General features: G+C 47.4%; 13 protein-coding genes, 1 long non-coding RNA gene and 1 pseudogene across 61 annotated transcripts; 8 read left to right on the plus strand and 7 right to left on the minus strand.

The window, feature by feature from the left end:
• Window positions 1-4,925: 4,925 nt before the first annotated feature.
• On the minus strand, window positions 4,926-26,752 carry HCAR2 (hydroxycarboxylic acid receptor 2). Its single transcript, XM_041729214.1, has 2 exons — window positions 26,635-26,752; window positions 4,926-7,056 (listed from the first exon to the last, which is right to left on the minus strand). Exon 2 carries the CDS (start codon window positions 6,895-6,897, stop codon window positions 5,806-5,808), a length of 1,092 nt encoding a protein of 363 aa, XP_041585148.1. The 5' UTR covers window positions 6,898-7,056; window positions 26,635-26,752; the 3' UTR covers window positions 4,926-5,805.
• On the plus strand, window positions 9,980-10,937 carry LOC121475694 (annotated as a pseudogene).
• HCAR1 (hydroxycarboxylic acid receptor 1) lies at window positions 19,267-26,772 on the minus strand. The gene is made up of 2 exons (XM_041729215.1): window positions 26,635-26,772; window positions 19,267-22,243 (listed from the first exon to the last, which is right to left on the minus strand). The coding sequence occupies exon 2, from the start codon at window positions 21,831-21,833 to the stop codon at window positions 20,745-20,747; it is 1,089 nt and encodes a 362-aa protein (XP_041585149.1). The 5' UTR covers window positions 21,834-22,243; window positions 26,635-26,772; the 3' UTR covers window positions 19,267-20,744.
• Window positions 26,773-41,290: 14,518 nt separating this feature from the next.
• DENR (density regulated re-initiation and release factor) lies at window positions 41,291-53,911 on the plus strand. 6 transcript variants are annotated; one of them, XM_041729354.1, is made up of 8 exons: window positions 41,291-41,419; window positions 42,257-42,371; window positions 46,883-46,902; window positions 47,599-47,683; window positions 49,611-49,694; window positions 52,181-52,297; window positions 53,376-53,515; window positions 53,623-53,911. In XM_041729354.1, the coding sequence occupies exons 2-8, from the start codon at window positions 42,266-42,268 to the stop codon at window positions 53,665-53,667; spliced, it is 597 nt and encodes a 198-aa protein (XP_041585288.1). In that variant the 5' UTR covers window positions 41,291-41,419; window positions 42,257-42,265; the 3' UTR covers window positions 53,668-53,911. The 6 variants fall into 6 exon arrangements, with proteins under 6 accessions (XP_041585288.1, XP_041585292.1, XP_041585287.1 ...); XM_041729353.1 differs by having other exon boundaries at window positions 41,313-41,463; XM_041729352.1 differs by lacking the exon at window positions 41,291-41,419 and adding an exon at window positions 42,047-42,159.
• A 5,172-nt stretch (window positions 53,912-59,083) lies between these two features.
• CCDC62 (coiled-coil domain containing 62) lies at window positions 59,084-98,750 on the plus strand. Of its 6 annotated transcripts, XM_041729144.1 has the most exons (13): window positions 59,084-59,318; window positions 61,779-61,971; window positions 64,337-64,503; window positions 67,059-67,160; window positions 67,473-67,644; window positions 70,614-70,715; window positions 76,505-76,593; window positions 76,931-77,046; window positions 78,869-79,597; window positions 81,584-81,740; window positions 85,455-85,580; window positions 96,834-96,927; window positions 97,939-98,065. In XM_041729144.1, the coding sequence occupies exons 1-12, from the start codon at window positions 59,283-59,285 to the stop codon at window positions 96,885-96,887; spliced, it is 2,043 nt and encodes a 680-aa protein (XP_041585078.1). In that variant the 5' UTR covers window positions 59,084-59,282; the 3' UTR covers window positions 96,888-96,927; window positions 97,939-98,065. The 6 variants fall into 6 exon arrangements, with proteins under 6 accessions (XP_041585078.1, XP_041585079.1, XP_041585081.1 ...); XM_041729148.1 differs by lacking the exon at window positions 96,834-96,927 and having other exon boundaries at window positions 59,247-59,318; window positions 97,939-98,743; XM_041729145.1 differs by lacking the exons at window positions 70,614-70,715; window positions 96,834-96,927 and having other exon boundaries at window positions 97,939-98,740.
• Window positions 98,751-102,268: 3,518 nt separating this feature from the next.
• Window positions 102,269-130,404, plus strand: HIP1R (huntingtin interacting protein 1 related). The gene is made up of 32 exons (XM_041728658.1): window positions 102,269-102,509; window positions 116,496-116,559; window positions 117,011-117,153; window positions 117,406-117,462; window positions 118,832-118,912; window positions 119,273-119,349; window positions 119,642-119,703; window positions 121,368-121,508; window positions 122,302-122,359; window positions 122,458-122,533; window positions 122,699-122,839; window positions 122,947-123,008; window positions 123,082-123,154; window positions 123,242-123,425; window positions 123,517-123,605; window positions 123,712-123,828; window positions 123,922-124,023; window positions 124,320-124,514; window positions 125,297-125,444; window positions 125,596-125,682; window positions 126,061-126,168; window positions 126,295-126,431; window positions 126,684-126,794; window positions 127,069-127,127; window positions 127,360-127,390; window positions 127,474-127,536; window positions 127,903-128,003; window positions 128,112-128,217; window positions 128,327-128,450; window positions 128,536-128,597; window positions 128,689-128,895; window positions 129,148-130,404. The coding sequence occupies exons 1-32, from the start codon at window positions 102,417-102,419 to the stop codon at window positions 129,193-129,195; spliced, it is 3,207 nt and encodes a 1,068-aa protein (XP_041584592.1). The 5' UTR covers window positions 102,269-102,416; the 3' UTR covers window positions 129,196-130,404.
• A 1,627-nt stretch (window positions 130,405-132,031) lies between these two features.
• VPS37B (VPS37B subunit of ESCRT-I) lies at window positions 132,032-159,457 on the minus strand. Its single transcript, XM_041728659.1, has 4 exons — window positions 159,292-159,457; window positions 136,287-136,458; window positions 134,789-134,871; window positions 132,032-134,002 (listed from the first exon to the last, which is right to left on the minus strand). The coding sequence occupies exons 1-4, from the start codon at window positions 159,400-159,402 to the stop codon at window positions 133,505-133,507; spliced, it is 864 nt and encodes a 287-aa protein (XP_041584593.1). The 5' UTR covers window positions 159,403-159,457; the 3' UTR covers window positions 132,032-133,504.
• A 25,712-nt stretch (window positions 159,458-185,169) lies between these two features.
• ABCB9 (ATP binding cassette subfamily B member 9) lies at window positions 185,170-225,064 on the minus strand. 4 transcript variants are annotated; one of them, XM_041729053.1, is made up of 12 exons: window positions 224,928-225,064; window positions 208,854-209,538; window positions 203,714-203,828; window positions 203,016-203,146; window positions 201,868-202,073; window positions 198,825-199,022; window positions 197,406-197,534; window positions 194,788-194,976; window positions 194,129-194,302; window positions 191,418-191,577; window positions 189,200-189,336; window positions 185,170-186,434 (listed from the first exon to the last, which is right to left on the minus strand). In XM_041729053.1, the coding sequence occupies exons 2-12, from the start codon at window positions 209,452-209,454 to the stop codon at window positions 186,174-186,176; spliced, it is 2,301 nt and encodes a 766-aa protein (XP_041584987.1). In that variant the 5' UTR covers window positions 209,455-209,538; window positions 224,928-225,064; the 3' UTR covers window positions 185,170-186,173. The 4 variants fall into 4 exon arrangements, with proteins under 4 accessions (XP_041584987.1, XP_041584988.1, XP_041584985.1 ...); XM_041729054.1 differs by lacking the exon at window positions 224,928-225,064 and adding an exon at window positions 222,281-224,444; XM_041729051.1 differs by lacking the exon at window positions 224,928-225,064 and adding an exon at window positions 215,575-215,732.
• On the plus strand, window positions 224,485-228,906 carry OGFOD2 (2-oxoglutarate and iron dependent oxygenase domain containing 2). Of its 3 annotated transcripts, XM_041729061.1 has the most exons (7): window positions 224,487-225,060; window positions 225,369-225,425; window positions 226,060-226,173; window positions 226,262-226,361; window positions 227,830-227,957; window positions 228,196-228,453; window positions 228,528-228,906. In XM_041729061.1, exons 1-7 carry the CDS (start codon window positions 224,929-224,931, stop codon window positions 228,792-228,794), a joined length of 1,056 nt encoding a protein of 351 aa, XP_041584995.1. In that variant the 5' UTR covers window positions 224,487-224,928; the 3' UTR covers window positions 228,795-228,906. The 3 variants fall into 3 exon arrangements, with proteins under 3 accessions (XP_041584996.1, XP_041584994.1, XP_041584995.1); XM_041729060.1 differs by having other exon boundaries at window positions 224,486-225,060; window positions 228,196-228,906; XM_041729062.1 differs by lacking the exons at window positions 226,060-226,173; window positions 226,262-226,361 and having other exon boundaries at window positions 224,485-225,060; window positions 225,369-225,570; window positions 228,196-228,906.
• On the plus strand, window positions 228,863-232,344 carry ARL6IP4 (ADP ribosylation factor like GTPase 6 interacting protein 4). 4 transcript variants are annotated; one of them, XM_041729055.1, is made up of 6 exons: window positions 228,863-230,164; window positions 230,469-230,642; window positions 231,133-231,353; window positions 231,437-231,554; window positions 231,921-231,990; window positions 232,070-232,344. In XM_041729055.1, the coding sequence occupies exons 1-6, from the start codon at window positions 229,611-229,613 to the stop codon at window positions 232,124-232,126; spliced, it is 1,194 nt and encodes a 397-aa protein (XP_041584989.1). In that variant the 5' UTR covers window positions 228,863-229,610; the 3' UTR covers window positions 232,127-232,344. The 4 variants fall into 4 exon arrangements, with proteins under 4 accessions (XP_041584989.1, XP_041584990.1, XP_041584992.1 ...); XM_041729056.1 differs by having other exon boundaries at window positions 228,864-230,164; window positions 231,169-231,353; XM_041729058.1 differs by having other exon boundaries at window positions 230,033-230,164; window positions 231,039-231,353.
• A 592-nt stretch (window positions 232,345-232,936) lies between these two features.
• PITPNM2 (phosphatidylinositol transfer protein membrane associated 2) lies at window positions 232,937-374,275 on the minus strand. Of its 15 annotated transcripts, none has more exons than XR_005983787.1 (28): window positions 373,490-373,598; window positions 341,664-341,770; window positions 267,698-267,872; window positions 258,861-259,075; window positions 257,717-257,838; window positions 254,783-255,010; window positions 252,028-252,336; window positions 250,976-251,071; window positions 248,576-248,680; window positions 248,300-248,370; window positions 245,326-245,573; window positions 244,742-244,931; window positions 244,499-244,618; window positions 243,783-244,000; window positions 243,148-243,326; window positions 241,816-241,986; window positions 241,158-241,307; window positions 239,944-240,108; window positions 239,084-239,245; window positions 238,099-238,247; window positions 237,650-237,766; window positions 237,224-237,340; window positions 236,960-237,108; window positions 236,717-236,866; window positions 236,186-236,369; window positions 235,977-236,105; window positions 234,859-235,881; window positions 232,937-233,963 (listed from the first exon to the last, which is right to left on the minus strand). XR_005983787.1 is itself a non-coding variant. In XM_041729039.1 (28 exons), exons 4-28 carry the CDS (start codon window positions 267,773-267,775, stop codon window positions 235,558-235,560), a joined length of 4,146 nt encoding a protein of 1,381 aa, XP_041584973.1. In that variant the 5' UTR covers window positions 267,776-267,872; window positions 295,060-295,116; window positions 341,664-341,770; window positions 373,490-373,598; the 3' UTR covers window positions 232,937-235,557. The 15 variants fall into 15 exon arrangements, 13 of the variants coding, with proteins under 13 accessions (XP_041584973.1, XP_041584972.1, XP_041584971.1 ...); XR_005983786.1 differs by having other exon boundaries at window positions 234,152-235,881; XM_041729039.1 differs by adding an exon at window positions 295,060-295,116 and having other exon boundaries at window positions 232,937-235,881.
• LOC121475626 lies at window positions 310,137-318,410 on the plus strand. Its single transcript, XR_005983788.1, has 3 exons — window positions 310,137-310,878; window positions 316,429-316,552; window positions 317,145-318,410. It is a non-coding gene; the product is annotated as an uncharacterized LOC121475626 (long non-coding RNA).
• A 784-nt stretch (window positions 374,276-375,059) lies between the features above and the next one.
• On the minus strand, window positions 375,060-445,634 carry MPHOSPH9 (M-phase phosphoprotein 9). 10 transcript variants are annotated; one of them, XM_041728878.1, is made up of 24 exons: window positions 445,448-445,634; window positions 442,301-442,560; window positions 437,813-437,922; window positions 429,923-430,012; window positions 429,195-429,715; window positions 428,204-428,327; window positions 423,253-423,343; window positions 421,671-421,777; window positions 417,942-418,067; window positions 417,326-417,783; window positions 416,845-417,000; window positions 412,491-412,578; window positions 409,920-410,135; window positions 399,600-399,647; window positions 398,383-398,447; window positions 396,893-396,994; window positions 388,782-388,916; window positions 387,739-387,914; window positions 386,123-386,266; window positions 385,212-385,332; window positions 384,316-384,419; window positions 383,158-383,405; window positions 382,807-382,875; window positions 375,060-378,970 (listed from the first exon to the last, which is right to left on the minus strand). In XM_041728878.1, the coding sequence occupies exons 3-24, from the start codon at window positions 437,867-437,869 to the stop codon at window positions 378,869-378,871; spliced, it is 3,348 nt and encodes a 1,115-aa protein (XP_041584812.1). In that variant the 5' UTR covers window positions 437,870-437,922; window positions 442,301-442,560; window positions 445,448-445,634; the 3' UTR covers window positions 375,060-378,868. The 10 variants fall into 10 exon arrangements, with proteins under 10 accessions (XP_041584812.1, XP_041584809.1, XP_041584814.1 ...); XM_041728875.1 differs by having other exon boundaries at window positions 437,813-437,966; XM_041728880.1 differs by lacking the exon at window positions 442,301-442,560.
• Window positions 445,635-445,771: 137 nt separating this feature from the next.
• MTRFR (mitochondrial translation release factor in rescue) lies at window positions 445,772-460,128 on the plus strand. 2 transcript variants are annotated; one of them, XM_041728886.1, is made up of 3 exons: window positions 445,772-445,902; window positions 457,635-457,942; window positions 459,790-460,128. In XM_041728886.1, the coding sequence occupies exons 2-3, from the start codon at window positions 457,661-457,663 to the stop codon at window positions 460,006-460,008; spliced, it is 501 nt and encodes a 166-aa protein (XP_041584820.1). In that variant the 5' UTR covers window positions 445,772-445,902; window positions 457,635-457,660; the 3' UTR covers window positions 460,009-460,128. The 2 variants fall into 2 exon arrangements, with proteins under 2 accessions (XP_041584820.1, XP_041584819.1); XM_041728885.1 differs by lacking the exon at window positions 445,772-445,902 and adding an exon at window positions 445,909-446,285.
• Window positions 460,129-463,229: 3,101 nt separating this feature from the next.
• On the minus strand, window positions 463,230-474,302 carry CDK2AP1 (cyclin dependent kinase 2 associated protein 1). Of its 6 annotated transcripts, none has more exons than XM_041729530.1 (5): window positions 473,544-474,033; window positions 470,725-470,849; window positions 468,955-469,052; window positions 467,326-467,452; window positions 463,230-464,046 (listed from the first exon to the last, which is right to left on the minus strand). In XM_041729530.1, exons 3-5 carry the CDS (start codon window positions 469,021-469,023, stop codon window positions 463,979-463,981), a joined length of 264 nt encoding a protein of 87 aa, XP_041585464.1. In that variant the 5' UTR covers window positions 469,024-469,052; window positions 470,725-470,849; window positions 473,544-474,033; the 3' UTR covers window positions 463,230-463,978. The 6 variants fall into 6 exon arrangements, with proteins under 6 accessions (XP_041585464.1, XP_041585463.1, XP_041585467.1 ...); XM_041729529.1 differs by having other exon boundaries at window positions 470,683-470,849; window positions 473,544-474,032; XM_041729533.1 differs by lacking the exons at window positions 470,725-470,849; window positions 473,544-474,033 and adding an exon at window positions 474,153-474,302.
• Between the last annotated feature and the right edge of the window lie 10,064 nt (window positions 474,303-484,366).

Raw genomic sequence — 484,366 nt, forward strand, 5'->3', positions numbered from 1 at the left:
GAGAGGCAGAGACACAGGCAGAGGGAGAAGCAGGCTCCATGCAGGGAGTCCGATGACCCAGGATCGAGTCCCAGGTCGGGCTCCCTGCATGGAGCCTGCTTCTCCCTCTGCCTGTGTCTCTGACTCTCTTTCTTTCTCCCTGTGTCTCTCATGAATAAATAAATAAAATCTTAAAAAAATTTTTTTCAGTTCTGCTTTGGAGAAGTTCCCAATTCAACCCAAAAGATAGGGGGAGTAGGAGATGACCCACAGCCCAGTTTGGTTGGTAAATGATCGATTTCTGGTGCTTAGTGACCCCACCAAATGCCCCCACAGCCCAAGGCACCATGGATAACCAATTCCTCAGCTAAATTCTGATTTACAGAAGCTAAGTCGGGGAAGAAAGGGGTCAGGTGGGCCTGATGCACCATATGGGAAGACAGCTGCTTGTTGTAAGCAGGACAGCCAACAGAGCGACAGATCATAATCAGGAAGGATGTTGAAAATGAAACAAGGTGTATTAAGGATGATAATCCTAGGTGTGAGTTAGATCCCTCTCTTCAGGCAAGGCACCATGGGCCAGATAGACTAATAAATTTGGGAAGGTGAAAGAGTTCATCAAATCAGAAACAAACATGGGGTTTAAAGCCCCAATTTTATGGTTCTAGACTTAGGAGCAATCTCTTCAGGTTTGGCAGAGATTGTTTGGGGTTAAAATGAGGCCCTACTTTTTATATAATAAACTCATAGAACTCATGGCCCTCAAACTGGTACCCTCCAAAATAAGGAAGAAACAATGGAAAAATCAATGCATATATGATTATAACTGCTCCTTCCAGGAGTGCCTGGCTGGTTCCGTCAGCAGAGCATATGACTCTTGATCTAGGGATTGTGAGTTTAGGCCCCACACTGGGTGTAGAGATTACTTTAAAAAAAATTAAGATCTTAAAAATAAATAATTGCCCCTTCCAATATATGGACATGCACACACATATGTTGTACCACAGTTTGGGAATGAATGGAGCACACCATTGATTTCTTCCAGAATAACATTACTTGCTCCCATTTTATTTTATTTTATTTATTTTTAAGCAAGTTCTATGCCCAATGTGAGGCTTGGGCCTATAACCCTGAGATTAAGAGCCACATGTTTTACCAACTGAGACAGTCGGGTGCCCCTGTTAGCTCCCATTTTATTTTATTTTTAAAGATTTCATTTATTTGTTTAAAAGAGAGAGTGTGCGCGAGTATGAGTAGGGGGAGGTGCAGATGGAAAGGGAGAAACAGACTCCCTGCTGAGCAGGGAGCCCAACGCACGGCTTGATCCCAGGACCCTAGGATCAATACCTGAGCCCAAGGTAGACACAACTGACTGAGCCACCCAGGTGTCCTTGCTTGCTCCCATTTTAGATCAACATTGGTATTCCTCTGGACAGGGAAACAGAAGTATTTAGCAGGAGACTCCTTTCTTAATAAATATTATTAATGACCAAGGATGATGATGATGGTGTTCTTATTTTATAGACCTAACAAATTGTGATTTTTTTTTAAGACTTTTATTTCTAAGTAATCTCTACATAGACCAAGAGTGGAGCTCGAACTCATGACCCCAAGATCCAGAGTCACCTGCTCCACTGACTGAGCTGGCCAGGTGACCCTGTTATTTAATTGTTAAAACAACACATTTTTAGAAATAATTGCAGTGGTGATACAGCTCATCATGGACAATTGGAAAATACGGAGAAGTCCAGAAAGGAAAGGGAAAAGCATCTGTAATCCCAGGTAGAATTGGGTAGAGTCCAAGTTAAGGCTTTGATTTGTTCTCTTTTAGTCTGCTATTCCATGCATATATACACAGTTGTACATATTTTATGAGAATTGAGACCGTCTTCTGTTCTGAAACGCTTTTTCATTTAATATAATGTGATCTTTGTCTCAAGTCGTTCATTGTTTTCACACAACAGGGACTCTTTACCTCACCATGTAGCAGACCCCATGTAGCAGACTGCATGTAGTAGGCCACCATGTAGCAGACCCACCACATGGGACTCTTCTCTGCTGTAGTGAGTCGAATAGGGACCCAAGAGGTATGTCCACTTGGAATCTTAGAATATGAACTTATTTGGGACAAGGGTCTTTGCAGATGTAATTAAGGTAAGGATCTCAAGATGAGATCATCTTCGACTGGGTGGTCCCTAAATCCAGTGGTAAGTTCCTTTGTACGAGCCAAAAAAGAGGGCATCTGGGTTGCTCAGTCTGTGAAACGTCTGCCAGCGTGGGTCATAATGCCAAGGTCCTGGGATCGAGCCCCATGTGGGGCTCCCTGCTCGGTGAGGAGTCTGCTTCTCCTTCTCTCTCTTGTTCTCTTCCTCTCCCCTTCTTGTCTCTCTCTTAAATAAATAAATAAATAAATAAATAAATAAATAAATAAATGTTTTTTTCTTTTTTTAAGAGAGAGACAGAAAAGGAGATGACACAGAGATACTTAGAGAAGACAGTCACGGAAAATGGAGGCAGAGATTAGGGTAGTGCATCTTCAAGCCAAGGAATGCCAAGAATTGCCAATAGCCACCAGAAGCTAGGAGTGAGGGATGGATGGAACAGATTCTCCCTCATTGCCCCCAGAAGGAAAGAACGTTGCTGACACCTTAGTTTGGATTTCCAGCCTCCAGAACTATAAAAGAATAAATTTTTGTTGTTTTATTTAATTTATTTTTTTAATTAAAATCTTTTTTAAAAATTTCATTTATTTATTCATGAGAGACACACACACACAGAGAGGCAGAGACAGCACAAGCAGAGGGAGAAGCAGGCTCCATGCAGGGAGCCCCACGTGGGACTCGATTCCGGGTCTCCAGGATCAGGCCCTGGGCTGAAGGCGGCGCTAAACCGCTGGGCCACCCGGGTTGCCCATTTTTGTTGTTTTAAACTGCCAAATTGGTACTTTATTATGGCAGCTCTAGGAAACAAATATAGTCACACACACCAAACTAATTCTTACCTCAGGGCTTTTGCACTTACCATCACCACTGACTAGAATGCCCTTCCTCCGGATTTTTGCAGATTTTGCAGATTTCTGCTATGTCTCATCTTTTTTTTTTTTTTTAAGATTTTATTTATTTATTCATGAGAAACACTCACACACAGAGGCAGAGACACAGGCAGAGGGAGAAGAAGGCTGCCCATGGGGAGCCCAATGAGGGACTTGATCCCAGGACCCCAGGATCACGACCTGAGCCAAAGGCACTCAACCACTGAGCTACCCAGGCATCCCTGTGTCTTATCATTTATGGCTCAGCTCAAAGTCACTTCTTCATAGAGACCTACCCTCCCAGTCATCTCAGACCCCTCTGTTTTTTTTTTTTTTTAAGATTTTATTTATTTATTCATGAGGACACAGAGAGAGAGAGAGAGAGAGAGGCAGAGACACAGGCAGAGGGAGAAGCAGGCTCCATGCAGGGAGCTCGACTCGGGACTCGATCCTGGGTCTCCAGGATCAGGCTGTGGACTAAGGCGGCACTAAACCAGCACTAAACCACTGAGCCACCTGGGCTGCCCGCAGACCCCTCTGTTTTAAGTCTGCATTGGGAATATTCTCTAGAATTCTACAGAATATTCCCAACTATCCCTAGTTCCTTTTCCCTTCATTGTTTTACTTCTCTGCGTCTGCCTTCCCACCTTGGATGTGAGTTCTATAAGAAGAGGGTCTTGGGTACCGTGTTCCTTCTTCTATCTCTACCAACCACCCAGAGCAGCATCTGGCCCACAGCACAAAGGCGCTGATGGAAGGGTGCTTGGTTGGTTTAGTTGGTAGAGGACAGAACTCTTGATCTCAGGGTCATGAATTCAAGCCCCACACTGGATGTAGAGCCTGCTAAATAAATAAATAAATAAATACTCACAGGACTCCTGAGCAAATGAACGAATGTGAATTAGTTCTGAACAGATCAGAGTTTCACAGCTGAGTAAGCTTCCTGCTGACTCATGCATTTGAGGCTGAGGGACCTACTCCTTTCTTCTGAGCTCATCTCTGCCATCTTTTCCTCTTTGAGAAGGTAATCTCTGCTTTAACTTTCTACTTCTAGGAATCAACTGGAGAACGGGACAAGCAAAGTGCTCTGAAAACACTTCAATACAAGAACATCTCCATCTGTTTTTCATTTACTGCCATTCGACTATGGCTGGGAGTCTGAGTATCTGCCTTTCTTATCTGTATCTGAGTCAGATGTCAAAGCAAGCCTCATCTTGCTGAAGAATCAAGGAGTGACAGGCTGGGAATGAAAGTGTAACAGAAACTTGGACTGATCACAGACTCAAACCAGTACATCTCCTTTCCATCCCAGAACTAGGAACTGAAACTTTTCCACAGGAAATTCTTTCTTCTCCCTCCCTCCCATGCAAACACCCAATCTGTCCTGATTCCTTTTTTAATATGCAAATAGTAATAGCAATATTCACCAAACTCTAAATAAAACATACAGGGCTCTTGTCACCCTGTCTATACCACCCTTCCAAATTAGATGATTTTTACTTATTCTCAGTCCCCTTACTCATCCTTGTCCTAACACATTTGTCTTTTTTACTTAATACTCTCTTGATGGAGCTCAGTGTCTACTCCCTTTCCCTACTTGACAGTATTTGGTATTTTTCTTTTATTTTTTTTAAACAAATTTTATTTATTTATTCATGAGAGACACATAGAGAGAGGCAGAGACATAGGCAGAGAGAGAAACAGGCTCCATGCAGGGAGCCGGATGGGACTTGCTCCTGGGACTTCTGGGATCACACCTTAGGATGAAGGCAGATGCTCAACCGCTGAACCACCCAGGCGTCCCAGTGTTTGGTATTTATATATCAGGACACAGTTAACAGCCCATAAAGGTCTCTGCTTAAGTAAGAAGTCTCTTTCTGTGAACCATCACCCAGACACATGCAACACCAGACTGTGTGTCTCATATCAAAATTTATTGAAGTGGTAGATTTCTTATAAGGACAGAAACAAGCGAACAAATGTGAAGGAACCTTCTCTCTCTTTACCACTGGGCAGCATTTCCCTTTTAATGACAAAAACAAGAGATGGGAAGGAGTTATCTTCTCTGAGGCCTCTAACTGCTCAGCCTTCGATTATTGTCAACAGGAGAGGAATGGATTAGCCACAGCACAAACACCTTTCCTTTCTCTTAGTAGGACTGTTTTGCTCAGTCCTGCCCTGGCTAATCCCTCTCTTATGACTACTGGAAACTCAGATATTAACCCTAGCTTGTGAGTCTGTCTGCCTAGTGCTTTTCTACTGAAGTGTGGCTGGAAGATTAATTGGTCCCATGGAATGTGGGAGAACTACTGGTTTGTTTAATGACGCCTGGCCTCCCTCCCGGGGCAATAACTCTCCTCCAGCCACTTAGCTTTTCTTATTCCATCTGGAGCCCACCAACAGGCTAGGTATCACCCCAGGAGCCAAGAACCACCCCTGTTTCAGGCAGGTGAGGGAAAGAGGCCAGTGAATCACAGGCACTGATGGGCGTCTCCGTGGCTCCAACTCTACTCAGCAAAAGTATGGACAGTTATGCCATCTTCAGTTCCATGAGTGTCAGAAATTGAGCAGAAGTTTCAGAAGCTTTCCTCTCTGTTCCCCCAAGGGTCCTCTGGTGACGCTCCACAACCAGGCAGCCCACTCTGCCACTACCCTTCTCCAAATCTGATTCTCTGAATCTGGAAGTTCCAGGAAGCCACAGGCCAAGTTTAATGATGGTATCCTGTGCACCCAGGCAAACTGTGTATCCAGAGACCTTGGTTCTTGGTGACAAGCTCTCTTCTTGGCTTGGTTATTTAGCGAGAAGCTGGGGTCAGGTAAGATGGGTTCCATGGCTCACCAGAGTTGACCACTAAATTGTCCGGCACACTCCTGGTAGTATTCAGATCACCTGTGAGCTCCATGCTTGTGCTCTGGTTGTTATCCAACTCTTGTGGTGTCTTTTTCCTCAGGCAGCGGTTGATCAGGGTGGAGAAGAAGTTGGGGAAAGAGGGGCTGGAGAAGTAGTATACCAAAGGGTCCAGCATGCTGTTCATGTAGGTGAAGCTAAGGGTGATGAAAAATGCCAGGTCAACCGAGCGATAGATGTCACAGTTCTTCGTACCTGTAGTGTGCAAGAGCCAGAAAATGCGTATGCGCACGGCCACACTGGGCAGGAAACAGATGATGAAGACGATGGCCACCACCATGATGAAGTTGATGGCTCTCTTGATCTTGGCATGTCTGTCCATTTGTCGTTGGCGCAGGCTCCAGATGATTCTGGCCGAGCAGAATAGGATGATGCCCAAAGGCAGGATGAATTCCAGAAGGAACATAGCATCATGCCACCTGAAGGTATGGCAGATGCTAAAGCTGCTGCACAAATTTGCATCTCTATTCCTGATCAGCATTTTTTTGTATAGGAGGTGACCCGTCAGGCCAATGGTGACACCCCACAAGAGGCAGGAAATGAGGGCCGCTGTCCTATTCGAGATCTTGTTCAGAGCATGGTGAGGATGGACCACCCGGAAGTACCTGTCCACAGCCACCACCGTGAGAAAGATGATGCTGCCCTGGCGGTTCATGGCCAGCATGAAGAGCATTAGCCGGCAAGGGATGTCCCCAAACCTCCAGTCCCACTTCCTCACATAGTTGTCCGTCAAGAATGGCAGGCAGATGATCAGGAGAAAGTCAGCCACAGCCAAGTTGAACAAGAAGATCCGGCTGGATTTCCAGGACTTGAGATGGAAGCAGAAAATCCACAGGGCAAGGCCATTGCCCAGAAGCCCGAACACAAACTCCAGCCCCAATACGGGTGGCAGCACATTGGCGATGAAGTCATCCCGGAACACACAGCAGTTCTTCTTGTCTATTTCCAGAAAATGATTCTGCTGCTGGTGCAGATTCATGAGTGGAACAAGCCGGTCCTGGGGAGCGCCTCACCTAGCGAGTGCTCAAGGAAAGAGGTGTGCGTGTGAGTGGCGAACCGGAGGTTCAGCTCCCGCCTTTATGTCATGTCAGGGTGTTGAAACTGGTGACTGAGTGCTTACCAGGAAACTACGAAATCCCTTAAAAAAAAAAAAAAAAAAAAAGCCAGCAAGACTCTTATGCAATCTTCTGTTTGCATAAACAAGTAATAAAAATCCCCCAGGGAAGACAGGAACCCACAAAATTTCCTAAATGTAAAGGATAAGTTTAGGCAAGTCGACTGTCACTTGTGAATTACTGCAAGGTGAAGGGTTTCCCTTCGGAAGTCGGTGCGCCGGCATACCAGACGCTCAGCATCAGAGAATCAATCCATGGTTGTGTAGTTGGCTCACACAATGAACAAGATGACAATGGCAATAATAATTTCCTGTGCTAAACAGCATGGTTTTCTAGAAACGTTAAGAGTGGCTATGAAGTATTAGCATATATATGACTTAAGAAACAGTAGCATGTATGTGATTTCTTTGGAGACACCAAGGCAGTAACTGTCTATTTTATGAGGACGGACGTGTTGTGTTTGATGCTTCCCTGCTGTCTTCTCTGTACAAACACAGATTGCTTTTCCCCACCAGAAATTGGCGATTAAGCTCTAGCTGGGGGGAAGGGGAAGGATATTTGAGAACAGTATACAATTTCATAAGATGTTTGAAAACTTGAACTTGGCTTGGATTGCCAGTGGTATGTTACAATAAACTGGGTTTTTTTGTTTGTTTGCGTTGGATCTTGATAGGTTTCTGTGCTCATTAGCAATTTATTTTGAGGTATGCGAATTTTATTTTTACCTTTTTAAAGATTTATTTATTTATTTGGCAGAGAGAGAGCAGGAGTGGGAAGGGCATAGGGAGAAGGAGAGAATCTCAAGCAGACTTTGTGCTGAGCGCACCCTGAGATCACAACCTGAGCTGAAACCGAGAGTCAGCCGCTCAACTGACTGCACCACTCAGGTGCCCCTGAAGTACATAATTCTTAAAAATCAATAAGTGTTATTTTTTTAGAGTTTTAGATTCACAGCAAAATTGAGCAGGAAGTACAGAGTTCCTGTATCCTCCTGTTCCCCCTTATACACACATAGCCTCATCGCACTAAGTGCATGATATTTTATAAATTTTTTTTTTTTTTTTAAATTTTATTTATTTATGACAGTCATACAGAGAGAAAGAGAGAGAGGCAGAGACACAGGCAGAGGGAGAAGCAGGCTCCATGCGCCGGGAGCCTGATGTGGGATTCGATCCCGGGTCTCCAGGATCGCGCCCTGGGCCAAAGGCAGGCGCCAAACCGCTGCGCCACCCAGGGATCCCCAAGTGCATGATATTTTAAAAGCCTCCACTTTTGTAAAATTAAACTTAGAGGGATGGGACCCTTGAGGACTTTGAACTCCCCCTCACAGCAGATCACCATTTCACACATAATTTCTTCGCTTCTTAGTATAATTGGGTGTAACCCTAGAGGACATTTCTACCCTTTAATATTTTGGCTATGATCCGTGCTGCATAAGAGGTCCTTCTACTTTGAGTTAAAAATCAGAAATGTGGGGCACCTGCCTGACTCAGCCACGTAAGCATCTGCTTTGGCTCAGGTCATGATCCAGGGGTCCTGGGATCAAGCCTCACTTAAGGGGGGGGTCCCTGCTTGGTGGGGAGCCTGTTTCTTCCTCTCCCTTTGCCCTTCCGCTCACTCATGCTCACTCGTTCTCTATCTCTTAAATAATAAATAAAATCTTTTTTAAAAATAGGAAATCTGGAGCACCTGGCTGTCTCAGTCGACACAGCACATGCAACTCTTTATCTCAGGGTCATGAGATCAAGCCCCACATGGGGCATAGAACTTACTTTTTTAAAAAAAAGAAAAAGAAAATTTATTTCTTCAGAGGCATGCCCAGCTTCAATAACAGGGATTGGTAGATGCTTCACAGTAAATGGGAGTCGAGATGATTGAATATTAGATTCCCATAGGAACCAGAGGACTCAATGATCAAGAAAATGATGAAGATGATGTTGGCTACACTAATAACAAATAAAGAGAAAGAGAAGTTAAGAAAATAATCCTAAAAAAATAAATAAAAATAAAAATAAAAGAAAATAATCCTATTTATAATTGCACTCAAAAAGAATAAAATACCTAGGAATAAATTTAACCAAGGAGGTGAAACACTTGTACACTGAAATATAATACATTGATGAAAGACATTGAAGAAGACACAAAGAAATGGAGAGATATATTCCATGCTGATGGATCAGAAGAACAAATATTGTTAAAATGTACTACCCAAAGAAATCTACAGATTCAATGCAATCTCTGTCAAAATTCTGATAACATTTTTGGTAGAAGTAGAACAAACAAAAATTCCAATAGCATTTTTGGTGGAAATAGAACAAATGATTCAATAGAAAAAAATAATTGTGTGTACAGAACGACAAAAGATCCCGAATAGCCAAAGCAATCTTGGAAAAGAAGAACAAAGCTGGAGTCATCATACTCCTGATTTCAAACTATATAAGAAAGTTATACTAACCAAAACAATATGGTGTTGGCATAAAAACAGACACATAGATCAATGGACTATAACAGAGAGCCCAGAAATAAACCCATGCAAATACAGTCAATTAATTTATGACAAAAAATCCAAGAATATATACCGGGGAAAGCATAACCTCTTCAATAGATGGTGTTGGGAAAACTGGACAACCACATGCAAAAGAGTGAACTGGACCACTTTCTTACACTATACATGAAAACTTTCTGCTTATGTCATGCATGATCTTATAGGTTGTGAGATGGAGCCCTACGTCAGGCTCCCAGCTCAGCGGGGAGTCTGCTGGAAGATTCTCTCCCTCTGCCTCTCCTCCCACTTGTGGGCGTGGGCATGTGCGTGTGCTCTCTCTCTCAAATAGATAAATAAATCTCTAAAAAAATTAACCTAAAATGGGTTAAAGACTTGAATGGCTTTCTGCCCCTGGACGCCACAGAGTAAGCATCGTTAAAGTCTCCCCTCCCACCGCCGTCATGTCTGAGTCAGAGTCTCCCAAAGAGCCTGAGCAGCTGCAGAAGCTCTTCATTGGAGGTTTGGGCTTCCAAACAACCGATGAGAGTCTGAGGAGCCATTTTGAGCAATGGGGGGCGCTTCCGGACTGTGTGGTAATGAGAGACCCCAACACCAAGCGCTCCAGAGGCCTTGGGTTGGTCACATACACCACCGAGGAGGAGGTGGACGCGGCCAGGAACACTGGGCCGCACAAGGTGGACGGAAGAGTCGTGGAACCAGAGGGCTGTCTCCCGAGAAGATTCTCAAAGACCCAGTGCCCACTTAACTGTGAAAAAGATTTTTGTCGGTGGCATTAAAGAAGACACTGAAGAACATCATCTAAGAGATTATTTTGAACAGTATGGGAAAGTGGAAGTGATTGAGGTCATGACTGACCGAGGCAGTGGCAAAAAGAGAGGTTTTGCTTTTGTGACCTTTGAGGACCACGACTCTGTAGACAAGATTGTCATTCAAAAATACCATCCTGTGAATGGCCACAACTGTGAAGTAAAGAGAGCCCTATCGAAGCAAGAGATGGCTAGTGCTTCGTCCAGCCAAAGAGGCCGAAGTGGTTCTGGAAACTTTGGTGGTGGTCATGGAGGTGGTTTTGGTGGGAATGACAACTTTGGTCATGGAGGGAACTTCAGTGGTCAAGGTGGCTTCGGTGGCAGTCGAGGTGGTGGTGGATACGGTGGCAGTGGGGATGGCTATAACGGATTTGGTAATGATGGAAGCAACTTTGGAGGTGGCAGAAGCTATAACGATTTTGGCAATTACAACAATCAATCCTCAAATTTTGGACCCATGAAAGGAGGAAATTTTGGAGGCAGAAGCTCTGGCCTCTATGGTGGTGGAGGCCAATGCTTTGCCAAACCACAAAACCAAGGTGGCTATGGTGGTTCCAGCAGCAGCAGCTATGGCAGTGGCAGAAGGTTTTAATTACTGCCAGGAAACAAAGCTTAGCAGGAGAGGAGAGCCAGAGAAGTGACAGGGAAGCTACGGGTTACAACAGATTTGTGAACTCAGCCAAGCACAGTGGTGGCAGGGCCTAGCTGCTACAAAGAAGACGTGTTTTAGACAATACTCATGTGTATGGGCAAAAAAACTCGAGGACTGTATTTGTGACTAATTGTATAACAGCTTATTTTAGTTTCTGTTCTGTGGAAAGTGTAAAGCATTCCAACAAAGGGTTTTAATGTAGATTTTTTTTTTTTTGCACCCATGCTGTTGATTGCTAAATGTAATAGTCTGATCATGATGCTGAATAAATGTCTTTAAAAAAAAAAAAAAAAGACTTGAACGTGTGACCTGAAACCATAAAACTCCTAGTAGAATACATTGGCATTAAACTCTTTGACCTTGGTCTTGGTGATGATTTTTTTGGATTTGACACCAGAAGCAAAGACAAAAAAAGCATACATGAACAAGAGGGATAATATCAAACGAAAACGCTTCTGCGCAGGGCAGACCGGATGGCTCAGCGCCGCCTTCAGCCCAGGGTGTGATCCTGGATACTGGGGATTGAGTCCCACGTCGGGCTCCCTGCATGGACCCTGCTCCTCCCTTTGCCTGTGTCTCTGCCTCTCTCTCTCTCTCTCTAGATAGTCTCTTATGAGTAAATAAAATCTTAAAAAAAAAAAAGCTTCTGTGCAGCAAAGGAAACCATTAACAAAATGAAAGGCAAGATAATGAATGGGAGAAAATATTTGCAAATTATATATCTGATAAGGGGTTAATAGCCAAAATATATAAAGAATTCATATAACTTAATAGCAAAACAAACAATTTAATTAAAAATGGATAGAGAATCTGAATATTTTCCAAAAAAGTCACAATGAATGACAAATAGGTTCATGAAAAATGCTCAACATTGCTTATCATCGGGGAAATGTAAATCCAAAGCACAATGAGAAATCACCTCACACCTGTTAGAATGGCTATTATCAAGAAGACAAGAAATAACAAGTGTTGGCGAGGCTGTGGAGAAAAGGCAACCCTCTTGCACTGTTGGTGGGAATGGAAATTGGTGCAGCCACTATGGAAAACAGTATGGAGGTTTCTCAAAAAGTTAAAAAAAGAAATACCATACCACCCAGCAATTCCACTTCTGTTTATCCAAAGAAAACGAAAACACTAACTTGAAAAGATATGTGCATGTCCATGTTCATTGCAGCATTACTCACAATAGCCAAAATATGGGAAAGAAACCTACCTGTTCATAGGCAGATGAATGGATTTAAAAAAGTGTGTGTGTGTGTGTGTGTGTGTGTGTGGAATATTATTGAACCATAAAAAATGATGAAATCATTGAACCTTAAAAAAGAATACAATCTTGCCATTTATGACAACATAGATGGACTGTGAGGGTATTATGCTAAATGAAATAAGTCAGATGGAAAAGAGTAAATAATACCATATGATCTCTCATATATGGAATCATAAATTTAAAAAAAAAACCCTCATAAATACAGAGAACAGATGTGTGGTTGCCAGAGGTAGGGGGTGGAGAGTGGGCAAAATTGGTGAAGAAAGTCCAAAGATACAAGGCTCCAGTTATAAAATAAATAAGTCCTGGGGATGTAATGTACAGCATGGTGATGATAGCTAATAATTCTGTATTGCATGTTTGAAAATTATGAAGAGAGGAAATCTTAAAAGTCCTCAGCCCAAGAAAAAAAAATTATGTAGCTATGTACAATGACAGAGTTAACCCGACTCATTATGATGATCATTTCACAATATACACACATAGTGCATCTTTATGTGCACCAATATAATACTGTATTGGTTTCAGGTCAGTTATTCCTCAATTAATTAAAAAAAAAAAAAAGCTAAGGTGCTGTTGCCACCTACATTACAGAGAGCTTCCAATATGCCAGACCCCATGCACAAATAAATGCTTTAACTACGTGATTGTGTTTGACCTTGACTATAGTCCACAAAGTAGGGCCATTACTGATTCTGATTTCAAAATGAAGGAAGTGAAGCTCAGAGAGGTTGGTAATATTCATGCTACCCCAGCCAATAAGAGCAGAGCTTTGGGTTTGAATTTGGCAGTGGCTTCAAAGACTGTGTTCCTAACCACGAAACTACACAGACTCTTACTATATTACTGCCTTATTCATAAGGCTGCACTGGATTGAGGTCCTCTTATGTGGGTGTATTAAGATTCTAGTGAAATGGTTGGTATTTGTTTCCTGACCTTGCTGCCTGTGAATATCCTGCATCCTTCTTGGACTAATGTAGATTAGTAGGTGATATTTAGAACTAATGTCCTTTATTAACTGAGTCAGAAAAACTGATTATTAACAATAATTATTTATTTCCAGGAGCTGGAATGTGCAAGGTACTCTTTCTCTTAAGTTTTACAGTTCTATAATGTGTGTGTGTGTGTGTGTGTGTGTGTGTGTGTGTGTATGTTTCAAACAACAGTCATTGGGACACCTGGTTGGCTTAGTTGGTAGAGCATCTGACTCTTGGATCTTAGGGTCATGAGTTCAAGCCCCATGTTGGGCATGGCGCCTACTTAAATAAACAAACAAATAAATAAAACCAAGTCATGGGTAAAATTAGGAATGAACAACAAATATTGCTAAGTTTGAAAAAAAAGAGAAAAACTGGATGCTTAATCTGGAGCTGTCATCAACCACCGTGAACCCTCTTGGCTTCTTCATGTGCAAATTGAGGGATTAGATAATCTACCAGCTCATTCTATGATTCTAACCGAAAGTTGACAACCACTCAGACTGAATATACATTCCGGTCTCCCTGGATTCTGGTGCCTGCTGTGGAATTTCCGGTCTTTCCACTGTGCCGTGGGCATGATTTGTCCTGTTTGTGTCCCTCTTTTATGTATTTATGTTTTTTCTTACTAGCACATGAGTTGTACAGAAACTTTTAATGAATCATTTCAACAGCGGAGGCAGTGATTCCACCGGGTTTTATGGAAATTCCACTTAAAATTTATGATTTTCACAATTAACTTGAATCTTTTTTTTTTTTTTTAACTTGAATCTTTATGCCTAGTTATCACAGGTTGGATGTGTGCCACTGAACTGAACTGAACCTTTTTTTTTTTTTTTAAATTAAAAATGATAATTGTAAGGTGTGCCTGGCTGGCTGAGTCAGTGGATGATCTCTGGAATTCAAGCCCCATGTTCTTTGGGTGTAGAGATTACTTAAGAATAAAATTTTTAAAAAAATGCTATCATTTATCTCTGTCTGCTTTGTGTTAGGTATCGTGCTAAGAGATTTGTAGATTTAGCTCCATGATCTCATTTAATCCACACAAAAAACTTGGTGAGTGATATGCTCTGATTATCCTCACCATCATTTCCACTTTACAGATTAGAAAACTAAGGCTTAGGTCAAGTGATTCACTGTTTGTCTTTGGATTTACCTGGAATTTCTGTTTTAGTTATCTATTGCTATGTAACAAACCACCACAAAAATCAGTGGCTTGAAACAAACACCTTTGTATTATCTTTCCTGATCCTATGAGTTGACTGGGCTCAGCTGGCCAGTTCTTGTCCAGGGGCAGTTAGGCTCAAGTAGGACACTGGGACACCTGGCCTTTCTCTCTCTCTCCATATAGTCTTGTATCTGCCTGTATGGCCTCTTTGTGTGTTCTTTCCACAGGGCAGATTGAATTTACAAGGCTTCTCAAGGCTTTCAAAAAACATGCAAGCAGAACTTCTTGCTGCCTGGGCTCAGAAACCTCACCTTCGTCGTATTCTGTGGGTTAAAACGAATCATAGAGTCAGTCCATATTCTAAGAGGGGTCACATGAAGATGGAAAGACAGGAAGCATTGTTCATTAGAAGCATTGTGGGAGATTTGCCCCCGTAGATGGTAAGTAACACTGAATTGGGACACTTGGGAGATAAGAGACCTCTGGACTTCTCAGAAAGATGAAGGAGAAATTGAGAAGTAGTAAAGAAATAGAGAAGAGGTTGGCTTCCCTGGCTGACAGAGAAATATGAAAATAAAGGAGAAGAATATTTCAGGGTTTTGAAATACAGTGTGAAATTTCATGTAAAAAATCTAAGGGCAAATCAGAATAATCAAATAATCTTGAAAAAGAAGAAGAAAGTTGAACTCCCACTTCCCAATTCAAACACTTTACAGTCATCAATACAGTGTGCTTCTTGGCATAAGAATAGACATGCAGAGCTATAGGGTATGATGAAAAGTTCAGAAATAAACTTTTACTCAGTTGATTTTCAACAAGGGTTCTAAGATAAATCAGTGGGGGGAAGAACAGTCTAGTGTTGCTGGGACAACTGAATAGCCATATGCAAGAGAATGAAGTCAGATCCCTTCTTTGCCCTGGACACAAAAGTTAACTCAAAATGGATTATAGACCTAAATATAAGACAAAACTCTTAGAAGAAAACCTAGGAGCTCACTCTTAGGTTTGCATAACTTTGTCTTAGGCAAATATTCCTCTCCAAACACACAACAACAAAACTGGTGATTAGGTTTCATTGCTTTAAAAGAGTAGGGCTTTAGGTTTTGTTTTTTTTTTTTTTTCAGTGTCTATTCTATGTTTGGCACTATTCCAGGTGCTTTATTTTTATGTTTTAAAAGATTTTTATTTATTTCTTTGACAGCACAAGGAGGCAGAACCACAGGCAGAGGGAGAGGGAGAAGCAAGTTCCCTGTTGAACAGAAAGTCTGATGTGGGGATCCATCCCAGGACCGTGGGATTGTGATCGGAGCCGAAGGCAGACGCTTCACTGGCTGAATCACAGGCACCCCTCTAGGTGCTTTATATATCTAAATTCATTTAGTACTCAAAACAACCCTATGGCAGGTATTGTTCTTGTCCCCATTTTATAGACAAGGAAAGTAAAGTATTGAGAGGTTAAGTAACTTGCTAAAGCCACAAGCTAGTAAGTAAAAGAGATAGGATTTGGGTCCAGATAGTCGGGGTCCAGGGGCTATGCTCTCCAGCCACCTGTCCTCTGATCCAGCACTTCCACATCTCAGAATCTTCTGAAAACTCTAGCCCATGTGCCCAAAGATACATCATTCAAAATATTCACCACAGCACGATGGCAATAGGGGGAAATTGGAAATCATTTAAATATCCATTAAAAGGCCATGGTTGGGGCACCTGGGTGACTCAGTCAGTTGAGCGTCCAACTCTTAGTTTTGGCTCAGGTTGTGATCTCAGGTTGTGGATGGAGGCCCAAATCAGGCTCCACACTCAGTGGAGAGCCTGCCTAGGATTCTCTCTCTTGGGGGGTCTGGGTGGCTCGGTGGCTGAGCATCTGCCTTTGGCTCAAGTTGTGATCCTGGGGTCCTGGGATTGAGTCCCACACTGGGCTTCCTGCAGGGAATCTGCTTTTCCCTCTGCCTATGTCTCTGGCTCTCTCTCTCTCTCTCTCTCTCTCTGTGTGTCTCTCATAAATAAATAAATAAAATCTTTTAAAAAAAGGTACTTTATTCATGATAAAAGTACCTTGCAAAACTACCTGCCTGTGTATCCTGCTTCAGCAAGATTCATCATTTGTGTGCAAGCGTGTATATACCCCCAATATTAGTCATCACCTCTAGGAAATGAGATTAAAGGGAATGCAAGGAAGACTCTTACTTCTTTATGTATTCATATGTTCTTTTGATTTTGAAGAAAAACATATATGCCTTTGATAATTAAATTTAATTCCTTTCCAAAATCAAAGAATCTGAAAGGCTGGTCATGAATCTTCCATCAAGCAGAGTTGTGAGGTGCACATGGTTCAGTTGGTTGAGCATCCAACTCTGGTTTCAGCTCAGATTGTGATCTCAGGGTCATGAGATCGAACCCCATGGGGCTCCACATTCACTGGGGTGTCTGCTTGAGTTTCTGTCCCCCTTCCTCTCCCTCTGGCCCTCCTCAACTCCCTCTCTAAAAAAAGAAAAAATAAATAAATAAATGTTGTGAAATAGACCTTCTCTCCCCAGTGGATCTCATGGCATCACCTCTTACCAGATTGCCTCAGACCCCCAGGACTTTTCATTCCTGTCCCATTGACTGTCCTGCAGCTCCCAGGTAACCTGCTTTCTTACCACATCCTCTCTCACTGGGACACTTTTCCCCATTGAGTCATCTGGTTGCCTCCTTTGTCACCTTCAGGGCTAAGTTCAGGAGTCACTTCCTCTGAGAAGCCCTCCTCAGCCCCCCTCCCCCCCAGGTCAAGATGAAGTCCTTGGGCTGTCCTGCAGAACCTTATTCTTACCACTTTCACACAGTTACCCTGAATGGTAGTTTGATTTTTTTCCTTGGTTTCTACAATAGAACCCACAGGGTCAGGGGCTTTGTTTTCTATTTATGTTTCTACTGTGCCTGGTACAGAGTTGGTGCCTAATAAATGGAATGAGGGCAGCCCAGGTGGCTCAGCGGTTTAGCACCACCTTCAGCCCAGGGCGTGATCCTGGAGACCCCATGTTGGGCTCCCTGCATGGAGCCTGTTTCTCCCTCTGCCTGTGTCTCTGCCCCTCTCTCTCTGTGTCTCTCATGAATAAATAAATAAAATCTTTAAAAAAAAAAAAAAGGAAGAAAGATGGAATGAATGAGTGAATGAATGAACGAATCTTTACAAGGATAAAGTATTAACCTCTTCCCACTCCTACTATATCATCACTGGACAGTGAATATAGTTATCTATCTGTCCTATTCCATCTCAAACCGTGTGTGTGTGTGTGTGTGTGTGTGTGTGTGTGTGTGTAAATAAATGTATAAAATTTAGGGCCCCAGCTTCATGAGTGAGCTCAAAAGGGGCCTGTGTTTACTCAAACAAAGCTAAATTCCTCTTCCTTACAATTTCTGAAGAACACTTGGTAAGATCTCTTTTTCATCACATTGTGAATTGAAAAATTGGAATCTGAACTGTACTTGGGTTTTTCATTTTCCTTCTTTTTTGTTTGTTCTTGCTGGTTCTTAGTGAGAATCTCTGCCTACCTGAGATTCTGGATTTTTACACTACTTTCTTCGAAGCGTATGGTCTTAGGAGTCACACACACAGAATGCAGACTTTCTTTTGGAAACCATTTTTATTAAAACGAAGCAACAAAGGAGCAGCCCAGGAATGAATTATGAGCAGGGATAGAATCAAAAGCAGAAGTGTGGGGCTTCCACAGATTTCTTTTTGGAGGATATATGGTTCTCTGAGGCAGATAAGAATCATGCTTTCACTCCTCCCCAGGCAGCTGGGGAGTGAGGAAATTCAGGTAGTGACAGTACAGCAGCTACTTGGGGTGGCAAACTCCGAGGGAAATGGCTCCTATGCCTCATCATCTTTGTGTGCAAACTGCATTAATGTCAGAAGTCGTAATATTGAGTACTTACTGCCAGACACAGAACTTAATGCTCCATCTGCACTTGTGTATTGAGCACCTATGTGCGGGCACTCTTCTAGGCACTGGAGGCATAACAGTGAACAGAATCCCTATGCTTGAAGACAAACCATGAGAGACTCCTAACTCTGGGAAACAAAGGGTTGCAGAAGGGGAGGTGAGTGGGGGGATGGGGTGACTGGGTGACAGGCACTAAGGAGGGCACTTGATGGGATGGGGAGTGAATTTAAATTTATAATGGCAAATTGAATTTAAATTTAAAAAATTTTAAAAAAAGCACCCCTGTGCTTCGGGAGCTTACGTTCATGGAATCTGCCCACCAACCTCTTGACATCTACGTTATTGTTACTTCTGTTTGACATATGAAAAAAATGGAAGCTGAAGGTTTAAATAAAATCTGCCCTCAGGTGGGAATGTGAACTGGTGCAGCCACTCTGGAAAACTGTGTGGAGGTTCCTCAAAGAGTTAAAACTTGATCTGCCCTATGACCCAGCAGTTGCACTGCTGGGGATTTACCCCAAAGATACAGATGCAGTGAAACGCCGGGACACCTGCACCGCGATGTTTCTAGCAGCAATGTCCACAATAGCCAAACTGTGGAAGGAGCCTTGGTGTCCATCGAAAGATGAATGGATAAGGAAGCTATGGTCTATGTATACAATGGAATATTCCTCAGCCATCAGAAACGACAAATACCCACCATTTGCTTCGATGTGGATGGAACTGGAGGGTATTATGCTGAGTGAAATAAGTCAATCGGAGAAGGACAAACATTATATGGTCTCATTCATTTGGGGAATATAAAAAATAGTGAAAGGGAATAAAGAGGAAAGGAGAAAATATGAGTGGGAAATATCAGAAAGGGAGACAGGACATGAGAGATGCCTAACTCTGGGAAACGAACTAGGGGTAGTGGAAGGGGAGGTGGGCGGGGGTGGGGGTGACTGGGTGACAGACACTGAGGTGGGCACTTGACAAGATGAGCACTGGGTGTTATTCTATATGTTGGCAAATTGAACACCAATAAAAAATAAATTTATTTTAAAAAAACCTGCCCTCAGATTATACACCTAGTAAGTGGTTGAGCTGGGATTCAAATTTAGGTTCATCTGACTTTCCAGAGCCCATACTTTTCATTGCTGGGTATGGAGTGCCTCTGCAAAAGGAAATAATAAAGACAGCTGATAGGAGTGTTTCAAGGCCAAAGAACTAAAATCTGGTAAGGTCATCTGGGGCAGAGAGTACCCTGGAAATTTGAGAATGTGTAAACAAAAGAGCCAAGAATGACTTTCACCACTCTGTGGCTTGAGAACAGAGCTAAAGATGGCTTGGACTCCTTCCCCCTAATCCAGGGCCGGGGCAGCCTGTCATTCCATAGAATCATTCAGTTTTGAGGGCTCCAAGTACACGTGTGGGAAATTCATGTGCATAAGGGACATCACCCTTCCCACCCTTTAGTGTTTGTACAGAAATCTGAAACGAGAGGAACATACTGATGTTTGCAATGAACAGGTCTAGAAACTATATTCCCTGAGAGGTTAGTAAGAGAGAGAGTATTAACCTTTCTGTTTGCCTCCTCCCCCCGCCCCCCCAGATACTTTGCTGTCACACAGGGCTTGACTAACAACCCTCCAGGTAAAAGGGAGACTAGCACAGTGCCCAGCATGTATATGAATTCAGTGGATACTTGGAAAATGAATGAATAAGTAATCTCAACTCGTAGTCATATAACAAGCAGTCAGAAGCAATCACCCTGGGCTCAGCCCTTTGCAAAGGCCAATGGGATTTTTTTTCAAGCGCTCAGCTCTCCCTGGAAACATATCCCTCAGCACCTTCTTTGAAATGCAAAGGCTTGCAGAAAAATGCAGAGGTCAGAGAAGATCAGAGCAGATGGTTTTGCTGCCCTTCTTCTTGGGCTACTGAGAAATCAGAGCCATACAGAGGGGCCTTGTGAAGATGAAATTCGTCAGGATCAAGACAACTCCCTCGAAAGAGCCTCACTCAGCCTAATATCAAGCTGTTGACTTACTCCGGAATCTACTTTCCAAAACACGTAACAACTTAAGGTCAGAGGATAGGAAATACTGCTAAGTCATTAAGTTCACTGATGCTCCCAGAAAAAGGATATGTCCGGTGTACGTATTGATACCTATTTACTCAGCCACTGGAAACTGCCCAGGAACTGAGCTCTTCCCATAGCCCCACCCAATACCCATGCTCCGTTCTGTGCACATACTGTCCTGTCCTTGTAACTGGGTCCTAGAAAGGTAACCCACTCACTTCTCAACTGGAACCTTCCAAAAAGCCATAGTGACCTGGATTCCACTTCCAGATAGAGTGAGGAGGATACAGCTGAGGAAGGGTGGCATTTTCAAAGCCTTCCCACCCCCTTGGCATGAACTATTTCTAAGTCCGTTTGTCTGTCCTCCTTGGGTTTTGCCTGTCTGCCTGTTTCAGTGCCATTCCACACATTTGAAGATCCTGCTGCTCGTTGGATTGGCTCTGGAAGCTGTTTGCCACACGGACACAACTCTTGCGACAGAGCTTTGGGATTGGCATCTCTTCCGGCCTCTGGGTCTTGGAGTGCCCTGGACTCTTTGGTCGCAAACCGCGGATCTTGAGCTTGGTGTAGAATTTGGGGAATACAGGACTCGAAAAATAATACACCAGAGGATCCAGCATGCTGTTCATGTAGGTGAAGCTGAGGGTGATGTGGAGGGCTACGTGGACAGAGGGGTCGCAGGCACTCGAGGGCACCGTCCAGAGGAAATAGAGTCTGGCCGACACGCTGGGCAGGTAGCACGTGATGAACACAACCGCCACAACCATGATGAACCGGGTAGCCTTCTTCATCCGAGTCTGCCTGGCCAGCTGCCGCCTCTGCTTCAGACTCCAAATAATCTTGAAGGAGCAGAACAGGATGATGCCGAGAGGGAGGAAGAACTCCAGCTGGAACATGATGTCGTGCCAGCCATTGGCTGACTCCATGATGAAGCTCTCACAAGATATGGTCTTCTCATGCACGCACAGATGGTTCTCCATCAAAAGGTAGAGAGTGCCCAGGATGACCATGATCCAAAGGGCACAGACGATGCCAGCCGCAGTCCGGTTGGAGATGGTGTTCAGCACGTGGTGGGGGTGGACCACTTTGAAGTACCTGTCCACGGCCACCACAGTGAGGAAGATGATGCTCCCAGCCCTGTTCATGGCCAGCATGAAGAGCGCCACCCGACACAGAATGTCCTCAAAGGCCCATTGCCTGTGTCTCCAGTAGTAGTCTGTCCGGAAGGGCAGGCAGATCATGAGAAGGAAGTCGGCCACGGCCAGGTTAAAAAGGTAAATAGTGCTCGGCTTCCAGGTCTTCATGTAAAAGCAGAAACCACAGAGGGCCATGCCATTGCCCAGTGCGCCCAGCACGAAGGCCAGGATCAGCAGCGGTGGCATCACCTGAGAGATGGGGTCCCCCTCGATGAGGCAGCACGACCCGTTGTCCATGGTGGACAGTGGACAGGTGTCCCGTGTGCGGGGGTGGGGGGGCCCTGGGAGTCCCCACAGAGACACAGACGCTTATCTGAAGGCTACCACTCACCCAGCTGCTGGTTTCTTGACTTCTTCAGCCTGGGATGCAGGTACCGACTGCACGTGTGGGTGGACACAGCCACCGCTGGGAAGACAGAGACTTCAGCCAGGGGATGAGAGACTCAGGGAGGTCCTTCCTTGGCAGGCTGTCCCAGGCTACCTGTCTCCCCACCAGGTGAAGCATGGAGAAACGCAGGCGGTCATTTCTGGGCTGCAGGCAGGTCCGGTGAGATTCATGGAGCAGTTGCTGGGTCCAGCCCCAGAACGGTTTTTCTTTCCAGCCTCACTCTTGCTCTTCAGACTCCTGCGCTGGAGAGCATGCAAAGCTGCCCAGAAGGCACGAAAAAAGCTTGTTTGTCCTCCCTCCCGGTGGAGAAATACAAACATTTCCTGGAGCCGTTCTGGGCCTCTGCCCCTAACCTTTGCCTGACTGCCCCGTCCTCTCCCTATCCCATGGGGCTCTCCCAGGCGGTGCCAGAGGGGGAGGCTCTGCTCCACAGCTCCTCAGACCCATTTCCGCTGCCCACACTAAAAAATACAGCACTTAAAATTCAGAAGGGGCTGTGGAGGGGGGAAAAAAAGCTAGAAAAGCTTTATTCGAGCTTATTTTTAGCTAACAAAGCTAAAAGTAGCACTTGTTGGGTGTTAGAAAAACTCTGTGGAGTGCGTCTTCTTCCCTGCATTCACACCCCTGCCCTTTGCATCCTCCCCTGAACCCAAGTGATCCGTTACACAACTAGCAAGACCATGCAATGGAGCTGAAGTCACCTCTCATGAGTCTGTCTCCACGCAACAGCCTCTTGGGGAGCCGGTTCCTCTCTCTGCTGTTTGCAAAAGAGGATTTGGCTCTGAGTCTCCCACTGGTCGTTCAAAAGAGCCAAATACCAAATGATAGATATGCTTTTAATTTTAACTATGTGCTGAGCGCATTGGTGGGGCGAGTGAGGGTTGGGCAGTTGGTCAAGGAGTCTATCTCTAAAATAATCATGGGTAAAAAGAGACTGCACCCAAGCCCAGAGATTTTACTAAAATGTCCTATCCTTTGGCTTTAGAGATGATCTATCTGCCCTATTCCTTTCAGCTCCTAGCTTAGGAAAGGGGTGCAGGGGCGGGAAATACATTGAGAGAATGCATATACTCCTTCTTCCAGTTGCTGATTAAAGCAAAGTTCCTTCCACTGAATCCTGGACTCCAGATCAGCCACGACATCTCCCCCCACCCCACTGTGACTGCTGCCACCTCCCACCTGTAGAAACTATTGAGAGTTTCCTGACTGGTTTCCTTTCCTCTAATCTATTCCCTGTAATTCCTTTCCCACACCACCATGTGATTTTTTTCTAAAGCACAGATGGGATCATATCCTTTTATAAAAAAAAAACCTTCATCTGCTCCCTTCAAGCTGCCAAGGTGATTGGTGTATGGCCTGTGAGCCATATCTGGTTCTAAAGCCAGTTGGTTTCGGGCCACATGTTTTAAGAACTTAGGACTGTCCTGGGGCGCCTGAGAGGCTCCGGTCGGTTAAGTGTCTGCCTTCGGCTCAGGTCATGATCCCCAGGTCTTGGAATCCAGCCCCGCATTGAGCTCCCTGCTCAGCAGAAAGCCTGCTTCTCCCTCTCCCTCTGCCTGCTGCTCTGCCCACTTGTGCTCTCTTTCTCTCTGTCCAATAAATAAATAAAAACTTAAAAAACAAAACCAAAAAACCCCCTTAGAACTCTCCTATAAAAACCTGGATTTCCAGACTTTCTTGGAAAACTGGAAGATCTGGCTGCTGTGGGCCACACAGCAACCATCAGCTGGAGCTGAGAGTAGCTGCTCCCTGTGTCAGGGGCTTTCTCCATTTTGCCCCAGTCCCACCACTCCCTATTACCTAGTCAGCTTCACTCATTTACGTGCCTGGTTTCTGTGGGATTTTAAGTTTGCCACATCTGCTCTAGGCTAAAGTCACATTTGTCAGATTGGTATACAAGGCTCTTCACGGATGGGCCTTGTGTACCTTTCCAATGCCATCCTGCTACTTTTTCTCCTCACACCTTGTTAGTCTCATAACTTCTAATAAATAATACACCCATTGAACATGTCTGTTTAGCTCCCCTGCTAATCCAAGAGGTCCTTGGAGACAGAGTCCATGTTCTTGGTAAATACCTGAATACCATCAGGCTGGATTTTTCAACAAATGGAAAGTATTCCTCATTCTTTTTTTTTTTTTTTTTAGTATTCCTCATTCTATGCGAGCAGACACTGTTAGGATTCTTGTAAAAGCAAAGTGCTTCCCTTTTCTCAAATGACTAACACCTGCCTTTTTCCACACTCTTGCGAAAGCACCTTCTCTTTCTCTTTGCAGAATTCTACAGAAGGCAGAGGATTAAGGAAAAAAGAATAGGTTTCCATTTCCCTGAAAGTCTGCTATTGAGAATAGGAGAAGCTGTGCATGTGTGGGACTAGGGGATATGGGAACTCTCTGTATCTTTCCCTCAGTTTTGCTGTGAATATAAAACCTCTCTCTAAAAAAAAAAAAGAAAGAAAGAAATAGTCTGGGGTGCTGTAGCTCAGCTGATTAAGCATCTGCCTTTGGGTCAGGTCATGCTCTTGAGGTCCTGAGCTACACTTCGGGCTCCCTGCTCTACGGGAAGTCTGCTTCTCCTTCTTCTGCCCTTCCCCCTGCTGGTGCTCTCTCTTCCTCTCTCCCTCTGTCAAATAAACAAATAAAATCTTAAAAAATAATAATAAAATAAAGAAATAGTCTTGGGGATCCCTGGGTGGCTCAGCGGTTTGGCGCCTGCCTTTGGCCCAGGGCGTGATCCTGGGGTCCCGGGATCAAGTCCCACATCAGGCTCCTGGCATGGAGCCTGCTTCTCCCTCTGCCTGTGTCTCTGCCTCTCTATGTCTATCGTGAATAAATAAATAAAATCTTTAAAAAAAAAAAAAAGAAAGAAATAGTCTTAAAAAATGTAAACCAAATTTTATTATTGATCTTATTTTTACTCCTAGTTACTAATCACAGTGCCTGATGCAAATTGAGGCTTTTTTGACTTAAGAATGCAGATTGGGGGGATCCCTGGGTGGCGCAGCGGTTTGGCGCCTGCCTTTGGCCCAGGGCGCGATCCTGGAGACCCGGGATCGAATCCCACGTCGGGCTTCTGGTGCATGGAGCCTGCTTCTCCCTCTGCCTGTGTCTCTGCCTCTCTCTCTCTCTCTCTCTGTATGACTATCATAAATAAATAATAAAAAAAAAAATTAAGAATGCAGATTGGATGAACCTCTAAGGTTGTTGCCTGATGCTTCAGATTCCTCCAAATGAGGAAGATATTATTAATTGTCTGGAGCTAAGTGTTTAGTGGGAAATAAAACAACTACATAAATAACAATTTTAAGAAGCACATTGAATAAGCAGATTGAGGTAATATTCTTCAAAATATAGCATACAGGGCGACCCTGGTGGCACAGTGCTTTAGCACCACCTGCAGCCCGGGGTGTGATCCTGGAGACCCGGAATGGAGTCCCACATCGGGCTCCCTGCATGGAGCCTGCTTCTCCCTCTGCCTGTGTCTCTGCCTCTCTCTCTCTCTCTCTCTGTAGCTCATGAATAAATAAATAAAATCTTAAAAAAATATATATGTATAGCATACACACCACAAATGATGTGTGAGGTTATTGTGGATGGTGTAATACACACATATATTTTGACTTCGTGGCTACAACTATATTTATTTATTTTAAAGATTTTATTTATTTATTCATGAGAGACATACACAGGGCGGCAGAGACACAGGTAGAGGGAGAAGCAGGCTCCATGAAGGAAGCCTGATGCAGGACTCGATCCCAGGACCCCAGGATCACGCCCTGAGCCAAAAGCAGACGCCCAACTGCTGAGCCACCCAGGTGCCCCTACAAACTTATGTTAAAATGTGTTTGAAAAAAATACAACTGGTCCATGGGAGTTTTGTGAATGAGAGGAATGACGGAGAGCTATTAAAATTTGTAGGGGCAGAAACGGAAGGAACAGACATTCCAAACACTATGAAGAGTGTAGAAGAAGTGAAAAGCCAGGCATTTGAGTTTGGAATCATGGAGTCTGAGAATAGGCCACATAGCTCTGAGTGGACCTATCCTACAGGGGACTTTGAACTCTGAGGGAGCAGGGAGGCATTTTGGAGTGAGCAGCATCCTGAAGGATCAGGGGAATAGTTGAAAAAGAGAGAGAGAGAAGCAACAGTCTTTTGTTGCCCTCCCGCACCCCAATCCCACCCAGCCCTCCTGCCTGCTCTGGAGCCACAGAGCTGCCTGCTGTTTCCCTCAGGAATCCTGCAGGCTCAAAGCCCATGTGTTCTCTCTAGTGTGTTCTGCGGTGAGCCGCAGAGCGGGTATTTTTGAGGAATGAGGGCCTCCAGACAACTGAAGCCCACTCCCTTAAGTACCAACACTGAAAAAAAAAGTTTCTCATCCTCTTCTTCAGATTCCACATCAGATAAAGGGAACTGTTAGCGCCATCCACTTAGCACAAGCCCTAAGCTTGGTTCCCTCTTCTTCCTCACGCACCATGATCCCCAATTGGTCACCCACATGCCCTAAATCTCTCTCCAGCCACATTGCTACCACTTCAGCTGGTCCAAGATTCTGGAGGAGTGTGGTAGTCTCCTGATTGTTCCTCCTGCCCTGCCCCTGTCTTACTCCTCCTCCAATCCATTTTCCAAAACTCAGATCTGATGATGCTACTCACCTGGTTAAATGCTCCAGCAGCTCCCGTGTTGTCCTTTGCCAGGAATTCAAGATGACTGGCAAGGCCCCGCAGAAAGGCCTGGACACCTCCCACAGCAGCTGTACTATGTTTGGTATCCAAAGGCTGTCTTATAGGGACTTCTGGGGAAATACTTCCTCCCACCCCCAGTCCTGGATAACTCCTCTTTTGTCAGCCTCAGCCTAGACCAGCATCTTCCAATAGAACTTTCTACCATGATGGAAGTGCCCTGTAATATACATGTGGCTACTGAGCACTTGAAATGGGGCTAGTAGAACCTGAATTTTCAATATTATTTAATTAATTTAAAGTTTAAAAGCCAGGGTGCCTGGGCGGCTCAGTTGATTAAGTGTTTGCCTTTGGCTCAGATCATGATCTCCGGGTCCTGGGATCAAGTCCCACGGCAGGCTCCCTGCTCAGTGGGGAGTCTGCTTCTCCCTCTCTCTCTCTGTCTCTCCCCCCTACTTGTGCTCGCTCACTCTCTCTCTCTCAAATAAATAAATAAAATCTTTCTTAAAAAAAGTTTAAAAGCCACATGTGGTTTGTGGCTAGCACACTTCATACAACTGCTGAGCCTTTTGTGAATCTCCCTCTCCAGTCTGGGTTAGGCTCTCTTCTTGGTACCATTTCTGGCACCCATACACTTACCACATGTTTTTATGATTATTATTATTTAAAGATTTATTTATTCATTTGAAAGAGAGTAAACTAGAGTGTGGGACGGGGCAGAAGGAAAGAGAGAATATCTAAACAGACTCCCAGCCTGCAGAGAGGAGGCCCGAACATGGGGCCTGATTGCAGGGACCCAAGATCACAACCTGAGCAGAAATTGAAAGTCAGGTGCCCAACCGACTGAGCCCCCCAGGTGCCCCCTACCACACAGTATTGTATTGATTTACCTGGTATTTCCCTCTGGCTCTGCCTCTGTTTCTATAAAAAAAAAAAAAGCACTGGATCTGATTCAGCTTTGTGTGCCCAGAACACAGCCCAATGCCTGACCCCAAGAGGACACTCAGTATGCATGTCTTAAGTAAATGAATGACCCAGTAAACAAATGATTGTAGACCTCTGCAGTTTACTTATTCTGTTGGCTGTAGGAAACACCTCTGAACAGGAAAGGCAGATTGAAAAAACTTCAGAAAACACCTATCAGACTGATGTGGTGTGAGTTTGGGGCCCTTGGGCCCTGTGTGACACCTCCCCCGGTGTTTTTCAAGATGATGTTATACTTTATAAGAGACAGGGCAGGAAGTGGACAATTCTGTGGAGGCCACCTGGCTCCTCAGTGGAAGGAGGAACCATCCACGTTGTGGGGTGTTAGAAAGACATCCTCTCCCTGGTTACCCACGATTTCTGTCTAATTTGATTACAACTTGAGGTTCCCATGATCTCTCTCTGGATTCGATCTTATGCTAAAGCAGCTAGTAGAACTCAGGGAAACACTTACTTGTGTTTATCAGTTTATGATATAATAAAGGATGTGATAAAGGAAACAGATGAACAACCAGAGAAGAGGTACACAGGGTGAAGTCTGGAAGGGTCCCAGGTACAGAAGCTTCTGCCATCATGGAGTTGGGGTTTATAGAGATCCACCAGCCCAGGAGCCCCCAAAAACCATTCAGTTGGGATTTTTATGGAGGCTTCATCATATAGACTGGATAAACTATTTTTTTAAGATTTTATTTATTTATTCATGAGAGACAGAGAGAGAAGCAGAGACATAAGCAGAGGGAGAAGCAGGCTCCTTCCTGGAAGTCTGACGCAGTACTCAATCCCAGGACCCCAGGATCAGGACCTAAGCCAAAGGCAGATGCTCAACCACTAAGCCACCCAGATGCCCCTAGACAGGATAAACCATTAATTCCACTTACAGCCCCTTTCCCCTCTCTGGAGGATGAAAATTTTAATCATAGCTTGGTCTTTCTGGTGACCGGCCTCCATCTAGGAGCTCCCCAAGAATCATCTCATTAGAACAAAAAACACTATAGGAAACTCCAAAGGATTTAGGAGCTTTGTGTCAGGAACCATGGGCAGAAAACAATATACATATTTCTTTTTATTTCACAGGTGGAAATCCAGGGGCCCTGCTTCCCCTAAATGCCTTTCCTAGCTGGGGCCCTTAGTATGTGACCCTATTAGCTCCCTGGAACTGCTCTAACAAATTATCATAAGCTGGGGGGCTTGAAGCAGCAGCAATGTATTCTCTTCACTGTTCTGGAGACTAGAAGTCTGAAGTGAAGTTATCAGCAGGGTTATGCTCCCACCAAAGACTCTAGAACAGAGCTTGTATTTTGCCTCTTCCAGCTTCTGGTGGCTATCCGCACTCCTTGGTCTGTGACTGCATCACCCCAATCTCTGCCTCCAGGGTTACATGGACTTCTCTGCGTGCCTCTTATAAGAACATGTGCCATTTAGGGGCCAGATAATCCAAAATTATCTCATCTCAGGGTCATTAACTTAATTACGTCTGCAAAACTCTCTTTCCAAATAAAGCCATATTCACAGTTTTCAGGGGCAAAGGTATAGACATATCTTTTATGGGGGTGGCGACCATTCAACCCACAACCACAGCCCACTACCCAACCCACCGCTACTCATTGACCTTTCAAGTGTCGATGTCTGCATCCTTGAATTTCTTTCTTTCCCCAACTATTTCAAAATGTCCTCTCTGGAAGGGAGGAGGAATTTACTGACCAAATTCAAGGACTGGATGATTTACCATATGTTTTGTTTGTTTTGCTCTGTGGGGCTGCAGCCCAGGAGAAAGCTGGGTGGGGGGGCCACACAGTTAAGCAGAGGGACATGGATTGCTTCACAGTGTGATGGGTGGGGAAGGGCTTCACTGACCTGACACAAGCTCTAACAGGAACTTCCTTGCCATTTCAAAATGAGTCTTAAAAATTGCAGACAATGGTTTTTTTTTTTTTTTCTACATATAAAGTGTAAGAAGGGCGCCTGGCTGGCTCAGTTGGTTGAGTGTCTGCCTTCAGCTCAGGTCATGTTCCCAGGGTCCTGGGATCAAGTGCTGAAATGAGCTCCCTGCTCAGGGGGGAATCTACTTCTCCCTCTCTGTCTGCCTCTTCTCCAGCTTGTGTGCTTGCTCTCTCTTTCTTAAATAAATAAAATCTTAAAAAAAAAATAAAAAGTAAGAGAAATTAAAGACAGAGGGAGAAATTATATATTCAAAGAGATTTAAGAGATATAGTAACCAAATTTTTTGTAATCTGGCTCAATTCCAACCATTGAAAATATGAGACATTTGGGGAAATCTGAACACTGGTTGGCTAATTAAGGAATGATTGCTAATTATTGTCAATAGTTTGGTTATGTTTAAACAAATAGCCACTAATCTTTTAGATATCCTGAAATATGTGTAGATAAAATGATATGATGTTTGGGATGTGATTCCAAGGAGTCCAACAGAAGGGGGCAGAAATAAAAAAGGAGACGTTATGAGTTTTTTATTGTTGTAGCTGGATTGTGGGGACATAGACATTCACTGCTTGTTCTCCCTGCTTGTATATATTTTCCCTAAAAAAAGGTCAAAAAAAAAAACTGAAAGCAACTTAAATCTTTATTAGTGGGGAATGAGATAAAATTATGGTGACTTCACTCAATAAAGTACTTACTTAAAAAAGAAGAAGAAAATTGAACACCAATAAAAATTAATTAAAAAAAATAAATTGAATAGAACACAAATAAATGGAAAGATATCTCAAAAAGAATAAGAATAAGAATAAGAAGAAGAAGAAGAAGAAGAAGAAGAAGAAGGAGAATTCATTTATATAACAATCCCTTGGGCCAGGCGCTGTTCTCAGCATCTCTGCTATCCATAGAGAATGAGACTGAGTTATAAGTACTGACTCAGAAAGATGTCCAAGAAAGATTAAGTGTAAAACACCAAAAATGCACCTAAATTTGTATAGCATAATCTCAGTTTTGGAAGTTAAAAAATAATAGATAGGCCCCTCATATCTTGCTGAAGGGAATGTAAAATCAATCAGCTACTGTGAAAAGCAATTTAGGACTTCCTAAAAAAGTTAAACACAGGTCTGCCATAGGACCCAGCAATTCCACTCTTAGGTATATACTCCACAGTACTGAAAACAGGACTCAAATACTTATTCATGAATGCTCATATCAACACTAATCACAGTATCCAAGATGTGGTATGATGGTTTCCTTCATATGTCAACTTGGCTATACCCAAATATTTGGTCAAATATTTCAGATGCTCCTGTGAGGATGTCTTTCGGATGAGATTAACATTTAAATTGGTGAAATTTTTAAAAAAGATTTAATTTGTCCATTTAGTGAGAGAGAGAGAAAGAGAGCACTTCTGCACATGAGCAGGAGAGGGACAGAGGGAGAGGGAGAAGGAGAAGGAGAGAATCTCAAGCAGAATTCCCACTGAGTGCAGAACCCATTGTGGCGCTCCATCTCTCTATCTCATAACTCTGAGATCTTGACCTGAACCAAAACCAAGAGTCAGATGCTCAACCAATTGAGGCACCCAAGTGCTCCTAAATTGGTGACATTTAAATCAGACTGCTCTCTATAATGTGGGTGGGCCTCATCCAAGCAGTTGAAAGCCTTCCTAGAAGCAAGAAGGCATTCTGCCAGCAGATGTCCTTCAGACTTGACTGCAATATCAGCTCTTCCCTGGATAACCAATCTGCCACCCTATCCCACAGATTTTGAGCTTGCCAGGCTTCATAATTACATAAGCCAATTCCTTAAAAATAAATCTCTCTCCAAATATATACACATCTTATTTGTTCTGTTTCTCTGAAGAACCATGACTAATGCAGGTGGAAACAACCCAAGTGTTAATCAACACATGGGTAGATAAGCAAATTGTGGTATATGCCTACAAAGGAATATCATTCCACCATAAAAAGGGATGAAGTACTGATTCACGCTACAAAGTATGTGTACCTGGAAAACATTCAAAGTGGATAGGCCAGACAGAAAAAGTAACGTATTGTAGGATTCCATTCATATGAAACATCCAGATTAGATAAATCATAGAGACAAAAAGTAGGTTAGTGTGTATCAGGCGCTAAATATGGGGTAAAATGGAGAATGACTGCTTAATGGGTACAGAGGGATTTTTGCAGGGGGTGATGAAAATGTTTTGGAACTAGATAGAGGCAATGTTTGCCCAACAATGTACTAAATACCACTGAAATGTACACTTTACCTGGTTAATTTTATGTGAATTACAACTCAAAAATATGCATATACATTTTAAAAATCTGGAATAATACATACTCTAGAGTTAGACTGTTTGGGTTTAAAGTTGATTTTCTCACTTTTTGGTTGTGAGATCTTACAAACTACTTCATTTCTCTAAGGTTCAATTTCTTCACCTGTAAAATGGAAACAATGTTACCCATATCATTCTAATACCAAGGCAAAATGAATTAATCTAGGTAAAGTGCTTAGAACAGTGCATGACACAGTATAGATGATATATACGGTTTAACTAATATACCTACGATTATTATCATTATATGTACCAAACTGTTTTTTTTTTTTTTGAAGATTTTATTTTTAAGTTATCTCTACACCCAATGTGGGACTCAAACTCACAACTCCCAGATCAAGAGTCACATGCTCTACCCGTTGAGTCAGCCAGGGACCCTCTGTACCAAACTGTTAACAGCACTCTGGAGAGGGGGAAACTTTCATTTTTTACTATAGACACTTCTGTATTGTTTATTTTGTTTATTTATTTATTTGAGAGAGAATGTGTGTGCATGCAAGCAGTGGGTGGGCGGAGAGAGAGGCAGAAGGAGAGGGAGAGACCATCTCAAGCAGGCTCCACGCCCAGCACAGAGCCTGGAACGGGGCTCGATCTCATGACCCTGACATCTCATGACCTGAGCTGAAATCGAAAGTCAGGTGCTCAAGTGACTGAGCCACCCAGGTGCCCCAGTAATACTTTTATAATAAAAAAGAGATATATGTACATGTATTGTAACATGACTCTCAGAATGTCAAGGACTTTGGGCCCCTTGCATGAGGGAGAAGGGTTCCGGGGGGAGGGGTCTTTGGCTAGACTAAGCAAGAACAGGTTTCACTGAATACTCAAAGCGCTGCTCATCATGGTAAAATTGTATCATCTTCGTAAATGAGTCTTCCTCTATGTTGAATATTTATGGGCCTTTTGTGGCAAAACTGGTTGTATCCCTTGTCATTCCTGCACTGCCAGAACAGATGATCTTATTAAACATCTGCTTTTTAGAGAAGCAGAACAGGTTGGTTTTCATTAACCCCTAGCATGCCTGCTCCTTGCCTGTTATCTCAGTCCCCTGGCCTCTTTCCCTTTGAGCAGGGCTTCTAGGACCTAGAGCTCACATGATGGGGTTCTGATATGCTGTTTCTGTCTTTCCAGCACCCATGTGCCCTCCTTTGGCATTAACACCCTGATTTCCTTTGGTGACTCATCCATCCCTGAGGTTTAACCATCTCTGAGGTTTGGAAGGATTTGGTTTCATCCTTTGGCTTGAGGAAAGCGCATGTGCCCCGTCCTGGCAAATCAGATCATTTCATTCCCACTGTGATTGGCTCAGGGACTTGAAAGGCTAATGGTTCACTGTCTCAGTCCATTTGGGCTGCTGTAGCAAAATACTATAGACTGGGTGGCTTGCAAACAACAGAAATTTATTTCTCACTGTTCTGGAGGCTGGGAAGTAAGATCAAGGTTGTTAGCAGGTTCACTGTCTGGTGAGGGTTTGTTTTCTAATTCATTGATGGCTTGTTCTTTGCTCTATGTCCTCACACGGCAGAAGGAGGAAGGGAATTCTCTAGGGTCTCTCTCTCTCTCTCTCTCTCTCTTTTTTTTTTCCAAAGACTTTATTTATTTATTTATTTATTTATTTATTTATTTATTTATGAGAGGCACACAGAGAGGCAGAGACATAGGCAGAGGGGAAGCAGGCTCCTTGAGGGGAGCCGATGCAGGACTCGATCCCATGACTCTGGGATCACGACCTGAGCGAAAGGCAGATGCTCAACCACTGAGCCATCCAGGTGTCCCTCTAGGGTCTCTTTTATAAAAGCACTAATACCATCATAAGGACTCTACCCTCATGACCCAATCACCTCCCAAAGGCCTGCCTCCGACTACCATCACATTGGGGTTAGGATGTCAACATAGGCATCTTTGGAGGACACACACATTTAGTATATAGCAAATAGTAACTTGAATTGTTTGTTACAACTGTTTGAAAAGACAATCTCTCTTTGGGGATCACTAAACTAGTGGAAACTAACCTAAGTATTTAGGAAATGTGAAGAAACCATAGGGAAGAAGCCAAGAGATGAAAAGAGATAGCTTCCTTTTAAGAAAAAAAATATTTAAATTTGAAATAATTTCAAACTTACATAAAAGCTGCAAGTGCAGTACGAAGTAAGTCCCATATATTTACCCAGAACTACCAAGCATAAACACTTTTCACATTTGCTTTATTGTTCTCTAAGAGAGGTATTCTTTTTTTTTTTTTTTTAAGATTTTATTTATTTATTCATGAGAGACACAGAGAGAGAGACAGAGACACAGGCAGAGGGAGAAGCAGGCTCCTTACAGGTAACCCGATGTGGTACCGGATCCCGGATCCCTGGATCCCACCCTGAGCCAAAGGCAGATGCTCAACCGCTTAGCCATCCAGGCGTTCCTAGGTTCTTTTTTTTTTTTTTAAGATTTATTTGTTTATTTTACAGAGAGGGAGCTGGAGGAGGGACAGAAGGAGAGAGAGTCTTGAGCAGACTCCCTGCTGAGCAGGAAGCCCTACAGGGGGCTTGATCTCAAGACAGTGAGACCCTGACCTGAGCTGAAACCAAGAGTCAGATGCTTATCCGACTGAGCCAACCAGGCACCCTGAGATAGATTCTTGAAGATGGGGCAGCCCTGGGTGGCTCAGCGGTTTAGCGCCTGCTTTCAGCCCAGGGCGTGATCCTGGAGACCGGGGATCAAGTCCCACGTAGGGCTCCCTGCATGGAGCCTGCTTCTCCCTCTGCCTGTATCTCTGCCTCTCTCTTTTTCATGAATAAATAAATAAAATCTTAAAAAAAAAAAAAAAGATTCTTGAAGATGTTGTTTTATCTTTAGAATCCAGCCATGCCTGAAATTGGGGAATCCACTCCTAGATTCTAAACCTGTTTGCACATCAAAGATCCAATTGCTTTTGAGAGAACAATTCTTGAAGGATATCCATCTTTCAGGAGAGAAAGAGGACAAATAAAAACTCTCTTTTAAAAAAAAATTGTTTTTCTTTTCCAATTTAGACTAGGCCTAATAGATGAAGAATTCATTAGTTTTAAAGGTAGCTCGTATGGCTTAGGAACAAACTGAACCCAATTCACTAAGCAGTTCTCTTCCGGGCATCTCAATCCACTGGTATTGAATTTTGTTGTACATATGGCACATGTCTGGTAATTTATTGCTAATAGATATGAAAGTATTAGAGTTTGAAATGTTATTTATTTAAACAAATGAGGTAGATTGAAGGTTAAGCTTATGATGTTTTTCTTTGGGCCAGCTCTTGTTATAAGAACTCTAAGAAGCCTTCTGGAGTAGAAGAGAAAAAAAAAAAAAAAACAACCGAGTGACAGCCCATTGAATCTGCCATAGTTCATAGCAACCTATTTTACACATGAATTGTAAATAATTGTGAAATATAACTTTTTGAAAAAGTTTTATTTATTTAAGTAACTTTCACCCAACGTGGGGCTGGAACTCACGACCCCAAGATCAATAGTTGCATGCTCTTCTGAGCCCTGAAAATTATAAATTATTTTAATGCTTTACATCTTAGCCATCACTTTGGGGTTTCATCAAAATGTAAGTTTTTTTTATGAGATTGTGCTCTGCAAGGGCATAATAGCCATCATATGTGTCACAGTGTTGGGAAACATTAGCTAGAATAGGTCTTTTTTTTTTTTAATAAAGATTTAATTTGGGGGACGTCTGCGTGGCTCAGTGGTTGAGCATCTGCCTTTGGCTCAGGGTGTGATCCCAGAGTCGCAGGATCGAGTCCTGCATCAGGCTCCCTGCATGGAGCCTACTTCTCCCTCTGTCTGTGTCTCTGCCTCTCTCTGTGTGTGTCTCTCATGAATAAATAAATAAAATCTTTTTTAAAAAAAGACTTAATATTTTTTGTTTGACAGAAAGAGAAACAGAACACAACCAGGGGGAGCAGCCAAGGGAGAGGGAGAAGCAGACTCCCCACTGAGCAGGGAGCCTGATGTGGGTCTGGATCCCAGGACACTGGGATCATGACCTAACCTGAAGGCAGACACTTAACTGACTGAGTCACCCAGGCACCCCTAAAATAGGTCTTCATTAACCCCAATAAGGGCTTTTCTATCCCTAAATACAATATTATTGTTCACCAGAACCAATTTGAAAGTGACACTCCGATTCAAACTGGCTTAAGCAGAAATGATAATTTCATAACTGAAAGGTCCAGGATTAGAGCTGACTTCAAATGTGGGTGGAATCAGGGGTCAACATGCTGCATCTCTCAGCTCTGCTCTCCTTCATAATGACTTTACTCTCAGGCCATGTGGTGGCAAGATGACTGCCAGTAACTCTATTGTTCATCTCTGAGACTCAGTCCAGCGAGAAGGAGAGAACCTCTTTTCTAGAAGCTCCCTCAAGAATGTGCTGGAATTCACTATGATTGATCTACCCTTGAGTTATTTAATCATTATTACTAACAGAATATAACGTGCTGATTGCCTTAAACCTGGGTCACATGCTCCACCTCTGGATGGGGAGTTGCAAAGGTTCATTTGGACCACATGGGTATTGTATGGAGGAGAGACAATCCCTTCCAAACTAAAATGGGCCTGTTATAGAGAGTGGATGCTAGAAAGACAATCAACAAATATCCATTCACCCCAAGTGACTATCTTGAAAATGCCCAGAAGGAACTAGTAGTAGAAAATATCTGGCTAAGGGCCAATCTAACCCCAACAGTGGAAAAATAAAACCCATGACTTCTTGAGAAAATAGATGATCTTATGACAAGGTGTCACCTATGGTAAGAAGTCACTCCTAATCCAAGAAGCCCAGGGCAAACCTCTTTCATTCTCCTTGCTAGAGGACTTCTCAGAAAGTGTCAGAATGCCCCTTTGTCAATGCTTCATCCAAATGACTGGTCTTGCAACATTATTTCCCCATCATCCTTTAGCAAGGATTTACCTTTGTTCCTTTTTTTTCAGTCATGCTTTTCTTGACCACAGGTTTCCCTTTCATGCTAAAGGAACTGTCCCGGGGTACCTGGGTGTCTCAGTTGGTTAAGCATCTAACTCAATCTCAGCTCAGGTCTTGATCTCAGCGTTGTGAGTTCAAACCCCACATTAAGTTTCATGTGGGGCTTACTTTAAAAAAAAAAAAAAAAAAAGGCAGCCCAGGTGGCTCAGCGGTTTAGCACAGCTTTCAGCCCAGGGTGTGATCCTGGAGACCCAGGACCAATTCCCACATCCGGCTCCCTCCATGGAGCCTGCTTCTCCCTCGGCCTGTGTCTCTACCTCTCTCTCTGTCTCTCTCTCTGTGTCATGAATAAATAAATAAAATCTTTTTTTTTTAAGTCATCTTTCTTTCCTCCCCTTTTTTCCTTCTATTTCATGCTTTCTGGTGGTATAATTTAGGAATGTATTCTGTAGTATAATAGAAAATCCTACCGCATTGGCTTAAACTAAATGGGGTGCGGGAAAGCAGGGAATTTTCAAAATAGGAAGCTCTGGAAGGGAGGCAGTCAAGAACTGATATAGTAACTCAACAATGCTATCAGGAACACGGGCTTTTTTATATATTTCCAGTCCCAAATCCTTAGCATAAGCAACTTCATGCTCAGGCTAGACCCTCGAGGTTGCAATATGGTTTATGTTCGAATACCAATCAGAAAGAAGAGAGAAAGGTCAAGGCTTTTTTTTTTTTTTTAAGATGTTATTTACTTATTTGACAGAGACAGAGAGCACAAACAGGGCGAGTGGGAGAGGGAGAAGTAGACTTCCCCACTGAGCAGAGAGCCCGGTGCAGGGCTAGATCCCAGGACCCTGGGATCATGACTTGAACTGAAGGTAGATGCTTAACTGACTGAGCCATCCAGGCACCCCACTGCCGTTTTTTTCTAAATGTGAGACCTTGTCCTTTTATTTGAGAAATATTAAATGATGAATTTCTAAAAGAATAAAAGCATGACTCTTACCTAATCATAAAATAAAAATGTGTCAGATATTTTACTTCATTTATTAAGGAAGTCAGTAAGATGTTAAAACCAATTCAAAGGAAAATTCTTGAAAACGTTCACACATAGGCAATCATATATACATAGACAGGCAATTGAGAATGCTATAATGAATGTACAAACAGATGGAAAACTAGGCGACAGAGAAATGATCAATTGCAGCTGCACCAGACACAATTCATTTGCATTTCTATGGACAAGAGCCGATTGCATTACTATCAGTTTTCCACAATTTACAAAACCGTAAAATAGCTCAACGGTAGTGAAAGATGGAGATGACACCAAAGAGAGTGCTAGGACACCATGTATTTGTCCATTTAAAAATCTTTCACAATGTTCCTGACAGAAGGGATGCCCCTGTCACCACCTATCTATATCTCATTAACCAGAGCTGTGTCACGTAGCCACCTTCGCGGTGAGGGAGGCTGGGAAGTGAAGCCTCTAGCTGGACACACTGCTCGCTTAAGCGAAGTAGTATTGTTAGTAAGGAAGTCTGCTCACCTATATACCCACTTGATGTAAGTGTGCTTGGGTTATTTAATAATTTTTAGCACACCTGAGTGTAAGAATGACTACAGTGGACATCTGTTGTTTTGATACTTTACCATCATTCCCTCCCATGGTCATAGTACCTCATAGTTCTGTACTCTGTCTCCACTTCTAAAACACAGCTCCAAAGGTGGACAGTTGACTCAGGGCTTGTTTAGTTATGGTGATTGATTTAGGATTGGATGCAGCTGGAGCCAGGCCAGTTAGATTCAATCTTTAAAATTTCATTGCAACAAAAGTGTGATTTACGTTAGGAAATATTAATATTTAAGTCAGAAAGATGTTTAGTCAATTTCCTGACAACACTTGGTGCACAAGTGGAGTCCTATATTCTTTGCACAAATCACACTGCTCCTCAAAGAGTCTGTGGCTTCCTGGTGAGAAACTTCTGGGATTTTTCTTTATTTAGTATGTGGCTCCTGCTTTTAGAACTCGAGAGCTGATAGGCTGTAGCATGTCCTAGGAAGTACAAATCTGGGTTTGAATGCCAGTGGTGTCAGGCATACTCTGCCTAGAAAATAACCCCATCTAAGTATTTAAAGCACGGGGGTTGGGGGTGGGTGGGAGTTTCATTCAAGGGATTGGTTACATGGGGAATAAAGTGTTGGAAAGCTTAACAGAGGTGGTTGAGGCAATTCAGAGATTAGCAGCAACAAGAAGCCAACAATCACCGCTGCCAGGCTATAGATTAGATCCAGGGGAGGGTATGTTACAGGTGCCCAGGTTCTGGGATTCCCTAACAATATAGACGGAGAACCAGTTATATCAGAGATGCTACTCACAAGGGTGGAGTGGATGGCTGGGGAGGTGGCTGTTCCTATTGCTGCCTCCTGTTCGCTAAACCTAGCTGGAAGCTCAGGAACAAGAAAGCCTGGGGATGTGGTCTCTGGGGGTCCAGCACCCCCTTCTTTACGAAGCAGAGCAAGAAAGGGGTGAGGAATGGAACTGAAGACATTGGGTCTACTACACAGGACTGGCCACTTATACATATTTCATTGCATTTAAGATGCCATTGATTATGAGATGCCATTATTTTATGCATCACTAAGAAAGAAAAATGCTGCCAAATTAAACTATGACAAATGCTAAAATTTCATCCCTTGCAATGCATCTTGGTATGGGATATTAAAATGTGAAAAAATGTGCATCTTAAGACCCATAAAATATACTATTAGCTGTATGATCTTAGTCACATGTCAACTTAATTCATTTCCACCTTTGAGCTATGATTTTACCAATCTGGAAATTGAAGACAATACCTACCTCATAGGGTTATCTTTTTTAAAAAAGATTTTATTTAATCATGAGAGACACACACACACAGAGGCAGAGACATAGGCAGAGGGAGAAGCAGGCTCCTTGCCAGGAGCCTGATGCTGGACTTGATCCCAGGACCACAGGATCAGGACTTGAGCCAAAGGCAGATGCTCAACCAGTGAGCCACCCAGTTGCTCCCTTATAGGATTACTGTAAGGACTGAATCAGCTATCACTTTTAAGACTGCTAAATTTAGCAAGAGTAGGCACTTTGTCTCTTGTTCACTGCATCCCCAGTGCTTATGTAGGACAGTGACTGCATGATAGGAACTCAAGAAAATTTTGTGGATGGGACGCCTGGATGGCTCAGCAGTTAAGCTCTGCCTTTGGCTCAGGGCGTGATCCTGGAGTTCAGGGATTGAGTCCCACATCAGGCTTCCTGAGGGGAGCATACCTCTCCCTCTCCCTTTGCCTGTGTCTTTCATAAATAAAATCTTAAAAAAAAAATTTTTTTTGTGGAATGAATCCACCTGGACTCTATACCCAAATGAGCAGGTTTTTGACACATAATGGCAGGTGGGTGTCAATAAGTGTAAGTTATTATTGGAATCGAAAGCTATTATTATTGGAATCAACCATGTTTGGGAACAAGATCTTCTTTCACTAGTTACACAGAATTGACTCTTCTGCAAGGAGGTTAGGGTGGAGACTCCTCTTTTATTTAAGAAAGATGTCAGAGTGGAGGCAGCAGTCACCGGTGAAAGAGATTATGCCAGATGGTTTTGTGCACGCATAAAGTAAACCGTGAGCAGAAAATGTAAGGATGGTGGTGGCGCAAATGAAGTCGGCCGGGAAGAAGGGGAATGAGGTGAAGGACAAAGCAACCTCCACCGCCTACCAAGCACTCCTGGGTCATCCTTTTCCTACCCCTCAGAGGTTTGCAAGCACTGTAGCGTTGTTCCCATTTCACCTACGGGACTGGGAGGGACTCCGGCGGAGCAAGGATAGGAAAGGATTTTCCCAGAAGGAAACAACTAGACGGAAGCAAAGCTAGGGCGCCCCGCGGGTGGTAGTGTCCGTCCGCCTGAGACCTGGGGGACTGGTAGTAAAGACGAGGATGGTGATGACAGCAGCTGTTGGGGTGGTGTGAGATTACGGGGCGACTGGAACAATCTAAATAGCGTTCATATTATCTTCCCAAGAATAACTCAGTCAATGCAGGGAAAGGTGTTGAAATGAAACCAAACGCCTTTTCCAGGTGCCATCTCCCCGCGGAGCAGTGACTTATCCAACAGGCTGGAGGTTAGCCAGAACTCAGGATGCACCCCAGACTAGGGGCAACATCCCCCAGCCCCACAATAGGGAGTCACCGATGATTTCAGCGCACATCTCGTCTTTCCTCTCCGCGTCGGCTTCCGCTCCGCGCGCCGCCAGCAAACCGACCGTCCACCCTCTCCCCCGAGGAACGAGCACCGCCTACTGGCTGTCAGCCGCTCGGAGGTGTGGCTCCGCCCCCGAGCACAATGCGCATGCTCCCCAGTGCCCCTCCGCCTCCGCCTTTAGGCTTCTCGCGACAGCCTCCCAGCGGCGACCTGAATCTCGCGATAAAGGCTTATTGTCTCGCGGGACCGCGGCTAGCCGACGGGCTTTCTGGCGGCCCTGGCCGGGGAAGAGGAATTGCATGTGTTGCTTCAGCTGGCGGTAGTGGCGGGAGCGGAGGCGGCGGGGGTTGTGCGACCGCCTGGGTAACGACCCCTCGAGCCTCTCCCTCTTCCGAAGAGCTCGTAGAGAGCGTGGGGGGAAGCCGAGGTGCTGTCCGGCGGAAGGGGGCCGGGCCGGGCGTCTCCACACCCCCGCCCACATGGGCCCCTGTGGTGTCCCTGGGATTGCCCCTTCGCCTCGGATCTTCCCCTAACTCCTGGCCGCCCATGTCGCCCCAGTGCTCTTACATTCTGCCCCTTGCCGATTCTTCTGCCCCCATTTTCTGTCTTCAGATTCTGGTCTCCCCGCCCCCTCCCACTCCCATCGCTTCCCGGATTCCTGTGTCCCTCGCTTGGCGTTTAGCTGCCCCCGCACCCTGTACTCTGGGCACCTCTGGTCACTCATCCCTTCTTCGTAGGCTCTTTTAGCCTCTTTTATTCTATGTGGCCTTTATTGCAGTTTGCATCCCTCCCATTTCATCCCCAGACCTTTTGCCCCCTCACTACGGATCATCCTCCCTATCCTATTACCCCACTGCGTCCTCTTTCCACTAGAGCCCCCCACCCCCACCCCCACCCCCACCCCGACCCATTCTTCACGGTGCTTTTTCTCCCGTCACTTGCTTCCCTGTAGACCTGTGGAGCTGGTTGGTGGTGCGCCCAGAATTGCTCACATTTTATGGATCCTAATGCAGCTTGTATCCTTCACTTAAGAACAGAATGGAAACATTTAGGGTTGAGGTATTTCCAGTGGGCGGAAGTGAGGCTACCTCTGAACACTGCTTCTTTGAGGTCTTGGTCCAAAATAGTGAAAATGTGTTATTTTCCTTGTTTGCAGGTTTGTGAGATGGCTGCTGATATTTCTGAGTCCGGTGGGCATGATTGCAAAGGAGACTCGAAGGGCAATACCAAGTTAGATGCAGACTACCCACTTCGAGTCCTTTACTGTGGAGGCAAGTGTTACAAAGCAGAAAATGGCTTTTGCTCACTTTGTTTTTATGCATTATGATTGTATATCACATGTGATCCTGTTAATCCTTTTCTCATCTGTCTTTGCTATTTGTGAAACCCTTAATTGGAGCCGCAAGGTTGGGGGTGGGGCACTGGTGAAGAGGAGGCATGGGTTTACAGATTTTCAAAACCTGTAATGACTTGTGTCTTGCTACTTGGCCTGGAAAAGCTTGCAGTCCAGTTGGAAGAGAGGCATGCAAATAGATTATTTCAACCTAATGTTACTTGCTGGTCTGGCTATTAAAGGAGGACTTCTTGGAAGATACTGAGTCTGAAGAGATGACAAGGACTGGATAAAGTGGAGAAGGGCATCCCAGATGAAGTGAATGGCTATGCAAGAAAAGGCTTGGTGGATGCACATCTGTGGAAAATGAAAAACTCTAGATTAGTATAGTGTTTATATTATAGGGAGGATGTCAGTAAGGAAAGAAGATGAGATTGGAGCGATGGGTAGTAGGACAGTCTTGAGAAAGTGTTCTTGGTTTGATTGATAATATGTGTATTAGATTGAATCAGGATTTTTTTTTCCCTTCGAGTGTTTTTTCCTCATTTCTTTTCCCCTCATTTTCAATACAGAAATATTTGTGAGTTGGAAATGCTCTAATTTTATTAGTATTTTGGAAAGTTTGAAGGTCCAAGATAGCAAAAGAGGAAATAAATAATTTTTTTCAGGAAATATTTTTGATCACTTACTCTGTACCTTGCAGTGTTTTAGGTACTGGGGACTAAGTGAGTAAGTCAGAAAAGGCACTTGTGTTTGGAGACTTTACATACTGTGAGTGTAATAGAGACGTCATCTGGAGTTTAAGCACTATAGAAGCAGAGGGGATGTCACTGAGTTAAACAATTTTGTCAACTTGCCATTTATCAGATATCTTTGCTAATAAAATTATTATACCTCAGTAAGAGTATGGGAATTCAGTAAGAGTAAGGCACAGGAATTCTTTGTAGGGTTGATTGAGTTTTGTTATGATATTGGTCTTATATGGTCATCTTATTGCCTTTGGAGTCACAGACTGAGGTCTGCATTCTGACTCCAGCATTACCAGCTATGTGACTTTGGGCAAGTTACCTAATTCACTTAAGATTTAGATGTCTGTTTTTTAAGATCTGTACAATGGAAATGATGATTGTATCCTGTCAGGTGACTTGTATAAAGCTTCTGACATAGCAGCTAACACAGAAACATAGTACAATTAAGTTTTATTGTAAGAGAAGGACATTAGTATGGTTTATCTTTGTCAGATGTAGTTAAGAGCTCTTGTTCTTTATATGCTATTTCATCTAATCTAAGCCTCTGTTTTATAAGATTCACCATTATTTTATGTTCCACTAAGAAAAAACCTGTCAGATTGACGTGCCGTAATTATAAGATGCATCCCTATAAAAATGAAAAAAATTTAGAATTGATGAAATATGGTATATGAAAACCATCCTGTTAAATTGCTTATGTGACTGCTAAGGTGACTTTTGAATAACTGCACTAAATATGCAAACCACCCCAGTGGACCAGAGGTCCCTAACCTTTTAGAGAAAGGTTTATTTATTTCCCTCCCTAATTTGTATTGATAATCTAGGCATAAACTGGGGACGGGGTTACTTCCTCAAGGAGTTTATGGTCTAGTTGTAGAAGAAGCAATATTAGAAAATATTAAATGCTAAATTAAATAGTACTGATTATAATAGTGAATTAGGAGTTTAGGAAAAGGCATCTTTTTCAGAGGAAAGTAGGCAAATTTCCAAGGAAATGAGAAGCCTCAGACAATGCATAGAATTTGCAAGGAAAGGTGAAGGAATTCATAAGAACAATATGGTAGGATCCCTGGGTGGCGCAGCGGTTTGGCGCCTGCCTTTGGCCCAGGGCGCGATCCTGGAGACCCAGGATCGAATCCCACATCAGGCTCCAGGTGCATGGAGCCTGCTTCTCCCTCCGCCTGTGTCTCTGCCTCTCTCTCTCTCTCTGTGACTATCATAAATAAATAAAAAATTAAAAAAAAAAAAAAAAGAACAATATGGTAGTAAGATTTAATACAGTGTCTTCAGGGGAGAGGGAAAAGAAAGGGCTGATTGGAACAGAATGCTGGTTCGCATAGACTGAGAAACAAGGTTAGGTAGGATGGGGTCATTTCTGGGGAGACATTTTGTCTTCAGGATTGTGACTTCAGACTCAATCTGAGTTTGAATCCTGACTCAGCCATCTACTCCCTTGTGTTACCTTGGCCAGTTTCCTCATCCATTAAAGACCCTACTTAGGAGAATGTAGAGAAGGAATAATACTCTGAAAGGCTCCACCTTCTAATACCGTCATGTTGGATTAGAGTTTAAACATAGTAGTTTTGACGGGACACAAACATTCAGACCATAGCAGAAGATATCGTGGTTGAAGATGCCTTGTTCTTCATGTTGCGTTATGTCAGCAAGTACATAATGTCAGGTTGTTCCACTATTAGTGATGTGAGGTTTGATGGTAAATGCTAGATCTTTGTGTCGAAAAGCTATGGTTTGCAGAAAAGGAAATTGACTTTAAAAGCAAATAACCGTGAGCCCAAAAGAACCATCCAGATGTTTGCATTGTATTAGAATTTTGTCAAGCTGAATATTCTTTGAAATGATGTACAAAGTTTTATAGTTTAGCATTTGCTGAAATGGTATTTAACCTATAATTAAATTCTGAAAGTGTGACTGAATATCTGCACCTACTGTGTTTTTTGTTGTTGTTGTTGTTTCAAGATTTTATTCATTCCAAAAAAAAAAAAATTTTATTCATTCATTCATGATAGAGAGAGGCAGAGACACAGGCAGAGGGAGAAGCAGGCTCCATGCCAGAAGCCCGACGCGGGAGTCGATCCTGGACTCCAGGATCGCGCCCTGGGCCAAAGGCAGGTGCAAAACCACCGAGCCACCCAGGGATCCCCTGCACCTACTGGTATTTGAACTTGAACTGTGAGGATTGTAGAGGTCTTGGTTAACCAGGGAGAGCTTTGGAGGAGAGATCTCCACACTTGAAATAAAGAGATACTAGGTTCCAGTTTTCTTTTGCCACATACCATTTTTGTCCTTGGATGAGCTACTTAACCTTTCTTAGAGCATCATCTATAAAAAAATGATGGGGAACACCTGGGAGGCTCAGCGGTTGAGCGTCGGCCTTCGGCTCAGGGCATGATCCTGGGATCCAGGATTGAGTACCATAAACCTCTGCCTGTGTTTCTGCCTCTCTCTCTCTCTCTCTCTTTCTCTTTGTCTCTCATGAATAAATAAATAAAGTCTTTTAAAAAAATAGTGATGGTGGGATGAGGAGAAGGCATACTACTGTCACATGGCTGGCACACAGCTGCCCTACCTGTGTATGTCATGTAATCTGATTTTGTGGTTAAGAGCTTCAAAAACTGGGACGTCTGAGTGGCTCAGTGGCTGAGTGTCTGCCTTGGCTCAAGGCGTGATCCTGGAGTTCTGGGATGGAGTCCCACATTGAGCTCCCTGCATGGAGTCTGCTTCTCCCTCTGCCTATGTCTTTGCCTCTCTCTTTCTGTGTCTCTCGTGAATAAATAAATAAAATGTTTATTTAAAAAAAGCTTCAGAAACTGGCCAGGGTTCAAATCCTGTTCTGCTAACCACATGCAGCAGGTTACTTACCTATCGGTAATGCGATGTGGTATTTCTTACTTACATCATCACAGGGTAGTGATGATGACACATAATAATGCATATAATGATAATTGCTCTGATGAGAAATGCTCTGCTCCCTCACAAATTTCAAGATAATTGAGCACACTGAACTACTCTATTCTTCACCTTAAGAGAACAAAATAAACAGTTGACCCAGTAACAGAATTCTATTTAAACAGAATTCTATTTAAAATCAGGAAACCTTTTGAGTTCTAATTCTTTATCTCATGCAGCCTGTATGAGGACAAGATTGAACCTACATTCCTTTTAGCTTTATAGGTGCTTAATCTTATGTAGGATAATATGAAAAAGGAAAGAAAACGTGTATTGCAAAGAAATGGTAGCAAAAGTGCTACTGAAGTCTATAAGTATGTTAGTATGAATAAAAACTGGTGGCTGTTTTGGTAAAACTATCAAAAGAACCAGTTCGTTTCAAGCTTTGTTGTATGGGGAATTGTTCTCAGCTTAGCTTCAGACGTATTAAAGTGGTTATGGTAAAACCTTAAGCTATGCAAGATAGTATAGTTTGATGTTCCATCAACTGAGGGTTATAGTCTTTAGATTAGAAACAAAAAACTTAATAGAAAATTTCTATGAACCATGTACCTTTTACCTCAAAAAAAAGTGTGACGGGTCGTATTTGAAAAGTGGTACAGAATTTATAGGAAAAAGTAGAAATGAAACATTTTGTCAGATTTAAAAGTTAGGATGAGCCTTGTGTGTTTATATATATATATATATATATATTTAAGTTTTCCAATCTTTTTTTTTTTCTCCATTTCCCCAGTCTGTTCATTACCAACAGAGGTAAGTCTTTTTCAAATTCTTTTTTTACCTTCTGCATTTGGGGTCATTGATTTTAGAGCTAGCCTGAGAACTTTTTTCTATTTTTCATATCTGTCATTTGGTAGTACAGTTTTAACTTTATAGAGAATCTTGGATTAGAATAATTTTATAGTCTTAATTGTTTTCTTAAGACTTTGTATCATATGTGTACATTGTGTACATCTCTTGCACCTGACTATACAGTTTGGACTTTGCTTGAAATTCATGAATAGTTAGCTAATAAAATAAGAGTAGCTTTAAAACCAAAATCTAATTTCTAAGCAGAGGAAAGCATAAATTAAAATTATGTATAAGATTTTCTGTTAATAAGCTTCTGAGTGAGGATCTGTTGGCAAGTCACAAAAATACTGAGACACCTGTGTGTCCAAAGCAAGAAATAAGCATGCTTGGTTTTGTTTGTTGCTTTTTCTAATGCCCTTCTGTTTGATGGGGGAAAAAAATACTACAATGAGGAAGTGTTTAATCCTTTTTAAATTCTAATTGCTTATGGGGCATTTCCTGGTGGAACACAGAATTCTTGTGGATAAGACATCAGTGGGAGTGGTTAGTTTCATCATTCTTAATATAGTAAATGTAGGGAATGACTTAATTAAAATGTATTGGTTGATTGAAAATGTTCTGTTGTGACTCAATTTGTTCTCCCCTCTAATCTCCCAGTACTGTGAATATATGCCTGATGTTGCTAAATGTCGACAGTGGTTAGAGAAGAATTTTCCAAATGAGTTTGCAAAACTTACTGTAGGTATGAACCTTTTTTTTCTTTCATCAAAGCTTGTGTATCTGAAATAAATGCACATAAGGCATTATTTTAAAGATAAGAAAGTGCTCCTTTATTTATATTTTTAAAATATTTTATTTATTCATGATAGACACAGAGAGGCAGAGACATAGGCAGAGGGAGAAACAAGTTCTCTGTAGGGAGTCTGATGTGGGCTTGATCCCAGGACCCCAGGAACACGACCTGAGCCAAAGGCAGACTCTCAACCACTGAGCCATCCAGGTGTCATGAAAGTGCTCCTTTAGTAGGATATTACAGAATTGTATTTATATCTATTAACTTTAAAACCATTTTACATTTTTGGGTTAAAACTCCTTATATAGAATCACACACAGTTTCATGTGTCTTAACTCTGAGAGAGTTCAGGATAACTTTCTTATAAGAAGAATAATGGCTTAGGAGCAAATGTATTTTCAATCATTCATTTAACAAATTATTTCTTGTGAGTATACTATATACTACACATTGTTTTAGATGCTGGGGATAAAGTAGTAAACAAAAGATCTATTATTTGGAAATTATATTCTAGAAGAGGAGACTAAGTAAAATAAGACAAAATAAGTATGTTAAATAATGATAAGTAGAGAATGGGGAGATAAAAATTGTTGAGGGAGGAAATTGGAAATTTTGAGTGGTGGTAGGAAAGATTTTGCTGAAAAGACCACATTTAAACAAAGATCTAAAGGAAGTAAGGGAGTGAGTCATTTGGATATCTGGGAGAACATTCTAGGTGCAGGGCAAGTGCAAAGGCCCTGAGGTAAAAGCTTACTTGTTATATTCAGGAAATCTCAAGGAAGCCTTTGTGTCTGGAGCTTATTGAAGGAGAGGGAGAAGGGTCAGAGATGAAGTCAGAGAGGTAAGGCGGACCACACCCTAAAGGCCAAGACTTGGCATTTATTCAGGAGATGTGGAGCAGGAGAGCGATAAGGTTGAACTTTTGTTTCAACAGCATCTCTGGCTGCTGTGCTAAAGAACAGACTGAAGAGGGGCACAGGCAGTAAAGGGAGACCAGATAGGAGGCCACAGCAGTAATTACGCCAGGAGACGATGATGACTGACCAGAATGGTAGCAGTGGAGGTGGGGAGAAGTGATCAGATTCTCAGTGTGTTTTGAAGGTAGAGCTGACAGTTTTCTGGTATGCTGCATGTGGGATGTGAGAAAAGGAGGCATCTAGGGTTTTGGCAACCAAAAGAATGGAGTTGCTGTTGCCAGAAGAAGGAAGACTACAGAGAACAGATTTCTTCAATTTGTTAAAATTGTTGGCTGCTCTTACAAGATTGGTGGAAATGAAGACAGTAGCAGGAAGAAGGGAAAGCCTGGGCTCAGAACAGGCCTATCAGATGTACCCGGTGTTATTCCACCATTTGCTGCTTTGATTTTCAGATTGTTTTTAAGAAGTGCAACCCCTGAAACATATAAGGCCTTTTTGGATAGTAGCTACAGTCATTGTTGGAAAAGAATCCTACAGTTAGGTGTTGCAGTCTGCATGGTCATGGTCAACCTGGGACAGGACCTGCCTAGGACATGATAAAACCTGGGGAGGGAGTTGTCTTATTCAGGATGAGACCTCCTGTTGCATAGATAAGTATGTTTAGATAGGAAACACTCCTGCAGAGTGTGAGTGTTTCCTACTCCTTTCATGTGGGTGAAAAGATCCTAATCTTCACATATCAAAAACTTAGTTTTGTCTTCTGTCACCTTGCACTTGACCATAATGACCAGAATTAGACTTGATAGAAATTTAACAATATAATTGTTTGCTTTCTTAAGTGGCATGATCAGTTGTTGGCAAGATGCTTTATTTGTATACGAAGTTGCTCAAAGGTGATTTTTTTTTTAAGGTTATATTGAAGTGATGTTAATGCTTTTGGATTTCACTGTTACATCTAGAAAATTCACCGAAACAAGAAGCTGGAATTAGTGAGGGTCAAGGCACAGCAGGGGAAGAGGAAGAGAAGAAAAAGCAGAAAAGAGGTAAGGCCTAAATCCATGGCTTGATTTACATAAACACACTTTTCCTCTCTCAGAGGAAATAACATAATGAAGGCAGTCCTAAAGGCAGTAATATCTACCTGCTGATGTAATTCCATATGTGTACCCTACAGAGTGGTACAGAATCATATTCTCAGGATGACTGGATGCCATTTGATTTGGGCTTTATCAGTAAATTGGACCTAGGACAACATGCTTTAATTGCTGTGTGCATACGCAAAAAGCAACCAACCAGCTTGATGACTTCAAAGTTTTGTTACCTTATTAAAATAACTATGTATCTTATGTAGAGTGAGGACATTTATAAAAGATTTTATTTATTTATTTATTTAAGATTTTATTTATTTACTCATGAGAGACAGAGAGGCAAAGACATAGGCAGAGGGAGAAGCAGGCTCCATGCAGGGAGCCCAATGCAGGACTCGATCCCAGGACTCCAGGATCATGTCCTGGGTCGAAGGCAGGCACTCAACTGCTGAGCCACCCAAGCATCCCTAAAAGATTTTATTCTCTTATTATGTTGTCAGCTCAGTTTATTTTATTTTTTTTTAAATAGCTGTCGCATATACCTGTTTACCTTTCCTAAAACGAATTCCTCTACTCTGGATTCTGTTCTTGCCTGTATCTTCTGCCTTGATTATTCTCCCCTATGACTAAAATTAGCTTATAAATAAGGACTTTGCCTCTTTCAAGAAAAATTCCCATGTCTTCATTTGCCTTATCCTTTGCCCTGCCCTTCTTAACCAGACTTTTGTAGTAAGACTAGACTTACTGTCCTTGGCATTTGAGCACGCCTTTCTCGTTGAAACTCTTGTACTTCCTTTGTTTTTGTGACAGACTTCTTTCTTCATTTTCCCTGTCACTCCTCTTTGGTCTTCTGTGCAAACTTCTCCCTTCTGTCCCTTAAAAGTTATATTTCCCAGGATCCTGTGCTTGGCCCTTTTACCTCCTCATTCTGCAGTTTTCTCCCTGAGTTTCACATTCTTAACTTCTGACATCACTCTACACTTGCAATTCCTACATCTATATCTCTAGTCCTAGCCTATGTCTCTAGACTGGCAATGTGCATGGTCCCACAGACACCTCAAATGCAGTATTTCCAAAAAAAAACAAACAAGTCCCAAGTAGTTCCAAAAAAATATTTGGTATTTCCAAAAAAAACCAAACTAACAAGTCTTTTGGTTAAGCACAGCATGCTTTATCTAGTCATCTGAGCCAGGACCTGACTGACATGTTGGTTTTCTTTCTTTCTTCCTTTTAATCATTTTTTTTAATAGTCCCCTTCCGTAGTTTATTTAGTACTAATTCTTTTTTTTTTTTTTTAATTCCTTTTGATTAGTTCTGAATTCTGTTTTTTCTCCTCCTTACTCTGGCCTCTGCCTAGTTGCCATTACCTTTACCACTGCTTTGTTAGGTTTTGATATATTTCCTCCTAAACTGCTATAGGAGCTCTCTCTTGGCCTTATTCCTCAAATTCACCTTCCATGCTATAGGTTTATCTCATAAGGCCTAATCTGTTTTTTTCACTCTTCTATTCATTCAGTGGCTTTTTTTTTTCTTTCTTTTTTTCCTTTCTTTTCTTTTTTTTCTTTTTTTTTTTTTTTAAGATTTATTTATTTATGAGAGACACAGAGAGAGAGAGGCAGAGACATAGGCAGAGGGAGAACCAGGCTCCCTGCAGGGAGCCCAGTGCAGAACTCAGATCGGAAGACCCTGGGATAACGACCTGAACCAAGGCAGAGGCTCAGCCACTGAGCCATCCAGGCATCCCAGTGGCTTTTCTTCTGCCTCAGTATAAAATCAAATAACAGAGCTTGATGTGCTAGTCCTTTAATGACTGGTAGGTAATCTCTTGCTTTTCTGGCTTTATTTCCTGCATATACATAAACATCTTTCATCAGACAATTGTAGTTCTCAAGTATGCCTTCTCTTATCTTTTTACTTGTTCCCTTCTCCTGGGATATCCTTTCTTACCGGATCTCTCCAGTCCTTTTGCTTTCATCTGGACAGTTCTTCTACAGAACTAAGATGCCATTTCTTCTGTGAAATCTTTTCACAGAAGGTGCTCTTTCTTTTCTTTTCTGTCCTCCAAAGGGTGAGTTAGGCTGTTCCTCTGAAAGCTATGGTAGTACAGTATATGTGGATTCTGTTATAGTATGTACCAGTTGCAGTAATTAAACCTTTTTTTGTCTCTCTTCGCTAGACTGAGAGTCCCTGGAGGCCAGGGACTATGTTTTCTTCTGTTCATCTTTGTGTCCTCAGCCCTTAGTGCAGTGCTTGGTACAGATTACTTAATAAATATTTATTGAATAACTCATGCATGTGTTTATTACTTTTGTATTAGAAGCAAAAACTTTAGAAATTAATCTTTGGTACCTTTTAAAAATTAATAAGCTTAAAGACAGCTTTAATTCTTTATATTAGACACTAAACAATTGATACTAAGCTCATTTTTTTCATAAATGAAGGTGGAAGGGGTCAAATAAAGCAAAAAAAGAAGACTGTACCACAAAAAGTTACGATAGCCAAAATTCCTAGAGCAAAGAAGAAATATGTAACAAGAGTATGTGGCCTTGCAACTTTCGGTGAGTTTTAAGTATGTTTAAAATGTGTGAACTATATTCTCTTTGTTGCTCTCTGCCTCCCTCTCTGTCTGTCTTGCTCTTTCTTTTTTAATCCGGTTTCATGAAAATTTCACAGGTCTGTTTTTTGCTAAGAATATACAAAATGAGATTTTGCATGTCAAACTATAGCTTCAAAATCAAAATTTGATGTTTAAATCGTGTATAACTTTTTCCTTTCCAGAATACCTGCTTGAGCACTTTTTATGGGGATTGAGGAGGGCTAGGTAGGATTCCTTGAAGCCTATCAATACTGCTCCTCTGTCACTTCAGGCTTGATGGCAAAAGGCTGCAAAATGCCTCGCGCCCTCTGGGAATGATAGTAGAGGGTGAGGGAATGTGGGTTTCAGCAGAATGTCCTGCATTAGAGCTCTTTCTGGAGGCTTTGAATGAACAGTGAAATTGTAAACCAAGGTCCCTTCATGTGACAACACAGTTGAAAAGCAATCATTAGATAGTAGGTTTGTTTCCCTGCTGTAACTATTTCTCTTGTAAAAAGGGATAAACAAAAGAACTTCATTGTACTTGGAAATATATATGTAATGCTTGGAATTAATGAGTTCCTGGATTTATTTTGGTCTTACTGTAGGAGTTACAAATAGTATGAATGATGCCTTTTTGGGGGGGGGGGGGTGATAGGATGCATCTTTTATTTATTTATTTATTTATAAAATTCAATTAATTAACATACAGTATATTATTAGTTTCAGAGGTAGAGTTCAGTGATTCATCAGTTGCATTATAACACCCAGTGCTCATTACATCACTTACCCTTCTTAACGCCCATCACCCAGTGGCTCCATCCTTCCTGAATAATGCTAGTTTCATGTGCTGAAGCTTTATTTGACCTTGAAAATATAAGTTAATGGTTAAGACCACTATCTAGTAACTTGTAACTGTCATTCTGAAAGGAGTATGAAACCCATTAAGGTGATCTGTTTTATGAAATTAAGATGCAGATTGAATTTCAAAATGGAAAAATATCTTTGATATACAATTCCAGTTATAGTCTTGCTGTTTGTTTTTTTTTTTTTTTAAACAGAAATTGATCTTAAAGAAGCACAAAGATTTTTTGCTCAAAAATTCTCCTGTGGTGCCTCAGTAACAGGAGAGGATGAAATCATCATTCAGGGAGACTTTACAGATGACATAATTGATGTCATTCAGGAAAAATGGCCAGAGGTGAGTAGATAGAACGTGTGCATCAGTGGTTATAAGTTTTTAAAGCAAGTTGTTTCCATGTTATTTAAAACCATAATTCATGTGATGTAATTATTTGTGTTTTATAGGTGGATGATGATAGCATCGAAGATCTTGGAGAAGTAAAGAAGTGATTTTGAAAATTTGTCTCTATTTAATGATCTGAACTGAGAGTTAATATGGCCAAAGGGAGAGAGGCCTTTTGAAAATATATATTTATCCTACAGTAAAACTGTAGACTACCCTCACCCTTGGCATTTTCACTGTTCTGTATAAGGCTGCTTGTTTTTTTTATTGCCAAAGTCTAATAAACGGGAGACTGTCATGCTTATGCATGAAATAGAATTTAGTCAAATAAAAATTTTTGGTCATTTGGTACTGACTTTTCTCTTTCTCTTTTTAACTTTTTATTTTTGGAAAAACACTAGATTTTTTTGTGCAACGCTTTTCTGTTTATTATCTTAAAAGAATCATGATTTGATTATATCATGATTTAAAGCTGAGTAATATTTTAAAGAATTTGAATTTTGGCTTCATCACCATTAATAACTGTCTCCTTGCTTCTTTGATGTGGTAATTTTGAGATGCTTGGGCATCTAATAGATTTGTGGTTGAATTTGCTTCATTGTTACCAACCAAGTCCACTTCGTGGTCACATTAACTTGATGTTGGTAGGAGTTGTTCACGCTCTTCTGGAGATTATTTGGTAAAGTATATTAAAGCCTTAAAACCATCTGCAGTCTGACCCAGTAAGCCACTTAGTTGACATTATCCTAAAGATAGAATCATTCTTGCTTAAAACTGGGTGAGGGTGTTCATCACAATGTTACTCATAAAGATAAAAAAAATTGCAACTGAAACAAATGAACAATTGAGAAATGGTTGAGGAATGATAGTGCACCATATGGTAGAATATTATGCATATTTTTAAAAATATTTTTCCAAAATACCTTGGAAACATGTTTGGTGATGTTAAGTGGGGAGCAGACCTCCAATATTACCACCATTGTTTTGAGTGGAAGGCCATTCAGAGATGCTACCAAGTTCTTGTTCTGGCTATAAATTCTGGGAGTAAAGTTCTTCTAGCAAATTGGAAAGAATATACACCAATGCTCAATATATATATATATATATATATATATATATATATATATATATAGTCTGAGAAATAGCAGTTGAAATGAGTCTGTCTCACAAGAGAAACTGACAGTGAATTTTAATGAATGCAGTAAATGAATTTAAACTTTGTTTTTATAAAGGTATTTTAGGTGCTGCAAATTGAAAAAGAAGACTCCGGTATTTTAAATTGCTATAGACACCTTTAAGAAATTTAGAACCCATTGTTTATTGCCATGCTAATTACAACCTTGAATGAATGAGTGGTTTTTTTCAATATTTAAAATCTTAGAAAAAAATGTGTAGTAAGGATGCAAATTAAGAAAATGAAATTCTGCATTAACTGTGAATTTTACTAAATATGAGTGTCTGATGAAGCAAATTTATCCATCAAGACCATTTGGTATGTGTTGTGTATGTATTCTGTTGGTGCTGGAAGATGTCTCTGTGCCTGTATCAACCTTGTGACTCCATGTAAAGATTCTCAATGTTCACAGTTCTTGGCAAATGCAGTTTTAATCCATATAAAGCCAGCAGTGGATGTTACTGCAGGATAATGGAGGATTAAAATTGTCCTTGTGTATAACATGTGTGAATTTTTTTCTTCGACCTAAAATTTAAAATGCTGCATTAATCTCTGATTAAAATGTGCTAAGTCCAAGGATTGACTTTAATTCATATACTCTCTTTATGTATGTATTCTGTAAATGTTTTCATGGTCTAGTATTTTTAACAAAAAGAGTACTTAACCTTTAACAGCCTTATGTCATAATTGTAAACGATTTGCCACAATTAAGCTGGCAACTTAAATGCAAACCCAACTTTGATATGTAGTATTTTATTCTCTTAAAAAAAAAATAGATACTGACAAGTGATTTTACATTCCGTTTTAGTTACTACATAGGAGCCTCAGTAAACCAGCTGTTGCTTAAGAAAAAGTACATGGTAAGGGCACCTGGGTGGTGCAGTCTGTTAAAACAGGCGTGGGACGCTTGGTTTGGGCTCAGGTTGTAATCCAGGTGATCTCAGACCTAAGATCCAACCCCCCCCAATTAGGCTCCATGCTCAGAGCAGAGTCGGCTTGAGATTCTCTCCCCCTTTCCCTGCTCTCTGCCTTTCCCACTTGTGCTCTATCTCTAAATCTATTTATTTGAGAGGGAGGGAGGGAAGAGAGTCCCAAGCAGACCTGTGCTGAGCATATATTCTGTTGGCGGGGCTCCATTTCAGGCCCTTGAGATCACAACCAGAACCAAAACCAAGAGTTGGATGCTTAACAGACTGTGCCACCCAGGAACCCCATAAATAAATCTTATAAAATACATGGTAGCTTTGTCACTCTTAAAAATTGCAGAGCACCAAAAAAAAAAAAAAAAAAAAAAAAAATTGCAGAGCACCTGGGTGGCTCAGTGGTTGAGTGTCTGCCTTTGGCTCAGGTTGTGATCCCAGGGTCCTGGGATTGAGTCCTGCATTGGGCTCCCCTCAGGGAGCCTGCTTCTCCCTCTGCTTATGACTGCCTCTCTCTCTGTGTCTCTGAATAAATAAAATCTTTTTTTTTTTTTTAATTTTATTTATTCATGAGAGAGAGAGAGGCAGAGACATAGGCAGAGGGAGAAGCAGGCTCCATGCAGGGAGCCTGATGTGGGACTTGATCCCGGGACTCCAGGATCACACCCTGGGCCGAATGCAGGCACTAAACCGCTGAGCCACCCAGGGATCCCAAAATAAAGCCTTTAGTGTGATCCTGGAGACCCGGGATTGAGTCCCGCATCGGGCTCCCTGCATGGAGCCTGATTTTCCCTCTGCCTATGTCTCTGCCTCTCTCTGTGTCTCTCATGAATAAATAAAATCTTTAAGAAAGAAAAAAAATAAAAATTAAATTTTTTTCCTGATAAATCACAATTTTAAAGAAGTCTACCTTCTATGTATTTGGTTTTTTAAAAATATTTTATTTGAGAATGCAAGAGAAAAAGAGCATAAGCAGGGGGAAGGGCAGAGGGAGAGGGAGAGGCAGACTCCCTGCTGAGCAGGGACCCTGATGCAGGGCTTGTGGGATCATGACCTGAGCTGAAGGTAGACATTCAACCAAGCCACCCAGGTACCCCACAGCCTACCATTTAGATCCTGTTTTTATTTTCTAAATTAGGAAATAAGGTAGGGAGACAGGAATGAGTCAGTTTATCAGAGGAAGTGTAAAATCAGATAAAGTGTAATGCTTGGAGCTTTCATAAAACGTTTTATGTCATTTTTAAAAGATAATCTTTAAAGGTCTTTTCTGGTTTTGTTTTTGATTTTTTTGAGAAAGGGAGGAGCAGAAGAGAGAGAATCCTAAGCAGGCTCCAGGTCCAGGGCTGAGCCTAAGGTGGTGCTCAATCTTTTATGATCTTGAGATAATGACCTGAGCCAAAACCAAGAGTTGGATGCTCAACTGACTAAGCCACCCAGGTGCCTCTTTTCTATTTTAAAGTAAACCTGCGGGAGTGAACTTAAAATATTAAGTTTTTTTTTTTTAATTTTTATTTATTTATGATAGTCACACAGAGAGAGAGAAAGGCAGAGACACAGGCAGAGAGAGAAGCAGGCTCCATGCACCAGGAGCCCGACGTGGGATTCGATCCCAGGTCTCCAGGATTGCGCCCCGGGCCAAAGGCAGGCGCCAAACAGCTGCACCACCCAGGGATCCCAAAATATTAAGTTTTTGATATGCAATTAATCGCCATATTCCTCTCACCACACTCAATTAACTAATCCATAAAACAAGCCTAAGTGTTTTAAAGGTTTTGAGAATGCACGAGGGGGAATGGATTAGGAGCAGAGGGATAAACAGACTCCCCATTGAGCAGGAAGCCTAATGTGGGGCTCCATCCCAGGACCCTGAGATCATGATCTTAGCCAAAGTCCGATGCTTAACTGAATGAGCCACCCTGGCACCCTTAAGATTGTATTTGTAAGTAATCTTTACACCTGATGTGGGGCTTGAACTCAGGATCCTGAGATCAAGAGTAGCAGCTCCACTGATTTGGTCAGCCAGTTGCCCTTGTACACAAATTTTTACAATGAGTGTTAGGCATGTGGTTGCCTGGTCGATAAATACCCCATTTTAACAATGGTGAAATTTGGGAAACCTGAATTGAAATGCTCCTTAACTGGAAAGTTAATATTCAACCACTTTCCTTTTTATCTTTTTCATTCCACGGAGACTTAACTGTACAGTCATCTACTGATAGGATTCTTTTAACCAGTCAGAATTTACTTTCCTGATTTTAAATATTGGACATCATCTTATTGGTTCTCAAATAACAACCTTATCCTAAGGAGGCAAATGCCACCCAAATAAGTAATGCCTCAAAGCAAGAATTTTTTTTTTCATTTTCAGATTGTCTTTTATGAACACAAGGACATGCTTTGCTTATTCATAGTCAATCAAAAAGTAAAGTTGATGGGACACCTGGGTGGCTCAGCGGTTAAGTGCGTCTGTCTTGGGCTCAGGGCATGATCCTGGAGTCCCGGGATGGAATCCTGCATCGGGCTTCCTGCATGGAGCCTGCTTCTCTATGTTCTGTCTCTCTGTGTCTCTCATTAATGAATAAATAAAGTCGGGATCCCTGGGTGGCGCAGCGGTTTGGCGCCTGCCTTTGGCCCAGGGCGCGATCCTGGAGACCGGGGATCAAGTCCCACATCGGGCTCCCGGTGCATGGCACCTGCTTCTCCCTCTGCCCGTGTCTCTGCCTCTCTCTCTCTCTATCATAAATAAATAAAAATTTAAAAAAAAGAATAAATCTAAAAAAAAAAAGTAAAGTTGAAATACTATCATACTATATTTGGTAATTTGTCTTGCCACTAATGCCATGTTATGGTTTAAACAGTAGGGGATCGGGGACCTGGGTAAATGTATTATCTTTTTTTTTTTTTTCATAGTCCAGTTCCTGTATAACAAGTGAAGAAGGATGACTATGAGATAACACGAAAATAAGCTCAGATTCACCCCAGAATGTGGTAGATGTAGTCATGACCAAGTGCCAAAGTTCTCACTGCTCTTCCAAGAGCTTCAAGAATGAAAACACCATGCCCCCTCCCAATCTGTGATCCTTAGTTGCGAGCTGAGCTGTCTGCTAGACGGTCAACGGCTGCTCATTACCGGGGCTGGCGTTTGCGTCCATCCAGGGAGGGACCGTGCGAATGGCCAGGTGCGGTTCTCAGCACCCGGTGCACACAGCAAACAAGACCTGGAAAGGAGCGAACAGCTCAAAGGTCATAAACTGGGGTGATGGGGGAGAGGCAGAAACAGGCCTTAATCCGCTGCCTCGTTTTCCGGACAACGGTAAAGCACCGGCTCTGTACGGACCTCGCGTCCGCCGGTAAACAGAAACTGCAGCCGGGCCCCGCACTCGCGCGAGAGGCGGGAGGGCGGCCTCCGACGTCTCGCGAGAGCCGGGCTGGCCCCCGAGGCGACGCCGTAGGCGGGGCGGGCGGGCGCGCTGCTCTGGGCGGGCGGTTTGGGTGCTTGCTTGGCCCCGCGGGGGGCGCGCGGGGCTCCGGGGTTCGGGGCTCGCCCCCGCTCCGGGCAGGCGCGCCTATGGCCTTTGTAAGGTGACGCTGCGCTCACCGGCTTTCTCCGGGGGCGGAGGAAGCACCCATGAACCCTTCGGCGGCCTTCCTCGCCGTGCGCCAGGTGAGCGGCCGCCGCGGGCCGGGCGTCCCCGTGGTGCGTCCGAGTGAGTGCGAGTGGGCGGCGCGCCCCCGGCCCGGGGCGCTCTGGCCCAGCGCGGGTGGTTTTTAAGGAACGGTTTCTGCCTAAAATGTAAAGCGACACACGGTACGAAGAGGAGAAGCGGAGGGTCGCCTGTGTTCCCGTAGTAAGAACGACATTCGGCCCAGACTGGCGAGTAACTAGGTGCTCACTTAGCGACGCTGGGCGTTTGGGGAGCTGCTTCTCTGTGCGCCACCTCGCTGCCTGCCCTTAATTCCCTTCACTGTAACGCGAGGGCGGAGGAGCACTCTTGAGTTCTACCGAAAAGTGTTGAAAGCGAGCTTTGCACTCACCACTACGGCCAAATGAGCTTTTCTCTTTTGCATGCTACGCTTATGGCCTGTTTTTCTGTACCAGAATTTGTGCACGCTCATGAGCGCATCACCAGCCACTTGGCGCTCAGCAATCATTTGTTCAGTGAATCAATGAATGAACGAATGGTTTACCAAGACTAGAAATCTTTTCTTTTCTTTCTTTTTCTTTTTTTTTTAATTTTTTTATTTATGATAGTCACAGAGAGAGAGGCAGAGACACAGGCAGAGGGAGAAGCAGGCTCCATGCACCGGGAGCCTGACATGGGATTCGATCCTGGGTCTCTAGGATCGCGCCCTGGGCCAAAGGCAGGCGCCAAACCGCTGCGCCACCCAGGGATCCCTCTTTTCTTTTTTTTTTTTTTTAAAGATTTTATTTATTTATGAAAGAAAAGCAAAGACATAGGCAGGGGGAGAAGCAGGCTTCTTGCGGAGAGCCCGATGCGGAACTGGATCCCAGGACCCTGGGATCGCTACCTGAGCCAAAGGCAGACGCTCAGCCACTGAGCCACCCAGGCGTCCTCAAAGACTAGAATTTAAATCTTGTGATTTGGAATCACTTGATGCAAATTCTGTTTTCTGGGTTTAGTTACTAGTAAGTAACTCATTCATTCATTATTATTTTTTTTATAATTCTTGTTAGAAATCAGTAATGATATATATACGTGGGCCTCTGACGAACTTTTAACTTTCTTTTTTTTTTTAAGATTTTATTTATTTATTCATGAGAGACACAGGCAGAGGGGGAAGCAAGTTCCATTCAGGGAGCCCAGCCTGGGACCTGATTCCGGGCCTCCAGGATCAGGCACTTGGCTGAAGGAGGTGCTAAACCGGTGAGCCACCTGGGCTGCCCTTAACCGTTTTTAAGATAGAATTCTTTTTTTTTTTTTTTTTAAGATTTTTATTTATTTTTTCATGAGAGACAGAGAGAGAGGCAGAGACATAGGCAGAGGAAGAAGCAGGCTCCATCCTGGGGCTCCAGGATCAGGCCCTGGGCTGAAGGTGGCGCTAAACGCCGAGCCATCCGGGCTGCCCTGCGCTAGACTTTAAAATGACATATGGTGTGACTATCATAAATAAATAAAAATTAAAAAAAAAAAAGGAAAACATTTAAAAAAAAATAAAATGACATATGCCTAAAGGGAATTACTGTAGATACTTTTATTATGTATGAAATGGCATCGTGATGATATAAAAAAAAGTTCCTTTTTGATATGCATCTCAAATATGTAAGTGAAGTATAATTTTTTAATCAACAAAAAGAGAAAGGAAAATTGAAACAAATGGGGCAGAATCTTGATGATAGGACCTAGGTACTGAGCATAAGAGAGTTTATTGTACAGTTCCCTTCTCTTCTGTGTATGTTTGAAATTTTTCTTTTATAAGTACCTGTGTTGAGTTTGGCCCAATCACAATATTATGTTGTTCTTGGTAGATTGAATGTGTGTGCAAGATGTTATGAGAATTATTTACATTCCAACAGTAATTATTTCATGTTTTCCTTTACTTGAGTGATCCAGAATTGCTGGGGCAGAGTATGGGATGATACTGTTGATTGATTCAAGGAATGGGTTGGCAGCAAAGGAAAAAAAAAAAGCCAAAATGAGTTTGTGTTTAGCTAATGAAGCTTTTATAAATAGTCCCACTTTTTTTTTTTTTTTAAGATTTTATTTATTTACTCATGAGAGAGACGGAGAGAGAGGCAGAGACACAGGCAGAGGGGGAAGCAGGTTCCCTGTAAGGAGCCCGATGTGGGACTCAATCCCGGATGCCGGAATCACGCCCTGGGCCAAAGGCAGACGCTCAACTGCTGAGCTACCCAGGAGTTCCAACAGTCCCACTTTTTAAGAGTGGCATGTGTGGTATGACAAAATTATAGAGGCAGTGTGCACAATATGCATGAACTCATTTTAAATATACATACTTTTGATGCCATGTTATTACCAGTGAATAAAAGATAATTTAACTGTCTTGAATTGGCAGCAAAAGAAGATACAATTATTTGGAAAATTTGGCTGATTTATGTTATTGATTAGTTTTATTTTGATGTAAAACCACTTTCTTCGCTTAGAACATCGGGTCAGAAGTTGAGTGTTCTACCATCGAGAAACAACGGAAAGAGCTGCAGCTGCTCATTGGAGAATTAAAAGATCGTGATAAAGAGCTCAATGATATGGTCGCAGTACATCAGAGACAACTTCTTTCCTGGGAAGAGGATCGGCAGAAAGTGTTGACTTTGGAAGAACGTTGCAGCAAATTAGAGGGTCGGAAATACATTAGCAGTATCTGCTATACACTTCTGTATGCCAGCATATTCAAGGGCTCATGGGCTAGACATAAATGTTTTTACTTATTTATTATTTTAAAGACTTATCTACTTTTATTTGAGAGAGAGGGAGAATGTGCTCTCAAGCAAGGAGTGGGGCAGAAGGAGAGGGAGAGAATCCTCAAGCAGACTCCCTGAGTGCAGAGCCCAGTGTGAGGCTCAGTCCCAGGACTCCCAAGATGATGACCTGAGACAAAAGAGTCAGGTGCTCAACTGACAGCCACCCAGGCAGCCAAGACACAAATGTACTTAAATGCGTTAGGGGGGAAAAAAGGGCTCACGGGAAAGATAAGAGAAAGAATATCTCAACACAATCCCTGCTGCCCTGGAGTTTAGTTTAATTGAAGATGGGAGGGTTTTATGAACACTTACAATCGAACAAAAATAATGTGAATTAAAGTTGGGCAGACAACTTAAATCTAAAAAGGATGCTTGATATAGCTCCAATTAACCTGGAGTGTCAAGAGTGAATCTGAAATTAGTTTTGAGCTAGAGTATGGATAAAGATGCCATAGGACTAGCCATTTCTGTTGAACTGACTCAAAAGATTTTAAGTTTTTGGTATTGAACTTGATATTAAGTTTCTAAAACTGCTATCTTTTAAAATTATAGCAGTGTCAAAAATGGCTTGCAGAAATTTTCTTTGTACTGTTTTTTAATTGTTATCCCTTTAGTCCTGTCCTAAAGTCTGAATGTTTTAATGATACTATGTCAATAGCAGACTGTATTAGAAAACACTAGATTTGTGTGTTTTTTTTTTTTTTTTTAAGATTTTATTTATTCATTCACGAGAGACAGAGAGAGAGAGAGAGGCAGGCTCCATGCAGGGAGCCTGATGTGGGACCCGATCCCTGGTCTCCAGGATCATGCCTCGGGCCGAAGGCAGGCGCCAAACCGCTGAGCCACCCAGGGATCCCCAGATTTGTTTAATAGAAAGATAAATATATAGCATCTCCTTTATTTTCTGTGACACAAAGGACTCTGTAAACATGACAATCTAAATATGCATAATTTCCCATTTCTTTGATGATCATTTGGTTTGACTCTGACCGTACCCAGCCATACATATATACACGTGTTTGATTTGATTGCACATTAGATGTGATATACAGATATGTTAAATAATGAAGATGACATTACATATAGAACACAGTATCTGATTTTAAAATAAGGAACTTGAGGGGTGGCTCAGTTGGTTAAGCATCTGACTCAATCTCAGCTCAGGTCTTGATCTCAGGGTCATGAGTTCAAGCCCCATGTTGGGCTCCACACAATCTTAAAAAAATTTTCGTTCGTATTAGTAACTAGGGAAATGCAAATTAAAACCATAATAAGAAAAAAAACCATAACGTGATACCATTTGCACTTAGCAGACCAACAAAAATGATCAGGTATTGGTAAAGATACTATCAGGTAAATATAAAGGTGTCAGGTATTATGGAGCCAAGGGAAGACTCATTCAATGCTAGTGGGTAGCACTGAATTCAGTTGGTACAACTAGTTTGGAAAATCATTTGACAGTATCTAGTTAAAGATATATATATCTCATGACCCAGCATTTCCAATTCTGGGAATATACCCACAGTTCAAAGTACACATGAGTGACCTAGAGATCTTATATGTAGATCTGATACAGTTGGTCTGGGGCCTGAGTCTGCATTTCTAACAAATTCCCAGGTGATGTCAATGCTGCTGGCTCAAGGACTCCATTTGAGTAGCAAGGCGCTACAGAAACTTACAAAAATGTGCCAAGATACATATATAAAAGTATTCAGAGCAACATTGTTTATAATAGCTGCAAAGTGGAAACAAGCCTAGTGGCCACCAATGGTAATAAATACACTTTGGCATAATCACATAATGGGATATTATGTAGCAACAATAGTGCACAAATGCCAGTCACAACAATGTGGATAAATCTCAGGATCATCGTTTTAGGCGGGGGAGAAAAAGGGACAGAAGAACTCATAGAGTATAATCCTAGTTATATATGGTTCAAATCAAATTGTTTTTAGGGATGTGGTCTTAGTTGGTAACACTATAATTAAGCAGGCAAATGATTAAGATCAGGATGGTGGTTGGGAAGGTGGGAATTAGATTGTGCTTAGAAAGTAACAGCCATTGGGCTTCTAGGTTGCTGACGTCTGTTTCTTGACTAGAGTATAGTATTGTGGATTCCATAATACATTCTTAATTATGCTTTAAAAATTATTTCGCACACTTGCCTTTTAATCATGTTTAAAAATAATGCATTTTGAGCTTCAGATCTGATCAAAAGGTAATTATTGATGAAATTTTCTCAGGTGAACTACATAAAAGAACTGAAATAATCAAGTCACTCACAAAGAAGGTAAAAACCCTTGAATCTAATCAAATTGAATGCCAAGCGGCTCTTCAGAAGACTCAGCTACAGCTTCAGGAAATGGCTCAAAAAGCAACCCATTCCTCTCTCCTCTCTGAAGACCTTGAGGTTGGTTTTATTCTATGATAAGCTTCACTAGCCCAAATTCTGTTTGTGTTTCACGTATTGAAAAATTAGATTTAAATGTACCCGTTAAAATGCATGTATGTGTATGAAAGTCCATCCGTCCATCTACCACCATAGTTTTGTGTTCAGTGTATGGCTTTGGTTGGCTGCACAGTGCTGTGCTGTCTGGGAGATAAACTTCATTACCACCTTTATTGATTGTCAGCCATTCGGTCTAGGAGCATCTGTCACTTTATGAACAACGGGTCTTTTTAGAAAGCCTTTCTCACAGTCTGGGATGAGTAGCATCAAGTTTTGGTACCTTTGGGCAGCCCCAGTGGTGCAGCGATTTAGCGCCGCCTGCAGCCCGGGGTGTGATCTGGAAACCCGGGATCGAGTCCCATGTTGGGCTCCCTGCATGGAGCCTGCTTCTCCCTCTGTCTGTGTCTCTGCCTCTCTCTCTTTGTGTCTCTATGAATAAATAAATAAAATCTTAAAAAAAAAAAAAAGTTTTGGTAGCTTTACATTATGCTTTTTAACTGTGCCTTATCTGATCTAGATCAAATAGATGTACACAGTATCTACATCAAGTTAGTGGCATATTGGGAATAAAATCTGTAAGATTGATTTTCAGCTTTCAGTTCTAATTGGTCATCAGATTTTTTTTAAAGATAGATTTATTTATTTATTTATTTATTTATTTATTTATTTATTTATTTATTTATGATAGACATAGTGAGAGAGAGAGAGGCAGAGACACAGGAGGAGGGAGAAGCCAAGCTCCTTGCAGGGAGCCTGATGTGGGACTTGATCCCAGGACTCCAGGATCACGCCCTGAGCGAAAGGCTGCTCACCAACTGCTGAGCCACCCAGGCGTCCCCATCAGATATTTTTTGAACTCATATTTTATGAGAGGCACATAGAGCCATATTTTTGTTGTTATATCCTTTATATTATGCTTGTTTCATAATGATAATGCCTTTTTAGTTTTTTCAGATTATTATTGTAGATAGTTTATATCTATAAAATAAGTAAAAACTATATTGATATGTTGAATTTAAAAATGGAAATGTAGGGGGCGTTTGGCTGACTCAGTCAATAGAGCATGTGACTCTTGATCTCAAGGTCATGAGTTCAATCCCCACATTGGGCATACAGCTTACTTTAAAAAGGAAAAAATAATAATAAATTAAAAAAATAAAAAGGAAATGTAGGAGAGAGAATGAACAAGATCTCTGGCGTCTTGTCTTATAATGATACTAATCCCATCATGAGGGCCCCACTTATGACCTCTTTTACATCTAATTATCTCTCAAAGGAGCATCTCCTGTTAACACCATATTGGAGGGAGGTTAGGGCTTCAACATATGCGTTTGGGGGGGGGATGCAATTCAGAGAAGGAAGATTTTTTGTTTTTGTTAAATTTTATTTTTTTAGAGCAATTTTATGTTCACATCAAAATAGAGTGGAATGTACAGAAATCTCTCCTATACCCCCTGCCTCCACCACCAAACACAGTCTTCCCCAGCTATGGACAGTCTGCACCACAGTAGTACATTTGTTATAATCAATGAATCTAATTGACACATCATTGCTACCCAAAGTCCATAGTTTACATTAGGGTTCACTCCCGGTGTTATATATTCCGTGGGTTTTGACAAATGTGTAATGACATATATCCACCGTTGTGATATTACACACAATAATTTCATTGCCCTAAAAATCCTGTGCTCCATTCCTGTCTCTCTGAACCTCTGATAACCACTGACTTTTTTTTTTTTTTTAAGGGTTTTATTTATTCATAAGAGACACAGAGAGGCAGAGACACAGGCAGAGAGGGAGAAGCAGGCTCCCTGAAGGGGGGTGGGGTGGGACACAATGCTGGACTCTGATCCCGGGACTCTGGGACCATGCCCTGAGCCGAAGGCAGATGCTCAACCATTGAGCCACCCAGGCGTCCCAAGGAAAAAAAATTTTTAAAAATACATATATTTGCATAGAAGTTCACTAATGCTACTTTATTTCAGCAAAGGAAATCTTACTAATCCAGTTTTCATTTTCTTTTTTGCCAACCTAGAATTATACGTAGAAGAGATTAAGAAATAGACATTTGTAAGCATAATCATTATGATTCAGTAGGGCAGGCATACGAATTAAGTAATGCTGGAGAGGGATCCCTGGGTGGCGCAGCGGTTTGGCGCCTGCCTTTGGCCCAGGGCGCGATCCTGGAGACCCGGGATCGAATCCCATATCGGGCTCCCGGTGCATGGAGCCTGCTTTTCCCTCTGCCTATGTCTCTGCCTCTCTCTCTCTCTCTGTGACTATCATAAATAAATAAATAAATAAAATTAAAAAAAAAAAAAAAAAGTAATGCTGGAGGTAATGCAGAGAGAGAGAGATTTGTATTCTTTTTGATGACTGCTTCCTTGGTCCAGTTTGCTACTAAATAAAAGTTAAAGAGAAGACAAAACAGAAGAATGAACACAAATTATGGCTAATAATAGTAATGAAACCTTTTAAATGACTCAATTAGTATTTTATGTGTTGTTCCCTTGTAGGCTAGAAATGAAAATCTCAGCAACACATTAGTGGAACTTTCTGCTCAGGTAGGACAATTACAAGCTCGAGAACAGGCTCTCACTACGATGATAAAGCTAAAGGTAATTCAAAATAATAATACCTTCATTTGTCAGGGCACTGTGTACTTTATAAAGTACATTCATATACATTATCTTACTTAAAAGTCCCATTGCAAATCAGATGGTAGAGCTACCAATGTTGCTGTCTTTTAAAATTCTCATTTTAGGGGCTTCAGGCTGGCTTAGTGGAGCATGGGACTCTTGATCTTGGGGTTGTGGGTTTGAGCCCCACATTGAGTGTAAAGATTACTTAAAAATAAAAAAATCTTAAAGTTATACTGATTAGTTGAAACTTAAAAATCTTACAGAATAGTCTTTAAATTTGTTTTTGAGGACAAAGATATTATCGAGGCCGTCAATCACATTGCAGACTGCTCAGGAAAATTTAAATTATTAGAGCATGCCTTGCATGACGCAAAGATGGTGGAGACTTGTATTGTGAAAGAAAAGCAAGATTATAAGCAGAAATTGAAGACACTTAAAATTGAAGTTAATAAATTGAAAGGTAAGGAAGAGACATCATGCATTTCATCATGGGCACATACTTCTTCATTTGAGTTTACTTCATTATGTGATTGAGAGATCTGTTGCTGCACTTAGCTCCTACCATGAAATGTTCATTTTGTATAGAATTGTGCTGTGGTTTTCATGTTACAAGATAAATAACAGAGTTAGCAGAAACTGCAAAATGCATTTTATTTTTAATATAACCTGCCTTTGCTGTACCAGTTAGCTATTGTTAATTTATGCTTTATAACAACCAACAACATCTTGGTGGCATGCAACCATAAGCATCTGATAAGCTCAGGTATCAGCCCAACGAGGACTACCTTATCTCATTTGGGCCTGGCTGAGCCGCTCCTGTGGGGGTAGCTCCACTCCCGTGTCTCAATTCTTTTTTTTTTTTTTTTTTAAGATTTTATTTATTTATTCATGATAGAGAGAGAGAGAGGCAGAGACACAGGCAGAGGGAGAAGCAGGCTGCATGCTGGGAGCCCGACGCGGGACTCGATCCCGGGACTCCAGGACGGCGCCCTGGGCCAAAGGCAGGCACCAAACCGCCGAGCCACCCAGGGATCCCCCCGTGTCTCACTTCTTGCCAGTAGGCAAGCCTGGGCATTTTGGTGAAAGCAGAAACTTTTTATCTTTATTTTTTATTTTTTTTAAAAGATTTTATTTATTTATTCATGAGAGATACAGAGAGAGAAGCAGAACCTCCATGCAGGGAGCCCGATGTGGGACTCAGTCCAAGGACTCCAGGATCACGCCCTGGGCCGAAGGCAGGCACTAAACTGCTGAGCCACCCGGGCTGCCCCTTTATTTTTTTTTAAAGATTTTATTTTGGGCGGGGGGGAGAGCATGTGCTGGGGGAGGGGCAGAGGGGGAAGGAGAAGCAGACTCCCCTCTGAGCCGGGGAGCCTGACATGGGGCTCGATCTCAGGACCCTGGGATCATGACCTGAGCCCAAGGCAGACACTTGCCATCTGAGCCACCCAGGTACCCCTCAAGGCAGAAACTTAACAGAAGAAGCAGGGGCACCTGACTGGTTCAGTCAGGAGAGCATGCAACTCTTGATCTCAGGGCTGTGAGATCCTCTAATGTTGCGTGTGAAGCTTACTTAAATAGAAGAGAAGAAGCAGAAAATACACAAGGACCTGACACACCCTCCATTTACTAAAGCATCATGTGGCTGAACCCAAAGTCAAGCAGGGAAGAAATTCTGTCCCTCTGTGAGAGGAATGCAAGGAAGGATGAAGGATTGCAACCAACGACACAATCTGCCAGGGTGACTTTTTGGCGCATGTTTTATTTTTGAAAATTCCTTTTGCGTTCTCCTTTTCTATTTTCGTTCTCAGAGTAACTCCATGATTCATTTCCTTCTAAGTAATGTTATTTGAAGTTTTGTAATGAAAGGGAGGCTAGGTATACCAAATAGGACTAACCTATTTACTCCATTACCTACATGGAGGTGGTACCTACATGTGGATGTAGGTAATGGAGTAAAAGCTTACTTTTACAGGGGGCATGTCCTCTGGCCTTTCCTCCACCCTGGGGCAAAGCAAATGGTCATGGCGTTAGACACATAGACTCCCACTGTGGAACAAGCAACCTTAGCATGACAAAGCTGTGCTTTGGTGGAAGTTACTGTTACCTCTGTCTGTAGCGGGGTGCCTCATTGTTAGAAGGTAGAGAAAGGATAGTAAAGTACCCTTCAGACCAAGAAGGCACTTTGGGACTGACGAGTGAAGGGGGCCACTCCATGCCATTTACACAGAGTTTTATTCAGTGTAACTTACTGACAACCATGATCCTGGTGCTACATAGCTATAGCTACTCCACAAAGTCTGGACCTTAATCCACAGCTCTTATAGAGCAAGGGTGTTGTGGTAAGGTCAAGGGCATTGTGGTTATCTAAAGTGGGGCCATCTGTGCACTAGAAGGAAGATCAGAGTAAGCCTCCCTGAATCCCATTCAGGACACACATTAACCTGCAAGGGGCCTGGAACATACCGGCTTCCAAGGGAGGTCATTGCACACACTTGAACAAGATGGAGTCGGTATTTTCAGCACTCCTAACACCCTCAGCCATTGAGTTGCTGTTGAAATTGTGAGAGTTTATTGTGGTCAATTTAAGACTCAGCCTTCTAAAATCTTGTTCTTATGATGCCCTGATTTGTGGCAAATCTTATGCTTTGTCTACATTTGTAGCTTCAGCTAAAACATAACCACACTATTTATCCCTTGACAGCAGGGACAGACTCTGTCATCTCTTAAGGACAAGATATTGGACAGTGGACTAGACAATGAGGAGAATCAATTCAGTTTGGGTGGCCTGGGAAGTTGACTTTGAGGAGAACATTTGAGCAGAAGTTTGGATGGTGGGAAGAACTGGAGATCTGGGCCCCAAACCTTCCAGGCAGAGGGAACAGCAAATGCAAACTATGGTGGATTGTGAGGTTGGGATATGTTCAAGGAACATAACAAAAGAAGGCGGAGAGTGATAGGCCAAGCCTGGCTATGCAGGGCTTAGGGTAGTGATTTGGATTTCATCCTAAGCGTGGTAGGAGGGCTTTTAGGAGAGAAGTGACATGGGACATGAGCAGATTTTATACTTTTAAAAGATTGCCCTGGAGTGCCTAGCTAGCGTGTGACTTTTGATCTTGGGGTTGTGAATTTGAGCCCCACATTGAGTGTAGAGATTACTTAAAAAAAATTTTTTTTTTTGCTCTGTGGGCAATAGGTTATAACAGGAGTGGCATGGTTTGAGCAGAGACCAGTCAGGGAAAGGAAAGCCTGACAAGGTTATTGCCAGGGATGCGGTGAGGTGTAGATAGGAGACCTCTGTTGGCTGCAGCTCCAACAGGACTCACATTAATTGGAGAGGGTGCTGAGGGCATGAGATGTACTCACAGTGTATATTCTTCTAGGAAGTAGTATTTATTCAAGGACTTTTGTTTTCTTCTATTTGTGAAGAGGATCTAAATGAAAAGACAACAGAAAATAATGAACAACGAGAAGAGATCATTCGCCTCAAGCAAGAGAAAAGTTGCCTGCATGATGAATTGGTTTTTACTGGTAAAAATAATTAATTTAAGTGATTGAATAGTTCTGTGTTTACAGCCTAAAATTTCTGTGGTACAACTATGACAGATTAAAGGAATTATACCTCTCTCAATATAGTAGCTTTTTAAATACCCTTTGAGGGACGGGGATTCCCCAGGTGGGGAATATTAAAGTTGTTATCATGCCTCGCAGGTAATCCTGTTTCCTCTTCTATGAAATGGGGAGCTTCCTTCCCTCTCTTCTAGCTTGAGTGCGTGACTGTACTTCTCACTAAAAACATAACACATGTGCTTAATCCATTAAGAAAGGATCTTATGAATTGAAGAAGGAAGAATGTTTATACTTTGCAAATAGTAGGTAAAAATTAGGAAAGCAACAATTTTCCAGGTTTTGCAAATTCATCACCTATAATTATTACATTTGTGGGGTGCCTTGGTGGCTCAGTAGGTTAAACATCTGCCTTCCGCTCACGTCATGATCCCAGAGTCCTGGAATCGAGCCCCACGTTGGGATCCCTGCTCAGCAAGGAGCCTGCTTCTCTCCCTTCCCCTGCTTGTGTTATCTCTCTCTCTGAAATAAATCAAACCTTAAAAAAAAAATTACTACATTTGGAAAAATCACGAGTTTTGTTATATTGGCGTGACCCTGAAGTAATCATGTTAAGGATGAATTTTTCATGATTTTAAAATAGCAAATTCATCAATAGTTTGCCCCCTGCAGAGAAACATAAAAATTGCATTCCATCCCCCTAGCCACATTCTCCCACACTGTCCTCTACACACCCCACTAGTTTCTACTACTACAGACCTCTCCCTCTCATCTCCTGGTTGAGAATCACTGATGTATAAATCTTATCTCTGTCCCTGCCAGCCAAATTTTATGCAGGGCCTTGTAATTTGTATGAGGAAAATCATAGACTTGGAGGTGATGTTCCAAACAATTAATTAAGTTGACATTTTGGGGATCTATACATACCTTCAATGCCCTTCCTTCTAGGAGAATACATTTCTATAAAGGGCAAAATGCATTAACATTTTTTCACATAAAATGGAATTTTTAATTTTCACCTCATGTGATAAGGATGGGGGAAATGCAGTTTTCTACCATTAGAGGTCACTATTTCTGTTATTTCTGGGATTGCTGTCTCAAAGATATTTTTATTAATATCTATTAATAAAAATACATATGTAAATATATTCAAAGATATATGTGTATATTTGTAGCTTTACAGTTGATTTACCAACAGTCTTTTTTTTTTTTTGTAATATTTATTCATGAGGAGACAGAGAGAGGCAGAGACACAGGCAGAGGGAGAAGCAGATTCCCTGTGAGGAGCCCAATGTGGGACTCTATTCCAGGGCTCCGGGATCAGGCCGTGATTAGCCACCCAGGCTTAGCCACCCAGGCGTCCCCTAAACTGATATTTTTTAAAAAAGACTTTTTGTGGGCAGCCCGGGTGGCTCAGCGGTTTAGCGCCGCCTGGAGACGTAGGATCAAGTCCCACGTCGGGCTCCCTGCAGGGAGCCTGCTTCTCCCTCTGCCTGTGTCTCTGCCTCTCTCTCTGTGTCTCTCATAAATAAATAAATAAATAAATAAATAAATAAATAAATAAATAAATAAATAAAATCTAAAAAAAAGATTTTTTTATTTATTTGAGAGAGAAAGAGTTTGTGCGAGTTGGGGAGGGGCAAAGGAAGAGAATCTTTAAATAGACTCCTGTTGAGCTTGAAGTCCCATGCGGGGCTCAGTTCCACAACCCTGAGATCACAACACAAGCCAAAACCAAGAGTTGGACCCTTAACCACCTGAGCCACCCAGGCATCCCCTAAGCTGATTTCTTAAACAACTTTTCTCTTCATAACCACTGTATCAAAGTAATTTTTGTATGTTACAAAAAGTGAATTAAGCCTAAAATGATTTTTTTTAAGATTTTTATTCATGAGAGACAGAGAGAGAGAGGCAGAGACATAGGCAGAGGGAGAAGCAGGCTCTGTGCAGGAAGCCTGATGTGGGACTCAATTCCAGGACTTTAGGATCATGCCCTGAGCCGAAGGCAAACGCTTAACTGCTGAGACACCAGGCGTCCCTAAAAATGATTTTAAAAGGCTTACCAAAAAAACAAAAAACAAACAAAAATAAAAGGCTTAACATAATATGCTGTCAGGTGCTCTGGCTAAAAATGTACACATTTTATTTGAAACTGGAAGATGTCTTAAAAATACACTTTTTTGGGGATCCCTGGGTGGCTCAGCAGTTTGGTGCCTGCCTTTGGCCCAGGGCGTGATCCTGGAGTCCCGAGATCAAGTCCCGCGTCGGGCTTCCTGCATGAAGCCTGTTTCTCCTTCTGTCTGTGTCTCTCTGTCTCTCATGAATAAATAAATTAAATCTAAAAAAAAAAAAAAAAAAAGATGAACTTCTTCACATGGGCTTAGAGACATGCTTCATTTGTTTGTACATACCTGCTTATAAGAAGTTAGCAAATAAAGCGAGGATACCAGTTCACATTTCTGAGGTCCTGAAAGTCCTGTGAATGAGGCCCCGTGGGACGGAGTGATTGCCTCAGTTCTCCCAGGCTGGAAAAGATAATGCCTTGACCCAAATGTGGCGGCTGCAGACTTCCAGGCCCCTTCTCCCTGTCAGTCTTGTTTAGACTACTTGCTCAGGCAGCTGTCAGTAGAGTCCAATACCTCTTCTTTTCTTTTTCTTTTTCTTTTTTTAAGATTTTATTTATTCATGAGAGACACAGGCAGAGGGAGAAGCAGGCTCCATGCAGGGAGCCCGATGTGGGACTCGATCCCGGGTCTCCAGGATCACAACCGGGGCCGAACGTGGCGCTAAACCACAGAGCCACCCGGGCTGCCCTGCCTCTTTTTTTTTGTGACCACTTTGTGAAAATAGGTGGACCCACTCCACTTTGCTCTCTCAGCTAAACCTAGCCATGTAGCAAAGTATCTTATCCAGGGAAACATTTGTGTTTATTTATTTTATTTTTAAAAGGTTATATTTATTGATTCATGAGAGTCACAGAGAAAGAGAGGCAGAGACATAGGCAGAGGGAGAAGAAGGCTATACCCAGGGAGCCCAATGTGGGACTCGATCCTGGGACTCTGGGATCATGCCCTGAGCCAAAGGCAGATGCTCAACCACTGAGCCACCCAGGTGTCCTGAAACATTTATATTTAGAATGGAGTTGCTTCTTCTGCAATAGTAGATTATTCTGAAGTCAGAGATTAAAGCAAAACTTGAGGGGGTGCCTGGCTAGCTCTAGTCATATGGAGCATATGACTCTTGATCTTGGGATCATGAGTTTGAGCCCCACATTGGATGTAGAGATTACTTAAAAAGAAAATATTTTTTTAAAAGATTTTATTTATTTATTTATTCATAAGAGACACAGAGAGAGGCAGAGACATAGGCAGAGGGAGAAGCAGGCACCATGCAGGGAGCCCGATGTGGGACTTGATCCTGGGACTCTGGGATCACACTCTGAGCCAAAGGCAGATGCTCAACTGCTGAGCCACTCAGGCGTCCCAAAAATAAAATCTTTTAAAAATAAAATAAATTTTCCCTTGAACTCCAAATAAAGTAGTTGGCTTTTGTTTAGGGGCCATACTGTATCCAAAACAAGTATCCCTGAACACTAGGAATTAGACCCAGCATGTCACAGTGCTGTTTAATAGAGACCAGTAAGACTGAGACTAGGAGAGTCACAGATGCCCTGTGGGCGTTACTTCTAATGTCAAAGTAGCTGTGATTCCTTTTTTTTTTAGTTTGTGCTTATAATTGAATTTATGTAAACTAAATGCAGCTCTGCATAAATAATGCAAATCCATTACATATATATATTCTCTCATTATGGTATTGACTCATGTAATGCAAAGAAATAAATTCAGAATTGAATAGAAAAGATGTAGTAGTTTAAACCTGGCAACGTGGCTTTCACTGTGCTTCTCTTCATGTTTTCAATTTGGTACACGAGGATTACCTTTGAAAGTGAGGTGATGCTACAGAGCCCCACCCCATTGGGAGGGCTGAGCATGAACCATATTGGGGGGGTGCTGTGCCAGACCCCTGTCACTCTTCCCTCTGGTCCCCTGACTGCTGGCAGACACTGCAGAATGGCGGTCTAGTAGAGTTGCAGTCTATTGCAAAGCACATGCCTTTGTCCTTAATTGCTTTATGCGATGTCCACATGTAAAGTGATAATAAAAATTATTTTTAATCCATGAGAAAAAATGCCATGTAAAAAGAGTGTTTTATGAAAGAACCATGTATAAATTGTAAGTTTTTATTTAAGATTGCATCAGATTTACTTAAAATTGGTTCATGTAGACGGTCATTTTATACATTTAGTTTGAACTTGGTTTTTTTTTAAGATTTTATTTATTCATGAGAGAGACAGAGAGAGGCAGAGACACAGACAGAGGGAGAAGCAGGCTCCAGGCAGGGAGCCTGACGTGGGACTCGATCCCGGGTCTCCAGGATCACAACCTGGGCTGAAGGTGGCGCTAAACCTCTGAGCCACTTGGGCTGCCCCTAGTTTGAATTCTTACACAGATACTGATTTTTTTAAGTGAAGCATTTATTGTTGATTTCTTACTTTTGTGTGAATCACTTTATTTCACCTTAAGCATAATGTTAATGTTTTTTTTCTGGTATTAGTCCTGGTACAGCACTGTAGATTCTTTCCTTCCTGTGTGTTCTCATTTGCCAAGTCCTAAAACTTTCTAAAACATGACTTTGTCATACCCTAACTCTAGTTAGTGGAGTGTCCATGTTTCAGCAAAGTGTTGATGGTCTTTGTAAAAGAATGAAGATTTTTTTTTTGAATGAAAATTTTTAAAAATTATTTCTTTGCTCTCTTTTTTCACTAAGAAAAATTGAGTGTATAACTATGTGTATTCAGGAGAACTCGGAATCTTAATTACCTATAAGATAAAAAGTTTTCGGGCAGCCCCGGTGGCGCAGCGGTTTAGCACCGCCTGAAGCCCGGGGTGTGATCCTGGAGTCCCGGGATCGAGTCCCACGTCAGGCTTCCTGCATGGAGCCTGCTTCTCCCTCTGCCTGTGTCTCTGCCTCTCTCTCTCTCTCTCTCTCTGAATAAATAAATCTTAAAAAAAAAAAAAAAAAAAAAGAATTCATTAAAAAAAAAAAAAAGATAAAAAGTTTTCAAGAAATAGTGCTGGGCGAGTTTTTCTACTATGGAGGCACTTAACAGACTCAAATGTGTTTGGTCTGTGACAATGTATAGGAAGGGCCTAATTGTGAGATTGTATCAGATTGACTTCATATTAGTAAAAATCACGATTTTTTTTTATTGTCCCTTATAATGTTCATTTTTTTTCTGTTGATAGAGGTAATATGTTGTTTGGATTTTTACAATGAAAATGTGTTCATAAGTTACTCATGTAATGTGAAAAAATTAAAAATTAAAGTAATATGTACTTTATTACACCCTCATTAAAAAGGAAAATAATTGTCATTAATCCTCCCATCCAAAAAAGCTTCTTTAATACTTAGATGTATTTGCTCTCAGACTTTTTCTACTTGTGTATACAAACATACAGTTGATACAACTCTGAATCCTTTTTTGACTCAGCATTAATTATATCACAAATATTTTCAAGTTTGGTGAAAGATCTAGTCAGAATTACAGATTTAAAGTTCTCAGCCGTGCATTGTGCAAATTTTAAGTTCAGGAACAAGGGGAAAACATGGTACTGAAACATTAAATTTTTGGAAATGAAGAGTTTTGTGTTGATATGGCTGATGAAAATATTTTAATATTTGCTCTTAAATAGCAGAGAGAGAAAAAAGGAAAGATGAGTTACTTGATATTGCAAAGTCAAAGCAAGAACGTACAAATGCAGAACTGCATAATCTCAGACAGGTATGTCCCTAGTTATACTGCTCTTACTATTTGGGAAGCACTTATAAGCAAACATCAAATTAGGAAAAGTGTGTGTCTTTCAATTTTTGTTTATGGTGCTTTTGGAATCCTAACTACATTAAAGGTATATCATATTTAGCATTGCCGATAGGGTCTTGCTTATGATAATGAAAGGCTTAGAAATTAGTTATACTAAGAAATCTGAGTGCTCACATAGGAAAAATAAAAGCAAACATATTTAGCATATTTATCACTGTCTGATCTGTTTTAGCATTTCAATGTTGGCTCTATATAGTTTTGTTGTCACATCTTATTGATTTATCAATATCTACGGCAGATTTATGTAAAACAACAGAGTGATCTGCAGTTTCTTAATTTTAATGTGGAAAATTCTCAGGAATTAATACAGATCTATGACTCAAAGATGGAGGAATCAAAGGTTCTGGAGTCCAGGTAATCTTAGCAAGATGCTATTAGTGATCTTATGTTTTATTTTATCATCCAGTCTATTTATTAAGTACTTACTATGGGCCAGAATCTTCTATTATTCCCTATATGGTAGGGAATCAATATATATGAGCTAGTAATTGTCATTATAATCCCGGGAGACCCGATCTTAGAATTTTAGGCATGATCCTGATTTAGCCACTTGATAGAAGAAATTCATTAGTCTTATTTCTGTATCTGTTGTGTGTGTACAAGGCTTTGAGCTCAAGTAGAAATCACAGAGGTGAGTCATTTTCATGTGCACTCAGGAGTTTAGTGTTTAGCACTCACTGGGCTAGGAATGGGGAGAATAAAGATACATAGGACATGGTACTTGCCCAAGAGAAATAACACCACAAGGGTATAAATAACTGTAGTTGGGAGTTCAGCTAGCTGAGGGTGATCTCTGCTTTTACCTTGATTTTCCTGTTTTCCTTGTTAATAGAAGGAGACACATTTTCTTACCTATAAAAAACAGTGTGTGAATTAAATTGGTTTCTGTAAAGTTAAAATATAAATATATGAGGTGTGGTTTAATTTAACAGGCATATAACTATCCTACAGTTAAATTTAGTCTTCTTCTCCAAGCAGAAGTGTGACAGGAATTAGGGAAGTTCCCAAGCCACTAGGTGTGACCATGAAACCACAAAGGTTGGCTGCCCGTAGTTCCTTTGCCTGGTTGTTAGTAGTTGCAGGAGCCGCTGGAAGGAGCATCTGTTGCTACAGTGTGACTGCTGTGCTTGCTTTACTCTTCTCTCGAAGCCTTCTCCTGGGGTGGGGCGGGGGGGCATCACACTCATGTTTTATGTCCCGGCTGCAATCCCTGCTGGTATACACCACACTGGGCCAGAGTGCTCTTACAGGCAAAAGCCCTATCATACTGGCTTTTCCCTGCTTTGTACTTCTTGCCCCTGGGAGGCGCTTGGCTGGATGAGTGAACTCACTCTTTAAAGAGTCTAAAATGACTTGTGCCCTTCCAGAAGGTAAGGGGTGAGTTCTCTGAGGGGTCAGAACTCTCCAGAGGAGAATACCTGAATATATGTGACATGAAGACAGTTGATTAAAAGGTTTATCACGTTTGTGTATATTATTAATTTTAATTTTATGCACACCTGTCATCCTTACTTTAGATCAGCTTGAGGATATCGCCATATAAATAAATCCAGCAGATATCTGGGGTGGTCATGAATACAGTATGGTAGATGCATTTGGCACTTTATCTCTGACCCTTGAATCTCTGTCCCCTTTAAGTGCTGGGTTTACCTCTGTTTACTATGAAACAGTAACAGTAACGGTGGAATTAGAGAGGGAAATAACAATCCACAAGTATTTACAGAACACTTAATGTCTGTGAAAGGCTATCCTATGGTTCTGGGAGAATTAAAAATGCCTCTACGTATTAAGAAACTTAACGAGTCTATTGAAAATACAGGATATGTGCATGAAAGTTAGTGAACAGTATAGTTATAATGGAAGTTTGCTGTGTGATTAAGTAGATAACGCACATAGTAAAACAAGGAGTGCAGTATAGGCAATAAGCACGGAGGAAGTTGAGGGGAAGGGGAAAGCGAGTGTGTGTGGGCTTGCTGGTCAGAGAGAGACTTCCCTGAAGTCAGGCTGAAATCTGGCTCTGAAAAAAAGAATACATATTCTCCCTTACGTTTTCATCTCAGACAAATGGATATTGATAGGTAGGATTTAGCTCAACAAATGAGGTTTGGATGAAATATTTAGAATGACAGTATCAAGTGTATCTTATAACTTCTGGTTTTTTGTGCTGCCACCATAGCAGAGACATGTGTTTGTCAGACCTTGAGAATCACCGCCCAAAAGTCGATATTAAGAGGGAGAAAAATCAGAAGTCATTGATGAAACATCCAAAATTTGAGACCATGTTAGTTCAGCAAAATCAGCCAGACAGGGGCTCTTGTGAGGTGTGCAAAGAGAAGAAACAACAGGGTAATACCTCATTTGGGGAAAAAAATGTAATTGCTATCTCATCTGTATTTACAAAAGACTTACTGGAGAAGCAAAAGTCTTGGTCTCTGGGAGGAAAAATGCCAGTCGAACCTGAAAACAAAAGAACATTGTGCAAGATCCATGCAAAGTCACCAAAAGGTAATGGGATCGGGATTCAGAATGAAGAGAAACAACTCTCCGAAACATCAACATCATTATCTGATGAGAAACAGTGGCATGATGTCAATGTGTACCTGGGCCTGGCCAACTGTTCTGGTTCAAAACAACCAGAAAGGCTGGATGTTGAATATCAAGATGACATAGAAAGATCTGGAGTCTCCTGTTGCCATAAAAATGAAACCTGTCTGGGAGAGAGTGACATGTATGAATCGAAGTGCTGCCACCCAAGTAACTTCATCATTGAAGCTCCGGGCCACATGTCTGACATGGAGTGGATGAGCATTTTCAAGCCTTCTAAAGTACAAAGAATTGTTCGCCACAAATCTGTGTGTACTTGTTCAGAAAGTGCCAGTGGAAGGAAATACAACTCCTCCACGAGGTTAGTAATGATTCGCATTGGTCAAAACCCAGGGAGTCCACACGCTATGATGGGAAGTAGAAAGGGCTCCAGTAGCTACTGTGTAGGTACTGCTCAACGGAAAGCACTGTTTGTAAACAGAAGTCGTGTTTGAGACAGACTGGTTCCTCTCTTTATCAGCTTCATTGGCATGTAGACTGTTGAGTTTTTGATTGTATAGAGACTGTATTAGAGTCCAGTGAAAAGTTTGTACCTCAGACAGCTTCTGAGGCAAAGGTTTTGTTTGAAAACAAGGCTAGTTGTCATGAGTTGGGCAAATATGTTTTTCTTTTTTTTTAAACTAACAGTGGGGTCACTTTACAGAGTAGAATGTTGCTCTGGGGCATTCCTCAACTCTGGATCCAATGTGAATTGATAAGCTGTCTGTGCAGAGATCACATTCCCTAGACCCCAGATAAGAATTTTGCCAGCCACCTCCCCACCGTATCCCCTACCCCATTGGCATATTTACATATCCAGCTGCTTCTGCCTTTGTGTTAACTTTATAATTCCCAGACTTTTTTTTTTCAATCATGCAAGAAAAAGACTATTTGTATGTAACAAGCTGGTGGAAGCTAATAGTTTTTTTAAGAGAAGAAAATGGATTAGTTATTAGCATATACTGCATTAGTCAGGCTCATCTTGTTAGAATTGCCAAATCGTGGTTGAGGGGTGCTATAATAATGTCTGCTATTTTTAAATAAAACCAGGCTCTTCAATTGTAAATTACAGAAAGGACAAAGTTGCTATATTGAGAACCTTGTTTTAATCATCACACTGACTTTCATAGGACTTTGTGATTAAAATTTCTTTCTGGGGACGCCTGGGTGGCTCCATGGTTGAGTGTCTGCCTTTGGCTCAGGGCATGATCCCAGATTCCCAGGATAAAGTCCCACATCAGGCTCCTAGCATGGAGCCTGCTCCTCCTCCCTCTGCCTGTGTCTCTGCCTCTCTGTGTCTTTCATGAATGAATAAATAAAATCTTTTAAAAAAATAAAATTTCTTTATGGTATTTTCATTATTTGGATTTTTCTTTGGCCCTTTGAGAAGCCTGAGTCATTTAAAAATCATATGAAAAAATTCAAATCAAATTTGGAGTTTTGTTTCAAGACCCTTTTGACCTCACCAGCTTGAAATAATCGAAACGACCAGTGCCTGCCAGCAGAGGCACATGCCGAGACATCACATGACAAATACGTGATTAAATAGAAAAGATAATTATGTTTTCCTATATTTCCTTAGATTATAAGAACTGAATGTGTACCTGTTCTATTATCAAACTAAAATGCTCACACTTGTACCACCCTTCCATTTGATAAATAAGGGTTTAGCTGTAGAGGGAGAAGCCATGGCAGCCTTCAAATATAGGGAACATGGGAGGAAGAGGCTCCAGTGCCTCTGGTCTGTTCCAGAACAGCTTTTGTGATTCTCTCCACTTTGAGCCCACACTTTAATAATTTACCCAGAAGCTTGGCTATATGTGTCTGTTCTCTGATACTGAGGATCTATAGAAGAATTAACAGCCACACAGTGCTGTTCTACTTTCACAAAAGGCCTTTTAAAAACCATTAGCAAAAACCAGCTTCACAAAACAAAAACTCAAAAATTTTCACAAGTTTAACCTGTGTCCTCCCTTTTGGATGATCCTGTCTCTTGAACCTTCTTTTTTGTTTTCTTGTTTTTGGAAGGGGGAGGGAAATTCTCTATTCTGTTGTTAACCCTTTAACTGATAATTCTGATTTAATACTGCAAAGGGTATGCATCAATTTATAATATTCTACTCAAGTATTCTACTCAAATCTATAATGTTCTACTCAAACTGGAGCTTCTTCATTAAAAAGAAAAACAGCTTTTTTTTTTTTTTTTTTTTTTTGTCCTGTTGAGATACTTTTAAGTATAAGAATGTTGGTGATATATGTTTGATACCCTTTTAAGATGTCTGTTTCGGTTTCGTTTTATTATTTATAGTGAGCTAATTGCCATCCAGCATTCCCACTGTTTGGGTTCTTCAAAATCTGTCACAAGAGAGGATGAGAAATTAATAGAGACAGAGCCCTCTTCTGATGCAAAGAACTCATCTAAGATTTTGTTATTCAACAAAGAGACACCATTGTCCAGTGAAAAGGTTTGTATTTTGCTTATAAATACCCAGCTTGGGACACTGGGTGGCTCAGGGGTTGAGCATCTGCCTTCGGCTTAGGGTGTGGTTCTGGAATCCAGATCGGGTTCCCTGCGGGGAGCCTGACTCTCCCTCTGCCTGTGTCTCTGCCTTTCTCTCTCTCTGTGTGTCTCTCATGAATAAATACATCTTTAAAAAGAAAAAAAAGAAAGAAATACCCAGCTTGTCTACAGCCATAACCACCCTGAACGTGCCCGATCTCGCCTGATCTCGGAAGCTAAGCAGGGTTGGGCCTGGTTAGTACTTGGATGGGAGAAATACCCAGCTTATTCAAGCAAGACTTCTCCCCAACATACTTTTAATTCTTCTGTAACTGCTTTTAGTGTGCTTAATTTTGGTCATTCTTCAGTTGGTTTTTTGTTTTTGTTTTTTTAATTACGGTATTTTGATGATACCATTTAACCAAAGTCAGAGTTTCCTTCTGTTTCTTTTTTTTTTTTTTTTTTAAGATTTTATTTATTTATTCATGAGAGACAGAGAGAGAGAGAGGCAGAGACACAGGCAGAGGGAGAAGCAGGCTCCATGCAGGGAGCCCATCCCGGGTCTCCAGGATCACCCCTTGGGCTGAAGGCGGTGCTAAACTGCTGAAGGCGGTGCTAAACTGCTGAGGCACCGGGCTGCCGTCCTGTTTCCTTAAAATATTATCCTATGGATTGACTCTAGGCAAAATGTCCCTCAGTCTTCTAGGTGATTTGTAGATATATATTTTTATTTATTTTATTTTTATTTTATTTTATTTTATTTTAACACATTTTAAACATAAAAAATGAAGGCTATAACAAGCAAAGTTCACCTACATTCAAATCTAACATGTTTATATTTTGCCATATTTGCTTTATTTTTCTTGTTTAAGAAATGTTACAGAGAAAAAAAAAAAAGAAAGAAATGTTACAGAGAAAGTGGTAGTCCCAAGCACTGTTCTCCCCACCGTCTCCAACTAATCATTATTCTGATGTTGCATTCATGCTTGTTCTTATACTTTTAGTATATAAAAAGCATATATTTAAGCACTACATAGTGTTGTTTTGTGCCTAAAATGTACATAAATGGGGGCGCCTGGGTGGCTCAATTGGTTAAGCATCCCACTCTTGATTTCAGCGCAGGGTGACCTCAGGGTCATGGGATGGAGCTCTGCACTCAGTGGGGAGACTGCTTGAGATTCTTTCCTTCTTCCCCTTGCCCTGCTCTCACACACAGAAATGCATGCTCTCAAATAAATAAATCTTAAATAAAATATACATAGGTGGTCAAATTACTATCTCTGTCCTTTTACAATATGATTTTTTCCAACTCTGAATATTTTGTGACATTTGATACTTGAAGACTTAGTCCCTTCATTTTGATTGTTGATGTGTAGTCCATTGATTGAATAAACCAGTTTGCTCACTCCCCTCCTATGGTCAGTGGGGTTGTTAGTACATTGTTACTATCATGAATGAGCCAGTCAGTGTGTTCACCATAAACAGGATCTTCATTGCAGCTCTTTCACAGAGGAAATAAGTTCAGATGAACTTACTTTGGGTGTTCTTTGGGGGAAGACAATGGGGTTTGAAACAGTTCCGAGTTCAAATCCTTGTCTTGCTTTGTCTTTGCTCAATGACATTTACTTTCTTTGAGCCTTGATTTCTTATGTGCAAATATACAATAATAACATTACAGTTGCGTGGTCTAAATGTGATACTGCTGGGCCTGGCCTCTAATGGGTACCTGATGAGTGTTATTCTCTTTGTTAAAAAATTGACTGTACCAAGTGCTGACTCGAATCTGGAGCAACAGAGACTTTTCATTCACTGGTGGTGGAAAAATTCACTTGGGAAAACTCTTTGGTAGTTTCTTAAAGAGTCATATATACACCTACCATATCCCAACTATTCTACTCCTAGAGAAATGGAGACGTGTCATACAGAAACTTGCACGTGTGGGATCCCTGGGTGGCGCAGTGGTTTGGCGCTTGCCTTTGGCCCGGGGCGCGATCCTGGAGACCCGGGATCGGATCCCGCGTCGGGCTCCCGGTGCATGGAGCCTGCTTCTCCCTCTGCCTGTGTCTCTGCCTCTCTCTCTCTGACTATCATAAATAAATAAAAATTAAAAAAAAAAAAGAAAAGAAACTTGCACGTGAATATTTAAACAGATTTATTTGTATTAGCTAGAAAACTGGAAACAATCCAAATACACATCAATTGGTAGACAAACTGTGGTGTATCCATGCAATGGAGTACTCCTCAGGAATAAAAAAGGAATACATCACTTATGAATACCTAACATGGGTAAATCTCAAGATAATGATGCTGAATGAAAGATGCCAGATAGACAAAATTTTGAACATGTTTATATAAAACTCTAGAAAATGCAAACTAGCCTCTAGTGACAAAACAGATGAGTATTGCCTGGGAATGGGAGGAGAAACTCGTGGGCAGAGATTCCAAAGGAGCATAGGTTTGATGAATAGGATCCCTATTCATTGTGGGTATCATTTCAGGTATTAGTTACCCTTTTTCAATGTTTGTACCTATTTTTCTGAGGCAAAATATGGCATTGCATGCTTACATTGTCATATATACATATATATTTAGTGTGTGTCTGTGCATGTGCACACAGATATCTTCTAGGTCAGTAGGGATCATCTTTGTTCCTGGAAAATCAGAATTAACTTTTTTTTTTAAGCAGGCTCCACTACCAGTGTGGAGTCCAATGTGGAGCTTGAACTCACAACCCTGAGATCAAAACCTGAGTGGAGATCAAAAGTCAGATGTTTAACTGCCTGAGCCATCCAGGTGCCCCTAGAATTAATTTTCCTTAATGAAAAAATTAGTCTAGATACTTTTTAAAGATGTTCTTTATTTATTTGACAGAGAGCGCAAGGGGGAGGGGGAGAGGGAGAAGCAGTCTCCCTACTGAACAAGGAGCCCGATGCAAGACTCGATCCCGGGACGCTGGGATCATGACCTGAGCCGAAGGCAGACACCCAGACGACCTTTTTTTTTTTTTTTTTTTTTTTTTTTTTTTAAGATTTTATCTTTAATCTCCAAATCCAGTATGGGGCTCATTCACAACCCCAAGATCAAGAGTCACATGCTCTACCTACTGAGGCAGCCAGGCACCCTAGCTTACCTATCATGTGATTTTTATCACATGAATGTTAATTAGTTGTAAGTTATGTTGAAGTCAAATTATTTAGCCAAATAGGTCCTTTTTTTTTTTTTTTTTTTAAGATTTATTTATTAGAGCACAAGTGGGAGGGACATAAAAAAAGGAGAAAGTATCTGAAGCAGGCTCCATGTTGAGTGCAGAGCCTGATCTGGGGCATGATCCTGGAGTCCTGGGATCGAATCCCGGGCTCCCTGCATGAAGCCTGCTTCTCATTGTGCCTATGTCCCTGCCTCTCTCTCTCTGTCTCTCATGAATAAGTAAATAAAATCTTAAAACAAAAACAAGAGTTGGATGCTCAACCAATTGAGCCACCCAGGTGCCCCTTGCTAAATAGGGTCTAAGAAATAAATGGAATTTGGTTATTCTAGTTTTTAATGTCCTGCTTTGATATGTAAATACCTAAAGTCAGAGAAATATTAATGGGTTGTTGTGTTTATAACATTGTACTTGTAACTCTAAACATTTAAAAATGCTTCCTGATCTCTTGCTTACATTGTGCTGTCTTCCCAGGATGACTTTTCGCCCACAAGCAAGCTTCAGCGTTTGCTGGCAGAGTCTCGCCAGATGGTGACAGACCTGGAGCTGAGTACTCTGCTCCCCATCAGTTCTGAGAGTCTCAGGAGCAGTGCCAGAAATGTATGTGGTTACTTTTCTTTTGACCCTATCTGTGTATCTGAATATTCCACTGAGTACTCATTTACAAGTATCACTGGTTGACCATCCCTTTCTATTAGAAGGAAAGATCCTTTATGTCTCTGAGGCAGAGAGGTAGCACACTGGTTTTTAAAGATGAGGGGAAAAGCACACTCAAATGTCACTGTACCCAGACTTCCTCTTTCTAATTGCCTGGGCATATGAATATAAATTCTTGGGGATATAAAAAATATACATTTTACTATAGAAAATTTTAAATACAGAGGTAGAATATTACAATTACAGACTTTCAGCTTTCTGCTGTTTTTATCTTGCCCCTATCCATACTTGTTTTCTTATTAGCATTTTATTTTTAAAACAATTTTTTAAAGATTTTATTTATTCATGAGAGACACAGGGAGAGAAGCAGAGACATAGACAGAGGTAAAAGCAGGCTCCTCGCAGGGAGCCTGATGTGGGACTCAATCCCAGGGCCCAGGATCACTCCCTGAGCTGAAGGCAGATGCTCAACCCCTGAGCACCCAGGCATCCAGGGATGTATCCTTTAATGGGGCACCTAGGTGGCTCATTGGATTAAGCGTCTACCTTCGGATCAGGTCATGATTTCAGGGTCCTGGGATCAAGCCCTATGTCAGGCTCCCTCCTCAGCAGGGAATCTGCTTGTTCCTCTCCCTCTCTCCCCATTCCCCACTCATGTGCATGCACGCACACACGCTCTCTCTCTCTCAAATACGTAAATAAAATCTTAAAATTAAAAAAAAATAAATTCTCTCTTTTTTTTTTTTTTTTTTTTTTTTTTTATTTATGATAGTCACAGAGAGAGAGAGAGAGAGGCAGAGACACAGGCGGAGGGAGAAGCAGGCTCCATGCACCGGGAGCCTGATGTGGGATTCGATCCCGGGTCTCCAGGATCGCGCCCTGGGCCAAAGGCAGGCGCCAAACCGCTGCGCCACCCAGGGATCCCAATAAATTCTCTCTTAAGGGATACCCGGCTGGCTCAGTTGGAAGAACATGTAACTCTTGATCTTAAGGTCATGAGTTTGAGCCCCATGTTGGGTATAGAGATTAGTAAAAAAAATATACACTTGAAAAAAAAATAATAAAGTTTATTACTGACCAGTCCTTCCCCATCTTCCTTCTTACTTCCTCTTCTTTCTTCTTCTTCATTTTTAATGTCATTTATTTGTGGAAGAAACATTGGGTCATGTGTCCTATAGAATTTCCCACATTCTGGATCTTGCTACATGTCTTCACTGTTAATTTAACACATTCCTCTACCATCCATGATTCCTAGGAACTGGTATTTAGATCTAGTGCCTTGATGAGACTTGGGATCATTTGGGGGTTTTGTTTGCTTTGGCATCACTACTTCACTGGTGATGCTTTCTGCTGCCTATTCCATCATATTAGGAGGACCCTAACATCTGGTTGTGCCATTTGTGGAAGTAAAGCTTGATCAGAAATTCAAGAGTTTGTCAGCCTGAGCTCTTATATTGTAAAGTTCACTTAATGATTTTAATGTTCTTTGATTATTATTACTTAGATCTGATATTTCATTAGGAATTGCAGAATAGTCGTTTTAAATCTATCATTTCTTCAGGGAGTGTTCTCATTGTTAATTTTAATTGCTTTTTCTGAGCACAGTAACATTTCAATAGCACTAATATAAGTTGCTTTGTGGATTTTATAGCCTTAACATAAATAGTGAAAACAATATTGAACTTGAAATCAGGATACTTGGGCTCCATTTTCCCAATCTGCAGAGTAAGAGCTTAGAGCTGATGCTTTATATTTAAGAGTTCAGGTGCATTGCTTGGGCATGCTATGTGCATAAAGATATTTGAAAGCCATCAAACTAAACTCTTTTGTATCCCTGACTAAAGAACTAAATTAAAAAAGATCTATAAGAACTCTGAAATACTTCTTTTAAAATCAACTTTGCCTGTAGACTTTAATGCCTATGTACTTATTCTTTAATGAAAAGTAGTACAGGGATGCCTGGGTGGCTCAGCGGTTGAGCGCCTGCCTTCGGCCCAGGGCCTGATCCTGGAGACCTGGGGTTGGATCCCACATCGGGCTCCCTGAATGGAGCCTGCTTCTCCCTCTGCCTGTGTCTCTGCCTCTCTCTGTGTCTCTCATGAATAAATAAATAAAATCTTAAAAAAGAAGAAAACTAGTACAGATCACTAGTTCAGTAAGTTTAAATAAATGTATATACACTCGTGTAACCAATACCCCAGTCAAGATACAGAATATTTCCATCACCTCAGAAAATTCCTTCATGTTCTTTGGAGTGAACCCCCGCCCCACCTTACACCCACCCCAGAGAACTACCGATCTGATTTTTATCATGAGAGAATAGTTTTGCCTATTCTAGAACTTAATATAAATGCAGTCATATAGTATGTACACTTTGTCTAGCTTCTTTCAATAGAATTGAGATTCATCCATGACAATGTATGTGTTGGTACTTCACTTCTTTTCATTGCTGATTAGTATTCGGTCGTATGAGTAGACCAGTTTATCTTTTTACCTGTTGATGGGGCATTTGGGTTGTTTCCAGTTTGGGCTTATTATGAATATAGCTGCTATGAACATTTTTATATAAGCCTTTTTTAATTAACATATGTTTTTATATATTTAACTTTTTAATAAACCACCATACAGTGTTTAAAGGTGGTTCACACCCTTTGTATCCCTGCCAGCAGTGTATGACAGTTGCAGGTGCTATGTGACTTCACCAGCACTTGGTTTTGTCAGTCAGCTTGATAAGAGTCATCCTAGTAAATGTGAAGTGGCATCTGTTTACTGCTTAACTTGTATTTTCGTGATAACATAATGACTGGCATCTTTTCATGTGCTTATTGGCTCTTCACATATCTTCTCTTGTGAAGTGTCTGTTCAAGACTTCTGCCTATTTTAAATTTGAATTGTTCCCTCTGTTATTGAATTGTAAAAGTTCTTAATATAGTCTGCACACACAGCTTTTGTCTTTTGTCAGATATATTGCGACTATTTTCTCCCAGTTTGTGGTTTGCCTTTTTATTTTCTAAAGTGTCTTTTGAAGAGCAGAAATGTAAAATTGTGATGAAGTCTAGTTTATCAATTTTTTTCAAATGATGCTTTTTGTATCCTGTGAAATTTACCCCAAGGGTGTGAATATTTTCTCCTCCTGAAAGTTTTAAAGTCCTCTTTAGGTCTATGGTTTATTTCAATTTAATATTTGCAGATGGTATGAAATAAGGATCAGGTTCATTTTTCCTCACATAGATATCTAGTTCCAGCACCATTTGTGAAAAGACTGTCCTTTCTCGTTAAATTACTTTTGGCAACTTTGTTGAAAATCAGTTTACTGTGTATGCAAGGGTCTATTTTTGGACTCCGATCAGTTCTATTGATCTGGTTGTTCTTTTTTTTTTTTTTTTAAAGACTTTATTTATTCATTCGTGATAGAGAGAGAGAGAGGGGGGCAGAGACAGAAGCAGGCTCCATGCAGGGAGCCCGACGTGGGACTCGATCCGGGGACTACAGGATCATGCCTGGACCGAAGGCAGGCGCCAAACCGCTGAGCCACCCAGGGATCCCCCTGATCTGGTTGTTCTTATACCACACTATTGATTATGTGACTATAGAAAGTCTTGAAATCGGGATCCCTGGGTGGCGCAGCAGTTTGGCGCCTGCCTTTGGCCCAGGGCGCGATCCTGGAGATCTGGGATCGAATCCCACATCGGGCTCCCGGTGCATGGAGCCTGCTTCTCCCTCTGCCTGTGTCTCTGCCTCTCTCTCTCTCTCGCTCTCTCTCTCTCTTTGACTATCATAAATAAATAAAAATTTAAAAAAAAAGTCTTGAAATCAAGTAGTATACATGCTCTACTTTTTCTTTTTTTCTTTCTCTTTCTTTCTTTTTTTTTTTTTTTTTGCAAAATTGCTTTTTCTATCCTAGATCTTTTGCAGGTCCATGGCAGTTTTAGAGTCAACTTGTCATTTTTTTTTTTTTTTTACAAAAATACATTCTGATAATGTGATTTCATTGAATTTCTAGATCACTTTGGGGAAAATTGACATTTTGAAAAGAGTATATCTCCATTTATTTAGGTCTTCCTTCATTTCTCTTAACTATATTTTGTAGTTTTTATAGGGGTCTTGCACATCCTTTGTTAAATGTATTCCTGTTATTTTGTTTATTGATGCTATTATATGTGGTACTTATTATTTATCACTAATTATCTGCTGATGGTATAAAGAACTACAGTTGACTTTTGTAAATTGTTCTTAACTAAATTCACCTATTCTGGTAGGTTTTCTGTAGATTCTTAGGATTTTCTACATAGACAATCATGTTATTTGTGAATAAAGATTTTCTTTTTCTAATCTTTAGGTTATATTATAGGAAACTAATCTTTCTAATCTTTAGGTTATGTTAGGTTATAAGAAAAAGTTCTTACCTAATTGCTCTGGCTAAGACCTCCGTGTCAATGCTGAATAGCAAAGTGAGAGTGAACATCCTTGCCTTGTTCAATGAAATGCTTTCTGGTGGCATTGCTTGCTTATTAGCTCTCCATCATATTGGTATTTTATTAGATTCAGAGTTCCATGAAGCTGTTTCCATCAGACACAGATGATTTGAAACCAGAACATTAACCACTTATTTTACTATTATTCTTTAAAAGATTTAAATTTTTTTTAATTTATTGTTTGACAGAGAGAAAGAGAGCAAACAAGGGGAGCATCAGGCAGAGGGAGAGGGAGAAGCAGACTCCCCATTGAGCAGGAAGCCCAATGTGGGGCTTGATCCCAGGACCCCAGATTGCTCCTGAGCCAAAGGCAGACATTTACCCAGATGAGCCACCCAGGTGCCCCTTTTTAAAGGATTTTATTTTTGGGCAGCCCGGGTGGCTCAGCGGTTTAGTGCCGCCTTCAGCCCAGGGTGTGATCCTGGAGACCCGGGATTGAGTCCCACGTCGGGCTCCCTGCATGGAGCCTGCTTCTCCCTCTGCCTGTGTCTCTGCCTCTCTCTCTCTCTCTCTCTCTCTCTCTCTCTCTCTCTGTGTGTGTGTGTGTGTGTGTGTCTCATGAATAAGTAAATAAAATCTTAAAAAAAAAATAAAAAATGTTATTTTTAAGACATCTCTGCACTCAACTTGGGGCTCAAACTCACAACTCCAGAGATCAAGAGTCACACACTCTACTGACTGAAGCAGCCAGGTGTCCCAAGAACATTAACCATTTTAGAATCAGCACGCTCATTGCCATGAGCTTCAATAGGTGGTTTCAAAGATTACCTTCAAGAATAATGGGCTCCAGAAATAGTGATTTTTAATAGTTTATATACCATGTATGCCATATAAGCTTTTCAAAGTGGAAACCCTGATGGACTGTGTGGTGTTTTCTGGGAAGTTTTTTTTTTTTTTTTTTTTTTCCCTCAACAAACTCTTTGAAACATTAGTGAAGTAATTTATTTACTTTGGGGCAGAAAGTGTTTTTAAGTGTTCGTAACATTTTTTTGTAAACAGCTTTATTGAGATATAATATACATACACCATGTGAATGTTCTTCCATGTGAAATGCACAATCCAGTGGTTTTAGTATATTTACAAAGTTGTGCAACCATCACAACAATCCAATTTTAGAACATTTTCATCATTCCAAAAGAAACCTCTGTACCTATTAGCAGTCACTCGCCATTCCCTCTCCCTAGCTCCCGGTGACTATTAATCTACTGTTTTTCTCAGTATTTGTTGGGCAGAGATTTTTTTTAAAGATTTTATTTATTCATGAGAGACACACAGAGAGAGGCAGAGACATAGGCAGAGAGAGAAGCAGGCTCCCTGTGGGGAACCTGATGTGGGACTCAGTCCCAGGACCCTGGGATCATGACCTGTGCCAAAGGCAGACGCTCAACCCCTGAGCCACCAGGGCATTCTTGGGCAGAGATTTTTAATCAGACTTTGTTGAATAGAATTCAAGGGATCCATAAATTTTGATAGTAATAGAAATCACACATAAGCTTATTTTAATCTAATCTCTAATTGAAATTTACCACTTCTTTTAATTATGAATATAGGAAACAAGCCATAATAGTATGTAACACCCATGACTTTGTTCCTAATAGAGATTACACATGGTTTCATATCACATTATAGTTATTGCACATATCTTGAAATATCCTTTATTACTTAGCACTACCTCAAAATTACAAAATAGTAGACTTGTTGCTAGGTCTTATTATTTAATGCTTTAATAATGAAGAGTACAAAGGCACCTGGGTGGCCCATTGGTTAAGCATCTGACTGCCCTCAGCTCAGGTCATAATCCCAGGGTCCTGGGATTGAGTCCAGTTTTGCTTTGCCCTCCCTGCTCAGTGGGGAGTCTGCTTCTTCCTCTCCCTCTGCCCCCTCCCCCCTTCGTATTCTTGCTCTCTCTCAAATAAATAAATAAAAATTTTTTAAAAAGTGTAAGGGGGCACCTGGTTGGATTAGTCAGTGGAGTTTGCAGCCTTGATCATGGGGCAGCAAGTTTGAACCCCTCGTGGGGTATAGAGATTACTTGAATAAAACTTAAAAACAGTGTATATTCTTATATCATAACCTTGTTTAATATTTTGATAACCATATTACTTCATCTGTAATACAACTTATGGATTCCTAAAAATGGCTGCACAGTGCAAAATGTGCAGACGATAGAAATACACAGCTTACAGGAAAAATGAGATTAGGAACATAACACTCAAACACTTTGTCCGTGATACATTTTTCTTTTTTTGAGGATAGGAATATAATCAAAATGGTCAAGAGTTTTTATACCTGTTAGGTGGTTAAGAAATACCTAACTACTGCAATAAATATAGCACTTAATCTTGAAAAAGACTTGAAGTTTGCATGTAGAATTGGGTGTCAGGGAGGTAGGTGACAGTTTGTGATCCACTAGGAAGTGGCAGGAAGGTAATCGGATGAGAAAGCATAGCAGAAGATGTGGTTAGGTGTGGCTTATAACACACCTGGGAAGCTGCAGGGGCCAGCAGATGTTTGAGGGGCACATGTGTATGTATTCCTACATGCCATGGCTCAGTCCAGCTGGGTACAACTTAGCTAGTGTTTCTCATGGACAAAGTTGTACATAAGTAAACACAAACCACATTATGCCCAAATTGCTCCCTAATATGTCTGCTGTGTCCGAACAAATTCACATTCTCAAAACAAGTGTTAATAGCAGAACTATTGGGGAGCCCTGGTGGCACAGCGGTTTAGTGCTGCCTGCAGCCTGGGGTGTGATCCTGGAGACCCCGGATCGAGCCCCACATCGGGCTCCCTGCATGGAGCCTGCTTCTCCCTCTGCCTGTGTCTCTGCCTCTCTCTCTGTGTCTCTCATGAATAAATAAATAAAATCTTTAAAAAAAAATAGCAGAACTATCTTTGAGTATGATCTACCTGATAGACCCCTATTCATTCTCATGGCCTCAGGCTCTTAATCTCTTCTTAGGATTGTATGTTAAGTTCCTATCTAAGAATCAATAGCTCCTTCACTTCTGTCCTCATGGCACAGCTATGTGTGTCTGTGAGCATGTAAGCAGACTACATGCATGATAGCAGACTGCGTGCGTTTCTTCCTGTCCTCCATGAGCATCTTCAGTAACCCCCCTTACTCATCTTGGCATTCCTGGTTGTAGCATATGCAGTACCTGCTACAGAGATTGTCAGTAAATACCTGGAATAGACCTGATAGGAAAAAAACAGGAAAAAGACAAAACAGTAACCTCAGCTACAGACTGAAAAAATGCTAAAGCTCTTGAAGTTGGCAAAAACTTGGTTTCAGAGAATTTTTGAGCTAGAAAGACCCAGTAGAGGTACGTAATCTCAACCTTACATCTCATGGGTGAGGAAAAGTGATTAAATCTCGTACTTAATGTGCCACAGCTGGAACTAGATAATCATTTGGAATTAGTTGGAAAAACAATACTGGCTTCAGATGTATTAAATTTTCCAGAAGATTATTAATTAATTCTGGAAATGTTGCAAAAACAATTCAATTAACAGAAATCTAGGGGCACCTGGCTGGCTCTGTCCATTAAGCATCTGTCTGCCTTCAGCTCAGATCATGATCCTGGGGTCCTGGGGTCCTGGGATCCTGGGCATCAGGCTCCCTGCTCAGTGGCGAGTCTGCTTCTCCCTCTCCTTCGGCGCCTCCCCCTGCTTGTGCGCTCTGGCTCTCTCTCTCTCAAATAAAAAAAAATCTTTAAAAAAACAACAACAGAAATCTACTTGGCAACATACTTAATGACTCCCTCCCTCTGGTCCTGTGAATGGGGTATAGCTAGTTAGAGAAAAAAACAAATAAGCGGGATAAAGTTCTGCGTGGCCTGTTTCACCATTTTTGCCATCTGGCGCTGAGAACAAGGGTCTTATTTCAAAGCCTTTTTCTGAAATGCACACTTAGACTTTGTTGGGGGAGCACAGAGTGATTCAAACTTTCTGGCAGGGAACTTGGCACTGTTTCCTAAAAATTGCAGAACTGATCCTTTGATACAGTAGTGTTGCTCTGGGAATCTCTCCTATGAGTACATCCACATGTGTATAAAGTGGCACATGTACAAGTTTTTTGTTGCAGCACTGCTTCAAAATAGCAAAAATTTGGAAACAATCCAAGTGTCCAGCAAGAAGGAACTGAGGGAGTAGCAATGGTATGTCCACCGGGTGGAATATTACTTAGCCATAAAACATAATGAGGAAAGTCTTAGAGTGGAAATACTTCTGGGATATGTTATTAAGTGAATAGAAGCAAGATGCTGAAAGGTTCCTATGGTATTGATCACATATACAAAAAGGGGATGGGAATAAGAATATGTACTATTTAATGTCAGTGTTTTAACTATTAAAAAAATAGCCCCAATAATTTAAAAAAGAGAGAAAAAAGGAGAGAGTAAAATGCAGCACAGCTGACCATATCACCTTACCCTGCAGCAGGCTTTCTACTTACTTGAGGGGTGGGGATGGGGAGGGATTCAACTGGAATCTGAATTTGGACTGTTTGACAAGTACATGGGACTGCACATCCTCATCGCTAGTTTGAGACTGTTGGTGTTGTCCACCAGGATTCTTAACCTTTTTTTTTGTGGCAGGCTGGTAAAGCTTACAGATCCTCTTTGAATAATCTTCGTTTTGATATGTTTTTTTTTTTTTTAAGTTCAAGTTAATGTATGTATAGTATTGGTTTCAGGAGTGGAATTGAGTGATTCTTCACTTACATGCAACACCCAGTGCTCATCCCAACAGGTTCCCTCCTTAATACCCATCACCCATTTAGCACATCCTAATCCCACCCTCCTCCCCTCCAGCAACCCTCAGTTTGTGCTCTATAGTTAACAACCTCTTATGGTTTGCCTTCCTCTCTGTTTTTATCTTATTTTATTTTTCCTCCCCTTCCTCTATGTTCATCAGTTTTGTTTCTTAAATTCCACATAGGAGTGAAATCATATGGTATTTGTCTTTCTCTAACTTATTTCACTTAGCATAATGCCCTCTAGCTCCATCCACATTGTTGCAAATGGCAAGATTTCATTCTTTTTGATGGCTGAGTAATATTCCATTGTGTATATATACCACATCTTTATACATCTGTGGATGGACACCCAGGCTTTTTCCATAGTTTAGCTATTATGGACATTGTTGCTATAAACATCGGGGTATATGTACCCCATTGAATCAGTATTTTTTTAAAAGATTTTATTTATTTATTCATGAGAGACGCAGAGAGAGAGAGAGAGAGAGGCAGAGACACAGGCAGAGGGAGAAGCAGGCTCCAAGCAGGGAGCCCAACATGGGACTCAATCTCCAGGACCACACCCTGGGCTGAAGGCAGTGCTAAACTGCTGAGCCACCTGGGCTGCCCTGAATCAGCATTTTTGTATCCTTTGCATAAATACCTAGTAGTACAATTGGTGGGTCATAGGGTAGCTCTATTTTTCACTTTTTGAGGAACCTCCATACTGTTTTCCAGAGTGGCTACACCAGTTTGCATTCCACCAACAGTACAAAAGTGTTCTCCTTTCTCTACATCCTCACCAACACCTGTTGTTTCCTGAGTTAATTTTAACCATTCTAGCAGGGGGTGAGGTGGTATCTCATTGTGGTTTTGGTTTGTATTTCCCTGCTGATGAGTGATGCTGAGAATTTTTACATGTGTCTGTTAGCCATCTGGATATCATCTTCGGAGAAATGTCTGTTCATGTGTTCTGCCCATGTCTTAAGTGGATTATTTTTGGGGTGTCAGTTTTGATGAGTTCTTTATAGATTCTGGATACTAGCCCTTTATCATCTAGGTCTTTCACAACTATCTTCTCCCATTAGAATCATGTTTTTAAATTAATAAAATACATCAGATTATAAAATTCATGAGAAGGCTGCTTGAGCAGAGAGGAAGCAGCATGAATGAAAGCCCAGAGAATAACCCTCACTAGCTCAAATGTAGGTCCCAAAGGGAGGAGGAAGATGCTGAGGAGGTGGCTTATCCTGCAAGCTAAAGTTTACCACCTGAGTCTACCAGTGTCTTTCCAGGTATCTTCCTCCTCTGTCCTTTTTTTTTTTCTTCTTCTTCTTTTTAAAAATATCTCCCCAAACACCTGACAATGCTAACCAAGTCCTCAGTAGGTACTTATAATTTAACAGTGGCACTTAAGAGTTGTTCACTCTTATTGAGGACCACTGTCTCATTAAGGGCTCAACACAGTCCATGTTAAGGCTGTGATAAAGAGCCAGTTATATTTGGGCATTATTTGATTGCCATTGTTTAAGGAATAACACACATTGTAAAGCAAACAAAGCCTTCCTACTAGGCAGTTAGAGACAGGAAAAGGGCTGCACACATGAATAGGAAATCAGTACCTCTTTGCTGGAAGGATGTTAGTTGTATGAAATTACTTCATTATATTTCATTAATTCTGTAAGGTATTTTAAGGGCATTTCTGCTGTATTTGTGTGTGTTTGTTTTTGGGGTTTTTTTTTTAGATTTTATTTATTTATTAAAGAGTGAGAATGAGTAGGGAGTGGAGGGGCAGGGGGAGAGGGACAAGCAGACTCCCCACTTAGCAGGGAGCTCAATCCCAGGACTCTGGGATCATGACCTGAACCGAAAGCAGATACTTAACCAACTGAGCCACCCAGGCGCCCCTATATTTGTGTATTGTCTTAAGTATTGTCCAGTTTTTCTCTCCTGGATACTAATTTTGAAGTTGTTTTGTAGAATTTAGAAGTCTCAGAAGAGTCAGCTCAAAAAAATACTTTTATTAGTAATTGAAGAAAACAAAAGTCAACTTCACTATTCATTGTGGTCATAGGTAAGTCACCTTTGTTTATCTCCTCTTATAGCTATTTGATATTTAATAAGTAACTTGGGAACATTGATAATAGAGTCAAGGCCATGCATTTGTTTGACCTATAATCCTTTCTCTTGTTTGACCTATTTATACATACCTTCTAAATTTAATCAGTAAAAGTCAGTTGTTTGTATGAGAAATGAAGATCAAAGAGTTTTGTTCTCAATACCTAGAATTTTAAACACAAGGAAGTGAATACAGACAGTTTTCAAAGTCAGAATCTAACATTTTAGGAGCACCTGGGTAGCTCAGTCGGTTAAGCATCCAACTCTTGATTTCGGCTTAGGTCATGATCTCAGGGTCATGAGATTGAGCCTGGCATCAGGCTCCATGCTAGGCATGGAGCCCGCTTAAGATTCTCTGTTCCTCTCCCTCTGCCCTTCCCTGCTGCCTCTTTCTTTAAAAAAAAAAATCATCATAATTTCATTTGGATGTCTTCTGGAAAGAAGTCTTTTCTGGGGTTTCAGGTTTTATAAAAAGGTTCATTGAGTGGGGTGCCTGGCTGGTTCAGTTCATGGAACATGTGACTCTTGATCTCAGGGTTGTAAGTTCGAGCCCTATGTGGGGTGTGGACATTATTTAAAAATAAAATCTTTAAAAAAAGAAAAAAAGATTCATTGATGTAGTAAGTATTTTCTTGATTTGTGTTTCCTTCTATCAAACCTGCATTTCAAATACAAAGTTTCTTCAGAATCCAGTTTGGTAAGTTAAAAAGTATACTCATTTCAGATGCTTTCATGGTAAAAGAGAGCACGTCAAGAATTCTGTGAAAGCAGTGAGTGTAGGTAGCCCTCTTCCTCTCCCTTGTTCTTTCTCTGCTGAGAAGTTTTCAGATTTATGGTATTTTGCGTGACCTTAGGAAGATAAAAATCAAGACGTATAGTTAATTTTTTAGAGACTGGAATTTAGAGTACAGTACCCAATGCTCTCGACTCGATTTTTATTAACTCTGTGTTTCTTTCCTTCTTGCAGAAGCCAATTTCTCATCTTCGGAAGGCAGGAAGCGGACATCAATACCTAATACCTAACCTTGAAAACAAGAAGGGGATTGTAATCCTTTGTAAGCAACATTTAATACCCAAGGGAAGCAGAAACTGAAAGTTAATTTTTCAGCATCTATATTTTGTTTGTTTCCAAGTTGACCATTTTCATGTTGAAGATACATTTTTTTATGTGTAAGAAATTAGACCTTACTGTGTATTTATCTATATACAAACTTGGAATTATGCTTAGAGAGAAAAGGACTTCTCTGTAAAGATGTAGACTATAGTTAAGTACTAGAGAAGCTCTTTAAAAATGTGGACATCAAATAGAGAACCCCTGTATACAAAATGCTATTTTAACTATGATTTTTTCAAAAAACCTGTGCTTTAAATTATAACCAACAGCTTATTAGAGTCACCTGCAAATATATGAGAAGTGGTATTCTCTTCTTTTGTGGCTTTAGCTCTGGACTTTGCTATGTAAAAGAGACATAAAATGATAGGATACAAAATATTTTTAACTGGAAAGTATCTCCTCTGTTACTGACAGTTGAGGTCCTTCTGTCCCAAAGCTGAACAGAGCCCCATCTCGTCGGGGTCTGTAATAGGTCCCATCTACTTACACAAACAAAAACTTGCAATTTTTGTAGGCATTTTTTTTTATCATTAAAGACTAAAACACTTCCCTTTTAACTTGTAATTTAATTTTTTAAAAGAATATACTAAGTGCATTTCTGTCCCTTCTAAGAAAATTGATCAGCTTCAGTCAATAAAAAATATTTTTAATAATAAAGAAAAATAATTTTCTTGGATTTATTTTTATCATAAAGGAGTAAAAAAAAAAGGAAGGTTAGTTGCTTGAAACTGAACCTGGCAAGTTAATTTCCTTGGGAATGGGAATGTATTTTTTTTAAGCATTGCAGATATCAAGGTTCTATTGTGCTGTATAAATGCCCCTTTGTTGAAAGGTTTCAGTGCTACTTCAGAGATGATTTTCATGAGAGTGGAGGAGCCACCCCATTTAGCCTTTTTAATTAGGGTGCTGAAAAGAGAAATTGGGTGAGGTTTGGCTGTGTTCTTTATAAATGCTTGCTTTCTCCCTCAGGCATGGCTGGTTTGTGCAGAGGAAGTCTGAAAAAGGTACAGTTGATTCTGAACTGTTGGAAGCCTAAAATGTCCCTGGAGATTTCCAGTCTGAGAAACAAAATATGAAAATTTCTCCCTTCTCTTTATGCTAGGTTCGTGGCTACCTGTCAGCTTGCCCAGTGAAGAGAGAAGGAGAACACTAATGAGACGCTAATAAGTAGGAAAATTTCAGGGAACTAAAGGATGAAGAAAGTCAAAAGTTATTTTGTGGCTAAATATATTTGAGCTCATAGGATTATAGTATCTACAGTATCTATCTTACTCTATCACGTTGTGAATTATAGCACATACAACTAAAAAATAGGAAATCTTTATATTAATACCAATTTATCTCTCTCAGCCTAAGTTATTAAATATGTGAGCAGTTTCTGGTAGTGAGAGTCAGCCTCGGTCTGTTTAAAAGAGTTGCGAGATAAAAACTAAGCATTTATATTTTGTCATCAATACTCTTCCATACTCTTCCATCTTAGGAGGCAGCTAAATGGTGCTGTAATTCGCCTGCCAGAAATGATCTCAGCCATCAAAAGAGACTGGTGTTGTAAGGGTACTTTTAGAATTTGTGAACAGGTTTTCTAAAGAGAAATACCCCCAAAGAAAGAAATTCTAAGTCAAAATAATATGTAAACATTAACAACAAACAGTTTTACCTAAAAAGCTGTAGTAGGAAAGCATGGTATTGAGAGGCTCAGTGGGGTAAGGTTGGTTCAAACTAGGAAACCAGATGAATTAATCAGGACCACAGCAGACAAGATAGGTAGTGATCTTTGAGAGGAGTTTATCAAATGAGGAGAGCACATTAATCAGTCCTATCAAGGATGATTTCTGGGTTCTCAGCCAAATACACACTTAGGACATCTAACAATAACAACAACAAAAAACCTCAAAATAATTTGAACACACAGTAAGTACTGCTTGCTGGCGACACAACAGTAAGCAAAGCAGACTGAATCCTTGTTTACAGTGGAGACGGACCTTAATTAAATAATCACAAATAGATCATGAAAAACTGGTAAGTGCTCTGAAATAAAGCTTGGAGCTACTGTGACAACATACATCAGGGGCATAGGTCAAGGGCAGAGGCTTCAGGGAAGCTGAAAGATAAATAGATGCTAACCCAGCGAACAGGAAGAGGAAGAGCATTCCTGACAATGGTAACAGCAGGCGCAAAGGCCCTGAGGTGGAAAGGAGCATGATGCATTTTCAGACCTGATGGACTAGGATGGCACAAGATGAAGCTGGACAGGGAGGTTGTGACCAGATCATACACACATGTACCAGTGAGGCAGTGTGGGGACTGTAGCCCCATCATTGCAGTAAGCCTAATGATATAAACGCTGCTGTTCATCTTTCTTGGGTTTTCCTTAAAATGAGGCATTCATAACCCAAATTCTTTGCCTTTCTAATAGCCTGTGGGAAGCATGAAACCGTTCTGGAAGTACACCAAAATGGCGCCCTGATTTTGATGACCTGGAGAATCTCAGCCAACCAGTGATGGAACCAGTACTAGAACCAGGTCTCTTGCCTAACAGCATTACCAGAGATGAACCCCAGCAAATTCAGAGGGGGAAACATTGTGTCCTAGGCTGCTTATCTTATAAAACTAAGCCATATGTTGAAGTGTACCAAATTATGGGGGGTTATTATTATTTTTTTAATTCATGAGAGACAGAGAGAGGCAGAGATATAGGCAGAGGGAGAAGCAGGCTCCCTGCAGGAAGTCCAATCCGGGACTCCATCCCAGGACCCTGGAATCACGCCCTGAGCCGAAGGCAGACACTCAACCACTAAGCCACCCAAGTATCCCTGCTATGGGGGATTCTTTACTCTTTCAACCCTGCATTTCACACACATTTATTGAACATTGCTAATGTGCCAGGCATCCTTCTAGACACTGAGATTATAAAATGGAGTAAGATGGGGTGCTCCTTGCCCTGCAGGAGCTCAAAAGCTTACATACAAGCAGATAAATTATAATTCATTAGAGATATTTTAGTAAAGTGCTCTTGGGTCCCAGTAATAAACTGTTATTAAAAAGAGAGGTAGTTGATTGCTGATATGAAGTCACTGTGGCAGATGTTCTAGACCTAGAGGAGTTGTTGCCTGTTTTGAAAGAAGATGCTGTGTTACATATAAAGTTCACAGGATAACTTGCTTTTGTTCATGTGGAAAAAGGAGTCTGAGAAACAGCTGGTCTGGAGCCAGCAAGCCCCTTTACTGTGGTCTTTATTTGGACACAGCTGTTGACCAGGGTGCTGGGGATTAAAGATGAAACAGTACATGTGAAGGATTTAGCTCAGTTCCTGGCAAATAATAAGCCATCAATAAATATTAGCCATTGTTATTCTGGTAAAGACACTTTTCAGGGATTAGAATTAGATAAAGCGTGGTTAGTTTATTTTTGGTGGAGTCAGAAGAGAGCCTTGTCAAATACAGTTTTCAAGTATCCAGTGTCAGTTTTGGGGCAAGCAGAGATTAATCTATGAAGTTTTGGAGAGGGAGACCACCTTCAGGGTTACGTAGGCATCACTCACTCTTCAAGGGGAGTCCTTAGTACCTGTACTGGGTGGTCTCATACCTACATTCTGAGAGGAAAACGGGATAGTAGAAACTAACCATTTGATAGCATACACTTGGGAGAACTGTGAGGTATATAGACACACTTTTTTTTTTTTTTTACTTCAGTCTTGGATAATTTAAAAAGCAAATCAAGAACAGTGTTTTGTAAAGTCTCACACGACCTCCTCCTGTGGCATCTTTTCGATGCACTTTGATGGTCCAGCGCCGTGTAGTGTTCAGATCTGTCTGCAGGTTGTCCCAGGCCTGCGGCCTCTGAGGATTCATCCCCCGCCCGCGGCGATGATACCTGCTGTTAGGTTAGAGATGCACAAAGGGGACGGCTTACTTGTGTGCCTTTTCACACATACATTAATATAAGATTAAGAAGGGAAAAAAATGTCTAGTTGTGCTTCCATTGGTCAGATTCATTAAGGCCAAGTTTTCTGCCGTTAGCCAGATCCTCCTCTGGTGGAGACAGGACCCAGTGAATCCGGGGAGGAGAATGCGGGCGAGGTGTGGAGGGGCTGGGCCTCGGCCGGGGCTCCGCCCCGCGGGGGCGGGGCCGGGGCGGGGCCGGGGCGGGGCGGGCGAGGGGAGGCCCGGGCTCCCCGCGGCCCGGAGCGGGGGCGGGGACAGGGGCGGGCCGGCGGGGCGCCCTAAGGCGGCCTCGCGGTGCCTAGGCTGGGGCGGGCTGCCGTGACGCGCTCAGACGCTCGGAGCCGGAGCCGGGCCGGGACCGCGGGCGGCGGCGGCGGCGGCGGCAGGATGAACAGCATCAAGAGCGTCCCGGCGCGGGTGCTGAGCCGCAGGCCCGGCCACAGCCTGGAGGCCGAGCGCGAACAGTTCGACAAGACCCAGGCGAGCGGCAGGGCCGCGGGCGGGCGGGCGGGCGGGCGGGCGGGGGGCGCCCTCTCCCCGGTCCCCTCGCACGCGCCCCCGCAGCTCGGGCTCGGGACGCCCCCGGCCCCCTTGCGCCCCGGCCTCCGCCCCCCCCCCGCGGCCGCCCGCGCGCAGGTGAACCGGAAGCGCGCCGGGGATGGGGCGGAGAGAGGCCGCTGGGCACCGAGGTGGCCGGGGTGCGGGGGTGAGGGAGCGAGGTGGCCGGGCGGCCCGGGCGCGGGGGCCGCGGCGGGCGGAGACCCAGGTGCGGGGCGGGGGGCGGGCGCGTCGGCGAGCCAGGTGGGGGCAGGTGCGCGCGGGCCTAGGCGCGCCTCGGGCGGGGCCTGCCTGGATTTCTCGGAGCTGGGCCCCCCTTTGGCTCCAGCGGACGGCTCCCGCCACCGCCTCGCAGGCCGTGTGGGGGCTCCCACCTCGGGGCAGCCGAGCATTTCCTTGAAGGAAGCTCCCAGTTTCCTCCCCGCCTGAGTGGCCCCGGGCCGCGCAGTACCTCGCTATATGCCGAGCGAAAAGTTTCACGTACGTAGCCAGACTTGTTTGCCCGAGCGCCGGCCCACGCAGGGACAGTTCACACCCCCTTATTAAATACGGGCGCCCGACCCAGAAACTTCCTGGGGCTCCCTCCCTGCGCCTCCCACGCGCCTATCCTGGGAAGGTTATTTTCAAGATGCAGCCGCGGCGCGGGGGTACAGGTGCGTGCGCTCCCGCCGGGAACACCCCACGCGCCGCTGTGCTGCTGGTTTCCTGCTCCTTTTTATCTGACACATTCTGAGGCGTCCTTATGCCTGGGGGGAGGCAAGAGCGCATTTGTTTATTGGCCAAAATAAGTCAACCAAGACTGAAATAGCAGAAAAATTTTACTTTAGAAATTAAGGAAGTGGAAGGGCCCCCTCCTCCCTGTCTGAAGCGGAGTGGTGACCTCTGTGGCTGCTGTAGCAAGTGACTTCCGCGGTTGCTTTCAAATCAAGTTACCTACGTGCAGTCTACTGCAAAAGCTTTCATTTTGAATTAAGGAAAACGCAGAGGGACCCTCTAACCATGGTGCTTATGATTAGCAATGAAAGGGATAATGAGATTTGGGGACACCAAGGCTTTATGAAAACCCAAGTGCTGGAACCAGCCTACCTGAAAATTATTAATTTATCCTGGGGATCCTCATCATCTGGCCTATTTTCAGCCCGAATAACCCATCGTAAAAACAAATGTGGTATTTAATTTAAAGTCAGTAATACATTAATAATTGTGGCAGGAATTTATGCAAGAATGGAGAACATTTAATTGGCAGAGAGAATCTGGATGTTTATTCACTGATTTTTTTTTATCCCCCCCCCCACACACCCTGTGCTTTTGAGGAGGTATAAAGAGGTCTGATTGTTACATAGATGGAATTAAAAGGCCAGCTTCGCTAAGCTTACTCTTTAAGTTATTATAAATCAAGGACAATCTCCTTTAACACCAAAGAGAAAGAATCTCTGATATAGATCCATGCATTTTAGTGGTTGGTTTGGTAAACAAGCAGGTGTTTTTTGTTTTATGGGTTTGTTTTTCTAGTTTCCAGGGTTTTTCTTAGAGACTGAGAGGGTTACTTAATAATGAATAACTGTGTAATGGGTGAATCTCATAGGATTTACCCTTTGCTGACCCCCTTTTTTTCCTGGATAGATGGCAGTTTGGGTTTAGCATCTAAGTTTGCTTGTCTTCAGAGTGACTTATTGAGGGATGGAGGATAAAGATTTTGTGCATGGTTAATATTTAATTAGCTCGCTCCCAGAAATATCTAGTGAGCTGCCAGCAAGGCCCTGTTGGTGGAAAGGAGCCAGAGAGCTGAGGTTGCTACTTACAAGTCTCCTTGTGGACAGAATAGCACATCTAGTTCATAGATTCACCTTCCCTTTGGAATATACTGCTTCTGTCTTCATGTTGCCCACAGTGCCCTGTGTTGCAGGGAAGCATTTTGACTTGCTTAGAATTTGTCATCAGCCTTGCCTTTCTTCTTGGGCCCCTGGATCAGAAGCAGGAAAAATGCTTCCATATTAGTTTTCTTGACAGACTATACCCCATTTTGCAAAGGTGCTTTCCCCACCCCAGAGTGTTAAGGAAGAGCAGGCATGCTTCCTTTGTGTAGCTGGTACTTGTGATTGTTACATGGTGTGTGTGTGTGTGTGTGTGTATAATTCCAGAGAGAGTGTCCAGAAAGTCAGTCTATTCTTTACCACAACTTTAGCCCTTTTGGTGATAAAACCCCTTTTCAAAATGGAGATGACACAATAGTATTGGCTTTTCGTTGTTGTAACATTCTGAATACAGAATGTTAGAGAATCCAGTATATCTGCATTTTGAACCTGAAACTAGCCTGTAAAAAAAAAAAAAAAAAAAAAAGATATAAGGGCATCTAGGTGGCTCAGTCAGTTAAGCATCTACCTTCAACTCGGGTCACCATCTCAGGGTCCTGGGATCGAGCCCCACATCCAGTTCCATGATGCGGAGTCTGCTTCTCCTCCCTCTGCCACTCCCCCTACCTCTGCCACTCCCACTGCTTGTGAGCATGTGCTTTCGAGCTTACTCTCTTTGTCAAATAAGTAAATAAAATCTTTTTTTTTTTTTTTTACATTTTATTTATTCATGAGAGACACACAGAGGCAGAGAGAGAAGCAGGCTCCCTGTGGGGAGACTGATGTAGGACTCGATCCCAGGACTCCAGGCTCATGCCCTGAGCCTCAACCACTGAGCCACCCAAGTGTCCTATAAATAAAATCTTAGAGAGAAAAATGATGTAATACCATGAGACGCACTTATAGGCAGGTGGACCTGAGTGCTATTAGCCTTTGCCCCTGGGCAAGTTGCTTAACTCCTGAATCTGTTTCCTCATCTGTAAAAATAGAGATTCATTTCACCCGCCCCCTGTAGCTGTTTTAAGGTATAGAGAAATGCTGTGGTAGGCTACCCCTCAAAGATGTCCACATTCTAATTCCTGGAACCTGTGAGTACTTTATCACACTTGGTAAGAAAATACTAATCAGCTGACCTTAAAATAGGCTGATTATCCTGGCTTTGCCAGGTGGGCCCAGTGTATTCCCAGGGTCTTTGAAATGTAGGAGGAGGGGGGCAAGGGAGGAGATCAGAGGGATGGTCTGCTGGGGGACTGCTGGCTGTGACTGGCTTTGAGGTGGAAGCAGGGGCCCCTCGCCAAGGAATATGGGCGTCCTGGAGAAGGCAAGGAGTGGAGTTGTCTGTAGAGCCTCTGGAAAGAAATGCAGCATTGCTGGCACCTCGATTTTAGTTCAGGAAGACCTGTCTGACCTCCGAAACTGTAAGATGATAAAAACTTGTATTGTTTTTAGGCACTAAGTTTGTGGTGATTTGCTATAGCAGTAATAGGCTGCTAATAAACACAGAATGCAAAACACATGGTTCAGTGCTCTGCAAATAGCCATCATTTTCTCCCTTCCTTCCCCACCTCCCAGAAAAGCTTTAACACTTGAGAACTATTTCAGAACTTCCACTAGAGTAGAGACCCATCTTTGAGGCATATTATGGATGAGGACTCAGCAGATAGGAGTCATGGAAATGCTAAGCTTTTTGTTTATCTATGGGTGCTTGTGCTTCTCTGGTTCTGTTTCCTTTGCAAAATAGAAATAGAACGCAAAAGCTTCCTTTCAGGTTGGGACAGAGAGGGGCCACTGTGCTCCGCAAGCCAAGCCCAGTGGGTGGGCGTTAAATGGATAGGCACAGCACACCTGAGTGGCTCAGTGGTTGTGTCTGCCTTCGGCTCAGGGAGTGATCCTGGAGTCCTGGGATTGAGTGCCACATCGGGCTCCCTGCATGGAGCCTGCTTCTCCCTCCGCCTGTCTCTCTCCTTGTGTGTGTGTCTCATGAATAAATAAAATCTTAAAAAAAAAAAAAAAAAAAAGGATAGGTAGGACCACCAAGGCATTGGGGCTTTTCCAGTAGGGAGGACACATCAGGTAGAAAGCTGTTCATAGGTCCAGTTTTCCAGGTCAATGACCCATCCCCACAGCACCCTCCGGCGAATTGAAATCTTGTAAAGAGTAATGTTTTTTGACATTCAGGTCTTGCCAGCACTGTCCAGTAGAAACAGAATACACATCTCAGTGTAATTTCAGGTTTCCTTGTAGCCACACTACAAGGTAATTCATCTTAATCGTCTATTGTATTTAACCCAGTGTATCCAAAATACAGCCATTTCAATATGTAATCACTAAAAATTATGAATGGGGTATTTTACATTCTTTTCCTACTAAGTCTTCAAAACCTATTTGTGTGTTTGAGAGCACATCTGTTTGGGCTCGCACACTTCAGGTGCCACACTTGGGCAGCCACTACCTGTTCTAGAAGCAGGGTGTTAGAATCCCCTGGGGAGTGTCTTTAAAATTTCTGTGTAAAGGTGCTAGAGATTAGTTGGAGTCATTTGGTCTGGATAAGCCCCAGGCATTGGTTTTGTTTGTTTTTGTTTTTTTAAGTTCCCTAGGCAGGAATTCTTTAGAGTCTCCTTGAAGACAGCCCACAGGACACAAACATGTGTTTGGGAACTTGAATTTGGGTCTGAGATTCAGTCCCAGATAATGCAGTATTCTTTCCCACTTGCATATCTGACATGTTGGTCCTCTGCCCTGACTTCCTGCCCCACATGTGCCCATCACTCCCTCCATGGAGTCTCCTCTGGCCGAATTTAACACACGCCCACCTTTGTGTCTTCATTATTCCTTTTAAATGCTGTGGTATTCTAACACTAAGTCACTAACCCCTTTCTGGGCCTCATTAAATGTTTACCAAGGGAAGCTTGGGTGGCTCAGCGGTTGAGCATCTGCCTTCAGCCCAGGGCCAGGGTGTGATCCTGAAGTCCCAGGATCGAGTCCTGCATCGGGCTCCCTGCATGGGGCCTGCTTCTCCCTCTGCCTGTGTCTCTCATGAATAAATAAAATCTTAAAAAAAAAATGTTTACCAAAAAAAATTTTTCCCCTGGCCTCAAGTTTGGGAAGATATCTAAATCATGTGGTGGAGAGCCAGAACTCCCCAAGCTGGGTCCCAGCAATGTCAGGGCAGTGGGGGCGGGGGAGCGTGGGCATGAGGTCACCATGTGTAGGCATGGTTCCCAGCACCCAGTGCAGACAGGTTGAATGGCTGGAGAACAGAGGTGAGCCAAAGCTTTCAGCAAAGGAGGGAAAGAACCAGGCTCACAACCACACTACTGTGCTGCCCCACCCCTCCCCCAAGCTGCCTGTGAGCTGCTGCCTTGCCAGAGTCCAAGTCAGCTGGGGTGGGTCTTGGGTGGTGAGCTGTACCCTTTCCACTGTGTGCACTGCTGTTTCACACCAAGATGCCAGATGCCCTCTACTTGGTGACGCCCAGGCAGGCAGCTGACTTCCTGACTCCCCAGGCTGCCAGAATCCCAGAATCCTCTGCTCTCTGGGTGTCAGAGGATGTGTTGGTCCAGACTGAGGCGGGATGAGGCTGCTAGTCCATCCTTCCCCGTTGCCATCATTGGTGTACGCTTGCCTCAATGACACGTTCGTGAGGACCATTTATTACATGGCTTGTCTGGTGCTTTGGGGTGTGCCACAGGAAGGTAAAGACCACTCTCGTCCTCACCAGGAGTTTTGGTCTCCATGAAGGAGATGGCAGAGGGGTGAGGTGGACAGGAGTGCTATGGCAGAGCAGTTCAGGGCAAGACTCATCTGCAGAATGGACATAATCGTGCAGCCATCACGGAGGAGCCGTGAGGATTTGGAAGACTTCATAGTGTGGGGCTGCCTGGTGCAGAGTCAGTGCTGTGTGTTAGCTGTTTTGTTGTGTATGGAAAAGCAGGTTAGGCTGAAAGAAACAGAACCATGCCCCTGCTGGATTATTTCCCTGTGCCCCTAGTTTAGCTATCTGTAAAGGGGGAGCCAAGGCAGTTTGGAAGAGCAAGCAGATCTGCAGCAGGGGTGGGGGGAGGCAGGAAGGTAGGGAACAGCACCTTCCTGGGAGAAGGAGCCTGCAGGTGCTCATGCTCTAGAAGCACTCCTCCTCCTCCAGGACTGCAGGCCCCTGCTTCCAGGGAAGCCTCAGGGACGTTGGGGAAGCCAGCCAGCATCTTACTTCCTTGCCCTCAGCCCAGCATCCCAGCCAGCCCCAGGCTGGGCCCGTATGTGAATGAAACCCAACTGGGCGCTTATTTGCTCATTCCCACAGCTCTCAGTGGAAACTCTGGAGTCTAGGCCTGTTTGGCTGAGGCTCAGGGAAACCCAGTCTGCTAACCTGAGACACTTGGCCCGAAGGGTAGAGATGCCTTTGCCAGCCGGGCTGCGCTGTTGGCGATGCCCTTCCCCTTCACTTAATTTCAAGGTGGACTCAGGTATCACCTCATTTGTGAAACCATCAACCACTTACCCCCTGCCCAAGCCTTGCTCTGCTTCCCTAGTTCTCATGACATTCACACCATTTCCCTGTCTCCCTGTACGTGGCAGTTCAACCAGCAGAAGTGGGCAGCTAAGCTTATGCATTGTGTTTAGATCCATAGGAGTAGGGATTGTGTTGCTTCCCCCTCTGAGCCCCTAAGTCCTACCCACTGAACCCCAGGAGCCTCAGGCAGGATCTCCTTGGCTTCTCTTATGTCCTAGCACCTAGGAGCACATGATTTGGGGGGCGCACTCATTGTGTATGCTGAATGAATAGATACCATGGGACCAGTGGGTCTCCCTTCTTTGACATTGCTACTTGGTGAGGCCTAAGCGACCCCCAGCACCCACTGCAGAAGACTGAGGCAATGGAGAAAAGTTTAATCCAGGCAGGATTGTTTCTTTTTTTTTTTCTCTTGTTGAAATAAACACAATCATCAAACTGCAGTAGGCTTGCCTGCCAGGGGGTGACTCAGCCCCCTGGCTTGTGGGTCAGACAGGTCTGTGGAGTGATGTCACCAGGACCACGAGGAACGAAACCACCCAGGCTGGCTCCCCATCCATTCAGAAGCAGCCTGTGGAGGTGGGCCTAGGGGCTGTGTCATCCTCCCTTTGTGTCACCTGCAGAGCCCTGGGAAGAAGTGGCATTGGGTCAGGCTGCCACTGGTGAGAGGGAGGATCCTTCTCTGGCTTCCGCCTGTCCTCTGGAGGGGTAGGCGTCATCGACAAGGCCCTCCAGTTTCATAAACAGGATGATCATGGAACCCAGACTGAGTGGGGACTGGGGCGTATGAATGGAGAGAGCTGGCATTTGAAGGAATCAGGGTAGGACCAGTGTTGCTCCCCTGGCTTCCCATCTGCTGAATTACCAAACTGCTGGGTGCCTCCCCACTTTGCATGTGACCATATCCCAGTGCCTCCTTGGCTACAGAAATCCTGTGTTTGCTTTCAGCAGCGGCTTTTGAGATGGCAAACGCTTTTGAATGAGGTCTCTCTGTCCTTCAAACATCTCTTTGGAAACACTAAAGCAGAGTAACCCGCCTCTGTGCCAGTCCCTGTGCCTTGGCTCTTTGAAGGACGTTTTTGGTCTCTGTTAAGTGCCTCTGTTAAGTGTTGTGATAACGGCACAAGGAGGAAGCTTAAGTCTGATTCATTTTGGGATTGATTTTTCAGGATAGTAAATGTTTTATAGTTGCTTTTACTATTTAACCAGTAGTTAAATTATTAGCTGGAAAAAAACACTCACTACTCACTGCCTTGAATTTAACCAGAACGCATATGTGAAAGAGCTTTTGTTCATTCAAGTGTTCACTCTCATGCATCCAATAAAGATTTATTGACCACCAGGCACAGGTCTGGGGGCTGGAGATATAGCAGGAAGAGCAAAAGACTCACAGGGTCCCTTGTACCATGGGCATCTGTTTGGGGGTCAGAGGTAGAAGCCAAGAGGAAGTGGTAAACAAGATGGTTTCAGATCATAAACATACTGGGGGAAGTAAACAGAAGATGCTTTCTGAAGAGGGTGGTTGGAGAAGACCCTCCAGGAAGGAGCATCTGGGTCCAGAGCTGGGTGATGGGGCATGTGCCAGGCCTAGAGGTGGGACCTGACTTCCCCTCTAAGGAAGTAAAGGGAGGAATGTGTGGTTAGAACCAAGAGAGGTGCGATCCCTGGGTGGCTTAGTGGTTTGGCACCTGCCTTTGGCCCAGGGCGCGATCCTGGAGTCCCGGGATCGAGTCCCAGCGTCGGGCTCCTGGCATGGAGCCTGCTTCTCCCTCCTCCTGTGTCTCAAAAGAACCAAGAGTGGTGTTTTGGACATGCTTCGTACATGTTTGCATTCTAGAGGATCCAGGGCTTTTTCATTCCTGCTTCCCAGATAGGGAAGACTCCATCAGGAAAGGGGGAAGTTTCTGAAGAAAGGCTCCCCAGTGATTTGGGATGATCTGTGACAGATCCTGAAGGCCGAGGTGCTGTAGCATCCCCAGTGGGATGGCTGACAAGACCTGTCTTTATCCCCAGATGCAGGGGCTCCTGGCAGAGGAGTCCTCAAAATGAAGACAGCCAGGGTTGCATCCTCTACAGCCACTTAGCTCCTTGCCAAGGGTTGCGGGTTTCCAGAACAGTGTAATTGGTACTGATGAGCACTGGGCCAAAAAGCAATGGCTCTGTGAGATGCTCACAGTCTTGCTGTATCCTCAGTGACTGTCTCCTCCCCCTCTGCCCTCCCTGACTATGGCTCTTCCTAGGGCTCCTTTGCGAAGGCCCACAGCTGATGATGGCGCGGGGGCTGAGTTGCTGTGAGCAGCTGCTGATTAGAACTTCTAGGCTTGATCATCAGGCTTCGCTGACCATGTCTGTGCTCTGAGGCCCGGCTTCTGTCTGGAGTCTGCACCGGGCACCTAGCCTCTCTGTACCACCTGCTGTGGCTCCTGCCCTGCCCTGGCTGCCTCACAGGGCTCCTCTTTCCTGAATCAGCACCTGCTGGAATGCTTCCTGGGGTGTGTCCCTGCCAGTTGTTCCTCTGGGGATGGGTGCCATTGGTGGCTTTTTCCAGCCTGGTCCTTGGACGGTCTCCTCTGGCTTCACTTGTCCTGGCTGCAGGACAAAAGCTGCCCTGGGGAGGAGCCAGAGTAAGTGGAGATGAAGGTCAGAGCCCTGCGTCAGATGCCCTTGCTCACAGGAATGGGGAACCCTGGAGGCCCATGAGCTTCTCCCTGCCATCCTGATGCTGTAATTACCCGAGGTTTTGAACAAATCCCTATTCCAGAATGTGCTTCCTGACTTGGAATCGGGCCAGTTGCTCCCTGAGCGGTAGTGGTCCTGGGGACGCTGGGTTCCTGTGGCGGGACAGAGAAGGCTGTCTGTTGACTCACTGCTCCCTTGGCCCAGCCTCCCACCTCCGGGACCCCGTGGTGGCTGAGAGGACAGCGTCCAGAGCCAGGCAGCCCGGGCTCCGGCCCCATCCAGCAGCCTCCCTGTCCTTGTAGGCCGGGGAGGTTGCTGTGCAAAGCTCAGGTCAATATGCAAAACACTTAGAACAGTGCCTGGCAGGGCACAAGCTCTTGGTCAACATTTCATCATCAGGACCTTGAGCAAGTGATTACCTTCCATGAGCTTGGTTTCCTCATCTACTTCCTCCTAGGGTGACTTTGGAGATTAAATGAGCTAATACTAGTGAAGTGCTCAGCACACATGCTGAACGTGATAAAAATCTTTCTACTGTAAGATTATTGAGCCTAGTTGGCTGCTATTGTGGCATGAAATGTCACTTTTGCAAGTTTCCCGGTGCTGGTGATTCTGATGGTGTCTCCAGAGTCTGCTGAAGCCTTCCCATCCCTTGGCCTCTGGCCACCCCCAGCATAGTACGCACCTCTGCCCTTCAGAAGGTCAGGTTGCTCACCATCCAGGCACCAGGTGGAACAAACTGCAGACTCTTGGAGGCAGGCAGGGTGGCTGTCCAAGGCCTGGGGTGTGGACTTGTTGACTTTTTCCACCACAGAAGGGGCAGCAGTGGCCTGAATGCCCATGAAACCATTTACTGCCTCATGCTTGCTGGTCTAAGAAACCTGTCTCTGCAGACCTTTCAGCTCCCACCGGAGACCCCTGGGCATTCCTGGGGTCTCATAGCTGCCCGGGAATGCACCATTATCATTCTTGTCCTGCTTCCCTTCAGTGGGGAGAGCTGCTTCCTGACCCCCCATCCCGACCACTGGAAGGTCAATAGGAATCACTTCCCCCTCTTCCCCGGGAGTCCAATAAGCAGACAAGTCCCAAACTGGTTGCCTCCTCTGCTTCCTCCCACCCAGGCCTTCTCTCCTGCTCTGGGTTTTCCAGCCAGACACCGAGGCCCCTAATCAATCCATTCGACTTAAAGGTGTTTCTCTCCATGGCAATTGATCTTGCCAGCCATGAGGGATTACATTTGCTGTTTTCAGAGCTGCTGGGATAGTTCTGGCCTAGGTGGCTGTCCCAGGGCAGAAAGAAACCTTTTTGCAGTCTGGCAGGCTGTAGAGCACCCACATGATGGTGCTGGGCTCCCCTGTGACTCCCCCTCCTCCTTCAGTTTTCCCCCAGCCACCTGTTGGCCTGTTGTGAGGGTAACCTGCTGTGTGGACAGAATAAGTATTGCTGACCATCGGAGCTGTCTTGAGACTGTAAACACTAGGCGCTGAGCTATGTCACTGTTGCTCAGCATAGATTCTAGCAGTAAGAAGAAGAGCCCTGAAGCTCTCCCCACCCCTGCAGCCCACTTAGGACAGGCTAGGGCGTCCCTGGGACCTGACATCCCCTCATGGGACGAGGCTTGGCTGCTGTGCCTGGTAGGAGAAGCAAGGCCCTGTGAAGTGTGCACAGACTCCCTCTGTGTGAGCACTGTGCCTCCTTGTGAGGCTTCCTGACCCACACATCTGCTGCCCTGCACACAACGGGGCCGTGTTCCCTCCCCGGGAGGGACCCTGTTTCTACAGCCAGCCACAGGGAGCAGACAGCACTGGGAGGGCCGAGTGGGGGGAGGGAGGGAGAGGAGGAGCCTAGTGCCCAGACTCTGCCGCGTGCCTAAGTCCCCACATCTTCCGGGGCCTGGAGCCCCCACACTGCTTTTGGAAGTCTTCCATGTACCAGGAACCATTTAGGGGCTGGGGGTACAGCAGCAGCCAGAGAGGCAGAACCACTTCCCTCTTGGTGTTGACATTCAGGATAGGATGGATAACAGACAAGGAAAACGTCATGGTCAGGGGGCACCAAGTAGCTGAGTACACGGAGAGGAGTTAATCAGGGGAGACTGAAATAGGGTGGCAGCAGGAAGGGGACTGGTGAGCAGAGACCCATAAGGGGTGGTGGTGAGGGGTCCAGTTCCCAGCAGTGAGCGGGTGCTCAGTCTACATTTGGACCCAGGATGAAGTAAAGGCTGTCTTAGTGGCCTGTAGGGAAGGCTGGGAGAGGGCACTGCCCGACTCAGGCACCCCACCTTCAGCTCAGCAATGCACTCCTGGCTCCTGCTGCCCTGGCTGTATGGGGCCTCCTCCCTACCCCGCTCTGTTCAGGAAAAGGCGCCTTCTCAGCCACTCCCCTCCCTTGCTGGGCCCTGGTCAGCCCATTCCTTTAGGAAGTGTCTCTGCTTCTGCTCTCCAGCTGTAGACTCCAGGAGGGAGACCAGTTAGTATGGAAGCCCCTTCCTGGTGTCTGCCCCAGGACTTGGGCAGGAGAGAAGGCCCACTCGGACTTCGGGCCCCATCTCTGCATCCACAGCTGCCTCCTGCACCTCTTCTGCATGTGTAGCTGTGCAGCTTGGGCTCTGCTCTTGCCCGGAATCTTCCCGATCAGGCTGGACCAGATGGCAGTCATCAGAAGAGCCAGCTCAGGTGTCAGAGCAGCTGGGGGATGGAGTTACACACCCTGGAGACCGGACACTCCTGGCTTATGAGGTGGCAGCTGCTTGCTGCTGGGGGAGGCATGGCCCCCACCTCCTTATCCTGTGCACTGCCACCTCTGCCTGGCCCTCCCAGCTCTGTGCCTGTATGGGAGAGAGGTGCCTGGGGTGCCGTATAGCAAACTCACTAAGGACACAACAGTCAGCTAGACCTGGTTTGGCCCTTAGGAGCTGCACAGACAGGACACCTAACCTCTCTATACCTCAATTTTTCTCATCAGGAAAGTGGGCTAGTAGCCATTTCCTAGGGCTGTTGCTGGAAGTGTGTGGCCTGTGCCTGGCACGTGGTAACCACCGAGGAAGTGGCAATTGGCGATCATCATTGTCACCACCACTGTTGTGGATGGAGTTTGGTCTGGGTGGGGTGTGGTTGTCACATGAGGCAGAGAGAAGTGAGTCCTGGGCTCGGCTGCTCTCCCAGTGGCTGCTCAGTGATGCTTCTTGAACAAAGGCTGGCACTGGAGCCTTAGGGAGGCTGTGCTGGCAGAGGGTCGGCAAACAGATGGCCAAGGGAACGTCCTGGGTCTGGCTCCCTGAGGCTTTGGGAGTAAGAGAAGCCAGAGCCTCTCTGGATTTCTCCCAGGACCCTGGGATGGGATGCCAGGAGAGTGGCCCCCTGAGCAGCCCACTGTGGGGTATGCAGCAGCCCCAGCACTCCTACATCCTGGCAGATGGGGCCACCCTGGGCTCTGTGGGGGCAGGGGGCTGGGCTGGGTTCAGAAGCTGCATCTCTGATCAGAGAGGACTGCCTTTGCTCCCATGGGGTTGCTTTCTTACAGAGGAAGTCTCCCAGTCTTGCCAAGTAGCCCAAAAGTCCATTCATAGTAGACGTGTTCATGAGGCTGGGCAGTTACATTGTATAGAAGCCAGAGATGGCTAGCGCAGTGGCCTCCAAGCTAAGAAGAAAGCAAGCATCATGGCTGCCCCTTGGGGCTCCCTTTGCCCTGTCCCCTTCCCACTCCTGCCCGAGTCAGACCACCATACCAGTGTGTCCTGTTGACAAGGCATTGACCTGCAGGCTCAGGTCCTGGCTGCAGGGTAAGCACATATGGCACCCCCACCCCATGCTCAGCCCATTGCAGGCTCTAGCATGGCCTGGGGGGTGGCCAGCCAGTGTGGGCCCCAGTAAAGGACCATCCTTCCCTGCAGTGGCATGGCAGGTCTTCTCCATCCACAAACACGGATGTCCTCAGCTCAGTGCTGAGCAGGTAGACATAGGCTTGTACAGTCTGCCCACAGGTGGAGAAGTAAAACCTATCCACAGGTAAACCCGGGGTCGACTATAGTTACTGGGTGAGTAGAGCCAGTAGCAACAGTAAGTGCCAGGGACCTTTGGTGAGGGAGTAGCTCCATTCGAGAAGCCTTGGGCTGTGCAGGCACTGAGCTAGGGGGAGGAGACAGGACCCCAACAGGTAGAGATGGGAGAGGACCTCTGCCCAGAATGCATTGGCTGCTTGCTCAGGGCCCAGGTGGCAGCAGTAGGTATGCTAGGTGGATCCCCCCACTTCCCGGGGCTCTAGTAGGGCCACGGTCACCATCTGCTTCAGTGAGGGTGGACGCTGAGTCAGGACTCATCCCCTCCCAGAGGGAGGTGGCCTGTGTGACAGATGGGCCACAGGACCTGGGTTTGTCCTGGTTCTCAGTGGAGTGGCTGTGTGGCCTTGCCCTATAGTAATGTGTATGTGTAGGGGGTGACACGTATCTTCATGGGGTGTCCTGAGGGCTCAGGAGGGACAGGATAGAAGATGCCATGTTGTTGCCACTGGCTGCTACCCTGGGGCCCGGGGCCGGCCTCACCTTCTAGAGTGAGCTAACCATGTGCAGGTGTCCTAGACGTGTCTCCTGCAGCCACCAGCAGCCACCAGCCAGCCTCTGTCCTTACTTCGCAGCCGCCTGAAGACTCCTAGTGGCTTTTTGGCATTGAGCATTGGCTCCGTTTGAGCTGCGCATATCCCGCAAAGGAAAGCGTCTTCAGAGCTCTGGTTCGCTTAGGTTGAGAGAATAGCCTTTCCCTCTGCATCTTTACACCTGCCTCCTGCTGGCGGGGAGAATCTGTCCTGTGTGCCTCCTGGGGAAGTCGGCCTGGTGGGTCTCTGAACTGTGCCTCCTCTGTTCCCTTCCAGGCCATTAGCATCAGCAAAGCCATCAACACCCAGGAGGCCCCGGTGAAGGAGAAGCACGCCCGGCGTATCCTCCCTCTGGGTGCCGCGGGGAGGGGGGCAGTGTGAGGAGGGCAGGGGCGCTGCAGGTGGCCGCGTCTGCCCTCGCTGGGACTGAGGCCGGAGGAGGCGGGTGCCCGCTCCTGGTGCTCGCTCCTGGCTCCTGTGGCCTTGGGCCCGCCGGCCTCCTGCCTTGCCCCTTTCCTTTCAGATTCTGCATCCCAGCTGGGGGCGACCATTTATCACCTTCGGCTGTTGAGCCTGGTTAAATTTGCGAGGCTTGACCTTGCTTGTTTGCTTGACTTTGGCTGAAAGCCGCAGCTTCCCCTGAACTGTGGCAGATGTGGAGGGAGAGGGGTGTTGGGAGAAGGTGCTGGGCGCCATGGGCCTCCCCCTGCATCACGTCGCTGTACTCGCTGGGTACCCCAGCCTTCTTCCCACTTGAGCCTGCTTCCCGCACTTGGCCTTGACCCTGCTAGGCATCATTCTGGGCACTCACCACGAGAAGGGCGCCTTCACCTTCTGGTCCTACGCCATCGGTCTGCCACTTCCCAGTAGCTCCATCCTCAGCTGGAAGTTCTGCCACGTTCTCCACAAGGTCCTCCGAGACGGGCACCCGAATGTGAGTAGCCGCTGTCCGCTGGTCCCGAGCGGGCAGGTCTCCCAGGCCCCCGTCTGCTGCTGCCCGAGCAGGCTGCCACCCCAGGGAGGCAGAGCAGCATGCCTCAGAAATGAGAGGTTGTCCCCGCATCTGCCTGCTGCCCGTCCCTCCACACGCTCAGCACGCTGGCGAGCACAGGGAGGGCCTCCTTGGGACCCTGCCCATGCAGGTCTGCTGCTTCATCCTTGTCCCCTGTCCTGTCTCGTGCTGCAGGTCCTGCATGACTGCCAGCGCCATCGGAGCAACATTCGGGAGATCGGAGACCTGTGGGTAGGTGCGGGGAACAAGCACAGTGGCCTTAGTGCCTTGCACAGTCCACCGGGTCTGGAAAGTCCAGCCACGGTTCTGCTCGGTGTTCCATCCCCCTGTGGGGCCGAGCGAATGGCGCTCCCTGCAGGTGGGCGTCTCTTCCCTCTACCACATTCTACTTTCCGAATCCTGGCTTCTTGACCCACCCCAGGGTTCCCTGCCACAGTGGCTCGAGGGTTTGCAAACTGTAGCTTGGAGTTTTATAAAGGTACTTCAGAAGTTCCATTAGCATGTGAGTCAAATGTGCTTGATACCAAATCCTAACCCATTTCACTTCCCCCAGAGCAGAAGTTAGGATGTTATCTGGAGATGTTGGCCTTGCTTTTAAGGCCTCCTATAGGAAATTTCATTAGCCAATGGGCCCCCCCAGCTCCAGACCTGGAGCAGCCTTTCAATCGCTGTGAGTTGGGAAATTGTGGCGACACCCAAGTCTGGGTGTCTGACTGGCAGGTACAGCCAGTGTGAGGGGTACAGACTCCTTGCTGCACCTCCGACCTAAAGACTGGCTGCTTTAGAATTTCCAGATTAGAAACTGGGTTCAAAAAAACTCCCCAGAAGATTTTTGTAATTGATTTTTTAATTTAAAGTCAATGAACATATAGTATATTATTAGCCTCAGAGGCAGAAGATTCTTCTCTACAGTAAAGTTTGAGAACCCCAAGAGCTTGTATTCTGGGTCCTCTTCAAGACCCTCAGGGAATTTGGGGGCTGCCAAGAGGGCTTCTGGCCTCATTTGTCTTCTGGGAGGACTGTTGGGAACTGACCAGAGGGAAGGCAGGACAGGGCATGGACTCCTGTTTCATGGATGTCCCTTGAAGTGAAAAAAAACAGTGTCCATGGTGCCCAGCTGGTGTGACCACAGGGGACACGGTGTTTGGAGGTGACAGGGGAGGCAGCTGGGAGGATATGTACATGCCCCGGGCAGAATGTGCCTCCCTGGCTGCCACCAGCATTTTAATGAAGTGTCCCAGCTCAGAGTTGGCCTGCTGCCCCGGACAAAGAGCCCTCTTCTCAACAAGAGTTTCTTTGGCAAGAAGGACTAGGAGTAAGATTAAATTAAAAAAAAAAAAAAAGTTAAAGAGCTGTGAACAAAGAGTAGGGTTGGCGGAGGTCCTTAGGACGGATGCGTTGGCCACCTCTGGCGGGCTGAGCAGAATGTGCACACGAACCTCTCTGTCCGTGTGGCAGGTGAAGGAAGGACATCCCACTGGCATGCTGCCCCTTCCCACCTCCACTTTCTTGCTTGCCCCAAGGCGTGTCCTAGTCCTGTAGAATTTGTGGGCACGTTCCTGGGGTAGCAGACCCTCACCCTGGGTTCTTGTCTCCACAGGGACATTTGCATGACCGCTACGGACAGCTGGTGAATGTTTACACCAAACTCTTGCTGACCAAAATCTCCTTCCACCTCAAGGTAGTTTCCTCGGGACACGCGGGGCTGGAGGGAGGGACCTTGGGCTTTCATCTCTGAGACATCCTGGAAAGCCTCCAGGTGGGATCTCCTGTGTCCTGATCTTGACCTGAGGGGACCTTAAGAGTCTGAGTACCTTGAGGCATTTCCCGCTGATGCTGGAGGTGGTCTCAACCTTGCCCTTGGCTCTGGGCAGCCTCTGGCCCTGGTCCCTGGGCTCTCCTGTTACCCACAGACCCCCTCAGCCAGTGCCCAGGGCAACTGAGGGCATCCCCAGCCTCGTCTCCTGTCCTCAGAAGCCAGAACCAGTTCTGGGCTGGGGCCAGCAGGGGCCTCACCTGAGTCGGGGTGTTGTCTCTGTAGCACCCCCAGTTTCCTGCGGGCCTGGAGGTGACAGACGAGGTGCTAGAGAAGACTGCTGGGACCGATGTCAACAACATGTGAGTTCCTCCGGACAGTGCAGCCACCTGGTGCTACTTCCTTTCTCGCTCAGTTTCCCCGATGGTTCCTGCAGCATTTCACACTCCGGGTGCCACGTGGGTGGGTGCTCGTCGTGGCTGGCTGAGGCTAGGGGTCCTGCTTCTCAGGGAGCTGGGGTTTATTTGGAATCGGGAATGTTTGGCTGCCCTCTGCAGAGGCATGTGGATAAACTCTGCTCCCTCTTCCCATCCGGGTGGTCTCTGGGATGAGTCCCCTGCCCCTCCACTCAGCCCCCCGCCTTCCCCTCCATAGCTTCCAGCTCACCGTGGAGATGTTTGATTACATGGACTGTGAGCTGAGGCTTTCTGAATCAGGTAAGCCAACCGAGGAGGAGGAGGCCTGGCCTGCTAGAGTCCAGTGATTCTCGGTGCTCACTGCCAGATGCAAAGTTAGCCTAACCAACTTACTGTGCTCCTGGCAGGAGTGAGTAACAGGGGACTCCAGGTGCCCCCAGGACATGGGGAGACCTGTTCACTGCCCCTGCAGAGTGGCAGTCCCCAGGGGTGTGTCCCGGGCATGGTGCTGTCAGGTTCCTGACCCCGGCTACCCCTGCCCAGCCTTGAGTATCTACAGAGCCCACCCCGGAGAGAGTTCGTTTTGGTCATCTTGCCTGTGTCCTGCTATAAAAGGCCTGTGAGTCATGTCGGACTTCCCAGCCCAGGAACCTGGCTGCTGCTGGACAGGAAATCTCAGAGGGTTTACCTTCCTAGGGCTGCAGAGGGGATTGTTCTGGGCGGCAACTTCAGGACATCTTGTTGGGTAACTCAGTGCTCTTTAGAGGAGAACGAGCAGCAAATGCCTTTTTAATGGAAGATCTAGACTTAGAGGTGGGTCTGGGCAGCCTCCTGGCATTCCTGCATCTGGACTTAGAGCTGTGTCCAGAGGAGCCCAGGTCCCACCAGGGAGTGAGGTCGTCAGCCTATGACTGGCAGAGATGAGCCATGCCTCCCCCAAGAGGGAAGGTAGAGAAAATCCCTCAGTGGAGAAATGGTTTTGCCTTGTATAAAACCCAAAATGGTATTTTATGTGTGTTTCAGTTTTTACAGGAAAATGCACTTGATGTGACATGTTAAGGTTTAGAAAGGTGAAGGACCATCCTTAGCTGGTGCGTCCTCCTCATCCCTTTCCTCCTGGGCATTCTTGTGTCACTGTGGAGGTTTGCAAATGGTCCCACCCTGGGCCGTGTGAGCATAGGACCCCAGGGCCTGGGGCCCGACATCTGGAACAGCGTCCTGGCATCTGTAGTGTGTGTGGGCCATGCTGGCATGTGGTCTGCCCATTGTCATTTCTCTCTCTGCCCTGGAGAAGAGGCTGATCACAGTGGGGGCAGCCTCATGTTTGTCTCTTTCCCTCCTAGTTGGCTGATCTGATGAAAGGTTTGATTGTCAGGGGCAGAGGAGACTGACCCCGGGTGCAAGTGAGGTTTGGGGGTCACTTGGGGTTTGCAGAACTGAGTCCTGAGCTGGCTGCCGTGTAGTTGACTTCTCTCCCCATAGTTATGAGGCACTTGGCTACACAGCCTTGAACCTCCTTGTTTCCCTGACACATAGGGGGAGCTTGAGGCCCATGGGTACAGGACCGTCCGAGGCTCCTTGTCTCTCCAGCCCCTTGGCTTGGGCGCACTGCGTAGAGGCTGTCAGGAAGCCCTGGCCTCACAGAGCTGTATTCTAATTGCCCGGACTTGCCATCGCCCTCGTTTGTGGGGACCCTGGGGCTCAGTCTGGGGCAGCCACAGCACAGGGGGCTCTCCTCTCCTAGCCGTTCAGAGCATGTTGGTGTCTAAAGACATGGGGCAGAGTTATCCTGCCTGGCTGGGACTGGCAAGGCAGGTACCCGGGCCATCACCTCCTGGGGTTGTTCTGACGATGCCCTGGGATGATGGTGTGGGGCCCGCAAGCCACCGCTGTTCTCTCGGTGGCTGTCACTGAGGCTGCATGGCTCCCTGTGCTCACGCTTCTCCCTCCACCTCTGTTTGCAGTTTTCCGACAGCTCAACACGGCCATTGCCGTTTCCCAGATGTCCTCAGGCCAGTGCCGCCTGGCTCCCCTCATCCAGGTCATCCAGGACTGCAGCCACCTCTACCACTACACAGTCAAGCTCATGTTCAAGCTGCACGCCTGTAAGTCCCCCAGCACCCTGCCGCAGGCCCCCCGAGGTTCAGCCGGAGCACAAAGGGCTGTGTTTAAGCAGCTTACGTTGATAGACATTTACTGCAGCAGAGATGAAAATAGAGACCGTTCTTAAATACTTATTAATTAAATGTAGCAAAAATAAATTCATTACCCATTAATGTAACAGCATAGTTGTTACAGAAAATCACTGTTTTCCAACACAAAGATTTATCAAGAAGAGGGGCAGAGCTTTCCATGTTGGCACTTCTCTGAAAGGCCTGGCCTCTGGGGAGGCAGCGGGTGTCTGCGTTCAGCTGCCACAGCATCTCACGTCCTGCGACTGGCACAACGAGTCCAACATGGCCCATGTCCCCTCCTTCGTGTTCATGAGGGCTTTGGCCCTGGTGGACCCCCTGAGGAGGTCTCAGTCACCACATCCCGCTCTGAGAACCACTGGCCTGGGGTGTGTAAGCTGTTTGAATGCTGTCAGCCCAGGCTGGAGTCCAGACGCAGCTTTGCAGTGCGCCCACAGGCATGCTCGGCTTCGGTTTGCTGTGGTCAGGATGCTGACTTGCATGCACCTGTTCCCCTTCTCAAAGTTGAGAGCTGAACCCCCACAGAGGCCTCACATCACTCTCCCAGTTGGTTTGTGGGCCTGGACAGGCAGTAGGTGCTCTCTCCTCTCTGATGGTTTCTAGAACGTGATGGAGCAGGGTGGGAGGGGGAAGGAAGGATGTTGAGTCTTTGCAAGCTGCAAGCAGGGGGCAGAGAGGAAGTCTTGTCGCACGTCACTGCCCTCAGGTCTCCCAGCAGACACCCTGCAAGGCCACAGGGACCGGTTCCACGAGCAGTTCCACAGGTACAGCCCGGGCAGAGAGGAGGCGCTGGGGCCTGGTGAGCTGGGGCTGCCTGGCTGGGCCTGGCTCAACCGTGACCTCGCGTCTTCTGCCCCCGCAGCCTCAGAAACTTCTTCCGCAGAGCCTCTGACATGCTGTACTTCAAGCGGCTCATCCAGATTCCCCGGCTGCCCGAGGTACCTGCCATCCTCCTGAGGCTGACCCTGGGATGTATCCTTGTTCCCTCTCTGGGCATTCAGAGAACCCTGGGGGGTCCCCACATGGACTCTGGGGATGGCTGAGGGGGGCTTCTTCCAGGCGCCACAGGCAGTTCCCACACATTGCACCCCCCCAACCCCCAGGGACCTCCCAACTTCCTGCGAGCCTCGGCTCTAGCTGAGCACATCAAGCCTGTGGTGGTGATCCCGGAGGAGGCCCCCGAGGATGAGGAGCCGGAAAATCTCATTGAGATCAGCACGGGGCCCCCGGCTGGGGAGCCAGTGGTGAGGCCCCCCCTCTTCCCATTAGGTGTTGGGCAACTGGGCCTCCCTCTGTGCCCCCTCCCTTGGCCTGGGGGTAATGGCAGTGGGTCACCATGCTTGTGTGGCAGGTGGTGGCTGACCTCTTCGAGCAGACATTTGGACCCCCCAATGGCTCCTTGAAGGATGATAGGTGAGGGCCCCGGGTGCTGCCTGCGGTGGGTGCTCTGTTGTCAGGACCCAGCTTGAAGGCCATTTGTCCCCAGGGATGTGCAGATTGAGACCCTGAAGAGAGAGGTGGAGGCACTCCGGGCAGAGCTAGAGAAGATCAGATTGGAGGTAAAGACGTGGGGCCAGGCTGTGTGGTACCCCCCGCTCCCCCACTGGTGGGCAGGGCCTCCATGATGCTGTCCCTCTGCTGAGCAGGCCCAGCGCTACGTCTCCCAGCTAAAGGGCCAGGTGAACACGCTAGAGGCCGAGCTGGAGGAGCAGCGGAAGCAGAAGCAGAAGGCACTGGTGGACAATGAGCAGCTTCGGCATGAGTTGGCCCAGCTGCAGGCCGCCCAGCGGGAGGGCGAGCGGAACCAGGGCCTGCGCGAGGAGGCCGAGAGTGCGTGAGCAACACAGAGTGCAGGGGTGCAGGGGTGCGGGGCGGCCAGTGGGTGGGCGCCTGGGTCCACCGCCTCACCTGTCCTCTGCAGAGAAGGCCAGTGCCACCGAGGCGCGCTACCAGAAGCTCAAGGAGAAACACAGTGAGCTCATCAGCACACACGCCGAGCTGCTCAGGAAGGTAGGTGGGGGCACAGCCGTGGCAGCCAGTGCTGAGCACGGTTGGCTGGAGGACCGCAGGCCCCGGCGGCGGTGGTGGAGCAAGAGTCTGTACCCTACCTGTGCAGAACGCAGACACAGCCAAGCAGCTGACAGTGACACAGCAGAGCCAGGAGGAGGTGGCACGGGTGAAGCAGCAGCTGGCCTTCCAGATGGAGCAAGTGAAACGGGAGTCGGAGATGAAGGTGTGGCCACAGCTGTGGCGTCCCTTCCCCTGACCCTCACCCTGCCCCACTGCTCCCCGCCCCTCCCCGCCGTGACACCCTGTCCTGTCCCAGCTGGAGGAGCAGAGTGACCTGCTAGAGAAGCTCAAGAAGGAGCTGGAGGCCAAGGCGGGAGAGCTGGTGCGCACACAGGAGGCCCTGACCCGCACTGAGCAGGTATGGCTGTCATGGTGGGGTGGCCTCCCAGGAGCCAGCAGGACAGGAGTTAGGGTCCTCCTTCCTGTGAACATGGCCATGCCCAGATGCCCCTAGGTTGAATCAGAGCAGTCCTGGGGTGCAGCTCTGACTCAGCACAAGGGGGACACAGGAAACGGGCCCAGACTATCAGCAAGTTCTCAGTCTAAGGGGAGAATGATGACAACATGGCTCTCAGGAATTGTCTGTACATTCGGGTGGGGGCGAGGGGCGGGTGAGGTCTCCGGAAGCCCTACTCACGTCCCGGGCGTTCACAGAGCGGGTTGGAGCTGAGCTCGAGGCTGGATGCGCTGAGTGCAGAGAAGGCTGCGCTGAGCAGTGCTGTGCAGCAGCGGGAGGCGGACCTCCTGGTGGCCCAGGGCCTGGTGCAGGAGAAGGAGGAGGCGCTGAGCCGCGAGCAGCAGCGCAGCTCCCAGGAGAGGGCTGAGCTACAGGGGCAGCTGGCAGACAAGGTAACAGCGTCCCCTGAGCCCACTCAGCGGGTGAGGGCGCGGGTCCCAGCGTGTCCACACTGTATTTCTGGAACATTTTACCACTCTGAAAGGAAACTACCTGCTAAGCAGCTAATCCCCACCTGCTGCCATCAGTCCCGGCCCCTGGCATGCTCTCACCTACTCTCTCTGGATTGACCTATGCCAGACATTGCTCATAGATGGGCCCGCACGATAGGACTGGCGTCTCCCACTGAGCAGTGTTTACAAGGTTCCTCCGTGTGCCACGGCTCAGTAATATTCCATCACGTGGACAGGCCGAATTCTGTTTATCTGTTCATTGTTAAGGAGCATTTGGCTTCTTTCTACCTTTTGGCTGTTGATGCCGCCAGGACCAAGTGCTGTGCCGTTTTCATTCCCGCCAGGAGTGGATGCGGTTTCCTACCTCCCTATATCCTTGACAGCACATGTTGTCAGTGGTTTTCCTTTTAGCCACCCTCGCGGGTGTGAGGTGGTAGCTTATTGTGATTTTGCCTTGCATTTCCCTACGGGTTAAGGATGTTGGATATCTTTTGTGTGTTCGTTGTCTTTTGTGTATCTTGGGGAGAAAGGTTTGTTCAGATCCTTTGCCTACTTTTTAACTGGGGTGTCTGTCTTTTTATTGCTGAGCTGTCTCCTCTGCTCCCGAGGAGCAGCCCAAGCTCTGGGGTCAAGTGGCAGCTCCCCTCAGCCCCCCACACACACACAGTGAGGGTCCCAGCCGGCCACTGCGGGTCTCTAAGCTGCCTCTCCTCTCCCACCAGGAGTGTCAGGAGGAGGAGCTGCAGCGGAGGCTCCTGGACGAGCAGTTTGCAGTGCTGCAGGGCACTGCCACCGAGGCCGAGCGCATCCTGCAGGACGCTGTGGCCAAGCTCGACGACCCCCTGCACCTGCGCTGCACCAGCTCCCCAGGTGAGGCTGCAGGGCGGGCACTCAGGCCATTGGGGCCTTGCCTTTCCTTCGTTGCCTGGATGGGTGCGCAGCCCACCCTAAGAGAAGTGGCATTAGGGCTCTGGGGCCCCTGGCAGGCTCCACCCCTCACCACTTCTCCCCGTGCTTGCAGACTACCTGGTGAGCAGGGCACAGGCAGCTCTGGACGCTGTGAGTGCCCTGGAGAAGGGCCATGCCCAGTACCTGAACTCCAGGTCAGGTAAGTGGGGCGGTGGGGAGACTGGAGGGACCCAGGCAGGCAGGGCAGAGGCCCCGGCCGGGGGTGCCCAGTCTGCTGGCCATGGCTGCCTCCTGCCACTGTGGAGTTTCTCTGAGCCGTGCCCCCATCCACACCCACTGGGAGCCCAGTCCTGCCCGCTCTGTGAACCTGGGGTCACTCAGACATAGCTTTGTTCCCTACTTGGCTGCGGTCTAGCCACTTGACTGTGGCCCCTCCGAGCCTGCCTCTTCTCCATAAACTGGAGCTGTGGCACCCATTGGGCTTTCTGGGCAGAGGACACAAGCAGCCTGCTGTAGGCCCCAGTCTGGGCCTTGCTGCGTGGCAGTGGCATAGGGTTTGTCTCTCCTTTCCACACAGATAGCTCTGTGCTGGTGGCAGCCCTGACCCAGTTCTCCTACCTGGCTGCAGACACCATTATTAATGGCAGCGCCACCTCCCACCTGGCCCCCACCGACCATGCTGACCGTAAGTGTGCGCCAGGCTTTACTCACGGTGCCCACAGGGGACCCAGGGTCCTTGTGTCAGACCCAGTGCGCGGCCTTCTTCCAGGGCTCCCAGGTACCTGGCCCCCTGACAGTGCTCTCTCCCCAGGCCTGATGGACACGTGCCGGGAGTGTGGGGCCCGGGCTCTGGAGCTCCTGGGTCTCCTGCAGGAGCAGCAGACTCTGCCCCTGGCCCAGCCCAGCCTGGTGGGGAACCCCCTACAAAGCATCCTTCAGCTGGCCCAGGTGAGGTGTGCAGCCATGGCACTGAACATGGGCTGGTGTCTGGAGGGGTGATGATCCTGGGGTGAGGCTTGGGTCCCCAATTTCTCTGCACCTCCTTTTAGTTTGGGCTGAACAGGTGCTCTTGTGCAGAGCTGGCAGCTGGAGGACACTGGGCAGGGACAGAGCACCGCCCCCCAGCATGCTGCTGCTCTAGCCTCTCCCAGACTCCTTCAGGAGTCCACCCGTCTGACTCCTACATGCCCTCTTCCCCAGGAGCTGAAGCCCAAGAGCCTGGATGTGCGTCAGGAGGAGCTTGGGGCCATGGTGGACAAGGAGATGGCGGCCACATCCGCTGCCATTGAAGATGCTGTGAGGAGGATTGAGGTGACGACTGGGGGCTGGGCTGGGCCAAATGTAGGCTGTGGCCACCTCTGCACCCCTTCTGTGCATGGGCCGGTGGCCTCTGCAGGTCACAGCTGGCTTTTCTGCCTAGAGCCGCCCCCTGCACCCCCTGCCCTGTCTCCCTCCAGCCTCTTCCTCCTCTCCCTCCCCAGCTGGGTGGTTGTTTGGGGGGTGTGGGGCTGGCCCAGCACCGCATCCCCCTTCCTCCCACACTGCCCCCCTCCTAGCCTGCTCACAGCTCTGTCACTGGGTGTAGGACATGATGAACCAGGCTCGCCATGCCAGCTCCGGGGTGAAGCTGGAGGTGAATGAAAGGTGAGCCTCATGCCCCTCCACCCCCGTCCCCCCCAGAATCCAGGGTGTTCTGTCCTGCTTGCTCAGCTCTCCAGAGGGGACTGGAAACAATCAGAGCACACCCTGCCCCATGGGCCCACCCTGCTGAGCACTTGTGTCAGGCCTGGTAGTTGTTCAGAGGTCACACTCCCTGGGGTCACCCTGTAGAATCTTTTCTGTCTCATCACCTACACCTGCTGCTTCTCCCCCTCAGGATCCTCAATTCCTGCACAGACCTGATGAAGGTGAGTGGCTGGCTGGGATCCCAGGATGGATGATGTGCCTGGGAAAGCCGCCCCGAGAATGACCTGTGCCTTGGTCTTGGCAGGCCATCCGGCTCTTGGTGACAACATCCACCAGCCTGCAGAAGGAAATTGTGGAGAGCGGCAGGGTGAGTGAGCTGAGTGAGCGGGGCCCTTCCTGTCAGGCCACGAGGCTGGGCCAGCAAGGGCCAGATTCCTGAAATGGGCGTGACCTCAGAGCCCTCCTCATCCCAGACCACGATCCAGGATCCCCCATCCCCAGTGGCTTCAGCTGACCTCCAGGCTCCTTTGGGTATGGGCTTCCCGGAGTGTGAAGTGATGAGGACCCCCCTCCCCAGAATGCACACAATGTGCCCAGGAGTCACACCTGCATCTCCCCCATGGCCCACGGATGTCCCCTCGTGGCTGAGGTGACAGAGGGGCCCCTGTGGGGATCCCTTGCCCCGTGACATCACTGACTGGTCCACCCTTCCCTGCCTTCCTGTCGCCACTAGGGGGCAGCCACGCAGCAGGAGTTTTATGCCAAGAACTCTCGGTGGACTGAAGGCCTCATCTCTGCCTCCAAGGCTGTTGGCTGGGGAGCCTCACAGCTGGTGTATGTCGCCCCAGGTGGGGGGGCAGCAGGGTGTGTGGTGCTCGGGGTCTCGGGGAGGGAGTGTGGTGGTGGCTTGGAGACCCAGGCCCTGCCCGGCTCTGTCTGCAGGGAGTCAGCGGACAGGGTGGTGCTCCACATGGGCAAGTACGAAGAGCTCATCGTCTGCTCCCACGAGATCGCAGCCAGCACAGCCCAGCTTGTGGCCGCCTCCAAGGTGAAGCTCTGTGCGTGGTGGCCTCTAGCCTCGGCCTCGACTCTGGGCTGTGCCAGGAAGTGCGCATGATGAGGGGGGGTGAGCCTGACCTGCCCCCACATGCCCCCAGGTGAAGGCGGACAAGCGCAGCCCCCACCTGAGCCGCCTCCAGGAGTGCTCCCGCACCGTCAACGAGATGGCTGCCAATGTGGTGGCCTCTACCAAGTCAGGCCAGGAGCAGATTGAAGAAAGAGGTGAGTGTGGGTCCTGGTAACAGCTGGGTGGGCGTGGGCGTGGGTGTGGGCACAGACACTCACCCCCTGCCTGCTCTGGCTGCAGACACCATGGACTTCTCTGGCCTGTCCCTCATCAAGCTGAAGAAGCAGGAGATGGAGACCCAGGTGCGTGCCTGTTCCTCTTTGGGGACTGAGCTCCGGGCGGGTGGGGAGGACAGGCCGTGAGGCTACCCTGAGTGGGCATGCGGGGCTGCAGGTCCGTGTCCTGGAACTGGAGAAGACACTGGAGGCTGAGCGTGTGCGGCTGGGAGAGCTTCGGAAGCAGCACTACGTGCTGGCTGGTGCCGTGGGGACACCCAGTGAGGAGGATCCGGGCCGACCCAGTGCTGCCGCCCGCAGCGGGTCCTCCAAGAAGCCACCCCTGGCCCAGAAGCCCAGTATGGCTCCCCGGCAGGACCACCAGGTGCCAGGCGTCAGCACTGGGGCAGGGAGGGGCCCTGGGGGTAACGTCTCTGTCGCTGCTCCCTGGTCTGCAGGGCACAGGGCCTTGGGAAAGTGGGGAAAGTTAGAAAACTCTGACGGGAGCAGAAATGCCGCCCCAGCAGCATGGGGCGGGTGGGAGGCTTGCCCAAGGGAGAGATGCAGGGGACCGAGGGTGGCTAGGGTGTCTGGGGCCTGGCCATGTCCACTGAGCCCCTTCCTTTGACTCTTGCAGCTCGACAAGAAGGATGGCGTCTACCCAGCTCAACTCGTGAACTACTAGGCTCCCGAGGGGTCCAGTGGGGAGGCTAGTGGGCAGGCCTGGGCCTCGTGTGGCTGCCCCAACTTGGCTGAGAAGCCTCCAAGGGCTGTGGTCCCCTGCCCCACGGCCAGGCCCAGCGTCCCCGGCCCCAGCCCTTGCTGAACCCAAAGGATCAGAGATAGGGATGGTTCTCCCGGACGTGAGTCTATCTGCAACAGGCACCCAGAGCAGCCAGGACCGAGCAGGCCTGAGCCACAGATCTTCAGGAAATCTATGGAACATTTGTCATATTCTGAGTTAGAGCTTTCCTTCATGAGTCTGTATTGTATTCACCCTGGGAAGCAGGGCCACCAGAGAGGGTGTTTGAGCAGGGCCTCCCCTGCCTTTTGAACTCAAGGTCTGAGGTTAATAATGGAGAGCGGGTCCATGCTGGCTGCCAGGGACGTAGGCAAGATGTCACCTATTTGTAGCCTCGGAGACGGGCCTCGGATGGACTCAGGCAAAGACGACTGCTCCAGAGCAGCCTAGGGCTACTGCCCATTCTCCTTGGGCCTCCCTCTAAGGCCTGAGTGATGGGAGCAGAGGGTGTGACCTTAGTGTGGAGAGAGGCAGGCCCAGCACTGCTGCCAGGCAGGGCAGATGTGGTGGCCGAGACCCCCACCCCATGGGCACTGGTGCTGTGCCGCCACCACTCCTGCTGACATCTGTGCTGACCCTCCTGTTTCCCCGTGTTCGTGCCCCTGCTCACTGCTCCTGCCCTGGAGGACCCCCCCACCCCGTTCTGCGTGTTCTGGTCGCCCTCCCCCCACCCCCCCTCCACCCTCTCCTCCCTCCTGAAGGCCTCCCGGGGAACTAGGATGTCTGCCTGCCACCCTCCAGATGGCAGCCACCCCACAAGATGCCAGGCTGAGGGCATCTTGTGCCCCACAGGAAGGGGGCCACCTGGCAGCCTAGCCACAACCTTGCCCCACCCTTGGCCTCCTGGACCCCACTTGGAGGATTTGCGAGACTGGGTGTTTCTTGAGCCCCCACCCCAACTCGGGGGAGTGGTTGTGGGGAGGGAGGGAGGGACCAGCAGCATAGGCTCTGCGAACTCTGCCTCTGCCCCAGGTGAGGCGGTCTGGTCCCTGCCAAGGTCTGCAGAGCAGCAGGGAGCCGGCTCTTTTGCTTTGCCTTTAGTATTTCCTTGTTGGAAGAGTCAGATTGGCAATAAAACTCACTTGGACTGCTGCCCTCCGGTGAGGGGCCACGCCCGGGCTGTTCCTTTCTCTGGGGCCAGGACCTGCCCCACGGGGTGGGGATCACTTAGTTTCTGCAGGTGTCAGAGCCGTTGGAGCCACGGAGGAGCTTGCTAGAGCTGCTGCCAGGAAGCGCCCTGGCCCGTCTCCTGGGGGGTTTGGGACGGATGCCCGGATGCTCCACTCACAGCTGAGCCCCCCTCCCCCGGGGTTCTTGTCCCTGCTCCCCCAGGCTGCTCAGAAGCCACACTGCTTTGGGAAGGGAGGAGTGACATGGAGTCCCCGCAGTTAAGACCGGCCCAAGTCCAGGCTGGGCGCTGCCGACCCGGCCTCCTAGCTGGTCCGCACTGACCGGCTACACCCAGCCTTCCGTGGGGGCGCCTGACAGGCTGCGGGCACGCACTTCCCGGGGGGCAGCCCTGAGCCTGAGCGGCTCGGCCAGGCAGGCCTTTGCGCCCTGCTCTCCGCGCGCCCCCTTCCCCCGCGGTCACCAACATCTGTGGAACAGACTGTGCTGGTCAGGGCAGAAGAGGGTGGGTAGCCTGAGTCCCACTCCCTGGGCCTGGCTTTCCCGAAGGAGGGGATGGGGCCCCGCCGCCCCCCAGGCCCTCCAGGCCGGTTGGGAGGCGTGCGTGGGGTCGTCAGGGCTTTGTCAACTCCATGAAGGGGAGAATGGAGGAGCCGGTGTCTGGTTCTCATTTGTAAGGGAAAACAGCTTCAGAAAGGACGTTAAAGCAGATGATTGGCTCCACCCAATACAAACCAGTGAAAATTGGCAGGAGTTGACTGCACTCACTCATCCAAAGGAACGTTAGCCTGATTTGACACGACGTCCTCAGTGAGCAAACCTTTAGCTGGAAGCCCCGAGAAGCCCCTCGGTCTATCTCCACCCCCCCCCCCCCCCAGTGCCTCCCCGACCCTCCCAGAGGCGAGGACCAGACAAGGCTGGCGCAGCCCAGTCTAGCGCGTGTCCCCACCGCAGGCTACAAATTTGGCTGGAAACTTCCTCAGCAGCTGCTGGAGAAAGAGAAACTATCTCAGATTCTAAGAAAAGCGTTTGCCTTCCTCCCGGGCCAGCCCCGCAGTCGTCCTTTGCGGGTCCTCTGCGTAGGGAGGTAGGGAGCGTACACTAGAGCGTACACAGGCTGTTCCCACTGCGCAGTGAGCAAGGCCCCTGCCCTCAGCCGGGGGGGCAGGTCCTTCCCCAGCTTCCAGAGGGAAGCAGCACCTAACTCCCCCTGGGACTACTGCCTGGGGGGGGGGGGTCCCCGCTCCAGAACAAAATGTCACCCACTGACTTCTGAATTCCCAGGAGCAGTGCAGTCCATGGACTTAGGCCATGGGCTGGGCTAGGGAGACACTGAGCCCAGAGGGCACCGGCCACCCTGTGGCCACCTCCTCACACAGGGAGGTAGCGGATGCCCTTCTGCCCTTCAGTCATGTCCAGGAGAAGCTGGTAAACAGCCTTTTAAGCTACTAGCGCCAGGTGAAGGCAGACACTTGGGCCAACTTGGGTGGCTTTTTAACGGACACACAGCTTCCCTCAGGAACCTCTGACCACTGAGAATCTAGAACCAAACACACCACGACCACCCCCAGGTAAATAAATGACAGGACCATTGTTGTTTCTCTATTTATTAAAAAGGGTCCTACAGCTTTACAACCCCGGCTCAGGCCTGGCCCTGCAGAGCCACGCAGCCAGCCTGGCAGCCCCCTCCCCACGTGGTCTGGCTGCGCCCTGGGCAGCACCCTCCAGGAGGGCGGGCAGCAGAGGGATCAGGGAGGGGCAGGGCAGCAGCTGGCCCCCTGCAGCCAAACGGGGCCGGCTGAATACAAAGGTTGGCGGCCTCGCTCCCGGCCTGCTGGGGCGGACCCTGGTGGAGCTCTGCCTGAATTCTGGCACCTGGGCAGGTGAGACCCCAGAGGGCCAGGAAGAGCGGTGTTGGCACCCTCTGCTGATCCTGCTGCTGGCCGCCTCCAAGCTGAGATGCTGCTGGAGTCCTGCTGTCCCACTTCTGCCCCGAGGCCCCGTCAGGGGAAGAGAGAATTGGCTAGAGGACGGCGGGGACACCAGACTGCTTCCGCTTGGCAACTTCATGAACGCAGACAAGCCCCGCCCTGGGAACGTAAAGCTGCTCACGAGAGCTACCCCTCCACCCACCCAGCCTGGGGGCCTGCAGGAGAGCCGGGGCCGCACCCTCACTGGCACCAGGGGAAACTAAGGCACAGCACAGGCCCCCACAGGTGTGACCACACACTGCTTGTAAAAAAGGAAATTGCATTCACTTCTGTACTTCAATCTGCTCCAAATACTATGTGCATTTTTATAAAGTTTCCCTGAATGATCCTGTGTCCAAAAAGTTCTTTGCCAATATAAAATAGGAACATTACAGACATAGTAAAAATATTGGAGTAGTTCTTTGTAGAAAGGCTCGGGGGCTGGTCCAGGCAAGAGAGAGTGGGGGAAGGAGCTGGGGACATCCTCTGCTGTGCAAAGTCCAGCTCAGACCCATCTCTGCCCCTCCTGGCTGCAACTTGCCCAGCCTCTGGACCTGGCGGTGGGCCCAGTGCAAACTCCACAGGGGCTTTGAAGCATCCAGGTGTGGGGGGAGGGGTGACGGGCACCCCCTGCCCACAGATTCAGGAAGCACCTTCCAGGCTGGTCCCCTGACCAACCTTGACCAGAGATAGCGGTGGGCTAAGCCACACAGCACTGTCTTTTGCTAACAAAGTGGAAACGATGGAGCATGCTCGTTAAACAAAGCTGCAAAGGAAGGACCACACTTCTAAGTGGGACGGGGCGGGGGGGGACACACTCTTCCCCCAAACTTAGGAGTCCATCAACACTACAAGACTTAGGGATCATACTGAACACATACACCAGTGCGACCATGGAGATGCCAGGCTGAAGCCTCGCACACACAAGCCCCTGGGGCCAAACCTGGGTTCTAGGTCTACTTACCGCTGACCTACAGTTCTAAAATCAAATGGATGTGCTGCCCCAAGGCACCAGCGCCCTGGTCCTCGCAGCCTGTGCGTGCAGAGCCCTGGCCAGCAGGTGCAGCACAGCCTCCCAGGAGGATGGAGGCGGCTCACTGGAGGATGAAGCCTGGCTGGTGTGGAGGCAGCCGGGGCGGGGGTCTCTGGGGAAGAGCGGGTGGGTATGGAGACATGAACTGTGCAGAGAATCCTTGCTGGGGGGGCAGGCCCGTGCGGGGGGGCAGAGGAGGGCACTGTGATCCTGGGTACGGAAGGGTGGGTCCTGAGGCCATGGCGGTGGTAAATGGCGTGGCCAAACGTCCTGCAGGCACCGGGGGCGGTGGCGGGGGGATGCGACGAGGTAGCACAGAGGGGGGCCCACTGGCCTCTGAGGTAGGGTAGGGCAGGGGGGCTGCAGGGGCTGGCTCGGGCACCCTGGGCAGCAGCGGGGCTGGCGCCAAGGCCTGCGGGAGTCTCTGCCCCTTCAGCACCAGCTCCTGGAGCTTCTCGATTTTCACTCTTCGTGTGTGGGCCAGTTTCCGCTGGCTTTGATAGACATCGATGAAGGAATCCAGAGGAAGCTCTCCATCGAGAAACTTCTCAGCCATGTTCTGAAAGAAGCAGGAAAAAGCTGATTACAGGGACAGGTCAGCTCTTAGGGAAGGAAGCTCCCTTCACCACCCAGAGAGCAGCCACACCCAGTTTCCTTCTATCACCCATGCCCCACTTACCCCACGTGCAACACTGTAGACCCTGGCTGACCTCGGAGGAGCTCCCCACCCCCACCAACCCCTGGCAGAGAAAGGGACAGAGATGGTCATGACCACTCGCTGCACCCCATAAGCTGGACAAGGCAGCAGGCCTTAAGGGGGCCTGCCTAAGCGGAAGGGAGTCTCTCGGTAGCCCTGAGCGGCCGGGCTTTGAGGCCCAGAGGAAACCACTGTAGCCACTTGCCACCCTCTCACCAAGCCAGCTGGAGTCCGTTTCCTTCCTTCCACTGGCTGCACCCTGACAGGCCCTGAGACCGGGTCAGCAGGAGAGCCACCCGTGCTCATGCCCCTACCCAAGCCCGGGATGAATTCAACCACTGGTATAGAGTGGCAACACGCCACCCACCTCAATTTGCTACGTCTGCACAACTTCAGACCTTGACTCATGGCCTTACCTGCTTTGTGAGGCTCAAACCTTGAGTGCTCAGCAGGCCACCTCTTACAGGCTCTGCCCTGCCTGTAGCTTCAGAGCAGACACTAAGTTGGCTGCCTTGGGGCCGTGCAGACTCAGTCCAGTGCACACCCCTTGCTTGAGGACCAGACCCACCAGAGCCACCTGGCTGCCCAAAGTGGCCCCTACCCTGGTAACTGTGCTCTGGGGCACTGCGCCCATGTTGCTGTATTTACCTCAGTGTCTTCCTCAATCTTGGCCCCTTCTGCCTGAAGAAGTGCCAGCAGGGTCTCCAAGGAAGCGCTGCTAGACTGCTTATCTGGAAGAAGCCATAGGCGTGATAAGAGAAGGGGGCATCTGGGCACACACTCAGAAACCACCGAGAGATCCAGCCCCTCAGAGCGACACGCTCCCCCAGACTCCTAGTTACCCTCCTTTCAAAGAAAGGGCGCTTTAACTGGAAAGGTAATGGGAGAGTCACACCTGAGAGCTGGCTTTCCAGGAAGCTGAAAGTCAAGGCCTTAAAATCCAAGAGAGGAAGGCATACACAGGACAAACTCAGGGTGGCACTATGTGTCCCACACCCCATGTTGCCATGGGCTCTACAGAGGGCTGTCACCCAACACAAACCAGCCCACGTAGATTTCCTTCATATTTTTGAGTGATAATTTACATAAATAGATGTAACTTAAGCCAATGACCTAAATCTTTACAAATGTATAAACCCCAACCCCCTCCCCATATCAGGATACAGAACATGTGCAGAGGCTCCCTAGGCCGGCTCCCAGAGACTCCCCCGATACCCAGTCCTGCCTGGTTCAGGACGTCACATGAGCACATCACAGAGGGTGTGCTCTTTGCTGGCTCCTTTCACTCCATACCGTGTCTCTGAGATGCCCTCGTTTCTTTTCAATGTCCATTGTATAGAGACCAGAACTTACTAACCCAACTTTATGTACACAGACATTTCGATGGTTTCCAAATCCAGCTGTTACAAACAAAGCTACTGTGAACATTCTGGGGCCTGTCCGTGGGCAGACGCAAGCACGCCCGGAGTGGACCAGCTGAATCACAGAGTGAGCACAAGTGTTGTTCAGGTAGGTTTTGCTCAACAACTTTTCCCAAGGTGATTTTTACCAATTTACATTACAATTTCCACCCTCCCTCCAAGGGAAGAACTCTGGCTGGACTGCCTGGCCCAGAGCTCTTACTGCAGTGATATGCAGAGGCAGAGAGGGAGACCCCCCACCCCCACCGGGTATCAGACCTCCCCAACAGGGGAGTCTCCCCAGCCTCACTGAGGGACAGAGCTTTTAACCTTTTCTTCACCACAGCTCCCTTGAAAGCCACCCAGAGCACTCAGGACTCCATGCTCATTTCCTCCAGCTCTTCATAATGACTAAGTGTGATGTTAAGATGAAATGTCCCCGTGAGGAATATTTTTCAGGACTAACCCCAAGGCCTTAACTACATAGGAGAAGATTTAAATATCATGATTCAGAAAATTACCTTTTCCTAGGCTGTTTAGAGAAGAGGAAATTTTGTTTAAAAAGTGGCCAAGTTTCTTTGCTAAATAGCTAAAATGATCCCGTATATAAAATTTTTCTTTGTGGCATTACTCCGTGTCTCAATCTGCAATTTTTCCATCACAATGCATCTTTCCTGATAGCCGAACAGCTTGAAAATGTGCCTTCCCTCAACTCTGTTATTGAAGGATCACCCAGAAAAAGTTACCTAACTTGGTCTTCTTTATCTGATAGGCTTCAAAGAGAACCTGGAGTTCCTGGTATTTTTGGGTCAAACGTGCTTTCAGGGCATCCAGTTGGGGCTGGTACAGAAGGTTTCCTTCTGCCAGGCTCCGGTTGCTGGCGAGCGTCATTTCCTTGTTAAGCTGAACGTTCTGCGTCTGCAAGGAGCAAGGATGATGAGAACCAACAAGTGTTAGATTGCAGACCATCCCCCCCCCCCCCCCAGGTCCCTGTGCCCTGCCCTGGGAGCCGCCCCATCGCCACATCTGCTGGCCACATCTGCTTCTGTTTGGGCTGGTCCCAAGCTGGGACCACCTGCGGGCCACTCTCAGCCAGACTCCAGCCCCTCTGGGTTTCTAGGTTGGACACAGCTCCCTGTTCTTAAAAAGCAAAGCCACTTCCTTTCCAACAATCTGCAGACAGGCTTTGTCTTGTGACCTGTCAAGTCTCTGCTTCGATAGCTGCGCTGTGGCTGGTATCCCTTACTGCTGCCATTGTGCTGGCAGGAATCAACAGCTGTAAAGATTTAGGGCTAGATTTGTTCAAAACCAGTTTCTGCTGCTCCACAGGAAGTTAAAGAATCACTTTTAACAGCAGAGGACCAGTTGGCAGGGTGTCAATTCTGGCTCAATCATAAGGCTTAGAGATCAAACACAAAAGCCTGACACCCCCTGGGAATGAATTCCGTTTACAGTGACCTTGCTCGCTCTCTCACGCCCACCCCCTGCTCCTCTGTGGCTGGAAGGCGGGACTCCTCCAAGCTCCAGACCCAAACTGGGGCCCAGAGGCTTATCTGCCCCCCAGGGGTTGTTTGGGAGAGAAGCCCTGGGGCCCAGACCACAAGGGTGAGGGGGGAAATGGAAGGTCTGAAGACAAGGTAAGGAATTCCTAATGAAACTCAGCAAAGCTATGTTTAAAGAAAATCCCAAAACCCAAATACATGAGACACCATCCCTACTGGCTAGTGACAGTCCCCCACTATCACGGCCTGCCCACAGCAACCTCACTGTCTGGACCTGAAGTTTCCACAGCGCACAGTCCTGTCCTGTTAGTCTTTCCCTTGATATTTGCTGCCACCCCACCTAGGCTATTTTTGCCATGACTTCCTTCCTCTTGAGAGTCTGGGTGCAGATTTCCCACTGCACTGCCTCTGCTCTGGCCACACCCACCCAGGACGCCAGCCCAGCTCCCAGCACAGCTTGCATGCACTCCATGCACACACCCACTGCACCCATGTACCTGTGCACCCACTGCATACGTGCACGACTCACATGCACGCCTTCGTGAAGTCAGAGAACAAAGCAGCAGCCCTGGCCCCCAGGCTGGGGGCTCCCTACAGCAGACACATGGTCTGTGTCTTTGGCATCTAGGAGCTCAGCCCAGGACCCCAAAGATTCAACTCTCCTTAAAATGGAATTTAAATTAAGGATTTAAATTAAGCTAGAAAAATGAGCCTCTAGCTCAACACTACAAAATTAGTGCAGCAGAAATACTCTCTCTTGCTGCTTTTAGCCGGCAGGGAGAATCTAGGGCCCTCATTCAAGCAGGGTTCCTGGCAGTGCAGAGTTCCAGAAGGGCCTCCCTCACCCCTCTTTTCCCCCACCACAGCAGCTCCCCCGCCCTGTGCATTGTATCCTGAGCTCCTGCACAAGAGTCTTTCCTCCCATTGTTTGTTCTTTCAAATGGCTTAACAAACAAACATAAACCTTTGGCCACTTGGGAACACAGCTCAGCAATTTCTTTTAAAACTAAACATGCAGGGACGCCTGGGTGGCTCAGTGGTTGAGCATCTGCCTTTGGCTCAGGGTGTGATCCCAGGATCCGGATTGAGTCCCACATCAGGCACCATGCAGGGAGCCTGCTTCTCCCTCTCCCTGTGTCTCTGCTTCTCTGGGTCTATCATGAAGAAATAAAATCTTTAAAAAATATAAAAATAAACATGCAACTACCAGGCGATCCAGAAATGTCCTCCTGGGTGTAGAGGCCGAGAAAAATCAAGGCCATTCCTCCTCAAGTTTAGCATTAGTGCAAATACAGCCATCTTAGGCCCCTGTGAATAAGAGCTGAACTTTATGGGAAAAACTGCAGAATGTCCTCAATGTCCTCGGCAGGTAATCCCATATCAGAAAGACAACAGAGCCCACACCCATGGTAGAAAGTCCCATATTAGAACAAGAACAGACCCCAAGCCAAGGGCAGGAAGCCCCTATTAGAATAAGAACAGAGCTCAATGCCCTTGAAAGCCCCATATCAGAATGTAAACAGAACTTGAGAAATTCCTCCATCCCTTCTGAAAATCCCCTAGACCAGCCCATAAAAACCCAGCTGTAACCCACTTCGGGGTCCAAGTCCCTGCTCCATTGTGTCGGTACACTTGGACCCAAGCTCGAGCTTGCAAATAAACCCTCGTGCGCTTGCATCGGTGTCGGCTCCTTGGTGGTTTCTCGGATTCGCAATCTTGGGCACAAGACTGGGCATTCACCCTGGGGAAATGCAAAACCCTGTCCATGAACGTTCAATGTGGCTTTATTTGTAACAGCCAAAAACCTGAAGCCACGCAGCTCAGTGGCGGACAGCTGAACCAAGTGCACCGCATCCACGCCAGGGAACACCTCTCAGTCTTAAAAAAAGAACAAAGTCTGACACCCATGGCAACTTGAGTGAGACTCCAGGGAATTATGCAGAGTGAAAAAAGCCAGGCCAAAGGGTCACACTCGAGGATTCAGGGTATACAACACTACTGAAATGACAGAGCCCCGGAAACGGAGACAGGTGAGCGGTTGGGGAAGGGACATCGGGACGGGGTGCCCCACTCTCCCCTATTCTGACCTGGGTCACTGTCCTGGCTGGGAGGGTTCCCAAGGGGTTCCCATGGGGCGGGGAGTGGGTGAGGGACACACAGGATCTCTGTTATTTCTTACAGCCACTGCGAATCTACAACTTCAACATTTAAAGTTTAATTATAAGTCAACAAACTGCTGATGAGTTTCTTTATACCCTCCACCCCCCACCAGTCTCATCTGCAGGCTGAGAAGGGGAAGGTGCTCAAGGCCCCACCTCCCTGCACCCCAGCCTTCTGGTTCAAGCTTAAGTCTTTGTTCAATAAACATTTACTGGGCAACTATTATTTGCCAGGCCCTGAGTTAGGCCCAGAGCACTAAGAGGAAGAGGAGCACTCCTATGGGCACATAAGCTCAGTCGTCATAAATGGAACAGACCTTAGCATATCGTGATCGCTGGGGCATCAGGTGACCTGGTCCCCACCTGCCCACCGGGGAATGTCTGAAAGCACTCCTAGTCCTTCCCTCCACTGCCTCTGGAGCACAGGTTCCTTCCTGTGGTGGAGCCCCAGCATCTGTGTCTTCCCTGCTCATGGTCCCCCCCAACCGGAATACAAACACAGGCAGGATCTTGGTGTGCCAAGTACCTAGCGCCTGTCAGCCACTTGGTAAGGATCTGCTGACTGAACCAGAGATCCTTCCCCACCCGCCAAAAGCCAGTCACTTGAGGCCAGGTCCAGCAAATAAGATGGATCACATAATGTGTGTAGGAGGAGGGGGATAGCTGTGTACGTCAAGCAATAAATGCCCCAAATCTCTTACGTAGACAGGCTCCCTTGAAAAAAGTCCTTTGAGACCAAGACTCCTGGTTGCAGAGTGGGGGGAGCGGGTCTCACATTGGATCTAAGACTAATTCCAAAAGCAAGATCTCCATAGGGACCCCCCGAAAGGTGCTGGCATCCTGAAGTGCATAATTGCAGTGTGCTGCTAGAGGACGGCCTGTCCTTCAGCTGTGCGGCTCCACTGCGGCCAGATCTTCAGATCACCTGAAGGGGAAGGGGTGCTGGTTTGTACCCACTACTCGGACCAACCCTGGGTCAGCCAGATTCTCCAGGAGGGGGCCCAGGCACCACCACTCCAGTCTCAGCGTAAAACACATCTACAAAAGAAATCTTATTCTTGTAGGGTCTAAATCAGGTCACAGAAACTCCTAGAAGAGAGCAGCACAAAGCATCACAGGCTAGAAGGGTGGTCTGTTTGCACAGGATGCATAAAGGCTGGCTTAAGCCGCCAGCCAGCAAAAGAGCCAAATACAACTACAACAGACGGCCATCAAAAGCAGTCTGCAATTTTTTATATCCTTTGGGTATTCAGATGTTTTTCCGTAAGTGAATACTGGTAAGTTCTAAGTGGTCACCCAGAGCACACCCACAGCACTCTCTGGGGAACCACGGCCAGGACAGTGTACAGAGGTGGGGAGCAGCTCCTCAGGCTTCTGATAAAGCAATCCCAACACTCCCATGAGCCTCAGAACTTACCTGGGATGCTGCATTAAGTGCAGAAAAAGACTCTTTCCTCCATAATATTCCTTTCCATTGCTCCAATTAGACATGGGGAGGAAAGAGTCAGTCTTGTTCTATGATTTGCAAAGCAAAGGAGAGCTGGCCAGAACAGGCCTTGGGGCCCTCTGCGTGGGGATGGCGCACTGGGCAAGGTCCAAGTGGAAGCCACTCTGGGTGACACATGCCCGGCTCCACCTCCCTTAAGACCAACTCCCGCCTTGGTGTCTATGACTGAATCCATGCCATGACTCTGAAAATGCCTGCAGGGGCCACCATGGTTTAGAAGCCAGTCAAGGGCCAACAGATACATGAAATTGAAAACCCTGTTGCCAACTTCTTGATGGTTCTCATGATCCTTTTGCTCAGCCACAGAGAAATCCTTTCAAGGGACACCTGGGTGGTTCAGCAGCTGAGCAAGTGCCTTTGCCTGAGGTCGTGATCCCAGGGTCCTAGGATCAAGTCCTGCACTGGGCTCCCTGCAGGGAGCCTGCTTCTCACCCTGCCTATGTCTCTGCCTCTCTCTGTGTGTCTCTCAGGAATAAATAAATAAATAAATCTTTAGAAAGAAAAAAAAGAAAGAAATCCTTTTAGGAAATAGCCTTGCTGTGGTAAGGAAACATTTTTAAATATGCACTCCAGTTTCTTTTTCTGCTCATAAAAAAAAAAAATGAGACGCAGGACTGTAGCACATAGAGCGGGACCCCATTTCTACAGTTCTTTCTGCTTACCTCTGAATAATATATCTTCTTTCTTCTTGTACACTTGTAGTGCTTGATCCACTACAAGCATGTATAAGTTTACAGAAAGAGTATTATTTTTTAATTTAATACAACCTGTTAGTATTAGAACCAGAAGAGCAGAGGCTCTAGAAAAACAAGCTGTTTCAAAAAAGGGTGACACGGGTGAAGGGGATTAGGAGGTACAAACTTCCAGTTATAAAGTAAGTGATGGAGATGAAGAGTACAGCATAGCGAACATATATGTCATATATGTCAATAATATTGTAACAACGTGGGAAGGTGACAGATGGACTACACTTATCATGGTAGCCACTAAATCATCTACACAATTGTCAAATCACTACGCAGTCCACCTGAAACTAATATGACGCTACTGGTCAACTATGTTTTAATAAAAAATATAAAGGACCATTGACCACAAACACACACGGAGAAGAAAACAAAGTATTTTTTACATGCTTGTCCAGGCAGAAATGTGAAGACCCCTTATGTCTTACGATGCTTACATTAATACACGAAGTTCTCATAGCACGCACATGCTACCTCAAATGCATGCCAGGAGTTCTTAATTTGGGCCAGGAAGTATGGTAGATATAAACTCCCCTCTGGGGATGTCTGGGTGGCTCAGCTGATAAGCGTCTGCCTCCAGCCCAGGGCGTGATCCCAGTCCGGGGATCGAGTCCCACACTGGGCTCCTTGCAAGGAGCCTATTTCTCCCTCTGTCTATGTCTCTGCCTCTCTCTCTCTCTCTGCTCTGGGTCTCTCATGAATAAATAAATAAAATTTTTAAAAATTAAAAAAATAAACTCCCCTCTGGTTGACACATGCAATGGTCACAAACGAGAGGCACAGGGATGGGAGACTGCCTGTACTCTGTCAGCCAGTGCAGGGTCAGAGGTTTGAGCTTGTAGTGGAGATTTTCCAAACCAGACGCTTCTACAGTGTACAGTGGTCTGGAAGTGAATGTGAGAAGAGAATCTTAAGATTACGACAGTGATTGCTCTGAAGCAAGACTCTGTCACCGCAGAGAGACAGATGACACAGAACACACACGGAGACACATTATACATGAGGGGGACTTCACATACACCTTCCCCTGCGGCTGACATTCAGCCTTCTCCACTGGGAAGGCAGGTCAGAATGGTACGATCTGACAGCCTTGAAGCCACTACAATCTACACATCTGTTTTAAAAAACACTCACAAGGGCAGCCCAGGTGGCTCAGCGGTTTAGCACCGCCTTCAGCCTGGGGCCTGATCCTGGAGACCTGGGATCGAGTCCCACTCAGGCTCCCTGCATGGAGCCTGCTTCTCCCTTGGTCTGTGTCTCTGCCTCTCTCTCTCTCTCTCTCTCTCTCTCTCTCTCTCTGTTTCTCATGAATAAATAAATAAAATCTTAAAAAAAAAAAAAAAAAACAACACTCACAAACTTCAGTACGAGTATAGTTCCTAACAGCCACCAGATGCTCCAACACAGCGTTTGGTTGGTTGGTTCATTTGTTGTGTCATTTGTTCATTTGTTGTGTTGTTAGCACTTTTGTTGCTAAATTCTGAGGAGACAATAACCAAAAGAGTGTCCTCACAACCCTGAATGTAGGCAGGCCCTGTGAGCATCATGCTGCCCAACTCCAGGGGGCCTCAGGCCCTTCACATTGCAGTCCTGAACACAGACTGCATTTGCTCTTCAAATAAATGGCTCAAGAGAGAAAAAGATCAACAACAACAAAAATCCAAATAGATATGAACTTAAAGACTTAAGTTACTGGTGATGTGAAAACTTCACTTCTGTCAGCACCCTACATGTTTCAACAGTATTTGCTAAAATTTATTGAGCACTTACTGCATGCCTGGCATTGTGTCACTTTCTCTTCATGCACTTAATCCTCTCGGTGAAGGGGAGACAGATTTCGCCCCATTTTACCCAGAAAGAAATACAATCTCAGGGAGGTTTAAGAGATCAGCAGAGTCTCAAATGCCAGTAAGTAACTGCAGAGCCGTGAGGTTAAGTGTCAGGATATTCCGTCTCCAAAGTGCATTTCCAAACCATACATCTGCCATGCGGATTATGCCCTGCATGACGCCACAGCATTTGCCATCCACTGCGTAGAACCGATCTACTCTCATTTCTCTATTTTCAGGTTCCAGGACTCATCTAAATTTCCATTTATATCTTTTACTTACATTTTTATTGAGGATATATATATATATATATTTTAATTTATGATAGTCACACAGAGAGAGAGAGAGAGGCAGAGACACAGGCAGAGGGAGAAGCAGGCTCCATACCGGGAGCCCGATGCGGGACTTGATCCCGGGACTCCAGGATTGCGCCCTGGGCCAAAGGCAGGCGCCAAACCACTGCGCCACCCAGGGATCCCTATTGAGGATATTTTCAAACACAAAGAGAAAAGTAGGGAGAGAAGTATAATGAGTTTATGGACCTTGTCCAGGGTTTGACAATTAGTGACATTTGCCCATTCTGCTTCATTGAGATACTCCCCAAGTTTTTTCAAGTATTTTTTTTTAACATTTTTTTTATTTATTCATGAGAGACACAGAGGGAGGAGCACAGACACAGGCAGTGGGAGAAGCAGGCTCTATGTGGGGAACCCGATGCAGGACTCGATCTTGGGACTTTGGGATCACGACCTGAGCCAAAGGTTCAACTCCTGCCACCCAGGAGTCTCTCCTCAAGTATTTTAAAGCAAATTTCAGGCATCCAATCATTTCGCCTTCAACTTTAGTATGTATCTTTAATGGGGAAGAGCTTTACAACTATAATGCCATGGTCACACTTATTAAAATTAACAATACCTCTCTAATTTCAACTTCTGCATGTGTTGGCTTCAATTCCTCCTGTAATGAGCTTCTGCCTATCATGGTTGACCATCTGAAATCCTTTACATAGGAAAAAGAGGATAACTGTTCCTACAACACTACCCACCCAGTGCTGGCACCTCAGACCAACTTTTAAAAGACTGAGTTAAGATCAAGTAACCTCTGATAATGAATAATAAGCTTTGGCGGGGGTGGCATCATTATTAAGTAATGGATTTGGCTTTTTTTTTTTTTTTTTGGTTTTCAATTAATTGCAGTTAGTCATCTTCCTGATGCTCAAACTACCCACGGCCAGTTGGAGACACTTCAAGCACCCTCCATCCCCAGGGCTGGACAGCTTCCCTGTTCTCTAGGAGAGCAAGGTGTCCCAGACCCACATGTACATGTAGTACATTTGCTGCCCCGATCTGGACCAGTCCTTCTTGAAGAAATACTGGCTCCTGGGCAGCCCCGGTGGTGCAGAGGTTTAGCGCCGCCTGCAGCCCAAGGCATGATCCTGGAGACCCTGGATCGAGTCCCGCATTGGGCTCTCTGCATGGAACCTGCTTCTCTCTCTGCCTCTCTCTCTCTCTCTGTCTCTATGAATAAATAAATAAAATCTTAAAAAAAAAAAAAAAAAGAAAGAAAGAAATACTCGTTACTTTTGGTGGAAAATTCATTTTAATTTTTATATTTTTCCTCTCCAAATAAAATTAAATTGAGAACTATCCATAATACAAAGATGAGGAATAAAATAAATCTTAGCTTTTGTACTTTCCTACCACTAGAAAACATTAGGTTGCATTAAGACTCTAAATACAGCAAGCTTATGGATCAGGTGACCAAAAGGTTGGCATACATTCAGTCAGGTTAATCTCTCCTTTTATTGTACTACACTTGATCTAGCTCACAGATTAATCTCAGGGTAAATATCACCAAGGTCATATGCAATTTGAGTGTAGGCTTTACTGTTAAAGGTTAGGTTATTAAAAAGCCCAAATTCATCTTCCATTCAGTGAAGACCTTGCCAGTGACAAACTCCTCTCTCTCCAGTCTTCCAAGTAAACTCGGGCTTTCAGTGGAGCCTGTAATCCAAGTCCACAATATCCCCGAGGTGTGCTGCAAACGTGGCTTCATTCAATACAAAAATGAAATAACTTAACGGTTGCAGGGGATCCCTGGGTGGCTCAGCGGTTAAGCGCCTGCCTTCGGCCCAGGGTGTGATTCTGGAGTCCCAGGATCAAATCCCACATCGGGCTCCCTGCTTGGAGCCTGCTTCTCCCTCTGCCTGTATCTCTGCCTCTCTGTGTGTGTGTGTGTCTCTCATGAATAAATAAAATCTTAAAAAAAAGAACAAAAAACTTAACGGTTGCAGAGTTGGACGGGTTAACATGTTAACAAAATTAAAGATCTGAGGGATCCCTGGGTGGCTCAGCAGTTTAGCGCCTGCCTTTGGCCCAGGGCGCGATCCTGGAGACCTGGGATCGAATCCCACATCGGGCTCCGGTGCATGGAGCCTGCTTCTCCCTCTGCCTGTGTCTCTGCCTCTCTCTCTCTCGCTCTCTGTGTGACTATCATAAATAAATAAAAATTTAAAAAAAAATTTTTTTTAAATTAAAGATCTGAAAACTCAAAACTACAGTGAAAGAACTGTAGAACATTATGAAACTGTCCTAAAATACAACCACCTCGTGGGTTGTGTGAAACCATCTCCAAGGCTACAGCCTACTCAGGAGAGAAAATTTACCAGCTGCTTATCTAACATTCCACCAAAACAATCCACTCAACAGAGACAGCATATCAGATTAATAAAGACTGTTATTTTTGATTGAAGATGTCAAAATCCTTGTTGAGATTAAACTTACTATCTTCAGAAACTAACAGGCAGGGACACCTGGGTGGCTCAGTGGTTGAGTGTCTGCCTTCAGCTCAGGGCATGATTCTGGGGTCTGGGGATCCAGTCCGGCATTGGGCTCCCTGTGAGGAGCCTGCTTCTCCATCTGCCTCTCTCTGAGTGTCTTTCATGAATAAATGAATAAAATCTTTAAGAAGAAGGAAAAGGAAAAGGAAAGGAAGAAAAACTAATAGGCAATGGGACGTAGACTAGAAAGATCCCTTCCAAACGAAACTGACTTCCATCTTAAAATTAATGTTACTCCGTGCAACTAACCATAGAAATGCAAAAAGCTAGGTTTGAAAATAAATGGACTATTCCCAGAGAAGAATTAAATGGTCTCAGGGAAACACAATTAGATACCTTTCTAGAAAAAAAAAAAAAAAAAAGATAGCTTTCTAGTTCTGGCAGGTTCAACATACCAGGGTGCTTTTGTTTCCCTCAAAGATTTACTTCCTAACATTCACAGGGGTGGGGGATGATCTCCCTACTTCCTGGACTTATGTAGATAATGATGTCAATAATAAAGAAATATAAAAATAGGTGTGACCAGTTCTGATAACTTGTCACATGCTACAAAATGTTCCTTTCCTAGTATCACAACCTTTTAATTCCTGAGTATTCTGGGCAGAGGGAGGGAAGAACAGAAGGCAGGACAAGAACATCCAAACTGATGAAAATATTAACTGCCTTTGCCCCTAGTCTCCTAAGGGCAAGGGGCTTGTCACCCTTGGTCCTACCGAATCAATCTTGGCAGGTGAGCCAGGGAAGCCATTGAGAGGCCTTCACTCCATGTTATCAGAACCAATTAGCTGCTGGTTAGCTGAGCAGTTTGGTTAAAGCCATAAATCAATAAACACACAAAATTTTAAAAATATACATCTGTCCATTTCTTCATGTAAGGCAAAGGTCTTTTCCTAGAGAAAGGGTCCATTAGCTTGAGTTCCAGAAGTTCTTCATCATTCAGACCATATCCGTGGATGTGGAGGGCTTAAAGACTGGACAAGCAAGATGAGTGCAGAATCCTGAAATTCTTCCATTTTCTTGCAGCCTGGTCCACACCTAATTTGTTAGCAAGTTTGTTTCTAGTGCACAGCCCTCTATTTATTAACTCTTTCCAAAGCACTCAGCTCAGTTTTCTCACCTTGTCTTTTCATTCATGGCTCATCAGTTGCTACAGTACTTAATGAAGTAAGTTAATTAGTGTAAGAAAACCAGAACAAACAGGTCCTCAACTCTCAATAAGTATCCAACTGCAGAGTGGGAGCAGAAACATCCAGATACCTGATCATGATCATGGGGGGCATCGATCAATCACTATATATGATGGTGGGAAACACCAATTACTGTAACACTCCAGAAAAAAAAACAAACAAAAAAAACACTCTAGTTAAGTGGAAGGAGGTCAATTAATAACTTCTACCATAAATTTAAATCCAGAATACTCCTTCCTTCCCCAAAAGAAAGAGCCTATGGAAGACAGAATCTCTAAATTCTGCTTTTCTTATTAGCAGTTTCTAGCCAGGACAAACCACCAAAGTAATAATTTGTTTAGTAAGACCTGAAGGGTTTTTTTCCTCTTCTCTATTTTCTTTCAACCTCAATTTACAAGAAATGCATGTATGAGAATCTTCTGGGCTAGTCTTTACACAGGTGCAAATAAGAAAATGCCTAACCAGATGAATCTTGGGTTACCTGTATTAAGATTACAGCTTTTGACTATTTTGCTTTTACGTTTAAAATATATCATGACACAAACTTTCCAAACACCTGACTCAAGAATTAAGTTTAGTGGATAAAACTTACTCTCACATGACTAAAATTATCATCTTTTATTCAGTATGAGAAAATGCTATTCTAATAGTGGGATTTTTTTAGTACAAGATAAAGAGATTAGTCAAAGAAGAATCAGTTACCTCAAAATTATTATACTTAAATTTCATAACAAAAAATACCTGCAATTTTACATGATGTAGGGAATTTGATGTTCTACCTAAAAACACCTACCTAGGGATCCCTGGGTGGCGCAGCGGTTTGGCGCCTGCCTTTGGCCCAGGGCGCGATCCTGGAGACCTGGGATCGAATCCCACATCAGGCTCCCGGTGCATGGAGCCTGCTTCTCCCTCCGCCTGTGTCTCTGCCTCTCTCTCTCTCTGTGACTATCATAAATAAATTAAAAAAAAAAAAAAAACAAAAAACAAAAACACCTACCTAGATACTTAAGACTCAATCATTTTTTAAAAATTGATATTTTAACAGATTTATGGTCAAAGATATTAATAGCAATATAAGATAGCGAAAAAAAGCATCTAAATATCCAATAATAAGGAAATGGTCACATAAATTAGGATATATTCACATGATAAAGGATCAGGCAGCTATTAAAAACACTGTCATAGGGGCACCTTGGTGGCTCGGTAGGTTAAGCATCTTGACTTCTGCTCAGGTCATGATCCCAGGGTCCTGGGATCACTCTCTCTCTCTCAAATAAATAAATAAAAATCGGGATCCCTGGGTGGCGCAGCGATTTGGCGCCTGCCTTTGGCCCAGGGCGCGATCCTGGAGACCCAGGATCGAATCCCACATCAGGCTCCCGGTGCATGGAGCCTGCTTCTCCCTCTGCCTATGTCTTTGCCTCTCTCTCTCTCTCTCTCTCTGTGACTATCATAAATAATAAATAAATAAATAAATAAATAAATAAATAAATATCCTTTTTTGTGTTGTTTTTTTAATAAAAATCTTAAAAAACAAACAAGCAGGGCAGCCCCAGTGGCTCAGTGGTTTGGCGCAGCCTTCAGCCCAGAGCGTGATCCTATCCTATGTCAGGCTCACTGCCTGACTGCCTGGAGCCTGCTTCTCCCTCTGCCTGTGTCTCTGACTGACTCTCTCTCTCTCCACCCAGTCCCCGTCCCCCCCCCCCCCCCCCCCCCCCCCCCCCCCGTGTCTCTGACTCTCTCTCTCTGTCTCATGAATAAATACATTTTTAAAAATCTTAAGCCCCACACTGGGTACTTAACAGAGAAAAAAAGAAAAAAAAAAAAGAGAGAGAAAATGCCCAGGGTTTAAGTTAAAACACATGAGTGCATGAGCACACACACACAGCAAAAAACTATACAAAATGATCCTGAGTGGGGGGAAAAAAACAGGAAAAAAATCCACAACAACAGTATTTCTGTCTGGGTGGTGGTACTACATGTGACTATGTGTTTCTTCTTCAAAATGTTCTGTATTTTTAAATTTTTTTATTTCTAGAATAAAAACAAATATTTTTAAAGATTTGATCAGTTAGAATCAGAAATTTGAAATACTACTCAAAACAAATAAAATACCACATACTCCCTGTGTTCTTTAACAGAGTATGTGAAAGCAGGCCAGCCATTGAGGACACAGAGCTGGCACCATTGAACATCAAGTAACTACGGTACCATGTGTGAAACAGAAGTACCCACAGGGAGTGGAAGCAGATGGCACATTTATCCCCTAAATAAGCAGTTGCCAAAGCATGCTCCAGGGAAGCAGTCCCAAGAGCTCCATGATCAAGTAAGTTTGGGAAATGCTGCAATGTCTGTCCCTCTGAAGCTGCATCACACACCCTAACAGTTAAGAACCAAACAAAGCAAAGCAAAACAAAAACCTTTTTAGCACTGATTTCCCGAATTTCTTTACCATGGAACTCCTTTTAATATAACCACCACTGACATCCACAGAATTAGGACCCCAAGCACAGCTAAAGGAAATACTACCCTGAACCAAACAGCCCCAGCACCTTATTAAAACTGCCACGGCTTCTATCTACTGGGCACTTCATACTGGCACGGCAACATGCTCATCACCTTACAAACATCATCACGTTCCTATAACAACTCGACTAGTAAGGCTGCTGTTATAATGCGCTCATTTACTTTTTTTTTTTTTTTTTAAGATTGTATTTATTTTATTCATGAGACAGAGAGGGAGAGAGAGGCAGAGACACAGGCCAAGGGAGAAGCAGGCTCCATGCAGGGAGACCGACGTGGGACGCGGGATTCCGGGTCTCCAGGATCACACCCTGGGCTGAAGGCGGCGCTAAACCGCTGGGCCACCCGGGCTGCCCAATGCTCTCATTGTAAAGATGAGGGAACTGACAGGAAGGGTAACGTGCCCAGGGTTTCCTAGCGACCCAAATCCCATCTTTAACCACTATGCTTAAGAACTGACCTTACATTTTTTCTGAGGCTTTTTATAACTTTTGCCTCCTCTTTTCATTTATTTCCGGATGGTGTTACAGGCTCTGTTAGTTTTTCCCGATACCCTTCAAACATCTGCCACTGACAGACAAACCATATGACCAACCGTGTTCCTATTTGAATTAGGTACAAAACAAGACTCCAAGGAACTGGCGTGTAAGTCAGTGACTTTGGCTGCCTCCAAAGGCCTTTGTTATCAACCATCTTTCAGCCTTCTAGCTCATCTCCGTGCTTTCTGGTCTTATCCCCTCAAATCAACCCTCCCACCCCCCTGGGTTATCTGAACCATTCATTTAAGTCCCAAATGTGACCGCAGTACTCCTGTGGCTCCCTCTGCCCTAGAGGATCAAGCCATCTGGCCTCTCCTGCTTCTCTGGCCTCTTCCTCTGCCTAGCCCTGTCCCAGTACCTCCAGCAAGGCTGGAATATTACTGTTGTGAACACCCCTTTAGGCTCTTCCTCTGTGTCTGTTCCTGCTATCCACCCCCATGCCTAGAAGCCCTTCTCCCTCATTACCTGGTCAACTTTTCCTTTGAATCACAGCTCATGAGTCATCTCCTTCAGGAAACATTCTCTGCAGATCTCCCCCACCCCTGTAAAAGCTTGCTGGGTGTCCCCCTCCCCGTTCCCCTCCCCCCTAGTGTCCCCATCACTACTGTTTCATACATCCGATGTTTGTGAAAACTGACTTTTGTACACCTGCTCAATCCTAAAAGAGGAAAATGAAGTGGCTTAGTGGCTTCTCATCTCCAGGGTGCTTCATAAAGGTTGAGTAATGAATAAACTTGCTCGGCCTCAGCTGTGTTCACACTAAGGAAAGCTGCTGTCTGATGGCAAGCATTAATTAGCACTTACTCTGTCCTTCTGCCAACCTAGGCACTGGGCAATGGATAGGAATAGAACCTTGAGGTGCCACTCATGGTGGCACCACCTTTGGTGATAATGAAAGATCTGACTCTAAAGAAACATCAACTATGACACTGTTGTAATGTAACAAGCTATGCAAATAACTGCTTTTCACATCAATTCTTAGGCAGAATAATGAATAATATTCCTCATAATTCCAAGAGAAATGCTTAAAAGTTTTCTCTTGACATACTGCAACATAACCTATGACAACAAAGCTACACCTACCTCTACTTTCATTCTTCTCTATGAAAAATTTTACAAAGAACTTTCCTTTGCCTTTTTCCCACTAGGTAGGACAGTTTTCCCTAATAATGATAGAATCTGAAAAACTCACAGAACAGAGGGAGGAAATAAACCAACTCTTGCCTCAGCATGTACTGAGAGTCAGTGATTACATCCGTGAACAGTGGCTGACACACAGGTCACTGTAGAAAACCCTGCAATGCATACTTGGCATATTCGCCACAGCAACATTCTGCTACAAATAGTGCGATAAAAGCCAAACATAGATCTTCCTTAACTTACAATGGGGTTTCATCCCGATAAATCCATCATAAAAAATACCGTTAAGTCAAAAATGCATTTAATACACCTAATCTAGTGAACACCACAGCTTAGCCTGCCCCACCTTAGGCTCAGAGCACAGACACGAGCCTCCAGTTAGGCAAAATCATCTACCACAGATTTTATTTAATTGTAAATATGCTCTATGCCCAACATGGGGCTTGAACTCACGACCCTGAGAACAAGAGCTGCCCCAACACAAAGCCTATTTTATAATGAAGTGTTGCCTATCTCATGTAATTTACTGAGGATGCACGGCCAGTGACAAACAGAACGGCCGTGTGGGTGCAGGTACAATCTGTGACCCTGGTGATCACATGGCTGACGGGGCACTGTGGCCGCTGCCCAGCATCATAGGAGAGGATGGGACCACAGATCACGAGCCCGGGACAAAACAAATTAAAAATTCCAAGTACGGGGATCCCTGGGTGGCGCAGTGGTTTGGCGCCTGCCTTTGGCCCAGGGCGCGATCCTGGAGACCCGGGATCGAATCCCACGTCGGGCTCCCTGCATGGAGCCTGCTTCTCCCTCTGCCTGTATCTCTGCTTCTCTCTCTGTGTGTGTGACTATCATAAATAAATAAAAATTAAAAAAAAAATTCCAAGTACGAAAAAAAGAAATTCCAACTATGCTTCCTACCGAAGGTATATCACTTTCACATCATTGTCAAGTCAAACAGTTGTGAAATTGAACCATCATGAGTCAGGGTCATCTACAAACAAAATTGGCTTAGCTCAAGAGCACATCAATTCTGCTTGACAGATGAGGCTCAAACAGTTCAGTCTACTTCTAGGTTCCTCTTTCGACTGGTCTGAGGCAGTACAAGCACGATGACAGGATGTCAGCTGGTCTGTAAAACACCAGGCTCGTTTCTCGCTGTTTCTCCCAGCCCACTAATTACTTCTGGTAGCCTTTCAAACTTTTATATTCTTCCTGAAGGAAGCTGACCCCCAAATCTGTATCTCAGCTGACTGTTCCTCTGAGCTTCAGAACCGTATTTCCAACTGCTGCCGGAGGTGCCACGTAACTATCCTCCCTGTCCCCTCACTCTCAGGCTGGCAGGGTCTCAGGGAGCCCACTCTCCCCTCCTGCCACTCTCACTCATTTCCACTTGCATCCAGTTGGCTCCACTCACTCAGCAACACCCACATGCCAGGGACACAAAGATGAACATGACAAAATGGAGCCCCCAGACTAGCCAGGGATACAGGGAAATAAATGTGACTTACAAAATGTGTGCCAAGTGCCACACAAGACATGTACAAAGAAGCTAAGGGACTGTGTGTCTGTGACTGAGGAGGTAGGGAGCACATGGCAGGCAAAGCTGGTGAGGTTGGAATCCCCTCAACACTGGTTTCCTCCAACACTGGTTTCTTCTTACCTGAACTTCCACTTCCACCTTGGCCTTTCCTGAACCTTCCTGCACCCATGCAGTCCATACTCTGCTGCCACGTTAACCTTCCTAAAGTGTACTTCTGATCATATTGCTCCTTCTGCTCCAAACAGTCATGGAAACTCACTGCAACCAAATGAACTGCCTTCCACTCACACACTGGTACTCCGCCCTCACTGGCCTCCGTCCCCATCATTTCCCTACTCCCAGGCAGATCTGATCTGATTAAAGTAGATAGATGGTAACTCACCAAAGTCTGTCCTGTGCTTGCTTTCCTGCTCTGGGCCTGTGCTCTTGCTGTCACTTCTTCCTGATTCCCCATGTTTCTCTCCCAAAACCCTACTTAGAGAAATAAATATCTGATTCAAGACAGTGGCTGGGGGTGGAGTGGGGTGTCAGTCTCAGGATGGAGCACAAAGAGGGCTTTTCACTGGATTGACTGTGTTTACTTCCTAAGCTGGGCGGCAGGTGCACAGATGTTCCTTACATTATCCCATACCCTCTCAGGAGTATTATCATATTTGATCATTTTCTTAAACCTTACCCACCTGTCAAGTCCATCTCTTGCACTAGGAATCTAACTACTCTAGACAGAGTGCCCCTCTTCATTTGATCTTCAAGGTCATTTACAATTCACTTGTGGCCCTTCTTCTTAGTCTCTCTTTTTAAAAAACTGTGGTAAAATATACCATAAAATATATCATTTTAACCACTTTCAAAGACCACTTTTAAGTATATCCCCACTGTTGGGTAGCCACCATCCTCCATCCTCAACGTTCATCTTCCCAAACTAAAGCTCCCTACCTCTTATTCTCCCTTGCACTGTTAAGTGCCTGCATATTTGGCTTCTTCTTCAAATTATAACATGGGGATTATGCCCTCCCTATTCATGTTTCCATCCTTTTTTTTTTTTTAAAGATTTTATTTATTTATTCATGACAGACACAGAGAGAGAAGCAGAGACATAGGCAGAGGGAGAAGCAGGCTCCAAGCAGGGAGCCCAATGTGGGACTCGATCCCGGGACTCCAGGATCATGCCCTGAGCCAAAGGCAGACGCTCAACCACTAAGCCATCCTGGCATCCCATCAGGTTTCCATCCTTAAAATGCCTCACATGCAGTGAGTGCTCCACAGCTATTGAACCAAAGTGGAATCTTCTTGAAATGGCAGCAAGGATATGAAGCCTTTTCATTTTTGCAGTAACAGCTAATAACAATTCCCTGAGTGCTCACTGCACTAGGTGCTATACTAAGCATCTTATACACTTACCTCATTTAATCTACCCAACCAACCCAATGAAGTAGGTTACTGCTGTCATCCCCTTCATTTTCAATGAGGAAGCTCCACTTGGAAAGACAATACTTGCCAAAGGTCGCATGGCAGTATCAAAAGTCAGTTCTATGCTATACCACACCCACTGCACTTCTAATCTATGCAAAAGTAGAGAGCAATTATATAAGTGACCAGATTTCACCAGAGCCAGCCAAACAATTCTGAAAATCTCGCAAGAAAGGGGGAAGCCCCCTCTGTGCCAAGTACTGCCTTCACCTGCTATTACATTGGGCTTCATAAAACCTGCATAAAAACTACCCTCACTTTACAGTGGAGGAACCGAAACACAGAGAGTTTAGCTGAAATAAGGTCACACAACTCTCAGCTATGCTCTTTCCACAAAATCTTTGTTTTTTTTTAAGCTTTACACCCAACATGTGGTTTGAACTCACGACCCGGAGATCAAGAGTTGCATGCTCTACCAACTGACTGACCAGCCAGGCACCCCTTTCCACAAAATCTTTTTCTTTTTTTTTAAGATTTTATTTGAGAGAGAGCGTGCGCGCACACACAAGGCTGGGGGGAGGGCGGTTCAGAGGGGAAGCAGACTTCCCTTGGAGCAGGGAGCCTGGCTCTGGCTAGATCCCAGGACCCCGGGATCATTGATCTGAGCAGAAGGCAGATGATTAACCAACTGAGCCACGCAGGCGCCCCTCCACAAACCTTAACGCCTCCTTTAAAAAAATTAATTTCAGAAAATATTCTGTCACAGTAATTTTTTACTCGAGTTATTATAATAAGTCCATAGAAGAGAAGATTCAAACATAAAAGTTGAAGCCTTTGTATACACAATGACTGCACAACGTGAACAGAAACAAACTCCAGTAGCAGACACTCCAAGAGTTTAAATCTTAACTTCCAAAAACCAGTCCCACCAGCGCTCAGCGCCGTGTTGAGGAAACAGTCCCTGGGTTTAAAGCAAGGTCAGTACATTTCAATGAGCCATTATGATTCATGCAGTAGCTTTGCAGCCCCACACAAATCACACCAGAACACGCCTTAGGGAAACAGCTTCTTCCAGACCAGACTGCACAAAACAATCTGTTTTTTCAGACCCTCAGCGTTTTTGCATGTGGGCGATTTCATTTGCCAAAGAAACACAGACCCTGAATCTGAATCCTCAGTTAGGTGGAATTATTAGTTAACACTAACCAAACCACATCCCCTCAGAAAGCACATTGGGAGACATGACCCAAGAGGTGGGGTTTAGCTGCCTTATCCCCTAAGCGACAGTTCCTTTTAAGGGAGTGTCCCATAAATCCAATGGGGTTAATGTGGACAGAGAGAAGGGCACATTCCATTGCCATGTAAAAATAACTTTAAATAAAAATAAAATGTGTGCATATCAAACATCAGCCCACAGGAAAGGAAAGAGCAAAGATCACTGGGGATGGTACATTTAGGGAACTGCATTATGGACAGGAGGAACAGGAAAAAATAAACACATAGGCACTGAAAATGGGACCATCTATAGCCGCTACACGATTTTAATGTCTTGAGCTGCGCTAAGGCTCACACACCGCAATTAAAACAATGTAAGTGAAGTATAGTGCACAGCTATATTCAAACCTAACAGTGAATCCTTCAAAACCTAGCCACGCTTTCCAGTCGCCACAAAATATCCCCTCAGGCTTAAAGAAGTCTTACTCTACAATTTAAAACACTTCCTTCTGCCAATTAAAGGGGAAGAAAAAAAAAAAAAGCCTTTGGTTCAGTTTAAGAGATTCAATGCCCGAAAAGGCCTGTTTCATTTATGGTATCATCTTAGACCTTCCGAGATACATAATCATTTTGACCATAGAAAAGTAAAATGTTTCTTAAGCTAACGGCAAATAAAAATTTACCTAACATTCTTGAAATAAGACCCCATTAACTTGTTGGGTCGATGTGCTATTAGTGGCTGTCAATAACCCTTCTAAAAAAGAACGAACCAGATGATTATTAATAACTGCAATTACTGGGGATCCCTGGGTGGCTCAGCGGTTTGGCGCCTGCCTTTGGCCCAGGGCATGGTCCTGGGGTCCCGGGATCGAGTCCCACATTGGGCTCCCTGTGTGGAGCCTGCTTCTCCCTCTGCCTGTGTCTCTGCCCCTCCCCCCCTTTATCTGTGTATCTCATGAATAAATAAAATCTTAAAAAAAAAAACTGCATTTACTCTTTATTGAGCACTAACTACATGCAGTGGTAACATGCACTATCTCACATAATCCATGAAATATTATATTAGCCTTCTCCAACAGATGCGCAGAGAAGTGGATTAACTGGCATGGGAAATAGCCAAGTCCAACCTGGAGTAGATGATTCCAAAGTCTCTAAGTTCCCTTTTTTCAAGAGAGGAAAGTTCACAGAGCATTTTTTTTCCTGTGTCTCATAACCACCCCGAAATAAACCAATGCATATGTTAAGAGCTCAAAGTACCATGGCCAAAATTTTAGTTATTCATGTTATTCTTGTTCCTACAGAACCATGCCACATGTGAAAAGGGGAACAGGATTTGCTAAGTGACTGTAGCTAGGTGAGCTGCTTGGCTAAAGTATTTTGGTTTTCTTGATCGTTTCCTTGTTTTAAAAGTGCTACACCCTGAAGAACAAACTGCTGTTGACTAAGTTAACTTGAATTACGTGGTCAAATCAAATGCAGTGGGTCAGTCCTCAGTCTTTATATAGGATATTCTGGTAGGAAGGTCATTTTTTTTAAATATTTTATTTATTTATTCATGATAGACAGAGAGAGACAGAGAGAGAGGCAGAGACACAGGCAGAGGGAGAAGCAGGCTCCATGCCGGGAGTCCCACATGGGACTTGATCCCGGGACTCCAGGATCACGCCCTGGGCCAAAGGCAGGCGCTAAACCACTGAGCCACCCAGGGATCCCCAGGAAGGTCACCTTTACCAAAAAAGGCAATCAAAAAAGTTTTGCTAGGTTAACTGCATTTCCCTTTATGTAATAATCTTCCGTATCTTGGGCAGAGGAAACAAGTGATGCTCTCCCTAACAGCCTTGGAATCGGGAGAATTACTCGACTCTTTCCACTCCACTAAAAGGCGGCTTATCTCTATTAAGGTAGAATACAATCAATATAACTACACCAATATAAATACAGTATTCTGTTCTTAGTGAAACAGAATAGTCACAAAGCAAAATAACCTAGTATTACACACTAGAAAAATATACCTGTCATTTTATTATTAAACTAGAAAGATGCCTGCTGACATACAACAAAAGGTCTCCCTGCCAACTGAAAAGCAGAGAAACGAAGCAAAGATTTTATTTCTTTAGAGACGTGAAACTCCTTCAGTCAAGAAAGATAGATTTTGTCACTTATTATTCTCTAAAATGGCAAGTGCCACACGGAGACCATAAATGAGGGAAACTGCATCTCGGAGCAACGTTCTATGTGCCAAGTTACAAAGCTCGTGAATACAAGGGGTGTATTAATGGAGAGACTGATACCATCTTACTACAGTGGCCTCTCTGTAGCTCAGGACAATAATCTGTTGAGGGTTTTCCAGTGATTTTGAATGTGCAACCTCCATACAAGCCCCCTTTTAAGGAAGCTGGCTCAGTGCTGAACAATCCCTCTTCGGAAAGAAAGCCAAAAGCCCCCACTCTGGCTTCAGGGTGAGAGGCTCAGCCCCGTAGGCGTGGGAAGGCTCAGACTTGGAGACAAAGAAGTAGGAGTGGTAAATGGGCTAGGGAGAGCTGGGATCAGCTTGGGTCCACCTGCCTGGAGGAGATGCAGCCCTGTAGGATGGGACATTCAGGGAAAGAGTCCAAAAAAGCCTGGGAAAAGGAGAGACGTAAACAGCGCAAATCCAAGCGTGAAGTCGGTTACCCAGGAGAGCAAATCATGCCACAAGAGATGCAGTAAGATAACCAGAAACAGGGTGGCCATATGCCTTCCAGAGGCTGGGCAGGACCTTGACTGGGGGGAGGTGGGGGCCTGTCATGTCCCTAACCCCTTTTATCTTCTCCCCCCCACCCCCAAAAAAAAACAGCTCCAGGAACTTCCTCTGGCCCCAACAGGGTAGAACATTGTGGGGCAAAGCCACCACACTAGATTCCCACATTCCCTTCTTTCACAGAAGGGGGCAACTTTATGGAGAAAAGGATTCCTGCTCCCACCCACAAAACCAAGGAGAAAACCCCCCTAGGATGGCTCTACCAGAGCCACATCCAAATGGCTCCATGGGGCCCCTCCAAGTCTCCCTGGAACGTTCAGATACACAGACCCCTCGAATCCGCGGCCTCGTGCCTCCCAACCCGAGACCCGGCCCAATCCTAAGTCCAGCTCAGATCTAGCGGCCCCACAAGCCCGTCCTGGAAAGGGCGATCCTAAGACTCCTATCCAGCTAGCCCCCTCGGCCCCTGAGCAGCTGCTCGCGGACCCCACGACCGCCTCGGTGCGCCTGTGCCTCTCGGTCCTCTTCTCGAGCCCCATCCTCTGTCCAGACCCAGCCCTCGGCCCCCTCCTTCCGGTCACTCCTTGTCCTCCTCCGAGCCAGTCTCGTCCCCCTAATTCCCTCCTCGTCCCACCAGACTCAGCCACAGCCCCCTGGGTCCCCAGGTAGCCGTTCCCGGCTTCGTCCCCGGCCCCGGAGCCTCAAAGCCTCGCTTCGAACGCGCTCAGCCCGAGCCCCGTCCCCTCGGCTCGAGCCCTCGGCCCAAGTCCAGGCTCGGCGGCCGCCCCACCTCGGGCCACCTCGGGCCCCGGCCCCGGCCCCGGCCCCGGCCCGCACGCCCCTCCTCGAGGCGCCGCCGCCGCCGCCCGCCTCACCTCCTCCATCTTCTGCACCATGTCCGTCAGCTGCCCCTCGTCCTCCAGCAGCTCGTTCAGCTGCATCAGCGACAGCCCGGCAAACCGGGCTTCGCTCCCGGCGCCCGCCATCCCCGCGTCTCCACCGCAGCCGCCGCCGCCGCCGCCGCCCGGGCCGCCAGGCTCCGCCAACCGGAAGCACCGCCCTCCAGGCCCGCCCCCGGTGGGGGGGGACGTGACGCCAGCTCTGGGGCATGACGTCATCGCCGCGCGGGCGGGCGGGCGGGCGGACGTAACGCCGCAGGCTGGGCGTGGGGCGAGTCGCGAAGTGGGGTTGCCCGCGGGGAGGTCGGGGGCTTCTTGGGGAAGCAGAGTTGCTGCCGATGGATTTGTGACGCCGCGAGAGGCGGTAATGACGTCACTGCGGCACAGAAGACGTTGTGATGGCGTGAAAGCGTTTACCGTCAAGGAAAAGAAAGGTCTAGATCCTGAGAAAGGAGGCGCTGGGAAAGAAGTCACCGCAGCGGAAGCCCAGCCTGGCCGCGGGGAATTCCAAAACGGGTATTTTATGGGGAAGCAGCCTTAGATGCCTTCGGCTCCTCGGAACGGTGGAGCCATAAAGTCGTTCGTCGAACAGATGCTGAGACCTACTATGTGGACTAAGCCTTGGGCGCACGGTTCCGAACAAACCAAGCAGCACCCCTGCCTGATGGAGCCGACAGATTGACAGAGGAAGCAGACAAATAAGTAAAAGCTCCAGATTGTGGGAGTGCAAAGAATGAACTGGATGCTGAGATAAGAGGACAGAGAAGAACCTTAGAGAGAATGACCCACTCAGAGAAGCGGAGAGCTAAGGAAATCTAAAGGACGAGAAGGAAGAAACCAGCCACCATTCCCGTGGGAAGCCCAATGCGGAGAGACAAGCATGTGCAGAGGCCAAGAGTACACTCAAGGAATCCACAGAAAACCAGTAAGGCCAGAGCATCATGAACAGAGACCCATGCATGTGACCCCTTTGCACCAACCTTGAGGAAGACACCTAAGCATCCAGGTGAGCCAAGCTGTGCTCTTTCAGAAACACAATTTGGGGTGCAAACATTCAGTCTCCCCAGCTACGGAGAAGACTCAAGATCTAGGAGACTATGAGCTCATTATCCTCTCTTTGGGAATCTGTGACCATTCTAGTTGGAAGAAACCTAAGGGCTGAGGTTAACCACTACTGTCTCCTAATTTTACACATCAAGAAACTGAGGTCCTGGGAGGAGAAAATTTGATTTCTTTTTTACCCCCAAAATCCAGTGATTGGCAGGTCTCCTGGCTCTGTCTAGCACTCACGAGGCTGGCATCATACCACATTGACCTCACGCATAACTGAGTACTGAACACAGTTGAGGCATTCAGTAAATGTTTATGGGCTGACTGATGAGCTTTGTGTATGAAGATGATGCTTCTGCTCGAACATCCGTAGAACATAAGGTCTGAGTTCTCCACCCATGCATTATGCTGGGCTCCACTGACCCTGTTCTCACTCTCCTTCCAGCCCCTTTTGACAAAAGGCACACACTTGTAGAAAAATTAACATAAGTATTTAATATTACCTGTAAGCAAAAGGTTTTATTGAGTTCAAAAGGAGCACTCCATAGTTTCTTTTGAATTCGTTATACTTTGGTCCCAAAAATTTGGCCTTGAGGAGGAAAGTCCAAGGTAAGGAGGAAGGGGATTGTCAAAGTCAAGTTATGGGAACTCCTGGGTGACTCAGCAGTTTAGCGCCTGCCTTCCATCCGGGGCATGATTCTAGAGTCCGAGGATCCAGTCCCACATCGGGCTCCCTGCATGGAGCCTGCTTCTCCCTCTGCCTGTGTCTCTGCCCCCCCACCCTCCTCTCTGGGTCTCTTATGAATAAATAAGTAAAATCTTAAAAAAAAAAAAAAAAAGTCAAGTTATGGTCAGGGTACCAGGTCAGTGTTTTTTTGTTCTCTCCAGGAAAAGAATGGACCTACCACACTGGAAATAGTTGCTGTATTTCCAGGAAATTCTCATCCACGAGGCTTAAGATATTATCCAGAAGTTTCTCAGTCCCCACAGGAGAGAATAAGGTTAGGAGCTCAATCTCATGACTTGAGCCGAAATCAGAGAGTCTGACACTTAACCGATGGAGCCGCTCAGGTACACCTTGCCTGGTTCTTTTATAATTCTTCTCAAACCTGTTTTCTGCCACAGACCTATTCGTGTCAAAGACAGTTTCCTTTGCCAAACAGGGCAAACCATACAAACATCTTGTTTTCTGCTGCTCTAAAAACTTCTCCTCACTCTTGAAAGTGGTTGAAAGGAGGAGAGGAACATTAGAAAATCCTTGACATTAGTGTCAAGCCTGTTAATGTTAACGTGTGGGTGGACTTGCACATTTTGGCTGACGGATATTTGGGTTTCTTTACACACCTACGTCTGCCTGTAATATTTGTGGGTTAACTAAGATTTTATTCTGGCAAACCAGGAACAATATATGCATGTGCCAGGGCTGCTCTCTCAATGGGAGCATTGTTACCACCTGAGAAATGAGTCTCCTGTTACACAACATCAGCAAACATTTGGAAAGCATACTTTAAAAAAAAAAAAAAAAGTAGCCTTCACGTAGTTGAACCTTAAAATCTTCTAGCCTTGAGATTAGAATTCTTTCTCTTCAACACAAGTTAGATTTTTTTTTTTTAAGATTTTATTTATTTATGAGAGACACAGAGAGAGAGAGAGAGAGAGAGAGGCAGAGGGAGAAGCAGGCTCCATGCAGGGAGCCTGATGTGGCTTGATCCCGGGTTTCCAGGATCAGGCCCTGGACTGAAGGCAGCGCTAAACCGCTGAGCCACCCGGGCTGCCCCAACACAAGTTAGAATTATTCATACATGTTTTCAGTTGGAAGAGCTGGGAAAAAATGTGTTGACCCGATGACAAGGTATCTATAGCATATGCTATGCAGCTATGTGTGGACAGAGGAGGAATTATTTCCCAAGGCAACAGGTGAAGCATACATGCTCCTCTCAGGATGCAGAGTCTGACCTCACCATCATCTACTAATATCTAAGTGCACAGCATTACCTAAGTACCAGTCATCAAAGAAAAAAAATAATCTTAAGACACAACTGCTCCTTTGGCAAGAGAAGATCTAAAGACATAGAGCAGTATTTTTAAAATTATTTTTAAGCTTAATATTCTTGTGTTATGAAGGTGGAGGGTGAAAAGAGGTTGGTTATTTTGATTTGAGGTTTGGCTCTTTGGGTTTTGAATTGTGATTTTTTCCCCCTCTTATTTTTTTGCTACCATGTGCAGTGTAATAAATTATTTCAGGCACACACAAACAGAGAAGGGGGAGAGAATGAGAGAGAACAAGAATATAACAAACATTCATATGACCAATTTAGGAAATAGATATCACAGACATGGGATGCCTGGGTGGCTCAGTTGGTTAGGCATCTGCCTTCAGCTCAGGTCATGATCCCAGGGTCCTGGGATCGAACCCCATGTTGGGCTCTTTGCTCAGGAGGAAATCTGTTTCTCCATCTCCCTCTATACTCTTGCTCTTTCTCTAATAAATAAAATCTTAACCCCACCCTCCGACACAATCGAAACCCCTATATATCCTTTCTCCTTGATCTCATTTCTTTATTCGCTTCTAGAGTAGCTTCTATCCTCTTATTTTACCTTATATGTATATATCCATGAATAAAAATATTTATAGGGCAGCCCCGGTAGCTTAGCGGTTTAGCGCCGCCTTCAGCCTAGGGCCTGATCCTGGAGCCGAGGGATCCAGTCCCACGTCAGGCTCCCTGCATGGAGCCTGCTTCTCCCTCTCCTGTGTCTCTGCCTCTCTCCCTCTCTCTGTCTCATGAATAAATAAATAAAATCTTTAAAAATATATTTGTATACACAAGTATCTTTCTACTACTTGTTTTAAAGTCAACATTGAGTTTTAGATGAATCCTTGCTAGCTAGATTAATTTGAAACATCTTTTCCTCCACAATCATATGGTGTCCCATTATATACATTTTTGACCGTTTATGAAATCCTTTCTTCTGTTTTTGGGAAGGGGGGTGGTCATAAGGTATTCACATCTTCAATTTTAGCAGATATTGGCCAAATTGTTCTCCAAACTGGTTGTTCCAAAGGTGTTTTATCATGATAAGATACACATAATGTATCATTTTTTAAAAGATCTTTTTATTCATGAGAGATGCAGAAAGAGGCGGAGACATAGGCAGAGGGAGAAGCAGGCTCCCTGCGAGGAGCCTGAATGGGACTCAATCCTGGGATCCCAGGATCATGACCTGAGCCACCCAGGTGCCCTAAAATCATTCTAACCATTTTTGAGTGTACAGTCAGTGGCATTAAGTACATTTATGTTGTGCAAACATCACTACCCTCCATCTCAAGAATGGAAAACTGAATGCATTAAGCAGTTACTCCCATTTTCCTCTCCCTCCAGCCCCTGGCAACCACCATTCTATTTTCTATTTCTATGAACTTGACTATGCTAGGTACCTCACATAAGTTGAATAGTTTAGTATTTGTCCTTCTGTGAATAGTTTATTTCAGTCAGTTAAGGTCTTCAAAGGTTCATCCATGTCCTAGAGTATCTCAGAATTTTATTCTTTTTAAAACCTGAGTAAGATGGGCACCTGGGTGACTCAGTGGTTGAGCATCTGCCTTTGGCTCAGGTTGTGATCTCAGAGTCCTGGGATGGAGTCCTGCCATCGGGCTCTCCACAGAGAGCCTGCTTCTCCCTCTGCCTTTCTCTGTGTGTCTCTCATTAAAAAAAAATAATAAATAAAAGATTTTATTTTTTCAAGATTTTATTTACTTATTCATGAGAGAGAGAGAGAGAGAGAGAGGCAGAGACACAAGCAGAGGGAGAAGCAGGCTCCATAGGGGGAGCCCGATGTGGGACTCGATCCTAGGACTCCAGGATCACTCCCTGGGCCAAAGGCCGACGCTCAACCACTGAGCCACCCAGGCGTCTCTGAAAAAATAAAATCTTTAAAAAAAAAAACCCATTGTATGTATATACCATATTGTTTATCCATTCATCTATGATGGACTGGGCTGTTTCCACCTTTTGGCTGCTGTGAAACGCTGCCTTGAACAATGGTGTAGGCATAGCTGGTTGAGTCCTTGCTTTCAATTCTTTTGGGTATATATTCAGAAGTGGAATTGCTGGATTATATGGTATTTTTAACTTTTTGAGGAACTGCCAGACTGTTTTTGGTGACTGCACCATTTACATTTCCAGCAGCCATGCAAAACAGTTCCTGTTTTTTCATATCCACACCAGACTTTTTTTCTGGTTTTTCGGTAACAGCATCCGGGGTTGAGTTGTTGTCATTGTTAATTAGGGTTTCTTGTGCCAAAAGAATGAGCTTTAAAAGATAAGCATCACTTCATTTCTTACTCAGTACAGGTCAGATGCAGGAGGTCTGAAAAGTTCTGGAAACCAGTAATGATTATCTGTAAAGAGAACTTACCTTTTGTGATTCCTACAACCCAGGAAGATAGAGTTTGGGATGCAGAGAAAATTGAATGTTTCTGTATAGAAAGGATGTGACTAATTGTTCCCGTAACAAAGGTCTTCTTAGATTAAGACCTAGAATATGGGGATCCCTGGGTGGCGCAGTGGTTTGGCGCTTGCCTTTGGCCCGGGGCACGATCCTGGAGACCCGGGATCGAATCCCACATCAGGCTCCCGGTGCATGGAGCCTGCTTCTCCCTCTGCCTATGTCTCTGCCTCTCTCTCTCTCTCTCTGTGACTATCATAAATAAATAAAAATTAAAAAAATTAAAAAAAAAAAGACCTAGAATATGAAAGCCAAGAAAGGAATGGGAAGCAGGTGGCTAGAACTTCAGAAGGCACCTATGGCAGTCACCCTGTTAATACACATGCTATTGAGTAGCCCTTTCTTAGGTCACATCAGGGTTGGTCTGCGTGATCAATAGACTATGGCAGAAGTGATAGTACATCACTTCCAAGAGGAGGTTTCTAGGTTTCCCTCTCCTCCTCACAAGACGAGCTTTGGGGGATACTGACTATCTTATCTTGCAGACATTTAAGCAGCCAACAGAGAGGCACACATGAACTGAGCCAACCCCATTCAAGCCTCAGATGGCCTCAGCCCTGGCCAACATCTTGACTGCAACCTCCTGACAGGTCCCAAGCTAGAACCTCCCAGCTAAGCTGCTTCCATATTCCTGACACCCAAAAACTATGTGAGATAATCCATGTCTGTTAAACCGCTAAGTTTCAGTGTCATTTGTTATACAGCAACAGATAACTAATGCAGTATTTATACAGTGGTCATGGGAAGGAAGGATGAACAAGTGACCATTATTAGGATAATTTAAATGACCAAGGGATGGTTAAGTAAACTGTGGTAAATCTGATTCATGGTATGTTTTCCAGTCATTAAAATAAGAAAAAGGGGATTCCCTGGGTGGCTCAGCGGTTTAGCGCCTGCCTTTGGCCCAGGGCGCGATCCTGGAGTCCCGGGATCGGGTCCTGCATTGGGCTCCCGGCATGGAGCCTGTTTCTGTCTCTGCCTCTCTCTGTCTATCATGAATAAATAAATCTTTAAAAAAAATAAAAAATAAAATAAAACAAGAAAAAGACGATGAAGCAATATGCAAAATCCAGTATGAATTCATACAGAGGTACAAAAACAAAATATAAATGTGTGCCTATGCTGTCTGTGATTATAGCCATGAACAGGTCAGGTTTGTCTGGGAACATAGAAACAAAGTCTTTAGGGACACCTGGGTGGCTCAGCAGTTGAGTGTCTGCCTTCAGCTCAGGGTATGAGCCTGGGGGTCCGGGATCTGAATCCTGCATCAGGCTCCCCACAGGGAGCCTGCTTCTCCCTCTGCCTCTTTCTCGGTGTCTGGAATGAATGAATGAATAATTCATTGTTCATGAATAAATTATTCATGAATAAAATTTTTTTAAAAAAGAGAAAGGAAACAGTCTAAGTTGTTGATGATAACATAATTCAAAACAAAACAAAACAAAAAGATTACAACAGAGAGGGGTATTGATAGTGAAGATGTTTGTTTGTTTGTTTGTTTTTGATAGTGAAGATGTTTGATTTGCTTTTTGTATCTCTCACCAAAAGCTTTCTGTTTAGTACTGTTATTTCAAATAAAAACAAGAGAATGGGACGCCTGGGTGGCTCAGTGGTTGAGCGTCTACCTTCAGCTCAGAGCGTGAGCCCGTAGTTCCAGGATCAAGTCCCACATCAGGCTCTCTGCATGGAGCCTGCTTCTCCCTCTGCCTGTCTCTCTCTCTCTGTCTCTCTCTTTCTCTCAGTATCTCTCATGAATAAATAAATAAATAAACCTTTAAAAAGAAACAAGAGGTAATAGGCTATTTTTATTTCTGTTGCTCAATCAACCCCATTTCACAGAGAAGGTCTATAAGACTAGGTAACTTTTGCTTCCCTGAAGAGCAATTCACAGGTCATCCCTGGGGAAGACCCCAAATGTTTTCAAATGCCAGGATTTTGTTTGCTTCACCAAAATGCCCCTTAGAAAATGATCCTTCAGGGGCACCTGGGTGGCTCAGTCAGTTAGGCATCTGCCTTTGGCTGAGGTCATGATCCCAGAGTCCTGGGATCGAGTCCCAAGTTGGGCTCTCTGCTCTGCCTGCTCATGCACTATCAAATTAACGTATAAAACCTTAAAAAAATCCTTCAATATTTCAGACCGTTTTGCCTTGACACTGAAGTTCAACCAGAGTCCATAAATAGCCTGTTCTGCCCATACATTGCAATAAGCACAACTTCCTTGAGAATATTAGGTTCATGCACCCAAGAAATTCAGCTCTAAATTTCACTTGCAGCCCTGACAAGATTTGAAAACACAAAGAAGTGGTTAGGACACTCGAGTTGCTTTACACTTAAGTAAAACTAGAGAGACAGGATTTCCAGGCACTGGGCTTACAAACCCTCTAGGGAGAAACTGAAACTCTTTCAAGGTGGTATTTAAATAGGAACCTTTTAGGGTTTGGGGTTTTGTTTTTAGTCATAGAAGTAATTTGTATCTTTCATTTCTTAGCTGGATGAGGAGTTTAATATTCCCTATTTGCTTAAGCCACTCTAGAATATTTCAGAAGAATACATACAAAATAACACTCAAATAGTTAAATATTTATTGTAAAAACTGTCCTAACATTAAAGATGTAAACTGGAATGTTAAAGACAGCAAATCCCACCCCCCCCCCAAAAAAAGACAGCAAATCCAACTGATCTCCTATCCCCGAGGGGTAACTACAACAAACCATTCTGTGTTTCTCTTCCTAGAATTTAAGTCTAGAAAAAACAGGCATATGTGAAATTTTTCATTTTGCAAAAGTGGGATCTCAGTCCTGTACAACTGGCAGGTCAGTCATTTTAGCCAGATCACAATTCTAACTGCTATAGGGTATTTTAAAGTATTTTAAACACTCAACCACTGAGCCACCCAAGCATCCCATTTAGGATCCTTCTTGTCCACATAGGACGATGTAATGAGCAGCCCTATATACAGGTCTTTGTGTAGCTCTGTGCGTATATGTAGGATAGTTCCCTCAAAATTTAATTGAGCCACTTAGTTTTTTATGGAACGTTTTTTAGAATGGTTTTAGATTTACGGAAAAATCAAGTAGTTCAGAAAGTTCCTATATACCCCCTCACCCAGTTTCTCCTGTTAACATTTTACATTAATATGGTACATATGCCCCCAATGAATGAACCCACATTGATACTTTAGTAACCAAGTAATCTTAGGTCTACTTGTTTTTGTTTTTTTCTCTTTAATGTCCTTTTTCTGTCCTGGTATCCCATCCAGGACACCATGTTACTTGTACTCCTCCTGTTTCCTCAGGCCCCTCTCAGTGTGGCAGTTGCCCAGGCTTTCCCAGTTTTTGATGACCTAGACAGTTGTAAGGGGTACAGGCAGGTGGTCCTCTAGTGGGATTTGTCTGAGGTTTTTCATCATGATTAGACTGTGATTATGGGTTTTGGGAAGGAAGACACAGGGGCCATTATCATCATGAGTATCCACCAAACATGATCGATCCCTTTGATGTTAACCTTGGTCACCTGCAGAGGTTCTCAACTGTGAAGGGACTCTCTTTCCCTCTGCTTTTCCATACTGTGCTCTTTGGAAGGAAGTCATTCTGCACAGCCCACACCTAAGGAATGAAGAATCATGTTTCCCTCACTTTGTAATTTTTATAAGTCATAAAACAGTATAAAATAAAATTAAAATGGTAGAGAAGGGGGAGTAGAACAATCATCTTCATTAGCAGCTTTTTGAGCTTCCTTCCCAAATACATATATATGTTAGAAAAAAATGTTATATATATATATAGTTGTTGTTGTTTTGAGAGGGAGAGAGAGGGTGGGGAGAGAGAGAATCAAGCAGATGACACGCTTGGCACAGAGCCCCATACAGGTCTCCATCTCATGACCCTGAGATTATGACTTGAGCCGAAATCACGAGTCTTAACTTACTGAGCCACCCAGGCACCACCCCCCTCCCAATTTTTTTCAGTGCATAGTCAAGCAACTTTGTACATCTCCACCCTGCCACCCACCCTCTCTCTCTCTTTTTGAAATCATATTCAACTTCCAGGACTCTCTGATTTTGAAATCACGTCACTAAAGATGAATAGATGCAACTCCTTAACATGCTCGGACCTTCAGATAATTTCCAAAAGCACGTGAAGCTCCCTTAAGAGACACTGCCCAAGCTCACACTGCCTCTGTTAGTACTGAAATAGCCTGAGTCATTTTATTCTTTAAATTCTATGCATTTTTTAAAGTGAAGATTCTTCTCAGCAGAAGGTGTTAATGCAGGCACTAAATCGGGACCATTCTGAGCACCGCGAAATTTTGCAGATCTAATCTTAGGCAGAAGAATGTGTGAAGATGCGAGTTTATTTTGTGAACACCTTTAGTTCCCCAGGCGGCTGCAACATGCTAATCGCCTCCCGACACCCCCCCACACACACTTCAGGCATGTCTCCCCTCAACTCCTAGGCAGTTCCAGAAACCCACCTAGCTCACTATTCTTTTGCGGAGGTGGGGGGGAGGCGGGGGGACTGCCTTACCTGACCTGCCCCAGACCTGCTCCCTCCTTCTGTGTCTCTCGCCTTTATTTATATACCTTCCATGATGTTTAACTGCACAAGTAATTACATGAACCCATCGGTGTTTGTTTCCTATACCTCTTTAACAAACTGCCACCAGCTCAACACAAATTTATTCTCTTACAGTTCTGAAGCTCAGGAATCTGAAGTCAAGAAATCCTAAAGCGAAGGTGTTGGCAGAACAGGTTTCTTCCAGTTTCCTTCCGGAGGCTGAGGAGGAGAAGCTACTTCCTTGCCTCTCTAGCAGCTTCCAGAGGCCACCTGCACTCCTTGGCTGGTGGTCCTTTGTCCTCCAAAGTGCGATAGCAGGAAACCTTGCTTCCGCTCCCACGTCTCCTTTCTGACTCTCACCTGCCTGCCTCCCCCTTTAAAAGCACCTGTGGTTATGTGGGCCACCTGGATAACCCACCCCACCACCGTCTCTAGCTGAATCACACCTGCAAAGCCCCTTTTTCCTTGGAAGGCAACACTGACAGGTGCTGCAGATTAGGATGCGGACTTACTGAAGGGGGTGGTGCTATTCAGCCTGCCATGCCACCCTCCTTTAAGAACAAATAAATTAGAACCTAAGACCCCCTGTGACGCCTGGCTCTGTTTTCCAGCCTTTCCCACAGGGGTGACCACTAATAACTCTACAGGGTGCATTTCTCCAGACCATTTTTATGATTTACCGTATGTACATATGAATACATAGCATATTTTTTAGTATTGGTTTGGGTGGAGTTTTGTAAACAAATGAACCCCCCTGCCCGCCACCAAATGATATATTATGTGACATGCTTCTTTTTCTGTTCTAGGAGCCAGTTCTGCTAATACATATAGAATAAGTTCAGGTACATTTAAAAAAATATTTGTGTATCATGCAAAATATACATAAAATAAAATTTGCCACCTTAACCATTTCTAAATCTGCCATTAAGTACATTCCCATTTCTGTACAACCATCACCACTATCTGTGTCCAGAACATTTTCTTTTCTTTTTCTTGAGAGAGAGGGAGAGTTGGGGAGTGGGGAGCAAAGGGAGAGAAAGAGAGAAAATCTCAAACTGACTCCTCCCCTTTGAGCTCAGAGCCTGACCTAGGGCTAAGATTTCACGACCCTGAGATCATGACTTGAGCCAAAATCAAGAGTGGGATGCTTAACCAACTGAGACACCTAGGCGCACCTCCAGAACTGTTTTGAACAGAAACTCTGTCCCCCTAAACACTAAATCCCATGTCCTCATCTTCTACCCTCTGGTACCTTCTATTCCACTTTCTGAATTTGCCTGTTGTAAGTACTTTAGGTAAATGAAATCATTCAATATTTGTGCTTTGTAGCTAGGTTCCTTAACTTTGCATAACTTTTCAGAGTTCCTCCAAGCCATCCCATGTTATCTGTACTTAATTGGCAACCAAACCCCGTAAATCTCCCATTTGCGCTCCATCGACCCATACTTGTATTATCTTATGTAAACTGACTGAAACCTTTTGCACCTTTTCCACCTGCATTTGATCTGTCTGCCAATGAATTAATCCAATTTCCTACAATCAGGAAAGTCAGACAGCTGTCCACTGCAGAGTCTGGTGGCCTGCTTTGAATTTGACAAGAACTTGATTTGTGGTGGCAGGTGATGATGCACAGTTTCAATGAGAAGAAACAGCCTGTGGGGATCTCTGGGTGGCTCAGGGGTTTGGCACCTGCCTTTGGCCTGGGGCATCATCCTGGAGTTCTGGGATCGAGTCCCGCATCGGGTTCCCTGCATGGAGCCTGCTTGCTTCTCCCTCCGCTTGTGTCTCTTCTGCCTCCCCACCCGCACCCCCGGGTTTCTCATGAATAAATAAATAAATAAATAAAATATTTTTAAAAACAAAGAAACAGCCTGGTCTGGCCAACCAGAGAAACTAGTTTCTGGCAATTGAAAAGATGAGCTTTGCTCATCTAAAAGATTTAGATTTGCTAATCTAAAAGATTACTTTGCTTCTTGGACCTCAGTATTCTTTTCTGGAAAATGGGGCTGATACCTGTCCCAGCTCCTTCACCATGAAAACAACGCATTATATTCCTAGAAAAGCATGCATGGGGCCAATTATGCCACCTTGACCAATTGGCCCTCTGGCAGCTTGGTCCAGGTCGTGTGCAATTCCCCAGATGCCTGGCAGGGGCTCAGCAGAGGGAATGAGAACTATACGAACCTGTTCTCACCCTTTACCACCACCACCACCACCTCTTGCTTGGGCTACTAGGACTATTTTTCTGGGTTCAAAATCTTTCCTTTTGTTCCAAGAGGAAAAGACTGCTAAGCAGGTTTAGATGTTCCTTGTCCCTGAGGGGAAAGTTTTGAGGATCTCTGGAGTTGCAAGCTGGGCTTGTCTCAGCTCAGTAGCTGGGCAACATTCCTCTCCCTGCCTGTCTATTTTAAAACACACAGATAACTCGGGAGGCGAGGCAAGACAACAAAGGCTGAACAGTGGGTGAAGGACATTTGGCAGGAATCGCTGGCAGCAGGCTGACAGATTTCCAATTATGTGGACTGGCTCCCACTGTGTGCAAAGTTTTGGGGAAGAACACAGGCATTGGGGGAGGGGGCTGCTTTCCATGCACTGCAGCTCCAGCTGGAAGGGGGAGGAGGGGCAGGGCACGCTCACCAAGGAGTCTTTCATTCCTACTGAAAGATGTTGAATCATTCATTCAACAAATATTTGGCCTCTTCAAATCTGTAGGTTGATGTGTTTTCATCCATTCTGGATTATTCCCAGCCATTCGTCTTAAGAAGATTCCTTCACCCCACCCTCTGTCTGAAACTCCCAACAAACGCCTCACAAAACATCTTGCAGAATCTCCAGTCTCATATTCTCTCTGGTATTATCTTTTTTGTCTCTCTGGGTGGCATTCTGGATAATTTCTTCGGATACCTCGTTAATCCTTCTGCCTGTGCCCAATCTTCTATGAAATACAGTCGAGTTTATGATCATTTTTTAATATCTCCAGTTCTGTTTTGTTCTTTATCAAACCTGCTTTGCCACTTTTTATAGCTTTTCTATTCCTTGTAAACACTTTCAAGCTTGGTGAATATTTCTTTGACAGGGCAAGAAGAATGGTTTTCGAATCTGTTGGAGAATTCTGGTATCCAAGGTCCATGTGGGTCTGTGGTCTTGGTTTTTTTTTTTTTTTTTTTTTTCCCTCCTGGTGCCTTGTTTTCTCGTGGCCCGGTTTTCTTCAACTATATGTTGGTTGTTACCCTTAGAAGATTACTTGCAGGGATTCTGAGAGGCTTAGGATTAATGAGCCGTGCTCTGAAGGAGAGTTGTGTTTGCTTCTGCCAGCCTCCCAGGGCAGCACTGGGCAGGGCCACCTCCCATCAGGCTCCCAGCTTCAGCATCCTGGGTGCCCAGCTGAGGCGTTATCTGTGGGTGAGCTATGACAGCTTCTCAGGAATTCTCTCTTCCTGTTCCTTCTTCCAAGTTGTTCAGCATCTGCTCTACCATCCCCTGGGACTGGGGTCTGTGATGTGTGTCAGTGGTGTCTGGGTGAATGTTTAGCCATCAGGGAGAAAAACCCTGATTTGTAGCATTGCCTGCTTTCCATGGTATAAATGCCCCCACTGTGTTTGATTGCAAGCAGCTGGTGTGAAGTCATGAATGTGGAGTTTGGGAGACATGATGAGCCCAACTGAGCCTCACAATTCTATATGACTCATAAGTTCTCACACATTTCCATTTGGGTTCTGCTTTGTCTTGGCAGCTCCCTCTACAAGGCCACCGCACTGCCATCTGAGTGCACAGGGTGGCCTATGCCCTTGGGAAAGAAAGCCTTTGGTGAGCCCCCATAGGACTCAGGGTTTCCCCCAGGATTTGCCTGGATCCCCAAGGGAGGTGACAGAAATCCAAATGAGGAGGAGCCTGCCAGGAGAGGACTAGGGGGAAGGGGATGCAGACAGACGGAAGAGCCTCACACAGGCCCAGAAGTGAGGACAGACTTGGCATTTTGAGGAAAGAAAGGGGATAGGATGGCTGGAATGGTGAGTTGGGATGGTGGAAGAGATGAGTCTGGGATGGGGCAGGGCCAGGCTACCCAGAGCCAGGGGTGGGGGCAGGGCTGGGGATCAGCTTTATTCCAGAACAGGAAACCTCATCCTAAGGTTTGAACCAGAGGAGTAAGAGGATAGATTCACAGTCTTAATGACGTTGATGATTCCTACTCCTTAGGTGTAGGCTCTTCCTAGTGATTTCCTTCCAAAAAACACAGTATGGTAGAGCCTGGCTGGTTCAGTTGGTGGAGCATGTGACTCTTGATTTCGGGGTTGTGGGTTTGAACCCCATGATGGGTGTAGAGAATACTTAAAAATAAAATCTTAAAAACAAACAAAAACCAAACAACACAGTATGGAAAAGGGGGGGGAAGAGTCCCTTCACAGTGGAGAAAACTGACAAACACTACCTCCACAGGTGATTGATCAAAGTCAGTGTCAAGAGTGAGCAATCATGTTTGGTGGATACTCATGATGTGATGTGCTGATGATGGCATGTTGTCTCTGCGTCTTCCTTTTCAAACCTATAATCACAGTCTGATCCTGAGAAAAAATCAGACAAATCCCAACAGAGGACAGCTTACAAAGTCCATGACCAGTGCTCCTGAAAACTGTCCAGGTCACCAAACACAAGAAAATATTGAGAAATTGTCACAGGCTCCCAGAGGAGCCTAGAATGTGTGGACTATACATATAACATGGTGTCCTAGACAGGATCCAAGACAGAAGAAAGACGTTAGGGGAAAAACTAAGGGAATCTAAATAAATTATGGACTTTAATTAATAATAACTAAATCAGTATTGGTTAATTGGGGTAAATGGACCATACTAATGTAAGATACTAATAATGGGAAACTGATGAACAGGTTATGGGAACTCTCTGTACTACTGTTGCAATTTTTCTATAAATCTAATAAAACGGGTCTAGAAAAGTCTGGGGGCACCTGGGTGGCTCAGTGGTTGAGTGTCTGCCTTTGGCTCAGGTCATGATCCTGGGGTCCTGGGATTGAGTCCCACATCAGGCTCCCCAGAAGGAGCCCGCTTCTTCCTCTGCCTGTGTCTCTGTCTCTCTCTCTGTGTCTCTCATGAATAAATAAAATATTTTTTAAAATAAATAAAAAGCAAAGTCTGTTAATAAAAAAGTTATATCTGACTAGTGACTATGGAGAATGGGTTTTAAGGGTGGGGCAACGTGGGAGCTGGGAAGGGAAATTATCGCAGCCCTGCATGTAGGATGTGGCTTGGATCTTGGTGGGAGATGGAGAAAGAGAATCCAGCTCAGGGGGTCTGACCCCTGGATAGCCTGGCAGGCCTCATCAAGAGGTGAATTGTAGGGGACAGAGAAAGGGAGGAGTCGGGTATGATGCCCAGATATTTGAACCTGAGCAACTGGTGGATAGTGTTATTAACTAAGATGGCATGGACTATGAGAAAAATAAGTAAGGGAGGAAAGCCTGGGACTGCATTTCTTTTTTATTTAAGGATCATGGCCTGAGCCAAAGGCAGACGCTCAACCACTGAGCCACCTAGACATCCCTGGGACTGCATTTCTGCATCAATGCATCTGAGGGGCCTGTGGAACATCAGAGAGGAGATACCAAGTAGTCAGGGAGATGCAGGAGTTTGTCTTGTGGTTAAGGTTCAAGCACCTAGGGACACCTGGGTGGCTCAGTGGTTGAGCGTCTGCCTTCAGCTGAGGGCGTGATCCTGGGGTCCCAGGATCGGATCCCACATCGGGGTCCCTTTGGGGAGCCTGCTTCTCCCTCTGCCTGTGTCTCTGCCTCTCTCTCTCATGAATAAATAAATAAAATCTTTTTTAATTTATTTTTATTTTTTATTAAGATTTATTTATGATAGACATAGAGAGAGAGAGAGAGAGGCAGAGACACAGGAGGAGGGAGAAGCAGGCTCCATGCCGGGAGCCTGATCTGGGACTCAATCCCAGGACTCCAGGATCATGCCCTGGGTCAAAGGCAGGTGCTAAACCGCTGAGCCACCCAGGGATCCCAATAAAATCTTTAAAAAAAAAAAAAAAAAAAGGTTCAAGCACCAATTTATGAGCAAGGAGCATGCCTACTATGTGGAGGATCCAGGTATGAAAAGGCTTTAAGAGACTTCTAGTATGTTCAGTGAGCAAGCAACATGCCAGGGAAGCCTTGACAGGTTCAAGTCAAAGAGAATGGAGGAGACCAGCTGGGGTGGGGGAGTCAGGGGGCTGCCCTCAGGCCCTGGGGCACAACGGATGGCAGCCATCTCCCTGCTCTGGAAAAGCCTGTCCTTGACTGAGGGCAGCACACATTAGTCCTGGTGTCCAGCCAGTCTCCCTTTGGAAGAAAGCCCTCCCTTTCTCCAGGCTGATATCCAGGATAGCCAGATAACTGAGGGTCAGAGGCCAGGAACTCGCATCTGGCAGCTGACCAGGCCTGTCAACTGAAGGGCTTACATAACTGCCAAGGGGGGTGGGGTGGGGGTGTCACGGAGTCTCTAACTGCCTCTGGGCGTGTGCTGTATTGCTCAGCAGCCGCCAGGAAAGGTGAAAGGCCTCTATTGTGTATCTACCCCAGGGCCCTAGCTGACCATGGGGTTTTTGGGGGTTTTGTCACATATAGAGCAGAAAATTCTTTGAAGTGCTTTCTGAAAGTGATCTCAACTCACACAGCTCTGACCCCTTTGGCTATAAGTAACAGCAGGACGTCCGGAGTAAGGGTTCCCCTAGAAGGCTACCGAGTGGGGTGAGCCCAGGCCTGGCTGCCCGGGGTGTGTGTGTGTGAGGTGCCTTAGTGCCTCTCCTGGACCCCGTCCAGTTCAGCACGTTTTCCACACCCTGATCAAACCCTCCAACACTCTTGGAGTCAACCACCTCCTAGAAGCTGCCGGATCAGTCCTGTCCCTCCTTCCTCCCTACCTTCTCCACGCTTCCCTGTCACTGCCCATTTCCTGCTCCACAAATTCCAGCCTTCCCCCGTTGTGATCTTTCAACTTGCCATTTCTTTGCCCAGATCAATCTTTCTCTGCCCACTTTTTTTTTTTAATAAAATGAAATCCACATAACAATGCAGTTAACCTTTTTCAAATGTGTGAATTCATTGGTATTAGTATTCACGCCAGGCAACCTCTAGGTCTCTCACGCTTCAAACTTTCTCATCAACCAATAAAGACACATCATACCCATTAAAGCAGTCACTCCCCATTTCTCCCACCTCCATGCCCTGGTCATCTCCAACCTGCTCTCTGACCATAGATTTGCCTGTTCTGAATATGTCATGACAAAAGGAATCATCCCCCATGTGGCTTCTGTGATTGGCTGCTTTCATTAGCATGAGGTTTCTAAGGCTCATCCACGTTGTAGCAGGTGTCAGAACTTTGTTCCCTTTTTATGGTGGAATCACATTCCAGTGTACGCATACACCACCATTTGTTTATCCCTTTGTCACGTTATGCACAATCCAGTTGTTTCCACCTTTGGCTATCATGAATAAAGCGGTTATGAACATTTATTTACTTATTCATTCATTCATCTATAGATTTTATTTATTCATGAGAGACACACAGAGGGAGGCAGAAACATAGGCAGAGGGAGAAGCAGGCTCCCATGGGGAGCCTGATGCAGGACTCGATCCCGTGATCCCGGGATCACAACCTGAGCCAAAGGCAGACGCTCAGCCACTGAGCCAACCAGATGTCCCTGTTATGAACATTTATGTACAAGTTTCTGTGTGGACATGTCTTCGTTTCTTGTGAGTCTCTAACTAGGAGTGGAATTGCTGGATCATATGGTTACTCCATGCTCAACACTCCGAGGACCCACCAGATTATTGTTGACTCATTCTCTCCCCCAGACACCTGTGGCTGACCCCTCACCTCACTCAGCTCAGATGTCACCTCCTCAGAGGACCCCAGCTCAACAGCACCCTCCCCCAAATCACCCTCCTGTCTTTTCACTGTTTGAGGTTCATGATCCATTAGAATGTAGGTGACCTCGTACTTCAGACATTCTGTTGGTGACTCACAGTCTAGCACAGTTCATGGCACACAGTAGGCACTCAATACATCCTAATCATTGCTGAAAGACTGATTTCAGGTGGTCTAAGGTAAGGAGCAGCAACAATGTGAGGCCTGTCTTTGTCATCTGAGGTTGCTGTTGGGACCACCCAGGAGTGACTCATCTATTTAAGTGGACTACTTCCTCCTGCCCGGAGGAGGGAAATACTGGTTATGCTGTTTCTTCATCCATCCCTGTTAGTGACTCAGCATGAATACCTTGTCAGCAATTCCCAGTCCTTGGGCTGGAATGGTAACTCTTAATGATTCATTAAGTAACTCTTAATGACTTATTGCAAAGGTAAAAAAAAAAAAAAAAAAAAAGAAAGAAAGAAAGAAAGAAAAAGAAAAAGCCACGAAGGCGGAAAAGAATTTGGGCAGAGAATTGGCTAGATGAATAAGGCTGTGATTAGCCTGGTATGCTTCCAGCTCTGGGTTCAGGTGTTCAGGCTGCCTGGCTCAGGTCCCAGGTTTGTCACTTAGCTTTAGGACTTTTGCAGGTTGCTTAATCTCAGTTTTCTTGTTTGGAAAAACAGTTTATAGTACTTGCTCCCTCATGGGCTTGTCTTGAAGAGTCAAAGAATGAATATCATACCAAATGCTTAGTGTGGCATTGGTGCATTGAAACATTTTATACGAGCATAGTTGCCAGCATCACTGTCCTCATCTCCCCGTCTGTCCTGGTATCTGCAGGCTGGCCATTCAGTTGGAAGGAGATAATGAATGTTTTCAAAAAGGTAAAGGAGGGACACCTGGCTGGCTCAGTCAGAAGAGCATGCAGCTCTTGATCTTGGGGTCTTGAGATGGAGCCCCATGCTGGGTGTAGAGATTAAGTAAATTTTAAAAATTAAAATAAAATAAAAACAAAAAGTTAAAGGAAAAATTGTGAATGTACTTAAGGCCTCTGGGTGACACAATTTAAAATGGTCAATTTTATGTTATGTGTATTTTATCATAATGAAAAATGCAAACATTAAACAGTTAACTTCTTTCTGACTCCCCTGCCCAACACCCCCCAAAAAGTTAAAGAATTTGTCTGTGTTATTATTTGAAATATAGTAGCTCTCCTACCTGGGGCTAGAAATAACCAACCTCTGCTGTAATGAGTGTTTGGGTGCTGAGTCCCAGAGTCCCTGCTCTGTGGTATTTCTAGAATTTCAGACCCTAGAGAAGTGCAGGATTAGAGTGAGGTTGTCAGGGAGGGAAGAGGATGCAGATGCCCACTGTGACCTCTCAGGTCCAAGAGAGAGATGTCTAGACAGGCTGCTCACTTTTGAGCATTTAACAACTTCTGTTTTCAGTAAACAGAAATCAGAATAGCTGCCTTCCATCTTATTCCGGAAAGTGTGGGTGGGACCCATCAATGCTTAGCACATGAGAGTTGATTTACTTTGTTTTGAGTGTTCCATTCCCCCATCCCTGGGAAAAATCTTATTTTATTTTTTTAGATTTATTCATTTAGTTGACAGAGAGAGAGAGAGAGAGCAAGGACACAGAGGGAGAGTGAGAGAGAGAGAGAGAAGCAGACTCCCCACTGAGCAGGGAGCCCAATGCAGGACTCGATTCCAGGACCCTGAGATCATGACCTGAGCTGAAGGCAAATAAATCCTCAACCAACTGAGCCACCCTGGAGCCCGCTTGGGGAAAATTTTAATACTCAGAAATGTATATGAGGGCACCTGGCTGACTCAGTAGGTGGAATGTGTGACTATTGATCTCGGGGTTGTGGGTTCTAGCCCCTCATTGAGTATAGAGATTACTTAAAAATAAAATCATGAAAAGGAAGAAATGTACATAGAATATAACACACATGTGCCCAACACATAGAACCAAACATTGTTAACATTTTCTTCTATTTGCTTTGAATTTAGTTTTTTTTTTTTTTTAAGATTTTACTTATTTATTCGAGAGAGAGAGAGAGAGAGAGAGAGAGAGAGCGCACAAGCAGAGGAAGTGGCAGAGAGAGGGAGAAGCAGACTGCCTGTCAAGCAAGGAGCTTGATGCAGGGCTCCATCCAAGGACCCCGAGATCATGACCTGAGCTGAAGGCAGACACTTAACTGATTGAGCCTTCCAGGTACCCCTGAATTTACTTTTATTCTTAACAAAAGTGCATCTGTTGGTGCCCCTCTTATCTAATCTCAAGACAAACTCCAACATGAATGAAGTGTATAACCTCTCAGCTTACTTTTATTTATGTATTTATTTTTAAGATTTTATTTAAGTAATCTCTACACCCAGCATAGGGCTCAAACCCACAACCCCCAGATTAAGAATGGCATGGTCTACCAGCTGAGCCAGCCAGCCAGCTGCCCCCTCAGCCTATTTTTAAACTTTACACACATGGGGATGGGGGAAATAGGAAATAGGATGGGGATAAAGGAGGGCACTTGTCCTGATGAGCAAAGGGTGATGTATGGAAGTGCTGAATCACTATATTGTATATATACAATCACTGTATTGTACCTGAAACTAATTACTCTGTTAACTAACTGGAATTAAAAACTTTAAAAAAAGGACCCCTGGTGGGGGATCAGCCCAGGTGGCTCAGCGGTTTAGTGCCACCTTCAGTCCAGGGCCTGATCCTGGAGACCTGAGATCGAGTCCCACGTCCAGCTCCCTGCATGGAGCCTGCTTCTCCCTCTGCCTGTGTCTCTGCCTTTCTCTCTGTGTGTGTGTCTCTCATGAATTAATAAATAAAATCTTTAAAAAAAAATTAGGTTTAGAAAACATGCCTCCCCCAGCAATTCCATGTGAGAGAACTAAAAATATATGTCCCCACGAAAATATATACACAAATGTACATATACACGGCAGCTCTATTCACAACACCCAAAGGTGGAAACAACCCACATATTCATCAACAGATGAATGGATAAACAAGATGAGGTCCTGCTATGCAACCAAATATTATTCCACCAGAATATGATGGTGCATGATTCCATTTAAATGAAGCACCCAGAACAGGCAAATCCATAGAGATGGAAAGCAGATTAGTGGCTTCCAGGGGCTGGGGGAGGAGGGGAATTGGGGCGTGAGTGCTTAATGAGTACGCATGTCCTTTCCAGAGTGACGAGAATGTTCTGAAACTAGATTGTGATGATAGTTTCACAGCATTGTGGATTTACTAAAAGCCACCGAATTCTATGCTTTAAAAAAAAAATGGTTTGAATGGTGAACTTTATGTTCTGTGAATTTTACCATGATTAAAAAACATTTTTTTTAATTTATTCAGGAGAAACACAGGCAGAAGGGAGAGACACAGGCAGAGGGAGAAGAAGGCTCCCCGCCAGGAGCCTGATGTGGGACTCTCTTGGATCATGCCCTGAGTTGAAGGCAGGCACTCAACCGCTAAGCCACCCAGGCGTCCCTAAAAAACATTTTCTAAAGGCACTCCTCTAAGGCACACAGAGGGCAGAACTATGGGTTGTACAGTTTGCTCATCTCAACTTTGGTTGTCCTGATCTGCACTCTTGTGACCCTAAATGAGAATTTCTATATCCCCACACCCACACCAATACTTGGTACCCAAGAGAAAAATAATCTAGAAAAATAATCATGGGGCACCTGGGTGGCTCAGTTGGTGAAGCGTCACCTTGGGCTCAGGGCATGATCTCAGGGTCCTGGGAGGGAGCCCTGCCTTGGGCTCCCTGCTCAGTGAGGAGTCTGCTTCTCCTTCTCCCTCTGCCTCCACACCCTCCATGCCCCACTCTTGACTTCTCTTTCTGTCAAATAAATAAATCTTAAAAAAAAAAAAAAAAAACGGAGGATAATGGATTTCTGAGCCCATGAGTTATGGAAATTTCCTGAGGTAGGGAAGGTCTCAGATTTGGAGAGAAAAGCAGATTTGGGGGACACCTGAGTGGCTCAGCAGTTGAGCGTCTGCCTTTGGCGTGATCCCGGGATCCAGAATCGAGTCCCACATCGAGCTCTTTGCAGGGAGCCTGCTTCTCCCTCTGCTTGTGTCTCTGCCTCTCTGTGTGTCTCTCATGAATAAATAAAATCTTAAAAAAAAAAAGAAAGAAAGAAAAACATATTTGGGAGCTTGCGGTGGGGTGAGAGCCCTGGCGCTGCCATTGGAGAGAGGTACGATGCTTCCTACGACCCAGGTGAGGCTGCTTGGCCCCACAGAGCCTACCTTCAGCATCCTCTCCAGCTCTCCAGCTGATGACGAGCATCTTAAGGTGCTGGCTTTCTGTCTCCGGAGCTGTCAGCTTTGACTGACCTCAAATCAGATTAACAGCCTCCTCCCAACATGTATACTCTGGATCAGTCTGCCGAGACCAGCTGTTTGGAAGAATTCATCTGCTGCCTACTGTACTCATTCAGCTTCAGGGATCAGCTTGGAAGAGAGAGGAGGCAGCAAGAGGGGAGGGGTGACCTCTAGCAGGGGTTCGGCAGGTGAGAAATGCCCAGGCTAAAAAGAAAAAAAAAAGAAAAAGAAAAAAAGAAAGCCCTCTCCTCCAGATGGTAAAGATGCAGCTGGGTATAGAGGCTTCCCCAGACCCCTGCCTCAAGCTGGGATAACTACCCAAGACAAGCTACAGAATTTGCAGGGCCTGGTGCAAAATGAAAATGTAGCGCCCCTTGTTCAAAAATTTCAACATAGGTTGCATGTCAGTGCAAAGACAGCCCTGCCTCTGTCCTCTTCTTGGGTCCTTACACCAGGACTAAGCCTCCTCTGGGTCCCCACAGCCCCTGCGCCCATCTCCATTCTATCCCATCCTTCCTTATTTCCTTGTCTGGGTCCCCAGCAGACCAGGCATTCCCCGAGGGCTTGGCTGAATGGTTTTCCCTGATTGCCTCGCATGGTACCTGGGACAGAAGAGCTCCACCGTATTTGCTCAATTAATTACAAAGGAGAAAAAGTCTACTTCAAAAATCATGGCTCTCCACTTCAGACCCACCAGGATGACTGCAATTCAAAATTATAAGTAAATGAAAACAGAGAATAACAAGCATTGGTGAGGATGTGCAGAAACTGGAATCTTACTACTTTGCTGGCAGGAATGTAAAATGGTGCAGCATGGAGATAGTTTGGTGGTTCCTCAAAAATGTGAACCAAAGAGTGACCCTATGACCCAGCATTTCAGTCCTAGTTGTCTACCTGAGAGATATGAAAACATAAATCCACACAAAGACATGAATACTCACGGCAGCACCATTCGTAACAGCCAAAAGGTGGAGACAACCCAAGTGTCCATCGAGAGATGAAGGGATAAACAAAATGTGGTCCATCCACGTAATAAAGGACAACTCAGCGATAAAGAGAAATGGAGAGTACTGACACCTGCTACAACCTGAATGAGGCTTGCAAACAAGATGCTCAGTGAGAGAAGCCGGACACAAAAGGCCACATACTGTATGATTCCACCTGTAGGAGATGTCCAGAAGGGGCAAATCTACAGACAATGCACTGGTGGGTGCTGGGGGCTGAGGGAGGGGGCTATTAATGGGATGGGCTTTTTTTGGGGGGGGAAAGGATAAAAATGTTCTGGAACTAGAAGCTGCTGATGATTGTCCCGCACTGTGAAGGTACTAAATGCCATTAATAGTAAATTTTATGTTGTGTGTATTTTACTAGAGTAAAAACAATTTTAAAGAAATCTTTAAATGCAATGTGTCACCCTAAATTGGATCCTGGAATAACAACAACAACAAAAAACCCATCGTTAACAGGAAATTGGTGAAATAGAAAAAAAAGAAAGCTTGGAGTTTATGGACAGTGACAGGCCAGTGTTGTTTTCTTGGTTACGATAAGTGTGCCATGATCATGTGAGATGGGAACAGAAGGGAAATTGGCTGAGGGCTATATAGGAACTCCTTCTGCCTCATTGCAAGTTTTCTGTAATACTAAAATTAACCCCGGGGCACCTGGGGGGCTCAGTCAGTGAAGTGTCTGCCTTTGGCTCATGTCATGATTTCAGGGTCCTGGGACTAAACTCCACATTGGGCTTCCTGCTTGGTGGGGAATCTGCTTCTCCCTCTGCCCCTTCCCTCACCTCCCCTTACCCATCCACCCACTTGTGCCCTCATATAAAAAAATAAAATATTTTAAAAAAATACTAAAATTAGCCCAAAGTAAATCATTTATTTAAAAGATCATACCTGCCTTCTAAAAAGCAGCTTGCTTGGCTTCTGGAAGGTTCTTTTGTCTGCATGGGCTGAGAGAGGAGCATGGGCTGGGGTGGCGCTGGGCTGGGGGCCTCTGGCAGGGGGACACTCCTAGAGGAGGAAGCTCCAAGGACTCTGGAGGACTAGGATGTCCAGCATAGAGATTGCAAACTGGTGACCCCAGCTGAAGTCTGCCTCGGGTTTTTTGGCCCTGGGTTTTGTAAAACTAATTTGAGCCAGTCTATAAAAAGCAGCCAATCTCACATTAAAACTAGAATTTCCAGCTTCTCCAAAAATCTCTGCACATCTGCTAAGTCAAGGTCACCTTCCTGCATGGCCTCAAGGGGCTGTAGACAAGTCCCAGCCATTCCCACCAAACAGGTACGAGGCCTTGGCTGCCAGTTATTCTCAGCCTTGCACTGTATTCTCTCATTTTTTAATTTTTAAAGATTTTAGGTATGTATGTATGTATGTATTTGAGAGAGAGTGTGTGCTGAGCAGGGAGCCCAATGCAGGGCCCAATCCCAGGAGCCTGAGATTATGACCTGAGCTGAAGGCAGATGCTCAACTAATTGACTGAGCCACCCAGGCGTCCCTGTACCTTCCTTTTAATGAAACAGAAAGGTGTCTCCGCTCCTTTGCAAAAGTGGAAAAGCAGAAAAGAAACCAAGAATGCAGTTGTTTGATATTTCTTACACCTGGCTGATTTCACACACTTCTGATACCTACCTGGTTCCTGGAGGCACCTCTGTTTGAGAACTTGCTCCAACATTTGACCTAAGGTCTTTGCTGTGAAGTCAATACCCTCTCCTCGACCTGTGCCTTAGAGCTCCACTCTTACAGGTGTTCCGTGGTTGGGATCAGACACACACACCTGCTTCTCGGGTGTGAAGCTGGGCTCTACCGCTTACTAGCTAGTGGTCTTGAGTAAGTAGGTTAACCTCCCTGTGATTCAGTTTTCTCAAGCCCCTGAGATGAAGCAGGAGACTTAGTCACTGTTTAGGTCAGTTATCTGGCAGGAAGATGGGTTTATTGAGCTGATATATGTAGTGTGACTATACCAGTAGTTACAATACTGGAGATACTTCTCCAGCACTTGGTAAATAGCCACTGTCCCCGGCCCTCTCCTAGGACCCCAGACTTCCTCACAATCCAGCAAGTAAGAATAACCACCACAGGACTCTTCCTGTGTCCAGTCTTACAACCTCTTTTCTGATTGAGCTGTTAGGTAAGACTTGTTGGCTCCATGGGGTACTCGGTCTCTGATGGAAAAGAACAGGTGGCATTTGCCGGATCTTGGCTTTCCTGGGAGGCACAGAGGTCCCATGGATTTTAAGGAAACGGGTGTCTTACCCTGAACAAGCCCCATGGAGACAGATGGACAGACATGAATAATTCATCTCTGCTGGAGATCCTGGGGACATGAAGAGCACAGATAGGGGGCTCCCAGACCCTGGGTGGCAGCAGGGGGAAGGCTCTATACAACCCAAATCTTTCAGGCTAGGTCTGATGGAAAAACCTAAGTAGGTGATGGGGCAGAGGGCCCAGGAAGAGGTTAGAGGTCAGGGATCAGAGGTAGTACACTTTATTGACCGGATTCTTCCAACATCTTGCAGTGCTCCCCCACCCCCACCCCTGCAAAGCCAGAGCCTGAGCTTTGCCACTGTCCCATCCACCAGACAGGGAAGAGAACGTGTCTCTCAAACATCCAACATCCGAAGGGCCTCCGAGCCTCCGAAGAGCAGAGCAGCAGGGGTGGATGTGGGAGAGGTGGCTGCCGCTGGAGGGGGTATAATGGGAGCAGGGGATGAGGCAGGATCGAGGGGCTCAAGCTGGGTGCAGGGCTGGGGACACCCTGAGGCTTTGTCAGGCCTGGCCAGCCCCTCACTCCCCCCCAGTTAAGGTTAGTTGTGGTTCACAGTGAGACTGGCTTAGATTTGGCAGGGCGGCAGGGACCATGGGCAGACTGGTGCTTTCCACTCTCGCTGCCGACCCTTGGCCTGACTCACGGAGGTGGGAAGAGTGAGAGAGAAAGTCCCCAGAAGGGACAGGGAAGCCCCTTCTCTCGAGGGACAGAGGCCTCGTTCTCCTCTGACATCCCCCAGGCTATTAGGATCTTTCACTCCTGGCTCAGAAGTTTCTGGAACATCTCAGTGACCTTGCCCATCATTACTCCCAATTAAAAAAATGTTTTTGAAGTCTAAGAGTTGACTGGCACCCATGAAACCAAGCAGTAAAAAACCTGGTAAGATCTTGGTTTAAAAAGGTAGCTCTACCTTCTCTTAGAAGTCTTGGGAGACCAGATGGAGACCAGCATTGTCTCCGCTGCCCCGAATGGAGGAGGTGGCTCATGGCAGTGGGGAAGGGGGGGTGTGGGCTGGCGGTGGCCCAGCGGACAGGGTGACAGGGCAGGAACGGGGGCAAGATGCAGGAAGCAGTGACACGTGGGACATGGCAGGTTGCCCTCCAGTGCCATGGGCCTGGGCTCAGAGGGCAGCAGGGTGGCCCCCATGGGTACATGTGCCAGGCAGGCACCAGGGCATCTGCCCCACTGTGAGAGGCAGGGCCCGTGGTCAGGCCTTGTGACCGCTGCTGCCCAACGGCTCCTTGAGGCCAGCTGAGTAGTCCGAGGAGGGCTCGAGCCCCAGCATCTGCCGCTGCACCAGCTTGGCATAGAGGCCACCCTGTGCCAGCAGCTGCTGGTGGGTGCCCTGCTGCACCACGCGGCCCTTGTCCAGCACCACGATGAGGTGTGCGCGCTCCACCGTGCTCAGGCGGTGCGCGATGATGAGCACCGTGTGCTTCTGCAGGTTGCCGTGGATGGCCTGTTGGATCTGGGGAGACAGGAGGGGGCCGGCTTTTGTGGGCACCGCCCCAGCCACCTACAACTCTGCCTGGGCCTGGCCCAGCTCCCAGATCCACCACATCCTAGTGAAGTTTAATCTCTCTGAGACTCAGTTCCTCATTTGAAAGGCCAGGGCTTGCACATGACCAGCCTCCCGGGCTTCAGTTCACGGGGGACAGAGCTCAGTGCAGGGCACAAGGAAGGTGCTTGGCCAGTGACAGGCAAGCCCTAACCTGGTCACCTCTGGTCTTCCTGCTCTTCTACTAACCTTCGCCTTGGCTATTGGTCTCACCATCAGCCCCAAAGCTCAAACCAGTGAGACATGGCCCTCAATTCCTCTCATGCTTGGCTCATCGTCCAAACCCAACTCATGCACAAATTCTGCAGGTGCCATCTCCCCAGTTCATCTAGTCTTTTTTTTTCCATCTCATTCTTTACATCCTTCCACTGCTACCACTGTTACTGCTCCCTGAACGCTGCAACCTGCCATCCACCCACCGCCCTGCGCCCATTGCCCGCATGTATTTAACATTTCAATCAGGAGCGCTTAGTGGCTCAGTGGGTTGAGCACTTCAACACTGCCTTCAGTGTCTGCCTTCAGCTCAGGTCATGATCTCAGGGTCCTGGGATGGAGCCCCATGTTGGGCTTCCTGCTCAGCAGGGAGTCTGCTTCTCCCTCTGTTCCAACCCCTGCTCATGCTCTCTCTCTCTCTCTCTCTCACTCGCTTTCTCTCAAATGAATAAACAAAATCTTAAAAAAAAAAAAAAAGAATAAAATCCAGATGCCACATGACATTCTGCACTTGTCATAGACAAGAGGGCACAACATGAAGAGTGACCCTAATGTAAACTATGGGCTTAAAAATAAATAAACTACGGGCTTTAGTTAGTAACAATGCATTAAAACTGGCTCATCAGTTGTAACAAATGCACCACAGCAAGATGTTAATAATAGGAGAAACTGCCTGCAGGGTAGAAAGGAGATACATGTGAACTATCTGCAGTTTTTGCTCAATTTTCTTTAAACCTAAAACTTTGGGATCCCTGAGTGGCGCAGCAGTTTGGCGCCTGCCTTTGGCCCAGGGCGCGATCCTGGAGACCCGGGATCGAATCCCACGTCAGGCTCCCGGTGCATGGAGCCTGCTTCTCCCTCTGCCTATGTCTCTGCCTCTCTCTCTCTGTGTGACTATTGTAAATAAATAAAAAATTAAAAAAAAACAAACCTGAAACTTTTCTTCAAAACAAACAAACAGGGATCCCTGGGTGGCGCAGTGGTTTAGCGCCTGCCTTTGGCCCAGGGCGCGATCCTGGAGACCCGGGATCGAATCCCACGTCGGGCTCCCGGTGCATGGAGCCTGCTTCTCCCTCTGCCTATGTCTCTGCCTCTCTCTTTCTCTCTCTCTCTGTGTGACTATCATAAATAAATAAAAATTTAAAAAAACAAAACAAAACAAAACAAACAAACAAAACAAAACTCTAAAAAAATAATCCAAACTCTATAACTAAGGCCTGAGGAGGCCCTGTCTCCCTATGACTCTGTCCTCACCTTACTTTGTCAGACTCCCACCAGCCTGACATGCTGACCTTTGGGCTTGCCTGTGAACTTGTTCTGGGCCTTTGCACCTGCTGCCCTTGGATGCTCATCTGGCTCTTCTCTTCCTGGCTCTTGGCTTAAATGGCACCTGCATCTGCTTCTACCCATGAGATGGCCACAGTCCACGAGGACCTGGTCTCTGGGATGACCCAGCTCCCCTAAATGCTCAGTGCTGCCAGGAGAATTGACTGTTCTAGCCAACACCTGATTGTAGGCCCCTGATCTCCCTTTCTTAGAGCATTTAATAAAAAGGGCTTATAATTGTAAATCCTTATTCTGTCCCTTTCTCAAGCACCTGAAGGCCATTCCTTTTTAAAAATAATCATCAGGAAGGACAGGCCTCAGTCTCCCAATCTCTACAGAGGACAGAATTCTGGCCAACAGTTGCCAGCCAGCAGACACCACTGCCTTATCATAACCACACTGACCAACCTTTCACGGGCTTTCCAGTGAGCCCCGCTCCTTCTGTCTTCCTTCTCTTTTAAAATGCCTGTCATCACTGTCACCTCTGTACCAATTAGAATGGAGCTCAGCTCTTTCTCCTACTGTCAGTAGGTACTGAATAAAATCCAGCTTCCATATCTGATTATGAGAGAGTGACCTGTCTTATTCTCTCTCTCAGATGACAGTTTCGTGGTTTACGTACCATAGGCCACAGGTTGAACTCATTCTTGTCTCCTTGTTTATTATGTTTCTCCCCCCTGGCATGGAAGTGCTATAGGGGCTGGTGGCTTGTGTGTCTGGTCACCTACCACTGCAACCTCGGTGCCTGGGACAGCGACTGGTGGCCAGGAGGAGCTCAGTGAGCACCTGTGTAATCAATGGCTCGACCTCTGGAGGGGCCAAGGTAGCTACTCAGTGACAAATACACCATTGGACACTCTTTAGCAATGAAAAGGGGGCTCAGAGAGTGGGAGACACTGTCTTTCATGATGAGCTGAGGGCAGGGCCTCGAATCCAAACTGCTATCATGTAGTGTCAGCTCTATATGAGTCAGTGAGCAGGTCTGGCCCTGGGGTACCCTACCCTGGCTCCTCGCCTTTGGCCCTCAACACCCCAGTCTGGAAGGCTGACACCCTGAGAGAGCTCCTATGGCATCTCTAAGCCTTTCCTGGCTCCTGTTCCATTCTTTGGTGTCACCCCGCCACCCCGCAACTCACCAGGTACTCGCTCTCTGCGTCCAGGGCGCTGGTGGCTTCGTCCAAGATGAGGACAGGTGGGTTCCGCACCAGAGCCCGAGCCATGGCCACGCGCTGTTTCTGGCCGCCTGATAGCTGGGCACCCTTCTCCCCAGTCTCTGCATGACAAAGGGACATAGGTGAGTGAGCAGGGGGTAAGGCTGGGGCAGCTCTAGGGAAGAGAGAGAAGACCTCTTCCTCTTCCTTTCCCTGCTGCCACGGGAGCTATGATCTCCAGGAAAAGGGGCCTGTGCCACCAGCTGGGACCACCAACAGTCCCAAAACTCCCCAAAGGATGCTCTCCCTCCCTGTTCATGCAAATTATGACTACATTCAGTTGGTACTAAGATACCACTTTTTACTTATTAGTTTGGCAAAAATCTCAATGTCTGACACTGCACTGTTCAGGTGTGGCTGTGGGGAGACAGGCACTCCCCCATCTTCCTGGGGCAAGCACCTTTGGGGTAACTGTGTAAATGTATGGATCACAAGTACAAGTGTACAACCCTTGCACCAGCAAACCCACCTCTATGACTCTTTCCTACAGGCTGACTTTCCATGCACAGTACCAAAAGGCACATGTTGTCCACCACTCACAGCACTACTATTGCAAATAAAAACAAAAAAATCTACTCAAATGTCCATCAGCAGGAAACTGAATTTTTTTTTAAGATTTTATTTGTTTATTCACAAGAGACAGAGAGAGAGAGAGAGAGAGGGGCAGAGACACAGGCAGAGGGAAAAGCAGGCTCCATTCAGGGAGCCCAACGTGGGACTTGATCCTTGGACTCCAGGATCAGGCCCTTGGGCCCAAGGCTGAGCCAAACTGCTGAGAGCCACCCGGGCTGCCCAGGAAACTGAATTATTTAAGCAAATTAGCATAAGCCCTGAAATACTATGCAACTATTTATTTCTTTATTTCTTTTTTTTTTTCAATGAAAACAATTTTTTTTTTTTTTTTTTTTTAACAAACCCTTATGTCAAGGGCTAATTTTCAATAGATCACAGCAAGGGAGCTGCTCTGTTACATACAAAACCCTGACCCAAAAGCAGGTCATCTACAAATCATTTAGTACCAGGTTCCCCACTATGCAACTGTTTAAAAACAGAGCAGGTCTCTAAGTGACAATATGGACCAATGATTAAGACACTGTGTTAAGTTAAAAAAAAAAAAAGAAAGAAAGAAAGCCGGGTGCAGAATATAAGGAGCTGGTTTTCTTCTGTAAAAGGTCAGGAGGAAATAAAAATATACATTCCTATTTGCATAAAGAAACTCCCAAAGGGCATGTAAGAAGCTAACATAAGAAATTTTGGTGGGGGGCAGCCCTGGTGGCACAGCGGTTTGGCGCCGCCTGCAGCCTGGGGTGTGATCCTGGAGACCCGGGATCAAGTCCCACATTGGGCTCCCTGCATGGAGCCTGCTTCTCCCTCTTCCTGTGTCTCTGCCTCTCTGTGTGTCTATGAATAAACAAATAAAATCTTAAAAAAAAATTTTTTTTGGTGGGCCAGGAGGAAACAGGGGTAGAGAAAGGGACGGGATAAAACTTTTCACTGTATAGCATTTCACATATATTTTTAGTTTTGAGTCATGTGAATAGCTCCTTCACAAGAATTAAAATTTTAAGTATATTAAATAGAACAAAATATATAAATTAACATATTGCTAAATTTAATATATTAAATATTATATAATTAATATATAATTATTATATGATTAATAATTAATATATTAAAATGTAAAATTAGGCTATCTATATAATTTTTTAAAAAAATAAAAATAATATCCTGGGGTGCCTGGGTGGCTAAGTAGATTAAGCACTGACTCTTGATTTTGGCTCCAGTCAGGATCTCAGGGTCTTGAGACCTAGTCCCATGTCGGGCTCTGTGCTAGGCTTGCTGGGTGGAACCTGCTTAAGATTCTCTTTCTCCCTCACCCTCTACCCCTTCCCTGCCCACGCTCTCATGCTCTCTCTCTCTCTCTCTCTCAAAAAAAAATGTTTTAAAACTAAATAGAGGTGGTTGGTTACATGGTACTGTAAATGTACCAAATCTCACTGAAATGTTCACTTTAAGATGGTTAAGTGAATTTCACCTGAAATAATAAAGAGCAGCTGACAGAAAGCAATGCTTAACTCACAGGGTTGCATCCCTGAGGGTTGACCTTTAGGCACAGTGAAGGTGATGCTCCTGGGCTGCATACCTGTATTGTAGCCATCCTGAAGCTCCATGATGAAGCCATGGGCATTTGCCTTCTGTGCAGCTTCCACCACCATCTCAAAGGGCACGGTGGGCAGACCGTAGGAGATGTTGTCTGTGATGGAGCGGGCAAATAGCACTGGCTCCTGGCTCACCAGGGAGATCTGTGCAGGAGAAAGGATGGGGCATGAAAGGCCAGGAACACATCCATCCAGCTGTCACCAGGAACCTCGCCAGCCCCAGGCCTTTTTGATGCCAGGGGTCTTGGGTTGGAAATCTGATCAGGGCCTGCGCCCAGCTGCTAAGCATCATCTGCCTCTCTTCTCCCAAAACAATAGAGTCTACTTTCTGTACAAGTTTCAGCTTCCTCTGACCAAAAATCTGGGGTCCTAGAATAAGTTGGCTGCTCTGGGCTAAGCCAAATTCCTTGACCTCCAACAGAGCTCGCTGTCTGCCCATGTCCTGGGGGAGTTGGGAGGGAAGAGGGGCGCCTGGCTGGCTTAGTCAGTGTACCATGTGCCTCAGCTCAGGTCATGATCCCAGGGTCCTGGGACTGAGCCCCACATTGGGCTCCCTGCTCAGTGAAGAGCCTGCTTCTCCCTCTCTCCCCTGCTTGTACTCTCTCTCTCTCTCAAATAAATAAAATCTTTAAAACCAAAAGAGAGAGAAAGAGAGAAAGAGAATGTAGAATGTGAGTAAGTCTGTCCATGCCAGAAGACAAGAAGCCACAGCAGGCCCCCAGGCCATGAAGTCCTCCCAGATGCCCCCTCCCTTCAGAGAGAATAATTGAAAGAAGCTTGTCCCATGATTTCAGTATCCGAAACATAGCCTACAAAAATGAGAGTATAGAGGGTAACACTGCAACATTACACATAGAAAAAAAAATCAATTTTATAAATTGGGGATTAGCTAATAATCACAGTGTACCCATAAAATCAGATACATACACACAGCATGACTCTGTTTTTGCTAAAAAACAAACAAATATATGTAGGGGGGCCTGGGTGGCTCAGCTGGGTAAGCTTCCAACTCTTGATTTTGGTTCAGGTCATGATCTCAGGGTGGTGAGATCAAGCCTCATGTTGGGCTCTGTGCTGGCTGTGGAGCCTGCTTAGGATCTCTCTCCCCTCCCTCACCCTCTGCCTCTTTCTCTTTCTCCCAAAAAACAAAAAAAGCAAAAAAAAAAAAAAAAAGTATATATGTGTCTTTACATATTAATGCATTTATATCAAGATAGAAAACAGGTTGGAAAGGATATTTACTAAACTGCTAACAACAGTTACCTACACGGAGTGGAATTTAAAAGGTGAAATGGAGGGGGACTCTCACATCTTAATTCCAAAATTCTCTGAATATATGGGAATGTGGTTAGATTGTTGCATTTTACTGTTTGGGGCTTATGAAGATTACAATTTTTAATTTGAACTAAAAAGAAGGCATTCACAGAAGAGGAAATCCAAGTAGTAAACCACATGGAAAAGTATCTGATATATTTAGTCGTTAGGAAAATGCAAAAGACTGCTGTGAACTACTTCTACATGTATACTCACCAGCTGGCAAAAACAGCACTGTCAATATTAACTGTCTGAGAATATTACAAGTCTGAGCATATTAGCTATTGCAAAGCCTGAATGTCTCTGCCTAAGGGCCACTTCCAGAACTCTGGTGGGCAGAAGCCTTGTCATCATACACCTGGGACCACTGCTCAGCCATCTACACCTGGTTATGTGCAGATGGGTGGGCAGATATCACAATGTGTGGCCTCTGCCACCATCTAGAAAATGGCTAGGAGTTCTGGAATCTCTGTGCCAACCCTTAGGCTCTCCTATAATTTAATGTATGTTGATGATGAAAATGGTGCCTTCCTGATAGTTGGTTTTTCTTGCATTGTGTACCACCTGAACAACCATCCAGGGCATCCCTGTTTTTAGAGCTAGCACAGGATCAGGTGTTGAGGATCCCTTTCTAAAATAATTACCAAAAACCATATGCTCATGAATAGCCTCCTTTAAGTATTAGAAATGACTTAAATGTGGAGCAACTGGAACTCACATCCACTGCTAGTGGGAATGTAAAGTTGTATGACCACTCCAGTGACAATAGCTACTAAATGTAAAGTGGATACTATGTATCCACTCTGGGAGAACATACATACCTGTGTACACCAGAAAACATGGACAAAATTGTCTATGTCAGTATTATTGGTAACAGTAAAAACAGGAAACAATCCAAGCATCCATGAGGAGCAGAATGCACACATAGATTGTGACATGTTTACACAGGAGATTATCATCCAGCAACGAAAATGAATGAACTACAACCAGAGCCTCAAGCTGGATGTCTCACAAATAAGGCTGAGTGGAAGAAGCAAGACACAGATGAATGCATGCATGCTCTACGATTCCAGCCAGGTGAAGTTCAAAGGTAGGCAAAACACAGCTCTGCTGTTTGGGGAGACATAAGGCGATGGTAAAACCAAAGAAAAGGAGAAGATCATAAAAGTCAGGGAGATGTGGCTCCTGGAGGGAAGAGAAGGGACACATGGGGTGGAGGAGTGCTGGAATGTTCTGTGTCTTGACCTGGGAGCTGGTGCACTGGTGAAACCCTCTGAGCCATACATCTACCTATGTCACTTCTCGGTATGTGTGTTACAGCTCACAGGGGTGAAGGTCAGACAAAGAAAGTGCGCGGGATAACAAAGGTCCATTTCCGTACCACTCGGTGCAGGTACTTGTGGTCATAGGCACTGATGGGCTTCCCATCCAGCAGCACGCAGCCCCCCTCCAGGGGGTAGAAGTTCTCCAGGATGTTGACGCAGGAACTCTTCCCACTGCCTGAGGGCCCCACGAGCGCGGTCACCTTTCCTGGGGACAGGCTGAAGGAGACATTCTGCAAGGAACACGCGGACACCGTGTGGGGCCACTGGCTCAGATGCTCTGGCCTCGGACACGGGCGGGCACCATTCCCAGCTCCCCTGTGCTCTTTGCCATGGTTGGGCACTGCCAGCCGTCAAAATGCTCTCCTTTCTAGGATTTGGCAGCAGCTTGATGCTCATTTCCACTGCCTGGGTGCCTCTTCCCCTTGCTCAGGACCCAGCTCAAATGTCCGCTCCTCTGAGAAGCCCTCCTTGACTGTTAACACCATCCCTGTAAACTACCTCGATCACACCACCCTGATTTACTGCCTTCCTAGCACTTTATCTGGAATACTCTGTTAATGGTCTGCCTTCCCTGACTACAGCCCAAACTCCACGAGGACAAGGACTCCACCTTACGTAATCCTGGCTACATTGCAAGGCCTGGTGTGTAGGAGCTGCACCCAAGATGGGATGAGGGAAGGGACGATAGGGCGGGCCTCAGGCACCCCTCTCTCACCTGCAGGACTTGGGTGTGGGGCCGAGTGCGGTAGGTGAAGGTCACGTTCTCAAAGTCCACCCGGCCCTCCAGGCGCTCAGGGGCCAAGTTCCCGTCATGCACCATGGTTGGCTGCCGGTCAATGAACTCGAACACCTTTTCGGCGGCCCCCACTCCCTGCATCAGGCCGCTATAGACGGAGCCCACGGACTGCGGGGGGAGGAAACGCGTTCCTGTCTCACTGATACCCCAATGTTGGGACACCCCCCCATGGTGCCAGAGAGATGAAGGCAGGCCAGAGAGAGCAGGGACACAACAGCCGCTCTGGGGGGTGGCCAGAGGACGCTGCCAGGGTACCCCACCAGTGCAGCAGATAATGACAACACTGACGAAACAAAAGCAGCAAGAGGTGCCTGGGTGGCTCAGTTGGTTAAGCGTCTGCCTTTGGCACAGGTCATGGTCTCAGGGTCCTGGGATCGAGCCCCACATCCGGAATCTCTGTTCAGTAGGGAATCTGCTTCTGCCTCTGCCTCTGCCCACCCCCTGCTGGTGCTTTCTCTCCTTCTCAAATAAATAAGTAAAACCTTTAAATTAAAAAAAATGAGAGCAGCAATAAATAATATTGAGCTGTTAGAACACATTAGGAGCCAGTGCCTTGTGGCCATTACAGCTAAACTTCACCCCATCCTGCAGGGTGGATGTTATCACCTCCCAGAAGAGGAAACGGAAGGGTAGGGAAGTTACATGAACCAGCCAGAATGTGGCAGAACAGGGCTTCCAAACAGAATTACTCTCTTGGCTGCCACAGCAATTTTTAAATTTCGGTTTTATTTATTTATTTTTAAATTTATTTTTATTTATTTATGATAGACGTAGAGAGAGAGAGAGAGGCAGAGACACAGGCAGAGGAGAGGGAGAAGCAGGCTCCATGCCGGGAGCCCAACGCGGGACTCGATCCCGGGACTCCAGGATCGCGCCCTGGGCCAAAGGCAGGCGCGAAACCGCTGAGCCACCCAGGGATCCCCTAAATTTTGGTTTTAAAAACTGCTCTTAATTCATGCAATCCATACTCCTTGGGTAAGAACGTACACGACATAAAACATGAGTGATACCAGCAGCTCATTTAATGAGCCCTTTGTGTATGTGTAGGTCCTAGCATTATCTTGTCTTTTGCTGATGAGGAAACTGAGGCATAGAGAATTCAAGTCACTCCCCCCAGGTCACACAGCTGGGAGGTGGCAAAGCCAAGACTTGAACCCAGGTATGGCTGGGTCCTGAGTTCAGGCCCTTGATCAGTACTGTGATCAAGGGGCCTGACTGGGGAATCCAGCACAGCTAGGACCTGCATCACTAATATCAAGATATTATCACTGGTGTTAAGATAGGAGCGCCACGGAGACGGTGCCCCTCCTGCCTCCTCCACGAGGAGGCCCCAGGTATCCACATACTATAGTTTTCCAGTCCTTCCTCTGTGCGTTTACAAACACATGCACATATTTGATAAATAATTGTGAGATCGGGACTCCTGGGTGGTTCAGCAGTTGAGTGTCTGCCTTTGGCTCAGGGCGTGATCCTGGGGTCTGGGATTAGTCCCACATCGGGCTCCCTGCATGGAGCCTGCTTCTCCCTCTGCCTATGGTCTCTGCCTCTCTCTGTGTCTTTCGTGAATAAATAGAATCTTAAAAAAAATTTTTTTTAAATAAAAATAAAAACCATGACCCTGGCCTCAGACTCTTTCTACTGCTTCACGGCACATCTCAGGGTCCCCTGCACACCAGTATGTACAGATCCACTTCCTATCTATAGCTGTTGCCTCGTTTCTATAGCACAAACATACTGCTTCTGGAACATGGATGTGCCATATCGGCCCAATCCCTGACCGGTGGGCAGCGGAGGATGCTTTGACTTTTCAATAGCAGAAACAATGCTTCGCTGGGTGTCCACACACCTCTGCCCACCAGTGTGGGCATGTCTGCAGCCCAGGGTTCCTAGAGGCAGAACTGCTGCATCAGATGACAGGCAGGTGTGACTCTAGCCAATGGGAAGTGCCATCCACAGCCGATGCTAACACCCTCTTCTCATGCACTTCCTCAGCTTTATCACTGGAGGACAGAGGCCCAAATTCGGTGCCAGGGACTTAACGCCCCCACTCCAAGCATCCTCAAACAGCAACTGGGGGAGGCTTGGGCATGGACACCCCAGCTCCCTGTCTCAGGGTCTGCTCCTGGGGGAACCCAAATTGAGGCAATCTAAAACAAGCCCTGTTTCTTCTTTAAAGTGTGTTAAAGTCAGACCCATCTGGCTTTGACCCCGGTTCCCCCCCAAACGTGATGGGCCAGTCCCTTAAACTCTCTGAGCCTCAGTTGCTTTTTCTGAGAAATGGGAGGCAGGACAGTACTGAGACCCCTCACGGTCTTCTTAGAAGCATTTCCTGAAAACGTCCTTGTCCCTGCCAGTTTGCTCAGTAAACAGAGCTATAGCAGCTACTCAATAATATTACTGTTATTGTTGGTAGATGTTCTCTCCTCACCTACCTAGAAATACCCCATCCATCAGACCCTGGTGCATCTCCTACCTCTTAGACCCACTTTCCCAACCCTCCAGTTCCCCAGGACCCCCTCCCCCAGCCAGCCCCTCACCTCCATACAGTCTCCCAGGACAAATTCGTAGATAATGAAGGAGATGAGGTTGCCGCTGGTCATCTGCCCCGAGATGACGAGGTGGCCCCCGTAGTAGAGGATACTGACCTGGACTACCAGCAGCGTGAGCTGGGGGCAGAGGGAAGGGGGGACCCGGGTCACGGGGGAGGCCTTGGCTCAGACCTGGCCCTGCCCCCATGCCCTGCCCCCTAGGCTGCAGGGGCAGGTGAGAGCGGGTGGACTGTGCTCTCCCAGCCACAGACAGACTCCAGCCAGGCAGGGATGTCCTCCCAGATGCTGTCATTCATGCCTGCCCACTTCCCGGCCCTGGACTTGGTCCCCACAGAGGCCCCCAGCTGGAGGCAGCCAGGGACCTGGCAGAGAACAAGGCTTTCTTTGTAAGGCCCTGGCACACACACACACACACACCCAAGTGCCTCAGCCAGGCCAGGCAGGAGCTATTAGTTTTCCTCCTCACTGGAAAGAGCATGGCTCAGGGAGTTTGGTCCACTGGCTGAGGTCACACTGCAAGCCAGGCAAAGCAGGATGATGGGGTCTGTTTCCTATCCCACTAGGTCCCGTGAAGGAGGGGCTGTGTCCAGGGGAGCCCTGCCTCCCACTGCCTCTAGCACCTGAGAGGTGGGAGAGGAGTGGAATCTGAGTACCCATGACAACCCATTCGGGCTCCATATTTGCCTCTCCCCACTCTGAGCCCCTGGTTGGGTGAGACCGAGATTGATGGATAGTTAGACCACAGTACCTTTGTGCAAGGGACAAAAGGCACCCATGCAGGGGTCAGATTGCTGAGAGGCTTGGCTAGCTGAGTTGGATTTCAGGACCCTTCTCCTGGCTGAGTACTTTTGAGGGGTGGCCTGCCCTGTCCCCTGGTTGATGATCACTCCTTTTTCCCCCGGAACTCCAAACCCTTTTCATACCTACCCCAGCTACCCCCCAAAATGCCTACTTCCCAGATGTGGCCAACAGACTGCAACAGGCTCCAAGTGCTCCCCGTTCTCCAGGGAGGTGCTATGACTCATCCCCAGGGAGTGAGTGACCCAGACACTCTAATGGGGTATGTGTGGTTGTGACGTCGGACCTGCCAGACAGTGCAGCCTAGGTTGGGTCCTGCTGGCTTCGAGGTGACTCCCTTCTGGGCCAAGGATGTTTCCCCATTTGAGATGTTTCCCCTGCCACCCTACACCCAGGTGAGAGGGAAAGAGGAGGTGCCCCATGAGGACATTCACTGAGAGGGTGCATTCTTTTCCAGAAAGATTTACCTGTGGACAGGCAGAGTGAAGTCAAGTGCAGCCAGCCTGACACCAACATACGGGGACTCAGGCTCACGCCCTGCTCAAGGGATCCCCCATCTATGTGTCCCGCCCCCCAACAGTCAGACTTGCCAGGGCCAGGGGCACATACCCCGCTGCCCCAGACGTAGTACGTGTAGGCTGCAGCCTCCTTCCTGTTCAGCTTGTACACCTGCTGCAGCTTCCGAGAGTACACCTCTGCCTCCTCCTCCTCGTTGGCAAAGCTCCGTACTGTCTTCATGGCACTGATGGTCTCCTCGGCTGTGCTGCTGGCCCTTGCCAGGGCATTTTGGACCTCTTTGGAGAGCCTCTGTGGACAGGAGTGGGGACAAGAAGGAGACCCCAAAACAGGCAGTCTCACCATCTTTTTTAAATTTTATTTATTTATTCGTGAGAGACACACAGAGAGAGAGAGAGAGAGAGGGAGGGAGAGAGGGAGAGAGAGGCAGAGACACAGGCAGAGGGAGAAGCAGGCTCCATGCAGGGAATCTGATGTGGGACTCGATCCTGAGACTCCAGGATCACACCCTGGGCCAAAGGGAGGCGTTAAACCACTGAGCCACCCTGGGATCCCCCCAGTCTCACCATCTAACAGCCCTTCGGCCTCTCCAGGTTTTTCTACCTTCTTTTTTTTTTTTTTTAAAGATTTTATTTTATTTTTTTTAAATAATTTTTTAAAATTTTTATTTATTTATGATAGTCACACACACAGAGAGAGAGAGAGGCAGAGACACAGGCAGAAGGAGAAGCAGGCTCCATGTACCGGGAGCCCGACGTGGGATTCAATCCCCGGTCTCCAGGATCGCGCCCTGGGCAAAAGGCAGGCGCCAAACCGCTACGCCACCCAGGGATCCCTTTAAAGATTTTAGATTTTATTTATTTATTCATGAGAGACACACACACACACACACACACACAGAGGTAGAGACACAGGCAAAGGGAGAAGCAGGCTCCATGCAGGGAGCCTGACGTGGGACTCGATCCCGGGTCTCAATGATCACCCCGGCCCGAAGGCAGGCGCCAAACCACTGAGCCACCCAGGGATCCCCTCTACCTTCAATTAGTACCAGCTCTCTGCACAGAGTTCCAAGGACAAAAGGATGAGACCAAGCTCCCCATTCTTCCCCATCGCCTTCTAGTTCTACCTGACAGATTCAGAAAATAGACTCTAGCTGGGTTCTTGGGGTGAGCTCCTAAGGTTCCAGCTCCTGAGGGATGGGGGTGCTGATCACTAAGTCTTTTCTAGTACTTAAAGGTGGTTATTCATAACCAGACAGTTTTTGGTAATCCTCTCAGAAAAGGAACCTTAACACTTGATTCTATGCTGGAATAAGACAGGAATGCCCTGGATGGTTGTTTAGGTTGTACACTATACAAGAAACACCAACTATTTAGGGTGTGCCATTTAGATTATCAATATACTATAAATTATGGTAGGGTCTGAGGATTGGCACATAAATTCCAGAACTCCTAGCCAAATTCCAGATGGTGGTGGGGGGCTGTGAAATCTGGCTGCACACTATGTGTGTATGACCAGGTATAGATGGCCAAGAAATAGTCCCAAGTGTTGGAGCACCAGGCTGCTGTCCACCAGAGTTCTAGAAGCAGCCCCTGGTCAGAGCTGTTCAGGCCTTGTGAGAGTTAACATGCTCAGATTCTCAAACCATTGAGGAAAGCTACCAGAGAGGCCAAGCCAGGATCATGCCTGGGCCTGTCCCATAACCTTTGAGTCTTGCTGAGGCCATCGGAAGCATGTGGTGTGTTCTGGCATCTTGGGTGGAGCCATGCCATGTCCTGAGTCACGTCTGGCCATGGGCAATGTGTGTGTGGCTTGTGGTGATGACTTGGTGGCTGTATTCAACACAGTCAGGTACCAGCAAGAGAGCTAAAGAGAGCTTCCTAGAGGCCTCGCCCAATTGACCTTGAAGGCGGGACTTGAGGGGTAAGGGGCTGATGGGGGAAGCTCCAGGGTTTCCTGCCCTGTCCCAGAGCCTGGCCGGAAAGCAGGAAGGGCAGAGTGGGGAGTAGATTGAAGGAAATGGCTCTAACCCATATATTTGCTCTTTCTACTCAGGGAGGAAACAGAGGCCCATGACCCAGAATCATGGGGGAGAGGACCCTCCTGGGCGCTAGGCTCTGCCAGAAGGAGCCACAGTGGTTATGGGGAGTGGATGCATTTTGGGGCTGGCCTCAGGCCACGGGCACCAAAGGTTCTAACTGAGCTGGTCACTCTGCTCAGGAGGACCCCTGTCCCCTCAGGTCCTGGTCCCTGGGGAAGAAGCCGCCCACACCTGTCTAAACACAGCCTCGGGCCCTGACAGCTCAGGAACACCCACCAAGGTGGGGAGCAGGAGGAGGGTGAGCAGGGGTCTAGCTCATCCAGGCCAACCCTCCTGACAGAGGCAGTGCCAGGAAACAGCCAGTGAGGCCTGCAGCCTTCCCAGAGCTGCATCGTGGGTGAGGGCCTGGCTCATGGGGCCTGAGCCGCCCCCACATAAACATACACTCCAGAGAAAGAGAGCACACTTGGCACTCAGTGTACACCAGAGTTCTTGCAAAGGCCTCAACCGGACTCTCCTTTCCTTCCTGCCCTCATTTCCTGCCCTGTCCCCTCACTCACACTCTAGCACCACTGGCCTCCCTGCAGCTCTTCACATATACCTGGCACCTTTCCACCTCAAGGCCTTGGCACTGGCTCTGCCCTCCACTGGGAAGGCACTTCCCGGAGATGTCTCTCTTTCCTCACACGTCACCTTCTCAGAAAGACCGATTTAAAGTGGCAGCCACCTGCCATGCTCCCCATCTCTCTCTCTCTCTCACTCCTTTTTTCTCGTTACCACTCACCATCTCATCATATTACATACTGATGTTATTATTACTGTTATTTATTGTCTGCCTTTTCCACTAGAGGATAAGCCCCTTGAGGGCAGAAGCTTCTCTGTGTCCCTGATGGATCCTGGTACTTGGGAATAGGAGGAGCTTAATGACGATCCCCAGAATGACTGAAGCCATGGGTGAATGAACATGGACACAGCCACAGGATGAGTCCTTTACTGCTCCCCTACCTCTGGGTGGCACCCCCAGACCCTCCTGAGGCTCTTCCCTCCCTCAGAAGCCTTGCATGCAGACCCCAGCAGGGACAAGGTGGGGCCTACCTTGTAGTACTTGCCGTAGATGTCAGACACCATCATGATGATGGGGAAGCCCATGAACGTGACCAAGGAGAGCTGCCACGAGAGGCTGAACATGAAGACCACCACGCCTGTGACCTTGACCGTGTTCCGTAGGAAGATGTTGATGTTCTGGGAAACCAAGTCGCTGACCATGGTGGTGTCCGAGGTGAGGCGGGAGATGAGGTCCCCTGGAACACAGGCAGCTCAGTTCCCAGTGTGACAACGGGGCCATGCTTGGTGGCAGGGGATGGGTGGCAGGGGATGAGAGATGGGGGGGGGGGCACTAAGGTGCTTCCAAGATAGGCACCAGGGGGCGTGGGTCTTCCTGGCCTTCCAGGTGGGGAGTGGAGGGGAGGGAAGAAGACATCCCTCCAGGGCTGCTCTGAGCCCAGCCTTCCTTACTAGCATCTCGTGACACCACATCCCACAGTCCAGGAGAGACAGCAGAGGTTCAGAAAGGGAAGCTTCAGGTAGCACCCCACGGTCTGTCCCTGATGGAGCCAGAACCAAACCCATATCTCCTCCCTGTCACTGGCATAGGGAATAAATCCTCTCTTACCCATGGAGAGAAACAATCATCTAGGTTGGGGGTGGAGAAACTTTTAGCTCTCGCTGGGCTAAGAGCTTCCCAACTCCCCCTACTAGCTCCTACAGCTGTTCCCATTTTAGAGATGAGAAAACAGAGGCTCAGAGAGGTTAGGTCAGGGAATGGTGGAATTAGGGCTGAGACGTGGGCCAGCTGGTCTCAGAATCTGGGATCTTGGCCGGACACTGTACTGCTCTCCCTGTTCTGCCCTGTACCCTGCCCCTCACCCCTCGCCAGAGCTGAGCCTCTCAGGCCACAGGCTTGGCTAGTCCTGGCCCTGTGGTTTCCAGAGAACAGCAGAAAGCAAGGCTTTGGCTCCTGCATAGATCTCGGGTGGCCTGGCCATGGTCCTCCTGCAGTGGCCACAGCCCATACCCAAACCTCAGCCAGCAGGCCAGCTTCCCGGCCTCAGGCAGGGCCTCCCGGGCTGCTTCTATCCTGAACAGGAGAGCAGGAAAAGCCAGCCATCTAGTCCCTCAATGTGAGACAAGCCCACCCTGGCTTGGCCCCCCTGGAAGTTACCCCAGACCGCAGGAGGACCAACCTGTGCGATTCTCATCAAAGAAGCTCATCTCCTGGGACACCAGTGAGCGGAAGAGACGGTTTCGAAGGCGAATGTTCAGTCTGGCAAATATGAGGGTAAAAATGCCACCCCGAATACCTGCGGCAAATGAGCTAATTGCAGATAAGAGATGTTATATATAGCACGACGTCCTTGCGACAACCAACAGTCATAACCCGGCTGCCCCCTCCCGCTGCTGGCAGGCGTGGGCCACTTGCAGGGCAGAGACAGGGAGGGACCTGACCTTGAGCCCCTTTCTAGGGCTGGCACCACCACACAGTCTCCCTTGTTCCCTAATGAGTCCCCAAGATGAGGGCAAAGAGGACTGTGTTTACTGGGGACTAGGGGTCTGATTTTGCCAGCCGGACCCCTCTTCCTTCCAGAACAGCACAGACTGTTTTCTACTTGGAGAGTAGCCAGGCAGGGTGAACGGGGTACCCTCGAGGACCAAAGCCAATTTTAGGGGCAAGAGGGTATGGCTTGAGGGGATTGTTCTAATCAAGTGGATATGGGTTCTAAGCCAGTTTGGTTGCTGGTTACCACGATGACCAGCTGAGTGACAGGCTCACCTGGGGCATTTCTTGGGCCACCCTGACCTATTTTCCCTTAGGAGCTGGCCCCTGACCTCCCTCCCCTGCTGCGGGCCTGGAGGGGCAGGGCGTGGGGTGTGAGCAGGCTACCTGCCGATAGCCAGCAGACACATGACAATGACCGCCGTGCTGAACTGCTCCATGCTCTTCTGGATGACGATGCCATCAATGGCCCGGCCGGTGTAGTAGGGAAGGAAGGTCTCTCCTGCCAGGGGACACGGTGGGCTCAGGGGGCATCTGCAGCAGGGGGGCCCATACCCTTCCTCACAAGCCTCTGGAAGCCTGCACACCACCGGCTCTGCTCACTCCACCGAAGGGGTTTTCTCTCTTGGCAAACTCTTGCTTCTCACCATGGCAGGAGGCAGGGTGGGGGCCCATAGTGCTTAATGCCCCCCTCTTTTGAGAGAACAGGAACACAGGAAACAGGGTTATTCAATCTATACAGACTGGCTCAGTCCTGTTAACAACGCTACCAGGCCTGAGCACACAGCCGTGAGACTCCTGTGCGCTGTTTCATTCCCTCTGCAGGACTCTGCAGCTGGTCCCATTATCACTCCATTTTACAGATGAAGACAGCGAAGCTGAAAGATGAGGCGATGCTCACTGGACCACATGGCCAAAGTTCACTTCCTTCTGACTGGTGAAGGGCTCAGAATCCAAATTCTAGAACCTCAGAATATGTGGATATTCTGGTTCCAAGCAATGCTGGAAGTTGCCACCCAGCCCCTCTTGGTGGAGTGCCTTACAGTTTGCCATATTATTTCGTACCCATTTTTCCTACCTTATCTTCAGGACAATGCGGGTTGGGTGGGGTAGGAAGAGGGGGCGAGTAGGACATCATCCCCATTTCAGAAGTGAACGGAGACTCCGAGGCTGAATAATTTGCCTGAGGTCACACAGCACAGGGTGGTAAAAGGAAGGGCCAGGACTCAAACCCAAACTGGCCTCCCATTTGGGGGCTCTTTCCTATCCCTTCCCTCCCAATAATCCAGAAGGCTTGCTCTCATCTTGTGGGAATGAGGGACATGGATCTGAAGGTGGTCAGACCAGGTGTCCTCACGGTCACTACAGTTCTTTCCGTGGGCACAGCCTGGCATACAGTAGGCACTCAGTAAGGGTCAGTGAACGAATCCTGGGCAGGTCTTGCCTGCCCCTTCCTGGCCAGGTGTGCGTGACCGGCTCTGCCTTCTGTGGGCTTCTGCTGCCCTCTGCTGGTCTTGGTGCAGGGACCACAGGGTGGGAATGTAGAAAACTCGGTCCCCTCAGTCCTCCGCTAGGTGGCGTCTTTCACCTCCACTGTGGAGTCCACCGGAGCTAAAGTTCAGCCTCAGTTTACCCGAGGAAGAAAAGGCGAGCTCCAACACCCATGATAATATTATGCACAACAGACACTTAACGGAGCCCTTCCTGGGTAATGGGAACTGCACTGAGCACGTGCGCAAACCCTTGCTGAATCTGCACAAGAATCACAGGAAACTCCAATCCACTGGCATATTCTGTGGCTTCACCTTCAAAATACAGTTGACCTTTGAACGACTTGGGTTTGAATTGCGCAGGTCTGCTTACACGCGGGGTTTTTTTCCCATAAATATGGTACAGGACTGTCAATGTATTTTCCCTATGATTTTTCTTAGTAACGTCTTTCCTGTAGCTTCCTTTATTGTAAGAATAGGGTATATAATACATAGAACATATAAAATACATGCTAATCTCCTGGTTTATGTGATCAGTAAGGCTTCTGATCAACAGTAGGCTGCTAGTAGTTAAGCCCTGGGGGAGTCAAGTTAGATGTGAGGGTTTCAACCACTCCCCGCATTGTTCAAGAGTCAACAGTATCTCCAGAATCCAACAGAAACCAGTCTATTTTCCACTCGACACACAGCAGGGCCCCACGAAATCTAGGTCAGACCTTGTCACTCCTTAGGCATCCATCTCATTCAGGGTAAAAGCCAAAGCCCTCAGAGTGGCCAATGGTGCACTACATGATCAGGCACCTGCTACTGCCTCGACTTCATCTTCTACTCTCTTTCTGCTTCTTCCACTCCCTCCACACACATTCCTCCAGCTACACTGGCGTCTTTGCTATCCCCCTACCCCCTTTTTAAGATTTTATTTATTTATTCATGAGAGACACACACAGAGAGGCAGAGACACAGGCAGAGGGAGAAGCAGGCTCCTCACAGGGAGCCCGATGTGGGACTAGATCCCCGGATCGGGATCACACCCTGAGCTGAAGGCAGATGTTCAACTGATGAGCCACCCAAGCATCCCCTCTTTGTTATTCCTTTCGCAAGTAGGCACCTTTCTGCCTCAGGACCTTTGCACAGACTGTTCCCTCTGCCTAGAGCATTGTTAACCTGGGTATCTGCTCCCTCATCTCTTCCAAGACTCAAATGCCCTCCAACAATCCCATAGGTGTGGTATTATCATTCTTCCCATTTTAAAGATGAGGAAACCAAGGCTCAGGTTAAGTCACTTGCTCAAGGTTTTCTACTGGGGTTGCTGTGAAATCCATATAAAAGAATTTCAATTAAAAAAAAAAAGAATTTTGGGATCCCTGGGTGGCGCAGTGGTTTGGCGCCTGCCTTTGGCCCAGGGCGCGATCCTGGAGACCCGGGATCGAATCCCACATCGGGCTCCCTGTGCATGGAGCCTGCTTCTCCCTCTACCTGTGTCTCTGCCTCTCTCTCTCTCTCTCTCTGTGACTATCATAAATAAATAAAAATTTAAAAAAAAGAATTTCAATTTAATAGGAGATGCTCATGGGCAGCCTGGGTGGCTCAGCAGTTTAGCACCGCCTTCGGCCCAGGGTATGATCCTGGAGACCCGGGATCAAGGCCCACATCGGGCTCCCTGCATGGAGAGCCTGCTTCTCCCTCTGCCTGAGTTTCTGCCTCTCTCTCTCTGCCTGTGTCTCTCATGAATAAATAAATAAATTCTAAAAAATAAAAAAAAATAAAAATAAATTATAATTAAAAAAATAATAGGAGATGCTCTGCACTAAAACTAACCTTTTGTCACAATGGGCAGTTTTCCTTTTAGATTAGGAGGTTTCAGGGATCCCTGGGTGGTGCAGCGGTTTGGCGCCTGCCTTTGGCCCAGGGCGCGATCCTGGAGACCCGGGATCGAATCCCACATCGGGCTCCCGGTGCATGGAGCCTGCTTCTCCCTCTGCCTGTGTCTCTGCCTCTCTCTCTCTGTGACTATCATAAGTAAATAAATAAAGTTATATAAAAAAAAAAATTTAGATTAGGAGGTTTCAAAAAAAGCTGGCCCCACCTGGGTACTTGTTGTTGGAGAATAATTATCCATAGTCACAGTCCCTAACCTGTGTGGAGCAGCATGCTATAGCTTACCCAACTCTCACAAGAGCCCAACAAAACCCCACTTTTGGGATGAGAAACGGAGGTGTGGCCAGGTTCACTAACCTTGCTTCAAGTTATCAGTGTAGTTGGGGGCCTGATCTCAAGTCCAAGCCCTTAACCTCGCTGCAATCCTACAGGCTGGCAAACTCTGCCAGGCTATATTTTAGGACATCTTTATTCCCCGAGCTCACAGCAGCTGACAACAGGGCCCCAGCAGGAGGGGGGAAATGAGGTCATGGGTGACATCTGCCCACATAGGCAGGATGGTCATGTGTTCCTTCATTCAGTCAGCATGCCTCTGTGCCAGGTTTTGGTGGGGGGACTCCAAGGGCCTCAAAGCCTGGTAGTGGAGGGAGGACAGTAGGCACATGACTTTCACATCACCAGTGCTACAACCAAGGTGCAGATAAAAGGTCACAATCAGTAGACTCCAAGAAGGCTTCTCGGAGGAGGAGACAATTTGGACCTTGAGACATGAGTGGGAGAAACTATCTTGTTAAATGAAAAGGGGTCATCCCAATATCCACAGTCACTACAATTTATTGGGAACTTTCTATGTGCAGGACCTGTCTGCAGTGTCTTATTCATATTAACTTATTGAACCTCATAAGCCCCTATTGTGTTGGGTACTTTTATGATGCCCATTTTATAGATGAGGAGACTGAGACCTAGCAAGATTAAGTAACTTGCATAAAACCACACAGCCGTTGAGGGGTTGGGGCTGAGAGGGCAGAGGGGCAGCTCTGGGGCTTGCCTGTCATCTCTGAGAACATTCTGGCTTTGGGGCTGCTCCCAGATGCTGTCTGTTAAATATATAACAACTCAAAAAGGCTGACATTCCTGAGCAATTGCTGTATCGTACCAAGCTCTGTACCTGTCCTTCTATATGTTTTATTCAAGCTTTCCAATGTCATGAAACATGGATGATGCTAACAATCCCCATTTCACAGAAGCAAGACTCTGAGAGGTCCAATTACTTGCCCACAGGCACACAGCCAGGTAAGGAAGAGGACTACAATGCATGTCCAGAACTTGTTGCCCCTCAAACCCATGGCATTTTGACCTTGAGATGTCACCTTCCCACCCGCCTTGTCCAAGCAAGTGCTCTCACACTGTTTGGGCCAGAGCCATAGAAACAAATACATTTTACATGACAAACCAGGACACACGTACATAGAGAGGCACATGTAACTAAGATAAAAGTTTCACCAAACACTACTTACTCTTACTACAGTCTACATAGTCTGACAATCTCTTGTATATTCTGCTTTGTTACAAGAAATGCTTTGACCCAGTGATGCCACTTCCAGGAATTTATCCTACAATTATACCCACATTTATACGTGTATGGACAACATTATTTTACTGCAAGAGAAAGGACTCAAAATGACTCAAGGGGCCAATAAAAGGAGACCAACTCAATAATCTTTGATATGGCCTTATAGTGGACTATTATACAGCCAAATAAAAGAATGAGGCAGTGATTGGAAATTTCTAAAATATATTGTTAAGTGGAAAAAAACAGACACAAAATACCATGTGAGAGGTAGTGAGATTAACAGGTTTGTTTTCACCTGTAGCTTCCATTGGAAACACTGGAAGAATATACAAGGAATGAATAAAAGTCGTCTTCCACCCACGTGGAAGCTTCCCGAACACTTTCCTGTAGTTAGCCATAGGCAGGGAGATCAGGGTGGTCAGAGGCAGAATTAGGGATGAAACTCTCAATATTTACCTTTTCACACCAATCTGATGTTTCAACCATGTGACTAAAACGTTAAAGATCTGAGAGGAAGTAAGCGGTGGTTAGGGCCTCCTAAATCACTTTCCTGGGTACGTGCCAGGCCCCCTCGCTCCCCACTTACCCAGAGCTGCCACGATGAGGAAGAAGGAGGCCGCCACGAGGAAGGCCACATCAGGCTTGGTGTAGGACAGCAGCTTTTGGAGCGTAGCCCCAGATGCCTGCTCCCGTGGGGGCCGGTCCTCCCCAGGGAAGCCCTCCGCCTCAGCCTCTGTCCCCGGCTCCAGGGCCTTGGCGTCCGGCCGCACTGTGGACAGCAGCCACCAGAGCAGGAAGGACGCAGCGAGCGAGACGTACGTCCACACGAAGAGGGCCCAGAACCACGGGTCCCGGACCGGCTTGCGTACCTCGGAGAAGAGCAGCAGCTTCACCATGGTATAGATGCCCACGAAGAGGCATACGAGGGCAATGACTGTCCAGGAGGCCCGAAGCCGCCGAGGCCCCAGGGCGCTGTTCTTGGCCACACCAATGGTGGCTCCCAGCAGCAGGCAGCTGCGGTACAGGCAGGCTGCCCAGAGGTCCAGTACTGAGTCAAAGATGTTGAAATGACGGATGTCCTCCAGTAGGCTGCGGTCCAGGTGGCTAAGGATGTAGATGGCTGTGGTCATGCCGACATCCATGCTCATGAAGGCCAGGGTCACCACCACTGCCTTCCACAGCTGCATCCTGCTGGCTGGCGGTGGGCAGGTGCTGAGGAGTGGGCTCTAGCTCATGGGGGCAAGGCCATTGTCCATGGGATGAGGCCAGACCTATAGGGGCAACAAGGCAAAGAGTTCAAGTTTGTGACTTGTTAGCTGTGTGACTGTGAGCAAGTCACTTGAACCTCCGTGCCTCGGTCTCATCTGTAGGATGGCAATGACAAGGGTACTGAAGTCACAGGACTGTTGTGAAGATCCCATTCATTTAAGGAATGTTTATGGAGTACCAATGTTTATTGGATGGGCCAGACTTTATTCTTTGTTTTGGGACTTAACAATGAATAAAACCAAAGATCCCTGATTTTGTGGAGATGATACACCCATGTCAGAGACAGAGAGACATAATAAGTAAATGAAACAGTATGTTAAGAGATAAGGGCTAGGGGAGGAATGGGGTGTAGGGGATGGGAGGTGATAGGTAGGTAAGAGCAATTATAAATTGGGGGTCCAGGGAGACCTCACTGTAAAGATAACACTTGAACAAGATTGAAAAGAAATGGGGTGTCTGGGTGACTCAGTTGGTTGAGCGTCTGCCTTCGACTCAGGTCATGATCTCAGGGTCCTGGGATTGAGCCTCACATCGGGCTCCCTGCTCAGTGGGGAGTTTGCTTCTCCCTCTCCCCCTGCTCATGCTATCTTTTTCTCAAATAAATAAAATCTTTAAAAAAGAAAAAAAAAAAGCCTGAAAGGAGGTGAGGGAGTCCACCACGTGGTATCTGGGGGGAAAGCATCTGCTGGAGGAACAGATGGTGCCACAGCCCTGAGGTAGGGTATGCTGATGTGCTTGAAGGAGGCAAGGACCCCATGGGGTCAGGGAGGGGAGGGTATGGGCATCTGTAGGATTTTTCAGATGAAATAGAGATAAGCAAGAGGGCAATAAATGGTCACTGCTTTTACTACTAGTATTAGCATAAGTTGTACTACAATACATCACTACTAATTCCTCTGAACCTGTTTCCTCATTTTTAAAACAGCATGAGTTTCAGTGCATGAACATGTTCTGGGCACAAAGCCTAGCACATAATAATTGTTGATTGTTACCACTGTATACAGTGGGTGCTTAATAAATGTTTGCTTACTTCTCTCCTCCCTAAATCAGGCCTTGGGGACAAATGAACTTTTACTTTCTCAGACCAAGATAGGGGGTGGCTGCAGGCCCTAGAGAAATCCAGGGACTTTTGCATCTGCCTGGAAGTTTCCAGAATATCTTCCTTCAGCCCAGGCTGCCCTTCACCCCCAGACTAAGGCCCTTTTGGCTTTCTGGAGCTTGATGTCCACTTTGTTCAAACCCTCCACATTGGGCCCTCTGGTACTGAGCCAGTGCCTAGGAGACCCCAGAAGCTGCAGGTACACCATAGGATGTGGGCCTGGTGGCAAGTTTGGAAGTGGGGTCTATCCAGGGCAGGATGGAGACTGGACTGCGGGTGCACCACTGAGTGCTACCTCTTTACTTGGGTCCATCCCTTTTCTTCCTGGGGTCTTTGTCTTCCCATCTGCAAAGTGGGCAAAGTTCTGGAGTCCCCAAGTGGAGAGGGGTAGCATGGAACACCAGGAGCAGTCACTCTGGGTAGTGACTGGGAAAGGGTCAGCTCTGGTGCCCAAAGGCTATTGGCTCATGTTCTGGAATGACAGAAACCCCACACATCCCATGAGGCAGTTGTTTCCACATTCCCATATATAGTTGGGGAAACTGAGGCACAGGGAGGTTAAAGCATGTGCCCCATATCACTCTGCCAACAAAGGCCCAAGCCAGGACTTGAGCCAGTATGTGAAAGATCCCACCACCTAACTCTCAACCTCTGTACTGCATGCCTGGCACACATCAGGTGACTAATAAGTATAAGCAAACAGTTATGTAACACAGCCCTTCCTGTGGGCCTGGCCTTTTTTTTTTTTTTTCTTTTTAGATTTTATTGGGGGACGTCTGGATGGCTCAGTGGCTGAGCATCTGCCCTTAGTTGAGGGAGTAATCCTGGGGTCCTGGGACAGAGTCTCATATCGGGCTCCCTGTAGGGAGCCTGCTTGTCCCTCTGCCTATGTCTCTGCCTCTCTCTCTGGGTCTCTCATGAATAAATTTTATTCACCCAGGCATTCCATGGGCCTGGCCTTTTATATAATTAAATTTTTTTTTCTAAATAGCATTTTATTTATTTTATTTATTTAATTTATTTATTTATTTTATTTTTTATTTTATTATTTAATTTAATTTTATTTATTTAATTTTTATTCTATTCTATTCTATTCTATTCTATTTTTTATTTATTTTATTTTATTTTATTTTTTATTTTATATTTTATTTTATTTTTTTATTTTATATTTTATTTTATTTATTTATTTATTTATTTATTTATTTATTTATTTATTTATTTATTTTTAAGTAGGCTCCATGCCCAGCATGGGGCTTGAACTCACGACCCTGAGATCAAGAGTTGCATGCACTACCGATGGAACTAGCCAGGTGCCCCAGGCCTGGCCTTTTATATAGGCCTTGCACTTATATGTGTTTGCTTATTTAATCCTTGCAACAACTCGTGAGATTTGTACTATCGTCATCCCCATTTAGCAGATGGAGAAATTGAATCCCAGAGAAGTTACAGACTTGTGCAAGATCATACAACTGGTGAGTAGCAGAGCTAGGATTTGAACCCAGAGCTTTCTGGCTCCAGAATCTGTGCTCTACACTATTAAGCTAAAACACTTATCAATATATCAAGTCCTAGGGCACGTGGACAGCTCAGTGGTTGAGTGTCTGCCTTTGGCTCGGATCATGATTCCGGGGTCCTGGGATCAAGTCCCACATCAGGTTCCCCACAGGGAGCCTGCTTCTCCCTCTGCTAGTGCTGATAAGGAGTGTTTGTCAAAGGAAAATAGAATCTGCATCAGAGGCAGAGTGGCTGGCATCCGTGATGAGGGTAACAGTGACAGCAACAGTACCAGTCACTGACCCTGACTGATGTAAACGTGTGTTTAACACTGTTCTGAGTGATTTAAATGCATAAATCGGGATCCCTGGGTGGCGCAGCGGTTTGGTGCCTGCCTTTGGCCCAGGGCGCGATCCTGGAGACCCGGGATCGAATCCCACGTCGGGCTTCCGGTGCATGGAGCCTGCTTCTCCCTCTGCCTGTGTCTCTGCCTCTCTCTCTCTCTCTCTCTGTGTGACTATCATAAATAAATAAAAATTTAAATGCATAAATCTTCACAAAAATCCTGTGAGGTAGGTTTTCTTATTATCCCCATTTTACAATCAAGAAAACTGAGGCACAGAGAGGTTAAATGAACTGTCCCAGATCACACAGCTAGGAAGTGGCAGAGCTGGGATGTGAACCCAGGCTGTGAAGTTCCAAAGTCTGTGTTCTCAAATCCAAAGCACTAATGCCTCAAAGAAGCCTCTCCAGGGGTAGGCAAGACCCTCTAATGATGCTCCAGGTGGGCGGGTCTGAGATGCAGAAAGGACCCAGGGGCGTGACAGTCCCCAAACCTGGGCCCCGCCTAGAGCCCAGCACCTCCAGGTAGACTCAAGTCAGTGCCAGAGAAGGCTCTTTTGTCAGCAGCTGCACCCTTCAAGGGAAGCCAGGGCCGAATGGACCAAGGGCAGGGGATGGAGCAGGGGTGGGGATGGGGGAAGCAGACACCACCCGCCCGGTCCCTTGTTCTACCCCAAGCCCAGCTGGGCTGCTAGCAAAGACTCCAATCTGCTGCAATGCAGAGGCCTCAGGAAGCCAGCGAGTAGGTGAGTCTGAGTCGGAGCCCAGGGAGGGATGCTCCTGGCCCGGTGCCGCACCAGGCCTCCTGGCCAAGCTACTGCCTGCTACCCAGGCCATGCCAGCCACTTCGGCTGTTACTCACCTTTTGGTGGGCACAAGGAGTTCTTTGGCCCTGGAAGGGAGCTGGGGGTTCAGATGTGGGACAGGAGGCAGTTCTGAAAGAGACCAGCTGAGGGACTTGGCCCACACTTCCTGTCCCCACACCCCGTCACTGGGGGAGTTCCTTTCCAGCAAACACCCCTCCACTTGGGGTAATGTCAACCCCATTTGACAGCCACCAACATGGGGACCTCAGCTGTTTATCTTCACTGGAATAAGCAGAGTTTCACACTCCAGTCACACCACAGACTATCTGAACCACAGCATGCAGATGGAGAAACTGAGGCACAGAAAGGCAGTGAAGCCTGTCTGCAGTCACCCAGCAAGCTGAGGACAGAGCAGCTAGAGCACCAGGGTCCCATATTCCCAAGTGCTGAGTCCTTGTGCTCTAGTCTCTGATGGAGCAGAATCCAACTCAGCTCAGGTTACGGCCCTCAGTAGGGACAGGCGACTCTGTTATTTTTAAAGTTACTGAGCAGGACGGTGACGGGGACAAGACCACCAGCCAAGACTGTGAGGAGGAGCTGCTTGGAGGCACATCCTTGCCTGCTCTCCCGCTGCCTGACCTGGAGGATGCAGCTGAGCTCAGGCAGGTGGAGCTGGAGGACAAAGTGTGAGCACATGGGTGACAAGAGTGGCCTGAGGGACAAGGACAAGGTGGTGGCCAGAGGCCAGAGCAGGCACTGCCCAAGATGTGACAGGCCCAGGAAGACAGGGGCAACTCATCTTGCTCCCAGATGCTAAAGAATGGCACAGAGTTAGCAAATGACCCTATCCCCACAGGAGGTCCTGCCAAAGGCTTTTAATCTCAGCAGAAATGGTGGTTGGGGCACCTCTGGCTGTCAGCTGCACAGAGGGAAAGTCTGCAACACCCAGGAGGTAATAAATGACAATTATTATTACCATCATAACAGCTACCATTTATGGAGTGCTACAAACCGCCACACAATGGGCCAAGTGCCCGGCACCTCCCATTCCAGTTCATCCTCGCCACTCTTGTGGGAGGTCCTCACCTAATCACCCCCACTTTGCAGATGGGCAAGCGGAGGCCTGGGGAGGTTAGGCGGCATGCAGAGAAAAGGCAAAGGCAGGACTGAAATCTAGCACTGGACCTCCTGGGTGGGACGTGTCCAGGCTACTTGGGAACCACGACAAAAGGGTCCTCAAGGATCTAGGTGGCCCAAGCAGCTTGGTTCACGCCTCACTTGGTAAACTTTTCACCCCAAAGTTGTCATTGCCCAGCCACAGAAAGGCCCATTCACTGCTCAGCAAACACTGGCTAACAGAGGGTGGTGTCATCCTGAGGCTTGCAGACGTGGGGCCAGGACTGGGCTGAATCCACTTTGTTCCAGCCTGACTCCGGCCTTGCTCAGCCCACCACATCTCATGCTGGCACCTCTCAGAGACTTGGGAAAGTTGTTTCAGGTAACTCGTGGCTCTAGGCGAAGGCAATCTGGGGGAGCTACGACGGCCTTCCTACAACCCTCCTCCCATCACCAGGCACCTGCCCTCTGAAGGGATGGAGGCCACTCTATCTCCAGGGGGTGGGGCAGAGGGTAGAAGATGGTGAATCCTGTCACACCAGCTAAAAGCTATCTTAAATGGCATCAGGCCTGGGAAGGGGGCATCCTGTTTTAACACGGACCCAGAAGTAAGGGAGGAGCCTCTGGAAGCCCACAGGCCTTCTGCCAGGGTGGGTGCGTGTGGAACGTCAGCCCACTGGCCCACGCGGGAGACTGAGGGGAAACGTTGGCCAAGATCCGCAGGCCCAGGTCGCATCCCCACCCCCACCCCCGCCGCCTCTGCCACACTGCCACAGCCAGGGTGCTCAGATCCGTGGGCAGGCGCCGCTGTGGAACGCGCCAGTCCGATCCTGGGGGGCACAGCCATCCCAGGATCCTCCCCAAAAGGCACTCTCACCATTTTCCAAGAGGCAGCGGCGCGTGAGGAGTTAAAAAAAAAAAAAAAAAAGGCAACATTCGCCCTGCGGGCGTGGAAAGGATGCTGCTGCAGGGATGGGGGGCTGGGGCCGCAGCCGAGGGCGCCTGGGGACAGGGGCAGGGGCCAGGAGGCTCCCAGAAGGCTGCCACCTTCAACGGTGAAGCCTACTCTACCTCCGAGGCAGGGGTCCCAGACGCCCCCTGCCTGTGTCCGGCGTGGCACCCCGGGCCGAGAACGACCTGTTCGGGAGTCCCGGGGGCCAAGCTCTTACCTGTTACCTTACCTGACACCAGGTGAGCCGTGGGGAGGGGGCGCAGCGGGCTCGGGTCGTCAGGGGCGCAGGTTCCGTGCAGCTCATTGGAGACTGCACCCGGCGCTGCACTCGCTCCCTCCTCCCGCCGCTCCTCCCCGCCTCTCACCCGCGCTGCGCCGCTGCAAGGTCGGAGCCGAGCGGGGCGGGCGCCGGGGCCAGCTGACGGCAGGGGCGGGGCGGGGCCTCCCGGGAGGGCCCAGAGTTAGCGCCCGCCCACCTGCGGCGAGCCCCGCCCCCGGCGGCCGAGCCCCGCCCCGCCCCGCCCCGCCCCGCCCCGCCCCCCAGCTCTGTGCTGCACGGTCCGGAGGCCCGGGGCCCAACCTGGCCGACGGAAATGGCCTGACCTGGTGGGGGCGCCAGCTCTTTAACGGGTCTTTTCCTCTGGAGGGACAACTTGCCAGCCCATGAGGGTGGGGGTTATGATCTTTCCTTCTTTCCTTCCTTCCTTCCTTCCTTCCTTCCTTCCTTCCTTCCTCCCTCCCTCCCTCTTTGAATTTCTCCCTCTCTCTTTCTTCCAACAAACATTTGTCCAGCACCTACAATGTGCCTTGTGCCATTCTAAGCTTTTGAGATGCAACAGTGAACAGAACAGAATCCCTGCCCTCCTGGAGTTGGCACTCTAGGGAGGGAGTCAAGCAATATATTATAATAAGTAAATTACACCTGTTGGAAGGGAATACATTTTATAGAGGAAAAATAGAGCAGGATGACAGGGATTGGAAGAGGGGAAAGAGCAATACCTCCTGAGTGATTGCTAGGTTCTGGGTGCTAGGAGTAGGCTGAGTGTGAAGAAAAGGAAAACTCCCGTCCTTTGTAGGGTAGAGGAGACAGGAAATCAACAAGTAAACACACAAGATAATTTCATTAAGTGCTAAGTGCCATAAAGGAATAAAACTGGGTGTGGCCATGGAAAATGACACAGGGCTACTTGAGCTGGGAAGGGCACTCTGGGAAACAGTGAGCAGGCTTCTAGGCAAAGGGTGTGGCCTGAACCAAAGCGGGTAGAGAGTATAGTTCAAGGTCCAGCGGGGAGGGAAGTAGGGCAACATATCACTTCACCTCTCCATCCTTCAAAGGCTTAAGGCACTCTGAATTTATTTTTTATTTTTTATTTTTTTTAAGCACTCTGAATTTATAATAGCCTCTGCCACTCCCGTGGGACAACCTCCTTCAAGGAGAATTTGGCAAAAGTCAGACTTTAAAAAACGTTATTTGGGGGAAGCCAGTAGGAATTTCTTCTATAGATAAAAGAAGACTGGTGGCGTCTGGAGCAAAGATAGTAGTTTGCAGATAGTTACTGTAGTAGCAAAACTCTGAAAATAACCTAAGTACCCTTCCATGGGGGAACAGGCCAAATCATTACAGAGCACGGCTCAAAAGAACCACCCTGTGGCAGGGGAAAAAACAGTATATGTATGTATGTATGTATTCATCTGTATACAAAGGTTATATAAAGGTATGGAATGACTTCCTAAATTCATTGAAAACAAGGGATAAAAAAAAGAAAGAAAACAATGGACAGAATAAAGTTGGAGTATGTTAATGTTTTGGCAAAAACAGAAGCAAATATATGATTGTACATGAAGAAAATATCCTGGATGGACTATCCACGAGTCAGAGTGACTCAGAGCTGGGTCCAGATCCAGGCTCTGTTATTTTTGCTGTGTGAAAACAGCCAATACAATATTGAAGGAGAAAAAGAAAGGCTGAGGACTGACGCTACCCAACTTCAAGACTTACTATAAAGCTACAGTAATCAAGACAGTGTGGTTTCGATGAACAAATAGTCACATGGATCAATGGAACAATATAGAGAGTCCAGAAATAGACTCAAATATAGTCAACTGATCTTTGACAAAGGAGCAAAGGCAGTACAATGGAACAAGCACAATCTTTTCAACAAATGATGCCTGACCAACTGGACATCCATGTGCAAAAAAAAAAAAAATCTAGACTCAGATTTTACACCTTTCACAAAAATTAACTCAAAATGGGCCACAGAACTGACTGTAAAATGCAAAACTATAAAACTCTTAGAAGATAAGATAGGAAAAAAATCTAGATTTTGTTGGTTCTGAAGATGATTTTTGGGTGCAACATCTAAGACATGATTCATGAAAAAAACTAATAAGCTGAACTTCATTACAATTAAAAACTTCTGCTCTGCAAAGATACTGTCAAGAGAATAAGACAAACCATAGACTGGGAGAGAGTATTTACCAAAAATATATCCGATAAAGGTCTGTTATCCAAAATACACAAAAATATTTAAAACCCAACAACACCCAAAGATACTGATGCAGTTTTGAAACGCCGGAACACCTGCACCCCAATGTTTCTAGCAGCAATGTCCACAATAGCCAAACTGTGGAAGGAGCCTCAGTGTCCATCGAAAGATGGATAAAGAAGATGTGGTTTATGTATACAATGGAATATTCCTCAGCCATTAGAAACGACAAATACCCAGCATTTGCTTCAACGTGGATGGAACTGGAGGGTATTATGCTGAGTGAAATAAGTCAATCGGAGAAGGACAAACATTATATGGTCTCATTCATTTGGAGAATATAAAAAAATAGTGAAAGGGAATAAAGCGGAAAGGAGTGAAAATATCAGTGAGGATGACAGAACATGAGAGACTCCTAACTCTGGGAAACGAACAAGGGATAGTGGAAAGGGAGGTGGGCGGGGGTTGGGGTTACTGGGTGACGGGCACAGAGGGGCGCAGTTGACAGAATGAGCACTGGGTGATATGCTATATGTTGGCAAATTGAACTCCAAACAAACAAACAAACAAACAAACAAATAAATAAATAAGAAAGGGAGAGCAAAAGCAAGGGGAGGGGCAGAGGGAGAGAGAGAAGCAGCCTCACTGCTGGGCAGGGAGCACCATGTGGGGCTCGATCTCAGGACTCTGGGATCATGACTTGAGCAAAGCCAGACGCTTAACCAACTAAGCCACCCAGGTGCCCCTGGTAGTTTGCTTTTTTTTTTTTTAATTTTTATTTATTTATGATAGTCACACACACACACATACACACACACACAGAGAGAGAGAGAGAGAGGCAGAGACAGAAGCAGGCTCCATGCACCGGGAGCCCGACGTGGGATTCGATCCCAGGTCTCCAGGATCACGCCCTGGGCCAAAGGCAGGAGCCAAACCGCTGCACCACCCAGGGATCCCCTAGTTTGCTTATTTTAATGCTATAAAGAATGTGACCTTTTCACAAAATATAATGTAGTAATGATGATAGGGATTCTTGGTGGGGTCTCAGCAGGAGTTGAAAGTACTGGCCTGTTTTGTGGGTCTTGTCTCCTTGTGAAACATCGGTTTCTCAGAAAGCCCTTCTTATTTTAAAAAGTGATTTTATTTTATTTTTTTTAATTTTTATTTATTATTTATTTATGATAGTCATACACAGAGAGAGAGAGGCAGAGACACAGGCAGAGGGAGAAGCAGGCTCCATGCACCGAGAGCCCGATGTGGGACTCGATCCTGGGTCTCCAGGATCGCGCCCTAGGCCAAAGGCAGGCGCCAAACCGCTGCGCCACCCAGGGATCCCTAAAAAGTGATTTTAGAAACCAAGATCTGGGCACTAGGTGTGGTTGTTTCTTCTGGGGCATTGTTGCCTCTAGGTCGGGTCAGCAATAAGTGTGTGTATGTTCACCTGTGTATCTTCATTAAACTAAATATGAGTTCAAAGAAAAAAAAAACCAACAACAACAAAAAAAAAAACACTGAATTTTAAAAAGAAGCAAAAGACCTGAACAGACACCTCACCAAACAAGACATACAGATGGCAGACAAACATATGAAATGATGCTCAACATCATCATGTCATTAGGAACTTGCAAATTAAAACAATGTGGTATCATTGCCTAGCTAATAGAATTGCTAAGATCCAAAACACCGACAACACCAAATGCTGGTGAAGATGTGGAGCAACAGGAATTCTCATTTACTGCTGGTAGGAATGCAAATGGTACAGTTACTTTTGAAGAGCTTAGTGGTTTCTTATAAAACTAAACATATCCTTACTGTATGGTTCAGCAATCATGCCTCTAGGTATTTATTTACCCAACTGAGCTGAAAACTTATGTCCACATAAAAGCCTGAAAGTGGATGTTTATGGCAGCTTTATTCATAATTGCCCAAACTTGGAAGCAAGCAAGATGTCCTTCAGTAGGTGAATGGATAAACTGTGGTACATTCAGACAATGCAGTATTATTCAGTTATTAAGCCATGAAAAGACACAGAGGAAACACAAATGCTTATTACTATGTGAAAGTAGGCAATCTGAAAAGGCTATACAATGATACAATTCCATGACATCTGGAAAAGACAAAAGCATGAAGGCAGTAAAAGGATCAGTGATGGTCAGGGAGGAGGGAGGGATGAATAGGCAGGGCAGAGAGGATTTCAAGGACAGTGAAACTATTCTGTATGAGACCCTGATGATAGATACATGTCATTCTACACTGTCAAAAAACACAGAATATACAACTCCTAGAGTGAACCCTCGTGTAAACTATGGACTTGGGATAATAATGTTGTGTCAATGTGAAGTAATGCATTGTGACAAATGTACCATTCTGGTGAGGGATGTTGAGAGTGGGGGTTAGGCTGGGGGTGGGGGGATGGGGCATATGGTCAATCCCTGTACTTTCCACTCAATTTTGCTGTGAACCTATAACTGTTCTAAAAAGTAAAGTCTCTTTAAGAAATGGTTAAAATGGGGATGCCAGGGTTGCTCAGCAGTTGAGCATCTGCCTTCAGCTGAGGGGGTGATCCCAGTTCAGGGATTGAGTCCCACATCAGTTGTAAGGAGCCTGCTTCTCCCTCTGCCTGTGTCTCTGCCTCTCTCTCTGTGTGTCTCTCATGAATAAATAAATAAAATCTTAAAAAAAAAAGAAATGGTTAAAATGGTCAATTTTATGTTATGTATATTTTACTGCAATAAGTAAATTACAATGTTCCTAGCAGCTTCATTCATGACATCTCTAAACTGGAAACAATACAAGTGTCCTTCAGTTGCAGAATGGCTCAATGGATGGAGTGGTCACCTAGTAGAATACTAGGCAGCCAGGAAAAAAAACATAAACTGCCCCAACACATGACCACATCAATGAATCTCAACAACAGAATGCTGAAAGAAATAGTATACAAAATAATACATAGTCTACGCTTTATTTTTTTTTAATTTTTTTAATTTTAATTTATTTATGATAGTCACAGAGAGAGAGAGGCAGAGACACAGGCAGAGGGAGAAGCAGGCTCCATGCACCGGGAGCCTGACGTGGGATTCGATCCCAGGTCTCCAGGATCGCACCCTGGGCCAAAGGCAGGTGCCAAACCGCTGCGCCACCCAGGGATCCCTCTACGCTTTATTTTTATCAAAATCAACAAGAAGCAAAACTAATCTTTGCTTTAGGATTCAGGGTAGTGATTAGCATTGGAAGGTAAGTAGTGGCTAAGCAGGGACACGGTGGGGGCTTCTGCAGGCTGGTATGTTCTATCTTGGGATCTGGATGCTGGTTACATGGCTATGGCTAGTTTGTAAAGATTCACCAAATGTATACTTGAGATGTGCCCTTCTATAAAGTGTGCTGTATACGAATTCAAAAGAAGGCAGATGGGCAGCCCCGGTGGCGCAGCGGTTTAGCGCTGCCTGCAGCCTAGGGAGTGATCCTGGAGACCCTGGATCGAGTCCCATGTCAGGCTCTCTGCATGGAGCCTGTTTCTCCCTCTGCCTGTGTCTCTGCCTCTCTCTCTGTGTCTCTATGAATAAATAAATAAAATCTTTAAAAAACAAACAAAAAAAAAACAAAAGAAGGCAGATTAAAAAAAAAAAGAAGGCAGATAGATACATATATAGAAATAAACATATGTGCAACATGCATATATACATGTACATAGACATACGCTCCCCCCCCCCCGAAAAAAAAAAACAACACACACACACACACAAATACACTGTGGAACCAGATAAAAGGATAAGTGCTGTAATTCTGGTTCTGCCACTTACTAGGTTTGTGACCCTAGACAGGCCCCTGTACTTCACCAAGCCTTATCTGTAAAATTGATTTATTAATACCTCAACACAGGGGTACCTAGCTGGCTCAATTGGTGGAGCGTGCAACTCTTTGATCTCGAGGTTATGAGTTTGAGCCTCACACTGGGTGTAGATTACTTAAAAAAAAAAATCTTAGGAGCACCTGGGTGGCTCAGTTGGTTAAGCCTCTGCCTTCAGCTCAGGTCCTGACCTTGGGGTCCTGAGTTGGAGCCTTGCATTGGGCTCTCCACTCACTGGGGAGTCTGCTTCTCCCTCTCCCTCTGTCCTGGCTCTCGCTCTCAAATGAATAAATAATTTAAAAAAAAGATTTGTATTTATTTGAGAGAGCAAGAGTGAGAGAGTACATAAGCACAGGAGAGGAGTAGAGGGAGAAGCAGGCTCCCCACTGACCTGGGAGCCCAATGTGGGACTTGATCCCAGGACCCTGGGATCATGAGCCAAGCCAAAGGCAGATGCTTAACCAACCAAGCCACCCAGGTGCCCCAAATAAATAAAATCTTAAAAAAAAAATAAAATAAAAATCTTAAAAAATATACAATACCTCGCACAGACAACAAACACACATCAGTGCTGGTTGGGAGCACATGGATCCGATACTTACTATTGATATTCCTGGTGCTGTTTGCTTTGGTGCTGGAGCCCAGGCTGGGGCAGGGTAGGAGTGGAGACTGCTTCCAAGGAGGAGGGGGGCCACAGGGAGAGCCAATCTAAACTGAGAACCTGCTCATCTTGTAAACTGCCTCAAAGGGAGAAATCTAATCGGGGGGACACTGGGTTGGGGGGGGGATCCGTGGACCAGGCCTGCCCTGGGCCTCTGGGGGAGGAAGGCAATTCAGGGGATAATGAGCACACAACTGGGGAAATGGATCCTTTCCTGGACAGCAGGGCCCTTCACTATCACTGGGCAATCAAGACACCTGTGAAAGTTTAAACATCTTCTCAGGCCACACAGTTCCAGGCTGGAGGAGCTGGGTCGTTGAAGGGGAAGGCGACCCTCGAAGGTCATTCTCCCCCCCTTGAGGAAGCCTGGTACCTCCAGAAGTAATAGGGCTAATAACCTAGATGTATTGTCTGAGGAGGGGAAGGGGCACCGACGGAGACAGAAACAGACTCCTGTTGCATTCTAGACTCCACTACTTGTGAGCTGTGTAGCCTTGGGTGGGCCATTCAACCTCTGTGATCTTCTATAAAGTGGGGATAATTCCTCCCTCATAATGTTTGTTGTGAGAATTAGGCAGCTTCCCTCCACAGGTAGAGTAAAATCCAAAATGTTAACAGTGGTCTCCTAAGCTCAGTGATTTGGTCCGAATACCACCCTGGCCTCCTTCCCTAGGGCTTACCCTCTTGTGTGCCTTGCTGTTCTGCAAGCACAGCAAGCTCATCCCACTGTAGGGGCTTTGCACTTTTAGTTCCCCTGCCTAGAACCCTTTCCTGCCAGATCTTGCTGCGGTGGTTGGAGCTCAGCTGAAATGTCACTCTTTGGGAGGCTTTCTCTGGCCATCCTGCCTCAAGTGGACACCTCCAGGCACTAACCATCCCGTCACCTAGCTTGTCTTCCCAGTGCTTAGGACTGAATGAAAATAACTTGATCATGGATGTTTCCTTGCTTACTCCTGTCTCTGCACCTTGACTGAGCTTCAGAAGAGTGGGGACCTTAATTGTCACTTCACAAGCTCACATGCAAAACACCCACACTCAGGATGGTCCTGCTGCCCCTGGCCAGCCAGTGTGAAAGCCAATCGGGCTGGTGGTGTAGGTTTTGCCTGGAGAGCAGAAGCCTTCTCCCAGCCCCCTGAGGTGGTGGTGGGAGACTTGGACTCCCAAATATGCTGGTGGAGACACCGGGAGAGGATGGCCTGACACCACTGCACAGGATGTGAGGGTTTCCCATCTCCCTCTGGGGCCCTGAGGCTTCAGCAGAAGCAAAAGGCGGGTGTTGGGGCTGAATTCACCACAGAGCTAGGAGGAACGGGGGCTGCGCTGGATGTGCGAGCGCGGTGGGTGACAGGTGTGTGCGGGTGCACAGGAGTGTGTCGGGTGTGAGTGAGCATGCGGCTGTGACTGCACGTGAAGTGCTGGGTAGGAGTGGGTGTGAGTGTGTCAATAGTATGACAATGCCTGTGATGGTGTGTGAGCATGTGTGAGCACACAAGGGTGTGTCTGAGTGTGTGGGTGTAAGCCTGTGTATACACCCCGGGATGTGGAAGCATCAAGAAAATAAATGCTAACAAGCACAAAGAGAAAATCCGCATCCCGCATCATCCAACCACTCAGGGAACCCCTGGGGCGGTCGCCCCCCTCTCTGGGCCTGTTTCCCCATCCGTAACAGGGGGGACGGGAGAGGGCCTCGCTGCGAGCTGTGCCCCACGGACCGACGGACGGACGGAGACAAGCAGGAGTCCCCTCCCCATCTGCGGTCACCTGGTTATCCCGGTGTTACCCCGGCTCAGGGCTGGGGGCTCGAGGCCCGGGTCCTCCTCCCCACCCCCGTCCCCGCACTTGCCGAGCCAGGGGCGGAACTCCCAGGGCGGGGGACACGACTTCGTCCCCGACTCTGAGCCTCGGGGTTCTGCCGCCCAAGCTTCCTCCCGGGACGCTGCGGCCCGAGCCCGCGGGGTGCGCGGCGGACCAGGTGGGGGCGTCCCCGAGGCCGGGTACGCAGCAGCGACCCCGGGTCTCCCCGCGGGAAGGGCGCACGCTCCGGGAGCAGCACACCCATCCCTCACCGCGGCCGCGCGGACCCGGCCGCCGCCAGCCCGCACCCCTGCTCCCGCCCCCACGCGAGTCCTCGGGCACGGCCCCCGGAAGTCACGCGGGCCGAGCGAATCCAGGTCGCCGCGGCGGCCCGAGAGCGCCGGACGACAGGGACCCGGGAAGAATGCCAAGCCCGCGCTCGGACGCACGGAGCGGGCTGGGCGCTCGCGGGGGACCGGCGGGAGCCCGGAGAGGGGAGGCGGCCTTTAAGCACGAGGCCTCGGCGTCCCAACTCGCGACCTGTCCTCGGCCGGGGAGCGGGGACTCGGGTAGCCTCTCCGTGCACTGAGCGTGCTAACCCCGCCTGCCGGACTGGGAAACTCTGAGGCGGAGCCTCCGTTCTCCTCCGCGCTCGGGAATTTAGGACGGGCCCTGGCCGGCGAGCCCCGCCCCGCCCCGCCGGCCCCGCCCCGCCCCGCCGGCCCCGCCCCTCCGGCTGGGGCCGCGCCGGAAGTGCCCCTCCGGAAGCCGGGGGGCGGCACGCGCCTCCTCACCATGGCGACGGCCCGGGCCCCGCGGCGTTTCTGCCGCTGCGCCTGCTTCTGCACCGAGAACCTGTACGTAGCGCGCTACCGGCTCCACGTGCGCTTCCAGGGCGAGCAGCAGCTGCTCCGGGACTACGGCCGGGTGAGTGGCCTCCACGGGCTGTGCGGAGACATCGTGCTGCTCAGCTCCGACAGCGACGGGGACGCGTCCTGGGCGCCTCGGGGGTTTTCCGCCGTCGCCAGGGACGGACAGTAGTCTCTCCTTAGTGGGGCTGTCGTGACCACACAGGCAGGGTGCTTAGGGCGCTCTGGCTGCGTCACTAGCAGCAGCTGGGAACCCTGCTCCTCGAGCCTCTCGTCTCCCCCTCACCGAGGGTAACAGGCCCAGGGACGCTCGGTGACTTGCTTACGCGATCACACAGTCGGGCTGACTGGACCTTCTGCTCTCAGATCCTGCGCAGCCGAGGGTGTGTCAGCCCCAAGGACTTCCAGGAGCTGTTGGGAGAGGTGACATTCCCCAGCCTCCATCCCTCCGCTCGCAGCCGGCCGCCGAGCCCCGTCCTGCCAGCCTTAGGCCTCCCCTTCCCGCTTCCTGTGCCCCTCACTGCAGCACCAGGAAGAGAAAGCCGAAAGTGCCAAGGTTTCTCAGCAGGTGGAGCTGAGCTCCCGCCCAGGACTGCCAGGCTCCCGCCTCTTCATCTCTTCACCCACCCCCCCTTTGGCTGGTGCCAGAGCTGCTGCTGCCCATCTTCTGTCTCCTTGCTCACGGGGGTGGGCGTGGGGTGAGGGGAGTGGTGGTGTTGGTTTGGGGAAACTTCCTAGGTGAGCCCCCTGCAGCCCCTGGATCAGGAGACTTGGCTGGGATTCTGTTCCCCATATCCAGGGGCTCCCATCCCAGCCAGGCTCTGAATGGTGGAACCCGGAGAGGGATGGGCCCCCTTGCAGGAGGTTGTTCCTTCAGCTAATAGCTTGGCACTTGCAGTTTACCCTGATACACTCAGGTTAGTGTAGGGAGGCTTAGCTTGCAACCCAGGCCCTGCTTTTGCCTTCCTGAGCCTCACTTTCCTCTTCTGCACAATGTCCTTGGTGGTGGGGGGGATGGGAGGACCCATCATGGTAACCAGGCCCTGTGCTACCCCAGCTTGAGCAGGAGGTAGAGCGGCGGCAGCGGCTGGGGCAGGAGTCCGCCGCCAGGAAAGCCCTCATTTCGAGCTCCTACCACCCGGCACGGCCTGACCTCTACAACACACTGCAGGTACCTGGCAGGGGCAGGTTACTGAAGGAGGTGGAGGCATCCAGGACTGGGGGCTGTGTGCCCCACAGCTGGTGTGTTCTGCCTACAGGATGAGGCTCTGGCCCCTGAGTTTTTGGCTGCAGCTGAGTACAGCTCATCACCAGGTGCAGACCTCGAAGGCCTTCTCCAGCGGCTAGAGACGGTGTCTGGTGAGGTCTTGGCTCCGTCACCTAGTAGGACTAGGACAAGGGGGCAGGGCACTGGGGTCCCTCCTCCGCCATGTCTGCCTCCAAAACCCAAACTGGCAGAAGCTAGAAGAGGTGGTGGGACTGACCTGCCAGGAGCAGGGCATCTGTGTTCACCTACTCACTTGCCCAACACATACTCAGTACCTGTGTCAGGTGTGAGCCTGCTGGGGGCAGTAGGGGAGGGCACTGAAGAAGTTAGGGACAACTGAGACCCGTGTGTGCTGAATTCATTGGTCAGCAGGGAATGGGGAAGGACCCAGGACTAACAGCAGGGTGGGGAGCAGACAGTCCTATCCATAGACCTGGAGAAGTGGGCAGGAGTGAAGTTTCTAGAACCTGCCACGACCTGGAGTTGTGGGAGAGAGGCTGCTAGCTAGCTGCTGTGGCCTTGAGCAGAGGCACAAAGCCACGCCAAGCTCAGAAATGACCCATCTCTCCTGCCTGTGGCTCTCCTACTGGCTAAGCCGAGCAGGAAGTGCCAGCCCTCCCAGATTCCTTAATCTCTGCCTCTGTGTCATCATCTGTGAAATGGGAGCACAAGTAACACCCGTCTCTTAAAGCGTGATTAAGTGACATAATATGCCTAATGGGCTGGGTGCATGGTGTGCAGCAACGGTTTTCTTATCTTATGGTTGCTGTTATTCCTAGGTCTGGGGGTCCTGTGGGGAGATGGCTGTACAGTGTTGCTTCCCTTGTGAAGCTTGTGCCTCTTGTGAGGCACAGGATGGAATGTGAATGAAACCTTCCCTCCCAGCCTGGGGGGGCCCCTCCTCATTCCCACCCACTTCCCAACAGTGGAGATTGTGTAGAGGTTGTCCAGGTGGGGCTGGGCCAGGCTGTGAGTTGGCTGATGTGGGGGCCTACAAACCCCCTACCCCAAGGCACTGGTGCATCTGCCAAGAAGTCTTTGCATTTCCATCCTGAGCCTGGCCTCTCCCTAACAGGGCCCGGCAAGGAGGAATGGCCCCCCTCAACCTTCCTATGTGGGGAACAGAGGCTCCAAGAGGCACGTCAGTTGGGGTGCACTCATGGGGAGCCATGCAGAGAAAGCCTGATGCTGGCTCTGTGATCCCTGCTTGGCTCCCATCACTGGCCTGCTGGATGTCACATGGCTAATCCCTTCCCATCTCTGGGCCTCATGAGAACTCACATCTGAGTCTAGAGGCTAGACATGTGGGCACCTGTGGAAGCAGGATGAGAAGCCCCAGGAATGAATAAGGGGGCCCAGGAATAGGCCTCCCTTCTGCCCACACATTCTGTCAGTAATGGTCACAACAGCCCTGAGAGGTGGGTGCCCGCGTTATTCCCATTGTGCAGGTGAGGAAACTGAGGCTGAGGGAAGTCACAAGGCATGCCTAGGCTCACACAGCTTATGAGGAGACAGCCGCACACGGGAGCTCCTAGCCAAAGACTTTCCATCCCTTTGCAGGGGAGAAGCGGATCTACCGGCTGCCCGTGTTCACAGCACCATTCTGCCGGGCCCTGCTGGAGGAGCTGGAGCACTTTGAGCAGTCAGACATGCCCAAGGGAAGACCCAACACCATGAACAACTATGGGGTGGGTGAGGCAGGGACACTGGGGTCTGAGGGGCTGTACCTGTAGTGCTGGAGAGGTGTTGGGCCCTGTTGGGTGTCTCAGTTTCCCCATCTGTAAAGTGAGGTCATGGCAGGATTATTATGAAATATCTGCAAAACACAACACGTTAACACTGTCCTTGGTAAGAGATTCCCCCAGGGACCCAGGGGGAGGCCCTGTCAGTTTCCCTGCTGACCCTCTGGGGGTGCCCCCCTCCCAGGTGCTGTTGCATGAGCTAGGCCTGGATGAGCCTCTGGTGACACCACTGCGGGAGCGCTTCCTGCAGCCACTGATGGCGCTGCTGTACCCAGACTGTGGGGGGGGTTGGCTGGACAGCCACCGTGCCTTCGTGGTCAAATATGCACTTGGCCAGGACCGCGAGCTAGGCTGCCACTATGATAATGCTGAGCTCACCCTCAACGTGGCCCTTGGCAAGACCTTCACCGGGGGTGCCCTGTACTTTGGGGGCCTCTTCCAGGTTAGTGTGTGTAACCCACGGGGCAGGGCCTGGGGCAGCCAGGAATGCCCAGGCCTCAGCCCAGCTGTCTGCAGGCGCCGTCAGCCCTGGCCAGGCCCCTGGAAGTGGAGCATGTGGTGGGCCAGGGCATCCTGCACCGGGGCGGCCAGCTGCATGGGGCCCGGCCCCTGGGCACAGGTGAGCGCTGGAACCTCGTCATCTGGCTTCGGGCCTCTGCTGTGCGCAACCGCCTGTGCCCCATGTGCTGCCGCAAACCCGACCTGGTGGACGACGACGAGGGCTTTGGTGATGGCTTCACCCGCGAGGAGCCCACTGCTGTGGATGTGTGCATGCTGACTTGAGCCAGGTCGGGCCACGTGGGGGTAGCGTGGCAGGCCAGGGCTCTGCCTCCTAGGGTTGGGTGGGACAGGAATAAACTCCCTCAGCCCTCAGGCACTTTTTGGTTCAAAAAGACACACAAGCTTCTGTGTCATTCTTTCGGCAGACAGGCTGTCTTAGGTCAGGTTTGTTGGAGTCAGAGCCTGAGTCAGGGATTCCTGGGCAGGTGGTTTGTTGAGGGAACACCTTCAGGAGGAGGAGGACAAGGGTGGAAAGGAGCTAAGCCAAGATGTAGTTTCAAAGGGCGGCCAGCCTCAGCTTAATCCCAGGGAGTGCTCTGGGGCACAGATCTAGCAGTCTGTGCCCTGCATCAGTGCGGCCACAGGGTGTGTCTGGGCTGGGGGGTGAGGAGGTGGCAGTCACTTCCCAGACCTCCGTCTCCAGGGCAGGTGGCTCCCAGTGGCCAAGGGAACCTTCCAGAGTACAGGAGTGAGTTAGCCTTGGGCACCATGGTTGGGTTGGAGGGTGTCTGTCTATAAAGGGAATTTCAGTGAGACACTGACTAGCAACTTGCAGTTGGTGTTAAGGGCTTCAGAGCAGGGACCCTGGAGCTAGACTGCCTGGGTTCAAGTTCTAATTCTGCTGCGTCCAGGGGTGTGATTGTGGGGCAGCCACATGACTTCTCTGTGCCTCAGTTTCCTCTCCTGGAAAGTACTTCTCTCCTAAAGCTGTTGTGAAAGTCAAATGCCTTAACGTTCATAAAGTGCTTTTTATAGCAGGCCTCTGTGTTTGCTGTCATTGTTACTGAAAAATCTGCAACTGGGCAGCCCCCAAATCAGATGAAGGGTGCAGCTGTGCCGGGTTTGGGTTGTACATTTGCAATCCAGGGGTTTCCATTCTGCAATCTTGAGTTCTGCCTTCCCTGGGAGGGTGGGAGGATCTGGGAGCAATCAGCTGGAGCGGAGCCTCGGCTGCCCCTCTGGACAGGCCCGTGGGGCACTCATCACGGGGGTCCCCGCCCTGGCTCTATGGGAGGTGGGGGTGCTGCGGGCGCGCGGGGAGGGCGACCGGCGACGAGGGCAGGCTGCGGCAGAGGCCGGGCGCGGGGGAGCCAGCCTGGATCCCCAGCTTCCCTCTTCGGGAGGTGCGCGAGCCAGACTCCGTTCCTGGGGCTGCCCGGGAGACGGAACCCGGGGCTTCAGGACTCAAGGCGGCGGCACCTCGCTTCCCAGCCGGACGGCCCTGCCGCAGCACTGTCCCGGCCGGAAGTCACCTCGCCGCCGCTTCCGCACGGCAAGGCGCGGGGTGGGTCCCAGGGTCCCGCCAGATGGGCGGCTGAGGAGGAGACGGAGCAGCTGCGGGGGCCCTCCCTGGGGCGGCGAGGCCGCGGAGGGTAAGAGCGCCCAGCCACGGGGTCGGGACGCACCTGGCAGCTGAGAACCGCGGCGGCTCCTCGGCGCGCCGGAGCGTCCGGGCGTTGAGAGGCCGCGCGCAGGCGTGGAGCGGCCGGGCGGGGGCGGGCCCTTAAAGGGGCCGAGGGTCCCGGGGGGCGGGGCAGAGGGTCCCGGGGGGCGGGGCCGGGCGGGGGCCCGCTCAGTGCCTGCCCAGGTGCCGATGAGTGCTGGGCCCCCGAGGGCCAGGCCCCGAGAAGAGGCGCCGCCGTGAGCCCCCGTTTGAGCGTGTGTGCCGGTCTCCAGCCCTCGGCGCTATGGCTCACGTCAGCTCCCGCAAGCGCTCGAAGAGCCGAAGCCGCTCCCGGGGCCGAGGGTCGGAAAAGAGGAGGAAGAAGAGCAGCAAAGACGCTCCGAGGAGCTGCTCGGCTTCCAGATGCCAAGACCGCAAGGCCATCATCGCCTCCTCGGGCGCGGAGGGTGAGGACCGCAGGGAGTGGGAAGGCGGTGTGGGAACTCTGCGGAGGCAGCTGCAGGCAGCTGAGCGGGCTTCCCGGGGTGGCGGTAGTCAGAGGAGTGCAGAGCGCAGCACCTGGACGTCTGGATTGAAAGACACTCAGATTCCAGAGGCTGGGCCAGCGCACGGTGTGCGGATTGAAGGGAGCAGTAATGATGCTTTTTGTGCAGCCGGAGCTGAGATCTGGGGGCTGGCTGCTCTGCTCCTGGCCAGACAGCGATTGGGTGAGGCCCAGAGAGTGCTCATCCCTGCTCTGGAAAGCCCTACCTGGAGGGTCTCTCCCCCAGTAGTCCCTGTATGCCTGCCAGAGGCCAGAGCAAGGGAATAAAGGTTTACTTCTTCCCCTCCTGGCCTTCCAGCCTCACCTTCTCCCTGCATCACAGAGAGAAGCAAGCACAAAGCCCGGAGGAGACCACGATCCAGTTCCTCCTCCTCTTCTTCCGGTTCTTCTAGCTCTTCTTCCTCTTCGTCCTCCTCCTCTTCCTCCAGTGGTGACCGGAAGAAGCGGGCGAAGCACAAGGACAAGAAGAGGAGGAAGAAGAAGAGGAAAAGGAAGAAGCACCTGAAGAAGAAAGGCAAGGAGAAGGCAAAGCTGCAGCAGCAGGGTGAGGCTCTGCCGGGACCCTCGCTGGACCAGTGGCACAGATCTGCTGAGGAGGAAGAGGATGGTCCAGGTACTGTGCCACCCAGTGTGCGGGAGGGAAGGGGTCCCCTCCCTGAGACCCAGCTGCCAACTCCCTGCTGTCTCCCCTTGCAGTCCTGACGGATGAACAGAAGTCCCGCATCCAGGCCATGAAGCCCATGACCAAGGAGGAGTGGGATGCTCGGCAGAGCATCATCCGCAAGGTGGTGGACCCAGAGACAGGACGCACCAGGTGGGCAGTGGGGCGAAGCTCAGCCCCACACACTCTGAACGCTCAGAGAGAGGGCCAATGGCTGCTGGCTGTATAAAGCCAGAGACCAGAGAAAAGTAGTTACTCATTTATGGGACTTCTCAGGCTGTTCTTACTGCCCAGAGCAAGCAGTTGCAGGGGCTGGAGGGCCTTGAAGAGTGTCTTCAAAGAGCCAGTTGGTCAGTCTGATGGCAGAGCCTCCCCAGCTTTTGTCAGTGTCTCAAGGGTGGGGGAGAGGGAGGGGGGAGTGCCTAGCTTCTGGCTGCTCAGGGGAGGGGGCCTGAGGCCTGGCATCTCTGGGTCGGCTCTGGCATCAGAGGCTCAGCGTCCTCTCCCCTCCGTCCCCAGGCTCATTAAGGGGGACGGCGAGGTCTTAGAGGAAATCGTAACTAAGGAACGTCACAGAGAGATCAACAAGGTGGGTGTCACCCCTTTCCCCGAGGTCCACGCCCGGCTCTGGTTTCTGATGTGTCCCCTTCTTGCACTTTCTTCTCCAGCAAGCTACCCGAGGGGATGGCTTGGCCTTCCAGATGCGAGCTGGGCTGCTACCCTGAGGGCCCTGCTGGCTAAGTGTTGGTGGCATGGCCTGGAGGCTGGCTTCAGGGTGGGCAACAGGAAGCCCAGTGGGTATTTGCCTTTCCTCCTGTGGCCTGGCCTCTGGCCCAGCTTCCTCTCAGATGCAGGGGGTGGTGGACAGGGTCACTGGGCTAATCAGTTCCCCCATCTCCTGAAAGCATAACTTCCCAAATATTAAATTTTCTCTGATTGGAAACTTTCCTTGTTGTTGTTTTGTGCTGAAGGGAGGGAAGGTTGCTAATGAACTTCCAGAGGTAAAACAAGGGCTCCAGGAATTTGGGGGGAAAGGTGGGGTGTGCGTCGGTGGTCATGAGCACAGGCCTACCAGCCACTTTTGCCTGTTCATCCTCAGATCAGCCTGCCTACACCAGACCCTGACCTTCACCCCTGGCTGCATCCCAGACCCAGACTGGGCTCTTATACCTGATCCCCTCAAACTTGCTCTTTATTCCGCAGATGACAACTATTCAGAGTCCTGGTGCTGGGGCCAGGTGGCCAGGGTGGGAATCCTGGCCCAGGTGACTAGTGGTGTCGTCTGTAAAGCAGAGGGGCTTTCTGCATCCACCTCACTGGGTGGCCTCGGAAGGGGCTGGGAGAAGGCCCAGGGCAGGGTAAGGCTTGTGTGACTGTATCAGTATTAGCCATGGCGAGTGCAGTGGGCACTGTTTATCAGGAAAGACAGCCTCTCCCCACTACAGTCTTAGCTCCAGGACAGGCCATGCCCCCATCCTGGGCCCACATCCCCAGCTGGTGATCTGCAGTTGTTGGTGCAGTAAAGAGACCAGAAGGAAGCCTTCCTGCTTCTTTAATTGGTGTAACAGACAATGACACTGTATACAGAGCACACTCAGGCCCGAAGGTGCAGGGGTGGCAAGGGTAGATGGGGCGAGTCAGGACACTGCTCACACATGGCCCAGACAGAGACAGGAGGGGGCTGAGACGTGAAGACTGCGACGAGGCGGGCGGGTGGGCGGGCAGGCAGGCAGCTCAGATGAGCTGGGAAAATTGGGAGTGGGGTCTCTGCTGAATCCCTCTTTAGAAATCAAAGAGAAGGCAGGTGGTTGGATCTGGAGTGGTAGGCTGAGGCTCAGTCCTGGGGTTGGGGTTGGGAATGGGGCTAAGGCTTCTACTCTAACAGGCCTGGGGTGGGGGTGGCAGTCAGCAAGGCCTGCCTCACCCTTTGGTTATGACTGGTCAGGCCTGAGCCCTGCAGCTCAGCACCCAACGCTGTAAACATTTTTGGTATTTTTAAAGGACTCTGCCCTCCCTCTCTAAGTTTCTGAAAAACTGGTGCTTCCTTAAGAAGAAAATGTGCCAAAAGGAATCTTAAAGGGAGGCAGGAAGCAGACCTGGATATAGAAGAGATATGTCAACGGGGAGGGTAGGCTGCCCATCTCACCATCTATGGCTAAGGGCCGCTGGGAGAGGCCCAGGGGACTATTGCTGTTGTCCTTGGCATGGCTGGCAGCTGGGCAGGGAGTGCAGAGCTTGGGGGAGCTGCCTGCTGGGAGAGGCCGAGCCCACTGCCCACATGGCCTCCCCGGGCCAGGAGGCTTCCCAAGCCTTTATTGCAGGCGGGCCCGAGACTCTTCCAGGTACTTCTCCGGATGGCTGGTCACCGAGGCGGTAGGCAGGATGGGGTGAGGTGGGGCCGACAGAGGAGGAGGCACTGGCCACAGGGGCCCCTCGCCGGGCTGTGATTGTCGGGCCGAGCGGTTTCCCGCCGGGGAGCAGGGGGGTCAGGTATTGCACTTCCATTGCAACACTTACATTAAAACTTGGTCCATAAAATAATCGTTGCTTTATACATAACGCCTGAAACAAAAACAAAAAGCTACATCTTAAATATGAACAAACCCTGAAGGTCCTATCCCTCCAGAAATTTTTCTCTGCACAAAATAAATAGCTTTCACTCTGTATAAACCCACTTTTGCAGAACGTTTACACGACCCTTTGGCTGTACATATCTACACACAGGAAAATGTTAACATCAATCTGTGTACCTCCCTGTCCCAGCCCATGAGGCCCTGAGGCCATATCCAGGTTGGCAGCAGCTTTTCAGAGTCGGAGCCTGGCCAGGCAGGCTCCCCCGCCTTAAGTAGAAGGAGGAGGAGCAGCAGAAGGGCCACCCGGAGTCAAGCATCACAGCTGAGATCCGTGGTTGGTTCTGGGGAGGGAGGGCTGATGCTCAGACCCAGCGTGCAGGACATTGTGGTCCTTACCAGGTGGGGAATGGAGTCATGGCTGCCTGCCCTTAAGCTAACGAAGCAAGTTGTGGCTTCTTAGATTCGGCATCAAAACGGAATTGGCATTAAAAAAACCTAAGTGTGTGCCCCACTCACCCCAAAGTAGAAATTCAGTGGAATTAATGGGGGTCAGGTGAGGCAGGGACCCTATGCCCCACTGTGTGGGCAGGGTGTAGGGCCCCGGGACCCAGAACCAGGCTGGACTCCGTCACAGTGCTGGGTGTTTTCATGTGGAGGGGCTGCGCTTGGTACTGAAAGAGTTAAGAAAAGGAAGCAGCCAAGGATTGCTCTTTTAAAAAAACCTCATAGAAATCAGATTGGAGAAGTAGAAAGGTGTAGAAACGCAGGAGAGCCAAGGCACATGGCCTTGACTGGTGGCGGGCGAGGAGTGGAAGAGGAGGCTGGGCCTGGCTAGGCCCAGGAGCCCGAGGCATGGCTTCTCGGGAGCCGGCTCTGGGCCTCACCAGCCTCGCCGCCGGACTGGGTTCCAGGTGGGGCACGTGGACAGGTGGGCAGGGGTCCGGGGCTGCCACAGCGCTGGCGGGCCAGGCGGAGCTGCAGAAATTAAGATATGGCCTTTCTCTCCTGCTTGCTCAAGGATTTGCCGCCCTGGAGCCTTCTGTGTGGCTATAGGTCCCAGATTAGCGAACGCTGGATTTTCATGCATGTCTGTAGCCACAGGAGACGGTAATGGATCTCCACTCTCAAAAATCAGTGCAAAACCAGTGAGGTTGAACAGTTGAGTAACTCGAGTTAACAAGAAGCAGGCTGTCCCCCAGTGGAGCTGCTACCAAGTGGGAGGGGACCTGTGGGGGTCAGGGTGAGCTAGTGGATGGGAGGTGACAGGCTGGGCCCAGGCCCAGCGTCAGGATGCTGGGAGGTCAATGCAGGGCAAATGTCTAGGAGTGCCTTGTGGGCCAGTTCGCATGGGGAGTCCTGGTCCCTCTGTCATCCTGGGACAGGTCTTCCTGCAAGCTGGAACCCCTCAGACCCTAGGACATGAGGCAGGGGTGAGAGGGCTGTGTGGCACGGCCTATGTCCTCCGCCAGGCCCTGGGACAAGCTTGTCTCCAGTCGACATTGTGTGCCCAGGCCAAGCCTCCTGGCGGGGCTGGCCGCCCTGGTCTAGCACCATGGAGACCACAGCGCCTCACTAACGGTGTTCTACTTGGGGCCCGCGGCTGCCCCTGGCTCAAGCCGGCCAGCCATGGTGCGGCCCCAGCAGCCAGCTGCCACACTCATGCTGCGCTGTCCCCGCTGCTCGCCATCTGCCTGGCTCTGTGTCCGATCATGCCGGTGGCCAGGCCCGCTGGGCTGGGCTGAGATGGTGCGGAGCAGGTGGTTCCGGGAGCGCAAGAAGTCACCCTGGCCTGGCAGGCCGAAGCTGCCTTTCCGCAGTGCCATGCGGGTGGCCGCGTTGCGGGCCGGCCGTGCCCGGTGATTGTACTTGAGCTGGGCCAGGTGAGCCGCATAGCCATCCGTGATGAACTGCAGGGAGGGGGCAGTGAGGAAGGTGGACGTCACGGAGCCGGGCTCTGGGAGGCTGGCCCCCCGGGGCCGCCCACCACGGCTTGCCCGCTTACCTGGCACTGCTGCTGCAGCTTCTTGGTGGGCCGGCCCACGATGTAGATCTGCATGGGGGACAGGCTGATGGAGCTGTAGACTGCCACGTCCTTGGTGGAGCCGTAGGCCGCGTGCACGCGCAGGTGCAGCTGTGGGTGAGATTGGCGTGGGCACGGGCACAGCCCTCCTGCCCCCAGCCCTGCCCCAATCCCTTGCGCCTGGGACCCACCTCAGAGATGAGCAGCTTCAGGAAGTTGGCCTTATGCCGTAGCGGGTCATGCACCAGGCCATCACAGAAGGACACCACACCGTGGGGGAAGTTGTGCTGGGCCAGCCATGCCACCACGCGCTGCTTCTGCATGTCAGGCCGGCCCGTCACATAGATGATGAGGTAGCCCAGGTCCTGCCAGTGCCTAGGGCGGGGGGTGAGGCCTGGGTGTCCCATGGTGGCCCCATCCTCCCTCCTGGGCCACCCTGTCTCCTTGCCCAGCCAGTCTCTACTTGAGCCCTTGAAGAGTGCATCTCTGGGCTAAGGAGAAACATTAACAGCCACGAGGACAGTCACCCAGGTCACACCGTCCCCAGGGATGCCTTCTACAACAGGTGTCACTGTCTTGTTAGGAGTCCCACTTCTTGGGTGAGCAACTCTGTGAGCCCCTGCCAAACGTCCCCTGCCCTGGTGCCCAAAGTCCTCCCCAGGAGCTTCCTGGGAGCTTCCTGCCCCTGAGCCCGCCCACTGTGCCCCTTGGGGGTCACTTACCGCACCACATCCACAGCCCCAGCCCGCACTTTGGGGTCGCTGCCCATGATGGACACGCTGGCGGCAAAGGAGCCATCAATACTGAAGACCACAAACTCCGTGCCCTTGGGCAGCACGGTGATGTAGCTGTCAGCAAACGTGTGGTCTCCCCTGGGAGAGGGGAGCGCATTAGAACCCCTTAGACACCTTCTTCCTGCCCCAGAGGCAGGCGGCTTGGGTTGCGCACTCCCCAGAGGCACGTACCTGACCACCATCTTGATGGGGTAGACGCCCACACCCAAGCGGTGGGTCTCGGGGATGGTGTAGGAGACCCGCCCACTGCTGTTGGTCACCAACGTGTCCAGGTACAGCCACTCGCCCGAGGGTGGCTGCATCATGATGTGCACATCCACCTGGGAGCCGGGCAAGCTGGTCATGAACGGGCTGGGCCCCAGGCCTCCCTGACCCCCTACTCCCCAGCCGGAGGGAGGCAAGGCAGGGGCTCTTGCAACTTCCCCATGTCCTCACCTTCTCCCCAGTCAGAGTGACCATATCCAGGGGCCCATACATGAATCGGCCCGTCAGAACCTGTGGGCCATCCTCGTTGGCGACTGCGTCATTGATCCGGTGGTTGGCGGTCACATTCTGGGGACATAGGGAGTGAGGCTGGTCAGGGTAGGAGATGGAAGGAGGGCCGGGATCTCCTGGGCCTGGTGGGTGAGCATGGGCTGAAAGCCAGATGGCCCAGGTTCAAGTCCAGCTCAGCCACTTGACCTGCATGGCCTTGGCACACTTCCCCGTCCATACGTGGGGTAAGAGCTCCGATCTCACAAACTGAGGGTTAAGTATGAGCATGTTTCTCGGTGACTTGGTTTCCTTGTCTGTGACAGGTTGTCTTGTGAGGATTCAGTAGGACAACAGATGTGGGGCCCACGAGCCTGGACGCCTCCTTACCCTCAGCTTCACGTGGGTCCTCTTGCGCTGCCACTTCTCTCTTGGCTTTGAGGGGGTGAACACTGAAACCTCTTTGCCATCCAGCTCCAGGATGCTGGAGTTGTCATGCCTCATGACCTGGGAGGGGAAGAAACAGGTCATGGGACACTCTCAAGCCTGTGGCTGCCTATCCTAGTGGCCCTAGGGGGCAGAGACAGCAACCTGTGAGGGGTTGGGGGACACTCTTCAACCCACTCCACTCCACCCTCTGGTCCCCCCAAATTCACATGTCTTCTGAATGCACACAAACGTTCACCCCAGCCCGGCACCTGCCAGGGTTCCTCCGTCTTGCTTGCTCTGTAGTCTGACGCGCCTCCCCCCCTCATCTGTGATGTGGGGCCATGTCAGCAGTAGTGTCACCTGGTCCTTGCGTGAGGCCCCAGTGCTGCTGGCAGTGGGCCCCAGGGTACCTGTCTCAGCAGGAAGGAGACCACATCTGTTGACTCCCAGTAGCTGGCGTGGAAGAGGTGGGGCAGGGCCACCGTGGGGAAGGCCGTCAGGGCATCAGGGCAGTACAGGGCATAGTCGATCCGCTTCTGACCCCACCATTTTGCTGCAACTGCCAGGAGGAGGGCCTTGACTGGGTTGGCCCTCAGAGGGTTGCCAGGCCCCTCGGGCTCAGCTCAGCCCAAAGGCTAGACAGTCTCCTGGTCATCTGACCAGGAAGAAGGGCTGCAGCCAAAGCAAGCCTCCTCCCCAGCTGCGTGACAGGAGGGAGCGGAGAGGGCACAGGACTCCAGGATAGCATGCGAGCAGCCAGGGGCCCTGGGATGAGGGCGGGGAGCCTGCGTGTGTGAACTCAGGGGGCGGAGACAATCCTGGCTTGGAAGCAGGTCTATCCCTGGTCCTGTTGCTGACCCTGGTGACCCCCTATCCTGCCCTCCACTGCCCCCGATGTCCTCTCCAGGCCTCTCCTGCTCCCGCTCTGCTCTGCAGGCCTCAGGCTGGTGAAAGGCTTTGTAGGGGTGAACCCCAGAGCAAGGCCTGATGTCCCCTCAGCACCTGGGAGCTTGCAGCCCAAGTGTCAAGGCCTGGGTGTGAATCCTAGCTCCTACTCAGGGCTGGGAAACCGCCCCGGCTCCAGACAAGGGTTAAAAAGTGCCTTTCTGATGGCTGCATGCAAGAGATGCTCAGCAAATGGTGCCTGATGGGGGTCAGGGCTCTCCTGTGTTCTGCTTGAGGCCTGTTTGCTGCGCAGTCCCTTGGTCCCCACCCTCAGGCAACTCCCAACCCCTCCACCTCCTCCCCAGATCTGAGTGCTCCCAGCTCAAGCCTCTAGCTCCCTGGTTAGGCCTCAGCGGACAGGCCTGGTGGTGAGATGTGCCTGGAAACGGTGAGTGACCCCAGTTATAGGTGGACAGCGTGTGTGGGCAGAGGCCACATGACACCCAGTACCTTCTCTGATGTCCAAGTCAGGGAGGCGGGGGGCCTGCTTCAGGCTGGGGCTCTCTTGCCCGGCCTGTGGGTGGGAGCCTGGGGTAGTGGGGGAGGGAGAGGGCAGGGCGAGCAGAGACAGGCGCCTGACGCTGGGGGTATGGCTGAGTGATGCCGGGGCCTCTGGGAAGCAAGAATAACAGGGCAGGGGTCAGCCATGCTGGGGCCACTAGGCTGTCATCAGAGGCCAGGAAGGATGCTGGGAAGAGTGCCGGGATCCCAGGCCCTCCTTACAGAAGGATACTCCTGCCAGCCTCAGCTCAGGCACCCCTGCTCAGCCAGATAGGCACCAATCACACGGTCAGGGAGGACGGAGGGGCAGCTGGCCCTGGGGGCTAGAGAGGGTGACCTGGGCTCTGCTTCCAGCTGCTGAGAAGTTTCTGAGGAGCCAAGCAGTGGAGGAGGCCATAGAGGGACAGCCACGGTGAGTTCCTGCCTGCCTGGCTCCCCTTAGCTGCCCCCCTCCTGGCTTGTCCAGAAATGGCCCACAGCTTTTTCCTCAGGGAGCCCCAGGGTGCTGGGGCTAAGACCCCTCCTCCCAGGCCCATGGCCTCCCACCTGAACTTGGCTCCACTGGGGTACCCCTTCGAGTGCTCCCTCCCTCCAGAGTCCTCTATGGACGTTTGGGGCCCTTGTAGGTATTGAGCAGCACCCCTGGTCATGACCCACCAGCGCCCACAGTGTCCTTCCCAGCTGTCTCTAGACACTACCAACTGTCCCTGGGTTGGGGGAGTGTGTGTGTGTGTGGGGGGGTGCAGACCCCTCACTGTGACAGAAGGGAGGGTGCAGGGAGGGCAGGCCCCTGACACCACTTCACTCACTCTGGGCAATGCTGGATGCTGTGTAGCTCTCGGCCATGCCCGACACCTGGCTGGCAATGCTGATCTCACTGGCTCGGCGGAAGCCTCGGGTGGTGGGGGCGGCACTGGGCGAGGAGGGGGCCACATGCTCTTGAAAGACCGTGTTGTGGGTCTGGAGTGCGTCTGCTACAGGTAGACAGGGACAAGACCAGCAGTAAGAGAGGGCCCACCCCAGCCCAGCCCCCCCAAGGGCCTCCGGCCCCCCCAACCCCCCCGACCCCCCGAGCAGCGGGAGGTTGGGCCCCGTGTGCCCCGGGCTGGGCGGGCCAGAGCTGAGGCTGTGCCGGCAAGGCTGACACCTCCAGCTGCAGATGAGCTGTGGCATCTGAGCACAGCTGGCAGTGAGGACGGGACCAAGCGTGCCAGGACCTGCCTGCTCAGGGCCAAGACGGCAGGGCACAGAGCTGAGGCAGGAGGGAGGGAGGGCTGGACAGACAGACTGACACAGATACAGTAGGTGGGGAGGCAAGGCGGCCAGGCTCACGCCCCCCCTGGCCACCCATCTTACCCAGCACACAGCTCCTGATCTTGGCTAGCCCTCCCAGCCTCAGCCTGGCAGGGTCTGACTACAGCACACTGTGGCTGGGTTGAGGGGTGCTAACGGGAGGGCCTCAAGTGGCCTCCGGGGGATGCCCAGTGCTGGGGACTGAGGATGAGGCCACATCCCTGTACGGCCCTCACACAGGCCACACTGAGCCAGCTCTGAATGGGTGTCTGCGGACAAAGGCAGGGAGAGTGGGGCTCGGCTAGAGGGCCAGCGTGCAGAGGGGGCGCGTGAGGTGCTGGACTCCCTCAGGGAGGGAAGGAGGGGGACCCTGGGATCCACCCCTCACCAGGATCAGAAGCTTCTCCTGGGGAGCAGATGAGATGAGGCTTGAGGCCTCACCCGTGTCCTGGCTGCCCCCACCAGCCTCACAAGTGGGGGACAGAGCCTTTGGAGTGACAGCCATGCTAGGTGACTCTGGGGTGACCTCTCCTCTCTCTGGGCTCCTAGGCTCTCGGTGTGCAGAGAGGGGGCACCAGGGCCTGATCCTGAGGACTGGTCCTGTCTGGTCTCTGTGGGAAGCCACGGTCCCACAGACTCCAAGTGGCCAAGGAGGGCATGGAAGCCCCTGAGGACAAGCAGTCAGCCAGCGAAGCAGACGCCACCACGAATGAACGGGGGTGTTACAGACACTCAGCACAGCCCGGGCTCGGGCGGGGCCCGTCTTGCCAGGTGAGCGCGGGAACAGGGATACTGGTTTCCAGGAAGCCGTCCCCTGGGGGGAGAGGGGCCAGGGGCCCGCCCTCCAGGACCAGCTCAGGGTTTCTCTGCACTGTCTCGACTGGAGGCAGATGGGAGAGAACAGACAGGACAAGAACAGACACTCGCGCGGGCAGTCGGGACACGCTCCTCCGACACAGACACATGGGGCTCCTCCGAGACCAGGATGGATAGGACGCCGGGACACACTCCAGGGTGGGGGGATGGGGACTGCCCGGGAAAGGCCAGGAGTGGGGCGATGGGCAGCCCTCGCACAAGTACCCTACTCTGACCCACTCTGCAGCCCCCCGGTCCTGTGACCCCTAGCCGGCCGCTGCCACCGTGGGTCCCCATGCAGAGCCCCACTAGGTCCTCGGCTCTGCCTCAGGCCACAGGAGGGGATCCTTCCCAGTCTGCCACCTGGCCCCAGGGGTGAGGCCCCGTCATCCCCCCCTTGCTGGGGTGTGTGGGGCCGATGTGCCCGTACTACACTGGGTGTCCAGTCTCCAAGAGGAGCTCAGTGCAGGCTGCCCCCTCCCGCCTGCGCGCCCCACCCGGGCCCGGGGCCCCCCGCCCCCAGCGCCTCTCACCCAGCAGCGTGGAGCAGCCGTCCCCCAGCGGGTAGCGCTGGTAGCGGGGGATGCTGAAAGGCGGCAGGGCGTGGAATCTCCGCTCCAGCAGCGGCTCCAGGCGAGAGGCCGACGGGTCCGCGGGGTGGAAGAGGTTGTAGACTTGCTGGCAGGCTGGCCGCAGCTGGAAAACTGAGGGTGGGGGGCAGGTGGGATGGCAGGGCCTAAGGAGGCGGGGTCCACAGCAGGAGGAGTGGGGTGGGGCAGCCGAAAGTGTGCCCCTAGGATTTGGCATCAGTCGGTTTATTCACCAGAATGTTTAGAATTGAGTGGAGCCCTTGGCTGTGCGATGGGGCTGCTACTCTGAGCACATTGTGGTTGTTGGGGAGATTGGGCGAACGTAAGGATAAACGAGCAGTAACAGACGCCTCACTTTTAAACACACACACATAGGAACAGGTGCTATATGTTTTGAAATCCCCCCGCCATTTAACATAAAAATATGGACCAACGCTTTTACTTCTAGTACACTCCATCGTGCACCTTGCCAGGATTTATTCAACCAGCGGCCCCCCCCGCCCCCGTCTGTGGACGGATGTTTCTTTTTCTTTTTTTTTTTTTTTGTGGACGGATGTTTTCTAGTGGTTCTGGTTTTTCACAATTAGAGATGATGTCGCCATAACATCACTGTCCCTGAGTCTTTGTCCACTTATATATAAGCCACCACTTACTTGCCCTTGGACAAGTGTCTCTGAGCCTCAGTTTCCCCCTCTGTAACCTAGAGATGTAACTCGGGCCCTGCACGGCTCCCTGGGCCACACTGGCCGATCCCAGGGGACCTTGCAGGGACTGCTGCTCTAACAAGCTGCTCAGCTGGCACGTCACACCTCCTTGTCCCTGTGGCCATGAGGAGGGTCCCTGGAGCAGCGTGGCTGTGGCCCTTCTGGGACTGGAAGGCCAGACACCTAGGAGGATTTGAGGGTGCCCAGCTTCCAATCTCTTCCTTATGGGAAGACTTTGGGCCCAGGAGACAAGGTGTGTGTGTGTCCATCTGATATCAGACAGCCCCTTCCCTTCTGGACCTCAGCTCCCAGAGGTACCTTGAAGACTCAGTGGAGCAGCAGGGGTCAAGAGATAAGGGCTAGACATTGAGCTGCTGGAGTTGGACCAAAGGAGAGCAGAGAGCCTATGCTGGGGGCGGGGAGGGGGGGGTGCAGGGTGGGGGCAGTGCAGAAATGAGGCTGATGCACGAGGGGCCTGGGATGTGGCCATGGCCTTGTGACAGGGATCCACTGAGACCCTCAACCCAGTACATAGGCCCCCTGCCCCGTCCCACCACTGTAGAGCTCTCACCATCAAGGGTAGGGATGACGGTCTTCCTCAAGGCCAGGACCAGCCCCAGCGGGCACCCAAAGAGGAAAAGATCTGCGATCTCAAAGTCAAATTTCCCCACGGCCCCTGAGCCATCCAGCATGGTGGAGCTGCTCGAACGGCGGGAGCTGGGCTCGTTCCTCAGCACACTGGCATGGAGGCTGCAGATGGGGGTCACACCACACACCCTCTCAGCACCAGCCTGCCCTCAGCCTTCTAAAGGAAGCCCCCCAGCGGTCACCAGGCCCAAACGAGGCTTGGCCCCTGTGTTGTCCTGCAGATGTGGCTGCCCAGTGCCCAGTGGGACTCCTGGGGACAGCTGGTCCCAACCTCTCTTGGGGTGCCACTGCCTTTGGAACAGCCACCCCTGATCAGTTCGGTCCCCTGGCTCTGCCCAATCCCTGGACAACCTGTTCCCTTGGGCTCAGGGTGGCCTTTGGTGTGTAAGACCCCTGCTGCACCCAGCAAGCACTTGCTCCTGGATGAAGAGCCATGGGCTTGTCTGGGTCTCCCAGGACCTCATGTTAGCAATCGGCGTGACCTGGTTCATAAGTCCCCCTTCTCACCTGGCCACAGGCCTTGTGGGGTGACCCTCAGGCCCCACGGACCCCACCCACCTGGATAGGAAGGCCTGGTGCTGTTGGATGGTGTCCAGCTCATAGGTGGATGAGTCGCTCCTCTTTCGGGGCCACTGCCTTTTGGGGTCCTCAACACCATTGCTTCGGGGAATATCAATGTTGCTGCGGCTCAGGTGCCGGCTGCTCTCCAGGCCACTGCTGCCACTGGTGCCATGTGCCGCATTGACCAGGGTGCCGGGGGACAGCAGGTCAGTGTCCTGGAACAGCCCCATGCAGGCTCACTGCCTGGTGGCCACTGCCTGGCCAGCCTCTCACCCACGCCAGAGAGGGCAAAGCCCTGTCCCCCAGGTGCCCCACTGTCCTCCCGGACCACTGCCTGAGTCCCAACAGCCTTTGTGCCTGCCTGAGCTGGCTACCTGGATCTCTGCTCTGATCTCCCACTGATCTCACTGCCTTACCTGGTCCACCCAGGCCATTTGCTGCTCTGCCTCAGAGGGACCTCAGATCCTCTCCTGCTGGGAAGTGCAGAGGGGCCAACCCACTACACCTCCCAGGATCAGACCTCAGTCTGGGGCAAACCCTGCTGAAGCTTCATGTACATGAGGCTGTGTCCTGCTACAGCTGCTCACCTGCCCCACACACCTGCCCCGTCAGCTCTGGGCACCTGTGCTCCACCCTTCCCTTGCTGGGGCTAAAGGGTTGATATAGTTCCCGTCCTGGAGTCCCCTGCCCTGGGGGCCGTGGGAAGCTGGTACCTGCACGCTGGCCACACTGCCCCGACGGCTGCTGCTCTGACTCTCAGACACTGGCTGGCTGCTGTAGCATAAGGCATCGAATGCCAGGATGCCTCCCACACAGTCCCCAATGAGGCAGATCTAGAGAGGGAGAGACCCCAGAGGCCTGAGTACCTGCCCTGCTTGCTGGGGTGCTAGCCAGGGAAGGTCATCACCCCCTGCCCTGCAGGGTTTCCTTCTTCCCTTCCCCACCCCACGACTCACCTGCCCACTGAAGGTCATGCCCTCCTGGGACTTGATGAAGTCCCCGTAGGCAAGGTTGGCCCGCTGAATCACTGTGGCAATCGCCTCCTGGTACTGGGGTGAGGAGGTGGCCAGCAGGGGCAGGGCAGCCAGGGGGATGTGGTCCTGGCTGCTGGACAGACAGCCTTCATCGTGGCTGTAGGGGCTGAGGCTGGGGGAGGGTGCTCGATCAGGAGAGGGCAGACAGCCTCAGCTCAGCCCAACGGGCCCTCTCCCCAACCAGAGCAGCAGGCCTGGAGTTCCTGCCGCTTGAGAGCCTCAGGGGTGACTCGGCAAACCTCATGAGGCCACTTCTGGGCCAGGCCCTGGAAGCCTGGGTAAGAGGGCCGGGGAGCACAGCCTTGTGTCTCCAAGGCAGGTCAACACCCCCACATCACGGATAGGACAACTGAGGCTCAGTCTTGGGCCTGGGACCCCTCCTCTGTAGGTTCTGTCACCTTTGGACAGAATGGGCTGGATGGTAATTGCGGACATGGAGATGGGGGCCAGTGTTGGGGGAGTGGCCTGACCCTCAAGGGTGGGTGGTCTGGGTGTCATGCACTCACTTGGAGACAAGGGCGAAGGCATCGGAGCAGATGGGCGGGCAGGGCACCAGGCGGATGGAGAGGCGGCCCAGGGCACTGGGGTAATGCACACGCATGACGGTGTCGAACACGGTGGCAATGGTGTTGGCGTCGCCCTGCTTGGAGCTGGGGTCTCCAGTGCCCGTGTCCAGGATGGTCCCTCCATGCAGCACCAGCAGCAACACGTGGATTGTGGAGGCCGGCGCAGCCAGGGGTGGGCTGACCTCGTCCTGCGCAGGTTGGCGGGGCGTCAGCTCCCCGCTGGGCCCCTGTCACCCCAGAGGGAGGCCCATCTGGCCCATTGCTCCCTCTCCGAAGGCCCATTTCAGTTCCTCAGCTACAGGGCCGGGTGCTGGCCATCTCGACCCCTTCCCCTGGGGAGGCCGAGGTGGTTTCATCCTCCCCACGAGCACCCTGCTCCCATCAACCAGCCTCCAAAGCAGATTCCACTTCCCATCAGGGGGCCCAGGCGGCAGATTCCAGCCTTGGCGAGGAGGCACCAGGCCATCCTACGTGGGCCTCTGCAGCCTGCCTGCCCTCCGTGCATCTGCACCCAAGGCAGCTTCAGGCTGGGTGGGCGGTGACCCCGGGCACTGGACCTGCAGCTCTGAGCTCCCGCCATCCACACGGGGCTTCTCTTTTACCCTCTGTGCTGCTATTCCCAGATTCTCTCCAAGACCAAGGTCTCCAAGCATCTTAGAGCAGAGAGGGAATGCAGGTGTGCCTGTCTGAAACCCTGTAATTTGGGAGAGGTCAGTGATTTCACTTCCTGCCGGTCAGCCCTGAGACTTGCACACATTTGCACGGGGTATGGAACTGTTCCCTTATAGCTGAGGTGGTCGTGGCCAGAGAGTTCAAGAGACTTGCCTGATGTTACACAACACATCAGTGCCAAGCTGGACTGGAACCCAGAGCTTCTGCCACCAGTTCAGTTGTCCTCCTGCCAACCCTGGCTGTGGCCCCATCCCCAGGAGTCTTTCTCCACCTTAACTTGTGGTATGTGACTAGGGGAACTAGGACCAAGAGAGGCCCCTGCTGAGTACCTGCCATGCCCATATTATGTCCACATGTGTGGAGCACAAAGAGAAGGGCTGAAGACAGAGGCCTATCCCTAAGGAACCAGGGAGACAGACCAAGGTGCTGAGGCCATCTGGAAGGCCCATGTAGGGACAACCAGCTCTGACCTAGCCATGGATGGTGTGCGGGGGGTGGGGGCAGCAGCAGCACCCAAGTGTCAACACAGTCCAGGCAAGGAGTGGGCAGCACAGGCCCTGGGCTCAGGGGCTGGTGAGGCTGCCAGGAAACGCAAGGGAATGGGCTGGCCCAGGAGCCACCGAGCAGTGAACAAGGCCGGCAGGCTGGTGGGTGGTACTGGGTCCGGAGCCAAGGCAAGATGGGCTGCCTCCTCCCCGAGAGGCGGCCAGTCATTGGCCAGCTGTGGGCCCTGGGGCCTGGGCAGGAACACATGCCCAGCAGAGTGTGGGAATGATTCCTGTCTCCACATGAGGGCTGCCCACCACTGGCCCTCCTGGGCAGGGCAGGGCGGGGCAACCAGCTGCCCAGATTAGCAGCCAGGAGGAACTGCCACATTGTCCCAGGGGCTTGCTTATCAATAAGGCTGGGGAGGGCCTCAAGGAAAGAATATCTCAGGGCAGTCTCACCATCACTCAGTTAGACAGAGGGAGCCTAGGACGGGCTAGGGTGGGGAGTGAGAGCCCTGTGCCTGTCTTCCGAGACCTAGTGCTAGAGTTTGGGATTGCTCTGGGACTCCCAGAGGCCAACTGGAGACATGGCTCTCCTCCCATTCATGCCTGCTACCGGGGCTCGCCCCACCTGAGACTCAGACTAGAGCCCTGCAGGAACAGACTCCATGGAGGGTGGAATGTGGCAGTGGGCCTGAGAGCCGTGGGGCCAGCTCTGGAGAGCCAGGGGGTCCCTGTCAGTGTCTCTAAAACGCCGTACCCTCTCGACAAGGCTGGGAGAGGAGGCTCCGGTTTGGGGGCTATTGCAAGCCAAGGGATCTGACTCTGGATGGCGGTGCCCCAGAATCAGCGCTGGGTTCCAACACACATCCCGAGGCAGATTTCGAGCCCGAGGCCCCTTCTGCTCCTCCCAAGGGGGCTGTCAGAGCTGTGTGCACCCTAGGTGGGGAGGGGGCTCCTTTGGCTTTGTCTCACCATCAGCCAGCAATTGCAAATCAACTCCCCTCATCCCGGTTTGCCTTCTAAAAAGCCCACATTTGACCTCAGACCTCAAAGCTGAAAACCCTGAGCTGGGGAGGGCGGTGTGGATGCTGCTTCCTCTCCCTGGCACCTGCTCCAGGCTCCCCAGGGGTCCCAAGTTCCCGAAGGTGCTGTCTCCACCTTGGGCAGCTTGAGGCCAGAGCAGCACAGTGACCACTGCGTGTGACAGCCCCGCCCCGTGCAAACAGCTCTGACCACCCACAGCTGGAGGAGGACAAGGGGCGTGAGCTCTGTGCAAAGAACCCCCGAAGCGGACACAGGCGCTCTACAAGGCAGCTTTATTGGACACTGAGAGCCCTGCGAGTCCCTGGCGGGGCAGCGGCCGCCAGCCGCATCACTTCTGCCTAGATGGTGTTCGCTTCCTCCCCTTCCATCTGATTTTCTTCAGCAAACGCAGAAAGGCTGGGTACAAGGTGAAGATCTTTTTTTTGGTCTGGAATTTACAAGTTTCTCATTTCACTTTCCACAGGTGGAGCTGGGTCAAGACCTTCTCTGGGGGCCGTCTGCAATCCCTGTTGGTTCTGGGGGATGGCGGGGCAGGGAGGGAAGGAGGCCCGGGGCCTCTCTCTGATGGCACCCAGGCCACTGCAGTTATGTGGCAATGAGTGCCATGTTCTGCCTCGGCGGCCCCGCATGACCGCAGCTCCCTCCCTCTGCAGCCCTGGGGGCCATGGGCAGCACAGCCCCTGGCCCTCTGTCCCCGGGGCACCCACCTCAATGATGTTCAGCTGCTCCACACTGGAAGCCACCCTGAATTCAGGGGCGCTCTGGCGGTATAGACCGTCTGCAACACAGAAGCAGTGGGTGCCGTGAGCAGAGGAGCAGCCGGGCAGCGCCAGGCCCATGGGGCAGAGGCAGTGACCCTGACAAGTGGTGCCCTGGGGACTCCCAATCCCCCTGGATGCCCAGCACTGCACAGGAGCTGGGTCAGAGAGAAGAGGCCTTGCCTCTGCAGCCCACCCCCACCAGCCACCCCCAAAGTCAGGTACCCTGTGTATCCTCCGGCTCAGGACTTTCAATTTTGTCCATGAGGTCATTGGAGCTCCACTTGGTGATGTCCTTGGGGAATATTTCTTCTGAATCAGACAGGTCCTCTGGGGAGGAGAGAGGAGGGCTTCAGGACCCACTGGCGGCGGGCCTGAGGGGGCCTAGCTGTGGCCACTCTGGGGGCTCCCGCGCTTCTCTGGCCTGTGTACACTTCCATGCTCGCTTCTGCCCCTCGCCCCCTCCCTTCCTTAGCAGGGCGGACCCGTGACCGACGCCCTTGGCGCTTCTGTCTGACCTTTTCTAAAGCTTGTGATAATGTTCACACAACATAAAATTCACCATCTAAACCACTTTAAGGTAGCATTTAGCACATTCACGATGCTGCACAACCACCACCTCCGTCTGGTTCCAGAACATTTCCATCTCCCCGAATGGAAACTTTGTACCCATTAGCAGTCACTCCCCACCCGCCCCTCCCCCAGTCAGTCCCTGGCGACCACCGATCTACTTTCTATCTCTATGGATTTGCCTGTTCTGGACATTGCACATAATGGGATCAAACAATGTGTGGTCTTTGGTGTCTGGCTTCTTCCACCGAGTGCCATATTGTCAAGCTCCATCCACGCTGTGGCAGGTGTCAATGCTTCCTTCCTTTTTATGGCTGAATCCTAGTTCACTGCGTGGTAGGACCACGTTTTGTTTCTCCACCCATCATCAGCTAATGTTCCTGACTCTTTTCAGCATCGACAGATGTACAGCCTAGACAGAAGCGTTGCTGTGAACACTTCCACCCGTTACTCCTCTTGCTGCTTTTATGAGAACTTCAGCCTGCTGGGCTGGAGGCAGCTGTAGGGGCTCTGGGTCCCTCCTCTAGCCATGCAGCAGGTTGGTGGGTGCTTCCCCGGCTATTGCCCCTCTGGCATCTCCTGCTTCATTAATTCTTCTCTCTTCCTGTTTTTTTGTTTTTTTTTTTTCTCTAAAGTTTTACATTAGATGTATATTTTCCTCCAGTCAGGGACTCACAGCCAGGAGAGGGTGCCCTTCTTCCCCTGGCTAGGGTAGGGTGGGATGCCCAAAACAGGTTTCCTCACCCTTGGGGAGGCCTGGAGTAGAGAAGGCAGCTCTCGATTCCCATCTCAGATCCCTTTTGCCTGGACACTGAGTTGCCAGGTTCCCCCTTGAGGACCAGCAAGTTAACTAAAATACCATAATCAGGTGGCTCCTCTGTCTGCTCTGGCCCATGGCTGCCACGTGAGAGAGGGCTCTAGCCTGCCCCTGGTCTGCTTAGTCCTGTGGGCAAGACTCTCCCCACTTCTGAGTCTGTATGCTGGAAACCTATCTCTACAGACCTGTCTGCCAGCCAAGAAGAAGGGCCAAGGTATGAAGCAAGTGAGAGTTCAGTGCAGCTGACCTTTGAACAACACAGGCTGGGGCGCCAATCCCCTCACATAGTCAAAAATCCACATCAAACTTCTGATTCCCCAGAAACTTTACTAAGTATAGCCTATGTTGGCCAGAAGCCTTAGTGGACACATAAAGCGTCGATAAACACATATTTTGTGGGTTATATATATATATATACACACACACACACATAGGCATATATATTATATATCGTATTCTTACAATAAGATGAGCTAGAGAAAAAAGTTATTAAGAAAACCATAAGGAAGAGAAAATACGTTTATGGTACTATGTTTATTGGAAAAAAAAATCCACATGGGAGTGGACTATGCAGTTCAAACCCGTGTTGTTCGAGGGTCAACTGTACCCACATCTATCCAGCAAAGGCATGTGATTCAGCAGGCTGTACGCTCACTGTGCTTATTTTGGGATTAGTGGGAAAATGGATGCTTTGCATATTTCTTGCTTGTTTGCATATGCAAAAGTTTCTACATTAGATGGACATCCATTTAACCAAGAAAAAAACAAGGTCATTGCAAAGATTTAGAAAACTATAAGAGGCCATGTTTTTGTAAAGTTTCTTGTGGAAATAAACTCACATGTGGAACAAAGATCCCGTCTGAGTATAAATCCATTTGGGGGAGGGTGCTCCAGAGAACAGTCCCTACCTTCCAGGCCCAGTTTATACCCAGGGTGAGCCTGAAGCCCCAACTCCTAGTGATTCCTTTTTTTTTTTTTTTAAACTTTTTAAAATTTTTATTTATTTATGATAGTCACGGAGAGGGAGAGAGGCAGAGACACAGGCAGAAGGAGAAGCAGGCTCCATGCACCGGGAGCCCGATGTGGGACTCGATCCCGGGTCTCCAGGATCGCGCCCTGGGCCAAAGGCAGGTGCCAAACCGCTGCGCCACCCAGGGATCCCCTCCTAGTGATTCCATCTCATCCTCCACCCGACCCTCTCAGGTCCTCCCTCCAGGCCCCCGGGAAGAGCCCCGTACCATGAGCGTCGAAGTACTCGTCGTCTGAGCTCTCGTCTGAGTCCCGGGCGATACTCTGCATCCTCCACTCGGAGATGCTGTGGCGGGAAGGGCTGGCTGGAAGGCAAAACCACAGGTTGACTGACCAGCCAGCTGGGCTGGGCTCAGCAGGCAGAAGGCAAGCAGAGGTTGATGGTGCTGGAGCAGGGCCAGGAGGGTTTGGGAGAGAAGGGAGGAGTGAGGGGCACAGTGACCCTGGCCCATCTCGGTGGAAGCTCCTGGAATGTTCAGGATGATCCCTCCCAGACCACCTGGCACAAGGTAGTTGTGTCCCAGGGAGGACAAGAAGTAGGAGGGAATCCGGTTTAAGGCCAGGACGTGCAGGCACTCAGGCCAGGATCCGCTCCTGTGATTTGACCAGGATGTGCCCGGGAGTGAGTCCCTTAAACTCTCCTGCAGCAGAGCAGGCAGGCAGGCTGCGAGTGCTCTGTCAGGAGGGGAGCGCCGTGAAAGGTATCGACGTATACAGCCGCAGATCCCTTCAGCATGCAGACGGGCAGCCTGGCGTGGGGAAACTGGATTTGCAGACGGAACTCCTGGTTCTACATGGCATACCCTGTTTTTTTCCAAACAGCCACAGCACTTTTCCAAAAGTCCTCCCAACAAAGGCCTTTCTCAGAATCTAAAGGTTTTCATTCTCCTTCAGCCTGGCTCCCACCACAGGAGCAGAGACGCCTACTGGATGTGCTGGCGGGACCTACCCCGACTCTGTCTCCTCCTGGGAACTCTGACTCCTGAGAGCTGTAGCTGTCTGGGCCCTAGGAGAGGCTGGGAGCTGGGTTCCCACCGGGCCAGCCTGTCTCACTTGGCCCTTGTAGGTGAGTCTGGGGGTACCTGCTGCGGGGAGGGCACCCTGGGCTCACTCTGAGCTGGGGTGCTACCTACCAGGCAAAATGATTCTGATGCCCTACAGGTGTGGCCCACAAGGCTGGGAAGCAAGAGTCCGTTTCTGGAATCAGAATTATCTGGCAGTGGCAGGGGTGAGGGCTGTCCCTGAGACCCCCAGTGCTCACCTCCCCGCTTAGATGACCGCGAGGACTTGGAGGATGTAGACCACTGTTTCTTGAGGCCCCGGCCTGCCAGGGGCTCCCCGCTGCTACTGCTGGGCTGGGGGGGCTCCCCAGGGGCCTGGGCCTGGCTGGCTTCGTCCTTGGCCAGTTCGGCAGCCTCTTCATCATCTTCATTGAACTGGGCCATCTTGCGGGACAGCATGAGCTGCGCTTCTTTCTCCAGCTCCCGGATGTTCTCCATATTGAGCCCGTACCACTCGTCCTGCCAGCACCAGGCCTGCCGGTGGGCCCTCACCATCACCTTCCGCAGGCCTGCCCCCAGGTGGTGGCGGTGGACAGGGGTTGGGGGGTGGGGGGTGGAGGGAGAGAGACAAGAGAGATGGGCAGGGTTAGCCCCCAGGGCTGGGCGTGGGGCTGGGAGGCACCCCAAGTTTATACCCATTGTGTGGCTGTGGACAAATCACTGCCCCCTCCATGCCTCAGTTTCCCCATCTGCAAATGAGGGATCTGGCTGACAGATAGCCTCACGAGCTCTCAGTGATTCTATAACCAGAGCAGAGGTGCCTCCCGAGGGAATGTGCCCACTCAGAAGCCACACTGAATTTTTGGGGGCTTCTGGCCCCAGAGGATGCTGAAGGAGGACTGCCTGACAACCTTCTCCCCATTACACTTTTCCTGTCAATTTTCCACATGGAAATCAAGTTCTAGTTCAAAGTGGGTTAGTCTTTTTTTTTTTTTCCAAACAGAACATGTATACATATAAAATAAGACACAAAATAAGACAAAGTAAGTTATAGAAGACTGTATCATGCATATAAAATAACTAAAATGAGATCACTTTCAAGGTATGAAGGATAATAAAAGAGCTTTAGGGACAGAAGACAGATGGGGGTTGCCTTGGGCTGGGGGTGGGCGTGGGGGTGACTGTGAACATGAACAAAAGACTGGGGTGATGGAATGTTCTAGAACTGTGTGCATGACTCGGAATATACTGCCACTTATAGAACTGTCCTCTTACAAAGGGTGAATTACATGGTATGCCAAGTTAGACCTCAATAGAGCTTGTTAAGTAAACGTTAAGAAGAGGGGTGCCTGTGGCTCAGTCGGTTAAGCGTCCGCCTTCAGCTCAGGTCATGATCCTAGGGTCGTAGCCCCGCCTTGGGCTCCCTGCTCAGTGTGGGACCTTGGGGGGACTGTTGCCACCTCTCTCTCTGCCCCCCCCTACACTTATGCGCACCCCCCTCAAATAAATAAATAAAATCTTAAAAAGAAAAAAGAAAAAATTTAAAAGAGATAGAACATCATCCCTATTCACCCAGGGAGGAAGCAGACGCGACCAGAACCAGGGAGCCCTTGGATGGCCCTCCTGGGCACATTCTCCTCTTGCTTGGTCCATCCTCAATTCTGCATCACTTACTTTTCTTTCCTGTTGTAGCACACAGATGTGTTTTCTTACACAACACGTTAGGCTGGTTTGCGTGTTGTTGACATTTACATCTATGTGTCATGCTGTGTGTCTTTTCCTGCCACTTGCTGTTTTGGGTGAGTTTCAGGTTTGCTGCTGTATGGTATTTATTTGTTTGCAATACCACATTTTATTTATTCCTTCTTTTGCCATTGGGCCTTTGGCTCACTTTCATCGTTTGTCCACTTGGCTTTTTATAAATTTGCTACTCTGAACATTCTGGAATGTGTACAAGAGTTTCTCCAGGGAACAAACCTGGGAGGGATGTCACTGGGTCTCAGGGCATCCATTTTTCACTTTCCTAGAGAAAGTGGAGCAGCCTTCCAAGTGGTGAGGCCATGTCATGTCCTCAAGCTGGTCTCTGGTGACCCTTCCACCTAGCTCAGGCCACTCTGCCTCCCCAGCAATCTTTCCTAAATCCCTTCACCCTCTGCTCCTGGGAGGGCACCCTCCTTCAGCCAGGACTGTCTATGTACCCCAAGGTCCTGGGCTGAGGCTTCAGGAAAACCACCCTTAGGTCCCACTTTGAATAGACCATCTGCTTAGATGTCCCGGTTTGCTACTCCAAGAATGTCAGCTCAGATCTTGGGCAGCTGAGAGGGGAGATCTGGGGTCAGGCCCAGCACTGGGTCTCCACTTCCTCCTCTACAAGTGGGGGTGACATGGCTATCCTCATTGGTCACTGTGGGCTGATATGACACACGTGATGCACACTATCAATAGTGTGGCTCTGTTCACATCTAAACTGAAACCCTGGTTCCTGGAATCAAAAGATGTTTGCCCAGATGCCACTCCTAAATCTTGAGCCTTGGGCTTGGCCAGGCCCTTGGTCTTGATCTCATGCCATGACCTGGGGGGCAAGTAGGAAGCTGGGGGTGCTAGGGGAGAGAGGAGCCCCATGTTGGGCCCATTGGCTCATCTGCTTCCCTGAGCACCTGCTCCAGGCCAGGCTCCACGGTGTGAGGGCATCATGGTGTCCAAGACCCTCTGCCCCTGTAACATCCAGCCCATGGGGGACTAAGCAGCAGGGAGTCTTCTCTTGGGGCTGTTCCCTCTCAGGGGTCCGTACTGGGTGCTCTAAACACAATGCAGCCCAGAGTGTCTGGGGGCAGGCCTTCGGGCTTCTTAAGGGGATAACCAACATACACTGCCTGTCATCTCTAGGTGCTTAGCAAGTGGTCGAGATAAGCCCCGCAGGAAGCTGCACATGGGCTTTGGGTCATCTTTAGGGAAGAAGAGGAAAACAGAATCACGAATAGGCACAGAGAGAGGCAGCGGGAGAGGTGAGCTCACCCGTGTCATGGATGAACCTCTCGATCTTGGACTGCATGCCCCAATAGCGGAACTCCACCTTGCAGAGCTTGTAGGCACACATTATGGGAAACACCTGCTGCTTGTACTCCTCAATCCAATTGTCAGACAGGGGCCCCCGCTGTGTCTTGATCGAATGGAATAGCTTGGGGTCTTCTTCCATCTTATACTCGTTGGGGGGCACAGGGTCTTTGACGATGTCGATGAAGTCTGTGGGGAGAGCCCACCAGTGGTCACTTCTGCCCCATCTCTGCCCTAGAGCCCCTGTTAAGTTCCCTCCCCATGTCCCTGCCACTCCTAGATCCTCACAGGCCTCCAGGGCTCATAATGCTATAGGAGCAGACATGGGTTTGGGGTGCTGCTCTGGGCCGCTCTGGCCTTGAGCATTCCCAACCTCAGGGCCTGTCTCCTCCCACAACTCTAAGCAGATAAATAAGGTGATGAACTGAGGGGGCATGAAGAGATGGAATTTTCATGGAGGACGTGAGATAGGATGGCAGGGCCGGGGGGGCGGGATGGCAAACAGAAGAGAAGGCTCATGAAAGCTTCCCAGAAAAGGTGGCATTTCAGCTCCAGGAGTGGAGCAGTGAAGCCAAGAAGGTCCCAGCAGCACGGAATGGGAGAGTTTGGGGAGCCTCCGGAGAGTGTGGGGGTGGGGAGGGGAGGGGATGGAAGCTCTTCTCAGCAGGCTGGGTGCCCAGAGATACCCTGGGGTGGAAGAGGCACAATAGTCTACTTGTGGCTTTATACAGTGGCTTTATATAAAGTCATAGTGGCTTTAGGACGGGCTGGCCTGCTAGGAACCCCTCGTAGGTCAGAAGGGAGGAGACGGGCAGGAGGTGTCAGACTCCAGCTGGTCCTGAGAAGAACGGGTGGTGGAGGCCATAGGGCTGGGTGTTGGGAGACAGAATGAGGGGCTGGTGGGACCTGGTTGGGTGTGTGGTGGGGAACACGGGGAAGAGGATTAGCAGCAACTCTGGGAAGGACTCGGCCGTCTCTTGTCCCACACTGCTTCCTCCTGCTGTGCCAACTCCCAAGGCACGTGTGTGTTGCACAGGGTGGGGGACACAGTTGGGGTACATAAACTCCAGTATAGAGTTCGAGGCTCAGAGAGCCCTTTCCTGGGTGTGTGGGGATGATGGCACCCGGAGGAGGGCCGCTCTGCCCTGACCAGGCTCTGGCTATCTCATCTCCCCTGCTCGCCGGCCTGCACTGAATCCACGCTGGAGTTTGCAGACACAGATGTAGGCTCCACTGAGACCAGTAAGGGGTCAGGAGCGGCCCAAGGGCAGCGGCATCCGGGGAGGGGCAGATATCCTTTCCAGAGCAGACCACGTGGTGGCCTGTGTGGGCAGCCAGAGGTCACGCAGGGCTGGGATGCGGATGAGTCCCATCACAGAGACTCGGGAACCACCCAGCAGGTGGCCTTCAGAGGGAGCCCATGGAGCTCAGGCTGCGTCTGAGGCTGGCTGGACCTGGGCTGGCAGAGGACCCCTACCATGCTGGGCCCGTCCACCCTGCTGTGGGTAGGACGTCTCCCCACTCCACGTCCAAATTCATGCGTTGGAGTCCTGACCCCCCCAACTTCCTCAGAATGTGACCTTATTTGGAGATAATGCCTTTAAAGATATAACCAAATTAAAATGAGGCCATGAGGGTAGGCCCTACTCCACTGTGACTAATGTACTTAATAAAAAGGGGAATTTCAGACGCAGACCAGCACACAGGGAGGATGAAGGAAGATGAAGGAAGAGAAGAGAGTGGCTTTAGGGCGGGCTGGCCTGTTAGGAACCCCTCGTAGGTCAGAAGGGAGGAGATGGGCAGGAGGTATCAGACTCCAGCTGGTCCTGAGAAGAACGGGTGGTGGAGGCCACAGGGCTGGGTGTTGGGAGACAGACGGGGGACTGGTGGGACCCAGATGAAGATATGAAGATGAAGATGAAGGAGAGATTGGGGTGATGTGCTTCCAAGTCAAGGAACGCCACACATTGCCAGCAGCCACCAGAAGGCGGGGGGAAGGGCATGGGACAGGTTTTCCCTCCTCAGTGACCCCAGAAGGAAAAGATCCCGCTGATACCCTGACCTGGGCTTCTGGCCTCCAGACTGTGAGACAAGCCCCCCCCCGCCCCCCATCTGTGGTACTTTGCTGTGGCAGGCTGGGCAGACTGATACAGCTCTCAAACCCCGGCAGGGCCTGCAAAATCCAGCAGGAGGGAAGAAGGGGCCAGGGGAGGGGTCCCAGAGAAAGCCCTTCATGCCCATCAGAGGCTGCCTAAGAGCATGATCCCAGGGCACTGGCAACCACCTCTCCAACGATGGCTGTGCACCTGCCTGAGCGCCTCTGCGGTGACTCACTCTACAGGGCCTGGAGCCCACTGACTGCAGACCAGTGAGTGGCTGTGGAGATGCAGATGGCCCGCAGATGTGGTTTGTTTGGCCAGCATAAATTTATTTAGGAATTGGAAGAATTTCACATGCAAATCCTGATTTCTGGCCTCTCTTAAAAAAGATTTAACAAATGAGGCTATCTCCTCATGGAAGAGTCAGCTGGAGGGCAGGGGAGTGAAGGCTGCCTGCCATCAGAGGGACACAGGCCAGACTGTGTGCCCCAGCTCTCACAGGCCCACTGTACTCACGCACGGCTGTCAGCCTGAGATGCATACACGTGCATTCTGGGGAGGCACATGGAGGGAAGGGGCCTGAATGGGAAAGGCAGCTAGCCTCGGGATGCATGTCGGGGACATGGGGCCAAGGAGGCGGGTCCTGCCTCCTCGAACCTTCATGCTTGTCCAGACTCTGACCTCCCTGCCCAAAACAGGAGCCAGTCTGGAGCCTGCTGGGCCTGGAAACTAGGGGCAGAACCAAGGGGCACGGGGGCAGGGCAAGTCAGGGTGGGAGCACCTTGGTGGAGGTTACCGATTGTCAGCTGGTTCTTCTCCACAGGAGACAGGCTGAACACATTAGGGTTTTCTCCAGCATCCGTTTTATAAAAAGTTTCGATGTCAATGGAGAATTTCTCCACAAAGGGGCAAGTGAACCTGCAGGGAAGGAGAGCAAACATCAGGAATGGCAGCTTGTGGCAGTGGGTGTGGGAAGGCCGGGCTAGGGCCTGCTGAACCCCACTGGGCAGGGGAGGGAGAAAGGGCTAGAGTGGTCAGGCCAAGATTCACCAGTCCCATCCACCTTGGGAACCTTCCCCTTGTCTCAAGAATGGCCAAGGCCAGGCTGGGGGGTAGGAACGTGTTCAAGGGAAAGAGGGAGACATGACAGGAAGCTACCAGGCCATCATCCACATGTGTAAGGCATGGCATGGACAGAGGGATGCACAGACATGCCACAAGCCAGTGGTGTGAATCCAGCAGGCTGAATCCAGACTAACATTCTGTGACGTGCCACTTCCAAACCCCCTGCCCCTAAGCCACCAGGTCTGGCAACAAGGCCACAGCCCCTCTCTCTTGGCTGGATATGAGCTCAGAGGAGGAAAGTGCCTCTGGGAAGAGAAAAAAACCCTCAGTAGATCCTCTGACAAGCCCCAGGTCCTCACCTTGTAGGGGGAGTGAAGCCCCAGGAGACTCATGGGGACCCCACCTGCATAGCAAGTGGGTGGCCAACTGGGAGTAGCCCCCTATCTGTTCTACGCAACTATGCTGGGCAGGTGAGGGTGGGAGCATGGAGGGAAGAACCTTCTTTCTCTGGATTCCCAAGTGAAATGTAATAAAACAATGTCACAGGCGCTGAAGGTCTCAGGGTTGGAGGGAATCTCTGGACCACATCTGGTCTATCCTTGGTTCATGTTTCTTCCTAGCTGGCTGGTTAATGGTCCTGCATTGTCAGGTGATCCTTAACATGAGTTTGTCTTCCCTGAGCATTCCCAGATGGTAAAGGGGTCTCATGTGGCCCTTGCTTGCCTCCTGCCTTCCCAGACTCCCTGGGGCAGGTAGAATGGTATCTAGGGGTATACCCTCCCCTCGAGACTGGGCTCCTTGGAGTGTGGAGGGTGAGCTTGCCACCCTGGGCTCCTTCCCTGCCAGACAGCTCAGGGCTGTGGGGAAAGCCTCACCTGGTTCGGGTATAGGGGTAGGCGTTCCAGGATTCCTCAACCACCCTCAGGGCTGCCTTGGGCAGGATGGAGCGGAACCAGCTGGGGATGTGCATGCCCACATGGTACACCTTGTGTGTGTACTGCCCAGAGCCGCCGGGGCCGTCCGTGTACGGCCGGTTTTCCAAGATCTCTACGCCACTGCCTTCGCCATACGTTTCGTTACGGCTCTTCTTCTGCGGGGACAAAAGCACTTGCGATGTGTTGGGGCCAGAGCACTCTGCAAAAGGGAAGGGGCTTAAGAGACCAGGCCCAGGGGTGTTGAGAGGAGGAGGGGCTTTGGCCAATCAGGCGGGCTTCTCCTTTGTCATTTCTGGTTGCCCCCAAATCCAGACCCAGACTCCACACACCCCAGCACTCCTACAAGAGACTGAGCAGCCCATGGTTCCCCTCAGACTAGTACTAGTACTAGTACTCCATAGGCAGACTCTTCTCTGACTCCCATCAGTCCCAGGATTGAAAGTGTTCTCAAGATCAGAAACAAGATGACAATGACCACTCTCTTCCTTCTATTCAACATTGTACTGCAGGTTCTAGCCCAAGAAATCAGTCAAGAAAAAGAAATAATCAGAGGCACTCATATTGGAAAGAAATATGTAGAACCATCTCAATTTGTCAATGACATAATCTACAGAAAATCCTAAAGAATTCCCCCAAATCTGTTAGACATACTAAATGAATTCAGCAAAGTTGTGGGATGCAAAATCAACACACAAACATAACCAATGCAGAAAGGAAATTAAGAAACCACTTCCATTGATAAGAGCATACTAAAAATAAAATACGTTGCATAAATTTAACAAGGTGGTAAAACACATGCTAGAACTATAAAACAGTGGCAAGAGAAAATAAAGATCTAAATCAATGGAAAGACATCCATGTTCATGCACTGGAAGATTTAATATTGTGAAGGTGTCAATATTCCCCAAAGCAATCTACACATCCAATGCAATCCCTTTCAAAATTCCCAGTGGTCTTTTCGGTAAATATGGAAAAACTGATCCTAAAATCAGGAAGGAACAGTGAAGGATCTCAAATAGCCAAAACAGTCTTGGAAACAAAACAAAGTCAGAGCATTTACACTTTCCTACATAAAATCTTGCTACAAGGGCAGCCCGGGTGGCTCAGCGGTTTAGCATCACTTTCAGCTCAGGGCCTGATCCTGGACACCCGGGATCGAGTCCCACATTGGGCTCCTTGTATGGGGCCTGCTTCTCCCTCTGTGTCTCTGCCGTGCGCGCTCTCTCTCTCTCTCTCTCTTTCTGTATCTCTCATTAATAAATAAATAAAATCTTTAAAAAAAGAAAAAAAATCTTGCTACAAAACTACAGTAATCAAAACAATGTAGGATCAGGGGATCCCTGGGTGGCTCAGTGGTTTAGCCCCTGCCTTCGGTCCAGGGCGTGATCCTGGAGTCTCGGGATCAAGTCCCACATCGGGCTCCCTGCATGGAGCCTGTTTCTCCCTCTGCCTGTATCTCTGCCTCTCTCTCTCTCTGTGTGTCTCTCATGAAGAAATAAATAAAATCTTTTTTAAAAATGTAGGATCAGGATAGGATAGATCTAAAGAAAAGGGTTGAGAGTCTAGAAATAAACCCATATATCTACATATTATAAGTAATGATTTTCAACCAGAGTGCTGAGATCATTCAATGAGGTAAAGAATAAAGAAGTCTTTTCAACACATCCCAGTATATACTGCTGGGACAATTGCATACCCACGTGTAAAATAATGAAGTTGGATCCCTACCTCACATTATATATAAAGACTGACCTAAAATGGATCAAAAACCTAGCTGTAAGAGCTTAAGCTATATAACTCTTAGAAGAAAACATAGGAGTAAATCTTGATGACCTTGGATTTATAATGTTTTTTTTTTAAAACATGTTACCCAAAATACAAGCAACCAAAAAAAAAAAAAAAAAAAAACCAGAAATACTGGATTGTATTAAAAATTTTCTTTCTTTTTTTTTTTTTGTATTAAAAATTTTCAACTTTTGTGCATCAAAGGACAGCATGGAGAGAGTGAAAGGACAACCCAGAGAATGGGATACAATTCTTATAAAAAATATATCTGGGGGTGCCTGAGTGGCTCAGTTGGTTAAGCATCTGCCTTTGGCTCAGGTCATGATCCCAAGGTCCTGAGATTGAGCCCCATGTCCGGCTCCCTGCTCAGCGGGGAGTCTGATTCCCCCTCTCCCTCTGCCCTGCTCCTGCTCTCACTCATGTGCTCTCTCTCTCAAATAAACAATTAAAATCTTTAAATATATATCTGATAATAGTGTATCTAAAATATTAAATAATTATTACAACTCAACAACAAAGAAACAATCTAATTTAAAAAGGCCAAAGGAATTGAATAGACATTTCTCCAAAGAAGTATATAAGTGGTCAACGAGCACATGAAAAGACGCTCAACATCACTAGTCATTAGAGAGAGGCAAATCAAAACTACAATGAGATACCACTACAGACCCACTAGGATGGCTAGACAGACAGACAATGACAAGTGTGAGTGAGGATGTAGAGAAACCGGAACCCCCCTGTACTGCTAGTGGAAATGTAAAATGGTCCAGCAGCTGTGGAAAATAGCAATTCTTTAAGAAGCTCAACACAGAATTGCCATATGACCCAGCAATTCTGCCACTAGGTATACATCCAGGTAAAGGAAAACGTGTCCACACAGAAACTTGTACACGAGTGCTCACAGCAGCATTATTCACAAGAGCCAAATGGTGGAAACAATCCAAATGTCCGTGACCTGAAAAAATGGATAAACAGGGGATCCGTGGGTGGCTCAGTGGTTTAGTTCCTGCCTTTGGCCCAGGGTATGATCCTGGAGTCCTGGGATCGAGTCCCACATCAGGCTCCCTGTGTGGAGCCTGCTTCTCCCTATGCCTGTGTCTCTGCCTCTCTCCCTCTCTCTCTCTCTCATGAATAAATAAATAAAATCTTTAAAAATTCTTAAAAAAATGGATAAACAAATTCTATCCATACAATAGACTATGATTCAGGGATCCCTGGGTGGCGCAGCGGTTTGGCGCCTGCCTTTGACCCAGGGCGCGATCCTGGAGGCCTGGGATCGAGTCCCGCATCGGGCTCCCGGTGCATGGAGTCTGCTTCTCCCTCTGCCTGTATCTCTGCCTTGTCTCTGCCTCTCTCTCTCTCTGTATGACTATCATAAATAAATAATAATAAAAAAATTAAAAAGAAAAAAAAAAACAATAGACTATGATTCAGCCCAAGAAAGGAAGGAAGTACTGACATCTGCTACAGTGTGGATAAGCCCTGAAAACAATGTGTAAGAGGCCCAACACAAGAGGCCACAAAGTGTATAATCCCACTGATATGAAACATCCAGAACAGGAAAACCCATAGAAACAGAGGACTGGTTGCCTTGGGATGGGGTGATAACAATGCTCTAAAATGGTGGTGATGGTTTGACAATTTTATGAATTTGCTAAAAACCCCTAAACTCTACACTTTAAATGTGTCAATTGGGTGGTGCACCACTTGCATCTCAATCAAGTTGGTATAAAACAAAACAAACAGAAACTGATCCTGTGTCTGTACTCACTAAGGTTTCAGAGGATCAAAGCAAAGGATGTAGTGAAGGGATCCTCATGGCGCTGCCAGAGAGAGACGCAACTCCTGGAGTCACCTCTAAGTGTCTCTCTGCCACAAATGTTGCTCCCCGTGTCCAAAAGCTCAGGTTTCTGCTTATGCAGAAAGGCTCATGGTCAAGGGCCTGGTGACTTTAAGCCCAGCATCTGTTTCCATAGTGATGTGACATCACCAAGGCCATCTTCAGTCAGCTTCCTGAACAGCAGGTGTGTGCCTGCATGAGCATGTGCACACACTCCTAAGTGTACACACACTACTAAGTGTACACAGCCATGCACACACACAGTACACCCAAGAACACGGCCTCACCCCTGAGATACAAGAAGTGCTATATTTCCAGAGCAGCTGAGTCTCCTTCAGAAGAAAAAATTATAAAGACCCTGGCTGAGGGCACAGATGGGGTCAGTGGGGACACGCCATGCCTCGTTCTTTAAAGGAGTCTCTGGAATATGGCCTAGATTCTGTAATGAAAGCAGTGACCATTCCCCAGGCACTCTGTAAGCTCCTGCCTCTCACGGTAGCTTCGTTTGTTATGGTTGTGCCAAGTACTTTCTTTGCACGTACTTCCTCCTTCAGGGATGGCAAAACCCCTCAAGGAAGGTGCAGTACCGCTCCTGTCCCCAGTCTGCAGATAGCAAGGCAAGTGCTCGGAGAGGCGGAGTGATCTGTTGGAGGTACACAGTTTCTAAGTGGTGGAGCCTGACCTGAACTCCAGATCTATTGGACTCTGGGGCCCACTCTGCCCACAGCATGAAAACATCTTGGTACAAGGCAGGTACTTGATATTTATTGAGCAAATACATGCATTCTAGTCCCAACTCTGTGACCAGCTCCCTCTCATCCTGGACAAGTTGTTTCTCTCTGGTCTCCATTTCCAAAATTCTAAGTGGAGCTGACTATCTGCCCAAGCCTTGGTGCTTGGTGTAGTGGGTTGAAGCCTCCCCACCCTGGCCCCCTGCTAATTCATGTCCACCCAGAACCTTAAGAACATGGCTTTATTTGGAAATAGGGTCTTCGCAGATATAATTCGTGAGGTCATACTGGACTAGGTACATCCTACGTCCAAGGGTCATGTCCTACCGTGTCCTTATAAAAAGTGAAGACAGAAGCACTGATGGGAGACACAGCCACAAGCCCAGGAACTCTGACAGCCACTGGAGGCTGGAAAAGGCAAGGCAGGAGCTTCCGCTAGAGCAATCGGAGGGAGCACGGCCCTGCTGACACCTTGGTTCTGGACTTCTGGCCTCCAGAACTCTGAGAGAGCACATTTCTATTGGGTGAAATCCACCCAGTTTGTGGTGCCTTATTATGGTGGCCCCAGGAAATGATCACATCTGCAGTTTGGGTTGGCTCAGTGACAAGAAGACATGCAGGTTAGAGAGAGGGCTGCATGGAGTGTCTGAGGGCTGAAATGGGTTACCCGGCCTGCCAGGAAGCCAAGAGTGGAGAAGAGACAGTAACAGGGAGCAGGGATGGGGAGGGTCCTATCTGGCCTCAATGGGACTACACAGAAGCCTCTGCCCATTCAGGTGATGTGAGCCTAAGCTGTCCTCAGACGCCTTGCCCCAGAAAGCCAGCATGTCCTCCCAGAAGCTCTCTCCTGAGACTCTGGGGGAGGATCCTTCCTTGCTTCCTCCAGATTCCAGGGGCCCCAGGTGTTCTTGAGCTTGTGGCTGCATCACTCTGCTCTCTCCCTCCACCATCACATGACCTTGCTCACCATGTCCCTCTCTGTTGTCTCCTCCTCTTATAGGGACAACAGTCATTGGATTTAGGGCCTGCTCTAAACCCAAGATGATCTCATCTCGAACCCCTTAAGTAATTACATCTGCAAAGACCCTGTTTCTAATGAGGTCCCAGTCTAAGGTTCTGGGTGGACATGAATTTGGGGGGACACTAGTCAACTCACTGAGCAAGTGCTTATGGTTACTTATGAGAGATGGATACTACAGGCCATTCAGGGTCACAAGGACCACAGTTAGCAGTGCCAGAGCCACAAGGACCCACACTGGCAGTGCACCTGTACTCCCTGCACCATAAAGATGAGTTGAATGAACAAATGGATTCTGGTCTCAACTATCACCAGTTCCCTCTGAGCCTGAGCACCTCCCCCAACTTTGGAGTCAACACCACAAAGGGCTGACCCCTGGCTCCCCTCTGGTAATGGCATCAGGGGGTGCCCAATCCCCTGTGCAGCTGAGGCCTGACCTATGACCTCCACCCACACAAGCTGAGTGAGGAATCCCCACACACACATCCCATGGGGTCTGGGGGCTGCACGGGAGGGGCCTGAGCTACCAAGAGCCGTGCAGAAAAAGCATAGACCCTATGAATGGTGAGGATGAAGGACTCAAAAACCAATAGTGCTCCCTGGCCCCCACCAAAGGAGCAGCCTCAGAGCTGTCCAGGGTCCTGGCCAAGCCACTTCTGATCATTCCCTCCAAGGCAAGTAGCTGCCGAGCACTCATAGGTGATGGAAGGCTCTCTCCCAGTCAGACCAACTTTTTAAAAAATATTTTATTTATTTGAAATAGATAGAAAAACAGAGAGAGAGAGAGAGAGAGAGAGAGAGAGAGTATGAGCAGGGGGAGGGGCAGAGGGAGATGAAGAAGCAGACTCCCTGCTGAGTGGGAAGACTGATGACACTTGGGGCTCGATCCCAGGACCCCAGGATCATGACCTGAGCCGAAAGCAGATGCTTAATGACTGAGCCACCCCAGTGCCCTCCTCCTCCTCCTCCTTTTTTTTTTTTTTTGTTGTTGTTGTTGTTGCCTTGAACAGCATATATATTGAGTGCTGGTCAGGCACAGCACAAGGCATCCCACCTTATTCAGGACCCCATGCAGGAGGTGGCAAGTTCAGAAGGCAGGCCTGTTGCTAGCTGCCACCCCAGCTGGTAAGTGGGGTCAGGAGCAAATAAACTACACGTGCTCTTCTTTCCACAGTAACACTATCCACCTCGTGAGGCCCAGTTCACAGTGTAGGCACTCCCAGAGCTCTGGCCCAAGGCCCATGCAAACGTCTGCTGCCCATCTCCTGGCCTATATTCAGTAGGCTGCAGGTGCATCCACCTCCTGGAAGGCACTCCTGGGGAGCAGCAAGCACTTTTCATTCTTTTCTGTAACCCAGCCCTCAACCCTGGCTGGGTGCAGAAAAGTCTGCATGTAACTTAGTGTGAGGCTACGGGATATTTAACATTAATAGGAAGCATAAGGACAGATGCTTTAAAAAGAACAAAATAGGGGATCCCTGGGTGGCGCAGCGGTTTGGCGCCTGCCTTTGGCCCAGGACGCGGTCCTGGAGACCCGGGATCGAATCCCACGTCAGGCTCCGGGTGCATGGAGCCTGCTTCTCCCTCTGCCTGTGTCTCTGCCTCTCTCTCTCTCTCTGTGACTATCATAAAAAAAAAAAAAAGAACAAAATACCTCAAAAAAGGGGGTGAGGATGGCAGGTGCTTCTGAGGAGCCCAGTCAGAGGTGATCACATGCTCAAAGAAGCTGTGGGATACCTAGGAGCTAGAAGTGAGTCCTTGGATCCCAGTGTTCACCCTGCTAGCTGGCAGGCAGTGAATGGAGCTAAGGGGAGGCATGCCGCAGTTTGGGCTCCCCTGGCTTGGGTGGGAATGGGGGAGACATAGGACAAATAGCGACCTTGAGTAGGCTAAGCGATTCCCAGAGGGCTCAGAGCTGGGGGGCCAAGGAGGGTCCCTTCTCTTCTCTCCGCTCTCTAGGAATAATTATGGGGTAAGTGGTTCAAGAGGGAATTGAGTGGCACTTTGGGAGCAGCTTGGAGCCAATAGCCGCCCAGAGAGGCTGGTTCACTTTCAGTTCTCTTCCTGGTCAAACTCCTAATGCTAGGTATACGGGATGCTGGTTGAACTCTGCTAGCTTCACAGGGCTCCTCTCAGAAAGGACTGGGGGCCTGGGCTCTGCAGAGAGCTCCATACTAACTCCCTAGACCTGGGTCTATGGGTGAGTGCCCAACCAAGCAAATCCAGGGGTGGAGGTAGAGTCCTGCTGGCTGGGGCTCTCCCTGCACCAATGGCCTCATGTGACACCATGGTCAAAGGGCTGCACCAAAGCGTTCATATGCCTAGAAGAGCAGAGCCAGGTGAGAGCAGGTTTGTAATCAGACTCCCAACTGGGAGGAAAGCTGCCGGGCCGGGCAAAGGGACCACCAAGGATGAGCAAGATGCTGGTAGGGCAGCTGGGAGGAGGACCCCAGTCAGTAGGAGCATGGTGGTCTCATCTGAGCCATGAGCAACCAGATCCCAGGTCTCCCCACTCCATGTTCCAGCTCAGCCAGGCCCTGATTTGGGAGGTCAGGAACGTCTGGGTGGGGCTGGAAGGGAGGCGCATGGTATTTTCTGGCTTGTCATGGGTATCTGTCATCCTGAAACTCATTTGCAATCGCCAATCAGCCACAGAGCGGACACTGCTGTCTTGCAGGCAGCCTAGGGAACCAGAAAATAGGCCAGGTGCTCCCTGGCAAGTTGTTTAACTTCTTTGGCTCACATTTTCCTGTCTGTTAAATGGATTGCTATAGGGTGAATTTCTGTGTCCCTTCCAAATTCCTATGTCAAAGCCCCTAACCTCCAATGTGATGGTACCTGGTCAGGCTTCGAGAGATTATTAGGTCATGAGGATGGGGCCCTCCCAATGGGATCAGCACCCTTACAGAAGAGACCTCAGAGAGCTCCCTCACCCCTTCCACCATCAAGAACACAGTGAGAAGGTGGCCATTTGCAAGTCAGGAGGAGATCTCTCACCAGATGCCGCTCTGTCAGTACCCTGACCTTGGACTTCCAGCCTTCAGAATGCTGACAAATAAATGTCTGCTAAGCCTCAGCCTGTGGTCTTTGTTATAGCAGCTCAAGCTGACCAAACATGCCGATAATATCTGAATCAGTGAGAGGTTGGGTACTAAACGCAGAGTGTGAGTACCATCAGCGCAGTGAATACAGTGCTGGCAAGACAAGCCAATGCCACCAACATCCACAGTGCTCTGCTGTGTTCCTGGCGTTGCACTGGGAAGCCAGAATGCCAGTGCAGTTCACACATTTACCAGGAGCCTACTGGGAAGGCCGCGATGCCACCCCCACCCCCCTAACCCCACTCAAAAGTGTTGAGAGCCATCTGTGTGTCTGGCATGGCCTGCCTGGCCCCATGACCCACCTGTATCATGTACAGCTGGGCGATGCGGTACTCCTCCACGGTCATGGGCAGAGGAATCCGATATTCCTTTATGATCATCTTGGAGTCCCCAAGCCTTCCCGTCGATGGGGAAATGTGTGTTGGGACTTCTAGGCGAGCTTCCTTAAATAACCATGACAGAATTCACCGAAGACCCCTAAGAGAGAGAGAGGAGGAGAGTCACTTCCTGAAAGGCTAGTGGGCAAAACAGCACAGAGGGGCCTGGTCTCAGCTCCGCCACGAGCCTATGGCATGACTCAAACAGGTTCCCTCACCTCCCCAGCCTTCATCTTCCTTATTTGCTATGAAATCTTTTTTTTTTTAATTTTTTAAAATTTATTATTTATGATAGTCACAGAGAGAGAGAGAGAGAGAGAGGCAGAGACATAGGCAGAGGGAGAAGCAGGCTCCATGCACCGGGAGCCCGACGTGGGATTTGATCCTGGGTCTCCAGGATCGCGCCCTGGGCCAAAGGCAGGCGTTAAACCGCTGCGCCACCCAGGGATCCCTGCTATGCAATCTTGTAGAAGATGGGTTAACCCTGATCGGCCACAGGGAAATAAAGAATTATCAACCCACTAGTGAGGGCTGGGCAGAGGGAGGGTGTCGCACCCCCTGGGAGTGAAGAGAATGGCACTCTCATTTATATGCTATTCCAGCAAGTTGCCCAGTACTCTGAGAGGTCACTAGGGGTAGACATAGTGACCACGGGTAGCCACAGGAAAGAAGGGAGGACAAACAAAAGCATGAAAAAACCACATGAGAAATTTAAAAATCAGCAGCCTGGGACTCTTTGGTGTTGGGGCAGTCAGTTCTCCTCATGCCACCAGGCAGAGAGGGCATGGCTGTTTCCTGGCAGAGGATCCCGATTTATCCAAGACAGGTGATCTTAAGTGTGGTTCCAGCTCAATCCAAGGACTATTTATTGACACCTGTTCTATTGACAACACCAGACTTGGTCTAGGAAGTAGAAGAGACAAATAAGGTAAATGGGCGGGCTGCATAGCATGTGAATTATACCTCAATAAGGCTACTGAAAAAATAAACAATGTACTCATAACAGCTTCTATTTAAAATGACAAAGAATACATCTGATGATGATTTGCACCAAAAGCAATAAAATTTAAAAACAAACAATGCTTGAAGAGGCATGCTCTTAGTGATCTGGAAAATGGAATTATCTGTCATAATCCATCCCTTGGATGGTGGAGGCTTTGCTGTAAATATGTGTGGTTATCCCCCAGAGAGGTGGCACACTGCTAACTGGAAGGTGAGTGAAGTCTTCCAAGACAGGCAGTGGCAGAATCAGGATAGCATTTTAGAAGGACCACGCTGGGGACAGCAGTCAGTGAAGATTCACGGTGACACCGGCTAAGTGATAAGAGCAAGGGTCTGACCAGGCAGGCAGCCTCCCTGGGGCACATCTGTCTGAGCATCACCCAGGCACTAAGGCGTTAATGGCTATCTAATGAGGTTGAGGGAAAAGAATGCACCAGAATGCTTGGGACAACTGGCAAGTAGAGCTGGAAGAAATTCTTTAATAAACCACCTAGGGAGAGAGACTGAGGGGTGGGGGATGTTATATAAATAAGCCAGAGATGTGTTATTAGCCTAAAATGATCCCCGTGTTATTCATGTCTGCACAGCAGGTAGGATATTAGCCCAGAGCCCCCAGCACTAAACTCAAGCTCTCACACATCCGGTTGTTTTAAATACAATCCAAATAAATATCTTTTTATTTTTTTAAAAAGATTTATTTATTTATTTTAGAGAGAGAGAGAGACAGAGACAGAGAGAGAGACAGAGAGAATGTGCATGAGTAGGGAGATGGGCAGAGGGAGAGGAGAGAGAGAATCTCAAGCCGACTCCCTGCTGAACATGGAGCCTCATGCAGGGCTCAATTTCATGCCCCAGAGATTGTGACCTGAGCTAAAATCAAAAGTCTGACACTTAACGGACTGAGCCACCCAGGTGCCCCCTAAATAAACATCTTTTAGCTAGAGTTCATCTACTTTACATAACCCACAAAACTGCATCCTACATTTGCTAGCCATAGATAAGACAGACCCTGAGGCATGAAAGACCCCAAATGAGGCAGTTCTGTGGCCCAGAGACTCCTCATCATGCTCCTGAGAGACATCAATACACACATGAGCCCCCTGTCTGACCCCCCCCCCCCTTCTGGGTGGTGGTCGCATATCACGGCATTTGGAAGGCCTCTTGCTGGGAAGGACTTTCCCTCTTGAGCAAGCTGTCCAAATGCCACCACTTATACTGCCCCTCCTGGTCCTGTCTCTTGCATGATCAACCCAAAGCCCTGAACCTACCACACAGGGGAGGGGCTGAACTCTCCAGAGGCCATGCTCAAGTGCAAACAGACCATCACTGACCTTCCTTCAAGGTGGGTCTAGCCCACAGCTGAGAGGGCATGTGGGTTCGGGCCCAAGCTGACACTGTGCAGGAGAAAACAGAGGCCGTGGGCTGCCCCCTCTTGGCTCTGAGACACGCCTGCCCCGAGGCCCCCATGTCTTTGCTCAAGCCTGGCTGGAAGCTGAGGCAGAGGAGATGGTCCAGAGCCTCCAAAGCATCACCTCCTCCCACGAGAGACTGGAATCAGCCAGGTGGCAAGACATCCAAGCTGACGTGTGGATGAATTTCCACCTGGCTGAGAGGGTAGGGCAGGCACCAGATTTGGGGAACCTCCTGCTACAAAGGAGAGAAAATTGCATGCTTGGGAAAAACTCAGTAAAATGAGTGTTGGAGACCGAAGGAAGAACAAGGTTCCATGAGGGCCATGCTTCTGGAGCTTTTCCACATGGTCCTCATTAAAGCCCTAGGATCACCTTGCCTGGAAGGTACTAGAAGCCTGTCACAGAAGAGGAAGCCGGATGCTAGGTGTCAGGCACTATACCCTGCACGACACAGTTGCACACACACCTATGTCTGTGGGGCCTCAAGAGTACTCTTTTGCTTACACAGGATAAATGCAGTGATATTGGCCAAGTCCCATCATCGCCTCAATAACAAAGAAGTTAAATGCAATCCCTCAAAGTTCTCAAGAAACTCTAGGAGTCTAAGCAATTTGCCCTTGGCAGCCTTACTGGCTCCACGGAAAATGACCTGCCCACGCTCGCCTGCACAGAAGTCTGGCCAACTGTCCGTTCAAAGCTGGGGGTGAAGCCTAGGGCTGGCCAAGGGTGCCAGCCCCACAGTGGCCGGGAGACCAGCAGACCCCGTGATGCTTAGGCTGCAGCTCCATCTGCCTCTGGGTGAGAGGCTGTGTTTCTGCCCTAGAGTCACCACAGAGCTATACCAGGAGGTACTCAGAAGAAAGAACAGAGTACTGCACAGTCAGGGCACATGATGACCAAGAACAGGAGGGAGGGATCAGAACTCTATGAGCGACCACATGAGACGGCATGTCATGGGTAGTGCTCCACTCTGGATCAGGACTTCAAAACCTAACAGAGCCTTTGTTAGCCATGTGTACCCCAGGACAAATGGCTGTGCCTGCTGAGCCTCGGTCTCTCCACACAGGAAATGGGGATAACACCACCTACTTTTCAGTGTTACTGTTACCAGTGTCACTGAGATGAGAAAAGTGGACCAGCCAGGGGTGGTGGTGTCTTGTCAGTGCAGAGGAGACTAGGGAAAGGCTTCAGGGAAGGTGGAGCTTTCAAGTGATGTGAGCGGGGCTTCCTGGGACCTCAGGACCCCTGGGATCCCTCAGCAGAGCAGGTACGAGGAGGACATGCTCCAGGAGAAGGAACAGCACAAGCTGAGCAAAGGCCTCAAGGCACAAATGTGCCATGCTGTTGAAGGGACTTCCAAGGGGTGTCCCTCCAGTACTGTCATGCCCCATCCCAGGTTTGGGGCTGGTGTGAACATATGAGGCCACCTTGTAGCCACTGGCCATAGGAGAGGATGGTACTCAAGGCTGAGACCCAGTCATTCCCTGGCTGAGCACCCATGAAGTTCAGTGCCAGGGGTGGGGCAGGAGCAAGGTGATAAGAGCCGGTCACTTGCTTCCAGGAATGTGCTCCTTCTGGGGGCGATGAGACACATTCCCCAGACAAGGTGTGACCATAAAGCATAAAGGTCACAACCAGCATTTCCACAGGGAAGCAAATGCTAACCTTTGAAGCAACCCCCATAAAAGGCCAGTGGTCCCCTGTGCCTGCCAGAACTCCCCTCTGGGATGCCTTCAGTGCTCTGCACACATTCAGGAAGCTCCCAGGGAGAGAAGCAGAACTCAGGTAATAGCCATGGGTGATCTCTGAGCACTGGCCACCTTGGGTGTTGTCTTTCACGGTGACCACTCTAAAGAATTCTCAACAGGTACCAGCATTTTATTTAGTTTGGAAAATCAGGCTTGTTTCTTTACAACTACACCCATGCCAGTGGGTTTAACAATCCATCCTGACTTCCTGTTGAAGAAGGTGGAGTAGGACCATTTCCGTTTTACTGCCCTCCTTCAAAAACAACACCAACTAACAGTTACAGAGAAGTCACCACGGCTGATGAAACAAGGAAACTGCTACGCCCCCAAGCCACAGACACCACAAAGTCTGAACTGGAAGAAAGTTATATGCTGAGAGCATCATGTACCTCCTCCTTGGACTCCCAAGTAAATATAACTTCCTGAAAGTCATGGCCATGATCCTCTTGCTGGAATGAGGAACTAGGGCTGTGGACGTCACCCCAGGTAGGGAACAACTTCTCCCTGGCTTTTGATTTCCAAAAGGAAAAAAATATTTTTAAATATTTTATTATTTTATTTGAGAGCAAGAAAGAGGGACAGCATGAGCAGGGGGAAAGAGGTGGGGAGGGGCAGAGGCAGAGGGAGAAGCAAGGTTTCCATCCCAGGACCCTGAGATCATTACATGAACTGAAGGCAGATGCTTAACAGACTGAGCTATTCAGGCACCCCTCAGAAGAAAATTTTTAATTAAAGTATTACAAACATACAAAAAAGTGCATCTAACATAAGTATAGATATATTTTCACAAACTGAACACACCCATAGGACCAGCAAGGATCAAGAAGCAGGAAATTAACAACCCCTGAAGCTCCCCATGTGTTCCCTTCTAGTCATATCTCCTTGACTGTAGACAGCCATTTGCCTGTTTTGCACTTTATATAAGATTGAAGCCGATGAATTGCTATTCTCCATCTGTCTTGAGCAATTTCATATGGAAGCATCCTGTATGTGCTCTTGATTCTGGCTTCCTTTGACCGACATCATGTTCACAGCATTCACCCAAAGTGTTGCATGTGGTTGTAGACTGTTCTCATTGCTGTCTAGTATTTCATTGGTGGAGGTACTAAAATCGATCCAACCATTCCATTGTTGATGCGCATATGCTGACGTGGATAGCGCTGCTGTGAATAATTGAGTACATACAGAGATGCAATTTTACACTGTGGAGTGGAAATGGGTGGGAATTGATGGGAAATCACACCAACATGCCATTTCTATGACAGAATCTCATTTTCCTGCTAAGGGAGGTATTGGGAGTGAAGTGAAGGTGGGGAGAGCAAAGGGGCAGTGAGGGGTTGATCCTAACACAGATAGCCAGTAATAGAAAGAGCTTTGTTCAGAACCATTATGACCATATGAACCCTGAAGCCTAAGAGAGAGAGAATCCCTAGGCAGAAAATAAATAACAGCTCAGGGAGAGAGACTTTTGGATAGTAAGTAAGCCCATAATGCAGCTGCAGAATGCTCTGGACCACTCCCCCACATTTTCACAGGCTGCTATTTAGAAGGTAGCTAAAGAATAATAATCACAAAGGAACTCACATGGGTCCTAAGCATTAAGAGTGGGGTGGGGGGAAAATGAAGGACACACAGCATGAGGAGTCATCCAGAGAAATACAGAAAGACTTCAGAAAAAACAAATCACAGACCTGAGAAATTACAGATATACTCTCTTAAGAACTGGTAGAGGCAGATGGGTGGGAGAAAAGAGACACCACAATTTTAAAAAGAGATTATTTGACAACAGAAAGAGATGAAAGCTGAAAGGTGAGTTAACAGAGCTCAGGGGGAAATGAGAAAGAAAAATAAATACATCACTTATTTTTAAAAAGCCATGTTAAGAGTAATGAATAAATGACAAAGCAGAGCGTGAACAACTAGAGATGTAGTGGGTGGGCTGCAAGAAATCACACAAGATTAAATGCAGAAGACTAATAAGACAAAAATGACAGCCATTGGAGGCAAAAGGAACATATACATAATTGGTGAAGAAAATACAATAGTGGAACAGGGGAAAAGTAAACCATATAATGGAAAAATCCCTGAAATTAAAAAAAAAAAAAGACTCTACAAATTAACTACCATTCTGTGTCCCAGGAAAACTTGATGGTGTGATTAACACCAAGACATCCTTAAAAAGTTATTGATCTCAGGGCGCCTGAGTGGCTTAGTCGGTTAAGTGTCTGGCACTTGGTTTTGGCTCAGGTTGTGATCTCAGGGTCATGAAATGGAGCCTCATAAGGCTCCATGGTCAATGTGGAGCCTGCTTAAGATTCTCTCTCTGTCTCCCTCTGCCCCTCCATCACACCACCAGCTCTCTCTCTTTCCAAAATAAATTTTTAAATCTTTTTTAAAAAGTTACTGATCTTAAAGGGTAAAGAAAGAACCATATAACTAGGGGAGCAGAGAGGTGAACTGAAGAGAATCAGAAGCCCCCACAGCAACCCAATTTTGGAAAACAGTGAAGCAATATCTACAGAGTTGTGACTCAGAATTTTATACCCAGCAAAGCTGTCCCTTGAGTATAAAGTTAATGGAGGGGCGCCTGAGTGGCTCAGTGGTTTAGTGCCACCTTCAGCTCAGGTTGTGATCCTGTCTCTCTCTCTGTGTCTCTCATGAATAAATAAATAAAATATTTTAAAAAAATAAATAAAGTTAATGGACATTCTGTAACATAAATTTAGAGGCTTAGGCATTTATAAGTTCTTAAAAAATTACTTGATGCTGAAATCCAATTAATCAAAAGAAGTTCATCAGTGGAGGAATCCTAGTGAATACTGAATTAACATTCTTGAAATTGGGGCAATTATCTTATTGCATAGAATATAAAAACCTTGATGATGCACACAAATTATAACTAAAATTTTTCACTAAATTGAAACTGGAAAAAGCAGAGGCAGAAGGCATGAAAGCTGGTCCATTATATAGATTAAAAAATTAATGAGGGATAAACAGTGGGAGCACAGGGATTTTTAGGGCAGTGGAACTATTCTGTATGATACTACAATGGTGGGCACACATCATTATATGTTTGTCAAAAGAGAATGTACAACACAGAGTGATCCCTAATGCAAACCATGGACTTTGGGTGATAACGATGTACCAATATAGGCTTATCAATTGTGACAAATGTCCCACCCTGGTGGGGGATATTGTTAGGGGGAGTGATTGTGCATGTGTGGGATAGGGGGATATATGAGAACTCTCTGCACTATCCTCTTAGTTTTGCTGTGAACCTAAAACTGCTTTAAAAAATAAAGTTTGGGGGATCCCTGGGTGGCGCAGCGGTTTGGCGCCTGCCTTTGACCCAGGGCGCGATCCTGGAGACCCGGGATCGAATCCCACGTCAGGCTCCCGGTGCATGGAGCCTGTTTCTCCCTCTGCCTGTGTCTCTGCCTCTCTCTCTCTCTGTGTGACTATCATAAATAAATAAAAATTAAAAAAAATAAAATAAATAAAAAAAAATAAAGTTTGTTCATTTAAAAAAATGATTCCCACCTATTAAAAGTTTTTCTTGCAGAAAGTAAATTAAAGGTTAACAGAGGCTGGGAAGAGAGGGAATTGGGTAGGCATTATTTACTGGTTGTAGAGTTTCTATTTGGGGAATAAAAAGATTTTGGAAATAGTAGAGGAGGTAGTGGCATGATATTGTAAATGTATTTATGCCATGGAATTGTATACTTAACATGTTTAAAAGGGCAAGTTTTCTGTTATATATTTACTACATTTTTTAAAAGATTTTATTTATTCATGTTAGACAGAGAGAGAGAGAGAGAGACAGACGGGCAGAAACACAGGCAGAGGGAGCAGCAGCCTCCATCCTGGGAGCCTGACGCAGGACTCGATCCCAGGACCCCAGATTGAGTGGGGGGTCATACATCCTGGGCCAAAGGCAGGAGCTAAAGTGCTGAGCCACGCAGGAATCCCCTACTACAATTTTTTAAAGTAATAATGTAGTATACAAAACCCCAAAAATCTTGTGTTATTTCTGAGTTGTGCACTTGAAATGAGTTAATTGTATAGTATGTGAATTGTATCTCAATAAAGATGTTTAAAGTTCTTCTCTTAAAAAAAAGTTTTTCTCTTTTCCGCATTAACTTTAAGGAACTTTTAGGAACTGTTATCACTTAAAGATGAAGAAATGTGTTTCTGAAGTTTAGCAATTTCCTTCCATTTCAAACACATGCAAACTGATTTGTCTTCAGTTAAATTTAAGAAAATTAAATTTGATTTTTATTTTATTTTTTAAAGACTTTATTTACTTGACAGAGAGAGCAAGAGAGCACAAGCAGGGGGAGCGGCAGAGGAGAGGGAACAGCAGAGGGAAAAGGAACAGCAGGCTCCTTGCTGAGCAAGGAGTCTGACATGTTGCTCAATCCCAGGACTCCCAAGATCATGACCTGAGCTGAAGGCAGACGCTTAACCAACTGAGCCACCCAGGTACATTTGATTTTTTTATTTTAAAACTGCATGCTAAGACATTTTTTTTTAAAAGTTTATCACCACTCTGTATGTGTCTGTATAGAGTCTGAAATAATGCTCACTGGATGCTGGTGAGGGTTATTTCAGATCGATGGAATTTGGAACAACTTTTATTTGTACTCTTCTTTATTAATTGACTTTTTATAAGGCAGCAGCAAGTGGAGTTTGAGCCCTAGTCTGAGTACCAGCCAGAGAAGGACAGTCAATGCAGTTGTTAAAAATCATGCACTTTGAGTCAGCCAGACTTTCCACCACCTCCCAGCTGTGACTGTGGACAAATTGCTCAAACTCTTTGATCTTTCATTTGATCTTCTACAAGATAGCAAAATAGTAGGTGAGAATAATAGCACCTGCCCTGTCGGACTGTCTTGTGGATTAAATGACATAATGCACATAAAATGCTTAGCCCACTTCCACCCAGTACTCAGCTAGCAATTAGGTGATGCTACTGTGCTTGGCAGGGTCAGGAATGCTGATGCCGAGCCTAGAGAGCTCTCTGGCTGTGCTGCTTACCCCAGGTGTAGACAGTAAGCCCACTGCCATCAGGGAAAGATAGCCTAGCACTCAGGGCACAGATGTCCAAAGGACAAATGACCCCTTGGCAGGTCCTGGTTGGCTTTAGAGATTGAACGGGAACCTGGTAGGCATGACAGGGTCCCCTTGCTCTCTTCCTGGTTGAGCCCAAAGCAAGAGAGTGCAGGCAGGCCCCAGGCCCCTAATGAGAGAAGGCAGTGTGACTTGTGTGTCTGCCTGTCCCCTGAGCCCCCTTTAGCCAGCAGCTGAACCCGCAGACAATCTCATTATACCCACTCCGGCTGCCTGAGCGCGTGCGAGACACACATTTCATCTCTGTCCCCGCTGCAGTCGTGATGGGTTAGACAAAATTATATTTTACTGCTTTCCACAGGGCAGCTTTCAGTGCCTGGTGCAATGAGAAGAAAGAAAGAAAAACACATATCTCCAGAGGCCTTTCTGTGAGGGAAGCTGGGCGAGGAGTCTGGGTGACCGCTGTGCCCCAAACGGACCCATATGCACATGCCCCCAGGCCCTCTGCAGGGAGGATAGGGACGGACCTCCCAAGGGGCCTCATACATGGCACTTGGCTTTCCAGAACCCCTGCATTCATGACCTTAGAAAGGACCCCAGCTCCCATGTACACCCGTGTGTTAGAAGGAACAGGAAGGTCAGATGATATCAGAGCAAGAGCCAGCTGGCATAGTGATCGGGGATGAACCCTACCCCGGAGGAGGCACATGGCCCAGACTGCTCCAGGCCAGGGCTCTGGCACAGGCAGACGGTGGGAAGGGATGTCATCCGCTACCCCCACCCCCCACCTCCCCAGGCAGCCTGTCCCATCAGAACCCATATGAGGAAGACAAAAGAGGCCTCCAGGTGACGAGGAACCTGGTTCTGCAAGAGCAGTCAAGGTCAGGACATGTCTCAGGGCCTCCTAGGTTGGGGGCCCAAAGGTTCAGGTATTATGGGGAAAGGCGCAGGGTGGCCACGCTGGAGGAACTTGGGTAAAGCCTGGCAGGTTGCTGGGGTTGGGCTCAAAATGGTGGGCAAGACCCCTCTTTGAGCGAAGGGCATGGTGAGACACCCTGACTGGGAGGGGAAGAAGAAAATTGAGTTTACTGAACTTAAATCTGTTTTTCCATGATTAGCTGGGGTTTGACGTCACAGATGGAATTTAGGAGCGAGGCTGTGCGGAGACAGCGGAGGATGGAATCTGTCCAAACACAGTGCTCAGCTTCATTCTGGCCATTAGGTCTGGAACCCACTCAGAGCCAGGCCATCAGAGCCTGCCTAGACGCTTGTAACAGTGTGGAGGGTGGCGGGTAGGTAAGAGGGGGGCTGAGGAGGCCCCTGGTGCAGCTGGAACATCCCTGCTGGGTCTCTTGGGTTTCTCCTCCACACCCTCCAGGAAAGTCTCCTTCCTCTGCTCTGGGCTCTCCAAGTTTCCCCTTCCTAATCAGAGGTCAAAGTAAGTAACAGGACCTCATCGGCCCCTACATAGGTGGCTCTTCCCCCACCGTCTACATTGAGGGAAGGCTAGCTCCAGATGAATGGGGGTAGTACACAGAGGAAAGAAGCCGTTCCTTAGGCCCCAGGTATCAGCCCCATCAGGGGTAGGGGAGTATGCACAAAGTTGGCACCCACTGCCGCCCATCAGCTGCCTCTCTGTACCCTGGGAGTAGAAGCAGGGAGGCAGGCACATCCCCCAGGAAAGTCTGAGCTGTAAGGAGCTGGGGGAGGGGGATCCAAATCCCTGCCGCTGAAGTGTTCTGTCTTTAGCTGGTAGATGGTAGACTTCCACCAAGATATCTCTGGAGGAAATGGTAAAGACCCCCACTCCAGTCTAACAGTCACCTTATAAATGAGACTGAGGGGCACCTGGGTGGTTCAGTCAGTTGAGCATCTGCCTTTGGCTCAGGTAATGATCTTAGAGTCCTGGGGTTGAGTCCCATGTGGGGCTCCCTGCTCAGCGAGAAGGCTGCTGCTCCTTCTCCCTCTGCCCATTCTCGTGCTTGTGCTCTCTCTCAAATAAATGTATAAAATATTTCAGAAAAATGAGATTGAGACCTGGATTTCAGGGATGTGAAGAGCTGGAGGACCAAGCTTCAACCCCTGCCCTGGCTTGAGCAATGAAGCAAGGACTCCTAGAGCCTCAAAGCCCTGGGCCCCCCTACCGTCACTAACATCCCAGGGAAGGCCATAAATCTCATTGGTTGTGTGCCTAGAGTGCTGAGCTGGGGACAACTGCCAAGCCACTGCAGGGCTTGACCATCAAAACCCATGGGACAGTGGCTTCCTTGGGGCATGCACTGCTCTGTAGGGCTAGGAACGTGGGCCAGGGGGCAGGACCCTTAGAAAATGCTTGAGGGTTTTGTAGCTTTTCTTCTGTAACACCTCAACCCAACCAGCAGCCAGAGGGCTTCATGGGAGAGCTTTTCATTCCTATGATGCAGAGAGCAAGGTAGGCCCAGAGAAGGTAGGTGCTGTGCTCAAGGACAGCCAAGGGCGATCGGCACCCCAAGTTCCTGATTCCCACACCCTTGCCAGGTCTGTAAGTTCCTATCTTGTCTGTCGGGAAAAGGGGAGAGATTTGCATGTGAGGAAGTTAAAACTGAGAGCCAGGTCCTCTAACCAGAACTCCCCTCCTGCTCTCTACTCATTGTCCTTCAGGGACCCTGCCGGTCACTGCTGCTGTGGCCATCACCACTCTGGCCTCTAGGGGGTGCTCCCCGCAGCGAGAACCCACTACAGCTCAAACAAGCCTGCACCATTTAAAGTGAATGCCCTGCATGCTTAGACGTGCTACAGGGAACACAAACCTAGAGGGACCTTGCCCAACAGCCTGGTTGTGGGCTGAGGCTCACACAGCCATTAGCTGGAGAATGCTCAGGGGCCTTCCACCCCGTGGTCACCTCCCCTCAGTGCTACCACTTCAGCAGCAATACACAGATCATTCTATGTCAGCAGAGCACATGTCACTCACCTAAGGTCCTGTGTCTAGGCCTTCCAAGAGCATGCTGGTCTTGGAGAGGCCACACCTCTGGGGGAGAATGCTCCTTAGCTACTGAGGTGGAAGAAGGGGGAGTAACGCCAGAAGTCTGAAGGTGAGGAGCACCTCCAGGCATGTGGGGCTCTGGTTACGTTGGTATCTGGCACAGAGCTTGGCTCATCAGCAGGCATTGGTTGCACTGTGGGCACTGCCCCAAAGCACCTCCACTCATCAACCCACGATGAAAACAAAACTTTAGGGCACCCGGGCTGCTGAGAGCAGAGCTGGGATTTGCACCAAATCTGGTGATGACCATAATGACAGCATGATAATAACATATACTAAACATCAGTGACAAATGAAGCTAACCAGGCTGAGTGCTTACTTCTTGGGCCAGGTGGGGCTCAGGTTTTGATGGGACATGTCAGGTGGGCTCTTCTTGGGCCACCCGGCAAGCCTGCTGCCTATTGTGTACCTTATCTCTGATCCTTGTCTTTCCTCAAATTCCCACCATCGAACCCAGCAAACCTGCTGCCTCTATTACAGTGGCTCCTGCGGACAGCTGACCTATCATCAGTTGGTGCCTCTCTACCAGAGCCCCCACATCAGCACACAAACATGCAAATAACAGCTCACAGGTTTACAAAAACCAAACAAAATCCCACAGCTCTCTTAACCCCACTCTCTTCTCATGGTACCACCTCCTTTCTCTGCTCCCCCTTTCACAGCAAAAATCCTCATAAGACTTAGCTACACTTGTGGTTTCCATTTCCCAATCTCTTTTCAACCCACCACCCCACTGTAACTGCACTGGTCAGGGCCCCAGAGTGGCTAAGCCAATTCTCAGTCCTCGTCACATCTAGACTTTCATTAATTCCTGCATTTAATACCCACTGATGGAGCATGTGCAGGTGGTAAGCAGGTAGCACAGCCCTCGAGTAGATTTCTGCCTGGACGAGGTTCTCTTAGCTCAGCCAACTCACCCACCAACAAACCAACCATGTAGAAGATTCCAGTTGGGCTCCAAGCTGATCAGCCACTGGTGGCAAATTATGATTTGTTTTTTGGAACAAAAAACACAGCTGGTATTGTGCCACCTGTAAAACCCACTGTGGGGCTGACATCAAATCTAAGGGAGAACAGACCTCATGCTGGAGCTTAGAAGCCGGTGTCCCTACTTCTGCCCCGCAAAGCCTACCACACTCATGGGATCCCACGGCTCCTTCTGCAGCTGCTACAGCCCAACAAGGTACAGGTGCAGCAGAGCATGAAAGCCTTTAGCTCTGAGAAACACCCCACAGCTCTCCACGGTGTCTGAAACCGTGGCTCCCAAACTTGCCGAGCCCAGTAACCAGATGGAGTGCTCTTTAAAAAAAAAAAATTTTTTTTAAAGATTTTGTTTATTTATTCATGAGAGACACACAGAGAGAGAGAAAGAGGGGCAGAGACATAGGCAGAGAGAGGGGCAGAGAGAGGGGCAGAGACACAGGCAGAGGGAGAAGCAGGCTCCATGCAGGGAGCCTGATGTGGGACTCGGTCCCAGGTCTCCAGAATCAGGTCCTGGGCTAAAGGCGGCGCTAAACCGCTGAGCTACCCGGCCTGCCCATGGAGTACTCTTTAAACATACACATTGGAGGGGTGCCTGAGGGGCTCAGTTGGTGAAGCGTCTGCCTTCGGCCCAGGTCATGATCCCAGGATCCTGGGATGGAGCCCCACATCAGGCTCCCTGCTCAGCGGGAAGCCTGCTTCTCCCTCTACCTCGGCGGTTCCCCCTGCTTATGCTCTCTTTCTGTCAAAATAAAATCTTTTTTTTAAAAAAGATATACAGGGATCCCTGGGTGGCGCAGCGGTTTGGCGCCTGCCTTTGGCCCGGGGCACGATCCTGGAGACCCGGGATCGAATCCCACATCAGGCTTCCGGTGCATGGAGCCTGCTTCTCCCTCTGCCTGTGTCTCTGCCTCTCTTTCTCTCTCTCTCTCTCTGTGACTATTATAAATAAATTAAAAAAAAAAAAAGATATACATTGTAGAGCATCTGAGGGGCCAAAGCCTACCCTCCCTGCCCGCCCTGCACGGCAGTCTCCAGTCTCTCATGCACACCGGGAGGAGAATGCAGGAGGAAATGTCCAGTCTGTCCAATGCTGATGCTCCTGAAAGCCCTACCAGGCAGGGGCTCATCACACCCCATATTCCAGCATGTGGCAAGCCAGACTTTCTGCTTGGTCCTTTGGCTTAGAAATCCCTTCAACCATTTTACATTGTCAGGCTATGTGAATAAATGAGTCACTTAACCCTCACGAATGCCTTGCATGAGATGTATTATCACCATTTATTGATTTCATGGAGATGCAATTCATACACCATACAGTTCACCCTTCTCAAGTGTTCCATTCAGTGGCTTTGACAGGTTGTGCAACTATCCCCACTATCAAGCTCCAGAACATCTCCCCCGCGAAAGGAGACCCAGTTCCCGTTAACATGCACTCTCCGTCCCCACCCCTGCCCCCACCAGCTCCCTGGCTCTCATTAATCTGCTATCTCTGTGGACTTGCCTATTCTGGACGTTTCTGATGTTCCACATAAATGGGTTCGTGCAACCTGCGGCCTTTTGTGTTTGGCTTTCCTTCACTTCACGTCATGAGGCTCATCCATGCTGTAGCACGGATTAGTGCCCCCTACCTTTTTATAGCAGAATAATATTCTACTTCATGGCTACTATGCCCTTTTTTATAGCTGAGGAAACTAGTACCTCATCCTCCTGTCACTAAGTATTGGAGTCAAGATTATCCTTCCGGGCAGTCAAGGTAGAAACAGCTTAAGAACTGAAGAATCATCACCTAAATTGACATCAATTTATATAAATATATGCCCTTGGTATGAAAAATAGCATTTTACAGTTTACAAAAGCTTTTCACTTCATAGTCTCACTTTTTCAGATTAATCCTCCAAGGTGGAAAAGACAAGTGTGCCCTGGTTTTGGAAGGAACCAAAAATTTATGCATTTATTTATTTTTAAGATTATTTATTTATTTATTCATAGAGACACACACAGAGAGAGGGGCAGAGACACAGGAGGAGGGAGTAGCAGGCCCCATGTAGAGAGTCCAACGTGGGACTCGATCCAGGGTCTCCAGGATCACGCTCTGGGCTGCAGGCAGCACTAAACCTCTGTGCCACCCGGGCTGCCCGGAACCAAAAATTTAAGTGGCGTGTTCAAGGCCAGAGATATTTACTGATGGATTAATGGTGGCTGCATCAGACTCAGGATACAATGGGAGCAAGCAGGATAGTGTCCATACTATCTTTTTATACCATCTTTTTTTTTTAAATTTTTATTTATTTATGATAGTCACAGAGAGAGAGAGAGAGAGAGAGAGGCAGAGGGAGAAGCAGGCTCCATGCACCGGGAGCCCGATGTGGGATTCGATCCTGGGTCTCCAGGATCGCGCCCTGGGCCAAAGGCAGGCGCCAAACCGCTGCGCCACCCAGGGATCCCTTATACCATCTTTTTATAAAGATGCCATGATTTATTTTTTTAAAAGATTTTATTTACTTATTGAGAGAGAAAGAAAGAGCGCAAGCAGTGGGAAGGGCAGAAGGAGAAGGATAAAGAAGCCCAACCAGACTGTCGGCTGAGAGCAGAGCCCTGAGAACTCAGAGCTCCATCCCAGGACCCCGAGACGAGGACCTGAGCCGAGATCAAGAGCCGAATGCTTAACCGACTGAGCCGCCCAAGACCCCTCAAAGATGCATGATTTAGAAAATATTTTTTTCTATTTTGGATTAGTTTGTAGTGAATGCAAACCCTGGAGCCAAGGGAAAACCCGTACAAACTCCATCCAGTATTTACTTGGTTTTAGCTTAATATTTCTAACCAATATTGGAAATGAAGGTGGCTATTTCTTTCAAAATACAGACTCCCTGGTTCCAGCCCAAATCTACTGTGTTGCCAAGGAGGACAATTTGGACGATTTATTGAGGTTAAAATCTCAACTTCATTACTTGGCAGAGAAGGTCATTAAATTCTAGTCTCAACAAACCCCTCCAATCTTGCCTCTCAGCAAGAAATCTCATACCCGGGCCCCTCCGAACTGCATGCATCCAGCCGTGCCTACTAAGCCAGATGTCAGGGTCTATACAGGTGTTAGGGGTCCAGAGGACCAAGACAGAGCCCGCAGGGAGTCTCCAGGCCACACGAGAAGACAGACATGGCCTGAGTCATCAGAGACCTGTCGGGGAATATTACTCATCCTTAAAAAGGAAGGAGATTCTGACACCCCACCCCGCCCCAGGCCGGCCTGCCAGCCTCACCCTGCTCTAGCCACCCAGCATACTTCCTTCTCTTGGAATGAGCCAGGCGAGTTCCTGATTCCAGCCGGTTAAACCCCCATACCCCAGCCTTGGCACAGCTGGCTCCTTGTCGAGATCTGGGCCTCAGGCCAGATGCCACACCCCCTGGGGAGCAGGGGCCTGCCACTTAGTAGGTACTTGAGAAGGTTTGCTCGGTAAATGTTCCCCAAACCCCTCTTCAGGCAGATAATGCCACTAAGCAGCCAAAGTGCTAATTACAAACTGCTCTGTTAGCTGTTCCTCAGAGCAACTAAAGGATTCTCCAAGAATAGCGCGCGATCCTTGCCACGTCCCTGGAATAACAAACCCAGTTTCTTGACAGCGTCTGTGACTCAAACTGTTCACCGAGCCAGACTTGCCTTCCCCCAAGAGTGTGTGCAGGGGTATAAACTGGAGATAGACAGAGGGCTGGATGCTGTTCTCCATGGAGGTCATGGGAGGCATCCAGGGCCACCTAAGCCCCCTTCCTACGGGGTAGGAGGGTGTTTGGAAGAGACAAGCTTGGCCCCAATGAGATTGGCAACGCCGGGTGGGCCAAGTCACCTGAGAGCAGCTGCCACCCCCCTCAGATGTGCACAGTGCATGCAGTTTATCATGCTAGGCTGCCATGTTTGCATTAGAAAGTCAGTGCTTGGAAGTAGCCACAGAAAGGTAGGAAGAGGAAAGCCCAGAGAGGGACTGAGTCATTCCAAGGGGCCACATGGTGAGTCTAGGGCAAGATGGAACTAGAATCCATATTTCCTGGCCTGTGATCCAGGGCCTAATCTATGGTGCCCTTGGGTAAGCAAGGGCCCAGGCGCCTCAGGCTACTGACAATGGGTCCGAATACTCAGCTCAGTAGGAAGCAAGCAGGCCAGGTTGGATCCTGGGCCAAAAGGCCTGGCCAGTGTCCCCAGGGGTAGCTGTGCATGTGTGCACATGCAAATTCATGTGTCTGTACAATTCTGCCCAGGCTTTGCTCCATCTCACTGAGTAAGTATGTGGCCTTTACAGCCAGGCCTCCCAGGGCTGCCGGGGAACACTACATGCCTGGAAAATTTCCCAGCTCTTCTTTGCAGAGCTATTAGCTTCTCTTCATTGCTCCATAAAATCCTTCTGGCGATGATGGATGCCATCCCATCATGGGAGGGAGGGAGGAAAGAAAACACAAAGGACAAAAAAAACAAAACAAAACAAAACAAAACCCTCTGGTGAAAGTTGGAAAACCCCATGGGCATATAACTCGGGAAAAGAAGGCATCAGAGGTAGTTGGGTTGCCCAGTTCAGCTGCACAGGCTGTGTACTGCCCAACTCTCACAAGTGACATTCTCATGGACTACAAGATTGGTGGTCCCCTGAGTTGGGCAGTGCAGAGAAAGGACCCTGCTTGATTTGGGACAATGTTTTCAAGATTCTCAAGGTCCACTCCTCACTGATACCTTGTCCTAGCACAAGGATCCTTCATTTCTCACTCAGGGTAATAATGAGTGGGTAGGAAGAACTGACCCAGATTGGAAAGGAGTCAGGGTGATGGGCTGGCCATCTCCTGAGTCATTCTGGGAGCAGGGCTGGAATCTTGCACTAAGCCCTGGACCTTAGAGACAAATTAGCCATCTTTCATGAGCTGAATCTCACTTACTTCTCCAGCATTCTCCTTCCTCTCTCCAAAGCACTCCTCATTCCTACTTCTGTCTTTCATCAGTTCTGAAAATTTCTCAGCAATTAGTTCTCCCAAACATGGCCTCTCCCTTATTTTTCTCTTCCCTCTGTGGAACTCTAATTAGATGAAAGTCAGGTGTTCTCCTTGTCCATGTGTCTTATCTTCTCCACAGTTTCCTATCCTGGCTGGTTTCTCCACGTCTGGCTTCCAGTTACTAACCCTTTCTTCATGACTACTCTCCTATTAAAGTTCTATTTGGTTCTCTTTCAAATCTGCTTCATCATTTTTTATGGCTTTTTATTCCCCGCATGGTTTTTCAACTATGTCTTCTATTTATTTAAATGCATCGAACATTTATTTTCCTTGTTCCTGCCTCAGTATGGCCATATCTGAGGTCCTAAGGGTCTGTTTCTGCTGTAAATTGTTTGTGCTGACTCTGGCTCTGGCTCATGTTGCCTTCTCTCTTCTTAGGCGTGGCTTACTTTTCTTTTTTGACTCTGAACTGCTCATTCTCCATGGAAGTTGTGTGTAGAAATCCTTTGAGACTCAGCACAGGGGTCTGTTCTTTCTGAGAGGACTTAACTGCCCATCTGAGAACACCCCCACTGCCAGCTAGCAGTCAGTCCGAACCACCTGGTGGTTTGGGCTCACCCTTGCTACCCTTAGACTCTGTTCCACCTGCAGGATGGATAGCAAGTGTATTTGTTTCCTGGTGCTGCTGTCATGAAGCACCACAGACTGGGTGGCTTTAAATAATACATTGACTTGCTCGTGGTTCTGGAGGCCAGAAGTCTGAAATTAAGGTGTCAGTGAGGTTGGTTCCTTATTCCATGCCTTTCTCTTTGTTTCTGGAAGTTGCCAGCCATCCTTGGCATTTTTTGGCTTGTGGCTGCACCCACAGTCACAGGGCATTCTCCGTGTTTGTCTCTGGGTCTCTGTGTCTTTACATGGCCTTCTTATTAGGATGCTAGTCAGTGGACTTAGGGCCTACCCTGCTCCAGTAGGACCTTAACCAGATTACATCTGCAAAGACCTTATTTCCTTTTTTCTTTTTTTTTTAAGGTTTCATTTATTTATTCATGAGAGACACAGAGACAGAGGCAGAGACACAAGCAGAGGGAGATGCAGGCTCCCCACAGGGAGCCTGATGCAGGACTCGATCCTGGGCCCCAGGACCACAATCTGAGCAGAAGCCAGGTGCTCAACCACTGAGCCACCCAGGTGCCCCCATGACCCTATTTCCAAATAAGGTCACAGATACATGGGTGGGGTGTGAAGACTCAATTCAAACCACGCTCTTTCCATCAGGGTTTATGTATGTAACCTCTCTGAACAGCTTAGACCTTATAAAGGCAACATTTTCTTCACAGCCTGGCCTGGCTTTATAATTTTTGCTCTACTCACTACAGCACATTGTCTTCCTTCTATCACCCCAATAAAGGGGACCAGGCTCCCTGCAGCCTCACCTGTACCTCCAGGGACAGTACACAGGAAAGAACACTGTGACAGAGTTCTCTCAGGACTCCCTCAGCAGCAAGCCAAAGGCATGTGTCCGTCAATTCTATGAGAACAGTCCTAAATTTGAATGACTTAAATACTTAGGAAAAAAAAAAAAAGTGAACAGTCAATACCAGTAAATTACATGAAAAGGTTTTTTTAAATAATAAATCTTCCTTCCATTCTTGTGATAAATCCTACTAGATCATGCTTGTATTCCTCTTTTCATATCTGGCTGAATTAAATTTGCCACTATTTTTTTTTTCCAGAAAGATCTTAGGTTTCTATTCAGAAGTGAGACTGGCCGGTGGCTTGGCTGAGTTATCCTCTGATTTTGATACCAGGGCTCCTTGAAAGAGGACTCATAACACGTTTTTGTGTGCTCTGATACAACTTCCATAACGTGAGAACTGTTTATTTCTTGAAGGTTTAGGAAATTTTACCCCTATATTAGGGGCAAATTTATTTTCTTGAGAAGCCAATTTTGGAAGTTTTTATTTTCTTAGAAAGTCCTATATTTTGCTTAGATTTTCAAATTAATTGGCATAAAGGAGCATAGAATAGTCTTTTAAAAATCTCCTCTGTAGTTATATTCTCTTTTTTTGTTTGTTCCTTCTGCTTTTTTTTTTTTTTTTTTTAAATCAGACTTGCCAAAGCTGGGTCTCTTCTATAAGTCTTTTTGAAGACCACATTTTTAAAATTATTGATGCATTATATGCCATTCTCTGGCTTCATTTGTAACAATATCCTTTTACCTTCTCTGAGTTTATTTTTCTAGCTTCTTGAATTGAAAGTGAACTTCAATAATTTGTATAATTTTGTCTTCTCTGCCTCTTAATAAATGAATTTAGGGCTACAGATTGTCCTTTGAGTAGTGATTTGGCTTCATTCTGTAGGTTTTTATATTCAAGGCTCCTACAGCTCATTTAAAACACTGCAGTTTAAATTTTTCACTCTGACTCCCTCATCTAACCTAAAAGTTATTCAGTTTTTTGTACACCTATTCCTCTTGAAGACTTTTCTTGTCAATTCACATACAGTTGTAAGAAATAATACAGGGAGATCGCTTGCACACTACCCAGTCTCCTCCAGTGGTAACATTTTACAAAACTATAAGATCACAAGTAGGATACCCACACTGACAAAATCTACAGATTTTAATCACATTTCCCTAGTTTTCTTTGTACTTATTTGTGTGTGTATTAAATTCTATACAATGTTATCATCTGTGTGCATCTGTGTATATATCTTGGTGACCAAAGCTCAACATCTTTGAGCTCTCAAGACTTTGTCCCCTCATAATACCATCAGTTTCTATTTACTGTATTTGAGGCTACATTGTTAAGTACAGAAAGTCCACAGCTTTTTTTTTTTCAATTTTTTTATTTATTCATGATAGACATAGAGAGAGAGAGAGGCAGAGACACAGGCAGAGGGAGAAGCAGGCTCCATGCCGGGAGCCCGATGTGGGACTCGATCCCGGGACTCCAGGATCATGCCCTGGGCCAAAGGCAGGCGCTAAACTGCTGAGCCACCCAGGGATCCTCCAAGTCCACAGCTTTTAACTTTAACTTCCTGGTGGAATATTCCTTTTACCAGTTTAAGCAATTTCTCTATCCCTAATATATTTTCATTTTACTTCCCTTTCATCTGATATATTAACATTGCTCATTTGCTTTCTTTGCTCTATTTGTTAGAAATTTCTTTCCTCATCCTTATATTTTTAAATTCCATAAGTTTCATTTTTTCTTTTTCAATCTCATTCAAAAAAAACTTATTTACCTTTTTTTGAGAGACTGTCTCCATTCTCAATCATTGTACTTACTGATGTTTAGACTCATTCTTTCCATTTTCTGTTTACTATTTTATTTCCTTTCTTCTTCTTCTTTGCTCTCTATTGGATTCATTTTGTTTTGTTAGATATATCTCTTTTTTTTTCTATACCATATTGGACACTTTGTGTAATTTCATTTTTCTAGACCAGGATCAGCAACTTTTTCCATTAAGGGCCATATAGTAATTATTTTAGACTTTGTGGGTCATGTAGTCTCTGTTGTAACTACTTAGCTCTGCCACTATAGCAGGAAAGCGGCCACACAAAATATACTAACAGATGGGTGTGGTTGTGTTCCAATAAAACTTTATTTACACAAATAGAGCACGGGCCAGATCTGACCTGCAGGCCATAGTTTGTGGACTCCTTTTCCAGGGATCCTCTTTAAATATTTAAACCCAAATACTTAAACATATAATTCTCTAGAGGGCCCAGATTTAATAAAGGTCCACCTCTCCTTCCCCAACAAGAAACTTAATAGCTGCATTTATTCTACTTCCTCATTTACCCACCAAACTGTGTAGGTCACTTGAGAACCCCTTCCTGGTCCTTCTACATCACATCTAGGCTTGGAGCACACCTAGAATCTTCTCTCCCTCCTGGGTACAGTTTGACCATTGTTTCCTTCCTCAGTCTCATTCTGTTTTCATTCCATCTTTTGCTAACTTCTCGTGGTTTCTTATGCACTAAAAAGGCATCTCTTTGCCTGCATGGATATTTAATAATTATTCTATCACATGGAAGGATCTGGAGCAGGAAGGGAAGGCTGCAGTGTGCCCTCAACCTGCAAACTGTGATCATGCCTCTGCTTAAAATGCCAGGGACCTTTTCTTAAGCCTGGGGTCAAAGAGAACATGAGGTGGTCCTTTCCCTGGTGGCAAAGGAAAAAAGGCATCAGCAGCTGTATCCTCTCCATGCAGCCAGTCTGGGACAATGGAACCGAACATGAGTACAAGTCCTGGTGGCATTTGGATCTGCAAACCCAGCTGCTGCAGAGGCTGGCTGTCCTGTCCTCCCTCTATGGTGAAGTGAGCAATCTTAGCAGGGCCCCCTATCACTGGAGCTAGCTCAAACTGGACTTCTGTTATTAACAATCAGAAAAGTCCTGACTAATCATAGAATGATGCATCTTCTTTTGACCTTCTGTGTGGTTGTTCACTTGCTGAGTAAACCTTTTCTTCTAAGAGGGCATTAAGATTAATTTCACCCTACCCTATCAAAAATGATCACAAATTTCTAATCAGCTAAGGTGTTTTCCTTGGTACAATCATTCTGAAATCTCACAATCTACCTCCTGAGTCCACTAAGTCATGGGGAGGTCATCTGGTTAGGGGAGGACACAGCTGGATGGGGTGGAGGGCAGACATGGGAGAATGTAAAGTCCAGTGTTCTGGAAGTGCACTGACTTTTCAACGTCTGGAGACTTTATCCTCGAAACATGGACACTTTCTATAAATCTGGGAAGTTGCTCTGGGCTTCTAACAAATCTGGGCCCACCTGCACAGGGCCTGGAACTACCTCAAAGGTTTCTCCCCTCCCGGAGGTGATAACACCACCAGCTCGGCCACCCAGCGCGTGCACGGCACCACATGGGCTTGGTGCTAAACAGATACAATAACTTGGTACTAAAATAAAACCCAGCTTGGTGACATCTTGACACAGCTTTGCAGGAACAGCAGGCTCCTGTGTACACAATGTCCCACTCTGCATGCCTATTTGTAAATTAATCACACATCACTAGACTTTGCTTAGATTCACATGTTTCTGGATCACTTTGAGGGTAGATCAGGCTACGGGATCATCTGATCAACCTCAAAACCAGACCCAGCCTTTCTTTCAACAGATCCTAGATGGAAAAATATCCTTCTTGCCAGCCCCTAAGCCACCCTCATCTTGCTCCCCTCCCCTGCAGAAGTATACTGCAGGGGGAGCCAGTGTTGGGGGCTCCCCACGAACCCTGTCTACATAATTGTCTTGGTATGTGACTATGATGATTTTAAGACAGATACAAACATACACACTTGTGAATGTCATTGTAAACAGTATGAAAGCAGGATTAAAAGAAGTAGAGAGAAGTTAATCAGAGAGGGACACCTTTTAATACATGTTCATGCCCCCCCGCTAGCCATTGTGCGCCCCCCCCCCCCCCGACTCTCCCTGGGGCTCTTCACTGTGGTGTTAACCTTACACCACTCTGCTCCCAGGTCCATCTGGCTCCTGGAATAACATCGCCCAGTCCCAAGTTCTATAATGCTTCCTTGAGTCAGCTCTGAGGTCCTTGAAGACTGAGTCCCAGACCCTGGCCCTCAGGTCAAGGTGGTAGTAGAACGTCAACGGAAAGAACATCAGGCTGAGCTCAGCCACTTGTATGAGTCACATAATCCTGGACTGTGCTTATTCGTCTGGGAAGGAGAGCTAACACCTGAACTTTGCCAGGGCTCTTGGGCCGTGCTGGGTACCCAGGTGGAGCAGTGTAAGCTGTACCTCTTGTTCACGTTGCCTGGGAGACAAACTCTCGATTTAGAGCTTCCCCAGAGTATTCTGTGCCAGCCACTCACCATGAAGGCTTTACTTGAGTAGAGAGATGTAGGGACAGTGCCACAGTGGCCCCTTGCCCTGGAGGGTGCCCTCAGGGGCCTGGTTGGCTTCTCTGTGCCAGCAGCTCCTGCCAACTCCAAGAGGCCCAGGACCATGCTGCTGCCTCCTTCTGCCAGACTTCGAGCATGGAAGAATAGAACTGACTTGCTCCCCTCTTCCAGCAAGTCCTCCTGGGTTAGCAGAGAAAGGCTCAAAGTCTTTCTGCTCTCTCTCAATCCTATGGGCCACTGGACCTTGTCCCAGTCTGCCTTGGCCTTGGGCCAGGTGCTGGGGTAACCACCTACCACTTAGGCCTCGAGATCTGGCTCTCTCCACATTCAGCCCAATTAGGGGTCACATGCACTTGGCTGCTCCCTCAGGATTTCATTAAGAATGAGGTCAACAACCAGAGAGTGGAGCATGTGTCAAAACTTCCCCTGCAGGGCTCTGTGGTTCAGGAGTTCATTGTTCACTGAGCTCCAGTCCTTGGCCTTGAGTGGAGACCAGGCAGGTATGGACTGGTCATGCTGGCCTTGTGTGTTAATCCTTTCCTCACAGGAACATTGGGAAGAGCAAAGAAAGGACAGATCCTAAGAGCGAAAGTGGTCTCTTTAATCCTGCAACTGTTTACCAAGTGCCCTAGACAGACCCTTCGTGGAGTCAGGGGCAGGTGGAAGGTAGGACCAGCACTTTCTAAGGATCCTCTCCACCTCCACAGGCTGATGGATCTGAAGCTGGGGTGCCCCGGGGCCCATCGAGGCGATGGGTACTGGCAGTGAGAGCTCAGATACCCAGACACTCGGCTAACTGCAGCCAGCCTCCGAGGCTCCTCCGACCCTGTACCCACCGGAGCTGAGGAACAAGCCCCGGGAGGCTACGCAAGAGCAGGAAGGAAAAGAAAACAGAGCCATCTGCTTGTCCTGAATTAACTGGTAGAGGGGGGTGGGCAAGGGGGGTTCCCCAGGTGGGAACCTGGTGTTGGGAAGGGAACTGGGACCCTCTGGCTACACAGACCCAAGGGATCCAGGGTTTGCAGGAGCTGGGCCATGAGCCCTCCTGTCAGGGCAGCAAAACCCAATCCAGGCTCATTCCCTGGTTTGCACTCTTTCAAGTAGTTATAAACCAAAACTACTCATTCCTTCCTTTTGGGCGTTTTGCAGAAGAGTGAACCAAGGCTGGGCGAGATCAGGCAGGTCAGCCAAGGTCTCACAGTGGCTAAAGAACAGGTCTCCTTGGGACGCCTGGGTGGCTCAGCGGTTGAGCATCTGCCTTTGGCCTGGGGCATGATCCTGGAGACCCAGGATCGAGTCCCACTTCAGGCTCCCTACATGGAGCCTGCTTCTCCCGCTGCCTATGTCTCTGCCTGCCTCTCTCTCTGTATCTCTCATAAATAAATAAATAAAATCTTAAAAAAAAAAAAAAAAAAAAAAAGAACAGGTCTCCAACGCCCCGCTCCCTCTCCATGGGTCTCACGTCGCCACACAGAACCAGGGACTCTATCTGCCCCATCTATTGTCCTGATTCCATCTTGCCAGGGCTCTCCTTGGTGGCAGAACAGCTGCCCAACTGCTCCCCACGCTTCCAGTTTGGGTCCCCTCAAACCCTGCTAGAAACTGTCAGAGTGTATCTGACCACATCCGACAGCTCCCTCCAGGGTCAGAGGCCCTGCTCCCAACATCCCTCAAAGCCCTTGTGTCCTCCCACCTGGCCACCCTGACTCTCTAGCTCCATCCGCCCTTCTGCTGTGCCCTGAAGCCACGCGGCAGGCAGCTTCCCCCCACCCCCAGCACCCCAGCTTTGAAGCCCTCAAGGGCAGTGCTCATATCTTCCACCCAGTCTCCAGCGTCTGGCACACAGTGGGAGATCCCTCACTGTTGCCTAAAGCGTTTGCTGCGATTCACACTTGCTGCTCCTTCTGTCAAAAAAGCCCTTCCCCACCTGGTCTCCATGGCAAAGCCCCAAAGTGTCCTGCAAGACTTGCCTAACCAGCTCACACTGTACGAGCCCTCGAGCCCTCCTAGACCCCTCCAGGAGAAGCTGGGTGCCCAGGGTCCCTCCACAGGCACCTCACCTTCTGTTCTCACACCATTCCCATCATCTATTCCCAAACTTCAAGGCCCAAGGGCAGTGCCCATGTCTGGTTCACTACTGTCGTCAGTGCTGGGCACGCCACAGGCCCTCTGCTGACCTCTATAAATACTTGGCAAGTGGGGGTCAGTGATTCTGGACAGGGAGAAGACTGGCCAAGGTGGATGGCAGGGCACAGGGACCCTGGGTATTTGCAAACAGTCAGAGAGAGGGTGCTTTTGGTCATAGCTGGGAGATCTTCCAAGGAGTAGTCTTGGGGGATAGCAAGTTGAGGAGCTACCTCTCCTGTAGTTTAGCTCCTACCTCCTTACATGGTGGCCATTGAGCCCCTTAGCCTGAGTCCTGGTAGAGTGTCTACAAGGCGGAGTGGTGGGCACGAGAAGGCCAGGAACCTGCCTGGGCCCCTGACATGACCTGTAGTGCTGTCACTTCTGGAGCTGGGTCTGAGCTCTCTCCTGTTGGGGGTACTGTCTCGGCCTCATAGCCCTCCACAGAATCAATGCCCCCTCGAGGGCAGAAGAACTGCTTCTCCAGCAGTTTCCGCTTACTGCTGACTGGTTTGTCTGAACTTGCCTCCTGGACAGGTGCAAGGCTAGGAGCTATAGCCAGGTTGGACACAGGGCTGGCCTGGGGGCCACAGAGCTTAAGGATACGGGGCAAAGGAGAACCAAAGTCAGGACAAAAGACCCCTGGCATTTGATGCACGTGTGATTTCGGTGACGTGATGATGTTGAACCGGCAAATCTGTGGAGAAGGAAGTCAGAGTGACTGCTAATGTTTTTGGGATTTCCTTTTGGGGTGATGAGAATGTTCTGGAATAGACAGAGGTGGCAGTTACACAACCACAATCTTTTTTTTTTTTTACGACCACAATCTAATACATTGTGCATGTGTTAAATGCCACAGAATTGTTAACACAGTTTTATGTTATATGAATTATATCTAAAAAAAAAAAAATTTTTTTTTCAGGAAAAAAATAAAAAGTCAGGCCAGACTCCAGTTTATCAGTTTCCCTTCTAATGAGTCTAACAAGTCCTGGCAGCTGCCTCTTTTTCAGTGAGCCAACATCCCAGCTCCTTATCCCAACCACAAGGCCTTAGGGCTCAGCATACCAATAAGACGTGAGTTCTGACTCCATCTTTGTTTCTTGACCAAAGATCCCCAACATCCTGTAAGAAAGGAGAACCGATTGGGTCCCTCTTCTGCTTAAAGATCTTCAAGAATTCACCTTTATTCACCAAAGGACATCCGGGCTCCTGACCCTGGCACTCAAGCTCTAGCATGAGGGGCTGACCAGACAACCCCACACGTCGAGGTTCCTGGCCAATCTCGGTGTCTGCACTTGCTGCCCATCATCTGGGTCCCCACCTCCCCAGGGATATCCTGCCTAGCGAGCCAAACCCCAACAACATCTGCCTTGTTGATAGAGCTGTCCCTGGCCCACAGTATCCTTGGCCACAGCTGCCCTTCCCTCCGCCAAGCTCTCTGTGCACGAAGGGGGTGTGTTACTGTGCATAATGCTACTACACGCCTGTGCTGCTTTGAGATCTTACTACCCCACAAAACTATGAGTTCTTGGAGGAATGGGGGCCATGTATCATCTGCCATGGATCCCAGGGCCTCCTGCCACCGTAGGGCTGCCCAACTCCAGAGGGTGCTATTTCCTTCCACATAACAACACTTCCACCCACTGATCCCTTGGTGGGTCCTGCTGGACAGACATACACAGATAAACAAATGGCTCTGTCAAAAACAAAGGTCAGAAGAAAGCACAGCTGCACCTCCAGTTAGAGAGATGTGTGGACACAGAGTCTGACAGCACACGCACAGGCAAAAGATGAAGGCTGGAGTTGCGAGGCCCAGGGAATGCCCAGTGCGAATGGAGAGCATAGCCAAGATGGGATTCCAGAATCCCAGGGCACAGTTACAGTGTCCCTTAGAAGCGTCTGGGGTGAAGCAGGGGTCCTTAAGGGTGCTAGGTTGACACAAATGGAATTACAGAACTCAGAAACTGAAGGAGAACTTGTAAACCAACACTGTCATTGCAGAGATGGAAAATTAAGGCCCAGAAAAGGGCAGAGAGTTGATCTGTTCATCAATCTGTCAGTGCATCTATCCACCCATCCACCCATGTGTACATCCATGAATGCATAAGACCATGCATCCACCCATACATCCACCTATCCACACATGCATCGATGTATCCGTCTATGGACCCATGTAACTATAACTATCCATCATGCATCCATCCATCATGTATCACATATTCATCCATCCATCTCTCCCCTCCCTCTAGGGGCTGAGGGTAGAGGCGGAACTGGAGCCCAGAGTCATGGCCTCTCAACCCAGAGCTCTCTACCAATGTGCCACAGTTGCCTTTTTAAAGCCGATGGCAGCTCTGAGAAATTTTCTGACCCAACAGGGGTCGGCAAGAAAGTCCCTACTGGTGTGGCTCCTGCCAAGGTATGGACACCCCAGGCACCTGCCCTGAAGTCAGCCCCTGACAGCTCTGTAGATATGCAAACTGCAGCCATCACAGGGTCCTTCTGGTTGCCAAGAGCATACTCTACCTGTATCATGGCACTGCAGGGCAGGTATGCCACAGGTGGGGGCTGGGAGGTGTTGGGGGGGCAGGAGGCTGAGCAAAGGCTGTGAGGCAGGACTCCACGGCAGGTGGCAAGGGGTCCTTGGGTTGTCACAGGATGATTGATGGAAGATGTGTGGGAAAGAGCCTGCACACTGGGGGGGCATGTATCCGTGGGGGCTTCAGAGCCCACCAAAGCCCAGATAAAAAGGAGCCCCTAAGGTTGTGGGGAGGTGGTCCCCAAGAACAGCAGGCAGAGGGGATTTAGGGAAAGTTTCCCCATCTCTCCGAGCACCTAGGGCTTCAGTGAGTACTGCGAAGAAGACCCAAGGGCGGGAGCAGATACAGTGCAAGCAGCTGCCAGCTGCTGGGAACAAGGTGGGGAGGCGGCACAGGTGCTCTTATAAAAGGGACTATCCAAGAAGTGGGGAATTACAGCAGGACGTGGGAGGTGGGTCCCCAGGGAGGCCCGGCAGCAGCACAGGGGCTCCTGCTTCTCCCCCACCCCTCCTCCCTGCCCAGGGAGGGGCCCGACACACATCTGCCTGCTCCCCTCCACGTGCACCTGGATCCCCGTATGCCTCCTGCCTCCCGGTTTCAACATGCTTTGGCTACAAATCCATAAGACCCATTGCTGTGTCCCTAGACTCCCTCCGAGAGAGGCAGCGAGACAGAAAGGCAACCCCAGCAGTGGCCGTTCTTACCTCTGTCCTTAGATATGATACTTAAAACTGAGCCTCTGTTTACTCGTTTGTAAAGAGAGGTGGTGATACACCCAGCAAGGGGCACAGACATGAGTGTGGACAGTACCCTATGCCATGCCTGGCAGTAAAGATGTATCCCATGGTCTTATTAGAAATATCTAACTGCTGGGCGCTGCCAGTGGTGTGGGCTGTGGGGCTGGGCATGTGGGGTAGAAGGAGATAGTCCTGTAGGCACACAAGTGGCATCCTCCGTTCAGCTCCAGGGATTGCAGGGGAGGGACACTGTGGGTGTCTGGGAGCAGAGGCTATTTGCAGAAGGCTAAAAGTAGAGGTCTTACCCCTGGGGCCAGATGTATTTAAAAATTCAAAACTCCCCACATTTAGACGGCAATACTGCATCATTCAGCAGCCTCCAATAATCAAATACATTGACATTTCTGCAGGGAAATACGAGAATGGAGAATACATAATGGCTATAAATAGCCTCACTTAGACTATAAATAGCCTCACCTCGGTTCAGGCGGGATTTTGTGCCAAATGAGTTATGAAAAAGCATTTGGTTTTCTGAGCTTGCTGGATTCTGGAATTGAGGCTAAAGAATTATGGGTCTGCATTTTAGTGTTTCTTAACGGGGAAAAACTGCGTGTCAGCCCTGGTTCATCCCACAGCCGATGCAGTCCAGATGATGAGCATCACACAGATGCCACCCCACCAATTTGCCTGGGCCCAACCCCAGAGCACATAGTGCAAGATTAGTCACAAACCAAAGACAGCTTTGCACACACACATAAAAACACAGAGAAATGTGTGTGCATATAATCACATCAGCAAACAATGATGGGAGCCCTGCTCTGGGGATGGAACCCAGCCTTGTGTAGCCCCAGTGGCCGCAGACGCCTGCTCAGGCTGATCCCTGCCCACGCTGCTGAGCCACACATGTCTCCAGGCTCACATCTGGACCAGAGGAAGAAGGGGTGAGAAGGAGGAACAGGGCTGGGGCTTGGCAGCCACAGGCTTCCCATTCCCTGGATTCTGGAGGGGCAGTGAGAGCCCCGGACAGACTGGTGTCTAGTCCTGACACTGCCACATAGGAGCCGGCAACCTCAGTGGGGTGGCCTGACCTTCATACTGAGCTGCATTTCTTCACCTGCCAAGTCTAAATAATTGGGCCTCCCTAGGTTTGTGAGGTGCGTGCATGCAGGTTCCTCCAAGGGCCTGGTGCTTGTGAAATGCTTGCTGACTATTCTGTGAAATTGCTTCAATGTACGATATAAAAAGAGCAGCTTTAGCGGGGCAGTTTTTCATTTCTGGAGATGCCCCCACATCCCCAGGATTCTCTTGAGGTAAGGCCCTTGTGAGCTTCTGTCCTTTACCAGGTTTTCCATGTGAACGTAGACAGAACCTTCTGGCTGCTCTGGCTGCCAAGGGGATACACCAAAGGACTGGGCTCAGGGTCTACAGAGAAAAGCTTAGAGCAGAGACCAGCTTACCCTGGAGGAGGAGGTAAGACATCATAGGCACAGGCTTTGAAGCTAGAACAGGGTTCCCATGGCTTCACCTTTCACCTGGTCTTAGCAAGTTACTCAAAATCTCTGACCCTCAGTTATTTATTTATTTTTATTTTTATTTTTAAAGATTGATTGATTGATTTTAGGGTGAAGGGAGGGGCAGAGAGAGAGGGAAAGAATCTCAAGCAGACTCCCTGCTGAGCACGGAGCCTGACCTGGCGCTCAATCTCACGACCTTGAGATCATGACCTGAGCTGAAACCAAGAGCTGGACTGTGCCAGCCAGGCACTCCGGTGACCCTCAGTTCCTATGTTTATAAAACTAGGTCCAGTGCCATGTGCATTCAAAGGGCAGTTGAGGGGGATTAGGTTAAGGGACAGTGGAAAATAAGATGTGCAGCACACAACACCCAAGAAATGGTCACCGCTGCCGTGATTGCTATGATATGACCCCATATTGGAACGACACGGCTAACGGAGTGCTTCCCTTTGAACTGTATCCTCACATTCATAACAGGGTTAGGATGACTTGCCGAGATCATTATTACCAACCTTCCCACTGCCTATTTGGGTCCCTTGCCGCCACTCTGTCACTCACCCCCACGGTAACACCGGGCAGGTGTAAGGATATGCCTTTCCCACCTCCACCTGCAAGCCTGAAGCCCAGGGAGTACTAGGGAATTGGTCAAGGTCACTATGCAAGTCAGTCACAGGGAGGAGACGAGAGGCCATGATTCTAGGTCCCAGACTATCCCAAATCCATCCCAGCCTTTCAGCACTCTGGAGAGAAGAGCTGCCTAAGGGGGCACAGGTATGTTAAGGAGCATTCGGTGGCCTGGGTTGGGGGAGGCATGGGACAGGGGAGCCCAAGGGGAAGGGGTGACTGGGTGCAGGAAACAGAGTCATCCTCTACTGGCCCAAGACCATCGCACACAGTCTGGCTCTTCTATCTTTGGCGGGGAGCCTGGGGCTATTTTGGGAAGCTCTGCACACAGCCCGCCACTTCCCTGCCAGGCTGACTAGGTCAAAAACAAAACCAACCCAGCAACAGCCCCATGTCAACAGGGTGGGAAGTGAGGAGGCACTGAACAGCCCTGAACTGAACAGCAGGAGCGGGGGAAGTTGGGGGTGGCGGGGGCAAGTACAATCCTCCCACACTGCCCAAAAAAAAAAAAAAAAAAGGTGGCAGGAAACAAACAAACAAAGCTAGCTGGAAGCAGCAAGATGCAGTGGGAGAAACTAGTTTTGGAACCAGGCAGACCTAAGTTCAAATTCAAGCTTCGTTTTCAAGAAGTCCTTGAACCACTTCAGGCCTCAGTTTACCCAATCATCTACCTTACAGGGGTGGGTGGGATTAAATGAGATAACATTGAAGCCCTGGGCACATAAAAAGGGTGACCCCTGCCCACCTTCTTGACATGTCTTATCATCCCTCCGGGTTGCTTAAAGCCACCTCTGCTGGGTAGCCCCCTATAGCCTTCATCCTGCCCAAAACAGGTGCTCAGCAAACACTTGTGGACAGAATACACCAGGGAATGGGGCTGGCAGTAGAGATGGCAGGACAGAGGGGACATTTCCGAGGAGCCCAGCACCTCATGAGTAGCTGACATAAGTCACCATGAGTTCCTTGTCTCTGATCACTGCTCTTCAGACGAGAGACAGGGCTCAGAGGAGACATGCCCAAGGTCACCTGCGAGGCAGAACTTCAGGAGGCCAGCAGCCTCCAATGAGGGCTGAGGTCCTCATCATGCTGTGTTCTGGTCTTTTCTTCCAGTGACTGGAAGAAAAAATGTGGGCTGATGGGCAGCAAAGGCAGTGTGGCTCGGAGAGGAAGGTACAGGTTGGAGGGGGGCATTCTGGAATGATCATCTTTCCCTTGGGGCCTGCACTCAGAGATTGAGCTAATTACAGATTAAGAGGCATGTTCCGGAGAGGTGACTCACCCAGTCTGACCCCTGGCCTGTACTTTTCTCACTAGACTCTCAGAAAGCCCAAGGGATGGAGTCACAATAACCAAAAGATGGAAGCAACCCCAGCATCCATGGATAGATGAACTGACAAACAAATGTGGTCTATCCACACAATGGCATGTCATTCATCCTCCACAGGGAAGGTAACTCTGGCACCTACTACACCCTGGATGATCCTGGAAGACACAGTGCTGGTGAAATAAGACAGGAAGGACAGGTACTGTATGACTCCACTTGCAGATGCTATGCATCTGGAAGTCAAATTCACAGGGATAGAAAGCAGGATGGGGGAGCCATCCTGCTCCGGGGGGGATGGCTGCACAATGGACCCTTACAAATGGTTAAAGTGGTAACTTCTGTTACAGGTATTTTACCACAATTAAAAAAAAAAAAAGCGAGGGGGATCCCTGGGTGGCTCCGTGGTTTAGCACCTGCCTTCAGCCCAGGGCGTGATTCCGGAGACCCAGGATCGAGTCCCACGTCAGGCTCCCTGCATGGAGCCTGCTTCTCCCTCTGCCTGTGTCTCTGCCTCTTGCTCTCTCTGTGTCTCTCCTGAATAAATAAGTAAATAAATAAAATCTTAAAAAAAAAAAAGTGAAGGTAAAAATAAAAAATAAAATAATAAAAAAGCTCCAGAGCTCGGTACAGAGTCTTCTTTCCAGGTGATAAAAATGTTCTGAAATGAGACATTTGCACAATATCTCAAACATACTAAATGCTACTGAATTGCTCACTTTAAAAGAGTTAATTTTATGCTGTATGAATCTTACCAAATAAAAAATACTTTAAAGCCTCTGGGTGTGAGACAGGCAGCTCCTGTGAACAGGTACCCTGAGAGAGGCTCCTGGGGTGGGGAGGGGGGACAGCGGGCAGGATGTAGAGCCCTAAGACAGAACAAGGGGAGGGAAGACCTAGCTGCTGGGCACCTTTGGCACAGGGCTCTGTGGAGGCAGAGGGAGGGGGCTGGGCCTGACAGAGGAGTATCATGATGGCCTGGGTACTGGGGGGTACCCCCACCCCCACCCTGCAAACCCACCAGCCAGCCAGAGGGAGGGCCTGGGGGGTCCGAGACTGGCTCTGCCACACTCCTTGGCTGCCCTCGGGGGAGTCCCTAAGCTTTTGGATGGAACCATCAATCCCTGAGACAAGTGCAGGCACAGAGCTCTGGGGGATGGGATGCAATGTCCACCCTGGAGGGCTGCTAGACCACCTCCCAGGACGAGATGCTCATCACCCACAAGGTACTGCCAAGAAGTTCATATGCTGTGCGGTTTGCCTCCTGAGGACTCAACCAAGGGTCTTGTTTGGCTCTTCAGAGCCACAATCTGCTTTTCTTCTCCAGAACACCTTAAAATAGGTGTCCAAATGTCACACCTATTTCCAGGATAGCTCTCCAGGATAGCTGTCCCCTCGGCCACCAGCTCCTCTGCTCTGGGGTCTCTGATTCTATTAACAGAGTAAAATCACCCTAGCTGATGACAGAGCCGGAGGATGCTAAAAGCCCCAGATCTGTTTTCTGGGACCAGCTGCCAGCCTGCTGCTCCCCGGTCAGTGCAACAGACCTGCCCTTTACCTGGTAACACTCTGCCTGCTGAGTGAAAATTCTTGTCCATGTGGAATCTCAGAATGTGACCTTATATGGAAGCAAGGTCTTTGCAGATGTAATTAGTTAAGGATTTCAGGATAAGATCATCTCAGATTTAGGGTGAGCCCCAAATCCAATGACGGGGGTCTTTGGAGAAGAGGGGAAGAGACAGAGGGGCTGGCCACATGCTCACAAAGGCAGACACAGTGATGCAGCCACAAGCCAAGGAACACCTGGGGTCACCAAAAGCCAGAAGAAGCAAGGGAGGATACATCCCTAGAGCCTTCAAAGGGATCATGGGCCTGCAGACACCTTGATTTCAGATTTCTGACCTCCAGAACTGTGAGACAATAAAGTCTGGTTGCTCTAAGTGCAGCCTACAGTGAGTCAGGCGTAATGGCAGCCCCAGGAAACTACACTGGGTTTGCGGCACTGGGAAGCAGGACACTGCCCAAGCTGATAACACAGACAGTAGCCAGTGTCCTCATCCTGTTCTGGGCGTCTGTAGAAGAACCAATGGTGCCCTGACAGGGAGGTCACACCAGCACCCGGTCAGAACTGAGCAAGCCTGTGCCTGTGACCAGGTTGTCACCAGGGCTGCTGCCAATTAGCTTAGGGCACTTGAAGAACCACCGAGAAGCCCTTCTGCATCCACAATGAAGACACTCAGAGGAAGTGGCCACTGGATGTGCAGCCACCTGGCCTCCTCGTCTTCCCTGTTTCCCCACACTGGCACCTAGACAGCCTTTTCTAGGCCCCTGGGCCTGGTCAGGCTAATCCAGCTCAGCCACAGCCCTCAGGTACACCAGCCCTAAGCAAGTAGCTGGGATACTCCCTGGGGGTAGGTCCTAACCCAGGGACTGTGGGTTTCCCTGAAAAGAAGTACTCTACTCCCACCCCCCACCCTGACCTTTGGCTCAGCATCTCCTACCTGTCTCTATTTTGGGGGAACCTCTCACTGGGGGTAGGAAGCTGGACAAGGATTTTCGAACAATTCAGCATCTACAGACTCCAGGGCATGCCACCATCCTAGCTCTGTGGATGCCACCAGACCTAGGGACAAGGTTAGGACCATCTTAGCTCACAGGACTTTGAGAAGCTGAACCCAGCATTTCTCAAACTCAGGGTCAGGGATGAGCTGCTTTAGAAACATTTAGTGAGCTTGTTCAAAATGTAGAAGGCAGGCCCTTCTCCCAGGATCAGAACCAAATCAGAGCCTCTGTATGAGAGGGCCAGGACCCTGCATCTTATACATGTTCCCCAGTGATATCAAGAAGCCTACCAGAGGTGAGACCCCAGGTCAACTTCTCTGTGCAGGTGGAGAGAGCAGACACAGGACGGGGCTTGCTTGAGGATACATGGCAGAGCCAACCTGGCTGGTGTCCCTCTGGGCCAGGAATCAGATGACTGAGCCCCCCATGCTCAAGGAGCCCTATTCCCAGATAAGGCTCCACTGAGACTGCTCAGCTCCCTGGGCACCTGGCACAGACTCTCCTCTTGGCCCTCATAGACTAGTGTCACCACACGCTGGCCTTCGAGCTCAGACTGTGTTGTGTCATGCTTCCGGGAGCCTGGCCAGAGCAGTTGCTTGATAAAGGCAGGTGCCTGGCAAACATTTGTTTGGTAAATGATGTGGAGTCCACACTCTGCCTCAGAGCAGCTGTCTGACTTTGGGCTATTCCTTCCACCTCACTGCTGCTCTACAGAAAAGATTCTGGTCATCCACCTTGACCATTTCACAAGGCCACGGTGAGACTCAACCAATAGACCAGATGCCACATGTAAGCATGAGCTCTGCACACCAGCTTTAACTCAGCCATCAAGTTTTCACTGACTAGAGATGAGCTGGAAGCCCAGGGAAGCCAGGCCAGCCAGGAGATGCTACAGGTGGACAGGGCAGCAGGAGAGGGCCCAGTGGGACAGGCCTGTCTCCCACAGTGAGACAAACTGCCCACTGAGCAGTCCACTGCTCTTGGGGCATAAGTCCTGCCCTGGTCCCATACCCTGTGGATCCCATATCTGACTGGGCCCAGGTCCTGAAAGCCATCAGGCCACATAGAGGAGTGCTATCAAGGCCCGGGGGGGCGGGGGGCGTCTATTTCCCAGCTGAGCAAAGATTTGACCTTGGAGCATCTCCAAGGACCATGGGGGCAGTGGCTCTGTGTTCCGCCCCCACCCCCAGCCTGCTGGTATTCCTCCCAAAGCCCTCTCCTCAGAGTCAGGCTTCCTGGGGCAGCCAGGCAGGAGCCCTTCCCACTGGCTGCCACTCTCGGGTCCCATGCTGCCCAACAGAGAGCAGAGCTGCCCATCAGATGGAACATGCTGCTCAGGGCACAGGGCAGCGCCTCTTCCTCCAGCTGTATGCAAGACTGCCACTCAGAGCCCTGCCTTCAAAATGACCTCACAGGGACCAACCAGTTCTTCAGCCTGGGCTGGGCTAGTTGTGGGGGGACACTCCTATGCACCCATATGTCCCTTCATGTATCAGGTTAACCCAGGTCGACTATGGGGTGAGAGCTGGGGCAGAGAAGGCTAGGACATGGGCCAGCGCTGTGCAGAAGAAACATCACCATGTCCCCAGCATGGTACCCCCACAGCCAGTGGGGAGAGGAAGGTGGACTTCGTTCTGCCTCCAGAAGCCACCCAGCCCAGCATGGCTCTGGGTGGCTCAGGAAAGTTCCTCTGGGTCTCCCTTCCAGTCTCCCCACCTGCCAAGAGTGATCTGGAATCCCAGTGTGCTGCTACCTGCGAAGGCTGAGGGCTAGGTGGTGATCCAAGCATCAATTCTGGCCCCAGCAATCTTTGTGGGTCTGGGTGGGGGGGCCCTTGTTGGTGCTGTGGCCAAGAGCAGCTCCAACTGGGGCACACCCCTGTGCCTTGGTTTCCCCATTCAGCAACCCTGCTGTGTCATGTGAGCTCAGGTGGCTGGCAGAGCCCAGGCTTCATCTTCCAGGCCACGGGCAGCTTCGTGACCACGCCTCCTGACAGAAGGTCCCCCTGGCTGCAACGCTGCACTGGCCTTCCAAACATTTGAGAGGATGAAAAGCAGCAGCTGGCCTGGCCCTGATCATAAGAGGACAGTCTTTGATACAGAGTAGCTATTTGAAACCAATCCATTTTTAAGTCCTGTGCTGGAGGAGAGCCCTGAAAAGCAGTCACCCCGTCACCGTACTCCTGCGGGCCAGGCAAGCACAGTCTCACGTTCTTGCCCCACAGCCCTGTTCTGCACAGAGGGAATCTAAGGTTCCTGGGATTAGCAATTTCTGTAGGTCACAGAAGATGAACTCAAACTCCAGCCCATGGCTAACAAGCCTTGCTCTTCTGGCCATCCCAGGTCAGCCCCTACCTCCCAGTCTACCCATCCCAGGAGCCTGGAGTCATGGGGAAGGCCTTCAGCCATGCAGCTAAGCATGCAAAGCCAGCAGGCAAATGCAACCAGGTGGCAAGAGTGTTTTAAAAATTAACCATCCCTGGGTTCCCTGTCTGTGCAGCCTGCCACAGCCGTGACAAAGCTTGATCACAGACACAGGCTGTGATAATGGTGTGCCCATGCCTAGAAAGCTGTGAAGTGCTTCACAAGGACACAAAGTGACAGGCCAAGAGGGGATGCCGGCTTGGAACACTGTGCTCGGGCTCACACCATTCCTTTGTCCTTCCCAGTCTCCAGAGGGCACGTGCTGTGAACTCTGTTGTATAAACCAGGAAACTGAGGTTCAGAGGGGCCAAGGGGATTCTCTAAGGTCTCACGGCCAGGCTGATGGCAGAGTGGGGGTCAGGACAGAGTCTTTCTGACTTGCTTTCACTCTCTGCTCTCCTCCAGCGCCAGGTATACAGCTCAGAGTGGGAGACAAGCTTGAGGTGGCCTGATACCCCAGCACTCCTCTGGGGTGCCACCTCCTGTTCTCCCTATTGCCCTCTGAGCTTTCAGAGAGGTGATGGGGACTTGGTAAAGAAAGTTTCTCTCGCTATGGCAACAAGGAGGGGAAAATCGAGGTACACACTGGGCAGCTGCTGCCAGGCTGGACTGAACAGAGCACGTCAGGTGCCTGGCTCATTCACTCCCACCAAGCTGGGCTTTGTCGGGGAGATGATGGAGGCATGGAGAGGTAGCAGGGGCAGGACTGGAGGTCTACCAGTCTCTCCCCACAACTGCCTCAAGGATCAGAGGATGGCCATCTACTGCAAGGGGCTCTCAGGAGCCCAAGCGGCTCAGAGAGCCACAGGGCTGACATAATGGGCACATTTGCAACCACAGGTTAAACCAGCATCCCATCAAGAAACCATCAAGAGTTATAAACAATTTTCTCTGGGCCTGGGGCAGGCAGCAGGCTGTATCCTATGGAAGAAGAGACTAGAATCACCAGGCAGGGGCTCTGGGGAAGGCATCCCAGCCCGGTGCCCCATCACAGAGCCCAGGGAGGGAGCCAGGGAGGAGCCTGACTTCAGAGGCCCTCCTGTCCAGGACCGCTGCCATGGCCTAGAAGTTTCACCCCGATGGCTCTCTCTCCTCCCAGCCATCGGGCTTATCCATCTGGCTTCTTGTGGGTCCCTGAGGTACAAACCCTCCTCTGTTATGTCACTATTCCATCTACCTTTGGGGAAAAGCCCTCAAATTGCCTAAATCTTTTTTTTTCACATAACTGTTAACTTACAGAAAAGTTGCACATATAACGCGAGAACTTTCATATACCCTCACCCCAGCACCACTGTTTAAATCATTTGCTTTACCATTTGAGTGCTATCTGCACATCTATATGCATACACTCTATCGCTATAACTGACACTCACAGTCTGTTCTGAACCGTCAAGTCCAAGGGCATAATCACAACCCCACCCCTGTCCCCCATGCCCATTCATGGGGGTCACCACCAGGCACCCTCACACCCACCTCCTGCATGCTGAGGTGTGTGAAGGAGGAGGAAACTGAGGCTCGGTCTCCTGATATGCAGGGCTTCTCCTACTACATCGAGCCACCCACAGCTAAGTTCTCAGCATAAAACAGACAGACCCTGCTCTGCAGACTGTGTTACCGATGATGATGTGATGATGCCAGAAACATTATTAAAAGAAAGCAAAATAAAGAGCGGGTCTGGACTAAGTGATGGAGGCTCTCTACGGTGCATTGTTGGCCCTCGAGTTCCAAGCAGGAGTGTGCGTGGTGGGGGCTGGATGGCCGGCAGTGAGGGGCTCCCCACTCAGGCCCTGGGCTGCCACCCCCTTCAAGGTCTGCTCTCTGCTTCTTTCTTTTTCCTTTCCTCTCCTCAGACAACTGGGATGGATGGACTATTATTCTTCATCCAAAAGTTTGGTGGCACAGGACCCAATGAATGAATGAATGAATGAATGAATGAATGAGTCTGAGTTCACACTCCGACTTCCCTGGGTGGGTTACTCAACCCCTCTGAGACTCAGTTTGCTTGTATGTAAAATGGAACCACACCACTTTGAAAGTGGCTGAAGATTGTTAACTTAGATGAGATTTGTGGAGGTGCCGGCAAGGGTGGGGGGACAGAGTCTGCTGAGACTGTGTTCTGAGAAATGAACCAGAAATGGGGAGAACATGGGAAGCAAAGCCAAGGAAGCCACATATGAACACTACAGAGAGTGGATACATGTGCACACACAAGGCCTTGCTCAGTACATCTTCAGCTTAGCAGTATCTCTTGACAACTCCCCTTCCTTTTGGCTTAAGACACTCAGAGGCCCAGGATGGAAAGCTGGCAGCCAGGGGCTTTCCCTGGAAACACAAACGTGCCAATCTCTGTGATACATCTGACAATGCAGCCCAGGGGCGCATGGGAAGGAGGAGCAGTGAGAGAGGGAGGCATCTCCATCCAGAAGTGGGTAGGAATGGCCTGTCTCACTCAGGTAAGTCACAGAGCTACAAAATAATGCATAAAAGGGACAGCTGTACAACCCTAACCATATCAGGGCCGTTTGTAGGAGATCACACTATCACAAGCAGAGCAGAATGTCAACTGGTACATGCAGCCCCGACAGTAGAGGGAGAAAATGTATCTGTGTGTGTGAGTGTGCACACATGTGACTGTATATGTGTGTGTGCATGAGGGTGTGAGTGTGAATGTGTGTGACTGTGTATATGGGGGTGTGTGCATATGTGTGGCTACACATACGTGTGCATGTGGTGGTGATTGTGCACGTGTGTGATTGCCTGTGTGCAGACAGTATGTATGTGTGTATGAGTGTACGTGTGTAACTGCATGCATGCATGTGTGTGTGTGTTAGGGAACATCACAAGGCAGATCGGGATTGTTAATATTCATGAGCTTTTCTCCTGCTCACTTTCTTAAACCATTTGTGTCATGCATATCAACAGCCACCGCCAACAGATTTTCTCCAAGCTGGGCACAGAACTGGGCTGGGGCATCAGCTCAACTTCTCAGGTGGACGTGGTCCTGAGTCCTAGAATCCCTGACGCTGAGCCAGTGCTGCCATCCTGCCTGGCACAGCCTGGATGGTGGATGCCAGCACTCAGAGGAAAATAAAACAAATTTTCCTCTCAGAGCCTCGGGAGATCTGTCTGAACCACCAGGCTTCCCACGGAACCCTTCCCTGAATCCCAGTGCTCCTGTGGAATTAAAGAAGAGAGAGTCACTCACCGCCTGAAAGCCGGCCAATGGTTGATTATTCCACTTTTCCTGGAATGAGCTTTCCACGCTTTCTCTGGCTGGAGCATCGGCAGCCAGGGCTCCCACCTCTCCGACCTGCTCTCACACCCTCTACAGCTCTTTACAAAGCTTTCAAGTAAGTCACTGCTACGTGAAATTACACTAAGGAAGGAGGCTGGCTCATTGTGCTGGGGGACCCGAAGGAGGAGGCTGGCACAGAGCGCTCAGGATTCACTTTGGATGAAAGCAGGTGGGTTGGTGGAGCAGACCTTCCCTCCTCCAACGCCAGCCCTGCCCTTGCCAACCAAACACACATGTGTATCACTAAAGCAACCCCCCCACCCTGAATGCACAGGAGAGACCCCAGGGCAGGGTCACCTCCACTGCAGCACACGGGGGGGAGCAGAGACAAGAGTGGATTGCCACCACTCATGGGGCAGACCTCTTTCATGTCGCATCAGATACTCGATTCGCCAGCAAACCAAAAGCAAACCAAACAAAACCAGCACACTGCCTCCCCACCCATCACACAACTCAGAAACTTATCAGAATTTACAGCGAACTGACAAGAGTCCAGACTCGGGTAATGTCATTAAGAAGCCTGCACAGCACCCAGATGCCAGGAGGGTCTCGGTGACAGACTCCAGGCTCAAAGCGAAGGGAAAGCAAGACAGCACAGATGTCTGCAGACACAAAAGCATTCTTCTTACCCAGCCCAACAGGAACCAACCTGATTATCAGAGGGAAGCACCCAGAATTCGGGAGTCCGGGGCAGCCTGGGAGAAACGGGGCTTCGGGGGATGCGCCAACACGGTTGGAAGAGACCTGGCCACAGAACCAGACGGGGAGCCCTGTGTCGGGCCACCTTCGAGGCTGATTTGTTATTAAAGCAATTGTCAGAGAAGACACTGAAACAGAATACATAACCCGCCAGACGCCCGGGAACCTGACTTAAGGCACATACCTGCCGGTGTAGTCCCCCGTGTGAGGCGCCACCTTCAGGGTCTCGAGCTTTTTTCCTCATACCTGCACCGAACTTTGAAGCTTCCCCGTGAGTCAGACAGGCCACTTGGCGCCGCTTTCTATTTAAAGATAACACAGGGCTTCGCAGACACCATTCAGCCCGTGGCTTCTAAGGACTGGGCGCTAAAGCCATTCCCTTTGGGCCTCACTTTCCATCGACATAGATGTTCTAGCTGACAATGGGAGGTTCGTCCCTCCACGGTGGCCAGGGACGGAGCTGCCTGCCCCCCCCCCTGGGCTCAGATCTGAAGAATGCCCCAGGGCACCTCAGCGAGTCCCTCCAGGCAAGCCATCCAGAAGCCATCTGAGCACTGAGGCTGGAAGTGGGGAGGACAGGACAGAATGCTGACCCACTGGGCAGCGGTCTTAAAACCCCGCGTGAAACAAACTCTGCCGAGGGACTGTCCCAAACAGATGGCGGCGCTGCCCGGGACGCCTGTGCTGCCAGGAGCCAGCCAGCAGATGCTCCTCGCTGCACCATCCTCTCGGAGATTCCGGGTTACGGGGACAAAACATTCCCCCACTGAACTCCGTTTTCAGGTGAGAGTGAACTGGGCAGAGACAGGTAGCTGGCCAGGGCCCCTGGGGAGCCTTGCCCCATCTGGGGTGCGTGTGCGTGCCCCAGCACGTCCCCTCCCCCGGTCGGACCAGGTCCAGGACAGCGCACTGCCTGTGCGATGTCGCGCTTACATGGGGAAAGCAGCAGCAGGACCAAGCACCAGGAGGCAGGAGCCGCCTGGGGCCCTACACCCCGCGTGTGCCGAGCGCCCTCCCCGAGGCAGGCAGGCCGTGCCTCTCCCTCCCGGCTCGCTCCATCCCAGCTACTCGGAGAAAACAAGCAGCCCACGTGATCACGCGGAGCTCCCCGCTAATAACCCGTCCTGAGGCTGTGGCAGTTTTCGCAGGAAATTACCTTTCAGGAAGAAAACGTAAGGAAGGGGGAGAGAGGGGACAGAGTGTGCGAGCCGAAGGCCGGGCTCGTCCCGCAGCCCCCCGTGTCTGTGAGGTCTGCCCAGCTCCCCATGCTGCCGGCCTCAGGGCGCCGCCCCTGGCTCGCAGCCCCGCCGGCCGCCCATGCCGGTGACGGGGCGCCCCTAGGCGCGGGCGGACGGACGGACGGACGGACGGACGGATGGACAGCCGGGCCGGCAGGCAGGAGCCCAGGGCTGGCAGGGACGCGGAGGAAGGGCGGCCAGGAGGAAGAGGTGGGGAGAGGAGAGGGAGGGAGGGAAGAGGGAGAATTGGTTCTCTCTCCTCCACTGGGACCACTGAGCTAAGTTGCCATGGAGAAGGGGGAGCCGCTGGCAGAGCCTGAGGCGGGCGGAGGAGCCATATGCCGGAGGAAGGAGGGAAGGCGTCAGCCGAGAGCCAATCCCCACCCTCCCCAGGCGCAGCCGCCCCCAGCCCGGGCCTCGGGAGAAGGGCCTGGGGCTCCTGCCCGGTCAGCCCAGTCCCGAGCTGTACCCTCCTCCTGCCACGCCACAGGGCACCAGAGCCCCTCCGTCAGCTTGCGCAAGGCCCAGAGCCCTGGCGTCCCCGGAGGCACGGCGGACCCGTCTCCCCATTTCCAAAAATCAGAATGGCCCGACCCTGGGTCACAGGCCTCAGGGGTGTCAGCCGTATTTCCCACTCTCAGGAACAAGTGTGTCCCCTGCAGACGGCCCCTTTGCCCAGAGCCAAGTAGGCAGAGGGACAAGGCCAGGGCGGGGCCGGGGTGGGGGTGCACGGAAAAGGAACTCTCCAGAACACCTGCTCCTGCCTGCCTGCTGTGGCTCTGCTGCTTCCATATAAAACCCAACTCCAGGACTAGCCTTTGCCACTGACTTGTTCATGCTCCGAGCAGCAGAAATGGGGTTGGGGAGAGAGCTAGGAGGCCTGGCTTGGGGTCTCCTTGTGGAGATCACGTGGCAGGACAAGTCCAGCTGTGTCTCTGGGCCTCTGTTCCTCATGATGAAGCAGGATGATCCCACCACCCCCCTCTCCCAACCTGCACTCCCAGGCACTGGGACACCCCAACGGCCAGGGACAGTGAGGGGGTGTGGGCACTGGGAAACACTACCACTTTGGGGAGCCCCGTCCCCACAGTGGGCACACCACCTAACACCCCTCCTCTACTTGCTCCCTGGGATCGACTGGGATGAAGGCTCTCCAAAACCTGAAGCCAGCACAGAAGCCTTGGCTTCACTGCTCTAACACAGATGGACCAAAGGGTGGCCCACATGGGAGTCCAGCCTGACGGCCACAGCCTTTACATTCTCCCTTCGGTCTTTTTATTTATTTTAAAATTTTTATGTACATAGGTAAGTAAATAAGCAAGCTCTAGGCCCAACGCAGGGCCTGAACTCATGATCCTGAGCCAGTCAGGCGCCCCTCCCTTCCCAGTCTTGTTCTCACTTTCCCCCCCAACCCTTTATTATGAAGATGTTCAAACATATGGCAAAGTTGAAAACATTTTATAAAGAACATCTATGCACCCGCCAGCCAGATCCTGCCATTCTGTCTCACTTTTTTAGTTTGGCAAAACACATATAACCTAAAATTGACCATTTTAACCATTTAAAAGTATATGATTCAGGGGCATGTGGTACATTCGCGATGCTGTGCAATCATCTTCTTTAGTTACAGAACATTCTCATACCTCCAAACTGGAGAGCCACTTGCTCTCCCTTCCCCGCCTGCCCAGCCCCTGGCAACCATCCGTCTACTCCGTCTCTACATATTTACCTATTCTGGACATCTCATATAAATGGAATCATATGTGGCCTTTTGTGCCTGGCTTCTCTCACAGAGCATCATGCTTGCAAGGCTCATTCAGGTAGTAGCAGGTGGCTGAATAATAGCCCATTGGATGGATGCGCCACATGCATTCACCCTTTGAGGGATATGTAGGTTATTTCCACCTTTTGGCTATTGCTCTCTCATTTTTATTTTTATTTTTAAAAATATTTTCTTTATTTATTCATGAGAGACAGAGAGAGAGAGAGAGAGAGAGAGAGAGAGAGAGAGAGAGAGAGAGAGAAAGAGAGACATAGGCAGAGGGAGAAGCAGGATTCCGAGGGGAGCCCAATGTGGGACTTGATCCCAGGATCACGTCCTGAGCCAAAGGCAGATGGTCAACTACTGAGCCACTCAGGCGGCCCTGCTGTCTCATTTTTAAAAAGAGTTTCTCGGGGGCACCTGAGTGGCTCAGTTGATTGGGTGTCTGCCTTCAGCTCAGGTCATGATCTCAGGCTCTCTGCTCAGGAGGGGGCCTGTTTCTCCCTCTCCCTCTGCCTGCCTCTCCCTCTGTGTTCTCTCTCTCTCTCTCTCTCTCTCTCTCTCTCTCTCTCACACACACACACACACACACACACATAAATAAATAAAATCTTTAAAAAATAATTGAAAAAAAAACGTTTCTCCATGACATCTCCTAAAGCCCCTTGGTCTCAAGCGTACAGGCTAAGGAGGCTCCAAACTGCATATTAATCCCTGATTTCCCTTTTTGTCAAAGATTACTCCCCACTGAGTAACAGAGCACAGGAGGCAGGGGTCCCAGAGCCCGTATGAGGCCAGCAGGTGAGCCGTGGCCTCCTCTGTCCTGAGAAGCAGCATACTGGGCATCAGGATACATGAGCACACCAACCCCACATTTGTCTTTTGAGACCTGATAGACCTGGGCTCAAGTACTCTCTGGTGCCCACCAGCTATATGACCACAAGCTGTTCACTACACTGGGCCTCAGCTTTTTCATCCATAAAATGGAGGCAACAGTCTCCATTGTGGGGGTTGTGCTATAGAAACAGGACAGGCACTGCCCCATGGAACTTTCCTCTGTGACGGACATGTTCTACGTCTTTACTATCTCATATGGCTGCCACCAGCCCCACATGGCTACTGAGCACCTGAAGTGGGGCTCCTGCGACTGGGAAACAAAAATTTTAATTTCATCTCACTTTAATTTAAAATTAAAATTGAGTAGTCACATGGAGCTCGTGGTGATTGTCCTGGAGCGCCCCAAGGACTGATTGAGATGGGATGGTGGGACACCTGCCCAGACGAAGCACCTAGCTCCAGAGTCTTCCTCCTTCATTCCTTCTTTCCCCTACTTACCCCACGCCGCCGTATGGGTGGTAGAGAGGCTTCTGTCTGCAGCCTGGCCCCCCAAGGCTCCCTCTAAAAGGACAGAGGGCAGGTGGTGGGGCTCTCAGGGAACAAAACAGGCACCAGCTGGGGAGTGGGCTCAGTGGACTCCATAATGACGTGGATCCTTGAACCACTGACCTCTCCTCCTGCCCCTACTGGCCTCAGACCTCTATTCTAGAACCCCATCTCCTGCCGTTTCCCCCAGCAACTCCTGAGGTCATCCCTGGAATGTCTGGGCCAGTGCTATAGGATTGGAACAGACCATCCCCCCATTCCTAAAGTAACAGCAGGGACCCCTGCAAGAATATGCAGAAGGTCCTCGGTCCCAGGCTGGGCTGGGGCTGGGCACCCAGGGAGACTTTCCCATATGTGCATGGAAGCTCTGGAAGGCACAGAGGCTGGACAAGAATCCAGACCAGAATCCCATCTGACCTTCTCACTTTGCAGAAGCAGAAACCCAGACTCAGCTAGAGGAGCACAGGCAAGGCAGGAAGAGTTGAGGGGCTTAAGCCGAGCCCCCAGATCTGCCCAGTCGGCATGGACCTCCTCAGAGGACTCTGGAGCAGCCCTGGTAGGAGGGTCCCCACACTAGGGCAGGTCAAGGGCCCAGGGATGGAAGGAGCTATGCAGCTTCAAAGCCTGAACAGCAGCAACTGAAAGCTAGCCAGGCCATACCACTCCTGTCCCTGACCTGCCCCAACTTGCCCACACTGAGGGGGGGAGAAGTGACATCTGCAGACCAACAGGGAACATCCCAGAAAAATTTGCCACAAAGAACCACAGCTCCTGGTGTGAGCTCACAAACAGGTGTGGTCACCTGGAGCTGGGAAATGCTACTGAGGACAGGGACCCCCAGCCTGTCTCCATTCCCTGCCCCAGCAAAGCCTTCTCTTAGCTTCCCAAGAGTCCCCTGCCTCCCCCAACAGAATGGCCAAACCTATGCCCTCCAAACCTATGCCCCAAGTGGCCTGGTCTCATCCACTCAGGCGCCACACTGACTGCGTCCGGCACCAGTACCTCCCACATCAGCACTTCCCATGTCAGTACCTCCCATGTCAGTACCTCCAGCATCAGTACCGGCCTTCCCTCTGCCTCCCCTCTTGCAGCGTTTTGCTCTGGGCCCATTTTCACTAAGGCTGTCCTTGACCTTAACCCCACTCCTGCACTCCCCTGACCCTTCTCACTTACATCACAGCTTCCATCCTTTTTTTTTTTTTTAAGATTTTTATTTATTTATCCATGAGAGACACAGAGAGAGAGAGAGAGAGAAGCAGAAACAAACAGGCAGATGGAGAAGCAGGCTCCATGCAGGGAGCCCAATATGGGACTCGATCCCAGAACCCCAGGATCACACCCTGAGCTGAAGGCAAACGCTCAACCACTGAGCCACCCAAGAGTCCCACAGCTTCCATCCTTATTAAAGACACCACCTATTTTCTTTCTTGCTTTCTTTCTTCTTCTTTCTTCTTCTTTCTTCTTCTTTTTATTTTTGTTTTTTTCAAATTGTGGTAACATACATAACATCAAATTTACCATCTTAACCATTTTTAAGTGTCCAGTTCCGTGGCATTAAGCATACTTATACTCTTATGCGGCCTCTACCGCCGTCCACTTCCAGAACTCTTTCATCTTACAAAGACTGAGGCTCTGTCCCCTTTTACCAGGAACCCCTCACTTTCCCTCTCCAGCCCCAGGCACCCACCCCTCTACTTTCTGCCCCCACAAATCTGACTCCTCTGGGTATCTTATATAAATGTAATTATATGGTATTTGTCCTTTTGTATCTGGCTTATGGTGCAGTACATTATTTAAAAAAAAAAAAAGGGGGATCCCTGGGTGGCGCAGTGGTTTGGCGCCTGCCTTTGGCCCAGGGCGTGATCCTGGAGACCTGGGATCGAATCCCACGTTGGGCTCCCTATATGGAGCCTGCTTCTCCCTCTGCCTGTGTCTCTGCCTCTCTCTCTCTCTCTCTCTCTGTGACTATCATGAATAAATAAATAAAATCTTAAAAAAAAAAAAAAAAAAAAAAAAAAAAAAACCTCTCTCCCACTGCAATGAGGCTCTGTAAGGGCAGGAATTTGGGTTGGTTGTATTCTGTACTCCCAGGGCCTATAAGAGCACCTGGCACCAAGTAGGTACTGAATGAAACTTCTGAATGAATGAATGAATGAATGAATGAATGAATACTCTGTAGAGGTTAGTCATCTATAGGTCTGGGCCTGCTCCTCCCATGACTGTGGCCCAACTCCCAGGGATGGTGGCCCCTCCCCACACTGCTCCCCTGCAGTCTCATGACTACCATTCTTGGGGGTGGGTACTGTGGGACTACCCCACTTAATGGGCTTTCTCCCCAGATTTGGCACTAGGTCTATGGGAGGATCGTTAAAGGGACAGGCTGAGTGCCCCACCATGGATGAGACAATTTGCTTTGAAGCTCACAACAGCTGGTGCAGTGCATGGGAGTCGGGAGAGACAGAGGTGAGCAAAGGCCTGGAGCATCCAGTTCCTCCAGTGGACCAGGGAGGCTGCCCCCCAGCAGGGCAGCTGTTTCTGGCAGGGATCCGGGAGACCTGGGATCCATCTGGGGCTCACAACCTTGGTGGTCCTTTGCCTTTCATCTTCTCCACATCTTGCCTATTTATAACCTCCTACTTTCTGAGAACTCATTTACCCAAGTTCTGGGCCAGACAAGCTTGGAAAATGGAAGTAAGGCAGACCACTCCATACATGCAGCAAGCCTGAAGGGGTGACAGGCAGTGTGGGGTGGGGGGTGTTCACCTCTTGCCAGACTCAGGCTGCCCCAAGGCAGGAGGTGTCTGGGAAAGGGCAGCAGCCAAGAGCCCATGGCTCAGCCTCAGTGCCCGCCAGACCTCAAGCAGGTCTAGCCAGGTCACTGTGCTGGAAGACAGTGACCCCAGAAGAGCCCCAGACCACGTCAGTGCTCTTCCCAGCTCAGGAAAAACAAACAGATTGGGACAGTGGAAAAACAGCTGTACCTTTAAGTTATTTGGCCCACAGATATGAAAAGTATTTGCGTGTTGAAGTTGTTTGCATGTTTGGTTATTTTTAGGGTGAACCCAGTTGCCTCCCCTTGGAACCGGATGGAGCCCTAGAGGCACGTAGTCCTTTTTCCCAGACGGGGGTCCTGGTCCTGTGTTCCTGGGAATGAGGGCCTGAGGATGAGATCCCTGGGGCTCTTAGGCATCAGGGCCCCCAGCAGGACATGCCCCAGAAGCCAAGCCAGGTCTGCTGGGATCTCTAAGATGTGTCACTACAGATGGACATCACGGACATCACAGCCACCCACCTGAGTCCACAGAGAGCCCCTGTTCTCACTCAGAGGACAGAAGGATGTAAATGAAGGAAAGAAAGCTTGGTGCCCTGACTCCACTCATGCCAGGCCCAGCTAATGGGAATATTTTGCTGACATATTTCTAGAACAAGCAGCAATTAGAGCAGATTTTTCTCTTCCACTCCCCCTCCCCAAAACAGGAATAAATCAGTTCTACCAATTTCCCAGTTAATGATTTCCTCCATTAAATTAAAAAGAAGAATAAGAAAATGTTTTTTTAAATGGATTACCAGCCCTGTGCTTTCAGAGACCATGTGACCTGTCAACCTCTCTTAAGTCCTGATACATCAAAGTCCCTTAATTAATTTTTAATAAATAAAAAAGCTATAGTCTAAGAAGTACTGCTCCTCCTCCTCCTCCTCCTCCTGCCCCTGGTCAGCCTGGCACATGAGGGTCAGGTCTAGGCTGGCTAGGGCTTCAGCCAACTGAATGAGGTCAAAGGGGACTGGAGAGTCAGCACACAAGATCCAGTACACAGAGGAGAAAAATGAGCCTGAGATGGGACCCACCTGGCTGGCCCAGGACTCAAGTTGTCACATGCACTGTGGAGGACTAAATACTAGATAGGGGCCTTGGTTTTGAGGTGCACCCACATGGAAAGTGCAGACAGCCAAAGCCTTTGGGCACAGGGATGATGTGAGTTACTTTATCCAGGGCCTGCGCTGCTCTTTCCCTTTCCCCTCTGTACCTCCCAGGGCAGGGGCAGGCGTGCAGCTGCTAAAAAGTCCACCCCCAACAGCATGGGCGAACCTTGAAAGCGTTACGCAAAGTCAAAGTCAGCAGACATAAAAGGACAAATTCTTTATGATTCCACTTCTAGGAGGTGCCTGCAGTAGGCAGATTCGTGGAGATGGAAAGTAGAATGGTGGTGATGGCAGGAGGGACAGTGAGGGGGTTAGCGCTTCATGAGGACAGAGTTTTTGTTTGGGAAAGGAAAAATTTCTGGAGAGGGATGGAAGGAAGGAGGAGGGTAGAGGGGGTAGAGGGAGAAGCCCCAGGCAAGCAGTAGTAGAACCCCCGCCAGCTGACTCAGCTCTGACAAACTACGTGTGTCCCTGGGAGCTGGTGGTAAAGTTCTCAGGGCAGGTCCCTCAGGGAAGCCCACAGCAGGCTTGCACCGGCCTGGTTTCTCTCGAAGGTCTTCAAGGTCAAGTCCAGGATCTGCATACTTTCTGCTCAGACAGCTGTGCTGGTCAGCACTGGAGCATGCAATTAAGCCCCTCCAAACCCAGGGTGGGGTGCAGCGGGGGGGGGGGGGGGGAGGGGGGGGAGGAGTATCTCCACACCCTGGCTCTGCCTCTCCCAGCAGCTCAGAGACTCAGGAGACACCTGAAGGCCCTCACCCTTCCAGAGGGACATGGGGGCCCTGGTTGGTGGGGGATTCTCTGTGCACAGCAAGGGATATCCTTCTCAAAGGCCATTCACTCCCCTCTACACCACTTTCTTTTCTCGTGGAGCCCAATGTGGGGCTTGAATTCACGACCCTGAGATCAAGACCTGATCAGAGATTAAGAGTCAGGTGCTTAACTGACTGAGTCACCTGTGTGTCCCTTCCCACCACCACCCCACCTCACCACTTTCTAAAGAATATCTCCAAACCTCTAAGTCACCAGAGGGGTAGGCTACTGCAGACTGAATCTGGTCTCCCTGCTGCCACTCCAGGCTCCACAGGGAGGCCAAAGTGAGCTCTGAAAAATGTAAACAGAATATGTCACTCTTCTACCTCAAACCCTCCAGCAACTCCCTTTGCACTTAAAGTCAAGACCAGAGTCTCTACCATGACCTCCAAGTCCACCAAGATCAGGCCCCTGACTCTCCATTGCCTAGTACCTCCCCTCTCTCCTGCAGTTCCAGACACCCTGGCTTCTCCACTGTTCCTCAGACTTGCCAACAATAGTTCAACCTCAGGGCTTTTGCACCTGTTGTTCCCTCTTTCCAGATATTACATGATTTGTTTCCTAAGTTTACACATGTTTCCGTAGAGAGGTCCTCTCTGAACATGCTATCTCAAACCCCCTACCTCTATCTACTCTATTCCCTTCCTGGCATTTAGCACCACAGAGCAGTGTATCTTTTTTTTCTTTTTTTTTTTTTTTAAGATTTATTTGAGAAAGAGAGAGAGAGAGAACATGCAAGGGGACAGGCAGAAAGAGAGGGAGATAAACAGGCTTTCCACTGAGTGGGGAGCCTGATGAAGGGCTTGATCCCAGGACCTGAGCTGAAATCAAGAGTCAGATGCTCAACTGACTGAGCCACCCAGATGCCCTAGAGCAGATCTTAAGAAGGGATTTCATTTCATTCACAGTTGAATCTCCAGTATTTAGAACAATGCCTGACACATGAATGGTGTTCAAAACCTGTTGATGACTTTAAAAAAAAAAAAAGGCTCTGTTGAATGAATGAATGCATCAGGGATAACCAGACAATGAAAGATGTACAACAAAGCTTCTTAAAGGCATATACAGACTCAACAAGATGGAGCGGACCAAATCAAGCTGAACACAGTGCTCTCTCTCCTCGTCCCACCCCCAGTCACCTCCATTTTTCTGGAGACTGAGAAGGTAAGAGACAGGGCCTTTGGGACGTGGCAGTCACCAGGACCTCAGTGAGGCACCCCTACAGGGAACAGCTAGAGCTCCTTTGGGCAAACTTGGACAAGTGAGAGGTTGTAAAACTGTCTCTACTCCCACCTGCCCAGCCCAGCCTGGGCACTAGACATCAGGTTGAGTCTGAAATGCACCACCTTGAAACCAGCCATCAAGGTCAGTCTGTGTGTTTGGTGCCAGCAGCAGGGGCATCACTGGCACAGGCTATGAGCACACACTGCCATCAGGCCAGGGCAGTTCTTCTGACTGACCAGCTGGGTGGGCTCCCACAAAGGAGGCCAATTGCACCCAAGCCTGGTGGCCCGGCCTACACCTTCCCTGCCTTCTTCCTGTGGCCTTCTGATGCCTGGCCTGCTTCCAAAGGGTGCCCTCACCACCCCTGCTGCCGGTCCAAATCCCTGTCCTGCCAGACCAGCAGCTGCCCTCCATTCTCTGATGGGCCCAGCAACTCACTGTCTGCAGACCAACCCAGGGGAAGGGAATCACTCTAATCTCAGGTGGTCTGTAAAACAGAGCCAAAGGAAGAGAAAGATAAAGACCGTTGAGGAGAAAGAGAGAACACTAATTTTTTTCTTCCCATCCTCAGAAAAATTCTAGGACATCCCTGCCTCACCCTAGTCAAAAACACTGACAAGAAACTGGAGAAACTCCAGGCCAGGCAACAGGTTGCATCTTCCTCTGCATTTCCACCCCCCCATGGCCTCCCTCCTCAGCCCCTATCACCTCCCTCCCTGCCCCTCATCACCTCCCTCCTCACCCATTGCCTCTCTCCCAGCACCCCCATCACCCCCCACACACACATCGCCTCCCTCCCTACCCCCCATCACCTCCCTCCTCAACCTCCCATCACCTCCCTTCCCGCTCTCAGGCTCAGGCCAGAGGCAGCAGGTTCCAGGTACCAGAACTTTTGGGTTCTGTAGGTGCTAACCCACAGTGCTCTGTGTAAAGGTCTTGCTACCGGCCATCAAGACCTGCAATTATGAGGGAGAGCCAACAAATGGGCATCTCTGCAGCTGGTGGGAAGACAATAAGATTTGCCCCATGAACAAAGATGACTCAGAGGAACAGAAGGGAAATAACATTTATGGCACTTAGTATTTGTTGTCTATGGTTGTGTGACAAATGACCCCAAACTTTGTGGTTTAAAAAAATAAACATGGGGTGCCTGAGTGGTTCAGTGGTTGAACGTCTGCTTTGGCTCAGGTCAAGATCCTGGGATCGAATCCTGCGTTGGGCTCCCTGCAGGAAGCCTGCTTCTGCCTCTGCCTATACCTCAGCCTCTCTCTGTCTCTCATGAATAAATAAAATATTTTTTAAAAATAAAAAAATAAACATTTGTGGTTTCATCCTATTTCTGTGCATGGAAAATCTAAGAGCAGCTGAGGCCAGTGGTTCTAGCCCCAGGTCTCTCGTGAGGTCAGTCATGATGCCAGTGAAGGTGGCACTGACATCAGAAGCTCTGACTGGGGCTGGTAGAGCCACTTCCGGGGAAGCTCACTAGCAGGACCCGTACATTAGTGCTGGTGGTGGGCAAAGGGCTCAGCTCCTCCCCACATCTCTGGACCTCTCCAGGGAGTCGCTGGCCAGGCCTCACGACAGACCTGGGAGGCTGGCATGTCCTTCTTCATTCCACATGTGTAGGAACTGGAGCTTTGGTGGGTACTCTGTCTTGCCCGGGGACCCCAAGGACTGCCCCCTTCACTGGGCAGGATGGCCTAAAAAGGAAGTCCAAAGCCAGGGTGGTAATGCCCAGCCATGTCACCTCATCTCCCGGTGTTTCCACATCTATAAAGTGAGGCTAATAACAGCACGGACTTCATGGGAGTGTTGCAAAAATGAAATGAGATAATGTGAAAGAAGCATCTAGCACAGGCCCCAGGGTAGAGCCACACTGAGTAAATATCAGCAGTTGCTCTAACATTTCACAAAACCCATGTTAGACTCGAGGCTCCTGCAGGCGCACCCGCCCCGCTTCCTCGAAGCAGGGAGGACGGATTGGCAGCTGGCCTGTAAAGATGTGGCAGGAAGCTCCTAGGAGGAAGGAGGCTTGCGTGAGAAGCAGCACAGGGCTGGGAGGCTCACACGGTCACCCCTTCACTGATGGGGCCAGGCCACCTGACACCAGTTGCCTTGCAGAAACAACAAGGAGCATTTCCTCACTTGGTCCCACCACCTCGCTCCTGCTCTGAAGTGCCTGACTTCACGGCAGGATGGCCATCTGTAGCCACTTCATTAGGAGGCAGGCTTCCAGAAGCACCCAAGTGATGTGTGACCCCAGGATCAGCCACTCCGAGGTGGGAGGACACAGGTGAAAAACACAGTGTGAGAGCTGCCTTCTGCCTCATGGTAAAACCCAACCCAGGCTTATCGGTTTTACCCACTTTGTTCTCACCACCACAGATGGTGGGGAGGCAAGTTATTAAGTTCATAAATCTAACTGTTCCAGGTAGAGTCGATGGTTCTTGATGCTGGCTCCCCTTCCTCTGCATAGACGTGGGTGGAGGTGAGCTTGGGAGTCAGGGGAGACAGAAGCCAGTATCACCATTGGTCTGAGGCCCACATGCAAAAAGTGCCCACTGCCACACAAGTCCAAGGGTCAGCTCTGCTGATATATAATTTTAATTATAATAAAATTATATATAATTTTAATATTTGTATTTATTTATTCATGAGAGACAGAGAGAGAGGCCCAGACACAGGCAGAGGGAGAAGCAGGCTCCCTCTGGGAAGCCCGATGCGGGACTTGATCCTCAGACCCTGGGATCACGATCTGAACTGAAGGCAGATGCTCAACCACTAAGCCACCCAGGAGTCCCTCTGCTGATATATTTTAAAAGACAGTGACATTATAATCCTCAGGCAGGCTGTCCCCCAGAGCCTACAGGCTGTTGAACCCAGAAGGCCTCACTCCCCACTGTCCTGGTGACCCCATTACCAGCCTGACCTGGCTCTGAAGATCAGGCCTCCTCCCTGGGCTACCCCATTGTATACAAAGACTCCAGTCTTGGGGAGTAACAGCTGTCCCCATCCACTTACAAGCTCTGAGACCTCCCCACACAGACATGTCCTCATCCATCACTCCTGCCTTGCAGGCCTTGATGCTGAGAGGGAAATTAAATAAAGTGTACAAGCCTCCAGCGGGGCACCTGCCTCTGGGAGACAGTACGGAGCTGTTTCTCTGTGCCTTCTCACCTCGTACTTAATTTTGGAACCTGAGGGGTCCCTGCAGTAAAGTGGTTCAGTGGAGAAATCCCCCAGCTGGTGTTCTGCATGCACACTTTGTGGAGAGTGAGACAGGCCCCACCTGCTACAGAATCTTCCCTGTGACCTCTGGTTGCAACCTCAAGAACCAGCCACGGCTCAGGTGTGGCCTGCAGAGAGCCGAAAGGTGTGGTGCCTCTGAATACAGGACGCTATTCTCCAGAAAGCACTGCCACACCACAGCCTTAACCAGGATTACTAGTCACTGTTTGAAAAGAGGAGACAATTAGAGCAAGATTCAACAAATGCTTAACGGCCCTCCCCCTAATCCCTCGGTTGTGATAAATCAGGCAGCCTCTAATCTGGGCTCCTTCTGGATCAGCCCGTAAGGCTCCTTGAGGTCTTAGATGTCACCTCAAAGCAGGGCCTCGGGACATACACGCTCCAGGGTTCCCATGAGACCCAGGCCTCCTTCAGAGACCACTGCCATGTCTGAGGCTTGACGCTTTCCTCATCAGCAGGCTCAGAATCTCCGTGTCTCACGGAAAGAGGAAAGAAAAATCGCCAGGACACCTGAAACAGACCCTCCCTGTCCTGGTCTCCTAACTCTTTCTTCTCCCTCTGCAGCAGCTGCTCAGAGAAAGAACACCCTCTATCCTCCGAAGTGCCTCTTGGAAGTCACGGTTTATGTGGTTCACATTCTCTATTCAATTGTCCCTCGATCCTCTCAGCAGCTCGGAACTGTACTAGAGATGGAAAATCACTTTTTAAAAATTCACTCATCAGGGGCACCTGGGTGGCTCAGTGGTTGAGCATCTGCCTTCAGCTCAGGTTGTGATCCCAGAGTCCTGGGATCGAGTCCCACATCAGACTCCCCGCAGGCAGCCTGCTTCTCTTTCTGCCGCTATCTCTGCCTCTCTCTGTGTCTCTCACGAATAGATAAAATCTTTAAAAAATAAAAAATAACTAAAAATGCACTCATCAGGCTCCTGGGTGACTCAGTCGGTTGAGTGCCTGGCTCTCAATCTCAGCTCAGGTCTTGATCTCAGGGTTGTGAGTTCAAGCCCCATATTGGGCTCCACGCTGGGCATGGAGCCAACTTAAATAAATAAATATGCACTTGTCATCAACAGATAAATGGAAAACCAAAATGTGGTCCATCCACACAATAGATATTATTCAGCCACAAAAAGGAATGAAGTTCTAACATGCACGACAACATGATAAATGTGCAAACATTACATTAAGTGAGAGAAGCCAGTCACAAAAGACCACACAGGATGATACCATCTATATGAAATGTCCAGAACTATTCTGGAGGCAGAAAACAGATTAGTGATTACCAGGGGCTGGGATTCAGGGAGCAATGGCGGGGGTGGGGGGGCGTGACGTCTGGGAGTGATGAAAATGTTCTAAGATTCCTGGGGGTCAGGGTGACAGACACCTGTGAATATACAGTTGACCCTTGGACAACACAGGGATGAGGGGGCTGCCCCCATGCAGTGGTCGAAAACCCATGTATGACTTTTGACTCTCCAGAGACTTAACTACTAACAGCCTACTGTTGACAGGAAGCCTGGCCGATAACGTAAGCAGTCAATTAACTCGTGTTTGGTATGTTCTCTGTATTAAATACCATAGTCTTATAATAAAGGAAACCAGAGAAAAGACAAATTATTAAGAGAATCAGAAGGATGAGAAAATACATTTACAGACTTGTCCTGTATTTATAAAAAAAAAAAATCCACATGTATGTGAACAGTTCAAACCTATATTATTCACAGGTCAACTGTACTGAAAACCATTGAATTGTACATTTTTTTCTTTTTAAAGATTTTATTTATTTATTCATGAGAGACACCGAGAAAGAGAGGCAGAGACACAGGCAGAGGGAGAAGCAGGCTCCCTGCAGGGACTTCAGGATCACGCCCTGGGCAGAAGGCAGGCGCCAAACCCCTGCGCTACCCAGGGATCCCAAATTGTACACTTTAAATGGATGAATTGTATGGGACGTGAATTACATCTCAATAAAGCTGTTATTAAAAATATGCAAAAATTAGACTATTTGGGGCTTTAAGAGCTATTTATTTACTTATTTATTTGAGAGAGAGAGAGAGAGAGAGAGCATGCGAGTGGGAGAAGGAGCCAATGGAGAAGGAGGGAGAGAATCTCAAGCAAATTCCCTGCTGAGTGCTGAGTCCAACCTGGGGCTCAATCCCAGGACCCCAAGATCATGACCTGAGCTGAAATCAAGAGTCAGACACTCAACTGATTGAGCTACCCAGGTGTTCCCAAAATAAGACTATTTGTAAACAACTGAGTAAGGCTGCTAGAGGAGGCTCTGAAGTGGAGGGTCCCTTAGTCCCTGAGCCCTGGTCCCTGCCCACCAGTCCACAGCCCCCCCACTGGGGCAAAACATAGCTCAGGGTGCTATCCCAGTGGGGCCAGTGCTGGGAGGGAAAACAAGGGGACACAGCTCTCCCCACCCTCCCAGGATCCAGAGGATAGGTGGTGGCCCTGGGCAGAAAATGCTAACCTTGGCCAACCTTGAGGCCAAAGGCATCAACACATCAACCTCCAGTTGGTTTATGGGTGAACAGGGGCTGACTACAGATGGTGGTGCCTCAAGATCACACTTTGGCTAAAACAACAGTGGCAATGGGACAGCAGTGATGACATGTGATGCGAGAGGAGCCAAAGTGTATGTTATTCTTGGGCTGGGGGCCACCACCCCAGACCAGCACCCCCACTGCCAGCACTGGGTGTCTGAGAATCCCATGGTGGAGGACAGTAGCCAGAGAAGACCAGGGTCCATGGTGAGGAATCTGGAGTTTGCAGAGGCAGAGCCGGATCCCATCAGCACCCCCTGTCACGTCAAGGACAAAGCCTAGGACCTGAGAAGGAGATCACTGCAGGCTAGGGTCTGAGGCTGTGGCTGGGCCAGTGCAGACAGGGTGACCATGTGAAGGCGAGTGGGCCCTACATTTCAGGGGCCCACATTTCACAGGGGCAGCCTCAGCTCAGGTGACCAGCTAGGGGGATGGAGCTGTAGGGCGTGTGAGGGCCAGGAGCAGAGAGGAAGCCAGTTAGGCCTCTCTGAGAACCCCCCTCCCATCCCCAAGCTTCACTTTGCTAGCATCTCCTTTGAAGGTCAGTGAAACAAGCAAGTAAGGCAATCAACGTGCGTAAGCTGGCCTGCCTCAACTCATTTTATTTCATCCTCCCTCAGGCCCTAGGAGGTGACATTTTATAATTCCTATTTTGCAGAGTCTGACTGACAAGGCTCAGAGGGTTACAGCACCTAACAGAAGAATCCACATGCATTGCCTCGAAGACTCAGGATGGACCTCCACCCCGCACAGACATGCTTTCCAGACCATGTGAGGTGGGCACAGACCACCTGTCCTGCTTAGCTCAAGAGACCAGAGGGAAGGCAGGTAGGTGAGGGAGCAGGGCTGAGCCAGGTCCACCAGCGATAGTTGGACAGGACAGGGAACAAGGCAGGACAGAGAGGTACAAGAACACCTGTGGGCGGCCTCGAGGGCCAAGCAAGTGCCCTCAGCTTTCCATCTTCCTGGCCAGGAAGGAAACGCCTTCCACAGGTGCCAGGATAGACCCCAGAAGGGACCTAGCGGATCTGGGTGTGGCCCTGGGAAAGAGTAGGCTCTGTTCTGAGCCCCTTGTGTGCCTCTGAACACGTCTCCTCACCCAGCCTCCTCAGGGATCAGTTTCCCCATGACCTTCCGATATAATAAAAAATATATATTTGGTCTTAACTTCCTTTTCTGGACACAGAGCTCCTAAAACTCTTGTGATTTCCTGAATGATAAGAGTGTCTTTTGTACGCTAATGAGCGAGAGGCTGAGCTCCCCAACCCCAGGAGGGGAGAAGGGGCTGGAGACTGAACTAATCACAGTGGCAATGACTGAATCATCTGTGCACAAAAACCCCCCTAAACAGCAGGGCTCAGAGAGCCTCCAGGCTGACGTATGCATCCGGGAGGGTGGCATTCTCCAAAGTCCATAGGACAGAACCTCCTGCACTTGAGATCCTTCAGACCTCACCCTGCACACCTCTGCATCTGGCTGTTCACCTGTATTCTTTATCACACCCTTTACAATAAACTGACAAACATCAGCAAATGTTTTCTGAGTTCTGTGAACCATTCTAGCAACTTAATCAAACCTGAGGAGGAGGGAGGGATGTGTGGGAACCCCAACTTTGTAGCCATGTTGTCCAGAAGGGTGAGTAACCTAGGACCCATCACTCCAGATTGGCATCTGAAATGGAAGGCATCTGTGGGACTGACTTAACCTGTGGGGTCTGTACCAACTCGAGGTAGCCAGGGTGAGAACTGAACTGACACACAGGATACCCAGTTGGTGTCCACAGGTCAGCTCATGTGTGAAAAACCCACACACATGGTGTCAGAAGTGCTGCTGAAGGGCGCCTGGGTGGCACAGTTGGTTGAGTGTCCAACTCTTTGTTTCCGCTCAGGTCATGATCTTGGAGTCGTGGAATCGAGCCCCATGTCAGGCTCTGTGTTCAGCTTGGAGTCTACTTGAGATTCTGTCTCCCTCTGCCCTTCATTCCACTCATTCTCTCTCTCTCTCTCTCTCAAATAAATAAATCTTAAAAAAGAAAAAAAGGGGGGGGCAGTCCGGGTGGCTCAGGGGTTTAGCGTGCCTTCAGCCCAGGGCGTGATCCTGTAGACCCGGGATTGAGTCCCATGTCAGGCTCCCTGCGTGGAGCCTGCTACTCCCTCTGCCTGTGTCTCTGCCTCTCTCTCTCTCTCTCTCTCTCTCTCAAATAAATAAATAAAACCTTTAAAAAAAAAAGTGTTGGGGCGCCTGTGTGGCTCAGATGGTTGGGCGTCTGCCTTTGGCTCAGGTCATGATCTCCAGGTCCTGGGCTCAAGCCCCACGTCAGGCTCCCTGCTCAGTGGGGAGTCTACTTCTCCCTCTGCCTCTACCTCTGCCTCTCCCCCTGCTTGTGCTCTCTGTCTCTCTCTCTCTCTCAAATGAATAAATTAAAAAAAAATTTTTTTAAAGTGTTGCTGAGTGGAGAAACAATTTCCTTCCATGCCCTGTCAGAAAAATGAAAGACGGGCCTGTGTGGCCTCAGGAGCCGCCTGGCTCTGATGCTCTCAGTCCCTGCAGACGCCAGGGCTCCAGGGCAGCAGGGGGCCTCTGACTCACCCACTTGGTAGCAAACATCACACCCTCTCCCCAAAGGTAAGGTCGGGACTACACAAACTCTCCTGTCTTCTATCAATATACACTCGCAGAATCACAGACACATAAAAATATTTACATGACCAGATTAACTTCTAGGTCCTGCGGCTCGCTTAAGCAAACATGTTTATCTTTCTGTCAAACAACACATGTAGAGTCGTTTCTTTTTGGGGGTGCTAGGACTCACTGAGCACTTGGGTGAGAAGGCAAAAGTAGCGGGTGGGGGGGGATGCTGAGGGCCACACACCAACCTCTCTTTACAGCCAGCAGATCCAGGGTGAGAGAGAACCCCAGGTCATGCGCTGACCCCTGTGTGAGTCAGTTATCTTGGCTCCAGACCCAGGCTCTGCCGGTGCCCAAGCCTGCTGCACAAAGTCACCCCTCCAGTGACAAGGGGAGCCAATGGTGGCATTGCACTGGTGCCGGCCGACAGCAGCTCAGCACTGCCATCTTGAGAAATCCGGGCATGCACCCACATGCCTACGTCCTGGTTTTGCAGGCTCAGTTAAAAAAAAAAAAAAATTCAGGTATGCATTCGACATCGTGATGTTGCCATCAGCCTGCCCCCTCCTCCCCCCGCCTCCAACCTGTCATCCACATGAAGCCAGATGAAGCCTTTTCTAATACCCACATCAGAGCGTGACATTCCTGTGAAGGCCTCTCCAGGCTCTCCCTCGGCTCTCAAGAGGATATCCACACTCCCAGCCAGCGCATGACCCCCCACGCACCCCGCTAACCAGACTCATAGTGGAACCCACGGTGCCTCCTCCATGCCTTTGGGCAGGGTGTTCCCTCTGCAAGGAAGGTCCTCCCCGCCTACACCAACCCCACCCCGGCTGTTGGGTGAACTAGGCATTGTTTGCACAGGGTGAACTCAAGGGCCCGGCCCCAGACCTTCCTCCCCAGGCTCCTTGCCTCTCCCCACAGGCAAGGTATCATGGGCACCATAAGCCCTACAGACTCTGTCCTTTCCAGGGGCCGATCAGCTCCCAAGAGTGGGGGCCAGACCCGATTCATCTCAGCTCCCAGCCCACACTCAGGGTTAACGCTGATCTGCACACAGGCTGCGGGCTCTAGGATAACGTAGGGCGGGCCACAGACCCCTCCTCCTCAGGACCAGCAGCCCTATGCAGCAGCTGCCCACTCCCCATCTGCAGGTGGCAGGTATGCTCGGCGGCGCTTATGCACTGGCCTTATGCACTGGCCTTCGCTAGGTGTGACTTCTCCCTGCGCTGGCTTTGCCTGTGCCCAGCTCAGTGATGACAATACTTAATTCACAGGGAGCTCACAGGATTCTTGCCCAGCTCACTGACTTCTATTCCCATTTGGGGAAGTGTCTCTTGGGCCCATGTCCTGTTCCTCGCTCACTGCCAGCCAGGTGCCTGCTCCAGCCCAGGAAGAGGCAGCGGGAAATGGGCAGGACAGCTGCAGTGAGGAGGGGAAGGGACGGGGAGCATCTGGACCCCTCCTCTGCATCTCTGGCCTACACACGGGTCATTCCCTTGGCCAAGTGGTGAGGACCAGAGAACCAGAAGATAAACAGCTGTGCTCTTGTCAGGAGGATGGATCCAAGCAGGGAGGAAGCAGAAGTGAAGACAGGCTTAAGGCTTGAGAAAGCCATGCTGCCCCTTGGGCCCCGGAACCAGTTGGCCCTAGCCTGTGTCGGTGGGCCGCTTGGCAGCAGGAGCCAGGCCTTGGGAAGGGAGATTTCCCTGAGGCTGAGGATGCTGAGTGGGGCCACGGTTCTTAGCACAACACTGTGCCTCCATGTAGTCGCCCTGGGACTCCCGCTGGGGCCATTGGCCATTCCCCTTTATAAACTACTCTAGGGAGGGATAGAGGGCTGCTACTTCCAGAAGCCAATCCTTCTGTGCAAGGGCCTAACAGACCGGTATCCTCCCTCCTCCCTCCTCCACTGCCTGGGCCCCCAGGCACACGTGGGCTCTGGGAGGGAGTCGGCAAGGAAATCTGTCTTTCCACACACGGCTGGTGGCTGCGTGGCTGGGGAGGTGTTCTAACAGACTTATTTATAGCCAAGCACCCCGTCCGCACTCTCCAGTACGTACCGCCTGCCTGCCTGCCTGCCTGCCACTGGGGCTTTTCAATTTGCATCTATATTTATCCTCCGAAGCCGTTGGGATAATGGCGAGGCCAGAAATAGCCTTGAAGACATTCACGTGAAAATGATGGGCAGGTCCCCAGCTCCTGGGCTGACCTCGCCCCCCACATCTGCTGCTTGGTAATGGGGAACAGCTGGATGGGCCCGGCAAGGCAGCTGAAGCCAGATGGGGACAACATAATCCCTCTCTCCCTGCCAGCCACAGCCCTCTGTAGTGGTGCAGCAGACGAGTCCAAAACCATACAAAAGTGATGTGATCTCCTGACGGACGTTAGCACATTAATCAGCTCAGAGACAGAATGGAGACTCAGAGGGAGCAGGCACGAGGACTCTGCTGGTTCCTGGACACACACTCACAAAAAGCAGGTCACCCACACTCCAAGGTTGCAGGGATATACCCTCCCATCCTCCCCCGTGCACACATACCTGAACACAGGGCACAGCTCACAGTGGAAGGGTATACACGGTCTCCTGCTTCCCCGGCCACATGCCCCCCTCCTGGAAGGGAGGACAATGCAGAGACAACCTGGCTAATGGGAGAAGCAGCAGCAGTACAGTTGGGGGGAACAGGGGGCCTTTCCTGCTCCTCAGTTTCAGTGTTCTGGAAGAACTGATCGTCTGAGAGAGGGGGACAGGCTCTTACTGGAGAACCTGGTGTATTAATGGAGGAAGGCACAGAACACAGCTGGAGGAGAGAGAAGGCACCAGTTGACTGCCTGACGGGCAGGATTTCATAGAAGAGGGGGCATTTCGGTTGGGTTTTGAAGGATGCATAGGAGTTTACCAGGAGAGAAGGGGTTAGGGCACAGGGAACAGCATGAGCCAGTGGCTTTAGCATTCAAAGGGCAGGATATGTCTGGGGAATGGCAAGAAGTATCAGTGGCAGGAGTGCAGGGTCAAGGGTGGGGAGGAGGAATCAGGCTAAGAAGAGGGCTGGGCCCTATCACAGATCTTGGGAGCACATGGGAATGAGGAGACTCACGGGCTCTGCCTATGGCCTGAGCAGGGTGTCCTCTGACAGGGACTCTGAGCTGACCTCTGACACCTCCTCCCTACCTGGATCATTATCCCCTGGTCCTGACTTTTGTCTGACCAGCCATCCCTCCTTCCCAGGAGCTCTGGCCCATTCTGGGTCTCCCCAGGAGAGCCCAGGGCCCTGTTCCCTCAGGAGCACCTCCCTATAAGAAGGGAAAGAATCCTCATTTGTGGGGTGACCACACAGTGCCAGATGCTCTCCTGGGAGTGCCCTACACATAATCCCATTTAACTGTAGTCACCAGGCAGGGTAGATGTCACAAACTGTCCATTTCACAGATGAAGACGTGAAGCTTTGAACCCCTGCTCAAGACAACTGGTGATGGAGTCGGATTTGAGATGAGGTTTGCCTCAACTCTGTGTTGCCTGGACCTTTGCAGGGCCTAACTGCCTTCACCCTGCCCTTAAAAAAAGCTTTTTAAAGAATGGGAACCCCAGGAACGCCTGGGTGGCTCAGTGGTTGAGCGTCTGCCTTAGGCCCAGGGCGTGATCCCAGCATCCTAGGATCGAGTCCCACGTCAGGCTCCCTGCATGGAGCCTGCTTCCCCTCCCTCTGCCTGTGTTTCTGCCTCTCTCTCTCTCTCTCTCTCATGAATAAATAAAATCTTTTTTTTTAAAGATTTTTATTTATTTATTTATTCATGAGAGACAGAGAGAGAGAGAGGCAAAGACACAGGCAGAGGGAGAAGCAGGCTCCATGCAGGGAGCCTGATGCGAGATTTGATCCCCTGGTCTCCAGGATCAAGCCCTGGGCCGAAGGCAGGTGCTAACCTGCTGAGCCACCCAGGGATTCCTCGAATAAATAAAATCTTAAAACAAAAAACAGAAAAGAATGGGAATCCCATACCAGGACTCCCTTTGGCAACTGAGGCAAACGACAGGCCCAGGTACTCTCTGATGCTGCCTCTGTCTGGGCAGGTGCTGGGCTGTGTCAGTGGCTGAGGAGCTTCTGTTCTGTCAGGGCTCCAACGGGGTGAGGGAGTAGGCCCTGCTCTGCACTGGGGGACTGGTGAGGCCTAGGGACTCCAGGCACATCTGCAGCACTGGGGCCTCCGAGGATGCTTTCCAAGCACTGGGCTGACTGTCCATGGGACTCCTGGTGGGGATTTGGTCTCCTTCCTAGTGGTGGATCTCAGAGCAGGAGCTGGGGCACAGAGAAGAACAGGGGCCACTATCATGGGGTTGCATCTTGTCTCCCCAGAACAGCTGTTTCTGAATGCCCAAACCACTCCTGAATCTGAAGTCCTGACTTCAAGTGCTCCCTGGGTGCCTGAGCTCAATGCCTCTTAGAGCTGGAGCTGCTCCAGGGCCCACTCATAACAGCCATGCTGCCCTACGCTGGCCCCTCCAGGTGAACAAAGAGATTCCCTGGGTATAAGACAGTGACAGCCAGGGATCCCAGGGTGGCTCAGCATATTTAGCGCCTGCCTTCAGTCCAGGGCATGATACTGGAATCCTAAGATCAAGTCCCACGTCAGGCTTCCTGCATGGAGCCTGCTTCTCCCTCTGCCTGTGTCTCTGCCTCTCTCTCTCTCTCTCTCTCTGTGTCTCATGAATGAATGAATAAAATCTTAAAAAAAAAAAAAAAAGACAGTGACAGCCGAGGGAGGGCTTTTCCCAGGGGTGGTCAGAAGAGAAAAGGGGATACAGATACAAATTCTGTATCCTTGAAAACATCCCTGACAGAGCACCTACTATGTGCCTAGTACCTACTGTGTTCCCAGCAATCACAATCTAGGGAAAAATCATTATAACAGCTAACAGAGACACAACCCTTACTGAGCACCATACAGAAGTCACTTGTCTACTTCCCAGGGCAACATGCAGTAGGCACTACTATTGCTCCCATCTTACAGATGGGTAAACTGAATCTTAGAGAGGTGAAGGGACCTGCCCTGACTAGCAGCCAGGATCTGAACACAGCCCTTTGCTCTGGAGTCAATACCTGACTCTCCATGTCTATCATTATTTAAAAAATAAAAAATATGCACTGTAAAATGGGACAGTCACTTTGTAAAAGTCTGGCAGTTCCTCAAAATGTTAGAGACAGTTACCATAAGACCCAGTGATTCCACTCCTGGATACATATCCAGGAGGAATGAAACAGAAATCCACACAAAAACTTGTATATGAACATTCACAACGACATTATTCATGATAGAAAAAAAAGAAAAGAAAAAGAAAGAAAAGAAAGAAAGAAAGAAAGACCCACCTACTGTGGTGGGGAGAAAATGTAAATATCTATCAACTGATGAGTGGATCGCCAAAACGTGCCTATCCACGCAACAGCTGGTACTCAGCCAAAAAACAGTAAAGCACTGACACCTGCCACGACATGGATGAACCCTGACAACATGATCCAGAGTGAAAGTAGCCGGTCACTAAAGGCCACACCATGTTTGATTCCAGGACATGAAATGTCCAGAACAGGCGAGTCCACAGGGACAGAAAACAGATTAGTGTTTGCCAGGGGTGTGGGAGGGGAGTGAAAGCCAAGGGTATGGGTTTCTTTTTGGAGTGATAAAGATGTTCTAAAAATTTTCTGATGGTTGCATAAGTCTGTGAATATATGAAATAACATTGAATTGTATACTTTAAATGGGTGAATTGTATGCTATAGAAATTATATATCGGGCAAGTTGCTAAAAAATCACCAAGCTGTGCAAAAGCAGAGGTGTGCAAGCTCAGGGTACTCGGGGAGACAGAGCAAGGGGAGTCCCTTCTGCCTGTGGCAGGAGGGACCGGCTGGGCAGCCGTGGTCACCACACTATGGCATTCTGCTGGCTTGCCACTTCTCCAAGCCAGACCTGTCTCCAGCTTCCTATGTCACACATGGACTTAGGAGCCAGCACGGCAGGTGCCATTCTTTTGTAGGAGAGAGGACATGGGCCGCCTCCCCTGGGACAGCTCCAGGGTCTCCAGTTCCAGAAGCCTTTCCTGGCCTCAGGGACAGAAGGAACCATTCGCTTGTGTGTCCTGAACCCCACACAGACATGGATCAGGGAGCTCTGCCAACTAGGGGCACAGCCATTGTCCCCAGGCAACTACAAGCCTTGGGATCTGTGATTAGCTCAGATTGTTTGTGTTAGGCAAAGGATGTTGATTAATTGAGCACCTACTAAGTGCCAGCCACCGTGTGAGACGCTCTATACTGGTTTTCTCATTTGCTCTCTTTCCTCTGGTCAGTCTTTTCAAATCCAGGCCATCTTTGCAAGATGCTTTAGTGGTTAAAGAAAACATGCCCCTGCCCTCAGATGTCCCCTTGCAGCAGGAGAAAAGCATAAGTCATGAGGTGGGCTGGCCCTGAGGCAACCCATGATGTCAGAGATGCCCTTCCTGCTGTGATGCCATCTCGTCTCATCCTTACCTCACCCACTTGGTTCCATTTAATAAACTTAGGGTAAAGTAGCAGGAAGTGAGTGCGCCGTGTTTCCCAAGAGTATTTGTAACTTGAAGGAGACCCAGAGAAGGCACAGCTCCACTAGAAGGAAGAGGGGGGCCATGGCTCTCCTTCCGAGCCCCTAAGCACAACTCAGATCTATTTTTGCTCTAGCACACAGCACAGCTCGGGCATACAGAAGGTGCTTAATACACGTTAAATGATGGCCCAACCTAAGGCCGTGCCTCCCATCTGGCCTAGAAAACTGCTGGGTGAGAACAAGCCTACAAACCCCCTTCTGCCAGGGAGACTGAGCCCAGAGGGGAGGTGCGAATCCCGAAACCCACCAGCAGCGTGTGCGAACTGCACCCACCCCCACTCATCCTGGAGAAGGGATCTGACCATGAGAAGCACCGCAGGACTGCTAGGAGCTCCCCAGGCATGCTGTGTCCGGCTGCAGCCCAGGCCGGGCAGACCAAGGGACAGGCTGCAGCCCACAGTAGGGAAGGAAGGCACTCAAGAGCATGTGCCTGGGTTTCTTTGCTGTCCACCTCCTCTAGCCTCGGAGGAAGACACCAATCAAAGGACAGAAGCTGGCGGGACACCCAGCCCAACGGGCCTCACACCTCTCTTCAGCATCCGGTGGATCTCCCACCTGGATGCCGTGTTCCTGCCCCATGGTCACCTGTGGTCCCAGGGCACTAACCAAAGCGCCATCTCCGTTTCTGGAGACAGCCGGAAGTCAATCAATGGAATCAATTTCCAAGTTGTCATTCCCCAGTCATACATTTATTGTGACGGGGACAGGTCAAGTGAAAAGGCTGACAGAAAAATCAAACTGGATTTCCCCTCTTTGGCCTTAATAGGTTCAGCTTCTCCAAGGACAGCCACGACAAAATCTCTTTACCTTCCCCAGCAACCTTTGCACTGAGGAGTCTAAAGTCCACACCCAATGGTCCCATGCAGAGCTGGGAACCTGACAAGCCTTGTTCTGTATCAGGAAGGTCACAAGTGACTTAAAGCCGGTCATTAGAGCAGACTGGCAAAGTAAAAACAATGTCACCAGCCCATTCTCCACTCAAAAAGAAACACACAGGAAGGAACGCCTGGGTGGCTCAGCAGTTGATGTCTGCCTTCAGCCCAGGGCATGATCCTGGAGTCCCGGGATCAAGACCCATATCGGGCTCCCTGCATGGAGCCTGCTACTCTGCCTATGTTTCTGCCTCTCTCTCTCTCTGTGTGTTTCTCATGAATAAATAAGTACAAGAAAGGAAAGAAAAAAAGAAAAGGTAAGGAAAAGAAAAGAAAAGAAAAGAAAAAAAGAAAAGAAAAGAAAAGAAAGAAAAGAAAGAAAAGAAAGAAAAGAAAAGAAAAAAGAAAAAGAAAAAGAAAAAGAAAAAGAAAAAGAAAAAGAAATAAACACACGGGAAGTTCCTGCAAGGCCATGCAAGGTTGCCTCCCAGTGAGTACAGTCAAGGTCAGGATGAGTACAATCAAGGTGACTCACAGTTCAAAAAAAATCTGTTCTAGGTGACAGCTGTAGTAGAGCAGTGAGATCCCAGCCCCTGCCAACCCTCCAGGCCCCCAGTACTATAAGAGATGGACTAGGGATTTAACCAGACCCCAGTGCCATGTGGATGGCCCCTGGCTTGTGTTCCCTGGGGCATTCTGGAGGGTGCAGAGGCTGTTCAGTGCCTGACCTTTGATCCCCTGGGCATGTCACAAGGGTATCTGGGTTCACTTGTCTGTCTCCCCTGAACTATTAGCTCCCCAAGAGCAAGCACATTTTATCTCTGGCCTGGCACTTGGCAGAAACTCAATGAAGTCTTCAATGAAATGCGTGGGAACATTGACCTACCCCAGAGCTCAGACGTGGCCATCAAGACCCCTGCCCAACTGAAGTCAAAACACTGGCCCAGAGAGAGCACATGAAGGCCCAGTCGGTGCACCCAGGACTGTCAGCTTACAAATCCCCAAATTCCTGCCCAGTGGAGTCTGCCAGCATCCCATACTCCGCTACCATGTCTGGAGCCAGTCCTTCTTCCCTGAGCCCTCAGCCCACAAATCCCTGCACATCCCCCGCCCAGAGCTGTCTGTCAGTTCAGCTACAAAAACACCTGGACATGGGGCTGGAAGTCCAGGTCTTGGCTCTGCTGCTCACCAGCTTGCCATGTGACTTTGGGTAAGAACTTCCCTTATGGGCTTAGTTTCCCCATAGATTAAATGAAAAGGCTGACATCCTGAGTCCTTCCAAGTCTGTGAGAACCTGTATTCTAGGAACTCCTGGTTCCTAGTGATCCCTTTAGGCTCTACCTTTAAAACATGCCTGGAGCCCACCTCCCTCACTCCCTCTACCCCTGCCGCTGCCGTGCTGGCCCAGCGTCCAACACCCACCTCAGGCCATTAAAACCATCTCCCTGTTGGTCTCCCCACTTCCTCCCTCAACCCCATCCAGTCCCTTCTCAGCACAGTAGCCAGAAACCATCCTTCTAAAGTTGAGTGGGATCCTGGCCCTCCTTTGCTCGAACTCCTCAGGATCACCGTGTCTAGCTCAGGGTCAAAGTCTCAACAAGACTTGCATGGCCCTGCTAGATGTGGGCTTTCATTACTTCTCCAGCCCCTTTCCCTGCTTCTTCCCCTCCCTCCTTCCCTCCAGTTTCTAGAATATCTTAGACAAGCTCCTGCCTCAGGGCCTTTGCACAGGCTGTCTCCTCTACCTACAGGCTCCTCCTCAGGATAACCTCCTGGCTCTCTCCTTCCCCTCCTTCAGGCCTTTGCTTAACTGTCTCAACCTAAGAGGCCTTCTTATTTATTTTTTTAGCATTAATCCCCATCTGACAGTCTTTGTTTATTGTATGTCTACCCATACTAGACAGTAAGTCCAGAAGGGCCAGGATTTTAAATGTTTTTTCACTCTTTTATACCCAGCTCCCAGAATAGTGGGTACTCAATAAATATTGAATGAATACATTGAATACAGTGTATTGAATGAATACATTTTGATCATCTGCAGGTTGGATCATGCTGTTAAAATGAACAGTCTGGGGTCATATAATCTCCAGCTGAATGGCATCATCTTAGGATGATCATCTCTGTCCTGAGAATCCCAAACTCTGGACACCATCTCCAGGGATCAAAGTGATTTTTCTAGGCAGGTGTGATGCTCAGGAAGTGTGTGGAGAACAACGACCCAGAGAACACTGACTGGACCTGGTCCTGGGAGATCTGAGTGTTAGGTCATAAGCAAGTGCTTCCAGATGCTTCCTTGCTAGGCAAGATGGGGTTATAAACATGGCCTCTGTTCGTGCACTGGACATCACCCGTGGGGACGTACAAGAGACTCCAGCAGTGCGCTCTCCCTCAGAACAGAGGGAAGGCAGAGATGGGGAAAGAGGGAGCAGGAGGCAGCCAGAAAGGAGGACCTGTGGGCAGAGCTCTAGGGGAGCCCCAGCCGGGACAGCAGTGGGTGAGACAGAGCCACTGGCCTCGCATGGCCTTGTGTGGCCGTAGGGAGGCTGAGCCAGCCTCCCCCACCCTGCTAATCCCGGACTGCGTGAGCTGAGTGTACTCAAGCCTGGCTCTCAGAGAGCCATGATGCACCTGTGTGAACCCCAACAGGTGACCAGGAGCAGGCACCAGAAACAAAGCCATTGGAATGCACTTCTGCCACCCGGATGAAAATAAAGTATGCTCTCAGGAAGACGTGCGTAACCTAAGTCAACAGGCAAAGTCAGGGAATGGGCACCTGGAGGCCCCTGAGATGCGGAAGGACAGAGGCTGGAGAGCCAGAATCCAGCAGGACACTCTGTATGTGGGCGGGGAGAGCCCCTCCACAGGCCACCAGCCCAGGTCCTGGCAGGGCCGGCTGCATGTCAAAGCATCACAGGAAAAAAAGAATCACTGGCTGGGGAAGTCAGGAGGGGACAGGAGGGGGACTCAGATCCCGCCTCCCAAACACTGTAGGGGGACAGCGAGGGAATGTGGCAAGTGGGCGGTGTCTCTGCTGTAGCCCTGCCTCCAGACAGTGAGCCTGGGCCTCTCCATGCTCAGGAGCACAGCCTCGGATATGCCCAATGTGCCCATCCTCCCGACCAGCCCCCGGAGGGACGTATGCCGCTCTGCCCTCGGAGGTTGGGGTGCCTGCGCAGGTGAGGGAGAGAGGCCCACGCCGGGCCACAGTCTCCACTCTGGGCCAAGGGGAGGCTGGGAGGCCGGCATGCGCAGTAGGGTCGGAAAGTGTGTGTCAGCACTGCTGGGGGTTGAGGGCTGAGGTCCTGCCGGAGGCATCAATTCTCTTCCTCCTCAGGAGATAGTGACCTTGCTGAGGCCTCACAGAAACAATGGCAGGAAGCGCCCCTCCCTGAGAGAGCAGGGGAGTCAGGAAGGAAGCCAGGACCCTGAGCCTCTGCCTGCATACCCTCCCCTCCGAGGCTCGGCTGGAGGCTCATGGTAAATGCTAGCAGCTCTGCGCACTGGATCACAATAGTGAACATCTTTATCTTCCACCCTGGTTGGGGCCCCCCTCTTTCAGGCAGACCCTCTCTGCGGGTGGCCCTGAGCCCAAGCCAAGCAGATGCAGACCATAGCCAGGCTGCCCCCTGCCCTGCGCCCACCCCACCCCCACTTCCTGGACGAAAGGGATCCTGTTCCTTTGGAACAAGGAGCTCCTCTAAAAATAGACCCTACTCCTTAGCCCTTTCCTTCCTCCCCCCCCCCCACCGCCGAGATGAGGTTGGGGGCGGGGGGACTTCACATTCTCGGTGGGGAGGGGTTGCCTTTCCCCAACCCCTCCACATGCAGGCCAGCCAGGGCCCAGCAGTCCTGATGCCCAATGCCCGCCAGAGCCACAAACTCCCAGGTGGAGCTCAGAGGAGGGTGGGGGGCAACCATGATCTTCCCCCCTGCCAAGCACAGAGGTGAGACTGGAGGGTAGGCGATCTGGCCACACCTGGGTAGAAAGTCAGGTGGGTGGGACTCCTGTCTGTTCTGTGTGTCTGGCACCCAGATCCGTACCTGGTTCAGCCTCAGGACGCAGTACATATTCACTGGATAAATGAGTAAAGCAGAGGAATTCTGAGCACAACTGGGGTTAACTAGGGACCCCCCAGATAAAGTGGCCACAAGGCCACCATCTCGAAAACCACCTAACTGGGGAATGCTGTTGTTAGGAAGGAAAAAAACTGCCTTCTGGTAGAAAAGGAAACAGGAAGCAAAGGAACTGCTATCAGAACTCAGGTCTGGTGGGCAGAGAAGTGCTCCCCAGGGCCCCTGTGGCCAGCAGGACAGGGGGCAACCTCACCAGCCCTCGGGGAGGCTCAAGGGCAGGCCTGCGTTCCATACCAGCCTTCCCCCATGCCCACCCCAGCAGCTGAGACTCTGAGCCTCTCCGAGAGTGAATTAAAACAAGACAACAAAACAAAAATACAACAGAGCACTCTCTCTTCTTAGCACTTGGAGGCCTTTTTACAGCAACTGAAAAGAATGAGCAATTATAGAGAAAACAGCCCGCAGTGCCAACATGGAAACACGGGGGGGGGGGGGGGGGGGGGGGGGGGAGGGCACCCGGCTGAGACCTTGTCTGCCATGTGGTTCCCCAGCAAGGAAGGGAGGCCAAGAGGAGGCCAGGGGCTGACCCGGAGCCAGGAGGCAAGGGAGGGCGGGGCCTGGACCCTTCCTTTGGGAAAGCCAGGGCCATATTTGGAACATCATGCCATGTGCTTCAGAGTTCAGACTTGGGGTCCAATCCCAAGCTCACACTGACTAGCTGTGTGGCCTTGGGCCAGACACTTGCCACCTCTGAGCCTCAGCTTTCTTGTGTAAAATGGGATCATAATGGATCCTGTGCACTTAGCAGAGCCAGTGTGTTCGCAGCATGTTTAGAAACACTAATGCTACCACCAGCCTCTTCCCCCCATTAGGTTAGTTTCTCCAGATGGAACATCTATCCTCCTTATCCCCAATGTTCAGACTAGCTGAGTGGGGTCCAGTGAGAGGGGTTGGTTGGGGGTTTAGAATAAGAAAAGGCAATACCGCTTTACCTACTCTACCCACCAAAGGCCTTGGCATGACAAGAAGGGGACAGGGTGAGGCCTGTGCCAGAGACACGGGGGCAGGAAATGGGATGGGATGGACAAGTAGCCCAGGAGGACCCAGGGCAGGAGAGAAAGAGCTAAGCAGCAGGAGTCCCACCAAGGCCCCCACTGACTCCACAGAGGACCTCAGACACACCATGGCCCCCCACTCAGTTTCTCGTCCAGGGAAATGCTTACATGAAAACACACACTTTTTTTTTTCCCCGTGTCACTGACCACTGCCAAGGCCTAAGAGTCCTGAAACTCCTGTCCTGCCCTGTTTACTGGGAATGGGGAGCCCAGGCTGGGACAGGGACTCCAAGGGAAGAGGAGAGGGGCCCCTCAGGGCAGTCTCTATAGCAAAGAGTCACAAGGGCCACCAAAGGAGGTTGTATCGTATCTGGAATCTAAAGGAACCACAGACAGAACATCAGTTCTACCTACTTAGTGAAGAGCAATCAATATTTGCAAGAAGCAGGATTGATTAATACAATCTATCCCATTAATCAGATAAAGTCAGATGTTTAAGGGAAAAGAAACAACAAGAGAGCCCCTGCACCCCCAAACTCCAAAGCCAGTGGGTTGTCCTTACCCGTTGGTCCCTGTGAGAAGGCTCCCTCGATGTCCTGCCACAGGAGGAGGGACGACTCACTAGGCACGCAGGAGGGTGTCAGGGACCAGGACACACGTGTCAGCATCCTGCAGGGAGAAGCCGGGAGGAAGGAGGTAAGACAGACACCAGCCACTTTGGTCACTCAGAGCAACCTGGCAGGGAAACCAACAGGGCCCGGCCTCATCCTGAGCAGCGCCAGAGACCGGAAATCTAGCTCGCCAAGGGGTGAGGACGGGGGATGCTGGGCTGGAGTCTGCACTGGATGAAGGAACCCAGTCTGGAATGCAGTCCCCGAGGCTGATGCCCCCAACACTGCCCAAGGCTCACTCTGCTTCAGAAGAGAACCAGAACCCACACCCCCAAGCACGCACGAGCTTTCTCAGCACAGACACCCAGCTCAGAGCTCTCGGCTTCAAACCTGAGATTTTTCACCTATCAACCTTTGGGACTGCAGAAGCCCAGGCTGCAGAAGGGCAAACAGCAGCCTAGACTCCTTGGCCACCAGCCGGGAGCATCCTGGTGGTGCCCGGGGCAGGGTCACAAGCAGCGTGTGATACAGACAACACTCTCCTTCCTATCAAGTTCCTGCGGTTGGGCAGTGTGTAACTGGAGACCCACCTCCACCAAATATCCGGAGGCCAGAGATGAACACTGATGGAAAAGGTGGAGAAATGGATTTCTGGGGAGTCCCGGGTGCATCTGCCTCTAAGACGTCAGAAAAATTCACAGGCACTGCTAAAACCGCCACTGAACCAGGGGCTCCCACCATGACCCACACTTACAGCTCAACACATTCCTGTTTGTCTCATGCACTTGCCAGACCCCATACTGAACCCGGGGAGGGGGCAGCAGCCCCCAAAGCCTTCTCCTGACCATGACCAGAAAGCAACCCTCCCACTACACCCCACCACACCCCACTTCACACTGGAAAGCTGTAGAAGCATGGCTCTTCAGGAACCAATTCTCAGCTCCAGAGAGACACACCCTCCACCACCACCAAGGGCTGAGGCCAGGCATCTGGTGGCTCCAGGGACAACAGCCTATGCCCCCAAGGGGCTAGCAGTCTTGACAAAGGTAAAAGTAAAGTGAGGGGCATGTTGGGGAGGCTCAGGATAGCAGAAGTGATAAACTGCCAAATGAGGGCACAGGCAGTAAGAGTTGAGAGGAGGGAGAGAATCTAACTGGGGACGGCACAGCAGTGGGAGGTGAGGCCGCAAGCAGTGGAGACCAGCTTTTTTACACGCCCACCCACCGCACTGCAGGCCCACATTTCTGGAGAAGCCTCAGCCAATTCTGCAAAGTCCTCTTCGGGCTGGGCCTGCAGGGGCTGAGGCTCCCTCTTGGCCATGCACCTGCCCCTGCCCCTCCTGTCCGTGGCCGCGAGTACACCCCCACAGACACGCTGGACCCCTAACAAACAAAATGTCTTGAGGGCCCGTCCCAGGTTCCAGGCCCCCCACTGCACATGCAGGGGAAGGTTGGGGAGGGGCTCCAGCTTCTCTCCTCCACATTCCCCTGTATTCCACATCTCACTGCACACACATGCCCTGCCTCTGTGTGGTTTCTCCGTTCTGTTTCTTCGCTTCCACCACAAAACCTCTAAAGCCAGTGTGAGGTCAGTGTCAGTCTCCCCAGTTTCAGAGGTGAGGAAACCTGCCAGGAGGGTAGGGGGTTTGCCATGGTAACACACCAGTCAGTGGGGAGCTGGATTCTGAAGGCCGGGCCCTCTCCACTCCACCGTGACGCCTCCCATGGGTGAGAAGGTCAACTGTGACTCACACCCAGCAGAATGAGATCTGCAGGGGCTGCGAGAGAAAAACGCAAGCTCCTTACAGAGAGGCACACTGTGGGGAAATCATCTTTCTGGCAAAAAATTAAAAAAAAAAAAAAAGCATTTAAAGTCCAAAAAGTGAATGCAAGATCTGCTACATGTCTGCTCTTCAGGGAACCTCTTGGGACCCGGGGGAGCTGGCGGGGGGTGGGGTGGGAGGAGGAAGGTGGGCACCAATCATCACTGGATGAAACTGGAAGATACTGCCAGGCGAGTCAGTCTCCTCCCGTGACCCCTCACACAAAAGCCGAAAAGCCAACCAGCTCCCAACCTTAGGGAAGATGAGAAACCACAACCCAAGCCGTTTCTGAGAGCTGTTGGATGCACATTCCACACACACCTGTCACGGGGCGCAGGGACTGGAAACTGAAATACACGCTGGTGTATTCGTCGCCGATGGTCAGGAACAAAAACAAAACACGTTTGTGCCTATAAGCGTTTCTCCCTGGTTTTATTGAGATACGATTGACAAAACGGTGATATATCTAAAGTGCACAACGACGGGATATTTTACACCCAGGAGCGGATTCCCATCATTGAGTCAATTAGCATATCCATCATCACCTCAGAGCTACCCTTTTTTGGGAGGGGGTGGTGGGTGAGATCACGTGAGTTCCATCCTCCTAGCAAATCTCAATTATATGATACAGTATATCATCAACCGTACCTGTCGAGGTACAGTATTAGAACCTCTCTGTTACGTTTCAAAATTGAAATCTTCACTACACCTCTTGAATGATGTGGAAAACTCTGGCGGGGGGGGGCAGGAAAAAACAAATAAATAAAGCCCACCTTTTGGAGGAGTCAGAACCCGCTTTCCTGAAAATTTTTCAGATCCCTAGCTAATTTCAGGGGATCTGAAATTCTTACTAATTCAGATGAATTAGTAAGTGAATCTGTTTCTCTGTACAACGTCTATTAATAGGATTATCGGTCTCTTCTCATCCCCACTAAATAAATGTCAAACAAACACTTAAAGAATACCGGTTTGTGGGGTGCCAAATTACTAGCTTGCCCAGACGTCTGCATGTCTCAGGCTGGCCCTGGTTGAAAGCATGAGTTCCAAATGAGTGGGTGGCACAACCGAAGTTAAACACTGTGGTTTCCGTCCCCCGTTGACATGGAGACAGTGAGGCAGGTGGCAGGAGAGCGTGCACAGAGGGACAGATGCGAATACTGGGGGCACCACGGCAAACCGCACCGGTTGCTGGCCTCAGCCAAGGTGTCACCACGTTTGATTTCATCTGGAGGCACGGCTCCTCGTTTTTTGTTTTATTGAGATACAATCTGCATGCCATACAGTCACCCTTCTGAAGTGTATACAATTCAGTGTGCTTAGCACATTCACACAGCTGTGTGGCCATCCGCACTCTCTATTTCCAGAACACTTCCTTCGACCCCAAAGAGAAACCCATATCCATTACTAGCTGCTCTGTTCCCACTCCCCCAGTCCCTGGCAAATGCCAACCTGCTTCTGTCTCTATTGATTTGCCCACTCTGGGCATTCCATAGAAATGGGCACATAACACAAGGCCTTCTGAGTCTGGCATGTATTCAAGGGTCATCTGTGTTGTTTAGCAGGTGTCAGTGCTTCCTTCCCTTTTATGGCCAAATAATATTCCACTGTATGAACACACCACATCTTGTTTATCCGTGTGGGCTGCTTCCACTTTGGGGTCATTGTAAATAGAGCTGCTATGAGCATCCACATACAAGCTTCTGCATGCAGGTGTGTTTAATTCTTTGTGGTCTATACTTAGGAGTTCCTAACATATTAATAAAGTAACTTAAAACAAGCAATATATCTGTATTTTTGAAAAGATAAAAAGGGTGCAAAGTAAGCATGAGTTTTCATCTTGTCCCTTTCTCCAGCAACTGCTCCTCTCTTCAAGAAGCCAATACCAATTCTGAGTTGGTTCTCCCAGAGGCAACCTAAACACACACACACACACACACACACGCACACGCACGCATGCACACACGCACGCATGCACACACGCACGCACGCACTAGGAAGAAACCGAGCGACCAGATGAGGCTGGAGTCAGCCTCGTATGCTTTGGAAAATGCAGCACAGGATGCAGTGTGCCTCTCATCCAAAGCTGCTGAGGAAAGAAGAGGTGACAAGGCCAGGAGACAAAGGGGAGGGCTAGGGGTGGCAAGCTGTGCCATCTCTCAGCTCGGTGACCTCCGGCAACTTAACCTGTGTGCTTAACCTAATGTCCCTAGGACTCAGCTACTTTATCTGTAAAAGAGCGCTGAGGCCAGCACCTACTTCATAGGACCACTGTCAAGGGCCAATGAGCCACCAAGGGCCAGTGCTAGGCTCATGCCCGGCCCACGCTAAGTGCTGTGGTGTGTTTGTTGGGCTGTGGTTACTACTGCTGCTGCTCATCCCTCTGACCTAATCCTCAGTTTCCTCATCTGGAAAATGGAGGTAAACACCTCCCATACATAATTATGGGGTGGAACACAAAAGACCCCGGGGGAAGGGCCCAGCGTGCTATCATTGCTGATGAGCCCTTCAGCCACGCACTCCCACTGTTGGGAGCCAGGTCCCTCCCCCTGCTCCATGCCTGCAGCTCCTTGGGTCACTGGACTTCTTACTTCTTGTCCCTTCCCCCTCCCCCCTCCCCCACCCTCTTTCCGGAATCTTCTCTCTGCTTTCTCAACAGATGGGCTACCCTGGAGCTGAGCTTCCTTCTCTGAATCCCAGACTGTGGAGGCAGCAGGGAAACCCTCAAGGACCTTCAAAGTTGAGAGCCCTCAAGTGAGGAAGGAAGCATTAGCAAGACCATCAGAAAGCTGTTAGAAGCAATTTTCCTCCCAGCTGGCAAAAGGCAAAGCAGAGCTGGAGGAAGAAACCCGGACCTGGGAAGGCAGAACAGGGAAGAGAAACTGAACAATGCTCCCTTGGGCATGCAAAAGTTCACTGGGGAGAAAACCAGCATGCACGCACGCACGCGCGCGCACACACACTCACACGCTCACAACAAAAAGGAGAAATTCTTAGCCTGCAGCAGTTGGTAGCATTATGTAAAATTCCAAGCCCACAAAAATATCATTTGGATGATAAAAAGTTAAATTTAGCTAAGTACAGAGTGACTAATACTATGAGGGACAGGCGGCACCCCCAGTTGCCTGGAGCTGATACAGCTGGCTTCTAGAAACTTTTGACAAGTAACCAAGGCCTGGTGCAGCACAGAATAACAGATTATATAATAAGAGGCACAGCCATTAGCGATACAAAACAGACAGTGAGTGCTGCAGCCTCCTGCAAGGGAGGGAGGGGATGGCTGGGCTCGGGCTTGAGGTTCTCCAATAGAACCTTGCCCTGGATGCCCAGGCCACAGGCATCTGGCCATCCAGAGGCATCTGCCAGGGGAGCCAGGTCCTGGAGGGTGTCTGTGGGCAGGCCCACCCGCCTCTTCTGCAAGGATCTTTTCCCAGAGTGGATGTGGCACATGGTTACCATGGCGGACCAAGGAGACTTGGCCTTGTCTCATGACCCATGTTAACCAACAGAATGGGCTGGAAGTACCACTGTGCCAGGTTCAGACTCAAGCTCTAAGGAAGGCCTAAGAACTGAAGGCAGAGACTCAAACAGGTGTTTGCTGTGTTCATTGCGGCACAGTTCACAGTAGGAAAAGGTGGACGCAACCCAAGTGTTCATCCACAGATGAATGGATAAACAAAATGTGGGCCCTACATGCAGTGGCATATTGCTCAGTCTTAAAGAGGGAGACAATCCTGGATGAGCCTGGTGGACACCACACTGAGTGAAACAAGCCAGGCACAAATGAACAAATACCACATGGTCCCACCCATCCAAGGTGCTCCCAGGAGTCCTGTTCACAGGGATGGAAAGTAGAAGGGTGGGCACCAGGGACTGCGGGAGGGGAATGGGAAGTTGTTGTGTAATAGGGTCATAGCCTCAGTTTTGCAAGATGAAAGAGTTCTTTTTTTTTTTTTTTAAAGACTTTATTTGAGAGAGAGCAGGTGAGAAGAGAGCACAAGCAGGGGGAGAGGGAGAGGGAGAAGCAGACTCCCCGCTGAGCAGAGAGCCTGATGTGGGGCTCCATCCCAGCCCCTGGGATCATGACATAAAGCCAAAGGCAGGTGCTTCACTGACTGAGCCACCCAGGTGCCCCAAGATGAAAGAGTTCTGGAGGTCGATGGTGGTGAAGGCTGCACAACAGTGTGAATGTACCTAATGCCACTGAACTGGACACTTAAAAATAGCTAAAGTGGTAAAGTTTGTTATATGTATTTTACAATAAAAAATGAAAAATAGGAGGAAAAGGAGGCGGCCTGCACACTTCTGTGTTTGCACTCTGGGGCGGGGGAAGCAGCCACCATGGAAGAAGCCCACGTAAGATCACTGAGCCATGAGAATCCCAAGCCAGTGATGGGGAGGGGTGATGCGGAGGGGAACCACTGTCCCAGCCAAGAGCCCCAGCAGATAGAGCCAAGTGCCAGCCCTGACTTACAACCATGGGAGTGGGGCCATCCTGGAAATGGATCTTCCACCTCCAGTCAAGCTGTCCCAGCTGACACCAGCAGAGCAGAGATGAGCTGTCCCCACCAAGCCCTGCTGAAACTGCCATGTTGTGAGCAAATAAAATGGTTGATGTTTTAAATCACTAAAGCTGGGGAGCACTTTGTTGCACTGATGGATGTCTGACACCGTGGTCAGGCTCTCTAATGGCTTTGGAGGGAATCTCTGTTCCTAATGTGAGGCCGATGGAGGCCTTTCATGCACTCATAGGTGAGTCACGGAGACAAAGCAGTGCCTGAATAAGTCTCAGAAAGAGACTCCTTTTCTACTCTCCAAATCCCCACACATACTGAAATCCAATAGCTGCTGTGAAGGCCATGGGTTTCTCCATGGAACAGCCAGGCCGTCTATCAACTGTCTCAACCATCCTGTCCAGAGCAGGAATGTGTATGCTGAGCACAGAGATGTGTGTGGGGCTGTGGGAATGACCCAGGGGTGAGGTTGAGAACACAGTTCTCGTTGAACGGACTCTGGGTCGGTCAGTTCCCTTCTCTAGGATCCATTTTTCCACATGTCCTATGAGGAGGCTGACCTCTAAAGGACTTCTCCATTCAGCTCCAACATTCTGTGAGTAGAGGAACATACACCCCTTCCAAGCCTGGCCCCTAAAATTCCCACATGACCTTTCAATGCCCTCGGTCTTCTCTCACCAAGCAGCTGACAGCCTAGGTCCCATGGAAGACCCCAGGGGAACCCCAGCAGATGGCAGAAACACCACAGGAAAATATGCTGAAGCCCCGAATCACTACACGGAGGCCACCCCCAGAGCATTCAAGTCAACTGTAAGAAGTGAGAACAGTCTTTACTGGGATATGTTGAGACTATAATAACTGTTATAGCAGCTAGCATTACTTATCCTAACTAGTACATGCACCAAACTGTTACTACACTTCCATCATGTGAAGGATGCACAGGAGAATCAGGCCCAGGCCTGATCTTGACCCTCCTGGCATCACCAACCTTGTTAGCAATTCAGGGAGATCAGATACAGGACACTTCTGCACCCACCAATCACACACTAAGCACATGATGAGAGTTTTTCACATATCCAAGTCTCACTCCAAAAACCTTACAATATAGGTTCATCTACCTGCTTCCAAAAACCTTATAATGTAGGTTCACCTCCACAAAACACTAGAAGAGTAAAGAAAGAATGAAACCAAAATGGAAGGAGAAACCCTATCCTAAGACTCCTGAGGATAATCTATAAGCAAATGAGTAAAAAATAAAAATCTTGGGCAGCCCGGGTGGCTCAATGGTTTAGCACCTGCCTTCAGCCCAGGGCATGATTCTGGAGATCAAGTCCCACATCAGGCTCCCTGCTTGGAGCCTGCTTCTCCCTTTGCCTGTGTCTCTGCCTCTCTCACTCTCTCTCTCTCTCTCTCTCTCTCTGTGTGTGTGTGTGTCTCTCATGAATAAATAAATAAAATATTTTTAAAAATAAAAATAAAATAAAAATCGTAACCATGTGCTTCCTGGTAGGCAAAGCAAAGAGGGAAATATGCCAGGCCACAGAGCTCTTGCCAACAGTGAAAAACATACTGGTTCAGGCCAAGAATCAAACTTTTCCTTGATAGGAGCTCTAAGGGAATGCTCCCCGGGGTCTCTAGGTGAAGGATTCGGTGTTTGGGCAGGAGGCAGCAAGAGTAGGCCAAGCTTGCCCTGGAAGCTGTCCCCTCCATGGCACAGGGCCAGTCTTGCTGCCCTGCCTGTGGCCCAACTGGCTATTCTGACTACAGCAAGTTCCCAAGTAATTCCTCCTGCCCATTCATGTCAACATGGGCAGCATGTGGCAATGATGGAAAATAGTTACATACCATACCACGGATGGGTTGTTTACACCATCTGGGCTACTAGAGGCAGTAACTATTGTCAGACACATGCCGGGCCACAAATGCTGTGCCTCAGTACCGATGGCAGCTGGGCTGGGGAATACAGGTAGCGACCTTCAGGCCCCCATATGCTCCCAACCATGAGGGCCCAAGAGAGGGGTCTGCAGTCTTGGCTAGCCTGTTCCCAGCTGGCCTCGGCCCCTGCAGGCTAGAAGCAGAGCCCTCAAGCTCCCGCCCTCCTCTCTAGGCTGAGCAACGATAATAACAGTCTCACTTCCATCTATCAAGGACTCCTTCAGGACTCGAGTGCTCCAAACAAGACTTTGCTCAGCAAGACATCTTGACTCTACAGTCACCTGAGGGATTTCTCCAGTGATCCCGTGCTGCAGATTCTCAGGCAGATCTGGCACTGCTGGCTTGCATTTGAAACTGCTTCTCCTGAAGCTTTGTCATGATCAGGGGTGGGGGAAAGGACAAGGACCCAGTATCACAGCTCCAGGAGGATGGAAGGGTGGCAGCTTTAACCTTACCCCAGTGAGAACTTCTTCCTTCTGGCCCTGTGGCTCTGCTGAATTATGATACCAAGCTGAATTTCTGGGTTGACATTACATTTTTTTTTCCTTTTTTAAGAAACTCGGGGTGTTGGGTGGGTTGTTCTATTATTATTTTCTTAATTTTAGTAAAAGCAAAAAAGTTCCACTGTTCAAAAGTAGCAATTTTTTTTTTTTAAGATTTTATTTATCCATTCATGAGAGACACACAGAGAGAGAGACAGGCAGAGACATAGGCAGAGGGAGAAGCAGGCTCCCTGCAAGAAGCCCGACGTGGGACTCGATCCCGGAATCCCAGGATCACTCCCTGAGCCGAAAGCAGACGTTCAACTGCTGAGCCACCCAGGCATCCCAAAAGTAGCAATTTTCTTAATGGGAAACATACGCTTGCCACCCACATGAGCAGCTATGTCAGCTCAGCAATCACAGCAGCCTGTGAATATGGTAGGTCGTGTCACCTTCTTGACAAATGTGAGTCAAATGGAAACTCATCACAAGTGCCCGCATGGCCTCCCATGGCAGCTTCAAGCTCTGACAAGGCTTTCAGGTGGGTGCACCGTAGGGAAGGTAGGGCTGTGTTTCCATCAACTCTGAACACACAGTGTTTGGGGCTTTTTCCCAACTGACACCCTCTAAGACACAAAATGCCCCAGAGTGTCCAGGGCCTGGGTAGCACATGGTTTGGGCTCCAGTGCCATGTGGCCACCTCGCCTTCTGGAATCTGAGTTTGAGCTGTAGAACGAGGGATTGTGGCTCGAAGCAATCATGAACGGGCTGTCGAGTCCCAGGGTAGCTAGGATGCACTGGTCTATATAGGGGGCTCTCTCTGGTCTTGGTCCTGCTCTTTCCTGGGACTAGTGTTTCTCTCTCTGCAAGTCGGGTGAGAACCAAGGACCCACACATGGATGGATGACCTTAAGAAAGCCATAATGCACGGCCAGACCGAACACGAGGCCCATTCTCCACAGAAGCAACGCCGCCTGACTGCGAGTCAGCTCACGCACATACCTACACCCTCTAAAAGCAGAGACTCCACACGGCATGGGTTTCCTGATGATCATTCCAGCTTGGGATGACAACTGCACTGGTAATACATTTCAAACACCTCAAGGAAGCTGGTGGCAGTGCAAAAGCCCAAGTGACATCTCTGTGAAGCTCCTCCCTGCCGGTGGGATCCCCAGAGCCCCAGCATCTACTCTGCACCTCCAAGCAGAGCAGTTTCAGACAGATGTCTGCTCCACTCCCCAGCTTCTAGGTGGGACTGGGCAAATGCTCTTTTTGCAAAAGTTAGATAAGCTACTGGGGACACAGGAATATGGTGATGAAGATCACACCCAGTCACTGCTTGCCAGATTCACTCATACTAGACTAACAAAACACCCAGCAGCAGGCCAGGGGCAAGCTTCTTGTCTCATTTCTGAGATAACACCTCAGGATGGGGAGGTCAGCCTCAGGCCCTCACGTCAGAGAAGGGATCTTTTCAGGGACCACTGAGCCCCTAGAGCCCAGCCAATCTCCTTGACCAGAGAGATCTCTATCTCCAGCCCTCAACGCCTCCTGAGTGACTCTCACACCTCAGCGAGTGGCCAGCACCAGGCACCACCAAGCGCTTGCCAGATCAAGATGAAATGAGACCATGGCTAATGGGGCAAGCTGCTCAGAAAGCCCTGTATATTCTCTTTTCACTCTTAGAGTAGACCTTTCCTATTTTTTAGTGTTCTCAGCTCACGAGAGGATGGCTACCGTGAACTGTTGCTTTTCTCTGTGTTGTGTTAATTATACAGGACATAAAATTTACCATCTTAACCATTTGTACAGCAATCACCACCATCTATCTCCAGAAATGTTTCATCTTCCCACAAACAGAAACTCTGTACCCCTTAAAACATACTTCCCATGGCCCCTCCTCCAGCCCCTGGTAACATCTGGGAGTCCTGTAGCTCTTTAAAAATAATGTCCTTACCTTGGCAAAATTATTTTGTCATTTCACAGGTCTTGGTGTAATTTTAAAGCATCTGGTACTTCTCAGATCCTTGGTGATGGACAAGCTGACAGAGGAGGGGAACCCCCACTGGGAAGGAACCATTCAGGCAACTCACCCACAGGAATCAAGGGGTCCCCCCACCCCCACCACCGTGTGCAAAGTGGCTTCTAATAGGAACCAGTATCCTCAACTGGCTGTGCCAGGAACTCAGCTAGAGCTGCACTTTGCGGTAGAAAAGGCTCTCGCATGGTTTTCTCCAGATTTTTCATTTTACTTAAAAGCTCTTCCTTGCCCGGGGTTTTGAGGTTAAAAACCACTGCCTCACACTCACACATTGTAAGTGGGAGTGTAAATTGGTACTACCTTTATGGAGAGCGCTTCAGCAACAGCTATCGAAAATAAAAGGAAAACACGCCTTGACCTAGCAGTTCTACTCCTGGAAATTTATTCCACGGATATGAGAGCATATTTGCATGAATACCTCCATACCACAATACTCGCTGCGGCACTTTTTGCTTCCAGGCTTCTGCCATTACAATACAAAACTCCATGAAACAGATTTAACTAATGATGATAGATCCATCAGCTGAAACTAAGCCCATCATTAAAAAGACCCAAGCAATCTAAGTGAGCCAACGGAGGACCACCTCCAGGATTTATGAATTGTTAAGTCAACACAGCAGGAGCACAACAGTAGGCAGCCATTTGTGGGGATTTTTCCTAATATGTATTCATGTATGCAGAGAATCTTCCTGAGAAAGTACACATAGGCACAAAACTGAGCGATGATAGTTGCCCCTGGGAAGGAAAATAAGGAGACCACGGACATGGGTACAAACAAGTCAGCTTGGTACCAAGTATAAGGTCTTTACATATCCAATGTTTTTCATATCAAGTACAGCCTTGATCCTCTATTTTATTTTAAGTAACCACTATACTCAACATGGGGCTCGAACTCACAACCCTTGAGATCAAGAGTCACCTGCTCCCCTGATTGAGCCAGCCAGATACCCCATCCTCTTTTTTATTATTTCATTGTAACCTATAAGTTTTAAGTTCCATAAATCAAAGAACCTATCTAATTTATTTTTAAAACCTTGCTAAAAGGGGCACCTGGGTGGCTCAGTGGTTGAGCATCTGCCTTCAGCTCAGGTCGTGATCCTGGGGTCCTGGGATCGAGTCCCGCATCTCCCTTTTGCCTATGTCTTCTCCCTTTGCCTATGTCTCTGCCTCTCTCTGTGTCTCTCATGAATAAATTAATAAAATCTTAAAAAAAAGCTCGCTAATGTCTCACATAACATCATGTACATATTTTTTGTTTTATGATTTTTTTAATAAGTGAAAGAATAAGTGGATGAATAAGTGAATGAATAATGAAGAAAAGCATTTGAAACATTACAAATATTCTTTAAATACTAGAAAGCTCTGAGTCTTGAGTTGTCAGGGAAGGAAGACGTAGAGTGGAAGCAGACACTGGTTGAAAAGTGATTATCTTGGTAGAAAAAGACTCATTAAAGGAAGATACACATCATGGACAGTACGGTTAAGATGATGTTAGAAGTTTATTGTACAAGAGGGCACCTGGCAGGTTCAGTCACAAGAGTATGTGACTCTTGATCTCAGGGCTGTGAGTTCAAGGCCCATGACAGGTGCAGAGATTACTTAAACAAATTAAATTTTTTTTAAAAAAGATTTTATTTAGGGGATCCCCGGGTGGCTCAGCGGTTTGGAGCCTGCCTTCGGCCCAGGGTGTGATCCTGGAGTCCCGGGATCAAGTCCAACATCAGGCTCCCTGCATGGAGCCTACTTCTCCCTCTGCCTGTGTCTCTGCCTTTCTGTGTCTCTCATGAATAAATTAAAAAAAATCTTTTTAAAAAATAAAAATAAAAAATAAAGATTCTATTTATTCTTGAGAGAGAGAGAGAGGCAGAGACACAGGCAGAGGGAGAAGCAGGCCCCATGCATGGAGCCCAACATTGGACTCAATCCCGGGTCTCCAGGATTACGCCCTGGACTGAAGGCGGCACCAAACCGCTGAGCCACCCAGGCTGCCCAAATTAATTTTTTTAAAAAAAGGAAATTTAGGGATGCCTGGGTGGTTTAGCAGTTGAGCATCTGCCTTTGGCTCAGGGTGTGATTGATTCTTTAAGAAAATAAAAAAAAAAAAAAATAAATGAAGTTTATTGAACTTTAAATTTTTTAAATTTAAATTTTAATAACTATGTTTTTTAGAAAGCCAGCATTTCATGTTTCTTTTTAAAGATTTTATTTATTTATTCATGAGAGACCGAGAGAGAGAGAGAGAGAGAGAGAGAGAGAGGCAGAGACAAAGGCAGAGGAAGAAGCAGGCTCCTCACAGGGAGCCCGATGTGGGGCTTCGATCCCTGATCCCGGGATCATGCCCTGCCTGAGTCAAAGGCAGACACTCAACCACAAAATCATCCAGGCGTCCCTATGTTTCTTTTGATATAGCAGAATGCAAAAAAAAAAAAAAAAAAAAAAAAAAAAGGGAGGTGGTCCAAACGATTTTTAAATATTTTTTTAAACCACATTCCAGTCCACCTGTCAATTCCATGAACCACATATTCCTAAAGAATCAGAGAGAAAATCAAAAAAGCCATCACTTTCCAGTGAGGCAATAACAATTGTTAAAAGCTCTCCAGGGATTGGTGCGAACTCAGCTTGGCCTCTGGCCCTATTAACCTCCATGACCCTGCCTGCCAGCTGGCAGCAACCATGACCCTTTAGAAGTGGGCTGACCAGCAGAGCAAGGCCACCAGGCTGCCAGGAAAAAGCTGTCACAAAGTCCAACAACTCAGTCCTTAGGAAGTTACAGCCCCCTTGGGTGGTCGTAAACCACCATGGCTCAACTAATTCAAAAAATTCATAGCAGCAAAACCACATCAAGGAAAGAGGGGAAAAGAAGTGGGACAGAGGGAAGGCTGCTTAAAAAGGAGTTAGTGGGAGCCGGAGGGTTCAGCCTGAGGGCTGTATGGCCGCCACACCCCATCCCACCCTCGAGCACAGCCTTGAGCCAATGACCCGGGCTGCGGCCTCGAGGTCCTGCCCGCTGCATGATTCAGCAGCAGCCCTAGGAGACTGAATTATGCCTAATGTCCAGCATGTACTCAAAAGGGGCAAGAAATGCCTTTGAGAAAGAGCTGGAGCATTACCAGGGCCACGTGAAGACTTCCTCGGCCCTGAGACTAATGAGGTGACCTCATCCAAATGACCATGATGTGGTCTCATCTGTGCTCTGGCTTCTGACACTCGGACTCTCCTCACCAGCCACCTTGGGGATCCCTGTGAGGGGATGTGCGACAAGGTGACCACTCGCCCTGGAGACCATACTAAGGTCCATCTAATATGTTCTGCACATTGCATCCCTGGTCCAGGGTTGGTGCTGATCTTAAGGCAGTGGACTCCAGCCTCTGTAAGGACAGCTTAGTGGCCCACAAAGGGGCTCAAGACCTCAGAGATTCCTCAGGGGAAGCCTGCGAGGATGGCTTTGTGTTCCGTCTTTCACAGATGAGGAAATTCTGTTTCAGGGGGTTAACGCAGCCCAGCTGAAGCCCTACAAGCCAGAAAGTGGGACTTTCAGACTCGGGATGCAGGTTCCCAACTCCAGGCCACATGTCCATAACCCAAACGTTGGACAGGGAGCTTGGCCCCAAGAAACAGTCTCGATCCGACCCCAGGAGTGACCTGGAATGCTCTGCATTGCATTACTGTCCCTACATTTCCCTGGGATTCTAGGCTCCAGTGAGGCAAAGGAGATGCTGCAGCTGCCTCAGGCTGCCTGGGAGCTACCCTTATTTCTAACCAGGAAAGGAGGCCACTGGTTTGTTGACACCAAGCAGGACGCCAGAGGTGATTCTTCCCATCAATCCACCAGCCTGTTATCTCTGGCACTCAGGAAAGCCATGACAGCTGTGCACCTGTTTTGCAACTTGGCCACTATCCTGTCTTCCTATTTCTTTTTTTTTTTTTTAAGATTTTATTTTTTTGTTCATGAAAGACACAGAGAGAGACAGGCAGACACAGAGGGAGAAGCAGGCTCCATGCAGGGAGCCTGACGTGGGACTCGATCTCAGGTGTCCAGGATCACGTCCTGGGCCAAAGGCAGCACTAAACCGCTGAGCCACCCGGGCTGCCCATGTCTCCCTATTTCTAATTACTTTTTGGTGTGTCTGCTTTGAAAACCCGAGATGAACATGTATCCATTTCAAAATATTAATTCTGCAACCTCCTTTCAGTTCTGCTCCACTTCCTTTTCCTAGCCTGTTGGCCTGGCTTCAATCTACAGAAACATTTAATATTGATGGCAGAGGGTAAGCTTGTCTCAAAGGGATGCCTCTTGCAGCAGGGGTTTCTAGACACTGTTGTGACACAATCTGCAGTAGCATTCTATGCCCCTCAAACAGACTTTGGAAGATGCTGCCACAGTGTTTTATTATTAAGGAATAAGTTGCTACTGATTGGCGACATTCTTTATCACATTGCACTCTGTCTATCCCTCAGTCTCTAGGTTATTAAGAGTAATGGATGTTGAACTTTATCAAATGCTTTTCTGGAATCTACTGAAAGCATCCAAGTGGGTTTTTCCATCTTCTTTCTTTTAGTACATCTCCTAGTAAATAATCATCTGCTTATGTTTTTGAGACTGGTCCACACCCAGTGTAATGAGCCCTGTGCTGAGTGCTGTTCTTGCAAATAATTTCCGCCTAGAGAAGAAAGAAAGCGAAGGAAACATGGAGAAGAGCGTGCATGTGTGTGTGTGTGTGTGTGTGTGTGTGTGTACCCGTGTGCACTGCATACCATCTGAACAGCAAGCTAGTATTGTGAATTCATGTGTCACACACAGGGCACACTGAGGACCAGAGGAACTACACATGAATTGGGATAATCACAGAGGGCTTCCTACAGTAGGGCGGCAGAGAAGACTCAGGAACATCTGGATTTGAGTCCTGCCTCATGTAGAGCCCAAAGGCATGCTTTCCTAGCCCATAATTTTCTCTGTAGTAAAACAGAAATAATCATAGAGCAAAAGAGCCCTTCAGAGGCACCCAGCGCAGCCTCCTTCATCTGCAGACGGAAACAGGTTCAAGGGGCGAGCTGATTTGCCCAAGGCCACAAGCCACCCCTATAGCCTTTCTTGGCTCCATGGGGAGGGGAGAGAGAAATAAAGAGAGCTTTGAGATCTTGGGCAAAAAGGAAGGAGAGAACCCCTGGTGCATCATGACTTTCCTGTAATAAACATTCCTCTTGCTACCTTGGGAGGGTCTGAGTCAGGAGGCAGCCGGAGGGCTGGACTCAGGGTGTAGAGGGCAGTGGCCAGAGCCTCTGTGGGGGAGAGGGGCTGATCCTGGAGCCGCCCACTCACACAGCCAGGTCAACGGGGATGTCCCTACCTTCTGTACCAACACACCTGAGCAGATGCACTTGACTGGATTTTGGTGATCATTCACTCATTCATTTGACCAGTATGGAGACCACACTGGGTTAAAGGTTGTGCCTCCAAAATTCATGTTTTTCTTCGAGCCTCAGGATATGAGGTGAAGCCCGTGACCCCTCAGTTCCCACAGCAGTCTGTGGCAGGGCCACACTCCACACCCACGCTGTCTGTATGAGCCTCAACCTCAAGTGGGGTCCATTCCTCTGCACACCCCCGCCTGGCTCCCCCAGGGCCTGCAGCACCTGCCCTCAGTGGAGCCAGCTCCCACTCGCTTTGCAGCTGTGGATGCCAGGGACCCCATGCAGATGGCATCTGCTCTTTGAAAAGGTATTTATCTTTCCACTCACTGAGAGCAAGCAGAGCCATAAAAGGACATGCCCGACGTCAGGTGCGCAAGTGTTCCATAGAGACAGATGTCGTTCACATGCAGGGATGGGGCTGGGCCATTAACTGCCAGGAATACCATCCCCAAAGATCAAGAGGACCAGTACACAGGCCTGCACTGAGCTGGGAGGCCTCAGCCGGATCTCTTCCGATGTCTGGGGAAGCCAGGTGCTCCATAAAAGTAAAAGCAAGGTGGGATCCAGCCCAAGTCTCACCTGAAGTTCTAAGTTGTTGGGGTTTTTTCCTTCCATTTTAATTATTTTTAAGTGCACCATTCACAGGACATTCCCAGTGTTATAAAACCACCACCATGATTTCCAAAACATTTTCTATCATCCCAAGCAGAAGCTCTATACCCACTAAACACGAACTCCTTCCCTGGACCCCCAGTAACCACCATTCTACTTTGGTTCTCTCTCTTTTTTTTTTAAGATTTTATTTATTTATTCATGAGAGAGAGAGAGAGAGAGAGAGAGAGAGAGAGGCAGAGATCCATGCAGGAAGCCTGACTTGGGATTCGATTCCGGGTCTACAGGATCAGGCCCCGGGTGGACACCAAACCACTGAGCCACCCAGGCTGCCCTCCACTTTGGTTCTCGATGAATGTACCCATCCTGGGCACCGTGTATAAGCAGAATCATGCAATACCGTTCTTTTCATTGACTGGCTTCTTTCACCCACCTTAATGTTTCTGAGCTTCACCCACACTTGAGCACATGTCAGAACCTCCCTCCTTTTTTTGTTTTAAGGATTTATTTATTTATTTGAGAGAGAGAGCTTGAATGCAGGAGGGGCAAAGAGAGAGGGAGAGAGAAAATCTCAAGCAGACTCCCTGCTGAGCTCGGGGCCTGATGCAGGCAATCCCACAACCCTGAGATCACCACCTGAGGCAAAATCAAGAATTTGCCTCTCAACCAACTGAGCCACCCAGATGGCCCTCCCTCCTTTCTTATGGCTCAATGATATTCCACTGGATGGACATCCGTGTTTGTCCGTTCATCAGCTGGTGGACAGTTGGGTTGTTTCTACCTTCTGGCTGGTGTGAATAGTGATGCTAGGAACATGGGGTATAAACATCTGCTCATGTCCCTGCTCTCAATGCTTTTGAGTAGAGTAACCTAGGAGTGGAACTGATGGGTCACAGGGTGATTCTGTGTCTAACCCCCAGATTGTTTTCCACCTCAGCCACCCATTTTACCTTCCCACCAGCAGTGTACAAGGCTTCTCATTTCTCCACATCCTCATCAATACTCCTTATTTCCTATTTTTGGATAGCAGCCGAGCCTGAGATTTTAAAAGGAGGAATTCAAAAAGAGTGGCATCTTCCCACTTTATGCCTGCTATTCTGTGCCGAGCTGCAGAGAGTGCCGGTTTTAGAGTCAAGAGAAACTAGTTCCTGCTCTGGGGCTCCTAGCTGTGCAACTCTGGACAAGTAGTTTAGCCACTCTGAGCCTCAGTTATGTCCATTGTAGGAACAGAGCTACGGTGCCAAGTGTCACTTCCTACCCAATGCAAAGCAGTGTATTTGCCACAGGAATGGAAGAGAGGATTTTCATAAACTCTACAGGATGGCATATAGGTGATAGGAAGAGGGGTTGGTTTTAATGTCCCTTAATATAGCTTTTATGATAATGTATGGAAAGGATGGGGCACCTGGGAGACTTGGTCAGTTAAGCATATGACCTCAGCTCATGTCATGAGCCCAGGGTCCTGGGATCAAGCCCTGCCTCAGGCTCCCTGCAGTAGGAGTCTGCTTCTCCCTCTGCTTCTGCCACTTGCCCAGCTTGTTCTCTCTCTCCCTCTCTCTCTCTCTCTCTCTCTCTCTCTCTCTCAAATAAAGAAATAAAATCTTAAAAAAAAAATGTATGGAGTGCAGCCCGGGTGGCTCAGCAGTCTAGCACCGCCTTCAGCCCAGGGTGTGATCCTGGGGACTTGGGATCGAGTCCCATGTCGGGCTCCCTGCATGGAGCCTGCTTCTACCTCTGCTTGTGCCTCTGCCTCTTTCTCACTGTGTGTCTCTCATGAATAAATAAATAAAATCTTTAATTACAGGAAAAAGTAGCAAGATGAAGGAGCAGGGAAAATTCTAGATAATCTGCTGAGGGTGGCCTTGGCTCAAGATAATTACTCGACACGCTCACACACACATGCACACATACTCATACCACTTGAACCTCACCATAGACTCAAAGTTTGTCCCACTCGATTATGTCACCAGATCCAAAGAAGGGACATCCCAACCTGCCAGGTGAGGAAATGGCATCCCAAGGGGAGGGAAAAATCCCACCCAGGGTCACACCACACAGCATAAATGGAGCCCCTGGTGTCCCAGTGCCATCCAGCCAAAGCACAAGATAGCTGTGGACACTGGCCTCCACGCAGGGCGGGTCCCACAGCTAGCCCTTCCTCATCATAAGCAAGCATCTGTCTCTGTCTCTCACACACAGACTGAGGTATCAACCGAGAAGCCAAGGCAGCCCAGGGAATCAAGCCCCAAGAAGGAAACAGGACCCTCTTTCTTCGCTGGCAGAAGAAGCGTGGAGCTTCGTGGGCCCCAGCCTGGTATCTCCATAGTGATAGAACCACAGAGGCTGTGAGGCTAAAAATAAAACCTCTACCTCCTGAAACCCCCCATCTGTTCAGCTCCAGCTGTGTGTGTGTGTGTGGGGGGGTGTTGCCAAACCTTAGTGACACTGGGTGGCCAACATCTAAGCAGCAAAGAAAAGCCCCCCCAAGCCGTGAAAACAGGGAAACAGTCCACCCAAGTCACTGGTACCATAAATTACCATCCATGACACTGCCCTGGAAGAGCCAGTGAAGACTGTCCCCCACAGGGTCCCAAATGGGCTCTGTGTGGGTAAGTGCCAGCAAGCAAAGAGGACCCTGCCCTCTGGGCATGAATGTTCCAGCATGAACAAGTACTCTTTCATGCCAGGCCTTGGGAGGCTCCATGTAAGCCTTGGAAATATGAAGTGTTTCTTCTCCAAGTGCACCTTGCAACAAGTTTGCCCACTGAAAAAAAAAAAAAAGTTTACAACAAGTTTGCCCACTGAAAAAAAAAAAGTTTACATAATGCTTAGATTCCCAAGTGGGCTCTCAAAAGCCTACCTAGCTCCCAAATGGGTCCATGATATGGTAAACTATCTAAAGTAGCAGTGCAGCCTAGAATTTCAGGGCCAGAATGCCCTACCAACTAACTACATGTCCTTGGGGAAGTCACTCTTCCCCTCTGGGCCTGTTTTCTCACCTATACTGTGAGGTTAACTGCAGGAGGACTGTAGGGGAGATACCTTGAGAACTCAGCCACTTGGGCACCCGGCAGGTGGTCATTCTGTTGGCAGGCTAGCCCGATACCCTAACCACTGAACTTCCTCCCACTAGCCACTAGCCGGCAGTTTGCATGAGCAGAAACCCCCTCAATCTCAATCTGCATGAACTTCCACAGTTCAACCCTCTGCCTCAGTTTATATTCCAAGTCATCTGCAACATGGACCACAACTTATGATTCCTAGTACGATCTTAACTATATTACAGCTAATCTTAAAAGTCCTTAGCTTTCTCAAATAAAGCACCATGAATGCCAGCCCTCATTAGCCATCCAGTCCTAGGTTAATAATTAAGCACCTTTAATTGGCGGATATGGAAATATACGGCACAGCTTCCGAGGCACAGCTTCCGAGGCACCACTGCACACGAAGCTAGCCCTAGGATGGTAATGGATTTCTTAAATCAGCTCATAAAGCTAATTCACATCGAAAGTTAATTAGCCTAATGAAGGCAAGTGTGACTTAGTGAATTCCAGACTGACTTTCTGCTCTGACTCAGCCACCCCAGGAGGCTGCCAATGTCATCCCCTTGGCTCTGACTTCCTGGAACACTGAAGGAGCGGCCCAGGGGACAGTGCTTCGGGAGGCCATGTGTCTCCTACTGTTGATCATCAGGCATCAGCAAGTGCTCTGAAGGCTGCCAAGAGGCAGGACACACGGCCATCACCTTCTCCTGGGGCTGGCTCTGAAACCTCTGCAAGGGAGAGAAACTTCCAGCAAGTGGAAGTCACAGATAAGCCCAGGTGGACAGAAGGCCAGGCACCACTAGGCCTCATGTCATCACCGTGCAGGGCAACTGGGAGTCCACCAACCACCCCCACATACGGCATCCCTAGAAGGGAGCATCTCTCTCTACCCCGCTGGATGGATACAGAAACCAAGACCCAGAAAAGTGCAACTGGCAAAGGCCACACCCCTTGGAAATGGTAAAATTCCTGCCTATTAGCTCAGCCATCTCTCACTGTCCCCATCCAGAGCCAGCATCTCACTGGCCCAGAAACAACCCAAGTGTCCCATCAATAGATGAATGGATAAGCAAAATATGACCTATCCATACACTGGAGTATGGTTCAGTCATTTAAAAAAAAAATGCAGTTCTGCACCTTGAGGGCATTCTATTCAGTGGAATAAACTGGTCACAGAAGGACAAATACAGTATGACTCTACTTACACAAGGGACCCAGAGGAGTCACACTTCATTGCAATGAGAGTGGAAGGGTGACCGCAGGGGTTGGGGGAGGGGGAGAGAGCACTGGTACTTCATGAGGACAGGTGAGAATGTTCTGGAGGAGGGTGGTGGTGGTGGCTGCACACCTGTGTGAACATGCTTACCGCTACCAACCTGTACGCTCAAAAATGGCTAAGGTGGTAAATTTGATGTTATGTGTATGTTACCTCACACAGAAAAGGGGATGAAACATGGACCTCTCCCTGCTTCAGTGTGGATGAACCTTAAAAACATTGTTTATGTGGAAGAGGCTGGAAATAAAAGGTCACATATTGTATGACTCCCTCTATATGGGACACACAGAATAGGAAAATCCAGAGACAGAACGTAGATGAGTAGTGACCAGGCATGGGGCGGGGGGGGGGGGGGGGGGGGGGTGATGAGGTGGTGATGTGTGTGTGACTGCTAATGGGTGTTTCCTTCCGGGGGAGATGAGAATATTCTGGAAGTAGCCAGAGGTGGTGCTCGCACAGCACTGTAAAGGTACTCTATGATACTCAATTGTACACTTCAAAAATGGTTAATTTTATGTTTTGTGAATTCCACTTCAATCTATAGGAAGGAAAGGACATCCAGCGGCCCTCCCCGCCTGTTCCCCCACCCCATCCCATGTGCCACATAGGCTGGAACCTCCATTTTCCCTCTGCAACCGGCCCTGAACATAGCCAGAGGCTGGGAATCCTTCTGGGTTATTCCAAACATCAGTCAGGAACAAGCAAGCAAGCAGCCACCGAGGCAGGCAGGTAGGTGAGGCCACCTTCCCATTTCCATGCGCTCGGAGATTTCATGAGGCCCCTTCCCAGGTCCACAACCGGGCGAGACACTCCAAGGAAGACCCCAAACACACACACACAAAAAAAGAGAGATAACTCGGCCTCTGCCCTTGGGAGCCCCACCTGTGGCTGGGTCATCTGGGCCCAGGAGCCGCCCCAAGGTGACAACTGTCCAGGAAGTGGCTTACATAATAGTGTGAGGAGCCGGAGGGATGCATCTCTGTCTGGACCCAGGACCCAAATCCCCCACTCCAGACATATGCCTCTAGGCCGTCTGGGAAAAGCAAACCCTGGAGCACTTGCTGAAGGGACCCTGAGCTAAGCCAGAGGCTCCATATAGGCCCACCTGCACCATGTGCTCCTCGTGACCTGGGGCCACAGGCCTTGGGCTCTCCTGCTTCCAGGAGCCTCGATAAACTAGGATAAACTAGGAAGTCAGGCAACCGTGGTGCAGGTGGGAGACACAAAGCCTGTTAACCCCCTCCTCTTCCACTGCCTTCCTGCTGAGCTCCTAACAGGGCCGCTCTGGGTCCTCGCTCTTGCTCTAATGAGCCTCAGAGTGAGGACAGAGCAAAAGTGGGACAGGAGGAGGGGACAGACACAGACCAAGCTGACCCAGTCCCCGATAAGAACCCAGGGTGGGTGGTAAGTGGGACCTCCCCCCCTTCTAGACAAGCTCACTCTGAACTGTGCCCTTTAAAACACTGCCTGCCCACCCCTACAGGCAGGGGTTGACTGGACCCTATTTGCTGCTGGTAGGAAAACCGCTCTCATTTTAGGGGGATAGACAGAGGCAGGAGACACAGCCAGTGGCCCTGGGCCCCACTTTGTGCCTCTAATTGTGAGCCTCCTGGGTACACAGCTGGCAGACTTGACAACAGGACCTGAATCTGGCCCCAGAGTCACGTACACAGCCAACCCTGACCTCAGAGCACGCAGCCCCGTCTTGGGGACTCTGCTCTCTAAGTTTGTGGAGCTCTTTGGCCTCTTTGGAAAGCAAAAGCTACAGAACAAACAGAAAAGGAATTCTGTTTTCCCCTCTGGGGAAAAAAAAAACCTAAAAGAATAAAAAAAAAAAAAAAAAAAACACATACAAACTCAAACTGAGAAGTATCAGATGCTGTTCAGACTGAACCGGATCAGGAAATACTGATGCAACATAACACAGCACAGGTGTGTAAAAGACATGACCAAACGTGAACATAACTGCAGAATCGGGATCGCGTGAGGTCAAGAGTGAACGTCCTCTGGGGCTGGCCCAAATCACGACCCCTGCAAGTTATGGTGTCGACCTGTGTGAAACAGGGCAGGTGAAAGCACTGGGTGCCAAATCACGACCCCTGCAAGCCCACGTTTCCTCACCTGTAAAATGGGCACAGCAGCATTTATTTGGGTTAAATGAAACACACGGGGCAAAAAACTCTCTGTACCAAACGGTATTACAAAAAGGTGGACAATTGAGAAAGGGCCCTTCACCTCTGGACCTCTGGTCACTGCCTCTCCCAACATGGTCATCAGGCCCCAAATCACCACCAGCCACAGTGCCGCTGGGCCCTGGAGATTCGGAGACAAACAAGCCAAGGTCCCTCAGCCTGAGGAGCACCTGGGCCAGACCAGGTATTCACCCTGTGGCTTGGAGAGGAAAGAGCTGGCTTCTCCTGGCACAGCAGTCTTGGCATCTGGAGAAGTCCATAATCAAGAGTCAACCTAGTTGGGCATGAGACGTGTGCCGTCATTCGCCTAAATCCTCCAAACAGCCGTCCTTCAGCTACCAGGTCACCTGGACAAACCTGAGTGAACTGGATCGGGTGGCCCAGAATTTATAAGCCGGGCTTCGGGTCCACTGCTGTGCCCTCGAGTCTCAACTCTGCTCCATGCCCAATCCTGGGACCTCAAGGTTTCAGGGAAATGGAAAGTCATCCCTCCCTAAGGAAAGGTCAAACCCTTGGACTTGGTTTTTTCTAATGCTCCTTCTGGCTTGCGGGTCTCCCGTTCATAGGCTTCTGAATTCCTTTCTTCCCCCCTGCTGGAAAGTCAGGCGGAACATTCCTCAGGAAGGAGACTTCCAGCCAGGGGGAACAAAGAGGTGAAAAGAAAAATAAGCGAGCGCTATACCCCATGGTCCCCCAGCAGAGCAGGGCGGGCTGAGCTGGTCAGTGACGGCTCCTGAGAGCTCACGATGCTACAGTGAATCACCGAAGGCCTGGAACCAGAATAAAACCCGCCTTATCTATCGTGGTCCCTGTCCCGGACGGAGCTCGGCTGCATACTAATGCAGGATCTGTTAAGCGCCTCCCTTGCTACACTCCCCACAGCAACGGCACAGACGGCGCTGCATCCAGCTACAAATTAATGAGCTCCTTTCCACACTGGGTTAATACAAATCGTGCCCTGGACCAATTAAAGAAGCCACTTCAGAACTTTGCTTGGCTGTCTTGGAAAATGTCACACACACGGGAGGAAAAATGAGGTCTCTGGTGATGCACGTCCAACTGATGGCCGAACGAGTGAGCGTGCTTTCAGAACTCTTGAGGCTTTTGTTATTAATGGTGTTTTAGTGTTGGGTTCTTGAACACATCAAACAAATTTCCTTTCAACTAGTAGTTACCGACTGCCATTGGGGAAGGCTGCAGGCCTCTCCCCCACCTCCCAGATGGTTCAACCACAATAAACGTTTGGCCCGTCAGATGCACAGCACTGGCAAACTAATTGAAATATGCTGCAACAAGCAAACCCAAAATAAATGGGAAGGGATCGACACGGTAGCTGCCGAATTGCCTCCATGTCTGGGCGTCCGATGAACGCCCCCCTCACCACCACCCCACCCCCGCCTTGGTGATATGGTTTCCAAAGGACTTAAATGTTTTTTTCCATTGTGATTACCCAAGAGGGAAAAATCATAATTGCAGAAAATGTTTGGGTTTTTTTACCCACCTCTCATGAAAACACAAGTGAAAAGTCAACTCTTAGAGTGCCAAGAAAAGCAACTGATGCACCCTCCAGTAAGACAGAGGAGGGGAAGGAGGACACAATCACTCAACTGGCCCTGACCGAGTCTTCAGACCTGGCAGGGAAGCAAGCCTCTGCCTCTTGGCCAACCCTGTGCCCATGGAAGCTGTTCTCCATGGAAAATGGGAACGGTCATCTTATTTCTACCTCGACACATTCCCACCCCCACACCTCCATTAAGATGGCTTTTCAAAGGACTACACGGAGACAGCTTGGGGACAGCTCACAGCACCCACGCTGCTGGCCCTCCCTCCACTGGCCTTACACAGGATCCTGGGGACCAATGAGCCCCCCCACCCCTCCCCAGGAGGGGCCAGATTATTTTGTGGACCAAGACAAGGTGAGCCCAGCAGGCTGCAGAGCCTGACTCAGTTCTGGCGGGGCAGCCTTGGGGAAAGAACTGGCAGCCTGCTTCATAGCGTAGCTGATGAGTCAGCCAGACCCTCCAGAGGCCTTGGGGGAAAGCCCCCCAGCTGCCAAAAGAGAAATTTCTGTCCATCACCAGGAACTGCCTCTGCAAGGGGAAACAGAGCCTTGGAGAGAAAACTGAGCAATAATCTGTATTACCTATGTTCCAGCTCTTAACGGGGCACACAAGGCAAAACATTTTTGGAAAGGTTCCCAGGAGCAAGCAGGCCAGGATTTAAGGCCACAGGGAGCCCCACAGTGGCCTGAAACGCCTCCCTAAGTGGATCATTCCTTTGAGATCTCTGGGCTACCTCTGACTCCTCTCAGCAAAGAGCAGTTAGAGGGACCTCCATGGGATGCTGACCCTTCCTTGTGTGTGCTGGGGAGGGGGCACAGGCATCTCCAGCCAGCAGGCTTGTGGACAGGAGAGGTGAGTGCCCTTCTAGAAGCAGGCACAGGGGAGCCAAAGGATGGGGACCTATGCCGAGAACTCTTCCTTTCTCTGGCACTCTGGTACCCAGCAAATACCAGAATCTGCAGCCCCAGCCTCCATTCCCCACCTAGATACTGAGCACCACTGAGGTGCCCTGTGCTAGATGCTGGGGACACCACAGGAATAGACCCGATGACACAGATAGCAGACAAGGTCTCTGCACTGGAGAAGACAGGAGGGGAAAAGAATCTGACCGCAAGGAGGGCCACAGATAAGGAGTAAGAGCCCCGCTGGGGGCCAGCCAGGGGTGGGTGCAAATCCTGGCCCTGCTCAGTAGCCTCTGCGCGCTCGAGCTGGTTATTACGCTTCTCTGACCCCATCTCTTCTGTACAATTCGGGCAACAGTCCGTCATTATCTCTGAGGAATGCTGCGGCATTCAAGTTGAAACAAGTCATTGTGGAAGTGCTTTGCACATACAAGTTGGTCCTCATTATTCATGGACTCCATATTTACAAATTCCTTACTCACTAAAATCAATGCCAACATGTGCAGGGCAGTGAAAAATTTTGAGTCATCCTGTGTGTGTGATCCCAGCTAAGGTTGAACAAGCTGACACCGCCTTTTTCTTTCAGCTCTCAGACCGTAAACTAACGTCCTTTTGGGGTTCTGTTTGGTGCCACGCTTTTCATATTTCTCTGCTTTTTGTTGGCGATTTCACCCTTTGAAATGGCCGAAGCACCATCCCCTATTTCTACCAGGGATGTGTGCCTTGCAGAGGAAATACCTGTGTTCGATAAGCTTCCTTCAGGGGTGAGTGATATACTACTACTGCTGTTGGCTGGCTTCAATGTTAATGAATAACAGTATCTATTAAATAAAGCATCTTAAACAGAAACATAAGACAAGGTTACGTAGTATTGATCGACTGGGAACAAATGTGTGAGCAGAGGCTAGCAGGAACCTAACCCTGTACTTCCCCTAGGACAGTGGTTTTGTGCTCCCTAATATAGTCATTGTGGTACCTTATAGCTGGGTGCACACGTGCCCTATGATACATTATAACTGGAAGTCTTCTGCTCTGCAGGACTAGCATTCCCACGGCTGTAGGTAGGCATGTCTACACCCCACCTATCACAGGGCTCTGAGACAGGATCAGTCTCTGGGGTCCCAGAGTCCCACTGCAGTTTCGGTGACTCTCTGCTTCCCCCCGCACCCTGACTCGCGACCACATTCCCACCACAGGAAAGCTGTGTGAAGGATGAGGGACTTCAGCCAGGAGAGGATGGGAAACTGCTTTTTCCGTGCTCTCCTCCAAGGCTATGGCTTGGGATTTTGATTTGTCTGTTAACAGAACCCTGCCTGTTGGTTAATTTTCTTCCCGTCCTCTGGCAAGGGCAGTTGTTAATATGAGTAATGAAAGCAAATGCCAGCTCTCCTCTCCAACAGTGCTCTCTATGTCTTCGGCCATAAAGCTTGAGCCTGGCTTTGTCATGGTGTTTGCTGGGCTGGGTGTGAGGGAGTCGGTACCCTTATAACCATTTTATGGGAGGAAAAGGCCAAGGTGCAAGCCTGCTGCCATCATCCTTGGTGTCAGGAGAGAGCACTGGGCTGGTAATCAGTGACCTGGGTTCCAGGCTGAAAGAAGAGTCCTGGGCAAGTTGCTTCTCTTCTGTTGGCCTCAGCTTCTAATCCTCACGAGGGTGCAACCCTCCCAACTCCAGCCTTCTCAGGCACTGTCAGGGCTGGAGACAATGTGGAAAAGCATCACTAGCCATCCCACTTTACCCTCCAGACCAATCCTCTCCCTTCACATCAGAACTTTTCTGGTTCTTTACCAGAAAACACCTTTACAGGTGCTGTGGCCATCAAAACTCCACCCATTCAAGGCCTTGTTCAAATACCACCTCTTCCAGGAAGTCAGCCCTGAATGACTTACCCAGAAAGGGCATCTCCTCCTCTGAACTATGCCTGCCATTTAATTTTTTTTTTTTTTTTTTTTTTTTTTTTGCGGGGGGACACCTAGGTGGCTCAGTAGTTGAGCGTCTCTCTTTGGCTCAGTGCGTGATCCCAGAGTCCTGGGATCGAGTCCGACATCAAGCTCCCGGCATGGAGCCTGCTTCTGCCTCTGCCTATGTCTCTGCCTCTCTCTCTGTGAGTGTCTCTCATGAATAAATAAATAAATAAAATCTTTTTTTTAAATAAATACAATTTTTAAAAGATTTTATTTTTTTTAATTTTTTAAATTTTTACTTATTTATGATAGTCACGCAGAGAGAGAGGCAGAGACACAGGCAGAGGGAGAAGCAGGCTCCATGCACCGGGAGCCCGACGTGGGATTCAATCCCAAGTCTCCAGGATCGCGCCCTGGGCCAAAGGCAGGCGCTAAACCGCTGCGCCACCCAGGGATCCCTAAAGATTTTATTTTTAAGTAATCTCTACACCCAACATGGTGCTCAAACCTATGACTGTGAGATTGAATCACATGCCACACTGACTGAGCCAGCCAGGTACCCCGTGCCTGCCCATTTAAGTGACACACACACAACTTGTGTTACCTGTGGGGCACCTCTCCCTAAACACACCAGGAGCTGGCCTAAGTTTTAGGTGCAACATTACTTATTGTATTTAACTCATTTATCTGTCCTGTTTTCCAGAAACCTTTTGTGATGACTTATAAAGAATATAGACAGAGGGGTGTCTGGGTGGCTCAGTTGGTTAAGCGTCCAACTCTTGGTGTCGGCTCAGGTCATGAGCTCAGGGTGGTAAGATGGAACCCTGAGCCAGGCTCTGTGCCTAGGATTCTCTCCCTCTCCTTCTGCTCGTCCTCCCTCCCACCTGTGCACATGCTCTAATACAAAATACATAAATAAAATCTTTAAAAAATATATAGATGGGCAGCCCTGGTGGCTCAGTGGTTTAGTGCCGCCTTCAGTCCAGGGCCTGATCCTGGAGACCTGGGGTTAAGTCCCACGTCGGACTTCCTGCATGGAGCCTGCTTCTCCTTCTGCCAGTCTCTCTCTCTCTCGCTCTCGCTCTGTGTCTCTCATGAATAAATAAATAAAATCTTTAAAAATATATATAGAGAGAGACTTATACACAGAGACAATGAAAATAGGAATAAATATGCTGGGGATCCCTGGGTGGCTCAGAGGTTTGGCGCCTGCCTTTGGCTCAGGGCGCGATCCTGGAGTCCTGGAATCGAGTCCTGCGTTGGGCTCCCAGCATGGAGCCTGCTTCTCCCTCTGCCTGTGCCTCTGCCTCTCTCTCTCTGTGTGTGTCTATCATGAACAAATAAATAAATAAATCTTTAAAAAAAAAGGAATAAATATGCTAACCATGAGGTTCAGTGAATATAGTTACTAGATGGAATACTACATTGTGTACCAATCACCCTGGAAGCCAAGAAGAAAAAGTAACCATGATCCCTCAGAAAGACAGTGTGGGAGGGAAGGGGAGAATCGGGCAGAAATGGGTACATTTCTTTCTCTGAGAAAACGGGGGAAGAATACTACCTAACCTGCAGAGCGCGAGGCAGCCCTGTGCACACGTTGAGTGTGCAGAGTATACACACAATGCATGTCTTCCTTCCCCACCTTCCTTCTCATTGTCCAAAGAGTAGCAACCTAGTTTCCTGCACGGGAGGCAAAGTTTGCCTGGCCCTAAATTCGAAGAGAAATTTTTCCTGTAAGACTATCCGAAGCCTTGAGCAGAGGGTGCAATGCCACTGTTACAGTTTTAGAGCAAAACAGACGTGGCTTTGCCATGGCTCCATTTAATAACACCCCCGGGGACCCAGCAAAAGCTTAATAAAGATCAATGGAGCGAGCTCCAGACGCAATGCCCAGACCGCTTAGCTGCATCCGTGTCCAGGGCAGGGGATCCTGTTAAGCTGGTTTCAGAGTGGCTGTCTGCAAAGGCATTGATCTCATGTAAGCAAGGCTGAAGTGGCGTGCAAGCCCGTGACTGCTGACTCTGACCACCTCTCCCGCCCAGTGCTAAGACCTCAGGAGCGAGAGTCTGCACCCTTCTGATGCAGAGCACATGGCCTGTGGCATCTTTTTCAAAAGCAGCAAAGCAATGATCTTGAAGGACCAGACGTTTCCTCTTCTAAGCTCTACAAATGAGTGCACATTCTCCATGACTGGCTCTTCTCAGAGACCAAATGGAAAAGATTTAACTGGATGGGATGGTTAGGAGATCTGCTTGGTTTTTAAAAATGGCCTCAGAGGGCAGCCCGGGGGGCTCAGCGGTTTGGCGCCGCCTTCAGCCTGGGGCGTGATCCTGGAGAACCGGGATTGAATCCCATGTTGGGATCCCTGCATGGAGCCTGCTTCTCCCTCAGCCTGTGTCTCTGCCTGTCTCTGTGTGTCTCTCATGAATAAATAAAATCTTAAAAAAAAGAAAGAAAGAAAGTTGATAAGAGAGAGCAGAGGAGGCCTGGCCCAGATCCAGAGGGGCCTATATGTCCAGAGAAATTTCCTTTCAGATTCCATAAGGACCAATCAAGACCAAGAGAAACCAAGTGTCTTAGTGAAGCTCACACAGACACTGTAGGACTGCCAGGCTGGAACCTTGACCCGCGTGGCCCTATTCTCTACCCTACAGTTTCCCTGCACATGGGGAGTCTCGGGAGGCCAGAGAGAAGGCCCATTCCACACTCGCCACCCGGAGAACAGCAGAGCATGTACTGTCCTAGTCATTTGGCAAGTCACTCCCTCCAAGAAAAACAGCCGTACCTAACTCATAGTGTTTCTTCTGCAAAGGGAGAGGGATGGGGAATCTCATCAGGGCACACAGTTTCTCAAGAGCAGAAAAATAACATAACTGCAAACGTCCAGGAGCCAGATGAGCAGAGGTCCCGGTGGCAAGCGGGGGAGGGGGCTTCTGCTCCATCTGGATGCTGCTGACTATTCAGAGGGTGCCTGAGCCAGGGCAGGGGACTGGGGCTGAATCAAAATCCAGGCCTCTCCTCCCTCCAGGAGCTCACAAGCCAGCAGAGAAGATAAGCCAGGCACAAAAAGTAACTGTAACATAAGGCAGACGGTGGTAAGAGTCACACAAGAAACATAAAGTGCAGTGACACTTCAGAGCAGAGACAGTCATGCTGGGGGCCTGGCTGCTAGTTCAGGTCCAGATGAAGGAGAGGGCCCCGTCCTAGGAGCTGCAGTGACTCCCAGGTGGGGCTCGGGTGAGAGCTGGTAGTGGACCAAGAAAGACGCTCCGAGGAGGTCTCCTTTGAAGAATCCCACTTCTGGAGAGGGTGAGGCGGGCAAGCCTGAGACTTTGCACAAGTGCCCCCCCCCCCCCCAGCCCTCTCTATTTCAGAGGTAGGGAGAGCAGAGTAGGATGAGGAATCTTGAGTTCCACATTCTCTACAGGGGCAGCAGGTCTGCTCAAAGGGGACAGAGCTAGAGGACTCGCCTTGAAATGACATTTGTCTAGCAAGCACACTGTTTACTCAGTATGTCGATTTGGGGTTCCTTGGGGGGGGAGGAAGGTTCCCCTGTCCCTCACACAGCCATCAGACCTGCCCCTGGCAAGAAAGGATGCGAGGCAGGGTGGAAGGGGAAGGCTGGAGCTCTCAGAGGCCGGCACCCAGGTGGCACAGGACGCGGAGCCGCTCCGGACGGGGATGGGCCAGGTTTCCCTCCAGCCAGAGGCGTCCCTGGGGAGCTTCTCCCAAGTTGAGGTCTCCCCAGGGCCACACCCCGTGCTCAGGCCGCCGCAGGGCCGCAGGGACGCCCGCCGGGCTGGTCGGGCTCGGGCTCGGGCTCGGGCTCGGGCTCGGGCTGTGCCCACCGCAGGCCCCGCGCGGCGCTCGCTCACACTCACCTGCCCCGGCCCGCGGGGACGCTCGTCTTGGGGGAGGGGGGGGAGGGGGGGAGGGGAGGGGGGGGGAGGGCGGGGATTCGGAGACGAGCCGGGGGGCCCCGCGCGCCACGCCCTCCGCGCCCTCCGCGCCCTCCGCGCCCTCCGCGCCCCGGCCCCCCGCGCCCCCCACCCCCCCCCCGGCTCCCCGCGCTCGCACTCACCCCGCTCGCGCCCGCGGCTCCGTCCTCTTCGGCCGCGCCGGGCCGCCGCCGCCGCCTCACGCCGCCGGGGAGGCGCGGGCCCCGGGAGAGCGGCGGGGCCCCGGCGGGCATAGCTCCCCGGCCGTCGGCGCGGGCGGCGGGCGCACGTGCCGGCCCCGCGGGGGGGCGGGGGCGCGGGGAGCCGGGGGGGCGCGGGGCCGGGCGGGGCGGGGCGGGGCGGGGGCGCGGACCCGGGACACAGCTCTACGCCGCGGCGCCGCCGCTCCCCGCGCGCCCCAGCGGCCGCTGCTGCCCGCCTCGCCCGCCGCGCCCGCCGCGCCCGCCGCGCATTCCCCCAGGCGGCGGCGGGCCTGCGCCTCCGTCAGGCCGCGCGGGGAGCGGCGGCGAGTCCCGGCGAGAGGGGCCGCCCCAGGGCTGGGCCCCGCCGGAAGCTCCCGCACGCCCGGGCCGGCTCGCCGTCTCCCCGCCGGAGGGGGCGCCCCCACCCCCCACCCCCCAGCCCCCATCCCCCAGCCTCGCCCGGGGCCTTCTAGAGACGGAGTTAGGGAGCAGGACAGCGCTGGACACGCCGCACCCCGCGGGGCACTCGCCACGTCACAGCGGCCCACGAGGCCCACCCCTGCGCGCCGGAGCCTCGCACCGGGCACCAGGCTGCGGCCCCAGCGAGCTCGAGCTCGGAGCTGGCCCGAAGGCCCCGAAGGCGTGTGCGTGAAGCTGCAGTTCCCGACCTCCAAGTCCACCTGGGAAAGGGTCAGAAATAGCTTTACCTTGTATTCCCTCCTGACTGGACTCTCCAGCGGCCCACAAGACCGCCGAGGGGGCACCGGGTGACACTTAAATCGTGAAGCACGTAGTATTACATTGAGCAAAAATGGCCTTATATTTGCCAAGATCTTCTGAAGTAATGGAACTAAACAGGGCACACCTAAAGCCTAGCTCGCGTATCACCTTCAATGGGCGAACAGTGCTTTCTCCCCCGGAAGGGCAAGTGCTAAGATTAAAGCAGTCCAAGGCTGTCCAGATGCAGTCAGAGATACAGCAAAACCACCAGAGGCTGCTCACCCCTGTGGCTACAGTCAGAACTAGAAGAGGCCGCCAGGAAAGCCAACAACTCTCAAAATACCTTTTTTTTTTTCTAAGATTTTATTTATTTATTCATAGTGACACAGAGAGAGGCAGACACAGGCAGAGGGAGAAGCAGGCTCCATGCAGGGAGCCCGACGTGGGACTCCATCAGGGGTCTCCAGGATCATGCCCTGGGCTGCAGGCTGCCCTCAAAATACCTCTTATGACAATTGGTGAGAGAAGTGAAGGTGTCCCAACAAATACGAAACCGAAACCCCCACCTTCCTCCATCCACCAAGTGCCTTAAAGCCCACTAAGAGAGGTTTTGGGGGCGTACAGAGAACTCCAGAGTGAGGCTCTTTGTCCACCCTCCAGAACTGAGCGCCTGGATGATACCATTTTAACCCTGCCATGACGGCACTCAAAACTTGGAGGCCTTCATTCGGTCAAAGAGCAGATCCCACAGTTAGCTGGTAAGAAGAAATACGCTAAGATCTCAAGACAGTTCGTATCCACAAATATTTATTGAGTGCCTATATGCAAGAATGAAGACATGATGGTCCCTGCTCTCACAGAGCTTACAATTCCATTACTCCAATACTTGCCTAGATTTAAAAACAACTGCGACAAGCACTTGTCTTTGCCTAACCGTCAGCAGCACTGGAGGAAGCAAGTTTTCACATTATACTGGTCACTGTTACAGTGCAACTGTGAATAAAACAATTATCTTTGAAGTCTGTAGTCACAGGGATGACATGGTCTATCACGTCTAGCAAATGCAAATTTATGGCTTGATTCCTCCTATTTGAGAGGCAGCTATTGAAATAAAACAAATCAGAAGGAGAAAGCTTTGTAACACAGGTCCTAAGAATACTGATGTAGTTTAATATATTATCAAACTGCCACAGAACTCTTGGCAAAAAATTTTTTCCTGCAAAATTTCTGCAACATAATTGGTTGAATCAGACCTGTACATATGACCACACACACTCACTCATGATGGGTAAACATGATTTACCTGTACGACTCTTAAAGGGCACTAGGTATGCACTTATGTTTTAAAGCTTCTTAAAGACTCACAGACCAAGTGGCACATTAAAATTTAGTGAAAACTGCTTTCGAGATAAGTAAAATGACAAAATGTCTAATTATTACATAAGTGCAGAATTTAAACTTAAATAGCATTCAGCAAAGCACCTGGTTTTTCAGAGTTAAAAAGGAGAACACATTTTGGCTGTTTGTCAAACTCTAAAAGCCATCAGTATCTTCATATGGCTCTTCTGATGCCCGGTGCAGGTGTGACCTTCCCACAGTCCTGCTTTACAGGCCATCAACTACAGAGATCTAATTCGGGAATGTTAAAAGGCGCAATTATTTTGGTTACATGGTCAACATTTTTCATTTTTTAAGGAAAACAACTTAGATTTACATTAAATTACCCCCAAATCACCTATTTATAATGCCTCTGAACATAATACCCAACAGATTACCAGTTTTAAGTCACTTGAAGAAACAAAAAAGCCACCTCATGCCAGAAAAACCATTTGAACTCCAAGAAATCTTTTTTCTGCAAAAAAGGTGGAGAGAACATCTTAGACCACCTAACAGAAATGTCAACCAACCCAAGGTAAATTTTAAGTCAATTGCTAAGGGGCACAACCTACTTTTCTATTTAAAAAGTACTAAATCACACACACACACACAAAGTACTAAATCACTACTTCAAAAGCCTCTGTAACTCAGAATGAATCTGACTTGTGTACTTTTGTTGAAAAGTTACTAAGCACCAGGTAGTTTACATAATCTCTTTTAAAATGGAAGGAAGCTTCTTATTGCATCATTTTATCTCAAGCTGCAGAGGCAGACAGGCCTAAGCCTGGTGGTGACCCAGGTTCCCTGGGCTCTTCTTCCCCGGCCCAGCACCCCTGCACTGAGCCACCTCGACTGTGTCAGCATGAACACATCTGGTGCCTTGAGGCACCGGAAGGGGAGGAAGGGGGCAGAACCAGGTGAAGACGGAGAGTTAATTCTATTTGCATTTAAAAAGGTACTTCCTAGAAGTGGAAGATGCACTCCGGTTGTTTTTCCTCTGCAGCTCAGCCCCACCTGGGAGCAAAGTAGTTGACCTCCCAGGGACACCAGCTGCTTTCTAAGATTGCCACCTTTGAGGCAGAGTTGTTTTTAAGTTGAGCATTCTGTGTTCGTAAATTAAGCACACAAAAAAGGGGAAGGGTGGCTGAAAAGATTTTCCTTGGTTCTCCTCTTCACAGTTATGAAGAAAAAAGGTTTAATTTTTAAATAAGTGACTGATACTTCCCATCTATTATACATTTCAAGAATCAAAGCATATGTTTTCTAAGAGGCACAGAAGAGGTTTTGATGGGGTTTCAGATCTTTCTTGGGATAAGCCAATAGCGACTACTAAGACAAAACTCACTCTTTTGAAACCACAATTCCCTATTCTTCTGAGGTAATGGACTTCATGATAAAAGGAGGGGACAATGAATATCCTAGTAAGTTTCAAGTTTTGTGTAGGAACATAAAGGGAATACCATCAGTAAAGTCAATCCCTTTACTAGGTCTTGACACAGCTGTACTGGAGCTTGATTAAAATTAACTTTTTACTATAAGTAGTTGACTTACAAAAAAAAAAGCTAGAAAAAAATAACATGAATAAAGGCACTTATTCTGTTGATGATTAACTGTGATTAGCCAAGGTCTTCAACTAATTGCAGGATTTGGAGCAAAGATTCAATTCATGGATAGGAACAGGAGAGGCAGGTGTCAGTGGCCCCTCCCTACGGAGAACCCCCCTCCCCAAAGCTGAGAAGGGAGCACAACTGGGCATCAGGTCTGGGGCTCAGCCAAGAAAGCTTTGGTGAAGGGTGCTCAAAGACAGTTTGAGATCCCTGCTCAAAGGCATACATAGACCCTAGTGGAGTAATGGTTGGCTTGGTTCATTAGAACTACAAGCTATTTAAGAGTCACATAAGAAGAAAAAGCTCAAAAGAAAACCAAGCTTTAAAACCTGAGTATTATCAGTGGGAATCAATTTTGAAAATTTAAGGATGAGTCTATTGATCAATACATACATGAATACGTGGGCTCTGGATTCTGACCAGCCACCAAAAAAGTGGGCAGTGGAGCAGCCCAGACTTGACTACCTGCTAGTGATGCTGACCAGAGCACAGCCTCCTGCCTACATGCCACATCCAAGAGTGAATAGGTACTACCAAGGCAGTGAGCTGGAGCCCTCCAGCAAGGCCAAAGCTCCACCCACACACATTCCCTGTCCACGAACAAGCAGGGTAGGGTGCTCTGATCTGAACCTAGCAGCCTTACAGCACCTACTATGGCAGCAGTTGGGGTTTTGTTTCTTGTGGGATTTTTTGGCAGGGGTGAAAGTGTGGAGCGGGATTAAAAACATCTGCATGGTGACTCTGAGAGCTGAAGCCTGACACAGAGGAAACCAGGGCTGCTCTTATAACCTCACTGGGTGGTGGCCTTTCATCAAAGCTTCATCCATCAACTTCTTGCCACAGGAGGGACACAGTTCCACCCAGAATGCTGAACAGAAAGCTACAGCTCCCCAACTGCTTGCCGCTTTCTGAAAAGTACTACATATATGACATTAAAGAATTACAACTCTCATTTTTCTTTCTTTATCAACAGTAAAGTTCAAGGGAAACAAAATGAGTTATTCATAATTTTCAAAGCTTTCCAATATTTCATTATTTCCAATATTTCCACTATTACTATTCTCATATTCACTCTAAGACATATTCCTAAGAGAAACTGCATTGCCATTAAGAAAAGAATTTCAACACAGCTAAATTTCCAGGGTATGATGCTTTTTTTTTTTTTTTTTTTTTTTTTACATTCAGCATGTATTAGTCTATCATTACGGAAGCTGTTCTTAAGCATTTATTTTAAGAAAAGAATCATATTCACAATGTAGGACAAGTATATAAAATTAGTGTGCAAAGTTAATTGTAAAAGGATAACACTATTTGTTTAGAAACAAGCTGCCTCCCCTGTTTACATTTTCTTACTATTGATATAAACTGGAGACTGATACTATTTAAAAATAATACTTTTTAAATAGTAAAATATACAAGAGATTCCTGAGCATAACAAAAATATCTTGAAAATATGTGGCCATTTGAAGTATAAAATAGCAAGTGTAAAGAATAGCATGATTGTAAAACTACTATTTGAAGGCTTATAAACAGTACAAAATAGTTTGCCATTTCTGAGTGCATAATTATACGTTAGTGCAAACAAAAACATCTCAAAATTTAATGGGTACAAATCTCAGAGATTTGCAGAGGTGCGCAAAACATGAAATTTCTTTAATGTCATTCGAACTGAGCCCAGTTCTCGATTAATCCTTTCCAAACGATCTTCCAGAGCTTCCTGAAGGAAAATAACAGGAAAAGTTTCGTTAGAATTCTACATCAAATTCGCTGGTTCTATAATTACCACCAAATTGACCTTTATTTCAGCAAAAAAAAAAAAAAAAAAAAGGAGCAAGTATAAACATTCAAATCACAGTTACTTTTTTTACACACATCTTGTTTATTTCTTTAAATTAACAACGCGAATCAACTTTTCAACCATTCAAAACAACCCTGCACCTCAACAGAGCCTCAGCACACATGCTACTTGGAGTCTAGAAATTCCAGCAAGCTTGATACAAATAACTGCAAGAAGCTAGTAAGTCTCTGACTCAGGCTGAACCAGTCAAGATGGTACTTCACACTTCAGCAGAAGAAATGGACACATGGACTGGGGCCTATCCCACTTAGGCGTATGCCAAACAAACTTTCTTCTGACAAGAATTTCTAAGTTAAAAAGAAGGGAACAAGCTGGAGGAGTTTTTCCAAGAAACAGATTTCACAACACATCAATGTAACAACCGCTATTTTTAAATAAACAGTACTATTATTAAATAAATAGTGCCTAGAATATAAATTTATCATTTTAGATACTTTACTCGGTATTAACTCCAGTGGTATTCTGAAATAAAACTTTAAAAATTCCTTTTAAACAACTTTAATTATAAAAAAATCATATAAGGGGTGCTTGGATGGCTCAGTGAGTTAAGCTTCTGCCTTCAGCTCAAGTCGTGATCCCAGAGTCAAGCCCAGGAGTCCGGCTCCTTGCTCATTGGGGAGCCTCCTTCTCCCTCTCCAACCCCTGGCTCCTTCTCTCTCTCAAATGAATAAAGAAATTCTTTAAAAAATAAATAAAAATTAAAAATATAAGGATCAAATGTTCAAGATAAAACAGTTAGAAAACAGAGTAAAAATAACCAGTTCTTCTTTCCTGTTTTTTTTTTCTGTAGATATTCACATCATTAAGAAGAAAAACAAAAACAATGAAATTGTTTACTTCAAAACATTTTTCAACTGAACTTTTGTTACGAAATATCTTTCTATATAATCATTTGAAATTAATGTGTATTAGTCCATTAGGTTTAACCAAAGATTTTTTAGTAGAAATTTAGGTTGCTTCTAATTGGATGCCATAAATAATGCTGCAATAAATATTCTTTAAAAAAAAATTTCTTAAAAAAATAAAAAATAGGGATCCCTGGGTGGCGCAGCGGATTGGCGCCTGCCTTTGGCCCAGGGCGCGATCCTGGAGACCCGGGATCGAATCCCACATCGGGCTCCCGGTGCATGGAGCCTGCTTCTCCCTCTGCCTATGTCTCTGCCCCCCCCCCCCCCTCTCTCTCTCTGTGTGTGACTATAATAAATAAATTTTAAAAAATAAATAAATAAATAAAATAAAAAATAAAAAATAAAAAAACATTTCTTTGCAGGCAGCCTGGGTGGCTCAGTGGTTTAGCATCACCTTCAGCCCAGGGCATGATCCTGAAGACCCGGGATCAAGTCGCACGTCGGGCTCCCTGCATGGAGCCTGCTTCTCCCTCTGCCTATATCTCTGCCTCTCATGAATAAATAAAATCTTAAAAAAAAAAAAAAAAAAAAAGATTTCTTTGCACACATCTGTAAGTACTGCCTTAGGAATCATTCCCAGAAGTAAAAATGCTAGGTCCAAAGAAACAAGTATTCTAAAGCTTTGGATACATGTTAAACTATACTCCAGAAAGTTTGTGACAATTTCCTCTTCTACCTGCCATATATGAGAATATGCTTTTCTCCATCCTGGGTATATTTTCGTGTGTGCGTGTGCACACGCACACACACATTTAAATACCTGCCTATGTAATAGTTTTTTGTTTGGTTTTAAATGATGCTTTTGGAGGCAACTGGGTGGCTTAGTCCATTGAACATCTGCCTCTTGATTTGAGGTCAGGTCACGGTCTCAGGGTCATGAGATCCAGCCCTATGTCCAGCTTTGAGCTCAGTAGGGAGTCTGTTTGAGATTCTCTCCCTCTGCCCCTTTTCTGACACATTTGCATGCCCTCTCTCCTTCTCTCTCAAATAAACAAATCTTTTAAAATGATGCTTTTGTTCAAATTTGTATTTTTTTTTATTCATTGGTGAGGCTGAATATTTTTCATCTTTTTTTGCCCAATTTTACCTTTTTCACTTATGAATCATAAATAAGCATTCTCAAGTTCCTTTTTCTGTCACTGGTCTCCTTACCGAACCCAAACAGCTTTGACATGTATGAATAAAATCTACTGCCTTTTGGGATGCTTCGGTGGCTCAGCGGATGAGTATCTGCCTTTGGCTTAGGGCATGATCCCAGAGTCTCAGGATCAAGTCCCACTTCGGGCTTCCTACATGGAGCCTGCTTCTCTCTCTCTCTCTCTGCCTATATCTCTACCTCTGTGTGTACGTCTCTCATGAATAAATAAATAAATCATAAAAAAGAATCTATTGCCTTTTAAGTTATTTTAAGAGCTTACAACCATTACATAAAAAATATTAAACAAATGTTTCAGACAAATTTAGAATCTGAATATCCAGAAGTTTTCCTTCTGTCTTCCCAATAAGGAAGAAGAGCTTCATGTGTTGAGTCTTATATTGAGTAGACTTTTTTTAAAGATTTTATTTATTTACTCATGAGAGACACAGAAATAAAGGCAGAGACATAGGCAGAGACAGAAGCAGGCTCCATGCAGGGAGCCCAATGTGGGACTCGATCCTGGGACTCTAGGATTATGCATTGGGCCAAAGGCAGGCAACCGCTGAGCCACCCAGGCATCCCAAGAGACTTACAGTCTTAAGAAGTTAGGCATATAGGCCCTAGGAAAAGACCGCTGCTGTTTCCTTTGCATTTTTTTTTCCTTCTGGTATCACAGACCAATCTGAAAATGAACTTTTCCTGAAATTAAAGCACTGAAAGGCCAAAACACGCAGTGATATAAGAGACCTATCCTTGCTATTATGCTTAAAATGTTACAAAAAGGGCAGCCCGGGTGGCTGAGCGGTATAGTGCTGCCTTCAGCCTAGGGCATGATCCTAGAGACCCAGGATCAAATCCCAAGTCAGGCTCCCTGCATGGAGCCTGTTTCTCCCCTTTGTATCTCTCTCTCTCTCATGAATAAATAAATAAAATCTTTAAATTAATTGATTAATTAAATGTTACAAAAAGTGATTTTGTAAGTCCCATGGTTTCGTGTATTTTAGTTCTCTCTGAAAAGCAACTAAAAGAAATACACATGACCCACTTCACCTGCACCATCTCCTGCTCAGTAATGGAATCACATTTCTCTTTTTAACCTCTACAGCGATTCCAGGTGCAAAGCACAACTGTTTCACGTATTTACTAAACGGAAAGGGACTGAGAAATAGGTATTGGGGAGGAAAAAATGAATACAAAAAGGAACATTTTAATGTGAGAGGATTAATTTAATGTAAAATCTGTTTGAAGGCATATCGCATAGTGGCATGAACGTCTTTTTCATGGGTATAAAGGTAAAAATCACTTTTTACCCCCGAAAGTCAGCATGCCATTCTAAAATATATTATAGGGGCATCTGGGTGGCTCAGTGGTTGGCTGTCTGCCTTTGGCTCAGAGCGTGATCCCGGGGTCCTGGGATCAAGTCCTGCACCAGGTCCCCCACAGGGAGCCTGCTTCTCCCTCTGCCTATGTCTCTACCTCTGTGTGTCTCTCATGAATAATTAAATAAAGTCTTAAATCACCAAACACTTCCTAAAAGGTTAACCGTTTTGCCCAATTGCTTCAGGATGCCTAAATTAACATCATCTTAGAAAAATGGTGCACTAGCCAGCGTCACAACGCTAATCCAGATTCAAGCTAAGACATTTCACCTGATTCAATCTCGTCTGCAAAGTGATCCGTCCTCCAGTAGAAGGCATTCGACTCAAAGCCGCCTCAATCTATTAACACAAAAAAAATTAAATGAAAACAGAAGAATTCTGATTCATGGCAGGGAAGTCTGCAACAGAATGGAAAGGACAGGCTTCAGCCTAGTATTCTCTTGTCCAGCTTGCCTTCATATAAATTCATTTAAAACGTCCTAACCAGCAAGGCCAGCTCAGCTCTGGTGTGCTATCCACAGTAACTTCCTGAGATGGCTGGCCTCAATAATTCCCTTCTGACTATTCCTCAGACACAAGCATTAAGGTCAGAAAAAGGTTTAAGTTTTTGTTTGTTTTTACCTGGTCTTTTTCTTTTGTAAGTTCATCAAAAAACCGCTCCGTTTCAGCTAGGGTCCTAATTTTTGCTGTATACTCAAAATCATTACCATGTGGTGCTACTGATGCAGGCTTACACTGTTCATAGCTAACTGATTTATTCTTCTCCCAGGCTGATCGCACAGACACTTTCTTCACTCCATTTGGCAACAGTTCGGGAGAAGAGCTATGATTAACATGGATGTCGGTGGCTGTTTCTGAATATTTTTTTTCTGTCGAGAGAAAAGAAATTTCTTTTTTTTTAATCAATTTTCCTAATAGATCATATACATAACTATCTAAATTATCTAACTTCACTTTCTGGAAAGGGCTGCCACATACCCAAAAAATGGAATGGAAAGAGACACAACAATCATATTTACTCAGTGCTTTTTCTCCACAGAATTCTACAAGCTTTGCCCTCAGTTTAACAATATGTATAACTTCCCTAAATGAAGGTGTGTGAACTTAAATGAACTATAAATAAACTTGAAGGAAAAAAAAGTTAAATGCTAAACACTTGTCTAGTGGACACAAACCCACACCAATGGAAAAGAGCTAGCATGTCACAGGGCCTGCCCAAGTGGGTCACATGCATTCTCTTGTAACTTTATTCCAAACTTAAAAAGATAAATGAGAAAAAAGAGGGCAGCCCAGGTGGCTCAGCAGTTTAGCGCTGCCTTTGGCCCAGGGCGTGATCCTGGAGACTCGGGATCGAGTCTGATGTCGTGCTCCCTGTTTGGAGCCTGCTTCTCCCTCTGCCTGTGTCTCTGGTCTCTCTCTCTCTCTCTCTCTCTCTCTCTCTCTCTCTCTGTCTCTCACAAATAAATAAATAAATAAATCTTTAAAAAAAAAAAAAAGAAAAAAAATATCACCTAACGCCTAAGTTGCACAGAAATTACAGAATATAAGAGAAAAACTGAAGAGTATGGCCCCAGTAAGTAGTAACATTAACATTGCTTGTCAGTGACAACAACATTGACACATAATATGAGCATCACGAATGCTCTTTTTAGAGGTCCTTGGGCAGAAATTATTTAAGTGCAGGATATTAAAATATTTAGGACCTTGAAAAGATACCAGAAATTCACAAAAAGAATGACTATACCCATAACTAATAATTTTTTTTTAGGAAAAAGATACCTTCCAAGTCATCTAGAGGAAGAAACTGGAGTTGTTTCCTTGGATTGGTACGTTGTAACGCAGACACAGGAACAGTATCTAAATCATCCAAAAGTATATCAAATCTATTGAACGAAGCAAGTTGCTTGTGAGAAAAAAATGTTAATTGATTTTCCCTATCTCCACTAGAAAGATGAGCTGGCATCCAGTTAATTCACATATTCACGTATTAAAAAAGAAAAGCTGGTCATATAATTTTCTAAAACTGAAATTTAATTTATATTTCCTAACACAAAATTACATTTACATATTGGAGACTTGAAACATTTACCCACACAGTAGCTCTTTCAATCTTTTTAACAACCTTATAAAATAGGAGGGAAGTACTATCCCTTTTTATAGAAGGGGAAACTGAGGTTCAATGTGCTTTAAGTCATTTCTCAAGAGCCTGAGGGAGCCAGGTTACCAGCTCTCACACTGCAGGTGTCCAAGGCTTCCCATGGCAGCTTGCACTGCAGACCTGCTTCAGAGAGAGAACAATTTTTTCAGGCACCCAGGGAAACTTACGTGTACTGACAGGGCCATACCAGGACAGCCCACTTTCTTGTACAAATGGCTCAAAAATTTCCCTGTATCATAAACCTTTTCAGGAAAAGAAACAATTATCATTTATACCCAAAAGCTGGAGGGACTCTGAGGCAGTTTTTAAATTCAGTGGTAGCAGTTTACATAGTTTAAAAACTGTTTTCATGTATTATAGTACTTTATTTTCAGTATGACATTCATTTAAATGGTTTAAATCCATAGGGTTCCCACTGGCAACTGAAAAATCAGTGATAGCTACAGGCATAAGCAGACACTTAAAAGAAAAAAAATCAATAATAAAATATTTTATTCTACTATTTTAGAGAACTTACCGAGTTGGACTGCTTTCATTTTTGCTCAGTAGATGACTAAATCCTGGGGACAAATTTTCTTTAGGAGATCGCTTTGGACTATAAGCCACAGTCACTGGTGTTAACATAATCTCTCTTTTTGCTACAGAAGAAAACAAAGAGGAAATATTCTTTTTTTCCTACATAATACATTATATTGCAGAACATACTTCCTTTTTCAGTACTTTTTGGTAACTTTAATGGAATTCAATTTTATTGTAAAACTTTTTGAAAGATAAACAAAAGCATCCAAAATAAAAATAATTCATAATCCCAACACCTAGAGGGAACCACCGTCAACATTTTAGTGTTTCAGACTGCTGTGTCAGCACTTGAGACTCAAAACTGGTTTTTCAGGATTTTAGAAATTGACTGGAAATAAGATGGAAACACCAGTGCACATTCCTGTAACACAGGTACATACAAATATCTTCAGCCGTTCTGAAAATGGAAATCAAGAAAACAGAAACCTAATGCTTAACCTTTAAAACCATAAAACCATAGCTATAACTGCCTAAAGAAATTGAAGGTAAATATATAAAAAGCAACATCTTTTTCAGGCTAGCCTAATTTGTTTGAACTAATATTTACTTAGATAGTCGTCAATAATCTCAAAAACTGTCAAGTGGTGTGAGCTGCAAAAAAAAATTTTGCTGGACACACACACACACACACACACAAAATCTCATTGTAATATATCGTGATAATTTCTTCACCTGTAGTCATAGTATCTGTGCAATCAAGTGATATACTACTATTGAATAAGATCCTATTTAGGGACCCTGGGGCTCAGAGTAGTCTCTAGTAGGTGCTAGAGAGAAAACATGAGGCGTGTACGCACAGCTTGGATGCCCCTCCTTTCAGCCAGGGAGATCTATGCATCTAACTCTTACTTGGAGTATTCAATTTACGAGTTGAAGGTGGTAAAGATGATGATCTCTGTGAAGCAGAGTTAAATCTCTTCTGTCTTTGGGCACATTTCTCTGGGGACCGATTTGTACTGATTGATGTTTCAGTTTGCCGAGGATTCACTAATTCTGTAACAGACAAATTGTTAAAAAGTAAACAGAACAAACCTAGCTTTGATTACCTACCTCTATTAACAGATGATTACACCAAGCAAGCAATTCTCAGTATCCAGGTAAGAATGATTATTGCAAATACATAAGGATGAAAAAATGTTTGAAGAAAATGTGGGAGCTTATAAAGAATTCATTCTGGTTATCTGTTGACAATTGTCATTCAAGGTGATTTTTCACAAGAGATTATTTTTAGAAAGCAAGTCACTAATTTATTTACTAAGAGATACCGCCTTGGAGATGCAATACCCAAGATGCTAACATTGTAATCAGCAGGCCCCATCAAGTGAGCACAGGAGGGCAAGAAGATGCAAATACTTACTGACTTGCACTTGCGAGAAAGACAGTATTAAAGATACTTCTTGGGCAGCCCCGGTGGCTTAGCGGTTTGGCGCCGCCTTCAGCCCAGGGTGTGATCCTCGGGACCCGGAATCGAGTCCCATGTTGGGCTCCCTGCATGGAGCCCGCTTCTCTGCCTGTGTCTCTGCCTCTCTCTCTCTCTGTTTCTCATGAATAAATAAATAAAATTTAAAAAAATAAAATAAAGCTACTTCTTGGGGCCTCTGGCTGGCTCAGTTGGAAAAGCATGTAACTCTTGATCTTGGGGTTCTAATTTGGAGCCCCATGCTGAGTGGAGAGATTACTTTTAAAAAATCGTTTTTAAATCTTAAAAAAAGGGGATCCCTGGGTGGCGCAGCGGTTTGGCGCCTGCCTTTGGCCCAGGGCGCGATCCTGGAGACCCGGGATCGAATCCCACGTCGGGCTCCCGGTGCATGGAGCCTGCTTCTCCCTCTGCCTGTGTCTCTGCCTCTCTCTCTATCTCTCTGTGACTATCATAAATAAATAAAAATTAAAAAAAATAAAATAAAAAATAAATAAATCTTAAAAAAAGGGATCCCTGGGTGGTACAGCGGTTTGGCGCCTGCCTTTGGCCCAGGGCGCAATCCTGGAGACCCGGGATCGAATCCCACGTCGGGCTCCCGGTGCATGGAGCCTGCTTCTCCCTCTGCCTGTGTCTCTGCCTCTCTCTCTCTCTGTGTGACTATCATAAATAAATAAAAATAAATTTTAAAAAATTAAATCTTAAAAAAAAAGATATTTCTTGTCCTGCGAGATGCTCAGTAACCAAGAAAAGGACAGTAGAAAACATTACATCTTACTTTATGAATACCAAATGTCTGTCATAACTTTCCAATGTGAGACAAGACAAACTCATGTAGAAATTTTCCAAATATTTTTAAGAATGCTGCATAAATCTTTACTAATCAGAAGTAATATGTAGTCTGCTTTGTATAAAAGATACATGTTATGTCATGACTGTGATAAATTACGAGCTAGAGGACTTAATAAGGAAGGTGATAAAACTGGGGGCAAAGAGGAAGGTATCTATAATCTATTATCTCTATATCAAACAAAGGAAAAATGCTTACTATTTGAGGTGTCCTCTTTCTCTGTCTGTGTGCCCCAATTTTTAAATATTTTTCCTTCATCAAGTTCTTTTAAAGCTTTCATGATTGGTGTGTCTGAAGTCTCTATTTCTTTTTTTTTCAGTAAGCTTCTTGGTGAACTTCCAGGTGAAGAATCCTTTTCCGGAGGAGAATGATACCTTAAATAATAATTGTAAGACACACTGTGCTATGAAGTGAGTATTTCTGTCCCCCTGAAAACCTCGCATGTTGAAGCCCCAATCCTCAGTGGATGGTGTTAGCAGGTTTCAGCCTTGGGGAGGTGACTAGATTTAGATGAGATCATTAGGGTGGGGGGCCTGGGATAGGATTAGTGCCCTTATAAAAAGAAGAGATCCAAGAACTCTGTCTGCACGCATTCACCAAGGGAAGACCATATAACCAGGAAGAGGGCTCTCACCAAGAACCCAACTGTGCCAGCACCCCAATCTTGGACTCTCAGCATGCAGACCTGCAGGAAGATATGTTTCTTACTCAAGCTGCCCAGTCTATGGTGATTTAATACAGCAGCCTGAGCTAATACAGAATTCACCAGCTTTGTTAGGGGAATAACATGAGAGCTAACAAATACACTCCACAATGAGGATGTATTCTTTACAATGAAATAAACTAAAATTGAACCTGCAGGTTCAATAGACCAGTACTTCTCAATTCTCTTCACATCCTTGCACATACAGAAATACTATAATTTTGTGGTGCTCTAGAGTAATAGTTGCTTGGGCTGTCCAGAGGGTAAGAGGATCAACAAACACCTTATCCTGATAGTCCATGCACAGCACACCACTGTGTTGGGAACACAGGGCAGGGGACGCTCTGCATAGTCTTTGATAGGAAAGTATCCTACACCCATTAGCTTTTCAAAGTAAAATAAAAATCTGGTCCTCAAAAGTAAGACATTGAGGCAACAGAGAAGGCTCTTTAGACCTTCCTGAACATTTAAAAGCAACTGAAATGTAAATGAAACCATTAAGAAATCCTAAATATGACCTTTGACAAAGCTACCTTACCCAGTAGTGCAGGTTTCCACCAGCTGGTTATCCATTCTATCATTCTGGGTATCCAAAGGCTGGCCAGTAAAGATAGAATACTCTGCTCCTGGTATCAGCCACTTGCGTCTGCTGACGTCAGAGGTGGCCAGTGTGCTAGGACAATGAGAAATGATCTAAGGCATTATGGGCTCATACTTCAGGTCAGGCCCAACACATACAGAAAACAACCTGCTTTGAAACGTTATATACACATCTGTACAGTAATTCTAAAACTGCATAAAACAACCTTAATTTTAGATACATGAATTCTATTTTGTGGTTTTCAGATCCAACCAAACTGTTATTTTAGGTTTCTGTTACTTTGGCATATTTCTGCATCTCAGTCAAGGTATCCTTGTATCTACACAGCTCTGAATACCCCCAACTAACTTCCTATGCTTCATCCTCAATCCACAGCTCAGGCTAAGGAAGTGCAGCAAGAGTGCCCTTCTCATTCTTCCCAGACCAGCACTGCCCAGGAGAATTTTCTGTGAAAAAAGAAACTTCTTCTATCTGCACAATAATACAATAGCCATGAGTCACATACTGCTATTGAACGCTTGAACTGCGGCTAGTGAAATGAAGAACCAAATTTTAAATGTTATTTAATTTTAATTAATAGCTGCCCATAATGACTGGCACTAGTATATTAAGTAGTACAGTTCTAGGTTAGTACTTCCCCCATCTTATGGAAACCATGCCCAACTGAGACTCATACATCATGCAAAAACAAAACCAGGCATTCAGCAGACATTAGAATGGTTCCCACTTTCTCCAGCCCTCCTAACTTCAGTGTCCACACAGAGGAGCTACCCTGGACCTCTCTCCAACAACTGGGCTCTACTCGCCTGCTTACTCACCTCCTCCACCAGAGAATACTCACTGGACTTCATCATCACCAGAGAACATACCCTCTTAAGAAATCACAACTCAAAAAAAAAAAAAAAAGAAATCACAACTCCAAAGATTCTTCTGGCTCAGGTGCTCAAGTATCATCAAGGCACTATGACCCCAAGGCCTGTGATCCCTGGCCTGACCATTTTCTTCCTCTTCTCTCTTTTTTTTTTAAGATATTATTTATTTTTTTGAGACAGAAAGTGAGCGAGTGAGGGAGAGAGAGCATGAGTTGGGGGTGAGGCAGAAGGAGAAGCAGACTCCCCACTGAACAGGTTGACGTGGAGCTTGATCCCAGGACCCAGAGTTCATGACCTGAGCTAAAGGCAGATGCTTAACAGACTGAGCCACCCAGGCTCCCCTGGCCTCACCATTTTCTACATATCAATCCCTCTCCTAGCTTGACCAGTTCCCTCTACCTACTCTGTGGTGCACACTTACTGCCTTGACCCCCTTTCCAGCACTCACCTTCCATTACACCCATTTGGCAGCAGAGACCTAAGCCTGGAGTAACACAGTGGTCTCACTCCTGAATGTCTACAATCCTATACTTGGGCTTTGCTGGAAGCAAGCCACCCAACCGTGTAGCCCGTGTTAACATTACAGAGTCACTATCACCATCTCAATAGACACCTAACACTGGCTGACAACATACCTTTCTGTAATCAACGAGCTCCGGTTCTCCAACAGGACTCCCTTACACCTTCTCTGCTCTCTCAAACTCTCACCCAGCCCTGCCGGTCAGCTGATAACCTCACATCACACTTGAGAGGGAAAAAAGAAACCAGGAGACAACAGGTGTCTTCCTCTCTCTGCTCCCTTCCACAGCCAAACTTCTTACAACTTCCCTTCCTCATATTCAACTCCCAGTCACTCCCTTTTTCCCTCGATTTTTAATTAAGAAACATCCCAAACATTCTTAGAAAATTACAAAGACTACTACAAGCACTCACAAGTACTTAATTTTAACAAATGCTAGTATCTTACCAGATTTGTTTTCAATAGTAAGAGAAAAGATTATGTACATATGGCCGTTTGTATTTTTTAAATTATGTCCATATTATGCTGAGTGAAATAAGTCAATCGGAGAAGGACAGTGTATGTTCTCATTCATTTGGGGAATATAAATAATAGTGAAAGGGAATATAAAGGAAGGGAGAAGAAATGTGTGGGAAATATCAGGAAGGGAGACAGAACATAAAGACTCCTAACTCTGGGAAACGAACTAGGGGTGGTGGAAGGGGAGGAGGGCGGGTGTTGGAGGGGAATGGGTGACGGGCACTGAGGCGGACACTTGACGGGATGAGCACTGGGTGTTTTTCTGTATGTTGGTAAATTGAACACCAATAAAAATTCATTTAAAAAAAAATAAATTATGTCCATATAACACACACAACCTTTTAATGCTATTGTTTCTATTCAACATGTTTCAGTTTTCGCCACATTAACACAGACAGGTGTATCATTTTAGTCATTTACCCACAGTACAATTATGTCACACACTACTGATCCTTTCTCCTAATCGTGGATGTTTAGTTTCTAATTCATCATCTTCCAACAATGCTACAATTAACAGGTGTAGGAATTCCTTTGAGGTAAACATCCAGAATCAGAACTGAATTTGGGGTGCACACATCCTCAGGCTTACAGGATATTGTCAAATCATGCTCCAGATGAATGAGTTTATCAATTTTCAGCCCAACCAGTAGTTTGAGAGTCCTAGTTCTTCACAACTTTGCCAAATTTTACAAAGATTAGAGCCGGAGTCTGGCCTGGCCTGTCTGAGGGTGTGAGTGGTATCCCATGCTTGTTTTAATTTTCATTTTTCTGATTACTAGTAAAAGGAACATTCTTTCAATTCTATTAGCCATATAGAGAATTCTTTTTTTGTGAATCGTTTGTTCATTTTATTTTATCATTTTTCTATTGAGGAAACTTTTTCTTATTGATTTATAGTTCTTTATATCCTAGATACTAATCCCTTATTGGTTCCTGTTCATTATTAAAATATAAAATATTTCAAGCATGCATACAGATCATATTCATGCACCAACCATCTGCTTGTACAACTTTGTTTGCTCTGTTTCTTTTTTTTTCTTTAAGATTTTATTTATTCATGAGAGACACAAACACACAGAGAGAATCAGAGACACAGGCAGAGGGAGAAGCAGGCTCCATGCAGGAAGCCCAATGCGGGACTTGATCCTAGGACCCGAGGATCATACCCTGGGCCGATGGCAGGTGCTAAACCGCTGAGCCACGCAGAGATCCCCTGTTTGCTTTATTTCAATAAACAACAGAATATTACAGGTACAATTCAAGTCCCCTGTGTACCTCTCCAATATTACTCCTCTGATATCATTACCCTAGTGTAAGTGCTAAGGTACCACTTTCACTAAATTTGTATTCAACATTCCACACATGTTGTTATGTATGAACCTATAAAATATGTTCTGCATGCCAAAGTCAATATAAATAGTATCCTACTTCTCCTGCAACTGGTTTTATTGTTTCAAGTTGCTTTAAAAAAAAAAAATTTATGGGGGATCCCTGGGTACCTCAGCGGTTTGGCAACAGCCTTTGGCCCAGGGTGCAATCCTGGAGTCCCGGGATCAAGTTCCACGTCGGGCTCCCGGCATGGAGCCTGCTTCTCCCTCTGCCTGTGTCTCTGCCTCTCTCTTTCTGTATGTCTATTATAAATAAATAAAATCTTTAAAAAAATTTTTATTTATTTGAGAGAGAGAGAGATCACGCCACACGTGAGAGGGGGGAAGGGCAGAGGAATGGGGAGAAGCAGACTCTCCACTAAGCAGGGAGCCCAACATGGGACTCAATCCCAGGACCCTGAGATCATGACCTGAGCAGAAGGCAAATGCTTAACCGACTGAGCCACCCAGGTACCCCATGTTGTTCCAAATTATGTTCTTAAGCTTAAACTACATTGGGGCGTCTGAGCTGAAACAGTCAGTTAAGCATCTGACTCTTGGGTTCAACTCAGGTTGTGATCTCATGGTTGTGAGACCAAGCCCCACCTTGGGCTCCACATTCAGAATGGAGTCTGCTTGAGAGTCTCTCTCCCTCTCCATCTTGCCCCCCCACTCATGTTCACTTTTTCTCTCTAAAATAAATAAATAAATATTAAATAGAAAGATTAAATCACGTGAACAATCAACTTCAGTGGCTGGCAAATTTTCCCCATAAAGCATCAGATAATAAATAGGTTTTTTGTTTTGTTTTAATAAATAGATTTTTATAGGCCAGATGGTTCTCTGTTGCAAGTACTCAAACTTGTTGTTATGCAAAACAGCCAGCTAATAGGTAAATGAATAAACTTTATTTTTAGACACTGAAATTTAAACTTCATATAATTTTCACATATATGAAATACTATTCTCTGATTTTTTCCCAAACATTTAAAAATACAAAAACCATTCCTTGCTCATACGCCCTACAAAAACAGGCAATAGGCTGGATTTGGGCTGGGGGCTGTGCTCATCAATTCCTGATCTAATGTATGCACTGTCACACTATATTGCATCATTCATAAATATATCACAATATATTAGTTTTTTTTAAAGATTTTATTTATTGGGGGATCCCTGGGTGGCTCAGCGGTTTAGTGCCTGCTTTTGAAATCGAGTCCCGCCTCAGGCCTCTGCAGGGAGCCTGCCTCTCCCTCTGCCTGGCTCTTGCTCTGTGTCTCTCATGAATAAATAAATATAATCTTAAGGGATCCCTGGGTGGCGCAGCAGTTTAGCGCCTGCCTTTGGCCCAGGGCGCGATCCTGGAGACCCGGGATCGAATCCCACATCAGGCTCCCGGTGCATGGAGCCTGCTTCTCCCTCTGCCCGTGTCTCTGCCTCTCTCTCTCTCTCTCTCTGTGTGACTATCATAAATAAAAAAATAAAAAAATAAAAAGATGTTATTTATCCATGAGAGACACAAAGAGAGAGAGGCAGAGACACAGGCAGAGGGAGAGGCAGGCTCCACGCAGGGAGCCCGATGCGGGACTCGATCCAGAGAGTTCAGGATCATGCCCCGGGCGGAAGACAAGCGCTAAACTGAGCCACCCAGGAATCCCCAGTATCACAATAGATTAAATGTTCCAGCTGTTAAACATATAGGTTGCTTTCACTCACTCTATACAACATTCTCAATGGATGTTCACATTTGCTCCTTCATGCAAACCACTCTCCAGGCCATCAAGCCCTAGCTGGCATATGTAAGGGTCGCCAGTCCCCTCACCTGCTCTCTCAGCAGCATCCACACCACTGGCCACCATTAGGGTTCCTCCTAGCACCCTGGCAACTCTTTCTCAGGTTCCTGTGCCTAATCCTTCTGCCCCCAACATCAAGACATCAGGGCTCTTCAGAGCTTCATCCCACACAACCTATCATATACCCACCATACACCTATCATATATCCCACACTCAAGCACTACAAAATGGTAATTCTAAAATTTCTAACTCTAGCCTAAGACCTTATTTCTGAGCTCCAAATGTAAATTTATAATCACCTGCCTGATTCCCACTTGGAATTCGTATGAATCTCAAACTAAAATATTTGAAATGGAAATTCCACTGCACCCCGATGTTTCTATCACTGCACCCGATGTTTCTATCAGCAATGGCCACAATAGCCAAACTGTGGAAGGAGCCTCGGTGTCCATCGAAAGATGAATGGATAAAGAAGATGTGGTTTATGTATACAATGGAATATTACTCAGCAATTAGAAACGACAAATACCCACCATTTGCTTCAACATGGATGGAACTGGAGGGTATTATGCTGAGTGAAATAAGTCAATCGGAGAAGGACAAACAGTGTATGTTCTCATTCATTTGGGGAATATGAATAATAGTGAAAGGGAATATAAAGGAAGGGAAAAGAAATGTTGGGAAATATCAGGAAGGGAGACAGAACATAAAGACTCCTAACTCGGGGAAACGAACTAGGGGTGGTGGAAGGGGAGGAGGGCGGGTGTTGGAGGGCAATGGGTGACGGGCACTGAGGTGGACGCTTGACGGGATGAGCACTGGGTGTTTTTCTGTATGTTGGTAAATGAACACCAATAAAAATTAATTTAAAAAAAAAAAAAAAAGGAAATTCCAATCTTTATATCCCATGGTCTACTCTTCTCAATTCTTCCCTAGTTCAATATATAGCACCCTGAGTTGCTCAAGACAGAAACCAAGATGTTATGGGACACCTTCCTTTCTTCTCTTCTTCTTCTTTTTTTTTTTTTTTTAAGATTTTATTTATTCATTCATGAGAGAAAGAGAGAGAGGCAGAGACACAGGCAGAGGGAGAAGCAGGCTCCATGCAGGGAGCCCAACATGGGACTCGATCCCGGGGCTCCAGGATCATGCCCTGGGTTGAAGGTGGCGCTAAACCGCTAAGCCACCCAGGCTACCCCCTTTCTTCTCTTCTTAACCAAGTTCTACAGATTCTACCTCTGGAATCTCTTTCAGACCCTTCTAATCTGTCCATTTCTATGGCCTCCACCCAGCAAACACCATCTCTCCTAACACTACAATTGCCTAGTTATTTAGTGTGCCTGCTTCTCCTTTTCCTCTTCATCTCTTCCCCATGGCAGGTGCATTAAAAAAATAGAAATCAGGAGTGCCTGGATGGCTCAGTCAGGTAAGCATCCAACTCTTGATTTCAGCTCAGGTCATTATCTCAGGGTCACAAGATTGTGCCCCACATTGGGCTTTGCACTGAGCATGGAGCCTGCTTAAGATTATCTCACTCCTTCTGTCCCTCCCATCCCGTTCACACTCTCTCTCTCTCTATAAAAAGAAAGAAAAAAGAAAATAAGAAATCAGATGACCTAATCTTATCACATAAAACCTTTCAAAGGTTTCCCAAAAGATTTAGGAGTAAAATCCAAACTCCTGACTATGGCTTAGAAAGTAATATATGACCATCCATGATTTCACCTGGAGCTACTTTACCCCTTGCTGGCAATTTTCAGGCACACAAGCTTCCTCCAGGTTCTTTAAACATGTTAAGCCCTTTCCTACTTAAGGACATAATAAAGCTCATTTCTCTGCCTGGAACATCTCCCTCCCTCATGCCTGCCCCCCACCAACACATCACAGGGCTTACCTCCTTGCTTACAAGTTACCTCCACAGAAAGGCCTTCCCTGACCCCAATTTCACCCCACTCTTGTTCTCTCTCAAATGTTCAATTTCAGTAACTTATGAAATTTTTTCTTTAAATAATTCACTATGTTCTAACTTGTTAATGAACAAAGATCTAGAGAAAGTTTCTCATTTGACAATTATGACTTAGAAAGGTTATAATTTAACAATCTTTCTGATACACATCAGTATTATGACTTTATGATCTACTCATTTAATATACTTTATAAAATCATAGTAAAAACTAATACAAAAAACCCTACTCTATAAATGTATCAAGATAATGCTCTGAGATTATAGCAAAGCTAATTTTGAATAACTAAAAAAACTAAAATGAAAAATCCATACAACCTAATGAAGATTTGTCTTCATAGGTCTGCTCATTAACATACGAATAGGGGCACCTGGGTGGCTTAGTAGGTTAAGTCACTGCCTTTGACTCAGGTCATGACCCAGGGTCCTGGGATCAAGCCCTGTGTAGGGAATCCCTGCTCAGCAGGGAGCCTGCTTCTCCCTTTCTCCCTGTTCATGTTCTCTCTCTCAAATAAATAAAATCTTAAAAAAAAAAAAAAAAAGGAATATTATTTCTGGAATTTTTGGGCTACAAGACCTTCTGAGATATTCTAGCCCAATGTCCTCGTTTTTACAGATAATAACACTGAACTCCAAAAAAATTAAGTGATTTGCCTAAGGTCACACAGCTGGGTAGAGTCAACAAAGAAAACATTTCAGGTCTCTTTACACCCAATCTGATTCTATTTCCGCCTTTTGGCAAATGCTTCTGCATGAGAGTTTTTATGATATCTAATAATTAGGTGGTTTTTTGTTGTTTTCTTAAGTAAGCTGTACATCCCTCGTGGCGCTCTAACTCACCACCCCAAGATCAAGAGTCTCACGCTCCACTGACTGAGCCAGCCAGGCGCCCCATAATTAGATGCTTTTACATATATAAGTTCTATAATGACACTTAACTCTGACTTCCTTATGACTTAAACAATAAAAGGGTGCACCTATTTCTAGCTTTATGGAGATTAAACAAAATAACTTACTTGGCATGTGAGGATCTCATGGGAGTTTTAGAATTATGGCGAAGACTTATCATATTTTCATGCTCCACTTGCTTGACCTGAGCTTCAAGTTTTGAAATTATTCTAATTCAAAAGGAATGAGATAAATTAAGTACACAATAAATTTAGAATAGCCTAACTACAAATTACTTATCTAACAGACCCTTCTAGAAAAGGAGTGACAAAAGAACTGCTGGTTGGTAAACCTGCTTTCATAATAAAATGCCCCAATAATCGTTAAAAAGCTGAACAAATTGGAACATATACTGAAAGGCAAATACATTAAACTCTACAAAGAAGCATTCCATATACTACAACTGAAGGAAAAGGAAACAACAAATGGACTAGTCAAGTTTAAAAAAAATATACAAATCTGACTACAGACCAAAACATGTGGTATAAATTAAATTTAAAAAATAAAATAAATACAAGTATTCAAATAAACTGCAATTCTACCATGTTTAATTCTAAATATGGTAGATAATGTTTTCACAAAAAAAGGGAGATATATATTTAATATAAGAGCCAGTAAAGACTTCCTAATTTTTAAGACACAGAGGCTAAACTATCCTGAAGAGCTATCTAGAGGCAGCTTACCTCATCTGTGCTATGCACAGAATAAAAGCCTATTTTCAAGTTTACCCACAGAAACTAAGACTCTGGCCAATTAATTGTTTTGAGGTTAGCTGGCATTCTTTCTGTTTTTTAGACTTTGCATATGTCTTTGTCTCATCTTTTAAACTCAAATTCTTGCCTACCCTGCTGCAAGGAAGGTTTGAGAACAGCTCTAACAGGCTGACATTTTATGCCAATCTCATAAGGAAGCTATCATAGAAAATGCATCACAGAAAAGATCTGAGCAAATAAGAAGGCCAGTGTTCACACTCTCCCCAGTGGGAAGTCCTGAGGAGTGCAATAAAATCTCCAAATAAGGACACATCTCCAAATACAAATACAGAAACATGCTCCAAAGCCAATTAGAAGTATTCAACCATTTGCATAGGGACCATTTATGACTCTGGTTTTATCTAAGTAAATCAAATCATGAATATAGTCCCCAAACCAGTTTTTTAAGAAAGTAGATGATCATAAAGTTGGTGTGAATGCTGTTTTCTTTTGGGAGCACAAATATAATTCGGTGAACTAGACTGCTTCTTAAAATTCTTTTTTTTTTTTTTTTTTTTTGGATTTTCAATGGTTTAGTATCATTTAGATTTTGCTATGATGACAAAACACAGAACATCTCAGGAAATGCACACTTCTCAATACAACCACCAAAATAATCATTTAAAAATCTTCTTTGGCTAAAATCAAATGTATTTCCAGGTCAGGGGAAGGTTAGCATAAAATATGATCTCTAAGTGCCTAAAAATCCTCACAAAAAATTTTCTGTTCATTGCGTTCAGTATGGACATATACTTAAATGCTAAAAGGAGGCGTAATTACCTTATTAGTAAGATAATACATTTTACCTTTTCAAGTCAGAAATCTGAGTATGTGCATCAAGCAATTTGTTCTCAGTTGTATTTAATGTATCCTATGAAAATAAAGGAAAAACCTTAATAACTGAAATATTCAGGATGTATTCTTTTAAAATACACAATATGAAGCAAATCAAAGGCCACACCAGGGGCAGCCCCCATGAATTAGTGGTTTAGCACTGCCTTCAGCCCAGGGCGTGATCCTGGGGACCTGGGATCAAGTCCCACGTCAGGCTCCCCGCATGGAGCCTGCTTCTCCCTCTGCCTGTGTCTCTGCCCACCCCCCTGTGTCTCTAATAAATAAATAAAATCTTTAAAAAAAAAAAAAAGGCCACACTAGAGAGCTACACAGAAAATTATGCAGATACTCAGCAAATATAGCATCAACCACGGGAGAGAATACATAATTCAAGGGGAAAAAATGAGAGCAAAATTCTGATTTATACAAACAGCCATACATACATCCTTGTCAAATAGGTACAGCCTACTATGCCTTGCTCGATTACAAGCAATCCAGTGTTAAAACGGACATGTTTTAGCCACAACTTGCCTAAAACTTTAGTAAATGGCAAAACAGATACCTGGCCAGTGAGATGTGAGACGTGCTGAATGGCTCCTGAGACCCCAGCATACACACATGCCCACCCACTTGCCCAGCTGTGCAGGCCTGTATGCTGTGAACAACCACAACCTTTAATTTTTTTTTTTTAACACAACCTTGAATTTTATACAACAGAAATACTTTGGACACCACCTACAGCATTACTGTGGGGTTTCACTGAATTCAAATATGTAGTTCCCGAACTTTCATTAAAAAAATCACACATAATCAATAAACTCAAAAAAACCCACAAAAAGCAAATGCTTAAAAAAAAAACTTTATAAAAAAAACTTTATATTTAAATATTATTTAGTAATTTTTTGCATCAGTATCATACCTTATACTCTTCCAAAAATTTCATCTCAACTCATCTCAAATAGCCATTCAATGTTTGTTAACATATCCAAAAATTTAAGACTTAAGTGGGCAAATGTTTGAAAAGAAAGATACTGATAGAGAAGATGAAGTGAGTGATCTAACTCAAGCAGCTGGATGGGGATGGAGGATGAGAAGAACAGAGGGGTATAAATAGCACAGGTCAGCCCTCTTCATTTCCAACCCAGTGTTTCTGCCCCTCCATGAAGCTCAGAACATGAATCATCATTACCTTTACTCTTTCATGTTCTTTTCCAAGGGATTCATATTCTCCTAAGAGCTACAAGGAAAAACAAAGAAATGTACCACAAAATTAAACATTATAATGTCAACTCAGAGACAGTCTATAAAATAGCTGCCTGTACTCTTCAAAAATTCTAAGGTCTTGAAATAGGTTAACACTGTTCCAGAAGGCGACTAAAGAGGTAAAAAGAGTATAAGTCATGAATGTAAGGCATGACCTTAGGTTGGATCCTGGACTGGAAAAAAAAGTGCTATAAAATTATAATTTGGATGTGAATTGCATATTTGATTTCTTTATTTGATTTGTTCTGTGACTATACATGGAAGACCCTTGCTCTTAGGAAATACATACCAAAAGATAGGGGTAAAGGGGCATAACATCTACAACTTACTCTCAAATGATTCAAGAAAAAAAAAAAACACACGTGTGAACATACATATATGGGAGGTGACAAAGCAAATATGGCAAAATGTTAACAACTGTGACCCTAGGTAGAAGGAATAGGATCGTTCTTGCAGGTTTTCTCTCAGTTTGAATTTGTTTCAAAATAAAGACAAAAACTAGTATCAATTAAGACCTTTTGGGCAGCCCCAGTGGTGCAGAGTTTGGGGCCGCCTGCAGCCCAGGGCGTGATCCTGGAGACCCTAGATTGAGTCCCACGTCAGGCTCTCTGCTTGGAGCCTGCTTCTCCCTCTGCCTGTGTCTCTGCCTCTCTCTCTCTCTCTCTCTCTCTCTCTCTCTGTCTCTATGAATAAATAAAATCTTAAAAAAAAAAAGACCCTTTAAGTAAGCAGTATTTTAAAAGATTAAAGTTTACATTCTTTCTTGTATACTTCTTTTTGATAAATTAGTTCCACAGAGTAAAGGCACAATTCTAAGTCTAATATAATTAGGTAATTTATTTTAAAATACATATACGTGAGACTTCTTTTTTTTTTTTTTTTTTTTTTTTTTGAGACTTCTTATTAAAGAAGACAGATTCAGGGCAGCCTGGTGGCTCAGGGGTTTAGCGCTTGTCTTCGGCCCAGGGCCTGATTCTGGAGACCTGGGATCGAGTCTCGTGTCGGGCTCCCTGCATGGAGCCTGCTTCTCCCTCTGCCTGTGTCTCTGCCTCTCTCTCTCTCTCTCTCTCTCTCTGTCTGTCTCTCTCATGAATAAATAAATAAAATCTTTAAAAAAAAAAAAAAAAGAAGACAGATTCAAAGAATTTTCTTTTTATCCCAAGATCCCACTAAATTAATAATGAGGCAGATATAAATCAAGAGGTAAGCACAATAGAGATCTCAATTAAGACATAACAAGGCAGAGGAGGCTATAAGCTTCAGTGCCTACATCAGGCCTGAATACAGAATGCTAATGGTAAGCAGGCTAGTATCTTTGTAACCCTGAGAGGCTCAGCACTTGAATCTTAGGTTCAGTAGTAAATAGATAGGGTAGAAGGACAGGCTGACCAAAGGGAGCTGGTTAAAGGTCCTTAAGTTGAGTGGTTAGAGCCCGGACAGTAATGCGCTGCCCAGCCAGGCAACAGGACACTGGGAATGTGAATGAGAGACAAATGCAACTCTGGAAACCCACGTATAACAGGTGAGGGAAGCAAATGGATAAGGAATGATAACTAAGGAAAGTTCAAAAATAAATAAATAAAATTGGCTCCCTATCCCCAGCCACCAGAGCTTGACTGTAAAGTCCCAAAGGAGAGACTGGAAGACTCTTCCTTGGGAAAACCAAACAATCCAAGAAAAAAAAAAAAAAAAACTCTACATAACCACATCTGGAGGTTCCCTAGCCAAACAGCTGGTCCGTCACTCTATAATCGCTTTTAAGTAAAGGCTACCAGAAAATAGGTCCCATCTGTACACGCAGGCTCTCCAAATGGCTTTTGACTGCCTGCCACTTAAAAGTGAGTCTATAGGAAAAGAACCAACGTTAAAAAAAAGCAAACAGGGATCCCTGGGTGGCGCAGCGGTTTGGTGCCTGCCTTTGGCCCAGGGCACAATCCTGGAGACCCGGGATCGAATCCCACGTCAGGCTCCCGGTGCATGGAGCCTGCTTCTCCCTCTGCCTGTGTCTCTCTCTCTGTGACTATCATAAATAAATAAAAATTAAAAAAAAAAAAAAAAGCAAACATACTCAATATGAACCTGACTTCAAACTGAAAGGTTAACTCAGAAGAAATAATAAGAAATAATAAATCAAAACTAAAGAAAGTATTAAAAGAAAGCTCTTATTCTCAGAGAAATTAGTGATATATTCATAAAACAAAACCAGAAAGCAATGAAAACCTAGCAATTAGAGAGCAAGGAACAGCTATTAGAATAACTAAAAATGAGACAGAAAATAAATATAATACTGAAACAAGTAGATAGAAAACAAAGAGGCCATGATGGAAACTAAACCATACATAAGCCTTTGAAAATCAACCCATTCAATACAACATCTACTGGTGAAAGTTCCAGAGAAAGAACAGAAAAGGCAGGAAGGAAATCAGCAGAGAAATAACATTAGCAAGTCTGTAGAACCAAAGGACACTGGTTCCCAGATTGGAAGAATCTACACCTCCAACAATGAATGAAAAAAAGACCTATATCAAGGCACATTGTTGGGGATCCCTGGGTGGCTCAGTGGTTTAGCGCCTGCCCAAATTTGGCCCAGGGCATGATCCTGGAGTCCCGGGATTGAGTCCTACGTCGGGCTCATGGCATGGAGCCTGCTTCTCCCTCCTCCTGTGTCTCTGCCTCTCTCTCTCTCTAGGTCTATCATAAATAAATAAATAAATAAATAAATAAATAAATAAATAAATAAATAACAAAAAAATAAATAAATCTTTTATTAAAAAAGGCACATTGTTATGGAATTTAAGGACACCATGGATTTAAAAAAAAATAAAAAGAAGTTAAAACTTCCAGAAGGAGCTTTGAACTCATTCTTAAGGAACAAGAAACGTATTTACTAAATGCAATGTGCGATTCTTGTAGTCTGAATTAAAAAGCAAAAACCAAAACATCTACAATGGACATTATCTAGACAACCAGAGTAATCTGAATATAGACTGTATATTAGATACTAGTATACATCAGTATTAAATTTAAATTGTGGGAACGATGTTGAGATTATGTAGGATAATGTCCTTATTCTCAGGAGACACCTACTGAAATATTGAGGAGTAAAATCTCAGTGTCTATAATTTACTCCCAAATTGTTCAGCCAAAGGAAAAAATTTAAATGTTGTGAAAACCTAAAGCAAATGTGGTAAAATATTCACAACTGGTGAACTAGACAAGGAATATACAGAGGTTTTCATCATACCATTTGTACAATTTTTCTGTAGGCTTGAAGCTTTCAAAATAAGAAAAATGGGGGAAAAGAAGAAAAAAGTCACAGGACTGGGACAAGGAGAGAAAGGAAGAGAATCATCAGGCATATTCTCATAGCAACATAAAACAATGGAACAAAATCCTTAAAATCTTTAAAAATCTGTTGGGAAGAAAATATACCCCAGAATTCTATACTCTTAGTCAAATGATGTGTGAAAGACCTAAACCTTCATTCATGAGAATTATGGATAATGTTAAAAAATCAAGATATAGGAGTACTTGGCTGGCTCAGCTGGAAGAGCATGTGACAAGGTACCCCTGCTTTGTTTTAAGTAATCTCTTCCTCCAAAGTGGGGCTTGAACTTACAACCCTGATATCAAGAATCACATTCTCCACCAATTAAGTCAGCCAAGCACTCCAAAAGCAAAGTAGCTGTTTGTTTGTTTGTTTGTTTTTTAAATAAAATGTGATAAGCCAACAGTAATATTTACATGAAATAAAACAGGGTGAAAAATTGGCAAAAATAATTTTTAAGAGACAAAAAAAAGTTAAGGAAGCACTATATCAAAAATCAAAACTCATTATAAAATGCTAGTAATTAAGATGATAAATTCAGGGACAAATAAACCAACCAATGAAACAGACAAGGGAGCCCCGAAACAGACTCACCTAGGAAAGATATAATATATAACAAAAGTGGCATTAAAAGTCGGTATTGGGAAGGGGCACCTGGGTAGCTCGGTTGGTTAGGCATCTGCCTTTGGCTCAGGTCATGATCCTGGGGTCCTGGGATCAAGCCCTGCATCAGGCTCTCTGCTCAGTGCAATGATAAATAAAACCTTAAAAAAAAAGTCAGTAGGGAAAGAGATACTCTATTTAAAAAAGGTGCTGTCAGGGGCGCCTAGCTGGCTCAGTTGGTGGAGTATATGGTTCTCAACGATGGGGTTGTGAGTTCAGGTCCAACACCGGGTATAGAGATTGCTTAAATAAATGAGCTTTAAAAAAAAAACTGATGCTAAACAACAACAACAACAACAACAACAACCTGATGCTATGATAATTGGCTAATCATTTGAAAAAACAATCAAGTTCAGTATCTATCTCACACCACATATAAGAGGCAATCTGTGGTCGTAAGACCTAATTGTATAAAGCAAGGCTATATAATTTTAGAAGGCAATATGTAAGAGATTAATTTTCTGATTCTTGAGTAGGAAAAGATTTTGTAAAACAAGACATAAAAGAGGGCAGCCCGGGTGGCTCGGCGGTTTAGCGCTGCCTCTGTCTCTCTCGTGAATAAATAAATAAAACCTTTAAAAAAAAAACAAACAAGACTATATTTTGGACATTAAAATACGAAACTTGTACCCTATAAAAGATAACACCAGATGAAATGCAAATCAAGCAAAGAGAAGTGAACTGCAATACATATTAACCACTTCACATCAATCAGACAGCAAAAATTAAGAGGTCTGACAATACCAAGCATTGGAAATAATTTAGAAAACAAGAATTCTCTCACATTACTGGTGGGAAAATGAACTGGCACAACCATTTCGGAGAGCAATTTAGCAATACCTAATGAAGATGACAGTGCTCATATTCTATGTCTCAGCCACTGTACTCATAGGAACACAGGCTCATGTGACAGACTAAATCCCAAAATGGGAGCAGCAATTTGTGCTCACACAGGGTCTTCCAGAATCTTGCCACTCCCATCAAGAGGTGGTATCTCAAAAAAAAAGAAAAAAAGAGAGAAGTGGTATCTCTTTCTTCTTCCCTTAAACCTGGGCAGTCTTTGAGATTATGTAACAAATGGAATATGACAGAAATGACGCTGAATGATTTCCAGGGTTGGGTCAAAAAAAGGCAGTATAGCTGTCAGAATACTCTTTCAGGACACTGATCCATGGCATTCAGGCATCATGCCTCAAAGAAGCCAAACTAACCCAAATGGAGAAGGAATGCAGCCTTAGTCGATAGCCACCATCAACAACCAGCCCCCAGCCTTTGATTTTCTAGCCAAGGTCCTAAATGTTGCATAACAGAGACAAGCTGTCCTGCTGTGTCCAGTACAAGTTCTGTGACTAATGAGTCCATAAGCAGAATATGTCCAGTTTTGGGGTCATCTGTGTTGAGACTCTGGTAACTAGAACAATATCTTAGAGGTACCTGCACAGGTCTGTGTTAAGGAGACCTGTTTAGGAATGTTCATGGCACTGTTGCTCTTAATGGCAATAAAAAGAAACTGGCAAGAGGAAAATAGATAATTGGGGAAGATTCACAGAGTGGAGTACTACACAAGGATGAGAACAAATGAAATAGTGCTAATGTATCTACTTGAATAAATCTTACCAATGAAAAAAGTTGTAGAATAGTGAATTCAGTGTGACAGCATTTATAAAAAGCTCCACAACATGTCAAACAAGGAACACCTGGGTGGCTCAGTGGTTGAACGTCTGTCTGCCTTTTGGCTCATGTCGTGATCCCAGGGTCCTGGGATTGGAACCTGCCTCTCCTTAGGTCTCTGCCTCTCTCTCTGTGTCTCTCATGAATAAATAAGATCTTAAAAAAAAATGCCAAACAACACTGATTAAGCATACATACACATGTAATGGTATAAAAACACAGCCATGGGAAGACATTCACACTGTTCAGATTAGTCACTCCCTGGAAGGCAGGGATGATCAGAAATGGGGCACTGGGGAGGCAGTTGAATAGAAACTGCATATATCAACATGGTAAATCTTAGAAACAATGCTGCGAAGAAACAGGTTGCAGGAGGGGCAGCTGGCAGGCTCACTGGTAGAGCCTAAAACTCTTGATCTTGCAGTCATGATTTTAATGCCCATGTTGGACATGAACCTACTTAAAAAAAAACAAGTTGCAGGAAAATATGTGGTGCAATACAATTCATATATAATTTAAGGACACATCAAATGTTACTATGTATTGTTTTCAGCCACATGCATGTGGAGCAAAAGTAGAAATGCATGGGGAAAACCAAGAGTATATTCAGCATAGCAGGTAGGAGAGAAAGGAATATAGTAGGGGGTATTTCAAGTGCTTTTACACACGGTGGCATGTGTTTGTTCTGTATATTACTCTGTATACTTTTCCCTATGCTTAAAATATTTGATACGATAAAAGCAAAGGAAGAAAGTGTTATAAGTGGCAACATTAATATAATTTCAGCTCAAAACAGCATTCCGGGGACATCTGGGTGGCTTAGTGGTTAAGCATCAGCCTTTGCTTTAGGGTGTGATTCCAAGGTCCCAGGATTGAATCCTGCATCAGGCTCCCCAGAGGAAGCCTGCTTCTCCCTCTGCCTATGTCTCTGACTATCTCTCTGTCTCTCTCATGAATAAATACATAAAATCCTAAAATCCAAACAATGGTATCCCAGTGGCAATGAACATACCCAGTGCTAGACATTCATTTATAAATATCATTTTCCACTTAAAGGAACGAGGGCTCCTTGGAAAAAATGACTAATTTAGGGCTGGGATTGGTAAATTACAAGATGAGCCTGGAATACCTTGCTACAGAATGTTTAAAGAATGACAAGAACATGTCCAAAGGATACAGGAGTCACCTGGCAAGGCCAAAACTAGGACAATGCAAGCATCAAAATAATAATAGCAGTAAAAAGAACTTTAACTCACTGAACAAAATAAGAATTCATGAGTCCACACTGATATAAACAGAGCAGAGAACTCCTCCTTTCCTTAACATGTAGAAGGAGTAATAGAAGAACCACCATTTGGCAACCACAACAGTAATCGCTTGTTTCAGGAAAGACTCTTCAGTGAATGGTACAGCTAGTGGGTAAAAGTTGATGAGAAGAAGATGATTTACAAAGTCCTGAAATATCCCCTAATACTTAATAATTCCAAATGGGGAGACAGAACTTTACAGTGGAGACACTTGGCAGACACTACCTTAGCCAAGAGGTCAGAGTCAATACCACAAAGCTGGCATGTGCCTCCTGATAAGAGGTGCTAAGAAGGCCTCAGCTTCTTTCTGCAGTATTTCTGTGCATTCTAAGAATCTGAATCTGACTCTGCAAAACACAGACCCAAACTGAAGAATGCTCTACAACAGTGCTGTCCAACAGAACTTTCTGCAATGCCGGAAGTGTTCTCTATATCTGCACCGACCGAAGGGACAGCCACAGGCACATGGAACCACTGAAAGAATGATAAAGCACATATTGTTAAATGTTAAGACTTAGAATTGAGAGGCACCTGGGTGGCTCAGTCAGTTAACCATCTGACTTCAGCTCAGGTCATGATCTCAGGGTCCTAGGATCGAGCCCCAAGTGGCTCCCTGCTTAGCTGGGCATCTGCTTGTCCTTCTCCCTCTGCCCACTGGCCCCCCAACGAGTGTGTGTGTGTGTGTGTGTGTCAAATAAAATCTTAAAAAAAAAAAAAAAGAATTAGACTCAGGATGAAAGGTATATGGAAAGTTCATATTACTTTTCTTTTTTAAAGATTTTATTTATTTATTCATCAGAGAGAGAGAAAGAGAGAGAGAGAGAAAGAGAGAGAGAGAGAGGCAGAGAGACACAAGCAGAGGGAGAAACAGGCTCCATGCCGGGAGCCTGACATGGGACTCGACCCCAGGTCTCCAGGATCACATCCTGGGCTGAAGGCGGCGCTAAACCGCTGAGCCACTAGGGCTGCCCTGTATTACTTTTTTAAGAAAATATTTTATTTATTCCTGAGAGACACAGAGAGAGAGGCAGAGACATAGGCAGAGGGAGAAGCAGGCTCCTCACAGGGAGCCCGAGGAAGGACTCAATCCCAGGATGCTGGGTTCACGACCTGAGCCAAACGCAGAGGCTCAACCACTGAGCCACCCAGGTGTCCGGATATGGAAAGTTTTTATACAATTTTTGCAACTTTCTATAATTCTGATATTATGTCAAAGTAAAACATACAAAAAGTCTTAAAAATCAGGATCTCATCATGTACTCACACACAAAAAGTATAACTGTTAATACACAAGAACAGAGTAACCAAACCATATGAAGTTCCAATCAAATATGACATACTGAACAGTGCTTATATCCATTCTCTCCTGACAGGAAAAAAAAAAATCAGGCTTATTGATATGATTTGTTGAAAATGGTACTTTACTTATGTGGTTTTCCTCCTAATACCCATAACTACAGTCTAAGCATGAGAAAAACATCAGATAAATCCCAAGGACATCCAACAAAATCCCTAACCATCCTCCTCAAAACTGTCCGGGTCATCAAAAACAAGGAAAATTTCAGAACCTGTCATAGCCAAAAGAAGCCTAAGGAGACAGGATACCTAAATGTAATATGGGATCCTAGAACAGAAAAAATTAGGTAAAAGCAAAGGAAATCTTAAAAAGCTATAGAATTTACTTATAATAATGTATCGATATTGATTTATTAATTGTAGCAAACATACCATACTAATACAAGATGTTGACAAGGGAATTGTGCAGGTATGTGGGAACACTGCACTATGTTCTCAATTTTCCTGTAAATCTGAAACTGTTCTAAAAAATCTAATATATTTTTTATTTTTATTTATTTTTTTAAATATATTTTATTTATTTATTTATGAGAGACACAGAGAGAGACAGGCAGAGACACAGGCAGAGGGAGAAGCAGGCTCCATGCAGGGAGCCTGACATGGGACTCAATCCTGGGTCTCCAGGATCAGGCCCGGCTGAAGGCAGCGCTAAAGCACTGAGTCACCTGGCCTGCCCCTAATATATTTTTTTAAAGTGTGATGGCAAACTACAAATGTTTTCAGATATGAAAGGCTTCAGAATTCATCTCCCATGTATTCTTATTTTCAGGAGATATACTCTAGCAAAACAAAGAATTAAATCAAGAAAGAAGACACAAGATGCACACAAAACAAGAGATCCATGGGATGCCTAGGTGGCTCAATCTGATTGGTTGAGAATCTGACTTTTTTTTTTTTTTTTAAGATTTATTTATTTGTTCATGATAGAGAGAGAGAGAGAAAGGCAGAGACACAGGCAGAGGGAGAAGCAGGCTCCATGCAGGGAGCCCGATGATGTGGGACTCGATCCCGGGACTCCAGGATCACGCCCTGGGCTGAAGGCAAACACTCAACTGCTCAGCCACCCAGGCATCCTAAGACTGCCATTCTTCATTTAAGATTTGACTATTTAAACCACTTACATGTATTATCTTCATGAAAATAAACGTAAAAAAATCAAAGCAATGACAACAAAAGTCAAAGCAACGATAAATTAAAGCTATCAGGAAAAAAATCCAACAGCTAAAATACTTTCAGATTTTTTTTTATGTACCATAACAAAGGATATTAAGAAAAACCTGAGGAGGGCAGCCCCGGTGGCACAGTGGTTTGGCACCGCCTGCAGCCTGGGGTGTGTTCCTGGAGACCCGGGATCGAGTCCCACATCAGGCTCCCTGCATGGAGCCTGCTTCTCCCTCTGTCTGTGTCTCTGCCTCTCTCTCTCTCTCTCTCTCTCTCTCTCTGGGTCTATGAATGAATAAATAAAATATTTAAAAATAAAAATAAATAAATATCTCCTAATTATTAAAAAAAAAAAAAAAAACCTGAGGGGAAAAAAATACAACTCAAATCCCAATGCAGTCTCAATGTTACATAAAATCCAAATTTTAAATGACAGCAAAATTAAAAAGTTCAATCAAACCTATTCTAAATCTGGTTCATTTTACCTATCCAGCCATACAGATGTTGATTTAAAATACCTCAAAAGTTGACCTGCTAGAGGCGGAAAGGTGTGGGAGTGACACCACAGCTCTGAAAGCTGACTTCCTGCTTCAAGGTAAGACTCAACTGACTCAATCAAGACAATATATATTTGTAGCTACAGCAAAGTTACATAAAACAAAAATAAAGTTGGAAAAAGTCATAATTGCTTGTAAGAGCATAATACCTAAAATTACTTTTGGCCTATGCTGTCATTAAGTTTCCATTATTTGTCACTTACATCTTGAAACATTTTGTTTTCTTGTTTTAGTCTCGCTTCTTTATCATCTGAGAGTTTGTAAGCATTCTCAAATGCTTCTTCTAAATCCTGCAGTCGAGATTTTAGTCGAATGATGGTATTGTCTTTTTCTTTATTACTTGTTCTCATTTCCTCAATCCGTTCCTGCAAAATTTTGGAAGCACTGCTGGCTGCATTGAAGCGTTCTTTGAAATCACTCTACAAAATAAAAACAAAGATAATAAATTGTTTTAATAATAAAAAAAAAACAGATGTTTTAGTAGCAGTTAACAAATTGTAGATATTAAACTGCAAAAGTAATCAAATAAAACCTACAAAAGGGAATCAACAAATTCAATATTTTGTTAAGTCTTGGCATGAAGACTAAAAAGGATTACTCTACTAAAATAACAGCTTCAGGGATGCCTGGCTGGCTCAGGCGGTAGGGATTTGACTCTTCATCTTGGGGTTTTAAGTTTGAGCCCCACATTGGCTTACTTAAAAATAAAATCTTTAAAGTAAATAATTAGGGACACCTGGGTGGCTCAGGGATTGAGGGTCTGCCTTTGGCTCAGGACATGATCCCGCAGTTCCCGAGATCAAGTCCCGCACTGGGCTCCTGCACAGAGCCTGCTTCTCCTACCTGTGCCTCTCAAAACACAGCTGGAATCTGTTGCCCCACATTAATATTTAGGGAAGAATAAAGCATTTCTTACCCTGTTCTCTCACTAGGAAAATAAAAGACAAAATTCAAAACACATCTGATATGTTAGCATTCATTCAATAATCATTTCTTGAATATCCACTAGGTGCCAGGCACTACAAACAAGACCCTGACTTCGAGAAGCTTTTGGTTTGGGGGACATAGACAACTAAAATTACATCAAAGAAAGACCAAGAGTCCACAGAATGTTAACTGGCATCTTCCATCAAAACGTTACTTATAAGGTTGTATGTAGAAGAATAAAACTTGATAATACATAAAAAAAGATTTTTTTTAAGTTTAAGCTTTCCAGTTATACATCCAAGAAAATGAAAAACAGAAGTATGCATAAAATCTTGTATACAAATATTCATAGCATTATCATTCATAATGCCCAAAAAATGAAAACCCAAACTTCTATCATCCCTGATGAATGGATAAATATGGTATACCCAGGGTACCGGAATGGCTTAGTCAGTTATGTGTCTTGTCTGCCTTCAGCTCAGAATATGATTTCGGAATCCTGGGATCAAGCCTTCATCGGGCTCCCTGCTCATCAAGGAATCTGCTTCTCCCTCTCCCGTTCCCCCTGCTTGTGCTCTTTCTCAAATAAAATCTTAAAAATTAAATTTGGTCTATGTATAAAACGGAGTATTATACAGCCATAAAAATAATGAAATATCGATTCATGCCACAACATGTACAAAATTTGAAAAAAATATGCTAGGAATGCCTGAGTAGCTCAGGGGTTGAGCGTCTGCCTTTGGCCCAGGGCATGATCCTGGAGTTCTGGGATCGAGTTCCATATCAGGCTCCCTGCATGAGGCCTGCTTCTCCCTCTGCCTATGTCTCTGCCTCTTTCTGTGTCTCTCATGAATGAATAAATAAAATCTTAAAAAAAAAAAAAAGAAAAAAGAAAAAGTCATGCTAAGTGAAAGAAGCCAGACACACCAAAAGTCATTTATATGATTCCATTTACACCAATGTCCAGAATAGGCAAATCCAAAGAACAGAGAGTAGGGTAGTAGTTGCTAGGAGTTGGGGAGAGGGAGTTTTAAGAATTAGGAGGGAAAGGCTGATGGTTAAAGGGTTTAGGGCTTCTTTTTGAGTGAGAAAATATCTAAAACTAACTGTAGTGATGGTTGTACAAGTATGCAAATATATTAAAAACCACAGAATCATATACTTCCAAAGAGTGAGTTTTATAATATGTAAACTATATCACAATAAAAAAATAGAATTTTAAAGTGTAAAAGTTTATCAGATCATATGAAGCCAGTTTTTTTTTTTTAAGATTTTATTTATTTATTCATGAGAGACACAGAGAGGCAGAGACACAGGCAGAGGGAGAAGCAGGCTCCCCACAGGGAGCCTGATGTGGGACCTGATCCCAGGTCTCCAGGGTCACGCCCTGGGCTGAAGGCAGGCGCCAAACCGCTGAGCCATCCAGGGATCCCTGCCAGTTTATATTCAAAATAAAAACTTACTTAACAATGAGACAACCTAAAAAAAAAAAAAAAAAAACAGAAACAAAAAAAAAAACCTCATATACCCAATGTTTTTATAAAACTATTAACTTGTCTCTAAAGTTCAGTTAACAAAAAGGCTTCAATTTTTATTTTTTTATTTTTTAAGATTTTATTTATTTATTCATAGAGACACATGGGGTGGGGGTGGGGGGAGAGAGAGAGAGAGAGAGAGAGGCAGAGGGAGAAGCAGGCCCCATGCACAGGGAGCCCGATGTGGGACTCGATCCTGGGTCTCCAGGATCACACCCCAGGCTGCAGGCGGCACTAAACCCCTGCGCCACCGGGGCTGCCCCAAAGGCTTCAATTTTTAACATTAAACCACTAAACAACAGGAGTACTTACAACTTCTATTTCCAGTAAGTTATTCTTATTTTCAAGTGTTCTCACACGACTAGTAGCTTCACTCAGAGCACTATCTAATTGGCCACATCTAAAAACCAAAAATTGAAATGAAAAAATTAGAAGATAAAATCCTTTCCCTTCAAAGAATTCTATAAATCTGATTCTTCAATATGTAGCATAAAACAAATTCTCCAATGTTAGTGAACACTCAGGATGTCATTTTAATAAATACATCCCAATAAACTTGATGATACTATTTTTCAGAAAAAAACAATATGAAAAGATCATATAAGTTAAGTGACAAAAGCAAAATATAAACAGACATTTGTACACCCATGTTCATAGCAGCGACATGCACACTAGCCAACAGATGGAAGCAACCCAAGTGTCCAGAAGGATAAATGGATAAACTAATTGTGGTCTATCAATCCAATGTAGTAGTATTCACTCCTAAAAAAGATGAAATTCTGGGGCACCTGGGTGGCTCAATTGGTTAAGCATCAGATTTTTTATTTAGGTTCAGGTCATGATCTCAGGTTGGAGAGATCAAGCCCCTTATCGGGCTCCGTGCTGGGAGCATGGAACCTGCTTGAGATTCTCTCTCTCCTACTCCCTCTTTATTTTTATTTTTATTTTTATTTTTTGGAGAGACATACTGTGTTGTTTTTTTTTTTTTAATTTTTATTTATGATAGTCACAGAAAGAGAGAGAGAGAGGCAGAGACACAGGCAGAGGGAGAAGCAGGCTCCATGCACCGGGAGCCCGATGTGGGATTCGATCCCGGGTCTCCAGGATCGTGCCCTGGGCCAAAGGCAGGCGCCAAACCGCTGCGCCACCCAGGGATCCCCTCCTACTCCCTCTTTAAAAAAAAAAAAAGGATGAAATTCTAACACCTGCTACAACATGGATGAACCTTGAGAGCAATGTGCTAAGTGAAATAGGCAAGGCACAAAAGGACATGTATGATTCCACTTATATGAAGTCTACCACAAGTTCATATGAGGCATCAAATTCATAAACAGAAAGTAGGATGGTGGGAGACAGAGGCTGGGAGGCACCCAACTCTTCCTTTTGGCTCAGGTTGTGGTGTCAGGCTTGTGGGACTGGGCTCCATGCTTAAAACTCTCTCTCCCTCTGCCCCTCCCCCTTTCTCTATTTCTCTCTCAAATAAGTAAATAAATCTTTTTAAAAAGTTCTGGAGATGGATGGCAGCAATGGTTATACAACAGCATGAATGTACTTAATGCCAGAGAACTGAACTGATCACTTAAAAATGGTTAACATGGGGAGTAGAGCCAATTAAGTGTCTGACTCTTGGATCTGCCTCAGGTCATGATCTCAGGGTTGTTAGATCGAGCCCCATGTGAGGCTCCACACTCAGTGCAGTTTGCTTGGGATTCTCATGCTCTCTCCCTAAAAAACTAATAAAATCTTTTTAAAAATGGTTAACATGGTATATTTTATTCTTTATATTTTACATTAAAAATTAAATTAAAAAAATTAAATTTAGAGGGACACCTCAGTGGCTCAGTGGTTGAGTGTCTACCTTTGGCTCGGGGCGTGATCCAAGGTCCTGGGATTGAGTTCTGCATTGGGTTCCCTGTGGGGAGCCTGCTTCTCTTTCTGCCTATGTCTCTGCCTCTGTGTTTGTGTGTCTCTCATGAATAAATGAATAAAATCTTTTTTAAAAATTAAATTTAGGGGCGTCTGGGTGGCTCAGTGGGTTAAGCATTTACCTTCAGTTCAGGTCATGATCCCGGGGTCCTGGGATGGAGCCCCACATTAGGATCCTTGCTCTGAGGGGAGCCTGCTTCTCCCTCTCCCTCCCACTCCCTCTGCTTGTGCTCTCCACCCCTGCCCCATTAAATAAAATCTTAAAAAAATAAACTTAAATTTAAAAATACAGAAGACTGCATAAAGTCTTGATCTTTGTTATGAAAAAAACCTATATATACATCTGTGCATTATGTTTTCTAAGATATAAAAATGAAGTCTGGAATGTAAACAGAGGCTGGGTAGAGAAACTTTTCATATTGGATCCTTGTGTACTTTTCCAAACTAGCATGAATGTGTTATTCTTATAATTAAAGACCTTCTTCGTAAAGTTAATCATCACAGAGCCTCAAAAATCACAAAATACACAAGAGAATTTAGTTATCATTCTGACTCAGTGTTAATGAATTATGAATAAAAGCTAACATTTACTTAGTACTGATTATATGCCATGTGTTATGCACTTCACAATCCTCACAATCCTATGAGTTAAGACTATTATTACCAATTTATAGAGGAGAAAACAGAGAAGCTGAATTCCTCCAGGGTTGTAAGCAATCACATGGGGATTTGAAACCTGGCAGAGTAGTTCCAGAGTTCACTCTGGACCACTGTGCATTAATGCCAGGCAGAAATCAAATACTAATATAACTGTTTTTTTTTTTTAAGATTTATTTATTCATGAGAGACACAGAGAGAGAGGCAGAGACACAGGCAGAGGGAGAAGCGGTCTTCTTATAGGGAGCCTGATGCGGGACCCAATCCCGGGACTCCAGGATCACACCCTGAGCCAAAGGCAGACAGACGCTCAACCACTGAGCCACCCAGGCATCCCTGATATAACTGTTTTTGAAAGAAAGAGCACCAAAGAGTCAAGTGTAGGTATATATGTTAACTATATTTCTCTACTTTAACTACCACACTGATTGTAGTATGAGACTGTGTGACGTAACAATCTGGTATCACAGCTTGCCCACGTTGTTGTGTCAATGGCCCCATTTACAGTACCAGGGGGATTCTCCCACTTGCAATTTTTTTTTATTTTTATTTTTATTTTTTATTTATGATAGTCACAGAGAAAGAGAGGCAGAGACAGAAGCAGGCAGAGGGAGAAGCAAGCTCCATGCACCGGGAGCCCAACGTGGGATTCGATCCCGGGTCTCCAGGATCGCGCCCTGGGCCAAAGGCAGGCGCCAAACCGCTGCGCCACCCAGGGATCCCCCCACTTGCAATTTTAAGTTTGAAAAAATCTGATGCATATGCTGACAACTTAAAATTGGTTTTTGTCTTAGATGACTCATTTCTCCAGTTCCAGATGACCGCAACTACTGCTCTGCATTTGCATGCTCTCCATACACTTACTTCTATGCTCTCCCTGCTGTCACCATTCTAACACGGCCACTTCTCCAAACCCTGACTTCCAGTCCAACCCCCCTACACTGCCTCATCACTCTGTGTCTCTAGCAGCTTCTAGACAAAAAAGGTGCTTTACACAGCTATCATTCACTAGGCACCTTCTCTGGAAGCCTATTTTTAACCTAATGAGGTCTACTGATGGGCTTCTTTCATACTTCCGTTTTTCACAAGTAGTACCTACAGTCATCTTTGTCTTCTTAAAAACAAACAATGACAAAAGAACAAGAACCAACTTCCCTTAGCCTCCCATCTACTCTTTTCCTTTTTTCCTAGAACACTTAACTTGGCTTTTTTTTCTGGCTTTTTTCAAACTACTGCTTTCTACCACTGCACCCCCAGCCCCAGCCCCACCCCTACCTGCAGCGCCACTCCCAGCAGCACAATGGGAGCTGCAGTAACTCTCAGCAATAAGACTACAGGCTAACTACCACACCAACCACAAACTAGTATAAAGGCTAGTTTTCCTAGAATTTTACAAGTTAAACTATTAACTGGGCCAAAAGATTTCAGTTCCCTCCTAATCTTTTTTTCAAGGGGCTTTGTCTTCTTTGCCTTTGAGAAAAATTCTTTGCTATTTCGACCTAAACAGTTTTCAATCTGTTTAAGTGTTATTTAAACGTAAAATATGTTGCAGGCATGCTGTTATTAATACCAGTCAGAGCATCAAATTTTGTTAATGATTCTCTCTCTAAAACAGGTATACAGCTATCCTTAACATAACTGTCCTCTGTGTCTCCATGTTGGTTTCTTTTTTGAACAGGGTAACTGCTTCTACAGGTTCATGACTGTCTGGATTAAGTCATGTGCAATCTGAGTTTAAAAAAAGGTCAAGAATTGCTCAAGGACATTAGTTAGAGATTTCCAAGGAAATCTATACATAGTACTAATCCATCCACACACAATATTCCATTACATATACAAAATCTGCTCAACTATTTCAGTATTTTGTTCGTAAGAAACAAATGCCCTCACATCAGATATCAGTGTGCTCTAAGAGACTGGTTTAAATCTATAAAAATAATTACTTAGGCAAAAATATCTCTGTTAAAATTTTTAAATTGAAGCATATTTTCAAAGTCTTTTATCACACTATAGTACACTTTGGAAAAAATGATATAGCCAAGTTGGAGAAACACCAACTTTACAGTTGAATTATAAATTTTACCTGTCTACAAGAATTTGATTGGTTTTCTTCCAATCTTCAGCTGCTGAAATTTCCTTTGCCTCCAGTTTCTGTTTCAAACTATTTATTTCTGATTCATAGTAAGCTCGAAGATCTGCTATATGTCGAGCATGCTTTTCCTTTAGGTTCTGCCTAATTCTGTTGTTGAAGGCAAAAAAAAAAAAATTTAGGCAAGCGTTTCCTCACTCTCTATCCCACAAGAGAAACCAGTAGCACAATCTTTCTTATAGCAAAAGTACAGCCTTTATTCCTGTGTACACCCACAGAAAACATAATAAGCACATTGATGACCAATTAAGCAAAAAAAAGACATGGATTTTTAGATGTTCTACCTTAAAAATGCTGCTAACTTTTTTTTTAAGATTTTATACATTAGGGAAGGTCAATAAAAGTCATTTTCATTATTCAAGTAGATGTCATACGAAATCTATTAACATTACAAGCCATGCACTGAAATACATACTTCGACAGTATCACAGGATCTTCCAGGGAAGTCAATGAGATGCACTCTGGGACACTGCTGACTGTCCCTGGAAGCTGGGACTGGCTGACTGAAGCTGAGGTTGCCATGACAGTGTTTTCTTCATCCACAGTGTTGACTGAGATATCATTACTAGTAATGGTATAAACTGAAGGAAATGTGGAACTGGTCCTACTTTCATTTTGGAATCCATGATTCTTCCAAGAGTCCACTGGTAAAGCTTTTGTATTTGAAGGATATTTTGGGAATCCAGATAACTGAGAAGCGATATTACTTGCTTGTGAAAATGAGTCTACATCAGAGTGACTAGACATACTAGGTTCAAGAACAGAGTCTGGTGAAAAGGATATTCTGTCATCAAGGGCATTCAAAAAGCCTTGTGGCTGAATCCCTGAAATCTGATTTGGCTTCATGTGTAACGTTGGATCTAGAGTTAGTACCTAGAAATAAGACAGACAATAGTTAAGCTTTTGCCCCCAGTACTCAGGGTTTGTTTTTGAGTAGGCTTTAGATCTCCTAGGGAAAATAAAGCTTAGGATAAAAGTTCAGAGTCACGAAGCATCTTTCATTTTCACTCCACAGAGTGTGGACAATTTACCTCTGGTGGATGATTTGGGTTGGAAGCAGAAGTGAGATTCCGCTCAGGTAACTGCTTGTTTTCCCTTTGTTTTTTATGATAAATATCCTTCAGTGATGGCAGCTTCATCTCATTACTAGTATTTGACTTAAAGATATGAAACAAAATTATTTAAATGGTATTATCAATGATGAAAAAAGTTTTGATATCAAGATCAGCACCACAGAAAGATTTCTGAAAGATTTTAAATGAACTGGGACTCTAAACTTATCAGTTATAAAACATACTTAGAAGTCCTTACCTGTTAATTACGAGTCTTCTGCAGAATGAAAAAAAATTAATATCCCCTAACAATAAATATTAAGGTGATAATCTGAACCTAAGTTATTCAGTAGCCTAAGAATACTTCCAAAGAATAAAAAACTTTGGTAGTTCCCCTACTTAAGATAAAAATCAAGTTTTGAGGTAGGAAAGACTTCATCATGAATGACCAAAGCAGGAGGGAAGACCTCTGGCTAAATTAATAACATGTGACTCAAGGGGACAGGTATATATAGAGATTTACGTAGTTATTTTCCTTTTTTTTTTTTTTAAGATTTATTTCCTTTAGAGGGAGGAGAAATGAGAGAGCGCACACACACAAGCATGGGGAAGGGCAGAGAGAGACACAGACAGAATCCTCAAGCAGACTCCTAGCTAAGTGAGGACCCCCTCCACCTCCTCACCCCTGCTAACACAGGGTTTCATCCCAGGACTCTGAGATCATGACAGGAGCCAAAATCAAAAGTCAGATGCTTAACTGACTGAGCCATCTAGGTACCTCTTCCTATTTTTTTAAGAGTTGGCAGACAAGGGCAGCCCTGGTGGCTCAGCGGTTTAGCGCCGCCTTCAGCCCAGGGTGGGATCCTGGAGACCGGGGATCAAGTCCCATGTCAGGCTCCCTGCATGGAGTAGAGCCTGCTTCTCCCTCTGCCTGTGTCTCTGCCTCTCTCTCTCTCTCTCTCTCTCTCTCTCTCATGCATAAATAAAATCTTAAGAAAAAAAAGAAAAAAGAGTTGGCAGGCAAAAAAAAGTATTAAAAAGTGTTAAGAATTTATCCAATGGAAATAAGCCCCTTTTAAAAACTCATAAAATGGGGTACCTGGGTGGCTCAAAGGTTGAGCATCTACCTTTGCCTCAGGACATGATCCTGGGGTCATGGGATTGAGTCCCACATCAGGCTCCCTATGAGAGGCCTGCTTCTCCCTCTGCCTGTGTCTCTGCCTCTCTGTCTCTCATGAATAAATAAAATCTTAAAAAAAAAAAAAAACTCAAAATAAGAAGACATAATATTTCTACAGTTTGAAATTAGGGCTCTGCCACAATGGAAATGTTGCAAAGAGGTTTAAGCTTCAAACATTAAAACCTCAGCCTTAAATTACTTCAAGGTGGGATCTATTGTAGACCATTTAACCCTAAGCCTCAAATTTAAACTGTGGACATTCTCTTAATGAGATTATAGATTCAGCAAGAGATCCACCAAAACCATTACAAGAATACACCACATGTAGCTTTAACTTTGTGTTCCCTACACAGGCTGCAGAATACCATGAATTAATATTTTTTTTAAAAAACTCTCTAACTAGCTTGTGAATAAAATAATTAAATTTTTGTGTGTGCATGGGCACCTGAGTGGCTTAGTCAGTTAAGTGTCTGACCTCAGCTCAGGTCGTGATCTCAGGATCTCAGGATCCTGGGATGGAGCCTCACCTTATAAGGGTGGGGGCAGGTCTCCACTCAGCAGGGAGTCTGCTTATATCTCTCCCTCTGCCCTTCCCCCTGCCTGTCTCTCAAATACATAAAATCTTAAAAAATACTGTGTGTAAAGGCATTGATTTGTTGAATGTAAACCCTTACAATTTACCATAATTTCTGTATTCCTACTTTAGAATTTTACTTTTTATATATGAACAACCTAAAGGCCCTATCAACTCCTAGTCCCTAACACGCAGAGCACTATGGATGGTGGCCTCAAGCCTGAGGAATTCCTGCCTGTTGGTTTGGGTGAGCAGCTGGAATTCCTCTTTGGGAACTCACTGTACAAGGAACTATTTTTCACCATTTTCTACTTCTATGATTTCATATTTTAACATCTCTGAAGTGAGGATGCCTCTTATAATTAATAGCATCTCACACTGCTTTTGGTCAAGAAGCAACTGTGGCATAATTGTCATTGCCTTCTCATAAGCAAATATTGAAGACATCAAAATTGGCCAAACAGGGGTCAGGAGTCTAGAAGAAAATCCTAGAGACTACACTGGAACCCATGAGAACCAATATTTAAGGGATGGTGAATCCTGTATGTTTAGCAATGTTCCCCCATCTGGGAGCAAAATGTAGGCCAGTCCCATATAACTACTAAAGCCAAGTAAAAACTCAGCACCAAGGCCTTTCCTCCTTTTTTTAAAGAAATGCCAAATCCTCAAAGCTCTTTGACGCTCAAGGAAAACTGTGTGGGAAAACACAGAAACTAACACTGAGTTGAAAACAGTGTAAGCCTCTGTTGGTTAAGAAGTTTTAACAAACATTTCACTTATATTGTTCTTTTTAAGTGTGTATAAGAGTTCTTTGATAAAAATCAATGTTTAATTAGGTCTACAAGCTCTTTTAATAAGAATAAAATATAAATTCTACCTTATCAGTGTTTTCTTGGTAATTTTGGGGGCTTAGAATATGAAACAGAAGTCTTAAAAGTGATAGTATCAGGCAGCCTGGGTGGCTCAGCGGTTTAGCGCCGCCTTCAGCCCAGGGCATGATCCTGGAGACCCAGAATTGAGTCCCATGTCAGGCTCCCTGCATGAAGCCTATTTCCCCCTCTGCCTGTGTCTCTACCTCTCTCTGTGTGTCTCTCATGAATAAATAAAATCTTAAAAAAAAAAGTGATAGTATCTTAGAATCACCAATATATTCATTTACTGATGGTGCAGATTATGTCACACGCACACACAGTGAGCCCTGTAATCACAAAGCCCACTAAGCCTTGGCCCTTCATAATCTCACTTCTCAGCCTTCCTCTGTTTCTCTCTTTTTCCGCTCCTTCCCTGAAGGATGGAATGCTGGTTTCTGCCCCACTGTGAGATTGATTTGACTGATGCACATGTGGGGTTTCTGCCCCACACATACGCTGTTCCCCAATGCCCTACTGATGCAGGTCACTCATGCTTACAGCTCTTCTGGTTACTTTCACTGTAACCTCTCCTTTTCCCCAAACTACCTTCTACCCCACCTGACCAAACAAAATACAGAAGTGAGATATGTACATGGATATACACAAGCTAGTTTTAATTTATTGTTCTGAAACAAAGAGAATATTTATATCTCTTGCTCAAAGAAAATTACTACATCAAATTAAAATACTCAAAATTATTATACAAATGGGTTAACAGGAGGGTGCAATAAGATGAAGAATCAAAACCAGGTGTAGGAAGAGCAGAAGTAGTTGTCTGCAGACCTACTGTATTTAGAATAGAAGGCACAAAATCATGTCATTTAATTTTACAACACATTATCTGGGCACTTTTAATTCCACTCTTAAGTAACTTTCCTATGGCCCTATAGGCAATGAATGAGAGACCAAATATGAAAGCAGGTGTAATTTAAAGCCCAGGCTTTTGTCAATATATCAGAAATTGGAAAACACAAAATTTATAATGAAATGGAGTATTTAACTACAATTGTATAATGCAAACACACAATGTGTTTTTAAATTACCTGGCCTGGTGACATATCTGTGGAGGAGGCCGGTACAAACGTCTTCTCTAAAGTTTCAGGCAGGGAGTGATACATGTCCTTCTCTTCCAACTTCCAGTAAGTCAGTCCTATTGTGCACAAATACAAAGAATAAAAGACTGAGGAAAGAAAACAAAAATGCTAAGTGCTTTCTAGGATAAGTTATTTTTTACATTTCTAATTTTCTAAAGAAAATTAAATATGAGAAGTAACTAGTTTTAGGCTATCTGGATGTGGGAAGTTGAATTTTGATGGCAAAGACTCTCTTAAATGCCTTAGCATGTAAGAGTTCTGATTTAAGTTTCCAAATATTTAAGACTGAAATATATTATTACAAAAAGGCAAGATATGGGGTGCCTGATTGGCTCAGGCAATAGAGCATGCAACTCTTGATCTCAGGGTTGTGAATTCAAGCTTCACGTTGGATGTAGAGATTATTTTAAAAAATAAAAAAAGTCAAGATAAACTAGTGCAATCTAAAATATATTTCTTAAAATATAACAATTTCTTTATGGACAGTACAGAAGAAGCAATATAAAGAATTCAATGGTTCAAATACATATTGAGTGTTGACTATGCCAGGCTGGGGAGCAAATGTGAGACATGAACAGTAAGTAAATCACAAGGTACCCAGTAAGTCAGAAGGAATAAGCACCCTAATGGTAAGATTTAAAAATCAAGTAAAGGGGAATATGTAGTGTGTGTGGAGGGATGTTCAGAGTTTGATTCACTGCAAGGTAACAAGACAGAGTAAGCATTTTAGCCATGTATGAGGGAGGTCCCCTATATAAGAGGTGGGGAGAACATTTCAAATATAGAAGCAGCAAAGGAGAACATATCTGGCACATTTAAGAAAACAGCCTCTCTGCTGAAGCAAAGAAAGGGAGTAGCAGAAAATGAGGTCAAACAGAACAAGGCTAGGTCTTGCAAGGCCTATGAATGCCTATAAAGACTCTGGCTGTTCTTCTGAGGGAAAGAGCACAGCAGGGTTTTGAGCAGAGGAGTCCCATGATCTGACCCATCTTTAAGAAGGATGGCATAGGCTACTGTGTTGAGAACAGATGGAAGGCTGCAAGGGTGCAGGCAGGGAGGCTGGGCAGGAAGTTGCAGGAACCCAGGTGACACGCAATGGGAGCTCTATGAGGGTAACAGCATAACGGTGGTTGAATTCTGGCAATTTTCATCCTGCAAAGCCAATTCATCCTGACAAACTGGATGTGAGATTGTAGGGAGAAAAAATCAGTATATTACATCATTAAAACTAAAATAAGCTTACCATGGAGAGTAAAGAATGGCTCACAAAGGGTTTGAATTTCTTAATTCATTCTGGAGTACCTGGAAAATCCTGATATGACTTTTGCAACAGTTTGAAATAACTCTTAAAGTATTTTTCCATCTATCTTTCAAAATGCATAAAATAAATTAATGCCAAGTAAGGAAGTCAGATTTAGCAGAGGCACAACATAACATGTAACAGATTTACAGAAACCATTCTGATACACTGTATAGAATTATCTTCCTATTAGAAATGCAGATACGTTGTTATAAAAAATAATTATCATACCTGTTCCTGAATCAGACATCCAAGAATCTGGACTCTCATCCGGTCTATTGAGGTAAAAAGCATGAGGATGCTTAGCAGCAGTGAAATTAGACTATAATGTAAGAAAGAAAACAATGAGTTGACAGCTAAAAATCATTAGGCACGAACTGCTGACCCAAGGAATGAGAGCCAAGTGTCAAACACAGGCACAGAGAAAGGGGGTTCATTAAGGGTTCATTAAGAAGAAAGCGGGCAGCCCCGGTGGCACAGCGGTTTAGTGCTGCCTGCAGCCGGGGGTGTGATCCTGGAGACCCGGGATCGAGTCCTACATCAGGCTCCTTGCATGGAGCCTGCTTCTGTCTCTCCTTGTGTCTCTGCCTGTGTCTCTGTGTGTCTTTCATGAATAAATAAATAAAATCTTTAAAAAAAAAAAAGTAAGAAAGCCTGGTTTTCCACACGATTACAAGAATGCAAAATGACAGGGATTAACTGTGAAGGATTTTCTTTTCCTGTATGTTTACAAAAGTTTATTTTGCTTCTGTGGAATTGGAAGAACACTGGGAGCTGGTGCTACTTAAAGAGTTTAGAATGAAAATGTATTTATAATTTGCCAGCTACATCCAAAAGAAATTCAAAGTGCCTGGAATTGAAGTCATTTAGTGTCAAAATAAATGTGAAAGCCATAACAATTCATCTTTATCATTAAAAGTACAATAATTCAAACTCTGAAGACATCATTCAGTAATTAATATGCACTTCGAGTAGTAAACTATGTCTTACATATAGTCAACTGGTTACTAATCCCAGAAAAAGCTCGAAATGCTTATCATCAATTCTAATAAAAATTCTAAGCTATGGACGCCTGGGTGGTTGAGCGGTTGAGTGTCTGCCTTCAGCTCAGGCGTAATCCTGTAGTCCCGGGATCAAGTCCTTCATTGGGCTCCCTGCATGGAGCCTGCTTCTCCCTCTGCCTGTGTCGCTCATGAATAAATACATAAAATCTTTTTTTTTTTTTTTTTAAATTTTTTATTTATTTATGATAGTCACAGAGAGAGAGAGAGAGGCAGAGACACAGGCAGAGGGAGAAGCAGGCTCCATGCACCGGGAGCCCGACGTGGGATTCGATCCCGGGTCTCCAGGATCGCGCCCTGGGCCAAAGGCAGGCGCCAAACCGCTGCGCCACCCAGGGATCCCCATAAAATCTTTTTTTAAAAAATTAATAAAATAGATTTTTTTTAAAAACTCTAAGCTGGGATCCCTGGGTGACGCAGCGGATTAGCGCCTGCCTTTGGCCCAGGGTGCGATCCTGGAGACCTGGGATCGAATCCCACATCAGGCTCCCGGTGCATGGAGTCTGCTTCTCCCTCTGCCTATGTCTCTGCCTCTCTCTCTCTCTCTATCATAAATTTAAAAAAAAAAAAAAAAAAAAACTCTAAGCTGGGCAGCCCGGGTAGCTTAGCGGTTTAGCGCCACCTTCAGCCCACCTTCAGCCCAGGGTTTGATCCTGGAGACCCGGGATCGAGTCCCATGTCGGGCTTCCTGCATGGAGCGTGCCTCTTTGTCTGCCTGTGTCTCTGCCTCTCCCTCTCTCCCTCTCTCGGTCTCTCATGAATAAATAAATAAAAATATTTTTTAAAAATAATAATAATAAGTAAAAAATTAAAAAAAAAAAACAACCTCTAACTGTTCCTCATAGTATCTCTGGAATTATCACAAGAAATCTGTTTCCAGAGATGTAAAAAGACTATTTTTTTTTTTTTTTTTTAAAAAAGACTATTTTTAATCAGAATTTTTCTTATCAGTTTCACCATTATCAAACTTTTAATTCCCATTAAAAAGTATTTAAGTTGCATTTGCTTACAATCATCTGTGGACCTATAGCAAAAGTAAAGGGATACTGAGGGGAGGGACAGCACTCCACCTCAGCCTCCTAAGATACCATTCAGTCTCTTGTTCATCAAATGAAAAATTCCTACGTCATCTTTTGTCTCTTCTAAAACTCCTACCTGTTCAAATTTCTGTCAAATCTCAGTATTGAACAGATCAGAAAAAGCTGACAGCAGAAGACTAAGTGAAAAATACCAAGTAACACATTTTGTCTTCTTCCCAACTCTGCCGTGCCAAACCTTCATGCATTCAGCCAACAACAGTGGGCTGGGAGGCTCATCTTGCCCGCTACCGCTGCTGCGGTACTGAGCACACCAGGCCTGGCTTTTAATGAGAAAGAAAAGTATGGAGCCATGAAAAGTCCTTCCCAAGAAGCTGGCCAACACCTAGCATAGAAACCTTCAATAATGGCAGCAACAGTCCAGTTGTCCATCTGAGAAGCCACTCCCAAGTCCTGCTGCCCCAGAAATGGTAATGTCAAGTCTGTCCCCAAAGAAAAGCATAAGGATGCTAAACAATAGCCATTTCAAGATGTGCTTCAAAATAGTACCCAAAAGAAACTGCCATTGCAGAAAGAGAAAACTGGACCCCAAGAGAATTCTGACAAGGATTCCCTGATTTAGACTGAAACTAGAAAAAAACTAGAGAAGAGGAAAGATGAAATAGAGTTCCAACTTGGTGAATCCACAGAATTTAGTTCAGAATTATGCAGGTAAGAAAAGTATTTCACGTGTGGAGCCTGGATTCACCAACTATCATTACCTGAAAATCTTTTAATACTCCAGTATCAATGAAACTTGATTTGCCACAATGATTTATTACCAAAAATATCACTCATCACTCACCTTTAAAAAAAAACAAAAAAAAAAACAAAGAGGCACCAAGGTGGCTTAGTTGGTTGAGGGTCTGACTCTTGATTTTAGCTCAGGTCATGATCTCAGGGTCCTGGGATCAAGCCCCACATCAGGCTCCAAGCTCAATGGGGAGTCTACCTAAGACTCTCTCCCTCTGCCTCTGCCCATCCTCCAGTGTGGGCATGAGCCCATTCTCTCTCTAAAATAATTAATAGATGAATCTTTTAAAAATTAATCGATTAAAATTTAATTAAAAAAAGGAAAAACAGGGATCCCTGGGTGGCGCAGCGGTTTGGCGCCTGCCTTTGGCCCAGGGCACGATCCTGGAGACCCGAGATCGAATCCCACATCAGGCTCCCGGTGCATGGAGCCTGCTTCTCCCTCTGCCTGTGTCTCTGCCTCTCTCTCTCTCTCTGTGACTATCATAAATAAATAAAAATTTAAAAAAAAAAAAAAAAAAAAAAGGAAAAACACAACTGGTTCAAGAGATGATTAAAGAGGGATCCCTGGGTGGCGCAGCGGTTTGGCGCCTGCCTTTGGCCCAGGGCGCGATCCTGGAGACCCGGGATCGAATCCCACGTCGGGCTCCCGGTGCATGGAGCCTGCTTCTCCCTCTGCCTGTGTCTCTGCCTCTCTCTCTATCTCTCTGTGACTATCATAAATAAATAAAAATTAAAAAAAAAAAAAGAGAGATGATTAAAGAAAAGGGAAAGCTCAAAGGGAACTAACTCTGCCCTGCTGACATTAGAGGCAGAGCATTCCACCAGACAGGACAGACTTATCCTCAAGGGCATTTCTCAGGTGATTCTCCATCGAATCCAGGACAACAGACTAGGCCAATGATTCCCAAGCTTTGCAGCACTCAGAATCACCTGAGGAGCTTTTATACTTCCCAATGCACAAGGCACACCCCTGCCTGAGGAAGGCAGACCACCTGGTGGTGGTGGCCAGGCATAAGCAGATTTTTCTAAGCTCTTCAGGTGACTCTGTCAGAAGAGTTTGTTCTGTCTTTTGTTTTTATTTTTATTTATTTTTTAAAGGATTTTATTTATTTATTAGAGGCACAGAGAGAGGGGCAGAGACATATAGCAGAACACCCAGTGCTCATCCCATCAAGTGCCCTCCTTAGTGCCCGTCACCCGGTTTTTTGCTAGCCTCCCCAAAACTGAGTTTTAGTTCACGTAAAAACAGAAGAAAAACTAGTATGTATGAAAACATTTTCAGGCAGCCCAGGTGGCTCAGCGGTTTAGCGCCACCTTCAGCCCAGGGTGTGATCCTGGAGACCCGGGATCGAGTCCCACATCAGGTTTCCTGCATGGAGCCTGCTTCTCCCTCCACCTCTCTCTCCCATGAATAAATAAATAAAATCTTTAAAAAAAAAAAAAAAAAAGAAAGAAAAAAAAAGTGGCCAATTTCTAAAGGTATCAAGTTTTTTTTTTTTTTAAGATTTTTTAAGATTGTTTTTATTATTATTTACTTATTCATAGACACAGAGAGAGAGAGGCAGAGACACAGGCAGAGGGAGAAGCAGGCTCCATGCAGGGAGCCCAATGTGGGACTCGATCCCAGGTCCCCAGGATCACACCCCAGGCTGCAGGCAGCCCCAAACCGCTGCGCCACCAGGGCTGCCCTAAAGGTATCAAGTTTTCAGAGAAACAGGATTTTGCAATTTCAATATATCATATTTAAACAATGTTACTCGATAATAATTTAGGCCAAAAGGGCTTCAAAGATGTTTAAAACTTACTCAGTATCTCTAACTCTTTAACAAAAACAGCTGCTAGATTAGCAAAAGGGCCACAAAGACTTTAAACATTTAATCTCTCACAATTTGGATTACAAATGGAGTTGTCTTGAAGCATTCACACATATGGTGCTACTTCTTACAACTTAATAGTAATACAAATTATTTGAGGGTTTAAAAAAAGTTAAATGGATTACTCTCTGGCTAAATAAATGTAAACAGCTGCAGTACAAAGAGAATTAGGACCTTTACAAAATGTTTTTCATATTTTGTAGTACTTTATCCCTCATTAGTTTTGATTTCCCGACTACTAAAGAACCAGTTCATAGAGCAAATCATTGCTTCCAATCCTCTGAGATACCCAAAGGGAGACAAGTCAATGGAACAAATTAATGCTACAAAAGAAAAGGCAAAAAACTTATATTGATGAGCTTCTAGTAAAGCCAATATAATTATCAGTAGCAGAATAAAATGACTTATCACCTACTTTCTCAACTGGTGATTTCCTGGCTTGCTCATTTCCTTGCATAGATTTTGAACACCCTTCTTCTGTAAGCGCTCTCTTTGGCTGGTTCTGCTTCAGCTTTTGTGCCCATGATGTTATAGATTTGCTATTCAAAAAAAGAAAATCGAAATTATGCTCTTTAGACGCTGTCCTTTACACATAAAACTAAAAGACACTGGCCAGTGGAAAATACTTTGGAGTTTTCTAAAAGCAGAGAAAGGATGGATTTTTATCAATTCACCTACACTTCTTTTTACATTTTTTTATTATCAAAGGCAAAGCGAACAAGACTAATGGTGATTAATAATACATACAGCTGTAGCCACAGAATAAAACAAAACTGATCATAGTGGCCCATTCAAGTACTCAATATATCTCTACAGCAAAAGCTTCTTTATTTACAAAGACTGTTAATTATACTCATAGGTACACTAGATCTGTGTTGCTATAACTACTTATTTTAGAGGACACATTTTCAAGTATAAAACTGAACATTTAGGGTAAATGACATAATTTTAAATGATTATTTGCTTTACAAATATCCAGCCACAGTTGTCATTAAACTTAGAAAAGCTCCTCTTATATACAAAAATGAATGAGTATGCTTGTGTATGATTTTTAGTTCCAAATTACATGCATATGAGTGACAAAATTCCACTGTTGATATATTTCTATACTCTAATTTTTAGCAGGTTTATAGTGACCAGAAAAATAGGAACGGTATTTTTCTGACAAGGCCTCCCACCTTAAGAGGTTAGTAGTCCTACAACATTGCAAATGGAAAGAAAGTCAGATGTTGGTAATACATAGTATGCTTTATTTCCATTTGCCAAAGGCAATAAATACAAGACTTTGGTAAAGCTAAGCGTTCAAATACATCTCATTTTATTCTCAAAAAGGAGCTTGATTTACTAGATTCTAAATGTAACAAACAAGTAAACCTCCCTTCAAATGATAGAGAAATTCTACTCACCTATTTGTTTTTCCACTGTATACTTCCGAAATCTTATTTTCGCCAAGAAAACTGTGTTCAAATTCACCAGGAAAAATGGAAATATCTTCCTTTAAAGATGGACAGAACTCTTCAGCGGTGTGTATATGAAAACTCTTGTTTTTTACACCATCTACAAGTGACTCTGTCTGCCCCAAAGGTGCACCAAACTGTCCTTCAGAAACCTCTGTGTGCTCCATGAATTCCTTAGAATCCTTAGATTTGTAGGTATTTAATTCAGAGACACAAAAGGTACCATATCCACTGCTCACTGAGCTACTATCCACATTGCAGTCTGGTTGTGACGTGGATGTTTCTTGCTGCATTTCGGATTCGTTAGACTTAGGATAACTGATAATAGGTTCATTTCTCTCACTGTTTTCAGAAAAAAAACCCATTTGACTTTCTGAAGAAAATTGTTTGCTTAAAGAAGTATCATAGGAAGCCCAGGAAGCATTACTGGTCTGTAACTTGACTAAATTTTTTATCTCCTCTTGTATACGCTGAAAATAAAATTACAGATTTGGGTAAGAAAGTATACTAAACCTCATATTTTCGTAAATACTATGAGAATATTGCTTAAAAATATGAGCTATTACTCTATAGAGAATGTTTTAAGTAAAATAAACAAAACTGGTATAAAGTATTAACTGCTGCTTCTTGCAAATCTTAGTTTTATAAAAAAAGAATCAATATAAATAACAACTTACTTGAATTTGGTTGTGGAATTGTTCCTGCTGGGCAACTATCTGTTCTTGGCATTGTTTTTCCACCAAATTGAATAGCTGTAACCACCTGGTCTATTAAATTAAAAGACATTTTAGTTAAAAATAATTTTTCATGTAATATTTCACAGAAAAATCCTCCAGTGGGAAAGAGCCTTTTTAAAATCTATTTTTAATGTAAAATGTATAAGCTGAATTAAATAGTTATAAAGCCATATTTAATGCAAAAATACAAAGGCACAGGCGTGATCACTTCTTTCTTATGTAACCTATAGTCTGGGTAAATTTGAAGGTGTGGGTAAATCTTTTTTTCAAATGACATCTTAATTTGATGTCATCTGCTATCATTTTGATTCATCAAGAATTGGCAGTTCTACTTTAGATTTGTCTTAAATTTTTCTTCCTTCCCTGGTAATAAAGATTTTCTTAAATAATTCTTAGAGGGCAGCCTGGGTGGCTCAGCGGTTTAGCGACACCTTCAGTCCAGGGTGTGATCCTGGAGACCTGGGATCAAATCCCACATCAGGCTCCCTGCATGGAGCCTGCTTCTGTCTCTGCCTCTTCTCTCTCTGTGTCTCTCATGAATAAATAAAATCTTTAAAAAGATAATAATAATAATAATTTTTAGAAAACAGAATCCCACACCTTAAAACAAGAAATAATTTAGTATTATAGGAATTAAATCCCCAATTTGTTATTTAAGTAAAAACAAAAACAAAAAAAAGTTTTCAAGTAGATACTGAAGTGTTTTTTAAGCACTACAGCTGAAAAAGGAATGAAAAATTCACTGTGAAAACCCATGGAACTGTCCTAGCATGCCCTCCAGTCACTTTTAGGTCCTGATCCAAAGTGACTCTCAAGAGGAGTCAGTACTCATGACCAGACTACAAAAACATGGCAGAAAAGGAGGCAAGGAGATCTCCAGAGGCTAAACTCAGTCTCAAGGTGAGTGTACTTTCAAGGATGACTGGGTGGCTCAGTGGTTGAATGCCTGCCTTTGGCTTGAGGTATGATCCTGGAGTCCCGGGATCGAGTCCCACATCAGGCTTCCTGCATGGAGCCTGCTTCTCCCTCTGCCTGTGTCTCTGCCTCTCTCTCTCTCTCTCTCTCTCTGTCTTTCATGAATAAATAAAATCTTAAAAAAAAAAAAAAAGGCTAGTGTACTTTCAGTAACAGACTTTATGCAATAATACACAACGTGAATAAATAGCTAAAATGAAAAATAGCTTCCCTGTTTAAAACCTTTCAACTAAAAAAAAAAAAAAAAAAACTTTCAACTGTTTTTCCACTCCTGTCTTCCTTACAGGGCGCTGAATGAACTGGCCTGTGCACAACTCCCAATCTCATCCCTCTCTTTCCCTCTCTCAGTGCACACCAGCCTCACTGGCCTCTACCTTTTCCCTAAACATGCCATAACTGTCTTCCACCTCAAAAGCTTTGTCACTGTACCCTCTACCCAGAAAGTTCTTTGCTCTTATGCTTCTGCCTTTCTGCAATTTCAGCTTAACTGTCACCTTCTGAAAGATAGCTTTTTCCCCAAACCATTCTACAGTTGCTCTCTGTTATCCTGTGTATTGCCTTCATAACATTTACCACGTGAGAGAGCATCTTGTTCACTTTGTTAACCTGTCTTCAGCATCTAGGACACAATGCAAGGAAAGAGTGGGCAATCAGACAGTCTGAGTGTATAAAAATGGAATTTCAGGGGCCCATGGCTGGCTCAGTTAGTAGAAAATGCAACTCTTGATCTTGGGGTCCTGAGGTTGGAGCCTCACGTTGGGGATAGAGTTACTAAAAAAAGGGGGGGGGGGGCAGCCCAGGTGGCTCAGCAGTTTAGTGCTACCTTTAGCCCGGGGCCTGATCCTAGAGACCCGGGACTGAGTCCCACATTGGGCTCCCTACATGGAGCCTGCTTCTCCCTCTGCCTGTGTCTCTCTATGTGTCTCTCATGAATAAATAAATAATATCTTTAAAAATATTGTGAATTTGTAGCTGATTTTTTTCTTGGTACTACAGACTACAGAATCTAGAGGCCCTTCAGATTAATGCTGAAAGCCAGTTCTATAACCACAACAGAGCAGAATTAAGTTGAAAGCTATATAACAAGAATGCCTGGGTGGCTCAGCAGTTGAACATCTGCCTTCAGCTCAGGGTGAGATCCCAGGTCCAGGAATCTAGTCCCACATCGGGCTTCCTGCAAGAAGCCTGCTTCTCCCTCTGTGTCTCTGCCTCTCTCTCTGTGTCTCTCATAAATAAATAGTTTACAAAAAAAAAAAAGAAAGAAAGCTATATAACAGTATTAAAGAGAAGTAAAAACTCAGGATTGGAAAAGGAAACCTCAGGGCAGCCCTGGTGGCTCGGTTTAGCGCCGCCTTCAGCCCAGGGTGGGATTCTGGAGACCCAGGATCGAGTCCCACATTGGGCACCCTGCATGGAGCCTGCTTCTCCCTCTGCCTGTGTCTTTGCCTCTCTCTCTCTATGTCTCTCATGCATAAATAAATAAAATCTTAAAAAAAAAAAAAAAAAGGAAAAGGAAACCTTCAAATTGAAATAGAACAGTACTGATAGCTAGTATTAATTCTAAATCACCTAGCTTCAGGTTAAGGTAGACTATATCAAATTCAGATCCTTATCTTCTCAATTTATCTACAACATGAAGTAAACATGAAGTAACAAGAAATCAGGCAACAGTTTTCTTATTAAGTTACACTAACTTAAGAAATACTTTAGGCATAAAAAAAGAGAGAGAGAAATACTTTAGGCGTTATTTTAACCTGATAAAGTTATTAGTAACACAGTATTAAACTACAACAGCAACAAAACAAAACTACAATGACAGGGGATCCCTGGGTGGCGCAGCGGTTTGGCGCCTGCCTTTGGCCCGGGGCGCGATCCTGGAGACCCGGGATCGAATCCCACATCAGGCTCCCGGTGCATGGAGCCTGCCTCTCCCTCCGCCTGTGTCTCTGCCTCTCTCTCTCTCTCTCTCTCTGTGACTATCATAAATAAATAAAAATTTAAAAAAATTTAAAAAAAAACCTACAATGACAGACTAACATACATAACCAAAAAAATATGGCTTCATATTATGTGACACACTTAATGTTAATCCCATCCTTATTATCATTTTCTTATTTAGGATACAAATGAATAGGGCTTACCCAGGATATAAACTGGTAGAGAAGATTTTGTTCTCCTAGTCAGATTTCATAATATTCTAATTTTCAATAAACATATTTAAGAACATTATAAATGCAGCAAATAACATTACTCACAGAATTACTATTATTCATTTCTAACTAAAATTAATTATATGACCTGCAATTTACATACTTTTGGAGAATTTGAGCATCTAATTAAAGCTTTCCCCGGGGTCCCTGGGTGGCGCAGCAGTTTGGCGCCTGCCTTTGGCCCAGGGCACGATCCTGGAGACCCGGGATCAAATCCCACGTCAGGCTCCCGGTGCATGGAGCCTGCTTCTCCCTCTGCCTATGTCTCTGCCTCTCTCTCTCTCTGTGACTATCATAAAATAAATTAAAAAAAAAAAAAAAAAAAAGCTTTCCCCTGCACACAGCTTTTGATGCTATTAGCCTAAATGGGGTTGCTGTAGTCTGGCCTCATAAGTATCCCATTGGCTTTAACATCCTAGGGATTCCCAGCTCTCCACTAATAAACTATGTGGTCTTCAACAAGTAAATTTCACTTGTGCTTCTTATGAATTCATAAAACGGGAAGAGTAATACTTCATAGGTGGCTGGGAGGATTAAATTTTAAATTCAAACATGATGCATGTGAAGCAGTGATCTCAATGGGGGAACTGTATTTTGAAAACCTGTGAGGTCATGACTGTCACAAAGATAGTGAAGGCACTACCAGCACTTAGTGGGCAGTCCAGGGATTCAAATCACAGGACAGTCCCCAACAATGAAAAACTGTTCTGTGTCCATTTTATATTATAAAAATACCATGTATTTTGCACAGCTTTCCAATCACCAAATTGTCTAGGAATCCAACCACAAAGATGTTAAAGTTTGTCTCAGAGCTTGATCAGAAATTGTTCACCATTTCAGAAAATCAAGTCACACACACACACACACACAAAAAAAAAAAAAAAAAAAAAGAAAAGAAAATCAAGTCACCAAATGCCATGCTGGATCATCAATACAATACATTTGTATCAGTCCATGTCTGCAGCTGCTGCCGTCATGGTGAGTCTACATACAAACCCCTGACTGTGCTTCATTTTGTCTTCTAACGTGGATGTACCTGAGAACTTATATACTGAAATATGTGTTTTGATATTATAAATAAGTTTTTATTCCTCCTCCATGTCACAGTTAAGAGGATGATAGTTTTTGAGATGGGTACATGCAGGATATATTTGTGAAGTTCACTTCAGGATAATATAAACTGATGTTATTTTTTAAATTGTAAAATGTATTTGTAAATTAGTAGTTTAATTGTAAAATTATAAAATGAGGGCTTTGGGTCTAATGAGGTTGAAAACCACTGACAAAAAGTGTTTACTGCTTGGCAAATAGATAATAAATGGTACACTTACAGTAACTATTACCATATAACCATTGCTCTTTCATACATAATCAGTAACCCTAAGTGCTAAAATAATGAATTAAGACAAATTAGCTAATAATGTGCTTTAAAAATTTACCATTACAGAAATATTAGAAACAGCAAATATTTAAGAATATATTAAATTATATGTAAATGTGTTAAAAATTATTCTCCCTTCTCAAGGTTAAGCAACAATAAACTTAACAATTCCAGGAAAGAGGGGATCCCTGGGTGGCTCAGTGGTTTGGCGCCTGCCTTTGGCCCAGGGCGTGATCCTGGAGCCCTGGGATCGAGTCCCACGTCAGGTTGCATGCATGGAGCCTGCTTCTCCCTCTGCCTGTGTCTCTCTCTGTGTCTCTCATGATTAAATAAATAAAATCTATATAAAAAAAAAAAAAAAAGAAAGAAAGAAAGAAAGAAAGAATTCCAGGAAAGAGGTTTTAGAAAGAAATTCTAAAGAAATCAGATCTCCAGAGCTCTGAGCTCCACAGGTTTTATGTTTTGTTTTAATAACATAGATTTTCCCTTATAAATGGTAGAAATCAGAGAAACGTTACTATTTCTGAAATGAAGATGAAAGCACGAAATTTAGGGAAGAGTCAGGAATAAGACTTGCACAACCCTTAGCCTTCCGATTCTTCCTAAAATGGTACACACTAAAACATCAGAAGATTTTTTTTTTTTTGTATGACACAAAACACACTAATACACTGTGGAAATTCCACTGAAATGACTAGAAGGATATTTCACATTCTGTCAAAGTAAGAAGTATCTTAAAATATTGAGTGGGGGGCACCTAGCTGTCTCAGTTATACATCTGCCATCAGCTCAGGTCATGATCCTGGGATCCTAGGGTAGAGCCCCAATGGGCTCCCTGCTCAGCGGGGAGCCTGTTTCTCCCTCTGCGCCTCCCCACTACTTGTGCAAACACGGGCACAGTCTCTCTCTCTCAAATGAATAAATTTTAAAAAAACTATTCACTGAATAATCAATTACATGTCTACATTACAAAAATTAAGTAGTCAATTATTATTAAACATAATAAAATAATAGTATTGTATCAAAGCTGAAGGAGAAGGGGTATATAGAAACTGGTTCAAATGTTAAAGTGTAAGTATCTGGTTGGAATCCTGGCTTATAAAAATCTGGGTTTTTTTTAGGTTTATTTATTTATTCATGACAGTCAGAGAGAGAGGCAGAGACATAGGCAGAGGGAGAAGCAGGCTCCCTATGGGGAGCCGAATGCAGGACTTAACTCCAGGACCCCAGTATCACAACCTGAGCCAAAGGCAGACGCTCAACCACTGAGCCACCCAGGTGCCCCAAAAAACTGTATCTTAAATTCACAAATATATTCTGAAACTAAGATGCTCATTTCAAAGTACTAAAAGTAACATTTTCTAATTAAACTGTGAATTTGCCGGCAGCCCCGGTGGTGCAGTGGTTTACTGCTGCCTGCAGCCTGGGGTGTGATCCCGGAGACCAGGGATCGAGTCCCAAATCAGGCTTCCTGCGTGGAGCCTGTTTCTCCCCTCTGCCTGTGTCTCTGCCTCTCCCTCTCTCTCTCTCTCTCTCTCTCTGAATAAATAAATAAATCTTTTATAAATAAAATAAATAAATAAACTGTGAATTTGCCAGAAGAGTAATGCCTTATTTTTTAAAAGCATGCTAATACAGGTTCATAAACTAATGAGTAAGTATATTATGGTAAACATTTCACAAAACATTCCATTTTTAATTACATCATTTTATAGGTCTCTTACTTTAGCATATACTGATTATCATACGGAAAAAATATAAAAATTGTACAGAACATAACTGAATTTTCTTAAAGTCTTCAATAATACTTGGTCATTTTTATAACTTCAATGATTCTGGATAATGAATACAAATAATTATACTTAGGGGTGGCTCTTACTGAACCCTTAAACCAGGGGTATTCCTTCATTCCGTGTATAATACATTTGGAAAATAACATAAATAATGATTTTAAAAGTATGATAAACATTTAAAATCTATTGTTCCCTAAAGAATTCAATAATAATAATGTTTTATACATTTTTATAAAGCATTACCAAATCTAGCCTTGGAAAAATATAACTAGTGCATTTTTCTGTGAAACAAAATTTATGTATTCTCTTAATTGTTAAATGTTTATATCACAATTTAACCTATGGACCAAAAAAATAAAAAAATAAAAAAAATAACCTATGGACCGGGATCCCTGGGTGGCGCAGCGGTTTGGCGCCTGCCTTTGGCCCAGGGCGCCATCCTGGAGACCCAGGATCGAATCCCACATCAGGCTCCCGGTGCATGGAGCCTGCTTCTCCCTCCACCTGTGTCTCTGCTTCTCTCTCTCTCTCTGTGACTATCATAAATAAATAAATAAAAATAAATAAATAAGTAAATAACCTATGGACCAAAGAAAGAACTACCGATATGAAAAATCAACATAATTCAATATATCACAACTACATGTGATAAGGCATTACTAAATAGACACCTTAATTTAGAAGTAATCAAAATATTTCAAAGAGGATTTGGGTTTTTCAAAACGATAACAATTCTGTATGAATTACTTAAAACATTAGAATTAGTAACAGTAGGGCAGCCCAGGTGGCTCAGCAATTTAGCACAGCCTTTGGCCCAGGGCGTGATCCTGGAGACCCAGAATCCAGTCCCACATTGGGCTCCCAGCATGGAGCCTGCTTCTTTCTCTGCCTGTGTCTCTGCACCTCTTTCTCTCTCTCTCTCTCTCTCTGTCTCTCATGAATAAATAAATAAAATCTTTTCAAAAATTAGTAACAGTATTAATCATACTGGAATTTTCACTTCCCTGAACAAAGCTAGCATTTTAGTTGACCTTTAAAATATAAATTACTGGGACACCTGGGTGGCTCAGTGGTTGAGTGTCTGTCTGCCTTCTGCTCAGGGCGTGATCCCAGAGTATGGGGATCGAGTCCCACATCGGGTTCCCCACAGAGAACCTGCTTCTCCCTCTGCCTATGTCTCTGCCTCTCTCTCTGTCTCCCACGACTTAATAAATAAAATTTTAAAAATAAAAAAATAATAAAATAAAATATAAATTACTGAGTCTAATCACCAATATTTGTTCAAACATACTTTTGATCATCTTTTTTCTTATTCGTTCAATGTTGCTCCCCAATTACTATATTTGATCACTTTATTATAGCAATAATATCATACTCTTTAACATATAAATTTCTATTAATTTAGAGTTTAGTGGAGGCACATTTACAAATATATTTTTTAAAATTCCACAAATAAAACAAAACTAGATACCTCACAGTTTTTCCAAAGTTCCAAATCAGTCTTTCCACTGTTTTGTAGCTCTTGCATTAAAGAGGTGAGGACTTCAAGTGGACCTTGAATTACAGATGGTCTGGTCTTCCCTGAGAAAGAGGATACCCCATTTGTACTAAGGTGGGGACTACTTCTGTTGAAACATAAATAATTCAAATGGTTTTCTTCATTCTACAAAGTGTTGAATAATTCAGCAGTTCAAGTTTAGCAGAGTAGTACAAAACCACTGATATTTAATCCTTCTTAAGGGCACCTCATTTGTTTAAAATCTGATCACATTTGTCCACAAAAGGAAAACAGCAGTAAAAAGACAGCACATATTTCTTTAAAGAACCCCACAGAAAGACCTCCAGAAGTGAGAGAACACTCCAAAGCACTAGCAGAAAAAAGAAGTTTCTGCCATACAATAATAAAAAGGTCCCAGCTTCTCCAATCTCAATCATTCCAGAGGATTATTTCACTCTACTGTAAGAACAGCCTTTTTTTTTGTAGTGAAGATTCTTTCTCTACTGGCCAGACTATAGTCAAGTCTTGTTAATTGGATCCCCCAAAGTGGGCTTGATAAGCGGATGCTTATCTTTGAACTATCTTTGAATAAAAGCTGTGCCAAGCAAATTAGCAGCAAATATTCAGGACTTAGCCTATTCATTGTGTAAAACAGCACTGATTCTTTCCAGGAAGACTGCTTTCCCAAACTTCAGAGGAAGTTATTTCAGATTTGCTTTATAAAAACACAAAGCATAAGTAAGGACAATAAACTCTGTTTAAAATCCAGTCTGGGGGCAGCCCCGGTGGCTCAGAGATTTAGTGCCACCTTCAGCCAGGGGCCTGATCCTGGAGTCCGGGGATCGAGTCCCACATCGGGCTCCTTGCCTGGAGCCTGCTTCTCCCTCTGCCTGTGTCTCTGCCTCTTTCTCTCTCTCTGTGTGTCTCTCATCAATCAATAAAATAAAATCTTAAAAAAATAATAAATAAATAATAAATAAATAAATAAAATCCAGTCTGGGGGTAGCCCCGGTGGCACAGCGGTTTAGCGACGCCTGCAGCCCAGGGCGTGACCCTGGAGACCCTGGATCGAGTCCCACGTCAGGCTCTCTGCATGGAGCCTGCTTCTCCCTCTGCCTGTGTCTCTGCCTCTCTCTCTCTGTCTCTATGAGTAAATAACATCTTAAAAAAATAATAAAAATAAGGGATCCCTGGGTGGCGCAGCGGTTTGGCGCCTGCCTTTGGCCCAGGGCGTGATCCTGGAGACCCGGATGGAATCCCACATCAGGCTCCCGGTGCATGGAGCCTGCTTCTCCCTCTGCCTGTGTCTCTGCCTCTCTCTCTCTCTCTGTGACTATCATAAATAAATAAAGATTTAAAAAAATGAAAAAAAAATAATAAAAAATAAAAAAATAAAATAAAATAAAATCCAGTCTAAGAGGTCATTTTCATTTATTTATCGATACCCTACATTGTTTCATAAAGAATTCATTAAAAAGGGGATCCCTGGGTGGCTCAGCAGTTTAGTGCCTGCCTTTGGCCCAGGGCATGACCCTGGGGTCCTAGGATCGAGTCCTGAGTCGGGCTCCCGGCATGGAGCCTGCTTCTTTTTTTAACAACTTTATTTTATTATTATTATTTTTTTAATTTATGATAGGCACACAGTGAGAGAGAGAGAGAGAGAGAGAGAGGCAGACACAGAGAAGCAGGCTCCATGCACCGGGAGCCCGACGTGGGATTCGATCCCGGGTCTCCAGGATCGCGACCCGGGCCAAAGGCAGGCGCCGAATCGCTGCGCCACCCAGGGATCCCCCTCTGCCTGTCTCTCTCTCTCTCATGAATAAATAAAAATCTTAAAAAAAAAAAAAGAATTCATTAAAAAAACAAAACACCCTCAAGAAAATAACAGAAAAAATAGCAATGAGGAAGATCAGAGAAAGATTAATAAAAATTCAAGAGAAAGAACATACATGTTGTCCATAATGGGTTTAACACGGTTGTATAATAATCAAGTCTAAATTTGACCGGTTTAACTGCCAGTCACAATGAAAAGAGAGACAAATTCAGTTATATAATTTCATTAGAAGGACACATTTAGGGGGCATCCAGCTGGCTCAGTTGGTGGAACACATGATTCTTGATTTTGGGGTAGTAAGTTCAAGCCCCATGCTGGAGGTAGAGATTACATTTTAAAAAAATTTTAGGGGTGCCTGGGTGGCTCAAGATGTTGAGCATCTGACTTTGGCTCAGGCCATGATCCCAGGGTCCTGGTATCAAGTCCTGTAACCAGGCACCCTGCGAGGAGCCTCTCTCTGCCTGTGTCTCTGCTTCTCTCTCGGTCTCTAATGAATAAATAAGTAAAATCTTTAAACAAAAATAAAAAATTTTTTAAATAAAATATTTTTAAGGGGGGGGGGCCACCAAGTGATACAGGAAAAAGACTTTCACTATGTGGGTATAGATTACAAAGGCAGACATCTCTCCTGGACCATTTCCCACACACATTTCCCCTGCTTTCACTCTGCATTCTTGTTTCATATGTTCTTGTAAGCTACTTTAAATTCCTCCAAAGGAGGGAAGAGAATGAACAAACTTTTTAAAGAATTAATGCATTTAGGGAAGCCCAGGTGGCTCAGTGGTTTAGTGCCGCCTTCAGCCTAGGGTATGATCCTGGAGACCTGGGATGGAGTCCCACATCGGGCTCCCTGCATGGAGCCTGCTTCTCCCTCTGCCTGTGTCTCTGCCTCTCTCTCTCTCTCTCTGTCTCTCATGAATAAATAAATAAAATTTTTTAAAAAACCATTAATGCATTTAGGAGTGCCTGGGTAGCTCAGGTCACAATCTCAGGGTCTCGGGACTGAGCCCCAAGACAAGCTCTCTCGTCGGTGGAAAGCTGGCTTCTCCCTCCCTGTGCTCAGGCTCTCTCTAATAAATAAATAAAATCTTTTTAAAAATCTTTTAAAAATTGGTGATCCCTGGGTGGTTCAGCGATTTAGCACCTGCGTTCACACCCAAGGTGTGATCCTGGAATCCTGGGATCAAGTCCCACATCAGGCTCCCTGCATGGAGCCTGCTTCTCCCTCGGTCTGTGTCTCTGCCTCTCTCCTCTCTCTCTCTCTGTCTCTTATGAATAAATAAATGAAATCTTAAAAAAAAAATCTAAAAAAAATTAATGAATTTATTTACTATACACAGTTTCTTTAAGATCTATTATGGTTAGGGACACCTAGATGGCTCAGCTGGTTAAGCATCTGCCTTCAGCTCAGGCGGTGATCCTAGGGTTTGTGGTCAAGCCCCACAACGAGCTCCCTGATGAGCAGAGTCTACTTTTTCCTTTCTCCCTCTCCCCCTGCTCAAGCTCGCTCTAACACATAAAGACATCTGACCCTTTACCAGTAGGCCCCAGACTGTTATGTTGTTTGCTTCATTGTACCTGCTTGTTATAGCTGGTCTCCTCTCTGCCTCTTTACTGTTTTTAAGTACCAGAAATTTAGAAATCAAATAATCACATTTTTCAGATTATGTACAAAATGAGAGCAAATAGCCTCTAAACAAAAACAAATCAAACAAGGGATGCCTGGGTGGCTCAGCAGTTGAGCCTTTGCCTTTGGCTCAGGCCATGATCCTGGGTCCCAGGATCGAGTCCCATATTGGGCTCCCTGCATGGAGGCTGCTTCTCCCTCTGCCTATGTCTCTGCCTCTCACTCTGTGTATCTCTCATGACTAAATAAATCTTTTTTAAAAAATGGGATAGTTTAAAACGAAAATGCAAGGGACACCTGGGTGACTGAGTGGTTGAGTGTGTGCCGTGATCCTAGAATCCCGGAATCAAGTCCTGCATCAGGCTCCCTGCAGGGAAGCCTGCTTCTTCCTCTGCCTCTCTGTGTCTCAAATAAATAAATAAATAAATAAATAAATAAATAAATAAATAAATAAATAAATAAATAAATAAATAAACTGTAAAAAAAAAAAGAAAAGAAAAAATGCATAAAATGCATTGTTCGATAGCATCTATTTTTGTCCACTAAGGTATGTTTTTTTGCTTACTTCCTAGTATTCAACTTTGCTACTTTCCCACATAGGTGAGGTAGTTCTGAAATATTAAACATTTAAAATGTAGAAATATGTAGGCAACTAAATTTTAAAGAAATGCTATAATCTATCAGAAATTTTTAAAAGTAAAACTATTTTAAAAAAAAGAAATTTTAAAAAGTGTAAAGAGAACTAGAACTAGGAAAATTTCTTTTTCACAATGTTTCCACACAAAAGGACATGGCCTCTGGGATAAATGAAAAACAGAGAAAGACTGAAACTACTCTTAACTTAAACAACTTATCCCTGAACAGTTCCTGGTCACCAGCTGCTGTTGTTATTTAAATGGGAACAAAAAACTATGACACTATTTGGGTAAATTATGCAAATAAACTTATTCTGATTTGTTGTTACATTAATAAAATAAAAATCTACCTATCCCATTCTTACCTATTAGTATTTAAGTTCAGTCCAAAAGGGGGAGAATTTTTTATATCAGATTCTACAGAACATGAAGTTTTTCGTAAGGATTTCACCAAATCAAAATCTTCCATAGTGTACAGAAATTGTTATACTCTCTTATTTGAAAATGTAGGTTCTTTCAATGTTTGAAGAAACTGAATCCGAGTCATCTTCAGATGCTTCATCGTCTACAGGCATTTTCAGTTGCTAACATTCAGAACTGTGAAATATTCTAAGCTCCCAAGAGTCTGAAAATGAATGGAGGAAAAAAATACTATAAAAAGCCACTAAACCTAGCAACTGTCTTTTCACTACTTTGGAAATCTTCATCCTTTTATACAAGTCTACAGTAAGAAGAGCAACAGTTTAATAGTCAAAATGCAAACAGCCCACCTATTCATCAATTGATGAACAGAAAAACAAATGTGCTGTATTATATACATAAAATGGACTATTTCTCAACCATAAAAAGGAATGAAATAGGGGTGCCTGGGTGGCTCAGTGGCTGAGCATTTGCCTTCAGCTCAGGTTGTGATCCTGGGGTCCTGGGATGGAGTCCCGCATCAGGCTCCCTGCAGGGAGCTTGCTTCTCTCTCTGCGTATGTCTCTGCTTTTCTCTGTGTTTCATATGAATAAATAAAATCTTTAAAAAAAAAAAGGAATGAAATATTGATACATACTACAATGTGGATAAACACTGAAATGTTATGTTTAAGTGAAAGAAACTCAGTAAAAGATCACATGGTGTAGGATTCCATTTATGTGAAAAATCTAGAATGAGTAAATCTCTTGAGACAAAAAGTAGATTTATGGTTGCCAGAAGTTGGGGGAAAGAGACAACAGAAGTGACCAAAAATGGGTATGGAGTCTATTTTGGGGGTGATGAAAAGTATTGGAATTATATAGTGGTGATGGCTGCATAACCCATCTGTGAATACACTAAAAACCTATGAATTGTACACTTTAAAGGGATGCATTTTATTTATTTTTTTTAAGATTTTATTTATTATTCATGAGAGACAGAGAGAGAGAGACAGAGAGAGAGAGAGGCAGAGACACAGGCAGAGGGAGAAGTAGGCTCCTCGCAGGGAGCCAGATGTGGGACTTGATCCTCGGTCTTCAGAATCACGCCTCTGGGCCAAAGACGGTAGCCACTGGAGCCACTGGAGCCACTCGGGCTGCCCAAAGGGATGCATTTTATGAGGTGAATTATATCTCAAAAATCTACAATAAGGATCATTTGCAAAAAAAAGTAGCATCATCTTTTCCCTGTAGTATTTCAGAATTTTATGTGTTTAATTATTAAGTTTCTAGACACAATTCTACTCTAACAATTGGAATACTTATATGCTTTGTTCATTTGTTTATTAAGTTCTACCAAGGATCCATGCTTGTTGATCTACACCTCAAATAGATAAATCAGAACGACTTAGTATTTAATTTGGTATTCAACACAGCCAATCAAATGGTTGTTTCTCTATTGGCTGGAAGGTAGGGGTGGAAGAAATGCATTTTGCACTCTAAGCATGTATTACTTGTTTAAAAACAATCTGCCTGGTCAGCTAAAAAAAAAAACCTGATTAATTGATGCAGGGTAACTGATGCTAGGTGTATAGAGGCAAACTGGCTATAACAAATCAAACACCATGCTTCCTTCTTAGGGAATTCATGTATTTTTTTTAAAAGTGAAGAAACAAGTGCCTGGGTGCACTCTCAGCAGTTGAGAGTCTGCCTTTGGCTCAGGTCTTGATCCTGGGGTCCTGGGATCGAGTCCCACAGTAGGCTCCCTGCTGCCTATGTCTCTGCCTCTGTGTGTGTGTGTGTGTGTGTGTGTGTGTGTGTGTGTCTCTCATGAATAAATAAATTCTTAAAAAAAAAAAAAGTGAAGGAGCAAGAGAAAAACAAAAATCTATGCCTCTTACAAGATAAAAAGTTTAGAGAGTGCAAGAGAGGAAAACCACCTAGTATTCTGATTCCACTTCCTAGGGACTAGTTTTATAAAGCACAACCTTAAAAAAAAAAAAAAAAAAAAAAGTCACTTCATAAAAGAACCATTTCCTTCAGGGAGATAAAGGTTTGTGAAAGCCAAGGGTAACCAGACCTACCTAAATGGATTTCTCCCCGGGGGCTCAGCCCATCGCCAACCACAAATGGGGTATTGAAAAAGTCTGGAGCTGCATCTTCCAACTGGCAACGAAAATACCTGGATTCAAATCACCCTGCTCTTCTACTGGGAAAACACGAGCTCTCCAGGGACCTGGATCTGCAACCCCATCTATTATCCTCCACCACCTCCAGCACCGCCAAGATAATCCGGATGCGGAAGATGCACAAGGAAAACCACTTGAGATGCAAAGATGCTTCTCCAGCGGCGGAGGGGGTGGGGATGGGGGCGGGAAGGAAGAAGGGGGGGGGGGGGGGACCACGACATAAATGCGAAATTCCTTTTAAAAAGACAATATAAAACAAAACTCGATGGACAATTGATATAAACACAGGAGACATTTTTGTATGTCCCGGTAACGAAATGTGCTCTTGGTCCCCATGACCCCAGGGTGGGGTAAAGAAAACAAAAGACCAAATCGGGGTCTGCGGACCCTAAGGAAGTGAAACCGGCGCTGCGCTTTGCTGGAAGCCCGGGGGCGGGCAAGGAAGAGAGAATTCCAGAGGTTTTGAGGCCAGATCCCGACATCCTCGCGCTCGCAGGCAGCCCTCAACGCGCCTGGCGGCTCTCGGGTCAAAGGGGGATGGCGAGGGAGAGCCACCGAACGCAGCCGCCTACCCCGGAGGCTGCGGGGAGGCGGGAGGAAAAGCCACCGCTCCAGTAACTTCTACCATGATTCCCAAAGTAAACTAAGGAAGACCGTCCAAAAAAAAAAAAGAAGAAGAAGAAAAATCCCACAAGCCTCCGCCCCTCGGGAAGAAGCGCTCTGCGATTGGGCCGCGCGGGTGTCACTCAAGGGCACGGAGTCTAGAAAAGGCACCGGCCGCGGGCGAAGCCCCCACACACCGCAGGGATGAGGTGGGGGTTGCGCGGCGTGGCCGCGGCCGTCGTCCTCCCCCGCCCTAGAGTCATCAGGACACTTGGGTTCTTCCGAGGCCGCGTCTTCCAAGCCTCGTCCGGCGACCGCTTACCTGGCCGCTGCTCCCACAGCCGATGTCAGGGTCGGGCAGCGGCCTCTCGCGGCCGTTAAACTCCAGAGAGCGTGCGCGCGCCCGGCGCCCCGCCTGCGGGATTGGCTGCTGCAAAGGGGGCGGAGACGGCCGCGCCGCGACGCGCGCGGCGACCTCCCCTCCCCCCCCCCCGCCCCTCACGCCAGAGGGAGGTCCGACGCCTGGGAAACGAGAGGAGGCGGGGCTTCTGCCAAAGTCCTCTGATCTGTTTGGTTGTCCGCAGTGCTACGGACCGCACGCGAAGAGAAGTGCCCGCCTCCCGCATGCGCAGTTGGCAAGAATGAGCCTGGGGCGAGCCTGAGCCAGCCACGGCGGAAGGACTGCGCGTGCGCAGACGCAGGACCGCGCCTGCGAGCTACAGGTCGCAGTTCGCTTTGCCCCAGACGTTGCGGGTGGGAGGCCAGCCCTGAGGCCAGGTAAGCGTCCGCAGAGAAGCCAGCCAACCCCTACGGTTGCCCACGAGTGTAAAGGGCTCTGGAGAAAGGACTGGACGTTGGGACGACCCAGCATGCGACCCGAGTCGCACAACCAGCTGACCTGAAGCCCCGCTGGCGGTGAGGTGCAGCTGGCCCAGACGCTAAGCTAAGTTTTCTCTGCACTTGGTTTACCCTAGACTGCTAGGAGTCGGCCCTGGGGTTCTTCCGGGGCCTGGGTGAGGAGGGGAGGGCAGCCCGCTGGCCTGGAGAAAACAGTTGCAACTGAGGCCCACGAAGAAACGGAACCACCTTCATTGCCTTTGTTCAGCAGAGTTTTATGGAGCTTTTTGCACGCAGCAGGTGCTGTTTCAGACTGGCGTATGGTAGGTGTCAGCATTGCTCTTCCCCGGCCTTTGGAAAGACCCCAGAGAATCCGTGTGCCTCCGTGTGGACCCAGGCCTTTTCATCCTCTCTGTTCAGTTCACTTTCTCAAGACTAGTTAAGCTTTAAGGCCAGCTCTTGTATTGCCCCCTCCAAGGGTCCGAAGTAAAGGACCTTGGCTGGCCCCGTCGTGTAGAAGTGGCTGAGAAGCCAGGACACACGCGATCTATTGGCAAGAATGACAGATCTGCAGGGCATTCCGTGTCCCCTGAGCCTCCTAGTAATTAGGTCTCAAACAAAAAAATTCGGTCTGTATCCAAAGCCCCATCTGTGTATGAAAGATTTCAAGCTTAAATAAATTTAAGCCCCACCCCGCCCCACTGTGAGTCCCATCCGTCAATACTATGCTCATATAATACCTAACTGAAATCAAACTGATTTTAAGCACATGGCTCTGCTGCTGATGTCACTGACCATGTTTCAAGCCCACCAAAAAAAAAAGAAAAAAAAAGAAAAGTCAACACTAATTTCAGTTAGTCACAAAATCTATTACTTGAGACATCATAGAATCTTTTACACTCAGAAGAACTGAGAATTGTGAATTACTGAGACATCCCCAAGCAGACAGAGTTGTATTTCCTTACAAGAAAAATATTAACCCCTAAATTGAGTACTAGCCATTATTTCCTAACCATGCAAGAGGCAGGAAATGTCCACTTTTGGCCACAAAGTCAGATGGGTTCTGTTCAGTTTAAGCATGTGGGCTTTTGGTTTTTTGGTTTTGGTTGTGTGGTTTTAGATAACTTTTTATCTATTAATGTCTTAATAAGACAGTATAAGAAGAGCAATATTCTGGCTAACCAAATTATCTTGTTAATGTGGTGAAATATTTTGATAAGGTTGCTCATACCATATTTTACGCTAAGCTCTTTGGATGGGTCTTAAAAAAAATCATTGGAAATTGCCTTTGACTCTTTGGACTAAAGAGAAAAAAATACCTCTCTCAAAGCTTTATAAACAGCTAAAAAGGTAGTTTTTAAAGTCCAGAGACAGGGCAGCTCCCGTGGCTTAGCAGTTTAGCACCGCCTTCAGCCCGGGGTGTGATCCTGGAGACTGGGATGGTCGGGTTCCCTGCATGGAGCCTGCTTCTCTGCCTCTGTCTCTGCCTCTCTCTGTGTCTCTCATGAATAAATAAATAAAATCTTTTTAAAAAAAAGTCCAGAGACATTATTTCTGAATATAGGAAACAGAAGTAGGAGGCTTGAGAAATTCCAGTAAATGCATTAAGTGTAATAGCTATTCATCTAATCTAAACCATCCTAAGACTTTAATCCCATCCTAGAGACTTTGCACTACTTGTATGCAAACTGACACCACTATTTTATGGCCTTTATGGTGATATGGTCACTATATAGTTTTATTTTTAACCTCAAATTACTGAAGTATCTCTTTGACCTTGAAGGCCTCAAACTGACTTTTGAGTGGAGATCTTTGACTTGATGGGGATAAGACCATGCTGTGTGGCTTGTGGTATTTAGTGTCTCTTAACCCCAGCATTGCTACTCTTTGGTGGTTATGTCCAAACTGTCATAGGGGGTGGGAGAGGGGGGTACAGTTCTTCACAGCAGGAAAAAAAAAAAAAAAAGAGGAACTTAAAGCTTTAAATCTAGTTAAACATGAAATCATCAGACGTATATTAAAATATAAACTTTGTCACCTTTTTGTCTTTCACGATTTTTCTTACTCTATCAGATAATTCCTAAAGATCTCCATGTTTAAGCCAGGACTTGTTGGATGAAGGTGGTGATTTATCTTTCCATGTGAGCCTGCTAAGGAAGTCAAACTGTATTCTTGGCATTATAATTATCTCCTTGGCACCTGATTTCATAGACCACAATTATGACCTCACCAAATAGCACATCTTTGGTCATTTCATGGTTTTCAAGTACTAATCTTAAATTGAACCATACCAGGGATCCCTGGGTGGCGCAGCGGTTTGGCGCCTGCCTTTGGCCCAGGGCGCGATCCTGGAGACCCGGGATCGAATCCCACGTCGGGCTCCCGGTGCATGGAGCCTGCTTCTCCCTCTGTCTGTGTCTCTGCCTCTCTCTCTCTCTCTCTCTGACTATCATGAATAAATAATAATTAAAAAAAAAATTTAAAAAAAAATTGAACCATACCAGATGAAATAATTTTCAGGTCACCATTCTAGATGCCTTTCACTCTGTGCCCTAAAACAAGTCTATAGGGCAGCCTGGGTGGCTCAGCAGTTTAGCGCCGCCTTCAGCCCAGGGCCTGATCATAGAGACCCCGGATTGAGTCCCACATCGGGCTCCCTGCATGGAGCCTGCTTTTCCCTCTCTGCCTGTAGTCTCTGCGCCTCTCTCTCTCTCTCTCTCTCTCTCTGTCTGTCTCTCTGTCTCTCATGAATAAATAAATAAGAAGTCTACAAAGGGGTGCCTGGCTGGCTCAGTTGGAAGAACATGGGACTCTTGATCTCCTGGTCATGAGTTTGAGCCCCACGTTGGGTGTAGAGATTACTTAAATAAATTTTTTTGTAAAAAGCCTATGAAATAATCTGTTTCAGATTAAGTTTATGAGATAAGACCACAGTTTATGTGGTGTGTTAGTCAAAGGCTCTTCAGCTTTTAGTTTAGGGATCCAAAGTACTCCTAAGGGTTCTACGTAGTAGAGACATTACTTTTTCTTCTCACCCTAGGTGGTATTTTACAGATGAGGAAATGTGGCCAAAGCTGCACAGTGAGTAAATCATGAAGCCAAGAGTGACTACAGAGCAGTGTGGCCTTTTAGGGACAAAAAAATGAGAGGAACAGTCCAGAAAAAATTGAGGAAAATGAGCTAATACTTAAGGAGCTGGGAAATGACAGATTTTTTTTATTTTTTTTTTATGATAGTCACACACACACACACACACAGAGAGAGAGAGAGAGGCAGAGACATAGGCAGAGGGAGAAGCAGGCTCCATGCACCGGGAGCCCGACGTGGGATTCGATCCCGGATCTCCAGGATCGCGCCCTGGGCCAAAGGCAGGCGCCAAACCGCTGCGCCACCCGGGGATCCCGGAAATGACAGATCTAGAGATAACCATGAAAGCTAAAAGTAGAAAGGATAAAAAAGCTGTAGAAATGATAAGTTTAGTTTAAAAAATGGAATACCTGATGGGAGCAGCACCTGGGTGGCTCAGTTGGTTAAGCATCTGCCTTCTGCTCAGGTCAGGATCTCAGCTCCTGGGATTTGAGTCGCACTCAGCTGGGAACCTGCTTCTCCCCCTCTCCCTCTGCCACTCCCCCTGCTTGTGTGCTCCTACTCTCTCAAATAAAATCTTTTTTTAAAATGGAATACCTAAGGTTCTTCCAAATCTACCTGAGATAATCACTTTTCTTTATCTGTGTCAAATACGATAATGTAGTTGAATGTGCTTTGATAGCATTTAGGTCCTAAACAGGGCAGCCTGGGTGGCTCAGCAGTTTAGCGCTGCCATTGGCCCAGGGTGTAATCCTGAAGACCTGGGATTGAGTCCTGCGTCAGGCTCCCTGCATGGAGCCTGCTTCTGCCTGTGTCTGTGCTTCTCTCTCTCTCTCTTTGTGTGTCTCATGAATAAATAAATAAAATCTTTAAAAAAAAAAAAAAAGTCCTAAACAAATATCGTAACGCCCAGGTGGCTCAGTGATTGAGTGTCTGCCTTTGGCTCAGGGTGTGATCCTGGAGGTCCAGGATTGAGTCTCCCATTGGGCTCCTTGCGGGGAGACTGCTTCTCCTCTTCCTGTGTCTCTGCCTCTCTCTCTCTGTGTGTCTCTCATAAATAAGTAAAATCTTTAAAATATATATATATATAAAATTTAAAAATTATATGTATAAGGAATCATTCATGATAATAGATTCATTCATCATTATCATCCAAAATAATACATTGTCTGAAAATTTAAGGACACATAGAGTGTTATTACTGCTGCTTTTTCTTGTGTTTCTGTCTTAATTTAACTGTGTAGTTGATAAAATTTTAAAGTTCCTGTTAGATGCCATAAATAGAAGAAAATCACAGCGATGCACACAAATAGGACAGGTGTAATTCTCTGTGGATTCAGAGTTTTCTGTTTAAGGAAGAAAAAAAAACTGAATGAGATGTTAGTGTTGTATGAATTGAAAGCTTTTCTCTTCATCTACTTCGTTAGTTGTCTCTTGAACTCTGCTGCAGGGAGCCTATTAAATTGAGACCAGAACCAGACCATTCTTCAATATGGCATTTCCTGCTCAATCTGTTATGTTTGTCTTGTTTGAGAAATAATTCCCTGCCAACACTTCCTGTGAGTGAAAGGTGCTTTATCTTCAGAGGGAACCCCCAAGCCCAGGAAAGGACATGGTCTGTTTCAGGCCTCAGCCGTAGCCCCCAGATGTTCCATTCTGGGAGATGCTCCAGCCCTGGAAAGGACTCCAGACAACCAGCCCAGGAGGATGAGCTAGATGGGGTAGGTGGGAAAGTAGCTGCTTTAACTCCCATTTTGCAGGGAACAAGCACCAAAAATGTATTATGAAACATGAATGATGCTTAAGCCTTTCTCAGAAAATCATCCTCTCACTTGGCTTTTGATGCCATCAGCTGGCCATTTTTCTCTTTAAAGCTGCACCATTGCACATCGGCCTGGTCAAGTTCACTGTTTGGTCCTTCACCATTGATTAGATCACTGTTTTGAGACCTATCACTTTATTTCCTATTGTGGAAGGGAAAACAGGACCATGACCAAGCAGGTAACCTGCACTCCAGAATACTGGCCTCAACTTCTTAAACATAAACATAAGAAACAACAGCTTTTAAAAGTGTCCTAGCAGCTGGAAGAACTTGCTGGTTCCTGTGTTCTAGTACAATGTTTTGGGAAAAAAAATAAAATAAATAAATAAGTAAAATGTCTTGGGAGTCTGCGCCTCTGAGTCACCTGCAAATTTTTTTTAAGATGTTATTTATTTATTTATTTGTTTGTTTGTTTGTTTGTTTGAGAGGGAGAGAGAGAGAGAGAGCACAAGCAAGGGGAGCAGCAGGCAGAGGGAGAGGGAGAAACAGGCTCCACTGAGCAGGGAGCCCAACTGAGGCCTGATCCTAGAACCCCAGGATCATGACCTGAGTCAAAGGCAGACGTTTAACTAACTGAGCCACCCAGATGCCCCTTACCTGCAGATCTTAATAAAATGCAGGTTCTCATTTAGGAAGTCTGAAGTAGGGCCTGAGAGTCCACATTCCTAACAAGTTCCCAAGTGGTGCTGTTGCTGCTTCTAGACCATAATGAGCAAGATTCCGGAACTACATGGTCTGATATGAGCATTGAACACACCCCAGGTTTTGAAGACATCATATAAAAAATAAGATATCATAATTTTTATATTGATTACATATCAAAATAATATTTTGGATACCCTGGGTTAATATTTATATTATATTTATATTAGCCCAGGTGGCTCAGCAGTTTAGCGCCACCTTCAGCCCAGGGCGTGATTCTGGAGACTTGGGATCGAGTTCCGCATCGGGCTCCTTGCATGGAGCCTGCTTCTCCCTCTGCCTGTGTCTCTGCCTCTCTCTGTGTCTCTCATGAATGAATAAATAAAACCTTTTTAAAAAATAAATAAAATATTTTTTAAAGATTTATTCATTTGAGAGAGAAAGAGTGCTGGGGGAGGAGGAGAGGGAGAGAGAACCTCAAACAGACTCCCTGCTGAATGCAGAGCCCAACTCAGGGCTTGATCTCACGACCCTGAGATTATGACCTGAGCCAAAATTATGAGTTGGACACTTAACTGAGTGAGCCACCCAGGAGCCCTTTTATTAACTAAAATGCATTAAATATATATCTTTATTATTTTTTTTTTTAAATTTTTTTTTTATTTTTTTTTATTTATCTACGATAGTCACAGAGACAGAGAGAGAGAGAGAGGCAGAGACACAGGCAGAGGGAGAAGCAGGCTCCATGCACCGGGAGCCTGATGTGGGAATCGATCCTGGGTCTCCAGGATCGCGCCCTGGGCCAAAGGCAGGCGCCAAACCGCTGCGCCACCCAGGGATCCCAATATATATCTTTAAAATATATTAACATTAATTTCATCTGAAGGTTCTTTTTACTTCATTTTTATTTTATTTTTTAAAGATTTTATTTTAGGGGCACCTGGGTGGCTCAGTGGTTGAGCCTGTGTCTCTGCCTCTTTCTATGTGTCTCTCATGAATAAATAAAATCTTTTAAAAATAACAAAAATAAAAAATAAAGATTTTATTTTAATTATTTTAAGTAGATTCCATACCCAGCTTGGAGCCCAGCTTGGGGCTTGAACTCACAACCCTAAGATCAAGATCTGAGCTGAGATCAAGAGTCGGACACTTAAAAAAAAAAAAAAAGAGTCGGACACCTAACCGACTAAGCTACCCAGGCACCTAACAATTTTAAGTCATCTCTACATCCAGCGTATGGCTTGAACTTATAATCATGAGATCATGAAACACATGCCCCACCAACTGAGCCAGCCAGGCGCCCCTCATTTGACTGTTTTTAAGGTGACTACTAGAAAATTTAGAATTTCACATGTGGGGATCCCTGGGTGGCGCAGTGGTTTGGCGCTTGCCTTTGGCCCAGGGCGCGATCCTGGAGACCCGGGATCGAATCCCACATCAGGCTCCCGGTGCATGGAGCCTGCTTCTCCCTCTGCCTATGTCTCTGCCTCTCTCTCTCTCTCTCTCTCTGTGACTATCATAAATAAATAAAAATTAAAAAAAAAAATTTTAGAATTTCACATGTGGCCCACATGTTCATATCAGACACCGTTCTAGAACACTAATGTAATAAAAACATTGGTGTTTTTTTTTTCAAAAAAGATTTTATTACTTATGAGAAAGTGAGCAGGGGGAGAAGCAGACTCACCACTGAGCAAGGAGCCCAATGCAAGGCTTGATCCCAGGACCCTGAGATCATGACCTAAGCCAAAGGCAGATACTTAACTGACTGAGCCACCCTGGTGGTCTTTTTCAGATGACCCTTTCTCAATCTTTGTTTCCATTTCACCTTCTCTATTAGCTCAAATTAATATTCTTTTTTTTTTAAGATTTTATTTATTTATTCATTCATGAAAGACAGAGAGAGTGCAGCAGAGGGAAAAGTAGGCTCCATGCAGGGAGCCCGATGTAGGACTCGATCCCCGGTCTCCAGGATCAGGCCCTGGGCTGAAGGTGGCGCTAAACCGCTGAGCCACCCAGGCTGCCCAACTTGATATTCATTTAATTATTTTCTCTGAATGTTTGCCTTTCCTGCCATTACTGTCCTTCCCCTATCTCCATCTTTGCCTTCATCGTTTGGGAGCTCCCATCCAGTAGCCAGGCACCAGGCAGTCCTAGGAGCCACCATACAGGCAAGCACCTTTGCTCAAAGTTTTTGGCTATGACACTCCTTGGGTTCTGAAGGCCAGAGCCTCACTTGGGAGCTGGTTAGGGACGCAGGTCTCTGGTCCCACCCAAGACCTATTGAAATAGTATCATCTCTAACAGAATCTCCATGGGGTATGTCTGCTCAGGAAAGTGTGCCACGGTGAGAGCTTTACCAGTCATCTTTCTTAAGGCACCCCCATTTCAGTTCATCACCACATCTGTTCCTTCAGTTTGATTTGATGAAGTTTCTACGAGGTTGAGATACCATGAAAGTTGTTGCCAAGAGAAACTAGCACTCTGTCTCTCTAAAAAGATAGTGAGGCAGTGACTTTTGGGCAAATGGCATCCAGAAGGTGAGTCCAGAGATTGAAATCCTATGACTTCCTGCAAACAGACTCAAATATCCTTATCTCTCTCAGAGACATCACCATCCCCGTCCCCCATCTCCAGAGCATTAGAGCTACTAGTGAAATGAGCCTCACGTTGCTGTGTCTAGTTTACTTATGATTGTTTGCTGCAGTCTCAGGCCACGTTGCAGAGCTCAACATACCATCCCTGCAGCCAGACATCTTCCTAGGCATGGTTGACTGTGGAGCCCTGAGGAGGAAATTCATGGCAACTGCTCCAGGTCAGGAAAGGGGGCACCTAACAGAATGCAAATCCCAAGTCCCAGTAGCAAGCAGTCCAAGTGACATGGGAGCACAGTCAAATCCGAGAACCACTGCTCTGTAGCACATTATCCATCCTGGGCTATGCCATCAATAGTATTGGGGGGAGGGGCATCTTAATTTCTCTTTTATGCCCCACTCTCCTTGGGCTCCCCAAGGCTCATGCCTGGCACATAGTAAATGTTGAAAACATTCATTGAACAAATTAGCATTCCCTTTTGGAAAGTCCTGACACCTATTATCTCTGACTTGACCAAGTGGGAAGGGACTGGGACAATGAGAGGCTTTAAGCCAAACTGCAATCAGCTGTTGAGCGGCAGAAGCCGTCCTCAGAGGAGAAACAGAGCTGAGGGGAAGTTGGGGTGGAGAGCCAGCCCTGAATCGAAGCGCACACCCACAGAAAGGAATTAGGGCAAGCTGTCATGACTCCCGGTTTCCCCTTACCAACCCTCCTTGTCACCATGTCACGATGAGCTCTAATTTGAGCTGCTTTTATTGTTCCCCAAAGACTTTTGCGTTGCTCTGTGGGTATCACAAAAACTGAAATCCAATCCGTATTCTCTGGGCTTTGGGGACGTGGAACCATGGATGTGTTTTGTCATTTTTAGCAGTCATTGGAGCGGAGCCAACGCTCCGGAGATACTAAAAGTATTTAGAATCGTCCGATTGGCTGTTGGAATTAGCCATTAAACAAAGCAGCCAGTAACCGAGCACGGGGGACCTATTTAAACTCCATTTGGGTGGGAGACCTTCCAGGGTGTGTGTCAGCTCCGAACTAGGACAGAAAGGTAGATTTGAAACACAGCGGGCCAGTGACAAAGCAGCTGATAAAAGCACTCTCCACCCTTTGTCTGGGAGTTTTGCCTCGTCTCAGACTCACTTCCTTTCTTTGTCACTTGCACTCTATTCCAACGCTGTCCTGCCTGGTCAGATTTACTAACTAGCGGAAGAGAAACCCCAAAGGAGGCCCCGGGCTCATGTTCTGTAATGAATCTGATCCAGGGACTAGATGCTGTCTGGTACACAAAGGAATCTTGTTCTGCAGATTGAAAGCAGAAATAAGGGAAGGGAAATTTTGGACATCGGCTTAGTCTCATTCACTCAATCATTTGCAGGGGAGTGGGCTCTTTGTCAGAGTGATTTCAGAAAAGTGCCTGTGTTTATCATTCATCTTCTGAGTGTATTTCTGAAAGACGTGACACACAATAAAACCAGTTTTTAAAGCTCGGCTTTCCCTGGCACGCTCTGTTTCAAAATCTCGCCCTTCACAGCCACAGAGCATCCTACCAACACCACATTAATTGTCACCCCCTGGGACTGACACACAACTGAATGCCATACTTTTCAGAAAGAAGTTGCGAGTGTAGACCATCCTGTCAGTCACAGGATTGAAAATTAGCATGGGCACAAGGCCCGAAAAGTACATTTCATTATATTTATTTTCCATAGAGAGATTAAGAATACCGTATTGTCGTTTTAAAGAGGACCAGCATCCTCTCAGGGCCAGTACTCAGATACGTGTAAAGTAACAGAAATGTACATATTTACGAGGCAGCAGTGCCCAGTAGCATGCGTCTGCAGTAAGCGTCCTCAAAGCTTGTTAGAGACCAGCGTGGGCTCAGAGAAATTAGCAGCCTGGACTGACAGGGGGCAAAAGGTAAATGAGCTGAGAGCAAATCTCCTGAAATTATTTGGTGCATGGTGAAGCTACTTTTGGCTTAGGGCATTGGCTTAGGTATCCACAGCTTCGTACCTATGTTAGAGACCAGTGGCCATCAGCTAGAATTTACAAGGTTTCAAAGGGTAAAAGCAGCTATTTAGAGCTTCAAAGGAAGCAGTTGTTAAAAAGGGACAGTGCATCTGTTTTTAGCACCTACATCATCCTGGATCAAGAATCATGAAGCAAGTGGCACGTTCATAGTTCCCATAATCCACCTAAGCAACAGGAATTTTGCTAAAAATCAGTCTCATGCCTTCAAAGGTAGTCAATAAAACTCTTTGCAGAAGTTTTTTTCCCTCTGATCTTTAATCCTATGCAGGATAGGTGTGGAGAAGGGCTTAGTCACCCATTTTCCAGGTAAGAAAACAGGCCTACATTGTGACGTGTCCCTATTCGCATGGGAAGGTTACCCATCTTTGAAAAGAGCTAACACCTGTCAGCTCATTCTGCCTTCCTCCCCTGGAAGAAAGCCAAGGCCTGTGGGATTCACCACGTCCTGGTATCTGTTACTCTCGATACCATTCACTTGTCAAACAAAGACATTTCAGCCTTCTGCTACGTCTGGAGTAGCTATTTAAATATAATGGTTAAATACTGCTTTTTTAGCATCTTCTCTCCCAACTAGACTCTAAGCTCTATGAAGACAGAGGCTCACTCCTTCCCACCTTGCATCGCTTACTACGCCTCATATGGCATCCTGAACCATACAGGCACCTTAATAAAAATCAGTTGATTTGATGGTTCCAGGGATGAGCACCACTTGGATCATGTTATTGGCAGTGCGACTGAAGGAACAGATGTTCCTATTCAAATCCATGAAACTGGAAACATTAAAAAACAACAATCATGACATTGATTGATAGTGATATTTACTGTGTCAGACCGTGTAAGCTCAGCTATAAAATAGGCTCGCCTAATGTTGTCTTTACATTTTGATTTCAAAGATCCTCAAACGTTGAAATAATGTCGCTTGACTCAGATCCTGAGTCTTGCCTGATGCACTGTTTAGCGTTTATCGAATAACAGCCCTGTTCTTTTGTGTGTCACATTCAAAACCTTTCTTTCCTGAGAAAACAGCACCTCTGGGTGCTTCGAAGATATTTTCAATCTGTTGTAAGAAACTATTTCTCGGGACGCCCAGGTGGCTCAGTGGTTGAGCCCCTGCCTTTGGCCCAGGGCGTGATCCTGGAGACCTGGGATTGAGTCCCGCATCGGGCTCCCTGCATGGGCCTGCTTCTCTCTCTGCCTCTTTCTCTGTGTGTGTGTGTCTCATGAAGAAATAAAATCTTTAAAAAAAAAAAGAAAAAGAAACTATTTCTCAGCTGAGAGGGCACAAGCCCTGAGATCACAGGAGATGTTCCAAGGCTGCAGTGGGTTATGCATTGCTGTCTCTGCTAACTTCCCAAATACCCCCACTTGACAGCTGGGTGGCCATTGCCTGAACCGGTTCATGAAAGGTGGTCCTAGAACCTAAAGTATAATCTTGAGAGTGAATGCATCTTCCTGAAAGGCTCTTTTTTTTTTTTTTTTTTTTTCTCCAACTCAGGTCCCAAGCTAGCAGAACTCCTCTGCATGAGTACCTCAAGTTTCTTTGGCTTGCCTGCACGACTGGCCAGACTATGCACCATGCCATGGGGCCTTGGACCTCAGGCAAAGCCAGTGCTGTCAGCCCCGAGAGTGGCAGTCACTATGGTCCAGGCGGCAGGCAAGAAGGACCGCTCTGCTCTGCCTCTCCTGGATGAAAGTGAACTGGAAGAGCAGTTTGTGAAAGGACATGGTCCAGGGGGCCAGGCCACCAACAAAACAAGCAACTGTGTGGTGCTGAAGCACATCCCCTCGGGCATCGTCGTCAAGGTAGAGGAGGAAGACTGCTGGGGGTCAGCGGGTTTCAGACGGCTTACAGGGCACCGTGAGTGACCGTGGTGACCGGCTAAAGTGTGTTCTCCTTCTGGCCCGGGCAGCGGCAAGCATCACAGATCCTGACTCTGGGCCCTGAGGCAGAACCTCCTGCAAAGCCTCAGAGCCTCTGTCCAGGGTCCCTGGGAACCAGGGGCCGCCTGCTGGCCTGGCATCTGGCAGGTGGCACACTTGTCGCAGAGCCTCTGGGCGTGGAGAGTTCCGCGGCAGTGCCTGGGCTCTGGTCCCCAAGCATCACACCAACCTGGAGTGTCTGCCAGCAGTCCCAGCCCTCAGTGATCTGCTGTATCCCTCCGCCCCCTCTTTGGTACATGTCAGTGACACCTGTCCTTCTGAGAGGGAGGTAACACAGGCAAAGCATTTCTAACCCTCAGAACAAAAATGCGATATGTGGCGCTGGCACCTATAAGAGTCTTCCTTCTTTACAGAAAAAAAACATTTCTTTTTTTTTTTTTTTTTTTTTTTTGCTGAATCTGGAATTTCTTTTTTTTTTTTTTTTTAATTTTAATTAAATAAAAAAAAAACATTTCTGATCAGAGAGTCACCAGCTCTCAACACATCCTGGGCCCTTAGGAAATACTGAAATGCTCTGTCCCATTTCCACTACTAACAGATAGTGGCCCTGCTGCCTCCCAGTGGAACCGCCAGTCCATTCTGTGTCGCCAGAGGGCCCTAAGTGCTGCATGAGCACAGGGCAGAGAAGAGATGGCAAGGCAGGTTCTCCACATGCCAGAGACTTGTGTCCCATAAATACGTGGTCAGCACTGGTCTGTGCAACTATACCCACAGCCCGTCTTCATCCTCACAAGCCCTTAAACCTTATCTTCACGGTACCAATGTAGAATCAGGCACAGAGAGGTTAGTTAACTTGCCTGAGATCCCACAGCTGCAGGTATCAACCCAGACCAAGCCCAAAGTCTGTGCTCCTAACTGTTCTTCACTGCCAAGCATTTGAGCCAAGAGCCTATCAGTTAAAACCTCAATCAGTTTTGTTTTCCTTCTTGAGAAAAAAGTGTCATTCATGAGCAACAAATAAAATTCTGAAACCTGACCCGATTTTTAACTATTTTATAAACTTACTGCCCATTTGCTTTTGGTACTCTTCTTTCGTTCTAATTTCACACTTTTTTTAAAAAAAAGATTTTATTTATTTATTCATGAGAGACACACAGAGAGAGGCAGAGACCTAGGCAGAGGGAGAAGCAGGCTCCATGCAAGGAACCTGACGCGGGACTTGATCCTGGGTCTCCGGGATCACGCTGAGCCACCCGGGGATCCCCTCACAGAATTTTTTATCAAATAGCTTTGCAAGGCACTTGCCCTTAATGATTTAGGTATTAATCAAGGTTATGGCTGACTAATAATAAAGATGTTATCTTCCTCCTTGAGACAGAATTTTATGTTTATTTAAAAAAAAAAGAATTTTACATTTATAAATGGTGCAGACAGGGGGCTTATTCCCTGGCCACAACCTAGACATATCAGCTGATATTTTCAAAATTATTTGAGAACTTTAAATTATCAGAAGGCTATCATTGTTTCCAAACAAAGCCACACTCTTAATTATAAAACGATCGTGGAGAAAGCCACATAATACAGCGGGGTCGGGGGCAGAACAAAGCCTGAAAAAGGCAGGAGGGCGGATGGTCTCCGCTCTGTCATAGACTCACTGGGACTCTTGGCGAGTGGCCCATCCCCATCTGGAGAGTTACTAGGTTGAATCCGCAATTCCTGAGGTCCTGCCCAGAACAAACTTTTTCTCATTATGAAATACTCTCTTGCAGTGCCATCAGACAAGATCAGTTGATCAGAACAGAAAGCTGGCTCGGCAAATCCTACAAGAGAAAGTGGATATTTTCTACAACGGTGAAAACAGTATTGTTTACAAAGAAAAACAAGAGGCAGAGAAGAAAAAGCAAGAGCGGAAACGAAGAGCAAAGGAAACCCTAGAAAAAAAGAAGCTCCTGAAAGAACTCCGGGAATTAAGTAAAAACGTCCACTGAGAAAGAAATGAAGATGCTTTTTTTGTTGTTGCTTTGTTTTTAAGATCTCTGCACCCAAGGTGGGGCTTGAATTCACAACCCCAACCCCGAGATCAAGAGTCTCCTGCTCTTCCAACTAAGCCGGCCAGGCACCCCTGAAAAAACTGCAGATTCTTTTTTTTTTTCCTTTAAGATTTTATTTATTTATTCATGAGAGACACAGAAAGAGAAAGAGGGAAGCAGAGACACAGGCAGAGGGAGAAGCAGGCTCCTCGCAGGGAGCCCGATGTGGGACTTGATCCTGGAACTCCAGGATCACGCCCTGGGCTAAAGGCAGATGCTTAACCACTGAGCCACCCAGGCATCCCAAAACTGCAAGATTCTAACTAAAGAACTTGCCAGAGGCAGGGTGCCTGGGTGGCTCAGTTGTTGAAGTGTCCCATTCTTGATTTTGGCTCAGTTCATGATCTCAGGATCATGAGATGGAGCCCCAAGTTGGACTCCATGCTGGGCATGGAGTCTGCTTGATTCTCTCTCTCTCTGCCTCCCTCCCACCCCCAACTTGCCCTGCTCATGCTCATGTACTCTCTAAAAAAATAAAAATAAAAAGGGGTCGTCATGATAGGACACTTGGAGGAGCCATGGATGGCTTTCAAAGTTCTTTCTGGACCTGGGCAGTAATTAGAAGGATGTCACTGTACTTTGTTAAACTACACATTTGTGTGATTGTATCTTGCTTTATTACCAAAGGTTAAAAATAAAACTTTTTTGAAAAAAGCATTACTAAGGAAGGTCTTTTTTTCTTTTTTCTTTTTTTTGAAAACTGGAATGGAGTCAAACATTAGTGGCATTTTTGGAACGCTTAGCTGGCTCATTCAGTGGAGTGTGGGACTCTTGATCTCAGGGTTGTGAGTTCAAGCCCCACATTGGGTGTAAATTACTTAAAATCTTTGTTTTTCAACCATTTTATTTATTTGAGAAAGAGCACAAACAGGGAGAGGGGCAGAGAGAGGGAGAAGCAGACTCCCCATAGAGCAAGGAGCCCAATGTGGGGCTCAATCTTGGGACCCTGGGTTCATGAGGTGAGTCGAAGGCAGATGCTTAACCAACTGAGCCACCCAGACACCTCAGAAATAAATAAAATAATGTTTAAGAAAAAAACCACATACACATTATGGCATTTAGTGCCACCACTCATCTGCTGGGAGGTTATTGCTCAGCGATACTTAGACATCCCTTAGCTTAATGTCAGACTAAGAATAAAAGAAAAACAAGGCAGAGAAAAGTAGACACATGAGTATGGTAATCTGCCTGTTTATCCCATTAACTTAATAGACTGTGCTTTGCCAAGTATCCTCTGTGATGTGAAGACACAAGATGGGCGCCTGACTGGCTCAGTAGGGAGAGCAGGCCACTCTTGATCTCGGGGTCATAAGCGTGAGTCCCATGTTGGGTGTAGAACCTACTTTAAAAAAATACCCATGAGATTCCCTATATGTTGATTTACAAGTAAATTTATGAGTTTCCAGAAACCTGATTTGTGACAATTGTTTGGGGTTTTTAGGCACAGGGTAATAGCTTGGCTTGTCAGAACACATCAGGTATTCACCCATAAAACAGGTAGGGGAAAAAAACCCTGAGGGGAGACAGCCCCTGTCAGACAGGGTCTGCAGGCAAAGCTAGCCCATTCTGCAGCCACAGAGCGCATGCCCAGGGCATGTGTCCCAATAAATTTACCTTTAAGGCAGCCAGCGAAGGCTCTTCTCACCTTGGAGTGAGCTGGATTAGAAGTTCCAGCATTGCATGCAAGGCTCTGGAGACCTGGTCGCAGCATCCAGGACCCTTCCCTCTGTGGACCTCCACTTAGAAGGTAGCCAAGCACCTGGAAGGGTCCATGACAAGTGGGTAAGGGTGGGAAGAGAACTCTGGGAGCTATGGACAGGAGGGACAGAGGCTTCAATCTGTCTCCTCTCTTGTACCCTTTGGGATTTGCTGTGAGGTGGGTGAAAGAGATGCAGACAAGCCTGCTCCTCAGAGCCGACTCTTAGCAGCCCTTAGACCTATTGTGGCTGGGCCCTCACCTCCTGCCTGCAAAACTGACCACTTCCCTCATTTGTTTCTGTCGCCTGCTCACCACAGTGAATCCTCACCACCTGGGGATTAGTGTCTAAGGAATGTGGTAAAAACCACCACAAGATCCCTTTGGAAGGCGCTGCTGGGGACCAGCACTCGGGTTCCCCACACATCAGCTCAAGCAGCTCTTTGCCAGCACCAGAGCAGAGGATCCTTCCAGTGAGCACCAGATGTAGCCAGCTGGACTTTAGTGGCTGCACATGAGAAACACATGCCTCCTGCACCCAGAAATGCTCCCAGGATAGATAAGCACATGAAAGCCCAGAATGGCCTCGTTGTGGGCAGGCAGTGGATAAAACCACTGACATTCTTGTTTTCTCCCCTGGTGACACTAAGTCTGCTGCAAGTAAAATGCACCAGAATGCAGCCTCATGTGACCCCCGCCTTCTGACTTAAGCAAACCCGTTCCTTCCTCAGCCCACAGTGGTTACAGCATTGCATACAACAGGTTTCTGGAGCTCGGCGGGCAAACATTCTGTGACCGGGAGCTCCCATCTCATCAGAGCTGTTTTTTGTTTGTTTTGTTTTAAAGATTTTTTTTTTTTTTAAAGATTTTATTTTTAAGTAATCTCTGCACCCAAGGTGGGGCTTGAACTTACAAGCCCGAGATCAAAAGTTGCCCCTCGGGATCCCTGGGTGGCGCAGCGGTTTGGCGCTTGCCTTTGGCCCAGGGCGCGATCCTGGAGACCCGGGATCGAATCCCACATCAGGCTCCCGGTGCATGGAGCCTGCTTCTCCCTCTGCCTATGTCTCTGCCCCCCCCCTTCTCTCTCTGCGACTATCATAAATAAATAAAAGTTAAAAAAAAAAAAACAAAAGTTGCCCCTCTACCTACTGAGCCAGCCAGGTACCCTGAGAAGCTGTCTTTTAAACTATCACTTAAGGGGCACCTGGGTGGCTCAGTCAGTTAAGTGTCTGCCTGCAGCTCAGGTTGTGATCTCAGGGTCCCGGGCCAGACTCCTGCATCAGGCTCTCTGCTCAGAGGGGAGTCTGCTTCTCCCTCTCCCTCTTGTGCTCTCTCTCAAATAAATTAGTAAAATAAAATAAGTAAAATACCACTTGAAAAATAATACCACTTAAGGATTCAAGGAACCCACACCTTATACAAATTGTTAATGAAAATAAGCTTTATTACATCAAGTAATAAATACATACAAAGATGCAAACAGTTTTAGTCATTTTCTTCCAGATGTTTGGATCAACTTACAGGAAAAGCAGAACTGAAATCCACACAGTCTTAGTAGGAAAATTTTGGTAGGGGAGGGGGAGTTCTTGTTAGGTTAGGTTTGGTAGGTTGCTCTTTCTTCTGTATTTATAACTTGTGCATTTTTTAAATTGACCTCAAAGCACTAATAGTCATGCAAGCAAATGCTTAATTAAGCTCAAAAGAAGTTACATTAAGCAGAATCCACACCATGTGGCAAACGTATGCACTCAAAACAAAACCCTCAGAGTTGTATTAGCTTATGAAAGATCATGTAAAACAATCTGAGTAACTTAAGTGTACTCCAAAAAGAGGATGAAAGGAGCTGGGATATCTGCTGTGAGATAGGGATCTTTTACGTGCATCTTTTAAATCAATGCTTAAAAAAAAAGAAAACAAAAAAATAAAAATGCTTAAAAAAATAAAAATAAAAATAAAAACAAAAAACCCTGGGTAATTCCTATTTAAAATGTAAATCCTAGTCAACTGCAAAGTATTTCTCAATCTCAGAGCCTCATGAACCATGGGAGGGACACGGGAAGGAGAAACCAAACTGTTACCATTTTGAAAACAAGAGTTTCATCTGAACATGGGAGATGAGCTGTAACTTCTGGTCTTGGAAGAAGATGGAAAACCTTCCACGCTGATAGGCAGCTAGGACCTGGCATTCCGTTCCGTCTCAGCCAAGCACTCTCGAACCAGTCCTCTGGCGTGAATGATGCCTGGAAGAGAAGAGGCTGAGAATCATCCAGCAGAACCCATTCCAGAAGAGGAAGAGGGCCCCCCCCTTCACAACCCAGCTGAAAAACCCTGGCCCTGGAAAGAACTCAGGACCTGCATCCAAACCACCCGGGATTCCAGCGGTTTGGAAACACACCAGCATCTCGTCCCTCCTGAAAGGCCCTTGCCTCCTAGCCAAAACTCCTCTTCATGGCTCCCTAACAATCCCTTCCTGCACACAAAGGGACAACCAGCAAGCTCTCTCTGCATGTCATGCTGTCAGAGTACGGAAAATGTGTCTCCATCCACTTTCGTTAGGCCGGACCCACTCTGGAGAGTCCATGACTTCAAATCATATTTTTCTCTGGCTTCTTCATATTCTAAGTTCTAGAAAGGGCTTGTCCAATGTCCAGGCTGCACAGCTAGGATGCAAGACTGCTCACCTAGGAGTGCCTGCATGGCTCAGTTAAGTGTCTGCCTTTAGCTCAGGTTATAACCCTGGGGTCCTGGGATTGAGCCCCACATTGGACTCCCTGCTGGGTTGGGAGCCTGCTTCTCCCTCTCCCTTTGCTGCTCCCCCTGCTTGTGCTCTCACTTCCTGTCAAATAAATAAAATCTTAAAAAAAAAAAAAAAAAAAAAAAAAGGACTGCTCATTTATGTTCAACCGTATCCGTTAGGACATTGCCCCCCAGGTGCCTAGAGCATCTTCTGCTCTATTACTCCCCTACCCATATTTTCTCTCTGATTTGGTTGTTGGATTTGTTTGCTGTGTTTTTTTCTTTTTGTTTTTTTGTCATGGCCTTTAGTGAACGCCATGAGATACTTATCTCATTTTAATAGACATCAGGGACGCCTGGGTGGCTCAGCGGTTGAGCACCTGCCTTCAGCCCAGGGCATGATCCTGGAGTCCCCGGATCGAGTCCCACATCGGGCTCCCTGCATGGAGCCTGCTTCTCTCTCTGCCTGTGTCTCTGCCTCTCTCTGTGTCTCTCATGAATAAATAAATAAAATCTTTAAAAATAAATAAATAATAGATATCAAAAATCTATTCCCTCTAAGAGATGACTGCCGGAGGGCACTGTGAATGACATCCCCAAAGTCACGCAAGCATCCACATCTCACAAATCTTATCTCTGAGCTTCAGAAGACTTTTTTCTGGAAAGGGCCAAACAGTAAATCTCAGGCTTTGCAGGTCACATGGTCTCTGTCACAACTACTCAGGCAGCCATTATATAAGCAATGGGTGTGGCCATATTCCAATAAATCTTTATTTATTTATTTTATTTTTTTTATTTAAATTTATTTATGATAGTCACAGAGAGAGAGAGAGAGGGAGGGGCAGAGACACAGGCAGAGGGAGAAGCAGGCTCCATGCTCCGGGAGCCCGACGTGGGATTCGATCCTGGGTCTCCAGGATGGCATCCTGGGCCAAAGGAAGGCGCCAAACGGCTGCACCACCCAGGGATCCCCAATAAATCTTTATTTATGAACACTTAAGTTTGAATTTCAGATAATTTCCACCTGTCACAAAATCATTTTCCACGATTAACAACTAAAAACCAAGGACGCCTGGGAGGCTCAGCGGCTGAGCGTCTGCCTCCAGCCAAAGGCGTGATCCTGGAGACCGGGGATCAAGTCCTGTATCGGGCTCCCAGTGCAGAACCTGCTTCTCCTTCTCCCTATGTCTCTGCCTCTCTCTTGTGTCTCTCACGAAAAAATAAAATCTTTAAAAAAGAAAACGACAAACTAAAAATCATTCTTGGCTTACCAGTTACTGTTTGCTGACCTATCAACAATGCACCTGAGTCCATCATACCTTTTACAACTCTTCTTCACCTTGTTAGGACATAAACTTAGCTAACTTGTACTTGGCTACTAGTTAGTGTGACTGGGTGACATGGGACACATGTCCCAGAGTGGTCATTAGACATATCCATAGGCTAACCTGAACCACTGGTTCTTTTTGGTGACTGCAAATCGCCTGTTCGACTTCAAGGTCCAGTACCTTTTTTTAAAATTTTTTTTAAAGATTTTATTTACTTATTCATGAGAGACACAGAGAGAGAGGCAGAAACAGCAGAAGCAGACTCCATGCGAGGAGTCCATTATGGGACTCAATCCTGGAACTCCAGGATCACGCCCTGAGCCGAAGGCAGACGCTCAACTGCTGAGCCACCCAGATGTCCTAAGGTCCAGCATCTTTCTGGGGGTTCTCACTCAGGTAACCAGGACTCCAGGCGCCAGGACTGTCTTGTTTCCCCTGACTCCAAACAGCAGCCCAGATGCAGAGTGACGCCCACCGGCCCCCCAGGGGTGGGTCGGGGTTAACCCCACCTCTATCAAGCCCTCTCCGGGTCCAGCCTCTATCTGTCAGCTCCCCTCCCCCACACCTGTGCCCGTAAGCACCCGGCCGGCCAGCCAATCTGTCCATGAAAGCTTGGTAAACAGCAGCAAAGCCCACTGCTATGGGCAGGAGCCTTGCCTACCACTGTGGGGTCACAGCTTCCGCAGCAGCCCCTCTTTACATCCCAGGTTAACTTCAGACTTGCCTCTCCAAACTTCTGAATAAACGCCAGATCCTTTCTGAAATTAAATTCGTACCTAGGCCACTGCTGCTCCGAATTGCCACCTTCTAAAACAGAAATCATCTTCTTCCCTCCACCCCATTTACTTCCTGAGGTAGCAGCCGATTTCACCTCCCCCTGGAATCAGCTGGTCAGTCACATCTTCACATGAGTCACTGGTTTTCTGTGACACCATATTCCTGCCCTCCCTTCCATCCTCAATCATGAAGGAATTTCAGTGTTCCTGCTCTCCCTCCCCAGACTAAGATAGACCCATTGGCCCCTTGGGCTCCGCTCCAAAGAGCTGACAACAGAGGGCAACACAGGACCCAGGACCTGGCTACTCCTTGTCCCTGACCCACTCAGAGAAGGAAGCCTGGTGTATTTGTCCTCCTGCGGCTCCCTGGGACAGTACCAGCCAACAGGAGCAGAGCAGGCAACAGACAAAGCTACAGGATCTGGGCTGTAAAGATTCTGTTCTTAAAGCACATGGACCTTCCCAAGGAGCACGCAAAGCCTTCCCATCAGATCCCAAGGACAGTCTACACCCCATGACAGGCCCATTCCTGCCCCTGCTGATGCCTCCACAGATTAACCAAACAGGAGCCCCACAGGGCATAGAGCACTCGCGGCCCCCCTCTGGAAACCTCTCACAACAGTTAGCACCCAGCAGGGAGGCAGCACCCAGCAGGGGGTGTCTGGATCCCGCTACTTACCTCGTTTTAGTCTCTCCATGGCGCTCTTGCTCCCTGCATAGGTGGGTCTAATCTCTTTCCCCAACTCTTCAATGATGGCCAGCAGCTCAGCATATTTGCTTTGGGGTACCTGGCTGTTCCCAGTTCCCTAAAATCAGAAGAAGTTTAAATGTATTGAACCCTATCCTGATCCTAAGGCCACAGTCAGGACCCTACCACATGCCAGCCACGGCGAGGGCAGGGCACAGGGAGAAGCCCACCGAGAGGCAGTGGCTGGAGGCAGGGCAGCCTGGCCTAGGTTCCCAGAGCTTCTGCCTCTGCTGGAACCGGCCACATGCTGAGAGATAACCACTGACCAGAAAGCTGGGCCTCTCTACTGTCCTCCTACACTCAAGGAAACCACTAGCAGCCTCTAGAAGGCTTTAATCATCTTAAATGAGTAAAAGGACTGGTTTGCCTCAGCAAGTACTGGGTGCTTCCTAGGATCCAGGTGAATGCACCATCCCAGGGGAATGACAGTGGACAAGCTGTGGGCCATACCGTGGGGTCTGGAGAACTACAAATAATTGCCAAAGACCATCTGGACAGAATGTGTTTCCACTTACCCATCCTCCCCCTGCCAGCAGGGCCCACCCCAAAAAATCTGTTTTTCTATAAGCCCTCCCCCTCCACGGCCCAAGTATGCACCCAATGAGTGGGGGGGGGCTGCTGGGTCCCCGCAGCCCCCCCACAAGGCCCTTGCCTGCTCCTTCCTCCTCTGTTGCCTCTGTCTCCTGGCCTCCAGGGCCTTTCTCCTGTCCTTGCCCAGCTCCTTAGTGCCCTCCCAGTGCCGCCTCTTGGCCTGGTGGTCTTCCCGCCACCGCCGCTTCTTCTGGCGCTCCCGCTCCTGGGACAGCAGGGCCTGGTGGGGCATGGCCAGCCGTCCCCCACTCCCAGGGACAGCCTCCATGGCAACCTCAGAAGGCGGCCACGTTCCAATTGTGGCAGAGAACCCCAGGACAGCCATGGCTGGCAGGCACTGAGGCGGGAGCCTGGCCGGGTCCCTCCACCCATCACAGGCAGTGAGGCCAGGGCCAGTGCCGACCCCACTTGCTAGTGAGGAACAGATCTCTGCAAGGCTGCCAAGCAGGGGTCAGTCTTGTAGGTAGCAGAACCGTATAGAGTCCCCTGCAGCTTGGCTCCAGGGCCACCAGTTCCTGACAAAGCCCATCTGGGCTCTGGAAGAGATGGGCCCTGTCCCCCTCTATGCTGGGGCGGTGACTTTGTGGGGAGTGAGTGGGAACGGGGCTCCCCTCTCCTCTGCCCTGGCTCAGATCCAGGCCCAGGTCAGGCCTTACTTCCTCAGGAATGCGGTACAGAGACCCCCATTGCCCCCCACCACAGGGACACCTGTGGCACTCAGGTCTCCCTGTCCCCCATCTCTTGGTGTCCCCATGAAACACCCTGCCACTCCTCTGTTCTGATGCCTCAAGGCTTGAACATGTACCACCCAGGGCCAGAGCTTCAGGAAGTTCAGACACTGTTTCATCCCATCACCTCTACTCCTTGGTTGTTCTCACCAGCTCTCTCCCCTCCCTGGAGGGTGGGAAGCATGTCCCCTCCATGCCCAGACCAGCCCCAGAGCCCCCCAATTCCCGCCCAAGGCCGTACCTGGGTATAACCTAGAGATGGTGGCCCGTAGTCACTCAGCAGCTGGCGGTACTGGGAGGATGTGGCCATACTGGTGGAGGGCGGGTGGACACTCCCAGCTGTGGAGGAGAAGCAAAGCATCAGGGATCATGTAGTTGTACACAGAGCAGAGCCCCCCTGCCTGGGACCCACGACAAACAGCAGCCTTTTGTCTTCATAGGACGGAGACCCTCTCCTGTCCTCTGTTTGGTGATGGCCGATGCTCAGCCCAGATGATAGTAAAAGGGAGCTAACAGGTCACTGCTCTTCATATCCACCATCACGGCAGACATCGCTCATCAATCACAGAACTCCTCCCCATCTGCGCAGTCAGGACTGGTAGCAACGATGAAGTCTACTGCTGTTCTTGGCCTAATCCTTGCTAGTCCCTTCTCTCGGGGTCCCGTTCCCCAGAGATGGATGACCTGGACCCAAATCACTGCCACAAGAGCCCACCTGCTACTGAGGCTGCTCCATATCCTCTCCGCCCAAATCTCTGCCAGGCATACGGTAAGAAGACAGGGCATTCAGAGCATCTGAGACCTAACCCTGGCCAGAGACTGGTTCACTGGACACAAAGTCAGGAATCTGAAATATATCACAGTCTCTCGGGGGTCCTCAGGAGCCTCTCAATCTCCCTGAGCCCCTCCAAAGAGGCGACGGGATTCTGGACAGTCGGATTCTATGCCTGGATGGATCACATCCAAAGAGGGGTGGGCTAAGGCCCCGCTTAGGGACTGCACTCAGACACACCATCCCTCAGCTGTGGGGGACCATATGGGGACAGGGCCCGGCTAAGAACGGAGTCTCTTGGATGGGGGTGGGGAGTCACCAGCAGGGCATTTCCCGGCTCCAGCTCAGTAGCTGGAAGCCTGCAGACCCATAATGGCGTCCAAGTGGCCATTAGCGGGTAGAGGATGTCCTGCAGAATTACAAACAGCGGTAACCATGGAGAATTTACCTAGCCCTCCTCAGCAGCCGCCCGCCTGCCTCCACGCCCAGTCGAGGAGCAGCTCCCCCTCTGCCTGCCGCCCCCAGAGCCAAACGGTCTCTCATGCACACGGCAGACTACGCAGACTTGGCCCTGGGGATGGACAGCTGGTGCCAGGCTGGCCAAACCGACCAGCTGCTCATCTGGTGTGAGCAGGGGAGGGGAAAAGGAGGGAGGAGGCTCGGGAGCTCAGGCTGGTGGAGTGGAAGGGCCCTAGGGGAGCCTTGGAGCCCCTCACTGTAAAGACACAGTCTGGCGAGGGTGGGTGTTCCCCTGAGCCACATGGCACAGAAGAGGCTAGCACCCCGACAGCCATCCCTCTGTCCAGGAGCTGGGGACAGCTCGTACCCAAGATGTCTTCCTTGCTTTCTTTCGGGGCCTGTCATGGATCTCACCTCCCCCCACTCCAACCCAGGACCCAGGTTTAGGATCAAATAGGGAGTGCCCAGCCAGGAACAGGGATTTTGCCAGCCCGAAGTTGGGAGGTGGGCACACCCCTGGGGCACTCTGAGCCACAGACAGCAGGCCTTGAAGTGGGGACGGGAATATACCTGTGCTGCAGGGGCAGACTGGTCAGCATGGGGAGGAACTGGGAACACATCTGTGACCTCCCTCCAAAACAACCTCAGATGTGCAGTGGCCAGAGCACAGGAACGGAGCAGGGTGGGTGCCCCCCCAAGCACCCCTCACCACAGCGGCCAGACCCCAACTCCCTGCACCTTGTGATGAGGGCAGTGAATGTGGTCTTTGCAGCCCCAGACCTGGGTTCCAGTCCTGACCACTCCAAGATATCACACCTCCCTGGAAGGCCAGGCTGCTGAATGCAAGAGCAGGGGAGGAGTATGCAGCCCTGCACAGCACCAAAGTGTCTCGGAGATTCCAGTTCCTAGGCAGGAGGGGAGCAGGACTCAGGAGTGCATTCCCTGCACCATCCTTAGCCCTCACCTCTTGTTGCTTGTCACGGTTTCTTGCCTCCCTGCCTCCCAGTCCCATCTGAGCTCCTAAAGACAAGGGCGTGGACCAGAAGCCGGTCTGGCTGTGCCACTCCTGGCTGTGTGACCTTGGATGAGGCCCTTCCCTCTCTGGGCCTCAGTTTCTCTCTCTATCTGTTTGGGGCAATGATTCCCAACACAATGTCTCAAGGCCTACATCCCACTCTTCCATGGGGCAAGGGTTAGGTCTTGCGAGGCCAAGGGAGAGGGAGGAGAAGTCTCCTGGTTTGGGTCGGGTAATAGCTCGGGGCTTGCCTTTCCCATCACCATGTGATGTGGTAGGTGACCCCAATTCCGTGTCAGTGCCAGTCCCTTACTCTTTGTTGAAAAGGCGGGGGGAGATGTGGCCCTGGAGAGAGATGGCAGAAGGGCCCTGAGTTCTACTCATGCCCACGCACTTCGGCAGACACAGGGAGGGCCAGAGCATGAGGCTGCAGGAGGCCAGGGAGAAAACCAGACTGGGCGTGAGCACGACAGTCTCTGAGCATCACAGACAATGCACGCAGTGTGCAGGGACCAGGGAGGGCCCGAGCCGAGGGAGGGATTGGCAGAGGCCAGCAGCTCCTGGGGCCAGGCGCAGCTCCCCGCCCCCACGCCAGACAAAGAGCGGCCTGGGCCTGGGGAGCTGGCGGCCTTCCCGCCACTTGGGGCGCCTGGGGGGGGGTGTGCTCTCCGGCGGGGAGGCGGGGGCTTTGTCTAACTCCGCCACTGCCACCGCCGGCCAGGCCGCGGCTTGGCAACCCGCGAGCAGGAGGCAGGGCTGGAGGGCGTGAGGGATGATGACAAGGAAGCCTGAGGAGCGGCAGCGGAGAGTCCATCTTGGATGCAAATGGCAGGGGGAGATTGGGGCTTTCTAAAGGGTCCGTGGGGAGGGGCACAGCCCCCCTCCAAAAAAACCACCAGCTTCTGGGGACCTCGGCAGTACTCCTGGAAATCACCATAGAAGAAAACCCATGCGCAGGTGCCAGCCAGCCCAGAACAGGGCTTCAGGGGTCCTGAGCGGGTGCCCCTGTCACTTGACCCCAATCCCCAAAGGTCCCAGCGTAGGGCACCTGCCTCCACTATACCAGGCCAGGCCTGAGATTTCCAGTGTCCGGGCTGGCAGGAAGACCTTCCGCTCTGCCCCCTCAGAGACAGATGAAGCAGGCAAGGAGAAATCCTACCTGGGCCACAAAGTCTGCCTCTCCGTAAGGTCTGCAGACCCCAAAGGAGGTGGAGAGAACATGTGAGAAAACAGTGGCTGCGTGTTCCCGGCTCGCTGATCCCAAATTTAACGAATTCAACTATACCCTCAGCGCACCCTGAATCTTAACTCTTTCCAACCCCCAAATCTGTGTCCCAGTAAGTTAAAATACATACATTATATATATATATATATTTTTTTTTTTTTTTTCTGGGTCCCTCTTCAGATTTTTGGGATTCTGGAGTTAACGTTTGGAGACAAGGCCCAAAACTTGCGGCCAACTGCCAACGTGGCATTTCTGACCAGCAAGGCCAATCCCCTCCCCCACGAGGCCTCCCCCTCCCCCCTCCAACGCGCCGGCTTTTTGGAAGTCTATTTGCAGCGCAGTGTCTGAAGGGGAAAGAGCCCGGCCAGGGGCGACGCGGGTCCCGCCTCACGTCGCCGACTCGCGTCCCCTCACGCAGGCCTCGCTGATCCCTGGGGCGAGCCCCCGGGCACCGACTGAAGCTGCTGACAACTTCGGGAGGAGTTTCCTGGGCTCGCCCGGCTCCAGCCCCGGAGAGGGAGAGGACGCCCCTGCAGCCCGGCTCCCGCGGGGGCTTCCAAGCCCACAAGTGCGGGCTCCGAGGCGCGGGGTCTGCGCTGGAACGCGCCCGCCGCTGCCCGCGGGGCTCCGAGCCCCCGGTGCCCTCAACTTCTGTCAGCCGCCGCGCGCTGGGGACCTCGGCGGGCGGCGCTCTGGGCCCCGCGCCTGCGGCTGCGGCTGCGGCGCGCCGCCCGCGCCCCCGCTGGCGACCGGGTCCCCCGCAGGCGCTGACCCCCGCGGCCCCGCGCCCTCAGGGCGCCCGCAGCCCGCCGCCCGCCGCTCGCCGCCCCCGCCCCGCCCCCGCCCGGCCCCCGCCCGGCCTGGCCCGGCTCGCACGCCCCCGCCGGCCGCCCCCCGCCCGCGCCCCGCGCCCCCCGCCCCGCGCCCGCTCCCCAAGGGCGCCCCGGTCCCCGCGCCCCGCGCCCCGCTCGCGGCGTGGCCCGGCTGCTCCCGACTCCCGCCGGCAGGGGCCCTCGCCGAGCCGCCCAAAGCCGGAGGAACGAGCAGAGAAAAGCCTCCCCCGCCCTCGCCCGCCGCGCTCCCCGCGATCCCTCGGCCGCCGGCGTGGGGGGCACCCGCCGCCCGCCCGCGCCCCCGGCCCCCGCCGAGCCCCGCCGCGGCCCCGGGCGCCCCCGCGAACTTTGGCGGCGCGGGCGCCGGAATCATGGCGGCGGCAGCCGCGCTGCTGCCCCGGGCCGGGACCCGCTGCCCGGCGCCCCCGCCACCGCGGGCCCCCGAGCGCCGGGCCGGGCGCGCCGGCCCCCAACTTGGCGGCACTTGGGGCGCGGCGCGCGCGGGCCGCGGGGCGCACTCACTCACCGGCGCTGAGGGAGGCGGCGGGCATGTGCGCGGCCAAGTTCGGTTTGTAAGACATCCCCGCGAGCGGCGGGGCGCGCGGGGGCGCCGGGGCCAGGCCCGCGGGGGCGGCGGCGAGGCGGCGGCGAGGCCGGGCGGCGGCGAGGCGGCCGCGGCGTCCGGGCGCCCGTCCGAGCTCCCGCCGCGCTCCCGCGCACTTTTTGTTGTTGACGGCTCGGGCCGCACCGGCAAATATGGCCGTCCCTCACCCTGACACCGCTGCAGTATATCACCCATACATCGGGCGGGCGGCGCAGGGGCGGCCGCAAACTTTGAGCGGAGCCAGCGGGGCCGGCCCGGGCCGGGAGGGGGCGGCCCGGCGTCAGGGGGCGGCTCCGCCCGCGGCCGCGCCCCGCGCCTCGGGCCGCGCTCGGCGCCCGCAACTTGGCAAAGTTTGGGGGGCTGGGTCCCGGCGGCGCCCGCGGCCTCGTGGGGCCCTTTCCCCCCCGGGCGCGGCGCCGCGGATCCGCGGTCTCGCCGCCCCGCCTCCCCCCGCCGTCCCTGATGGCGAGGTGGGGTTTCGGAATTACTTTTCTTTCCCCCTGGACTGTGGGGGCAGGGATGGAAAAGTACCTGGAGAAAATGGTGGCGACTGGTGTTGCTCAGCGCGTAGATCATTCCAGATGCCCAGGTCTGGCCAGTCCCCAGAATAAGAACAGCCAATGCTCGGCGTTGATCTCGAATGAATTTCGTGTCCCTGTCTGGATTAAGCGGGTTTTGCTTTTTGTTGTTGTTGTTGTTGTTGTTGTTCTGTTGTGGTTTTTTTTTTTTTTTTTTAACCCCTCGGGGGCCTACGAGGCTCCTCGGAGATTTACAAAAGCCAAAGGCCTCCTCCCTGGAAAATTAACTCACTCTTGCATCCACAGAACTCTACCTCTCAACTCATTCAGATGTGTAAGAAGCTACTACTTCGTGCCTGGCACCCGTCCAGGCGCCAAGGATAGGAGAATGCACTTGACCAAGTTTTCTACTCTCCTGATGTTTGCATTACAATTTTTTTTTAAAGAAGATTTTATGGATTCATGAGAGTCTCGGAGAGGCAGAGACATAGGCAGACAGAGAAGCAGGCTCCCAGCTGCCAGCGCGGGATGCGGGACTCCATCCCAGGACTCTGGGATCACCACCTGAGCAGAAGGCAGATGCTCAACCACTGAGCCACCCAGGTGCTACCCCCCCCCCCCGCCCCCTGCCTTTTTTTAAAGATTTTATTTATTTGAGAGAGAGCACAAGTGGGGGGGGGGGGGAGCAGAGGGAGAGTGACAGGCAGACTGCTGAGTGCAGAGCTCAATGTGGAGCTCCCTCTCACAACCCTGAAATCATGGCCTGAGTGGAAACCAAGAGTTGGCCGCTCAACTGGCTGAGCCATCCCAGTGCCTAGCATTACAATTTTCTATGCTCCTTCCACCCCCACCCCTCCCGCCCATCCTCAGGTCTGACTGAGACATATCAGCAAATATATGACTTTGATTAGATGACTAAGCTTTTGAAGGTAACTTTTCTTGGAGTTCCACTTAAATAGTAAAGTTTGTCAAAATACAAAAGATATGGGGGATCCTGGGTGGCTCAGCAGTTTGGCACCTGCCTTCGGCCCAGGGTGTGATCCCGGGGTGCGGGGATCAAGTCCCACATTGGGCTCCCTGCGTGGACCCCGATTCTCCCTCTGCCAGTGTCTCTGCCTCTCATTCTCTCTGTCTCTCATGAATAAATAAAATAGAATAAAGAAAGTACAGGTGATAAACCCCTTCCCAGCTTAAGCAGAACTACCAATGATCAGCTTTAGGCTTGCTCAGCCAAGGATGCCAGTAAAATTTTATTTTGTGAATGAATTAATACCAAGCTCTCCTACAATGCCCCAGGGGCTCAAATACTCTAGAGTCGCATTGTCCAATAGAAATATAAAAGTGAGCCCTATGCATAATTTTAAATTTTTTAGTAGTTTAAAAAAAATAAAAAAATACATTTTTTAGTAGTTTAGAAAGTAAAAAACTGGCAAAATCGATCTATTTAATACAATATATATCAACAGTATGATTTCAATATATAATGAACAGAAAGAAATTGCGATACTTTATATTCTTTTCGTCCTACAGTCTTCAAAGCCAAGTGTGCATTGCACACTCACTCACAGCACATCTTAATTCAGACTAGCCACTTACCAAGTGTGCAATAGCCCCAAGAGCTAGTGGTTTTCCTGTTGGACAGCGTAGGACTAGAAGTGCAAGCAGAGAGCTCATAAGGCAGACACACCTAACTGTGGCTCCACCCATTAACTATTTGCCTGGACCTGGGTTTCCTTGATGCAACCATCAGAATCTCAGCGACCTGCCCCATACCTCCTACAAATGGTCTGGGCTGTTGTCTTTGGATACTGATTTTTTTAAGATTATTTATTTATTCATGAGAGACACACACAGAGAGAGGCAGAGACACAGACAGAGGGAGAAGCGGGCTCCATGCAGGGAGCCCGATGTGGGACTCGATCCAGGGTCTCCAGGATCACGCCCTGGGCTGCAGGCGGCGCTAAACCGCTGGGCCAGGGATCCCTGGGTGGCGCAGCGGTTTGGCGCCTGCCTTTGGCCCAGGGCGCGATCCTGGAGACCCGGGATCGAATCCCACATCAGGCTCCCGGTGCATGGAGCCTGCTTCTCCCTCTGTCTGTGTCTCTGCCTCTCTCTCTCTCTTTCTCTCTCTATCATAAATAAATAAAATTTAAAAAAAATAATAAATAAATAAATAAATAAATAAACCGCTGGGCCACCGGGGCTGCCCTAAAATGTGCACTTTTAAAATATGCAGTTACTCCTAGCTTTAGGCAACTGCTACTCTACATTCTGTCTATGACTTTATCTATTCTGGGATGCCTGGGTGGCCCAGGGGTTGAGCGCCTGCCTTCATGCCCAAAGTGTGATCCTGGAGTTCCAGGATTGGATCGAGTCGATATATATACATATCTAGCTCGATCCCGGGACTCCAGGATCACACCCTCAACTGCTGGGCCACCGAGGCGTCCCTCATATAATAGAATTAAACAATATGTGAACTTTTGTGCCTGGCTTCTTTCACTTAGCACGTTTTCGGGGCTCATCCATGCCATAATACATATCAGTACTTTGTTCCTTTTTATGGCTGAATAATATTCCATTGTATGGATAGACTACATTTTATTTATCCATCCACCCTTTGAGGGACACCTGGGTTATTTCCACTTTTTGGCTATTGTGAATAGTACTGCTATGAACATGGGTGTGCAAGTTTTTAATGTGAACATATTTTTAATCCTTTGGGATCTATACCCAGGAATTGAATTGCTAGGGCATATAGTAACTCTGTTTCACTTTTTGCGAAACAAACTGCTTTCCTTTGTGGCTGTACCATTTTACATTCCCACTGGTGATGTAAAAATGTTCCAATTTCTCCACATCGTCACCAACATTTTTAGTATATATTTTTTGTTGTTTGTCTGTTTGGGGAATTGGCATCCTAGTGGATGTGAATTGATATCTCATGGTTTTGAATTGCATTTCCCTAATAAATAGTGATGTTCAGCACCTTCCCATGTGTTTAGTAGTCATTTGCAGATCTTTGGAGGTATATCTATTCTGATTCTTTGGCCATTTTTTATGTTCTTTTTTATTTTTATTTTTATTTTTTAAAAGACTTTATCTATTCATGCAATACAGAGAGAGAAAGAGAGAGAGAGGCAGAGGGAGAAGCAGGCTCCATGCAGGGAGCCCGACGTGGGACTCGATCCCAGGACTCCAGAATCATGCCCTGGGCCAAAGACAGGCGCTAAACTGCTGAGCCACCCAGGATCCCCTGTTCTTTTTTTTAAAGGTTTTATTTTTAGGTAATCTTTATACCCCAACCTGGGGCTCAAACTTACAACCCCAAGATCAAGAGCCACATGCTCCACAGACTGAGCCAGCCAAGTACCCTAGTCCATATTTCAATTGAGATTTCTTTTTCTTAAGTTGTAAGAATTTTTTTTTAAGATTTTACTTATTTATTCATGAGAGACATACAGAAAGAAGCCAGAGGCAGAGAGAGAAGCAAGCTTCCGGTGGGGAGCCCTATGTGGGACTCCATCCGAGGACCCCAGGATCACACCCTGAACCAAAAGTAGACGCTGAGCCACCCAGGCATCACTGTATGTGGTTTCTTTAGGATTTTCTGTATATAGCGGTCCCTGGGTGGCTCAGTCAGTAGAGCGAACTCTTGATCTCAGGTCCTGATTTCAACCCCCATGTTGGGCCTGGAACCTACTTTAAAAAATGGGGTGCCTGGGTGGCACAGTTGGTTGAGCATCTGACTCTCGGTCTCACTCAGGTCATGATCTCAAGATTGTGAGATTGAGCCTCATGTCAGACTCTGCTTAGCGCAGAGTCGGCTTGGGATTCTCTCTCTGCCCCTCCCACCTCCACTCCCCGACTGTGCTCACTCGCTTGCTCACTCTCTAAAATAAGTAGAATCAGGGATACCTGGGTGGCTCAGTGGTTGAGCGTCTGCCTTAGGCTCAGGGCGTGATCCTGGATTCTGTGATCGAGTCCCACATCAGGCTCCCTGCAGGGAACCTGCTTCTCCCTCTGCCTATGTCTCTGCCTCTCTCTGTGCATCTCTCATGAATAAGTAAATAAAATCTTTTAAAAAAATAATTAAAATCTTCATTTTTAAAGTTTCTTTATTTATTTACTTATTTATTTATTTGACAGAGAGTGAGCACAAGCAGGCAGAGCAGCAGGGAGAGGGAGAGGGAGAAGCAGGCTCCTCATTGAGCAGAGAGCCCAATGCAGGGCTCTATCCCAGGACCCTGGGGACCACGTATCTAGACAAAGGCAGATACCTAACCAACTGAGCCACCCAGGCACTCCTAAATAAAATCTTTTTAAAAAAGAAAAGACTTTGTTATATAAGATCATGTCATCTGTAAAGAGTTTTACTTCTTCCTTTCCAAATAGGATGTCTTTTATTTCTGTTTCTTGCCTAATTGCCGTGACTAGAACCTCAAGGACAATTTGGGTAGAGGTGGTGAGAGTGGACATCCTTGTCTTGTTCATGATTGAGGGGTAAAGATTTCAGTGTTTCACCATTAAGCATGATGTTCACTATGGGCTTTTCATGGATGCCCTTTATCAAGAGGAGGACTTTCCCATCTACTACTAGTTTGTTCTGGAGTGTTTTTATCATGAGAGTTTGGATTTTATCAAATGTTTTTTCTGCATCTAGTGAGAAGATCATGTGGGATTTTCCCTCCTTCTGTTTGTTTTTTTAAAATATTTTATTTATTTATTCATGAGAGACACACAGAGAGAGGCAGAGACATAGGCAGAGGGAGAAGCAAGCTCCTTGTGAAAGCCGGATGCGGGACTCGATCCCTGAACTCAGAATCAAGCCCTGAGCCAAAGGCAGTTGCTCAACCCCTGAGCCACCCAGGCGTCCCTCCCCCCTTCTATTTAACAAATATTTGTTTAGAGTCTTCTAAGTGTCAGACAGTATTCTAGGGTCAGCAAAGGAAGACAATCCCCATGCTCTCATGAAACTTACTGTTTTAGATATGGGAACCACATTTAGCTATCTATCGCCCTTTACTCCACTACATCAGAGTCATTACCTCACTCCTCACCTCCTACTATTTTTTTTTAAGATTTTATTTATTTATTCATGACAGAGAGAGAGAGAGAGGCAGAGACACAGGCAGAGGGAGAAGCAGGCTCCATGCAGGGAGCCCGACTCAGGACCTGATCCCAGGTCCCCAGGATCACACCCCAAGCTGAAAGTGGCACCGCTGAGCCACCAGGGCTGCCCTCCTATTATTTCTTATTCTTCAGGCCAGACTGGATTGTGAGCCTGGTTCTTGTTCATTCCCCACACCTAAGACTTCATTACACTAAACTTGCCCTTGTACTCTAGTTGGCAAACTCCTGCTCATCCATCAAAACCAAGTTCAGGTATCCCCTCCTCAGAGAAGTCTTTCCTGGAAGGGTGCCCTCTATTAATGCGTACTATGATTGCATTTAATCGGGTCTGTCTCCATCATAAGTCTGAGCTTCCCGAAGAAAAGAACCGCATCCTTGAATGTTCTAGTTGGGCACACTGAACATTTAATAAATGGTTTCAACGTGGTCCTAGGAATGAGACAATGTGTGATCAGTTCCCCTCTGCAGGAAGGGCTCTAGCTCTTATCTTTTTTTTTTTTCTTTTTCTTATCTTTCTTTTTGCTCACAGCTCACTTCCCATAACCGAGGTGTTCATGTCCTCAAGCTCCCATAAACTACCAGGAATTTGTTGGCTTAAAACAACAGAAATTTATTATCTTACAGTTCTGGAGTCCAGAAACCTGAAATGAAGGTGTTGGCAGGCCCATGCTCCCTCCAAGGCTCTAGGGAAGAATCCTCTGGTCTCCCAGCTGCTGGCAGCTCCAAGTGTCTCTTGGCTTGTGGCCGCATCACTCTGATACCTGTCTTCATACGGCCTTCCTACTTGTCTTCTCCTCTTCTAATAACACTTGGCATTGTAGGATGATCTCATCTTGAGATCCTTAATTACCTCTGCAAAGACTTTCCCCCTCCAGAACGTCATATTTAATGATTCCAGGTAGACTTATCTTTTAGGTCACCATTCAACCCACTACAACAGGCTTCTACAAGGATCTAGATTTTTCCCTTTTTCGCTCTTTTTTTAAGATTTTATTTATTTATTTATTCATTCATAGAGACACAAAGAGAGAGGCAGAGACACAGGCAGAGGGAGAAGCAGGCTCCATGCAGGGAGCCCGACGTGGGACTCGATCCAGGGTCTCCAGGATCACGCCCTGGGCTGCAGGCGACGCTAAACCGCTGCACCACTGCACCACCGGGGCTGCCCTTTTTTTTTTTTTTTAAAGGACAGCTTCTTTTTTTTTTTTTTTTTAAGATTTTATTTATTTATTCATAGAGACACACACACACAGAGAGAGAGAGAGAGAGAGAGAGGCAGACACACAGGCAGAGGGAGAACCAGGCTCCATGCAGGGAGCCCGACGTGGGACTCAATCCCTGGTCTCCAGGATCACACCCCAGGCTGCAGGCGGCTCGAAACTACTGTGCCACAGGGGCTGCCCTTTTTTAAAGATTTTATTTATTTATTCATGAAAGAGGGACAGAGAGAGGCAGAGACACAGGCAGAGGCTCCCTGAATGGAGCCTGATGTGGGACTTGATCCCAGGACTCCAGGATCAGGCCCTGGGCTGAAGGTGGTGCTAAACCACTGTGCCACCCGGGCTGCCCTTCTCTCTTCCTTCTGTGACTGAGTTAAAACCCCTGGAAGGGAAACAAACATTCCTAGTGACTCCACTAAGAAAATGTCTGTGATGCAACTCAAAAAAGCATCTTTAAGAAAAAATTAAAAAAGATTTATTTGAAAAAGAGACAGTGAGCAGGAGGATGGGCAAAGGGAAAGGGAGAGAGAGAGAGAATCCCCAAGCAGACTCTACTGAGTGCATAGCCTGACACAGGGCCGTATCCCAGGACCGTGAAATTGTGACTAGAGTGGAAACCAAAAGTCATACTCTCAACCGAATGAGCCACCCATGCACCCCAAATAAGCACTTTTTAATAAGTGGTTTTAGAATGATCTAGAATGAGGGATGCCTGGATGGTTCAGTGATTGAGCATCTGCCTTCAGCTCAGGGCGTGATTCCGGTATCCAGGGATCGAGTCCCACATCGTGCTCCCCCCTGCATGGAGCCTGCTTCTCCCTCTGCCTATGTCTCTGCCTCTCTGTTTCTCATGAACAAATAAATAAAATCTTAAAAAAAGAAAAAGAATGATCTAGAATCGTTCCTTATTAGTTTATTGGGCATTTCACAGATTGGCTTACCACGGAGGACAGCAGATGAACCAAGGAGACCAGAGAGCCTGATAGAAAAGGTTAGCATTAGATCAGGAGACAGTTTTAGCTCTGGATCCACCATATGCTTCTCCGTAAGCTTCAGACAGCTTGTTTAACCTCCGTGGGCCTTGGTCTCATCTGCAAGATTAGGGATGTTTGATGGGACAGGGCTCTAAAAATTCTGGAAACTAACATCCTAAGAAGGCAGAGAGACAACACACAGGCCATCTTCTCTAATTTTCATCAGCCCAGAAAGGCCTTTGCACTGTTTTGGAGCCATTTCCATCGTCTGCTCAAAGTGGGGTGCACCTGACCCAGGTGAAAGTAGGGGTACTCATAGGACTGGGGGAATATTAGAAATTCTATTTATGTGGGATTTACTGTGTACATATTATAAAAACAGCGCCGGTGAGCCTGGGTGGCTCAGTCTGTTGAGCGTCTGCCTTTGGCTCAGGTCATGATCCTGGAGTACTGGGATCGAGCCCCACATCAGGATCTCCACTCAGGGACACCTGGGTAGCTCAGCGATTGAGCATATGCCTTCGGCTCAGGGCATGATCCTGTGGTCCCAGGATCGAGTCCCAGATGGGGCTCCTTGAGTGGAGCCTGCTTCTCCCTCTGCTTGTGTCTCTGCCTCTCTCTCTCTCTGATGAATAAATAAAAATCTTTTTTTTAAAAAAAGGATCTCCTCTCAGCAAGAAGTCTGCCTCCTCTTTTGCCCCCACGCCCTACTTGTGTTCTCAAATAAATATAATCTTAAAAAAAAAATCCAGCAGTATACACAGAACTTACAAATAACCTAATAAACAGTAGAGGTATGCTCGGAAGAAAAAAAATTCTTTTGAAAAGAGAGAAGGGCAGGGAGAGGATTTTTTTTTTTTTAAGATTTTATTTATTCATGAGAGACAGAGAGACAGAGAGAGAGAGAGAGAGAGAGAGAGAGGCAGAGACACAGAGGGAGAAGCAGGCTCCGTGCAGGGAGCCCGATGTGGGGCTCCATCCCAGGTCTCCAGAATCACACCCCGGGGCTGATGGCGGTGCTAAACCACTGAGCCACCGGGGCTTCCCAGATGGATAGAATCTTAAGCAGGGTCCACGCCCAGCTTGGAGCTCGATGCGGGACTTGATCTAACAACTCTGAGATCATGACCTGAGCCAAAATCAAGAGTTGGATGCTTAGACAACTGAGCCACCCAGGCACTCCAGAAAAAAAACAAAAAACTTTTTAATTATGTGACTAAAAAGTTTGGAGACCACTGATTTAAGAAACTAGTTGAGTAGACAAACCCAACAGTTTGAGCACCAAAGCTGTGGGTTGCAGTTTCATGATTAGCTCATCACAGTTAGTACTCTAACGTGGTTTATGTCCTCAGAGCAGCAAAACCATACTTGATTTTAAGTCAAGTTGGATTTTGATCAGGTCTATTTCCAAATTTATTAATTTGCAGTTATGTTTCTGCTATTACTTCTGATTGTAGGCCAGAAACCAGCAGGGTGCTCCTGTAAAGGGTCAGATAACAAACTTTTTAGGCTTTGCCATAGTTTGGCCACATAATCTCTTTAAGGATGCAACTCTGCCACTGTAGTGCTAAAGCAGCCTTACAAAATACATAAAAGGAATGGCATGACTGAGTGCCAATAAAATTGTATTTATGAACACTGAAATTTGAATTTCATGTAATTTTCCCATGTTACAAAATAATCTTTTCCCCCCAACCATTTAAGAATGTAAAAACCATTCCTAGCTTGCAGGGCCCTTCAAAAGCAGGTGATGCGTTGGTTTTGACCCGTGGACCACAAAAGTTTGTTTCTTAAGGCTTGATTTCCTATAGGTAGAAAACTAAAAAAATGGGACATGCAAACATTCAAGGATATAATGAGCTTATTTTCACGTTAATACCTCTAAACAAGAAACACATGCAAGAAAAAAAAGCTGTAGGAACACAAAGCTAAACAAAACCTCAGTATTAATGTAGGAATTGTGAGAAATGTATAATTTATCTTAATCTTGGATTAGAAGAAAATGGGAATTCTAGGAGAGTCTTACTGCGCTAACCAGTGGGCACCTTCACAAAACATTCAACTTTTTAAGGGTTCGTTCCTACTGTTAAATTTCCTAATTTCCTACAATTATAATTTATTCCAGTTTGGATTTCTCTAGTAATTAAGGGCTCGCACATCAATCTTTGTTGAAAGCTAATCTTGCCTGGAACCAAAGGTAAACAACAGAAGCTTGAGCATGTTGCTGTTACCAAAAAAAATTTCCTTGTTCCCCAAGAAGGAATACTGAAGAAACTTGGTTAGACTGACCACTTTGAAATGGTGGAAGAGGAACGGGGGACCCAAGTAGTAGAAGTGGAAACAGTGTTTGCTGTATGTTCTCATCTGCTTATTGACTTCAGTCAGGTGGTGTGATTGATTCAAGAAAAGAACTAATCAAAAACGTTAGATGTGTTCCAGACTAACATCCACCTAGTCATCCTACCTTTGCACAGTACTTTGGGGGTGATTCTTAAATTATGATTTGGTGATTTGGAGCCCACAGCAAGACACTTGCCTCTCCTAACCCAATAATGCACTTGGTGCCCAGAGTGGGCAGCTTTCAGAGGATGAAGCCAACATGCCAAGAATTGGACTCTAAAAATAAGCATTCTGCACATTTCTTTTAGCCTCCTTTCTCTCCATAAAGGCCTCCACAGATGGCTTCTTTACATCATGCTCTCAAATGACTAGCTGTTAAATATTCATACTTATGGAAATTGTACTGTACATACTCCAAACCCCCCGCCAGTTAACATTTGTATTTTCCATAGCTCAGAGCCCTTGTTCATGGACCTTGTCCTCTGTAAAACAAACTCACACACACACACACACATCTCCATCATAGATACTAACTTTGTGCCTCTTTATGACTAATTTGC

This window comes from Vulpes lagopus, chromosome 14, assembly GCF_018345385.1.
Source record: "Vulpes lagopus strain Blue_001 chromosome 14, ASM1834538v1, whole genome shotgun sequence".
NCBI lineage: Eukaryota > Metazoa > Chordata > Mammalia > Carnivora > Canidae > Vulpes > Vulpes lagopus.

Bases quoted from the DNA above. Each gene is read 5' to 3' on its own strand.
- HCAR1 (XM_041729215.1), bottom strand. From the start codon at position 21,833: ATGGACAACGGGTCGTGCTGCCTCATCGAGGGGGACCCCATCTCTCAG.
- VPS37B (XM_041728659.1), bottom strand. From the start codon at position 159,402: ATGGCGGGCGCCGGGAGCGAAGCCCGGTTTGCCGGGCTGTCGCTGATG. The intron at 136,459-159,291 runs GTGAGGCGGGCG...TGCTCCTTGCAG, and splicing joins TGGTGCAGAAGATGGAGGAG to ACGCAGAACGTTCAGCTTAA. The intron at 134,003-134,788 runs GTAAATACAGCA...TGCTTCTTTCAG, and splicing joins AGATTGAGGAAGACACTGAG to AACATGGCTGAGAAGTTTCT.
- ARL6IP4 (XM_041729055.1), top strand. From the start codon at position 229,611: ATGAAGGGTGCAGCTGTGCCGGGTTTGGGTTGTACATTTGCAATCCAG. The intron at 230,165-230,468 runs GTAAGAGCGCCC...GCCGGTCTCCAG, and splicing joins GGGCGGCGAGGCCGCGGAGG to CCCTCGGCGCTATGGCTCAC. The intron at 231,991-232,069 runs GTGGGTGTCACC...TTTCTTCTCCAG, and splicing joins GTCACAGAGAGATCAACAAG to CAAGCTACCCGAGGGGATGG.
- HCAR2 (XM_041729214.1), bottom strand. From the start codon at position 6,897: ATGAATCTGCACCAGCAGCAGAATCATTTTCTGGAAATAGACAAGAAG.
- MPHOSPH9 (XM_041728875.1), bottom strand. From the start codon at position 442,404: ATGGAAGATTTTGATTTGGTGAAATCCTTACGAAAAACTTCATGTTCT. The intron at 423,344-428,203 runs GTAGGTGATAAG...CTTACATTATAG, and splicing joins GGAAATCACCAGTTGAGAAA to TCTAATTTCACTGCTGCTAA. The intron at 418,068-421,670 runs GTAATTTAAAAA...CATATCTTTAAG, and splicing joins CAGATATGTCACCAGGCCAG to TCAAATACTAGTAATGAGAT.
- PITPNM2 (XM_041729038.1), bottom strand. From the start codon at position 267,775: ATGATCATAAAGGAATATCGGATTCCTCTGCCCATGACCGTGGAGGAG. The intron at 243,327-243,782 runs GTGGGTGGGGTC...CCCCATCTGCAG, and splicing joins CACCAGGCCTTCCTATCCAG to CCTCCATGCCAGTGTGCTGA. The intron at 237,341-237,649 runs GTAAGGAGGCGT...CTATGTCCCCAG, and splicing joins GGACCCACGTGAAGCTGAGG to AATGTGACCGCCAACCACCG.
- OGFOD2 (XM_041729060.1), top strand. From the start codon at position 224,929: ATGGCGACGGCCCGGGCCCCGCGGCGTTTCTGCCGCTGCGCCTGCTTC. The intron at 225,061-225,368 runs GTGAGTGGCCTC...TTCTGCTCTCAG, and splicing joins TGCTCCGGGACTACGGCCGG to ATCCTGCGCAGCCGAGGGTG. The intron at 227,958-228,195 runs GTGGGTGAGGCA...CCCCCCTCCCAG, and splicing joins ACACCATGAACAACTATGGG to GTGCTGTTGCATGAGCTAGG.
- CCDC62 (XM_041729148.1), top strand. From the start codon at position 59,283: ATGAACCCTTCGGCGGCCTTCCTCGCCGTGCGCCAG. The intron at 61,972-64,336 runs GTCGGAAATACA...AAATTTTCTCAG, and splicing joins ACGTTGCAGCAAATTAGAGG to GTGAACTACATAAAAGAACT. The intron at 81,741-85,454 runs GTTTGTATTTTG...CTGTCTTCCCAG, and splicing joins CACCATTGTCCAGTGAAAAG to GATGACTTTTCGCCCACAAG.
- ABCB9 (XM_041729053.1), bottom strand. From the start codon at position 209,454: ATGCAGCTGTGGAAGGCAGTGGTGGTGACCCTGGCCTTCATGAGCATG. The intron at 202,074-203,015 runs GTTGGTCCTCCT...CCTGTGTTCCAG, and splicing joins CTTTGATGAGAATCGCACAG to GGGACCTCATCTCCCGCCTC. The intron at 194,303-194,787 runs GTGAGAGAGGGG...TGTTCCTTGCAG, and splicing joins CCCACACCCAAGTCCTGCAG to AATGTCTCCTTCAGCCTGTC.
- MTRFR (XM_041728885.1), top strand. From the start codon at position 446,240: ATGGAGCTTTTTGCACGCAGCAGGTGCTGTTTCAGACTGGCGTATG. The intron at 446,286-457,634 runs GTAGGTGTCAGC...TCTCCAACTCAG, and splicing joins CTGTTTCAGACTGGCGTATG to GTCCCAAGCTAGCAGAACTC. The intron at 457,943-459,789 runs GTAGAGGAGGAA...ACTCTCTTGCAG, and splicing joins CCTCGGGCATCGTCGTCAAG to TGCCATCAGACAAGATCAGT.
- DENR (XM_041729352.1), top strand. From the start codon at position 42,139: ATGGAAACATTTAGGGTTGAG. The intron at 46,903-47,598 runs GTAAGTCTTTTT...CTAATCTCCCAG, and splicing joins TCTGTTCATTACCAACAGAG to TACTGTGAATATATGCCTGA. The intron at 52,298-53,375 runs GTGAGTTTTAAG...TTTTTTAAACAG, and splicing joins ATGTGGCCTTGCAACTTTCG to AAATTGATCTTAAAGAAGCA.
- CDK2AP1 (XM_041729531.1), bottom strand. From the start codon at position 473,598: ATGTCTTACAAACCGAACTTGGCCGCGCACATGCCCGCCGCCTCCCTC. The intron at 469,053-473,543 runs GTGAGTGAGTGC...TCTCCTCCACAG, and splicing joins CGCCGCCTCCCTCAGCGCCG to CTGGGAGTGTCCACCCGCCC. The intron at 464,047-467,325 runs GTAAGTAGCGGG...CTTCTCTTCCAG, and splicing joins CATGGAGAGACTAAAACGAG to GCATCATTCACGCCAGAGGA.
- HIP1R (XM_041728658.1), top strand. From the start codon at position 102,417: ATGAACAGCATCAAGAGCGTCCCGGCGCGGGTGCTGAGCCGCAGGCCC. The intron at 124,515-125,296 runs GTAACAGCGTCC...CTCTCCCACCAG, and splicing joins AGGGGCAGCTGGCAGACAAG to GAGTGTCAGGAGGAGGAGCT. The intron at 126,795-127,068 runs GTGACGACTGGG...CACTGGGTGTAG, and splicing joins ATGCTGTGAGGAGGATTGAG to GACATGATGAACCAGGCTCG.